Source organism: Apus apus, chromosome 9, assembly GCF_020740795.1.
Source record: "Apus apus isolate bApuApu2 chromosome 9, bApuApu2.pri.cur, whole genome shotgun sequence".
Classification (NCBI taxonomy): domain Eukaryota; kingdom Metazoa; phylum Chordata; class Aves; order Apodiformes; family Apodidae; genus Apus; species Apus apus.
The window spans coordinates 13,947,144-14,462,144 of NC_067290.1; the positions used below are offsets into that span (position 1 = coordinate 13,947,144).

At 46.6% G+C, this 515,001-nt stretch overlaps 11 protein-coding genes across 24 annotated transcripts; 2 read left to right on the plus strand and 9 right to left on the minus strand.

The window, feature by feature from the left end:
- Positions 1–487: 487 nt before the first annotated feature.
- On the plus strand, positions 488–58,856 carry PRKCD (protein kinase C delta). Of its 2 annotated transcripts, none has more exons than XM_051627160.1 (18): positions 488–585; positions 34,319–34,453; positions 37,884–38,083; positions 38,708–38,768; positions 46,322–46,478; positions 47,173–47,204; positions 47,873–47,958; positions 48,328–48,457; positions 49,084–49,184; positions 49,802–49,898; positions 51,332–51,465; positions 52,142–52,315; positions 52,873–52,964; positions 54,426–54,488; positions 56,039–56,177; positions 57,018–57,206; positions 57,460–57,588; positions 58,329–58,856. In XM_051627160.1, the coding sequence occupies exons 2-18, from the start codon at positions 34,339–34,341 to the stop codon at positions 58,485–58,487; spliced, it is 2,058 nt and encodes a 685-aa protein (XP_051483120.1). In that variant the 5' UTR covers positions 488–585; positions 34,319–34,338; the 3' UTR covers positions 58,488–58,856. The 2 variants fall into 2 exon arrangements, with proteins under 2 accessions (XP_051483120.1, XP_051483121.1); XM_051627161.1 differs by having other exon boundaries at positions 51,335–51,465.
- A 1,826-nt stretch (positions 58,857–60,682) lies between these two features.
- Positions 60,683–111,386, minus strand: LOC127388110 (6-phosphofructo-2-kinase/fructose-2,6-bisphosphatase 4). Of its 5 annotated transcripts, XM_051627163.1 has the most exons (15): positions 94,924–95,042; positions 87,101–87,217; positions 83,411–83,507; positions 80,949–81,015; positions 80,713–80,787; positions 79,781–79,837; positions 79,360–79,481; positions 77,387–77,594; positions 76,673–76,819; positions 75,971–76,075; positions 74,157–74,286; positions 73,726–73,788; positions 71,469–71,533; positions 68,182–68,273; positions 60,683–63,535 (listed from the first exon to the last, which is right to left on the minus strand). In XM_051627163.1, the coding sequence occupies exons 1-14, from the start codon at positions 95,036–95,038 to the stop codon at positions 68,214–68,216; spliced, it is 1,428 nt and encodes a 475-aa protein (XP_051483123.1). In that variant the 5' UTR covers positions 95,039–95,042; the 3' UTR covers positions 60,683–63,535; positions 68,182–68,213. The 5 variants fall into 5 exon arrangements, with proteins under 5 accessions (XP_051483123.1, XP_051483125.1, XP_051483124.1 ...); XM_051627165.1 differs by lacking the exons at positions 68,182–68,273; positions 94,924–95,042 and adding an exon at positions 111,279–111,386; XM_051627164.1 differs by lacking the exons at positions 68,182–68,273; positions 94,924–95,042 and adding an exon at positions 110,448–110,607.
- A 10,922-nt stretch (positions 111,387–122,308) lies between these two features.
- On the minus strand, positions 122,309–124,680 carry LOC127388218 (hyaluronidase-1-like). Its single transcript, XM_051627493.1, has 3 exons — positions 123,018–124,680; positions 122,800–122,889; positions 122,309–122,709 (listed from the first exon to the last, which is right to left on the minus strand). The coding sequence occupies exons 1-3, from the start codon at positions 124,014–124,016 to the stop codon at positions 122,392–122,394; spliced, it is 1,407 nt and encodes a 468-aa protein (XP_051483453.1). The 5' UTR covers positions 124,017–124,680; the 3' UTR covers positions 122,309–122,391.
- Positions 124,681–124,908: 228 nt separating this feature from the next.
- On the minus strand, positions 124,909–127,622 carry HYAL2 (hyaluronidase 2). The gene is given in 4 exon segments (XM_051627594.1): positions 124,909–125,580; positions 125,742–125,831; positions 126,496–127,353; positions 127,355–127,622. Coding segments are annotated over 4 exon segments (1,413 nt in total). The 5' UTR covers positions 127,421–127,622; the 3' UTR covers positions 124,909–125,181.
- A 4,493-nt stretch (positions 127,623–132,115) lies between these two features.
- TUSC2 (tumor suppressor 2, mitochondrial calcium regulator) lies at positions 132,116–135,130 on the minus strand. The gene is made up of 3 exons (XM_051627597.1): positions 134,858–135,130; positions 134,450–134,570; positions 132,116–133,270 (listed from the first exon to the last, which is right to left on the minus strand). Exons 1-3 carry the CDS (start codon positions 135,007–135,009, stop codon positions 133,205–133,207), a joined length of 339 nt encoding a protein of 112 aa, XP_051483557.1. The 5' UTR covers positions 135,010–135,130; the 3' UTR covers positions 132,116–133,204.
- A 241-nt stretch (positions 135,131–135,371) lies between these two features.
- On the minus strand, positions 135,372–140,906 carry RASSF1 (Ras association domain family member 1). 2 transcript variants are annotated; one of them, XM_051627596.1, is made up of 6 exons: positions 140,635–140,906; positions 139,501–139,622; positions 137,232–137,336; positions 136,857–137,151; positions 135,990–136,105; positions 135,372–135,892 (listed from the first exon to the last, which is right to left on the minus strand). In XM_051627596.1, the coding sequence occupies exons 1-6, from the start codon at positions 140,888–140,890 to the stop codon at positions 135,746–135,748; spliced, it is 1,041 nt and encodes a 346-aa protein (XP_051483556.1). In that variant the 5' UTR covers positions 140,891–140,906; the 3' UTR covers positions 135,372–135,745. The 2 variants fall into 2 exon arrangements, with proteins under 2 accessions (XP_051483556.1, XP_051483555.1); XM_051627595.1 differs by having other exon boundaries at positions 135,372–135,907.
- A 967-nt stretch (positions 140,907–141,873) lies between these two features.
- On the minus strand, positions 141,874–151,781 carry ZMYND10 (zinc finger MYND-type containing 10). Of its 2 annotated transcripts, XM_051627520.1 has the most exons (12): positions 151,687–151,781; positions 150,893–151,001; positions 150,226–150,342; positions 149,206–149,259; positions 148,967–149,119; positions 147,134–147,222; positions 146,761–146,861; positions 145,350–145,522; positions 144,936–145,061; positions 143,133–143,254; positions 142,812–142,937; positions 141,874–142,138 (listed from the first exon to the last, which is right to left on the minus strand). In XM_051627520.1, exons 1-12 carry the CDS (start codon positions 151,779–151,781, stop codon positions 142,051–142,053), a joined length of 1,353 nt encoding a protein of 450 aa, XP_051483480.1. In that variant the 3' UTR covers positions 141,874–142,050. The 2 variants fall into 2 exon arrangements, with proteins under 2 accessions (XP_051483480.1, XP_051483479.1); XM_051627519.1 differs by lacking the exon at positions 151,687–151,781 and having other exon boundaries at positions 142,812–142,942; positions 143,138–143,254; positions 150,893–150,980.
- NPRL2 (NPR2 like, GATOR1 complex subunit) lies at positions 150,724–155,351 on the minus strand. 2 transcript variants are annotated; one of them, XM_051627522.1, is made up of 11 exons: positions 155,247–155,351; positions 154,974–155,065; positions 154,332–154,500; positions 153,991–154,099; positions 153,557–153,693; positions 153,163–153,260; positions 153,041–153,077; positions 152,804–152,897; positions 152,618–152,735; positions 152,269–152,411; positions 150,724–152,060 (listed from the first exon to the last, which is right to left on the minus strand). In XM_051627522.1, exons 1-11 carry the CDS (start codon positions 155,316–155,318, stop codon positions 151,993–151,995), a joined length of 1,137 nt encoding a protein of 378 aa, XP_051483482.1. In that variant the 5' UTR covers positions 155,319–155,351; the 3' UTR covers positions 150,724–151,992. The 2 variants fall into 2 exon arrangements, with proteins under 2 accessions (XP_051483482.1, XP_051483483.1); XM_051627523.1 differs by lacking the exon at positions 155,247–155,351 and having other exon boundaries at positions 154,332–154,495; positions 154,974–155,062.
- A 169-nt stretch (positions 155,352–155,520) lies between these two features.
- Positions 155,521–157,518, plus strand: LOC127388232 (transmembrane reductase CYB561D2). The gene is made up of 3 exons (XM_051627525.1): positions 155,521–155,672; positions 155,769–155,806; positions 155,990–157,518. The coding sequence occupies exons 1-3, from the start codon at positions 155,546–155,548 to the stop codon at positions 156,491–156,493; spliced, it is 669 nt and encodes a 222-aa protein (XP_051483485.1). The 5' UTR covers positions 155,521–155,545; the 3' UTR covers positions 156,494–157,518.
- A 176-nt stretch (positions 157,519–157,694) lies between these two features.
- Positions 157,695–160,559, minus strand: TMEM115 (transmembrane protein 115). Its single transcript, XM_051627524.1, has 2 exons — positions 159,563–160,559; positions 157,695–158,857 (listed from the first exon to the last, which is right to left on the minus strand). Exons 1-2 carry the CDS (start codon positions 160,414–160,416, stop codon positions 158,653–158,655), a joined length of 1,059 nt encoding a protein of 352 aa, XP_051483484.1. The 5' UTR covers positions 160,417–160,559; the 3' UTR covers positions 157,695–158,652.
- A 606-nt stretch (positions 160,560–161,165) lies between these two features.
- CACNA2D2 (calcium voltage-gated channel auxiliary subunit alpha2delta 2) lies at positions 161,166–362,660 on the minus strand. Of its 6 annotated transcripts, none has more exons than XM_051627526.1 (39): positions 362,471–362,660; positions 338,716–338,797; positions 279,455–279,571; positions 202,293–202,352; positions 193,668–193,712; positions 186,221–186,359; positions 183,073–183,204; positions 182,775–182,832; positions 180,813–180,863; positions 180,540–180,639; positions 179,613–179,771; positions 179,035–179,142; positions 178,652–178,730; positions 178,412–178,461; positions 177,729–177,818; positions 177,505–177,573; positions 177,010–177,084; positions 176,491–176,565; positions 176,247–176,318; positions 175,850–175,921; positions 175,611–175,672; positions 173,689–173,765; positions 172,482–172,502; positions 170,168–170,228; positions 167,556–167,653; positions 167,250–167,340; positions 167,036–167,098; positions 166,820–166,923; positions 166,636–166,734; positions 166,448–166,542; positions 166,148–166,195; positions 165,667–165,738; positions 165,347–165,499; positions 165,176–165,228; positions 165,014–165,069; positions 164,790–164,913; positions 164,208–164,317; positions 163,978–164,066; positions 161,166–162,398 (listed from the first exon to the last, which is right to left on the minus strand). In XM_051627526.1, exons 1-39 carry the CDS (start codon positions 362,593–362,595, stop codon positions 161,745–161,747), a joined length of 3,888 nt encoding a protein of 1,295 aa, XP_051483486.1. In that variant the 5' UTR covers positions 362,596–362,660; the 3' UTR covers positions 161,166–161,744. The 6 variants fall into 6 exon arrangements, with proteins under 6 accessions (XP_051483486.1, XP_051483488.1, XP_051483487.1 ...); XM_051627528.1 differs by lacking the exon at positions 362,471–362,660 and adding an exon at positions 348,935–348,953; XM_051627529.1 differs by having other exon boundaries at positions 162,323–163,377; positions 362,471–362,651.
- Positions 362,661–515,001: the final 152,341 nt, after the last annotated feature.

A 515,001-nucleotide genomic window follows, 5' to 3' on the forward strand; every position in this document is an offset into this window, starting at 1 on the left:
CGCATCTCAGCGACCAGTGGGCCACCAGTAAATAAATAAATAAACAAACAGAATGAGAAACCCACAAAAAACCCACAACACCCACCACACCCTAAAAACCCAATTTCCTCGCCTCAAACGCGGCCCAGCGCCCGCAGCCCCAACACCGCAGCGGCCGCGGCCTCCCCGCCTCAGCCCCGCGCCAGAGAGCGGGGGGGGGCGGGTCCCGCCACCCCAGCCGAGCGGGTCCCGCCAAGGGGCTCCCCGGCCCCCGCCAGGCGCGGGCTGAGGCGCTTCCCCCCGGAGAGAGGCGAAGAAGGGGCCAGGCCGGGAGATGAGGCGCCTACAGCCCCGCAGAGCGCGGCCCCGGCGCTCCCGCTCCCGCTCCCGCTCCCCTCAGGCGCGGCGGGGCGGGGCGGGCGCGGCGGCAGCAGGTGAGAGCGCGGCCCGCGGCTGAGCCCGGTGGGCGGAGTGCGGGGCGGGGCCGCGCTCTGCGGGGACCCACTCGCTCCCTCTCTCGCTCCCTCGGTGACTCTCTCGCTCTCTCTCAGGACAGCGCCCGAAACTCGGCGGCGGCCGCGGCCCCCGACAACTCCCTGGAGCTGGGTGAGTGCTGGTCGGTACCTGCCCCCGGCGCGGGGGCTCCCTGCGCCCGGCAGTTCCTGCCCCGCCTGGCGCGGGGTGGATGAGGAAGCGATACGGGCTCCGGCTCTCTCCGGCCCGCCCGGCTTCCGTGGGGCTCCTGGCGGGGAAAGGAGCGCCCGGCTCGGCCGGGGCTGTGCTCAGCCCGCTCTGAGGCGGGGGCGGGGGGGGGGGGTCGGGTCGACCAGTGCCTCCCAGCGGGGTGCGAGGCGGGAGGCGGCGGGGCTGCCCCGGCACCGGGGCGCCCGCGGCTGCGGAGCCTCCTCGTCAGGCGCCTCCATGTTGGGATCCCTGCCCGGGGCGGGGGGCTGCGGCGGGAGCCCCGGGACGGCCCGGCCGCGGGCGGAGGTCACCGAAACCTTCCCCTCGCCGTGCTCGGGATGGAGCCGGCTCGTTCCCGAAGCGCGACCTTGAGCAGGGAAAGTCTGTCGGGCTCCGGGGGGAGGGACGGGAGGGACGGCGGGAGCGCTGGCGGCAGGGACTGATTGTGCCCCGTGTCAGGAGGTGGCGAGACCCGCGTGGTCTTGGACAGAAACTCGGAGTTTCCTTGTAGCAGAGATGCCAAGTTTGATAATCCCAACTTCTTTATTTTTCCCCACCCAGCTGCGTAGATACTCTGTTTCTGCCTCCCTCACGATAGCGAGTTTAAAGCAGGTGAAGTGCATGATCTTTTAAATGGTCTGGTTTCCAGCTGAATGGCGACAGACAATAAGGAATGAAGGAGCAGGAATGCCTGTTGCTTTTGTGTACATGCCAGGCGTGCATCTCTTAAAAACCAATGTTCAGTTCATTGCTTGAGATTTCCCCCTTTGTATTAGGGTATGAAGTACTAAAGTGATTGAATGACGGCGCTCTGTGGTTACACCTGGCATCTGTTAACTCCTGGGCTCTGACGGTTGCACCATCTCCCTTTTACGTTATTCCAGTAGTGAAGAGCAGAGTGTTAGTCTGGACCTAGGAGCTCTTGCAGGAGGGATGTCTGCAAGGATGATATTGCCCTGGATCCCATCTCTTGAGAGGTGTGTGCTTCCGAGGACAGATCTGAAACGTAGAATGCCAGGTTGGAAGGGACCTCAAGAATCACCCAGTCCAACCTTTCTAGGTACTACTATAGTTTATATGATATGGCTGAGCACCCTGGAAGCTGAGACTTAAAACTGTCCAGTGTGGGTGAATCTACCACTTCCCTTGGGAATCTGCAGGGAGGACAGGTGTGGGATAATCTGTTCTTATGCTAGATCTTTTCCTCGTTTTAGACACTTGTTTAAAGCCTGAATTACAACATTTCATATCTCTACAAATACTCTGTGTAAAAATTCTGGATGCACTTGTGTTTAGTTTCTTTTAAATCACATTTGGGCCTTGGTCTCCTACACTCATTAGTGTAATAACAGTGTAATAATCTTCAGCTTTCCATCTGTCAAATAATGCCATGCAGCATTGTACTGTCCAAGTAGGAAGTTATAACCAAGTATACAAAATATAACTTTCTGAACAAGAGATTATGAAGTGCTTCTGAAGTGGTTAAGCAATAATTCATAAACGTCTTTTTTTTAAAAAGTATGTATGCAGCATTTCCTGTATGTTTTAGTTCCTGAAAATGGCTGTATAAAAAATCAGATATTTCTCTTTGGACTGATAGATTTCAGTCACCCGAAGACACTGCTAAGGGAACCTGCAAATGCTGAGGAAAGAAGCAAACATGAGGCTGAAAAACATATATATATATATAATTTTTTTTTTTTTTTTCAAGTTTCTCCCCTTCACCTTGGGTTTCATAATAAAATACAGGTCTGTGTTGGTCTGTGTTTAAGAAATTATGAAAAGCTGATATTTTCCATTTTTTTGATCTACATAATTTTACTCAGTTACCTTTTAGTAAAATGGAATTTATCAAACTTCCAAGGAAGTATGATTATTGGATAAAGTACATAACTTTTGAAACTTTGACAGTTTAAAATTGGAAGTGCATCATAAGGTATTTCACTGGGCATTATTTGTGTGGTTGTATGTAATGCATAATAGAATTTAGAGGTAGCATAAAATCATTAAGTGTTAGCAATACTTTGAGATTTTCATCCTACGTCTCATAATTCAGAATTAAGTATGAAGGAATTGCTGCCACTCAGTGGCTGATACAAATGTATAGAAAACTGTATTTTGTTACACAGCTATGCTGTATGTGTGGTTAACGAGTATGTCATAAAGTAATTCTTTTTGGTGAATTTGTGTGAGATAATTCATCAGGAAGATGCTTATATTGTTCTCAACAGACAAGAGGTCATTCTTGAACTTTTCCATTTTGATTTCCATGAATTATAACTCACCTTTTCATTAGGTATATAGAGTAGGGTCATAACTTGCTTATTGAATGGAACAGTGAAATAGCATCATCATTTTGACTTTCCGATCTCACAGCTTCGTTGAAAAGATACTCTGTATAGAATGAATTATTTTAAAACTAGAAACTATTTTTAAACTAGAAAACTTAAGAAATTATGTAGCTACTTTTGTTGATGAGGAATCTTTAGAAGAATCTCTCAAAGAGAACTTGGCTATTTGATGCTATAGAGATCAAGAAAATAACAATAAAACCTGTAAATATGACAGCTTTTATTAAAATAACTGATTTCCTGGGAAAAGCATAGAAGCTTTCAGACATCTGAGTCTCTTCCATCCCTTTTTCCATTCAAGGACTTCACTGTCAGCCTGCCTCTGTGCAGAGGCACAGATGCTGTGCCCTGTGGATGTGTTATCCATCCCTAGCTGGAGCTCAGCTCTGGCTGCAGCTCCCAAAAAGAGGAGCCCCTTCATCCCCTGCACTGCCACTGGAGGTGGGGCTGTAGCATATGTGGATGTATCAAAGTTCTCTTCAGTCCAGCTACTCTGCAGTGAAGCTGCAGTAGCACAAGCCTCCCTGTGGACTGTACAGTGTAAATACTTTACAGGTGTTAGCCAGCACTGAGGTATGTACCTGGTACTGTGTTCATTGACACTGGTATTTAAGTTCCCTAAAGCTAACTCAGGTGTGTCTCTTCATGATGCAGTCCAAGTGTGTTATGGACCTGTGGTCCACTATCCCTTTTGTTGAATTTATGAAGGATATACTTAACCTGCTGTAAAGAGAATGGAGGAAGAAAGGAATAAGCTCGAGATTGAAATGTGTGTTGCAGATGAGTCAGAGATGAATATGAAAGATGACAAGAAGGGATTTACCAGTGGAGTCTGGGGGCTGTCTGACTCCATTAGCAACTGAATTCTTCTGTTAATCATCCACTGATGAGCAGTTATGTGATCTTTGCATTAAATGCAGCTTCTCCATCCTGATGATGAGTTTCTGTCCAAACGCTGCCTAAAAAGCACCACAACAGTTTATATTCCAGTAGGTTTTTTCAACTGTTTTCCTTCCTCATGACAAAACTTGTAAACTTTCTCTGAATCTTCCTTTACCTGTATAATCTGAGTGCAGAATTTGGTTCTGTGGAGCCAAAGGATAACTAGCAGCAGCAGGGAAAGGGGGAAAGCTACCTGTTGCCATTCAGAGCTATTTGGGTAGCACGTCTGCTTGGCTGTGCTTTGCAAAGATGCAATTAACTGAAATGAGCCTGGGAGAGCTCTTCACAGCCTTGGTAAAATAATGCTGAAATGGCTAGTGTTACGTTCTCATTTAAAAGGCAGTTATTTCTGTCTGTAAGAAAGAAAGCATTAGCTCCCTTAACTAGAGATACCCTGTTAGCTTTTATGATACTTGAGTAATTTTGCAAAAGTCTGCTGTGCAGGAAGTAGTGTCTAGCTCTGTAGGGCCACCTAGACTATACATACTGCCTTCATGACTGGAAGCTGCACCAGTGTGCTGCTGCTGCTATCAGAGATACCACAAAAGGTGGAGAAATAAGAGATCTGGCACACCGAGTACTGGGGACCTCAAAAATCTGTCCTTGGCAAGGGTGGAGCAAGATTTATTTCTGGTCTGATCTAGACCAGAATCTGTTATTACAAGTAACACTGATACAGAGAATGGAAACCTGGTGTGTGTATATATCTGTGTGCTTCAGATTATTTTCTAATGGCTTTTTAAAAAGTTTATGCAAGTGGAACATTATGTCTACTTTTTAGTGATAGAAAGGTGCCCTGACATCCATAAAGTTGTGGTTTGAACCTATTAAATTAGCTGTTTCTCTTTTCTGATTGTGATAGATTTGACAGTTTCTGACTAAAAGATGGAAGTGATGTAGCACAGATGTGTATCAATAGCTGCAAATTGAAGAGACAGGCCATAAAATAAATTATTAAAAAATACTTCTCAAGCTAAGGAAGTGCATAAAACCACAGAATACTTTTTACAGTGTCCTCTTACTGAAATTAATGTGTTTCCTGGTAATTTCTTTACCATTGAATGTAATTTCTCTATCTTAAAAAGTTTCTTTAAGGATATTTAAGTGTAGTTGGTATTCATATGATACTAATCATGAACCATTAAGTCTGGGAGTAACCATCAGATAACTTCATGAAGCTAGTGCACATTAAGCATAATACTTGCTGGACTGCTAAGGAAGGAGGGTGTGTGCTTGCCATCTCCTCCCATTTGATCTGCCAACCATAAGACTTACTGAAAAACAACAGCAAAGCAGCACCTCTCTGTGTGCCCCAAAACAAGATTATTTTGAATTCCAAGGTGCTACTCACTTTTGAGAATGAAACAGGTGTGCAACATGTAGTCTTATCCTGCCGTTCCTAATACTTTTCCTTAGACCTGTGGGCAAAACTGTTAAGCTTGTTTGGTTGAAATGTAACCAAGTGGTTTCATTTTTACTCATTGGTAGGGAGAGTGGAGTTTGGATAGTGGTTAACAGGTCAAGGTATCATTGAACTAGGCATTGTATGTGTCTGTGGCAGAGACCCTCCCAAAACAAGCTCGTACCAAACAGCTTGATAAGGGTGCCCCTCTTGTCTGAAGAGGTCATGTGGACTGAAGTCCTTTCCACCTCACTGGGCTCAGAGGAGTTGTCTGAGTTGTCTGAATTAATATCTTCTCATCTCCTAAATGGCTGAAAGCCTCTAAAATGGGATGTGTGTTTGGGATGAGCGGCTTTGATTTGCATCATGTTTAGTATTTTGCTGTCTCACAAATGATTTAAGTATTCATAGACTCAGTTTCATCCTGGCTACCTGTTATAAACACAGTATATCATAAAAATACATTATATCATCAGTATATCATATAAATACAGTATATATAGCCCCAGAAGAAGTCAAGATAAAGGAGGAGTTTGCCCAGGTAGATGAGGATTGGGTTAGGGATCAGTTGAGTAATCTGGACATACATAAATCGATGGGTCCAGATGAAATGCATCCAAGGGTGCTGAGGGAGCTGGCGGAGGTCATTGCTAGTCCACTCTCCATCATCTTCGGTAAGTCATGGGTAACAGGAGAGGTGCCTGAGGACTGGAGGATAGCAAATGTCACTCCAGTCTACAAGAAGGGCAAGAAGGAGGACCCGGGTAACTATAGACCGGTCAGCCTCACCTCCATCCCTGGAAAGGTGATGGAACAACTTGTCCTTGGCACTATCTCTAGGCATATCAAGGACATGGGGGTCATCAAGAGCAGTCAACATGGTTTTACCAAGGGTAAGTCATGTTTGACTAACCTTATAGCCTTCTATGAGGAAATTACTAGGTGGATAGATGATGGTAGAGCGGTGGATGTGGTCTGTCTTGATTTCAGTAAAGCATTTGACACCGTCTCCCACAGCATCCTTGTAGATAAGTTGATCAAGTATGGGTTTGATGATCAGGCAGTGAGGTGGATCAAGAACTGGTTGAAAGGTAGAAGTCAGAGAGTTGTAGTCAATGGGGCAGAATCTAGTTGGAGGCCTGTGACTAGTGGAGTCCCTCAGGGGTCGGTACTGGGACCGGTGTTGTTCAACATCTTCATCAACAACCTGGATGAGGGTACAGAATGTACCCTCAGCAAGTTTGCTGATGACACCAAGCTGGGAGGAGTGGCTGACACACCAGAAGGCTGTGCTGCCATTCAGAGAGACCTAGACAGGCTGGAGACTTGGGTGGGGAAAAACCTGATGAAGTTCAACAAGGGCAAGTGTAGAGTTTTGCATTTGGGGAAGAAAAATGCCATGTACCAGTACAGGTTGGGGGCTGACCTGCTGGAGAGCAGTGTAGGTGAAAGGGACCTGGGGGTCCTAGTAGACAGGAGGATGACCATGAGCCAGCAGTGTGCCCTTGTGGCTAAGAAGGCCAATGGCATCCTGGGGTGCATTAGAAAGGGTGTGGTTAGTAGGTCAAGAGAGGTTCTCCTCCCCCTCTATTCTGCATTGGTGAGGCCGCATCTGGAGTATTGTGTCCAGTTCTGGGCCCCTCAGTTCAGGAAGGACAGGGAACTGCTGGAAAGAGTCCAGCGCAGAGCCACAAAGATGATTAAGGGAGTGGAACATCTCCCTTATGAGGAAAGGCTGAGAGAGCTGGGTCTCTTTAGTTTGGAGAAAAGGAGACTGAGGGGGGACCTCATCAATGTTTACAAATACGTAAAGGGTGAGTGTCAAGAAGATGGAGTTAAGCTTTTTTCAGTGATGACCAGTGATAGGACAAGGAGTAATGGATACAAATTGGAGCATAGGAGGTTTAAGGTGAATATCAGAAAAATTTTTTTTACTGTGAGAGTGACAGAGCACTGGAACAGGCTGCCCAGAGAGGCTGTGGAGTCTCCTTCTCTGGAGACATTCAAGACCCGCCTGGGCGCCTTCCTGTGTGATGTACTCTAGGTGACCCTGCTCTGGCGGGGGGGTTGGACTAGATGATCTTTCGAGGTCCCTTCCAACCCCTAGGATTCTATGATTCTATGATATCTTGAAACATATGCAGTAAATCTTTTTCCCTGTTCCTGGACTATGAAGTCATGCACTCTTCTGATTTGGAGCTGAAAGACTCAGCCTGTGTTGGTTTAGCCTAGCTCTTGGTTGTGTGACACGTTTGCAATGCTGAGATGACAAAGAGAGAACACTGCACATTTTTTTAGCACTCAAGTGTCAACACCTATGTATTAAGAGATCTAATAATTTAATTCTGTATTACATTCTCTGACTTCTTGAGGAAGTGCAGTTCAAGTTTTGCCATGTTTTTTCTCCCTAAGGAACACATGAAATCTTACTGTTTAGTCAGTACCACTTTGTTCCTCATCATACCAATGATGTCTGATTCGGTGCATGGAATGTATCGATATTCAGTATCTGGGCAAGGGAATCAGGTTTTTTGATTTTGATACCAAATTTGTCTTTCTCGTAGAGAAGCAAATTTTTTATATATATTTTTTTTTAACTCATACCCAGGTTATTTTAAGACTTGGATGCTTGAACATGTTGATAGATACTTGGAAAGATGGTAAAAAATGTCTAGCAGCCAAACTCAAGGTTAAACTTGGCTTCTGCAGGCTGCCTTTCTCTGGGAAGTTCCCCAGGGAGTACAAAGGCAGTGTAGCTAAGCTATTGCTAACACATTGTTTGATGGCTGAACTGTGCTTTTCTAGGAGAAGACTGTATTTGATTCTTGTTCAAACAAAAAAGGAATATTGTATTTCTTTCTGAAAAGAAAAAGACCCTCCTTCTCAAAAAAGCCCTCTGTGCAAAAACTTAGTAAGAAGATACATTCCAGCCAGTAGCAAGTAGGGCCCATTATATGCTCTTAACTTGTATTCTCAAGGAAATTTAAGATTAATAGATGTAGTGCAATAACTTTGAAAGACTGTCATGTTTGAAATATGACACTGACTGCCCTGTGTGTTTCATCTCAAGATTTTTATGATACATTTTGTAACGCTTCTGTGTGACTGCATTTTGCTGGCATGACTTTTTAACAAAAAATAATATCTTGTACCTTACTGATTTTGTTAGTGCCTATTTAACTTGCTGAAGAACAGTTGTGTGTCTGAAATATTACTGGAAAATTCTTTTGAAATGAAGATACATTCTTTCTTATTTTAAAAAATGTATTTGATTTATATTCATGTAAGAGAGAGCACAGATGCCTGTCTTGCATCAAGTAGGTGCCGTTTTGATAATGAGCTCTGTTCCTTTTATAGATTAAACAAAAAAAAAAAAGGATGTGAAACCCTCAGTCATACAAGTATCTCTGCGTGTGAAGGAGTAGATTTGATTATAGATGCTCAAACCAGGACATCAGTATTGATAGATAACTGAGTTTGGCTTTTTAAATAAACTACTTTTTTTTTTTTAATAATCTGGTTCTTGCACTCACTGATGGAAGTTGATTGCATTTCTTCATTTCTTCACATCCAGGTGCTGGTCCCTTAACCTGTGTTTGTGATGAGCTGTGAATTGCTCAACAAGAGCTTAGCTGTTTCCTTATGTGTCTGTTGGCTGATGACTGTGGTCTTCACTGAGCTCAGATATTCTTACTAATGACTTGGGGATGCTGATTGCCAAATATCCACAGCAGATTTGTCTGTCAGGAAATCATGTGAGCTCTAATATTACATTTGCTTGTGTTCTTTGATAACTGGCAGGAGATGACACTTAACAAATTCTGCTTGACAAGTTTATCTAAGAAGCATCATCCCAGGTCCAAGAGCTTCTTAATGTGGTCCTAAACTCTTCCAGGTAATTTAAGAGCTAAAATGCATCCAGTTTTGATTTGATCTGAATCCAGTGAGCCATCAACATTTGAACATGGCTTCTCCCATTCTCTCAGCTAAAAAGGAGATGCCAACATCCCAGTTACCTAGTTCCTTCAAACATAGCACAAAGGTTAGGGAAGGACAGGTAAAACCAGGGGTCAGTAAGTGGCACTTGTTTCCTGCCTGAAAAAATCAGGTCGGGGAACTTGAGAGCAGGAGGATACAGCTGGAAGCAGTTGGTAGGTATTGGCCCTGATTCTGCCCTGCGAAAGAAGCACCTCTTTTTGTGCAAGTCTAGTGAAGTTGTTCCACTGTTCCACCTTTACAACAACAGAAGAGAAATTTCATGAGGGGATATTGCCAGATATTTTTTCCTGGTAGATTTTCTACAGGCCTTTTTAAAGAAACTTGTGATTTGGACCAAAGGATTTATGTCTCTCTCTTAATCCCCACAGAGCTGGTATTAAGTTCTTAGCCTTTTTTTCCCCTTCTTCTAGTTTCTTTTAACCCTCACAAGTGAGGGAATCTTCCACCAATTTATACCTCTCAGCTAATCCATAATTGCTGAGCAGCTATTCTGTTGACTAAACTTGCTTCACTGCATATACAATTGAGAATATGTAAAATATGAAAGGTTTCCTGGAATCTAGTTCTCCCCATTTATTTCATGTCATTTTAACAGAGGTTGAGTTTTTTCTCCAGGAAGTCAGGGCATGTCTGCATCATTCAGGTTTGCTTGCCCAGTGGTCACATTTCTGCTTGCTGACTTCCCTGGCTGAGCCATCACAGCCTCAGTGCAGGTTCACCAGAACTGCATGTCTGCAGGACAGTCTGTTCCAGGTAAGGGTGAGTTTTGTTGTGTTTGCACAACATGCTGTCACACTGTTGTCATCGCATCTGACCTGCATGCTCCTGCATGCAGATACCTCGTGTTGCTCTCCTAAGTAAGCACTTTGGTGTAAGTGTGGGTTTATAATATCTGAAGTGCATGATAATGCTCTGTCACAGCCTATCATGTTTTTTCAGCAAGCCTTTCCACATTGTTCTGTTACCTACAAGATCAAGTTATGGGATCTGCACCACCAACTTGCTGCACCACAGACCCTCAAGTATCTGTTGAAGGGAATGTGGGGGTTGCTGATGAGGGAAAGCTGGAATGCCAAAGCTGCCATTTAAGCAAGGAAGTTCATGTGTTGCTCTTGTAAGGCAAGAGCAAGGGGGGGACAGAGCAGCAATATGGGGTGCAGCAGGGGCAGCTCAGTGCAGAGGGATGAGAGCTGCCAGGCTGTGTGATGCTATTCCTCCTTGTTGCACCACGTTTGTCAGGGGAGTGCTGCCAGCCCCCCCCTACCCTTACTTCATCCTTGGAAACTCCTCCTCTCCAAAACTTTTGCAATACAACCCAAATGCCTACTGGCCAGGGCCAGATCTGGAAGAGGAAGTGGAGCTCTGGTTTACTACTATTTTCTGTTTCAGTTTATTGCAAGGTTGCTTATTTCAAGCAGAGCCACTAGGGTTTTCAAAGCAATCCCAGAGCTTTAATGAAGTCTGTATTAGGATCTGTCAGATTGGTTTTCCAACCTATTTAGGGTGCTGCAATTTGGAATTAATGTTCCTTTCCTTTTCCAGTGGGTGGCAGTTGAAGCAAAGAGAAGTGTTTATTTGCTTGGAAGTTTATATAGATATGCATTTAAGGAATGGGAAGAGAAGCCAAAACAGGCCAGCCCTTTATTTTCTCTCCTTATGTTGAATTCTTTTTTTACTGCACCTCCTAGCTGCAGAAAAGGACAGATCAAAGGACCTCTTGTAACCCAAATCCACTTTTAGTTTCAATCTCCTCTACTTTTTGTGTATGGTTTTGGTGCTTGTTTCCTTATTCTCTTACTAATTAATAAGTGTGAGCACAATCTTTCTGTCACTAGAGCTTTGCACTAGGTAAGCCTGATTTCAAAACTTTGAAGCAGGGAGCAGCTCTCTTTTGCAGCAGTGTGTTCAGCTTCTCAGATCTGTATTTTCATTTTGATTGTAACAAGTAGTAGTGTTCCTTTCTCCTTTTAAAAAGCAGATCTTGACAGAACGTCTTCCATACTGATTCTTAGAAATTTAATATCGTTTGTAACCCTAATATTTATTTCCTTGAAGGGCCAAATTTTGAGTGAAAAATGCTTTTGTACACATTTATTGTATGGAGTTAGTGTACATCTTATTCACAGCTGAGTTTCAAGCATATATTATTAAAATTGCATGTTAGATTCCAAGTATACATGAGTGCATTTAGTGATTATAAGTAAAACACAGGTTAAATATGTATTTATGGGAATACAAATATATTTTTATGTAGAAAATACTGCATTTCTAAATGCAGTAGAGATTAGGTTAAATCTCTTTTTAAAATTTGTAATAAGTGTGTATATCAGTACTGACACCAAAAGCCAGGTTGAGAATTGTTTTTGGATCACGGAGCATAATTTGTCCTACTTTAAGAACTAAATTTCACTTTTTTTTTTTCTTGTTTTGTTGTGGTTTTTTTTTTTCCTTTCCAAGCTGTTGAAACAGTGATTGGGCTTTTCCAGTGTTTTCAAGTGCTTTATGTTATGGGTAAATACTTAATGCTGCATAAAAAGCTGGAGAAGTCTTGTATTTTCATTATTTTTCTTTTCCTAGGGATGAACTAGGAGTTCATCTTCTATAATACATGATTATAGCCAACTTAGCATAATCTACATCTTCTCCCTGAAGAAAATGAGGTCTTGTATAGCTATTTAATGTAGCTAGGCCAAAATATATTTAATTTCTAAGCATGTGTGGCTTTTTACATTAAGACTGTTCTTACATTGATTTGGTTAAATACAAGGCTTATGCAAACGCTAGTTTTAAACAATTATAAGCTGATTTGCCATTTGTGTGGATACAAGTGCTGCTGCTGTTAGAGCAAAGTTCAACTTGATTGATAGATGAAAATTATTTAGGATTCTAAATGGGAAAAAATCCAGGAAGAAACCTTTCTGCTCCTTCTGACCACATGAAATAAATGATGATAAATTAGTTACCGAAGCAGCAAGGAGTTGAGCTTTGTCTGATTGATAACAAAACTGATTTTACTGATCAGCAGTACTGTTTGGCTGTAATGACCTAAAAAGGAAATAACTTTTTAAGATAAAAACACTCTTAAAGCCATGACATAGCATGTCTTCAGTTTTGACAAAGGGACACAGTCAAACAAAAAATTACTCCTTTTTTTTTCTTTCTTTTTTGTTACAAGACTTCATAATAACATTTGTGATGACTGTAATGTCAGTCAGTAGAAAAGAAATAATGTATTTTCAGTTCCTTAAATTTAACTGTCAATTACTGGGTTGTCATTTGCTGGAAAAATTGCTGTACATTTATATAGACAGTGAATAAAAGGCTCTAAATACTTAAATGTTTTGATACACACACTTGTAGTGAGGGTATGCTTGAATTCTTCCTGTTCTTTTTGCCTTCTGGAAGACTTCATCCCATTCACAAATGAATCTTATTTTTGGGGCTATGGAAGGATTTTAGCACTATTTCTAGTGTAGATTTAAAAATTATCTACTTACATTATGGTTTTGATGGGTTTTGTGTTGATTTTTTTTCCCAATAAATCCGATGTTCTTACTACTGCTTCATGCTGCTTTCCATTGAGTAAGATGATCCTAACACTAAAAAAAATTTGAGTAAGTCTGGACAGAGGGATATTTTCTTTGTTTGCTTTAAACAAATCTGGAGAGTTACACAGCTCTGTTTTGAATTAACAGCTCTCCCAGCTAGGCTATACACTTAACACTTCTCAGACGCTCTGGTGAGGCAGTAGTATGGGCATTGAAATACTTCAAAGGAAAGCCAGCCATATCTAGCATTCTGTCTTCTTAAAAACACAAACAGGATGCCAGACTCATGTAATTGGAAGCATTTGCTATAGGCAAGGTGTCCCAGCAGACCAAGATGGAAAAGTGTTTCCTTGTTCTGCTGTATTTAGTTTTGCTTTAGTGAGAGCACTCGGCTGCCTAGTAACTAAGAGTTAAAGGCAACTTAAAAACATGCCTGTTTATGTGCATTTGGGATTATTCCTGTGGTCCTCTAGCTCTTACTTGGAGTTCTAGTGGATGAAGTTGCAGGAAGTAAGTGAAGAAGAGCATTCTTACTGTCTTCTTATCAGGGTGTTATTTTCCAAAGACCACTTAATACCCCCACTGAATTGCTTAACCATTAAATTTCCCTAATTAGCTTGTTAAGAAGTTTGCTAAGTTTTCAGTGCATTAATTTCTACACATTGTAAGTCTTTTAAAGCCTGTGTGTAGATACCGTAGCGTAGCTCCATCCACCCACTGTACTGAATGCATGAAGCAGTGGAGGGAAGTGGGGAAGGGAATGACTGGAGCTGGATGTGGGACTCTGGAGAGATATGACAACAAGAGTGTGTTTGTACTGGATAGCAGAATTGTTCTGCTTCTGCTTGACATGTTGTGCAGTTTAGGTAAACCGCTTGTTTGTTGCTTTCCCCGAGGAACATGGGCAATACATCATGTTTTCTTTAGTTTTCTTGTTTTTCCCGTTGCAAGAGCCCAGTGTGGTTGCCCAGTTGGGGCCCCCCATTGTGGGCTATCATCTTCCATGCTTTGCTGCCAGTCCCATCTCACACAGGGCAAGTGCTGACCCATCTGGCTGGGTTACTTCCCTTAGCTCTCATCCAGCATCACAGGACTGAGCTCAGCTGGGTGTGCTGCAAAACAACACCCATTTCTAGCCTTGCACAGCCTGAGCCCTTCTCTGCTGGAAACTGGAGAAATGTCCATATGATTGACAGTGTACAACATTGCATCGAGGCTGGAACAAAGATGAGGTAAATGTTTCTGCCAACATCTCAGGGAAAAGCAAATTTAGACTTTCTGAGTTTCATTGTGCATTCTTTGGGGCTTTATGATGTATTATAAAGTTTCTGAGAGATTTCTTTTCCTTGAAGTTAGGTTTTACATGACGAATTCACATCTATTGTGCCAATGCAGGTATGTTAATAAAATGGGGATAAAATGAGTGGAGTAACAGAGAGGGTTGTGACATCTCAGAAGAGAAGCTGGAAAAGCTTTTTTGATTCATTTAATCTTTCCACAGATTCCAGTTAGACTCTCACTTGGAACTGTGTTCTGATGCTGCCTGCTTCTCTCTGGAAGTATGAAATTGCCCTGGATTTAGCCAGTCAGCCCATCTGATTTAAATGTTAATGAAGACAATAATTTTTTCCTTCTACCGCAATTCTTTAAACCAGACTCATTGCACCTGGTAAAGGATGTGTCTGTTGTGTTCTGCCCCCCAAAAAACAACCACCAAACAAACCCAAATGAAAAAAAAAACAAACAAAAGAAAATGTAATTTTTATATTGCTTTAAACAAGAGATAAATTGAGACCTCAAATTCTGTACTTTAAAACAGGTTTTCACATGACATATTCTGGTGACATCAGTCTTAGAGCATATGTCACAAAATTGTTTCAAACTCATCTTTCATGTTTTCACTCTGTATTTCTGTGCTCCATTTTCTTATCCTATGCCTTCTATTTCTGTGTTTTGCTGAAAATCCAGCTACAGTTCAATAGTTTTGTCTTTAAAAGACGTTTTTATGAAGAGGGGGTCTGCAGTCAAACCTTTTAAAACATACAACTCAAAAAAAAAATTGTTTTTCTGTTGCCCAGCTCAATCTCTTCCTTCACCCTTGGTTTCTGTGTTATATAAGATACGTAAGTAGCAAACACTCAAAAAATTGATCTTACTTTGGTTCTCTGACCTAGTTTGTTCCTTCCAGAGACTGATGGCAATTTGCTTGTGCTCTTAGGAAACTTAACATTTCCACAGAGAGTCCATTATAAAAAAAAAAAAAAAAAACACAACAACACACAATTCCAATGGTAAAACTAGCAGGAAACCATATACTGCAATTTAATGAATTTCTGACATCGGTCATAAAGTCATTTTTCTGTATCCTTAATTTGTTTTATAGAAACTGCTGGTTTTACAGGTGTCCCAGTTTTGGAGAAAAAGCAAATTGATGGTCTCTGAAAATGTGTACACGTTTGGTATCTATCCTTTTTAGAAAAGGATGGTAAAACTCCAGAGAAGAAAAATGCAATGTGGCAAAATATATTTTGCCCAAAATTAAGTCTCATGGTTTTCCCAAAGGAATGGGTGTGTTTGGGTTTTTTCTTACTTAATTTCTTCTGAAAAAAATCCTCTGTGCTCTTGTCAAGTCCTCTGCAGCTTGCAATTAGATGTTTCCAGGTTCTGTCACAATAATTAGTTTGCTTGTCTTAATCTTGTCAGATGAGCAACTTAAAAGATAATTCTTTGACTGAAGTTTTGTATTAACCTTCCTAATGGGTGTTCAGTAGCTAGCAGTATATGAGGTAAGTACCCTGAGCTGACATTCAGAAGTTTCTTAAAGCTGGAGGTTTTTCCCTTTCAAAATGCTTTGTAAAGTCAACAGGGCTGTGGATATTTAGTATAAAACTCAGAGCAACTGTACTGTGATGAAACAATTCTGCAAGTGTCTACAGTTCTTTACTCTTAAGTCTGCCTCACTTTGTACTTGTTTTATTTAGTGAAAAACTTTAAAAGAACTGATATGACATGAGTGTGAAGCATAAGTGCATAAAAATAAAGTCATGTATTCCTGTAAAACCCCACCTTTGGAAATGTATTAGGGTATAAAAGTTTTGGTTCTTTCACAGTAGCTATTTTGTTCTTCTTAGTTAGATTTTCCTGTGTTTGAAAGGGTCCTTGTTACACTCTTTGGCTCTTCTTGCCGTTGATATACAGGGCTGGGGTTTTCCTGTTCAGGGAAAAATTGGCTGGACTCACCAGGCTTTATTAGAAAAAGCTCACAGAGCAGTGTCGTCTTGGAAAATGTAACAGATTGGGTTTTATTCCTCTGGTATATTTTGGACCTTTACCATATTCTCATTTATCTCTCACTCACAGAAACACTCTAAAATGGCAACCATTTAATCTTTTTTAGATTATAAAGCCTTTGTTATGGCTCCAGAGTTTGATGGCTGAAACTTTACTATACACTTTGATCTACATTTGTCTTGCTTTAGAGTTAGTTCTTTTTTTTCCCAGTACCTGTGGAAAAATTAAGGTCTGGTTACTCTCAGGGGCTAATATAACTTTTTATGGAATCAAGTTGCAAAAGGTCACTCTTAGATTAGTGCAAATATACACATGCTTTACTTAATTTTGCAAAGTTGCATTTATTGCTAGATCCTAACTCTGTGAAGTTACAATTTTAGTTTGCTTTCTGCCTCCGAGCTGGCTCTTTGTGAAAGGGAAAAGATTCCTGGTGATGCTTTGTATGAAACACAAGCGTTCCTCTCTTGTCTGCCCTCCAGCTTGTTTTTTTGTCATTCATATTCTAGTTACTGAGTTCAAGATAGTTAGGTGCAATGAAGTTATAGCAGTTGTATGAAGCTTGTGGCTCCTTGTCAAGAGCCACGTGTTATTTCACATAGTTATTCTTTACTTTAGCATGAGTGCTTAAGAGAATGAGGATAATGCAGCTGAGTTTTATTGCTGCTCCATTTACAGTATGGAAAGCTTGTCTTCTGCAGCTCTGCCCAGTTTATCTGGAAAAGCAGGAAAAGTTTTCAGGCTATGAAGCTCGTTTAGATGGATTCTTCTCAGTTTCACGTGGCTGTCAACTATTATTTCCTGGTAGGTGCAAGTGCTGCATCTTACTCATTGAAGGACTGTGTCATTGTGACTTAGGTTTGCCATAGCCTGGGTCTTAAAATTGGAAAGCTGTCTAAAAGAAAACTCATTGGTTTGGGAAGATACTACCAAATAAAAATCAGAAAAGAGGTAAACAGTGATTTTGCAAAAAGTTTCTTTTATTCTTTATTATTTGAGTTAAATAGGGTTAATTAACTCAAGTTAAAATTTTGTGTTTAGGCTGTGCTAGAAATGGGTAGAAAGTGTAGATTGTTTCACTGTGCTTCCTGAGAAAGATCAACCTGGTGGGCTTGTTGGGTTGGCACATTACTCATATACTACCTTGTGGATTCAGGGAATCAGATACTCTTCCAATTCTGTGACTGTTTCTGTCTCATCTAAGTGTAGTTAGAGGCAGCCCGTATCCAAGAGTTTTAAAAGACAAGGAAATCCTTGCCAGGTATGAAAGACAGGTATGACAGGTGAATACTCTTGGCAGACAATTTTATTTATTATGCAGCTATTTGAAGTGGCCAGCTTCCAGATTTCTACTTACAAAGGAATATAATTGCCTAAAAAGATAACTGGGAACAAAGAATACAGTGGGATGCAAATTATGTCCTTCTGTAGAACAGGTCATTTTATTTCATGACATGCTTGAAAGACCCACTGGGCAGAAATCATGCCAGTTTCAGACAGTATGTATATCACATCTCCCATTGCGTGCCAGATAAATGTGTTTATGAGATGCTGGAAAATGCTCAAATGATGATTAATATGAAAACTACAACTGGGCCAGTCTGTAGTTATGTGGTATCTTCCTTAAATGTGTAAGGGTGGAGGAAGGTGGAGTTTTTCTGTTGCTCTTGTCCTTCATTTCTGTGGGAATTATGTCTTTTGTGTTTTTTTATTTGTTTATTTGTTTCCTTAAACTGCTCTGAAGATAGTGTCAGTAATTTTCTTGTCCTTTGTAGTATGTTTGTGATTAGAGTAACTCAGCTTTTTCCGAGAATTTTCAGTATCATTGAGAAATTGAATTATCCTCATTTTAAAGGTGGGAAATTGTTACAGGAGAAGTAGAAGATTCCCATATATTTAAGATGCTAATCTTGTATTTTGTTTTTAACTATACCTGAGTCTCCAAAGTACATTCCAGGTGATTTCCCATATCCTAGTAAAGAGCTGAAATTTTTTTGATTAAACTTGAAAACTCCTCTGACCTTTTCATGGACAAAACCCGCCGAATGTCTGGAACTTCAGTATGGTGATTGAAAACAGACATAGTTTTAAGCAACTAAAAACACATCTACTAATCAGAGATGTTAAGCAACTTCAGTAGAGTTTGCTAGCTGTCATGCCTGCAATGCATGTCAGAGGCTACTGTTGCTCTTTTGAATTAATCATTTGGGTAACAGAGGTCATAAATTAGTTTTTAATTGTATATATGAGTACACAGAACATGGGAACTACCTATTAACTAATTCTGCATTATAATAACTTTATACTGTCTCATCACTCAAAAATGTATTTCAAAGGAAGAAGAGCAGTCTGGAAGTATGAGCTTATATAGGTTAAACTTCATGTGTTCCAGTGGATCTTTATGTTTTTGATGCCACACTGAAAAATTTGTGTGATATTCAATAATACACGTGGAATAGACACAATCAAGTGTCAGTCAGCTTCCAGGAAAGGCAACAACCTTCAGTTTCTTGGAAGAGAATAGCTACTGTTTGGAAATGAGCCAATGATCCATGTAATGAAATTCCATAGCTTAAATACTGATCAGCACCCAGGGAAAGATTGAAAGATACTGCTTTTAATTTTTTGTTCCTTCTGAAACAAAAAGCCCCCAACTGCCCTCATAAAAAGATGGAGAAAAAAAGAAGATAAAAAAAGAGGAGGGGGGTGGGGGAAGGCCTTAACTAATGCCTTGAAATTGAGCATTGAAGGAAGTCAAAGATCAGCTGAAAAACCTGCTGCTGAAGTTATCTTGTCCATGCAGAATTATCACATGAACAACAGACTAGAAATGTAACAGGAATGACTGTAGCTCTGTTGATGATATTCCTGATATCCTTTACAAAATGCACAGTGTTACTGAGTTATATTCCAACCTTTTTTTCCCTGAGAAATGTGTTTTCACTGGTATAGCATTGTGAGACACCAAAATGCCACCCTCTGAAAAAGCTAAACTTGCCCTTGCCTCAGCAAATGGCACCCTCCTCTGTGGGAGTACTGTGAACCTTTCAATGTAAGCTTTTCTTTTAAAAATCTAGTCCTGTAGGTACAGCACTATGCATATAAAATGTGTTCAGCAAAAAGACTGGGTCAGCTAAGTTACTCAAATCAGATTCAAGCTCCAGAAATGTTAAATTTTTGTAGAAGGTTTGTTGTTGTTGTTGTTGTTTTTAAAGTTCTCTTTTTCCACCTTACTGGGTATTTGCATACTCCATAAATCCTTATATTTAACTAATTTTACTTAGCGTTATTCATTGTGAAGGTGCTGGTAGGGGAAGCTTAGGATTTTATGGGGTAGCAGTTTTGTTGGATAAATAAGTTTTACTTAATATTGTTTAAGTTATAAGCTGAGAACTTGTCAGTTAAGGTGCTATTAACATCTACATCAAGCCTGGCCTATAAGTCTTCACATCCAAAACTAACATGCAGCTACATTCATCTGCCCTTCAGCTCTTCAACAGACTGTCCTTTTGGTTGGCTCCCAACATCCAGCCACTCACCAAGCCCATATCCTGCTCCTTACCATTGCTCTAGGCTTCACAGTGCATCGTTCATGATCAAGGTAATTCAAGAAATTGAAGGAGACCTCGTGTGTGCATTTGGTATTGTACCATATTAAAAGTATTACAGTAATTTGTGCCATATTTCACTGCCTCCTTTGGAGTTTTAAACAATCCCTAGAGTATGGAACATACTGAGCCCTAAATAGCTTAAATAGCTCGTGACTTGGTAGGGAGATTTTTTTATTTTCACCATCATCAGAAAATAACTTGGTTTTCCAGGCCTTTTGGAACAAACTTATTGCAGGGCCCTTGAAAGGAACAGCTTTTGAAAAAAATGTCTATTATTCTTGCTTATCATTTTATGAAAATTTATCTCAAAGGTGAGGAGACAGTCTACAAATTGCTTGAAGTACCTGTTGGAAATTAAGTTTGCTGATTTTGTCAGATCTGAAAAAGAGCTTTGAAAGAGGACTTTGGAACTTTTAATAAGTATTTGTAATGGCAGAGTACCCGTGCCTGCAATTCTGAGGTGTACGCTTACTCAGCACTCTTGGTCCTTGGTTTATGAGTAAGTGAGGAAGTTGGGAGTTTCCACAAGAATGACTCAGATCAAGGAGGAATCCTAATATTATTCTTTCCTGTCTGATCATGGAAGCAAATTAATTAACCTGCATGTGTAATACATCTTCCCGAAATTACAGAAAGACTGTTTATTCCCCTTCCTGTAGGAGACAGGATAAAAAATTATGAATTCAAGTTCAGTAATGCTTTGCCTCAGAAGCAGGTAGAATTGCTGTTAGGAACCTGTCACTGGCCATCCTGACACCTTGCTTAAAGTATAATACTGACTCTTCCTGTTGACTGTTTTTGAAAGAGGTAGTAAAACTCAGATTTTTAGAGTATAATCATTAGATAGTTCAGCTTAATTTTCTAGTAGGTAGCTGGTAATAGTAAATGGATCACAAACATGAACCCTGTTCTTTTGAGTCTCTCATGTTGAGATCATTAATGTCATGCTGTGTTCCACTGAGCTGTGAGTCTTCAGTTACCTGGAATAACCAGAGTAACTGCCGTGTAGCTCTTGTAACTTCACTAGAAGAATTTTAACTCTATTTTTAAAAAATTGCTACTGCAAGTTGCTTAGGGAATCTCACCATTTTCTGTTTGGAGAGCAGAAATTAATGTTTCCATCATATGGCATACTGAAGGTTTATTTTTAATTAAGCAAGAGTGCAAAAATACTTAATGACAAGAGAAAACAAGCTTAACAGTGTATTTATTTTCTCTAGGCAGAGTTTATTGTACTTACTTGCCCTTAAATTTTAACATTGTTGGAAGTTACAAACAATGACACCAGGGAGCTGTTATGTGTATTTGTAAATGTTTGGTAATCCAGATCATACCAGATTTTTAATATGATCAATGAATATTTGTTGAATATCGTAATTGCTTAATGCAAATACTTTTCTCATAACTTATTAAAATGGAGAAAATCTTAGACCTTCAGTGCAACAAAATGTTGGTGTGGCGAAATAATTATGAAAACTATTCTTCTTCCTCAAGATATCTGATCTTTGTGTGTATGATATATATTTGCATATCTTAGGAATAAACAGTGTTTTTCAGTACACACCTTAGATGACCAAAGGGCACTGACAATTGCAAGAGAATCGTGTGAGGTTCTTTTCTCCTTTCATATTTCCTCAGATTAATTTTAAGTGCTGTTTTTCAGAATTCTGACATTTTCTGTCAGAAATAAGTTGCATTGTTTTATTTCTAGAGGTGGTTTTAGTTTTAGACCAGTTAAGGAAACCCTAATGCTCTAATTGAAAAACTGCATCTTGGACAAGGAGATATATTGCAGGACCATAAAAAATTATTTTTACAAAACTGCTTTTTAATTAAGACTTTTTCGAGGTACAAGCAAATGCATTTTTCAATATAGCTGTGTTTCAGGTCTGAGTAAAGTTATACTTTTTTTAATAGTCCCACGGAGGCAGAATGGAGGTGTCTATTAAAGGCTGGAAATGCAGCTGTCTGCAACTCTTTCCACAGAGTTAAAATTAATTGGGCCAAAGTTGATTTAACTTCTGTTTACTCAATATAGGAGACTCTCAAATTATCCCTGATGTGAAGTAACTTTTCATAAGAAGTGGGTTATGGGCATCTGCTTACCTCTTTTTGGTTGTGTGAATTGCCTCTCAGTCCTGGTCACACAGCATGTCTGTGGGTTCAGCAGTAATTGCTGACATGGAAAAAGCAGCATTAGAACAGGATTTATGTACTTAGAGCGCGGCAGTGGAAGCAAATACCCAGACCTGTGGGGAAACGCCAGGATCCTGCGGCTTGTGGAGTGCTGAGTGTTCTCAGCTGTAAGGCAGAAAAGACTCTTTTGGGCTAACTTGTGCTGGGGATGTGGCTTCTTGTAATTAACAGGAGAGCTCCTTGCCAGCACCCACTACTCGCTCATTTGAGCCGCACTGATGGGCGAGACAGAGGATATGGCTGCTGCTGGGTGGAGGGGAAGGTATTTCTGAGACACAAAATGCTAGGGTAATTAAGGAAGCTGTTATTAAGCAAGTGTCATAGTAAACAGTATAAAGTGCTGCTTGGCATTGAAGGAGGGAAAGAATCAAGGCAGTATGGACAGAGCTAATCCACAGAGGAAAGATTTGGAGGCAGGACTGGGCAGACCATGAAGGGTAGATCTACCCAAACAAATGACACCATGTGGAAAGAGAATTTCCCACTCAGCTGCCTGGGGACATGCAGTCTTTCCATGCTGATAGTTAAGAAAGGGATCTTGTCTAATTGCAAGTGGGAACATTTGCACTTGGACCTACAAGGAGCATTTTGGTTCCTGTGTGCTTCCCTCCCTCACTTAATGACCCTTACCTGCCTGTCTTGCTTTTAAAAGTACGATTGCCCAGTAAAGATTGGCAAAAGCACTTGTACACCATGTATGCTGTTCCCTTAGGACCATTGTGATTTACAGCTGCTTGGTTTTCCTTGTGAGCTTTTTCTGTGCCAGTAGCAGCCATAAACCACCCTTTTTAATTTAATGATCAAATAGAAATGACATGTCCTGATGGTATGCTTCCCAACCATGACATGGTACAGGAGGCACTAGTGACAGGAGTTTGTTATTTTCTATCAAAAGATTGCTATAAAAATTATTATAAAGAAGCACTTTTATGGCAAAAGAACATGTACAGCAAAAAGTCAGAATTAATTGGAAGGTGCAGGGAAAGTAACCGAGACTTCAGCTCATTTATCCATTTAGTGATGGAGGAAATGATAGGCCATAATGAGCCAGGAAAGCTTGTCTGTAGGAAAATCACTGACTACTCTCTTGCATCTGTGGGCTAACTGGGACATGAGAGTCCAACTGTCATCTAAGAGTTTGTGTTTAATTACTTTTTTGGGTAATCTATAGGTACTTGTGCAGGTGAGTTGCATATGTCCTTTCTTCCTGAAAGTGTTTTTTTAGATAAGTAATTAGGTTTGTGTCTTGTTTACCATAATGTTCATTAGTGCAATGACCAAATAAAGTAACAGAGCAGATGCTGACTTGCAGTGCTGTTGATGTTCTTGGGCATGTTTTATCTTTCTCTGTGTGTGTAGTGTTTTGCATACGCAAACCAAACATCTCATTTTTAAATGATTCTCCAGTTTTTAGTAGGATGAGCATTGGAGTAGAAGCTGGAAAAACCCATTACAGATAATAAACATGCAATAATTTGATCTGCACTCATCCTCCAGAAATGTGGTTCTTTCAAGTAGAAGAAATAGCATTCCTGGAAGGTGGCCAGAGGGTGTTCTCGACAGCGCCCAGTCCACAGGACTTCTCTCAAAATCCAAAATAGTTGAGCATGCCCTGCTGTGATTACCTCTGCAAACAAAATTCTGGCTCATCTAAAGATTCAGCCTTTTCCATCTTGGTTATTTAGTTGTTACCTTTTTTCTTGTTTAGCTTGTTCTTTCTTGTTTTCTGTATAGTGACCCAGACATGTGAATGCTTTGAGATTTTCTTCCCCAGTAAGGGTACTAAAATGGTATGTTTGTATTCATTTAGTGGAAAATCACTTAATATGGCTATTAGTAAACACGCATCATAGTGTTTGGATCAAGACAGCATCATGTCATCACAGAGTGTGGACTTCTTATGTTTAAACCACAAAATTCAGGAAAAGGTGAAAAAGGTAAAGGTTTGCTATTAACTTCTTAGAGGGAGGATTAAAAAGAAAGAAATTAAGAATTATATTAAATGTACATTTCACCCTGAGCTTACATTACAACTTCTACTGTAAACTCTGTGCTACCTTTAAATAATCTCACATTTATGCTTTAATTCAACTTGCTGTTGATGAGCTGTGTCTGTTCTATATTTTTGGGAATGCCAGATGTACTGTGGAGCTTTAAGTGTTCATTTTCACTATAAAGTCATTCAGAGGGAAGGGGACAGTTAAAAATCACTTGTGGTTCCATTTTCTTATTTGATTTTGAAAATCTAAGCCTGAACTTTGAAATTACAGCAGGAGCAAATGCTTTTATTTAAAAATAAATGTCCATTATGTTCACTTCTTTCCAATTTCTCCTTATTAATCCCTGTGGCCGTTCATTATTTAGCACCATCCCACAGCCCCTCAGTGTCACTTGGTTGTGCTTATGTCATCTCTTCCTTGAAAAGTGAGAGATGCTTTCACAGGTAGTGATGCATGTATCCATGTATGGCTTCACTGCTCATTTTCTGTTATTAAACCATAGAAAAAAGTCTTGATAAAGTTGACTTTTATTGGTTATTTTTACTTAGAACGTGAAGGCCAAAAACCACAAAAGAAATATAAATAAACAACAAAACTCAGGATAAAAGAGTGATTCCTGCCTAGCCTGAGCAGCCTTTGTGTAGCAGGAAGTAGCAAGGAGGAGGAGCAATGTGCTCAGCAAGGCAGATTCAGCCCATCTTACTGTCTGATGTCTGATTGAAGTGACTAAGTATGTTTGTGGCCCTCAGGGAATAAACGGGCTTCTGAGAGAAACGTACCAAACAACCCCAGTAACGCCAAATGTTGTCAGGAGGGGGGACTGGAACCATTCCTACAACTCAGTACACAGTTAATAAGCAAAATTTTTGGTTCACAAATCTTCTGTCCTTTTACTTTAAAAGCCTTGATCAAAATCATGCATCCATGAACTGAATTGTATTTCCTATGATGAGGTTATCTGAGCAGCAGATTTCCAGCATCTATGAATGATAATACAGTTCTCTCAGCTAATGAATATTCTGGCTTTCCAGATACTTGGAGGATTAGGTCATAGTGCTGGCAGTAGTATAAATTTCTGGCTTGGAAGCTTGTACTTTGTGAGAGGCACTTTGAGTGTATAATCTGCTGGTGTTTTCAGAAGTGCAGAGTAAATTTGTTCTCTAATTGAAATGTTTTAGAAGGTATTTTTTGCATTTCTTTTGAATGCCTGGTTTCTCTTTTTCCATTTTTTGCTACTCTACTCTATTTTTCAAATAGAGACATTAACCCATTGCATTTTAAATAAGACAAATTTCCAATTTCCTTTTTTTTGTTTTTTCTTGAACTGTAGTAGACTGTCTTTAGGTAGCTGGCTGCTTCTTAAGGGGAGAGCTTTTCCTCTCATTGGAAAGTGAAAAAGAAACTCAACCAAAGAAGCAATCAAAAGAACCCCACGCCAACCCCCTACCCCCCCTCAACAAACAAACAAACAAATAAATATTAAAATCTCCAGTGTTTTGAAGAGAAAGGTGAGGTATATCGGGTGGTAAAAGTTTAGCTGCAATGTTCTCAAGCTTTCTGTTTGGTTAGGAAATACGTTGTTGGCATTTTGTGTTACTCTCTCTGGGAAATATATCTCAATTTCCAGGAAACTTATAATCGTGCAGAAAATAAGAAACTTTGTGCACGTAATTATATATCAGAAAGTAAACTTCAAATGTTACACTGAATCCTAGATCAACTCAGCAGGAGTGAGGAGGGAGCCAAAGGTTGGGCTTGGTGTGTAACTGCTGGGGAGAACTTTGTAGAGTGGGGATGATGGTTGGACTTGGTGATCCCAAGGGTCTTTTCCAACCTGAATAGTTTTATGATTCTAAGATTCTGCTGTTAAAGGGTGCTAGTCAAATATACCTGCATGTGGATCCCTGCCCACTTCATTACAGTGATACCTAAACAGATATAGAACAAAATACTGGTTTTTCTTTGGCTGTTTTCCTTTGGTTTGATACTTCTGGGAGCTGTATGAGTAGTTCAGCTTTCCCAATGTGCTGGTTGTTACAAGCCTGTCTATGAACCTTCTTGCAGAACAGTGTGCTTGCTTTGGAGAACTCATATTCACATGACAAACTTGATGTTCATTTTTGCAATCTAGTTGTGCTGACTAAATACTGGCAAAGTCCTTGAACATTGTTGAGGAAGTGGGAGCTGAAAAGCTAATCAGAGGCTCAGACTTGCAGAAGGCTTCTGGGGCTCTGCTTAGTGTGACAGCCAGAGCTGGTGGATGGCTTGGCCCCAGGGTGTAGGGACAAAGAGGTGAAGCTTTGTCTCTTTCACCTAATAGGTTTTTTTCCTCTTGCACGGAGGGGACTGAGTTGTTTAATTGCAGGGGGAAAAAACAACACTCTACTTACTCCCCATGTAAAATAAAGTTTCCCAAATCATGCATGCATAGAGGAAAAAAAACATGGTTTGCCTTCTCTCTAGCATTTTAGACATGTTCCCATTTCATAATGTGATTTGGTATTAATGAATTGTTCTTTCACTTAGACCATCATCTAGCCAGCCTCATTGTATTAATCCTTTCATGGTGTTGCAGTTGTTACTTATCAAATGATGCCAGCTTGTGCTATCAGAAATAAGTCTGGGTTTCAGGCAGTTTCTCCTCTTGCATGTTTTTAATGTGTGATGTTTGGGTTTGAAGTTAATGAAGAGTATTCATCTGCACTTCTGTTTCAGACTTGATTTGGATAATGGTGAAAAGCAGCAAGCCTGCAGTGCTTTCATCTCTGTTTAGTCCTGTGCATTCAAAGAGGAAGAAGTTGGGAGTTTAGAGTATTTCAATGGCTATTTCTTATGCACTTCTAAAAAACAAGCAGCTGACAGTACTTCCTCCCAGTAGTGGTTGTGGAATATCAAAAAAAGCCAACTTTGTTGGTCCAAGTGTTCTTTTTCCTTTTCCATAAAAGGACATTCAATGTGAAATGCTTTTTTTATCTTGCAGCATATGCTGCATAACAGCCTGTCCTGCTATTTCAGAGTCCAAAATTTCCTAAACTTACTGATCTTTTTGTGTAAAACCTAGATCTGTCTTACTTGCACTTGAAACCACTTTAAGAACAGTCCATTGCTGTTACTGAGCTAATCATATATTATCATATGCTCAAATAAATTGGGCTGCATGTCTTCCAAAAATCCCATAAAATCAGGTCTGCTTTAGTTCTTGCTTGCCTGCTATCTGCATTCTCCTGCCAAGATTGAAAGAGATGATCTGTTCAGAAGAAGGTTTCTGATGCTCATATTTTGAAAAGTTTCTCATAATAATGAAAGGGAAAGCATCTGTAATTTTTTTTTTTTGTCTTGAAAGTGTTGGGGAATTATCAACAATTTATATGGCAGCCATAAATTCAGGCAGCTTTGTGGCTGTGAGTCACGCAAAAAAAGCATGGAAACTGGGAATTATCTGTGCTTCTGGCCAAGTGGGATGAAACCAAAGAACATCGCTTGCTACACGGCTTATCTACAAGGATTTTCTCCAGAATATTGCAACACAAACAGTGATGGGTTTTATTATGTCATTGTTTCTGTTTCTAGCCTTGTTAAAACCCAACAAAAGCAGAAGTATCTGAAAGAAAATACTGGGAGGGGGTGGAGAGAAAAGGAAATGGCAACTGTGTTTTTCCAAGCTAGATTTGTAGGACTCTGTGAAGCACACTACGTATTCTGTTTAAATAAAACCAAAGTACCCCCCAAAGCTTCTAATATTTACATTAGAATTTAGTGTATAGAATTATCATTTTGAAAGTATGAACCAGAAAAAAATAGTCATTTGACAATACATGTAACAGCAAGTAAATTGAATTGTGGTGTTAAATTTGTTATCTTTTCTTACTTCTCATAGTCCTGTTATGTAATTCTTTGAAAACATATTAGGAAGATAAACTGGTTTAGAAATATTACTGCAGAAATTCTATGTGATTTGACTGTTGGGCTGTTCTAAAAAAGCTCTTTTCATGCTTTACTTCCTGAAGACAACTGCGTTTTGTTAAGTTACCTAGTGAGTGTATTTTGCTTTTGTAAGTGCATAGTTCTAATTTTAAGGTTCATTGTTACTTGTTTGTAAAATGTTCTCCATAAAATAGTTTATCAAAATAGTTGCTGAGAAGCTTCATGTCTCTAATTACTATGCTTGGATTCCATACACAGACAAATCAAATTAATGACAAGAGGAAATTAGGCGATTCACAGGAGATAGCTGCACCTTAATGGCTAAAACTAAATGACAAATGGTTAAACCTAGATAAAAGCAAGACTCATGCTGAGGCAGAGGCAGTACTTTTGGAGAAGACTCCTTTTTCTGTAGGGACATACATGCGAACGTGTGAGATTAGCCCTGTTTTTTGGAGAGCACTTTTCAAACCCTGTGTGGATGTTAAGCTTTCAAAGCACCTCCCACACATAATGGTTTTTGCTGTCTCTGACATCTGTGAGCATTCAGCATCATGATGTATGGTGATTTGATGTCAGTTATGTCTTTCAGACTTTGGCTGGATAGCAGTAGTGCAATAGTAGAGCTATGGGAAGTCCAGCTGGTAAAGAATGCTGCAGGGTATCTTCTTCACAAGGTTGATAACAGCAAATATAATAAGCTTCTTTTCAACAGATTTCCTTTTTAGACTGACTTCTTCCCACAGAGTATCAAATAGAGACCAGGGCTTGCAACAGATCCTGTTAAAATTCTCTGTAGAGTAATTGTAGGTGCACAATGTAGACAGTGGTCAGCATTGTCACTTTGGTTCAGTGAAACATCCTACATTTTATTTTCATCATCAGCTGACAGAATACCTGTGAAGGGAATTCAAGAACCATGGCTGACCTGTCTGCTTCTTGCGAGTTTTTCTGTAATGTAAGTATAAAGCAACACACCATGGAACAAAAAAAACCCAAAACATTAAGTGCCCATGAATGGTGTGCCCAGGTGAAGGGTGCTAGTCATACTACCAGCATCTCTGCTTGCAGCTTTCTTTTATTACCACCATGAAAGTAGTGTCATAATCACCTTTGTAGGCCATGCACAAAGAGGAAGGAGGGCCTTGTTCGTGTTTTTGAAAGTGATGTGGGGGTAATAAATTGGGCAATAGTTTGCTGCTATCTTTCTTGAACTGCCAGGATGGAGGGCAGGAAGCCCTTGTGTAAAAAAATAAATTATTCCTTCAAGTTGGAAATAATACCTATTTTTTCATTAAAAAAGAGAAAGAGAAGTTACTTCTACGTCTTTTCAGGGAAGAACACCAATTGGTCAGCCATGTGTGGTGCTGGCTACCAGTGTTGGTGTTCCTCAAAGTGTTTGTGTGGCCTGAGAAGCAGCCCCAGCAAGGAGCTAAGCAGAAAGCAATCATCTCCTGCCATCCAGAGCATTTCTGTGAGACAGTGGGGAAACGCTGTGACCTGTGTGTGCAGCCATTTGCTAAATGTTTTACAGACTACTTACAAGAAAATCAGAGGCTCAAATCAGCAGGGGGATTTTCTTATTTGTGTTTCTCTTGGATATATAGCCCTGTATCAGTGGTGGAACAACCTGTGCTCTGTTTGTGCCCATTAGTGTTTTAGTCTCTTCAGTGCTCTGTGGTTGGCCCATGTCAGCATCTCCTCCACATGATCCACTGCTTTGATGTTACTTCCTCGCAAAAGTCACAACTATATCTTCGTGTCTGGATTGTTTTAGAGGTGGCTTGCCCTCACTGTTCATAACAAGGCAGAACTGCAGCATCAAAGGAACCCTGACAAGTAATGCCTTCAGTTGCAGCGTGAGCCCCTGGTGGCTGCTGTGCACTGTTGGAAGGGGAGAAACTACAGAATTTACCCTTTATCCTTTCTGTCTATGTGGAGAAGATTTTTAATCTAATATGAATTGTTTTGCTAGCAAATAATGTGAACATTCTCCTTGGAATATTTAAACATTTAATTTCTTTTGAAGATTTCTTTAAAACACTGTGTTGCAAACACATCCATGTGAGAACTGAATATTTGTTCGTTCAGCAGATGTTGACATCGATGATGTGAAGATGTTTTCATTGTTTGCCCCTCTTGCTCCATGCATATTATAGTTGATAGTAACATGATTTATTTTCTTTCTATATTAAATAGTCAGAAAGCTCTCCCATTTTCTGCATGGAAATGACTGTGGATGTTGCAGAATCTATCCCAGGTAGCACATGAGGTGATTTTAGCAAGTGGGCAGATCAGCGATCCTTGACAAAACAAGTGTTGTGCTGGACAGCATCTGATGGTGTGCTCTGAATCAGTGTGGCCATCACCACATCCTTCACACAGAATAATGTTATTAGAAGATGTTTTCCCCTAGCTTTCTTTCAGGTTGCACATGGCTTTGAAACTGTTTGAGATATTGAAACTGTAATTTAGACTTGCAGTATTTTTGGAGTTCACATCTCAGTTCTTCCACCATTGTTTTACATAAAATCACACCCTTTAGGAAGAGTTTGTCTTTAATACTTTATAGCAGCAATACAGACTATATGAGTAGATTGTAAAATCTCCCTCAATTGGTGTTTTATAAGAGTTTCACTTCTTCACAGAAACACCTCTTAAAACTAGAGTCACCACTTGTTCTGATCACTTCTGAGATACTTAGGGAGTCTTTAGAGGGACTCTATAGACTCTTTGTCTAAAACTAAACAAGCAAAACATACGTATTGCTTTTAGTGTTGTTGCTTTTCAAATGTGACAGAACTTTGGATGAGCTTATTCAGAAGGGATTTTGAGAAACTTGGTTGAATTAAAATTAATCTCTCACTGAGTTTCACTGCCAAAAACAGTTTAAGTGGGTATGTTTTTGTTTACAGCAGTACAGCTGATCCTTGTCAACTGTCTCCCTGCAATATCTTTGCATAGACAAGCATTGGAAAATGTACCTGAGGAGCAAATCCAAACCCTGCTTTCTTCCTCAACCTCCCAGAGTCACAGTATAGTCTATCATGTGTAGTGAGATTTTGCATGAAACCACTTATAATCTCTACTTCTTGGGGGGGGAAAGGCATAATGTATAAGGGTAGAAAAATTTGGCATGTGAAAATAAACTGTTGAGATCTTTTTAAGTTGTTGTTAAGTGGAAGAACAAAAAGTTATCTTCTAGTTTGCCAATGACCTTAGGCTGACTGTATTTGAACATAATCAGAAATTCTGGGATATTGGTGTTTTCTCCTGACTACTGAGTTGCTTGTTTGTAGCACTTCAGAGAGAGCACTTGAGATTTCCGAGGCTGAGTACAATGAAACTAAACTAAATAACCATATTTGAAACCCAGAAGCAGGGCTGAAAATGTGGCATCCAAATGATTTGGCTGTTGGAAATGGGGAAGACTGTGGGATTATTCAAAATGTGCAATCACTGTAACTGTTTCTATTGTATCTGTTAATTTAAAGTTAAAGAAGCAAATGTCAAAGCTTTGTATTCTGTTTCCGGACTAACACTGGCTTGAGTCGAGTGGTCTGAGTGCAATCATGCACTTGTTAGTTTAGCTTTGTCAGTGCTTTCCAATTTTTTGTTAGTGTAGTCCCAGATTTACTGAAAATTGTGACTTCTAGCTGGGCTGTCCCTTCCAGCCAGAATTATCCTGCAGTCCTTTGATTCTGTCAAGTAAACTTTCCAGTGGGAGTTACATGCTGACCTACCCAGCTTGGACTACCTATGGCCTGATTGAGTCTTAAAGCTGTTTCACCAGAGGTGAAGGGTGATGAAATCTGGTTTCTTTTAAATCCACATTGAGTAGTAACTCTATGTGATCTGGTGTTGGCAAGTCATGTAGCTAGTCCCTCGAGGGTAGTTCCAAACATAGTGAGTACGGGGTCTTTTGTGCAGCTAAAATGTGTTCCTCGTTAAAACTCTTGATGAGCGTTGAGTTTATGTTGCATTTATGAGAGTGAGGTATCAGGTGGTATTTGTTAATTTTGACAAAAGCTGTCTATTTTTCTTTCTTTATGGGCTCATCTTAATCTTCTATCTTATCAAATGGTGCTCCAAGCTTCAATAACCAGTGGATTAGTGGGGCAGGTTTGTTTTTTTTATTGCAAATGGTGTCCACATAGGGAGATCACATGATGTGCAAATAAAGGTGTCAGGAGCTGTATGCTGTCTTATCATAGAATCATTAAGGTTGGAAGGGACCTCAAAATCATCAAGTTTCAACCCCCCTGCCATGAACAGGGAACCCTACCACCAGACCAGGTTGCACAAAACCTCATCCAACCTGGCCTTAAAAACCTCCAGGGATGGGGCATCAGCAGCCTCCCTGGGCAACCCATTCCAGTTCCTCACCCCCCTTATAGTGAAGAAGTTCTTCCTAATATCTAACCTAAATCTCCCCTCTCTCAGTTTAAAACCATTACCCCTTGTCCTATCACTGTCTTCTCTGATGAAAAGCCCCTCCCCAGCTTTCCTGTAGCCCCTTTCAAGTACTGGAAAGTGCTATAAGGTCTCCCCAGAGTCTTCTCTTCTCTAGGCTGAGCAGCCCCAGCTCTCTCAGCCTGTCTTCATAGATGCTCTGGTCATAGGAGCCATCCCACCAGGTCTCAGTGATGCCAATGAGCTCATAGCCCTGCAGGCTCACCCTCATCTCTAATTCCTCCTGTTTATTCCCCATGCTGTGTGCATTTATATAAAGGCATTTAAGCTTGCTCAAAAGACTCTGATTTCATAGTCTTTTATCTAAATGACTGTTCTGGGACTTTAGAGAGATAAGAGGAATGCTAATTGCTTCTCAGGTTGATGACTTTACATTAAAAAAAATGCAAGCATATGCAGGATTGCTTGAAATGTTCATCCTAGTGCTGCTTGACTGAGCTGGTTAACAATCTACAGTCAAAATGCCAGCTCAGCCCAGTTTAAATTTTGTTTTTTATTCTTCATCATCTCTTCTTGTTACCTTGTTAACTCTCTCCTAATCCCTCCTTCTATTCATCAAATGACTGTTTTCCCTTACCCTTTGGCTGAGTAATTTTTTCTTCACAAAACAATATTGACATACAAGCTACAGGGCTAGCTCCTCTGCTGAAGGTGCTGCAAGTTGTAAACTGAAATCTGCTCTGAATTCAGGAGCTCTTGGGAATGAGGGAAGACTATAGTGAAACACCAGTTTGCTGACTTAGAAATTACAGGTGGTTTGGATTCTTGTACTTCCTGATGGTTTAAATCAGGTGGCACAGAACTGCATTTTTTTTCTGCCTCTTCCCTTTGCCTAATATGTGCAGGTACAGAGGCTCGTGGTTTGAGTCATTAGCTCTGTGATGCTTCCTAGAATTAGTACATTGCCACCTGAAAGCAATGCTTGAACAGAAGTCATGTGATATCATACTTGTTTCAGTTTGGAGGTGGCATCTGGAATGTATGTTGTGGCCCAGTTAAGTATGAAAAATAAAATACACACTTATCCAGTGAAATATCTAGGTTTCAGAAATGTCTGTAACTGCCTTTATGTAAGCGAGTAAGTGTGAACTCTTCTGTATGAACCAATTACTCGGGTTGTTAATGTTGATCACATGCTCACATGCAGTGCAGTTACTTGATCTTGCATCAGGACGTGCTGCCCTTCCTGTACATCTGGTGGTGGGGTTTGCTGCACTGTCTAGAAATGGTATGTAGGTTCAGTAGTTTCTCAGATAATCTTTAAAAATTGACCAATGCTCTTCCTTTTCTCATTTGATTGCCTATTGGGGTTGCCTAGAATTCTGTCTGAGAATTTTAGTGGCTGTGCAGCTATTAAAAAAGAAAATAATGTGTGCGTAAAGAGCAACAAAATAATGTGAGCATTAGATGATTCATTTTCCTCCTTGCATTGAGAGACGTACTGGGAAAGGGTCATGTGGGACAGGCAAAACTCTTATTCCTTTTTTTTTTCCCCAACCCACCTTTCATTCCACTTGTGAGGAAAAACTAAATGCTTTTAAAACCCCCAAACAATCTGTTTGTTAGTTTGTGAACTACTTATTTGATAAGAACGGTTATATACTTGTGTTCTAATGAATAGGGTCTCTGTGTTTAAAAACTGAGCAAGGTCTAAGTCAAAGGCATAACTGCTACTTATTTTTAACAGGAAATGGTGAAAAGGTTGTCTTGAATTCAGTCTTTGATTGTACATGTTACATTCTTCTTGTTTTGGTACATGTCAGTTTGATGCTTTTGGTCTCAAAACCACAGTAAAGACTTGCAAGCTTTAGAGGATGAGTTCTATCAGCTATGAAGGCTCTTGAGAAATGTGTATCACTTTCTTACAAGTCTCAGACCAGGTCTTTTATTCTGTGATTTTCACTTACTTCTTTCTACTTAGGTTGTGTATCATTGTGAGCCATGGCCCCTTTCTTGCGGATATCTTTCAACTCCTTTGAGCTGGGGCCTGTGCAGAATCAAGGGGATCAGCTACAGCCTTTCTGTGCTATCAAGATGAAGGAAGCACTGACTACAGGTGAGGTTACAAATGATGATGCTTTTCTGAATATGAATAAGTTTTTGAGAGATACTGCTGTTTTTCTTAGTCTTTGAATGGTAATGAGTCCTGCTGTTCCTGTCATGCTGACCACTTCAACCTGAGCTTTTCTTTCAGAATGGGAGAAATAATAATGATTTATATCTCTATCCACACCTTAAATCAAGACTTCTTTATTAGTGCTGCCTTGTACTGCAGCCAGAGTGCTTAGCACTTGGTAGGGTAAAGTCTCAGATCTTACTTAGATTCTTGTTTGCTTAGTTTCTTACTTCACCACCAACACACAACGAGTCACAAAATATGTGGTGAGGCAGCTGAAATGTCATTTTTGCTTAGATTAAGGTGAGTTGTGAATTTTACATGGTAAAGGTTTGCAAATGTTAAAGAAAGCATTATTCTCTCCAGTTCTGCAGGTGAGAGGCTGCACTTGCAGAAGCTCTGCGGGGAAAGAGTGGTATAGTAGAGTGCCATGAAGATCTGAACTGCAGCAAGTTTGAGAGAACCATCCTTAAGCATAGAGCAGTAAATGATCTTTATTAGCTTGGGGGATTAGGTATTGATGAGAAGTGTAGTTTGTTGTATTAATTTAGGTGTTTTGGCAGAATTACTTGCTTGGACTGACTTGCACCCAAGGTCTTGTTTGCACCTCCCTGTTCAGCAGGCCCTCAGCCTTCAAAAACTGCTTCTTTACAGAAACTGGGGCAAAGGTTTATAATTTTGTGACATTTAGCTAGAATATATTGTTGTAACCAAACAGGATTAGAGGGAATTGCTGTACTGGGCTAGACCGCAGCCATCTAATCCTGCATTATAGCTCTAGGGATTCACAAAAAATCAAAGAATGCAGGAAAGGGTGAATTTTCCTCTTCCTCACAACGTGCTTGGACTTTCTTTCCCCTTATCTTGGAGATAAAAGGTGCATTGTGACTTTAAATACAAGGCTCAGTGCCCCTCCAGAAAATGTTGTCATCAGGCAAATGTGTTAAGCCCCAAGAAGGCAGTTTACCTGCTGCCCAGATGTGTGGAGGGGTGTTAATGGTCTAAATAAATCCACTTCTGAAAAGTAAAATTGTCCCAACATTACTCCTCTTTGCTTGCACATGTCTTTGAAGTACTGAAAAATGGGGGAGGACAGTGCAGTGAAGGTTGGAGCAGTGACCGGCTGGGGTAATCAGGAAAAGAAACTGATGCTCCTATTATCAGTTTGACAAGGTCTGGATTAACTTTTGAGGGATTTGCATGCTGAAACATGATCAAGGAAAAGCCTATTATAGAGGAAGAAGAAAATAATTTGCCTAGTGATTAGGAATTAAGCAATTTGCAAACATCTAAAATGTTAGTGTTAGCAGAGAAACAAAGGAGGCCTGAATACAGGAGGGCAAGAACAGTGTTCTTCTTAAAGGGTATTCTTTGCTGACACATCTTCATTTGCAGTGTGGTCCATGACAAATCTTGATTAGTCCGATTTTTAATTACAAAAGCAGCATGGCCACTCTGGAAGCTGTTTCCAGTAATTCAGATTACCTCTTTCACTTTTACATAGGGTAAAACTGTAACTGATCAAAGCAGATATTAATTAGCACATGGGAATATGGAGAGTCCTGTGAACAGACTGAAATAGTTCTCTCCCCATCTAAGTATCCTACAAAGAATGTTGCCAAATATTGTGTAATAGTTGGTATTACCAACTGCTGCTTCTGCAAACCCTGAATTATTGTCAAAGGTTCTGCAAATAGATGCGATTTCTCATATGCCCAAGGATGCCTCCTTAAACTTGACTTTTTTGATGGCAGGGATCTGGCTTTAGCAACCCAGAAATACGCTGGTGTAAAAACCTTGCTGTGCAGGCAACCTGCTTTTAATTCCCCCTTGCCTTTATTGTCCATCCTGATAATCTCTAAATTGTGGTTTGTTTGAGCTTTCCCTGTGTGTTTTCACTTTAATATTTCCAAATTCTTCCATAGTCAAGAATACCAAATACAAGGCTCCTGAAATAGGTTTGCATTGCTCAGAACATGAGTTTTTCTTTCTGCAGAGTTCTCCAAATTGAAGATAAAAGCTTTTGACTGAGTAGAGAAGGAATGTTTCAAGTTTGCATTGGAAAGGAGGAGGTCCTCAGGTGTCTGTTTCTGAGCATTTCAGAATGCCTTTTGGCAAGCAGGCTTAGGTCTGCTTGTCAAAGTTGTAGTTTGTAATGCTGCTGTTGGCAGGCATTCCCTAATAAAGGAGTATGAGGACACTCTTTGATACTCTTGTTTGGATAGCTCAGCACAATGGAGTGGAGTGCATCCTGCCAGTTGTTAATGAATAACCACAAAGTTTGCTTTGAGTTTCCAGGAAGATTTTTTTTTAATAATAAGTATCTAATTCTTTCTTCATCAAAATGAGTGTGAAATCTAGTGTTAATTTGAAGAGACAGACCACACTTCAGCTTCTTGGGGGAGGGTTCAACTATCTTATCTGCTTTGATTATTGCCTTGATATCATAAGAACAGATTACATACTTTGGGGGAAAATGGATCATTCAGAGCTGGAGAGACAATTGGAAAGCATTTTTGTTACAGCAAATTATCTTAATAAATAGCAGAAATTGTGCAAAATGTACAAAATTATATTCAGCTTCCTGAGCAGAAATGGGGAATAACTGCCTTGGCAGCAAATCCCAGAGAAAAACTGGGGAAGTGAGCCATCTGATAAGACTAGTGAAGCACTGTAAAACTCCTAAGGGAAGAGTCTGTGGAAATGCTCTTATGGGAGGCTGGATAAATGTTACCCAAAACATTAAGATGTTTTCAAGGTCCTTTCAGCCCTTTCCTTTTTCTTTAACTATACAAGGTCCGCATGGTCTAAAGAGTACAGATAAGGCCTTGTGATATCCTTTAACATTTAGCAGTCATGGCAGAGAGAGAGACTTATGAACAGAGGTGAAATGTTGGGGTAACTTGGAAGTAGATTAAGGAAATGCTTTTCATCTCTCAGCCACTGGTTCCAATTTGAACTAGTTCAGTGTAAGATTTATCTTAATTTATCTCACAGCAGCAGGTATTCACTGTGATCAGACAACATGTCACAGAGATAGATAACAGAAAGCAGCCATGCAAATATACCTGTTAAGTTGTGACTGACTAAACCTTCTGAATTCCAGAATGGGATTTGTCCCTCCTGGTCTCTCTGGCTGCATGTTAACACCTTTTCTGCCTTTGCATGTGCAAGCCCTGTTTGTCAGGGTCAGCTTTGCCTTCCAAGTCACAAATGGTTGAACTGAATATTTAACTTTTGTGCCAACTACAGTACAAGAGATTAAGCCTGCTTTTGTTTTCAGTACAATAATTGTATTTTGTTGAATTGAAGCACTAGAGCTACATGATTTGATTTAACAGTTTCTGTCCTTTTTTTTTGTGGCTTTCAGAGAGAGGAAAAACTCTAGTTCAGAAGAAACCTACCATGTATCCTGAGTGGAAATCCACTTTTGATGCCCACATTTACGAAGGACGGGTGATTCAGATTGTTCTCATGAAAGCAGCAGAGGAGCCATTATCTGAAGTGACTGTAGGTGTGTCAGTCCTGGCAGAGCGGTGCAAGAAGGGCAATGGCAAAGCAGAGTTCTGGGTAAGGAGGAAGATTAATTCCTTAAACTTGCTGGCCTGGTTAAGTTTCTTTCAAGCTGAACGGATGTCTATCCAACTATGAGTGTTCAATCCCTTCAGCATTTCTGAAGCAGGGCTTTAAAGACAATTATTTCAGCAGCATTTGTGAAGCAGGTGATGTAGAACCTAAGTTCAAGAAATTGACACTAAAATTCATGGCATTAGTGTTGGAAATAAGGGCATGTGTCACATTGAGTCCCTATTTTATACAGCCTAGCAGTTTCTGTAGCAAATAGGAGATGTTTAAATTGGATCTGATCATTGTAATTCATCCAGAGAAGAAGAAAGGTGAAGTTAATTCCAAAGCATTTCCACTTGGAATTTCTAATTTTATTTATTTTTATAATAAATTTTAGTTGGCTTGATGCTGCTATAATGTGTATCCTTTAATCCCCATTTTTATTTGTTTTGTTTGTTTGATTTGTTGGGTTTTTTTAATCTTTTGTTACTTTCGTGTTATCTTTTGCATCTTTTCTTGCCCCTGTGTCCCAAACAATCGTTTGTATGTGAAGTCAAGGGCCATGGCATCTTGCCAAGTGTCAAATCCTTTTGTACCCTACTGAGTACAGTATCTTTCTTTCCACAGCTGGACCTACAACCTCAGGGGAAGGTGCTGATGGCTGTGCAGTATTTTTTGGAAGATGCAGGTAATGTCAAGCATTTATTTCAGTTAGTTATTTAAACACACCTAGAGTACTGAGTAGAATGTTCTGATTTTATTAATTTGCCTTGTAGGGGTTTTTTTGTTATGTGGAGCCATGGCTGCATTTGTTCATTTCTAAATGCCTTTGTGCCCTTATTGCTGTTGCATTCAGCCACTTTTGGCTCATTAATATGTCTGGCCTCATGTTTTGATCTGAAAGCAAAGATACTGTCAGTTCCTTTTTGGGTGCAAAGAAGTTAAATCTCTTGTTCTAGTTTGTGTGGCTAAGGTCTTTTTTGTGGACTGGGGAACTGGGTCAGAGTTTCCTGGGATGCAGATGTCATACTCATTAATCACAGAAACTGCTTGTAGCAATGAGTGAAGGGTTAAGTGTTAAAATGCAAATCTAGTCAATGTTCTGCCATATCAGTTTAAAAAGTGAACAACCTGAACGTGCCAGAAATCTACACACACTATTTGGAGAAGAAACTAGGAGGTAAGAGAAAATAGTCAATTATGAGAGGGGAAGCTTTGAGTACAGTAATAAAACCAATATTTTGGCAGGGATTTGTGTATCTGTGGAATTATTTCCTAAAGGAAATGCTGTAAACCTCACAGCTTGCTTAGCTAGTGGTTAAATTTTCCCATACTAGAAGTTATGAAGCAGCTGTTTATTGGGAATTGAACTGGTCTAACATATTAGTCTAACAGTCTTACATGGTCTGATACTGTGTGTTTGTAAATAGTAAGTGGCAAGAGTAAGCAGTAAGTTTTAAAGCATTGGTGGTTCCCCCTCCCCCCCCCCCCCGTAGGTATACAGGGAACATATCTCTGCTCTCATAGAACAAGTTAATTGTGAAGTTACCCTACTTTTTTTTTTTTTACCATATGTGCAATCTGTGTAGCAGTTACTAGAAAAGAAAGAATGTGATATGCAGGAGGTGACATTTCAGAGTTGACATTTTTGGAATGGCAAAAAAGCAACCTATACACTCATTATTTTGGTCTCCTTGATAAAAACTCTTTAAAGCAGAATATTAAAAACCTGTGTGCTTCTGAAGAGCCTGTCAGTAAGGGTGCTTCCCTGAAGATGAAAAGCTCTGTGTTTATGCGCCACTAGTATTCTGGTTTGCATTTAAACTGTTGTGAGCCATTATTTTAGAAAACCACTGTCTTGGATTTTGTCATGGCTTTCCTGTGCAAGGCAGTTTCATGAGGCAGTGGTATGAGAATCTCCCTATTTAATGAGAAATACAGAATTCCATTTGTCCAGGAAACTTAAAAGTTTCTCAACCAACTTCAGTGTTCTCAGTTGTGTATTTGATGAGGCTGAAGCATATCTCCTCCCCTGCACACAGAGATGAGGAGCAGCAGGCGTGGGATAAGTGAAAACCTGTAATTTGCTGTTAGTGGGAGAGTAAAAGACCTGTGTGCTCTCACTATGAAAATAATTGTACTTAGTTATTGATGAAAATAATTTAAATATAGATAGAATGTGGTTGCAATGACTTCCATTGCATTTATTAGGGATTTCAGATGGTAGTGGATGAAGCCTAAATACCAAACAGATCATAAGGTCATGCAATCATACTCTAATTGGCAAGTTGAGGTGTGCATGTTAATGTTCTCATTAGACCTTCTACTTGTTCCAAAACTAGCATTTCAGTTGTTCCATGGTTGTTTGAAGGTTTTGCTGCCGTTAGTATCTCTGAGTTATAGGTGCTACCTTTTGTTTGAAAAACTCCAAGCACTTTGCAGAAGTCGATTTGCATTTTGCAAATTCTTTCTTTGGCTTGTTTTATGAACAAAAGCTGTTGGGTTTTAACCTTTCGTTCTAAGTAGCAAGTATTCTGCCATCCTTAGAGAAAGCTGCTTTTCTCTGCTTTGATGGTTGGCAGCAGTACTGAGAAGTAAGATATATTATTAGAGAAAAAAAATTCATGGAATAAACTGGTATTAAATTTTGCTTCATGGTAGGCTACACTGAGACATTCCTGTATATATATTCTTTTTTGCAGAGGAGGGCCTGGGCAGTTAATTTAGTGCTATATGTGAAAAGTCTTCACTGTCTCAGAGGAATTTTTTTCTTTCTGGACCCTGTAAAATGGGGATTGCAGAGCCCTGGCTTAGAGCTGTCAAAGAACTTTTTCAGTTTTCTGTCTTGTGATTTGAAAATGAGCTTGTGCTGGAAATGGAAAGTTTTTCTTCTGATGTGTGTGCAACATGAGAACAGGGTGTTGACCCCCATTTTCAGTTCAGAATATTGTTTTCTTTCTGCCCCTCCTTCTCCAGTAGTATTGAAACCAGGTTATAAATCTGTAGACCAGCTTTAGTTTTAATATGTAGGAGCTGCAGTATGTTTAATGCTTTGCTTGATCTTTGTTTATTCAAATGTACTTAATGACATATCGAGTAAGAAAACCCAGGATCACAGAGTGCTGAGTGTCTTGGGAGGTGTTAGCTGCCTTGGAGGCTTTGGAATGATGTTTGGGTCTTGGGTTTGAATTCTGAATTGCTGTTACACTGGCTTCAGCTTCCTGCAGACCGGGTTAGTGAGTTCTTTCCTTAAAATGCAGTTTGATGTATCAGAAGGTGAGTGATTTGCATGTAGACTTCTGGTATCTCAAATTATCGGATTTCTGGGAGAAGAACACGAACCAGAGAGCTGCATATATTTTAAATTATATTTAATTTTTTAAACATATATTTTGAATATGTTTTTCTCTGTGTGTGTTGAGATGAGTGTTGGGGATGTATGAGATTATAGAAGATTTCCGAAGCATCTGTGAAAAATAATAGGGTAAATAATAGATTTGGTATAACAGTCTGCATATAGTATGGGTCTAAATCAAGATTTGAAGCAAGTTTCTCTGTGTTGGGGAAGGATTATTATGTTATTAGTAAATAATAACGATGGGGCCTGAAAAGCCAGAACTGGACATTATAACTGTAAATGAACAATCTGGTATGATTTAATCACCTGAGAAAATTCTGTTTCTAGAAAGATGTGATAGCTATTCAGTGGTATCTGCTTTAATCTGCATCTAGAAGTATGAATGTATGGACTTCATAAAAAAAAAGTTCTGGCTAATTTTCTTCAAGAAAGTAAAACATTTTCAGATGTAATAATTTTTTAAACACAAAGTTACCAGTGTATCTGGTTGGGAAGGTCACTAAGGTGTTGTGTAGAGCAGAGAAAATTGGATATAGTTTATATCTTTACAAGAAATTTCACTTAGATGGTGTATTTTTAAAGGCTGGTTTTACTGTGCTTTTGTCATTTAAAATACAATACATATTGTAATCTAAAAAAGAAAAATGAGGACTTCGTTCATTTATTTAGAGGAGCAGGTAAGATGTCCTGTGAGTGTCCCAGTCCCTGTGCAGAAGAGAACATAACATGCTAGTAATTTCTCTCACAGTAGAAATGCATACACTATTGCATGTAGTATATATATCTTTTCATTAAAATGCTACTAAGAGTTTGCAACACCGGTTCTGACTTGCAGTGTACCGGCTTTGGGCTGAGGTAGGCAATTTGAGATTGTGTGGCAGCTCTGACTCAAGTACTCTTGACTTCTACAATAGCAAATGGCTGATACTGAAATACCAGCAGCATAAAATCCAAAATTACTGAGGATGGAGTAGACGGTTAAAAAAGAAAAAGAGTGAGAAAGAGAGAAATACATACCAATAATAATAGCCTGCCTGTAAATGAAATGTTGTGCTAATGACAAAGTCAAAAGTATTTAGCATAGCAAGTTCATGTCACAGAAATGTAGACTTGTATTTCTGTGAATGTTCATGGGTAGGTTCCTTTGCCTTTGTTTTGGTTTTTTGTACGGATGATCTGTAAAGCAAAATTCTCCAGGACCAAGTTAAAGAGCAGATTTCCTCTGAGGCAGCTCATGCCAAGAGTCTCCTTTGTGAGGAACAAGCTTTCCTTTTTAATGATTACTCTGTGAGATTAATATTTTTCTTGACCTGAAGGCACACTTTACAAAGCCAAGTGCAAGGCAGAAGAGCAGCAGAAGGGGATACTGAACAGAAATGTTAGTAGATTTTGTAATTTATTATAATGTTTCAGGCAAACCTCAACTTGGGCAGCCAGTTAACTCAGAAAATGTTTTGCCTGTCCATGTTTGAAGTCCTGGTTCTCAGTTTCTGACAGCAGCACTGTTAATCTTTCTTCCGTTCACAATCAGAAACATGAAATGCACAAGTTAAATGAAAAATGAACTTTGAAGACGGTAAATATTTTTTCTGTGGTTTCATTTTAAAATTCTAGTGGGGTTATTCTGGAGGTTGTTTTATTTTTTCCCTGAACTTTTGAGGTTCCGTTGAGACAATTTGACATCTCGCCTTGAGAGTTATTAAGTTCAGCAGAGGCCTAGCAATATTGTTTTAGCAAATGTTTTCCAGACTGTGGGTGGCATGTTACATTAGTGGCTGTAAGAACTGTGAAATATTCAGCAGGACTGGTGCTGCAATTAAGTAGTGTTAAGCACTGCTATGTTTAGAGCACTTCTGGAGAAGTACACGGTCAAGTCACAGATGTGCTTAATGATTTAATGGACATACAGCAGGGAGGAGTTCTGGCTGCTTTTGTCAGATCAGCTGCAAGTTTTAAGAGGGGACCTTGAAATACATCAGTAATGATAAATATTAACCACAGTTCTCAATAGAGGAAATAGATTATGTTTAATGGTGTGTGCTGGGTCCAAAACAATTAATTTCAGGTCCAGGCTGCAGGGGTCACTTGGATTCTAGTTGCTGATTCAGCTGTGCTGTACATGACTGTTTCTGACCCTTTGCCAGTCCAGGACAAGTTTTTCATCAGTGGAAATCCTGGCTTGCTGGGAGAGGGAAGCAAAGGCTTTCCCTTTGTGTTTCTCCCCGCTGCTTGCCCTTACCCTGCATCCCTGCAGTCACTTGGGAATTTACCTCCTTGAAATTGTCAATTCTCTCTGCATCTTTGCAGTAAAGCCTCTGTTCCCCAGTTGAGTCCATGGTTGGCTGAATTTTGTAAACCTTCTGGGGGATACACATTAAAGGTAATTTACACATTAAAGATAACTTGCTAAACACACCCGCAGCAAATTGAAATGAAGTGCTCTCAGTTCAGAGCCACCTCAGTTCCAAGTGCACTTGACTTACAGCTGCTGTCCAAACCTCTCTGCTTCTTCTGAAGCATGCAAAAATGTTTTGAGCTATATTTTGATATATTGGTTGGTTTTGGCAGAGGTGTTTAATAAGGCAGCTGGTTGTGAAGACTGTGTGTTCTCACATGCAGATTTTGAAATTTTGCTGTGCTCAAGGTTTCTTCACAACTAAGTCTGTTTAAGGAAAGTGGGTTTTTAAATTTTTTTTTTCTTTGTACAAACTGAAGTGGTTAGTTTATTAATTGCCTTCTCAAGAAACAGATGCCAGTCTCACATATTTTTATTAGGTTCAATGTCAGTGTTCCAGACACGGAGGTAACACCCCAGTTTCCCATACCCTGATCAGGTTTTGTCAGAGAATTCTGCATGCAGTGTCACCAATGCTACAATGCACTTACAGCAGTGCTACAAGTATTTCAGCATAAGGGAAGGCTGTGTCCTGTTCGTCCTGTTAGTTTCTTACTAAGCCCTTGGTCTGCTTGTGTTATAGACTGTAGGAGAGAGGCTTTTGTCCCTTAATCTGCTCCATCACAGGTTATCTCCTCAGAATACATGCTATAAAGCATCACACCTTTCTCTGCTTTGTTGCTGCTACTGATTAAATCACCCATATGAAGACATCCTTTTCATGCAGCAAACAATATGAGATAACACTGACTCCCAACAGCATTTGCCTTGCACACACGTTTCAGTGTGTGGTTTCCCTGAAGCACTGAGGAACAGTCAGTGGGTGAGGTCTGTGTGTTTGCTTGGCAGGATTAAACAAAGAGATAGCACTGTTTGCAGACTTCCAGCAGTCTGCACTTCCAGTGCAGCAGCTGATGGGAGTTTTTGTTGGGTGAACTCAGTAGCCTGAACAGCAGAAATGAATCCTATTCTGGAGAGGAAGAGGTAGCTCAGTGGCATATGTAGTGCCAGGGTGCCATGGTGCATGTGGTGAGGGGAGGCAGGGTGGGTTTTTCTCTGAACCAGATGGCCAGTTTCTCAGAAAAGTGCATTAATACCTAGTGGCAAAACCCTGGGATCTTTTTTGATCTTTCTTTTCATTAATAGGATCAAAATGGAATCAAATGAGAGATTGTATTCCAGGGTCAGCTGTCTTTTGGAAAAGCAGTGGCGGCAGCCAGCTAATAAAATGACAAAATGTCCAGATCGGGACCCACTGGCCAGAGTTGATCAGTTTCCCATTGCTGATTCAAGGCTTTACCTTCTCCTGCTGGATGGGATTGTCCCTCACCAGCTCCTCTCTATTGACAAGAAACACATCCTAGGGTTAACAGTCTCTTTTGGTACCCCTCCATGGGGTTACCTCTGTTGCAAACTCCTCCTGTTATTTTCAAAATGTATAAGTAAGAAGATATAGTCTGAGTTGTGGCTGAAAGATTGAGACACAAAATACTAATTTTTTTAAGAGAAACTCAGAAGTTTCCTTGGAAATGAGTGGAAATAATTATAACCTGTAATAAAGGACTCACGTAAGCCAGGTGGAAGCAGAGCCTGAGAATTTTTTTGTTGTTTTATTTCTTGGCTCATACTATATGAAATCACTATGGATCTAGGTTTTAGATGCTGCAATATGTACATAGTATATACTGTTATTGCTATAGCATTATGGAGTAATATACACTATAACTTCATGGGGGGTGGGACAGAGAGGAGTGAGACTGGGACATGTTGACAGACATCAAGAGTTGTTTTGAGGTAGCATAATGGAAATGACTAATTGAAAATCTCATTTGTCCTCACTGCTTAATGATGCTGGAGGCTGGAAGAAAGCCATCTTACAGTAATTTGTCTGGTGGTGACTCAGGGAGTCCTGCAGCCCTTCACCTGCATTTTTGCTGTAGTCCTGCTTCAGGAGGGCACATGGAGCAGGAGCAGGAAAAGACTTCTTCAGAAGGAGAAGACCCTCCTGTTTCCAATAAAATATTTACTTCTCTTCTATGTGAATCACAGAATCATGGAATCACAGAATGTGTGGGGTTGGAAGGGACCTTTAAAGGTCATCTAGTCCAGCCCCAGCAGTGCACAGAGACCTTTTTGACTAGTAATGTATAGGAGCTTCTATTTTTTTTCAAGAAAACACTGTGATTTTAATTTCTCTAGCAAGACTTTGCTCCATTCCTGCTTCTTCCTCTCAGCTCATTTGCTGAAGGCTTCTTCTGAATGAGCAGGAGAGGGAAGTGCTTGCAAAGAAGGACCTGGAGACACCTTGGGAAGCACTGTGTACATCTCCCACCCTTGCTGGACTGAAAGTCTGCAGCATGCAGGTGTAAAATAAACAGCAACACGAGTCTGAAACAGAAAAACAAATGGAATGTTTTTGGAGAAACAAATATTAATCTTCGTAATACCTGAAAATTATTAAAAATGTGTCTTCTTGTCTCTCCCTTAGATTGCAAACAGTCAATGAGGGAAGGTGAGGGGACAGTGACTATCAACAGGAGAGGAGCTATCAAGCAAGCCAAAATCCACTACATCAAAAATCATGAATTTATTGCTACTTTCTTTGGACAACCAACATTTTGCTCTGTCTGCAAAGACTTTGTATGGTAAGAAGGAAAGGCTAAGCTCTCCCCATCTGGAGAGTAACTAATTGCACAATTCCCTTCAGGTATATAGAGACAAAACATGACATGTAAATTCACGTGTTGGGAAATGTAAATAATATCTTTACTAAGAGTATTGTTATACCTAAGAACTATAGTTTTCTCTTTCACATTGGAAAAATAGAACTTGAACATTTTTGCCACTGAAATAATTGGTGAAAGTTCTTCAGCATCAAGTGAGATCAGGCCTGTGATGAACAGCAGCTCTTTCAGAAGAGGGAGGTGGGTGGATCTGAGAAAATAATGCTCAGACTTCAGGATGCAAAGTGGCTGATAGCAGAGTAAAGGCCCATCAAGGGCAAGAAGCTGGAGCTCGTGCATAGTAAAGCCATTTTCATAGCAAGTTAGATCAGGAGAATTTCCCGTGTGATTGAAACCTTGTCTTTCCTGGGTTTCCCTCTTAATTTGCTGGTCTATCAAAACACGCTGCCTTATCTTCTGAACTTTGCCTTCCTAAGAGAGGATTCTGAATAGAAGTCAGACTAGTTTTTAATTGGAAAAAAAATATTTTCACAAAGGACTGATTGATTAACATGGTAAAAATAAATTTAAAAAAACCCAACAACAACAAACAGCCACCTTTCATTCCAGCATATATATACTTTAATGATTTCCTTCTTTATATTTTGTTTTTCAGGGGACTCAACAAGCAGGGATACAAATGTAGGCGTAAGTTAATTTTATTTTTTTCTTCTGCTGCTTTCCACATTAGCCTGTATATTTAATAGTTATTGTGGAAAAACTGTTTGAAAATGTGCATGGCACAGTGCATCATAGCTATAGGTAGCAGTAGATAGTAAACATCAGTTTTGCATAATAACCTAGGGCTGTCTAATTATGATCCCTACTTCAGTTTTTAGTATAAGGATTTAGACTTAACTAGTCTTCTCATAAGTTTTTAAGGCTCCTGGAAAGTTGCACACATTTCTGAGAGCATTTTTATGAAACCTTTTCTAAAATTAATTACAATTATTTTGGGGTTTTACAGCTGAATTGAAAAGCACTTTTGACTTAGCATAGATTTCTGTGTGAGACTCCAAATAGTAGGGGAGGTATCAAAGGGTCAAACTCAAAAGCACAGTATTGTCCTCCTGTTATCAACTGCTGGTGACATTTCCTAATGGTGACAGATTTAGTTTAGAAATAGAGGACATGGAAAAGGAAAATGCTTCCCCAAGATGCTTTAAAAAGTCCACCTTGATAGAAAAGAGAGGTTTTGGTGTATATAGGATGCTGGAAAGGAGTGTTTGTCACATTATGCTGTGGAATCTGAACACCTCATCCCATGTATTTATTATCTGAAGGAATCCTTTTTTTTTCTTGTGCATGTCTTGAAGAATGCAATGCTGCTATTCATAAGAAATGTATTGATAAAATCATTGGGAGGTGTACTGGTACTGCAGCCAACAGCAGGGACACAATGGTAAGAGCTGAAACAGTATATTTAGAATGTAATTGTGTAATTAAACACTCCTGAACTAACAAAACCTTGTATAGAAACAGCCAAGCCCATTTGGGAGGTGCTTGGCTGTACAAGCCAAGTTCATGTCTCCTCTTCAACATTGTATGTAAATAAGTAGTGGATGAAGCTTTAAAGCAAGAAAAATTGTTAAAAGCCCTGCAAGGGGGTGGGTGGTATTTGATGGGCAGATTCTTTCCATGCTAGACAAGGGATATTAAGGCTGGGGTATTCAAGATAAAATTGTTGTAGCTTTGTAATATCCAAGCTGTTTTCTGTAAGAAGCTGGTCCTGTTTTGGGTAGAGAACCCTCACCCCTCTCCCTGTCCTCAGTTTCAGAAGGAACGTTTCAACATTGACATGCCTCATCGCTTCAAAGTTTACAACTACATGAGCCCCACCTTCTGTGACCACTGCGGCAGCCTGCTCTGGGGGCTGGTCAAACAAGGACTCAAATGTGAAGGTACAGAGGAGTGAGGGCAGCTGGGACCTCTCCATGCTGTGCCAGTGTAGTCTCTGCCCCCCACCAGGGAGCAGCTCTTGCTGCACACTGTGCATCTGTGTGTTGCACAGAGCAGGACTCATCTCATCCATGTGGGGCTGAAAAAGCTTTTGTACTAGAGAGAGACAAACAGGCACTTGGCTCCTCTGACAGCTCAGCCAAGATGGGCTTCTAAGGCACTGAGAAAACATGCTGCAGAGGTGTGATCTGGAGCATAATCAAAATTACTGCTGTGGGAATAGCTGAAATTGGGTGAGTCTGACTGAAGGGAGCACCTTGAAGTGTAGTCAAAGTGTTTACTGTAAATACCAGGTTTGTAATTCTCCCACAAAAAGGCAGTGTGCTCTTCATTGTAACAGACTTTGAGAGGGATGTAATGACAATTGAGGCTTTTACCTTTTGAACAACTTTTATAGCCTTCACTGAGTTACGGATTAATATTGCAGTTTTATTAATGATAGATCCATGTCCAATCTGGTCTTATAATAAGGTTTCTTAACAGCCCTTTTTTCTTGTAATGTCAGACAGTATTTTCCTGAAGCTTGAAGCTTCAGGAAAAAACAAGAAATACCCTATATTTCTTACAGAATGTGGGATGAATGTGCATCATAAGTGCCAGAAGAAGGTGGCAAACTTATGTGGAATAAACCAGAAGTTGCTAGCTGAAGCTTTAAATCAAGTTAGCCAGGTATGCTTTGTTGCTATTTGACAGGTAATTGCTTGTTTGCAGAGTGTTTTGGGGTTTTTACTTTGACTGCATCACTTTTATGGGCAACTGAGTTTGGTATGGAGGAAATGCAAAGTTTTCTCTTTTTTTCATTTGGCCTGTAAAGAGACTTAACAAAGATGCCAATAGCATAAAGTTGAAATTTGAAATTTCAGAAAAAAATCCCACTTAACAAGGAATTTTTTAGAAAGTGTGTGGTTTCCTGAAATCTGGCTTTGTTCTTCTGTGGTGCCAATATATCCAAGGGAACATTTTCCCCACAGTTTAAATTCTTTCCACCGTGGATTCAAACTATTACATGTTTAATAATTTTGCAATGAACAAAACACCACAGCCTGTTCAGGAATTTCAATGATGTATTTTCTTGCAGTGAAGGAAGTAAAGCAATTGGCTGGTCTGAACCTGTGAAGAATGTGACTAAATAGTCTAGGAACCAGACTTCTTGAGAAAAGACATGTACTAGGCATTTGAAAAAACAAAAGCTTATCCTGCCATCATGTTACATTTAACAGTTGTCATTCTTAGTATTTCCAAAGTAATACTGCAAATATAATTTCAAATGTTCCCCTTCTCCTCAGAAATCTACACGAAGGTCTGATTCTGGATCTGTAGAAAGTGTTGGTATTTATCAAGATTTTGATAAGAAACCCAGAGCTCCAGGAGGAGATACAACAGGTGAGAAAAAATACAATGTTTTAATTTAGCCATTTACCTACCAGACTACACAAACTAACAATTCAAATAGTTATTAATTCTTGTCTGATGTTAGACAATTATTTTTAGTAAACACGGTTAAAGAACGTGCATGTGTTCATTTTTACCTTCTCCCAACCACTTATATAACCTTTGAAGAACCTTTAGTTTTCCGTCCATGAGTAAACCCACATTTCTGCAAAAAATGCTTTGCTCTTTGCAGGAGGGAGGGAAGAATGTTGCCTGCTTTACTCCCTGGAACTGATGGTGCCTTGCTAACCAGACACACACATGCAACACTCTTCTCTCCCTCCTGTAACTGAACTGTCACACATCATTAATTTTCTTGATTTGTTCACAAACCATTAGAAAACAATGAGAAGTGCTATCTAGTTTATGATGCAAGTAGCCAAAATACTACTTGAGATTAAACAGCTGAAATTGTTTCAGTAGTAGCTTGAATCCTATCTCTAGAGGTCCAGAGTAAGGCTTTGTGTATGGTTTTACCATTGCTAAAGAGTTCTGCCATTATATAAGCCTTATTTTCCTAACTGCTAACCTATGATAATTTATGCAAAATTAAATACAACAGTCAAAGGAACTTTTTACCAGATGAAAATTACCAGGCTCAGTGAGAGATAATGGGTGGTTTGGAGTGGCACAAGATTTTATATGTTCACCCATGCATTCAATTACTTCTGTTGAAATGCCCATTAAGAAAATTATTTTTATATTACTTAACATGCTTGTTCTGGTTTGCCAGAACAGACAAAACAACTCTTGCAAAGGTGGGTTTGTTTAATACAAAGCCAGAGTGATTCCTCCCTGGGTTATGGCAGATGCTGGGCAGCTTATGAGGGGTACGTGGTATCATCTCATGATTATCTTCAGTGTCTTGTTGGTGACCCAGCAGATCTGTGTAGCAGAGGTCAAGAAAAAAAGAGTACAGTTATTAATTTTAGGATATAATCAGGATTAACCTATATCATCATGCTTCTTAGCCAGCATTGGGCATAAACTGGATCTTTTTATGTCCTCTCTGCTTAGGCTGAGGGATGAGCCTGTTCTGCTAACAGAAGAGAAATAATTTGTTTTGAGCAGTCCTTGTAAAGTATCTTTTTCTACAAATTATGCTGTGTAATCGTAGTCATAAGGGAAAATTAGGGCTTTTGATTTTTATAATTCAAATCAATCCCAAATAATCACAGATTGAATTCAAATCCAACACTACCAAGCATGTTCTAGTAATTTAAACTTTGTTATAAACTACAGGAATTGACCCTTATGTTTAGATTTGTTGGTATTCCAGCAGCAGATGCATTGAAATACCATGTCAGTGCTTCATTCTTAGCAGGGGCTCAGAGTCCTGCAGTATTTCTGCTTCTGTTGAACTTTAAACTCCTTGTTTCAATTAGCAGATTGCAGCGAGTACGATAAGCTCTGGGAGGGAAGCACAGCCAAGACGGCCTCACGAATTGCAAGCAGGAGAAAATTCAACATAGACAGCTTTGTCTTCCATAAAGTTCTAGGGAAAGGAAGTTTTGGAAAGGTATGTATCAAACTTGTAGAGCTTAAGGTGATTCCCTTGCTTGATCTCTGCAATATGAGGAGCTATTTTCATTAATTTCTGGTTAATTTCATTTCTGGTTAATGGAATGATTACATGTGGGTAGATGATCTTTCAGCAGCATGGAATAAAGCCATCTTTGTCAAAGAGGCTGGATGAATGATGATGCCTGAATCTTGTCTAACTCAAAAGTGGTCCATAATGCACAACAGTTTTTCAGTTACTTAGTACTGAGGCAGTGGAATTGCCCTTGATGCACCATGGTGCAAGGGGATGTTTTATGTTTGTACACCGTGTCATGCTCCAGTGTGCTGGTGGGGGGAGATGTGGGAGAGCAAGAGAAGGTGTCTGCTGTGGCCTCTGCAACTGCAGCTCTAATGAAGGAACAGGCTTTGCACATCTTCTCTTCATACACTGACAAGACATTGACAGAAAAACTGCCCTGGAAGCTGTGCCTGTGTTACGTGGTCCTTGAGCCCTGCCTCATCATCTCTAAGCCCAGCAACTTCACCTTCCCAAATGTCACTCGTCTTTCCCATTTAAATGTTTTTTTAATTGTCATGGCACCTGCTATGAACACCTTGAACTTTCCTTTACTAACACCATCAGTAACAGTCTTCCCTACACATGCTGTAACCTCATCTTTTGTCTTTTGTAGGTTCTGCTTGCTGAGCTGAAAGGGAAGAATGAATTCTTTGCTATCAAAGCTCTGAAAAAAGATGTGGTGCTAATTGATGACGATGTGGAATGTACCATGGTGGAAAAGCGGGTCCTTGCACTTGCATGGGAAAACCCATTTCTCACACATCTTTACTGCACATTTCAGACAAAGGTAAGAAAAAAAGCCCAATGGCAACAGCAACTCAACAGGTTTAGCCTTTCATTGGATTCTGTTGCCAGCAGTCAAGTGAAAGTAGGTGATGCAAGAAGTAAATTCCCTTTTCCTGTGCCCTGTGCAATAGTCCACAGGCCTTGTGGAAAGTAAATGTGATCCCCAGATATGTTGATGAGAACTGAATGAGACCACAGAAGCATCTGTGCAATCTGCAGTAAGAAGCAGTTGATTTAAATCCTTGATCTGAGCTTTACCCTCAGTGAGGGGGGTGAAAAGGTAACTGTCACAGGTAGAAGTCAATTAAGTCTATTTAAATGTGTATTTTTATTAAGTCTAGAACTCCACACAACACAAGATCAGCTACTTAGCTTTACAGTACAAGACCTGGTTACTCAAGTCTGGAGGAGCTTCATACACTCTTAGGGGTGCATGAAATAGAGATACTTGAGGAGGGGAAGAGAGTGGCTGCTTGGTCCCCAGTAGCCGCATCACTGCTTCGTTTGTGGTTCATTGCATCAGTCATTTTTCCATTCTCTTGTTTTTTTTGCAAACAGGATCATCTGTTCTTCGTCATGGAGTTCCTGAATGGGGGAGATCTGATGTTCCACATACAAGACAAGGGGCGTTTTGATCTCTACAGAGCAACGTAAGTCCACACCCCCTCAGTCCCTACCTCCAGGAATTATTTTAAGTCTCTCTGGTTTAGTGCTTCTAATTCTGCACCACTTACCAGTCCTCAAGGTTCAGTGGCTGATGATTGAAAAGGCATTTTTAGACACTGGTTTAATACAATGAAGAAGCTCACTTAATGATGTGTGGAGTTGGGATTTGTTAATTTACATAGCAGTGTGATGTTTTACTTTGTGGGCTGCTTGTAGCTAGAGATGGTAAACTGCAACACAAGCCAGCAATGAGGAGCACAGTTCCAGTGTCCCTTAGGACAGTATTTGGATGGAAGATTTGGAAAACAGCATAGGAATAAAACCCCAACACTTGTATTACTAGTATTGCTAAGTTGACATGCTAGTACAGAAGGATAACCTGCACATTCCACAGGATACCAATAAAATGAGTAAGTGCTTTGTTGAGCAAGTGCAATTGTGTCAGATCCCTATGGCTTAAAGGTTGTTGAAGCTGAAGACTTAGTGCACATTTATTGTATTATTGCTACTTTCCCTATCATCTTTCTTAGTCTCAGATCAGTTTCTACTTCTCTTACCCAAATCCACGGGGGTTTTAATTCTATCATTAAAAGTAACAGTGCAGGGGATTGGAGCTACAGGAAGCACCAGTGCTGCTGTTTAACCAGACTGGAAAAATCACTTGTTACTGGGCACTGTCCTAAGGAACACGGACTGGATGGGGTCAGGTCAAGGGGTCTGGCATAAATGGGTAGCAGCCAGCTCTACAGGACATGGCAAGCTCCCTTCCCACTGCCCCCAACAAAAATCTGGACAAAGCCCCTCCAGCTTACCTGCATTCCAGCAAACATTCTGTGCATCTGGCAGCCTCTCCTGGCATCCTCTGTAAAGAAAAGTTTTTAATACACTCTGGGGGCAAGGGGAAGCATTCTTTTAGCATTTACCTTTGTATCCTCTGGATTATCTCCTCCTTTTTTGAGGAGAATGCCCCTGAAGTGATGCTACTTTTCAGTCTGTTTGCTACAGCTGGGGAGATGCATGGGGAGAGGTGAGCTCCATTTCTAATTAACTTATCCATTAGTGCCCAACCCTTCAAAAGCAGTTCTGCCAGGATTGAGCTCCCAGCAGCTGACTTTCAAAAGGCACATGCGGATCAGTAAAAACATACAAAGACTATTAAAGAGAAGCAAAGGGGCAGTGTTCCTTAATGGAAGTGGAATGAAGTGTTAAGGCAAGTTTCTGTCATGTCTCCTCTACTGTTTGGCATTAGATACTACAGATGTGGTGAAGGGATTAACTTGCACATTACAGCATCCAGCTATAGAAACACAGATATATTGGTATTTAAAGAAGTGTACAGTACTTCTCATTCCATGAAGAGATGCTGACAGCAGCCTGCTTGGCCAGCTGCATTGACTATGTTTTAACTAAGCAAGACAGAGTAAAAGATGATTTGATCTTTTCAGGTTTTATGGAGCTGAAATTTTATGTGGGCTACAGTTTCTTCACAGCAAAGGCATTATTTATAGGTGAGTACCAGCCAGCTCGTGTGGGACCTGTGAAGTGTCTTGGCACTTCATGCCTCTTTGACTTACTGACTGATGTAGCAAGTAAAGGTTGTCTGTCAGAGCTCTGATGTCATTCCAAGGGCATTAACATGCCCCAGATGCATCTATATCTGTGTGTCTTTTCCTTGGCAACCAGAATGATGGAATGTTATTCATATTACACAAAAGTGGTTTTGTTTCAGTGATTTTTAAACATTGCCTTCAAAGCATGTGTCTGTTTACTTTGGAGGCAAGGGAGAGAAGGCAAGGGTTATCAATTCCTACCAGCCTCCTGAAAACCTCTGAGGAAAGGAGCAAACCCCACGACATGTCATCAGCACAAAATCTTTCCACATCCCACATTTTCTAGAATGTTTTTAGACTTGCTGTTAAATTTCCCAGTATTAAATTAGAATGTTGCTGGAGGAAGATTTCAGAGCATGAAGTATTTTCAGAGAAATGGTACTATTTGCCAACAAGACACCAGCAAAACCACAGGTACTTTTTTTTCCCTGTCTCACACAGGGTGTTTACCAGTATAAACACAGCCCTGACTTGGAGCAGCTTTAGGTAGGCATTGCAAGTGCACATCCACACAAGAGACTTAAAAACTGGTAGCTAGGTAAGTGCAGTGCCCCAAGTAAAGTTGCCATGTGCTTTCCTCATCTCAAATACATCCAGTTTACTCAGGTGGACAGCAGCTGATGTCCAAAGATGGAAGGATTTATCATGTGGTGCATTAGATCAGGGACTCTTGGTTGGAGCTGAAGCTCCCTGTATGTAGCTGATACTGCAACCTGAGGTCACCAAGGAGAAAAGACTGCTCTGTTCTCCTGTGAAATTATCTGCTCTATTCAAGTCTGTCTTGCTAAGCAGAAGGGTTATTCAGTTTCTCTTCAGCCTGCCCTCCATGGTATGTGCTTTTGCAGCCAGATGGACACAAAAAAAAGCATCACAGCCAAAGGGAGGGAATGTAGCTTTTGGAAACTGCTGTTAAAGCTCTTACTTGATTTAATACTGTTATTCTGAAAAAAGACATGAGTAGGACACTTCACAGACCGTGGCCACAACACACGAACCCACTCGTGCTGTAACTAGGAACAAGTGGCAGGTAGTCCTAACAGTTGGGCAGGCTTTGAACATTCCTGTTCCTGCCAAATGCCCTAAGAATCCAACAATTCTTCCTCTGAGCAAGGGAGTTGGTGCAGAGCTGCCATGTCAGCTGGTGGGGTGTTAATTCACACCTCCTTCCAGGAGCAACAGCAGCACTGGGTGTGCTTTTGGAGCTGAAAGCAAAGGATGAGGATTATAAGGATACACCTCAGCCTCTTTACATTTTCTTCCCTTCTCCCTACTGCCTTCAATGTACAAAACTGCCATTTTGTACATATTGTGTTGATGGATGATGAAGCCTCTTTGTATGATGTAGGGCAGGTGTTTATCAGTGAAGAAACTGCACATATCTGAATACAAAAATGACTCAATTGTCCTTAAAAACATTACTACTTTTTTTCTAAACACACTTTTTGCAGAGACCTAAAACTGGACAATGTGATGCTTGATAAAGAAGGCCACATTAAAATAGCTGATTTTGGAATGTGCAAAGAGAATGTTGTTGGTGAGAACAAGGCGAGCACTTTCTGCGGGACCCCAGACTACATTGCTCCTGAGGTCAGTCTGGAACTGCCCCAACCTGCGGGGATGGACTTGAGACACAGACCTTAGAGAGGCATTAATTAATGTGATTGATCATCCCTTTGTAGACCAATAGTTAAAAAATGTTGCAAGTCTAACTAGCACAGAAAAAATACATTAAATCGGAGTTCTCTAAAGAAGGTACTTGAGAGTTGTACATATTCTGGAGCTGCACGTTTAAAAACCCCATGGTTTTGAAAAGTTAAAAATGTTTGGATTTTGAACAGCTGGTTTTCCCTTCTGCCTTTGCAGGCAGCATGCACAGGGGGCTCCTGACAAATGGGCATGTGTCTGCTGCAGCTGGGGAGCAGGCTTGTGCCCATGCAAACAGCCAAAATGCAAAGCAAAAAGCAGCATCTGAGGAGAATCTCACTAAGTGAAATTCACTGTGTTCATAGCTGGTTTTTTTATCTGATTTTCAAAGTAGTCCAAATAATGTAGTTAGCTGTTAAAGCTATAAATCATGTCAAAGTGTGTCTGGTAGTCATCTACTTTTCATGGCCACTTGCTTCTCCCTTCATCTTGTAAATAAATTAGAGAGGATGTTTTCCAAGTATATGGTTATTTAAAATTAATGGAGAAAATTTATGAATGAGAGCAAAGACCTGTCCACTAAGCTGGCCATGTTTCCACCAACAGCAGCCAAGGATAAAACTACAGACCTGCATCAGTCTCAACAATTTGTCAAATAGCTGGATTCCCCCTTTTCTTTCTAAATACCTTGGTTATTAAAGGCTCTCTCTTAAAATCTGTTCTCTCTTTTTGCTGTGTATTGCTGCCTTTTACTAATTACTTGTACTTCTTCTGTGGAACAAGATCCTGCAAGGTTTGAGGTACACGTTCTCTGTGGACTGGTGGTCCTTTGGGGTCCTGCTGTACGAGATGCTAATTGGACAATCCCCTTTCCATGGGGATGATGAAGATGAATTGTTTGAGTCAATCCGAGTGGACACCCCTCACTATCCACGCTGGATTACCAAGGAATCAAAAGATATATTAGAAAAGGTAGGACTGATGCTGAATGGGTAGGTAACGGGGCTGTATTTGTCAAGGGAGAAACAAATCAAGGCTTGTAAAAGGAGCTGTTTACCAGTGAGCTAATTGTTTTTTACAAATGGAACCCCAGGTCAGCTTAATTATTAATGGTCAGTTTACTGTTAGCAACTTAAGTTCTTTTAGCAGTAATACCTGTTGTCCTTCCAGTGGCACCTACCTTTTCAGCAGATGTAAGGCTTCACCAGGTTATCTTCTCTTGCAGCTGTTTGAAAGGGATCCAACAAGACGACTTGGGGTCACTGGGAATATCAGAGACCATCCTTTCTTCAAAACCATCAACTGGACAGCACTAGAGAAGAGGGAGGTGGAGCCTCCATTCAGGCCAAAAGTGGTACGTGGGTTACTCTTAGTTCTGTAGCAGCCCTGCAGATGTCAGCCTAGGGGTGAGGGGCGATTCCTCTAACTTGCTCAAACCATCCAATTAAATATTTTACAAGTGACATAGATATGTTCCCATTGTTCTTGGGTGGTTCAGCTATAAAAAAGGTGTACCGTAGTGCTCTGACTGCCCTGCAATCTTCCTATTAAGCTTGTCTGACTATAATCTCTCTCAAGGAGCTCCTTTACCAGTATGATCTTCAGGAAAATCAACTAGTATTTCTGACAGCCATTCTTCATAAACATGGAGCTCCTGGAGAGAGTCCAGAGAAGGGCCACGAAGATGATCCAAGGGCTAGAGCAGCTCTGCTTTGGAGACAGGCTGAGAGAGTTAAGGTTGTTCAGCCTGGAGAAGAGAAGGCTCTGTGGAGACCTTAGAGCATCTTCCAGTGCCTGAAGGGGCTATAGGAAAGCCGGGGAGGGGCTTTTTACAACACCATGGAGTGATGGGAATCCAGCTGATTCTTCTCCAGCATGACCTGGTGCTATTTGTTTTCACCTCGCAACAAACAACTGCCCAGTTATCATCTGACAGCATTCCTAAAATAGGCAAAAAGGAGATATTTTTTTTTCTCAAAAGCAGGAGGGAGGGAGCTTGAGAAATAACTTCCTGACCTTTTGTATTTAAGCCATTGGTTTTGAAAGAAATTACAAAGTTTGATTCAAACCATCTTCCCTCTCTGTTCAACACAGAAATCAGCAAGTGACTACAACAACTTTGACAGAGAATTTTTGAGTGAGAAGCCAAAATTGTCTTACAGTGACAAAAACCTGATTGAGTCCATGGATCAGTCTGCATTTGATGGATTTTCTTTTATTAATCCTAAATTTGAACAGATCTTAGAGAAATGAGTCTCTGAACTCACTTGGACTTTAAAGCAGGATTAAACTTCCATCATCTGAAAGCTCCCAAGTGTTGTGCATTCCAAGGATGTTGTCCATACTTCAGAGTAACACAGTAGTGTGATTAATCATGTCCAGCTGCTGATTTATTGGCAGTGTTCTTTTATGCATGGTTGGATTTAAGGTATGTGAGTCATGTGCATTATTTTCTCTATTTGGGAAAATGTAAATTCTGTTTGGTACTTGAATGCAGGTATGATATATATATATATGCTGTATATTTTGCTCAAGAGGAGACATTGTTAGATGTCTTTTTAAAATGTGTTTGAGCCCTTGGTTCTTTTATTTGTCTTTGATTAAAGTTACATTAAACTTTCACTCATGGCTTTGGATTTTTTCTTTCCAGAATATACAAGTAAACTCCAGTTATCTTTGAACAAGGAAGAAAAACTAATGTAATTACTGCAAAGCTCTGTCCAAAACTGTCCTTGCACTCAGCACATAAAATACATAATTAAGCAAGGCCCTGAAAAGCTTTCTAGATCTTGTAATGCTTTTGGAAATTATTTTGAATTTTTTTTCAACCACTGAGCAGGCTGAAAAAACCCAACAAAACCAAACCTGTACTCTCTTAGGAACACTCTGTGTCTTCTGCATAGTTAGAGGGACTACTAATCCTGCTGAAAGAAGGAGGAAACCTCACCTGCAGCCCCTCCTGCCCAATAAGACTGCCTAAAGGTTATACAAAATCACAGTGCTGCCTTTATTTATCTTCCTAATAGCTCTAGCTTCTTGTTATCCAAGTTTTTTACTGGCATTACTTGATTTACGTCATCTGTGCATGTGATGTACATAATGATCTGTAATAGTAATGAGTTACAAGAAGCAGTTGTTGCTAATGGGAACCTTTGCTCACTGCACTCACCTGCTTTGCTGGAGAGTAAGGTGTACCAGACCTGCTGGGGGGGGGACACACCACAATGGTCTTCAACCAGCATCTTCTTCAGCTGATGACTAGCATCTCCTGCTGCCACCTTCTAACAGCCTGAAGGCACTCACGACACCTTTCCTCCACAGAGCTGTGCCTGTTTCTCCTCAGCAGCACCACCATTTAGGCCTCTGTGTTGTTAACTGGACCACAGGAACTGCCCTACCACAGACCTCAGCTCATTACAGCAACCAGAAATGAACTTACTGCAGGTCATCCAGCTCCAGGGACCTCCTCCACCGAAGGGCTGTGCCTGAGGGCCACTGGGCAGACAGCAAACCCATGGGTTTGCTCATGTGTCACCATCTGGGCCATCCTCCTGCTACAGGGAGATGGAGCTATTGAAGAATTTTGTCTAGAAAGCAGCTTGAAAACTCCACAAACAATCAAAAAGTTAATGCACAGTACTTAGAAATGAAGAAACCACTCATTCCACTGAGCAGAAAAGGTACAAGTGGTTACCAACCTAGAGTATACAATGATCAACAAGACATTTACATTTGAGTGCACAATTCTATACCACAAAGTAGTAATTTACTTTGTCCTGCCCCTTCAGAAGGACTAGTACCCCTGCACATGTAATGCCATCTACCTAACCTATAGCTGCACAAAGAATCATAGAATGGTTAAAGTTGGAAGGGACCTTAAACATCATCAAGATCCAACCTCCCTGCTACAAGCAGGGACATCTCCCACCAGACCAAGCTGCACAAGCCTCATCCAAACTGGCCTTGAACACCTCCTGGGAAAGAGCATCACCAGCCTCCCTAGGCAACCAATTCCAGGCCTTACTACCCTCCTGGTGAAGAATTTCTTCTTGCTGCAAACTTGTACTAGAAGGCAGCGTTTTGCTGTTGTTTTTAGCTTTATCAAAAAAGCACCAGCATTTGAGAAACACTAAGAACAGTGTAGCTTTGAGTGTGGATCAGATCTTAAAACAAAAATTAAAGTCTGACCTTTCTCCTTCATTGTGTGCAAATCTTGACTTATATTTATTTAATCCTTCTAATTTCCGCCTCAGTTACTGAGTTTGTTACTTAAATTACAATTATTTGTCAGAGTAAAAGCACCAACAGAGTAAAGTAACTTAGTTCTTATGCCTATGTATGAGCTCCCTTACCCACTTCCAAATGCTGTGGAAAGCTGCTGACCTGCAGGAACACTCACCTGGCACTTCAGCTGCTGTAAATGGGCACAGAAAGAAACACCTCAGCACTCATGTACCATTTGATCTTTATTTCTTGGATCAAAGGTCAAATGATTACATTTGTCTGAAAGATTACGACGAAGGCCAACGATGTAAGAAAAGACAGTTTAATCCCATTTGAGAGACTGCATCTGAGCTAGCAAGTGCATTAACAGTCAGGAGGCAGTAAAATAAACATGGGGACAAATACACAAGGTCAGGACAAGGGTTTTCCTCTCCCTGGCAGGGACGGTTCAGTCAGGAGGTGGGGGACGTATGCAGCTTTTAGACAATAACCTACAGTTCTTGACAGTGTCTTTCCAGAAAGGTGGTTACACCCTGGGAGACCCGGTCACTCCCTTCAAATCAACATTCTTTGTCTGCACTTACTCTCGCCAGCTAGCAATGCTTGGATGCAGTCAGAGATTGAGTACCTTCCTAAAGCAGAACAGACAACTTCGTAACTTTTTTTTCTCTTCAAGTATCAGCATAACAGCTTATTTACACTTGTATACAATTCTTTTTTACTGAACACCCAATTTAGCAAAACACTCATCACAGTAAATTCAAAAGCAGGCTATAAAAATGCCTACTATACAGAAAACATTTAGCCTCGGGATTTTACAGCACCTCTGAAAGTTGAGAAGGGTAAAACAAAGAAAGGGAGAGAGGAGGAGACACCTCAGACGACGCTTGATGAGGCCTCTGGGCTCAGCTCTCACGAAGGGAAACTTTTCCTTCCACCACAGCTCTTCAGTCAGGTCCGAGTTCACAAAGTACCACAGTTTGCTGGTAAAAACTCACTTTTCTAACACAGCCTCCTGGGATTTGCCCTCTGTGACTACAGATCAACTCTGACTTTCTCAATTTATAAACTGTTCACCAGCTCCTGGTCACGGCTAGATGGTGAGGTCTAGAGGAACAAGGGCTGCCTGGAGCACAGCCTGGCTTTCCCACGCTGAACACACAGTAAATCGGGAGGGGAAATTACTTCTACATTTTTGCCATGAAGGTGGCCTTGTTAACTACACAGCAATAAATTATCTTCTCTGAGCAACACTGTGTGGCCTCTCTCCTCACACAATATCTAGGGACATGGCTGAATCAATGAAGATCTGAAATGGGTGCTTCCAAACACATGGATGGCCCACACAAAGCTTTAGACAGCAGCGCTTGAAGCAAGTGTTCCTGGTCATTCCATACCCTCCACATCCCCCTCCTGGCATGGAACCCAGTGACACGGTATGGCTTACTTCCAGAGCTGAATGTATTGCTGAAATTAGCTTATTTAAACAAATCACAACAGCAGCACATTACTTCATAAACTCTGCACAAACAAAAGACAATTTAGCCCTTGCCTGCAAAGCTATGTTATGAGGGCCTGATATTTCACTCAGGAACTGAGGGGAAAAAAACAACCAAACAAACAACAAAACAATCCCAACAACAGACATGGTAAAAGCTCAATTAATTGAAGAGAAGTCCAGCTACCAAAGAATAGTTCTTCTCATTTCAGAACTAAGAGCCAGCAGCAGAGCTGGCAGCTCCCTTCAGTTGTCTGGTAACACACATACCAATACACATTGATTTAGAACAGGTAAAAGGTCGTGGTCTCAACATAGAAAATTCCACTTCTAGCACTGGAGTTTCACAAGGTATAAAAGAGCAGCAAATATTTGGCATAGTGGAAGATGCTTAAAAAACAACACAGGAAAACCCCAAGGCAAGTGCACCATTTAAAAAATAATTTCAGAATTTACCTGGTGTTCTCCTTGCATGAGCTGTTAGTATGGTTAAACTCCACCTAACCTTTTTGTACTGTTTCCTGAGGTATGTATTAAATGTAGCTATAAAAAAGAAACATATACTTTTATGTTCAACTTCATTTCAAAAACTGCCTAAGGAAAAAAAATAAAAATCACAGCACTAATAGCACAAGCAGCTTCTCTCAGCCCTTGACAGTCTGAATCCTTGTCCCCTTCTTCCCAGTCTCAAGAAAAGCTGCTCATCCCCTCCATTAATGAGCAGAAAAGTTGTCTCTGTCTCTCCATTCTTTACTGGGCTGCAGCTATACTAGACTCAGGTCACCCACTTAATACTGTGTCTTCCACTGCCCTCCAAAGTACAGCTGCCCCCTGGAAAAAGTAAAAATCCTGCTAAAACAGTAGAATCTTTCAGGTAGAGAATGTAGCTTTAATGCTTTTATTTTTTCCAGGGAAAGTCTCCCCAGTTCAGAAAAAAAATTAAGTTGTGGCTGGCACACCTAAGCTCACCTTAAAGCACAGAAAAGCTCTCAGACCTGACAGGATTAACCATGTAAAGTAGTTTTGCAACATGAAGCCTCCAATGCTCAAAATGTAGAATTTCATCTATGTTAAATACGTCATCAGAAAAATCTCCACATAATTATAGGCATTCATTCACAGTAAAAATAAGAAGAACTCTCAGAAAAACAATTAAAAAAAGAAAGTAAAATCTAGTTAAAATCTGACAGTAAAACTGACACGGGCAATTAACCATCTTGCAGTATCCACAGATGAACAATAAAAACCACTGAAACTGCACAAATTTACATACAAAAAATCTAAACCCAAGTCTCCTCTGCTTCCCACAAAGCTCTGTACTGATACCTTTCAGCACTGGGAGTTATCCACACCTGCACCTTTTCTCCCAAGAGGCAGGATCACATTGGCAATGTCCAGAGGTGAAGGGAGGCGTGCGGCCCCGCAGCCTGCTCGGCAAAGCCTTCGCCATTCTCCTGGGCCTGAGCTGCTCCTTCACCCTCTGGTGCTGGAGGAAGGGCTGCCACCCCAGGAACCAGAGCTATAGGTGGTTGGGTACTGTCCTCAAAGCTTCTTCTCTCGACCGATCCACACCTACATTCTGCAAATTGAAAGAGAGAAAAGGGTTTAAAACAAGGGTCTCGTGGGCAGCTGTGGGTGTGCTGAACACAAGGCAAGAAGATCAGCATAAAAGATAATGGTTATTGCCTCACAATGGTTTGTGACACACAAGGAAAGGTCTCAGCCCATGAGCAGAAGTCAGAAGCCAGGCTTAGACCTCGTCCCAGCTGCTCTATTCTCTGCAGAACCCAAGTCCCTCAGATGCCTCAACACAGGCTTCCTGCTGCCAGGGAAAAGCATCTCTAGGACACGTATCTCACCAGGTCTGGCAGGACAACTGGTTTCCACTACACCACATGCAGGCCACAATGTTACGGGGTTTTAAGACTTTTCTTCCCTCAACCACTATTTTAAACCACATTTTTTTAATCCACTACCTCTTCTAGTCATTATGCACATAGTATAAGAAGAAACAGAACCAAGCAGCAAAGGTCATAAACCACATAAGAACTGATAATATCTGGAGGGAGAACTGATAAAACCTGGAGCCTGTCTCCCCCTGCTTTGAGCACGCTGCAGGACATGACTCCCTAACACCAGCAGCTCTACAGCTAAGCTGCTTACAGACAGGATCAGAGTAAGTTTCTGCAAGGACTTAGAGTAACTCCATGAAGAGCTGGTAACATAAAATCTAAATGCACTTCAGGATGCACAGGCATGCTGGCAGATGTCACACTGACACCAGACACCACTTCAGTGGTTTTATAGCTGCATCTCTCAAGAGTTTACTTTGAAAACAAGTCTCTTCAGTCCAGCTCAAGGAAGAGCCCCACTAGCACACAGCAAGGGGCACTCTCAGCACACACTCTCAGACAGCACACACAACTCCACCAGTTAAAATGCAACTTTAAAAGCAAGTAATTCTGCTCTCCAACCCCAGTTTCTAGAATTTTCAGCCATTTATTATGAAAACAGCTAATAAACAAGCAGCACCAGATTTCATCTGGGTGTTGAAATGTGCCATTGTGGCTTTGACCCTTACCCATTCTCCTACATTAGTGTCAGCCCCCTCCCACCAGCCTTCAAACCCTTGAGTAAGTCACTCTTTTCCACCATGAACATACCACACCAAGGTTTCTGAGCACACACACAGGAATGCTGCTGGGCACAGTCTTCAAAGTCCTGGACAACTCTGCACCCACCAGCACACTGCCCAGGTCACTCTCTGACTTTTCTCTTGGAAGGAAAGAAAAGCAATAACCCTATTTCAGAAAGAATTTTCTACAAGTAGCAACTCTTCTGCAGCAAAGGACACGCAGAAAGAGTCAGCATCTGTGTCTAAGAACTTGAGGAGACTTGGCAAATCAAGTCACACTTTGCATATATGCAGACTCTACATGGGGAGAAAGAAAACAAAACCACAAAACAGGCTGGCATTTGTTTGTATTTTTCTTAGCAACTGATGCAACATATTCAGAAATTCCTTGGGACTGTGGAGGTATCTCCACAGGCACTCCAGGAATATTGGCTGAAATCTTTTAAGCTGAGCATCTGCTGTTGATTCAAAGAAAATTAAATGGAGCATGAAATGGAACATCAATATGCAGGAATCCAGAGGTACTAGAAATTAGTCCACAAGCAGCAAGAACTAGACAGCTATAACATGAAGCTAAAAGGAAACAAGGTGGTTGAGACAAAACAAAAGATACATCTTATTTAAGATGAAAGCAACATCTTAGTGACTGAGACAGACCCAAGAGGGAGTATCAGTACATAGGCTAGAAAGATGAAAGCAAAAGTGCTTCAATTTAAGTAAAAGCAAAGGAGAGCAGGCTGTAGGAGCAACTCACACTGTCACACTGAAGAAAAAAAACTCCATCTGGGATAAACCCTAATAAATACACCCCAGGGCTTACTAGGCAAACAGAGTATCTAACTGCAGAGCAAGTGCACTGAAGCTTGGAAAGGGACTAATATCCTCATTAATGGTAAATGGATTCCTAGGAATCATGTTAGCTCTCCACACCTGCAGAGCCAGGGAAACACAGGAGTGGGAATAAAAACAACACACACCCTTTTAAAATGCTTTTTCTACCAAGGCACATGGGCACTCCCTTGATCAGGGGCTTGCTGTGTCCAGACCTGCTCCCCAGGAGCAGTCTCACCCTGCCCTGCACAAGGGTCCATCATACCCAATCCTCTATGCAAAAACTCAAAAACACAGAGACTAACCCAAATACACTCTCACACCACTGTTCCTCCTCCCCTCATTACACTCCTTCCCCTCTGCTTTGCATTTTTTTTTTTTCCTACAGAAGAGAGCTTCCCACAGAAACAAAGTGCTGTGGTTTCCAAACAGGACAGACTCTGCCATTTCAGTTTAATTTTGGATAGCTACATGTGATAAGCAGCAAAAGGGGAAGATTTCACATGAAGACTCCTCTAGGGAAGAGGGCTCTGAAGGGCACAGGAGCCACGAAGGCAGCCAAAGCAGCAGTTAGTAAGGGCTCTGCACAGATGAACAACCAGCACAGGCAAAAAAAGAGAAATAAAATCACAGTATAAACAATCCAGTACTCTTATCAACCAGCCTCCCTCAGCAACTGTCACTGCTGCTTCCTGCCCAGCCTCAGGCCCGTCTTTTACTAAGAAAAGCAGCCAGAGGGGACTATTAAGCAATCATGCCGTAACAGGAGACCCCTTGGGCTGCAGAACTGCTTTTAAATATCCACTTCACTCAGCACAAGGAGCATTATGCTCAGCAAAGGGAACACCCTGCAGCCTCGGGAAATGGGGCTGACCCCGAGGACTCTGGGTGCTGCCACCACTTCTCCTCCTCCCCACCCTCTGCCAGCCACAGCTGCAGCAGGCAAGCCCAGCTTTCCTCTCTGACCAAGCTCCTGCCCCTTCCATCTTCCTCCTCAGTTTTCTCCAACAGCCCAACCCATTCGTTTTTGAGCAGCAAAACTCACTTTTTCCACAGCAGATGCCTGTGCAGAATTTGACATCATCAAAAACATAATGAGTTTAAATTTGCACAGCATTTCTTTCCTGAGGTGTGGCCTGCAGAGGTGACAGCACTTGGAGCAGTCTCAGCTCCTCAGTACCTGACTATGGACAGTGTCCCCATGACCCCTCTGAGACACCACCTCAATTGCCAAGTAAAAGCACCCAGACTCACTAATTGATATGTGTGAGTGGGCACTGTAGGCTCAGAGATCCTCCTCGGTGGCTTTTTTCCAGGCCAAGCACATGCCAATAGGCTGGGGCAACAAAAAGTGACAAAACACTCCCATGTCATGGTCACAACAGAGAGAGGAAAATAATACAGGTTCCCACCAGTCCCAGCCCATCCTGGGACACTGGTTTAACTGCAATACCAAGGGGTACAGGCCAGGCAGATATTTGGTTGTGTCAGACATTCCTGATTGCTATAAACCTCTGAAAACATCAGTGTAATTTTACAAGTGCAGATATGCAATGCTGCTTCTCCAAAATCCTGCGGTTTGAAAAATGTATCACCTGAGAAACCAGATAGAAACTTCCCACAACACACTGTGCTTGCTTACTTTCAAGACTAAAAGACCCTCAGGAAACAGTTCCAGTACTCTTGTGATTTTCTGCCTTTCCCAGACTCGATGGTAGCTCAGCAAAGCTGCTGCCATCACTGCCTGGCTTTGCCCACCAGAGCACCACAGAAAGAGGAGCTAAGCCTTGGCACCACCACTCCAACCAGCCACACTCAGCCCCAGCCTGTGAAAGGTTCAGCTGTAATTCAGTCTACGGTGCTCACTCTGACAGTTTGAGATCCCGCACCTGCAGGAGGGAAGAAAACCCTCCGATTTCCATCCCCCTCGAGGCAAGTCACAACCCAGCTATGAAACAGACCAACTCTGCTTCCACATTCTGAAACACTGCTCACTGTAGCTGAGATAAAATCTGGGTACAAAACATACAGAGCAGAGCTTGAAATGCACCATCACCCATATCCATCCAAGAAGCAGGAAAAGAGGAAATTCAAAATCCTTCTGCCAGCAGGCAAACCCTAAAGCCTGGTTAATGCAGAACAGCTGTTAAGAAGAGTTGAGTATTAAAAGCATTTATACACATTCCTGTAGCTTGAATAATTGCTCTGGAACGAAGTGAAAACTTGCTGCCCTCTTCACAAAGCACATCATTAATTAGCACATCTAAAGCTCTAGTGCTATGGATCAGCAGGATTAAGGTTTTACAGTGACTATGGATTATTTTATGCTACACAGCAGTCCAATCACTCCCAAGGGCACTGAAATAGATAATTCTGGTGCCTAGAAAACACACTTCAACTTTGTCTTATCTCACACAGGATGTTGTGTTTCATGGCTTTCATAAACACACTGCAACTGACATGAAATGATTGCTGGCTGTTAAAATAAAGCTTCATGCTGCAGGATCTTTAAATCATATCAATTTACAAACACAGCATTCCACTGAGAGCCGATCAATGTTTGGTAACTCATCCACAATAAATTAACCAGTGCAATATAGCTTTATTGTGATTTGATTTTTTTCTTTCAAGTCATGTGCTGTACAGACATTTGGTTTGAGTTTTGAGCTGTTGGGCTTGGGTGGGGCTTTTTTTATTTCAAAGTGATTGGAATGATTAGTTTTTAATTTTATTTTGAAGTAGTAGGATGAAAACTGCACCCCAAGTTCGATAGTTGATCAGCACACAGGATTCACTGATGAGCAGGGACTGTTACAAGAGCGTCCTCAGGAGGTCTGGAAATGTCTACATTCTGTATAATAATAAAAATACAGGAGAATATTTATCATGCAGCAGTAAGAGCAACAACAATACCAACTAGAGTCCTTCACAAGTATACAACTGCATTTATTTAAAAGCAGAGATTTTTTTAACCCCCCATACCCTGAGCAGGAAGCAGACTGACAGCTGGTTGGTGTTCCAGAACTAGACGTCAGGAAAACATATTTACAGTAATTGCTGATCCTATGCTGACAATATCACCAAAAGCTCAAGTCATTCACGTTTAGGAAGAAGCCTTTTACAAGCCCAAGCAGGAATCCACTTCAACACGTGCTTCAGCACATACACATCAATCCACTGAGTAACTTCCAGTGCTTTGCTGAACTATGCCATGTACTTCTTCCCAAAGGAAGACTTCAGTACTTATGTTACAATCAATGTACCACACCCAACAACATAAAAACATCTTTTCTCAGACACCTTGACCATTCAAGACTGATCACATCAACTACAACTCACCTCATTTAGCAGAGGCTGTAGAAAACAAAAAATTATATTCAATGCAGCAACTTATTCAAAACCAAATGAAACCAAGACAGCAGTGCAGCCAAACCCTGGCACTAGGAAGCACAGCTCTGAGCGCAGCTGTGCAGAACCAGGCTCAGAAATCACACCTGCTGTGGTGCCACTGCATGCAAGTCCCAAAGACTGTGCCAGTACTGTTCTCCCTGCTACCAAAAAAGCAAACTATGATAAATTGCTCTGAAGTTCCTTCCAAGATCTTCTCTAAGATTTGGCCCATTTTAGGTCAAACAATTGCCAGATTTTCAAACCGAGCCAAGGGGCTTCACTAGTCTGATTTGAGTCACACTGTGGTAAGCAAACTGCATTGTCACTAACATCTTCCTCTCCCTTTTCCCTCACAAACTCAAAAAGGAGACCTCAGTTTCCTGCAGTCTCCTCATCTGTCATTCACTAAGACAGAAGTGCAAAGTAAACGTTTTACCCCAGTGCTCGTTTTCTGGCCCAAAGAGGGCACCCAAACAACAGCTGAAGTAATTCTTCTGAATTCCACTCAGTAAAAAGCCTGCAGAGTCCTTCATTTGAAAAGGTCAGGAGCTTAGGCCACTACAATGCTGAGGAACACAGGGCTTTCATCCCCTTCAGACAAATCATCATCACACAATGAAGTTTACACATACTACAAACAAAAATACTCTAGTGCTTTGCCTGCATCTCTGCCATGTGAAAGCAGACGCCTTCAGCTGAAGCCCAAAAGGACAGCACTGTTCTAAAACACAGACTGCAAATTACTTGTGGGGGCACAGAACAGTGCACTGGGCAGCTCTTCATCAAATAGCTTCGTTGTTTAACAACGTTATTATCTGTGACGCTGCATTTAATTAATAGTCAATAGACTATTTGAAAATTCAGTTTTACAGAAGTAATTAACATTTTAGTAGGTGATGAAAATGAAAGCTTTTGAAGTTTTCCTAGTCCTCTGAGCAGGATTTACATGTAAACAGGATCAGCTCAGTCCTGCATGAACAGCATGTTAAGCACGTTAGCAACCACATTGAACTGGTCTAGGCTTCTCTGGGAGCAGAGGGAGAACAGTGCTTGGGTTTTTTATATAACAATGCCTCTGCTCCTTTTTCTCCCTCTTTTTTTTTTAGTTCTTTAACTCAAATTATTTCTGTTCTAAATTAACAGCTTTGTGTCTTTGTGTCCACTGCAATGCAACTATCTGCATGATCCCCTACACACATCTGAAATACAACCACCCCACACCAATGTCCATATGGCCACATCACTTGCTAGATGAGGTAAGAGTCACTTGGTGATTGAGGCAGAGCTTTCCCCCCAAAAACAAACACCTTCAGTTAGATTAAGTGCTATTTCTCACAGCAATCCCCAAGGCACCTTCACAAGCTGTAAACTCAGCACCAGTATTTTATCAGCCAAACTGAAGATGTTCAATCAATCTACGTTATTCAGATGGATAACCTAACACCTGCTCTAAGGCTTCCTCATTTATTTTCACCATGATTCTCCAACACCTTTTAGGTGCTGTGGAAACTGAATGGATTTCCTAAACCTAATAAATCAAACAAAGATAGCAAATTGGTAGGACAGAATGATGAAGGAGAAATGGGAGGAGAGAGGAAATACGCAACGTGACTAAGTAACAGAAAATGTCCTGGTTGTGAACGACCAAAAGTCAGTATTTTCAGAATACCAGTGTCACTAAAACAAAACTTCTTTGCAGACCCCTACAGTATGAATTCTGCATAACTGCCACAAATGTGTACCCTCACAGAAGTAGGGCATTTTGTGTCACATACTTTACTGAATACACACATAAACCCCACATTTATCACTACATTCCTTTTCAACATAAACCACTGTTCTGCAAGCCACCTTTTTTCTCACATTACCAAGCTGACTTAATTCCCTAGCAGGCATGGCTCAACCTCAGCTGGCAGCAGTGCCATTCCTAATAGCACTAGCATGAGGGTCTGCAAGGGAACCAGCCATTTTTCATCATGGCACATTTTACATAACTTGCATAATGCAGCAAAGGAAGAGCAGTGTGTGAGCAGCAGAGGCAACCTAAGCTCATGCCAACATACCGGAGCACACAGAACCTGTGCCTAACACAGGGAGAGTGCAAAGCTGCTGTGGTCTGAAATCTTATCTCCACTTACATTTTATGAATACACTCAATTTTCTTTTCCCCAGGCATTCTTGCTATCTCCTGAGATCCAGTCTGCCCCTCCAGCTTTGGCTTAAAATACAGGTGGCATCATGAGTTCCCCTTTTTCATACACCAATGATCACAGTGATGAAAAAGCTTATGATTTCATTATTTACTCTCTCCAAAATAAGCATGGCATTCATAACAATGTACTTTTTTACTACAGACTAATTCTGCTGGATGACAAAGACCGGGATAACTTTATAGAGGTTTTAGATTGATACCTTATCTTCAAATTCTCATTCATTTTTTGAAGATAAACTACTCCAGCTAGAGCTCATACATAAGATAGGTTTGCTCAATAAAATCAATCTTTTTCCCCCGTCACAGCAAAATGGTAGTAAAGCTTGATATGTAAAATTAAATACACTCAGCTGAGTTATTGAATCACTTCTGACCACAAGGACAATGGGAATCAGCTCAGATAGCACATTACATCCAGTTCTCCAACTTGAAAAATATTCTTACCTCAGGTTTATCTCTGTGTGTGTTTACAGCTTCAACATTCAGGAATATAGATTCTACTTTACATCCTGTTGATGGAAAACACATTTTTAGAATTGGTTTGCTTTAAAAATGAAGTTATAGTGAAGAGGCAATTGAATTTTCGAGTTGGTGAAGGTTAATCGCTTCCCCCTTCTGATTCATATTAGTCTCCCAAATTCTGATGAGCTCAAGTTATTGAAACAAATCTATTCCACCAGGATGAACATTACCCTCAATCTGATAATCCATCTCCTATTCTCACCTTAGCTTGAAGTTTATTATCTTTTAAACAAAATCCCATTTTTAAACATAAACAAACAACATTCAGTCAGAAAGTTCTTATTCGTATCTTTTTTGTTTTCTGAACACACTAGACTTCTTAGAATTTCCCTGTAAAATAAATGCTGCTCTTATTTTTTTAAAACATGAACATTTTTATGAGAAAGTACGCTGTGTGTTGTTAGCAACCTCATTCCTCTAGGCGTGCAAAACAGCATTTTAACACCCAGTTAAATGGAACTTTAAAGTTGGCTTCTGGAAAGGAACTTCTCCTTTTCACCCAAAAATTGAAAGCTCCAGAGAAGTAAGAAAAACAACCAGTGAGAAGAGACAACTATTACTCAGGCAATATAAACTGGCTCATATAGAGAATTATAATTATTCAGTACATTGTGGACACACCATTTTAAGCAATATCTGATTGCCAGACAGTGCCCTGGCTCACACAAACATGACTTTTATAAGCTACCATGACCCTTCACAACACAAATGGTCAGATTCCTCTAATACACCACAGAGTCCCTCCCCCTTCTGTCACGAGTAGGTTTTCCAATTTTTCAGCTCACTTATTTCCTGCAGTCATAACACAGGATTACTACATAACAGAAAAAGGTGATTTTATTCCTTATAAAGCCACTGCACTTCAAAAAATAATACAAATTAGTAAGTCAAATGTTTGCCTTTCCTTAGTGAAGCCTATTCTGAGAAAGCCCATTTGTCATGACCACCAAACAAACACTGCACAGGGCAGCATTCAGAGAGAGAGTCAACAAGGATCAGATTTTAAGGAGGAACAGTGCACATCTCCCACTGGAGGAGGGCCCCAGTCATCCTTCTGTTCACAGATCCATTGGGATCCCTGACAACACGCAAGAGCAATCCCTGCTGCTGGCAATTCCTAAGGACTGGTTACACAGCAGACACACTTCCACAGAGAGCTCTCTCTCCTTACTGCTAGCTGAGTTTAAGACCTAAAAAAATATCCTACAGAGAGCTTTAAATATAAACTCCAGGGACATGAGTTACTCCGCAGTAATGACAATGTGCATATTCCCAACTCATTTTTAATTTCTAAGATGCAGTTTCTCTTTCCTGTGAGTTCCCACACAGACAACATCTACACTGGATTGTTGGGTAAAAGTCTAATTTTTCCTAATCCAACTGTCAGGCTGTTACAGATGTTGGGTGGGAACAAAGCTAGCTTCAAACACCAGGAAGAGCAAACCCCTGAGGGAGGTGCTACCCCAGGACAGGATTAGCTGGAAGGTAGGAAATACACTGTGTTTGATGCTGCATCCTGCCTCACTGCAGCCAAGTGACACATCAACCTGAGATAATGCTAGAGAATATTAGTGTATAAATAGTTTATGCAGCCTTTGTATTTTCACATTCCAAAAAAGTAGGTTGACTGAAATGTGCTAATCAGACATATGTATCAAACACTTTCAAAAAGAGACAGGGCATTTCTTTCACCGAATTCTAAAGGACAAAGACAGTATTTTGCACCACTTCTTTTCCTTTCTCCTTTAGTGGGTGGGTAAACACTGCAAACATTCAGGCCCTCTTAAAATTTATGACCTCTTAAAATTTATGAGCTGTCACCCAACTGAAAAAAAAAAAAAAAAAACCCACACCAACCCCCAAACAAAAACCTCTCTGTGGAAACAGGCTGAGAATAGCAAGTCAAGAAAACCCAGTTTCCAAAAAACTGACCTTTAAAAAAAAAAAAAGTTTTAGCTGTTGTGCATCTCTGTGTTCAGAACTCCATCCTGCCATGCAAGGCTGGGAACACCAGGTGTCACCAAAGCACAGACGATTATAACTGCAGGATATCACAGCAGCTAAGTGAGAAAAATCTCTTGGGACAGATTTCGCAGCGTAACATCTGTTACTTGTCTCAGTTTGATTTGAAACTTAACAAAAGCCGAAGTACTTATACATTATGATATACTTTACTCACCATAAGCCACCGGGGTTAGCTTTAAGACAGTATGCAGCGGGCACTTCAGGTAAGGCAGTTGTTCTGAGACAAACAACAAATTACACATGAAATACATACTAGAAAACCACTTTGCTTTTCCATTCTATTACCAGCCAATCAATTAAGAGTCGTTTTTTATCAGACACTGTATGTTTTGTTCCTTAGCACTACTATGCAAACAGCTGCAGAAAAACAAACATTACAGCCTTTCAGGTGAGAAAGGGCTCAATAAACATCAACTATGAAGTAACCTGGCTAGGTCAAATACAAAAAAAATACACTTACATACTTGTCCAGCACAACCATCCTCTGATGGTAAGAAAATTGTTAGAATTCACCATTTGGAACTTTAAACAGTAATTATTATTTTTTTTTGATGGACCATTTTTAATAAATCAAGAAAGACTTACCTGCAGGCTTGTCAAGAAAATAGGCGAGCAGACAGCGCATGACAGCTTGGTGACATATGACAAGCACATTTTCCTGCCTTTCAAGTTCCATAATTACTGGCTCCAGCCTCTGAACAAGATCTTCATAGGACTGGGTGGGGAGGAGAAATGCACAGCACATGAAAAAGGGAAAACTCTTTGAACACTGTATGTACATACAGTTAATCTTACTTTCATGTTACTCATTGTCTAAGTGGTATATTAGTGCACAAATACTGTCGCAATAATTTTCCTTAAATTAAGAACACAGTCCAGGTCTTCCAGACTATCAGAGAGCATGCATATTACAAAAACGCAGCTCCCCTCATGGAAAAGCTTTATTAAATTAGTTGCTAGGATCAAGAATTTCCACAAAATCCCTAGAATTTAGTTCACAGCATCTGCAAATGCACAGGTTAAGTCTTGCACATTATTTTCCATAGCCCATCTTCAAAAGCATCTCCATTCCAAGCAAAAATCTGGAAAGCCCAGTCTGCAGCCAAGCAGTTCACAGAGCCTGACTTGTTCAGGCTACCCTATAAAAACAAACCCTATGGGCTTGATGGGCTGGCCTGGAGGTGGCAGCCCCCATCCCATCAAAGAGCTACAAAAGCAAGGAGGCTGGAATTCTCTTGCAGCCTGCCCTGCACCATGCACGGGTAAAGGGCAGGGTTTCCCCACATGTGTATGCTGAAGTTCATTTTCACTCACACAGTAAAGACATAACTTGCAAAATGTGTCACGAGTTGCATACACAGGATGACAGGATGACAGCACATCACCCAGCAGGGCAAGGCATGATGGCAACTGAGAGCCTTTGCCCAGTCCCAAGGCAGGGAAGGGGCTGCCAGGCAGGGAAGGGGCACTCCTGGGTCAGAACTTGGCAGGAGAAACCTGGCAGTCCCCAGCCAGGCTGAGCAAACCCCTGCCACCAGTGCTGGCCACACAGAAACTGCCTTTGACAAACGACTGAGAGATCAACGCATCACCCCAAGGCAAGGAGGCAGTTGGAAATGTTTGTTGCCATCCTAGAGGATGGCATCAGTCTGGAAAACAAACACTCCTTGTTCCAGTGGATTAGGAGAACTCTGCAGCTTCATGACTGCCTCATTAGTGAGACAGGGGTCACACCCGCAAGAACAGGGCTCTTGCCACAAGCTGCCCTTAGCACAGTGATTACTCTTGACTGCTGAGGAAAGAAGACCTCAGAGCTCCACTTCCTCCAGACACAAACAGCTGTTCCAATTACTCCTCCTCCCTGAATCCTCAGCCTTCAGCACCCAGCCAGGCCCTGAGACCATCTGGTAACTGCAGCGCTGTAATGGCTTTGCTTTAGGAAAGCTGTCAGCAAGCTATTTTCCCAGAGGCAAGGAGTCTATTACAGTGAAAGACCAGTGTGGCTACAGATTTCCACAGCATTTCAGCCAGAACTGCAGGGAAAACAGCCATTATCTACAGCAGGGGTGAACAGGAAAAGGCAATCCTGGCAGTATGTTTGCATATGCAATAGTTTAAAGCCCTGCAATCACTCTTCCTGCTTTATCACTGCAGGACCTGCACAGAAACGATGCCCACAAGATTAAAGCTCCCAGTTGTTTTTCTAAACCTGTTGTTTTCTTTTTCAAGCCCTGAATCTAATTAAACGGTCTGGGATCAATCCTTGCAAGCTCCTGTGTGTTTTCCCCTGGAGAAAGCAAAGACTAACCTTTACATTAATTATAAAATGTATTTTCTCCTTCCTAAAGCCAGCGTGCCTGTCTACAAAAGGACCTTCACTCCAAGAAAGAACAGCATACCTCTCCTTTAGGGTATCTGTATCTGTATTTGTCTTGGTCTCTCAGTGCAAATTCAAGCGGATAATTTTCCTGTATTTCTTCATATGTCATTTCTTCACACACTCCCTATTGGTAATAAAAATAATTAAACCCATGTAGTCTCAGCAGTGCAAAAAGCAGATACCACTCAAATAAAGCCATATACATAAGCAGCCTTTAATAACTGTATTTTGTTAGTCTGACACTTAAAAGACAAAACTGTCACACACAATGAACAGGACTCTCACTTGGACTCGGATGTGGTTAGAAGGAATCATTAAACCCCTGTACAAGTGAAGTTACAAACATGGGCAAACAAGGTCACTAAGCAAGGTCACATTCTATTTATTGCACCTGCTTCTATTATCTCACAGCTCCAGTTAGAAAATGCCAACAAGCAATGCTTCTTTTCTGTCCAACCCCCACCTATCAAAAATTTCATAGCATTGTGGCTCCTACAGGGCAATGTCTTACTGGGAAAGAAAAACCAAGACTAAATTAATTATGGCAAATTTTAATAAAATGTTTAGCCTTTTTAACAGGAATTAATGACAATTTTTTCAGCTTCTAGAACCAGCTTAAATTACTTTCCATCCCATAAAAGGCCTATCATTACAAAATTAAGTATGTACTTCATAGCCCTAGCAAACAAAGCAACTTTTAGACATTTAAAAAAGAACTTACTGCATCTATCTCATTCAAAACCTTCCACTGCTCATAAGGCACTCCCAAGGCTTCAGCAGTCTGAATTGTCCTTTTCATCTGGCTGGTCCAAACTTTCAGATCTTTGATATTTTGCTCATTAATAAATTGTGCCAAGCTTTTGGCAAACTGAAAGAAAAAAACATGAGACACTGGATGAGGACTCAGAGTAACACACTGTGTTCAGTTTGCAACACACAGGCTCTAGCCTCTGTAAATTCATTGTAACTTTTCCAAAAAGCTCTGTCAAAGTTTTTGTAAAGAAATACAACACTTTCTGTTAAGTCAAGAGGGACAGGGGAGGGAAGGAAAGGAGTACAAGACAAAAGTGTTCTGCAGTTCCTATCTTTACCTGCAGGAATTTTCCTTTAAGCTTTAACCTGTGAACCTTCCCAATTATCCAACAAGTCATGATTTTACAAAAATTAAGTTAAAAATAAAGCCCTCTTGGCAACTGCCTTCTCCTGTAGGATAAAAAGGAATTTCAACCAACAGAATGGCAAACAGATAAAAGAGCATGTACCAGATCACAACATACACAGTGTTTCCATTCAGTTTCTACTACCCACATACACAACTAAAAAAATCCTCCTTAAACACGTTAAGAGGAAAAGGGTGTAGAGGAAGAAAGCTGTAACCACACATCACAGACTGCAGACATGCACAGACACACACACTTGTTCAGCAGGTACATACTTCTTTCCCTCTGACAGACAGCCCAGGATCTCCTCCTATTCTCCCTTTCAGATTGAGTTCACTTTCCCCATGTCGACAGAGGTAGATTGAGCGAGGAGTGACATGGATATTCATGAGGTAGTAGACAATCCGGCTCTGGATGTGATCCATTACTCTGTTCACAAGGTAACTCCTTCCGACATCCATAATTTTAATATAAGAAAGATCCCTTTCACAAGCAAACAAACAAAAGGTAAGATTCCACATAGTTTCCATCAGCATGTACCACAATCTTCCCACCCTCCCTCTCGTTATAAAACAAAGGGGCAACAAGCCAAGGCAATAAACAACCCCTAAGTTACCCATGGGATCCTAAGAGACAATGCAATACTCCAAAGGTACAGGATGAACTCTGTTCCTTTCATGGATTAGCTGCTCGCTTCACTTTCTTTTCTGTTCCCTTTACTTGCTGCTCTTTGTTTCTCAAATCTAGATCCTACCCTTGGAAAAATACAGCCCTCCCACTGGAAGGAAGATACAGTGGAATCATTCAACTGAGGCTTGCAGTTACTTCATCTAGTGGGAGGTGTCCCTGCCCAAGGCAGGGGGGTTGGAACTAAATGATCTTCAACATCCCTCCAACCCAAACCATTCTGTGATTCTATAAGCTCTGGTAGTTTCATGAAGATATGCAGGTATTTTCCGAGACTAGATATTCTTCTCCAGGTTACAAACATTCCCCCACAGCAAGTATTTGTCTGATTGCACCTAGGGGTCAAAAGACACCATGACGACATCTCAGTTAACCCTTGCAGAGAAACTACAGCATCAGAAGGGACTAGCCTGAAGCAAGACATTTTCTCAACTATTCTACCAACAGCTACTTATTTACAATACTGTAATTTACCCCACCCCTATCTTCCCTCAGCATCAGACAGGTTATAATTTCAATTTTCACTCCTTATTCTTTCTCATCAGAGTTATCATTTCAAAGTAGCATCCAGTTTAAATGAGGAAAAAAGTCTAATAAGCTGAAAATAACCACTACTGGTTATTTTCAGATAGTTTCAATAGAACTATTAGTTTCTAGCGATACATTTGAGTCATCAGACCACAATAAAACAAGAAAACTTCTCATAAAACCAATCAGAGCTGATAAGAAGCAGCATCATCACCTCATCTCTGACAGCATTTTTTTGGAGTTAATCATTACTATTTTACCCGGGCACAACCACTAGGTACATCACAGAAATTACATGCATGAACTGGTCTGATTGAGCCAGCTGCACACTGCTTACACTCAATTGCATCAAAGTGCAGCTCAGCCTTCTCTACAGCCCTGGTCCTGAGACAAACCAGAGCACCCAGCACGGGTGCAGCTTGAAATCCCACACCAAAATCCTGGCCTGCAGCAAAAGAAACAGGGCTCCCCCCCACATGGTTCATCAGCACCTCAATTTCAAGTGTTGAAAAGGAATGAAAAGCAGACAACTGCTTTGGCATGAGGGCAAATAACCTAGCTAAGAAAGCTTCTCACAGTCCTGCACCTGAAGGATGATTTGCAAACACAAATAAATCAATTTAGAAGTAATTTTTAAGACTGCTGTGTTCAAAATTCACCTTAGCCATGTCAACAAGTTTTGCTTACAAATCACTCAGGTCTCTCCTGTGTACTAAAACAAATACCACTACAGCAAGTCAGGAATAAAGTCTAAGTGCTGATTGTATCCCAGAAGAATCATACCATCCTCTAAGTGGGAAAATAAAAAATAATATAATCCCAGGTGGACTCATTAGCCAATTTTCCTCAGGCAAACAAGTTTCCAAGCTACAGCCCCAGAGTCAACTCTCTCTGACTTGCCAAAGGAAAGAGAGCTCAAGCCATTAAACAAACAGGACTAGAAAGCCCTAATCCCTGACATGGGATGCTCCATCCTCTACGGAAACATCTTAAAACAGTCCAGTTGCAATAGCAGTATTATTTCATCCCTTACTTGTCAAGAGTTTCATCTAAGGTCTCATATGAGTTCTTGTAGCACTCTATTCTTTTCATGAAGTCTTCTGTTGCTTCATCATTACTACAATCAACATAGTCAGGACTACCCAGCTTCACTTGCTGTATAAAGTAAAAACAGGAGAGTAGTACTTAAGTTTATTTCCCTTTATAACAGAAGTTTAAAGAAATAGGACAGGGGAGAACACAACACAAAAACTTATATGCTGGAAGTTAATTAAAATATATGTAAAGCAAAAAGAGCTATTCTTCATAGAATTAAACTTCTGAGTCAGTATACATGTGGATAGGAAAATAAATAAAAGGTGTTCCATTAATGGGAGCTAATGTACTTCTAAAAATACTGAGCTAGTTTAAACCTCTTGACTTTAAGCAGTTAAGGCAAATTTCCCTATACTCACCACAATGTTTGCAGCAATGACCTCTGGATCTACGCATACTGACTCAACAAAAAAAGTCTTCAGTCCAAACAGAATGTGTGCAGAAGGAAGAAAGAAAGAAGATGCATTAAAACACCTCTGGAAACCAATACACACTAGCATCATGTTGCCCACTTCCACACTAACCCCCTTCTAATGCCTTAAGCTTTCCTTCATTTATTCAGAATGTTTCTCCAGGCTATCTCAGTAGAAGTTGTTGACTTACCACTCCCTGAAGCATCATGCTCTATCCTATTTTCCCCAACAATGCTTGTAAGTGGAAACACTTCACAGTGAGAAAAATTTAGGATGGAAGAGGAAGAAATTAAGGGGCAGGATGCAAGCTCAGCTATACAAACAGTAATTAATGCTGCTGAAATAATAAATTAGAAGCCTTTCAACTAATGGAGTGGCCTCACTTAAAAGAGGTTTGGGTTTTGCTGCCTCAAAGGTAAATGAAGATGCAAGTTTAGAGGAAATGGAAGATTACTGAACAGCTAAATGCAAAACCATCCTGGACAGAAGGTAGAAAGCCCCAAAAAGTATCTGGTTTGTGCAGAACTAATTATGTGTTTCAGCAGCAAAAAGCTGACCTGCACTAAGAACCATATTTTAAATAGTTCCTGCTGACAGGACACTCAGCATTACAGATCCAGGATAACAGAAGTGAGACCATGGCATGAAAGAGATTAGCTCCAAACATTAGTACAAACATTCAAGTCAAGACAAATTAGGATGGGTGACTTTTAATCACAAACAATGCTTAAGAGCACAAAATGCTCTATTGACTAAATATCTAGGAAGGATGTGTCTTATGTTGGTGCACTTCCTAACTAGGAGTACAGATAAGGGCAAAACTATCGCTATCCTACTTGTCTAGGGATTGGCTCAGAAATCCTTGGCTTTTGACTCACCTTGTATCCATTTTCTTCACCAAATTTGTAAATAGTTTCTCTACGTTCTCGAGTAGTATTTGTAGCATCAAAGACCTAGGAATAATTAGGGGGGGATTCAGAAAGCATGATAGCCTGTGTTAGTAACAAAAGAATGGTTCAAAGCCCCTCAATGTGCACATTCACACACATTCAGCATTCACACACTGTTTTGTAGGGAAGCTCAAGAATGAATGTGTCTTCAACAAGAAACTTACAGCCACGTGCCCGTTCTCTTCACTGAGGTACTGTCGGACGTCGTTCAGCGCTGCTAAGGCACACTGTCTTGAAAGTGAGAGAGAGAAAAACTCCTCAAACACCAGTTAAAGTCGTTGTACTATGCACTTTTCATTGCCATCAAAGTGCCCAGCAAATGTCTGATAATTTTTCTCAGAAACACATTTTTAATCAGCCACACCCATGAAACATGAGAAAACACAACAGAGGTTAACCAAGTTCTATTAAAGAAACAAGTTCTATTAAAGAAACATAATCCTGGCCATCTGCCTAAAAACAGACCAGTGAACTTTGCTGACCAGGGTAAACTTTCTAAAGGAACAACACTGAACCATTCCTGCAACTGTATTCTTTTCCTAATTACATATTCATAGATAGATTTCTTAATTAGATTCTCAAAGAGGGAAAAAATTAAATCAACTTCAGGCTTTTACCTGGTGAATAGACACCTCTTTTTCAGCAACCTACTTCTTCTCTTTTGAACTATTGTGTAAAAAATGCTTATGTAAAAAAATCAGTTAAAAGAGAGAGAGTAAAACAAAGCTAGCACCAAGTATTAGTGACAGAGGTGAAAATAACACCTCATTGCAGTCACCAACCCAAAACAATTAGTACTGAAGGCTGCTGAGGACACAAACACCTAAAATCCCACTCCTACATACTTTACACTTGTGTTAAATCTGGACAAGAATCAAGTCATTTGCAACCTTTTTATTCGCCCAGGATTAGTATTATCTTCAAAGTCCTTTATAATTTCTAACACATAAATAATACTAGAGGGCAACACTAACATTGTGCATAACTTACTCATTAGCAGAACAAAGCCCCATTTATTTCCAATAAGTAGTCTTTTTGCAGTTCCAACATAAAAACTTAGTCATTTCAACAGCCTTTCTATGCTTTACTGCTCTACTTCGACTTCCAGACTGAAATGTCTAACTCTTCTCTTACATTTACCATATTCTGCAAGCACAGCTTTATCTTCAAAGAAAACGAAGGCTTTTCAATCCTGACAGTATTTCCACATTAGCATGGTTAATAGATGTCAGGAGCTGAGATTCAATCAGCCAAAGCTTCACTAAATAAATATAAACACTCTTTACTCATTGCTAACTAGGCAGATCAGTTCACACAGCTCATTTCGTATTATATTCTCCACCATTAAGTCTAAGAGGTGACACAGAAGCACATTAAAAGGTTTGGCTCCACGCCTGTAAGGCTAATGCACCTCATATCTACTCTTCACTCCCAAGGGATTAGAAGATTCTTATGCAAGTTCCTCTCCTCTGACATTAGCAATGTTCAACTACTGCTGAAGGGGAAAGGGAAGACAGAGAGGACAAGCAGAGGGACAGCCACAAAACGAAGTCCAGAAAGCAGAGAAGTTCAGGCACTCCCGATGCATGAAAAAAGAACCATATTTTAAGTGAAAATACCTTCCTCTGAAGCAGTTAAGAACAAAATACTCTGTATTTTAAGTAGCCTAAAAAACCTGCATTTTCCATTCCTCTAAAATTTCTGTTCCTACTCACTTCATACTGCAGAGTCTTAAAATGTTTTCCTGAACGCACTAAAAAAAACACCACACTGGATGCAGAAGAAAATCAAAAGATCTTCCAATTTGATCATCTGTAAGAAAGAGGCAGCTCCCTCTTGCTCTGACCTTGTTTTCATCTACCCCTTAAAGTTCTTTCCATTAAAGCCTCTTTCCAGGCAAGAGGGGAATCTTGAGTGCTTCATCTGGGCACAGATGATCACACCAGTGCTCACCTTGCTTTGCACGGAAAACATGGCAGTTTTTGAGGGAGTGCACTGATTGCATGAAGCACCTGCATGGTGTCCAAAAGGACAATTTCAGGGAGAGAATAATAGTGTTTCATTCCCACTCATTTGAAAGAATAATGACAAATACTTTCAAAGTACTGCTGGTAAAAAATTCCAGTATATGAAGCAAAAAGAAAAGCAGCTATGTGGTCTTTTTTTCTTATGATCCACACAAAAGCTCTGAAATGGCATTTTAAGAACTAGGCAGTAGGAGTCCCATCTATCAGCTGATACCTTACAAAAAGGTAAGAAAAAACCCTCTATTTGTTAAAACTACTTTGAGTGAAAATATCCTGGAATATCTGCAGGAATAGAATCAGTCACAGCCTACTGAAAGGTGAAAAGGTATCAAGTTTAAGTATTTATCTTCTCTGCACTTTTGATGTTTGATTTGAAGCAATTAAGAAAAAAACAAAATACCCCAAATTTTACCCAGGCTAAACAAATCACTTTTCCACCTCCTCTAGAATTTCTTTTCCTTGTCATTTCATACTGCAGTTTCTTAAGGGTCTTCTTGAACATAGAAAAATGTAACTTCAAGCAGTCTCTAAGAGCAAATGACAAAGGGTACCATTTTCATACAATTAGTATCATGTAGCCAAACACATTCAAAACTTACTTCCTGATTTTCAAGCCTTCTTCATTGTCAGGCAAGAAGAATTCAAAAGATTTATACTTTTTCACCAAATCCCGACGATACTGACCCACATTAAATTCTGCCAAGAAGAAAACAGTATTAGTGGGGACTAATGGTATTCCTGCGAAAAGGACAAACGTTATGACAGCTTTGAAACCAAACTACCTGCAAGGGTAAAATATTTTAGCAGGTACTAAGTCATCACGCTACTTTTTGTGTTCTGGGGGATTTGTTTGTTTTTAAATACAAAGACAACATGAAATCATGGAAATGGCAAAAGAACATTTGGGCTGTAGGTCTTCAATGGAGTCACTTGGCTACATTGCTATGCCTCTGTCTGCTAGTCTGCTTGAACAAAGAAACTTCTCCTCCTTCTCTGGGTGGCTGGAAGTCTATTTTGGTAGTCTACAAAGGTCTACTAATAATCTAGCTTTTTCTTTTATCTGTCTGTGTAGTGAAACAATACTCTGATAGCACCTCCCAAAACTTTCAGCTCTTATTTAAGCAAGGAAGAGTTCTAAATAGGGCTAAACAATCTTGGTTTTGATAAACAAAACTTAAAATTCAAGTTATGGAAAAATTTTTTCAGCAGCCTGCTCAAATACTTCTGTTATTTAAGGATCAGTAGATAATATTTCATAATCCCTGTTCCATTTATGTTAAAAAATGCTTAAATCATAAAACTAACTAACTAAATAGAATGTGTATAAGTATTAAACATAATCCAACTGTAATCTCTTTACTGTGGTCAAAGAAAACTATCCCTTATCTGGGCAAAGGTCTATGGCCATATACATGTCATAATATCTGATATAGGATGAGGCACAGGCAGTTCTGTTTTGCCACACAGAAGGCAATTACGTTGTACCCTAATTAACTTAATTTGAGAGCTCTGAAATTAGGTCTCTGAAGTGCAATTAATGTTTAGCTTGTTTCTGATATATATAGGTTTTTCTCTGCTCAACTGCTAAGCCTTTTTTTTTTTAAGTATTCTGTTTGAGAGGGTGCCAAGGTATAACTACTTGCCAGACTTCATTTCTGGAAAGAGAAAAGAAATAATATACACAATTGCCAAGATGTAATTAAGAATAAAAAGACATAGGATAAAAGAGCTCAACCACCAGCTGCTGTATATAAATTGCTGTTGGGACTGGGGGCAGAAGATAAAGGAATAAATAGTCAAGTTTTGTTTTAATTAAAGAGTGTTGATGTAATTTTTTGTGGTCAACTGTATGACAGGTTACAGCACAATCCAGGTTATTCTCTGATAGGTTTAATGAACACTGGCCCTTACTGGAAAGGTCATTCCTTGTGAAAAAACCACGCAAGAAGTTTAGATGGCCAGTGTTGCCAGGAAATTGCCCTTTAAAAATCAAACTAATGAATTTCCTAACAAAGAACAGATACTTCAAGAGGGTCATGCACAGCAAAGGAAAAAGTGCTATCTAGTGGGACGATCTTTAGCCCTTATTATTAGCATCCATGCCTCTGGAAAAGTTCCACATAGCTAACTGGTATCACAGCTCCACACAGCCAGAACTATTCAAAAAAGCTTCCCAAAGTTTAGTATCTAAAAACCACACTGCAACACAATTCTGTTCAGGCATCTAATTGACCTCATTTCCTTCAAAAAGCTCAGACAAAAAGTCCTTTGTATTTTTAATCATTTCACATTCTAAACGACAGAAGATTTTGGAAGGAATAAAAGAAAACACAGAACTGATGGCTGAAATGAGTCAACTAACATCAACCCTAGGCTATTTACCTCCACTTTCTGTCCTTCAACTATCCAGCTTGCTTTATCTATGCTACGTGAAAAGATGGCATTTATCTCTTCTCTGGTTTACAGAGCCTCATAAGTATAACCATCTGTCTCAGAGACTAGAACACTTGCTATACTAAGCACACACTGATTTTAAAACACTAAAAGCCAAAGAGTAACAGATGTCAGGGCTGCTCAATACGGATCATGCATCGATCCAGGCCCAACCAACTGGAAGAGTTAGACAACGTGTCATCTATTCCTTCCCTCACTGAGGTATTTTAAATTTATTTCAGCTTCAGGAAAATTGCATCCCTGACAACCAAAACAACAGGAAGGGTCTGTGGTTTTCCAAGAAAATCCCAAGTCCCTCTTTCTAACAAAGACAAACCACAACCAGCAACCTAGGATGGAAGGCTGGTTGCACAGCCACAAATGGTCCTAACCCTTTGTTATTAAGCATAAGTGCATGTATTTTATGATGTGCTGCTCACAGTAGGCCATGGAACTTTTCCTGTAATTGAAGCAGACCAACCCTAACTCTTTTACTGTATTTGAGATTTATTCAACCAAACATGAGCCAGATTTGGATGACATCTCGTTGTTGTCCAATACTGTATCTCTGCTTTTCAAAGTTCACACAGTAAAATGCAAGGACATACATACCTATCTACATAAATTTAAGTTATATGTGTAGCTAACATACCAGCCGTTGTATCACATACATTTTATCAGCTGGGATATAGACTAACCTATTTAGACAGTTATTCCACTTCAGCCTAGGGATAAAACTGAAATCCCTAAATATCTGATACTGCTCATCAGAAGGGTTATACTGTGTGAAAACAGTCAAAAATCGAGTGACAGTTTAAATCCTGTAAAGTCTCATACTCAAAGAATGTAATGTATTCTCCATAAGGGTCTCAGCTAAATAAAGCATATTAGACAAGTTTCTAAGAGCTTAGGAAAACACCAACCAAAAAGCTACACCCTAGAATCAAAAAGCAGTTTAAATACAGGCCAGAACTCTTCAGCTTGACATTCTTAAAGCTACTAGGAAATACATCTCTGACTATCCAGCCAAAAGTTTACACTTCAGTATGATCTAATATGTTTAATGTTATTTAAATTATTAACTACTCATAATTATAAAGGTACTGTTACTGCACTAGACACCAAATCACAGAACCCCAAAAACTTCTTCTACAGAGACAGAGAAGGAGGCAGATGGTTGCTCAGAACTTCAGATGGACTTGGGTCTTGTTCACTTGTCAGCCTGGACCCAAAAGATACCACAGGAGCTTGGGAACTAGATAGAACACACAGGTCCTTGGAACAGCCTCTCAGAGCCATCTTTTCCCACTCAAAACACACATATAAAGTCCTTAAGAGAGTGATAACAAGTGGCTGCTTCAGCTCCTTGAGCTCGTAATATTCAAAGCGCTGTAACTCATTCCACAAATGCAGTCAAACAAAGAGTTACACAGAGAAATACACACTGCACAAAGTTCACAGAGAAAAGAAAATGGAGAAGTCAGAACTTTAACCCAGAAGTGCTGAAAGCTCCTTCACTTGTAAACAAGATTCCCTTTCACCCACATAAAGGAAAGGGGAAGAAAAAAAAAAAAAGAAAAAAAAAAGAAGACAGCTGAAGAACCAAAGTGTTAAGGAACAAGGCAAAAAGTTGATTTAGTCACCTGGCAGATCAAGGAGGCAAATGAAGAGTCATTAAATTAATTAACATCTGAAACAGAAGAGAGAACCCGTGTATGCTATTGCTTAAAAACAAGCTAACAAAGTAGAAAGATTTTTAATAGTCAAACTTGGCAAAAAAATTACTTGAAATTAGGTTTATAAAACATCTAACACCTATCCTGTCCCTCTGATGTAAAGAAAAGTCAATCCATCACCTTTTGTAGGCACTCCAATCCAATTTAAATAGCGCGTCAGCTTCTTCGAGATGTAGGTTTTTCCTCTTGCTGGGAGACCCACCATGACAATCAGAGTAGGGCAATTGGTCATACATACTGGAACAGAAAAACAGAAAGCTGGGATTTACCACTGATGTTCCCATAGAGCAAAGGCTGATGTTCTGGTGGAAAATTACAGTCTGTGTGCTCTCTGAGGAAGTGACCAGTAAAGCAGCTCATGCACTGTCCCTCACTATCTCAGGGGGTTCCTCAGGAGTTCGGTGGACCCCACCAAGCTTTGTAAGGTGGTGCTGACTTTTGGAAGGGCAAGTGAGTGGTAGTGAAGCACTGGACATGTGAGTTTGTATACAGGCAGAAAACAAGAAACCTATGTATTTGCATACATATTTTAAGACATACAAAACAATACCAAAAAAAGAGACACTGACATGTACCTCAGTGTACCTCAGTTCAGGGCTTGCACTGAAAGCAGACAGCAAGGTGTACACCATTTTTAGATAATTTTAAAACCTTCAAGATGAGACCTCAACACTGCTCTACCTTTTCCTGCTTTTGAGTGAAACAAGCATGACACAAGCAGCTTTATACATTCTACTGTGACTTGGTGCTCATTATTATTTCTCCTCTAAATATTAACACAAAATTCTCTCATGAAACAGAGCTCGTTTTGACTGTTCTTCAATGATTACAAGGAATAGAGCCGAAGTATTCTACACAATCAAGTACAATAATCTGATATATAGATATATGTAAAGAAATACTCAAAAGGCAAGAGTGTTTAATTTAAAAACCCACTTTGTGAAGTTAAAAGAGTTCTATGTATAAGCTGAAAACCTGGAGGCATTTCCTTTCAAATGACAAGCTTTTGAACATTTTAATGGCACGAAACTATGGATACCTTGCATGAATTTATCACAGCTACAGGGAACTGCCTGAAAAGAAAGAAGATATTAAACTGGTGCAAAGATACCACTGACTCCTTCCATCCCATATTTCAAAGGGAATTAAATTTTTATACAATCCACACATGCATCAGTTTCCTCAGTGCCTTGATAGAAGAGTCAGTTGGCTCCAAGAGACTAAATAATATGCCATAAGGCATAACTAAACTGTTGTACAAAGCATTGTGACTGCTCAAGAGTCCTACACCTTGGACTGAAAAAGTCCCACGCCACAATGTCACTTGCACGAATCTGGCACAGCTACTCCACACAGTAAACCCAACAAAAAAGAACAAAACAGATGTACTCTTAAAACACACATTGAAAAGAAAAAAAGCAAAAAAATTTCCCAAACCCATTAAAATTACACTTTACATGATAGAGAGCAGGCAAAACATTACCTAACCTCAAACCCATGAAAGAGTCACTGCTCCATGCAGTGAAAGTTATAGGGAACTGAATGCAACCAAAACAGATCCATCCAAGCATTCCCATGTCTCTGGAAGAACAGTGACAAAAAGCCCTCAGAGTAAGCTCCTCTGTGCAGGAGCCAATAAACAAAAAGGATAATGATTTCTTGCCCTTTTCTTTTTTGCCCTAGGTTCTGGCCTGTGAACTGCTCTCCAAGAGAAGGAAACAGTCTATTAAGGCCAAAGAGTACAGTGCCTACTAAGCTTTGTTTTAAGGTCAATAGAATAAAATACTGACATGACAAAAATCCCTGAGCCCTTAGAAATTTTAAGAGAAGACAGTGTTCTTCAAAGCCAGTCTGGAAGTGTCTTCATCTGAAATATCAAGCTCGAGTTTTAAACAATTTTCCAGTATAAGCAGTGAAAGAAAAGTTGTAAAAGACAAACCAGGATGTTTACAGTAAGGCTCTGCACACAGCCTCAGGCTCACCTGCTCTGCAAGGAACTGTGCTAACTGTAACAGGCTTTTCTACCCATTCTGGACAGAATTTACCAACTAACATTATACCCGGATCACCTCTTTACCTTTTTTTTTTTTCCCCTTCACCAGGAGTGAGCCATAAAATTTAGCATTCTCAAAGAACATCTGCCTTTCGGTAACATAATGATAACCCAAAACTCTGTTTTGCAAAACTAAGGGCTAGGAAGCTACTGTGAAAAAACCTGCAATCCACTTCACTGGTTGCTTCACAGATGGCACCAGCACTTACCTCTCTAAGAAAAGTCCTACTGCCTACCTCAGTTTGTAACAGGTCTTCTCCCCGAGCAGCAAACAGGATAAACACAACCACAACAATGTGCAAGAGGGGCATTTCCTCCCACTGCCACACTCCTACATCAGTGTTTGAGTCTGGCATCCCTTGCATTTTCATGCAAATTTCCTCAAAGTAAGTACAAAAACTAGCAAAACTGCCTTTATTAGAGCCCTAGGCATACAGTTTAACATGCACACCTAATCTGTTGCTCTGATAACTCTTTGCACAGCTATTTATTTAGTACACAAACATATTATCTGCTGATCCAAATCAATCTGTAATCCTACTCTGATTAGGTGCCAGGCATACTGGGAGCTTTCCCTCTTTAAAGACAGATGCCAGTAAGAGAGATGCCCTGCACACCAAAAGGAGGACCACTGATTCCAATGATTTTAAACACACTGCTTTTACATAATGGCACAGCCCTGTAAGCACCACTGCACAGTACATGGTGCTGCAGCAGGTAGCACCTGCTGGTGCTTGTCTTCAACAAGAGGACAGGAGTTCACAATCTAAAATTTGGGGTGCTAAAAAACATTTGGTGTTCTGGCTGAGATGTGTAGCAGTGGTTGCAGCCTGATACCACTTCCACAAGTGGCACTTCATGACAAGCACACCTATGCATTTGCACGTAGCAGTCAAAGGCACATTTGCTGGCCAAAACAGCTACATGACAGGAAAGCACACAGTGTTCTCAACAGCACACCTAAGACTCAGCACAGCAGTGTCCTGTGTCATTAACAAGGCATAATCTTGCTCATTAGCTCAGTAAAAAAGTCAAGACCAAGACGAAATGCAAAGTTTTGGGGATGTATCAAATATTCAAAAGCTAAAAAAAAAAATAAAAATCTTTCACTGTATCTGACTGAACCACAGCTTTCTCAACAAAATGTTGCCAACAAGTGGGGAGGAAGGTTCTTTCCAATGACAGTATTTAGAATGTCAGTGTCTCAAGACTTAGACCTTCCTTTGAAGAAATGTAAGCAATTTTGACATGAGGAAGTAGACTGATAAAAAAACAAACAAACCACAAGTTCCATACAGCTAACTCCTGAAACAGAATCCTCTTTAGAATTCTCCCAAGAGCACAAGGCTCAGTTCCGCTTTTCACAGCAGCTCACATGAAAAATAATTTGTAGCACAAAAGTAGTTATATAGGCACAAGCTGCAGTGCCAAGGCAGCATTCCCTCAATTCCTTATCACTGGCTTGTCTGGTTTACCTCCAGAAATCTCTTTACACAATCTAGTCTTAAGAAAACAAGCACATTCTTTAATATTGCTTCATGCATGTAACTCCTAAGGGTTTCCAGCAGCCCCAACCTCTGGATGTGCTACCAGCACTAATTTTGCCAGAGGAGCATACACATTCAGAACAGCAAAATAAAACTTACAGGGTTGTATGCCATCGTTTGGTAAAGATGCTCTATGACTTCCCTCCATTTTTTCCTTAAAATAGATGTTTGTAATATATGCACTTAAGATTGCATGTTTATAAACAGCAGCATCAAAATGAAATTTATGTTGCATCCCCTTGCTTAGAGGGAACACACAAAAAAGATGCCCAAAATACCAATCAGTGAAGGAAAATGGCAAAGTGATGAAGTGCTTTAAAATGAAGTACTGCAATTTTAAGCAAAGTCATCATCCTCCCAGTTAAATATGCCTTATATACCCTACACATCAAGTTGCAGCTCAGAGTGAAATGATTACTGTCTGCCCTTCTAAAGTTTGAGACTTAATAGGCAAGGAAAGAAGAAAGTATCTGCTCACTTCTTGCCTCTTAGACTCTATTGTCAAAGAACGTAAGATGCAGAAGGTTATGAAACCAAACAGGGACATTGAACAACCTAGATCAGCTGTGCAGCATTTCATCAACTCTCAAAACTCATATGACATTGTGAAATGAGGGACAAGAGTTGGTATTTTTCAAGTTCACCTACTACCTAACATATTATCATCTGTCCCTTCCTTTCACCCAAAATTAAATTTTGTTTTTTCCTTATCTGTGTTAAATTTAAGTCAACTTTTGAGGTCAGGTGTTTTTTGCATCAAGCTGCTAAGATTAGTCACCTGAAGTTCACAAAGGCTTTTTGCTGTTTCTGTGGCCTTCAACTCAAGGCCCATTTTCTGAAATCACTGTTATTTAAAGGCTCATACATAAATCTTTAGCTGTAATCTGACACAACCATCATCCCAAACAAAGTTTGCCCTACACACTTACCCCTATCACTTATCCAATGTAACTCTTGCTAATCAGATTTTTTCCCTGTTGATCAATGATGACAACTGGTTCCCCTTCTTCATTTCCCACAAGGACAAGTTCCCCCTCCTTCCACTCATCCTCCATTCTCCTATACCTCGAGTCAATCGTCTTCTAATTGGCCTCTCCTCTTCTTATCCAAATTACCAGTTTTTAACATCACTTTGGCACAAGGCATTCAGAATTCATGTTTGTCCTCTAGCCAGCCTTGTGCTCCTAGCAGTTCTGCCATCCACTTGCTCAGAGTTACCTTTTGCCTCCTACAGCTTTGATGCCAACAACTACAAGCCCATAATACGTCCTGATCCTCAGGCTCCAACTGGGTGTTGTCCTTACCTCATTCACGTTCTCCATCTTCAGTTCCCAGGGCTGAGAGTACAAATACACATAAGCAGTGTGAGCTCAAAGGGTACAGTTCTCTACAGCAAAGATAATCTCCATTTGATACTTTTAATTTTTACCTGATGCACATTGACATTGCTGTTACAAACACCAAATAAAAAATATGAGAATGACCAAATTCCAGCAGCTGGGTCTGTTCAGTTTAGAGAAAAGGAGGCTGAGGGGGGATCTCATCAATGCTTATAAATACCTAAAGGGTGGGTGTCAGGAGGATAGGGCCAAACCCTTCTCAGTGACAGAACTAGGGGTCATGGTCACAAACTGGTAAACAAGAGATTTAACCTGAATATAAGAAAATAATTCTTTACTCTGAGGGTAACAGAGCAGTGGAACAAGCAGCCCAGGGAGGTTGCGTCTCCATCCCTGAAGACAGTGAAAACCTGTCTGGATGTGTTCCTGTGTAATCTGCTCTAGGGCATCCTGCTCTAGCAGAGGTGTTGGACTAGATGACCTCCAGAGGTCCCTTCCAATCCCGACCATTCTGTGATTCTGTGAAACAAAAGCTGTTAACTGTAGTAGGGGGAAAAATAACGTTTAACCACAGGATGTTCAGTATTTATCTGTTGCTCTACAAACATCCTCTGCTATGCTTTCAAAAAAACTTTCACTATAGCATACTTGGCTATTTATTTTTATGTCCACGCTTGTAGCTCATTACTTGATTCATGGAGCTTGACGCAATCTGACATCCAATGCCAAGAGTAGCTTAGTGCAACCTTTACAGACAAAACCTTTCACAGAAGACCACAAAAGGTAAGTGGCAGTTATTAACAAAAATGTGCATTTCTACTGCCTTCAAGTCTTCCTTTGGAAAGTCACTCAGAACAGTTATCTTTGGGTTTTGGTCTCATCAGCTGTATAAACTCAGTCTGCTTAGCAGGCTGCCCATGGTCAGAACTCCTTCTTGAAGACCTCCTAATGTACAGACTAAAACAACTAGCTCTTCAAAGCCCCATGACAACTAAACACTGGCACGACTAGACAGGTTTCTTCTTCCTCAGATAATCTCTCTAAAAACAACAAAGACCCTTTGAAGATGGATCTGCCAAGTCCTCAACTGGAAGTGTGCATGATTCTGCTCATCCACCTTCTAGAAAGATAAAGCAAGACTAAAAATAGTGCAGATAAAGGTCAACATGAAGGAGAAAATAAAATTTAAAAAAAAAAAAATAAACAAAAGGAGACTCAAAGAGCTCACCTTGCTTAGCCTAGAAATACGGAAGACATCAGAGTGACTAGCTTCACTGCTTCCACTGGAAATCTACTCTTAAGGACAAGAAATTCACTTCTGGCTTGAGCTTGTATTTTTTGAACACTAAGGTTTAACATTTACCTGTAAAAGCAGAGAACTGGAACTGGTCAACCCAGCACTGCCCCAACTGACCCATCCTGAGCTGCCTGAGCACGGCTTCAGAGCCTGCAGGTCACACTGAACATGGGGTGATGCATCATACATGCAAATCTGAGGATGAAGGACTCTGCAGCCCCCTTGCACAGCAAAGATTACAAAACATTCTCAGTTTGCTGATGGTTTTATGAAGGAAGAGTAAGTTCTGCTACTCTCTAGGCTACCTGTAATTCTCCTGTACCACAAATGACTGTGGACATATGATGGGTTTACTGCTAGCACAAATGCCTGTGAAAGCAGAGGGATTAAAAAAAACAACAAACATTTCCAAATCTGTTTCTAGCAAAAAGGTTTTTCAATTATAAGAGGTCTTGGGCATTAAAAATTACAGAAATCTACAAAACAAATAGTTCTGTGAAATAGTTTTTTAAAGTTAGCTTATAGGCAAGAGAAGCTGAATAATTCTGCCAAAGTTCCATGTGTCACCAGATGACACGTGTCTGATGTGCAATTTTGCTCTTGGGGTTTTGTTTTGGGTTGTTTGTGTTTTAGGGGTTTGGTTTTTTTGTAAAGCACAGTGTGTCAAAGCTATAATAAATGTTATTTTGATTGGAAACGAGACGTCATATTAAGGCCAAAATGAAGCATTCTCCTTGGCGTGTTTACAAACACAATTATATGCACTTTCTGACCCTTTCCTTATTTCAGCATTCACCCCCTCTTAATACCTACTGTTTTTCAGATGTTGGGAGTAACTCAGTTCAAGCAGAAACAGGCCTGTTTGCCTAGCAGAAACCAAAAAGTCTGGCCTTTTTCTTTTTTCTGGCCAGGGGCTGGACCAAGGGAAGACCAGAGCCGCCCATGGACGCCTGCCATCCCAGCAGAGCCCTCAGCTCATTCTGTCAGCGCAGCCTCTTTGCATGACAAATAAAAACAATTCTGCACGACAAAGCCCCTTTTGTCCGCAAAACTGCCCGTGTACCGATCCTCAGTCATATAAGTAAGGGGAAAAAACTAAAATAATAATAAAAAAACCAAACCCACGAGGCAAAGTTTGTTAATAAACCACGGTTTACAAATGCCAGAGCCAAAGTCTTTCGAGGCTGATGACTTGGTTGGCTGCACCTCAAAACAAGGAAAGCCATTAACTCATGCAGCAGATGGCCTGATACTGCGTTGACCTTAGAAGAAAAAAACAACAATACAGGGACATTTTTAGGCCTCTCTTCAAGGGGAGTCTGCTGGACATAAAGGCTTCTTGGAACCAGAGCGTTTAAAAAACTAAAACAAACCACAACCACCAAAGCACCTAGGAAAGATACTTCTTCCCAGACCAGCTTTGTTGCCTTTTTTAAGGCACAGATCCAGCAGCTTCGGGGTTTTCAGGCGCTCGGTGCTCGGGCGAAGGGCCGGGCCCCTCCCGCCGCTTTCCTCGCACCCAGACCCCGCTGAGACCGAACCACCCCCAGGGGCTGATCGGCAGGGCCCGGCTCGCTCCTCGCGGCCCAAGCGAGGAGGAGGAGGAGCGGCAGCCCCGGGGTCCCGCTGACAGCTGCCGCCCCGCCGGGGCCCCGACAGCGCGGCCCGGCCAGCCCCGCGCCCGTCCCCCCGCGCCCCCCGCTCACCGCCGCGCTGGGCGCTGTGCCCCGCCGGCAGCCCGTTGTCGTAGGGCTCCCACGTCTTCTGCAGCGGGTTCTGCGTGAGCTCCCGCGCCGGCGACGCCGCCGCCGCCGCCGCCATCCTCGCCCGGCTCCCACTGCAGCGGCGGGCGGGGCGGCACCGCCTCTCGGCCCGGCGGGGGCCAGCCCGCACCGCCCCGCACCGCCCCGCGGCGAGGCCAGCCCGCACCGCCCCGCACCGCCCCGAGAGGCCGGGGCAGCGCTGCGGCGGCCGCCCGGCCCGGCCGCGGTCCTGAGGGCGGAGCGGCCCCGCACGGCAGCGCTGCCTGGGCTCCCGGCCGCCCCCCGCCCCCTCACCGCAGCCCCCCGGGCCGCGCAGGTCATCGCCGGCTGCGGGGCGGGAAGGAGAGGGAGGAGAGCGGGGCTGCTGCTGCAGGCGACAGGGAGGAGGGGCCGGGGACACCGACTGGCAGGTGACCTGACGTTCTGCAGCTGCAGAACGGCTTCGGAACGGCCTTTTTATTGAGAAAGTCCTAAAAATCGCCTGTCCAGGGCGCAGGCAGTGCCTGTTAGAAGTCATGCCCTGAATGATGCGGTTTCCCCAATTAAAATCTGTGTTGGCCTGAAGCTTAAATTAATGTCGATGCAGAAAACCATAAACACTAGGTTTCTAACATCTTGTTTAGCTACCAAAAAAAAAACAAAACAAGCGAACCAACAAACCCTTCACAGATTACACTGGGCAGGCCCCGCGCTGCAGGCAGAGAGCGGCGTGCCTGGAGACACCGGCCTCGCAACCCAGAGAACCCCCACAACCAAGTCTATTAAGTGGGCCAAGCAAAGCCCTAAGAAAGCTGAGTATTTCACTATTACATGCATCTAAATATTTTACTGAAGATAAACGCCACGGACTGAAAACAGCAGTGAAATGCAACCTGCGTTTTCATTATTGTTCAATCCCAGGCACTCAGACATTATGACACTGCCCTAAATACAAATGAAGATCAGTACAGATATTTACATTGTAATACTAGCCAGACTCTGAGCATCTGAGGATCGTTTTTAGCTTTTCTATTCTATCACAAGCTAAAAGGTAGCTTTTTAAACAACAGAAAATCAGCTCTCAGAGGGCATTTGCTGAGCCAGCCCAGGAGAGTTAACACTGTTTTTCCAAACCCACGTTTGCTCAACCTGCCCTTCCCCTTTTCAAAGTTGATTTCCTTCTCTTCAAGACTGATAACAGTTTTCAACCATTGGCACCTGCACTGGATTTTTAGACTAGCATTTTTTTCCTGATTTTATTTCTGCTTGCTAGCCAAGGAAGTGCAGAGGGGTTGCAGGAGTAACATTACAACAGACAGCAAACTAGGAGCAGGGAGAGGCCAGTTTTGGACCCTATAAGGCTTCTTGGTTTCTTCTACTAGGTATGTGTTTATTTCCAGCAGTTGCCAAAAGAGCTGTGAGCAGGAACAGTTTAATCTGTGTTCCCAGTTGATCCCGGAAGCCCATCTCCTGTGCACACGTGGATGGAACGTTGCAACAGACTGACTTCAGGATAGAGTCCAGCACCGGGATGTACCCACCTTGTGCTCTGATCACAGCCAGGCAAGCTACCACCAGGATGGTCCAGCTTTCCTCACAGTGCCTCCAGGAAAATCAGACAAGTCCTCAACAGATGTAGTATTAACAGAAATAAAAGATTAACAGGAATGCTGACTTAGAAAATGCACTTGTGAGACTTGTTTTACATATGTTAAGTAAAAAAATATATTAAATCCTTCCAGTCTCCAGAAGAAGTCTGTACCCCCTATCTGCAAATCCACACGGTGAACAAGAACTGAAACTGCCCTCACACACCTGCCTTGCAGCTGAGAGCACTGACCTGGTGTTGTTCATACAAGAATAGCAATTTTAAGAAGTCTGCAGGGTGAATTACCACATTTCTAAGTCTTATCCCTCAAGCAGGAGGTACACCTGCAGTGAACTCTCTTCTTGGCTGGGCAGATTTAAACCAACCAGTGGCATCTGTGCAGCATTTAAATAAGGGTTTGTCCAGGTGTTTGTAATGACATCAGAGGTGTGCATGGCCACCTGCTAGCCTTTATTTTTGTGAGAAAAACATTTCAGCTTGACTGATGACAAACTTTTGTTATTATATTGTTGATCAAACTTCTTTAAGGGTTTGGGCTTTTTATAACCTCTGTGCAGTATTTCACTGAGGACACAGAGAAAGCAAATACAGAAATATTGTGCCACAATGTCTCATTTCAGAAAATGTCTTTCAAGGGCACTACATTCAATTCCTAGAAAAAGACAGAGAAAATAAACATCACTCATTAGATTCCCAAAAGAGATCACGTGCTGCACCATCACCTTGCCATCAAGCACTGTCCTAACACAGAGGCTTGAGAAGCAGGGCTGGTTCCTGCAGGTGGGCTGCTGGGGACTCAGCTTTGCTTGATACAGGGAAGCCACAAAAAAAAGCCTTCAGTCCTTTCAGGCTTTTAGGAAGCAGGGGAAAGGCAGTCCTTGAAGACCAACTGCTGCACAGAAACAATGTGCTTAAGCCAAGTAACAGAGTTATTCTCACTCTTTTCAAACGACTGATTGACAAGATAGGAAACTCCTAGTTTAATGCTTACAGCAAGTAGTAATTACTTCTGAGACAGGGAGAAATAAAAGAGGAGATTGAACCAAGGCTTCTGCTTCATTATGCAGAAACCCTACTTTGTATCTGTGAATGAGCTGTATCATGTGGTAACTGTATCATACAAGTTCCATAATATCCACAAGTCACTCTCATGGATCTCATTTCCCTAGTAAAGATACCACATTATAGTCTGACAGCCTATGAAACATCCATAAATCACTTAGCATCTCTGCCTCCTGCCTTTCCACCATCACTCTGGCAGCATCACCTCACTATATGGGAATAAGAAAAGAAGACTTTCCAGTCCTCCAGGCCCACGCCCTTGCCACACCACTCACAGCAGATGCAGCTGATGAGAAACCAGCTCACAAACCCTTCTGCCATGCAGAGAGTTCAAGAGGTATCTGTAAAATGGCTATAGGACACACTGCCACAGCCAGAGGGCATGAGGAGGGGTTTATATATATGCAGGATGGCCCCAAGATCAAGCCCTTGAGATGTTTTGGCACCCCAGCTTGCAGCCCAGACCAGACTACAGCAACGTCCTGCTCCCGCATTACTGCAAGAAGTTCCTGAAATGCAGAGCAGGAAGCAGAACAAAGAGCTACTAAAACACAAGCTTCCCATTTTCCTCTTTGTACTGCCAACGTTTGAAAAAGGCGTTTGAGATGTCGGCTGTGCTTTCCAAGAAGCGGGGCACTGCACTGTTATGGTGGGTATTCACAGCATGCAGCAGGAACGGGGTTTTCCCGCAGAAACGGAGGGCGCTGGCGGCTGCAGCTCCGCGGGGGCGCAGTGCGGCCAGGACCGCCCGCGTCCGCCAGGCGGCGCCACCGCCCGCCCCTGCTGCTCCCGGGCCGCGAGGCTGCGGCCGCCCCCTGGCGGCGGGAGGCGGGAACAGCGACACGAGCAGCGCGGGGGGCGCCCCGGGCGGGCAGGGAGCGGGGGGCACAGGGGGGGGCACCGGAGCCGGGGCGGGCAGGGACCCGGGCAGCAGACACTTCGGGAGCTGCCAGGTGAAAACTGGTTTCAGCAGCAGCAGATGGCAGGTACCCAGACTATTCCCCGGGAAAATGAAGTAATTCACTTTTACACGGCAGAAACATACCCCTGAGGCACGCTGTAAACACTGCCGGGAGCCAGCGAAGCTTCACAGAACACTAGCATTAAAATACACCAACTCTTGGCTTTTAAGAACATGAGGCAGAGTCAGAGGATACAGAAAGCTACAGGGAAAAGAAAAAAAAACAGACTTATCTACAGATCCCGAGTTATTTTCTCGACCAAATGAAAAAACCTAAGTTACTGAGGGGGGGTGGAAGTCCACACTCAGAACTAAATATCTCCATTTCTTTCTAGATATTAAACACCAACAAATTATATTTCATCATTAACCTAATACTTCCATTTTTCTAAAGTAACTTGCTTTCCACAATGCCATGAGAGAAATTTATCATCCCTGCATTATCAGGTATTTACTTGCTACTTTGAGAAAAACAGTAATATCTGACCTCTACACACAGCTGGCAATAAACATAAACCCAGGTGTTTTAGGTTAGTGTTCGAGCTAGAAGTACCAAGCAAGAATTAGCTTAAATGTTCTCATCTTAATATAGGTATCTACATTTTCTACACATTGCAATGGTGAGAGGAGGAGCAGTAAGAGTCCTTATTCCTCCTTTAAGGAGGTGCAGAGAGAGCTGTATGCTCTCCCCAGCTTACAACTACTCTGAAAGACTTCAGCCACATAGCACAAACCCAGCTTAGCTTCAGTACTCCTTAAGGAGGCACAAAGGAACACCAAATTTGCAAATATCACCATATATTAATGTTATCCAAGGAATACACACATCAGCATGCTCTTCAGCCCCTCAGGTATCTTACGTATCCAGCTTCAACATCCGAACAACACTCCCCATTTCCACAGGGACTAGATGGCTCTGACCAGCTAACTGGCAGCTTGCTACCCTACATCACAGTATTTCTATAAAACACACAGGGCAATTCCTAATTAAGTTATAACTGATTTTCCCTTTTAATGAAAAAAGGATGTCAAGTATACATACCTTCAGCCGACTCGTGGCAGTCCTTCATTGGCCAAAATCCAGGCAGCTGGAAGCATCACCTGAGGACAGCCAGCAACAGCTATCTAATATAGGAGGCTGTTACAACACTGCCAGCCAATTAGAAGAGATGGTGACCAAATGCACAACTATGCTTCATCCTTTTTTTGTTTGCAAGGAACAACACTCCAGAATTTCCAAACTGGCTTTCAGGTGGAATGCGAGAGATTTCTCCCCACATCCCTTACAGGCTGTGGTGCTGACTTTTGTGTTTTGACCAAGCATTTGTTAGGGTGCTCTTTCATGATTAAAAGCTGCTGCTTATGGGTAATGGCAGTATCCAAACTTGCCACTATTATGACCAAAACTACTGTAGAACAGATGGGACACTTGGCCTATTCAATCACATCCCTTGTTAGATTAGCACCTCAGCTGGGGACAGACTGCTCTCTCCCCCAGGTAATTCTCATGTTCCTGAAGTACAGATCAAGCCTGGCAGGTTTTTCCTTACTGTGGTAAAGGAGTCTTTAACTAGCTACCTAAAACACAATGCTGTCTGCTAGCTATGCTGTCACCTTTGTAAGGCAAGTACTAACTCAACTTAGCTCTTCAATTGCTAAGGAAACCAAGGGATAAAGGACGCTGCACTAACAACCCAGAAGAAAAAAGGTTCTCTCTTCTTCCCAGGCCATTCCTGAGCTCCTGGGTGATGACAAGGACAATGCCATGGGAACAGTCATCTTGCAGAAGAGACCCCTCAGGAGTTCAAAACTTCTCACACAACTTCCCACAGAGGCAGGATAATTTCCATCCCATGAAGAGCTTTGCAAGCACAATGAGCAATTAGGGAAGAGAGAGGTGGCACTATATTAGCAAAGTGACGTACATTCATACCTTCTTAGCCCAGTTTCTCAGGACTTTTTGTTAAGTCAGCTTCTTAAATTAAGACTTCTCATCTCCTCAGGACTTCCCCAATCTCCTCAGGCTGTCTACGGTCTTCACCTCAACCAAAAGTACAATCCTTTTTGTTTTCCCACAGTCTAATATCCCAGGAGTTAACCCAACAAAAATGACAAATAGCCCACTAAGTCCCCAAAAATTTCAACCATCCCACATGACAAGTTCAGCAGGTTCCCCATGCCATCTCCACAGGTCCTTCCATTTAGCACTTGATTCCAAACCAACTGAAATCACGAGGACCAGGCCTTGTGATGCATGGCACTAGCACTTACTCCATTTATTCTGAGCAACAAATAAGTTTATTACTGGCACCATCCACTCCATATCCTACTTCCCATCAATGCCTAAAGGGAAAAAGTTCCAGCTGTCTTGAAGCAGACTGCTACCTCAGAGACAAGCCAAGTCATTAAGGTTCCAGAACTAAAAAAGAATCTGCCCTGAGCAATACACACCTTTAGAAGTTATAAGAGTTCATTTTACTATTACACTTCCTGGCTACAGATCAATCTACCAGATACAGAGGAAAAAAACATACGTAATCTTGCTTTATATGAGAATAAGCTACTATTAAGAACAAGAAATTTCTCTAGTGGTAATTAGGGAATAGATTTAAACAACATCCAGGATCCCACAGAGACAAAGCTATATAGATACAGATACTAGAGAGATTCCTTAAGCTGAAACAAAATAATATTTCTCAGCACAGATAAGGAAAATAATTCGTCCAAACAGAAGATGTCGACATAAAATAAATCAGTGAGAAAACAAGTTCCCCTCTATTCTAACAATCATCAACACATCTGATACAAGGGAAGATCTGACAGGGTTCAGGCACTCAGGAGCCTCACACCACACTTCTCTGGCAGGAGAGAGGGCTAATTCCCAAACTAATTTGCATTCATTATATTTTCTTCATCATCTGCTGAAGCATCACGATAGTTATTCGTCATGTATGCAAACAATGATGTATCCCTTACAGCAGTGTTTATACGTGGCCCGATTCCAGCAAGGTTATGCATTTTCGAAGCCATAACAACCTCACGATCAGGAAACAAGCACTAGCTATATGAAGGTTTTTATTGTAAGAATTGCACCAATAAAGTCTTGGATAATTTTTTACAGAACCCACACATTGCATTGTATGCATATGAAACCTATCAGACAATCAGAGATGGCTTGGGGAGATACAGGTTATCAGCAGAACAACACCAACACGTGGATTGCCTAAGAACCCCAGGGGATACACTGAGATTCACATACACAGTATTATCAGCTAAATAAAAAAAATACACCTTACTGCACTGTCACTCTGTTCTTCAGTTGTCTATAGGTGAACCGCTCTTGAAAGTGTGGTCATTCAGAGTACTTTCATTATTTCAAATCACATCTCAGAAATAAAAATCACTCTGCCTAGAACATGGGAGAAATGTAACATTTCGAGGTAAACCCTATCAAGGGGATGCCATTGTTCTCAGGCAGGGAAGTTTCCTTGTTAAGTCTACCAGGAGGCATGGATTTAAGGGTAGTCTGAATTAACTGTATTCTTTAATCTGCGGGATAAATCACTCATTCTTTACACCTCCAGCCCAAGAAGTCACCTCCCACCTTTACCTTGGAGAGAACATTGAAATTATTTCCTTGAAAAATAGCCCAGATCCTCACAGAGTGCTTCCAGGTATTGCTTAAAACTATCTCCATCATCACAAAATTAAGCAACATTTTATATCTTCTGTTATGATGCAAGATGAAGGAAAGATGGCATCCATTATTCATGTTTTCCAAGTGCAAATTAGTGTTAAAAAACCCTTTGTAGGTTCTTACATACCAGGGATTTAAAGCTATTTACATGAGGGGGCATGTGCTCCAAAGAAGTGCAGAAAGAGGATATTAAAATACACATTTGCACAAATGACCTGTTTATATTCACAGGTCTATGGAGTAACTGCAAATACTGAGTTTCCAAGATGGCAAGTGTGCTGAGGACAGTCATTCCTACACATTGTTGTGGCCATATCCGATGTTGTTACTACAGCAACAGCACGTAGAGCCTGGCACAACCTCTGGATGGCCAGTGGGTGCACCCTTGATATACCCTCCTCTTCCTTGGAAGTGTGACACAGAAGCAAATCTGCCTATCCGGAATTCATAATGTAACCTAAGAAAATCAAGGCTTGATAATTGTGTAATATTGCAGTAATACTCCACTAAGCAAGACTGAAAGCATCTTGATCAACTTACAACTGAGTTTTCCTTTCCGGTCACATAAGCACAGCAGAAAAACCTCCCCAAGTGTGAGTTTAGGTTTGTTGTTACAAGTCAGACTATAGTTAAAAGGAGCACAAGGAAAGGATTCAAATCCAAATAAAACAGACAGCCCTCCATGCTGAAAGGCTTACGAACTATGCTCACTTTCAGCTAGTTTTATATTAGATATTTTAGTATTTGTGATGTATAGGTATCCTCCTTTCATTCAGCTAGGATGCCATGAATCCCACTTGTTTCTAGCAGCTCGATCTGGGCTGCTAAATATAAAAAGCAGCAAACCAAGGGCCATTGCCTTCTCAGAGTGGAATTAAAACACATAATGCTACCCTTAAAACCAAACCCTATCAACTGACTTCAGAGGCAGAATTTCTCAGGACAGCCACTTTGAAGTAAAGCATCTGTTAAATCTTGTTACGTGCACTAGGAAAGCTGTCTGATGACCTAGGAAAGGAGAAATACATAAAAAATAAAGAGTACCTGGAATTTGCATGTGAACCAAATGCATGAAGTTAACAAAACAAAATTAAAAAAATAATCATTAAGACTTAGGGACAAAGTGGGCAGCATTTAAAGATACAAGAGATAAAGAGAACTTAAGAAGCACAATCAAGGTTTGCAGCTTGAATTATTTAATGACTCCTGATGGAGAAATCAAAGAGGAAAAGATGAGGAGGAAGGCAGCCACCGGACAGACCTCAGGGGTGCAGAGTGATCTGCGAGTCATCGGCACAGAGCAGAGGATGCAGCCGAGACAGGGCACAGGCAGACGAGCAAGACAAGGTCAAACGGTGGGAGGAGAAGGAAATGTTGGATGGGGAACGGGGAAAAGTATCATGAAGGAAAAACAAGATGTTAGAAGCAGCAGTGACCGTGCACAGAGGTCATGAAGACCAGGGGTCTTCAAACATTTCAGTGACACAAATAACATGTAAATCAGCAGAAGCGCCCAACATGGACTCAGCACAGGAGAGGCTGAGGTGGAGGTCAGGGAGCCTCACGTCGTAAGAAGAACTAAAGTTGGCTGAGAGCTAGAACACACAAAAAATTGGGAGGATGAGAGCTAAAGGTCCAAGACAGTTTAGTACTCCAGCATATATTGCCATAAGTTGGCCATTAAGGAAAAAGCCAACAGCAACAGAAGTTACAGCAAACAAGTTACTGGGGATGTGATTGGGCCCCAAGCCCTCCACACACACCTACAGTTATACCTGGTTTACTGCATGTCCCATAGGCAATGGAGACAGGAAAGCAGGTAAAGAATAAATCCCTCTGGAAAGCCAGCATGGAAAACTGACACTGACACAAGGAGGAAAAAAACCTCATGGCATATGTGACACCAGCTGCCTCTGGAAATACTCTTAAGCTTTATGAAAAAGGAGAGTATTCATCCAAGCAAAAATACAAGCAAATTAGAGCAAAGCTTCTCAGAAGCTGCTGATGACAGACTTTATGATAAAAGCAAAATTAATCTCAACTTGGCAAACTGCAATACTGTCACACAGTCTAAAACCCAGCACTGAAGGGGGAAAAAAAATACAGGCCAGACATAAGGAGGTTGTTCAAATTGCTAGTGAATCTCAGTCTCACAGCCTCCAGGGCAGATTCCTCATTTTCTGTGTATTTTGCAAGTACAGCTAGATGGCTTATCAGCTTCCTGAGCCTAACAGGATCAATATGTAAATGAGGAAGCTTAATGGGGATAATAAAATTACAACAGACAAAATAATCTCATTTATGGAGCGCAGTCAGGCTAAATAACACAAATGCTGCAAATAAAAGCTCTTGCAAGGAGAAACATTTCCAGCATAATATTAGCAAAGAAACAAAACCCCTGAATTAGCTTTATATTATTTAAAGAAACTTTGTTTCAGCACAATCTTCCCCAGGGAAAATAAATTATAAAAAATTATTCAGGTGTGCAGAAGGCCATACTCCATCATATACAGCATATGTGAGAGCCTCTAGCATCAGAGTGATTAAATACACACACAAACATTCACATTTAAATACAACTTGAAAGCAAAACATATACAGGATACAAAGATGTAAACCTAGCCCTTGTACACTAGCCACCTCCAGTGGAACACCAGCCATCCAGGCTTGCCAGCTCCAGCCACCACAGTACAGACGTCTCAAAAACATTAGACTCCTACATTTCAGTGCAAGCCAGCTACTGAAAGAAAAGAGCTGCCCTGCCAGTACTTGAACATGTCCCAGCAGACACAAGATTGACACCAGCTGAGCCCCAGTCCTTGGGACTGACCCAACCTGGGGAAGAAGTCAGCTTCAACCCCAAGACCTAAATCCATGGGAGACATCTCTTCCAGAACAACTTGAATATTTAAGGTCTCATATTCTATTCCCCAAGGTGAGGGGGAGGGGTGAGGAAGGGGGGAAAAGCAGCTGGATGGATCCCCTACCAAAAATGAGTGATGACTTCAGCTGTAACAGGAGTGCTTGTTTCCTGCACAGCAAGGGCTGCCGTGCTGCTTTCCCCCCTCCTCCTTCACCCCATCAGTCTGCCTCTCACAAGCCATCTGAATTTTTTTAATTGCAAGAGGTCATGAACCTCTGAAATCTCCCCATTGTTTTGGTGAAACCAGTTTCACACTGGTATTGGATAAACTACAAAGGCTTTGTTTTTTTTTCTCCCCCCTTTAATGCAGAAAGCAAATGTTGCAGAGCTCCAAGCTTAGGGTTCCCATGAACAACAAATGTTTCTTGTTATTAATCAACATCAATTAGATTTGCAAGGTTATAAGATCATAAAAGAAAACTTACAAGAAAGAAAAAGCCAGTCTTGAATCCAAATACTGTTGTGGCAGTGAAAACTGTCAGAAGCAGTTTCAGATGCATTAAAGTAACAACTGTTTGCTGTGCTCCTTGATCAGTTTATGTCAAAAAGGGTGCAGAGTGTCATATGGAAGCTTTTAACTATACATAAACCACCACAAATATTTTGTCCCTTGCATCAACTGATTTAAACTACCCACTGGCAAAATACATATAACCCAGTCACGAGGACTTCTCGCTGCTGGAGGAAACCACCCCATTTATGCACCTGAAACACAGGCAAGGATCAAATCAGGCCTCTGCAGTTTCAGTGCAGACTAACCCAACAAACAAAATACATGGCTGTCTGCTGGTGGAGAAACCACTCATATGTGAATTTCAAACAATTAAAAAAAACAACCCAACAAACAACACATGAGTGGCTTTTATGAGCAAGGCAGAAACAGTACATCTAAGTCACTTCTAGGTATCACTCAACAGCTACTGACCAACCCCACAAGTTCATGGCTGGCAGGGGCATGGTGTAACTCTAGCTGAGAGGAGAACAGCTGCCAGAGAGCCTGGATCATCCAGCAATTCCCGGCAGCCCAATGATTCCCAGTGCCAAGGCACAACACTCATTAAGCCAACTCCTAGACTGTAGGTTCACACCATGCAGGAAGAGAAGAAAATTCACATTTGGAAAAATAATTAGTTGGGAACAAGCTAGGTGGTCAACTTTAGAGTGAAAAATCATAGGATGGTTTGGGTTGGAAGGGACCTCAAAGATCATCTATTTCCAACCCTCCTGCATGGGCAGGAACACCTCCCACTAGACCAGGTTGCTCCAAGCCCCATCCAACCTGCCCTTGAGCACTTCCAGGGAGGGGGCAGCCACAGCTTCTCTGGGCAACCTGGGCCAGTGTCTCACCAGCCTCACAGGAAATAATTTATTCCTAATAACTAATCTAAATCTCCCCTCTTTCAGTTTGAAGCCATTGTCCTGCCCCCCGTCCTATCACTCCATGCCCTTGTAAAAAGTTCCCCTCCAGCTTTTCTGTACACCCCTTCAGGTACTGGAAAAAGGGGAAATAAGAACTTGGAACCCAACCTGATTTACCCTTTCCTACCTTCTCCTAATTGTGCATGACCTGTAAACAAGATAGTAACCTACTGAATCATCTGGAAACTAATGCCACACAGTCATTTCAGATATCTAAGGAACCAGTTGTGCTGAAATTACACCAACACACACAAATGTAAAGCTGTTACAGCTGCATTATTTCCACAAGGCCACTTGTGACAAATCCATCCCATTTTATTAATAAAACATTACAAAACATCCTTTTTATCCATCACATGGATGAAAGTCAGCTGCAATTAGGAGACTCATGGTTAGCATTCAGGACCTACCATGGCATCTACATGCTTAAAGACTTCAGGATTAATTCCAGTGCAGACTGGAATGTTGCAGACACCAACAACCAGAAGAGCCCCCCCACTCACCTGCTTCTTAAATGAGAGATGAGTTTGCTTGACATCATCACAAACACAACCTCAAAGGCACTTTACAACTGCACTGCGCAGGTAAGTTTAACACATTTCATGCAGAACCACAAATATCTCTCCTCTTTGCAAAGACACAAATTCCCAGCCCACTCCATTACAGTGATTTTACCTAAAAGATCCACATTGCAGAGAGCACCACCCGACAGCTACAAGGCCACTGCTTCACCTGGTAATACGTTAAGTACAGCTGGAGATTAGCATTCATAATTAGCATGTGATTACAATATTAAGGGCCCGGTTTTGGCAGGCACCCAAGAACAAGGCTGGTTAGGAGCCAGCCTGGTCCCACGTGGCACCTTCTTGGAGTCAGCCAGGCCAGTGCTCCCCCTGAACTGCCCCTCTGCCCAACCAGACCATACCTGAAATAAACCCACCACCTCTGAAAATAACAACCCGTGTGAAGCAGCACGGGGCTCTTTCCCACATCTCCGCTTTGAACACCTCATAAAAATTGAGTAAACACAGGAATCAACATAAATTACTTAATTTTAGCCAGCAGAGAGCCCAACCAGACACACCAGTGAGTTTGGAGTTCATTATTCTCTTTTACTCTCTTATACAATTTAATTACTTAACCTCTTGTGCTTTCAGAGACCACAAGTCAAGTGCTATGTCTGTGACAAAAGGTTAACAGACTAATTATCTGACTTAAAATGAGGAAAAAAGGCTTCTGGGGAAAAGCACAGAAGACCCAAAGAACCCAGCACTTCTCAGACTGGTGACTGGTACTTTCTCAGTTGTATTTTGAGACTTTTTACCCTTGCTAGTACACTTTCCTTGTGACTCTTCCCAAAAACGTGCCCCAGACATTGTGTGGGGACATATGCTTACACTATATTCAGTAAATTAATATAAAAAAAAGACAAATAAAAAAAAATATAAAATAAACAGAAAAAAACCAAACAAAACACCTTACAGAGCGAGAAGGTGAGATTACTCCACCTGGCCATCTCTTTCAAAATAAAATGCCTCCCAAATCTATTGTGTTTTCCTGCATTTATAATCTAATGTTTACATTCATCTCAAAAAGAAATCTGTGGCCTTCATGTGCCCAGTTTAAGCCCCAAGGAAACCATGCAACTTCAGTGAGCAATTTAGTACACATCCACAGTGCTTTGTCAGCAATTACATGTAATCCACAAGTTGGATTTACCAAATCTCTTACTCATAAAGAGCAGAAGGAACACTGACGCAATCAAATTGAGAAAAATAGTGGTGTAATCAGGATGATTCTTTTTTTTTTAAACTACATGGATACATTAAAAAAGCAAAGTGCTAAAGCCATGCAATTCAACAACATCCTACAGCTAGTAAGAGTTATATTTATAACTTAGTACTCTTTCGTAACAGAATGTCCTATACCACTTGACTAAAGCAGACCCTTCCTTCAAATGACCTCAAAAAAGTTCTGAAACAAAATCCTCCTTGCAAAGCTGTCAGCTTTGGGCCCTCATCCTGCATAGCTATCCCTACACGAAAGCTCTCATTAGATGATGCGCCGGTTTAAAAGGACTGAGACCTTATGTAAATGGATGTTACTGCTTTTAATTGCAGGCATAATTATGGGAGTGCCTCACAACTGAGTAAGGCCACATTAAGCAAACTTGCTGGAAACTGCGCAAACCGCTCCGCAACATATTGGACGAGCATCAGGATTCCCACAACTGGTATTTATTCGGCCCCATCGTCAGCTCTGCAGGGCACTACAAAATCAACTGACCCTATATGGGATCACTCCGAGTTCCACTTGGCTGAGTGTGATTTTGCCTCATATCAACTAGTTTCTCTTAGACATTTAGCAACTTAAAATGTTGAATTCAGAATAAACGTTTGTAAAGATGGAAAACCTTTTAGAGTCTTCACATTTCTTCAGTATATTTTTTTTTCCTCCCCACACTCCAAGTAGCCACTTGAGCACAAGAGGAGCTGCTATAGGGTCAACACCGAGCCAGGCAACAAGGTGTTGAGAAGAAGGAGTAAGAGCTGGATCCATTCTGGCAGCTCCCCACACACAGCCAAGAAATCCCCGCTGACTGGAGACGCAGCGAGGACGCAATGACCCGAGGAACAGTGAGGGGTTTTCAGCTCAGCCAGAGGTAAACAGTGGCCCATCACTGCATTCCAACAGCTGAATCGGGGTCCCCTTAAACCAGGAGGTCTGGAAACCAACAGTCCGACTAAAATCCATTTCCATGCCCTGCACTGGAATCAGGCATGGATGAAGAGAGCAGCTGCTTGCTCTAACACCGGCAGAGCAAAGTGATGGCTGTAAACAAGAGCAACCCTCTGAGTCACGGGGCAGAGCCACGGGCACTCTGCACCCAGTGACACCCCATTTTCTGCGGCACCAGGAGGCTCAGGGTGCCAGGCCGAGGCTCCCTGGTCCCGTTACCAGACCTGTGGACAAAACCGGCCTCCATCTCCACTTCCCCATCCTGCTCACAGCTGCACGAGAGCCCAGCAAGGAGCCACATTCACCTTCCAGTCTAGGTAACACAGTTTGCCTGGAAAAGGGGGGGAAATGTATCCAAATGTAACCAAGACTGAGCCCATGCTTAAAAGTTTTGGTGCGCTCGCGTCAGAGCTGTCATCCTGCGTTACACAAAGTGCAGAACGAACACACCAGGCCCCTCAGTCCTGAGGGAGCATCAGCCTTTTCCAAGGAAGGGCTCCAGCAAGCCAGCAGCCAGATCCCATGGGGTGAGATTAAAAAGATGCAGATTACGTGTTTTTATGGTGTTGCCATTAGGAGTGGGAGAGAACAACTAACCGGTTGGATCAGCGTTTACCAAAACAGAGATGTTACAGCCTTCGCCAGCCAGTGGGAAGCACCAAGGCTCGGAGGAGCAGGATGTACATACACCTTCCCACAGACAGTTAACAAAAATTAAATAAATAAAATCCCTCACAGCAAAGCGATTTCCAAAAATAACTAACACAGCGGCCACCCGCTGGTACACGACCCTTCCCTCTCCGCACCACATCTCCCAGACCTTGGACCGAGCCTCCCACCTCCCAAGCCCCCCGACCATCACCCTTACTCCTTGGTGGGGCTGGAAGGGAAAAAAACACACCGGGCTGTCCCAGAACGCACGACTTTCCACCCCCCCCCGAGCCTTGACCCGACACGAGTGGGGCTCCCGGTGTGGAGGGGGCTGCCCTGGGGGTGGGAAGGGAAGAAGTGGCCCTGCGGGAGCCCGGCCCCGGGGAGCGGCCCCGTCGCGGGGGGGGGGAGGCCGCGGGGCTCCTACCTCGCCAGTGCCGGCCCTGCGGGCAGCCGCGGCGGCAGCCCCACATCTGCGGCGGAGGGTCCGGCCGGGCCGGGCGGCAGCCGGGGAGCCAGCCCGCAGCCCCTCGGCGGAGAGTCCTGCCCGCGGCGCCCCGCGGAGCTGCCCGCGGGTGTGCGCGCCCCGCGCGGGGCGGGGCGGAGCGGCAGGGACCGGCCCCGGGCAGCCCCCGCCCCGCCGGCCCCGCCGCTCCCCCCGGCCCAGCGCCGGTGCCGGGCGGAGGCGGGGACCGAGTGGGCTCGGCAGCCCCCGCACCGCCCGCCCGGCCCCGGCCCCGGCCCCAGCACCGGGCACCGGCCGTGAAGCAGCGCCCGGCGCGGGCCCGTTCCCCGGCAGCGCTGCTGCCGCCTGGGGCTGCAGGCGTTCGGCTCCTTTCTGCTCAGGGCTTTATGCCTTTTGTTGTTGGTTGGTTTGTTTGTTTTTTTGTTGTTGTTCAATACGCCAAATGTACAAACAAACCAACCTCAGATGCACAGAGAAGGTGGGGCAGCTGAAGCCATTTTGCAGACCTGGATGTGAAGGCAGGGAGCCCGGTAGGAGACAGGGATGGAGCCCCTGCCCAGGACAGGGTGTTGCTCAGCCCCGAGCGCTTGGCCGGGCTCTGGAGCAGCTGCGCAGCTTCGCCCTGGAGCGGCCAAGCAGGAGACACAGGTGACCCCAGCACAGACCCAGTGGGCCCAAGCAGCAACACACCCTGCCAGTGTCCCCACACATCGGGGCTGGGATCCCCAAGAGTGCTCCCAGGGCATCCCGGGGAAAGCAAACAGGGCAATGGCAACCTGTAAATGCACCCACCTGATCCTGCTGGATCTTCTCCCTGCCCTTGGCATCCAGGATCCCTGTGGACAAATTATCAGCTCAAGTGTGGTGACAACAATCCTCTTGCTCCTCATGCCAACCTTGTGGTGATATTTAAGTATATATATGTTGCCTTCTTCAGGTAGGGACAGATTGTTTTTGTGGCTTGGCTTCATTAAGTGCTTTGTAATTTCAATAGGTTGTCCATTTGAGGCAGGCATCAAATAAATGGGTATGCACAGAAGCTCTGGAGTCATTATCTCATACTGCAAGCATGTCCTGTACGTGGTGAGGAGCTGGGGAGGCAGCACTGTGCTCAGCAGAGCTTTGCTATCTGTCCTTCAGAGTGTTTGGCCTGTGGAGATAGGCAAACAAGTTTGGGGAGGGGGAAATACCACCACTAATTAAAGAGGCCAAACAGAAAATGTGGGAAGGACCAGTTTGTAACTGCTCAGTAGATAAAAATCAGAATAATTTTCCCATGAGATGAAAATGGTTTATATAGGCATTGGAATTAAGATTCTTTTTTTTTTTTTAGTTTTTGCTTGAAATTCACAGATAATTTTTCTTTACCTTGGCAGGATGTCTGTTAGTCTACCTACACATCTTTGTTCTGCTTCCCAGGCTCTTCCCAAGTGAGGTCAAGTCCAAGTTTGCTGTTTGGGAAGCAGGTTTCAGACCCCCACTGGTAACATAAATGTTGTAACTATGCTAGCTTTGCTTGGGGATCATCTGATGCTTCAAACTTTTAGTGAACAGAAGTTTCTTCAATGTTAATCACTTACAGAAATTAAGCCACATGAAAGAAAGGGAGGTTTTCTAATAAACAGGGAGTATTGCATGCTTATCTCCAGATGATGATACCTCCTGTAATGAGGAAACTCTGTGGCTGAGGCTGGGACGGTGCTCGGTATCACTTCCTTGAAGTGTGTGTACAGTGACTCAGGGCAATGGTTGAGTTACTGCAGCCTGAGAGACCAAACCCCTACCACTCCCCTCCAGTCCAAAGCTATATCAAAAGAAAGCAGTAACCCATTCAGAAACCCCCTGCAGAGCTGAACAGCTTCTTGAGGTGCTGTAGTGCAAGTATTTGGCTCCATGGAAGTTGTCCATTATGGCCACCTTCTGGACTATATTGTGTCTATCTTCTGGACAACCCTTCTTAACTCCTTGTGATTTCATTTAAAACATTAATACTTCATTTGCTTCATCTTCTTAAGAAGCTCAAGTAACTTTACAGAACTGTGGCCTTCTCTGCATTACCAAGCTTTGTTGCCCACTGTTAACAGCCTGAAGAAAAGGGACAATACGATGCATGCACACGGCCACCAACCATGTCACCAGGGCTCTTCTGGAGCAGAGTGTTCACCACTGGCACAGATGGCATAGCTCAAAACTTGATTTAAGTGATGCTGGTTCTGACATCCTTCCAGCTTGGAGCAAGGGACACTTGCTGGAGATGTTTGAGAATTTCTTCATAAGAAATGTCCTGCAGTTGCAAGCTCTTGGGATAGGGGAGAGCCCCTAGATCTCATCTGTGCTCTCGTTGAAACATCTTAAAGTCACAGTTTCTGGGCTTAGAGAAACCTTATGCCCATGTTCCCTTAAAAAAAGAGGGAAAAAGAAAAAAAAGAAAAAAGTTAAAAAAAGAGGGTTTTGCAGCTGGCATGAAGCAGCATGAGAAGCAGGTAGTGATACAGAGCCAGAAATGGAGCTCAGGGGCTGGACACTGCAGCAGTTCACCCTCTTGTCCTTGGCCTTCAAAAAGAAGAAAACCCAACAAAACCTCACAGCTGCAAGGATTCCTTACTGCTTCATTTTTGGTAAAAAGGTTCAAAGAGAAACCAGTCAGGAGGAGCTCAGTAACAGCCAGAAATTTCAACTATTCTTTTGGCAGGATAAAAGATCCTGAGTACTAATTGGGCGGGCAGCCTGAGATCCAGCATGGGCTGATGGACAGAGCCTCACTGCAGATCAAACAGGGCTCTCAAGTGTTTTCTTGGTGGTTTTGGTCTTCTGTTTACCTCACGTTTATCTTCCTCTGCAGCTTTTTTCAAGGTGGGAAGGCAAACCTCAGCCCTCAGCTCCTTCTGACATGTGCCTGCAATCGGGCTTGTCCCTTCTTGTCCCAGAGGGCTTGGCATTGTGCAGCTGCCCACGTGCCCAGAAAAGCTGTACTGCAGGATACTAAGTTTGGAGAGGACTTAAGTGTTCTTAAAAGCAAAACACATTAAGTTACTGACAAACCAATACAGGTATTAATATCAAGACATTCTAGACATTGTGGGTTTCGCTCAAGATCTATGCGGCCAACTCTTGATGAAGTTGTTTCTGTCCAAGTTAGGGAGGTACGGCTGATTAGGTGAGGGGAACTAGGAGCAGATTCTTGGGGAAAAAAAAATAAAATTTGGTAATTTATTAGCATTTAGGAGGATTCAGCAGGAGAGAAGTGTTCCAGGTAAGTCCTCACAAAGTTCCTGTCTGGGTTATTTGGTCCCAGCTTGTGCTCGGACACACTGAGCAAGCAGGGTCATCCATTTGCAAAATGTGTGACTAATTAGCCTTGTGGCCTCCTCAAAAATAGTTAAATCGGAAACACTTCCATACTTGCAGACCTTGGAAAATCTTTGCCCTAAATGAGCTTTTGTGGTTTCCAAGGTCTACTGCCCAACATGAATTTCTACCACAGGACTGAAAAAAAGGCCACACAAACACAACCTGCCCTCAGCTGCTGGCAAGGGAAAGCATCTGACCAGGCTTATCAAACAACATTGTTGTGATAAGCCTCAACTGCCTGGGGACACTGATGCTCTTGACTGCTCTTTTCACAGGCTACTTTTTCCTCCTTTAGTGTGAACCAATAATTTTTATATCTGGATGACAACAACTTAGAGATGGGTGAATCGGGGTAAATCGATGAGGTTTTTGTAACTGTTTTAGCTAGGCTGTGGTCAAGTTCCTCAGTTTCATTGGAAAGCTTAAGCTGTTGGGTCCTTTGTTAAATTTCCTAGGAACTGGGGAAATGCAGGACTGTGCTTCATTCAGTTGAGCCATGTTGAGTTGAGCAACTCTTTTTATTTTTCTTAAAGATATTTTACAATCTCTAGCCAGGTAAATTGTAAGTGCACAGGAGAATAAAGGGGAGAAATATTGATCTGTGAACTAGCAAGCAAAAGTTAATACAATTATTAATGTAATCATGCTGTACCTCATTTTTCCTTTCTCTAAGCTATTTTAACCATCCAGATTATAAAATCTTAAAAAAAAATTAGGTGGACCCTTGTCCTGAAGCATAGGAGCATGTTAAGGTAGCCCAGGACAGGAGACTTCAGATGTTCGTGAAGCCTTATCTTGGTGAGTGGAAATTCTCACTCAATCTGGTCAAACCCTAAGAGCTTGCCTGGCCTTTCTCAGGCTCTTTGGAAGTGAGGAATCTTGTGTGCATTGCTGGAGTGTTTTTCTGGCTATTTTTATGCCTCACGTTTTCTGTACATGCAGCTGTAGTCAACTGCTGCTTCTCTATCCCAGACAACTGAGATTTTCCATAACCTTTGACTAAGGAAAAAAACACCCACTTCTTTCATCACAGGCCCCCCTCACAACAGGCAGCACGTAAGAAGATTATATAAATATTATATTAAGCACATTTTTGGCAGATTGCTTGCATTTGTATTGCACTTCTTTCCACTAGTGTCTGTGTAGTAGAAGGCATAAATTATGCATTCAGACCACAATAGAAAGGAATACTTTGTTGCATTTTAGTTCCACGTTACTTAGGTATTTCTCATCAATTACCTGCCTTGTTATTTTAACTCCTACATTGATGTATCCAGACAGAAAACCAGACTGAGGCATTCTAAAGATGAGATATCCTTACTCCATGTTATTGAGAGGTATTTCTATATAAACCTGCTTATAGAGGAATAGTTTCTTCTTAGAAACCAAAGGCAAGGCTTACTTTGTGAGCTACAGAAAACTAGCACTCATGTCTTCTGGCCATAACTGAAGAGGAAAAGGTTTTGTGACCCTTCTGACCAACACCCTGAGGAGTAGTTGCTGATAGAATTTGCTTCTTCTTGGGCTTACCTGGTTTCATACACTGATGGGGAGACTGCAGCTTTTAAAATTCAGGAATTTGAGCTGAGTGTGATTACTGCTTCAGCAAGTCCTACATGCAGATTGAAAAAGCAAAGTGAACAAATGTTAGTACATTACATAAAAAGCAGCACAGGTATTTTACAATGCAGTTAAATGCAACATAGATTTTTGATAGAAAATCTGCTCCACCTAGCAAATTTTGATAGGGTGGCAGAAATGCAGGGAGAAGGGGTAGCTTGTTTTAGGGAGGCTTTTCTGTTCTAGGCCAGTGAATATAAAGAGTTGCTTGTGTCCCAAGAGCTGTTTTACTCTGTCAGGGAGAGCAGGCTGGTTTCAGATGACCATATTCAAAGGTCACCACCTCCACTGTTTCATAAAAGGAGAAAAAGATTAGATACAGACCACCCCTTTTCCCAGCTGCCTTGAAGACAGGGAAGCAAACACATGCCTCTCTGGCACTGAGTGTATTACATCTTGCCAACGCTTTGTACACACTCCCCAGAGTACGTAGGAGATTTGTGCTCAGACCTCCACTGCAGTTCTGCATCATGCACCATAACTGTATATAACACATGCTGGCAAAAGTCAGTCTAGCAGCAAGGCAGCACCTGCTATGCTGGATGCTGCGAGTTATCCATGTCCTCTTATTCTCTTTACAGATTTGTTGTTAGGGTGAGAAAAGCCAGGCCTCAAATATTGAACTGTTATCTCAGCTGATAGCTGCTGTATGCAGCTGCTGTATCAGTTGGTGTGTATTAAATAAGATAGTAAAGAAGCTTTGCACTGAGGGCAGGTACAGTCTCAAAGTTGTTTTGTGGGTTTTTCCCCCCTCACTTCAATTCCATCTTGGTTTGCGTTTGCCGACACTAACCCTGAACTCTGCCCAACAGAGGATTACAGCTATTTATATCTTAATTGGGAATTATGACTAGCAATCTGTCAAATCAGGTTTTTTTCCTCCAGAAAAGAACTACAGTCAAACACAGGACAGTTCTTGGAAACTGTTTTGCTATAATACTGGGTGCCTGCCGGGAGCCGGTCTCAGCAGCGCAGGGAGCACCCTGTGAGGTTTTATGGGACATTGGAGGGAAACTGGTTTGCAAGGCGTTTACACAGGGCAAGCAAACAGCCTCCCTTGAGCCAGTTCACAAGGCTTGACTCTGACTCTCCTCTGGCTGTTGGTAGCACTCCTGCTCACTTACTAATGCCAGCACAGGACAGTGATTAGCCTGTTTTTCAAACCTCAGGGTGGAAAATAACTGGGAGAGGAGTTGCTGCCAAATCAGAGCAGCAGAGATGCTGCAAATAGCACGAGTGTGCTGCCTCTGACAGCCCTGCCTGCAGTGGCAAACACAAACCACGCGTTTCCCTGACAAAACATGGAAGCCCCTGTAACCCACCCACCAGCACGGCCTGCGTGGGACTGGGAACACTTACAAGGAAGGGGCTGCTCCTGCATCCACATTTTTGTGGCAAAAGTCCTGTTCTGGTGCCCAGACCCAATGCTGCCAGATTTTAAAAAAATATGGAAGAGAGTAGGACAAGCATCCAAACACAGAGGCATTTTATTTATATGACCTGAAGCAGGGTCTGCTGTTTGTGCTGGATGTCTAAACACTTGCTGAGAGCCCACAAACCGTGCTGCAGGGTTTACATTTTTTTTTTCCCAGGTAACTTCGGGAATTGCAATCTGTTGAATCAGAGGAATGACATCTGATATCCCTGCTAGGGCTCTAAAACAAGGTGTGTCACATACAGGACAACAGCAGAGCCTGTGGCCCCTGAAGACCATTCTAGGACTTTCTTAGATAGAATCATAAAACTGGTTTTGATGGAAAAGAGCTTTAAGATCATCAAGTCCAACTGTTAACCCAGCACTGCCAAGTCCACCACTAAACCGTGTCCCTCAGTACCACATCTACATGTCTATTAAATACCTCCAAGGATGGTGACTCTACCACTTCCCTGGGCAGCCTTGTTCCACTACCTGACAATCCTTTCAGTGAAGACTTTTTTTCCTAATATCCAATCTAAACCTCCCCCTGGCACAACTTAAGGCCACTTCCTCTTGTAGCTCTGGGTAGCACCTCGAGCCATTCACACATTCAAGTGTCCTTGGAGACAATTTTTGTCTCTTCGTGGTCTTGCATTTCTCTGAGATTCCTCTGTCCAAGGCCTTTGAGCTCCTATGGTTCCATGGGCTGCTCACCTCCAGACTTTGGATAAGCAGAGTGGTGGGTGATAGGGAGATGGGTGGACTTTCTGTAACTGCAGCTAAACAGAACAACCAAACCCATCCCTGGACTCAGGCTTGCACAACCCCAGGTACATTCAACACTAACTGGAGCAGCCACCACCTCTGTCACTCTGAGTCCTCCCCCCACCTCTGACTGTCATGTCTTGTACTGACCTTGTGGTGCATTAAAGGTGGTCTTGCATGAACAGAGAGTTTTGCCATCACCTCATGCTGCTTGCACAGATTCTCATTGCCTCCTCCAAAAGCAGAGCAGCCAGCTATGTCTTCCTTCAGCTTCAAAGGGCTTGCAGGCATCTTGAGCAACCTGGGCTCAGGTCTCAGGGCCAGAAGCCTCTGCTGCAATGTAAATTGAATAAAAGGCATTTTAAACACCTAAGTGCCATTTAATTTCAATCTGTAGAGTTATTGTGACTGTTTTGGGAAGGATTTATTTCTTCCAAAAGAGTTGCTTACTTGTACATCGAGTCCAGAGGCAACAGGAGAAGCTCAGCACCCAGCTGCAACGTCCAGGATAAGTGGGCTGAAAGAACCTGCTCCCATTCTTCTGATTTTGGGTTTATTACTTGTCCAAAGCTTTGTACGAAATGAAGTGCAACAGCAAATGATAACTAAAACAACTCCTGAGGTCACAAAGTACAGTCACCCCCTTGGTGGTCTAACCAGAGGCGTGGGCTGTTAATGCAAAGACAAAACTGAAAACAGTATTTTTGTGTCTGACTAAACACACATTAAACAATGTGGGAGATTTCTCTGATTTTGACCTTTTTAGTCAGGCAACAAAGCAGATGAGAACTTCTCCTATGAGCTAGTTAACAGGTTTCTAATTTCCAACTTGTATCTGAAAAGCCTGTGGGTTGTTTGGAAGGGCTTTCTTCTGTTATATGCAAGACTTAATCTATCCCTTCCTATTCAGCTAAATTACTTTATGTCCTAGTCATAGTGAAGCACTTAAAGGCTTCCCACTATTAGTATCTCTATTCTAGATCATAAAATAATCTTCCTAACTTCAAAGCAATCGGCAACCCCATCTTGTCTGTTTGGGATAGTTAACCCTAGTAAGTACTTCAGTTATTTTGGGAGATAACATGTGACTTAAGATACCTAGGCAAAAAACACCCAGTTATTGAAATGAAAAGCCAGGTAATGTCAGGACAGTTTTAAGTGGCAGCCTGCCCTTACTTCTTTAAGCAGCACATGGAAAAAACCTAGAAATCAGTTTTGAGTGAGCCCAGAGGAAGAGCGAGCTCTGAGCACAGCAGATTTCTCAGTCTCCCTAAGCACAGAAGACAGGAGCTGGTGTGATGGCACAGTGAGTGTGCTGCACCCAGCAGCGTGGGGCAGGCAGAGGTGGGACCCACAGGGACCCACGCTGTGGGATCGTGGCTGGCTCCTCTCCAGCCCCGCGTCCCTCCGGCGCTGCAGGTGGATTTGCAGAGCACTGCACAGGTACGAGGCCTAGTGGGGTTTTCAGACATGAAAAAACCAGCCCAGCAGATGTTCAGTGCTTCTCAGCTGCCTGTTGGCACAGAGTGCCATGTCTTTCTAGTCTCTGTTCCTCAGAGGCTGGAGTAAGACAGGCCGGATTACTTGAAATCCAGTGTCTTGGGTGTCTTCAGATATACTGAACTGAGGAAAAACTACCACAAGTAGGATGAATAAAACAAATCCTCTTACACCTTTTAAAGTGTTATTATGTGTTCATGCCCAAGCTTGCATTACTTCAACAGCAAAAAACAGGTCTGGTCTGGGTTTCCAGCCTCACTTTTCAGACAAGACACAGGCCAGCACCCAGAAGCAGGTTTTCTGGCAGTTCTTAAGCAGCTGCTGACATGGTTAGACCCTTCTGCAACAGCAGAAGCACCTCTTTCCTGATGCTCAGTTCAGTTCAGTTAATGGATGAAGATAACTTACATTTCTGTGCCCAGCAAAAGCCCCAAACCAGCCCTTAACCATGCTCCAGATGTTCAGAATCTCAACACAAGGCTGTTAATTGACTAAAAGCTCCAGGCACACAGCCCTGATATCTGCCAGGCATAAAGAGGACTTGAAATTCATAGTAATTTTCTTTGTGCGATTAGCAAAGTGAACTTTGCTTCCCATTTCAGCATTTAATACATGGCAAACAGCAAATTACCTGTAGCTTGGAAGGAGGATATTTGAGTGTTCATTAAGTTAAATCACACTCCACATACAAAAAAATAGTAAGGTAATATTGTTCCAACACCTACACCAAACATTTACCTAGCTATCTCTGTAAGAATGAGATTAAACAATTCACCCTGGGCCAAAATCCAAGTATGACTAATTTTTTTCAGGGCCACAAGCTTGGCAAAGTGCTCAGTGATAACAAAGTACACGTTTTTGAAGACTGTGACTGAGGAACCCAGAGGTCTGATCATGTCTCCATGGGTACCTTCTCAGATCCCTATTCAATGTAATAAGAAAAGTACAAGTCAGCTGTAGCAGCTCTGCAGAAACCCAGTGCTGGTTCCCATACAAGTGCTGGGGACACTCAAAAACCCCAGTTATTCTTGCCAGGGGTGGTGGTGTTAGTAACTGCTTTTGGAAAGACATTTGTGCCCTGGAGAGAGCATCTTGAAAACAGATGTTTGGAAACATTTTCATGGTCATAGGGTTTTGTTACTAAAACTGGTGTGAGTGTGGCACTGATACAAGCTCTCTGACCTGTGGCACTTAAGGCTTCTGCACCACAGCAGCCCAGGGAGAAGGCAGGAGCCACCCTGTCCCCAGGAAAGAAGAGAAATAGCAAGCCCCTGCCAAGCAGTTTCCCTTCCTCTTTCCTTCTGCTCTTCAGAAAGAGCTGTCCTCCTGTTCTGGCTCTGTGTTGCAATGCTACTCAGAAACGGGAAGGATTGAAGGAATTCTCCCCCTTCTCCCCAGGGCTTTCCCTGTGCCTCGGGCTCCCTTCTCCTGTGCCTGGCAGAGATTTCTTCCTACACACTCACTGCTGCTCCTTGTGTTTCAGTGAACACAAACTCAAGGCACTGATAACAGCTTGGATGATGTTTCCTTACAGTCAGCACCCAGCAACAAGACAACAAAGGCAGTAAGGACATTTCTGCAGCTACAGTAAGGAAATACAAGACCTTCCATTGCTTTTAAAGTATATAAACAATAAGGAAAAATTAAGCTTCACTGTCATTTCAGACATGAAGTCATGCTGGCATCCCCACTCGGTCTGCTCCTTTTCCCCCCAGACTAGGGCCTTTTCCAGCACCTCAGGGCAACAGCAAAGTCCAGCTGATCTGCACTTTGCCTCTGCCTGGGCCAGGCCTCCAGGGATGCTCCAGCAGTTCCAGGAGACCCTGCTTGCTCTGCCCAAATGCCCATCCCTGAGCTCTGCCCACAGTGTCCTCACACTTAGTGCCCTAACACTCATACCACGGGTTCATGAACTTCTCAGGGAAGGGTCCAAGTGCTGAAGGGAAGAGAATTGCTGAGTCCCACCACTTCAAGATCAGACCTCTGCTTTGCAGAAAAAGCACCAGACCATGCAGAGAATTGGGTGATTCCAAAGCTTCACAGAGCAGGATTGGTTTTGTTCCTACATTGGAAAAAAAAGAGAAGTAGAGGAACCAAAGCAAGGAGAAGGGGAGGAGCGGGGGGCACACCTCCCACAGCTTTCGTAGTGTTTTACTTCCAGTTGATCCAGCTCCTGGGAGACTGCTGAAATGTGGGAGGGGAGTATCACCTGGGCACTGTTGCCTGTTGCCATGCAGAAGCAGTGCTCTTCAAATCACAGAGCCCTTCTCTGTCTAGAGAAGAAACAGGCAGCAAATGGGAAGAGATTTCTATTTTCTTGCATTTCATCAGCTTGGGAAATTCCCCATGCCACTGGAAAACCCAGAGGGAAATAAAGGGGATCAGGAGGGACCTAGTCTGGGTAACAGACAGGGATGTGCGGCAGCATCTGGCTGGGGAGGGACCCCACACACCCAGCACTCTGGGCACTGGCTGCAGCCCCAGCCCTGCTGCTCCCTGCTCTCTGCCAAAAGCTGTGGAGCAGCAGCTCAAGAGCCACCACCACAGCAAAGACCATCAGGACATTTTTATAGGTGGCAGAGGTGGCCAGCTGGAAAGTTTGCCTGGGTTACAGGAATGGGTGCTCCTTCATACCCTTAAAGGGCTGAACTGGTTTGCATATGGAGAAAATCAAAGTGGGGACACTGGTTTCACACCACAGCCCCCTGTACCCAGTGGGACCTGGGGGGTCCTACACTCCCCCTGCTACAGCCTCACAGGCATGTCTCTTCACCCATATCACCTCTGCCCTCCAGCCACTCCCTGTTATTAACCCCTGTTCTGATCCTCTTTGCCTGTCATCCCCACTCCTGACTTCCCATCCCTGGATGGATTTTAAAGCCCTGTAGATGTAGCACTGAGGGACATGGTTTAGTGGTAGCATTGGCAGTGCTGGGTTAATGGTTGGACTCCATGATCTTGAAGGTCTTTTCCAACCAAAACAATTCTATGATTCCTAAACCTTTTCCCATAAATTTTCCTCTTTTTTTCTGGATTCTCTCTTCCCCCAGCCCAACATGCAGCCCCTGGCAGCATCCTGAGGCACTGCCAACGTTTGTTGCTGGGGGACCCTCCTGCCCGAAAACATACTGTGGAGAAAGACAAAGAGACATGTACAGGTGCCTACTGGTTTTATTACCAGCCCAGTGGCCAGGTTCCCAGCCCCAGGGTGTCACCCTGCCCTCCCTGGTGTCCCCAGCATGGTGAGTGAGCTCACTCAGAAAAGCCCCACCTGTTGCAGCGGGGTCCCTGCCACTTGCCATAGCACTGGCAGCGGAACTCCTTGGCCAGCCAGGAGACATCATCACCAGTCTCCAGGCTCTGTGCCACCAGCCAGGGCTTGCCAGCTCCCAGGTTGATGGCGAAGCGGGAGGGATCCAGGTGGAGGAAGCCCTGCTTGTCCTCCCGGCGCACGCAGCGGCCCCGGCCCAGGCACAGGCTCCAGCTGCACAGCTCGGCACTGGCTGTCACATTGACAATGTAGTGGCCCAGGGGCCCCTCCACGTAGTTCTTCAGCCTCAGGCACATCTCCTGCAATAGCACGTGGTGTCACAGCCCTGTGTGGCTGGGGAACAATGGGGTCCCAGTGGGCAGTGGTGAGGTTCCACCCACCACACTCACCTTGGAGGTGCTGTAGTTGAGGCTGCCCCAGAGGACAATGCCAGCGGCACCCTGAGCTGCGCTCTCCCCGATGGTGTTCATCAGGTCCTCCTGCACCCAAGGGGAGAGGAGAAGTCAAAAGCGCCCAAAGCCCCCTGCACTGCCCCGGAAGAGCTAAAGACTCCCCAGAGCCAACCCATCAGCCCAACAGGTGCCCACCATCCCCACATCCCCATCACCTGGGAGAGGAAGTCAACGGTGCAATCGAAGGCAATCTGGGAGTAGGGCAGGACGGGGATGCTGCTGTTGAGGACAGCAAAAGCCTCGGCCACGCGGTGCCGGACGTAGGCGAGCACCTTGCTGGTGCCATTCAAGGCAGGGGGCAGGTAGATGCTGGGGTAGAGTGCCCGGCTGCTCTGCCAGAGCCACCACAGCTCCTTGTTCCTCTGGTGTTCCACCACCGGGCACATCCCAGTGTAGGGCAGAGTGTCAAAGTCATTGTTGTAGCAGCTGGGGAAGCCATAGAAACCCCAGTAGCCACCAGGACGGAGGGTCTTGCCCAGCTGCAGGGTCTGTTCCATGAAGGCACGGGCACTCTGCTCAAACTGCTCCTTGGCTTTCTCCTTCACCTTCTCAAGGGGCCACCGCGGGTGCTTCTGCTGCACCAGCTCCTCTGACTTCTGATGGTAGATGTCCATGGAGTCCCAGTTACGGATCCACAGCGGGCGCCACTTCTCCCAGTCAATGACAGCCAGCCCACCATAGGCAGGGCTGGGCAGGGTGACCTTGATGTCCCGGATGGCCTGGAGGAGGTGGGTCCACAGGCTGGCATTTTGGGGGAGCCCCCCATTCACTGGCACCCCCTCATCCGTGTAGTAGGGGAAAAGTCCCAAGTCCTCGCTGTAGAAGAGGGAGATGTCCTGCCCAATGAAGGACTGCTGGTCATTGGCCAACACGTCAAAGACCTCCAGGTTGAGGGTGACATTGTACTTCTTGGCGCAGCGCTCAGTGGGGATGTTCCAGATGGTGACGAAGGGGCGGTTGATGAGGACAGGGCCAGGCCCCCCGGCGTGGGCTGGGGCAGGCAGGAGCAGCAGGAGGACCCAGTAGGACCATCCTGATGTCATGGTGGCGGTGGGTGCAGGATGGGTCCCGGGGCTGCCTGGGGAGAGCCGAGACAAGCTGAGCCCTGGGCAGACCTTGATGCTTTTATCCCCAGCCCAAGCCAGGGCTGGCATTAATCCCCACCCCTGTCCCCGAGCAGCGTCAGTCACCCAGGGTCACTTCTTCCACCTCCTCATGTGAAGTGCCCAACGCTACCAGCAGCCACAGCCCGGCACGGTGGCTCCGGAGCGGGGCCGGCAGGGTGCCAGCCCGGGGAGTGACTGGCTGCGGAGGAATGCGCAGAGTCAACACCCAGTGACCAGCAGGCGATGAGCTGGCCTGGAAAGACAAACAGACACGGACGAAGTGAGGGGTTCAAGGTCACGGGGTTCAAGGGCGTTCAAGGCAAGGGACGTGGGCTGCTGGGGGAGCGCAGGGAAGAGCATCGGCCGTTAGACAGCAGGAGGGCACCGCCGGGAGGAAGCCTGAAGCATCGGACGGGACCGGGCAGGACGCAGCCCGGGGAACGGTGGTGGCACAGCAGAGCACTGCCTGGGGACAGCAGCCGCAGGAAGGCACCGCCTGGGGACACTGGAAGCGCGGGACAGCAGGGCCCGGTCCCGCACGGCTGCCCCCGCACCGACCCGGCCCGCCCGCCCTGACCACGGGCCGCGCGCGGCGGGGCGGGGCCGAATCGCCGTGAGGGGCGTGGCCAAAGGCGAGCGGGGGCGTGGCCAGGCGGGGAAGCCCGCGGGCCGCGTAGGGGCGGAGCCCGCGCCCGGAGGCGTGGCCAAGACGTGAGGGCGGGGCTTAGGCGGCCTCCACGTGGGTGGCCCGGGAGCGCCCCACGGCTCCCAGCGGAGCAGCTCCGACAGCCCCCGCAGCACTTTCCCCAACCCGCACCCCCACCCCGGTGCCCCCCCCCCCGCCCAGGGTGACCTGTGCCCCTCCCCCAATCAGCCCACACCCCACTTACACTCTGCCCAACTTTATTCGAGGTAAAGCACTTCGGTGTGGGGCAGTGCAGAGGGGCTTAGCACCACACAGCACCTGCTCTCTTGCCCCCCCACGACTCCCATCCCTCTCCTTACAACAGGAAAGGACCCCAACCCCCCAACCCTGCCCTCCATCCCCATAGGGGGCACCCACCCCACAGAAGGAGGGCAGAAGTGGGGCAACCCCCTCAGTGAGGGGCAGCCCCCCAGTAACAAGCTGCCGCAGTGGCAGGGTAGGGATATCTTAAATAGGTCCCTACACCACCACGAAGGGGGGGGGGGGCGCCAGCTCAGTCTAGGGGGGTCAGTGCCAGCTTGCAAGCAGCAACAGCACCCCAAGTCCCAGTGGTGCCAGGGGCTCAGCGGCACGGCTGCGGGGGCTGGCAGGCACCCGGCAGCTGCTGCCCTGCCAGCCCTGGTAACAGTGGCAGCGGAAGTGGGTCCGTAGGAAAAGGGTGTCAGCAGCGGACAGCTTGCCCTCGGCCCAGTAGAGGGGGCGCTGGGAGTGGTCCTTGTCCCGGCGCCGCAGCTGGAAGCTGGTGGAGTTGAGGTGAAGGAAGACATCGGCATTGCCGTTCTGGCGCAGGCAGCGGCCCTGGCCCTGGCACAGCGTGGTGCTGCAGAGCTGTGCTGCTGTCGTGACGTTCACAATGTAGCGGCCCAGGTCCCCCTCCAGGTAGTTCTTGATGGCCTGGCACGAGTCCTGGGGAAAGGGGAGCATCGGGGTGTTGGGGTGCCCCAGGGAGAAAGCCACCCCAGATAGAGAAAATAACCCAGCCTTGAGCTACTGCTCTACCTTTTGGGAGCAGATGACCCCCCACCCACCATCCATCTCCCCAGGGGACACTCTGACCCCAAACCTACCCGGTTTTTAGTGTTGTCTGCGTCGCCCCAGAAGATGGCCCCAGCTGCACCCAGCGCTGCACTCTCTCCAATGGTGGAGATCAGGTCCAGCTGCAGGGGCAAAGCCAAGTTAGTGCCAACAGGTCCCACACAGCACCTACAACCCCAGCACAGCGCACCCCAAGGAGTTCCCTGTGGGGTCAGAAAGGCAAAACCCATCCCTGCTCCAGGCCACAGGGAGGAGGAGACTGTCCTAGCTCCTTGGGGACAAGGCTTTCTTGGGGGCTAAACCAGTACAGCATGGGAGCTGTGGGCTCACATACCTCAGGGTCCCAGCTGCCAGAAGCCAGAAGTCCTGCAGCACCTCCCAGGCACTTCCCTGGTGATGGTGACAATTGGTGCCAGTCCTGCTGCCAGACACCATGTCCATAAGGGGGAGGGGGAGGGTGCAGGAGCAGTTTGTGGGACCTCATCATTCACCCACAGAGGGGCTGAGCTGGGGATCCATGATCCCCTACCCTGCAATGGAGGCAGAGCCAGACACTCCTCCTGGCTCCCAGGGCCAGCCCTATGCCAAACAACACTGCTTCCCACCCACATACGGACAGCCAAACCACAGGGTGCTGGTGCCACCATAAGAGCGGCCACTAGCCTCCAGAACCATCCCACTCTGTGGACCGGGATGGGATAAAAGCAGAGAGAGCACCTTGGTTCACCCCAGAGCCCAAGTGCCAGGAGCTTCCAGGACAAGGATATCCCAGTGGCACAGCCCTACCTGGCTGAGCAAGTCCAGCTTGCGGACGTAGGTGGGCCGGGTGTAGACAAAGACAGGTAGGGAGTAGCCATCGTGGTGCTGCTGGGAGATGCGCATGGCCTCTATCACTCGTGCCCGCACGAACTTGCGGCTGTTGGGGGTGGATGCCAGGAGTGGATCGAGGTAGATGGAGGGGTAAAGGGCCGTGCTCTCCTTCCAGAGCCACGACAGCTGGTCATTGCGTGTCTTCTCCACATCCGGGCATTGCCCGGTGTAGCTCTCCTTGTTCTTGCTGTAGTCATGGTTGTAGCAATCGGGGAAGAGGTAGTATCCCCAGAGCTGCTTGGGGCGGAAGCTCTTGGCCACGCGCAGGGTGAGCACCATGAACTGCTGGGCAGCCGACTCGAACTCAAACACCGCCTGCTTGTTCACCTCATGGGACCAGGTGTGCTTTCGCTGCTGCACAAGCTCCTGAGACACCTCCCGGTAGATGTCCTTTGGCTTCCAGTTGCGAGCCCAGATGGGCCGCCACTCCTCCCAGTCAATGACAGCCAGCCCCTCCTTGGTGGGAGAGCGGATGTACTTGCCGATGTCCTCCTGGAGGCGGGCAAGGTGCTCGGACAGGCTGCTGTTTTGGGGGACACCACCGTTGACGGCCACACGCTGGCTGGTGTAGTAAGGGTAGAGCCCCAGGCGCTCCTTGTAGAAGATGGTGAGGTTCTGCCCCACGAAGCCCTCGTTGGGGGAGGCACACAGGTCGAAGAGGCTGAAGTCGAGAGACACCTGGAAGCGCGGCTTGCAGTCCTGGGTTGGCACGTTCCAGGCCACCATGAAGGGCCGGCGGGTGAGCAGGGGGGCGGCCGCTGGCTTCTCGGGGGGGCTGCCAGGCCACGGCTAGCAGGGCCAGCCAGGGCACGGCCACGGCCACCGCGCAGCCCCCGCGCATCCTGCCCGAAGGGGAGCCTGGGGGCAGCAGGAGAGAGGCGTCAGGAGGGGATCCCGGTCCCAAGCGGTTGCGATCGTTCCCGGTCCCTCCAGGGTATCCCCTGGCTCCCGATCCCCGCCGCTCCCGCGGGTGCCGGCGCGGCGCCGCCTTTGTCCGACGCCGGCACACAAAGCCCCGGGGCGCGGCCCCCCGCCCCGCTCCCCGCTCCGCTCTCACCGCCTCACGCCATGCCCCGCCGCGCGCTCCCACCGGCACCGCCTCCCCCCGCGCCCGCTTTAAACCTCCCCGGCGCGCACCACCCGCGGGGGAGCCGCCCCCCGCCCCGCCCCGCCCGCAGCGCCCCCAGGGGGCTGCGCCGACCGCCGCGGGGCACCACGAGGGGGGACGGGCGGCGGGCTTCCCCCCTCGCCCCCTCCCCGCACACACCGCTGCGGGGTCACGACACCGAGCAGAGCGCGGCGCCCCCCGCCCCGCCGCGCTTGGTACGGCCCGGGAGGCTCCGCCTGCACCGCCAGGCGGAAGGGGGGGCGGAGCCGCGGGGGCGCCGGGAGGGGGCGCTGAGGAGCCGGGGGTGGGGGGGGGACGGGACCCGAACGGTGGTGACCCCAGGGCAGCAGTGACCCTAAAATAGTGGTGAATCTCGAACCGTGGTGCTCCACAGGATGGTGATGTTCCAGCTATGGTGGTATCCCCAGGACAGGGGTTACCCCAGAACAATGGTGACCCTACAACAGTGGTGTCCCCAGAATGGTGGTGACCCCAGGATGGCAATGTCCTCAGGGCAGTGGTGTTGTCACTCCAGGATAGTGATGTCCCCTGGTTTGGTGGTATCTCCAGAACAGTAGTGTCTTGAGGATGGTGATGTCCCCACAACAGTGGTGTCCCTGGAACAGTGGTGTCCCAAGGGTGCTGGTGTCCCCACAACAGTGGAGACCCAAGAATGATGGTATTACCAGGACACTGATGTCCCTGGTATGGTGGTGTCCCCAGTTAGGTGGTGTCCCCAGGACTTTGGTTCCCTCAGAACGGTAATGTTCTCAGAATAGCAGTGCCCCTAGGATGGTGGTATCTCCAGGATGGTGGTGTCCCCAGGGCAGCGCTGTGCCAGGCAGGACATCCTGTGCAGGGCTGGGCAGCCGGTGCTGCTGACTCAGCCATGGCCCCAAGGGTTTCCTGCCCAGGGGGACAAGGGGGGCTGCAGACACAGCAGGGCTGGGGGGGGTGCTTCCTTCCCAGGGCACCCCCGAGGCTCTGGAGGGTCTCCTGGTGGGCAGTGGGACTGGCAGGGCTTGGGGAACAGCCACTTGGCCACCCCACGTCCTGCCTGTCCCTGCCTGCTCTGGCCAGGGCTGGCCCTGGGGGCCACCAGGGTGTCCCTGCAGAGGAAGCGTGGGGCTGGAGCAAGCGGGCGTGCCGGCCGGCAGGGAAGGAAGCGGGGCTCAATCTGCGGAAGCGCTCCCCAGCCACCCGCGCTCCCCAGGGATGGGGTGGGAGTGCTGAGCCGGCATTGTTTGGTGCCAGCCCAGGGCCGCCGGCACCCACAGATGTCTCCAGTTAGCAGGACCTGCTTGGGTGCCAGCTTTGGTGGCCAAGCTCCCACGACAAGAGTGACTGGGGACAGGCAGTGTCCCAGCCAGCCACTCTGAACCCAGGCTGTGCACCATGGCTCATCCCGGCCTGTGGGCACCACCAGGCACCGGCCGGGAATGGGGCAGGGAAGGTTGGCCAGCAGCCGGGCGTTGGCTGCTGAAACCCTAGGCAGAGATGGTGGGAAGCCAAGAAATCCCAGGACTGGCGGGTGCTGCCCTTCCCTCCGGACAGTAAACAGCTCCCTGCTCCAGCACCAGAAACGCCTAAAATTTTCCATCCATCCTCGTGTGCGGAAGGTAACGGGCCCCGCCGGCAGCGGGGTGGCTGCAGGGGTCACAGCTCTGCTGCTGGCTGGGCTGAAGTTCTCAACACAAGGCAGCTTCTCACTGCCAGCCCCCCTGGAGGGCTTTGCATCGCCTGCCTCAGTTTCCTTCCTGCCTTCCCAAGGGGAAAACCCTGGATTTTGGGAGGGGGCAGCCAGACACATCCAGCCTCCCCTCTCGCCCCACGGAGCATGGGATGATGTTGAGCTGTTCCCAGCAGGCAGGAAGGTGGATAGGTGGAGGTGGGCAGCGGCCAGGGTGAGCTGAGCAGGCGACCTGTGGCTGCAAATCCCTCACAGATGCTGGATAACGGGGCATTAGTCACATCCGCTCGTGCTGGATGAGTCCAGGCAAGGTGTGAGAGGAGCTCGGCTGGGGACGGAGCCGCCACTGCCTGGTTTAACCTCGCAGAGCCAGAACGCTACAGGCAGCCACCTGGTCACTCTGGAGGGCACCACAGTCCGTCCCCTCCTGGGGCTGGGGCCCCTATGGGTCACCAGGCAAAGATCCCAGCGCCTCGTCCCCCGCCAGGCGACGCGCTGGCAGGACACGCCGCTCCGCTCGCTCGCCGCAGCTTTCGTCAGCGGCTCGTTTCCGAGCCGGCTCACACGGAGGAAATGATGAGAGGTGGTGGCAGCCGCACGAAAACATGGAAAAGGCGGCCGGGGCAGGACACGGGGCACAGAGTGAGATCATGCTTGTTCCTTGCAAAGCCAGCACTGCCGGGGGACAGGCAGCATCCCGGCACCGGGTCACACCGGGTTTGAGAAAGTCGTCAGACCCCGGTGATTAACGAGGCACTGATTTGGCAGGACAGGCGGAAAGGCAGATCCTCCTGGGAACAGACCCACGGCTCCCCCCAGGCCTCCCTCCCCATGTGAGAGGGGGGCTTAGGCTCAAACCCTACCAAGCTGAAATAAACTTGTATTTACATCCATTTATATAAATACATTTTATTTATATATTTAAAGGATGTTATGGCAGCTACAAGTGGAGTCACAGTCCGACAAAGCCATCAGCTCCAGCCAACTTCTAGCACCTGGAAACAGCCATGACTCCCAGCTCCTTCACCACCAGCTCAGCCTCACATCCACAAACAACCCCCTCCTAAAAAAACCAGCAGGCTCAGAACTCTGGTGGCAAACAGGCCAGCCTGGCAAAGTTCAGCTTTCCATCCTCTTCCCTCACCCATGGCCACTCACCCTCCCCAGTCAAGACAGCTCTTGGGACTTGTGGGCTCTACAAATAATTTTATTGAAATTTAACAAAAGTGGACAGACGTACCGGGAGAAGGACCATAAATAGTGTACATTTCCCAACCCCACGGGTTCCTACCCACACGCCAGAGGAGCAAGGAGCCTGGTGTTGGTGAGCACGTTCAGCTACACATCCACACGGGAAAGCACAACGTCGCACGGAAATCGTTTAAAAAAAAACAATCAAAAGGAAAACTTTCCTTTTTTTTTTTTTTCCTTTTCTTTTGCTTGCTCCAACACCACAGTGGACACATATTATTTACAGTGACTTTCCTTCACATTTTTAAGATCCCTTCAAGGCGCTCCCAAGGCCCTGCTGCAGCAGGGGGGCTGGAGGCCAGTGGAGGGGAGGGGGCCATGGGTCCAGCTGCTCGGGGACCAGCCTGGGAAGCAGCGGGGCAGAACACAGCTTGTTAGGAGACTGCAGAGGTTCACTGCTGCTCTGGTGACATGGGAAGGGGGTGGGAGAAGTGTTTTTTTGGGGGAAACATGTTTGACACGCTGCAGGAAGGGTGGGCAGCCTGTCAGAGAGGACAAAAGCATCCTTGCTAAGCCTGTTTCCATCTCTGCCCCCCCTGGGGTTCAGGCTGTGCCTTGTCAGCAGATTTTTGGCCAGCAGCCAGGCAAGGGGCTCCCAGTTGCAGCAGGCAAATGGCACTTGCCTTCTCCCAACTCCTCCTCTGCCTTCCCCGGTGCCCAAGGTGGGCTTGGTGCAGCTTCCTGTGCCCTTTAACAGGCCAGGCAGCCCAGCCATGGTTTTCTCTCCTCTTCCTGGGGACAGCAGCTCCTGCTCTCCTGTGGGGACTGAGAGGTACCCTTCCCAGGGAGATCCAGCCTGGGAGGAACTCAAGAGCAGGTGGTGCAAGTAAGAAACACTTCAGTGGCGGATTGTTTTAAGATAAGACTCTTCTGAAGCAAGGAGAACAAAAGATGTGGAAAGAGGCGCCCAGCATCACAGTGTAGATGAGCTCAGCCTTGCCCAGCCCTGCCTGCTTCCCTGCCAGCACATCCGCTGCACCCTCCCTGCTCACTCCTGCCGATGGGAACAGCGGGTGAGGGGACACGGAGGGAAGAGGTGGTGACAGGAAGACGGCAACAGCCACGCTGCTGTTATCTCCCTGAAGCTGGGAATGTGGCCCCACGCCCAGGCAGCTCTCAACGGGGGTGGGGATGGATAAATCCAACATAGACACCGACAGGGCTGGCAGCCAAGTGCCAGCAGCTTAAATTAAAAATCGAGGTAGCGAACGTCTGAAGTGCTCAGAAAGTAAATAAGTTCTGGAGGAAAGAGGAGGAAAGCTGAGCTGGCTGCCATGGGGAGCAGGCTCTGACCCAGTTTAAAGCTGTGCCTGTGCCCCATGGCCAGTCCTCCTCTGCCCACCTGCTCCAGGGCAGCCGAGCAGAGGTTGTGGCTCCCAGGGCTGGCAAGGGCAGTGCAGGTCAGGCCCTTCCCCAACCCTGGGGCATGCACACAGGGGTGAGAGGTTTTACAGTGCTGCCAAGGCAACCCTGACCTTCTCAAGCAGGAGAAAAGAGCAAGACCTTCCAAGACGGAGCAGAAAGCCTCCCTTTAAAGTGCATTGTTTCTCCTCCTGCCACCAACTGGGATGCAGGAGGAACCATAGCTCACATCACCAGGGAGATTTCCAGGCTGGGCAGGCTCACCGATTGATTGTTTTCAGGGGACATGGAGGAAAGAGATGATTTCCTTCCTGCTTGGTGTTGTCAAGGCCCACCCCACCAGTAGGTACATCCAAGACAGCAGTGGGGGATGAGGATGTCACAAGGAGATGCCTTGCCCAGCGGCTTAGCCCTGCAGTGGGCAAGGGACACTGCTCAGAAGGAGCCAGCTTGCTAACAGAGGAGACAAGTCTGCTGCAGAGCTGGGGACCTCGCTGCCACCAGCAGTGACCACAGGCTGCTGAGACCTGCAAGCAGCAGTGAAGCCAACCTTCCCAGAGCCAGTATAAATGGGGAAACGCACAGAGGGAAGAGACTGAGGTCCATGACAGTGGCATCTGATCTCCGTCCCCTTCCCAAGAGGAGCGCAGCAGCAGCCAAATGTGCTTTGAGACTGAACCCCCTCAGCCCTTCATCCTCCTCCAACAGACCTGCCCAGGGGAGCAGCACACCACAGCTGTGTCCAGCGACACACCACAACACTGGCCATCTCTCCAATGGGCCCAAGGGACCCCAGGCAGTGCCTCAGCTGGCCCTGGCTCCCCCCGGGCCGTGTACCTGAGAAGCAGGGGAACTTCTCTGGTGAGAAGTGCAGGCTCACTCTCCCTTTAACAGCTCCCACACAGCAGCTCATTTGCAGTTCCAGTTACCCATCCAACGTCGGCTAGAGGCTACAAAAGGTATTTTAGTCTTCTGACTCAAGCGAGGATGTTTGTAAGCAGTTGTTGCACAAGGTCACCCATCTCCTGCAAGGAGCACTAGCCAAGCCCAGCCTGGCCCACTCCGTCCTGCCTCACCTCCAGGCGAGGGGAGAGCCACTGTCCCTGCCGTGCACTCAGAGTCCTCCTGCAGTGGGAACACGAGGCAGTCTTGTCTGGAGAGTCTGGGGGCGGTGGGGCAGGGCCTCCCACCCGTGGGCAGCAACCTCCAGCAACTCACACCTCGCAGATGATCACTGGGAAATCCACGTGAATGCGAGGGTGCTCTAGTTTCACTATGCCCTGAAAGAAGAGTCAGTGGTGAGCGGAGGAGAACACCCAACAGCAGCCCCAGGAGTCACCTCATACAGACAGAGGACACCGTGTCCTCAAGGAACAGGAGTCGGTAAAGCTGCTGTGACACCAGGTCTGCCTGAGCAGCAGCAGGCAAAGCAAAAGCACTTTGCTCTTCGAACTCGTCCCTGGAGAGCCGAGGGAGGCAGGGCTGCTGCCACACACGGAGCTCAGCAGGGCGAGAGAGGCGGGAGCTGCTCTGCCAGGCACTGCCCGTGCGGCAGCTGGTGTGTGACTGGCAGATATTGGCTGTCTGGGCTTTTCATCCGGCACCTTTCATTCACGGGATTTAAAAGAATGAAAAGAGCTCTCTGAGAGAAAGCAGCCAGGGCAGCTGGCGCACAAGAAAAGCAGCTTTCTATCCAGAGGGGAGGCTGCTGAATGCATGCTCCCTCCACGCCAGCTTCAGGCGCAGTTCCCATGCTCCGTCCAAGCCTTCTCCTGTTACAGCACCAGGAGAACCCGCTGGCAGGTGGGGGATGGGGGTGGCGGGGGGAGCAGGGGCTCAGGGCCTGCTCTCTCCAGCTCAGCCCAGCTTTCCAACTGGGTAGATCGCAACCCACATCAACAAAGATTCAGTCCCACAGGCCAAGCCTTCCCCTGTGAGAACACCACCCCAGCAGTGGTGCTGAATCCTTCACTCCCCTGTAACTGCCTGCTTGGCACTGAGAGAGGTCCCTTCCTGCCAGTGCTACTCATCCCTTGGAACACACCAATGGCTCATCCCAGGTGCTCGCTAGTGCTTTGCCTTTCTGCTTACTTAGGAAAGACTCCTGCAAGGCTTCTCTCCAGCCCTGGTTTGATCCTCCCTTTTCTCCATTTATGCCCCCAGAAGCTTCCTTACAGGTGGGCTATCCTCCTGCACCAAGACCCCCCAATAAGTGTCCCTGCCTGGCTCCACCCAAGGAGACAAATCAGAGACAAAACCCTGAGCACCACCGAGGTGCAAAACACATCACTGCCAACACCAGTCACTGCAGAGTGGCTGTGTGGAATGTGCACATGTCCTTCTTGGCCAGAAGCTGCCCAGAGGGAGAAGGCCCGTGCACAGCAGCTCCTGCAAAGCCAGGACTTCAGCTGTCGCCATGGAACTGTGGCACTCACTCTCCCCACCCCTCCACATGCTACCTGAGGTATCAGGTTCTTGTGGATCCTCTTCAGCTTGGCGCGCTTCCTCCCGTTCTTGGTAACGATTGTCTCCTCGTAGAACTCGTGAGCGAGATCCCCATCTTCATCATAGTACATGGAGCTGCGGAGAGGAGTGGCAAGGCGGGGGGAGGTGAGAGCCCACCAACAGCTGCCGGTCCCCATGGCCCCGCGCTGGGCCGGGCCGGCACTGCCAGCCCTGGGAAGGCTCGGGGGCACCCGCTGCCGGGGGCTGCTCACCCGCCCCGTGCGGCAGGCCGCGCCTGTCCCCGGCCAGGCCAGCGCTCGGGCAGGCCCGCACCGACCCAGCAGCAGAGCACCCGCGCCCCCAGCCCCCGCGCGGCCATGGCAACCACAACCACAACCACACCCCCGCCCACGCCCCCTCACCCGCGCCGAGTGAAGACGAAGGGGGTGGCGGCGCGCGCGGCCCGCGCTCGGGCCAGGGCCTGCTGCCCGCTGGGGCCCTCGGCGCCGCCGCCGCCCGCCGCCGGGGAGGCGAAGGGCCACAGCCCCCGCGACTTGGAGCCGCTGGTGCCCATGGCGGGGGCGGCGGGGGCGGCGGGAGCGGGGCGGGGGGCGGGGCGGGCGGGAGCGGCCCGGAGCCACCCGGAGCCACCGGCGGCGCCGCCCGAGCGCCTCCCTGCGCCGCGCTGCGACACTTCCGGCGCCCGCCGCGTCCCGCCCACGTGACCCGGGGGGGGGAGGAGGCGCCCGCATCACGTGAGAGCGGCGCGGGGCGCGCCCGCTTCCCCGCCTGGCTCCGGCGGGAGCCCTGGGGCTGCGGGTTCGAGTCCTGGTACCGCCGCCATCGCTTCCCCAGTTGCACCACTGGGTCGTCGTGTCCCCTCCCACCCCAGCCCCAGCCCTCCTCGCCAAGGACATGCCGTAGGCCAAGCCTCGTCACCCAGATGTCTTTATTGGTGCTCAACACCCTGCTTTCCCAGGGACACCCGCTCCCCTGGGGACACTCACTTCCCTGGGGATACTTGCTCCCCCCGAAGACACTTGCTTCTTAGGGACATCCCACCCTCTGAGGACACTTGCTCCCCCCAGGGACACCCGCTCCCCCAGGGGACACTTGTTCTTCCCAGAGACCCCCACTCCCTAGGGCCACCCACTCCCCTGGGGACACCTACTCCTTGGGCCAGACCCATGCAGGCTGTGACGGCCCAATGTGTCTCGGGGTGCCCCTCTCCACCCCCCTCCCAGGTGCCCCCACCCGCCGGCAGGCGAGGATCCTGGCGTGCTGGTCGGCCACGGGTGCGGTTGTCGCGGTCACCCCGGCGTGTGCGTGGCCAGGGCCTCCTGCATCTTCTGTCGGCAGCGGGCGTAGCGGTGCCGCAGCTGGCGCACGTGCTCCTCCTCCTCCCGCTGCAGGATGCGCAGGAAGTTGTGCAGCTCCGGCAGTGTGAAGGCGTCCCACTGCGGGCACACGGGCTGCCGTCACAACGGGGACGTGGCGTGGGGACACACCATGTCCCCCTGGGGGCGTGGGTGCAGGTCCCCTCCTTGTACTCACGTTCACCTCCCCGGTCTCGTTCTCCTTCAGGACGAAGCTCAACACCTTCTCGCTGGGGCCAGCCAGCAGCCGCAGCCGCAGGGGCTGCTCATCGTCAGCCAGCTTCCGCAGGTACACTGCAATGGCAGCCACGTGTCACGGCGGGGACACTGCCACAGGGACACCATCACCACGGGGATACTGCCACTACGGGGACACTGCTGCTGTGGGAATATCACTGCCATGGGGGACACTGCTGCTACAGGGATGCTGCTACCATGAGGATGCTGCCACCGTGGAGATATCACCACCACAGGGGACACCACTGCCATGGGAGACACTGCTGCCTTGAAGGACACATCCATGATGACAAGGGACACTGCCACCAAAGGGGGATACCACTACTACAGGGATCATGCCACTGTGGGGATGGTTCTGCCATAGGGATGCTGCCAATATTGGGACACCACCATGGGGGACATCGCTGCCACCGGAGACACTGCTGCCAGGGGGGACATACTCATGGTGACAAGGGACACTGCTACCCAAGGGAGAAACCACTGCAACAGGGATGCTGCCACTATGGGGACATCACTATGGGGAACATTGCTGCCATGAGGGACACTGCCATCAAGGAAGATACAACTGCAACAGGGACGCTGCCACTATGGAGACACTGCTGCCACAGGGGACACTGCTGCCACAGGGATGCTGCTGCCAGGAAGGACACCACTGCCATGGGAACACCACTGCAATGGGGGTGCTGCCACCATGGGGGACACAACCACCCTAGGGACATCACCACCATAGGGCCACCACCACCTAGCTGAAACTGTCACTACAGGGACATGGGCACCACCATGGGGACAGGGCCGCCCTGGGTGCTACCTTGCTCATCCTTCTCAGACCTCTCGAAGAGCGCGAACTTGCGGGGGTTGTCGATGACGGTGAACTTGCGGAGGAGGGCGTCGATGACCTCACTGGCGCGGGTGTGCGAGAGGATGTGCAGGTGCTTGACGGTGCCCTTGGGCAGGTAGAAGGACGTGCGGCGCTTCACCCCCGCGGCGCGCGGCCCCGGCCGCCCCGCCTGCACGCAGGGGACCCGCTTGGTGGCCGGCACAGAGACGGGGCGCACCAGCTTCAGCTGCACCTTGATGAAGCCAGTGTAGGAGCCGTCCTTGTTCTAGGAAACACCAGGAGGGGGGGTGAGTGGGGCCACGGCAGGGCACTGTGCTGCCCCCAGACCCCGCACCAGCCCCATACCAGGCTCATGAAGAGGTTGCTGTTGATCTGGCTGTTGTACTCCTTGATCCGTTGCTCCACCTGCGCCTGGTCCAGCTCTGCCTTCTCCCACTCGCGGGGCTCATCCTGCAGGACAGTAGCTGGGATGAGCGGCACTCTGGCTGGTGGGGCCCCTTCACCCACCCACCCTTGGAGTCCCACCGCCCCCCAGCCTGCCCCGAAATACCGGCTAACACACGCGTGGGTGGTTGCGCGGGGTTGCATCAGCCCGGCTGGCACTGAGCTGAGCTGGGCTGTGCCGGGGAAGCCCGGCTGAGCTCACCACGGCCCCAGGGAGGGACAGCGGCACCGGCCACCCCTCCCCCCCCAGCCCTCGTCCCCAACCCCAGTGCTGAAGGGACGTGTGAACCCGCCGCCAGGACACCCCGGGGACGGGCGTCCCTCCCCGGCACCCCAGATCAGAGCGGTGTCCCCGAGGCAGAGCACCGGCTGCCGCCAGCCTGGCACCAGGGCGGCGGGGCAGGACGGGCGCCCGCGGGGACGCCCCGAGATTTGGAGCAGGAGGGGCGGGGTGGGGGTGCAGCCCGCCCGTGCCACTGGCACCCCGCTTCAAAACGCTGGCCCCGCGCTGCGGGAGGGCCAGGCTTCCCGGCTCAGCGTCCCTGCCGCCGGCACCCGCTGATGAGTGTTTACGTGGGGCCGCGGAGCCGCCGGGCAGAGCTGCACGTGTCCCCACGGCGCCGTGGGGCTGGGGAGCACCCGGGGCTCCCAACTCCGATGGCCACCCCATAGCACGCAGGCATTGCCGGACCCTGCTGGGGTCCCCACGGGATGGGGACAGCTGCAAGGCTGCCCCAAGGAGGGGGTCACCCTGGCACCCCCAAGCGCCGTCCTTCATCCCCTCCGGGAGCAGCTGCAGCCCTGGGGGTCCATGGGGCAGCCACGCCAGGCAGAGAAGCCCCTCTCACCCCACAGTGCCCCGTTCAACTGGTCAGGGCTGCTCTGTCCCACAGCCTGGCTCCGCTTGCCCCCGTACTGGCCCCCACACTCCCCCCACCGCAGGGTCATGCCTAGCCCGCTTCTTGCCCCACAGCAGGGCCACGCTCATCGCCAAGACAGGACCACCTGCACCCCACGTTTTCCCCACCGCGGGGCGACAATTGGCCCCGCACCAAGCCCACCCTCGCCTCCCTCCCAGCACCCAGCCCCGGGGGGTGCGCTCCCCCCCCGGCCGACGTCATCCCATCCCCCCGTGACGTCAGGGCCGGCGGCCCGGGAACCGACCTGGCGGCGGCGCGGGCGGCGGCCGAAAGAGGTGCGGGCGGTGTAGAAGAGCTCGGGCTCGGAGTCGGAGTCCTCCTGGCTGCAGTAGCCGCTACTGGCCGTGCTGCCCCCCGTGCCCCCCGCGCCGCCCCGCCGCAGCGCCAGCGCCGCCGCCCCGCCGCAGCCCCCGGCCCCGCCGCCGCCCGCCGCCCCGGCCGCCGGCACGGGCACGGACACGGCGGCGGCCGCCGTCCGACCCGGCCTCCCCGCGGCCCCGCGGGCACACGGGCACACCCGACCCCGCGCCAGCCCGGTCTCGGTTCCTCTCCCGGCTCGGCGCAGCCCCGTCCCGGCTCGGTCCAGCACAGTCCTGGTTCTTGTCCGGGCTCAGCTCCGCCCGGTCCCTGTCGCGCTCCCGGTCCCCGCTTGACTCAGCCCAGTCCCGGCTCAGCTCGGCCCGGTGCCTGTCGCAGTCCCGTCCCGGCTCAGCTCGGTCCCCGTACCCGCTCCAGCCCCGCCCCGGCCGTGGGGCTGACGCGGGCCGGGGGCGGCGCGGCGCGGTCCCGCTTCCGGCGGTGATTTCACCCGCCACCGGGCCCGCCCGCCCGGACCCGCCGGAGCCTCGGCCCGGGGGGACAGCACGGCACAGCTCGGCATGGCACAGCTCGGCATGGCACAGCCCGGTATGGCACAGTACAGCACGGCGTGGCACAGCCCGTCATGGCAAAACACAGCAAAGCCTGGCATGGCTTGGCATAGTGTGGCACGGGGTAGACTGGCATGGCACAGCACTGCCCAGCCCAGCCCCGTGGCTTAACACAGCCCCCCATGGCACAGCCTCACTGAGCCCAGCCCAGCATGGCTTGGCACAGCCCGGCATGGTGTAGCCTGGCACGGCACAGCACAATGTGACACATAACAGCTTAGCACATGACATGGCTTCACACGGCACAGCCTCCCACCAGCCCGGGCAGCCCCAGGTCGGACAGTCCCTCCACCATCGCCCTTCCCTCCACCCAGGCCCTACCACGTTGGTGTCCTTCTCCAGTGCCTGCTCGCTGCCATCATCCTCGTCCCCAGTGCCCGGGGGGCCGCTGCAGTCCAGCCGCACCAGGGCCCGGCACCGGTAGTGGCAGGTGAAGCTGCAGTCTGGGGACAGGGACAGGACAGGGGGTCAGTGGTGGCACCCATCCTGTGGTACCCCAAATTCAGCTGGTGGGATTTCAGGGTACTTTGTGTTCAGTCTCCAGGGAGGGGCCTGGCCCTGGCTGTCAGGGTTGGTGGCCATGCCAAGCAGGGTACTGGTGCCCACTGGGACAAGGCCCAGTGCGTGGTGCCTAGTACCCATGGTTGCACAGCGCCAGTGCTGGTACCCAGTGCCCGGGGTGCCACCGTGCCAGGCGCCAGCTGCCTGCCCATGCCATATTGGTGCCCCAGGGGCAGCACTGTGGTGCCTGTGCTCCCTGCCTGGGCTGACCAGGGGGCTGCCCAGTATAGGGATGCCCAGTGCCCAGTGGAGCTGCCCAGTGCCCATGTCTGGTGCCTGGCGGGGATAATTGGTATTGAGATGCCCATGCCCAGTGTGAGTGCCCCATTCCATGATGCACCATGCCTGGTGTGGGTGTCTGGTGCTGGGATGCCCATGGCTAGTGCTAGGATGCTTGTGCCCAGTGCTGGAATGCTTCCTGCCCACTGCAGATGACAGGCACTGGGATGCCCAATGTGTGTACCCAGAACCCAGGAGGGGGTACAGTATGAGACTGGTCAGTGCCCAGGGTATGTGCTCAGTTCTGGGATGTCCATGCCTGGTGGGGGTGCCTGGTACCAGGATACCTGGTGCCTCCTGGGGGTAATTGGTACCAAGATGGCTGTGCCCAGTGAGGGTGCCCGGCGCCGGGACACCTGGTGCCCGGTAATGGGGTGCCTGTGCCTGGTGAGGTTGGCCAGTGCCTGGTGGCAGGATGCCCGGTACCAGAATACCTGGTATCCAGTAGTGATGCCTAGTGCTGGGATGCCCGGTGCCCGCTGGGGATGTTCCATGGGGGTTCCCCGTGGCGGGAAGCCCTGTGCCCTGTGGGGGTGCTCGATAGGGAAGCCTGGTGGCGGGACGCCCGGTGGGGATGCGGGTGGCGGGAGCCCCGGGGCACGGCGCGGTACTCACGGCGGCACTGGAGGCTCTTCCTGCCGCCGCCCCAGACGAAGTCCCCGCAGAGATCGCACCAGGTGTGGAGCCCGCGGCGCCGCGGCTCGAAGCGGTGCCCGATGCCCGGTGCCGCCGTCAGCCGCGGGTCGGGGTGAGCTCCGGGACCGGGACCGTGCCGGCGGGCCGGGCTGATGCGCAACGCGTTGGTTCGCTCCAGGCGGCCCCGTCCTGGCCGCGGCTCCGGCTGCAGATCCCGCAGCTCGATGAGTTCCATGGCCCGGCCGCGGGCGGGGGCCGACACCGGGGATGGGGCCGGGGCGGGGACCGGGAGGGGCCGCCCCGTCCGGGCTCCGCGGGGAGGGGGGGGCGGAGGGAAACTGAGGCAGGAGCGGGGCGGGGAGGGGGAGCCGCACAGCCCCTTTGGGGTCCCGACCGCAGACCCCCGGTGCCGGCAAGCCCGGCGAGGTTTGGCTGCAGGCGGGGATGAGGCTTCCGACGCCGCTGCTGGGTAAGGGGGGGCCCTGCTCCAGCAGCCCCGCTATCTCTAGTGGGGCCAGCCTGGCTCTGTGCCTCAGTTTCCCAGCTGGGAAAGGAGCTGGGGGAATTTCTGGCAGCAGACGAGAAGCAGCTCAGCCTCCCCCGTGCTCGGTCTGGAGGCAGCTCCCGCTGAGCAGCCAAGGCTCAAGGCGTGGAGTTTACAAGCCCAGGCTGCTCATCCAGAGCAAGATGGTTTCCTGCTCACTGTCATGGCTTCTTTGGCCCTTTGGCTGCAGCTGGTAGCTGGAAAGAGGTGGTGATGCACCCCAAGGCACAGCAAGCCACCAGTAAACCCTGCAGAGAGATGCTGGTGGGCAGGGAGGTCCAAGCCCCTCACTGCTCAGGAGAGGGGATTGGGGGAAATAGTCCCTGCAAGATGGCAGATGAGAAACACCCCATAAAAACTCATCTGCTTTCTTACAGCAAAGTGCTCGTGCTAACCACATCCTTTGTCTCCTCTCACTACTCTTAACGATGGTGACCAAAAGATAAGAGGCAACACTGAGGCCTCCTTGCACCCCTCCCTCTCTCAGCCTCAAAAGGCTTGGCCTTCCTGGTAACCATGAGGGTATTTGCTCTTTTTTTTTCTGGTTCTCTGTTGTTTCTGTTGTTACAGAGGAGAAAAATGGCCACACCTCCCTCTCCCTGGGTGTGACGGAGGGGAAGGAAGCAGTTTAGCATCTTCATCTAGCAGGAAAAAAGCAGGAGCTGAGCAGCAGTGGGGTGCACAACAACGTATATTGGAGAAGGCTGCAGGGTGGGGTGAGGAGGAGAGGCTGAGCCCGCCAGCACAGCCCGGGGCTGGCAGCAGGCAGAAGGGGCCTTTGCTGCCTTCTGTGTGGTTCCTGGGCCCTCTGCCTCACTGAGCCATGGGTTAGATGCCAGTCACTGCTTCTGTTATTCCAAGTCATCTGCTCTCTTCAGTGCCTCGGCCATCAGGTTGCAGGCAGCCTTGTGCTTCTGCCAGTGCTGGACCTGGCATGCCCTGTGGAGGGGAGGGCAGCTCAGCCACAAAGCAGGGTGCCTGCAGCTGGAGCAGGGATGCAACAGGGCCATGTCCATCCCCTGGAGTGAAGCAGTAAGAGGACAGACCCCAGCACTGCACTCCTCTGGGTGCTGGAGGGAGGAGCTGGTGTGGCCGAGCATCAGCCCAACAGGGAGGTGGATGAGGCCCTCAGTTACGCGGGCTAAGAGGGTTTAAAGCCAGACCTGGCCATATGGTTCAGGACCAGAGAAGATTTAATCTACTGCCACCGTCCCAGCTGCCACATCCCAGCCGGTCACCTGGACTCACAGAGCCATGGGTGCTTTTCTTCCCACTCCTACTCCACCAAGGCTCAGGAGACAGTGTCACCATGGGAGACACAGCCCATCACTCCTGTTGGTGTGGGCACAGGCAGCAGTAAAACAACACTCTCCAGCATTTCCTCCACCAGTGTCTTGGCACATCAACCTCAACATAGGATTTGCAGAGGTACATGGCAAGTGGAGAGCCAGCTGTGCTGAGCAGGGGTGGGAGCCCTGGCTTCCCTTGGTCCTTTCACAGAATTTTTGGTAAGGTCTGTGTGCTCTGGGGAGCAAGGGGGCACTGGGAGGGCCGCAGGGGGACACTGGGGGGGCTGCAGGGGGACACTGGGGGGGCTGCAGGGCTCCCTTACCGTGTGCAGTACCACTCGTTCCGGCAGCGAGAGCACCGCTTGGCCGCCTCCGCACCACACGCTGTGCAGCGGGGCTTGTCAGGGGCCAGAGCCTCCAACATGTCCAGGCTGTAGATCTGTGACCACCTGTGGTTGGCAGAAACAGGGCGAGGGTGCTCACTGGGAGTTATCAACAAGCAGTGAACTGTCCCCACTGCCCCTCATAGGACATTCCCAGCCAGTACCACAGACACCACTGCCCTGCTAGGACTAAGCTCCAGCTCCTTCTACTGGGGATACTGGCTCCACTGGGCACCCTCTGTGCACATGACAGGGCCCTACCTGCATGCCTGGAGCTTCAGCTCCTCCTCAGTGGAGCTGAAGACCTTCTTCACCTGGTGCTTAGCAATGGCCTCCCACTTCCCTGCATTTTTCTTGAGGATGTGGTTCCAGATGAAGGGAATCTGGTGGGAGAGGCAGAGTGGGAAGAAGAGGTGCTTGAAGCCAGATCAAAGATGCTGTGGTACAGGGGGCATCTGGGGGACAAACTGTGGGCACAAGGAGCAGGGCCCCCTCCAGAAGGGTGAGCAGAGGCAGCACATGCAGAGGCAAAGGCATAGGGAGCATGGGTGTGCTTTTTGGTACATGGAGGGGACTGATCCACTCACTAACAAGCATTTGGTGAAACAAGGCAAAACCTTTGGGCTCTGGGTGGGAATGAATAGTCTGGCCCCGAGGCCCAGGCTCCCATACAGAAAGCCCTGGGATCTCAGCACCCTGCATGCCAGCACCAGCATGAACCCCGTGCTCTGGAGCCGTTTGCCTGAGCAGATTTTTCCACTCGTCACTTCCCTGAAGACGAACAGCCGGGGAAGGGCTGGCCAGCATGAAAGGGAAAGCACCAGCCAAGAGCAGCACGGGGAGCTCAGGCTCTGGAGAGGATGATGCTGCTTCAAACAGCACCGCCTTCTCCAGCAGAGTCAAAATAGCCAGGCCTGGAAGGGGAGGAGGCTGCTCTGGGAGCTGAGGAACGGAAAGAGGCCTTTTGAAAGCTTGGCTCAGCTACAGGGAGTGAGTTCACTGCTTTCTGGGCAGAGCAGGGAGCCCATGTGCATGTTTCCAGCTGGCTGCCCCTGCCTGCCCACCAGGCTCAGCCCCAGCACTCAGCAGAGGCAGGAGCAGCACTAGCACAAAAACGGAGAAGGGCAGCAGCCTGCGCCAGGGCTGGAGAAGGTCTCCAGGGTGGCAGCTGCCTTCCCCTGCCCTACTGCCCCACTAGCAGTCGAGGCACATGGAGCAAATCCATAACCACCTCAGCCTGGCTGCCATCCCCATTCCCGAGGGCTCTGTGGCTCCTCAGCCTTCCCCAGATCCCAGCATGGGCCTTGCCTCTGGCTCCACCACAGCCAGCTGGGGCACACCACCCTCCTCCTAGGCTGTATGGTCAGCTGTTCTGGGCACAGCTTGCTCCCCCTCTGCATGGCCCAAGCACCCGCTGCTCCACCTACCCATGTGCTCTGGCATGGACCCTCCCTGCAGCTCCAGCAGTTGGGAAGAGCCTTTGCTCTCCCAGCTGCCTCTTTTCAGATCTGCCCCCACACAGTTTCTACCCCCTGCTCACAAGAAGGCAGGAGAAACACTTTCCCCCAGGACCCTCAGCTGTGTGTAGACCCTCAGGGCCCCAGACATGAACTGGGATCAGTTTGACTCTGGCTTCTGCCACCAGACCTTGGCAACCCTCTGCACACAGAGTGCCAAGCAGCCTTGGGCCAGGGCTGTAAAGGGGACTCTGCACTGGGGAGCGAAGAATTCAGCAGAGAAACACTTATAAATAAAGAGTTAATTGTCAAAACAAGCCAGGGGTTGTCTGTGCCCCATGCAGCCACCACCCTGGGTACTCAATGCAATCTGGACAGCTGTTTATAACCCAGCATTTGTGCCACTGCTTGGCCACTGCTGTAGCAAGACAAGGCTCTCATGTCATCCACAGTCAACTTTGCTGGCAACAAGGGTTTAACTGTGACCTTGGCGGCTTGACCAGGGCACCATGTCTCCAGAGCTGAGCTTGGTGGAAGGAAAAGGGGCAGGGAGCTTTCAGGTGCAAAGCAGAGTGGTTGGAGAGAGGGAGGGAGAACCACAGGATACCTGCTCTAGGACGAGATCCTTTTTGGGAGGAGGTGGTTCTGTCACTGCGAGGTGGCTCAGAAATCTCTGCATCTCCACCAGGTTGGGCAGCTGGTCAATGAGGGTGTCTGTCAGAAACACACGGAGCTGCAGCCATGAAGGAGAAAAGAAGAGGTCAAGACAAGGGAGTCAGAGCTGGGGAAGCAGCATGGCAAGAGCAGGGGTCTGTGGGGCACTGCCAGAGCAACCCAAAGGTATCCCACAGATGTGCCCAGCTTTGCTGCTGCTGGCACAGTGACAGACCCCGCTGCTTTCCCACCATGGGCTGCCAGAAGCCCACAGCAAGGATGGGGAGAGATGCCCAGAGGTGCCCAGTGCTGGTGAGGTCCCACTCTATGCTGCAGGGTCCATGGCTTTTATGGGGCAGGGCCTTACCTTGAGGAGCTGGCTCTTGTTGAAGCCATCAAAGTGGTATTTGCTCTGGCATTCAGGGGTCAGCAGGAGGTTGAGGAGGGCAAGCCACACCTGCCCATCGAGCTTGGTCATCTTCACTTGGTCTTCAGGGGCCACCACGTGCCACGTGCCATTCTCAAACTTTTTGAGCTTGCCTGAGGGACAGAAGAACATGCAGCTCCTGGGGGAGGCAGTGCTGCCTGAGGGAAGACAACTTGGCGGGGGGGGGTTCTGGCCTACACTCACTGCCTCACAGAGGCAAGCCCCTCTGCTCCTCCTGCCTCAGTTTTCCCACCCTTTCATTCAGCATAGCAGCCCTCTTGATAATGAGACAATATATGTGTAGTAAAACAAAAGTGCTGTGGCAGGAACCAAAAGATCCCTGAAATATCTCCCTTTGTACGTGGCCAGGAGCGTAGAGTACTGGCAGATGGTGGGGAAGCCCATTCTGCAGCAGGAGAGTGACTGGAGAGGCATGTTTTGGGGTATCAACTGGACCAATGCCTGCTCTTCTGGAGGTTCTTCTGTCAGTGAAAGCTAGAAGTAGCATGAATATAACAGAAGTGACAGAACAAGCTCCAGGAGCTACTGTGCTGCTCTGGAGGATGGAGGAGGATGTAACCCTGCATCTGCACAGCCTGGAAATGCCTTTGCAGTCCTGTTTCTTTCCAGTCCCTCCCTGAGGGCTCTGGATCAAAGCTCCCTCTGACACCCCCGAGCGCACAGGCAGAGAGAAGGGATGCATTTCCTGGCTGCAGGAAGGAAGAAAGCTCTCACAACCAGCTGGGCTCTGACAGGCACAGAGCCACGTGCTTCCCAGCATCTCTTTCTCCCCTGCCCGCGCTGTGACCCCCCTGGAGCTGGGCTGGGGAGGAGAGGGTGGGTTCCCACGCTCCAGGCTGTGTCCCACCATGGCTCAGAGGCAGGGGGACACTGGGGTGCTGTGTCGGGGGCATGCCTGGCTGCAGAGGTGTGGGAGGCAGCAGCTTCAGGGCAACAGGTTTGCTGCTTGGGAGAGCCCATGTCTGGCTCCAGGTCAGCGCTGTTCCCAGAAGGCACAGAGGGGCTGAGAGTGGCACTCTAGTCTTTCTGCATCCAGGACAAGGGTCTTCAAAAGAGCAGGTGGGGCTGGCAGACGTTAGACTTCTGCTCCTGTCCTGACTGTGACCAGCTCAGAGGAGACACAGCCCTGTGCAAGGATCAGCTTTTGGGAACTGGGTCCCCAGCCCAGCTGTGCAGCAGCTGCTTTCCAGCTGAACAGCTTCAGGCAGGGAGCACTGGTGAGAAGCAAGGGGAGGGGGCTGGAAGGAAGGGGGGGAGCAAGGACTCCTGCAGCAGACCTGCCAGTGGATGCAGGTCCCAGCACCCCAGGTCCCAGGGGCATGATCCGTACCTGCTTCCCAGCAGCTCCAGGGACAATGCTCCACCAGCTCGACAAGGAGGCAGGGCAGGTTGTGGGTGTTCAGCATCCGTGTCAGTGCGCTCAGGGGCAGACTGGAGAGAGGGCAGAAAGGGTGAAATGGTGCTCCCAGACAAATGCCAGAGCAGGTATGAACACTCCCTGAGGCAACTGGGAGAGGCAGGAAAAGCAACAATGGTCTGGGCTCCAGGGAGTGCTGCTGCAGTTACCTCCCAGGATACCACCCCTGCCACTGCCACCAGGGATGCACCCAGCTGCTGAAAGGGGTCCAGGCACCCGCTGCAGCCCCATGGGAATCTCAGCCAGGGAGCTTGGTGCAGGTCTTCTGCTGCTCCTGGGCACCTACCTCTCCACCTGGTCGGTGATGAAGCGCAGCACAGACAGGGCTTTCAGGGAAATCTCAAACTCCATTGTCTCTGCCAGCTTCTGCAGCTCCTGCAGACAAGAACAGCCTCGGATTTCAGGCCCCATTTCCTAGGAGCTACAGGGAGGCAGCCTGTTGGCTGCGCATCAGGAACCACCGGATGGGCAGGAAAGCAGAGCCCCTGCAAAGACACTTCTGCTTCTCATCTTGACTGTGCCTGTGCTGCCTCTTTGACAGAGCAGCTGCAGACGTGCCCACCATTGCTTGGCCATTTCCCTACCCCTAACAGGTCACAGGTGGCTACTGGCAGCAGTGCCCCTACACCAGGACACCCCCTGAAGGGCCAGTCCCAGATTGCTCTTCTCACCTCTTCTGGGATCATTCTGTGGGTCGTTACTCTGCAGAGATACATGAGGTTGAGGGAGGAGGAAGCTGCATGATCAGCAGAGGAACCAGAGGAGGAGGAAGAGGGAAAAACTTGGCTCTGGCACAGCTGCAGTCTGACATCCACACCCCTGGATCTGGCTCTCTCCTCCAGCTTGTGGACAGTCAGCTAGAATATCTGCCTGTGGTTATCCCAGCCCACAGCTCTGCCATGCTCTCCCCAGCCTCCTGTCCTGCCCAGGCAGTGTGGACACCCTGTTCATCCCCCAGGGACTCAGGCTAACAGCCTGGACACCCCCGAACTCAGCCTCTTCCAAGACTATCAGGATGGCAAGGCTGAGAGAGTTGCCAAGTCCTTCTCCCTGATTCTCCTCTCCAGCCCCAGACGCTCAGCAGCTCATATCATGTGCAGAGCCCTGACCTCAGCAACTCCTCCTCCTCCATAGCGCCCCTGCAACAATTCACTTCCAAATTCCTGTGGTGAGAAGCCCTGCACTCCCCATCCTGGTGCCCCACATGCTACCAAGGAAGCTTTCTGGGCTCTGCCAACCCCTCCCTCCCACTCTGCAAACTCCCTCAGCAAGGCTGTTTCCTGCAGCTCCTCCTAGTATCCAGACCTCATCCCTGCTACCTGCAGGCAGGGGCTATCTGGGGGACAGCAGAGCAATTCCTGCTCCAGGGGTTAGCACCATACACAGTCACAGAGGACAACAGGAGAGGGCAGGAACAGTTATTTTTTTTTCTAGGGGGTTACTGTATGCAGAGTCAGGAGGAGCTGGAATGAATCAGAGGAAACCAGGCTCCTTGGCAGACCAGCATTTTTTAGAACTGTATTGGCTAGAAAAGGTCGGGTTTTAACTTGAGTCATGTCAAAGCACTAACAGACACCCCCTTCCCTTCCCCAGCTGGGAAAACATTTCCTGGAAAACATCCCTATTGTGCTCCAGAGCCCTCCACTTCCTTCATTTTTCTGGATGAGGAGCACGTGCTGGGGCAACAAGCCAAAGGATGGAGGCTCGGGGAGGCAGGGCCAAGCCTGCAGGCCACGTCTTTAACTTATTCTCCAGACACGCCTCATCATGTGCACAGCTGAAGGAGAAAACTTGAGGTGCTGAGAAGCAAAGTCCCAGAAGCAAAGAGCTCCTGCACCAGGAAGGCAGCCATGAGACACCTAGTTGGGAACAGCTCTGGGCTCGCCAGTGGTTCTGACCAGCACAGAGAGGAGGAAGCTGGGGGAAAAGATTTGGTGATTCTGTGAAAAACACATCCACACCAGCAGCGTGGCACCCTGCACCAGACACCCTCTGAGATGGGTGGGAGGTGCCAGGGTTGCAGCCGAGGAGTTCTCCCCAGGAAAGCCCCCTGTGCTTCTGCAGGCTGCCTGCATCCTCCATCACGTGTCCCCAGAGGGCTACAGGACTTTCTCCTCACCTGCATGGACCCAGGGCTGGGCAGATCCTTGGGATGAAGCTCTGCCAAGGTCACCATCTGTCCATTGGCACTCCGGCCTACGAGCAGGGTCAATTTTCGGTGGCAATAGTCAATTAAATCCAGAAGGTTGTCCTCTGCTGACTCACAGATCTCCTGCACAAAGACAAGTTTCACAGAAGAGCAGCCCCCCCAAGACACCCTCAGGGGCTTTACATTGAAAAGCTGAATCTGCCTCTTACCTTGTAAAAAAACACGGTCTCCAGGAGGTTAATGATGGAGGCCTCATGATGCAGCTGAGGGAGGGAAAGAGAAAGAACAGGCAGCAGCACTGAGGACACAGCAGTGGGACTGGGAAAAGGCTCTTCTAAGAGGCTGCTTATGTAGTTAAGGCCAAACACAAGTCCAAAAGCCAAAGAGAAGTGACGTAACCTTTAAAACAGCCCCAGTTCATACAGTTCACATTAATATTGATGTTAACGTCTCTGACACCGTAACACACTGACAGGGAACCACGCTTCCCACAGACAGGGCTCCTCAGGGCTCTGTCTGCACTACAAGAGTAGCCCTTGGGCAAGCTGCAGCCCACAGCACCAGCCCAGAGCCAGTGCCCGAGATGGGCCAGTGCACTGCAGGGCTGAGCTGCCCCAGCCCCCAGGAGCAGGCAGGCAGCGCTGGCTGGACAGGGTCACTGCCCTGAGGGAGTGCTGCAAACAGCTGCCCAGGGAAAACACCTTTCCCCAAGAAGGTGTTACCCTGGATGGAACGTGGGCTAAATCTTCCAAGCCTCGAGCATATTCCCTGTGATTTTTTTTAACCCAGAGCACTTGGAGAACCCGTGGTTGGAAGTGCCAGGGGAGAACTCAAAAAGGGCAAGTATCCCAGGGGTGTTGTTACTGCCCAGGAGCTGGGGTAGCACCAAGTTGCTGGGGGCTGCAAGCCAGGAGCAGACAGCTCCAGGACCAGCTTTTGCTGCATCCAGCAGCTCTGGCAAGCCCATGTGAGATTAGGCAGGGGTGCAGCCCTCCACGGAGCTGAGCTGCCCTGAGAACAGGACCCTGTTCCTCTCTGGGTTGAGGTCACCAGCTCATTGCTTGTGGCTTTGGGAAACCAGGTGCTTCCCAGCCTGTTACACTGTCCACTGTCTCTTCTCAGGCTGGTGAGATGTAAAACCCCAGCTCTGAGAGCTTCAGGGTGAGATTTATCTTTAAAGGTAGCAGTGCCTGCCCAGTTTCCAGGGTCGTTCCCACCCTCCTACTCACCACCACATAGATGGGAATGGTGCTACTGGGCTTGAAGTCCTCCAGCCGGCACAGCACAGGAAAGACCTTGTGTTTCCAGATCTCCACAGAGATCAAATCCCCAATGAGAACAGGAATCTGCACAGGGAAAGGATGGCAGAGCGAAGCCTTTCAGACCAGCGCTGGAGTGGGAACCAGTTTCATTGCTAATGCTCAGCCACAGGCTTTGGAGTCACCCCAGGGAGGAGAGAGGGGCCTTGGGGCACGCTGGCTTTGTATTGAGGCAGCTCAGAAATCAACAGCTTTTCCCCAAAAGACCAGAGGGCAGATAGAGCTCCCGGGGCTGCAAAGGGGGGAGAACCCCGAGGAGCTGGGCAGGTCCAGAGCACCACACATCCCAGCATGGCCCAGCATGCTCTGGGAAAGCAACACCCTGGGAATATGTCAGAGAGCCACAATCAGAGGGGCTGGTGCATGAAAGGAACAAAATACCCTCCAGGGAGGGTAGAGACTAGCAAGTAGAAATACCACAGCTTGAACTTTAATTTTTTTAGAAAGCAACACTGGTGAGTCACCAGTCAAAAGTCTTTGCCAGAGATACAGCAGATTTTTCACCATTTTATTCCGAACTTGCACACTGCCCACCAGTCGACCCCAGCTTGAGAATCCCACACCCACGGAGGCTCACCTTGGCATAGGTGACCAGCAGCTCAATGAGGAGCTGCTCCTGGCCCGCCTCGGCGCTCAGGATGGCATGCATGTTGAGCTTTGCCACGTACTCGTGTTGCTGAAGCCATCTGCAGGGCAGCCAGCAAGGACATCAGTGCCAGAGACCTCTGGCTATGGGTTTTGGGGCTCTATGGCACTCCTGGAGAGGGTCCCTCATGAAGGGAAACCTGCTACCAGCAACTCCATTCCAAGGAAATGCCCCAAGCCTGCCAGGCACCCCCACATGCTACACTGTCCCCCATGCCAGCACTCCCCAGGGCAGCAGCTCTACCTGTGGTAGCCCCAACACTGATGCCCCCAGCAACACACACCACGAGACACCTTCGCCAGGGACACCCCAAAACTCAGAGTCCTCCTTTCCATCACCTTGTCCCACACAGACCCTTTGGGGACACACCAGATTTGGGGCCTTTCCTTGTGTGGACCCTTCTCTCCCTCCCAGACCTTCCAGGAAGGCTCCGGAAGTGGGGACCCTCCTCTCCCCCCACCCCACAATGATCCTCAGCTATCACCTCCAAACCAGGGCACTTCCTCTCTACCCTAAACCTTCAGGAGACCCTTCCTTATCCTCATCCAGCCTTTCTAGGGAGGCCCCAGAACCGGGGCCTTTCCTTTTCCCCAACAGCCCCAGCAGGAACACCCCAAATTTAAAGCCCCTTCTTTGTGAGCCCTCCTCAGACCCTCGGGGGACACCTCAGAACCACGCCGCCCACCCCCTCACACCCCGTTCTCAACACAGCCGTGCCCCCGCACCCTTGCCCGCCGACGTCCCGCAGCTCGGTGCCCTGCAGCGCCCGCACCAGCGCCTCGGCCTCGGCGGGCAGCAGCGGCAGCGGCCCGGCGGCCATGGCGGCGCTATGGCGGCTGCGTCGCTATGGCAACCAGAGGCGCGCTGGCCGCCCCGCTGCCGCCCCCTGGCGGCCCGGAGGAGCGGCGGGAGTCGGGGGGCGCATCGGGCTGCGGGGACACGCGGGGACACTGCGGGGGGACACACTGCGGGGACACACTGCGGGGACACACTGCGGGGGGACACACGGGCCCTGGCTGCCAGCCGCGGTGTCACTTCCAGCACACAATGATGTTGGAGTCGTTCTCCAGGCGCTCATCCAGCTCCTTGTAGCTCATGCCTGGCGGGAGGAAGGCAGAAGAGGTGTCAGTGGGGTGGCTGGCAGCGGGGCTGGCCGGGCCCCCCAACTCCTCCCCTTGGCAGTGTGGGCTTGCACGGATCCCAGCCTGCAGTCCTGTCTCCCCGGGCTGTGAGGGCCTTGGGTGGGTTGGCAGCCCCCCCTGCCTCCCACCAGCCCCGAGAGCACCCGAAGGAGCCCTGACCCTCACCGGTCTTGCAGCAGATCTCGTCGTAGCTGTGGCAGCCCGTGTACAGCCGGGCCGGGTGGCTCCGCTCATCCCGGGTCACCTTGACAGGGTATTTCTGGAGCCGCCGGATAAGGCCCTTCATCAATCCAAACTGGATCAGCCTCCTGGGGACAAAGAGGGGAGTGACTGGGACCTCAATGTCAAACGCTCTGCTACCCCCAATCCCCATCTGGTTCTACCACACCACTGCCTCAGTTTCCCTACCCCACAGAGTAGGGAGTATGAATCACATACTCTGTCCTCACTCCCCGCCGCCACCCCAGTGCCACCACCACCCCTGGGGACTGAGCAGGAGGGTTCTGGCTCCAACCTCTCATCCACCCTCTGGAGCTGCAGGGTGTAGCGGGAGATGAGGTCTCGCACCGTGGTGCCAGGGCTCAGCCCACAGTACAGCTGGAAGACATCCCTGAGGCTGGCTCGCTTGTGCCCTGCAGGGAAAAGTCACCAGTCAGCCACCCTCTCCCTCTGCTGGCAGCCCAGCACCGTGTCATCTTACCTTGTTTGGTGACATAGGACAGGCACTCCTCCTGGAGACACTTGTCATCCACCAGGTCCTGGACCTTTGGTGTGGTGCAGTAGACATTGGAGTACTGGAGGGCAAGGGAAAGGCAGCGCTGCTCAGCCACAGATCCCAGAGACAGACCCACCCACCCTGAACCCCGCTGTCCCCCTTGTGCCACCACCCCAACGCCTGAATCCCACTGGCAGCCCCACACTCCATGACCTGACCCACCTGGAGAATGGAGACGAGCGTGACCACCCCGTAGTACCTGTAGATGGAGAAGTGGAAAGGTGAGCGAGTCTCCAGCAGAGCCCCCACCCTCAGCAGGCTGGGCAGGCTCCCCCCACACTCACAGCAGGTTCTGCACAGCAATGCGGACCAGGTTCAGCTCCACGTCTGCTTCTGCTGAAATCTTCTGGACGTGCCGAAAGCCGTCGATGTACGGCAGGATCTGGGAGGGGAGGAGGAAAGAGCTGGGAGGGGAGAGAGCAGGGAGGCCCAAGGCACCACCCTGAAGCTCCACAGTATCTGGGAGCATGCTGGGATGTGTGGGCTCAATCCCCAGCAGCAGGTCACCCCCACACTGGGTGAACAGGTTGCTCACAGGCCTGAGCACAAAGATACAGGGAGCACCAAACCATGCTCATTAACGTGGTGACCTCTGGGACAGTCCAACCCCTCTCTGCCCCCAGGAAGGCTGGAAACAGATCCTGTTTAAACCATACTGCCCTGGTCAAGCACACAAACCTGCTGCGTCGTGAGATCCCATTGGGAATTGAAGAAGTCATCCTTGTCCTGGGTGAAGACAGGGACATCGTACTCCTGCACGATGGGGGGGTCCGGGCGCTGCTCAATCACCTTCAGGTGGATGGTGTTCGACTCGTCTGGCCAGGGATGAGGGAGTGCTCAGTCCCCACAGACACCTCTGCTCCCTCAGGAGCTTGTGATGATCAGGCTCAGGACACCCCCAAGCAGCGTGGAGGAAGGAGTCTGCAGCCCACAGCTCCAACCCTCCTGGCCCTTCGAGACACCCAGGGCAAGGCTGCTCAGGTGGCCTCCAGCTCCAAGCACAGCGAGGCAGGGGGCTGCCAGGAGCTGCAGGCAGAGCCCACCTGGGCAGGGAACAGCCCAGGGGTCCCCAGTGCCACCCTGCCCCACTCCTGCCCTGGCTGATGCCGTACCTATGGGCAGGGTGCACTTTCCTTTGGCGTTCAGCTCCTCCAGCAGGATAGTCATGATGGGAACCAGCTTTTGTTTGCTCTCCTCATTGGAGATGAAGCCGCTTTCCAGCTAAAGAGAGCAGAAAATCAAGTCAGCTCCTCCCCAGAGGATTAAGGGCTAAAGGAACCACACACCTTGCATCCCGTCATCCCTTAAACTTCAAGTGACACCACCACAATCCCCTCCTTGCTGTAAACCTGGCCTTGACCCCAGCAATGTCCAGTGACCCACAACATGTGCCAGGACACCAGTGACTCTGTAGGGCGGGTGATGAGGCTGCCAGTGTCCCCTTGGGCCTCACCTCCAGGGTGGTGAGGTAGCCAGCCAGCTTCTTCACGATGGGCTCCAGGGCACAGGCCTTGGCTCTGGCATCGCACACGAAGCCCAGGTTGAAGAGCAGGGCATTTCGGCTGTATTTCTTGTGCTCAATACAGACAGGGCAGCCAATCAGCTTCTTCTCCATGGCTGTGCTGCACAAGACAAAGGTAACCTGCACCTACACCCTCAGGGAGACCTGAGCCCAGCACAAGGCCAGTTCCCAGGCAGCTCTGGAGGTGAGGGTTCTCTGCTTCACAGGAAAAATTATGTCTAATTCCCAATGCTCTGAGTGCAAAACAGAAAGTCTGAACAACAGGAGGAAAAAAACAGTCATCAGAGAAGAAAGCAGTCTCCTTTCAAAACCAGCATAGCTCTCAACTCTCATATGACTTTCCAGGATCTGAGTCTGACAGAGAACCACATGTAGTCCCAACCACCCCCAGAACCAGGTAGGTAAGCCCGCTGTGCGGGTAACTGCAGGCATGGCCAGGAACCTGCTGACCGCTGGGGCAGCGCGCCTGGCCCCGGAGCTGGCACTGCCACATCTCCTGCTGGTGACTTGCCCCGTGGTGGCGAGGGCAGCGGATAACCCCGCAAGCCCGCACGGTGACCGGCCAACACTCACACGGTGATCAGCTTGTTCTGCAGCTCGGGCTTCGTGATGACATACACCTGGATGGTGTCAAAGAGCTCCCGAGAGATGAAGTCCTCCGGGACCTGCAGCAGCACAGAAGGCCCCGCTGCAGCCTCGCCCACCGCCCAGCCTCGGCCCGCCCCGGGCCCTCCCCTGCGGGCGCCCCTGGCCCAGCCCCAGCCCCTCGCAGGGGCAGGTGCTCCCAGGCCGCAGCCGCCGCCAGGGCCCCGGGAGCTGCCCCCGGGGCCGGCCCTGCACACACACCTGGTAGGTGATCTTGGGCCCCAGCGTGGGGTGGAACTCGCTGAAGAACACGCACTCGATCCTGCCGCCCATCGCGGCCCCGGGCAGCGGCGCGCGCTGCGTCACACGGCGGCGCCGGGGGGCGGGGCCTCGCGCTGAGTGACACGCCGCTCAGCCACTCAGCGGCGGCGGGGCGGGCCCTGGTACGGACGGACAGCCCGCCCGGCCCAATGGGAGCCCTCGGCCCGGCCCGCCCGGCCCAATGGGAGCCCTCGGCCCGGCCGCCCGGCGGCGGCGGCGGCGCTTCCCGCACGGCTGCCATGGCCCTGACGGCCGAGAGCGAGTCCCGCCTGTACCGGTCGCTTCGCGCCGCCGCCGGCGCCGCCGCCCACCTCGTAGCGCTGGGCTTCCCCACCGCCGTGGCAGTGCTGGCGCGGCCCGGATCCAGTGAGTGCTGGGGCGGGCCGGGCCCGGGGGTCGGGGCGGGCCCGGGGGTCGGGGCGGGCCGGGCCTCTCCGCAGCTCACCTGCCCTTCCCTTGCAGGCCTCTTCTCCTGGCACCCGTTGCTCATGGCCCTCGCGGTAAGTCCCGCCGCCCCGGTTACCGGCCCCTCCCGCGGGGAGAGGAGGGGGCTCTGCTGGCGGGGAGCGCCCGGCGCAGGGGACGAGGCCCCTCTGCACTCCCCGGGCGGCGGGATGCTGAGCCCGGGGAGAGGCGGAGGGGTGGGGGAGGCCGGTGCCAACCCCCTGCCCTCTGTCTGCCAGTTCTCGTTCCTGATGACAGAAGCCCTGCTGGTGTTCTCCCCGGAGACCTCGCTGCTCCGCTCCTTCTCCCGCAAAGTCAAGGTGCGGGTGCACTGGGCCCTCCAGCTGCTGGCCCTCCTCTGCGCCCTGCTGGGGCTGGGTGTTATCACCTACAACAAGCACCTGAATGGCAAGGCCCACTTTGTCACCTGGCACGGCCTGACAGGGCTGCTCACCGTGCTGTACACCGGCGGGCAGTGTGCAGGGGGAGTGCTGCTGCTCTACCCCAAGCTGATGAAGAACTGGACGTTGGCCAAGCTCAAGCTGTACCATGCCACCTCGGGGCTGGTGGGCTACCTTCTGGGCTGTGCCAGCCTGATACTGGGCATGTGCTCCCTGTGGTTCACCACCTTGGTGACCAGCATCTCCTGGTACCTCGCCATGCTGTGTCCCCTTCTCACCAGCCTGGTTATCATGAACCAGGTGAGCAATGCTTACCTGTACCGCAAGCGGAGCCAGCACTGAGGGCCTGGTGTGGATCTGAACTTCCCCTGTGTGAGCCAGCAAGGCCAGGGCTCCTCCTCACAGCCCCCTGCGGGGGTCACCTTGCACAGGGTCTCCTTGGTACTAGATTTCTACCTACTCTTCTCTCTTTAGTCCTGGATTGTCTGTAGTGTCTTGCCTCCAGAGAGTGGCTACAATGTGTGTGACACCGAGTGGCCAGATGCTGCCCACCTCATGCCTGCCCCGGTGGGAGACATTTCCCAGCACAGGTAACGCTGCTGGTCCCTGCAGCAGCTTGGTGCTCAGTGCTGGGAACCAGAGTGTTCACTCAGGACTCCTGCTCCTTTTCCTTTCCCACCCAAGGCTGCTTTGGAGCAGGCAGGACAGTTGTCATGTTCCTGGTGAGGAGGGCAGGGAGTCCTCGCTGGCCCAGGAGGCTGCAGTGGGCACCACACTGCCTGTCCTGGCAGGGAGGCAGCTTGGCCAGTGAAAGCACCGGGCATGGTTGTAGCTTCAGCTGGGTGGCAGCACCCAAAGTGCCCATCCCCGAGGTGCAGGGACCCAGGGGCTCTCCGGGACAACTGCAGTCAGCCCTGACCAACTGCTGCAGATCTGGGGGCCACCTCCACGCACAAAGCCCTCCTGCAGGCTGGGGCAACAATGCTTCAGCCTGGTGGGAAGTGGGCACCATTTTACAGAGCATTTTATGGAGCTGGGCTGCAAACATGCAGCCTGTGAAGGTGTTTTGTCCCTCAAAGGGGCTCAGGGAACAGGGCTCAGGACACGCCCTCAAGCCAGCCTGCAGAAGAGCCCTTGGGAAGGCAGAAAGGAGCCCCCCCACCTTGCCAGCACAACAGCCTGCCTTCCTTCCAGCCCACCTTCCCACCCTCAGGGCTGCTGGGCACTTGGGAGGCTCTGTCTACTGCAGCAGCTCCTCCTCAGCACATACCCTGCTCTCGGCAGGGCGGAGAGCTGGAAGCAGCTCCCAGCTGGGAAATTCCTCTGTATCCAGAGCTTTTATTCAATAAAGATTTCAGGCAGCTACAGTGTGACAAGTCCTGTTTACTGCCTGGGGTGCAGGCAGGTATCTTCCCTGCAGGATTCCCCATTCCTGCTGCAAAGGGTTTCTCCCATCCTGCTGGGAGCAACTGGGAAGAAGCCCTCGCTCCCCCCAGCTGCTCTGTGCCCCCTGCCCTGCCCGTGCTCTGCTGCCAGAGCCAACTCTTTCAAAGAACTCTTTATTGATAATGAAACATCTGTTTTTCCCAGTTGACAAAACCTCGTGTGGTCCTTTAAAAAAATAATCACGACACCATCGGCCCGTGACCCGGGGGCTGCCCGGGGAGTCGGGAGCTGCGAGGAGGCTGTCGCTGGGAGCATCCTCTCCATCCAGAAAAAAAAAAAAATAAAAAGCCCATCAACACAGAGGAAAAGAGAAGGGGGAGCCCAGATTCTACCCGCAGAAAGAAAACCTGCTGCCAGAGGGAGCAGCAAGAGCCCCACCATAAAAATTAATTCCAGCTTCTAGTGTAATCTGACAAATGGCTTAGCCAGGAGTGGCTGAGGGCACCGGCTCCTCATGGGGCTTCGGGTGCGGGAGAGGAGGAGCAGAGACACCCCCTCCCAAAAGCACTGCCCAGGGCTGGTGGTCCTGGGCCACCGCCCAGCCTGTCCCCTGCCTGGCAAACCTCTCACCGGTCACAGCGAGCTCCTGCTGGGGAGGCTCCCCACAGGAAAGGTGTTTGGAAAAGGGACCCACCAACCTTCCCGTTCCCTTGGTTAGAGACAGAACTACCTTCAGAAGGGAGGAAAGAAGTGTCAAGCGCTCTGGCCAGCCCCTGGCGCAGAGCAGAAGCGAGGAAGTGCTGCTGACTTCGCCCCTGCCTGGGCCAGCGCAGCAGCCTGCGGGCAGGGATCAGTCCCATGTCCTCCTGGTGGGGGGTAACCCGATGTCCACATCCTGCCGTGAGGCGGGGAGAGCGGCCGGAGGAACCCCCGTCCTTGCGGCAGCGTCACCCTGGGCGCCTGGCGCTGGCCGCGAGCGGCAACGAAGCGCTGGGATGAGGTAGCCCTCCTGCCTCTGCCGCGGGAGGAGTCCCCGAGGGTCCCGGCTGTGTGGGGCGACATGGGAGGGGTTAGCAGCTGTCTGACGGAGAAGGGGCGGGAAGGGGGGCAGCCGGTCACAGCTGGGATGGGGCATCCTGGAAGGTGATGAGGCTGGAATCCTGGCTGCCGCCTGGCCCGACCACACCGGTGTCAGGCAGCAGTGGGCTGTCAGCCTTGGCCCCCACTGCTGCCTCCTCCTCGTCGTCCTCCATGCTCGGCCAGGCCGACTGGTCCTCCACGCGCTTCAGCCGCTCGTTCAGGGCCTTCAGGGCCAGCTGCCTGTGGGGCGAGGGCAGATGGGTGGGTTAGCTGCAGGGGTTGGCAGCTCTGCCCCACGGGGCCTGGTCCCCGGGCTTCTTCCCAGCAGGAGAAGGTGGATTCAGCAGCGCTGGAGAAGACCCAGAGTGCCTGGGACTGCCCCACAGAAACCCACTCATGCTCCCACACTACGTACACCAAGTTCTGGTGGCACATGGTGCGCTCAGGCGCTGTCAGATGGCACAGGGGCTGCCCCGGGAATGGAGGAAGAGAGGTGTAAAACAGGGCAGGGGAGAGCAGAGCGCCAACACCTTCTCCAAACCTTCCTGCCAGGTGTCAGGAAGGCCAATGCTGGGCGTGTGGGGCTGATAGCACCTTCCCCGGCCCCATGATGACAGGCACAGGTGCTGTCACCTCACCAGGCAGCTGCCGTCCCCCTTCTGTGGGGACCCCTGACCCCAAACTGCATCTGCCCCTTCCCCAGGATCTCCTCCTTCCTCCCCTGCACTTTCAACATGTTTAGATGAACAGGACAATATTCCATCAGCCCCCCTGAAATGCTCCCCACTACCTCTGTGGCCAGGAGGGCAGCCCTGAGCACACCCCCTGAAGAAGGCAACCCCCCAGCCACTTAGCACCCTGCACCCAAATCTCCCCCCTCCTCCTCATTTGGACTTTGAACCTGACCCTGGCTGCCCCGTAACACGATCCCCGTGGAGGGGGTACCTTCTCCTCTCGGCGTCCTGGGGGTCAGTCCCCGGCAGGCTGATGGTGATGGAGGACGGGGCACCCACGTCGTAGCGTTTGACGGTCTTGCGGCAGATCTTCACCTTCACCAGGATGCTGTGCACCAGATTGGCCACCAGACCCACCACGGGCTGCAGGATCTCGGGGAAGAAAGTGGCGAAGGCGAAGTGGTCGGACATGTCTCCACGGCCTCTACTGTGCCGCTGGTAGAAACGGAGATAGACCCAGCTGGAGAGGAGCCCGAAGCCGTACGAGGCCAGCACATTGCTCTCGACGAGGGCAGCGAGCCGCAGCAAAGCCAGGAGCAGGAGCAGGAGCATGGGGACAGCCTTCATTCTGACCTGGGGCACCTTCAGGACGGTGCTGTCCCCCATCGTCTGCTTGAGGGCCACCAGGACTCCCCCGAGGAAGCCCAGCCCGCCGTGGATCCGGACGGCGAACAGGTAGGCGAGGTGGAAGGAGGCCACGTAGGTGAGGAAATAGGCCAGGGCCCCCAGGAGCCCCACCGAGACGTTCACCACCGCGAAGAAGACCAGCAGCTCCAGGGCTCCCCAGAGTGGCTCCAGCAGCCGGCCCGCCACCCCCAGCGTGGCCAGGCTGGCCGCCAGCCCCCAGGCCCGGTCCTCCACCAGCCCCTGCGTCAGCAGCGTCCAGACCCAAAAGTTGGGGGGCAGGAGGTAGCCGGGGGTCACCCCCAGCCCGTAGGCCGTGTCCAGGCCGAAGGAGAGCAGGTAGAGCAGCAGGACGGCGGCGCTCAACGCCTTCACCACCACGCTGGTGCCGGCAAGCGCTGCCAGGAAGTGCTGCCGGGCCACCGGCAGGTACCGCCGCATCTTCGGCCCCGCCGGCGGGACGGGGCTGCCCCGCGGGGGCTACAACGCCCGGCCCACCCCCCGCCGGGGCCCGCTCCGCCGCCGCCGCAGGCCAGGCCGCGCTGGGCCCGCTGCTGGGCCAGGCCGGGCGCGGACAAACAGCGGCTCTGCGCATGCGCGGGGCCAGGCCGGCGGGCGGGGTCCTGCCGCGGGGCACGCTGGGAGTTGTAGTCCAGGCCCGTGGGGACACAGGCACGGGGGGAGCTCGGGGGACACGGGAACGCAGGGGTCAGGGAGGCCTGGGAACATCGCTGCGGGGCAGGAGGGAGGCAGGAGGGGGGCGGTCATGGGGACGGGGAGGGGGGGCAAAAACCCTGGGGGAGGACACGGACAGGGGTGGGCCGGGCACGGGGGGGGCACTCAGGGACACAGACCCCGCAAGACAGCGGGACACGGATGTGGGGACACAGACAAGCGAGGGTGTGGGCACGCGGGGACACAGTCCTGGACGGGTACAGGGATTGGGGGGGTTGGAGGGGGCTGAGATCCTGCTGACCCTCAGCTCCTCCTGTGCAGCCTGGGGGGGCTGTGAAGGCAGCAGCTCTGCCAGCCCCCCTGCCTGCAGCCCTGCCCCCCGCGTGGGTACCCTGCCCACGCCCTGCCCTCCAGCCCCACAGCAGAGGGGCAGGCAGGGTGAAGGCCCCGGCCCCTGTCCTGCCCGCCCCCCCCGGCGCTGCCCACGCCCCCGGGAATGACGCACCCACCGCCTGTGAAGTGAAAATATGAACATTATTTAATAACCGAGTCTCTGTAATAAACCATTTGAAAATATTTTACAAGGAGTCACACGCACGATATCTTACAAATTGTCTTTTTTGTTGGTTTTTTGTTTTGTTTGTTTTGTTTTTGTATTTTTTTTTTAAGTTTTCCAACTCTTCTGTACAAAAAAAAAATTTAAACCCAAAGAAACATAAATAAATGAATAAATAAATAAATAAATAAATAAATAAAATTAAAACCCCAATGCCTTTGAATGAGCAGAGAGAAGCTTTCCGGGGGGGACTGGGGAGGGGAAAAGGGCAGGACACGACCCCAGCAAGACAGGGGGGGCCCAGGGTCGTGCAGCCCCTTTGTCTCATTGGTTTTTAACTTAAAATAGACTATATATGTATATATTTATAGATATGTATAGTGGTGGGTTTCTGGCAGAGCACCTAACTAGACTACAGAAGTACACACACTCCCGGTAACACAGAGCCATCTGTTCAAACACGGTTCCCAGAGACAGTAACCAAACACACACTGAAAAAGCTACAAGCAGAATGACCATTAATTAACCCCAGCATTAATTAGCGCCTGGCGCCCTCCCCAGCTCCCCCCGGGGTGGCCGTGCCGAGGGGGCTCCCCAGGCCCTGGAGGACGGGGTGGCTCTGAGCAGGCTGTCCCAGGGGGGTGAGGGTCCCCGGGGCTGCCTGCCCAGGCAGGGACCCCCCGGCACTGCCGGGAGCAGCGGGGTGCACGGAGAGATGGGCCTGGCCCCCCAGGGTGTCACGGCTGGGCACCTGCACCCACCTGGAGGGCCCCCCCGGCCCCGTGGCACCTCTCCCAGCTCGGCTGTCAGGGTGCAGTGGGGTGCTGGGGCCACTCTGTCCCCCTCCTCGGCACCGAGTTTCAGCTGAGGGGCACACACACACACACCCCCCCCCTCCACCCCAGTGCCCTGGTGTGAGCTCTAAAACCTCGGGGCACCCCATTGCATCCTGCCCCCCCGCTCTGGGTGCCCCCCACCAGCTCCCCACGCCGCTGCCAGCAGCCCCGGAGCCCCGAGGGACGGCCTGGGCACGTCCCTTCTGGGGACATGTGGCACCTCCTGCTCGGGGACGCGTGGGACACATGTCACCGCCTGTCTGGGGACAGGCCACATGTCCCTCTGGCCAGCACGGTGTCTTTGGCAGGGCTGGGCGGGGCAGGCAGGGCTGGGGCGGGCAGGATTTCACAGTGATCTGCAGAACGGAAAAGAAACAAAATACACTTCTTTTTTTTTTTTTTTCCTCCTTCTCTTTCATTTCTTTTCTTTTTTTTCTTCCCCCTCCCCCCTCCTTTTCACCCCGATGTCTGTGCCCGAGAACACGGGAGAGTGGCTGAGCCCGGAGCAGAGCTGGGGGGCTCCATCCTGCCCTGGCTGCCCCCACCTCACCCCTGCCTGCACCCACCCCGACCCCCCGGGGATGCTGGAGCCACGTCCACCCCGCATGCCCGGGGGGGCTGGTACCTGCTGGAACAAATAATACTGACCCGCACAGTCAAGTCAAGTCCTTCTTCTTTTCTTTCTTTCTTTTTTTTTTTTTTTCTTTTTTTTTTTTTTTCCCCCTTCCCCTCCGTTTTTTTTTTTTTCCTTCTTTTTCTTTGTTTTGTTCTGTTTTGTTTTGTTTTTTTCCATCTGTCCTCATTGCTGACAACAAACACCGCCGATCTCCAGGCGAAAAAATGTTGGAGACTTGATGTAGAAAGATCTGGATTAAAATCTTCAGGCTAAAAAAATAGGCGCGATGGATGCGGGGCAGGGGGGGGGGGGGGATGTCGCGGGAGGCGGCACCAACGCCGCTTTCCGAGTCCGAGTGGCCGGGAGGGCACGACCCCGGGGGACCGGCCCGGCCCCCGCCCTGCCGGGGAGCCCCTGCCTTGCCGGGGAGCCCCTGCCCGCACCCTGACTCTTCTTTGGCTGCGGCCGGTGGGGAGCGCGGGGCGGCCCCCGGGATGGAGGGGACGTCGCTCCCGCTCCACCGGGCCGGGGAGGGGGATGGTGATGGAGCTTGAAAGAAAAGAGAGCTGGCGGGGGCGGCCGGGGGGGCGCTAAAGGCAGGCGGCCGGGGGCAGCGGGTGCCGGCTGGAGCTGGAGTAGAGGAGCAGCAGCTGCAGGGAGAGCAGGACCCCCAGGGAGGGGGCCAAGGAAGCCCCTCGGCCACAGTCTGAGGTATCTTCCTGGTGGGGGCAAAGGCAGAGGGGCTGTGGGGCACCTCCTGCGGTGCCTTCTCACCCCAGGGGCACTCACCACCCTGTCAGGGGCACCCGAGACCCCCATGGCACTGCCCTCAGGGACACCTCACAGTGCTGGTCCACTCGGGATACCCATAGTCCTGCCCCCCAGGGACATCCCATGGTGCTGTTCCCCCCCAGACCCACCTGGCACTGCCCTCAGCATGGTGCTGCTCCTCTAGGGACCCCCATGTCTCATCTTCCCAGGATGGCACCCCACAGCATTGTTCTCCTAGGGACCCCGCATGGCTCTGATCTTTCCGGGGTCACCCCAAGGCTCCCATGAAGTCCCACGTCCTCCCATGGCTCTGATGTCCCCCAGGGGCACACCCCATGGCACTTCTCTCCCAGGGTCACCCCATAGCTCTGTTCCCCCATGGGAGGGGCACCCCACCCTCAGTTCCTCCCTGGGTACCCCCCGTGGCTCTGCTCCCCTCCCCAGGGGCATCCGCTGCTCCAAGCCCTCCCCCGGGGAATCCCCTGGCTTGGCTGCACAGGGACACCCTGGGGGTCCACTCCCCCTGTGCCCCCCTGCACCCCACGTACTGTTGCATTGTAGTCGAAGCAGATGTGGGGGCCTTTCCGGTAGCGGGGCCTGTCCACCAGATCACACTGGTTGGGGTCCCTCGGGGGGGCTTCATAGGTCAAGGAAACCACCAGGGACAGGGCAGCAGGGGCCCGTGGGTCTCCCCACAGCCACCCCCAGCCCCTTCAGCCACAGGCCAGCTCCCTCCACCCCCGCAGCTCCCAGACACAGCCGGGCCACCAAAGGATACCTCTTACCTCTGCCTGCAGCAGTTTAACAGACTCACACTGGCTGCAGAGGGGCTTGTCAGCCACCACGAAGAGCAGGTTGGTGTTGGCCAGCCTCTGAGCATGGAAGAGCCTGGGGGCATGACAGCAGTGGTGACCCCGGTCACCCTGTGCCCCAATCCCCCCTTGGCCCCTGGTGCCAGCCCTGCTGGCAGGTCTGGGGAGGCTGAGCTGGTGGGGTATTTCCATCCTCATCTCCATCCCCATCCCTGTCCCCTTGCCACTGCCAGCTTCGTCCCTTTAACCGTCTTCATCTCCATTGCCATCCCCATGCCTGCTCCTGTCCCCATCCCTATCCCCAACCCCATGCTGAGGGGCTGCCCAGGGAACTGGTACCAATGTGCTTCCAGGGTTCAGTCCCACCTGGAGGAGACCCGGGGACGTGACTGACACCCCACAGCCCAGGGTGACACTGCCTTCCCCATCTGGTCACTGCAGCTGCCCCAACTGCTGCAGACATCTCCCATGCAGGAGGCTGCATGGGGTCCTGGCAAAGGGGTGTCCCCAACCCTGCTCAGGTGGTGGGATGATGGGGATAGACCCACCTGGAGCAGTTGCCACAATCGATGATGGCGTTGTAGGTGGCGTTGACGGTGCTGAAGTAGTACTGTGTCTGCTTCATGATGCAGCTCGTCTCCCTGGTCTCCATGCCATCCCCTGCCACCTCCTCTGTGTTGGCACAGTGCCGTGGGCCAGGGGCCACCAACCCCCCCATGCACCCCACCATGTCCCCTGCCTGCCCCCAGCCCAGGGATCCCCTGGGACTCACCCGTCTGGAACCAGCTGCTGTAGGTGAGGCCGTACAGGAACTGCTGGAAGAGAGACCTGGGGAAGAAGAGCATGGCCATGTCAGCTGTCCCAGCCCTGGGGCCATGCTGGTGTCACTCCTCAATGTAAATGATCTCCAGGGAGGGGATGCAGCAGGTCTCACCAGGCTGCAGCTGAGGTCCACCAGGCAAGGCTCAGGAGATCAGCCACGGTGGGCTGTGGGCAAAGAGGAGGGCAGTGAGCCAGTGGGTCCCCATGTGTGACGCTGGGGACACCCCCGTGGGTTCCTGGGCTCCCAGACCACCTGGAAGCCAACATCCCCATGGTTGCTCACCACAAAGACGCCGCGGGGTGCAGCGCCCGTGTTGCTCTGGGCCTCAGGGGCACAGACGGACTGGAAGTCATAGGACTCCTTGCGTGTGTAGAAGGAGTTGTTGTAGAGGGCAGACATCAGGTTGGCGTCCACCTCGCTGAAGAACTTGCCCACCTGGGATGGGGACATGGAGTCTGCACCCAAACGACACCTTGCCGTGGGTCTCCTCCAGCAGGAACTCGAGTTGGGGCTGTGTCACACCACAGGTGACAGGAGCTCAGAGTCTCAGCTCCCTGCTGGCATCCCATGCCCAGGAGAGCTGCCACGTGGGCACCACTCACCTGGTACCAGTGGTCCTCCTGGTTGGAGAGCACCAGGAAGCCCCCATCATCGATGAGGACGCAGATGAGGTCCTGGGGAAGGAAGGCAGTGTCACCCACCCCATGGCCACGCCCTGGGCAAGGCAGGCCAGGCAGGGTGGGGGGCCAGGCAGGGGGGCCAGCATGGCGTCCCCAAGCCTGGGGACTGCTCAGGAGCATCTTGGTGATGGGAGCTCCTGCTCTGGGTGCAGGGAGTGGGAACCACCACTCACCCTGGGGGGTTAACAGCCCCCTTGGGGAGGATCCATGATCCAGGGGGCAACCCCCAGGACACTGTCCCTGCAAGGGAGTCCGGTGGCTGACAGGGCCCCATGAGTGGCAAGGGGATGGGGTGGGCACACTTGCCCAGGCAGCACAGGCAGGGGGGGCAAGGGACAGGGAGTCCTACCAGCCACCCCCTGCCCACCGTCCTCTGCTGCCCTCATGCCTACCCACCACCCACCTTGTTGTTGGCCTCGCAGTCCATCTCACAGCTGGTTGAGGGGTCACACTGTCAACCAATACAGGAACAGAGGGACAGATCAGCAGGACCAGCCTCCCCTGCCAGAGCTGTCCTCCCAGCCAGGAGGGGACATACAGGGTGGTGTCCCCAGGGGATGGGTGTCTCAAGCAGGGTGGAGGTACAGTGGGGCCATGGGCACCGTGTCCCAACAGTACTCCACAGTCACATCCAGAGTGAGCACAGCTCTCTCTCTGTCCCTGTCCCCATCTCCATGCCATGCCAGCACCAAGGGGGACGTACCCGGCGGGCGCCCAGCTGGTCACGATCTGTCCGGTTGCTTGCCAGCACTTTGAACTTCTCAGCCCAGGCCTCCAGGTCCAGTTTCACCCCCACCACTGGGGCAGTGGGAAGACAGGGTCAGCTCCAGCTTGGGGGGACAATATGGGGACCCCCCATCTGGGTGGAGGGTCACCCAGCTCCCTGCCTACCTGCTGGCTTCAGCGTCTTGCCCCCGATGCTGAGCTCCACGGCAGTGCTCACCAGGATCCCAATGGTGTTGTTCTCCAGGTCCAGCCCCCGGTAGCTGGCTGCAGAGGGCAGGGGTGACATCAGGGGCACATGGGGCCAGCTGATAACCTGTGCCAACCCCCACTGCCCCCAGCTGGCACCCACCGTCTCGGTAGGGCGGCTTGAAGATGTAGCCCTTGTTGTCCAGGCTCCTCCGGTAGAAGCTCGCGTTGAAGGGCTCTGGTTCCTCCTCCCAGTCATCTGCAGCCCTGGGGAGAGCATTCACAGCCATGGTCGTCATTCAGCTCCGGTCCCACTGGAGATGGCCCAGTGGGAGCAGCTGTGTCACACCTGGCACGTGTGTACCCCCTAGACACTCACTTGTTGGGGAAGACACGGGTGATGCCCCCATCAGTGGCTGCGAAGACAGCCAGAAGGCTGTACCTGCAAAGAGAGGGGACAGGCACACTGGACATCAGCAGGGTATTTCTGTGCCCCTGTCCCATCCCCATAGCCCATCTCAGCACCCGGACCCCCTCCCCACCTCTGTCCCCAGCCAGTGCCGCCTGACCCAGGCCACCTTGCCCCCACCTACGTGTTGAGGTCCTGGTCCTTCCAGACCCGCTCCACCAGCTGCTGCGTGATGCCTGTGTCCAGGATCAGGTTGTGCAGGAGGAAGTTGTCACCTGGGGAGGAAGATGGAGAGGAGGAGGTGAGGGACAGCACTGTGGGGTCCACCCATGCCCTCCCAGCCTATCCCAGCACCAGCACCCACTCTACAGTGGCTTCAGGAACCCCAACCCTGATGGGGTTCACTCCCTGCCCCATCTCCCTCCATGACCCTGTCCCCTGAACCCCCCACCCTGTCAGTGTCCCCCACCATCCATCCCTGGCTACTCACATTGCTTGGAATCTGGGGTCACCTTTTCCATGAGGGCAATAAAGTTTTCCAGGAACTCGGTGTTGTTATCCGACAAGTCGAGGTCTTTGCAATACTCTCTGGGGTTTGGGGGACAAGGTTTGACGTTCGCGAGGATGGAAAAGGCAAGGTCAGTTCTTCCCGGGGGACAGTGGGGCAGATACCAGCTATGCTGCCAGCATCTGGGCTTGCCAGGGGACACGAAGGTGGTGATGTGCCACTGGTCCCACCAGTGTCACCCTGTCGGGGCAGCTGACTGTGGGCATCTCTGCAGACTCAGCCCTCTGCTGCCAGCAATGCCACCAGCTCAGCCATCACACCGGCCACCGTGTATGTCACTGCCGTGGGCACTGAGGTGCCACCACCTCTGCCAGGGCCAGGTTTGATGGATCCCAGTTTGCCCAGAGTGGTACAACCCTGAGTCCAGCTCTTCCCATACTGGTGGGGCTACCAGTGGGCCTAGGTGCCTGTGCCACTGTACTTACCTCTGGGGCCAGGTGGGCGTCACTGCGCTCACTCGGCCCTGCCTCTGTGGCACCTCGGGTGGGGGGGTTTGCCTTGGGAGCCCCCCAGGCTGGCACTCGGCAGCTGCATCTGTACCCTTGGCGTAGAGGTGGGTGCTGGGTGAGGCCCACCCGGCAGAGTCAGGCACTTGCCACAGCCATCACTGGCCCCAAGTCCCTCCTGGGACAGGCACCTTGGGGGTGCCAGGTCCCCCGTCTGGTCTGGGACCAACCTGAGTGCAGAGCTCCAGCCCTGCTGATGCCAGGGACAGCTGTAACTCCACCGGTCACCACGAGGCTCTAACCAGATGGCATGGTCAGTGCCACCCTGGGGTGCCAAGAGTCCCCCAGCCTCAGCGGCGTGGCTGCAGGCAGTGCCGGGGGCTCAGGGCTCCCCCCGGCTCCTGTCCCCTCCACTGAGCTCCTGACTCTGCTCACAATCTCATTAAAAGGACAAATTCCAGAGCAGAGGGTGGCAGGGAGCATGCCCATGGGGCAGCCCAAAAAGCTGGGGTACCCCGGCCAGCCTGTCCCTGCCCCCCAGCCCCTGCTCAGGGGGAGCAGCCACCTAAATATCTACCCCGACACGCACAGATACAGGTACTCACACACCCACAGGGGATGGGGGATATATGGTTTCTGAAAATGTCCAGTGGCCCGTGGGCACGGCGGCACCGGTGGCCGATCATACAGTCGCCCTGGGTGCCCGGCACCCCCGGCAAGCGGCCTCCCTTGGCTGGCACCCACAGCAGGGAGGGCAGCTTCGGGGGACACCAAAGGGCTGGCCCCCATCTTCAAAGCCTACTTTTCTCTCTGCTAGCCATGGGGCCTCACGTTGGGCACTGACCCCAGCACTGCAGTGGGGGGCAGACCCACTCCTTGGGCCACGAGCTCAGGCTTCACCTCTGTATTTATTCCCTTAGTGTAGTTACAGGCCTATTTTTTAATAAAAGGGTTTTTCTGTTTCTCACTAATCCTCTGCTTTGGCTCCCTCATTTCCTGGAGCTCACCCCTGCTGCCCTGTGCCTTGCCTGGGGATCAAGGCCTTCCCCACGAGCTGGGGCTGCACAATAACTGCACATTTTGGGCTGGTTTACCCAGAATTAGTATAAGTGACATCTGCTGTAGGTAGGGAGAGGAGGGGGTACTGCAGGTGACGCAGGTGGCTGTGCTGTCATAGAATCATATCAGAGAATCATGCAATGGTTTGGGTTGGAAGGGACCTTAAAGACCATCTTGATCAAACCCCCTGCATCAAGAGGGACACTTCCCATTAGATCAGAGTCCCATCCAATCTGGCTTTGAACATTTCCAGGGATGGGGCTTCCACAACTTTCCTGAGCAACCTGTTCCAGTGTCTCAACACCCTCACACCAAATAATTTCTTCTTGTCACCTCAGCCTGGCACACCCCAGAGCTGTAATGATAAAGCACCTACTAACAGGGTGTTTAGTTGCTATGACAATAGATAAATACATGTGTGATTAGCTGGTACTGCTAATTAGGGCTGGTCAGAGGTTGCACTGCAGGGGTGAGAAGGGCAGGTGCCAATAGAGCTGTGGAACCCCAGAAACACCCTGCCAAGGGACAGCCCTTTGTCCCTGCTAGGTGGCAAGACTGGTTGGCATGTCCCAGGGGAGGGGACATGTCTGTCAGGGGGTCGGTCACTAAGCTGTCCTCATGTCCCTGTTAGCAGCCTGCAGCCTCCCCTGGGCATCCCGAATTTGACCCCAAACGCACCCTTCCTCCTCCCCAACCCCTCCCGCGACCAGCGCGACTGTATGATGCCCCCGCCGGCCCCCGGCTCGGGGGGGATTTTCAGAAACTATACCTATATATGCACGCGCAGAGGTCGGGCCGCACCGGGTGCATATATACCGTGCTGGATGCAACCGGGTGGCGGGAGCGGGGCCGGGTTCCCGGCAGCAGCCCCCCCCCCTCCCCTTGGCCGAGCGGGCAGACGACACACACAGCGACAAGGGACGGGGACTGGGGGAGAGGGGGACAAGGCACGATGAGGCAGGGATGGGGGGGTCGGGCAGTGGGGCCGGGGCGGATGCACACCTCGGCAAGCGCACACGCAAAGGCTACCTGGGAGCAATGAACACATGTCCCTCCGACTCAAAGCTGTTGGGCAGCAGGTATTCAAAATCTGCAACAGAAAGGGAAGGTTATCCGGCGGGGAGGGGGGGACGGGGACGCCGGGGGGCCAGGAGGGAGAGAGACGGACAGAGAGAGAGGGGAGGGAACAACAACAAGAAGAAAAAATAAAGGCATTTGCTGCTCTTTGTAACAAGAGAGGAAGGAAAAGGCCGTTCTGCTGTCGCTGGCACCGCACGGGAAGGAAAGTTACAGCCAAATTGGGAGAGGTTTGCCCATCTCGGCTCGAATTTGCTCGGTGGCGGGAGGCGGGTGCGTACGCGCGGCCGCTGGTGCGTACGGGGGACACAGAGACACACACACACACACATATATATATGCGCGCACATGTATATATATGCATGTTTGGGAGGGAGTGGGAGGCGTCTCTCTCTCGGGGGGAGGCGGCGGGCGAGGGAACCGCATGCTGTGCTCCTGGCCAGAGGAGGATCACCGGAACACTTAGTTGTCGGGAGGGAAAAAAAAGGAAACCAACAACAACCAAAAAAAAAGGAGTTTTCAGGCATCGACATGGCCAAACGGGGAACCTTGCCGAGGACAGTCCAACCAGAGGCCCCCCCGCCAGCAAAGTGCCGTGCAATGCGCTGCCGGACTCTGCCGCCGTCCCCTCCCTCCCCGGGGCGGTGGGACCCAGCGGGGACGGGGCTCCTGGCTTGCTCGCCAGCCCGGCGCCAGGCTCTGCTTTAAGGGGGGGGGTCGCAGCCCAGCAGGGTTTGGGGTGCCCCTCAGGGACCCTTACTGGCAGAGGGGCGGCGGATGCGGAGTTCAGCTCATGAGGTGTGAGCTGGATTACGGGGTGCGTGGTGGTGGTGGTGGGGGGTGCTACGGGACATCCCGGGGCTGCCAGCTCCCATGGTGGGCACCGGCACCCCTCGCCTTGGCCCCGGAGCATTGCACGGCACAGCCAGAGGTTGGACTGTTGCTCTCTCAGGGCTGTAGGCAGGGGCTGGGAGCAAGCCGATGAGAGGAAGAGGAGGAAGAGGAGAGGAGTACAAAACACTCGTACTTGGTCCATCAGCATTGCCATCGCAGGGACGCCGGGAGGAGGCAACTCAAAGCTGATAGAACAGGGCTGAGGGTGACAATTCCACCTCCCTGCTGTCCTGCCCGCTGGCCCTGTCCCCCCGTGTGTCCCCTTGTGCTGCCGTGCCCCCTACAGCCTTCCCCCTGCCCATGCCGGGGAACAGATGCTGCTGTGTGGGAGGGAGCATGGCAGCTCCCCAGGGCAGTGCATACTGTGAGGCTGTGTGGGGGTTGTGGGTCCAGGCCCACAGGGCCTCTCCTGCATGGCCACTGACCGGGCATCATGGGGACATGGGCCAAATCTTGCCCCGAGTTGCACCAGCTACATCCCACACCACTGCAGATGGGCACCAGCTCTGGCATCTCCCCACCTGCTGCGGTGGGACTTTGGGCTCACACTTGTCCCCCGGGGGGCACGGATGGCACTGGGACACTGTGGCTGCCAAGGTCTTAATGCCATGCTGGGCCCCAGGGCAGCGGGGACAGCCACCCAGCAGCTGTGGTGGCAGGCAGCACCCCGGGGCTCGGCCATCCCCTGTCCCCAGGCTGCCTGTCCCCCATGCAGAGGGGTGGCATCACCCCGGGGTGGTCCCATCCCCCTCTCTGCTGAGAGTTCCTGCTTGGGGGTCTTCCCCAGTGATGCCTGTCCCAGAGGGAGATGGCAGCAGAGGACTGGGTCCCCCATCTGCCCTCCGTCCCTGCCACCTTTGGGTGCCCACCCCGTGCCCCCCGCTCCCTGCACAGCCCTATCCCTTTCAGGTTGAGTTGTCTTGGGGAGGGAGGAAGCAGAGGAGCCAGGACAGGAGGAGAAGAGCTGGAGGAGGGCGAGCAGGGAGAGAGGAGGAAGAAGAGGGTGGTAGTGGGAGAGGAGGAAGAGCAGGGTATCAAACTAGCTACGAAAAACCTCGTGGAACAAAACCAGCAGTTTCATACGAGATCGGCTCTTGAACGGTATTGAACCGGGTTTGGGAGTGATGCGCAGGGAGGGAGTGGGGGATTGTCGTGACAAAGCTCTCATGGACAGAACAAGACATGTTGCTTTCAAATAAAGGGAGAACTGGAGGAGAGGAGGAGGAGGAAGGAAGGGCGAGTCGGTGGCGGTTTGCAGGTTCGGCGTGGCAAACGGGCAGGGAGATGGGCAAGCAGGGGGACTGGGGGGGACTGGACACGGGGCAGGGGACGGGGTGGTGAAGGTGAGTGGTCTGAGACTGAAAATACTTGCCCTTCATTTTGATGTTTGGTACTGTGTGAATCCACCATAGAGAGAAAGCAAGAAAAACAACAAACAAAAAAACAACAAACAAAAAAAAAGGGGGTTGGGTGGAAAGGGGGAAGGGGGGCACAAACAATATTTTATTCAATTGTTGTTTGAATAAAAATATTGTGTATCATAATCATACCAAAAGGAAACCTCTTGCAAAAAACGACATGAAGAAAGAAAAAGAAAGAAAAAACCCAGTAACGAAAGGAAAAGGCCACGGTGAAATAAGAATTAAATAAAAATGCAAAGATATAACTAGAGAAATATATATATATATATATTCAATACTCCAAAGGAAAATGAGAGTCAGTAGCAAACAGTGCAACAGTCTTGATATCAAAATGTCCTCTCTGAGTTAGGGGGCATGCACAGGACAGGGGGCAGAGCTGGGGAGGATGGGGGGTCCCCCCTCCCGGGGACAGGGACTGCCTGGCCTCATCCCCACAGGATGTGGGGCTCCTGCTGATGGAGTGAGGGGGCAGCAGGGGCTGGATCTAGAGTGGGGCTGGGGTCCAGCCATGGCGGTGGCTGAAGGGTAGAAATAGGGGCAACTGGATGGGAGAGGGAAAGGGTCCAGTTCTCCCACAGGGGAGAGGGTCCCCAGGAGCACTGTGGGCCTGAGGTGGGAAAAAGGCTGGGGGGGGGGGTTGGGGCTTGGGGGAGAGAGAAAGAGAGAGAAAGGGGGGCCAGGCTACACACACGTACACAGATTAATTCCAAACAAAAATTGAAACCAACCGAAACCGAACTAATAAAAAGAACCATAAATGGCTTAAACTGAAACCAAAGAACCGTAACAAACCAAAGGAAAGTAAAGAGATCCATGCAAACTTTCCCAGGCTCACAAATTAACTGGCTGCTACAGCTTTATCCCTTGTCCCCTGCCTACAGCCTGGGGCTTGGGTTTTGGGGTGCAAAGCATAAGGACCAAACCCTGGCACCCCGGGGCACCCCAGGCAGGCAGCTCCTTTTCCCTCTGTGCTTCTCACGCCTCTCTTATTTTTCATTTTCCTGGGGTGTTGTTTTGTTGTTTCTATTTTGGCTTCTCATAGTGATCCCTAGCTCTTTTCACAAGTTTTTGCTTCGTGTTTCTCCCCCCGACAGTCTCGGGCTGGCGTGGGGGCAGCGGGAGGGCGAGCAGGCGGGGGGAAAGCCCGGGGCTACTTACACTTCACTTGCAGGATCTGGTCGCTGAGGTTGGCCTGGATGTAGTAGGTGCTGTAGGGAGGCAGAACCAGCCCCAGGCTGCGGAGGAGGAGAGCAGACAGGCAGTGTAAGGTGTTACACCCACCCAGAGCCCTTGGCTGGCCCCCAGACCCTGCCTGGCACCCCCCCCCCAGCAGCACCCAGCCCCAGCTGATGGCAGGCAGCAGCTCCACAGGCGTCCTGCACAGACTACTGTGTCCTTCTCTCTAGGGACTGCAGCCAGGGCTGTTCAGGGGGACAATGGGAGTCATTCCCAGATCACCCAGAGTCATCCTGGTGGCAGCCAGGACTATCCTTGAAGCACCCAGGGCCATCCTGGTGGTACCCAGAGTCATCCGCAAAGCACCTAGGGCCATCCTTGGAGCAACCAGAACCATCCTTGGGGGACCTAGAGTCATCTTAGGGCATCCAAGACCACCTTTAGAGCATCCAGGGCCACCCTGGTGGTACCCAGGCTCATCCCCAGAGCACTCAGGGCCATCCTCAGAGCACCTATGATCATCCTGGGGCATGCAGGGCCAGCCTTGGAGCACCCAGGGCCATTCTGGTGGCATCCAGGTTCATCCCAAAAGCATCAAGACCATCCCCAGTGCACCTAGGATCATCCTGGTGGCACTCAGGGCCATCCTGGGGGCACACCTGAGGACAGGAGGTGTCACGCCTGTCCAGCCAGGGCTGAGACGGGAAGGACACACCTGCCTAGGAATCAAGGGAGAAGCACATGGAAGGGAGGAAGATACAGCACGTGAAAGAAGGAACAAAACCTTCCCAGTGAGGAGAGACCAAAGACAATAATTACACAGGCACCAGATACTGGTGAGCCAGGAAGGAAAGGGATCCACCAGCTGGGGGTTTGGCACAACCAGCGCAGGATGGGGGTGGGAAAGGAGGTAGCAGGAGATGGTGCCAGGGCTGCCAAACCTGTGCAACATGCTGCTGGAGGGAACTGGGGTCCTGGGTGCCAGCTGCAGCAATTGATGGCCTTTGGTGACAGTGTTTGTGCCATGTGCTGGCAGGGATAAGGGAGCAGCAGGAAGTGGAGACTGCCTTTGACTCTCATGGGATGTCACGTGCACCTGAGGCACAAGGACCTGGACCTGCCCCTCCAGCCAGTCCCATCTACACCTGGCAGCTCAAACTGTGCTTGCTGGGGTGCCCAGCAGAGGCAGTAACACCCCAAGCCACAGGTGGCAACAGGAAGGTGGTGACTTTTTTCTGTTCAGTGCTGGTGGTACCCTTCATGGTGTCTCAGGGAACGCTGGGGAAGATCCATGCTGTGGGGCAGAGCCATGAGAGCACCTTCTGTCCTACAGATCAGCCCGCAGCTCCAGCCACAGCTGTGCCACACTGTGTCATTGTCCCCTCCTTAACAGTGCTGCTTGGCTCAAGAGAAGTGCCACTGTGAGGAACAGGACTAGAGTTGTGTGTGGGACATCTGGAAGCTCTAAAAGATAGCTGTGACCCCTGCTGGCCCCTCTTGAGCTGGGTGGTGAGGAGGAGGACATGGCAAGGGGACCATGAAGCTCCTCATGGGACGAAGGCAGCACGAGTTGGACACCACAGACATGATGAAACTGTAGTTTTTACACACCTGCTGGTCCAAATTGGGCAATAAATGCAGTCCCCTCCACCCTCAGCATGTGGGTGGGCACATGTCACTGTCACCCACCCCAGAGCAGGCAGAGACTGGCAGGCAGCACTTTTGGGAGTGCCCTTTAGAGCATCACTGGCTGTAGCAATGATCTGACCGGCGTGTTTGCAACCCCACAGCCCCCTGGGATGTGTTCCTGGTGGCCTCGGGGACCTCCTGAGCTGCAGGCATGAGACCACAGCCCTGTGCTGGTGGGGGTCTGGGTGAAGGGGGGTGCTGGCAGCACCACTCACCTGTAGTTTGTGCTTTTGATGGGCGCCCATGTGTAGGTCCTGAACACCTCGTCGATGTATTGCTGCGGGTCAGGGGGAGCCGGTCAGGCCTCTGTGGTGCTGTGACCCTGCCAGCCTGGTGGCAGGGGACCCCAGCTCCAAGCCTGGTGCTGGGTGTGACTCCTCACTTCTCGCCACCAGGGATGGGTGCTCCGCATGGCAGTGGTTTGTGCCATGACCCCCTTCCCCTGCAGTCTTACCTCATCCAGGGACTTGATGAGGGTCTTGATGAACCTCTGCCCATCATTCCCATCAATCATGCTTCTCCGGATCTGGGGGACATGGAGAAGGTGACTGAGGGCCACAGAGCCCAGCCAGGTGCTCACAGGCACCCACCCCAGCTCTCTGGGGTGCAGAGGCAAGCAGCCCAGGGGGCTCAGGGACAGGCTGGGGAGTGCAAGGCAGGCAGAGCTGGGCTGGCACCCAGGGGACAGTGACCCAGCTCCTGTCCCTGCCGTGGCCCCACAGGAGCTGTGCTGGGACCCTTAGGATGAGGTGCTCCCCAGGGCAGGCTGGAGAGGCTGAGTGCCCTTTGCAACTGAAGATAGGGGTGGGGGTTCAGTCTGTACCCTAAGAACTGCCCAGAGGTCTGCCCACCTCCTCCTTGTTCTCATCCTCCAGCTCAGCATCCAGGAAGTCCAGCGTCACCGGCTCACGGAAATTGATGATCTGCAGGCAGAAAGGGAGAGCTGGGGAAGGGCTCAGGGCTCCTGCAGCCACTGCTGAGTCCAGACAAACTCATCACAATTCCCACAGCCAACTCCCAACAACCCTGGGAAGCTGCATGTCCCACAGAGCCTGGCTAATCCTGGCTGCTGCCACCCCATGGGCCCCTCCTCACCTGGGGCTGCAGGTTGGGATGCAGCAGGACGTAGCCGTTCAGGTCGATGGCAAAGACGTAACCATTTGCCCCCAGCTGTGGAGAACAAGAAGAGGGATGAGGCCAGCCAGTTGGTCTGCAGCGTGCTGTGCCCTGCTGGTATGATCACCCTCACCTCTGCAGGCAGAGCTTGCCCCTTACCACTCCCTAGGCTCAGCCTTTTCCATCCATCTCTTTCTGTTCTCGGACCAAGAGTATCTCTCACCTCAGCTCTAGATTTTCCTTGCTGACCCTTTCCCCAGGGAAATAAGGTTTATTCCCCACTGACCCTGCAAGGGTTTTGTCTCTGCTCTGGATCCCAGAGCATCCCCCAGCTCTGATCCCTTCCTGCCCTCATCCCTTCCTGCAATCATGGCTTCTGCACCCTGCTGCTGCCAGTGCTGCTGGAGGTGCTAGGGGTGCTGGCGGGGGTAGTCTGGGGCTCCCTTGGGGAACTCAGGCAGCACAGGGCAGGGAGGGAGGGGAAGGGCCCCCACGCACGTTGTATCGCGGCGTCAGCCTCTTGATGTCGTTGAGAGCCACGTCAATCCCCATCACACCCAGGATGAGCTGGTTCTGGAAGGAAGCACAGGGGGGGAAGGTTGGAGTAGGGCTGTCACCTGCCACTGCCAGCACGGGCACAGGGAAACAGGAGGATGGATTTCTTCTCCCCTCTGGGGACACGTGGGTCAGACCCGGACATAACAGGGGCACAAGGTGGGGTGTGCCAGCCCCAGCAGCCCTCCGTGGGACCTGCAGCTGCCAGCTGTCCCCACTAAACCCAGAGAGTTAGCCAAGCTCATTTTGGGTCCAGGGGACAGCAGTCACCCTTGGTTTCTTCCCATAAAGTGGGTGCAGAACAGAAAGCATGCCAGGGGTGCCAGTGTAGCCCCCTGCAGCCATGCACCCAGCTGTGGTGCACCCTCCCCAGCCCACCATGACCCCACACCCAGGGGTCCCAGTGCAGCCAGGGTGGTGGCAGTAACAGCCTCCTACCTTCCTGTCACTGCTGTCCTCTGTCAGGTTGAACACCGGTAGCGTGCCCGTCACCACCAGGCCCAGCCCCTGCACAAGCACAGAAGGGTGTCCCAGAGCCCCTCGCTAGGACTGGGGGTGGGCATCAAAGGGGGATTACCCCCCTGGCAAGGGAGATGGGAGCATGTGCTCTGTGGGACCCTGGGGTCAGTGTCCCCACCCCCATCAGGGCTGGGGATCCTTACCAGGGCATCCTGGTAGACATTGGTCCACTGAACCTGCTTGGCTCGGTTCCCTGCCAGGACCATGGGTCTGCCCAGCACATCCAGGTACTCCTGCAGGGGTGCAGGGAAAGTGTGACGCAGGAGCTGGATGTCTCTCTCCTCCAACTCTGTGACATTGCTGTCCCCACGCATGTACCACAGTGCCAGCTGTGCCCTGAGGGGCTGCCCAGCTCAAGGATCCCCACCACCTGCCCCACACCCCACCCTGTGTGCATCCAGCAAAGAAAAGGGGCATAAAAGGGGCAGGGGGACAGGGTTTGAGGAGGACACACTTGGCTCTGCTGAGGCTGGCCCTGCCTGCGCTCACTCCCTGCCCACGCTTGGCTCTGCTCTGTGCTGATTAACGCCTGATGTTTCATAATTAGTCACTCAAAAGGCAGCAGGTCCATGGGGAGCTGCAGAAGATGAATTACTTATCTCAATAGCAGGAGGGCCTGGCTGAGGGCTCGCCAGGCTCCCCAGCTCCCTGCCACACTTGCTGCCAGCCTTTGGGCTCCCTGCAGCAGGGCTGGGGCTGCATGAGTGTGTCTCCAGGCAGGACACCCCAGGAGGGCAGCTCTGCCTGCAGCTGCCAGGCGGGTGGCTCTGGGTGGCTCTGCCTGCCTGCCCCCTGCCTGCCCCCTGCCTGACCCTGCCCGCCGTACCTGCGTGTTGATGCGGATGGCGCCGATGGAGGGGATTTCGAAGTAGTAACCTTGGAAAAGCCAGAGAAAGGCAGTTGCAGAGCTGGCTGCCTGTCCAGCTGGCTGCTTCTCTGGCAGTCTGGCATTCCTGGTGTCCAGCCCCCCAGGGCTGCAGCCAGCACCGTGCCTGCAGCAGCATGTGCCAGAGCGGCGGTGCCAGCCCCTGGGCACGGAGTGAGCCCAGCAGCCTGCCCTGCTCACCTTTGTTGGCACAGGCCATCCACTGCAGCGGGGTCACGTCGTAGTTGTGCTGCCCAACAGAGAAGGTGAAGACCCGGACCTGTGGCAGAGCAGTGAGGACTGTCCAGCTGACACCCCAGTCTTCCACATCTGGGTGCTCCCAGCTGACAGCAACCTCCCGGGGTTGGGGTGCTGGGGGGGCCATCAGCCTCATCCCCCCTGGCAGCCCATGGCACTGGCACATCACCTGCCCCATTAGCAGGGCAGTATCTTGGCACAGGTTGCCAGTGAGGGAAGATGGTGACATTGGTCACGGCAAAGGAGGTGGAAGGTGGTGATGGAGCTGCAGCAGTTGTCTCCCTACCCAGCAAGTGGCCCCAGCACATGTCCCCATAGCCCCTCACCGTCTTATTGGGCCAGTTGTACTTCTCAAAGACATCCTGCACCCGGTCTTCACCACCATCCGTGAACATCATGATCATCTTGTTGCAGTTGGCACGTGTGATGTTGGACTGCAGGGAAAAGAGATGGCACCTGAGGCAGGACCTGGAGTGGGGGCTGGATGTGGCCAGGAGGGCTGGCCCTGACTCATCTCCTTTTGCAGCCTGTTTCTGGGGTGAACGGGCAGGAGGGACACCATCTGCTTGGAAATGATGATGTGGCTATTGCTGCTCGACACCTACTAGCACCATCCATCTTTATTTTGCCTCTGGCACGGTGTCTGGCCAGATCCAGCTGCCTCCACCCAGCCCTGCTCACTTTTAATCACCCAGAAGGGCCACAACTCCACCAAAACCTTGGGTACAGCATGCTGATGGTGGGATGTTCCACCTGGCATTGCAAAGGAGAACAAGAAGCCCCTACACAACAAAGCCCCAGATGTGGGGTTGCAGCTGGGTGCTGGAGCTTCTCCCATCACACCCAGCACCCATGGGTGCACTCTGCACCTCCCCCCCCAGCCCACAGCCTGGCCCCAGCTCACATTCTGCAGCTGGTCAAAGGCGTACTCAAAGCCAGCCTTGTAGTCTGTTGTGCCCTTGGCCACCATCCCCTGCACGTCCTCCTTGAACACCTTCTTGTTCCGGATGTTGGCCTGCACCAGGTGCTTGAAGCATGACACTGGCTTCGCCTTCTCGTTGAACTGGGAAGTGAAAGGGAGGGGAGCGGGTTGCAGAAAGGAGCTGGAGACCCAAAGGTAGCCCCTGCCAGGCATAAACCACCCACCACATTTAGCTCCTATGGGTGGGACACAGCTGGAGCACCCTGTGTTCCATGTCCTGGTGATGCTGAGACCAGGGCTTGGCCAAACCCAGCCCCAAGCACCCGGCGTGAGCGCTGCCAGCAGGTGCTGCACTCTTGCTTCTGCAGGACCCCTGGGGCTCACACAAGCAGACGTGCTGTGCTGTGCCAGCAGCAGGTGCTGCCTCTCACTTATGGCTTCATTTGCTGGCAATAGGGGCCATTTATTAGGGGAGCAGTGATCCAGCTAACGGAGCTGGGCCAGACACGTTAATTAGCGCTGGCGCGCTGGCCAGACAGGCAGGGCTGGGCTGGGCGCCCAGTGACACACAGATGTGGTGGCACAGCCACGGTGCTCTGCCAGGTCATGGGCTCGTGACATCGCCACGGGGGGTGTGATGTCACTGGCTGGTGACAGACTGGATGTGGCTGGTTGGGATCGCCCCAGGAGCATCTCTGCCAAACGCCCCGTGATGGGGCAGCTTTCATTCTCCAAGCTCTGAGCAGCCGTTTCCTTGCTTACGTGCAGGTGGGTGGTTAAGGGAAAACAAACAAAAAAAAGGCATTTCTCTCTCTGCAGAGCCCCTCGCCAGGTGGGTCTGGGCTCCATGGTGGGTAGCTGGGAGCTGCCTATGGGGCACAGCCCCAATGCCTGCCCCATGGCACTCACTGAGGCCACGTTGACGTAGTCATCATCTGAGAGGGTGTCCAGCATCTCATAGACTGAGGTCTTCATCAGCTTGAGGGTGAGGCCACTCACACTGCCGCTCCTGGTGGGAGAGAGGGGTGCTGGGGGCTTGGCAGTAAGGGAACAGGGGGCTCCCCTCCAGCTCTGTCCCACACAGCTTCCCTGGGGCCACTGGTGGGATGGTGGCACCCCAGGAATCTGTGCCACCATCCTAGGCTGGCTCAGCCCAGCCACGGCCCCCACCCATGTACTCACACATCCACGATGATGACCATGTCCTTTGGGGAGGAGGCGCCTTGGATGTACCTGCAGGGCACAGAGCGGGGTCAGTGAGGCCAACTCATTTTGGGAGGGACCTCAACTCTGCTGGGTGCAGCCCAGGCACAAAGCTCTGCCAGGGCACAGGCAGCCAGAGAGCTGTGCTGAGAGCACCTGCACACCCAGAGCTGCAGCGACCTGGGGCTGGCAGGCGGGAGGAGGTGAGGACGTGGCAGGGCACAGCAGCCTGGCAGCGACCCGCCGCTCTGTACCATGCCCGCCTGATGAGCTCTAAATGCTAAACTCTTCCATCATCCCAGGCCCTTTTCTGCACGCTGATTATGCTGACACACACATCCATATTAAGATGCTATTTACCCCCCTGGTAACTTCAAAGGCCAGGCTGATTATGTTATTTTTAGCTTTGAGGAGAAAAAATACTACTACTTAAATCCCTCACCTAAAAAACAATTAGGGAACCCTCTTCACCCCTTGAAGCACCCAGTCCTGCTCACAGTCCTGCCGTACCATCCTGTGTGGGACACAGCTGGCACCACGCTGAGCTCCTGTCCTGGCAATGGCAAAGCTCAGCCTCCTGGTCCTATTGTGTGGGGCCTGATCCTGCCATGGCTGAAGTCCAAGAGAACCTCATCATTGACTTGATCAGGATCAGGCCTGATGCTAATTAATTAGTGTGTTTTTAGTATCAATTACTCACCATTACTGGGGAGGACTGGGGAAGGGGCAGGCTCTGATTGCTAATCCCAGGTCCTGATGTTCCCTAATTACAAGTAATTACCCTGGCAGGAAGTGGGATGCAGGATGCTGGCGTGTGGGGGTCCTCCTGGCACGGGTGCCACATTCCCCCAACACCCCCTGCTCCGTGCTGGGGTGCAGGATGGGCAGGTACTGCCCACGGGCTTCCTGCTGGCCTGAGGCATGGTGCCTGACCTGCTCCCAGAGCCCAGCAAAGATGCTGCCCACAATGGGTTGTGGCAGCACATCTGTCTCCAGTTGCCCAGCTCAGACAAACATCCCTGGCTCTGCAGGAGGAGGTGGTGGTGAACAGCACCATCCACCACAGAGGAGAGGGCAGGGGAGTGGCAGGACCCCCCAGAGGGGGGTCCATGGGAGTGTGCTGCTCCCTGCACAAAGGCTGCAGTTGCTCCTCCATGGTTAGGTGGGCGAGTGCATGGCCAGCCTGGCTAGTGGGCAGGTAACCAGGCTAGCCAGGCTTGGTAGCCTCCCTACACACCAGTAACCCCCTGAAATGGCCTGCCTGTCCCCCCTCTGCCAATAACCCACATGGTCACCCCTGTGGAGATCGTTAATAATTAATATGGAGGAATCAAAGACAATTAACCATAGCAGCAGGGCTGCTCACTTTCTGACAAGGAGAGGGGGCAGGTCCTGGCTTGGGCAGGGGGTGTTCCCCTGGGATATAGGGCTCTCTGGGCACATGCTGGAGACCTGCTCCTGCTTCCCTCTCCATGCCTGCACTTTCAGGCAGGAACCATGGGCAGGATGGGGCTGCAGCTCCCCACGGGCAGCGTGGGAATGAGTGCTTCCAACCTGGCACCTCTACCTGGGCTAAGGGATGCAATTCAATCCCGCCTCACCCGGCGTGTGGCTGCATGGCTGCTCGCAGCTATCACTGAACTGTTTGGATGGGAATGGCAGCTGGTCCAAGCACCAGCAGCCGGGGGGCTGTGGGGAAAAGCAGGGCAAGGGGTGGCTCTCCACAGTACATCTGTAGTCAAGGATTTCTCTCTCCGTCCCACTCTGCCTGGGAAGAGGGGAGCGGGAGCTGAGAGCTGCAGCTCAGAAGTCACTGCCTATGTTCCTGTGGCTGTTTGCCAATGCCAACTGTGTGTGAAATGGAAAGGGGAGGGAGTTGGGCTGCTCCCAGCTGGGAAGAGCTGGCCAAGGGACCCCCTGCCCCACCCAGCACCCCCTTACCAGGGCCGCCTGCGCACATCGTAGAGGTCGATCTTATTGGGGGCTCTCCACGGGGTGGCTGTGGGGGGAAGGCAGGTGGTGAGCAAGGTGGGGCTGGCCCAGGGTGGGACAGGGGGTGCAGGGGACAGGGTAGAGGGATGCCCAGGTCTGAGGAAGTGGCAGGCTCACGCTGTTGGGCTTTGGCACAGTACTTGTGCCAGGCAGCCCTGCGGGCTGCTGCCAGGAGATGCTTGGCCACATCTCACCCAGGCTGCCCCACACCAGCCCCCCCAGCTGAGCACCACCTCCTGCCATGCACCTGGGTAGTAGCGGGTGACACCGGTGGCGCTGCCGAACACCTGCCAGAGCAGGGAGGGATCCTCCTTCCGGTTCTCAATGAAGACGTCCTCCAGTGCCTGCGTCCAGTTCAGCTCGTTGAGGATAACAGTGGCTGTGGGAGACAGAGCCAGGGGGGTGGGTGGGGGCAGTTAGGGGTGGGCTGGGGGCAGTGGGGACGGCAGTGTCCCCATTATGTTGGCAAGGAAGGAGAGGTGGTGTGTCCTCTTTGCTCTTCCCATGGAGGAGCCCACAGGGCCTTTTCCCTTGGCCCCCTCACTGCCACAGGGCTCCTGATGTCCCTTGTCCCCAGACAGCCAAGCCACCCTCCAGGGCTTCCCTGTGTACTCACCATCCCTGTCCCCCAGCTCTGGGGCAGGGACAGCCACTGCTGGGTACAGGCAGCTTGCCATCTTACTCCCTGCCCAGCAAAATACCGTGCTCCCTGGAGACATCCACCAGCTGGGAAACCAAGAGGTTGTGTCTCCTGCACCCTGCTCTGCATCCCTGCTGGCCCTCGCACCTGACACAAAAGCAGTTAAGATGCTGGCAAGCAGCAGTTTTAAATTATTCAGCTATTAAAGCAAAAGATAAGTTGCCAGCAGCCCCAGCCTGTGATTAATCAAGGGGGACTTCCACAGCACAGGGGGACCAGCATGGCCAGGCTGGCCAGCCATTGGGGGTCTGCCTTGGGGACAGTGTGACCCCCCTGTGCTCAGGGGCCCCAAGGTACTGGCAGGACATGGGCATGTTTCACCCACGGTGAATCCCTGATCCCTCCATCCCAACACCACTGCTGAAGACTTCTCTTTCCCTCAGGCAGCTGTGCCTTCAGACCATGATCTGCTCCAGCTGGATCTCCCCAGCCCTTTCTCAGGGCCGTGCCCAGACAGAGCACTGTTACCTGGGCTCTTGGGATTACCTCTTGTTTAGCTCTGTCACAGGACATGTTTTTTCCCAGAAGAAGAGGACACGAGCAGGCTGCTGGGAGTAGCCTGGGCAATGCCACCAGCCCTGGCTGGGCACCATGTGAGCCACCAACATGTCCTCCAACTGCCCCAGCAGTGCCTGCACCCCCCAGCTCCTTGCAGCCCATCAGCCACACCAGGCTTGGCTGAGTGCAGCCCCCATACCCTTCCTGCACACAAACACAGCCCCTGTGCTCTCCTGGTGTGCAGAGCCATGAGCTTGTGCTCATCAGATGGGAGGCTGTGCCTGTGGCTGGGATGGCTTGATGGAGGCCAGAGCTGCCAGCCCCCCTTGCTGACATCCACTGTCCTCGTCCTCATCTTGTCCCTGTCTTGTCCCTGTCCCCATCAGGGTGAGCCCAGCCCCGCCCCGCCAGCAAGCGATTGCAGATTTAATTAAAAATGGCACAGTAAATAAAACACATATAGGATGTAATTTGGGTGTGTAGCGAGGGGTGACGGTGGAGGGCGTCTCCGCGGCGGTTTAATTAGCGTGCCAGGCAGCGATAGTGCCTCTCCACTGGGTCCCACCAGGGATACGCTCCCTTCTGTGCCTGGTGTCCCCAACAGGAAAGGGCACATGGTGCCCGCATCCCAAACCTGCTCTCTGGAATGCAGTCACTGAGCACCCTACCCTGCACCCTGGCTTTTCAGAGCACCCCAGCATATCTGGGCATGGCCTGACCTCTGTGCCCACACACCACCGTGTCCGTGGCTATGGCCCCTTTCCTCCTGGGATGCCCCCCACCCTGTCCCCTCTCCAGCACCCCTCTTCAAGCAGTCATGAGTCCCCAGAGCACGTTCATCTCTGATTTGCTCTCGTCCCACAGCCGAGCAGGGTGATTTATGTGGCCGTGGCAGGGCATCAGCCGCGGTGTTGCCTGGAGAGCAGGGCTGAGGAGTAATGAATATTTCATCCCGCACAGCCCATCCCGCACGCCCACCCCCACTCGCATGATGTGCTTCCTTAGCTGCCTGGCCTGTGCTAGCTGAGTAATAAAACTAATTACAAATTTCTAATCCACTGCCGCTGCCGTGGTGGCATCGCCGCACCGACGCGGCTCTGAGCGCGGCCCTGCCGGTAACGAGCCCGTGACAGGGAAGGCACCGCATGGGGCAGGAACGAGAGCTCAGCCACCATCACTGCTGTGGCTACCAGAGCCCTCCAGAAGTGCCACCAAAACAAGGGGTGTGGGATGGGAGCAGGATGCAGCCCATGGGTGCTGGAGGATGATGTCTGGCTGGGAGTGGTCCCCAGCTCGGTGCAGAGCAGCCACTAGAGGGAAATGGAGACCAACTGTCATCATGTGCCACCACAGCAGGGGAGGTAGGAGAGAGCTCTGGAAACTCAGGGACTGACTCTGTAATCTCCGTTGGGGACTGAAAGCTGGTGTGGCATGTCCTATCCCATCTGTCCGTCCATCCATCCATCCATCCATCCATCCATCCATCCATCCATCCATCCATCCATCCATCACCACCTGCCTGCTCCTAGGCTGGTCCACCAACCCAGGCCCCCTTTCTGGCATAGCCTGTGCCCTCCAGCAGCTCCAGGGGCATGGCCATGGGCTGATACTGCCCAGACCCATTGGCGTGGCACTGTCCTGCCATGGCCTTCGCTGCCTTTCTGCAGGAGTTCATCTGCTCTTTCTCCATTTTCACAATCAGTGAGGCACCATTCCTGCTTTGCCCTCTCCCACTGCTCAGCCCCATTTTGCTCTCTCCTACAAGCTGGGAACTGCTGCTGCTGTAATTGCTTCTGCACAGAGCTGCTCTGATCATCTCCGGTGCCTGCTTTGAACCTACTCAAGCTGTGCTGAGCTCTTCTACGGGGAGGATCACAGCCAAGCTTTACCCTCTGCCATAATTACCACGTCTCCTTTGCTCTCCAACCCTTCCTAACAACTCCTAACCCCTGTATTTATTCTTTGTCCCATGCTGAGCTTTTGAGGGTCCCCAGGGAGGGACATGTGGTCACCTCTGTCCTGACATGGAGACTCTGCCTCATCTCAGTGCCCACCTGGCTGGAAGCCAACCTGTTTTGGGGGCAGGCACCTTGGGGGGATAGTCCCAGGGGCTGTGGCACCCTGAGCAGGAGAGGTGGAGGCTGAGCCTGGCCTGGCAGCACAGAGTGGAGTGGAGCGGGTGGGGAGAGGCACTCACAGCCTTTGTAGATGTCTGTTGGGATCTGCACAGCAGCATAGGAATAGTTGACCTTGGTCTTGAAGTTGTCATCATCGGTGAACTCCAGCTTCAAGGAGTTTGACTTCTCCTTCTCGATCTCTTCTCCATCAGGATCATCCTGGGGAAGAAGCAGGGTCACTCAGGGGTGCCAGCCCCAGGGACACACCGGGAATGCTGCTGCCCAAAGCCCATCACCAAACATCCCCCTGTGGAGCTGGCAGTGCTGGCTCTCCTGCTGGGTTTGGCTGGTGGGCAACGGCTCCCGTGTGCACCAGGGCAAAACTCGGCATCTCCCGCTCTGGTAGCACGGCAGGTATTAAATCAGACAAAAAACCCAAACAAACAAACAAAAAAAGCCTTGAAAATCAATTAGCAGCAAAAGGCAGCTATCAAAGAACAAATTAAAATGGAGTGCAGCTTAGTGCTCTGTCAATAAGCAATGCAAACAATATTTAATTATGGTGGAGAGACGGCAAATTCCCCACTGCTGGTTCTGGAGTGTGCTCCCTCGCCTTCCCAGCCCTCCTCTCCCTTCCCAGGCCCTGCTGCCAGTATGGCACTGGGATAGAACCCCTCTGGCAGGGATGGGCTGAGGTGGTGCAGGATAGCTGGGTGGCTGTGGGCAGAAGGACAGGGTTGGAGCAGGGGGACTGGGTTGGAGCCAAGGTGCAGGGCTATGCAGGGAAGCAGGAGAAAGTGAGCGGCTTTGCTGGAAATCACCTTCACCATCCCTCCAGGAGCAAAGAAACCCAGGAGAAGGTGCTGGCTGCAGGCTGCCATACCCCTGTCATGAGCCCAGCAGCTGGGGAAGGCTGTTTGCAGATGGCTGTGAGATGCTCAGGGTGGGGAGGAGGAAGAGGAGGAGGAGGATGCTGCAGCATCTGCAGGAGGGCAGGAGCAGATCTGGTCACTGAGCTGCCCAGCGAGGCAGCAAATTTCCCTCAGGAAGTAACTGGGTGCATCTCCCTTTGTGCCTCCTCCCGAGAGAAGTGCCTATCTCTGAGGCTGTGTAAGGCCATTTGATTGCAGTGGCAGGGATCAGCCCTGGAGAAACAAGAGTGGACGTGACTGGAAGTGTGAGCAGCTCCAGGCAGGGTTCGTGCTGGGGGATGGTGGTCTGGAGGGATGTCCTACGCCCTCCCATGGTGAAGCATCTTGGCACCAGCAGGGCTGAGGGGCAGGGAATGGCCCCATCCTGCTGTCCTCATGGCCCCATGTAAGCAGCTCTCCCCTGGCCAGGTTCTCAACAAAACTCAGGGGGCAAAAGATCTGAATTTCTCATGGGAAAAGCCATCTACTTAAAGGAAAACAATGTGCTTGGTAAATAAACTATGAAGTTAATTTCAAGCCCATCCTGGCCTCCCTCCTGTTTCCCCTCCACAGATGATGTGAAGAGATGCCACCTCCCCTGTGCCACCTCTGGCCAGCCACCATGTCGGTGACATTCCCCTGACATTGCGAGGGGTGGCCAAACCATTCGCCACAGCTCGGGAGCGTAACAGGATTGATATGGGAGGTTTGGGCTTTAATTCCAGCTGATGGATTGTGAGTGTAAACCTCAAGCTGATCCTGGTGTGGGGGCTCCAGCCATCCAGAACAAAGCCGAACTCAGCCAAGCGGGAGGCGAGCAGGGACCGTCCCCACCTCCCCTGAGCCACATTGCCAAGATCAAAATCCAGATTATGCTCTCAATTTCACATAAATCCAGAGAAAAGGAAGAAAACCAACTGCAGCCCCACTGCAAAGCTGTGCTGCTGCAGCAGAGCCAGCACCCTGGCTGCATGTTGGGACATGGGCTCCCTGGAGAGTGGATCCAGCCCCAAACCTGCCATGAGTGTGGGGCTGCACACACACTAGTTTGTCCCTGCCAGCACCAGATTGGTGATTTAGAGGCAGCTGCTGAAAACAAGCTTCAGAGGGGATAAAGCCATGGCCTGAGGGCACCTGCAGCCCCCAAAACTCTGCTTTTTTTCCCTAGCTCAGCAAAGTTCTGGTGACACCTCCCTGTCCCTCCCCATTTTAAATCATCAGGACACCCTGCACAGGTCCAGCCCATCCACTGTCCCTTGCTATCAGTGGGAAAATCCAACCCTCCTTATGGTTATCCTCCACTGGAGCCAGGACTACTGTAAATAATTATAGCTCCTCTGTTTATCCTTATTCCGTTATATCCCGCACTTCCAAGGGGCTAATTTGTATGCTGCCAGGTTTGGTGCTGTCTGGCTGCTCTCACTCATGTAGCTGTAAGGAGGCAGATGTATATATCTCAGAGACAAACACACAGCTATCTCTAAGTGGGACACCCCATGAATCACTGACACCTACACAGCATCCAGACCCTTGGCAAGAGCTGATGTTATCCAAGCTACGCTTACCCTCTATCCATAAACCTCCTGACTTCAACCAAGTTACTCCTATTTAAGCCAGGTTGAATTTGGCCCCTGAAATGGGGTCATTTCCACCTGGATGAAGGCAGGCAAAGCTGTCACCAGCCCAGGCAGGGATGGGAGCATCTCGGTGCTAGGCTGGAGCTACAAGGAGCCACCTCAGGAAGGCCAGAGGAAGAAATTCTGCATTAAATTTATATTAGAGCAAAGGAGAATATGATTCAGCTTCTGGATTTACACCAGTGTAACCACAAGTATCTTGGCAGGCCCCCAGCATTTCTCATCATTACATTTCAAAAGAACTTTGAAACATCTATTTTATGTGTGATCTGTTACAATATGTACAATGTCACATAAACAGACACCGCAGTTTGAATCACAGAACCACAGAATCTTAGGGGTTGGAAGGGACCTCAAAAGATCATCTAGTCCAACCCCCCTGCTAGAGCAGGGTCACCCAGAGCACATCACACAGGAGCTTGTCCAGGCGGGTTTTGAATGTCTCCAGCAAAGGAGACTCCACAACCTCTCTGGGCAGCCTGTTCCAGTGCTCTGTCACTCTCACAGTAAAGAAGTTTTTTCTGATATTTACATGGAACCTCCTATGTTCCAGTTTGCACCTATTGCCCCTTGTCCTGTCATTGGACATCACTGAAAAAAGCCTGGCTCCATCCTCCTCACACTGGCCCTTAACATATTTGTAAACTTTGATGAGGTCACCCCTCAAGTCTCCTCCAAGCTTAAGAGACCCAGCTCCCTCAGCCTTTCCTCATAAGGGAGATGTTCCACTCCCTTCATCATTGTTGTGGTTCTGTGCTGGACTCTTTTTGAGCCACTCTTTGCCCCAAGCTCCCAGCATCACAGGCAGGGTCTCCAGTCCCATCTCCATCAAGGAGAGCTTCTGCCAAAACTGCTAGGCCCCACATTTTTTTGCCACATTTGTGCAGAAGTCCTGCAGCCTTACAGCCCACAGCACAGGGACCAGGGCACTCCTGATGGACAGGGGGCAACATCCAGAGATGCCCCAATGCCCAGTGAGCACCACTGACACTACTCAGAAGCTTTACTGGAGGCTGCCAGGCAGTACCTGCCCTCCTCCACATCTAGACTGGTGCTGGCTGAGGAGAGCCACCCTGCCCACAGGCACAAGGACTATCAGGGGTCCCACTGGTGACAGAGTTTGGAGCTGAGGATTGAGCCAGGGATGTGACCTAGAACTGCAGCCTTGGCCAGGCAGCTCCTGTGGATGCTGACACCTCCCTTCACTGCTCATCTCCATGGGAACGAGCCATCCCAGCTAATGATGATGGCTTAAATGGAAGCATCGATAACAAACACAGGGCTGATCGGTCTGGCAGCCAGATGGTGGATGGGGTTTGGCAGCTCTGGACAAGCTGAGTACCCACAGGTTTCTCCTCTGGCACCAGCAGAGCTCCTGCAAGCTGCAACATCCCAACAGCATCCCTGCATCCCATCTCCTGCACCTCACATACCCAATCAAGAATATATCCCACCGAGATGCCCACACATCCTTCTAAATTTCCCAGGGAAATGTTAAGTCTGAAAAAAAGCAGTGAAATGTCCATCATCAAGTTGTTGTTATTACTAATAATAATGAGTATCAATGCCAGCTCCCAGCACATGGCTGAGAAACTCCAGGCCAGTGCAAAAGGGCCTTTCTCCTTCTTAAATTCCTCAGCTTTTCCTGAAATACAGCAATTTAATGCCAAGGAGGGAGACAGTGTGTTTTCCAGCCATGTTCCTGCTTTTATAGCAGCCCAGGTTATAAATAACAATCAGCCTCTCCCGCCAGCCTGCTCCCCTGTCCCCCCTCGCTTTTTTTAATCTTTGCCAAAGGTACTGTTTAGAGATCTTTCTAGATCATTTATTTTTAAATTACCAGCCAGAGGAGAGAAGAAGAAAAAAGAAAAATGAAAAAAGGCAAAAGAAAGAAACTTCTGGGGCTGATAGCTTATCGGGAGAAAATCCAAATGTCATGTTGGTTGAGAAAGTTGCAAGATTAAATTTTCCAACACCCTTCATCTGCTGCTGACATTTTGGGGATTTTTTATTTTCCCTTTCTCCCTCTCCTGGCTGCATCTCCCAGCAAGGTGAGCAGTGAGAAGGCAGCCCCTGCCTATGGCCAGGCCCGGTGTGGTGCCCACCCTTGCCTCCCCTGCCCCAGAAGATGCTGAGGCTGGTGGACCTCCAGCCTCCCACCACCAGCCCTTGGGCTCTCACTCTTCTGCAGGGACCTGCAGCAGGTGTCCTGCACAGAGGGTGGGGAGAAGGAGCAGGCTTGCGCTGACATCCCCAGGGGTGAATGCCAGGTCCTGTACTGCCACAGAGCACATGTCTCCAACCGTGGGAGGAGCAGCAACAGCAAAACCTCTCATTGCCACTCGACAGCCTGGGAACCAACAGCTCCCGGCTGATGCGAAGCAGAAAACGAACCTGGCCCTCCAGTCAGAACCTGGGCAAGCTCCATCAGCTCGCACCAGCCAATGGCACATCCCAGGGGATTTTTGCCTCACTTGTGGTTTAAGCATCTTCCCCTGCCATAAATACAGTACTAAAGATGGAAAATCTCTTTATTTCTGCAATGTTCTACCCTAATCCCCAACCAAGAGCATCCACTGATTTGCACATTTCTCCATGGACAAATCCCACAGCCCTTGATAAGTGAAAACTTTGCCTCTGCAAACATTTTGAGAGCCTTCGGGACCCCCAGGAAATTTTTCTGACATTCCCATTTGTTAAAAACCACTTGGAAATCTAAAATCTGTTTTGGAAGATAGTGAAGCTGAAGTGCAAGCAAAATGAATAGGAAGCTCATTCCTTTCTAGGTGTAGTTAAGAGCCAGCACAAGGCCTGTGAATAAGCCCCAGTTCCACTGAATAGGCATTGTCCATCAGAACTAACTCCATTGCAGCTAGATCCTGCTCCATTTAAATATAAAAATTGAAGCTAAATAAAGAAAAGAGGGAAAGAGAGCTATTTAGTTCCATTCAGACCTTTGAGTATCATCTCCCTCCTTTTTTATTTCAGCATCACCTTCTTTTCTCTCCATTATCTTTGCTGGAATTAAAATTGCAGGGATTTAAGCAGCAACAGCATTGATAGGGAAGGATTCTCCCTGCTGGCCCCACAGACCGTGCCAAGAGGACACCCCCATTTTGCTTGATACTTGCTCAGAGGAGGGCTGCAGCCAGTGTGGCCCACGAAGTCGGGCTGTTCCTCCTGATGACATGCCACCTCCCATAGGGAAGGGCCAGGGACCAGAGAGCTGAGCCACACGGTCCCCAGGGACACCATGCCACACCATGGTGCCTGGTGTGCTGGAAGGGCTTGGTAGGCACAGCTCTGAGGTGGAGATGCTTCCTGTTTCCTAATCCTGCCTTCTATAAGTGGGGATGCTCTCCTCCCTTGCAGAAGTGGCTAATCCCAAAGCTCACAGCCAGGAATTGCCAGCTCAGATTGTCACTGCTGACACCAGCTGGGTGTGGGCAGCCAGGACCAGCCAGGGTAACACCAGGTCTGGGGATGTCCAGCTCCCTGTCCCCTGCCCTGCAGCCATGATAGTAAAAGCCCTGCCCAACCTGATGGATGCATCAGTCCTTCTCCTTGGTTCCCAGGCAGGGGTCTGCTCTGCTCCCCGGGCTGTCTCCTCCTGCATCAACCTCCAGTCAGTTTTTTCTCTGCTTCTATCCAAAATCTGCTTTAATGCATTTTAAGACCATTAGCTCCATCCTCTCTGGAGCAGCCATGGAGAGCAGGATCCTGCCCATCCTCCTTTGGCAGCTTCTCCAGGCTGGGAAGAGACAGCAGATATCCCTGCTCCCAGTGAACGGGGCCCTGAGCTGGGAGACCTGCTTGAGAGAGCAAGTGCCCTCATCTGCCTGACCTCTCCCTTCCACCTCCCAGACTCTCCCTGGCTCCTGCTTTCCCTGCCAAGGAGCCCTGCCTGCTGTCACTGTCTGGGGATGGTGGCACTGGCGGTTTGTCCATGCTTTGAAGGCATCCATTCTCTGCTCCCGCCTGCCCCCAGCTCCAGCTCATCATCTCCAAAGCAGCTGGTGGAACCCCATCAAGCCCAGATCCTCCCCTCCCTTCTGCATGGGACCTTCTGAAGGCTGACAGGGTCATCCAAGCATTATTTTCAGATGAGGCCACACAGTCTGCAAGTGGTTCACTGCCAACACCACAGGCTGCTGCTCCTCCCCTCCTGCTCCAGCACCCATCCCTCGATGGCACATCTGCTGCTGGTTCTGCCTTGGACAAGAACTGGTCCTGGGACACTGGTGCTGGCTGGGTCTGCCCCTAAGCCCCCACTCAGCTCTGCCTGGGGCTCCTGGCCAGCTCCAAGGACACCATGACCCCCCTGATCCAAAGATGCACCATGCCAAGAGTCTCACCAACCAGCGAGCCTGTATTTCAGAAGGATCCCACGGCACAGCACAAAGTGGGAACCAGGTGACCTGTTACCTCGCAGCAGAGCAGGGTGCTGCGAGCCAGCAGCCATTGCTGGTGGAGCACCCATGGCGTGGCACCTGAATGCCATCACTGTCACTGTCACCTTGCGGAGGAGCCAGCAAATGCCAGTTCCCTGGGGAGCACCGGGAGAGCGGAGCTGTCGGGTCTGTATTTAAAGCACTGATTGCCAGAAATCACGGGACGGCTGTGCTGGGAGGGGGGCAGAGAATTAGATTCAGTCTCTAATTAAACGTTTGCTCTTCATTTGAATTTCAGATGCCAGCTTTAATTTTAGAAACTTTGGCAGGCAGTGGAGCGACCTGCCCACACCTGCCTGCTGCTGGGCCTGGTGCTGGAGGACAGATGCCACCACGGCTGGGCTGGTGGGGACAGGGCTGTGCACTGGGCACTCGCTCCACAATGCAGAGTGTAACAAATGCTGTGCCATGCCCCCCCAGCATGGTGCTGGGACAGCCCCAGTGAGGGACTCAGTGCCAGGCTGGGGTGGTGGCAGTGCCAGGCTGGGGTGGTGGCAGTGCCAGTGGTAAAGCAGGGACAGTACTCACGTATTCAGTATCGGCCTTGGAGTCGTAGTACTCAATGTCTTCCTCCTGCAGAGAAAAGGGAGAGCTGAGTTAGTGTCAGGCAGGGATGGGGATGGCAGAGGGGAGCCCATCAGCACCCTCCCTCCCCCTCATTCATCCCTGCAGCACCTCTACCATACTGCTGGCAGCTGCCAGTCGCCAGGGACTGAACCCTGCCATGCACGGTCTCTGTCACTGCACTGTGACAGTGCCACTGGCACAACCGTGGCCTCTGCACTTCCGCCAGGCACGAGGCTGCACCATGTTCCCACGCCCGGGATGCTCTGGTCCTGCCGCAGGCCTTGGGAGCTGCAGGAGAGCTGGGCAGGGCAGGGTGGCAGCAGTGGCACAGTCAGCACAGCTCCGCTCCCCACATGCCAGAAACAGGGAGCTGAGCGCCCTTGCTTCTGCAGAGAAACACACGCCCTAAGTTTTGGGTATTTAGAGCCTATTTAGGCAGAAAGGGCAGCTCAGAGTCCTCTTACTCGCATGTCAGGATGTGAGGCAGCTGATAAAATCCCTAAAGAGGCAATTCGGAGAGCAGCAGCGCTGCCGCAGCAGCGGCTCGTGTGCCATCAGAAGGGGTAATTAAAGGCCACTCGGAGGCTCTTCTCTGCAGCGGGGACGTGACGCGATGCCGGTGTCACCGCGCGCACGTGTCTCCGCTCGCCGTGCGGGCCTGCCCGCCTCCCCACATGCACCCGCTGCCCTGATTAGTGCTGCCCTTAGTTAACAGGGAGAGCCATCCAGGCCCAGAACAGAAACTCAGCCAAAACCTTAACTAGTCCTCCCCACTCCTTCTCTGCTGCTGCCTCTGTGGCACCCAGCCTGGCCACGGGCTCGTGCTGGTGGCACCGTGACACTCAGCCCAGCACAGCCACAGAAGCACCAGTGGCAGGGGGACCCCAGCAGGCTGCATGGCTGATGTCCCCCTGGGAGGGGACTGCCAAGGGCAATTTCAGCATCCTCCTGGGCAGAGGGGCTGGGTGGGTGTCTTGGTGGGCTCTGCAGCTCTCATCACAGCAATAAGACAGCACCGAGAAGGGAAAGTGAAAACAAACAAAAAAATTGACACAGCATCTTCCAATTTCTGCTATTAAAAAGCCTAGGCATTAAGGGACTGTACTTATTAATTATCTGTGATTTGTTGTGAAATGCTGAGGGGTTTACAACAAGAAGAAAAGGGAAAAAAAATAATTTATCTTCAGATGCCCTCCCTGCCCTGCTCCCTGCCCCACACATGCCCCTGCCCCCTGCCAGCACTGCTGTCTCCCCGGTCCATGGCCATCTGCACTTCCTAATTAAAGGAACCCCTGGGAGACCTGTAACACAAACGAGCTCATTTCATGTATAATGATCTTTAATCAGAAGTGAGTGGGATTAACAACAGCCATCCAGAAGGTGCTTTGTTATGCATTTTGTCTTCCATTGGCTCCTCCAAAAAGCTCAAATTCCCTCTGACCGGTGGTGCTTGGGGAGGAGAGCTGGTTCCCCAGTCCTGCTCCGCCTGCTCCAGAACTCCTATAGCATGGCATGACATGGGGAGCAGACCTCCTGGAAGGATGTCTTTCCCACCTGTTTCCCTTGCCATGCACCTTTTCAAGCCCAGGAGCAACTGTGTGAGATCCCAGCCCCACTCCATGCCACAGCTGAGCTTTGCCTACATGAGGATGGCACATGTGGGACAGCCAGTGTCACCGTGGCCCTGGCCCTGTGACATGCCCTGATGCCAGGTTCCCCTCTCCTTGTCACAACCCCCGTGATGCTGCGGTGGCTCATGGAACGCAGGGAGCCTGTGGAAGCTGGCAGGGCATCTGTGTCCTCAGCACCTGGAGGCTGGTGGGAATTTATTCCATGAAGGAAGGACAGAGTCCTTGGAAATGCTCTAGAGAGAGGCCACGGGTCTCCCGAAAGGCAACACAGGCTCCAACAATTTCCCTAATATTTGTCATTTAAACCACACTGTCCTTATTCACTTAACAGTCTCTTCCTCCTCTGGTCTAAGTTACAGCCAGCACCGCCTGTGTAAATAGCACGGATATTTCTAGAGCCTTTCAGAATAAACACCAATAAAGAAAACAAGAGGGTGAAGATGTCAGGGATTTCAAGGCAAAACACTGCCCCCTTCTCTTGCAAACGAGCCTGCAAAAAGCACCCGCAGCTTGTGCTGGAGGGGAGGAGACTCTGGGCAGGGGCTCCTCCCTGAGGTGTTAATTGCTGCCATTTTCTGGCACCATAATGGCCAAAAGGCACCTGAGCAGCAGCACAGGAAGTACCATGTGCCAGCGGATAAACATGGGGTATTTCAGTCTCCTAAACCCTCGGTGTGAGTCAAGGGGAAAGGACAATCACAGACTCATCTGCCAATGCTGCAGAAGGCATCGCCCAGGCTTCTCCAGCAAAGCCACCAAGCAACCACCATGTGAGCACCAAACCCTCGCCTGCTCCTTTGCTGATTTTACACCAAAATACCAAGCAGAAAGCTAATTAATGAAACCAAGCTGGAGCCCTGCCAGCAGCTCAACGGAGGACCCTGCTCCCAGGATGGGTGCTTCCTGGCCACAGCCCTGGTTTGAGACAAAGCCCATGACAAGGAGGGGCACGGGCTTTCTCCTCCCCACCATGGCAGCTGTGTAACTGGGCAAAAAAAGTGCTTCTGCAACAGCTACCATGGGGTGCTGTGAGTGCCACAGCCAGGAACAGACTCCCAAAGGGATGGGGTGAATTCCTGGGTGAAATTCCTACCTGTCATCACAGCCACGCCTGGCTCTGGGCATCACGAGAAACATTGGCAGTGGCTGGTGAACCCTTTACTTGTACTGGGTTAAAGCTAGCCTTGCCCAGACACATAATGATGAATCCTTCACCAATACCAGGGAAGAGGAAAACTCCCATGGTCATCCCAGCCACCACAGGCTGTTGGATGGACCCAGGACCAGTTTGGTGGAGCCCATGCCTCTCCTGCAGCCCTTGCCATGCGAGTCCCCTCACATCCTATCCAGCAGCAGCCACTGTATGCATTACCAAGGACAGGTGGAAACAGTCATCACAATCTGCAGAGGCACATTTTTTTTTCTTTTTTTTTTTTTTTTCCTCTAAAAGCAATTTCCTCCCTCTGCCTCTCTGACAGAGCTGGGGAAATATTTAAGTGACCCGTCAACAGTTTTTTCATCTCCCTGAGAAGGTGTTTTATCTGATCACGCCTCACCCGCTACTCTTCTTCACATGGCACCTCCCGTCGGCTCCCGCTCCTCTGACGCTGCCCTGAAGGAGAGGCCCCTTTCCCCTCCACTGCACCCAGATACCACAGAGATGCCAGCACCCATGTGGAGCCAGAGGGTGCTGGGGATCCCCTGCCCTGCCAGCGACGGGATGGGACAGGATAGGATGGCAGCTCTAGCACTGAACCCTTGCACCCATGGGACCACCATGGGTGGCCTGGCCATGTGCAGGGTGGGGGGTGTCAAGGGGAACCCCCCCACCCCGAGCCCCATTCTTGGCTTTTAAGAGGGAACAGCACCAATACAGGGGGGTTGTGAATGGTTTTCTTGTTCTGCTCTTCGGCCAGAACGGCTCTACAGCAAGGTTGGTGCTTTAACACAGTAATTCTCCGAGCGTAATGAAAGCTGACATTATATCAAACACAATAAAGACTCTCAGTTGATGGAGATCATTCCTGAACACACAAACCCATTAAACTGAAAAAAAAAATATCAATTCTACACACTCGCCAGCCAAAAGAAAATGTGATTTGTTATCTAAAAGGGGGTTATAAACACAGCTTCAATGCACTTTCTGTGCTGTAATGAAAACTGGGTTTGAAATGGCAAGACGACTGCAAATTAGGGTATTTGATTTTATTTTCTAACTTTTTAGGTAAACCTTCTACAAGGGCAAGTACAAGGTTAAGGCGACGATCTTTCTGTTCTCAGCCGATAAGTAGGATCTGTAATTAAAGGAGGAGAAAAATGAAAGGGGGATCAGGAGCTGGCGTCTGCCCTTCCAACGCCGCTTTGAAGACAAAGCCCTGCCTGCACAGCCGTGGCAAACCCATGGGAACAGCCACCAGTGCGTGCCAGGCTCCCACCACAGACAGGCACAGACAGGTGGTGCTGGATGGAGCAGCAGGTCCGTGGAGCCTCGAGCCCGGAGCGATGCTGCACTGGGGCTGCACGGCTTCCGTGTCCTCCCTGCTCCATCCCTCACCTTTCTTGGGCAGCCAGGAGCAAAATCTCCTCCTCTCCTTTATCCCTCCCCATTTAACAAACAATGATGCCATTTTCCCCAGAGTTTTGTTTCTAATGGAGCTTGAAATTATCTGGGCTTTGTTATTTGCTCATGTGTTTGCTGGTGGGGGTTATGGATGGGGGCAGTGGTGTGGGGCTGCCTGGGCTCCCTTTGCTGCCTCTGTGCACCCCAAAACCACCGGTGCTGTGCCCCACAGTTACACCCTGTCCCCAGAGGCTTTTACACAATGTACAGCTATTCTTTTTTTTTCCAAGGAGAAAGGGCCTGCTGGGCTCTGGCCCTTTGAATACCCCTTTCCTCTCCCAAAAGGTGGGGAGAGTTGGGAGGCAGCAGGTGGAGGGAGGGGGAAGCTTCCCAATGTAGTGATGGAAAATGCATGGGAGGAAGAAGAACTGGGAGAAAAGCAACAGTAATAAACATTTTATGAAGCAGAAAATGGCTTATAAAGAAGTCAACTTTTAAAGGCAATTTATATAATCCTGCCAAGTGCACATAAATGCGCGGATGGCTCTCTGCAGTGTTGGAGTGTCCCTTAAGAGGACAAATAGCTGCGGCTGCCCCAGCAGACCGGCAGGCAGAGATGACGATGCCCTGGGACGCACATTGCGGCTGGCAGCGCAGACCTGCGCCTCCAACAGCACCCCTGGGTCAGCACAGCCCTGGCTACCACACACCATGGGGGTGCAGGACACCTGAGACTCCTCTGATGGGGCTGGGATAGGGCTGAAGGACTGGAAAAGAGCCTAAGGCACTGGAAAACCCTGGAGGGAAGTGGAGCATATGGGTGGAGCGGAGCTGGGAGAACACAGAGTCGACTGGAACACCTGATGGGCAGTGCAGCAGCTTGTCAAGTGAGGATGGATGCAGAGGATGGCAGCAAAAAACTCAACAGGACCTTCCAGCATTTTTCTAGGTACATTTTGCAGGTTTCTTGCTGAGCAGGGTGGCAAACAGAGGATGGAAACCTGGTAAACAGCATCACGGTGTGGGCTTCACTGGCACCTCCATCTGCTGCTGGGGATGGTCTGTATGTGGGCTCAGCAGCACTGCCATGGCTGGGAACAGGGCTGGGGACATCCAGAGCAGGGGACAGCCCTGATGAGCCTTGCGGGGCAGACCTGCATGGGTCTGCACAGAGCAGAGCCAGCCTGTCCTGGTGGATCCTTGCAGAGGGGGACATAGCCCCGGCTTGGCATGGCCAGGAGACATGGGGGACCTGGGGGTGGGCAAGGACAAGGAGCAGGGATGGGACAGGACAGTGTGGGGCATGGGAGAGTATTTTGGGAACTAGAAGGTGCTTTGCAAAGCCCCTCGAGGTGGGTGTCTGAACTCAACCCCTTCCAAAGACCAGCAGGGTGGCTGCGTGACTGGGAACACCAAAAAAAAAGAGCAAGAAAAAAGGAACTTTCTCTATAGAGATAGGTCGTGAGTGACTGCTGGAGCAGCCTCCTAGCCCCTCACGTTCCTGCTCCTGTTTCATTTCCCCCGGACTTCCATAGCAACCCATCTGCAGCGAGGCTTAATGGGGCTGCCATTAGCACTAACGCAGCAAAACACTCGGCATCTGCCGGCGCCTTCGGGTGGGGACACAAAAATAACCGCGCTCGCCGCGATCAGTCATTGACTCTGGCATGAGGTTAGGATGGGACATGCCAGGAGAGCAGGGGAGAGCTGCAGCCAGGAGGAACAAACTGCTTGCTGGGAAGGGAGGAGAGGAAGAGCTGGGGATGCTCTGCTGCTGCCTTTCCTGCCTGCTGCCTGTACCAGCAATGACAACAAGCCAGGGGCAGCAGCAGAGCTGGTGTCATCAGTGCTGGCACATATGGGTCTGACCATGCCCTGCCACTTCATGGACAAAGGATGGCAAAAGGAGGTTCTACCCTGGCAGTGAGAGCCATTTATGCAGCCCCACAGTCCCCCTTCTCTGCCTGAGAGCCTGGGCTGATGCAGGCAGGGCTTTTGCAGGCAGGGCTGGCACAGGCAGGGCTGATACAGGCAGGGCTGCCTGCTTCAGGGGAGTGATTGCCCAGCATCCCGGGTGCTGTGCACAGAGCCTGGCCAGTCCATCAAGTGTCCCAGCCAGGTCTGGGCTGTCCTGATAAAGCTGCAGTGAGCTCTGCGGTGACGCATCGCTGCACATTGTTTCTGGGTGACTCGCTCCTAATTACCTTGATTAAGTGGTTGCAAACAGTGCTATTAAAAATATTTTTTTTTTTTCACAAAAGTGGATTTCTGAAAGGTTTGTGCTGTGAATGGCAAAATGAGCCAAGGGCTCCCCAGTGCTGCAGCTTTTCCCAGCACATTTGCATCCCGATTGCTATCCCCCTGGCAGCTGGATCTGGATGGAGAGGGAGCTCCTTGGGACTGATGAGGTGCCCTTGCTCCAGCTCTACCTGCCCTGCTCGTGACCCAGCCTCAGGGCACCCACCCACCACAGGGTGCATGGGGACACCCCGATATCCCTGGGGTAACCATGGCCAAATTTCAGGTGCTGCTCAGTGTTCAGTGACCCTGTGGCTCCTGACCCCAGAGGACACACAAGATCAGGGCAGCATGAGGGATGGAGATGAGAGCCCATGGGAGATGCCTGTGGCCCCTGAGCACTCCTTCCAGCCCTGAGCCCACAGGTAAGGTGCTGGTGAAGCACCAGAGTTGGCATCAGTCTGTGCCCACACCAAACCTTGTTATCCTCCTAATGTCCCCTCCACTGGCCTCCTGGAAAGAGGTGACAGTAATTCAGCAGTGCTCACATGCAGTAATGTGTCTGTGACCACCAGTGTTGATGACAGCTGTCTGCTGGACAGGAGGGCCAGTGGGGACACCTCACCTCTCTCCTTGGTGAGGCTGCTTCTGCTAATGACAGGAAGGTCCCTTTGAGCTCAGCCTTCCTGGGTACCTATGGGACACATCTCCTAGGGGATTTGAGGCAGCCACGTAGCAGAAGAAAGCCAAGCAGCTCCACACCTGGTTCTCTCTTCTGCTTCTTCTGCCTCTTCCGCTTCAGCAGGAGGGTCTGCAGGACAGGGATGTAGCTCCAGGTCCTCACTTCCTCTCCTCCCTGACAGGACCATGGTTGCAGACAGAGAAATACCCCACCAAAACACACCAGCATGGCCCAGCAGTGGGGCTGTCTTGAGGGTCTCCCCTCAGAGATTACAGGGGGTTCCCTGGGGCAAGACAGGATCTGGCCTGACCCAGAGGAAGGGGTTGGGTGGCTCAGGATGATTTTTTATTGTCGGCTCCATTTGCACTGGAAGGAAAACAATCTTTCCTTCCTTTTGCATTATTGTTATAATTTGAAAGCATTTCCAGACAGAATCCCTCACTTTCCCGCTGAGCGCTATCACTGCCAGAATTACAAAGTCAAATGCAATCATTAAACCTGCATTTTCCCTCTCCCAGCCCAGATTGCTCCTTCCCCAAGAAGCAACCCTTGCCACAACTGCTGGCAGGTGCCACGGAGGAGCCACTGCTGCTGTCACCCCACGCGAGACCCCGCTCAGCACCAAACCCGCTGACTTCTGGAGATGGCAGGGGGGAAAGAGTCTTCCCAGCTCCCAAACACTCAGCGTTGAGATGCCAGATCGACCTTCACCTCCTGCCTTCTCCTTATGGTGTGTGCAGGCAGAGGCGAGGCTGGAAATGAGCTTCAAATTGCTTCATTTGCTCTCGTTAGTGCTGGCAGGAGGCGGCAGCGGGGCCACCTGCGTGACAAGCAGCACGGCCCGCAGTGGCTCGTGAAGGAGCTGAGAGAGGGGCAAGGAGGGAAGGAATCCCCAAGGGACAGGAGCAGGGATGGGACCACAAGCTGATTCAGGCCACAAAGATTATTTGATGGCTGGAACACCTCTCCTATGGAGACAGGCTGAGGAAATTGGGGTTGTTCAGTATGGAGAAGAGAAGGCTCTGGGGAGACTTTAGGGCACCCTTCAGCACCCGAAAGGGGCTTAGGAGAAAAATGCAGACAAACTTTTTTTCAGGTCTGTATCTATAGGACAAGGGGTAACAGTTTCAAACTGAAAGAGGGTAGAGTTAGATTAGATACTAGGAAGAAATCTTTCACGTTGAGGGTGCTGAAACACTGGCCCAGGTTGCTCAGAGAGGTGGTAGATGCCCCATCCCTGGAAACATTCAAGGTCAGGTTGGACAGGGCTGTGACAGACCTGAACTGGTTGAAAATGTCCCTGCTTACTGCAGGGGGTGGGACTAGATGGCCTTTAAAGGTTCCTTCCACCCTAAACCATTCTATGATGCTGTAATTTCTGTGCCAGGAATTATCCCAGAGGCTGGTGCATCCACAGAGCTCAGTAACCGAGAAGGAAGGGGTTGGGAGTGGTTGGGGCACGTGCGGAGCCTTACCCGGATGTTGTCCTGCCAGTGATGAGCCTTCTGGAACTTCTCAGCTGCATTGGCAAGCCTCTGCAAAGCAAGCAGGAGAGGAGAAGTGAGCCTGGGGAAAGAAAGAGGTGCTGGGCATGGCCCATGTCAACTCGGCGCCAGCTATGAGCAGCTGCAGCAGGTGGCTGCAGGGCTGAGCTGCCTGGCCAGATCTCACCCAAGGCTGAGGCAAGCCTAACCTTCTCCCACAACCTTCTCCCACAGCCTTCTCCCACCAGAGCACGTGAGGCTTCAAAGGAGACATAAGTGAGTCCACCCTGATGGCTCTGGAGGCAGCAAGCTGTACAGGCAGGCTGCTGCCCACACTGGGGTAGCCAGAGGAACCCAAGCTTGCCAGAAGCAGGATAAGGTGATGCTCAGTGCTGGGCTGGCTTGGGCTCAGCCATGAGAGGCCTCAACTTATGGAAGGTGCAGCAGGGCAGGGCTGGAGACTGGGCGGTCCCTGGGGTGCTGGCAGTGCTAGGAAGAAGCTGCTACCCAGCCTTTAATGGAGCCAAAGGGGACAGACAGGACAAAAACTTCAGGCTTTCCAATGGAACTGCTCTGCATCGCTAAGCAACTAAAGCCAAGAGCAAACCAAGTGACCCAGACCTTTCCCTCTTCCCCTTGACCAGCCTCAAGTCCCTAGGGGTGCAGGCAGCTGCCCAGGGAGCTGCAGTCAGGGCTGTACAACCGATGAGCACCAAGGCCTGGCTGGAGGTGGTAGCACAGTGCCCTGAGCCCACGAGCCCAAGGCCACCAGAGCCCTGGGTGACAGGCACCCTGCTGCTCGCAGGGGTGCAGGGCCTGTCTCTGCAGCCTCAGAACACCTGGCAAAGCCTGCTTGCTCCCCACCAGCCCTCAGCTTCAGGTTCCTGAAGAATACATGCTATGGAGGTCCTGGCTCCAAGGGCTGACTGGCTAATCTGTACAGGGGTAATTAGCCATCAGGCTGGTGAGGCTCTTGAAGCCCTGGAAAGCTTCCTGGCGAGTTAGTAGGAGATGCAAAAAGCAAAGATGTGCTTTATGGCAGGTGCTGCTGTATTGCCTGTTCCTTATTTCCCTGCATCCCTCAGTGGGATGGGACCTGCTCTGCTCCATGCTCTGCTCCATGCAAGCTATGCCAACAGCCAGAGTGCAGGCAGAGAGGGCAACCCTGGCCACCTCCAGCCCCCAAACTGGCAGGGAGGAGAAAGAAGGGGCAAAGGCAGTGCAGGGCATCCGAGTCCATCTCAGCAACCAGCAGTCCTGGCATCACCTGGGACAGCACATACCTGGCATCACCATGCTCCTGCAGTCCCTGTCAAATGCCCAGCCCTGCTGTGGCCAGCAGATGAAGAGACCTGACAGGACTGTGCTCATCTAACAGTGACAGAAAGGCACAGGGCTTTAACAGAGGCAATGAGAGCTATCTTAGCCACTGTCAGCTCCTAAAAAACCCACATCACCCCCTGGGGAGCACTGCAGAGATGCACATGAGACTCCCAGTGCTACTGCACGCCCAGGCTTCACGCTGTGAACCACAAAGCCCAGAATAAAACAGTAAAACTCCTTGGGTCAGCAAAGGGAGCCCACCAGGGTGGCAGACAAGTCCAGCTCCATCTCTGCAAATTTATCTCCCCAGTGCCTGGATACAAGAGCACACACACACAAGGCAATGAACTCCAGAGAGCCACAGCCACTGTCCCTCCTGTAACCAGCTCCTCTGGCACTCCCAGCAGCACACCGGGATGCAAAACTCCTAATGTAAGCAGATGCCTGGGGGGAAGTGAGCCCCAAGACTTGACAATGTCTCATCTGCTTGTCCCCAGTGCCTGCAGGAGAGCAGCAGAACCACCCCTGGCGGCACCCAGCCCTGGCAGTGTGGTGGGAGCAGGGCCACAACAACGGGTGCTGTATTATGGGGACTGCAGCAAAGTGCAGGTACTCAAAAGTAAGTTGATGAGTGGTGAAAGACATCATCAATCTGGCCCTCCCCAGCTGGAGAAGGCAGCTTGCTCTTATCAGATGCAGGGAAACGCGTATCCATCACCGCGTAATCTCGGTGTGTCCTGGTTGAAACTCCTGTTTAATCTTTTCTCTTTTTTTAAAATCTTGATTACTAAATGAAAGCGCCTGCTTTCAACAGCCAGCATCGGAGGGGAAAGAGCAGCTCTCAGCTGGGCACTGAAGCAAAACACCTATGGCTCTGGTGGGGGAGAGAAGAGTGTGGGAGACAAGGTGGGGCTGGACAGAAAAGCCCAGTAGCGTTAATTTTCAGGGCAGTTTGTGGGGGGCTCATCAGCCCATGGCCCTTCCTCCCTGGAGTCACCTGGAAAAGTGATGTCCCCATTTCTGCACCTCATTCCCCCAAGCTTTTGTGCTCTGTTTATACATCGAGATGGCTGATTAAAAGCGAGCATTTATTCCGAGTCACATTTAAGGCAGTGCTGATGAAATATGCATTTTTCTGTACTTGATAAGAACATGTTTGTTTATTATGGGCTGGGGCAAGATTTATGGACATCTTTCACTATTCATTGCCTGATGCAAAGGGCCTGGAGGGCTGCAAATGGTGCAGCAGGGGATGGCTACGCCCAGGAACGACACTTTGACAGAAGATATTTTTCCTCTAGAAAATGTCAATTCGTCAAAGTCTATCTGGACACAACTTTGTTTTTTTTTTAAAAAAAAATAAATCCAGATGTTCTTGTTTGATAAACAGCACGTTGCAGGGATGAGGGAGCCCACGGCGGGAGGGCAGAGCCATTGCAGAGTGCTGTGCTGGATCCCAGCTTCTGGCAGACCCACCTCCCAGGAGAAGTGCCCCAGAGCCTCCCAGCTGTGGCTTCTGCAGCATTTTTCTTGCTGAAGACATTTTGATGACAGTAATGAGATGGGGAATGGGAGGAGAGAGGGACCAAGAGGGCAGCCACCCTCCTCTGCAACAGGAAATCCTCTGCCTGTCTCCTTCCCTGCTGAGGGACATGATGGAGCAATGCCATGTTGGGGGCTCCCATGGGAATAGCCCCATCCCATTCCTGGCTAGTGCTAGAGGCAAGTCCTGGCCAGACCCTGCCTGGAGGTGGGCTGCTGGTGGGAACAGGATGGGCAATTGCTGGATTTGGGATCCTCCAAAATCATGGCAATGAGGACAGAGCTCTTGAGGAGGTTATTTGGGACAGCTTTGCTCACAAGCAGGACCTGAAATTTTGTGCTGCTCCAGCAACCCCCTGGCTACATCCCCCAGGGGAAGGCAACGGGTCTGCCCAGAGCCACACGCTGCTGCGGGACGTCCCCGTTAATGCCAAATGAGTTAATAATGACTAATGTTATTGTGATCAATGCAGGTCAAGGATTATTTTTAATCCTCAAGAACGACTAAACCATTATTTTTCAAGTGTTACAGATCAATCAGTCCAACTCAAGGTGCACTGCGTGCAGGGACTGCGAGATGCCAGGGTACAGGCAGCCCCAGGCAGGGCTCCTGTGCCCATACATGGCAGCCACCAAAACCTCTTGGGGGCTTTGGACCTGATGTTGTCAATTGTGTGGTTCCAACAGCAAGAAAAATTAGAGGAATTACCAAAACTAAAGCATGGGTATGAAATACCTGCAGATTTCCAGCAGCCTCTAGTCCAGTGCCTTGCTAAACCTCTTTTTCCAGCCCCCACATGGCAATAAGTATGCCATGGTTGTTCCTACCTCAGTCACATCAGTGGGTTTAACTTGAGAGGCAGCAGAGCAGGGACCAGAGCAGCACAGGGAGGCCAAAGGCCAAGGCTGGATTTATAGAACAGGATTATGGCAAACACCCTGCAAGAGGAGACTGAGCAGCCCTGTGTAACTGCAGCAACACTGCACGTGTCCCAGCTGTTCCCATGAAAATAAAGCACCCCACACCTGTGCTCATGCTGGGGGATGCTGGGTCCACCCAGCACCTTGCCAGCCCAGCCCTCCCTGCCAGAGTGAGAAAGAACAGCTGAAAGGTACAGGCGAAAAGGTGAAAAACATGATGAAGCCAAGCAACCCAAACCCCAGGCAGGAACATCCCCCGGGGAGCTGGTTTTGCAGCTCTTCCTCCTCCACAATGGATGAATGAGGATAGCTCAAGTCCTCTCCTCTGGCACCAACATCTCCTATGAATGGGAAACCTCAAAACCGAGCATCTGGGAAGGTGAAAGCCCATTCCACGTGCTTCATGCACCTCTATCTTGCTCTGCCTGTGTGCAGCAGAGCAGAGGGCACCTCACTGTGCCACAATCCCAGGTTCTGCCACCAGTCCCAGGCTGCTCCAGCCCTGGCTCTCCCTCTCATGCCCAGCCTGTCCTTTCCCTGTGCACCAAACTCCCCGCACACACAGCCCTAAGCAAACCCTGTTGGGACAGTGCACACACTGCCACCAAAAAATGATCAACCAGCGACAAAAAATGACAACCCCTCATATACACACAGGGAGTATAAATCTTGAATAAACACCATAAGGCAGTGAAGCATCTAATCCTGTAAGAATCTCCAAGACAGTTGATCCCAGGGCTCTTATTACCCCCTCAGCCAGCATCTGAAATCCAGTCTGTGACAGCCTCAGCCACGGCTGAGTATTGATCAAGGACGCAGCTTCAAACCTGCTGCAGCGTTTTTCTTTTGGAGCACTAACCTGTTTGTCAATAAATCCCTTCAGCTGTGAGGAGGGAAAAGGGTGGCCTGACCTGTCTCTCCTCCTCTGGTGCCCAGATCCAGCCCATCCTGGGAGGAGGATGGAGCTGGGGCTAGAACTGTCTACTAATGCTCTCCTGCCTGTGGGAGGGCAAATAGAGCCCTAGTGGATATTAAAAAGCAGGTGGTAAATCCTCTGAAGGCTTCCAGCCACTGATGTTGTACCAGCTGGTGCTCCCTGCTGGGGTCTGGCAGGGCAGTGAGTGGGGGACACAATGGCAGAGCCAGCCCTGCCAGCAGCAAGTGTTACAAGCACCAACCTAGAGAAAAACCAGAGCCCAAGCTGCTGCAGGCCCCACATGGGGAAGTGGCATGGCCAGCACCCAGCCCTGTGAGCCTGGGTCATGTCCCAAAGTCACAACTTTGATACTTTCACTGACAATCTCAGTAACTTCCAGCTCTGCAGGCCAGCAGTGCATGGCTCTTGTTCCCCTGCCAGCAGCTCTCTCTGCTCCTCCTCTTCCAGAGGCACAATTTTTGCAGTAAGAAACACCACCACCAGTCATAACAACCACAAGGAGTGAACACCCTAAGGATGGGTACCATGTTTTTGCTGAGGGGGAGAAGGAAAGGGAGGGCATTGCTGCCTGGGTGGTTTCTCCTACCCCGAAGTATTCCTCACTCCTCCTCACTTGGGCAGGAGGAGGAGGAATTTGCCTAGCCAGGTCTTAGCCACTTTCCCCAACGAAAAATAAAAATTCCTTCTTTATCCTTATCCTTCCTTGTTTTTAAGAAATAAGTCCGATGTTAAGATGTTGAGAGGTTCAAGAAGTGGCTTCTCCTCCCCGACACTGCTTCACATGGTACCAACAACAGAAGAGCAGCTGTGAGCTGCAGGAGGACACCCCTGGGGTGCCGAAGCTCAGCCACCCATCACACCTGCAGCCTGCTGGTCCCCAGCCCCCAGCCCCATGGGATGAGGCCATTTGAGTCTTTGACATCCTGCCCTTGAGCTCTTTGCCCCTCATTCAAGTGAAGGCTACTAGGAAGTTTGCACTGGAAACCACTTACAATTGATTTATTTTAAGGCATCACCTCTTGCTGCACTGTGATGTGCGAGCTTTAAAAAGCACCTCGTTTATTATCTGCTGCTGTGCGGGGGTTTCCACACGACTCATCACGGTGCAGCAAGAGCTCCTCTGTTACTGAGTTTTTACAGCAAGGCAGATTTTCAGCACACAGAAATCTCCCAAGAACTCACCAAAAAGTCACCACCTTGTGCCCCCAGTAAGCCTCAAGAGGAACGCCGAAAATTTTCTGGCTTGAAAGCCTCCAGAGACATGTGTGGTGTCCTCCTCGTGTCACCCAACCCCACCAGCAACCCTCCCACACCCTGAGAGGACTCAGGCGTACTGGGCATTGACTCGGGCCCCTGCTACCACCACAATATAAACACAACTGGAGAGGGTTAAATCACCAGTTTAATCTACCAAAGAGAGCAGTTGCAATGTAAAAAAATCCTGTAAAGGACTTATAAGTGGTGTTTTGCTCTAAAACAGCACAGCAAGCCCAACTCCTGACCCAGCTTCCTCGGTGTCACAATGTAAGAAGGAAGCAAACAGCAGCAAGCCACTGCCATGGATGCAAGGGGGTCTAGTGTCCACTCTTGTGTCCAACACACACCCCAAAGTCTGGCAGGAGATGTGTCCACTTCACTTCACTCCGTGTCTTTCAATTTTCTTTATTACAATTTTCCCAGTGATCTTCAGTACAGATCCACTCCTGACTCCATTGTTGTCTTGTAATTTCTTTTGGTCTTTCTTTCTTTGCTCTCAACTCCCATCACAAATGTAGCTCCAGCCCAGTAGACAGGGCACCCAGAAAGCATCAGTACTAATCAAGCCACCCTTAATGAGAGCTCAGCTCCCTCTCCCGCCCTTCAGCAAGTGGGATTGACTCCCATTCTCATGGCAAATAAAGAGCCACCCAAGCCAAGGAGAGGGATTCCAAGCCCATTCACTCACCAATGTGCCTATAACTCAGGCTTCATCTTTATTCATCTCATCTGAGTTGTGCCCTGGCTGCAGACCAGCCTCCAAGGAGCCTCTCCCTTTCCCAGGGTGCAGGATTTCTGGCTGTCCCTCAGGGTGTGCATTTGTCAGGAGAAAGCACTTACAGATCAGGTTTTCCCTATGGCAATGCTGGGCTGATCCCATGGCTCCCCAAGGGCAGCATCACTGCTGGGGAGCCTGCAAAGCTCTTCCCTCCATCCTGCCCCAGCAGCACACTTCCGCATTACTATTAAATCCAAAGCTCGAGGCCACCTGACACTTTTTGTTTAAAGACCAAGGTGGGGGAGGAGAAGGTGCAGAAGAGCTCCCCTAAGGGAAAAGCCATCAACTGGAACAAGATTTCAACAACTACACATTTCTTGACCTTTTCTGTAGTCGAATCTTTAATGTTTAATGGACGGATTTGATCAAAAAGAAAAAATTAATATAATAGATTTCATTTTTTAAAAAAGGTCAGGACATGTGTTACAGGGAAAAAACTCATTTAGGTCCCCACTTGCAGCATCGTGGATGCTGAGGAGCCCTCCTTGCCTCCTACCCAGGGCACTCCAGCCCAGGAATCCATCTCCCTGCCGTGATTTTCATCGCATTTGGGGTTTGATCTTTTCTGGACTTTTCCTTCCTCTGCCAGACATGGAGTTGGGAGCCAAAAGCACTCAGAGATGCTGACAAATGCTGGAGAGCCACAAATATGAATCACAGAAACACAGAATATATGGTGGGATGATAGAATATATGGTGGGACATATAACATCTGGTGAGATGTTGCATATCTAACCTGGAGAGGCAGCCAGTGAGCTCAGATGTGGAGAAGATGCTTGTCCTGGCTCCAGCACAGCTCTTCCACCTGCTGCTGCTCAACCCAGGGCCCAAACTCTTCCCCACAGGGTAGATTTTGGGGCTGTTGCAATGCTCAAGCTATGCACACCACAACAACCACCATTTGCACTCTTGGTCACCATGACAACGGTCCTCATGGCTCTTGCACCTAACACCATGGACATCACCCCTCTGCCCTGCCTGTGGACACCAACACAAATCCCATCTGCTCTGTCTGACGTTGGGCTAGTCAAGGGCAAGCAAAGTAAAAGAAATCCCCCAAGCACAGAGCCAATTCCTGCTGATCAAGATGTTTTAAAAAAGAAATGATAGTTACCAGCAGCTCTTTCCTGGCTGACCCAGTGGCCTGTTCCCAGAGGCTCAGCAACAAAAGCAGCCCAGACACCAGCTACAGACATTTGTATTATTAAGCCTGCTCTGCAATTAGAGCAGACTTCTGCCTAACTTCTGTCTCTTTTCACCACTCCATGATGATTATTTTTTATCTTAATTCACTAAGAACAAAACATAATTCATCAAAGTTTGAAAAAAAAAAAAATCACAACAAAACAACCCTAAAAAAACTGACCCAAAACCCCCACGAATTACTGCGATAACATCGTGCTAAGTTATTAAGTGGTGACAATGGGGACAATTACAGCATATAGGCCATTATACAGCACCGCCGTCAGGATGGATCAAAGTAAAACACATGGTGAATGGTGAGGAGCTTATTAATGGGAACATTAGTGCTCCAGAACATATTACCTGCCACCCAGCCAGGGAGCTGTTGCTGCACCAGCACTGGCAGGGAACAGGGAGGAAAGTTGTGGAAAGAGCTGGCAGCTTCACTGCACAGTTGGAGGCACCAACCCTGTGCTGGGGACACTGTGGATCGATCCTCAGTTCCTCAACAGGGAAAAAGGGCAAAATCTCAACCCTGGTGACCACAACACAGCATCTCCCTCCAGTTCTGGTTCTGGAAGGTTCTAAGGATTTTTGCAATGGCTTAGCCAAGCACAAGTGATGATTTCCCCCCAGTTCCCACCAGGATCTGTGGGAGAGGCCTCTCTCTGCTCACCAGCACCCCACAGAGCCTGCTCTCACACCCACCCAGCAGCAATACATTTTTTCACTTTTCATTTTCAAAGCCCATCTGAAAATTCAGAATAGGGTGGCCAGACATAACAGCTTGGTGCATCTGCAAGATGACCTAAAAGAGGGGCAGTAATAAGGGTGATGAGCAGTATCCTGCACTTCCCTGGCCCTCGAAGGAAAGCTGTGGCAGGCAGCTGATGGGCAGCAGAGAAGCCTCATGCAAGTACTCTGCCCGCCCCTGAATGGGTAAGATCAAACACCAGGCTGGGATGGCACCAGGAACACCACGGCAGCACAGCTGGAAGAGCTGAAGGACAACCCCTGGATACAGCCTACATCACAAATGCAGGTTTTTTAGAAGACTTTGGGTGGGAGGAGCATAAAACCCGGCCGAGTTCCTGTGCTGTCATCTTGGTGACCTCCCCAGAGCATGCAAAGAGACAGTGGGTCATTGGTCTGGCTGAAACATCCCCTGGTGTTAGGAACATCCTGGGCTCCCTTCCACAAACACTTGAGGCTGCCCCTTGCCTGCACCAAGGGAGATGCATGAATTATCTATCTGGGAAGATGCTGTTTTCTGGGAAGGGAAGCAAGAGAGAAAGGCACGTGCCTGTTTCCCAAGAAAAGCACCAAAATTCTATGTCTGTTTCTGCACAAGCTCTAACCTGCAAGAAGGGCTGGTGTTCTGCTCTTCCTCCTCCCAGGCTCTGCAGGCCTTTTGAAGCCAAGGCAACTGGTTATACCTTTTGGGTAGGTCCTGTCCCTTCCCTCTCTGCTGGCCTTGATTCCTTACCAGTGGTGAAGCCCTGGTCTCCTTCACTGGAGCCAGCACTGGGTACCCTGCTGCTCCAGTAGCTCCAGCTCACTCCTTCTAAGATGTTATTTTTACACTTCTCTTAAAATACAACACTAAGAGAGGCTTCTTGACTATATTAACATTAGGAATCTAATCAGCAATCAGACAGCTCATAATTTTCTGATTAGCTCTGATTATACTCAATCTTTAGGAATGGAAAAAAAAAAAAAAAAAGAGGAAAGAAAAAGAAAAAAAAGAAGGAAAAACATAAAATTATTCTCTGCTCAGTTTTCCCACCCCACTTCCCTTGTCAAGGCACAGAGCCATGGTGGCAGCAGCTCTGGTGTCCCCAGCTAAGCAGGACAGTGCCACTGTGACCTGCTAAGCCAGCGTTGCTCAATAACCTGGTGCCACCACACTGCTCATCTTTGTCCTTCTGGACTTGGCTGGGATGTTGTCCCAGAAAGGAGCTCCTCAGGGAATAGAGAAGACATCAAACTGCCACAGCTGTTAATAAACCTGGAGGAGCATTGTGAGCTCTGCTCCTGTGCCTAACATTTCAGAAAATATGCTAAAAATCAGGGTAGAAGGATTGCCATGGAAGAAGAAGATGTACATGCATCCAGCTGGCTTCAGCCTGGAAGGAGGAGCCTCTCTAGGAGGCAGGAGAAGAACGCTGTGAGATAAGGCTATGGGTAGGGGACAAGTGCTTCATGGCAGCCCAGACAGAAAGATCCCAAGGACTGAAGATTGCCAGAAGCTGGGAAATAAATGAGCAAATGGCCTGAAGATGCCAGGGCAGGAGCAGAGGATGCTCCTGGCAGGAAGATTCACCCAATTCTCAGAGCAGCCTGCTCTGAGATGGCATCTCCAGCCATCTCCATCCCCAGCAGCAGTAGCAGGGAGGACTGAGGGGGATGTGAGAGGTGTCAGGTCCCCAGCATCACCTGGGGAAGGCTGCCCGGGACATGGCTGGGTAGGCAGATGCTGATGGTGGTGAGCCTGTGGGAGACTCAAGAGTGGCCTGCCTCCTGTCCTCAGAGGGCAACCCTCTTGCTGGGCTTCTGTGAAGGAGATGAGGTGCTGAGCTGTAGGTGGGAGGAAGGAAACTGAGGAACAAGGCAGAAGAAGACGACATAAAGAAACCTGTAACAGAGTTAATCAGTCGCGCACACTATGCGTAGGAGCTTCACTCCTGACTGCAGCAGGCGATCAGCTGATGCTGTGAAGCATGAGATTTAATTATTTTGTATCATGGCCACGGCCTGCCTAACTACAAATGATACTAATGGTCATAAAATTGTCCAGCTGGCTCTTCAAAGCCACCACTGCCCTGAATCGCTGCCTCCAGCAGCAAGGACTTGCTGCCTCACAGGGTCTGTTCACTGGTGGCAAAACCCTCCAGTGGCACCACTGCAGGCAGATGCCAGCAGAGAACTGTGCAAAGCTATGAACCTGCTGGAGGGTAGGGGAGAGGGGAGGGGAGAGGTGAGGAGAGAGGAAAGAGGAGAGAGGAGAGAGAGAGGAGAATAAAGGCTGAGTTCAGGTGGAAGGGACCTACAATGACCATCTAGTCCAACTGCAAAACTAAGCAGACTCTGGCCCAGTTTGAACCCAAACTAACATCCCAGGCAGAATTGAACTGCAAAAGCAAATGGCCCAGGTTAGAGCCCAAGAACCATGGTGCTGTGCCACCAGCAGCCTGACACCATTGTCCTTGGAGAGCTCCTTGGCTGAGGTCCCCAGTCACTTTTACACCAACTTCAAAAAAAAACATCTTAAAATCCCTACTTGAACTAAACCATGGTGAAAGAAAAGGCACAAATACCCCAGTTCTTGGCTCTTCCAACCCTGCAGCATCCCAAGTGGACAGTGGGGTGTCCTTCCAGCCCAGCAAAGCACTGGAGATAGTGACTGGGAGGATCAACCCTTCTCATTTGCTGGGGCTCCAGCCCTGACGCTGCTGTGTCCCATAGCAGAGGCAGTGCTCAGCACCCACACGCACCCATCAGGGCTCTAGTATTAAACCATCTCAGTGCAGGCATGAAAAACTGACCAAATTCACATGGAGAAGGTCTCCCCACGTTGGGGAAGTCTCCTCCTCACACTCCAAAGCTGCCAGTACAGCCACAGAGCCCTCTTTTGTGAAGCAGCACCGGAGCTGTAATTAGTTTGAGGTGACCTCTGGGGAAAAAAAAAAAGAAGTAAGTTCAAGTTTAAAAAGAAAATCTCTCTGGTTAATGCTATGCAAATTGCCAGCCAGGCAATCAGGCTGACTTTTAAACACTGGCCCTTGTCAGAAGGGCTCACAAGACAGCCTTATTGTCTCACTATCAATTTGCATCTCATTACCCACAATGCACTGCTGGTTGGAGGTAACCTTTTTGGGGAACACGGCCCCATGATGGGAGCTGGGGGACAATGTGGTTGCTCCTGCTCACAAGGCTTCTGTGTGGCCCAGCACCCAAACCACGACAGTTGAGAGGATGAGTGGCTGCCAGCCCTGCCCAATGCTCACCTGGCAGAACCAACTCCTGTCACTTGGACCTGGCATCTTCTGCCACCTCCACCAGGTCCCCTGCATGTGCTGGTGGTCCCATGGGCACTTGCACACTGCAGGTCCTTCCCACCAGGCTCACCTACTATGGCAGTCCTCACAGGCTGCAAGGCAGCAGCCTACCTCTGCTTAGCTGCTCAAGATGTTTCTGAGAGTCTTTGCAGGCTTCTTCACATCTCTGCCAACCCTCACCACCTTGTGGAGGTGTCACTGAAAGAGCATTTTTCTATAGGAAGGAAATCTATTGCACCTTTGTCCTCAGCCTGCTCCTGCCTCTCCAGTCACCTTGGGTTTGTCTCCAGCATGAGGATACTACCTTCAGGATGCTCATCATGTGAACCCTCCTGCCCTGCCAGACCTGGCTGTGGCCATGCCCATCTCCTGTCCTGCAGACTCAGCTGTGGCCGTCCTCACCTCCTGCTCTGCAGACCTGGCTGCAGCCATGCCCACCTCCTCCAGCACCTGGGAGCTTGGCTTGGCCAAGAAGACCTCCCTCAATGGCCCCGTTCTCTCTGTGCCCAAGCGTTGCTCAGCTCCATTTTCCTTCTCCCCACGGACTCTGCAGAGACCCCCCCAGCCAAGCAGCAGAGCTTTTCTGCTCCACGTTTTGCCCGGCTCCCCGCCGAGGCCACATGGCATTGCCACACTGCAAAGTGCTGACAGGGCCCTCTGCCAGTGCTCAGGTGCCACCTCCGCCACCAGGCCAGGGCTGCCAAGGCAACAAAGGGACTTTCAATAGGCGAGAGGGCATCACTGCGAGGAAGAAAACCCGACCGTTTAAAGCCCTCCTGAACAATGGCGCTGCCTCCCCTGCTGCTCCAATCAGCCACAGCACTTTGTTATTATGATAATGAAATACAGAAGATTTTAACAGCTGGAAACGCAGCAACAATATTTAAAAGAGTTTTTAGAATTGTCGGTATTTTATTCAATAATGGTAATGGGTTTATTTCATTTATTTATTTATTTATCTATTTATTATTTTAAAGGCACAAGGTTTCCCTGCTCCGCTGGCTCAGCGCGGCGCTGGCCGGGCTGCGAAGCCGCCTCTCGCCTGGTGATGGCAGGGAATGACACCGAGACACGGGGCTGCTGGAGGGAGCCGGCAGCTGATGGAGGCGTGGAAATCACAGCTTGCTGCTCCCACACCCTGCTCGGCCCCCACCTCACTGGCCTGCATCCCAAGGTACAGAATCCAAAAGGGCAACACCCAAAAGGTGCAAAACCCGAAGATGGAAAACGTGAAGATGCAAAACCCAAAGGTGCAAATCCAAGGATGTAAAAAACCACATGCAAAAGGTGGAGGTGCTGCACAGGAGCAGCAAGAACCAGGAAGAAGAGCAGCAGCCCTGGCTGGTGGTGCCTGCCCTGTACCCGCTGAAGTCAAGGGAGGACTGGAGGTCGCTGCTGCCATTACCAGCTCACACCTCAGATACCAGAGCCCTTTAGCCCTGGGAGTAAAGGAAAATGCTCAGTTGTCTCTGTCACCATGTTGGTAACAGACAGAAAGTGTCTCCTCTTTAGAGGAACTGCACTGCTGGAAAGGGGGGTTTGGAAATGTGCTGGAATAAAAAGAAACCTCCAGAGCCAGGGCATGAGGCTGAAGGTCCCCACCAATTCTTGCCCACACAGACATGAAGATGGCGCCATAATCCATTTGTAGAGAATACTACCTTTTAAATAAAAAGGGACATTTTACAACACAGTATTTTGAATTGTGTTTTTTTTTTTCACATTGTGCTGTACCAGTTCATGAGACACAGCTGGCAGTGGCTCTCCCAGCCCCATGACTGAACATCCCCGCATGGTGACACCAAGCCCAAGCAGAGGAGCTGCCCACTAAGGTGACATCTGGGAACACACCTTGTACCACAGCCCCTGTTGCACTGGGACTAGCTTCCCAAAACCAGCGGCTGCTGGGGATGCCTTGGAAAGCCCAGGCAATAAACCTGCTGTGGCTTCTCCATGAGCTGAGGTGAACCACCACTCACAGCAGCTGCGGCTCCAGAGCAGGTAGACAGCCTTCCATGAGGTCCTAGGAGCAGCATGGATGGAGACAAGGCTCCCAAGTGCCCCTTTTCTAGCTCTGCACTTGCTCTAGGAGTTACCAACCCTCCCAGCACGCCCAGCCCTGCTTGTGCCCTCACCCACTCAGCTACAGCACAGTTGTGGCTGTGCCTTGTCCCTGCATCCTCCAGGGCCCTGGGACCTGCACAAGCAGATGAGTGGCCCAAGCACACACACAGGCTACTATCAACAGGCTGAGAGGCAACCATCAGCTCCCAAGGGGACACTAGCACCAGCCAGGTCCTCCAGCAGCAACCCCCATCTCAGACCCATTAGCTGAAGCTTCATAGCAGAGAGACAAGCCCCTGTCCCATCCCAGAGCCCTTGCCTGAAAACTGCTAAAATGACCATGGGGTTCATTGCTACAGTGTTCAGTGCTGCTGCAGGTCTGTTTGCCCTACTAGTACTTAAATAAAAACCCAGGGGCTGGAAGCACCAGCAAAGCAAGGCAAGGTCAGCAGCCCCTTCTGCCACCCTGGTTTTGAGGGTGGCAGCCTGTGGCTCCGAGTGCATCCCTGCATGCCATTCATGGCAGGTATTTATTTGGGGGAGACAGGATAACCAGGAAACATCGGGAGGGGACAGAGGTGAAATTGGAAGGAGTAGGGGGACAAAAGGAGGTATTGGGGTGGGGAGCAGGAGAAAAAGCAGAGGGAAGCAGGGAGGAGGAGCAGGAGCTGCTGGGGAGGACAGCAATATGCCGATGCTTCATTCGGAGCCCCCGGTGCCCTTCACCCTGATGCCTGTTTAATGTCATCCTATTCAGCAAGTGTCCCCATGATCTGGTAATTATCTTTTAGCTACAAAAGAGCATCTCTGTGTCACAAATGCTCCCTTCTCCAGCTCTGCCACAGATCAATATCTCCTCAAGGCCTTTGCCATTGTTTGGGGAATGGAATTGATTTCTCTGAGGAGTGAGGGGAGGTAAAATATATAAATAAGTGCTGTGGAAATGTGTCCCTGTGGAAGGCTGAGCTGGGTAAGTGGTGAAGCAAAAGGAAAGTGTACAGATCCCATCTGAACCCCTCACGTATTGTGTCCTATTGCTGTCCCTGCTGAACTGGCTGCAGGGGATGCTCTGCTGTTTATCATTCAGTGCACAAGCACCTGGAATGCTGGAGCCAGAAGAAATCTCTAGCTCAAGATATCGCCAGCTTTCAAAGATTTTACAGCAGGATAAGAAGTGTGGAGGTGCTGATTCAACACCATCCATAAGGATGTGTGCGTGTCCCACTTTAGGGTTGAAGCACGTGGTGGAGCAGTTGCTGCTGTGATCCTGGTGGGCCCTGGGGAGGGTCCACCTTGGCTTAGAGGTCAGTACCTTGGTCACAGACACTGAAACCCAGAGTGATGCCAGAGCCAGGAGACCATGCTGCTGTCAGGCTGCCATCAGTGTGACTGCAGCCAGCACAAGCTAATCCCAGCAGCACCAACACCCTTCATGCTCCTCTCCTCTGCCCAGAAGATGACCTTCAAAACCATGAGATACAGGATAAATACAATTTGATCTTGCATTTGAGTCCAGCTTTCTAAACCTTTGGGATCCCTGAGCTGAGCCCTGTGCATCATGCAGCTCCCACAGTCAGGGGCTTCAGGGCAATGGGGAACGGGTCAGAGGTAAAACTGCTCCCATGGCTGTGCAGCAGCAGAGGGAACCTGCTGCATGGGGGTGAATGCAAGGGAAAACAGCAAAGGACTTAAAAATGAGACAGGTGTGCAGAAGGAGGAGGGATTTGTTAGTGCCTCCTCGCCTGCAACCTGTTATGGCTGCGAAGGCTGTTATCTTGTTTTACCTCCATCTGCTCCAGAAAAAAACCCCACAACCTACCTGCAAACAGGCCCTTGCTTTCTAACCCGCTTTTCTGTCCTTCTATCTCTCTTATTCTGCAACCCTCTCAAAACATGGCACCAGGCATTGGACCCCGAGCCAGCAGCAGCAGAGGTAAAGAGCTGAGGAGAGGACCAGGGTTATGTACCCTCATTTATACGAGGCGTGATGAGATGTATATTTGCCTTCCCGTCAAACACCTCAGCCCCAGGCTGAGCTTGCAGTCTAGCAGAATCTCTGCCATCCACTTCAATCTTTTCCATCATGTCCTAATTTTTTGCTGTTCATATGGGAGGAAAGGAAAAAAAAATCACAAGTGCAGGGGAGGGCAGAGATGTGACTTGAGAAAACCTGTGGCAAAGCCTTTCTTCCAAGGACTTCTAAAAGCTGCTGGGGCCTCTTTGCTTCCTGAAAAGCAAACAAACTTCAAAGGAGTCTCTTCCATGCAACAGATCTGAGCCTGGTCAGTCTGGAGAAGGAGAAATGAAAGAGGATGGGAAAGATCAGAAGGGGAAGGAGAAGGACATCTCCCAACACATAGGCACCAAAATGCTGACTGTGAGATGGAATAGTGGAGCATCCTAACTGGGAATACATAAGCAGAGAGAAGATGGCAAAATAGCAATCCTTTGCGGGGGCAAAAACATCAGAGGGGGCTAGATACACATTCAGGTAGCTTTGGAAGGAGTAAGCTCATTCAGGGAATTCAACAGCACGTAGACAGATGAAACTCAGGGCAAACACATCGAGGGTGTCACTTCTGGGGAACAACAATTAGGACCCGTCACGCATGCTGATGTAGCTCCAAATTAACTACAACCACTCAAGGAAGAGATGGAGGCCTGCTGGGGCACAAACACATCCGTGCAAGTGATGGTCCAAAGATGCTAGTTTGTGCTCAGAAGTGAGTGGTAAATAAAACTGTCAGATTAGCAAGCGGGTCTATAAATCAGTGGGTCCCTCATCTGTGACACTGCGCATGGTTCTTCCATGCCGAGACGGGGAAGAGGCAGATGTGGGGCAGGGAAGAGCAACCCAGCTGCAGGAAGCACGGGAGGAACCCCGGCAGTGACAGGCTCAAAATATTTGGGAGATTGGATTCACTTAAAGCAAGAAATGAATTTCAAAGAACACAGACACATACAAACCCCCACATAAGACAGAAAGTATTTCTAAGCTTGATTATTTAAACATTCAGATCTGACAAGGAAGAACACAGCTCCCTGTGGAACTCAATGCCTTGAGATGCCGGGGACACGATACTTTTTTTAAAGAACAAAATTGAGATTAATCAGAGTATCATCAGTTATGCTAGCTGAGATCAAAGTACAGAGGAATGTAAGTGCTATCACTGAGGGATTTATACCTCCCAAGTAACTTCTTAGGATTAGAAAGAAATTTCAGTAATCTGCCAGCTAAGTATACATTGTGAGAGTAATAATCCTTCTCTCCCAACACCTGCTAGCAGCTATTAATGGAGATAGTAATAAGCTAGGTGGGTCATAAACCTGACCTGATCTGATTGCTACCTTACAAACTGGAACACGAGGGCATTACTGTTCTCCTAGGGGGATGTGTTGTAAACCAGGACTGCACTGAGGTGGAAGCTGTAGGAGCAGAGCACCGAGATGCCTTCTCCTGGAGCTCACCACCTGCAGACCCCTCAGCAATGAGTCTATTGATTTCTATATAATTTGTTGTAAACCCTTCTAGCTGCTTCCTAAAATGGAGCATTTCCCAAGCAAACAATGTATGTGTAAAGCTACAGAGGGTGAGAGCTCCAATGTGGGCAGTTTCTCTGTGGCAGGTCTGGGGTTTGACCTGGTGCTTGATGTAGCATCAAATCCAGACAAGCTGAATTGACTCAAGCCTTGTGTGAACCAAACCTCACCATCACTCTCACTGGTTCTCCCTTTTTCTTCTGTTCTTTCCAAATGTGTGGTGGACTTAATGGAAGTCATTTGCCATTGAAGATCAAACATGGGGATATGGGAATACGCTGCCCACTCCCCATCTTGTTCAAAAATACAATCCAATGGGCTGGGACACGGCCTAGGCAGGATGTGTGGTGCCTGCACCCAAATGGCTCCAAACACCATCGGGGAGGGCTGGCTGGGGAGACAGGGCATGGAAATAAAAGAAGATGGGAGGAAGCAGGGGGAGAGGAGGAATGCAATATAACTGATTTCCTCCAACAAATTCTGAGTGAAAGGTTAGCTCTGGTATTAGAGCTACAAGAAAAATGTCAAGAATTTTTCAGAGAAAAGTGAATAACATTTTTATTCCCTCTTCTCTCCCCAGAAAGAAAAAGAAAGTGAAGCAGGAGTGGGGAGCAGCACCCAGCTGGTTCCAGGCCCTGCTCTCACGCCCAGAACCAGCACAAAATACATAGGAATGGAAAAAACTATCACAATGTCATTTCCTTTCAAATTCACTACAGTTTGGGATACAACAGCCATAAAAACCAGTGCTTCCTGAATCTCTTACTGTCTCACCCGCACCAGCAGCTGGTCTGGAGGCAATGTGTTTTGGTCCCTGTCCTCATTCCAGAGGCTGGGCACATTCTGTCCCTGTCTCTCAGCTGGGGCAGCTTCAGGGCACATTGGGTCCCATGGGATGTGACACCTCAGGTCGCAGAGCCTTCTGTGAGGATGGTCCCTGAGACTAAGGCTCACTGGCTGGAGCAGCAGTGCCAACCCAGCCAGCTAGGCAGGCTGTGTCCCCACCATGGTCACCTGTGTGACTTCTGCTGTGCTGCCAACAGTCCTGGCCAGTACAGCAAAACCCAAATGCTTTCCTACGTGTTGGGGTGACCAGGCAACCTCCCATGTCCATCACCTCTACCACCAGTTGCCTTGGCAAGCAGGTCTGATCAGTGATGGCCTCTCTCAGCTCTGCTTTTAATTTTTACAGGCACTAAAATGCAGTTTTAGGAATGGGAAAAAAAGAACGTCTTTCCTCCAAACTGATCTCCAGAGGAGCAGGACACAGACCCGAGCAGGACTCCCACCAGGTGCTAGTGCAATGACCCTGCTCTCTGGGCTTGGTGCAGCTGTCTTCCTTGGCAGAAGAGGAGCAGGAGCCACCACAACAGCTTCTGATGCAAGGGCGCCAGTATCAGCAGGAATGCAGTCAGCCTGTAGCATAAAGACTAAGCAGATGGTAGGAATCGGCTTAAATGCTCTTGCAGAAAAAAATGCCCTGTAAACACAAAGCACTGCTGGAGGCAGAACACCCATGGGGGCCAGCTCTGCATGGAGACAGGCAAAGAGGAGCCCAGTCATCTCCCTGTGCTCCAGTGAGCATGGGTAGCTTAACTCTGCCACTGATCCCAGCTCCCAAGGACCCTTTCCAGATGCCAGCATCCCCCTTGGTAGCTGCTGGTGGCTGCTGGTGGCCAAGTGCCAAAGGGTGACACGTATGAAGCATTTGCTGGGGGGAAGGGCCTGTGCTCTCTCCAGGGCTTCCCCCACCTTCGGGAGAAGGGTGAACCCTCCCTTTGCAGCATGTGTTTCTCTTAATACAAATGAATCCCCTATCGATTCCCAGCTTAAAGGGAGTTGAGCTGCTTATCCCTGCCTGGTGCCACCACCGATGCTCACACACCTCCTGGGCCTGTGTGGGAAATGTGATGGAGGTGACAAGGGCCCACACAGTGCTGAAACAGCTGGAGATGTGCAGATGGGGAGGGGGCAGCTGTGTCCCAGCAGAGGCACCCCAAGCAAAGCAGCTCCAGAGTTGAGCACCCAAGACTAACTAGAGGGATCCGATGGTTAAAGAAACACCCTCCCTATACACCCAAGCCAAAGGCACCAAGGTCCTTTCCTCTAATGGAAAATAATAACCAGAAAAAGGAGGGATGCTCAGCAGCGCAGAGAAACCCTGCAGCTAAAACCCAAACCTCCTCTGGAAGCTTGTCCCCCAAGAGGACACCATGCTGGAGCTCCTCCTGTGGCTGAGCTGGGAAGGTGCTGCCATCAGCCTGACGCTGTTTCCACCACACACTCAAGGTAGTGTCACCACATGCATGGTCCAGAAGATCTTGAGCTGGAGGCAGAGGTCTGGACTGAGGAGCCCTGGGAGCTCCTGGCAGCTCATCCCTGGGGACACTAAGCAGACCTTCATCCCGCTGACACCTACCCATGTACTGGCTGCTGGGTTATTTGTCATCTCCAAAATAAAAGCTCCAGTGGATATTCCCACCTTCAGAGCTGACCTGGAGTGTGGCTGGCAAAGGATGTCAGAGAGTGGCTGGCACTGCTGTCCCTGCCCTGCCTGTCACAGCCTAGCAGCATCAAGGACAACATCAGAGTCTCATCGTGCATTTCACTGGCCACAAGCAGAGGAGAGAAAGCATTGCTATGGGAACGGGACATCGGAGCTGACAGCAGGTGGCCTTTGCAGCCTCCAAGGAGGATGGGGATGCAGTGCTCCTTCCCATTTTAGGAGGTCATTGTTTGAGTCATGCCAGGAAAACGTGCTGTGGAGGGAACTGAGCTCCAGTCCCAGCTGGCAGCAGGTATCATGGTCACTGCTGGGGCAGGGGACACAGACAGACCCTGGCAGTGCCTGAGGCAAGGCATCCTGCCTGCTCAGACCCATCATCACCTCCCTTCACTGACACTGGGTACCCGGCACACGAATTCTGCACTGGCTCTGCCTCCTGCTTGGAGCTCAACACTGCTCCTGGCCATGGCAGAAAGGGGGAAAAAGCAAAAGAGGAAAAGAAGGACCTCAGGGAATGGGGACAGTGACAGATGGAGTCAAGCAGAGCACAAGCAATGGGGCTGGAAAGAAAGAAGGCAGAATCAGCAGAACTTTATGTAAGATGGTGTTCTCTCTTTACCAGGATGGGAGCCCTTTGGCTTCAGACAGCTCAGGCTGCCCTACAGCAAGGGAAGAGTGATAGCTGAGGTGACTTCCATCATCTTTCCACCAAAAGGCCTGGTTAGAAATGAAAGCAGACTTGCAAAGTCACCTACAAACCCGCTGGGAACTGGGAGGGCAGCTGGCTATGGTGGTGTGTGCACAGGCTAAACCTCCCCATGTGTCTCCAGGTCCAACTGTGCAACCTGTGCTTGTGCAAATCCCTTCTAGATCATAGCATCTTCCAAAGCTCACCTCCAGAAGTCTTAGCTCAGCACTCAGACATGTAGCCCAGAATGAGCAATGAAGTCTCTCGAGCCCCAAGCAAGATGGACAACAGAAAGAGGCAGCTGAGCCCAGCCTTTTGCTACTATGGGGGCTGAAAGAGGTGAGCTCTGCTCAGGCTGTCTGCAACCTTTGTCACAGCAGTTCCTCTCTGTCTGTCCCAGCTGGCTTCACACAAGAGAGAACAACTCCCCTCTTGCAAAAAGGGCTGTACAGCAAACTGGCAGAGAACAAGCCCAGATGAGAAGAGCAGCACCAATAAGGTTTTTTATTGTTGAAGTTGACCTTAGAAGTTAGAAAATCAACAAACAAGCCCAATCTGCAGTGTGACAACCATAACGTTTCACTTAGCATTGCCTTATATATAACTTCAAAAGCATCACAAAAGACCACCTTGGCTTCTTCTTGCCTTATTCTGCCCTCTTTTCTTTTAATGGTGAAATCTGTGCATTTTTGGAAAACAAAACCATCTGATAAAACATGTCCCCTGACAGGTACAAAAACACTGCAGATAAATCCAGCAACAGGCTCCTGTGACGAAGGACTGATGTCAGAGACCTGAAGGATGTTCTGGCCAGCTCCACCAAAGAGACTCTAATCATACGAGAAGGCTTCTGGCTTGGGCTGAGACAGTGCAATTGCTTTTTAATTTGCAAACTGTGCATATTTTCCTGATGATGTTTATGCCGAGCTCCAGATCGGTGCTCTGCCATTGACCAGATAATTGCCAAAGAGTTACCTCCTGTCTAGGGTACTTTAACCTTCCTGTTTATATCCAGCAGCACAACAGTTTGAAGTCCAACTCAGAAGCACTTGAGGGTAATAAACTGGGAGAGGGGAGCGTGTGGGCTATGCTATAGTGTTATGATTCTGCAAAGGTTTCTGTTTTCTTTCTTGTTATCCTAATAACCCTTTTATAGAGCACGTTGTTGGCAGAGCCCGCTGCTGAGGCAGCCGGTTCCATGTAGGCACAAGACAATTTGCAAAAGCAATAAACTGACATTCAGCTGAAAAAGCCTGCTAGAAAGATGAGCCATCAGCAAATCCCCCTACACATCCATGGCCTTAAAGACATGCCGGGTTTATATTGCAGGGAAAAAAATTAAAAAATTAAAACATACCCAAATCAAACAGGCAGCTTAGAGCAGAGGTCTAGCCACAGCCACTCTTCTCTTGGGTGGCTGGGGGCATGGTAGCCTGGGTCACCAGCCACAGGCACCCACTTCATGGGAACTGCTAAGGAACCTGCCTGAAGACAGGTCAGCCAATTGCCTCTGCTTTGCTGGTAGGGTGGTTTTCCAGAATCAGTCTCCTTTGGTGGTTAGAAACCTTCAGGTTTCCAGCCCAGAGCTCTTCACTGGAAATTTCTCATTTATTCTGGGGCTGATGCTGTAAGTGAGGTTGAATCAACTTTGACCCTCTGCACATCTACCCCCTTACTGTATCACAAGCACAACTGTATTTCCCCCCAGCCTTTGGGCTCCGACTCATGCTCACAGGCTGAAGCCCCAGATGGAGTGGGGACAGGTCCACCATTACCCCCATCTGTTCTCTTCTGGAAGCTGCCACCCCATCGCAGGGATGGCTGAAAGGGACAGGCAGCTGCTCCTAGGCTGCTGACCACAATTACACCATAAACCACAGCTCATCAGAGTCCTGTGGGATGGCATTTTGATACACTCCATCTCATCGTTTGGGGTTCCCTTACAAGCTCCCCTAGATTCCGTGTGCTTTTCCATGAGCACATCATGTCAGCAGTTCATGGTCACCATACAACCAACAACCACAGCTCAGACTTTCTAGTTCAAACCTCCATTTGTAGAAGAAGCTCCTGTATTCACCTGTGTGCTGTTATCCTTCTGCACAGTGTCGTCCTTCCATCCCCAGTCCTCAAGGTCATGGGGCTCCTCAGTAACAGCCTGATCCTCCTCTACCTGCATAATGCACATGGCACCCCAATAGATTTGACTAGCACATCCCCTTTTGTGTCCAGGCAATTAATAAAAAATAAGATTAATTTGGAAACTGGAGAACTGCAACAGTAACATCCTTCAACCTTCATAGTTACACGCGTTCAGGTCCTTTCTGTAAGAACCTCATTGGTTTCAGAGTAGGCAAGCACAAAATTTAGCTTTGAAGGGTCTTTGACTAGTCAAGGACACAGTCTCCAAAGGGTAAGTCATCAGCTGAGGTATAAAGAAGAGCAAAATTTATTGCATTCACAGCCAGGCTGGCTGGAGAAATCAAGCCTGAGAAAATAGAGACATATTACCAGGGCAAACCCAACTGCCGAGTCTTAAGCCTGTGCTTTTGCAGATGGCTAATCCTGCTAACATTAAAACAGGAGCTGAGGTTTTCTTAATGGCAGAGCTATTTATGGAGAGCTCATCTAACTCTTCATCATCTCCCTAAGATCCTGGTGGAGGAAAGAGCCTCATAAGTCAGAGGCCTGCTGGACATGAAAGGCAAACAGATGTCAATGTGAGTGGGGAGAACCTGGTGGCACAACTGATAGTCCTGCTGATGGCCCTGCTCACTCAGAGCAGGCTGGAGATGCAGCAATGCTGCTCTTGCTCTAGTGACGACATTTACAGACTGCGCAGCTCAAACAGCTTGTCCTACCGTCACCTTCTCTCTCCATCCCCCTGCCAAGCCCCATCCCATCTAGCATCATCAGGAGTATCTCCTTCCGCACCCACCACGCTTCTCTCGAGGAGTCATTTCCACCCAGCCAATCCAGGCAAGGAGCACAGGGCCACCCTGCAGCTGTGATCCCTCACTGCCTTTGCAGTGTGGCACCCACCTCCACGGCCGGGATGGGTACCAGTGGCCCCATTGTGCCCCTGCCTGGTGACTGTGGGTGACTGGTCATTAATCAGGCAGAGAGCAGAGGCACAAGAGCTGGAGAGCAGGTGGAGAGAGGGGGAGCAGCAGCTTGCTGCTCGTTGGAGTCCTGGCAGCCCCGCTCGGCTCTTTGTCAATGCTCCCTCTGCTTAATCTTCTTATCAAAAGAGCATCTTGTTTAAATGGGATGATTCTTATTAAGATCATTAACTCCTCCAGTGAGAGCTGGCCTGACCTCCCGTTACCCTGTAGTCTGCATCGCTTTCCTGCTGGGTCCACATTCCACTTCATCCCACACCACCTTGTCCTTCTTATGTGCTCCATCACCTCTGACTCACAGCTGGCCAGTCCTTGCATTCCCTGGCTCCATCCCCTCCCTCCACAGGAACCTGCCACCCATTTAAATCCCTTTTTGCACCCACCATGGCTTTCTCTCACTTTTCTCTTGCCTGCTGCCATCCCATCTTGGTGCCAGCTATCTGCCATTCCCCCCTAAAAGCACTCTGCTACTGAAAAAAGTCCATCGCATCCCAGCTCAGGTAAGCAAGGGGGTTTGCTGCTCTGCCTCTTGTCCAGCTACCAGTAGTCTTGATTTTCATCACCAGACAAAAAAAACGAGAGACACCAAATCCCATCTTACACTAGCACACTCGTGCTCTCTCTCCCCACCCACTTCTCAAATTAAGGGCATCTTTCTGGAGCAAAAACTTCAGGGGATGAGGAAGGTTGAGATTTTTTTTTTTTTTACATGTTTCACATCCCTTTTATTTAAAAAATGCTTTATGCAGCTGTCAGAAACCAAAATGAGAATTTTGTATATTCTTTTTTAGCAGTCTTTGAAATAAGGATGCTATGTGGGATCAATTTTTTATGGCAGTAAAGTAAAGGGGGAAAATAGCAGCAATTTTCTCTTTTGAACATGGCCTATTTAATAGCATGGATGTCACAGTGCAGCTTTATCCAGAGAGAGGGAGAAAAAGCCACAAAATGGTACTGTGGTCAATCAAAGACTTCTACACTACAATCTACTTCTCCATCTCTCTACAGCCAGCTGAGATTTCCATCAGTTCTCCTCTGAACCTTTCTTCCCGTCTCTCCCCTCTCCACAGAAGTTAAAATACCCCACTAAGTGCCCAGATCTAACAGCCCCTCCCCAGAAAGCGCTGCCTCGCCGGGCACAGCCGCTCCCCAGGAGTGAGAGCGCTGCGGCCCAGCGGCTGCAGGCAGGGAGCTGGGGCACTGCTGCTGCTCCAGCGGGTTTCAGTCCCTGTGATCCCACCTGAGCAAGAAAATCCATTTCATTACAGCACTAACAAACTCACAGCACATCGAAGTCCCGGGCAGGTACTACCCTCCTCCCTCCCTCCCTGTGAGGGCAGAGCAGAGGGGCTCAGCTCGCAGCATCCCTCCTGGATGCAGCCTTATTTCCCGTGCCCATCGCCGAGCTCTATGTCATGGCGTGGACTTGCTGTATTTCCCCTGCCTCTTCTTGCTCTTTCTTTACTGAAAGCAGCCTGGATGATGCCTCCTGCCCTTCCCAGCATGGCTCTGCTGGGACAAAGCAGGACATGAGCCCTGGAAAGAGACACACACATTTCCAACCCCATCTCTGGGAGGTGCTCCCAGCAGCAGCCACCCCCAGGCAGCTGGTGAAACAGGCAGCTCTGCTCCATCCCTCAGCTCCATCCAGGGACCCCTCAGCTCCTCCCCAGAGACCCTGCTGTCACGAAGATGGCATCCTTTCTATGTCCTGCCATGGGGCAGGGGGCTGGGTCCCCATGCCCCAGAGCCAGGCAGGAAGGAGGTTCCACCCTGCAGAGGTTGAGCAGGGACAGATGCAGGGCATGGAGACACTACTAGCTGAAGCTCCAGGACTAGGCCAGGAGGAAACTGGCAGAGAAACAATTTTATTTTAAGCTCTGTCTGCTTGTTTAGGTCCCATTTTTAGGATTTTTATTCTTTTTTTTTTTTTTTTTCAAACTTTCTTACACAAAACCTCATATGGAGTACAATACATGCAGGATTGCATTTCTTCTCAATTACATTTAAAATCACAACACGTTTCAGTCCTCTCCCATGTAGAGGTCCAGGCAGAAGTGTGCCTGGCTCCAGCAGCCATCAAGGAGTACCTAGCCAGGATCCAACCCAGTGAAGAATATTGGAAAAGAGCAGGAATGCCCCTTTTTTTGATTATTTCAGCCTTAATTAGATACACACTGGAGGACTGGAAGAAAGTTTTGGACTGCGGCTTCCCCAAGGCTTGGGAGTGCTGGAGGGTCTGGGGTTTGGTCTCATAATTAACAACACAGGGAGGGACATGACCTTGGCCTGTAACTAGCTGTGAAGAGGGAGAACGCACTTTGAACACAACCAACCTCCAGAGGTCAAACAACTCCATGTTCCATGTTTTGCTCTTGACATTGGGGCTGGGTTGGAAGCAGGCATGTTGGGACATCGGCTGCAGAGGAGCCAGGCCCACCCAGGGACACCAGCCCTTCTTCTTCCCATGCACAGCAACAGTGGTGACTTCCACTGGAGAGCTGAGCCGCAGGCAACAATCCTGCCATGCACAGCAAGGACACTCTGTGTTTCTTATATTGGTCACCATCAGCTTTGCTTGACCCACAAGCACACCAGGCACTTTGCTTAAGCCCATACAGCAAGTCAAAGGCAAAATTATGAGACTCCAGACAGATGCCACTTCATACATGAATCCCACACCCAGAACAGGCACTGCATTGTGGTAAGGGTTAAAATAAAAATACCAGAGAGGGAGGAAAGGGGACAAAGGGAAGAGTCCCTGTGGGAAGGCAAAGAATGGTCTGAAGGATGGATGCAGCCCAGCTCCTTGCAGGCACCTCCACCAAAGCTTCAGGATGGGGAAGCGATGAAGCTCTGGCTGAGAAGCAGGATTGAGGGAGCACAGTCCATGTAACAGTGCTGATGGACAAACACCAACCAGGGCTGGGGCAGAGCTGGGCACTCGGTGCTGCCTGCTGCCCTCAGGCACCCTGAGCTGTCTGCAGGGGCCTGGACAGGCTGCAGGGTGAGCTGCAGCTCCTTGCTCTGCCCTTGAGCTCTGCTCTGCAAAGGCTTCTCTGTCTCCAAGGGCACAGGAAGGACACGGGGGCTGCAGGGCTCTCCTGGCGCCACAGAGAGGATGTGAGGGGAGGGGTGTCAGGGCAGTCGCAGGGAAAGGGGCTGCTCCAGGGAGAGGGTCCGGGAGCAGGTTGGCAAGCAAGGCTCCAAAAATGCATCTGCTTCCCAGATGTGATCCCTGCTGCTGCTTGCACAGACCTGCAGGACCCCTGGGCACTGCTCCCAACCCGAGAGCAGCCCTGCAGTCCCAGGCCTTGGTTTCCCCACACTGGGACATGTTGGGCACTGCAAACAGAGGAGCTGAGGGTCCCACCAGCACTCGGTTCCCTCCAAGCAAGGGCAAAGAGACAGCTCTGACGCAGGGAGGAGCACAGCCTGGTGACGTCTCTGCCAAGAGAAGGAGCTCCAGCTGCTACTAGAGCTACTCACCCAGCTTCCCATCAAACATCCTCATCTAAACCAGCCCTGAGCAGATCCAGCAAAACACCCCAATGCTGGCAGAGGCAGGTGGGTGCTGGAGCACTCTCACCCTGAGCCCACCATGCCCATGTTTGCCAAGGGCTGTTTGCAGAGGCAAGCACTTGTCTCTCTCTGTGTCTCTGCTTTGCTTCAGGAGGATGGGCTTGCAAAATAATTAATGTTAACTGGATCGTGGCTCCAGTTAACTGCCCTTGTGCATCTTAAACCTTCCTCCCAGCACCCGCCAGAGCACACGGAGAGGACTGAAGGGGAGCAGCACTCTTTCAGACTTACTGCCACACCAACAGCACTGGCTGTGTGATGTGAGACAAAGAGGGCACATTGGGCAGGGGGAAGGCAAAAGCAGCACAAGGGGCAGCAAGTTCTGGAGCAAAGCCAGCCCTGGGGACAGGCAGCCAGGCTGCAGAAGGTGGGTGCCTCTGCTCCTGATGGTGCTTCAGTCCCGTGACACCACAAAGCAGGGAGGGCAGCAGTGCCCAGAGAGCCTCAAGATATCCCAAACATATCATGGTACAGATGAGGTGGCTGAGGACCACACCAGCCCTGCCTGCAACTGGTGCCACCTAGCAATGGTGGAGAGCAAGGCAGGGATGGATGATGGCATAGGGGGACTCCCCCCAAACACCCCCTCCTCAGGGACCACAGCCAGCAACAGCCCCATGACAGTCATTGCAGGGCCGTGCCAGGACATAGTGCCAAGGCCAGGCTGGCAGCCACAGTCAGAAGCCGCTGGTGGGAAGGCAACAATGTCCATCTCCCCAGGTCCTGGTGGCACCTGCTACCTGCTGACAGCCACATCCTGCTCCTCCCACAGCACCGTGCCTTCAAAGCAATTAGCAATTCTGAACTACAAAACATTGTCCCAGTGGGATAATAAACTCCAACATCTGTCAGAAGAGCTAGCGCCTATCAAATTGCCAAGAGAAACGTTTTTCTTCTCATTCAATTCACAGTTAAATTGAAAACAACCGCAGAAAGTATCCAGTGGCACCAGCTCACCATCCATCTCTGTGAGCATGCAAGCTGTTCGGCAGTGCAGGAAAAGCATCCCGGCCATGCAGTGATCACTCACTCAAATTAACAAATCATTTTATTTAGATATGAAAAGAAGCTGTAATTGACTGATGGTAGGCTCCCATATGGCACCATACACTGCCGAAGTAGTAAAATACTCACTGCTATCACCCCCTCAGAGCATGCACTTGTTGCAGCTCCAGGAGAGGAATGAGCCAGAGGGAGCGGCTGTGGGGGGCTGGGCTGCTGATGTGGGGGGCCACAGACGCCTGACCCCCTCTGCAGTGAAACCACTGCCAAAGCCCAGAGGAAGGTGATGTTTTCTTGCCCTTCCAGACCTAGCAGCAAAGACCAAGAAGGATGAGCTGCAGCATCATAGGGCAGACCTTCAATATAGCAGAGCACTGGGGGAATGGGGGGGGGAAATGCATCCTTATTTTATGGATGGGGAAGGAGAAACTCATTCATGGGAATCAAGCGGGTCTACAGCATCTCTGCAGATCCTGCTCTGGCAGGGACTGGGACAGGAACCACAGGATGGCCCCTGCTGGGTTCTCTCAGTTGGTGGTCTCAGTGCTGGGTGGGAAAGGCTCACAGTCCCTTAATCCTGACTAAGAAGCACTTTAACACACTGTGTAGACATTGTGATGGGGAATGATGACCTTCTACCTGCTCTTAACCCACTGTTCCTTCTGACAGTGACCTGTCACATCTGACAGTGACCTGGGAGTTGTCTGCTTGAACAAATGATGGAGGAGGTCATCCTGATGACACACGCCGAGCTGGACAACGCTCCCACTTAATCTGAATTAATTAAGAGCCTCAATCCCAAAGGCCACATTAGGGAGTCAGAATAACACAGTCTCAGGGATGCTTACTGAAAACAAAAGCTAGTGTGGTCCCAGCACCCTGTTTCCCAGCCTACTTCCCGTTTTACCACCTGCATATCAATGAAATGGGGAAGCTGGGTGTTCTGAGCAGCCCCCCTGCTCCAGGAAAGCAACCTTAGGAAAGCCCAGCATCTGGATGGGCTGCAGGCTGGCTGCTGCAGGCCTGCTGGGGATGGATGTCTTGGAGCAGTGTGTGCCAAGGTGGCCATGCATGGGACGAGACAGCTCCAGAGCTGCCAACACACCCAGCCATGGCCAGACTGGCCTTTTGACAAGAGCAAAAGCAAACCTTGGTGCTTCATCATTGACATTTGCCTTGTAAAGGTTCTCATATTTTAATATATTTGAATGCTCTGACCTACTCACTCTGCCACACCTGGTAAGATTTGGAAAAGCTTCTCTTCAAACCTGCTGCCCAGGATCCACTTCCCATATCAACACAGCACTTTGGGGTGTACAGTGCCCTAGGTCCCTGCTGCCACTGCAGCCCCCAGGGCTCTCTGCTCCCTTGGGCATGGGCTTTATTTGCAGTGCAGGGAACAAAGAGCTGCCAAAACCCAAAAAGCAAGTGGTGATGCCAGCAATGATCCCTGCAGGACTCTGAGGGCCCACAGGGCATCTCACCTCCCTGCTCTGCAACACGCCAAAAGCCACAAATGTCATGATGGCTCAAACATAACACAACACTCACATACAGAATCCTCCAAACTGATCCAAGAGATGGCTTGTTGACAATATGCCCAAATTAGAAATGAATAGCAAAGAGAAGCTGACTGAGAGCCGTCCACCTTTATTCATGTTGTCAGCAATAGTTTTGCCAACCACGCACAATGCCGGGCAAGATTTCTCTCCTTCCCCAAAACATCAAAATCATTCTGACTGTGTGGTCGGAAGCATTTCATCAAAGGAGGAGAGCTGCCTCTGGTGCCTGCCAGCCTGGCCAGCCCCGGGTGGTAGTGTGGAGCAGAGCCTGGCCTGACCCTGCAGTGATGCTACACCAGAGAGCAGATGGACAGGGTGGGTGGGAGGTGCTCACTGCATCCCTCTGCATCCTTCTCCCTCCCCGTGATCCACAGCGACGGCTGCTTTCCAAATGGAGGAAGGATGCAAGAGGGGAATCCTTTTTTACTCTGGAGGAGAGGGAGAGGAAAACTCTTAGGCCAGACAGAACAAAAATGTCTGAAATACTCCACAGTGCCCTGCTGCCCTCCAGCCCAAGCCTCTGTTGGGTCTAGCCCTTCCCCAGTGCCAAGGTGCAGCAGGCAAGATGGGATTTTGCCTCACGGTGAAAACCACCCCAGACTGTCTCATTCACATGGGCAATGAGGGAGCAGGGGAAGGTGGGAGAAGGTGAGCACTGGGGTTGGCTCCTCCTTTGAAATCCAGACAAGTTCAAAGGAGTGTGTGGTGAATAAAGCCAATGGGATGGGGACACATGGCCAGGCTGCCCTTCTCACACCCTGTGTGCTTGGCTCTTGCCACAGCCCCTTCCCCAAACCCTTCTCCATCACCTCCCTGCCATTGCAGAGCCTGCGGGCAGTGGGCAGGGATGTGACATGCCTTGCTCCTGAGGTCGCCTGTGGAGGGTTTTGGGCTCAGCAGGCATGGCAGACCTCACAGTCAAGGCCTCACTCAGACTGGTGCTGGTCTCAGGAGCATCCCTGTGCTACAGGACCCGGCTCAGCTGGCACCCAGCAGTGCTGACTGTCAGGTTCAATGGGGTCTGGGGCCAGGCTGCAGTTTTGCAAGGGCTGCTCCTCCTGTGCAACCATGAAACTGCAGGGAAGCTGCTCCCCCTTTCTGTGGCAGGGGGCTCTGGGTGACATTGGAGACCTTTGCAGTAAACAAATCAGGCAGCAAGATGACTTCCTAGAAATCATAGATTTCCTCTCCTCCCCCAGCTCTGCCACCATCAGCACAGCCATTTCACCTGGAGCAAGCTTCCAGCAGGAGGTTTCTGCAAGCAAATCCTCCAGGGCCAGACTCATCACAACCACACCTCTGCTTGTCTCTGGAAAGGCCAAACAGAAAATAACCAAAAGCAAAAATCCCAGCAGACTATCCTGCAGGAGACCAGCATGGTCTCAAATACAGACACATCACCACCAGGTCCACTGGCATGGTGCTCTCCAGCCCAAAGAGAAGGCAAAGGCTTGAGGCAGGAATTACTAGGTGACATTCCCTGGCTCTTGTTAGACTGAGGGCTGCAACTGTCCATCCTGGCCTTTGTGACTATAAACCTTGGAGGACTGGGAAAGAGAGAGAAGCTGTTCTCTGAGTGCTGCTCCTCAAGGTTAAAGAGGGGTGAAGAGATGCTCAGCAGAGGATGGAGGCAGCTTGAGCACACCAAGGGAGGTGTCAGACAGCTTTTATAGTGGGTTTATGGGCCAGCAGGACATGGCAGTATGGAGAGGAAAAGAAACCATGAAGAATACACACAGCCTTGTCCAGCCCCAGGATTTCTGAGGGTTCAGAATGAAGCTGTGAGCACAGCCCCACAGGTGACCCACAGCCCCAGCCCTGGCTGTGCTCCGGGGTGCTTGGAACACCTCTGACCGTGCCTTGCCCACATCTCTCCAATGCACTCTTAGAAACCCAGGAGATTAATGACCATAAGAAGGAGTCTATCTGGGAGATAAAAGCATTATGTTAAAAGCATGACAGCAATTACGTTAGTATTAGTCACAAAACACTGCACACTTGGAGATTTGAAGTTGTACTCCTTGTTTATTTGCCTTGCTTTCCCCCTCCCTGCACAGCTTTGGTATTCCTGTGCTCCCTGGAATGGCAGCAGCAGGGACAGCCTGGCTGAGCACTGAGCAGGATGCCAGGGTCAGGGAATACCAGTGGCCACCAGTGGAAGATGCTATCAGGGTATTTCTCATTTCCCACCTCCACCACTGACTATCCAGCTCCTTCACGTAAAGGTAACAGCCCAACACACCTTCAGGAAGGCAGGAAAACAGGAGCATGAACGAGATATTCACCCTGAGATGCAGTCTGTGCCTTCCAGCCTTCCATGGACCCTGGGTGCTGCACTAGTGACACACAGAGCTCTGATTCCTACCTGCAGCTCCTTGAGCAATGCCTCCTGCCCAGGGATACCTCCCAGGAGCTCAACTCCCTCCACATCCGCCCCCTGTCCTGTGACTGTAATCCTCACACCCATCCGGTACCAGGATTTTAAGGCGACCAGCCACCCTTTCCCCAGCAGGACTCACAGCCATGCCAGTGTGATGCCACGCTGCTGTCCCAGCCCTGTGCTGGCTGTGCTCAGCTGTCCAGCACTTGGGTCTTCTGCTCTGCAGGCTACCAACCTGCTGCTCCACTTGAGCAACATGTACAAATGTCCCAAAAAGAGCAAAGTGAAGATACCCTGAGAAGAGATGAACCCATTTTGATCAGTCCAGTACCATCCCCACAACCACAGCTACCAGGGATGCCCAGGGAATGTCATATGGTCATGCAATTACCCAGTGATGCTTCTGCATCCTCCTGACCTCCAGCGTTCTGTGGTGCAGAGATTTAGCTCATCACCAGCAGTGCCAGCAACACTCTCAAAGGCATTTTCCTCTTACAAATTTGTCTAATTACTTCTGGAAGCTTTCTGAACTCATCTGGCAGCCAGTTCCACCACTTTTCTGCCATAGAAGAGCCATTGTATGTTTGCTCTGCTCCTGCCATCTATTAATTTAATTTGATGCCCCAGTATCTGATTAGCAGGAATAAAGAGAAGTCATTTCCTACTGACCTCGCAGGGCCTATCCCTGCCAGCACAGCTCCCCTGCCCACCCCTCTGCAGCTTTCAAGCATTGCTTACATTGCCACACCTCATATGGATGTCCCTTGCCCCTGTCATCCTGCTCTGTCCCTGCTCTGGCTGTCCTCTCTGCCTTGCAGCAGGGAATCAGAACTGCACCCAGTATTTATTTCCCATGCAGGCACATGGCAGATTGATGCAACAGACCATAACTGTGCTCTGGATTTCATTTGCTCTTTGTTTCCTAAAAATTCATCACATTTAATCTGCTTTTTTGACTGCTACCGACTACTGAGTTGGTTGTTTTCATGGAAGTGTTTATCTTAACTCCAAGATATGGCTCCTCACTGGCAACAGCCAGGTCAGAGCCCAGCACGGCTGATGGATGTGAGGATTGTTCCTCCTGTGCGTCACTCGGCCTTCAATGATGCTGGATTTCATCTGCTGTTTCACTGGGCAGTCTCTTGCTACCTGATGTCCCTTGCAGCTCTCTGCACTGGACTCATTCTCACCCCCTAGGACAAGCCAGAAGCACCAGACACCTCTGATGTATTGTTCTTGGCCTCCTTTCCCACACTGTCTGTGAAGGCACTGAACAGTACTGATCCTACAGGGAATTCAACAGCACCAAAGAAACTCACTCCATACTTTTAGTCTCTCATTTACCCAATTATCCATCCTCCCTCTTATTCTGAAGCAGGTTAATTATTCACAAGCCTGTGCTGAGAGACTGTCACGCAGTGCTGTCAACAGTCCATGCAGGAATGTCATCCAGAGTATCCCGGTTCCTGTGGATACAAATGCTGTGCAAACCCCTCCTTGCTGTACCCCACTTGCACATGTGTTCAGATGTGTCTGTGCAAACTTGCCCTGGATGGCAAGTGGGGACATCGCTTCCCTGGTGTCCCCAACCCTGGTCCAAGGCAAAGACACCTCCAGCACAGATGCATGTTACCAGTGAGGCAGAAAATTTGCAACAGAAAGGAAGGGAGACCCAGAGTCTCCAATAATGAGGTTTTGGGGTGCTGCCACTATGTCACAAGCGTGAGCTCCCCCAGTTCTGCAAACAGCCCTAGCTGAGAGCAAGAGGAGTGAGACAGGAACGAAGCAGGGGCACCCACCATCCCACCCCACTCTGCAGCAGGGAAGGACTGCCAGCTCCTGAGCCAGGGTTTGCCCTCCACAGCTTTGTTAGTGATCTCCAAGGTGACGGTGACTATAAGTGGAAGCAGCCATCAGGTCTCTGTGCAGACCCAGATGTCAGGGCACAAAGCAGGTGCTCCATGGGAGCCAGCCCCTAATGCCTGTGCACACCCTGCCGGGCTCATTTCCCTGCTCGCTCTCCTATGCCAGCTAATTACTGGATTGTCAGGGACACTGATGCACGCTTCACTCTCGGCAATTCAATTGTCCTCTCTGCTCTGTGTGCCTTATCAATATATATGCAGCTATATTTCCCCTGAAATCTCACAGAGGTGCAAAGAGCTGCCTGCAGGAGATGGATTTTGCTCCCTGCATGCTGCGCAGCCACACAGCACAGCCAAAAAGCCACTGTTGGTGGGAGCCATTGAAGAGCTCAGCTTGTATTTCTGGGGGCTGCTGCAGGTGCACGAGACAAGATGGAGAAAAGCACTTCAGGGAGAACAGAAGGAGCAGGCAGAAAGCCAAAGGTGAACAGCAGGAGACTATGGCAAGGGGGTATTTTGAAGCAGAAAAGTTGAATTGTAAAGACAGAAGAGAAAAAAAATGCCTTTGCAGCAGCCCCACAGGAGAGTGACTCTGAGGATGGTGGCTTGGAGACCTGGGAGAGGCATGGGATGGGCACAGGGGGGCTGGGAACGTCAAACTCAGGCAGGTTAAACAGGGCACAGAGAAGCAGGAAGTGCCTGAAGATAAACTGCAGTTAAGAGGAGAAGTTGGGAGTGAAAACCATCTATGACCAGGGGCTGGGACCATGTTGTAGGGAGGGAAGGAGGAGGGAGAAACAATAGAAATACTGAGGAGCAAGAAAAACAACAGTAAACCCATTACACAGGCATCAGAGAAGGCACAGCAAGGAGAAGCAGCACGGAGAGAGGAGGCTTTAGAGGCAGAGGGGCAGTCAGTCATGGGTGGAGAGACTCACCCCTGTGTGCCCAGAGCAGTCCCCAGCTTGGTGTGAAAGCCTTTAACCAGCACTCAAGGTATTACCACAACACTTGAGATCACTGCTACATGAAAATTGCTCTTAGCCACCAGAGTGCAGCATGAGGTCAGGGTCAGTACATGAACTTCACTGAAGTTCAGAGCTTGGGTGTGATAAATCAACACATCTGATGCATTCTCAGGGCGGCACTTGGGCTACTGGAAAATTTCACAACCATCCCTAAAGAACTTGGTATTTTTAAAGTGCACAGTCACTGATTTTAGTGTCATGGTTTTTGCTGCATGCCAAGTGTGTCCCATGAGAACAGAAAACCAGAGCTCCTTGTTTTGCATAATTCTTCCCAGAACTCAAATGCCTGTTAAGTCTTTACATGAAATACATATGAAACAGGAGCAAAAAGTCACTTAAGAAACATTTTTAATTTATGAACTGTCAGACAAAAATGTCTTAGAATTAAAAGATAAGGGGGTTTAGAAGATAAAGGGCTCTGCATCTGACACCCTCTTCAGTCTAGAAATACCCATGTGATTCCATTCTGAAATAAAGATTTTCCCACTGTGCCAAAATGTGGGAGCGATGGGTTGGGAGGCACAGACAGATGTGCTCCAAGCCAGAAGACAGATGTGCTCCCAGACAGAAGTATGGCAGGAGTTTACAACTGCGGTACTTATTTAAAAGGCAGCAATGCATTATCCCTTGAGGGGAAAAAGAATTTATACAGTTTAGGAAAGGAAAACAGGATGATTAATTAAACTTGCTATTTCTAGAAAGGACCTGCCAGAGCAGATGTGCTCTAGCCCTTCCCTGGGGATGCTTTACAAAAACAGAGCCCTGTGGCTCTTCTTTCCCCAAAGCCTTGTGTTATTATCAATGAAGACAATAGCTGTCTTCTTCATTTTAAGTTGTTGATTAGCTGGTGGCTCTGTGTGGAAGGGCCCTGTGCCACCCTGCACAGGGCTCTGGGTCCTGGGATGCTGCTGCCCGTCAGCGTGGGGTCAGCAGCCACCTTCACTTCACCTGAAAGCAGCAAATGAGGTTCTGGGTTCCAGCGGAAGGTAGGCTCCTGCAGAGCAGAAGTTTAAAAGCTGTTTCAGGGAGGAACAATCCCCCTCTGGGGCTCAGTGGGTGAAGCTGGCACCAAACCCTGTGCTGGGGAGGAAGGGCAGTGTGGAACATTTCTGTTCTCCATCCTCATTGTGGAGATGTACAAGGAAACCGCATCAGAGTTCATGCAGGCAGCAACCACAGTGGGGACAAAACCACCAAGCTCAAAATCTATTAAAAACCCCAAATAAATTAAAAAACTCCAGCAGACATGTTTCCTGCTTGAGGCCACCTTTCTTGGCCTCCCACGGTGATGGGAATGTGGTCCTTCGGAGGTGGCACACTCGGCAGCTGTTACAAACCAACACTGTACAAATTGTCACTGAAGTGGGAATACTGCTGCCTCTTCCAGCAGCTTCTTTGCTGCCGTCTCTCCCTCATCCTCCCTCTGCTCCAAAAGTGTGGGGGGGAGAATGACAGATGCAATATTTTACAAAATGAGATAATTATATAGCAGCCACATGGGGAGATTAGATTAGGAAAAGATTTCAATGCAAGGATATTTAATAAGAATGAGACACAGGTACATGGAAATGCAGACAGCAAAAGGTCATCATCATCATCACCACATTGAGATTATGAAACAAAACAGTTATGACCTACACAGGCTTTGATGCTCGCTGCAGTAATTCTATTGTTATTGCAACACAAATAGGATTATTCTGAACAGGAGATGTATAGCTGCAAGCAGCCAAGAAGAATTAAAAAATAACCCTACAGTGACAACAGCAAAACAATTCAGATGCAGAGCAGAAACTCTATCCTACTTCCAGCCCGCCCTGCAACCCTGTAATATTTGCATGCTGTGTTCCTATGCCAAATACCATGGGAACAGCCAAGAGCTTGGGACTGGAGCCTGATAGTAAAGCAGTGTGACCCTTTGCTGCAGCAGAACAAGAGGGTTCGTGCCCAGGGGCAGCAGCACTGCCCTCTGCCAGCACATCCCGCTGCCCGCCCCGGGGCCGCAGCATCCCCACTGGACACGTGCTCTACCACCAATGCAGCGAGGCCTCGCGTAGGCAAGGCCTTCATTTATCAACGTCTCAGCCTTTGTTCGACTAATGTAAATCCGTCTTTCTGGATTACCATCTTCTGGCTGTTGAAAAATTCCCTCCTGTTATCTAAAGTGCGAGGGGGAGCAGGGAGGGGGCCGACGAGTCAGTCCCGGCAGCGCGGCGGAGCTGACATGACAGCCGAGCCGCTCCGAGGGATCTGATACAGACACAGAGATATATCACACAGATGAAGCGATAATTTCACAGCGATTAAGCCACACTCTGTAGGAGCCTTCATTAAAGTCTGCTGGGGAGAAGAAGCAAGCCTCCTTTATTTTTTTTTTTTCTTAAGACATGCAGATACTAACTCTCCAGGCATGCTCCTAGATTTGTTTTAGAGAGGGACCCACCCCAGAGGAATATCCCTGACCCTTTACCAGCCTTTGGCTCTCCTTAAACTGCAAGCCCCTGACTTGCCACATGATCTGGGTACAGGCTTGTCCCTGCCAAGAAGTCAGGTCTGGCTCCAGAAAGCCTCCCCTCAGAGCCACAGGCACTGTGAGGACAGAGTAGCCTGGACCAAGATGCTGAAACTTGGACTGAGATGCTGAACCTCAAATGAAGATGCAGATGCAGGACTCAGACCAGCTGATTCCATTCTCTCTGCTGTGGGTCCCCAGGCATGAAACCTAATTATCTGCTTGCAGCTACAAGTCTTACTTTTGCTGCCCACACTGTACTGTCCTGGATATTAAAGACTAATTCTTGGTAGCTGCTTAAAACCAGGCAGAAATAACTCTCCTACACGATGCAGCGACTCACTAGTGCTGTCTCAGCAAGCTTCAGCCTGGGAAAATGTCACTGTTTGATTGACATCACAGGAACACCCATTGCAATGTGTTTTAAACAAGAACATCTGCACTTACTTGTATAGCACAAGTCAGGGTGACAAGTTCCCCCCTCCCCTCAGTGAGCACAGAAAGCAGGACAAACAGTTCTGTGCCATGGCCCAGGGAGGCTGGAGCTGGGCATGTGGGGCAAGTCTTGGAGCTGGGCATGGTGATGGCTACTGCCCTGCTCGTGTTCATGAGGAAAGAGGACAAATCCTCTTCTGGAGGCACAGATACAAGTGTGGGCATGGCCCTGCTACCTGGGAGGGGGTGGCGAGGTCAGAACTGACCCAGGTGACTCAATGTGCTCCCAGAGAAAGGATGGCGGTGCACACCTTCATCATGTCCCAGCCCAGCATGACTGGCTTGGCCTTTCCCAGCTCCCCGTCCAAGGGCTGAGGGGTCCAGCATTAACTGCATCCCACCAGCAGGTCAGTGCTGGGCTGCAGGAAGCAGACCGGCACTCAGCCCATGTGCTTGAACTCATCTACTCTGTTCCAGGGCAGGGCCAGACATGTGTCAGGTACAGGCATGACCTCCTCTGCCTTGGCTCATCCTACAGCATGGCTGGCAGCAGGAAAGTCACCATGGCAGGCAGAGAGATCTGAGCAGGCAGAACAAATACAAGACCTTACAACTGCATCCCAAGAAATCAGAGACCCAAAATACAGAGACACAGTTAAATGCAGGCACGTTCACCCTTTACAAGACAAATTGCTTTCAATAATCTGGAATTATTTCTCCTGGGCTTTTTAAAGACTTCTCAAACACATTAGGACAGCCAGGAGCAAAGATGAACTATTTAGCTTCCTTGATAGGAAAATATTCTCTTCACACAGTTACTACGACTTATGAGAAACCCAGTGGGGAAATCTGTGCCATTTTCACATGGAGTATGTGTATAAATGATTAATCTAAAGTTAGCTATGATTTATTGTCCTATTCCAGGCCCCAAACCTGGATAACACATCTGTGTCCAAAGCTAATCCATGGAGTGAAACAGCCTCCAAAAAACAACTGCACCTTCACCAGCCCTGCCCGTCACTGAGTACCAAATCCTGGCAGGATGATGGAACTTGGGAGTCCAGTAGAGAATTAATTTCTTTGCTTTTGTCCCCCTGGGTGACCCAGGTGACTCATCTAATCCCTTGGGATGTTCCCGGTCTGTGACAAGGGGAAAGTGACCCTCCTCTCTCCCAGTGCTCCTGTGCCCTCTCTACTGCAGGATCGGTTCTGCATAATTTGTTTCAGATGTGGCTTTGATTTGATACCTCACCACAACTTTATGGCTATACCTTGAAATGTTGTCATCTTTTTGTTTTTAAGCTGTGCAAGAAGGCTGAAATTTGGGATTTGGATGGTTTCATCTGTACACCTCAGTAAGCCATTAAAAAACAAAACCCAAATAAAATCCAGGCACAACAACAGTTTAACAATTGTTTATGGAGAGGTTATGTCACAGTATGATTTGGATCCCTTTATTAGCCACAGGAAAGGAGTGGATGAGGCTGGAGGACATTCTTCTCTGGGAGTAAAGACAGATGGATGCACGCTGGTGCAGGAGCAGCAGTGCTAGTTCCTGGTTCTCCTTCTCTGAGTGCTCAAGCTCCAGTTGCACAGATTTGTCATACTCTGCCAGCACCAAAATAAATGAGGAGGACCTCAGGCTGCAGGGTGATGATGAATGTGCAGCCAGCACAGCAAGATTTCAGTGGGTCACCATTATATTTAAGCTCAACACAATTATTTTAATTATTACCTGGGTCTCAATTTCAGTTTGCTGCCTAGGGGCAGGTATTTATCTGCATGCAGAGATGCAGGAGAGCATTTCTGTGGGCATGTGCTAATATATTATTTTCCCCATACCAGGGATGTTGACTTTACTTTGGCTGGAGAAGGAGATGGGAGGTTTCCCATGGGTCACCAGCACCTTCTTCAACCCCACCAAGCACCTCAGGCTGGAGGCATGAGGTCCAAGGTACAGGTTTAACTCAAGTTACTCTAGTAAACGAACAGACTTCCCCAAATCCAGCAGCAAGAACTAGTTACAGCCTATCCTCTACAACGCCCCCACCCCTGTAGCTTAGAACATTAAGGGTTTTTCCTTGCAACCTCCTGAAGGGGAAGAGGTTGACAAGTGCAGGATTGTAGTAATGGTTGTGGCAAAACACTCGCCCGTTCGCTGGAGCACTTTGATACTCTTACCAGACGGATGCCAGCCAGAAACATGACTAAAAATGCCAAGGTTGGCAAAATGTAGGAAGCTTTGAAGAGTGTGTATCAGAACAGCTTCTACAGCCCCGACACTGCCTCGGGCTCTGCAAATCCATTCTCCCTACAACTATGTTGAAGTATTAGTTTATCTCTCTTGCTAAGTAACCTGTATCAAAACGATCAGAGGAATATTATTTTTTGAAGTTTCTGGTGACCCAGTTCAAAGTGACAGTGTGAAACTTATTCGTCCAAGCTGGGCACATGATGTGAGGAGGTGACGCTTCCTCTGCATGGGGGCCTATAAACATCCTTATGCAAACCACAGCCGGGCTCTCGTTAATGCCAACACGGCCCCAAAATAATGTTAAATACCAAAGGGAATGGGAAATTCAATTACTCTCATTTGATGCAGAGCAGAAGAGTGCCCTTTAGCAGTCTAGTGGTTTAAGAACTGCAAGCAGCAGAGAGGTGATGGGGATGGTAGAGGGACTGCACCTTGTTGAGCTGGGACTGGGCATTCCAGGAGCCAGTGTGCTGCAGGGACCCTCCAGCTAGGATTTGCTTGGGTTCCAAACTGCAGAAGTGTCAAACCATCACCTCCAGCTTTTGAAGTCAGAGAACCTATGAGTGATCGCACACCACTGTCCCCAGCTCACCTGGAGGCTTTGCTCTTCTCACCAGGATGCAAGATGTGTTTGGAGTCCCACCATCCCCTGCAAATCCTCCCGGGATCCATGGGAGTTGGGAGTGTGCAGCGAGGAGGGGTCATGTTTGTGAATGATTCCCTGTCAGTAACAGCAGGTGTGCATCCAGCCTCCCCCAGCACCCCTCCAAGGGCTCACAGAGTGGAATTACAGCTGTCACCGAGCTGGCAGGGATGCCAGACAGTCATCAGAGCCAAGCACACTGTGCTCCCTCCCCTCTGGAGCTGCATCCCCAGGCTGGCTGGGGCTGGAACCGGGGCTGCCTGAGCTGCTGCTGCTATTGTAGAGATGAGGAGCTGTGCCCCAGTGACAGCACAGTGACACTATCCCTGCCAAATGTGGTCCCGGCACTAGGAGAAGCAAGCTAGACTTGCAGATTTGCTGAGCCCCACGTGTGTGTACCTGAGGCGACTACCATAGGCAGCTGGACCTTCTGTTTGGTGCTGGGCAGAAGGTATTCCTAAGGATTTCTGGGACCTCTGCAGCCAGCATCACTGAGACCCTCCCTGCATCCCCAGGCCCACTGGTGAATATCAGCTGTGCCACCCCAAACCCCTACATGGTCCCTTAAGCTCTGTGGGTGCCTCTGCATGAGGGCTGAACTCTGGTGCTACCCAAAGCAAAGGGGGTCTACAACAGAAAAGGACCAGAGCTTTCCATCTCAGCAGCTGGAGCTCACCAGGAGCCAGGGCTTAGTGCTCATGCTGGGCTGGCCCATGGATGAGGGACGTGGGAGCACAGCCCTTCCTGTCTCAGGTCCATGGCTGCCAACAAGGCTGGTCAGTAGCAGGTCCAGCTCAGAGCATCCCAAAAGCACAGTAACTGGGATCAAATCCCTACACTGCATCCATTAGCCTCCATGAGCAGTGAAGGAACAAATACCCCACAGCCTTTATCACGGACCACATCTAATACCCTTTCCACCGACACAGGTCCTGCAAGCAGTCCTAGTCAATTCAGGGGAAAAAGTCAAAGGTACTGTCCCTTCATCCTACCTCTATGACAGCTTTGCCTGCATTTCAAAGCAGGCATTATCCAGTGGCACAAAACAATCAAGAAAAGCAGTGGAGGAACAGCAACCAGAGCTGTAACTGCTCGCGATAAGAGATGAGCGTGCAGCGCAGCCAACAGCTCTTTCCCATTAAACCTTTCTGAATGACTCTCATTTCCAATCTTGATGCACCCTATGGAAAAATATGATAGGTTGTTCCTCATCTCTCTAATGTACTTTAAATAGATGATGCTCCAGATGGTATTGACACTGCTAAACAAATTGTGAAACCCACATGCCAAAAATACTGTGGGTAAACATACTAAACTACCCTGTGCAACAAAAGAGGCTAAAAGAACTGCAATCATCATCAACTTTAAATGCTACTCACATCGCAGGACTGGGCTTCAATTTTTGTTACTTTTAACAAAAATAAGATAGTACAATACTAATCAGAGATGAGGCTTGTAACATGCTGCAGCCAGGGTCCGGGGGAAGATCCACCAGCTGCAGAGCCTTCCACCTGTACCTCAGTAGGATGGGTGCAGCTCAGGCCAGCAAGGACAACGTTACTGACACTTGCTGTGCTTTCTGACTGGCTGAAAAGCTCGTGGGAGTCAGTACAGCCCTTAGCAAAAAAAACCCACATCCCTACCCAAACACACCCGCTCACCAATGAGACTCATCTTTCTCGCCCCCCTGATGCTCTCAACATGTCAACTTGGGGTGGCAGGGAGAGAAACGGGCTGAAGAAACATGGTGCAGAACAGCACAGCCCTCCCTGACACTGCTTCCCTTATGGAAGCAGATCTTGTTAAGAAATATGGTCAACTTTAGCATAAAAGAGGGAAATTGAGTTTCAAGCCAGAACAGCTGCTTGTAGTTAACTCAAGAAAGAGCCACAGGACTCTCTTTGTGCTGTTAATGCTCACAATAAAACCCTACTTGGCATACAAATGGCATGTGGAAAATTATTGGGAAGAACAGCACTTAGTAAAATCCCTGGGGAAGTACCTCTGCAAAGTCCTCCGTGATGGTGTTCAGATGGGCAAAACACCGGCCCTCCCCATGGCCCCAGGCACAGGTAGCACAAATAAGGGTTGGGGCAAGAGCTGGTTGCCACCAAATACCTTCTCCAGGAAGGAATCCAGGCTTGTTCTTGTATGAAGCACAACCCCAGCCTCAGGAGCAGCTGCCCTCAAGCAGCGGAGCCTTTCCAGAATCAGCAGCACACGCAGCCCGGTGCGCACACGTGCAGGAGGAGAAGGCTGCACAGCCACCCTTGGAGCTGGCACAGCTCTCCAGCACCATCCTCAGCAGAGTCTCACTAATACAGAAGGAACAAAAGGTAATGTTGCCATCCTCCACCCTGATTGTTCCCCCTAAAAGCACCTCTAAGTGAGGAACAGCATGCATGCCACAGGCAGAAAAATAAAGCACCCGATGGAAAAATAGCTATTTAATAACAAAAGCTGGGGACACACACACCAAGAAAACTTTGTAGAAAATGAAAAAAAAGTGCTGAGGAGCAAAGGGACTGCAGGCTCCTGGGAGGAAAGAGTAAGGTGGATTTGTGCTGCTGGGATGCCAAGAGTGACAGACACTCCACTTCTCTGGGAAGCTGCATGCTGCTCCCTGGAACCACTCGAGTCAGCTCCACCACCCTGGCGTGGGGAGCGGGACACTCAGCTGTCTGATTGCAACACAAGTGGTGACAACAAGGATAAGAGGCTACGACCACACTATTTCCACATCACTAACAATTATTTGCTTTTTAAGGGGCTGCTCCCAACCTTCGCACCTGCAGTTTCACCCCAGCAAGGGCACTGGGATTTATGCTGTATGTTGTAGCATGGCTCGGCTGGCCATTATTATTATTGTTACTATTAATTTGTTTTGCCAAGGCTGCAGAGAGAGGTGTGGAGGAGCTTCTGGAGCAGTTGCATGGCTGTAGGTTGCAGTGGGGGTTGTTGGTACCCTCCTCCTGTGCTGCACTTGGGGGCTGCTGGGCTTCCCCAGCAATTGGGATGAGTTGGATCTGACAGCAGCTCCCTCCCAAAACACTGTTGCTGCTTCTTGCCCTCATGAAACCGGCTGCTGACTCAGACAGATGTCACTGCATCATTTATGCTTGAGTCATGGAGACCAGAACAGTTTATATTCCACTTTTATATACCATGGGCTTTTCCCTTCAGAAGGACACAGAGGTAAGAAGCCAGTGGCATTTGGGGCTTCACACTGGCTGGTGTGTCCCAGACCCCAGTGAGGTGTTGCAGGGCTGGTGTGGTGGGGTGCAGCTCTCCATAGACCCCCAAAGAGCATGAAGGAGAACTGCACAGGCCACAATTTGTCACCCAATCACACAGCACCAGCAGAGCTCTGGTCTTGCAAGCTTCTCAGGCCATGTTTCTGAACTCCTGCTGAAAACTGCCTCCCGAACCGCAGCCAAGATGTCTCATTCCCCAAGGTGCATTACACACAGTTTATGAATCCAGCTGGTCTTCTATCCCACACTGACAGTTAGCAGTAATAAACACAACCCCCATGATTTCCTCCCCTTTGCCTCTCTGCCAGGCAATGCCTGCTCCTCTCTGTGCCCTCACCGTACAAAGATGAAAGTGGGATTCTCTTTAACTGGCATCCCTGCACCTCAGTGTCACATGGAAAGAGCCCTCAGTAATCAGCATGACAGCATGTTCCTACACCTCACTCCTAATTTAAACACTCTGGATTGCAGCAATTTCCATCTCTAAAATACCAACAGGGCAGACCACATGCTGTGTGTTCCCACTCTGGAGGTTTCACGCCAAGGGGAAGGGAGAGTGCAGGGGTGCAACCAGACGTTGGGAAGGGGAGGATAGCCAGTGTGTATGGGACACAGCAGCATTTAACAGGAGCCCGCCTGACTCTGGAGGGTCAGTCAGCTTCTCACCAGGCAAGAAGTCTGAGTGCATTAAGGAAAGCAGCATGTGGAGGTATTCTGCCACCACAGTGAGAGTCTGGACACTTTAATCACAATGGCTGTGCAGCAGCTGGACTTGGCTGAACACGAGAGCAAGGACGGGAATGGAAAATGCAATTTGTGGAAAGCAGCAGCCTGATGACCTTGAAGTGCACAGAAATGTGTGGAAAGCAGCAGGAGACACAAAACTGGGCCCGGACCTTTCTGACCACATTTTCCCTTTTTCCTCACAGTAAGGGCCCCATATCTTTGGTTGCTAGGGGAGGGAGGGATGGCACAGGGACATCTCTTTAATATCTTTAATAATGATCTGGAGGAGAGGATTGAATGCTCCCTCAATAAGTTTGCAGACAACACCAGTGGGACCTAGACAGGTTAGATCAGTGGGCCAAGGTTAATTGTATGGGGTTCAACGAGGTTCTTCTTTCCCAAAACTGCAGGGAGTATCGATGTCCCCAGGGAAGATGAGCAGCAGCAAGCCCAAGCAGCACTTGGCACAAGGAAGGTCTGCTCTGAAATACCTCCTGCAGCCCTGAGCTCCAGATCTGCCCGAGGAGACTCACTGGCCCCCAGCAATAGCTCCTCCTCACTCCCACACTTGGATCCATGGACACCCATGATCCACAGTCACCTATCCTCCCTGTAAACCTGACCATGCTTTTGGCCTGAACACCTCTACAGCCGATGCTGGGCCATGCAGGTAAAAATGACCAAACCAATTTCCTCTCATCAGACTGAGATCTGCTTCCTTCCCTTCTTGCTGCCCAGCCTTTGCTCTTGCAGCAAATTGAATTCTTATTAAAAAATATTAAATTCTTGTCGTCCAGCAGAAATGCTGGCTCCCACCTTGCCTGGGAACCAGCTCCACCTTGTCTTCAGAACCAGGTCCTGCTCCAGCCACCCACCCCACAGCAAGCTCCCACCACCATGTGTGGTGCCGGGGACATCAGGCTCCCCGCAGGCAGCCGAGAGAGAACGGGGAGCGCTATAAAAAGCCCGAGATTCCCATTATTTCCTCTTCCACAACAGCTCCTCCCGCAAAGCGCTGGCTGGGGTTCAGGAATCTGTCACAGCAAACAGTGGGCTGGAAATAAGTTCCCTAATTGCCTTCTGTTAGCAGATCCACACGTAAGCAGCGTGAGAGGTTTTGGCTGTAGGAGGTTTCCTCCCAGCCCACCTGACACTGTAACATCCCTCCCCTGGGGACAGGGGCTGGGGGCTTTGCTCTGCAAAGGAACAACCCCTCAGCTGTGAGATGACCTGAGAATCTCAACTTCCACATTATGAGGACAGTCCATTGGTAGCACTCCCAGCTGTGGCATGAAGCTTTAAAATACACAGCCCACAACTTCAGAATTCAGTGAGGTGGGGCAGGGCTATATCTGGGAAGTTAACATGTTTCATCTGCTGTTGTTTTGAGACTGTTTCATGGTCAAAGAGACCCAGGGCAATCACTTCAATTGCAGGCTGGGCAATTACTTCAGGCAGCTTTTGAGCAGAAACGTGGCAAAGCCAGCCCACTCAGCTCATCTTGGCCAAATTATGGGCAAATCTTGATAGTCCACCTACCCACAGGTACTCATGGCAGCCCAGGGACATCCAGACTTGCTGCTCCATCTCCCCTTTAAAGACAGGGAAAGGAGGGATCTAACCATTTGCAGGTGTTCCAGGTTGTGGGGCTGTGGCACAACAGATGTGTTTCCCAGGACAGGATGTCACCCACGGGGCCACCTCCTCCTGTCCCATCCCCTGTAGCGTGGGTGGACACAGGCTCAGCCCAGCTGCTGAATCTCCCAGGGAGGGAGGAATGGGGCAGGATGGGCCATGCAGGACATGAGCTGCTAACAGACTGTTCTCCTAAGCCAGACTAGTTTTCAACAGAGCATCATCACTCAGAATAAGCAAATAAAAGCAGCAGCAGTTGGTTTAATGAAATATATAGTGACTTATATTCAGATCAGATACAGATGCCAAGCTCGGACACAAACGCTGAGTGCCGTGCCCTGCAATTACTGCAGCCAGCCTTGGAGAGAGGTCTCTGCTGGGCAGCAATTGCTTGGTGTGGACCAGCAGTCCATCAGTCTATGGTAAATCTGAAGAGACAGCAATGTTTTCATTCTTATTTTTAAGATGCTAACAAATTTTACCCTTTCCAATCCCACTCGTGGTTTGAGGCTTCAGACAGCGCTAGAGAGAGGGAGCACAGCACCCAGTGCTCCCTTCCCATAATAAGTATATGAAGCTTGAGCACCCCAATGCTTTGTAACAGGTCCCACCTTTGTCTGACTACGAGAACAAGACCCATCCCATCACACTCATGCTCATCTCCTACATTAGGGTTTGCAGCTTGGCAGCCTCTTGGCTCTGCTCAGCCCAATGGCTTGGGCAGCATGCCAGCAGCCATGCCATCCTTCCTGCATTCCTTCCCCACCTCAAGCAACACCATTTCTTCCGGAGTGTGTACTCTGAGGAGCACAGGTCTGCCCACCTTGAATGGAGGGACAGGGAAATCCCCCCATCAGGAGCCAGAGTTATTGGCACCCACCTGTCCCCAGCAGCTTGCTCAGGCTCACCACACACACCCATTGACTCAAAAACAGGATGAGAAATAAAACACAAATAATGAATAAATAAAGGACCATAAAGAGCTGTCTCACATGAAGCAGAACCTCGGGGGAAAGGGAAGACTACCACCTCCAGCAGCCCCACGGGCAGCTGAGGATGTCCCGACTGCCCCAGCACGGCTGTGCCACCAGAGACAGAGCAGGGCCAGGGAGGCAGAGCTGAGCTCAAGGCACATTCCCCACCCTCTCCTCCCCTGCATTGTGACCTTCCTGTCACTCCTCATCATCATCACATTGCTGGACTCCAGGAAGAAACTGCAGCAGATAAACTTTCTGGCATGTAAACATCAGAGTGAGAGGAGCTTGGGGCGAGAGGGGAAGGCAGCCCCTGCTCTGCCAGGCTTCCCAGAGAGCCCGGGGAACTGAGGACACGCCACTGCGGGTTAGCAGAAGGGATGCTCACAGACAGACATCCCCCCACATCCCACCCACGTGCAAGGGAGAGGCCATTGGAGGTGATTCACATCCCAGCATCAGTCCTCCAGCTCTGGAGAATCAACCGAAAGGAACCACACTTCACCAGGAAAATGAATCCCCAAAGAGTGGAAAGCGACAAAAGAAAAACAAGGAACGCAGCGAAAGAAACTGAGCTGCTACAAACAAGAGGCTCTAGAAGCCAGGAAAACAAACAGTACCCATTGTTTGTGCAGCAAACTGGAATAATAACATTTGCTCACCCAGCCTCATTCCTCGCCCCTCTCACTATTGTACCTCTGCAAAGCTCCGGCAAGGCAGGCTGCTATTGTCACTGGAGTGGGCTGGATGCTATTCATAAAATTCAGCAAATTGGGGCTATTTTGGGATTTACTAAGCATTTGCAAACAACTCCAGTTGGTATTTGAAAACATGCACCAAATATCACAAGCCAACAGAAATGACAGCCCAATGGCTCTTATCCAAGAAGCATCTGATGGCACCGGCCTGCCCGTCAGCTGGCCGTGCAACCACAGCACCCACGGGTCCTTGCAAAGATGGGAGTAAGGCCTTCAGGTCAAAGTCCTTGGTTCAAAGGGCCTTCAGGTTGAAGTCACTGGTTCAAAGCTCCAGTATGGCAGAAGGGAACCTCAACCCTCCTGATTGTGACAATATGACCCTTTCAATCTAATAGTTGGGACACTGCACCTTTCCCTCTGCTCCTCTCCTGGGATGTGCAGAGCGTGGGCACTGAGCACCCACACAGCTGGATCCATATCCTGACTCAGATACTCTATACCTCAGTTTCCCCTCCTGTATAAACGTGATGATATTGATTTGGTCAGTACTATATGCTCCACAAATGAGTTAGGCCTTGACAGAAAACCTAGAAGATCCACAGAAATCTTCATCTTGACTGTCACAGACTCTGAGTGGGGTCCTCCAGTGTGGCAGCAGTGTTGGGACAGAGACAAGGGCTCCCATGGATGGAGCCTGCCTCTGGTACTCCAGACAAATAGTCATCTATTTCCCACCCTTTTGTTTAAATGGGGTAGCTTTAATAGGCTAATTCCAGTATTTCTGGAAGGAAGAACATCAGTAAGGGCCAGCTGTGATTAAACATTGGAACAAAATGAGAGCAAAGTCAGAAAATACACTGTGAGAAACGATGCTGCTCCAGTCTCCTGTAGGAGGGCTCAGCAAGCACCACATTCCTCCGAGATACCACTGTGCCCAATGCATGCATCTCAAGGGGCCGGGACAAGGGCCAGGCATCCCACCCCCAGCCCTGCCAGCCCCTGCCCCCACGTTATCCTGGCAGGGGAGCATTCTTGAGGAAACATGGGAATCTGAACTAATGTCTGCTGTATCCGGGATGCTGCTCTGAGGACCACAAGGAGCAAACCCGACACTCAAATCCTGTGTGATTCTGTCAACAGCAGCACAATAACAATAGTTTTCCAGGGCAAATAACACAGTTCATGGAAGCTGTCATCTGCTCTGCTGAAGTATGAGGGTTGAACCAGCTCCTTCAGCATCCTCAGGATGCAGCTGATCCCTGGGAAAGCTGTGCAGACAGCAGCTGGTGGGACCAAAGCAATGGGATTCACTTGTAGGAGGAAGCTATCTCCCCAAGGAAAGCTGCAGCTGGGAGAAACCCAGCTGAGCACCTACTGGAAATGTCCATCTTGGGGGTGTTAGGGTGGGTGCTGCTCTTTGAAGGGACCTTGTGTCAGCCTTGACACCTTGAGGAAAACTAGAGGGCAAACTCCCCGGCCAGCACAACATGCACAAGGGCTGCTTTGATCTCCTGCTGCCTCCAATGCATCACAAGAGAAGAATCATGTCCAGGAGCAAAAAGAGGTGCCAGGCAGTTTCTTGAGGAGGGGCACAACATCCCACTCATCTGCTAATACTGAAATGTCCCCTAAAAGGGAAACGCACACGGTGTGTGCATGAAGCAAGGGACACTGCTTTGAAGGAGAAATCAACACACCCCTGTTCTGAGTGGAGGCACAGGGCAGACTCGCTCAGGACCAGCGTCACTGGCTGTTCCCTTCATTCAGCTGTTTCCCTCTGCAGAGCTGGTGGCTGCAGAGTGACACAGGCTGCTTGATGTGGTGAGAACAAATTATTCATGAAAAACATAATTGTTAAGCCGTACGGCAGCGCGTGCAGAACGAGAGGCAGGCGGCAGAGGAGCTCAGAGCTGGCACTGCCAGCGAGGCCGCTCTGCCTGGCAAACTGATCAGCGAAAGGCATTAGCTGGGAGAGATGAAAGATTAAAAATGTCACCCGAAGTACAGCATCTCCTACAACACCCTTTCAGGCTACAATCTAAGGAGCTGCCCAACATGTCAAATCAAACCTGCAAAATGAAAGTGCCTCAGAAGGGTAAACCTGTCACTTTGGCATGCTCTACCTTCAGATCCAAATTTGTTTACAGATGCGAGAAGGCTTCTCCAAGGCAGTCACCACCAGCCAGTCATGCAGGGCTATCAGAAGATGGATCAGAGCAGCTGTGGGCAGTCATGGAGGCCACAGAGACCTTGGAGCTATTTCAAATCCAGCCACTGATCCCAGCTTCTACAAGGCTGGGAGATGGACCCAGTTACATGTCACTCCTCTGCCATCAAGGTCAGCATCTTGTGGAAGGGTGTGAGCTAGGTCAGAGCATACCTGCTTCTCAGTGCCTTCCCATAGAATCATAGGGGTTGGAAGGGACCTCGAAAGATCATCTAGTCCAACCCCCCCGCCAGAGCAGGGTCACCTAGAGTACATCACACAGGAAGGCGCCCAGGCGGGTCTTGAATGTCTCCAGAGAAGGAGACTCCACAGCCTCTCTGGGCAGCCTGTTCCAGTGCTCTGTCACTCTCACAGTAAAAAAATTTTTTCTGATATTCACCTTAAACCTCCTATGCTCCAATTTGTATCCATTACTCCTTGTCCTATCACTGGTCATCACTGAAAAAAGCTTAACTCCATCTTCTTGACACTCACCCTTTACGTATTTGTAAACATTGATGAGGTCACCCCTCAGTCTCCTTTTCTCCAAACTAAAGAGACCCAGCTCCCTCAGCCTTTCCTCATAAGGCAGATGTTCCACTCCCTTAATCATCTTTGTGGCTCTGCGCTGGACTCTTTCAAGCACTTCCCTGTCCTTCCTGAACTGAGGGGCCCAGAACTGGACACAATACTCCAGATGCGGCCTCACCAATGCAGAATAGAGGGGGAGGAGAACCTCTCTTGACCTACTAACCACACCCTTTCTAATGCACCCCAGGATGCCATTGGCCTTCTTAGCCACAAGGGCACACTGCTGGCTCATGGTCATCCTCCTGTCTACCAGGACCCCCAGATCCCTTTCACCCACACTGCTCTCCAGCAGGTCAGCCCCCAACCTGTACTGGTGCATGACATTTTTCTTCCCCAAATGCAAAACTCTACACTTGCCCTTGTTAAACTTCATCAGGTTTTTCCCCGCCCAAGTCTCCAGCCTGTCTAAGTCTCTCTGAATGGCAGCACAGCCTTCTGGTGTGTCAGCCACTCCTCCCAGCTTGGTGTCATCAGCAAACTTGCTGAGGGTACATTCTGTATCCTCATCCAGGTCATTGATGAGGATGTTGAACAACACCGGTCCCAGTACCGACCCCTGAGGGACTCTACTAGTCACAGGCCTCCAACTAGATTCTGCCCCATTGACTACAACTCTCTGACTTCTTCCTTTCAACCAGTTCTTGATCCACCTCACTGCCTGATCATCAAACCCATACTTGACCAACTTATCTACAAGGATGCTGTGGGAGACGGTTCTCTCATTAGAGAGAACCACTGATTTTTCATAACCTGCTGAGTCCACCAAACCCCTGCAGGTTCTATCATGGCATTTCAGCATTGCACATGAGTTTGTGCTGTGCTCTGGCTGACCCAGCACCCCTATGACAGCCAGAGCTCCCATGGTGACAGCCTAAACACTCTCCCAGTACAAGTGAGGGTACAGCCCCATGCACACACATCATGTCTTGTTTCACACAGTTGTGCAAGCCCCTACCCTCAGCACCTGTGCTGGGAGAGCACACAACACCGTGCTGCTTATGGGGTGTCAGTCAGATGGAGTAAAACCTCATCCATCAGCTGGAAGAGCTCCCAGCCAGCAAATGGCCACACAATTAGCAGGCACAAGGCTGGAATTCCAGACTGGTCCCTGCGCACCCAAAGGTCTGATAGACAGAGCGAAGAAGTGCTATCTGAAACAAGAGGAACAGACCATTGCCAGCATAATAAATGCTGGAATTGGGAAAGAAACTGTTTTCCTTACTGTGCCCTTTGAAGGACAAACGCTAGAGTGACTCTGAAACCCTGGTATTGCAGTGCAGAGACCATGGAAAGCAGCTTAGGTTAAGCAATGCTCACAGCTTGGAAATTTATTGTCCGTTCCAGGTATTTCCAAAGCCTTTTGCAGCAGGGCTGGAAATTTTCACAGTCACTTCTGAATTTATCCTCACAGTAGAGGACAGGGGAGAGCTTTATCCTCCAGGCCCCTTTTTATATTTAGAAAGATGTCCAAGTTTGCCTGGGAGGCAGCAGCAGAACCAGGACCCAAGCCATGGCTCCACAGCTCTGTGACCAAGGGCCAGGCAGTTCCTATTTAATGGCGTTATCCCCACTCTCTGCTTAATAGGTTTATCCTCTTCTTATCTCTTTGGCCATAATTTTACCTCCATCAGCTCTGAGTGATGTGCTGGATCCCAAACCACAGCCAGCACTGCCAGGGCTGTGCTCGAGGAATGGGACATGCAAGGGGCAAAGGAGCCACCCAAATGGTCACAGAAGGCCCCTGGCCTGGTGACTAACCCCTCTGCACTCAGACAGGTTGCACGGGGCAGCAATATGGACCCCTGGACACTGCTCCCAGTCACCCACCAGCAGGGCCCAGCAGAAAACATCCAAAGCTTGCCTGAGCCCAGTTCCCTGAAGGGACTTTGCAGAGATCTAATTCAGCTTCAGCATGTCAGGCAAAATGCTGAGCACACACATGGGGCTCAGGGACAGCTAAGGACCATCCTTCTCCATCTCTACCCCAGCTCTCCAGGGAGACCTGAATGACACTTGACCTGAATGGATTCCTTGACCAAGAAGAGCTTCCATGCTCAGAGGTGGACAAGATGATTTGAGAGAGAAAGCTGCAAATGGATGGACTGCTGGGGGAAGAGAGAGGCTGTGGAGTGACAAAGCAGGGCAGAGCTGAAGAAGTAGGGAGACCCTCGAAATGAGGCTTCCCCTGGCTCCACACCTTGGCCTTCCTCCCTATGGCTGCAACATCCCTCTTCTAGCTTCCTCCTCCAGCTCCTCCTCAAATGCCTGCAGCTCCAAAAGAAAAGCCCCATGGGCCTTGTTTCAAGGAGAAGCTGATGATGCTCAGCACTCCCCAAACTCCTGCAGCTCCAGCAGATTTCAGCCATTTGCTCTACAAATCACTGCGTTTTAGACCTACCAAATTCCAGCCTTCCCTGAGGCAGCAGGAGAGGTCTCCTGAGCAGCCCAGCCCTGGCTCTGCCTCCCCGCAGCCAGCCCAGAGCTGCAGCAGCAGCCGCAGCGCTGCCACCGACCCTCTTCCTGCAGCGCCCGCCTCCGCCTCTGCTCTCCCTGCAAAGGCTTCTCTAAAATGAACAATACTTGAGAGTAATCGCCTGCCTCCAGTCATAAGTGAGCGCTCTTCTGAGTGCCCTAGTTAGCAGGCAGTGCCCCTTCCACGCACTCAAGCAGTTACATTTGTTTTTACCATGTGGAACACAAATTTATTCAATGTAAATTTGACCTTTCAGCCAAAAAAAGGAGACAAAAAATAATGGATTCACTCGATCTCAGCTGCCCAGCTGAGCAAATGTTTAATTGACAAATACACTTGCCCGTGCTGCACCGCGCTGGGGAGACTGGAGGAGTGCCAGGCTTGGCTCTGAGGAGAGAAGGGGGTCCTGAACCTGCACCCCCAGAGCCAGCACAGGCACTTGTGCTCCCTGCCATGGCAGCAGCATTCACACTGATAGAACAACTCCATCTTTTTGCTTTCTAACCCAGCACAGGAGGCAAGTCAACAGTGGGAGGAACTAAGGGCTGACACCAGGGACCCTGGAGGTACATAGCACTGAAGCGGTTAGATAAAGGAAAAAAGACACTTCTTATTAAGGATGCTTCCTTCCGTATGAGAATGCAATCCATACATGCAAGTACATCTGTTTTTAAAGAGCGTATGTGAAAACCTTCCAGCACTGCTCAGCCCTCAGGCTTGCAAGCCCTCAAGCGTCCTCCTCTGCAGCACCATACCTGGATGAAGCAGAGCCTGGGTGGGAGGGCAGAGGAGGGCAGGCATGCACAGACACTTGTTTTAGAAGCAGGAAGGCAGTGCTGACAAATGCCCCATTGAGCCGTGGGCTCTGGAGGAGCTAGTTTTGGACACAAGATACAAGCCTGTCATTAAGGTCCAGCTGCCCAGGAGGTAGCTGACTTGGAGGACTCCAGGTCTTCACTCCAGGCATTGAGGTTTGGGTCTCAGCTCTGCCAGGAACTGCCTTTGCCAGGTTCTTAGTTATTCTTCTTCATTCACACACAAATTAAGTTCCTGATGTCCAAAGCTGCAGCCCATACTTGAAAGTTCAGGAAAGAAATAGCAAGCAGCCAAGGGAGCTGCCAAAGCCTACGAGCTGCTGGTGCATGGCTCTCTCACTGCACACAGCACAATGGGACACAGGTGATGTGTGGGCAGTGAGGTGGTTCCCTGTCACCCCTTGCATGACTCACAATGCCAGAACGCTATGGCTCAGCCATGTCTTGCACTCCAACCTCAGCAGACTAACTCCTCCTCACCAGTCTCCACTCCTGCCTGTCCTTCACAGAGCACCTGATGGCATTAAGCATCCAGACACTCTTTTCTCTCTCCAAATTTAGCTCTTTCCCTGGGTTGGTACTTAACTAACCACTGCCCAAATGGCAGCGCTGCCTCCCCATTAACTGTCTGTCACCGAGCGAGCCCGCGCTGCCAGCGCCAGCCGCAGGCTGGGCCCAGCCATGCGCAGACGCCAGGTACTCCCAGCTCAAGCTGCTGATGGACATCAGGCCTCGCCTGTTTATAGCTCAACTGCAGATTCAGGGCTACTGAGCTGGCCATTAGCTGCTTAGCCTTTCCACACCCGTCTGTATTTTGACATTACAAACATGTTTAACTCCATGAATACTCCCAGAATATTCCTGCTGACAATTCTCCCCTCTGGCCTGCCCGTGCTGGACACTTGCACTGCAGCAGCATTTTCTGGCTTTACAGACTCCTACCAGTTTTCCAGCTGAGCTCTGTCTTCCAGGCACAGAGTTTAAGCTTCACAATACAAGGCTGGGTTTTCTCAGTTGCCTTTTCCAAACCCACTGACCCATGCTGAAAGCCTTCAGCCCATCTTACGTTAAACATTAGGAGGAAATTCTTCACTAAGAGGTAAGACACTGGCCCAGGATGCCAAGAGAAGCTGTGGAGGTCCCATCACTGGAAGTGTTCAATGGCAGGTAGGATGAGGCTTGAAGCAACCTGGTATAGTGGGAGGTGTCCCTGGCAGGGGGTTGGAACTAGATTATGTTTAAGGTCCCTTGCAACCCAAACCACTCTGTGATTCTATAATATTCCAGGCAACTCTGACTACAAACAGTGCAAAAGCAACAGGGATGTTTGTCTGGTGCTCAGGGCACCCCCAAAGGGCTGGAGCTCAGCAGGGCTAAAGGCTATAGAAGCACAAATTTAAAAAGCCCCGTGTGGGTAAGCAAACCTGACACTTTTACACCACTGTGTGCCTCTTCACACCAGGCAGTGATTTATGTGCACATGCAACTATGGCTTTCACCCAGAGCCATCTGCTCTTCAGGATAGACACCTCTTGGTGGGAATGCTGCTCTCATTTGTCCTCTTTATCCTGCAATGGCAGAATGTGGGCTTGCCATAATAAGTGTAATCAAAATATTCCCACGCATAATAGCTGACAGCATTATTGAGGGATATTTTTCAAATCTCAGTTAGAAACAAACTATTCTCTAGTCTCAGTTTTGCCTCAGTCTCAGATTGGCGGGGATGTGGCATTTTAATTTTTATGAAAGAAAGGACAAATCTCAATATAAAGAGAAAGGAAAAAGGCAGACATGCTGGAAAACAAGAGGATAAAGGGAAGAAAATCCGGCACAGCAGCCCTAAACTGAACTAGCAGAACAGAAAGAGAGAAAAATAGCACCAACCATTTATCTTGGTAATTTACTTAAGAGATTGAGAGCACAGCCCTGAAACTGCAACAACCAAGCTTTCTATGAGGACAAGGAGACCTCTGGGCACAGCTGCCTGGAGACAAGCAAGCAGGGTTCACTCTGCTGTGCTAGTGCACAGAGACCTGATCTGCCAGGCAGGGTCCATCCACATGCAGACACACACACACTCTGAGTTCCCAACCCAGAGACCTTCCAACCTTGTCAGAGAAAGGCAGGCCTATGATTCCTGTCCACTGGAGCCCATTACTGGGCTTTAACCAGGAAACAGGAAAGCTGGAATTTTGCAAGCTAAACATCCCACTTCAGGGAATGTGTCTGCCTTCCTCCTCCTCCTCTCTTCATGTTTTTGAGTTAAATGGATGGATGCATTAAGCTGGCAATTTAAATCTCCAGCAGCCACAGGGAGGCAGAGGGAAGACAGGGACTCAGAGTTACAGCTCCCATCCCTTCCTTCTCACAAGTGAATTGTGCAACATTAGCAACTTTTGGGGTGGATTTACTAAAATGAAAAACATATTCTTGGGATTAAAGCCTCACCCCTTCCCGAGATGTCTGAGCTTCTGTGCTTGCAAAGCAGCACCCTGGCTCCTGGCTCTGAACGTGCCTAACAGGGTGGCATTTGAAAAGCTGATGTGTAAAAAACTCTGAGTTCTATCAAAATCGAAAGGGTTGTTTCCCCTTCTCTCTGTCTGCCTCTGACGATAGATTATTATACACCACAGTGCTTTGTGATGTTTGGGTGGTTTGAACATAATCAGGCTTTAAATGCAGGCAATCAAAGAGAATACACATTTCACAGACACACTGATTTCCACACACGGACTACCAAATTGGTACAACTTACTACTTTTATCCCAAAAGATGGAAATGGAGGGGTCAAGATCTTTTAATAGACAGAATGGGTAAAATGCATTAAAAACTCCTGCCTACTTAAGAAACCGTTTCATTTCTAAAGGCTCAGACAGCAATAATGAAGTGTAAGGAGAAGTGCTGAAGAAATGCACACACATCTCTTATGCCTAAGATCCCCACTACAGCATATTATAAGCCCCACTATAAGCCCCATAAATAAGCCCCACCAGGGCTTATTCTCATATCTCCTGTTCATCTTCCAATTAATGAGTAAAAAACCCAGATATTTTATATGCAAAGAGTTGATGGAGTTGAAAAAGCTGGGTAGCTATTTGGCTCAGCTATTAAGACAGGTATATTAAAAGATACTCCTCTTCCTCCCATACTTGGTAGATACAAAGCAGTTCAGAGCTCAGGAAAGTAGGAGATACCTGCTTAGGATGTTCTCTAGAGAGAGTTATGGACAGGTGGTCTCAGTCTGTGGTGTACTCGTAAAGCATGACAGGGAAGGCTTCAATGCATTGTTCAGGAAAAGGAGAGAGATGGCTGTAGTGGAAGCAGTATGGCCCAACATTTGCATCCTGTACATGGTCTAGAGAAAGACTCTACCTCTCATCTTCTTAGCCTAAAAGACTGCAACTACCTATCTTCCAAAAATCTGCAACTACCTATCTTCCAAAAATCTATCTGCCAAAATGGAAATAATTATCTTGGCCTCACTAATTTATTGCCTTAAATCTTCCCAAAGCAAGAAACAAAAGAGCCCTGGTCATTTATCTTCTCAGCTCAATTTACTGATGTTCACATTGATCTTGAAAGCTTCTATCCCTCAAGTAAACCCACTGTTACAACAGCAAACACTACAGAACCAAGGATCAGTGCAGAACTGGAGCCACTGCTCTTATTCCTAACAAGCTTCCCTTCTTTTGTGTGTCTTGTTAAATTTTTTGCTCTGACAGCATCTTCAGGAAAAAAGTTCTACCAGTTAGCTGCAAGCTGTATTAAAAAACATTTCCTTTAACTTGTAGTAGACCTGTTGCCTTTTAATTATCCCAGGTGACTTTTGCTTTTGGAGCAGGGGCTAATGGGATCGGGCAAATGGCCTCTTTCAGCACATTAATAGTTCCACATTATTGTCTCTTTGATTTTCAGAAGTCAGTAATCTCAACCTTTTCATCTAAATTTTAAACCTAGAATAAGAGTGATCTGGAGAATTAGTCTAATTTGAAGCCTTACTAGAATAGTGGAACAAACATAAAGAGAAAAGCCTAAAAGGATAATGGAATTGAACAATAAGCACCAATAACATGAGACAAACTTGATTGCTTTCTTTTATAAAATCACAAAATCAGTGATCAGAGGAAAGAGGTAGATGCCACACATTTTTTTGTTGAGCTTTGATACAGCACCTCAAAACCTTAGTTCTCAAGAATAAATTACTGTTGTTTTCAGTAAGAGTGCTGTTACTTTAGCTGAAGGACCAGAAACAAAGAACACTGGGTCACTGTTTCAAGCAGAATCCTATTAATTAACCCTTTATAAATAATTAGCAGAGGTTATGAGCATGCCACAGAAACGAGCAGTATGTGTTACAGATGGTTAGCAATACCCCAGCAGACTTAGCTCCAGACGATAATAAGATATGGCTGTGGGCGACCTGCTGACCCCTCTGCTGTGAGGCAGCAATGAATCATTCATCTGCTTGTTCCAACAACAAAACCACACCACCAAACTGCATCCAGGCACAGCAGCAGGGCAGAGTGGAATGCAATGGATGCACTCCTGAAATGAGCTATCACTTCTTTGTGACTTGAGGGAACCCACCACCCTGGAGTCCAGCGTTTCTAACACACAAGCTACTTAGAACATCAAAAAGGCTCAAGCTGTAGGAAAAAAAAAAAAAAAGGAAAATATTAATTTGAAATTTGCTTGAGTAGGTAATAGAGATGGTAAAGGGCAATCTGATGGGACTCACTGCACTGTAGTGCTTACAGCAACTGAGGAGTGAATGTAGGAAACCAATTAGGAAATTACAATAAGGAAGACAGAACAAAGCCCAATTCAGCTGCAGACTGAAAGTACAGAGGAACCTCATCAATTAACAGAAAAATTCCGCTTCACCATGGATCAGGTGTGGCAGTTCCTGGTACATTCCAGATTCTCCTCAATTAAATTTTACAACCTTTTTTTTTTTTTTTTTTAAATACCCCTCCTCACTACAGCAACAGCTCTGGATTTAGCAAAGCAGTAAAGGAAATCTTAAGCCTCTGTGCTGAAAGAACAGACACCCTGCCACAATGCACTGAGGAAAATACTCCAAGTCCATCAGATGCCCCACACAGAAGGTCAGGTGAACCTCACACTGGTGTGACCCCTGTGTCCTGGAGGCACTCATCAAATTTACTGAAAAAAAAATAAATCGGCCAGATCGACGCTTTCACTTCTCTGCCAGCTTGTCCTACGCATGTTACTGCCACCAGTTTGGCATCCTGCTCCTGTGGAGTTTTCCCTGCACTCCCTGTCTTGGCTGCTCTGCCCAGGGCACTCCAGTGGGGTGTAGTTTCACCCCTCTGACTCCCTTGTTCTCACCAGCCTCCTCAGAAACAGCACCTTGACAGCAGTGAGCACAGCCCACCCTGCCAGTGCTGATCAGGGCTCTCTGCTGCATGGCTGGGTTATTTCCTACAACCGTGAAAAAAGGCACTTCAACAAATCATGTATTATTTTAGCTCTGGCACATGAAATCCACACAAGACCTATAAAGTAAGTCGGAGACGTGCTGTTCTCCTGATAACTTCAACAAAGTCATCTGTAAGACTCCCTCCCCCAGCTCGGCTTGGCTGGAAGTCAGGAGCGGGTGTCCTACATACTGTAATCAGCCTGTCTGCTACCACCTCTGCACCACCACCACCACCCCTCCTTCCTCAGTTCAGAGTTTGAAAGCCCACTTTACTTCTCTCAGACCATTATACGTCCAAGTCCTGAACACCATGCAGATGGGGCCATCAAGTACCAGGACTGGACTGTGTCCAGTTGAGTTTTGAGAACCCACAAAGATGGAGTTTCCATTACTTATCTGGGCAACCTGTTCAATCACCCAACACAGAGCAATGGAAGTGCTCAGGCACAGTTATACCATCTCCTGTAGTGATATACAAGCACCAGAGCAGGAGGGTCTCTCCATAGCATCGGCATCAGGGAGGAGTGTCCACACTGACACCCAGCTCCATGTTGCAAGCCAGAGCCAAAAGGTTGGGCTTGAAGCTATTTGCGTAACATTTTTTTCCTGAATGAAAGGAGGCTGAGAAGACATCTCTTTGGAGCAGGAACACTGAAATAAGATGGGGCATCTCCTAAAAGACTGGCCTTTGTATGCAGGTTCTGGCTTTCACCATGTTCCTCTTTTCCAGGAAATGTGGGTTAACCTGCCAGGGATCAACTGAGCAAGCCTATATAAGGAACAGATTCGCACACCAGGTCCCGAACCCCTCCAAGAAGCTTTCCAGGCCCACAGCTGAGATGACACACTGGGGACTGAGGACACTTAACAGCTCTTCTGCACTTGCAGCAGAAAATGACACAACAATATTTGACCCATCTGGGGTGATCTCCAGCGGAGATTAGAGAGCCTCTGCACTAACTCTAGAGAAGATCCACTGCTCTATTTCTCCTCTGGGGCACTCCAGATCCATACTTGCCTAGGAGAGCAGCCACAGCCTTTCACTTGCTGCTCTGACACCACTTGCTCACCCTTCTAAAGCCAAAATCTTCCCATCACTGTTGGCTACACCTTCATCCAAGCTCTGGAAGAATTTACAACTCAGAACTCCCATAGGTTCTCCCTTGCCAAATCTTCTGCAAACAGCCAGAACTCCAGACACTCCCAAGATTTATGGAATGATAGTTTAACATATCAATCTTGAGAGAAAAAAAGGGAAAGAGAGAGAGAGGGAGAAGATATTTGCAGAAGGAGCGAAGAGGAAAAACTCTCAGTAAAGACAAACATCTACTATAGAACAGCAAAGATGACAGCTCCCACCAAGAATCAGAGGATGGAGTAATCGATGAACATGATGTATACAAACTGTACTGTCCTACAGCAGAAAGCCAGTGAACTCCATCCATACCCTGTTCCTTCAACTCCTATTAAAACTTTAATGGCAGCAAACTGAAGTAATTCTCAAAATTCTGTCCCTGCCTCTCTGCCCCAGACAGGTCTTGAAGACACAAACAGCACAACACAGATTTTGGTGCATTTTACAGTATTTCTCATCCTTATGTCCTTGGTGAGCCTGCACACATAAAGGAGATTATGGTTTTATTCTGCAGGACACAGAGGAATATCAAAGCCTAAAGGAAGTTTTCCCTTGCATGCATCTCCAGGAAGCACTCACACCACATAACCATCCTCTCTGTGAAGAGACATTCAGGCTAAAATACTTCAGTACTATCTCTAATCCATGCAAGTAGTCCTAATCCTCCATCAGAGTCCTGAGAGAAGACATAGAACCAAACATCTGCACACACAGACAAAAAGCAGATGATTTCTACTGAAATTTTAGCAGAACCTCCATCCATTTTGCTTTGTGAAGCATCTTCTCAAATACATAAAAGAATTTTAGAGTTCTAAGGGAAGCAGCAAAGCCAGCAGACCACAACGTGATTAGTCTGAAGACAGCCTTGGTGGTGATACAATGATAAAATACTGGATAGATTGAAGCTTCCCACTCAGGTTCAACTGTGCCTACCAGTTGTAGGCACACAGAACAACAGAGACCAGGAGGCCGCATGTGATGGATCAGTGAGGGATGGCAAATGATGGACTGGGGTCATCTTCGTGTACCTGAATTTCTCCACAAAACAACACAGTCATGGAGCAAGGGGCAGGAGGAGGAGCTGACGCTCATCTTCCTCACCACGTGGCTCAGGGCTCATTTCACTGGAGCAAACTCAATTTCATCCTTCAGTGTTTCCAAATCATAGCCATGACTCCTGCACATAGAAGATGTCCAGATTTTGGGTGTCTCCCAATCTGGTCAAGTCAGTAAGTTTTTTTCAAATCAGGTCCCAGGTTTGCGCTTAGCAAAGATGCAGAACTGAAGCAGAAATGATGCACCTTAATTCAAGACCAGGCAGAGCTCAGGTGGATCTTGCCCAGCATCCCCCAACTGCTCTGGTGCTGGATCAAGAAGCCTGTGTCCTCTTTGTTAAGAGATATAATAAAGCAAAATCGCTGTCCTAAATATTACTAAAGCACTGGCTGGCATGTTTAATAAACCTTTCCATTTGGGTAAATTAGCACTCATCTGGGCAAGTGCTGAAGTGCTGTTACTTGAAGAAAAAAAATTCAATGCTCGGAGTCTAATTTAAATAATTATCAGCATATTTCTGCTCTGACTGTTTTGCTGAAATTACCAGGAGACTTGATGTAGTCTGAGTGTAAGTGCCTTTTGTCTGCATGTAATTTATTGACCCCATTTCACTCAAGTTTTTGGCCCACTCATCGCTGTGCTGGAGCACTTCACACTATAGCCAAAAAGGACTTTATGGCCAAACACAGTAAAATCAATAACAACTGATCTGCTTTCATAGATCTCAAAAGGCATTTTGATAAGTTACTTCCATGCATCCTCCACATGAGCTAAATCTCAGACCTGTGATAATCTGCTGTTGTTCCCTTAGGTGGCTGGCTAGGGACCATGGGCATCCATGGGGAAGGCCAGCATACTGGCCAGGGATGATGGTTACCACATCCCTGCAAGCCAAACTAGGCTTTAGATACAGATAAAAACTCAAAAACACATCTATGAAGAACCATGACGTATGCTGAAATACTTAATCTATCCTCCAAAAACCAGTGTGGATATCAGATCTTCAGCTGCTTCACCCCACAGGCCTACTGCTGTCCCACCACTGCACTCTTATCAGGGACACAGCCTGCAGCTCCAAGCAGCTCCAAGCTTGGATCCCAGGAACTGAACAGCCCTGGGGATACAGTGCTGACCTTTGAGGTTTTTTTGGACCTACAGCCACACTCTTAGCAGAAGGCCTTGGTACCCAAGAGCACAAGGCACAGTAATTTATTTCTAGCAAGAAAAACAGACAAAACTCTTGAATTATTTTTCTCTATCTTTTGTTGAAATCCAGCACTGCTTTTTTTGCCTTTTCTTCTGCCTGACCTCTGAGACTTTGAACCAGAAGTGTTACAAGACATCGTGCTTCCTCAAAATGCTCCTTTTCCCTGGAAGCTTCTCTTACCAAGCCTCCAGCCCCGCTGGTCCGGAGCACTAAGCTGTCCCGCCCCGAGGACACGCAGCCCTTGGCACTGGGTGCTGCTGTGAGGGAAAGGACAAGGTCTGCCCTGAAGAGATAAAGGTGACGCTCTCGCCTGGCTCCCCAGGCTGCATATGCATCCAGCCAGCAATCCTGCCAGCTGCACCTTATGGCTGCCACGGCGAGGCAAGCGTCCCTCCGGGGCATGTTCTGCAAACCTCGCATCCACCAGCTCATCAATCCTTGGCTCTCATCAAAACGCAAAGTTATAAACAGGCCCAGACGTTTCTCTCAGGTTTAATGGAGGCAGCTAAGGAGCTGTGATCATTCCATGTTTTCCAATGATAGTGGTGATGCCTGAGGCCAGCAATAATATTACCATGAAATAAATCTGCAGTGATATAATTAGCAGGGATGCTATTACTGCTCAGGTTTTAGGGATGCTCAGCACAGAGGGAGCAAAGCAGCTACTCAGAATGGGACCTTGCAGAGGTTCTGGGTTTGAGAAGGGGCTGGAGGTGGGAGAGACATACAAACACTAAATATGAAGGCAGTGGAGACTACCTGCATTAGTCTGTATGCAAAATAAACTTAGGTCACAGAGTGATCTGGGTTGGAAAGGACCTCTGGAGATCACCTAGTTCAACCCCCCTGCTACAGCATGGTCACCTACAGCAGATCACACAGGATCATATCCAGGCAGGTCCTGAATGTCTCCAGAGAAGGAGACTCCACAACCTCTCTGGGCAGCCTGTTCCAGTGCTCTGTTACTCTCACAGTAAATAAGTTTTTCCTTATGTTTAATTGAACCTCCTGTGCTCCAGTTTGTGCCTACTGTCCCTTGTCCTGTCACTGGACACTACTGAAAAGAGACTGCTCCCATCCTTCTAATTTGCCCCTTTAGATATTTCTAAGCATTGTTGAGATCCCTCCTCAATATCCTCCTCTCCAGGCTGACCAGCTCCAGCTCTCAGCCTTTCCTCACAGGGCAGATGCTTCAGTCCCCCAGTCACCTTAGTGGCCCTGTGCTGGACTCTCTCGAGTAGCTCCTTGACCTTCATGAATGGGGGACAGTATTCTACATAGGGCCTTGCCAGCACAGAGTGGAGGGGGAGAAGAACTTCTTTTGATCTGCTTGCCACACTCTTCTTGATGCACCCCTGGATGCCATCTTTAGAGGCCAGAGGCTATGGCAAACATGGCTCTGCACAAGTCTGAGGGTTAAATCCAGCTGACTCTCCTCTTGCAACTCCAAATACCGAGTGATTTTAAAATATTTGTGCAACACTAAGAAAAAGCCAAGTTCTGACAGGACCCCCCAGGCTGGTTTGAGAGCAAGAGGTTTGCTGCATCCAACTCTCTCTCTCCGGTGGCAGATGGCTCCTGTTTGCAGCTCCCTACCAGGCTCGCCCTGCACAGCACAGGGGGCTGTGGTGGTCAGGTGGTGTTTGCTAAGAAACTACTTCTTCTAGCATCTGGGCTGGGCCTCATGGTTGCCTAAACAAGGGTGGCAGATGGAGCAGGGAGATGCAAAACAACACAACTCTGGAGTCCAAGTCTGGTGGGAGGAGGAGACTGCTGTTTTCTCAGGTATGCTGCATCAAACAACTTTTTCACTGATACATATCAAAGGTAGACAAATATTACTAAGACGAAAAGATGGAAGGGGTTAAGAAAAGGGATGCTACTGATATCTGAAAGGAAGAGCTAAGAAAAGACTTGGCACCTACCTAGTGTTTTCTTTTGCTTGCAGACTTAGCACTTAAAGCAAGAACACAGACAAAGGATATAACTAGAGCAAAAATATTTAAGGAGCAATGCTCAAGGGAAGAGGAAGGGAAAGAAGAAATGTAACATGTGCCAGGATTGATCCTCAGTTTTGACATGAACTCCTTATGGCTGTAGTTTTAAAGCCACACACAGGGAATGGGGTGTTCGCAGCTGGGACAGACACCCTGGAAGGGTTTCTGCCCCACATGCAGGTCACAGACTTGTGAGCTGGAGCTTCTGTGCCAGTGTCCACACAGCCTGTCATTGCTTGGTTATGAAAGGTGATGTGCTAGGAGAGTCTGCAGCAAAATCAGGAAATCATCCTTTAACTCCGCTGGGCAGGAGATGCGCCAGAGGAAAACCCTCAAGCAGGCAGCCTGTCCTCAGCTAAGGCTAAAAGACTCTTCATAATTTTCAAGTGTGTTTCCAAATCTGCAGTCAAATCCTACACCCTCCCTCTTTTTTTGCTACTATAAATTTTATCTTAGAAAGTAATCTAGTAATAAAAATGGTTTTAAAGTGATCTGACAAGTACTAGAAACCCCATTTCTTTTAGAGTGACAACTCTATTTACAGCAGCACATACATACACTCTGTTTTATATTCCACATGCACTCCAGGCCCTCAAGTTTTGGGATATATCGTTTCCATTCACTTGCGAGAATCAATTTCAGCCATGGAAAGAAGTTCCTCAGCAGGCAGAAGGCAGGAAGAAAGATTGTTCCTAATGTTGGGGTCTCTGCACATAGAATCATTAAGGTGGAAATACCTTCAAGATCGAGTCCAACTGTAATCCAACTACCACAACCACTAAACTATTCCCTGAAGTACCACATCTAAATGCGGCTTGAACACCTTCAGGGATGGTGACTCCAGCACCTCCCTGGGCAGCCCATTCCAGGACAGGGCTGTGGAGGGGTCAGCAGCCTCCCTCTCCATTTCATGACTGTCTTGCTGCACTTGCAACCCTCCCAGCTCCAGTGACCACCATTCAGCAAGCTCCACAGGCCCATAGTGAATGGGCCAGAGCCCTGCTTTGGCTCAGGGGAGGTGCAAAATAGCTAGACAGCATCATGCAGGGAGAAGATTTAACGCTGAACTCTTTCAGAAGGGTGCATTTCATATTTTATGCTAAAAAATTTCACATTCAAAGCTTGAACTGGCCAGGGAACAATAGCAACAAACGCAAGGAGAGCAGAGGGAAGGAGCTTTGAGCTCCAGGGAGACGTTATTGTAGTAACCATGCATGAAGGACACCTTGTAGCCAAAGTCTCAGAACTTAATTAGGAGGCACAGCTCTTGTTCCCAGGTGTATCAAAGACAAAGCATGATCTCTCCAGGCCTCAGTTTCCCCATGTGTAAAGCTGGAGCTGTCAAATGTATCTGTTCTATGGGAATTCACCACTTGCTGGAATGTGCATGGGAAGCCAAACTACCACCGCCTTGAAGTCTGCTTGTCTGCTTCCATGCTCATCCAAGAGCAGGGCAACTTACCTCCTCTTCCCCATCATGGTTTCCCACTATTCCCCAAATGTTGCAGAGCTCAGTATCTTCTCTCACTATCTTATCCCACTTCCCCAACTACAGACACATCAGTGGGGACTTCATTTGTGTGAGTGGAGAGCGGGACACGGCTTAAGATTAGCAACAGGAACAGTGCAGTCCAGCGTTTGCTCCCTATATAATTAGCTGATAAAAAGGCTGTGCCATCTACTGGTGTGCACCACGAAACACTGCTCCCAGCATAACTCCAATAAAGTTGTTATTGCTACAGCAGCTCCTTGTGTAGAGCTGAGATGGGATTTCAACTCATGCCTAAAATGACCATTCATTTTGCAGTGCTGAAGCCAGGTATCGGCCCCAGCCCAGCCTGGAAGGGTGATTCAGTCCAGCCTTTCTAATCCCTCACTTGTTAAAGAATTACCAGTTTTACTTAATGTGATTTAAAAAAAAAAAAATCATGCCTGCAGAAATAAAAAAAAAGCAACCTACCATTTAAAATTACCTTTAATTCCCATTGTTATGCTCAAAGATCTGGGAAGACATTTTGGCAGGCACAAATACTGACCTACAGCCAGCAGCCAGCCCTGCACAGCAAACCGGAGTTGCTACTTCCATCAAACCTGTAAGAGGACTTCAACAGCCTTTACCACCACACTCTCAGCCACTTTCAGGGACACAGCTTATCTGAACAGTAGAGGAGGGACAGAAAACTGGCGCAAAAAGCAGAAACACCAGCCCAGAAAAAAAGGCACCCTGGACGGCACAGGCAAGCAGAGCCACAGAGCCCAGGCAGGTCTGGGATGAGCTCCTGTGCCCTTGTGGGAGCTGCTGCACCCCAGCTCCCTGCTCCGGGGCTGCTGCCAGCTTCCCAGTTAACCCAGTTCCAGCCCCACATGTCCCAATTCAGCCAGCTGCTCCACCAGCACCACCAGGGAGGCACATGGTTAAATATTTTTGCTCACATCTGTTTAATCTCGCTTTCACTTCCAATCCTGCCTGTGGAAACTGACAGATTCCTCATCACGTGGCTGAATTAAGCTGCTTTTTAATTGCATTTGGAGGAACCCAAAGGCCAGCAGGCAGAGGGGCACTTTATTTTTCTAAGGAATGTTTTTTTATTATAGTATCAGGAAAGGTCTGCATTAATCCCTTGCGAGCAGGCAGCTTCCTTGCAGGATGCTGGTTGTGTGGATGGCCAGTTCCAGAGGACTGGGAAGATTTAAGCACTGTCTGCTGGAATACCAGAGGCTCCCAACCACTCCTCTTTAGAGAGCAGATCACAGGCTTTGGCACTAAACTGGCATTGAATTGATATGATCTCTTTAATGTTATCTCTGGCTCTTTATCACAATTGTCTGTGCAATTTACATTCTTGTTGCCTTTTTTTTATTAACATTTGCTAGATCCTTATCACAGATATTTTACACATTGTTCTAGTGTCACTCAAACATTTAATGGACATCAGTTGCTCTGGGAATATATAATAGCTCCTTGCTATGGGGCAGGGCCAGATGCTGATGGGCTTTTCAGGCTTGTGCTGTTAAAGCTGCAGCAGATGCAAACCAAAGCTACGTCGAACAGAAAGCCTGGTCTTTCATGCTACAAGACAGAGAGCAGGTTCACATGTCAGCCCAAGGACAACAGCAAAGTGCCACTTGCCCCGAGCCAAGCTAAGTGCTTATTACACAAAGTCATCTTCAGAAGAGCCTGCTGCTCCTCACCTGCAGCTCTCTCTGCTACTCCAGTCATGGGACTCTCATGCAGAGACTTTTTGAGATGAACTGTACAAAAGCTGATCTGCATTTTGTGGGCTGCAGAAATAACATTTGCCAAATCCACTTTCTTTAGAAAAAGGAGGGATTTGAAGAGAACTTTTGAGACAAAAAGGCTTCATGCAAGTCCATTAACCTGCAGGACCAAGCCTCCACCCTCTCAACCATTAGTGTCTTTAACTTTGCTACTTGTCCATAAACAAAGCTATACAAGTAACAGATTTTTAGTTCAACTAGGGGGTGAAACCTTTTAAAAAAATAAAATATCCTCATTCTATCTAAATTGAATTCAAAATTATTCATTTTTTCTTCCCAGGTCAATTATTCCCATTCAGTGTAAGAGCCTTCCATCCCAGATGATGCATTTCAAACATTCAAGATGAGGGGGTGGGAAGAAACAAGAGAATAAATTGGTGGGAGATCTTGTGCTTTAGAGAGCTCATCAAGGATGAGCAGCAGCACAGAGGACAGAGGCTGAAATCCCAGGTACTGAGAGCAGATCCATAAGCACACAGGTACACACTCCCTGCCCTACAGGCAACCCTGGAGAAACAAAGATCCTCCCCTTGTCCTCTTCCACCGTGCACAGATTATGAAGCCATAGGACAGGGTGCGGAAGTGACTCTAGCTACCAAACTGCCATGGAAATGCATTTTCTCATGTCAAAACTAACCAAGGAAATTCAAATAAATCCCTTTTTCAGTGACATGGTTTCTTTTATTTTGCTATCATTGCAAACATTTCTTTCCAACCTTGTTTAAAGGTTGTTTTATAAAGAATTAAATGGCAATTCTCTTCCCTAGCACAAATTCCCTTGGAGCCCCCCTCCTTTACTGCATCAAGCACCATTTTTATGTCTGTATCTATCTATAGAAATAGACCAGTAAATCTCACTCATCTTTTATCCTTTCAACCATCCTCAAATGCATCCCCTTAGTGCATGGAATAAGGCAGCCCTGCCAAGCCTTGGGAGCCCAAGAGGGTAAGGACCAAGCTGATGGATCTGAGTTTTGAGACAGCCAAGAACTACAACTGCAGAAAATCCCCTGACAACACTAATGGCTTTAGTTACCTCCACCTCTGCTAAGAGCTCTGCTCCAGAGCTGGAGAAATCAGAAGGAACTGAAAAACAACACGCAAGCTGCTGTCAAATACACCACACAGCTTTAGGAAGGGAAGTAGAACAGCCTTTAAGGAGTATTTCATCCTTCTCTTCACTTGGTCTCAGAGGTCTCTGGGTTTCTCACACCACAGGGTGCAGAGTGTAGAAAAAAAAGGCGCACACAGCGATTAAACTCTCAAAGACAGGTTAGTTCCCATTACAGGGAGTTCAGAGTCTTTCTCCCTGTGCGTGCAAACCACCCTGTCAGTGCTTAGAGGACAGAAGCAAGGGCAAGCTCTGCTCAGGCTAAAAGCCCAGCCAAAGCTGCCAGCACTCCTGCATGACCTGAGACCATGAGCCTCAGCCCTGGATGCAATGCTGGGACTGGCCTCACGCTGCAGCCCCCCTCAACGTGCCTGTCAACAGGAAGATGTTTTGGGACAGGGAGGAATCCATAAACCAAGGGCAAAGAAATCAGGTACAGAGCTAAATGGTGCACATCTAGAATCACAGAATATGCTGAGTTGGAAGGGACCCATCATGAAGTTCAACTCCTGTCCCTGTGTAGGGCACCCCAAGAATCACACCATGTGCCCGAGAGCATCATCCAAATGCTTCTTGAACTCAGGCGGGCTTGGTGCTGTGACCACTTCCCTGGGGAGCTTGTTCCAGGAATGTGAGAACCAGCACAAGTTCACCTCCTGGCTGACAGCCAGCTGCTAGGCTAAGGGACCAGAGGGATGTTTCAGTTTTTGGGAAGGGGAAAGTCAGGAAACTATTTATTTGCACAGGAAAAATAAGAAAACTCCAGTTTGGGTTGGAGGGCTACACTTTAGTGTCACTTAAGACATCAGCTCATCTACAGGACTGGCTTTGCCTCCTTTTTATGCAGGCCCTGGGAGGTCATCCCAAAAAAAACCCAAAGAGGGCTCTTCTCTGAACTGCAAGCATCCAAACTTCTTAAAGTGAATACCCAGCAACAACAGCCTTAATCTGCCAAGGGCAAGAGAGGACAGAGGTTTCTTCACATGTTCTTTGCCAACAGGCAGACAAGCCCACGGTGCCTGAAGGCTGACAGGCACGTATATGGCATTAGAGACACACTATGGAGACTTGCTTTTCACTCCCCCATTAATGACTCCAGATGCATTTGTGATATCAAGTCCATACCTTGCAGAAGTACCCCCAGATGGGGTGGTCCCAGGAGCTCCCCAACCTCTGGCACTGAGGGAAGCAGCCACGGCAGCCCTGTGCCCTCCCAAACCTCTGCAGCTGCAGAGTGCACCAAGAAGCTTACAAAGCTGTAAAGCCCATTGGGCTGGGCTGCTGCCAAGCCATCATGGGAGAAGAAAGGGAAATGTTCAACGTAATCTGCATGGAAGTGCAGGAAGCCCTAAATTGTGTTAAAGCTATTAAGAAAGCTGGTTACATTGCTCTGCAAACTGGCCCAATACAGTTTTGATAGACTTGTTACAACCACCTGATTGTCCCTGATTAGATTAGACAATAAACCCCCATCCTGGTGCATGGGCATTGTTCAGCTCCTCTCTGCAATCTGTAAATTAGAATTCCAGACCTGGGAGATTGGATTCAAATTGGATTACTGGAGCAGGTCCAGCACTAGAACAATCGTGAGGCAGGAGAAGACACACACACACAAACACCTAAATAAATAAATACATGTGGACAGTCAGCCAGGATTTGATTAGGAGTGAATTAAAAATAGAATTAGAAATAAAAGCCACCAACCAACAATTAGCAAAGAAGTGGGAAGAGGGACAGATTTGTCACTATGAATTAACAAAGCACAAAGATCCACTTTGACACATTTAGTACTTCAGCACACACAAGGCTGATGTTGGTTGTGGCCCATTCTCCACAAATGCAAGAGCTGCTGTCCATGGCAGTGCAGCTGGAAGGGGGTGGACAATGAAGTCCTACATCCCAACAAAACCACAGACTATATCTGAGTTCACCTGAACAATATTTATTCCTTCTTTCCTCCCTCATTGTGCTGCCTAGGCAAGACTTATAACATGTCCCCTAGCTTGGACACTGGTCTGGGATCCAGCAGCCCAGAGTGTGACCACTGGCAGGCTTCTGGCATGCCCAGAAGTCCCCCACCAGGTAAAATCCAGGGCCATATCCCACTGCAGCAGGAAAATCCGGCAGGGCCACATGTGCAACACCAGACACTGACACCCAACCCAACCTCCTGATGCACAGCAGCTTACCTCCTGAGAGCCCTCTAGTTAAACACGCCAACAACATGGCCAATGGGCACCTGGAAGAACTTGTTCAGATAGCTCAGCAGTGCAGTGAGACAGCAACGAGACCTTGCACTGCCAGCAGCAGAAGACAAATCCAGCACAAGCCCAGGGCTGCTCCTGCTGAATGCTGACCCCCTTCGCTGCCTGTCCTGCAGACCAGATGCCACCAGGACCAGAAGACAGCAATACCCCCAAAGGCAAGGGAGGGAAGAGAAAGCCACAGTGCCCACACTGCCTGTTTCTCACCAGGTCAGTGCCACTGAGAGAGGAGGGAGTTGGGAGATGCTCCAAACTGGCCTGAGAGATGCTTTGCTGCATGCCAATTTTTGCAGCTCTTTAGACAAATGAAACCTTTTATTGTCCCTATCAGGGAGCAGAAGAGCTGATAAAGACTCCGCTCACCACATACCTGCAAGGAAAAATCTTAGGGCTATCAGAATTGTTAAAGGGATAAACCTGTCCAATTAAATCCTTCTGCACACTTGATATATGCTTCTGCCAGATGTAAATGGAGCTTGGAACTTGTCCCAGCTAACAGTAATGCACTGAGCATTCAACCGGGACTAAAAGCCCAGCCAGGCTGAGCTGCTCCTCCCGCCATGCGCCCGCTGACCAGCTCTCAGCTCCGAGATGCTGGCTTGGAAAGTATTTGGTGGCAATGCACCCAACTCCCACCTCCTCCTCCATCAGAGGATCCTACACCACGTCCAAGTACTAACTGCACCACCACATCCGAAGGAATATGCAAGGAAAAAATGCCAGTAAGTGGGAAAACCCAAAACTGAAGGGGGACAATGGTGTGGAAATCAGAGACAAAAACTGAGAAATCTGCTTAAGGCAGTAAGAACAGCTGAGCCTTACTCATTTCCAGATCAACCATCTTTGCCATGCACCTGAGCTGAAGGAGCAGGAGCCCTGAACTGTTCTGCCACACCCCTCCTTTACCCCAAGTGCTCATCCCAAACTTGGACCTAACTGTGTAGTAACAAAAACATGCAGTTAAATCCCACAACAACAGGAAAAACAAACCTCACAACCTTTTCTCTCAACTACTGTTTAGATGTTAGCTCTCTCATCACCAGCCATGAAAGGTGCACCAAATCTACATCATACACACATATCTATGTAAAATCCACGTACATATATAAACCACACACACTATGAATTACTGAGACAAAAAGTGCCACTTTGCTGCACTTCTGATCAATGCACCATATTCAACATTTACTGCACCCAGATGAGCTCCATCAGAAATACAACAAACTTCACCTTAAGCCAAAAGATGTTGGCAGTGACGTAGAATATGTCAAACCAAAACAGCTCTTTGGAAGAAATGCCAGCCCAACCATGCCACCAGCTTCCCATGGGGACAATGCCAGAGCCCGCAGGCATTCACACCATGTTTTATGGGTAGGGAGGTCTCTTTTTAGAGATGGGAAGACCACCAGCACAGACAGCAGTCTTTAGGCTGGTCACGGTGTCTAAATAACTCACTTCAGGGCATAACCCACTCAGTAAACTGTGGGATGTGCTGCTTACAGGAGGCAAAGCAAATTGTCTGTGGTTAAACATGTGAAGGATGAAGCAGTCAGCATCCAAAAGCAGCCTTCGCAAGAACTGCATAAAAAGTAGAAACAAGCCTAAAACATACCCTAGGATCTAAAATTTCCAGCTCTCAGCCTCCTCCTCCATCCAGTAAAAACTCCTTTCTCCCTCAGTCTGTGGAGCTTTGGTAAAGGACAGACGCAGAGGCACTGCTGGTGCACTTCACCTAGTGTTAGGAAAGAAACAGATCTGAGGTGTCCATAGACCTGAGAGGGGGTAGACCCTCCTAGGTCCTGCACCACCAGCAATGACCTTCTCTTGCTCCTCTATCACTTTTTTACTGCTGAGATGCTTTTGTGGCAATAGGAGAATTTCCTGAGGCTTTGGGCTTGTGCAGCAGAGATGATATAGCAGCCCCTCAGCTGTTTGCACTGATGCTTTCTGAAGCCTTTTGTCACCTCAGCAGCCCCCCCCCCATACTCTCACCTTGATCTACGCTGACTGGCATCACCAGTGCAGGTGAGGAATTGAGGCTGGGCTGCTGAGGTCTCCTAGGTGGCCATGAGCAGTAGATAAGGCTGGGGCATCCAGGGACATGGTGTGGGAGGGAGGAGCAGCTCTGCAGGCAGAGCAGGAACAGCAAACAGCACAGAGAAGGGCAGAAGAGATGCTCTTGTGTCCTGGGCACATGGAGAAGGCAAGGGGCTGGATTTGATGGCAAGGGAGGTTCTTTCCTGTGTCTTTTACCTTTGCTGTTTCCTTTCTACAGAGCTGGCTCATCTTCACCAGCCTCGCCAAACAGCCACAGAGGCTTTAGAGGAAGGGAAGGTCTCACCACTGTGGTGAAGTGGGGAACCCTGGACAGGCTACACTGAGAGAAGAAAAGAAAGTGGAATTGAGAAAAATGCCCCTGAGGTTTGGGAATTCAGAGACAGCAGCTGCCTCATGCCCACCCCCAGGTGATGGCTTTGCCCTGGCAGCTCAGTGCTCCAGCAGCAGCAAACTCCAAAGGCTGGTGTCCTTAAAAAGCTCACCAAAGAAGCCCTGGCCTACAGGTCCATATCTCTCTGGACACATATAAAGGCAAGGAGGGGTCCAAACACATGAGAGATTGAAGAAGAGAGAGAAATTTAAGTAAAAAAAAAAAACAAAAAATTGCATAAGAATCTACTTGGCAAAGAACCTGTGGAATTCTAGTCTGAGATGATGTTCATCCCGAAGCCAGGCAGCTGTGATTCCTAGAACCAGGAAAGCACAACAAGATTTGTAGTAATTTTTTAACCTTCCGCCTCATTCCTTTCCACCTGTGAAGAAAGATGGCTTTCTTAACCCTAACGAAGGTAAGATCATGAGCATGGACATGAGCAGCCCTTAAACCTTGACCCATTTGGGAACACACCTACTGTTGCCTTACACTTCCCCTGTAGCGAGATCCCTGGAACCACCCCGCAATGCAATACTCTAAACTTAATGTAATCTTCTTCAGGAGTTACTCCACCTTAGCAGTATCTTTTATTTCCATTTCAAAGGAAAGTAGCTGTACTTTTGGTATTGAAGACCATCTCTTCTACCTCCTCTCCTCCTAAATATTTGGAATAGAAGTCAGCTGAACCTCTGAGCCCAAAGATGACTGTGAGGGCAGGCTTGAAGCAATGAAATCATCATGGAGAAAGGGACCTGGAGGATGCCGGGGAAAAGGGCAGTTAGTGGTGATAAAATACCATGTCAAATAGAGGCTGCTGTGTGTGACATAGGGTACTAGTCCCCCAGGAGCCAGCAGCAGATGCTCTTCCCTAGTGCCAGTTGGAACAGGTGGGAGTCACAAAAAGATCTTCCTAGGAATATTTCTGTCCCATGATGAGATTGTAATCAGATATGATGGTCTGGAACAGAAAAGAAGGGACAACATCCAAATAACCATCCCCTTGTAGATGACTGTTATTTTAGGAAGCAATTACCCTCTTTGCCACACACCCCTGGCTCCAGCACTCCTCTGAAAAGCACATGTGAAATCAGTGTCCTGCTAGTGCCAGACCACACTAGAATGCTGCACCATGGCTGGCAGGGCCAGACAGCCCACGTTGGGTTTCTTTGTGCTTGATTTTTGCTTCTTAGAAATGCAATGCACGAGGCAAGAAACTATGTATTATTGGCAAGTGCTCTGCACACAGTTTAATAAAGACACATTAATATTTTAATGTAAAAACACAGGAAAACAGGCTCTTTGATGGCTGGCCTGAATCACCACCTAATCAGAATGTCACTCTAGAAGTGTGCATCCCATCACCTGTGCCCAAAAGGCTAGCTAGCAGCTTCTTACAAAGCCTCACCAAAGCACAGGCACAATCCCTTGTCTCTCCTGCAGCAAAGGAGACAGGGAGGCATCTTCTCAGTAGAGCGAGTAAATGAGTGAAGTGACAATTCGTGTTCAAGGAGAGGATCCATTTCTCCCTCCTCACCTGCTCTTGCTGATACATGGAATCCCACCTGCCTCAGATGCTGAAAAATACATTTCAAGAAGTCATCATCAGTCTCATGAGTCATGAGAGTAGGGAAGGAAATGACTCCAGGAGGGATGATTCAACTAAGTAAAGAATTGAGACAGAAGAAAACACAGGCTGGAGAGTGGAAGAAGCTGCAGGAGCCCAACTGCTTCGAAGGAGCTTAGCACAAAGTGGAAAAACCTCAGAAGATCCCACTTCTCCCCCTCCCATCGACTTGCCCATTTCTAGATTTTGTTGCCAGTACCACCAATCTAAGACGCCAAGAATTTACATGCACACTGGATGCAAGAGACTGCTCCATCTGGCAACTTGTGCTCTGAAGGAGCCCTCTTGAAGGGACAAATTCAGGTCATTATGTCCACTGCAACAAAACAGGACCGCATGCTTGTCACCTAACTAGTGCTGTCAAAACCAGCCCTCTGCTTTGGGTCCAGCATCAGGCAAGCCCTTAACAGTGCACCAACCAGTTCTGCCTTGTTACAGCTACCACTGGGTTTTACCAAGCTGGTACCACAAGCAGGTGACCTCTCTCCACTTCAGATAAAACAGATTTATTTTTAAAAGCGTGCTACAAAATAGGATGATAGATTGGAAATGTACACAAGCACCCACAAGGGCAATTCACACATGCAGTCAGTCACAGGATTCAAGTGCCAGGCACCAGCACAAACATTTTAATGCATCCTCTCCTCAACAGGAAAAAAACCCTATTTGTCTGAAACACGTCCATGAGCTACGTCAGAGACACCACAGTACCTTTGCTCCTGCTCACCACATTCCCAGTTAAAAAACTGGGTCAAATTTGTTGCCAGGGTTTTGCTGTCACCTGTATTCTTGTGGCAGCACCTTCAGAGGTTCACATGATGGTGGGAGGAGACACAAACGAAGATGCCTATAGCAGATCCTCACATGATACATCCTTGCCTCACATGCCAGACATACTCCATATGTATCTGTGTGACTGCAGGATGCAGTTCCCAGAAAAGGCCACATACCCATAGGAATGACTTTGAAGCTGAGATCATAGTGCTGCACCAGCATCAGCCCTCCTCTTTAAACTGAATGTGTCAGACAAAGGATCAACACACATGTCCATCACCTTACCTTTAAAGCACGGACTTTCTTGGCCAAGAGGTTCTCAATGTCTCCTGCGACCTTCTCCACCAATTTCCTGGGCACATTCTCCTTGACTTCAAACAGGTTTCTGTTCTCATTGTAGATCTAAGAAGGGAAATAAGAGAAAGAAAGACAGTCAATATTAGAGAGAAGTACAGCAGCCTTCCTACAGAAAAGCTGATCCTCTAACACAGAAGAATTTTAGCAATGTGGATTAGGTAACAGAATCAGCTTTGAAAATGAGAGGAGCAAGGGAAGAAAGGCTTTGCAACCAGGAAAAAAACTGGTGCCCACACCATTGGCTTTCTAGCTGTCTTGTCTCTAAGGGAGCCATAGTAAAGTGATACCCTCAGGAAATTAGGATTTCTACAACTAGTCCAGAACTCAACCAGGCTGTGGTGGGGGGAGACACTGGGATTATCCTGAAGATCATCTGCAATTACCTAGATTTGACTGTTTGCACCCAAAGCAGGCAGCTGTGACCCGTGGGCCTGCCCCTCCAAGCCACATAACACAGGGGACAATGCCAGCACCAAGGGAAGTGCTGTTGGCATCAGTGCTGCCCCAACAAGAAGGGTCACTCAGTCCCACCACAAGACCTGGCAACCACCAGCCCCTCAGTCACCTCCTCAGATAAATTTCTGGCTTTTTAACTTAGCTTGTCTGCACACTCAGGTGCAACCAATACAGGAGAAATGGAAAAGCTTTTAGAATCAGCTGAGATTAGGAAAAACAAAACCAAAAACCAACCCATGCCTTATCTTTCTTAAGTAAGATACACGAAGAAAACCACTCAGTAAACAATATTCTGCTGTAGGGCTACTTGCAAATACCTACCCTACAATTCCAGGCATGAAGACATCTGGCAGCATAAAACCCTCCAAGGAGAGCTGGACCTCCCCAAGGAGGTAGCTAACTCCATGCTTAGCTGTGATTTCCATGCTAGGCATGTCTGGCACCTACCCAAGCTTCCATGATCCTTTCGAGCTGAATCATTGCTTCCCATGGGACAGAAAACCTCTTTGCTGGAGCTCCATTAGAGGTGAAATACTCTGCCCATAACTGCCAGTTTCTTGCAGATCTGACCGTGACAATGAAGGAAGAGACCAGGTGGTGCAGAAACCATTTTCCACAAAACATCTGCCCTGATCTGCCCTGCATCTCAGAGCAGCACCCAAACATAAATAGCACACAAACAGCTTCTACAAGACAAACACACAACTCAGAACCCCCCACATTTCACCCCGTGCTGGCAGCAGGAAGGTAGGACTAAGGAGAGGCTTGGCTAGAGACACCCACCAGGCTGAGATGACCACAACTGCTTCTCTTGGTGGAACCAGCAAAAATATAGATACAGGTAGGTAGATGCCCAGGATCCGGACGGCAGCACCTCACTCAAGAACAGGATGAGACCCTCCTGATATGTTGGGAAACTCCTTACTCCACCCTTTTTCTTTTACAGATGTTAATGAGCTGGAGCAGGACACAGCTCCACTTGCTGTAAAGCAGCTGGTGATGAATTCAAGAGCCTGAGCAGAGACACCCCTCTTTTCCCCACAGCTCCCCTTTCCTTCTGTGATTAAACAAAGTGGTTTCTGAGGCTGAAGCCACAGCAGTACACTGGAAGACTAAACAAAGGGCTGCTCTTTTAGCTTTGTATGGTCCCTCCAGACCAACAGGGTTAATCTTCAGGCTTCAACTTTGCTTTCTGCAGATCTCACTAGGGTCCCTGCTCGGAACGAGCTCCTTCCTTCGTCCAAGCCACCAGGAAATTCCTGATGGCCTTGTGTCCACACACACACCATTACTCCATTCTAGCTCTACTCCAGGCAACAGTTTCTTTTTACCCCCAAAACACCCCAAGGGATTCAGGAACCTGCCCTGGCTGCCTGGATGGTAACCTACTTACCCCTTATCAGTAAGGTGGCACACAAGAGGCCAGACCTGCTCATTTCTAAAGTTTTTGAAGAAAACAGTGTTTCTATTAATTTTTCTGGTCACTGAGCTGCAAGAGCATGGCCCATGAGCCAAGAGCAGAGATGCAGCAAGTCAAACACCTGTGAGCTACAGCTGGCTCCTCAGTCCCTAAGAAACATGCAGAACTTGCCTCCAGTGCCCACCCTGAGGCTCTGCTCTCACAGGCTTCAGACCTGCCACTCTTCAAGGAAGGGTAACTCCAAGCATTGAATTTTCAGCCAACCTGATTCCCAGGACTTCACTCAAATCACTATGGTCCCCAAACCACCTACACTTCACATCAATTTGGCAGCTTCTGAAGGGGCCTACAGGAAAGCTAGAGAGGAACTTCTTAAAAGGGCATGTAGTGATAGGACAAGGGGGAACAATTACAAACTGAAAGAGGGAAGATTTAGATCAGATATTAGGAAGTAATCCTTCACTATGAGTGTGGTGAGACACTGGCACAGGTTGCCCAACGAAGCTGTGGATGCCTCATCCCTGGAAGTGTTCAAGGCCATGCTAGATGGGGCTTGGAGCAACCTGGTCCAGTGGGAGGTTTCCCTGCCCATGGCAGGGGGTTGGAACTAGATGATCTTTAAGGTCCCTTCCAACCGAAACCATTCTGTGATTCTATGATTCTCTGATGATTGCTATGTAAGTGCAGTGACTCCAAAGAAGATGTTTTAGTAACAGAACACAATTTAGAGGCATTCTCAGACTCCAGAAGAAATTACTTCTAGGTGTTCTTCACATCAGACCTTCAGCCCCCAAAAGCACATATTGCCAATAGCAAAACATTATGTGCTAGAGAAAAATGCCCCATGTCAGCACAGAAAGGGTTAAAGCAAGGAAAGAAAGCTCAACACAAAGCAATATTCTCTCATACTCTTTTTTCCCTTTGGTAAGTACCAGCATAACAAAATGATGTGTTTGGAAGGCGCACGCTACCTCCAGCTGAGCAGCGGCAATTAGGAAAGCGAAGAGGAGCAATCTTCAAGGAGAAAGCTTTGGGTAAGGGGGGCATCCTGACATTGGTATTTTCCTATTATGAAACAGAAAATTGTCTGCTGTTGGTTCCAGACAGAAACGGTGCCTGTCCACAAGGGAGGGAAAAACAGAAAAAGAAACCAGGAGATGTTCCTCCAGCCCCCTGTGCAGCTGCAGAGCTCCACAGTCTTCTGGCTAAACAGTTCACTGGCGTTAATTAGAACAATCCAGCATGAATTAACAGTGGCCATATGAGCACAAGAACGTACCAGACAAGCAGGGGAATGAATGGTAGTGCTCCAGGCAATTAAGATAGCTTCACACTCTCTATTCTAGTGTTTAGCTCTGGGTTGTTCAGAACTTGGCTGGGTTTTACTTATCTAAGGTGACATTTCCCATATCGGGCTTTTCCTTGAGCTGAATCAGAGGGCGAATTTTCTGGCCAAAGATAACCCAAACATTCCTTAGCGATGGCAAAAGCCCTTCATTTTGTCCAGATTAGAAAGCCATTCTCATTGAAATTCTCCTGTGATCCAGTGCTCTGGGACCTGGGGTTGAAATTTGTAACAGCTGTGACCTCGGAGTCAAGAAACTGCTATTTCTGATTCCATGTGGGTTCACTCGCAGCTCTGCTGGCACCTTCAGGGAGAGGGGAGGTGCAGGTTGTGTGCTCTTGGTAGAATGGGTTTTACTTTGCAATCCCTTTGTGAACAAACCCTGTCCCCTCAGAACCTGTATGTACAGGCAGGGTGGGCAGCAACACAGGAACACGAGGGGGAAGCCAAATCCTGCAATGCTCCAGCCATGCTGAAACAAGAATTGCCTCTGCATTAGCCAAGCTCAGTGTGGTTGGAAAACATGCAGTTACTGGACAGGAGAGGGGTCCCACAGAGCCACTGAATTATGTATGAAGGTGTTAGTCCTCGGACAGAAGAAAGGAGGAAGTGTTGTATTCAAGAGATGGGGATTGAGACCAAATTATAAACTAGAAACCGCAATAAAAAGCCTGGGAAGGGCTGAAGCTGGATGCAGTATCCAGAAGATCCAGGCATAGCAGCAGGAAAAAGAGTCCAGCAGTGGATACTGAGAGTGAAGTAGTAAGAGGCAAGACCAGTGGGAAATATTAATGCAGGCAAAACAACAGAAAGTACTGAACTGAAATAAAATAAATTACAATGGTGGCAGGTGGGGTATTGAAAAATCAAACTGCTCAAGACAACCTGCAACACGAAAAATTTAATCCCAAATACATCTAAGCATAGTGCAACTACAGACAGCTGAGAAGATGATCTAAACCAGCACTGAAGTGCTACACAGCCTTGCTAAAAAGCAGAGCTGGTAACACAAGAAATTGCCAATACACGTTCACAGCAGCAACTGTATAACCGCAGAGGCAGATCTGACATTGCCTCAGCACATCCTTCCTCTAAATTCACTTGTTTGCCTTGCTCCTAATGCACAACATACAATGCTCATCTCTGCTATTAATTCCCTCTGGGCTTTGACAGCCCGGGAGCTGTCAGGGTTCAGAGAAAAGATTTGCTATTGCACAGTTCCCCAGGAGCTCACTCAGCAGCATGAAACTGGGCAGCCTGAGAGGGAATAGAAGGGGCAGAAATACCTCCTGCCCCAAGTGCAGAAATCCCTCCATGACGAGCTGCCACAAGAGGACCCAGCAACTACCTGTGGGTTACAGTAGCTGATAAAACACGGAGGAAAACAATAAACTCTAGGCAGCTCCCAACAGCACCTGTGCCTTTGGGCCCCACTGGCAAGTAAAAACTGTCTCATCAGCCCCAGGCTTGCTGTTTCCTGCAGACACCAGCCTCCCCTTTGCAGTGGCAGGGACAGTCTCCAACCTGTCCAGGACTCAGACCTGGGCTGATCAGCTTGGTACAGTGATCCAGAAATGGTCTCTGCAAAGGGAATTAGTGGAAACAACAAACACTGCAGCAGGATACCTGCCCTTAAAGACACCACTTCCTCAGATGCTTGCCTAGTGCTTTTCCTGGAGCTTCAGGATCTGTTGGTCTCCACCAGTTAAGCAACTGTTAGGCCCATTTTGAGTCTCATCTAGCCCATGGTGGGGTCCTGCCATTTCCCAATGGCTCAGGATACCACTGAAGAGGAACAGGGGAAACCCTCAAACAGACTTGCCCATGCCCCAGGCACACAGAGCAGACCTCTCTGACAAAGAAGAGGCCGAGAGAAGAGTTACCCAGTAGCATAAATGACAGGCAAGAGCACCGTGAGATGGCCCAGACCAAGCAAGGAACACTGTGGCTGAGTAACAGGGAAGAAAAGGAGTGCAAAACCCCAGAGAACCTGCTGGAAGATGGAGACTGCTCGGGGCCAGAGAGCAGAGACAGCACGATTCCCATCTCGTCCCTGCTGCACCTACTGTTGTTAAATTTCATCGTCTGGTGCTTATAGTTCTTACGATGATGGTAATCATTGTGGTGTCTGTTACATTAGGAGGATGCCAGCCTCCAGCCTCGGCGCAGCGTCAGGGATAATCAAGCAGGCAGTGATAAAAGCAGTTATCAGCCTCGCTGACAGCCCGCCAGGACAACCGGTGCTGCCTGTACCGCGTCTCACAGAGCAGGTCACACACCACCGCAGGGAAGAGAGGGACAGGGACTGGCAGAGGACACAGGGATGGCCTTCTGATGAAACAGGCATCAGCCAGGGAGGTGCTAGATCCTGGCTTCCCTGTCAAGGACTCAGGAAGGGGTAATGCAAAGGAAAGCAGCTGCGGGTCAGTAGTGGCGATGCAGCCCAGCGAGCGCTTTGCAAGTCTACCTCATGCTGGCTCCCATGGACTCCACCAGCCCTGAGGAGGGGGCCGTGTGAGCACAGCCCCTAGCCCAGGCTCCTCAGGAGCAGTGTGGGCAGTGGCTCCCACACAGCCCGGCACGTCCCCTGCTGTAACCTCTGCCTCGGCCGTGAGAGCCGCTGCTCCAGCAGCCTGCAGATGTGCTCGAGCGTGCTCAGGAGGCAAACAGCTTGACATTTACTCACCCTGTCTCCCCCTCTCCTCCTGCAGTGTCATTTCCCTGCTGAGCTTCTTCCTTCCACCTACCTAATAAAAAGCAGGCACCCTCCGAGCAGCTCTTCACAGCTTTCCTGCAGAAGCAGGACAGGGAAACGCACAGTTTAGCTGCTCCTTGGGGATGGTCAGCTATAATCTAAGCAAACAAACCATAGAACTAAGGTCTCTTTCCTTCAATAAAGAGCCTGCTCAAAGGCAGCAGTACCACAGAGGAGACTGGGGATTAGAGGAAGGCAGATCACTTGACCAGGGATGGTGACATGAAGCTGCACCAGCTCCATGCCTGCACTGGCACCCAGATCTCCCATCCTCTGTGGCACTGGCACCAACTGGACTTCTGCTCACTCAACCCAGAATCACGAGTCTCTGCAGCTAAGATTTCAGGCCTGCCAGTCCCAAAGCAGACCTAAGACTGCTACACATAACTTAGCAACTAGACAGGGATAAAGGGCTATGCACAGTTAGCCTGGATTACAGAAAACCTCTCCTGGCCTGGAAAGCTGCTTTTAGTCTTCAGCAGCCCAAACCCTTGTATAAGGACCTCTCGGAGCAACAGGCCTGCCTGGGTGTCTGCAGAGAGTCCATTTTTTTCAAGGTAATGCAGTACCACACAACTTCAAACTCAGACTTCTCTTTTCAGATAAAGTGCTGTGAAAATAAATCACTGCTTAGTTGAAAACTAAGGCCTCAACCAGGATGGGAGCTCTGCCCAGGCTGCAGACTCACAGCCATCTGGACAGTGTGGGTCTTGCTGCCAGGTCAGGGCACGAGCCCACCTATGCTGAGGAATGAGAGGGAGAGATCAGCTACAGCACCTCAGACAAATGCCCAAATGCATTCAGAGATCACACAATCTCATAAAATATACACTTGTACAGTAAAACAGAAGAAAACAAGAAACTCCAACCTGATACTTGACTCTGGCTGCTCTCTTGGTTACATGGGAAAAAACAAAAGCTTTAGTAAGGAAAACTGTACTTTTAAAAGGCAACTCAACAGCTTTACCTCACAATATATACAGAAGATGTTATCCAGCTTAAGTCAGGTCTATACAGAATAGCTGTACTTCAGATCAGCATCACTAAAATTGCGCCTAGAACAACTTAGGAGTCATTGCACCCAGAATACCATAGAGATGCATATCCTAGGAGGGATGCTGACACAGATGAAGATGTTCTGCTATATTTCAGTTTTATACTGTTTCTGTCAGAATCAGTGCCTCCCCACGATGGATCGTACTGGGTTTACCCCAGTGTCAGTAATAGAATGAAATTATGCTGTACTGAAGAAAGGGGTAGGTCAGAACACAAGCTGCAAAAGCTGCAAATCTGTCCACGTGAAGCTCTTCCAGAACTAGATGCTTGATTTATATTGGTTCAACAGAACTTGATTTCCCTCTGTTTTACCTATAAGCAAAGATTACATTCAAACTTGGAATGGATCATCAGTTTAAGAAAAAGAGGCTGAAATGCTCTCTCAGGCAGACAGGCTGAAGCACCACACTGAACCCACGAGGACAAGCACAAGGGTTGCAAGGAAGGGGACACTGAAGCAGGTTTTGGAGGAGAGAGGGAACGGAGCAGGAAGCCCAAGTAGGTAGGGAGGGCTTGTGCTTGATGACTTCAGAGAACACATGAATGAGATAAAAAGAAGATAACGAAGTTTGTTAGGGAGAGCTAAAGCAGGAAACTACTTCTGTGCTTCTCAGATCACCCATGGACTCTGTGTGGCTGCAGTTCTGCCTTCCTTGCCATTGCTGGATAGTTTAAAACTTTGTTTTCCTTTATGGTGCTGCTTCTTCTCCAAGGCTATATTTAGGACACTGAAATTACAACAGCTAATACAGACCCAAAATGGGACCACGTCAGACTTGGTTTCACCTGGCAGCAATAAGGAAGCGACCACCACTGCCAGGAGAGAAGATGAGAAAGCATTTCACCCAGTCTCCTTTACCCTGACAGTGGTGGGGTGGTGGCAGGGCTGCTGCAGCTGGCCAAACGCTGCTCCCTGCTCCCCTGGTGCTCCTTGCTGGCTCTACACTGAGCCATGTAAGAATCCCAGATCCTCACAGGCTTGACTTGAAATAAATAACCAGGCCTCTTGCCCAAAACAGTTTTATCTTCTGTGCTAGAACAGATGCTGCTTCTTGTAGGAAAGGCTGTGGAAAAAGGTTGTGCTGTGCAGCCTCTAAAGCTCCCAGACATATTTTGCAGGGTTTCCTTCTAGCTACATAAGAAAAAGAGTAACAATTACTGCCTTTTATTCTTAATGATGGCTACCACTGGGCAAATTCAGCTCTCAGCTGCAGTGATGCAAATTTGGAGTAACTCCATTGACATGGAATTAAACTTTAATAAGAGATTTAAGCTAGAGCAATTGAAATCTAGGCCAGCATAAGTCAGCACTGTCAACAGTTACCCCTACAGTTTTCTGCAGAGTAATGATCTATTTTAAAGAAATTGAACTTTTAGAAATAGCAGCTTTGCAATTCTCTTGATTTACCTTCTGATGTAGGTTTTTGGGGCTTTCTCTGATCTTCAGGGATTCATGTTTACAAGGTTTTCTCCCTAATCTCAAGCACTGGAAGCATTTGTGTAAATGCACAGACTCATTGGAAGCATGGCTGGAAAACACGTAATGCTTTTCATATCCAAGGGCTTTGGGTTCAAAATACAATTGTGGTGACAAGAAATAGTGTTGGAAGATTTTTCACCAGGATGATGTTCAAAACAGTCCCCACATATCCACGCATTGGTCAAAGCTGAGCACTTTTGATCAGATGCCCAAATTTGGAACTCTGGGGGAAAGGAAATACAGCTTGGGAGTGAGGCAGGAGGAGCAGGGGGGAAAACAAAGCAAGAAAGGAGCTCAAGTCTTGAGCATAAAAAGGCACACAGTTTTTTGATGGGCGAGCAGAGAGACAGTACACAAGTCAGACAGGAAATGCAAGAGCAAACGCGAAGAATTCTGAGATTCCAGGTCCTGATCTGATTGCTGACGAGAGCAGGGCTGCAGCCTGCCATGGAGCAACAGAGCAGAGGTAAGGGTTAGCACCAACATGCAACAGCACAAATGCAGCAATGGGAGGCTCCAACAGCATCCATCTGTGCTGAGGCCCACCCTTCCCTGGTTCTCCACCTTCCTCATCTTCATCAACTCTAAAATATGTGATTATGCCAATGAAAGATTGCTGTTGTCAGTCAGAAGTGACTGTTAAACCCAGCCTGCTGCTGCATCCCCCCACTCCAGGCTATTTCTGTGCAGGATTTGCTAGCACAGCCTCCCAGTGCCATGCAGGTGCAGCCGTCACATCCCAGCCCTGACAGCCTGCTGAGGAGTCCTTCAAATTACAGAGAAAATACAGTGGGGACCTTGTAGCAGAGCAGTAAATCACACACACACCCCAGCCTTCTTCTCAATCAGCTGCTCGTTTAGCTGTGGCTGTGACAAACAAGCACAGCCCGGGGCTGCCCATCGTCATTGTGGGAAAGCACCAAGACATGGACTCCTCCTCAGTGGGGAGCAGAGGGTAAGTGTCCCACAGACTCTTCACAGACCCCATGAGCACTCGCTCACTGGGCTGCAGGCAGAAGTTACTCCCTGCTGCACCATCTCCTGCCAACCTCACAGAGCACTCTCCCTTCCCAAACCAGCCACTGCTTGACCAGCATTTTTAGGGGTTACTGATGGTCAATTCTCCTCCAACAACCCTGGATAGTGCAGCAGTGACTCATAGGCTTTCCCACCCACTCCCTGGTATCAGCCAGAGCAAGTCAGCTTCAGGTCTTGAAAGGGTGAGTCTCAACATGAGAAGGACCAAGGCAAAGGAAAAAGCCCTTTGCTTGATGAAGCTGATCCATACAGGTGGTGTAGGTGACCTACGTACTAGGAGATGTGTTACAGGCTTGGGACAGATAATGAAGGGCAGCCTGCTTCTTTCCTGGGCACAGCCAGACATATATGGGCTACAAGTTCCTGCTCCCCAGAGAGCCAAACTGGAGACAGCAGGATGATCTGCAATCCTAGCAGTCAACAAACTTTGCCTACATATTTTGCTAAGACGGCAGAAGGGGTGTCCCCAGAGATGAGGAAGAACTCGGTCTATAGATCCCCATTGCATCCCAGGAATTGCAGGGTGCAGGGAAGCACCACCAGTGTGAGTGCCAGAGGGAGCTAGCACCCCCAAGAGCAGCCAGAAGTACTTGCTCAGATCTACCCAAATACCACCACACAAATCTGCACACACACTTGCATCCTCGCTTGCCCTGTCTTTCTTCAGCTCCTTCCCAATATCTGAGGGCTGTGGTCCCTGCTGTCCTGGCCCTTTCCTCCTGCCCACAGGCACATGCTCGCACACAGAGAGCCAAACTCCAGACCCACCTGTTCCTGGAGGAGCAGCTCCCCACAGCTCTGCCTGTGCACTTTGCTGCTGACACAAAGCGCTGTCCCAGCTCCACACCCGCACTCCCCTGCCTGCCTCCTAAGCAGCTTTAGGCACAAGTGGGGAGCGACTGCCGGGCACTTACAGCTCAGAAAAGGTACTTGGTCCCTAGTCCCCTTTTGCCACACATCCAGTACCACCTGCCTGTACGATGGTGGGCAAATCATCTTCCTGTGTCTGAATGGTCCCACTGACCACCCACTTTGAAGTAATTTGTTAAATTTTGCAAAGTGTTGTGGGAACCTTAGAGGAAAGGTAGCACATGACTGGAGAACAGTAATATTCCTCCAGCAGCCTCTAGGAACTGTCTACTGCATTAAAGGCACTACCAGCAGAAACAAAACTCTTGTACACTCAAGCCAGACCCACTCCAGCACTGGCAGATTTTTCCAGTACTTTCCATTAGCATTAGGATATGCATATGTGGCCTGTTATTATGGATCCAGTGCAATGGCTCTGCCTCTTGGACCTAAGATAAAACAACCAGGGGAGAGAAGGACCACAGATGGCCTCGGATCTACTCGGTGCAAGGTTGCATCATGCACTGTGTACAGTGAAATATTAGTCTCCTGCTGCTCCAGCATAAAGTTAATCAGGGGCAGAAATTAATCCCTCCTGACAGCATGTTGCCAATTTCTGATTTCATCTCCATTTGCTTGTAGCTTATCACCAAGGGACTGGGAAACTTGTAGTAAGGACAAGCCTGCCACACGCCTCCTCCTTTGGTAAAGGCTCACATGCAGGTTGAAACACACCCAAAGCAACAGCCTGTGCTCTGTGCACGCAGGTACCCTCAGAGCCTGACAGCTTCATGTGCTGTTACATAGGTAGACACTGTGTAAAGTTATGCATATGCTTAAGGCAAAATATATGCCCAACCATCAGCTTTATGGCAAGACAGTGGGAGGGAGGGGGGAACAAAACAAGAAGAATAAGAAAGAAATCCTCTTCCCTGAGGGATAGTGCCAGAAGAGCAAAGTGGCATTTACAAATCACAAGCATTTCCCTTTCCCACGCTGCTCCTTTGCCCAGAATGTTAATTAGCACAACTCTAAACAGCAGCAGCGAAAGCTTAAACCCAAACAGCCTTCAATTGCTTTAAAGGGAACCTGTCTGGGAATTCTTTCAGACAAGACATTTAAACTGAAAATGGTGAGACATCTGATTGTGATGCAGCAGGTGCTTTTTAATGCTATCTTATAACTTTCCTCCTAAAATGATGGAGCAAGTTCTAGCTGAAATTTCCCCAGGCCATAGGATTCTGCCTCATGTTCCAAATATTAGCATTTTATTCTGCAGCTTCTTCTCCCAAGCCCAGTGGATCATGGATTGAGCCCCACAGCATTGCAGGAGGACCCTGCTCACCCCTGCTGTCCTGAAGCATATCACCGTGCTTCAGGCTGGGCAGGCCTGCACGCTACTCTGCAGAGGAATTCAGATGATCACATAACAGGAAAACTGGTTTGCAATTATATTAATAAATAACAGAGCTGACTTGGCTTTGTATCATAAATAAAACTTAGACAATGACATAAACCACATATATCTCTGTGTGTTCGGATGATCAATACGCTGCTTAAGGGATCGACAAATTTTAGCCACAAAAACTGTAGCAAGAAACATGCTTCACAATTTCCTTCTCCTTTTAGTGCCATTCCCTTTCCTACCATTTATAAGTCTCCTCATCCAACTTATCAAAACTATTGCCACCCCCAGACCAATCCACTGCCTGGAGTGATTGATGCCACATTCTCAGCACCCCTGGTGCCATTGCTTACACAGCCAGGAGGAACCTGTACCTGATCTCCGGAACAACACAGGCAACAGGGCTGCTAGAGTGAATTCCTGCTGAAATGAGAAACTCAGCAACACCCCATGGACTGAAACAATCTGTTTTATACACGTGGACAGGAGTTCTTAGTCCTAAACCCACACACAGCTCCATACCCCAGCTAGTCACCCAGACTCAGAGGTGATGGGCTTATCCTGAGCACCTGGAAAAAAAGGCAGCAAATGTGCCATCAACTCAGAGGGGTCCTAATACAACCCCCTACCCAAAACCAAACCAACAAAAACCCAGCACAGTCTCCTCTTTCAAAACAGAGTGGGCACAGATTAGGAGAGACCTCCTCAATGCGTTGTGGGAACATTCAGCCTCATTACCTTAGAAACTGAAGAGCTGTTGAGAAATAAGTGCAAGAGAAATTGGAGGAGGGAAAAAAAAAACCCCAAGCATGGACTCTCGGCCATAAAACCATTAGGAAAGCTGAAGTGTGCTCCCAGCTACTCGCTGTGTTCATGGGAGATTTGTTCTCCTCTCTCCCTCTGAGAGACCCAGCTGTAGATCACAGACCTCCCTGTCAGCAGCACCTGCAACCCAGCCTCCCAACTCAGGAAAACGGGCAAATCCACAGCAAAATGGGCATTTCTCATGTCTCCTGCTTGCACGAGGTTCTACCTTCCTTGTTTTTCTAGGTCTGCTAGCAGGCTGAGGAATTTCACAAGTAAGTGGTTTTGCATGGGGCTTACTCAACAGGACATAATTGACTCTCATTGCAAAGAATTAAGTGCTCTCAACAGAGATGTCCATTTTTAATGCCTTTTTATTCTTACTAATGAATTAAGCCAAGATAACACCAAGTAGCTCCCAGATGAGGCTGATTGTCAAGCAGATGAGAATTTTATCAATAGATTTCCCACCCCACCCCATTTTTTTTTTTTTATGCTTAACTCAGAAAATTATAATAAGAAAGATACAAGCAGCCAGAAATACTTTTTCCTCCTTGAAAAAGCATAGAGTAATCTCTCCAGGAGACTCCTTTCCCAGCTATGTTAGTTATTACTGCCTCTGCATGGTTTCTAGTTATGTGTGCATTTGAAGAAAAACAAGGGAAAAAAACACCCAAGTTCACAAAATTCCTTTATCTCAACCTCAGGATGCTTCGGTGAACATTTGGAATTAAATGACCCATAAAGTGATTAACAGTTTATTAACTTGAAGGGCAAGTCAACACCAACACAGAAAAGCAGCACAGTATTTCTAGACATGCTGGGGAGTTTGCTTATGGACACTAATGTTCTCCCTGTTGCTTTTTCAACCCCCCCCCCCCAACCTCTTTTTAAATAAAGCCATGCTTCCATTTTGTCCTGCTCCTCTCACTTCCCTCACAAGTCCACCACCCTTCCAATTCATGGACTGGTATCCAAACCTGCCACAAGTGTTGCTTCCTACAGATCACTCCTAAATTGCAGAAAACACATGCTCTCTATCTCAAGTGCTCCCAAAACCCCTCACATGCAGCCTGGAAGCGTCAGGCATTGTGGCTCCTATCATCTGTTTGCAAGATTTCAAATGCTTTTTCAGATCTTCCTGTGTCCTGCTGTTCAAGGTCCCTCTTCTTCATTCTTGGTGCAGAAAGAGGCCCACCACCCCTCACCCCTCTTCTAAGCAGCTCAGGACCCCCAGAAAAAGGATACTACAGTTCCTATGGGGGACACTGTCCTGGGTATGCAGGACCTACAATCTGCAGTTCCCCACATGAGATGGGGACTTGATTCTCAGAGCAGGTTTGTAGCCTACATCACTGACTATCTGACCAGGCTCATATTGCTTTCTGAAAGAAAGAAGGGTGGGGAACAAGGATCTCCCCTGAAGCATTCCATATGCAGAAGTTCTGCAGCAGGTAGGTAGGAAAAGCACAAGACAAGGCACAGCAGAAGAAACAACAGTTGGGTAGCTGGGCTGATCTGCTCAGGAATTCACAGTCTGCACAGCCAGGCTGGACAGATGCTGGGGTTGAACTGAGGAGTTTCACATAGCAGATGGTCAAGGAGCTGCGATTTGCAGGTAATCTAATAATTAAGTAGTCATATCAGTGAGGATATGAGCCACGGGGTCACCAGGGGTTGGCACACTTCCCTGTTTCTCTGGAAGTCATCGGACAGTGTAAAGCCAGGATGTTACCTGCTCAGCTCCTGGCTACAGCCTGCAGAACCTTCTTGAATTAAAAAAAAAAAAAAGAAAAAAAGAAAAAAAGAAAAAAAACAAACAAAAACCAAACCAAAACAAAAAATCACTGTAGGGCACAACCAGGAGCTGAAGCCACACTGGCACTCATTGTTATCCCAGTCTCCACAAGAGGATCACCAAGATCTCGTGCAACCGCTGCTGCCACGGGAGCTGTCACCTCTTCCCCTTCCCACAGCCCTGGTGTGGACACAAGGGATGGCGCAGCTCTGCAGTGAGTCTGCTCAAGTCACTGATCCTAATAAACAAACCCTATCAACATTTCCAGCTGGGAATAAACCCTATCAAACTCTGAGCACGTTATGGCAGCCTGAACTTCTCAGAATGACAAGGTCGACTTCTTCACCTTATGTCACTGCACCAGATACAGGAGACCTGTGTTACTGCCAAGGGAGGAGGAGAAAAAAATCCCAGGACAAAGTCCTCCAGTGAAAATTAAAAAAATATGTTTCTGGAAGTGATGAAATGCCAGGCCTCAAAAACCAAAAAACCATGTTCAGATATATTTTTTTATTAACTGTCACAAAATGATGTAATGCATATAGTGTAATTATGCTTAAGTGCTTTCCATGTTAAATGTCATTTCAGTTATCACTTTTTAAATGCAGTTTTTATTGAGTGCACAATAATAATTTAGCCAGTAAACAGGCAAGTTACAAGAAAAGAGTGGAAGTGCAGGGGGAGGTGGGAAAGCCTGGAGTGTGACAATGGAATGCACTGGGGTACATGGAGCTGTTACTTCTGAAAGCTCAGAAAGAATTATAAAAAAGCCATAAATTACAAGGTTGCAAAATGCAATAAATTACAGCCTCTACAAAAGGCAGATATTGGAAATGAGAAAGGATAGAGGAAAGGGGGAGGAATCTGCATAATTTGTCACCACTGACCCCAGACATCTGCACAGGCTGTGAAGAGCACTGGAAATATTTGGGTGTTTCAGTCTCCTCACAAACAACAGTTCTCAGAGGCCAATGGAGGGGGTTGTGTGTCAGCTTTGGGGATGTTTCCTCTCTCTTGGCACAAACACAGGAGTCCTCCCTGTGGAAGACACACTCCCTCAAATGTGCAGTTCTCCCAGCATCAAACACACCTTGGGAAAAGCAGGGGAACTCCAGGCACAAGACTAACAGCCCCAACAGCACTTGGTAAAAGCTAAAGCCCATCAGTCTGCCAAGCCAACAGGAACAGAGTGCAAGCAAGTTCTGACACCCTCAGAACAGAGAGGTGTGAATGTACGTCACCCAGCCATCTAACAGGGGCTTTCAAAGATACAACCATTACTCCTCTCCTTTTCCCTTTGCAGAAAAGGTCCTGGGAGCTGTGGTGGACACCAAATTGACCATGAGGCAGCAAAATGTCCTTGCAGCAAAGAAAGCCAACTGTACCCAGGTCTGCCTTAAGAAGGGCCAGAAGAGATTGAGGGAGGTGATCCTTCCCCTCCACTCAGCACTGGTGAGGCCACCCCTGGAGTGCTGGGTCCAGTTCTGGGACCACCAGGACCAGAGAAAGATGGAACTACTGGAGAGATCCCTGAAAAGAACCAGTAAGATGACTGAGGAATTGAAGCATCTCACATACAAGGAAAAGCTGAGAGAGCTGGGACTGCTCAGCCTGGAAAAGAGAAGGCTCAAGGGGAATCTTATCAGTGTCTAGAAATACCTGAAGGGAGGGTGTAAAGATGATGGAGACAGGGGCTCTTTTCAGTGGTGCCCAGTGACAGGGCAAGAAGCAATGGACACAAACTGAAACAGAAGGGGATCCATCAAACCATAAGGAAACTATCTATTTTCTTTTCTCTCACTGAGAGGGTGACCAAGTATTGCTCCAGAGAGGTTGCAGGGTCTCCCTCCTTGGAGATATTTTAAAGCTGTCTGGACATGGTTCTGAGCAATCCACTCTGAGTGACCCTGCTTGAGCAGGGGTCTTGGACTAGATGGTCTCCCTGCATTTCTGCCAGCCTCAACCATTCTGCAATATGTGATTCAACTACCTTCCCAAATCCGTTCAATTGACCCCAGCTTTAGCACAAGAAGGTGAAACTTCACTGCCACTAAGGCTGCATGTAGTTGCTGACCCAGAGATGGCAGCAAAAACAGGGAACCTTCTGCACACCAGGTGAGAGCAGCAGCCAGAAGTCAGCCCCCACCTACAAGAAAACACACTCACATGAGAAATGCTCTTCAGCAGCAACATGTGCCACCAATGCCAAAGCTATTCAGAGGAAGAGAACAAATGGGAGTGGGGGCAAGCACAGGCGAGGTGGGGCCAGGGGGTGGGAGACACAGTTCCCCATCGATTTCACGGCCAGCTGGATCCCAGGGAAACAATACATTTGGGGTTTCAGGATTTTCAAAACAAAGCCACCCACAGAAAGGAAAAAACCCACTAGAGTAAAACCAACAAACAACAAAGGCAGCCAAGTTCTGAGAGTGGAGATGAGCAGGATCTTAATCTCTGGAAAATTAAATCAGAAGAAAATGGAACAGGCACAGATTTTGGCTGACAGAGACTATTCTCCTTTCAGAAGTCTGTGTGCCAGGTTTATTTGATTAAAACTTTTCAGGATGAAGAGATATGGATGAGAAGGGAGTGTTTTCATTAGTAAAGTGGGAGTGAGGAGGAGGAGGCCATCTAGAGTTGCTGTAGGACCATTTTTACTGCTAATGGTAGCAAATAGTCTCAGTGGATGGGGGTAAAATTATTTTACAGGTTCACACCCTGGGGCCAATTATTTTTTTTTGCAGGAACTAGATGCAGGCTTCCTGGTGTCCATCTGGCACCACAATCTCTGAATCGGTCTGGCAGTTGCTTTTACTGCCTCCAGACCTCAGGGAGGAGAAATCCAACCTCAATGCTTTGAGGGGTTGACTGGGAGCCTAAGATGAGGTTTTACTACCGCGGTGGCAAGGTCTGGACATTCCTCAGCCAACGCCAAAGGGGTAGGACACGCTCAACATTGCCAATGGCTCCTCAGGGCCTTCTTGAAATGAGTTTGGCAGGGCTCAGCTTAACTCCCAATCTGTCCACTCTTTTCTCACTGCCTAATCCAAGTCCCACCTTCTGAACAACACCACAAGAAATGCCTGAGCAGCATCATGAGCATCAGTTAAGGGTAGAAACCAGATTCTCAGCCCATGCAGGCAGAGGGAAGGGAAAGCCTGCCCTGCTTATGTTCATGCCTCCATTACAAGAAAAGGGGCTAAAGAACCCCCAGGCAGCAAGGCTAGCTGTGAAAGGCAGGCCATGGCAAGGTGAGCCAGCCAGGCACAGGTAGGCAGGCATGGCAGAGCTGGCAGCCAGCACTGCAGCCCCCATGGCCAGCACCCCAGCATGGAGCTGGGAAACCAGGCAGCAAGTCCCCTCAAAATGAGGTCTGAGATCCCTGCCCACTGCCTCCATCCTGCAAGCCCCTCAGGGTCCTGCCTGCTGTGCCCAGGGGCTCCGGCACAAACTGCTCATCAGGGCACAGTATGAGCAGGGCCCGCAGGCCTTGGCTCCAGTGCTTTCTTCCCAGCAGGAGCTGAGAGCAAACACTTCCCCTGAAGTAAAAAAAGTGTCTCTGTCTCAGATGAACTGAGGGAATTCAATTTCCAAGGGAGGAATGGTTAACCCCAGGGTCTGAGCAGACCTCCCACCCTCTCCTCCATACTCCCCTCCCTGGCATCAAACTGAACTGTCACATCATTGCCTGCACCAGCTCTTCTGCCCACAGGTTCTCATTCAGCCCTGTCCCAGGAGCTCTCTGCCACCCACATCCCTCCTTCCACCATGCTGTGGGTACTTGGCTCCTCCTTCCCAGCCCTCCCTCAGCCCCACTTCCAGAGGAGACCAGCTAACAAGGAGAGTGCTTTTAGAGCCCCCTGAGCTTGTTAAGTTCATCAGCTCTGTGATGCCAAGTGGAACAGAGTCACTGAACTTTACTCGAGATGCCCAGGGGTGCTGCTAGTCCTGGCAGCTCATGCCAGCCCCTCCTGCAGACATCCCCTCTGTTGACGCAGGCAGCCACCAGGTCAGGATGCTCCTCTGCTCACAAGCCACCATCTTCCACACATTGGGAAGGGGCAGAGGTTACCCACCCACCAGTGACTGCCTTGAGGCAAGCAGGAACCAAAACATAAGCCAGCATCCTTCTAACAAGATCACTTTCCAAACCCTTTCGAGGCCCTTCAAGTTCCCAACACCTCCATGCTGTCCTTGCCTTCACCCTCATGCAATGTGAAATATTCTACAATTCTCCTCACAGGGATCCAACACTGCTGAAGATGCACTAGTTTTTCCAACATCTAATGGGTGAGGATAAAGCAAAGCCTCTCCTTAGGTTCCCCTTTTTCTCCTGCCCTCCTCTCTGCCTCCATGACACAAAAGACCCCCTCTGCACAGGGCATGAACACTGTAATCCAAAAGTCTGCTTTGTAACTCCTTAGTCTCCAGTCTACATGGGCAAGAGCTAGAAAAACAATCTGCCATCTCATTTTGGGATTCTGCCAGCAACTATGAAGTGGAATTTAGGAGGGTAGTCTCTGTTGCAGCCCTTCAGTCCTTTGACTCACTTTGGTCAGGCTCACCCACCTGACTGCTGCCAGCACCACACTGCCCTTACCCAAATCACTCTGGCACCTACAAGGACAGATTTCCAAAGGTTTGATACCTGGAATAAGATTATTATAAGGTTTCCACACAGGTGATGAATGCTATATAAGGGCTTGGGAACACAAACCCGGAAATCCCATCACAGGCCTAATAACCCTAAATCTGGTCCTTACCTCTTCATGCCTCTGCCCAGTTGCTAGACCAGCTATAAATGGTGGCCTTTGAGTCTTCTTCATCACCCTCAGAGCTGCTGAATTCCTCCCCCATCTCTTTGTTTTCTGGCTCTTGTCCAGCTCTCTCTAACATATCAAGGAGACAGAATCATCCTACCAGCTCTTGATTTTGGGAGACAGTGAGTGATGGCCCAAAAGCAATTAAAACAGAGGGCACAGAGCAGGGGAGTTGGACTCAGACAAAATAAGGGTGCACACTTCCAAACAGCTCCTCCTGGGAGAGGCTGCTCCCAAGCAGCCTGTCACCCCCTAGTGTTTCAGAAACGGGGTACAAATTAGGGCTGCTGAATGTCCCCATGACAGTGAACAGAAATCAATGATGTGCCATTCGAGCCCTTGAGATAATCCTATCTAATCAAACAGACCCAGAGAAAACAGCATCTTACGGGCCATAGAACACCAGAGGCTTATTCCCCTCATAAATACTGAGCTGACATCACCACTGCAACAGCCCCTTTGGCTCTTCCTTCTTCCTCTCCCATCCTTCCACTTGAATGCTTGGCTGCTGACAGCTCCTAAAGACTTGGACTCCAATGCAGTCCCTAACTGCCTAATCAGGGTTACATGAATGAATCGGTTATCTCATCCAGCCTGACCCAAAACATCCTCAGCAGAGCCATACCTGTGCCCAGCACACCAAGGAAACAGATGCTTTGGGCAGCAGCCCTCAGCTGGTGGGGTACAACTCCACAGCCTAAAACAAGCCTTGGGCAGCCTGAGGGAAATCCTGGCTCTGCCCGAGCAGAGTTCCTTTCACAGCAGACAAGGCCATATTTCATTCTCATTTCAACCTTCAAGGTCATAATGGTGTCCTGTACCCTGTCCCTACAGGAAGCTGCTGAGTTACAGGACATTTCTGCAGACCAGCTTACCAAGGAAGGTGACACACCTACAGCTGAATGAAATGTTGATGGTCCTCTCGCCCATGAACAGAGAAGTTTCTCACCAGAAACCTGGCAGCTCAGGTGAAGAAAGCTACCTCAGGAGCTGCCTGAAAAAAATCTTCCCCTATTTTGAAGGAAGAGAGGACTAATGGTGGGACTGTACTCACGTGGACGTTTCTGGAACACTACTTTGTCTGGAATAGCCCTTGTGTAGGGCTTAGTCCTGTTCCCCACACAACTGGCTTCATGACCTACAAATTCCCAGGAGCCTCCAATGTGCCCACTCTTGCCCACGAGGAAAACTCTCCATACTAAGGAGGTACCTATCTGCTTCCTGGAAAAGCAGCATGCATCAGGTGTTTGGGATGTTCTTCCTCCTCCTCCTGCAGTGTCATGGAGTCTATCCCTGCTCCCCCAGCACTGCAAACCTGCTCTCAGGGGGCTGCAGCAGGTCCCTTTCTCCCTCCTTTCCCTCAAACAAGGGAGTGTGGGAATAGCAAAGCCAAGGGGAAAAACAAAACAACAAAGCTCTGTATAATCTGCATATTTCACCATTTGGCAGAGAGGATTTTTTAATAATTTAATAGTTTTAATCCTTTATCAGATGCTCATCTAAGAGGATTTTGCTGCACATACAAGATTTGATACAAAATCATTTGCAGTAAATATACTCATTTAACAAGTTTGTTTCCCGCTTGGGCATTGAGTGGGGCACGTTAGCTGCTACTTGGCAAAGGTGGCAAAACCTTACTGGAACTCCTCTGTGCTGTATTTCTCCTAATTTTTGCAAGCCTCTTTCAGCAACTGGAGAAAAATATACTCCTGCTAGTCCCGCAGAAAGCGGGGCACACACACCTCTGAACAGTCCCCAGTCCTGTGTCTCAGGAATGAGGGCATCTTCTCCTGTTAATGTGCAGAAGCTCACCCTGCCCGTCTGACACAGCATTATTGGAGCCTTGCTGGCTATTCCACACCAATAACTAAACAATACCATGGCACAGGCTGCAACACTGCCTCACCACTACCCACACTTGGAGCAGCATCACAGCCCAGACCCACAAGGCCTTTTCTCCACATGTTTTGGAAGCAAGACAGTCCAAGTGGGGTTACTTTGTTTCAGGTAGGAGGAGAGGTCAGCCACGAGGACATGAACCATATCATGCTACTTGTCCTTAGAGCCAGAGAATAGGCACTGGCTTATTTTACTTCTTAGGAGAGAGACAACGTCTAACAAAAAAACATAGGTTGGAGGCAGCAGAGAATGCAGGCTGACAGGGCAGGCTGCTGCAGCTCAGGGTAAGGGGCTTTTGTCCAGTTCTGCTGCATTACTGACCTCACAAAAACATCCTTTAGTCCACAGACTGTTAAGCACACGTCAGAGGACCTTTATGTATGACCAAGGCTGCATCAGATGTGTGCTCCAGCAGGTTATACTTAGCAGAAAGGCATCAAAAACCCATGGCCTCAAAGGACACAAGGTATCACAGATGAAACCCCAAAAGGCTCCTGAAGGAGATGCACCCACCACCCTTGTTTCCTCAGCAGAAAAAGCAAAGGTGACAGAGGTGACACTTGCCAAGCAGTTTCACCTTTCCTTAAAGCATCACCAGTCATGTACAGCAAGAAGCAGCTGTTGTCGGTGTAAATCCAACAGGAGCAATGCTGGAGGCCAGTGAGACACAGGACATCAGCAGCAAGTATCATGTTAACCTGGTACCTGCCAACATCAGCACATGCCAGAGACTGTTAATCTGATTTCCCAAAGACAAAAGAAAACACAACTGTGACTAAAACATTCTCTCTTATCCACAAAATCTGTGGTGACAGTGGCTGCCCACTAACACCCAGACAACAGCAGAGAGCAAACAATTGTCAATTCTCAAGGCATTTTGGGGGACAGGTAGGGAATGGGAACAAACACTAGAGTGAACGTACACTATTCTGAAGCTCTCTTAATTTACAGGCAGCCAGAAGACATCATCTGTATCTTAAGAGCTCTGTGCTCCGCACACATGCAAGACTGCAAGGCTCTGTACACATGTTGAGGTGCAGCAAAGGTTTCCCAAATTGAATACAATTCACAGGATATAATGATACGTCTTTAGAAGGCTTAAAAGCTACAGCAAGAGCCTGCTGCAGGGCTGATAATTTCTCACATTGTTTGTGTGCTTCAGTTTGTTAATGTGCTTCAGTTTTTTTACGTGTTTGCTTTCAGCCAAATACTTAGAAATACCCCGTAGGAACTGAAGCTGGATCATCCCAAATGCCAACTCCATTAATGAACCAATGGGTTACTCCATTGCCAGCATCTCTCCCCTCATCTCACAACCTCTGATCCTCATCTAGAAAATGGAAGGAAAAGTTCCCCTGTTGCCCATGGCTGTCAGGGAATGCACAACTCCCTCTTACCCATCTTTAGAAGGAAAGCAAAGAGTCTTTCCCTGATACTTTATACCCTCCTAGGGCAAAAAACTGAGCCATGCTCTGTGCTCACAGACGAGGGGGGAGGACAAGCAGCATCAACCCCAGCACAATGCTGTTTTTTCTGGATTCTAGAATCTTACCATCTGAGCATTCTGGCCAGACCAAGGGTAGGGGCTGAGGGGGGTGTCCTCAACCTCCATGGAGCTGCCACCAAACCAAATCATGCTGATGCTCGGCTTTTGGATGGAAGTTTTAATCAAAGCACAGAAGTGATCTTGGCTGGATTTACTACAGGAGCTGCTCCCATCCAGCAAGCTACCTTCTTTTCTCTGGGACACCAGCGATACAAACCCAGATGCCTGGTCAGCTTTTTAGATAAAGGCAGCTTTTTGGCTCTCCAGTATGCAACTCCTGCTGTGAGCACTGTGGGGCAGAGAGCTCATCTCCCTGGGCAGAGTGCACCGTGTGCTGCAGCCAGGCATAAATTCTACTGGAGCATAAGTAAGCCATAAAAATATTGTGTCCAGTTCAGGCCATGGTTAATTCAAACAAACCCACCAGTTTTTGACAGCTCAGTTTGAATGCTCTGGTGCTTGAAATGCAAAATACAACATAGTCCATTACCCTGTGTCTGCAGAGAATTATATCTTGTTTTTTGTAGTTTATTCAACAAATCCAATAGACTGATCCTATCCTATTCCCTCTGCCTTTAAAACAATCCAAGAATCTATTTACTTTCCTCTTTCCACATGGATAGCAGCAGTGATAGGTGCTTAGGGAGAGAGAGTGCCCACTAATATTTATTTATGGCTCAGCAGTGGCTGCAATGTGCTGAGTGCTGCCTGTGCACAGCAAGACACTCCCTGTCCTGCATCCTTACAGGTCATAGCAACTCCTTAACCTTTATCTTTGGGATAACAGGGACCTATGAAAAGATATCTTGGGGAAAAGTGCCTTCTGCACCTCTCCAGAGTACACTGTCTTGGCCCCTTCCAAAGGCCAGGCACCAAACTAGACCAGTGCGATCCAATTTTGCAATTGCTATGCCCTGTTCTGTAGATGGCAAATCTAAGGTATGAAAAGGTGAAGGCCTTCAGGTGAGACCAGCAAAATGAGCTGTTAGCCTTTAAAACATGCTTTCTTGTACAAGCACATGGCCCACACCATTCTGGGTCTGAGGATCTACACCTGGCAGCATCCAGGACAAAGCTGTCCCAGGAGCTCATTCAGAATCACAACCAAGACAAGGTTCTGCTCTTTCACAGCGCTGCCCAGCTTCAAACTGCTCAAAGGGCCAAGCGACCCTCAACAACTTGATGTCTTTAATCCACAGCCAGATCCAGATCAAAATTCAGCCAACAGCTGCTGCTTGGTATGACACACAGACCAAGTCCCAGCCCAGGATGCAGCCCTGCTTGTATTTCTGCAGATGCAGAAGGCTGATTTGGAAATCTGCAGTTTAGGGCTTCTACCTCTCTGCAGAGATATATCTGATGCATGCAGGTAGCAAAGTGTATGTGCCACCTCCAGGGAGTTTATTTCTCCCCCATTTGCCAAGATAAAGAGGATACCAAGCATGAAGGGGGGAGGAGACAAGGCTGATTTAAGTGATTTCACTTTGCAGTTTTCTGTGTTCTTTTTAAGTCGCTTATCCATTTCAGTGCTCAATATTCGGCTCTTTCCCTAATTGAAAAAATCGCTAATCTGCTCTGAAAAATGTAAAAGTGAGTCTTGCTTACGTGCATTGCTTGGAATATGCAAGTGTGTTGGCTTTTGTGTTGCTTTCAAGCTCCTTTTAAAAAGCTTCTGGTGTCTCCAGCTGGCATCACTTGCTCCTGTTGATCCTTCCCCCAGCCCATGTTCAACCCATGTGCAGAGCAGTGCCACACATACCTACTGCCTCCAAGAAATTATTCCTGCTCTTTTCCCAGTACACACATTAAAACTTTGGCACCCCTTTAAGTAACACCCTCATTCCTTTCTCTGCCTAGGAGACACCTCCCAATCAGAATAGGACAACATTTCCACACCACATTGCAGCAGCCCAGAACCCCTGGGCAGGGACAAGGAAGAGCTGTGAAGGTGGAAGCTTAAAAAAAGTGAAATTTCAAATCAGAGCAGCTGAATGCTAAGGGCTCAAGAGCAGCACTGACTTAGCCTGATGTTACAGACACAAGCCCATGTCTGGTGCCAGGGAGCCATGAGAGTGGGGCTGCTCTATGAAGGGAACAAGCCAGGGAACTGTGGGTGACCACAGGGCAGCCCTCACTGACCCAGCACAGTCCCACCAAGTCTGAGCAGAGGTGGGTGATGACTTGTCCCATGTGCAGCCCCAGGCAAGGTACAAGTGACAAGTCAGGGTGAGGGTCTATCCACCGAGCTCAGTCAAGAGCAAGAAGAGAGAGCAAGAGCTATAAAGACTACCTGCAATGTAGGTCCAAAATCGATCCAGAAGATGGGATTAGAGGCCAAGCTACCTGCATTGTCACTCCAAGGTCCACGCAGGAGCCCCAGCCAGAAGACAGATTACAGCAAGGACCTGCAATGTGGGTCTGAGGTCCACCCAGCCAGCCAACACAGCAGGGACCAGCACTAGAGACAGTCACACCTCCAACATGGCTCATGAGGGCACGGGGACCTGAGCTCAAATGAAGCTCCTGAGGCTGGGGCAGTAGATGTGGGTCCCAGGTGAGGCTGGTTGAAGCAGTTAAGGTCCATTAGCACGTTGGAGCCATCACAGCTGGTCTTTAACCACCGCCTCCCTACCCCATGTGCTGCTGCCAGAGACCTCAGCCTGTGTGAGCAGCAGTGGACAGCTGGATAATTCGATCTAGTGTGGGATAGACAGCAAACCAGACCAAGCAGCTCCCAGCTCAGCACTGCCCTGTGCATCAGGAATTCAGTGCCTGCTCCGAGGTATAAATCCAATTGTCCTGAAGGTCAGCAGCCGGTGGCCTTATACAGCAGTGTCTAGCCTGGGTGATTCATCACTACCCTTTCGTGGAAGAAATCCCATTAAGCAGGTACCAGTATAAGCCTTGAGGGTGAGGGGCTGGTCATTAGCAGCTCACCCCAGCAGGCAGCATGGAGATCTTGCTCTTCTGCAACAAGTGAAAGCACTTGCAGGACATGACTGTTCCCAGGACCGTGCCTGCTCCTCCTGGGCAGGACCAGCAGCACCCCCCACCACAGCACACAGCCCTTCCACAAATCCACATCGCTGCTCAGCCAGCAGTTGACATTGTACTAAGAAAAGAATAACCACCCACACACTGCATACCCAGCAATCAAGGGAGAAAAAGAAATCAGGAGCAACTGGCCTGCAGTGCTCCAAGCCTCACCTCTAACCAGGCACTCACTCAGAGGAATGCCCCAGAAACCTCCTGGCTAGCAGTGCACACTGAACACCACCTGTTTTAAGGACCATCTTCCTTTTTTCCCCTCCATCTTTGTTATTTTAGAGACTTATTTTTTAATCACTAGCTCACCAACACAAGAGAAATCTCTTGTCTGTATTTACACAGCACAGAAGTAAAATTAAAGACAGGCAGGTGCCATCCTCACCAAGACACCCATGTGCTGACTTGCCCACTCCTTACCCTTTGCACCACATTCCCAAGTGTTACTGCCATGGTCTGTCACACTTGGTTACCTGCACATTAATATGAGCAGCCGCCTGCCCTGCTCCAGCATCCTGCTGTCAGCAGCAGCTCTTACACTGAACATCATCAGCTTTTAAAAATCAGCTTCTTGGTGTTCTTGTACCCAAACCTCACCCCATTGTGCAAGAGCCATCCCCTCACACCTCACTTGCACCCTTCTCCTCCAGCTTTGACCCACAGCAGTGCTGCATCACCTCACTGTTTTGGGAAGAGCTCTGTTCACAGCTCTGATGTGCCCACTGCTGAATCTCTACAGCCAACTGCTAAGGCCATGCCAGCTGCCACGTACCCAACACACACCCATCACCTTGCTGCAGATGTGTGCTGGCTACATCTGACTCACAGGAACTGAACCAAAGCAAGAAGTTGGGTAGACACAACTACCATCTACACATTCTACACATCTACATTTCTCCAAGCCCTCACATTACCCCATTTTCCAGGGCTGCTGTTTGCTCACAAGCTTTTCACAACCAACTGCTTCGCTGGGAAGAACACAACTTAAATGGCATTAAATAATCACCCATCCTGCCTTTGCTCCCAAAGGATCTCAAGCAACATTTTGGGGGAAACACTGGGAAAGGTAATCCAAGGCTGACATGCACATCTAGCAGCTACGTGGACAGTTTTCCATGCCTCCACTCCTGCCCAGACTACTTACAGGAGAGGAAGGGAACACAGCTGCTATCATAAACCTTTCCAGCCAAATCACCCTGCTTTCATTATAGCTTGTCACCTGCTCAGGGAAATCACTTGTCACCAAAATTTTCTTTTCCACTTAATGACTTCAAACTCAATTTGAGGACTGGCTCAGCAGACTCCAGCCGAGGTGCCTTTAGCTTCCCCTGGTCCTGAGAGGAGGGCTGGATGGATGATGAGGGCACCTGTTGCGGGGGATGCACAGCTGTCCTAAGTTTGGCATCATTAAAAGCCTGACTCAGCAAAAACTCCAACCCTACTGATTACAAGCCCACACTTACTGTTTAAAAAGAATTAAATTTGTTGAACTGGAGCTGATGAGCCCCTGTCCTGGGCGAGAGATAGGTCAGGAATGGGGGGTGATGACAAGTGATCTGGAGAGCAAGGCAGAGAAAGAGGCAGAGGCCACTCCACTTGGCCTGACTTAAAGCATTTATACAGCAAAGCCTGTGGTCAGGCCAGGATCAGCCCTAATATGTAGAATTTCCTTAGCAGTAAGCAAAGGGAGCTTATTGTTGCAGACTGGTATTCTGACCTGAGCAGCAGCTCATCACTGGTGAAGCACAAGTACAGTTTGTGTTGCCACCACATACTCAGACTGGTACAAGACAGCATCAGTGGGCAGGACAGGCCAATGCTCCTAGTCATTGTAACTGTAGAAATAATGCAAATACCGCTCTGAAGAAAACTCACAAATAAAAAAAAAAAAAAAAATTTGCAATGAGGGGAACAAGGAAAACAGAGGTGTGAGAAGTTAAGTGTCCTTCCTACAGTCACGAAGGAAGTTTTAGAGCCAAACTGTAAGTTGGAGCATCCAGTGCCCTTCTTGCCACCCCATACTGCCTTGCCAACTTTTTATGCTATAAACACAGAGTCAAAGTCTCTTTACCCCAGATCTACTCTAAAATTACTCCTACTTAGTAGAATTGCAAAAAAAGGATTAGTAACAACTGCCTTGGTTGGTCTAGAGTGATCTGTTAAGATTCTGCTTGTGAATGTTGTTAAATGCAAGTGTAAGGTAAGGGAGCACTGAGTCCCACATTCCCAGTGGCATGAATAGGCCCCGGGTTACAATGGAACAGAATCAAAATCATTGCTAAGACTAAAGCAAACCATGACTTATTTATCTAGCTTGCACTGTTCTGAAGAAGCTACACACAGCCAGGTATATCAGGTAAAGTTAAACATACAACTTGTTATTTAGCAGCCCAACAACAGTAATCACACCTCTTCCAAAAGCAGAATATATTGAACTGGCAACTAATAGATCAGCTTGAGAATCCTTCCCACCCAGGCACTTCTTTCTCTACAGCTGGGACAGTCACCCTGTCTGGCACCATCCCACTCTTGCAGGTCCTCAGCAGGATGGATGGTGTGTGGGCTGGTCCTAAAATCCACATGCAAGGCCTCAGGTGGGTGCTCCCAGGTAGCAGGCTGAGCTCGCTCTCCTGCTCTATTTGGCTCAGCAACCAGGAGACTGAGCGTGTTGTCAGGAGAGAGAGGCTCAAATTAGCACGTTAGCAGAACTGCCAAGAATTGAAAGCCTGGTGCAACCAGCTAAGCACTTGAGGTTTGCTCCAGTGGCTGCTGGAGTAAACCCTGCAGAAGCCACAGATAATGCAGCGTGCTGTCTCAGCAGCACAGACCATGCCTACAGCCAGCACTCCTGCCCCACACCAACGCTGACCCAAACACCAAGAGCAAGAGCATCAGCCCAGGTCCTGACAGCAACCCTGTACTGCAAAACAGCTAAAAAGGTGCTATGCTAATGGTGAGAGCACCAAATCCTGCTCTAGGGTTTGCTGCACCTTGGCCACCTCAAGCCTGTATCGTTCCCCTCTCCATGACACAGAGCTGACCCTGACGCTGGGGAGCACCCCAGAGCGCTGTGTCACCTCTTGTGCCTAACCTCAGAGGTGGTCTCTAGGAGCTAGAGCCCCCATGTATCCTCCTCCCCATCTCCAACCCCTCACCTGGAATCCCAGTGGAGATTTAAGAGAAAAGAGAAATTTAAAAACACTTCATCATCACCAGTTAAAAATACTTTCTTCAGCCAACTGCAAGGCTAGCAGAGGGGACAGTGCCTGCTGCAATGTACAGCTGCAAACTGAGATTCCTGTTAAATCAGGAATCTCTTCCTCTAAAGATGAAGATCTGGTGCTCTGGTGGTTTCAGTATGTTATTTAAACGCCTGTAATAGACTTATTTCAGCTTCTTTCTCCACAATGGCTCTTTAACTTACTGGTAACCCCACTACATTAGTTACACAAGCAACCAGTTCCCTTCTAATTGGTTTATAAGACAGCAGGTCTTCCTTTTTAATGCCTGATTAATTGCCATGCTGCCCAATGCAAGTCTGTGATTCACTTGTCTCTGTAGAGATTTAGCAGGGAAGCCTGAGGCTTCCATGGAAAAGAAGAGATTGACACTGGAAAAAAAGTCAACTTGTGATCCAGCCAAAACTAAACCAGCCAGAGCCTCTCACAGTAAGATTCCCACCACCTCCACCATGGAAAAGTTTGGTGAAATAAAGATGCTTACATTTTTAAGGCAAAATTCAGTGTTCATCAGAGAGACAAGGCTCATCTAGTTTTTAATTTTTCATTTACCTCCAGGTTAAAACCAGGCAGGGAGCCTGATGTTGAAATTAATTGAAATGACTGTTTAAAAAAAATCCAGCTTCCTTCACAAAACTCTTCCATCTCCCCACCCACTGCCAAGAGAGGGACCAAACTGGACAATAGGGAGATTAAATAGAAACAAAAGTCATGTCAGCACAAGGTTGGTTAACGTGGGCACAGCTTTCTGTTATTGTCAGTTTGCTGTTTGTTGTCTGCAATCTCTTTAAGGTGGCTGCAGCTTGCAGCCAGAGTAATCCTGATTTTGTAAGGGCTTGGGGTTTTTTTTTCCCTCCTCTTCCTTTTTTTACATTGCCAGCAATTGATTTCATTTAACGTTTTCATTTCTCTGCCCGCTGTAAATAACCACTTGGCAGCTGAATTTCTCAAGTAGAACAGGCAGCGGCTGCTTACTCTCTTCCTGGCAGCTGGGGGGGAATCTGGCAAGCACTAAAGCAAGAAGCTGTTTCAAGTAGCTTTGAAATGTGCAGGAGATTACACGGGTAGTACTTGGAGTGGAAGAAGTCACAATATGGAAAGGCCGAGAACTTATTTTTGAGACACTCAGTCAACTTAGTGGCTGACAGACTAAGTTCCTAGGTTAGAGATGAGGATTTCACTGCCAGTTCAAGGCCCTACACATTGATGGATGCCAGCAGAGAAGGGTACCAGGCTGCCACAGCTGGCAGTGCATTACTGCACGTAAACCAGCACACAAGGTGCAACCCAAGGAGAAGACAACCCAACCTGCCACCTCCATGTGCTCTGCAAGCCACCTCTGCTCACAGGCATGTACATCAGCAGGCTGAGATACTTCATTGGTGTTTGTAACACCAGCCCTGCCTTCCTCCCAGGGACCCAGCACTGAGACTGTTAGTGTTAGATTCCCATAAAGTTCAGCAGGACAAGATACCTGTGATGTGCAACAACCTTCCTGCTGTACCAGTACCTTCTCCTCTCCTGCTAGCTGGGCTGGGCAAAGCATCTCCACCTTGCCAGGAGATCTCAAGACCTGAGTTGGAAAGAACTTCACTTTACCACCCAGCTTAGCAGGCACAAATTTCTGTTCTGGCTCATATTCCCAAGAAATCCCTAACCTCACTAGCATCAGACAAACTTAGGGCCAGAGCAAACTTCACTGTAAGTCTGCCTTTGCATCAGAGTAATAGAGGAGTCACAGAATCAACAACAACTGGCACCAGATGAACTCTCCAGGTTCATCTTAGTCATGCCAACATAGTATCCATGCAACCCCTTCAGGCTTCTAGTGGTTTACTTGCATCTTATGTGGGCTTATAGAAAGAAAGGTGCTGTCCCACAATTGCCAGGCTGCTCCCGAGCACAGCAGCTACCAGTCCAAGGCTTTGCTGCCATTTAAGAAAGGCCAAGCTGAGCATTCCACAGCCACAGTGATCAAGCAAAGGAACGAGTATTTACCACCCTGAATGACTATGTGCATAGCTAAGTGAGCACAAAGCATTAATAATCATTAATTTGTAAGAGTTGCTTTCTAGCTTTTGTTCAGAAAAAGTCAGCACGTTCTGAGCAGAGCCATTAACAATACCAACAACCAGCGCTCGTACCACAGGCTACGTGGCCTAATTCCACCCTGCTTTTCTGATGCTGCAAAAAAAGCTGCAGTAAAAGATACTGGCAGTGACAGGATCCTGGCACGCACTGGCCTCCACCTCACATCTCAACCCTGAAATGCTCCTCAGCAAGAGCTGCTCGCTCCTCCTCAGCTCCCTGTCCCTCCAACCCATGCTGGGAACTACAGTGAACACCTTTGAAAATGCCCCCGCTGAACTCGCAGAGGCAGAGCAGAGCAGGGATGACAAAAATCAGAGGTGGCAGCTCTGCAGAGCAGAACCCAACAAACAGTAGGTTCACCTTCTCCTCTCCAACCCACCGTGAATGGGAGGGCTCAGCAAGGAGGATGGTGCAGCTGAGCAAATGCCAGGCAGCCAGTGACAAAGGGGGGCAGGAGGGATGGCAGGAGACAGAGGTGGGCAGCAGCTGTGTGGCTGACTCCACGACACAGCTGGTCTCCTTTCTCTGAAAAATCACTCAGGAAGGGCACAGGCACACATTGGATGCAAGCAGAGGATGTTCAGGAGTCCCTTGAGGCGCAGATTCAGCCTAATCCACAGCTACACAGCAGGATAAAGCACTTGCTCCCCCCTCAAAAATACACTGAGTTCCTTCTGCACCCCTTGGTGTCCCCAAGCACTGTGGTGGCCAGGCACTGGATAGTGACTCAGCCCTGGACAGGAGAGCTGGCATCACCCCCTTACTGCTGCCATCCACACCCGCTTGCAGAAGGGTAGGTATGAGAAAGGAAACCACAACCCCCCCACAATTCAGAGCCCACTATGCTACATGGGAAGACAGGCAGGGCTAATCCCCATGTTACAACTCAAAACACTAAGTACATTAGAGGCTGTTTTTCTATTATTTTTTATTATGTTTATTTTAGCAACTTTGATTCACCCCTTCTTTTCCCTCAGCAGACCATCAGCGGAGTAGAGCAAGCATGGGTAATTCTCAACCCATTTCATTTTATTTCTCTGTGGCGTTTCTCTGTTTGCTTTAGAGAGGAGGGGGTTGCTGGAGCATGTGTATTGCTTTGCAATTACAAATTAGCTTTTTAAATGAAGTGTGCTGCAAGAGGCCTGATACGCCATGTGCGAGAGCACTACTCAGCCTCTGATGAGAAACAAAAGTGGAAAAAAAACACCCTATGAACAACTGCCATGCTGCTTCTCACAGAGCCCGGGCTGAGCAGGCTCTGTGCAAGTGCCTGTGCAGGGCAAGGAGTGGTCACAGTCATGGGCTCCTCCTGGGAGTTTGGTTCCCACAACTAGCAAGGAAGGTTGGTTGTTTTTGTTGTTTTTTTTTTACAGAGTAAATGGAAGCACTTGACAGCAGGAACCAGGTCGAAGCACAGCTCTGCTCAGGCTTCAGGGAAGCTCTGAGTGGAGAGGACGAGACAAGGAAAGGGCATCCTCTCTCATGACATGGGGCCAGCTTTCCTTAGACATCCAAATCAAGACCCCAGTGCTCTCTATGCAGGAGAGCTCCTGTAGAGCAGAATTTTACATGCACCGGAGCAGAAGGGTTGTGTGCTGAAAAGACCTGCCACCTCCCATCTCTCTCCCTTAGAAATCCTCAACAGCTGCAGCAGCAAAGCCAGGTCCCACATGCATCTCCCAGGGGTTTCAGCACTGTGTGTCACCCCCACACTGAGAATCTGTAGGTCTGCTGTGGATCTGAGGCAGCTGCTGGTGGGAAACACACCTCCTAGAGCAGTTCAGCAAAGGCGATTCGATACGCTTTGAGTCTGCCCACAGACTCAGGGAACCAGTAATTGCGTGTGAAGACTGGAACCACCTCTTTCCTGATGTCTGTTATTAGCAAGCCAAGCAAGTACCTTATTGTTGACAAATATTCAATTGCAGATGTATGGTAGCCATGTCCAAGCCTCTCTTCTTTCATCACCTGCAATTGTTGTAGCAGCCAAACGAGCATAAATGGTGCAAGTGTACAGCAAATGCCATCAGATATTCAGCACAAAAGGAAAAGTTGACAAATGATCAAATGCGGTTGCATCTACAGTCTGCTGCTCACAGACAAGTGACAAACAGAACACAAATGGTGACATTCCCTCTCTGATTTAAAAGGCAGTCAGAGTAGCCATTCAGCTCAACAACTGTAAGAAGAAAAAAAAACAAACCATAGCCCAAAACCCAACAAAACTGAAAAACCATTGTTTGTTACTCCCAGAGCTCAGTACACTTCAGCCCAGAAGCCACTCCTCAGAGCTGGGTGAACACAGAGAGCTTGCTCAGAGCCCACCATGAACCTTTTGGTTATCACTCTGGGGTTTCCCTGCAGCTCATGCTTTTTAGACAGATGTGCATGTTTAAAGTTTATTTTGGTTTAGGATGTGGGCAAGAATCTACTTGAAGCATCTTATGAAGAGCTCCCAAATTCTCCTTCCCAGGTCCTGACCACTTTGCCCTGCCCCTTCCCCTTTCATTTCACTGATTTAGGCCAGACTCACCAACCACTAAGGAACATACTCCATGGCACAAACCTGCCATCCATGGCCTTGTGCTGCTGCTGAGCTCTCCTCCATCCCTCACCTGTGAAGGACTTTGCCTGCTCAGACCAGCAAGGACTAGTATTTTCCACAACACTCATCTTCTGCCCTATAGAGCTGGGTGGATTTTTAAGGCCTCTGTTGACCATCCCCTATCCTTTTTACTGCTGCCAAACCTTTTCTTTGAGCTGCTAAGTCATGAACCTCTAAATATCAAGACATCATGATTTGTGTTTAACAAAATAAAACTCATGGTTAATAAAAATACTGGCAGAGTTCTTCCCTCTGTCCTTAAGCCTTTTTGTTTCACATGACATGTCCCCTGTGCAGACTGTAGCAGCAGCAGCAACCTGCAAGTTCAACGTAAGAAGAATAAAAAGCTACCTCAAGATTCACAGCATATTAAAATTAACAGCCACTGCAGTCAAACACTGTATCTCTCTCCAATCTCATTACAGAATGCTTGTAACATAAAACTTCACAATATTTCATAGAAAGATCCACAAGGAAATATGGAGAAGACAAACATGTGTCAGACTTTGCTTGAGCAAAGATCGTGAACATGAGGAGAAGGAGAAGGAGCCAGATGGCCAGGGAGACACAAACCATGCACCACCTCTGTGCTCGGAGCAGGCTGTACCCTGCTCAGCACCAGTGGCAGCACTGCTTGGTCACAAGGGCAATGCCTGGGCAGCTCAGGGCTGGGCTTTCTACTCCAAACCTAGGAACAGAATAGTGAAAAATGAAGACAAAATACATCAAGACACTCTGAGCCTGGAGCAAACCAAGCAGGCTCTTGTGTTCAGCAAACAGTCATGCAACCGGTGCCCTAGTTTGTTCTGGTCATCTGTGGTTAATTGAGCTCCAGAGGGTTTCTGACCTTGTTTCCTGAGACACAACCCACAGCTCTGCCTTCCTGGGCACCTCACTTCAACGAGCCCCCAAGAATCCCTCTGTACATGGAATGTGTGCCCACCAACCCCAGCTTCGCAGCCAGCTGTGCTAACCCTATCAGCCAAAAAGACAACTTGTTTTCATGAAATGCAATAAAAGGCAGAGGTAGGGAGGCTGCATAGCAAGACACCCTGGAGAAGAGCCAGAGCCATGAGGGACACCCCGCATCAGAGCTCCCCCGCCATGTGCCTATAGCCTGTTCCCTACCATGCTCTTCTTCATACCCAAGCAGTCTTTCTCCCTGGCAAGTTGCTATCACCACCTTTTCTTTGGTAGTGACTCCTCTGAGAAAGGAAAGGTGGTTTCTGCCTTGAGGCGCACCCAGCTGGCTCATCCCATCCATCCAGGCCAATTGAGTTTGCGAGACATTCAACAGCCCAATGTTTCTTGCAGAAAAAGTGGTGCTGTCAAGAACTGCAACAAGGGAAATTGCTCTGGTAGAAAAACCTGGCAGCACACATAGCCTAGGAGCCCACAAAGCCAAGCTGAGAGTAAGAGGGAGAAAAGTGGTTGTTCACCAAGAAAGTGGTGAGCTCTAGGAAAAAGCTTTCACCCCCATTTTCTTTCCAAGAAGGAAAACTGTTGGCAAGACACTCAGCTCACAGGAGGACAGAAACTGGGGGAACAGATACAGGGGGAACAATGGGGTATGCAGCTCAATCTAATTCCAGAAAACCTTTTGCAAAGCCAGTTACAACCATGCACTAAGGGTAGAGACTTTATCCACACAGGACTGGACTGAGGACACCAGCTTCCTGGACAGCCCCTTTATCACACCTGACCTGAATGAGCAGCTGCACCCAGTGGAACAGCCAGAAGTGTGTTATTTCTCAGTCATTCCCCAAAAAATCATCACTACCCTCTTTAATCCTCAGCAGCCATGTCTCCTCCCTGCAGCCAGTTTTCTTGAGAAGCACACAGGGCTGAAAACCTCCAATGCAGCCTCCAGCATCAAGTGCTCCAGAACAGAAAGGGCACAGACAGAAGCAGCATTCATCAGGCTGGTAGACAGAGCATCATTTCGCTGGGTAGCTGGATGTGGTTGACTTGGATTCGCTCTTTCCCAGGAAATGATTGTGATTGTCAGAGGAGATTGCTATATGATTATTAATAACAACACCACAAGGAAAAATAGAAGGCAATCAGCTGAGCCGGGAGAGGAAGCGGGGAGGGTTGGCAGTGTTAGTGCTGGATTCTGCTCAAGGCCTGGCAGGCTGCAAGCACCTTGCTACCCGCGTGAGGCTGCAACGCAACTTCATTTCTTTTTCAATGAACAAATTCCCCAGATGCCACACAGAGCAAGTTAATAAACAACAGCAGAAGCAGAAAGAAATAAAGAAGCACAGGCGATGGAGATGGGGTTTGAACAGGTCATTTGTAGACAGCAAGCAAGTAGCAGAAAGTGAGAACTGGTGAAAGTTGCTCAAGAGTAGTGTTCTTATACTAAAATTGGACTTAAGAGAGCACATTAAATGGTCAAAAGGAACTCAAAGCCAGATTTCAGGACACCATCCACTGCTTGCATGAAAAGAAAACACGTGTAGTATCATCAGGCCTCCAAAAGCCAGAAGGGCTGTTTTCGGAGGGATCACCAGGATTTATATTTCTAGTGCATGAGACAATGCACGGTTCACAGTTATGAGTGTAAAGATACGAGACAGAGGTGCTTTGATTCTCTGCTTGCTCAGGCACCCAGGCAGATGCCCTCGGGCAGCTCTGCAGTCTCAGGGTTGCAACTGCTCACTCAAAGCCATTCACCACCTGCTTATCTCCCAAAAGCACAAGAAAGCCTGTCCCCACAGGGGTACTGCAGCAGAACACCAGCCTGTAACACACTCAGCTCTGCACCTTACCTCAGCTCCAAAACCATCCCTGTCCTGCATCTGGAGGTCCCAGATTAAATGACTTGCGCAAGATCAGATGGGGGGCTTACAGCACAAGGTGACAATGCACAGCATGCACCAAGTCTCAGCTCAATACACCTTCATCCCAAAAACATCTCCTCAAGTGCCCTCTTTTCCCAGCTAATCACCCCTGTGACTTGCCATCGGCACCAGAATTTCGATTTTATGCTGCATTAGAGAGAGAGAACATGTTCCAGTAACAGCAAACGAGCCTAAGACAACACAAATTAAACCCTTGTCTGAACAAATGTGAACCTCTCCTCTCTTCTCCTCTTGAGCAGAGGGATGGCTGCAAAGGAGGAGGACGAGGAAGGCAGCTTGCTCTCTGTTGCCTTACACCTCCCTGGGGAAGGAGGCAGGCTGCCAGGCAGGGGGCTGCAGGTCTTCAGCCTGTAACTGTGCAAACATAATGCTGCAAAAGCTAATTTTACAGAGTTCCACTCTGCAGACTCCCCTTTGTCCCAGGATTCCTCAGCCTGGGAGATTAGCAGTTTAGAGATGGAGAAAAAGAAGTTATTTTAAAATTCAGCATAAACTTGCTCGGACTCAATAAGCAAGTCAGTTTGGGAGGTGGGGATGAGTGCAGGAGGGAGGGCTCAAATAAATGAGAAATAATTGAAAGACTGGTAAGAATAAAGAGCATATCTGCTACCCTAGAAAACTCAATATTCGCTTTCATTTTTCTTCTTGTCTTCATGCCTCTTTGCAGCTTACTTTCTATCCTTTCCAAGCTTTCCCTGATCTGCAAACAATATTCCTGTCTCTGGCTTCTTTTAACTCCCTATCCACCAACCTCCAGCCATATTGGATACTTGCTGGGATCTCTGGGATGAGGCTATCCAGCTTACACAAGAAATCCCTGCAGTGAGCACATTCTCCTCTGTGGTTCCTCCAGTCCCCACCACCAACCCCATCAGTATGTACCTGGACCTCACAGACACCACATCCTCACATCTCCATCTCTGGTCTATTTATCTTTACAACACATGGGAGGGGGATGGAGGGAACTGCTGTGGGAGCAAGATAACAAGTTAAAAGCCACAGCTCCCTGCAAGCAGCCACATGTGATGCCCCAGACATAACAGCAAAATTTTAGGACTACAGCACACTTGGAGCTTGAATCCTCATAAATGAAGAAGGCAAGTGCAGGCAGCAGCTCAGACCCATCCTGCCACACGAGCAGGGCTGTACTCGCACGCGCCTGCAGCCAGGGAAAGACACCAGAGAAATGGCTTCAGCAAGAGTTCATTACACTTGTTTATCTTCATTTTGTTGGTAACAGATGAACAGTATAATGGCTTTGGCTTTCCTGGATGCCACAAACCCAGAAACATCCTAATGAAAAATAAATGTATTTACAGGGAGATGTCAAAACAGCCCAAGACAAGTCAGAGTAATGTGCCTGGTGTTGGGAACGAGCGCTGTTATTTCATTGCCCCTCCACGGCCTTCAAGCAGATCACGCAGCAGAGAGAGATAAATATTTTAAATAGCGACACTTCAGCGATGCACAGTTGTGCAAGACAAGGAATAATTAGAAAATAAATTACTTTTTTTTAGTACGGTAATTCCAAGTGTTGAATGAATTAGATTACGTGACAAACTCCAGACCCATTTCAATATCAAGGGTCCTACGCAAGGAGATACAGGGAACCTGGCCTTCAAAGAAGCCAAAATACAAATAAATCCAACTTCGAGAAAGAGTTTAAGATCTGCCTGGCAACTTCCATAAATCTAAAAGATGGAAGGTTTCTTCTAAGGTCTAAAAATAGGTTAGTCTTCCCCAGAGCAAAGAAGCCATCGTCAATACAACACAGAGACTGCAGGCATGTGCCTCCTGCTCCCCACAACCACACACCTCTGCTGAACTTATTAATTAATAACCAAATCACCTTCCTTAATCCACCCTGTGGAAGTTCACTGTGCCATTAGCTGACCTGCTCCACTGAGTAAGGAGAGTTGTTGTGATTACTTGGAACTCTCCTCGTTTCATTTATTTTTTTGGAAGACCATTTGCACAGATGCAAATGTGTTTTCCCCCAACCCTGATTAATTATACCAATGTGTGGCTGTACAGGTTGAATATGCACATGTGCTCTTTACTGTTGTGCTGACAGAGTATATTGCTTATTTGGGGGAAACAGTGAGATTTTCACTTGTTCCAGCAAAGAGGATTATATCATCTCTCCTCCCTTGGCCCCTCTCTCTGACTCAGGTATAAAACCAAGTCAAATCAGAAATCAGACACATGCAGAAATATGGAGACTATCTCTGATAAACTTCTGAAACCCATGGCTAGGATGCTTCCAGAGAAAAGCCACACACCTTCAGAAACCCAGTGAATTAGTCTGTGCAGGGCTATGTCTTTCCAATATCACTGTGTGGGCTACATAAATACGAACCTACCTCCTGTACAGGCACACAGCAGACTTTGCTGTTAATTCCAGTTAATTGTTAAAGGACCTTCTAAAAAAGCTACAAAGCCAGTAGTGATTTTGCCCACCAGAAGCTTTCCATTACAATAAATACTTTAAGACAGAGCTAATTGGGAAGATTACTTACCAAATATGAAAAAAACCCTACAAATCCTAAGGAGTTGTCATTTGCCCCCCCCCCAAAGCATTAAAAAGCAGAGTAGGCATATCAGTAATTTTGGATGGAATATTTAAAAGCAACTGTGCAAGAACATGCATAATGAAACCAGGGAATTTGATGTTTTAGCACTAAACTGGCAAGAGAGGCAAGTGATATCAGCTAGCTGAAATGCACAATGAAACCCTCCAAAAAATGAACTGTGTGGTAGTCACATAATGGGAGACTTTAAAAAACAAAAAACAAACAAACAAAAAGTTTTGCAATATGTTACTTAATTTGGGTTCTTAAAACTTAGTTGTGGTTGTTAGGTTTTTTTCTTAATAGTATCAAAATAAGTCGGAATAGGAAGTTTCAGTATTAAAATAAAAACAAAATAACCCCAGTTAATCCAGAAAAGTTTAAAAACATTCAAACTCTCACACAATTCAATTAATTCTAACAGGAGCGGACAAATGGTCCTAGTTTGTGAGAGGACAGAATTGACAGTTCTGTTTTTATCTGAGAACTCCTTAGTCTATCAGAACTATACATCATATCAGACACTTTAACTGTACAAATCCTGGGTTTAGAACTTGCCTTTGGAACTGCAGTTCTCTGTTCAGATTGCACTGATGTGCTCTCTGAAACATCAGTCACCTTATCACAGCATTTCCCTGAAGAATATCCTTTGTTTTCAAAATTATTTTACAAAAATAAAGTAATCAAGTAGCTCAGGGAGCAATTTGCAGTGCAGTATTTGTTAGTACTTTGAAGTTAAGCATTAATCCCAAACCATTTAAAAAATGCTTTTAAGGGCAAAGCTGCTAACACATAAAAGCTGCGAGAAGAAACAACTGCACAGAAGCTGAATTTGCAGCTGGCTTGTACCACTATAGCAGCTCAAGTGAACCCATGAATCTGGCCTTTAATTTGTAATTGATTTTATGACTTTGCAGTGAGCAGAGGAACACGGCTCCCCAAGTAGGAGACAACCAGGGAGAGAGATCAGTCCTGGAGACTTGACACCTTTGTGTTTTCAGAGCTCCCATTCAGCCCTTCAGCCCCTGACCACCACCAGTGGGGCACAGCAGCTCTGCCTTTCAACACCATGGACACGTCTACCGCTGTGTTCAGTCACAGCACACACCTCATCTATTATCAGCCCCAGTCCTGAGAACAACACTGCACACAAGCTACCTGCAGAAGAGGTTGCTGTAATGTTAGACCCCACCTTGTAGGTGCTATGCCGCTGCCTTAACTTTGTTGCGTCCAAGTAATTAGATACAATAATCTTTAGTAATTTAACCAAATTATGACCTGCTTGCTTCAACTACAACCTGTACCAAGCTTTTAGTTATGCTTACAGAAAATTTGTCTTCATTATCTTGTTGTTACTACCAATTGGAACATAGGGAAAACTAAGATAAATTCCTGAAAGGACCTGACAATTAATAATCAATCTTGTTCAGATTTGCTTATAGACTTTCAGAAAATTCCTTCACCCATAGTCACCAGTACAACAAATGTGAATGCTATGCTACATTGTCCAGTTGAAAAGACCATTAACTTCAATTTTAAATTAAGTGCTTCTAATTTCCCATTGCTTTGGTACATGAGATCACCACCTGTAGCTGTTGGCTAAAGTTTTGTACAGAGGGTGGAGGCAACACTGTGCAGCTGGGAGCTACAGTGCCCAGGGGGTTATTATTTATGTATTGATTATGTATTTATTATGTCACCACCAGCCTTCAGTCCCTGGTGCCAGACGTACAGCACACCAGTAAGTGACAGTAAGAAAGATGGTCCTGCTGATGTCTATCAACCATCACAAGTTTGTCTGAGCTGGCATATGCTGTGCTGAGGACATGGGAAAAGCCTGGGAAAAGCTGGTCTGCTGCCTTTTGCTTTAAATAAGAGAAGTATAAATATAGAAGCCTTGGAAAGGTGCCTTGAGTTTGCTGCATTGCAATAACAATTGCATTATGATCCTTTTTTTATCCTCATTGACCAAGTAATTGAGTTTGGTCAGCTCGATGTCTTCCCTTCCTAGGGGATGACAGATAGGTGATGCAGCACCAGGTCTCCCAGGAAGGCAGCAGAGGTCCAGCCCTGGCTGACACTCAGAGCCCTCCCTGGGACAGTTTGGACAATCCTGTTGATCCACCACTTGCTTAGTCCCTCTGGCTGCAGAAATTCCAGCCATGAGCTGCTATTCAGAAGCAGTGGCAGAGCAGATACAAGACTGATTCCCTGGCACCTCATGGACACAGACTCATCTGGAATGCTAGAACTTTCTATTGAACTGGAGCAAACAAAAGGTCAGAGACCTCAAACCCGGACAGTCCCCCAGCTCTCAGTTAACTCAGTGCTGTGGAATTCCTCTGACTGGTCTAAAAGGTATCTAGATTTTCCAGACAAATAGCCAGACAGGCAGGAGAGCTCTAGAAGACAGATACAATAAACGATCTGTCACCAGAAACATTGGAGTTTAATGTATAACAGGTGGGATGGAATAGGGGAGAAGATGGCTTTTGAAGTGGCAGAGGTAGAGGAAAATTCCAAGAGTTCTAACGTTATTCTAAGAGAAAACATTTTCTGTCATAGTTTAGGGTCTCTTAATATTTGGCCAATAACATCTTTACGTAAATCTAAAGCACAGGACAAAAAAAGAAGGAAACAGAAAGGACAAATGCAATCAAGCAACTGTGAAAACAATCCAACAGCCTCCTCCATGAGGTGCTATTCTATTATTATCATCTATATAGCAAAAGAGATAAAGAGAAACAAGAGTAACATGATTCCTAAAGCACCTCCAGATGTCTCAAGGCATCAAGGTGCCACTTGATAACAGCTAGAGTCAGGCCAGGAGAAATAAATAGCAAACAGGAAGGGTTCGCTGGGGAAATACACCAGGACCAAATGCAAGAAGGTTAAGACTGTAGCTGCAATAGTTGAATTCCTTCAAGTATGTTAGACAACAGACATCTGAATGGGAGCCAGCGAGAATCAGAGGATGCTGAGGCAACCACTCCTGTAACCACTCCTCTCCCTTCTTCCAACGCTGCAAATAAGCGAGCAGTAACTGCAACTGCCTTGTGAAGTACCCTCAGCTCACAGGTGCACTGCTCAGAGAAGGACAAGCTGAGGGAAAACAAAAACAAAAGCCTGCTATAAGGGGTAAGAGAGAAACCAGGAGGAACACTACACACTTAGAAGAGATCAGATCTGCAACTGATACATATTATAAAACCAGAGCAAAATAGATAGAAAGAAAAATATACAGTAGAAATTCTACTGCACAAACAAGCAGCCCTAGAGATGTACCAGAACAAATAGAAGAAGAAACTATTACATATAGCTAACAGAGATCCACATTAGGAATGATATTACAAGAAAGATTATCTCTGTCAAAGCCAACCCCTGGAGACCCTCTTAGGCTAATGTTTGTCCTCAACAGCTACTCTTGGGGTCCTTATAAAATAGCAAACATTTTATTACAGCACCCAATTCACTTCTGCTCACTCTTTCATAAGAAAAATAAGGGAGCCAGACCACATTAACTAGAAGCACCTTGAGCCTCAGACCACATCAACTAGAAGCACCTTGAGCCTTAAGCCCCCACCCAAACAGGTTATTTGAGTTCGCATGTGTGATTTTTCCAAGGTTTGCTGATCTCTATGAAGAGGATTATAACAACAGACAAAGAAGCTGAAACCAGAAACCTGCCAAAATGTAGTTTTGTATGAATTCTAGCAAAGTAGTGCAAAGTCCTGTTGTTCCCAACATTTTTCTGTACTTCAAGTTCAAACTAATTTCTACCTATTGAGTGTCAACTTCAAAACATGTATTACAAAAGACACCCAGTGTGTTTATTTTCTTCAGGTATCCTCTTAAAAATAACCAACAGTATACAGTTTGTCCCTGAGTTTTTCTGTGGTGGATGTTACCAACATTTATCCAATGTGATTTTGGAAATACTCTCTCCAGGAGGGAAGCCCCTCATTTTAATTTTCCTCTTTTTTTCATATTTCTACAACAGGAGGATGCACAGGGACCATGGATCTACCCAGGCTCACAGAAGAGGCTCAAGAAAGATACAGGACCCAGCCACAGATGTCCTGACCTACAACTTTCTACTTGAACCACAAAAGTCTTTCCTTCTTTTTGCCAGCAAATCAGCTCAAGTTTGTGCTTTGTCTGGACTAACTGAAACTTCCCAGATCTACTGAACCAGAAATAAATTTTCTATTTGCCATGAAATCCTAAACCAAATGCCAGGCTAGGAAAAAAGGTCAAAAATCAAGTGGGATGTGTTTCTTCCAGATGCAAGAGGCTTACTTGGATAATGAACAGCCAAGAAAGCTCTATGACATTCTCACACCATGGAAATGCTCAGAGAAATGTTTTTGGTCTACCTCATTACAGCAATAATAGACAAGTCACTGCATTATTTTTGTCTTCAGCCTATTTAAAGCTAGCCACTAAGTTTAGACTGGCATATTGAGGGCTATTCAGATGACCAGGTTGTTGTTCATTTCACATTTGGGCTTAAGCACAAGTGTTACACACTACAACAGTAATTGTCTATAATTATTATTTTCTCTATAAGAGTTGCCCCTTAAAAAACACTTTTTGCTTTCTGATGAAATAGGTAGACATGTGCACTGCAGCTGTCAGTGGTTCCCAAAAACCCAATAATTCAGCATGGAATATAGAATTTACAAGTTAACAGGGACCTACACTTCTTTAAGGTATTCTATTGTTTTTCTTTTTTTAAACCAGTCAACGAGCCACTTCTAAATGAAACAAATCCTACTAATGAGCAACCCCTGTTGGAAGAAAGATTAATTATATTCTACCCATCTGGATTTCAGTATGAATATGCTTCTCTTTTGTGCATGTTCCCCCTTTTTTCCTTGTCCATTTCTAAAAGGATTCATGCACATGCTTGCACTCTGGAAATGCTAAGAGCACATTCAAATGGAGAATGGACACCTATTATCACCATCAAGATCTATACTACCAGGAATTTTGGTAAATCAAACCTCCAGCCCCAAGCTATTGCTTTTTAATCACAGGGACCAAGTATTCATATTCTGGTCAACACAGAGGTGCTGAGTTACTTCCCTGGTGGTTTTATCTTTCTGCTGAAACACAGCGAGTAAAATAAACCAGAGGAGAGGAGACTTGGGTTATCAGATCAAACTGCCTAAATTCTTACTTTTCCTCCAGCTGTTTTGAATGTGGACAAGGGACTGGAGAAGATCCTGTGCACAGAGGGCTGCCACGAGGCCCCACAAAGAGGTTCCTGCACAGATGGCATTACAGCGATATTGCCAGAGCACAGCAGCTGCTGAAGTGGAGAATTCAGCTTTTTCCACGTGTTTGGAAGTTATTTGCAGATGGATTTTTACAGGTTTGTTTGTTATTTCAAATCATATTGTAAGCTGCTTTTGCCAATACTTCAGCTTATCCATGTTGCAGAGTGTGGTTCCTGGATACTCGGGAACTGAGCGACAAGGCTTTGGAGGTGCCCTCTGCAGTGTCACATAAAAGCATCTCTACCATCTGGCTGAAGAAATCCAACAACCAGAAGCAGACACACTAGTCTTGTCAAAAAAGCAAACCAACCAACCAAAAATACCCAAAAAACCAAAACCAACCCCCTCCCCCTTCACATGAGGAAACTACAAGCAGACCCTGATAAGATCAGCCTGTAGCTTTATTCAGTCAGGTGGAACTTGTTCAAGTAAGTGCCACGACAAATACATTCAGTGTTAACTGTGAAAATGCTGAGGCACCACAAATTCAAGCATCTAAGTTTCACCACTTCCAGCAAAGCAGTGGCTCTTGGGAGAAAGCTTATAGTCAAACAGAAATACAGTATCTGCACTAAAATACATACAAAATTACCAGGAAAGTAATTGCCTTTGGTATAAATAGTAGTCTTCAAAAATTTCTCTAGCACAGAAGTCCCTTCAAAAAGAAGAAGAACAAATTTACTGCATGTGAATTTATTCAAAGCTAGTAGATTCAGTATAATGAAATTCTCCTAAGTAAATACCTGATAAAGAAGCAAACACTTAGCATTTGACCACAGGAGTTGGGATTTCTTGACACAGGGCTAGAACGCAGAGCAGCAGGAACTTCAGGAACTGCTGGCACAGAGGAGTCAAGCTAAGAAAATCCTGAACAGAAGAAGGCTTGACTCCTGGGAGGCACCAAGGCAGATGGCACACTGCAAAAAGCCATGCAGGGAACAGGGCAGCCCACACCTCAGTCCTCAAGCTGACTGAAGCTACCAGTGCTACCAGGTGATGTTCTCTTTTCTTTGTAGGAAACTCTGCTTAGGCCCCCTCACTCACAATCCATGCTGAACCCTTCCTTTGCCAAGAGCCAGCAGAGACCCTGCATGCATCTAGAATGACAACTTTTGCTGAGTTTTTCCCCAGAATTTTGTCCTGTTGCCCTACATGTGAGCAGCAGCACACTCTGGTTTTCCCTACACAGTGAGAACTGTATTAGTCTGTTAAATGAGAGAAAAACAAAGTGCTATTCAGTTGCATCAAACAATCTTCACTCTCATGACACTTAAACCTTATCCAGAGCATTATCTCTTACCAGACATCCCACTAGCACAGGAGCTGAAGGGCCTTGGTGCCTTGCAAGGCTGAGTACCCTGTTCTGCCATTCAGTGGGCCCCTTGTCCTTAGGATGGGATTCCCTCTGCCACAGATCTTCCTACATCCCAGCTTCACAATGTATCACCACTCATAAAACAAGCACCACAGGAGTCCTGTTGGTTATGGGCCATAGCTGGGGGTGGCAAACCCTGCTCCTGGAGAAGTATCAGGGACCAGTGGCCAAGCCCATGGTGACCACCTCCATTGTACGTATGTTATAGAAGATGACATGCAAAAGCTCTCTGAATTAATATTATCTCTGCATACAGCATGTCACTTAATTGCCCAGAATAGCCTCTTGGAGAAGCATATGGGAAGTTTTCCTATGAAAAATGACACTGCTCAAAGTCTCTTCTAGCTAGAAATCACTCAACAGTTTCTATCACTACTGACATCTGGACATAAGCTTCAAAGCAGTTAATTTACAATTTTAGCTAGAGCCAGTTTCCCATAGACATTGATATCCATAGTAGATAATTGTTATTCCTGAAAGTAGAATCATTAGAAGAAGAAACAGGTAAAGAAGAAACCCATGTAGTATAACCAGAGAGTGCTGCTGCCACTCCATGCATCAACTGTGCCAGCACTCAGGACACAGTTGCTTCTAGTGCAAACTACAACCACTCGTATCCATATGAGCATTCACACTCTGACCCTCCTCCTGAGTACTGGTGCCCATTTATCTCCCTCCATGGGATCTCCCATCAGGCAGGTGGGATGGTGCAGTCCTACGTGTGCAAGTGTTTCTCCTGCAGTACCCAGACCTGCCAAAGCTGCTTTTAGGACCACTGATGAGCCCCTCTTAGGCTTCCCACATGACTGGACTTCTAAGGCAATGCTTCTACAAGTTATTCTACAAGATACTGCACTGCTTCTGAAAACTAATTATGAACAACCACCTGCCAAGACAAGCCCCCAGCTAGGTCCCAAGCCAGAAAAATACGGCCTGTGTGCATCTCTGCTGGTACAACTGCAGATCACCTTTAGCTTTGGGCTCAGCTTCCCAGCTGTGGTAATTAATTGCTGAAGGAGTTCTCCCTGTCTCACCATGACGCAGGAGCAGCCGTTCACACTCCTCCACCCACTGCTGCAGTCATGTTACCTGCTTTGCCTCAAGGACCTACTGAGAGGCTGGTCTCCCATCTGTCCCTTTCACATACACCAAGCACCTCTGCTCTGTCTCTGCAAGTGGTGACTGTGAAGAGCCAATTCACAGCAAGACTTCAGAAGCAATGTCTCCTCTGACCTCATTGCTTCCCTGTCTCTGCCTCCCTGCAATTAGTAGGAGCTTGAGTCCACCTCCAGGGTTCCTGACCACACTGACAGTCTTGAGGCAAGTCTGCTTTTGTCTCCTGCTGTCCCACCTCTGTTTGGCTCTTGTGATTGCTAAGAACACACACAAGGACTCTCTGCCTAACACAGCTTCCCCCAGATCCTCATTTACTGTATTCAGAGTGCTCAGCCCTACCATGCCTATAAAAGACTTGTTGTGACAGACAACAGGAAAAAGACTGCTAGCCCCCCCAAAATCTGTTGCAGTAAGGTTCCTGGAGGGGCTAAACAACTCCAGCATGTAGTCTGTGAACCCTTTCCCCAGTCCTTTCCAGTGGCTCCAGTATTCTTTCCAGTCCATGAGGCTAGGACCTGTGATAATCCTAATCCTACAGGCTAAAAGCATGTTTCCTTCTTAACACCATTCCAAGGGATGCCCATGGACAGCAAAAGACCTTTAAAAAGATTCCACCTCCCTATCAAGTCCAAAAATCCCACAGCACTTTGCAGGCTAACAGGTGGACACCCCATATCAAACCCAAACCAACCAACCCTGCCTTGTGACTGTGCCTGGGCAGTAACTTACTTTTCTTACAAGCTGCTACTCTCATTTCCCAGACTTGCCTTCAGAGCCAAACAGAGAACTGGTTATTTTTTTTAAAGCTGAACCAACGTTAATTCTAACTTGATGGTAACTTTATGATTCCCATCGGGAAGTCTGTGCAGAGCAGGTCAGTGATCCCAAGCCAGGCACCCACCCACATGGCTGCAGGCACAGCCACCACCAGGGGTATGCACACCTTCCATAGACAGGTATCTTCTGCCAGCTACAATGGTTGTTAACTGGTACTGGGTATCAGCATATGTTTTAGAAATGAATCATATTGTAACAAATATGTTAGGAAGACAGGCCAGACTCGTGGAAGAGTGGGGCTAGGAGATTGTTTCTGCTAGCAGAGTGCTTTCAGTTTGAGGTTTGCATTAAAGCTGTTGTACCTACAGCTGTGAGGAAAAATCCTTCCTTAATACTGTTTTGCAACAGCGGGAGAAGCCTGATTCCTTACCCAGTTGTGTAAGCAGACAGGCCAAGGCTAGAAGTGCCAAAAAACTGCGATTCCCTGCCCTCCTCTGGGATGCTACAGGTCAAGGTGAAAACGCAATGGCAAGTACATTTGCCCTGATGCTGCATTTGCTGTGTGGGTAAACAGAGACCATCTACTCCCTGGGCTGTCATACTGGCATCTTTCATGACCACTAAACTCTCTTTTAAAACAAGGAGGAGGTTTTATTAGAAAGTTAGTGGATGATCCAAATGTCAGAGTGAAAAATCCAGAGGAAGTTTAAGGATTTTTTTATTTTTTTTTAAATACAGCTGCACTGGAGGTGAATGAACACGAGAGCGTTTTGATTTCCTGCCTGGTTTCAATAAATGTTGCACTCCCGGGCACCCAAGGGACTGCTGTGGTTTGTCAAAACCAATTAATTTTCTTCTACAGAACGCTTCAGGCACCTCAAAATGTCGTTTGAGAGCTAGCAGACATCTAAGAAGGAGGGAAAGCTGGCAATCAGCTGCTGCTCAGGCTCTGCATCAGCAGCACAGCCCTCCAAACACACACTCACCAACAGCCGAGGCGAGGCAGGAATGAAGCACATCACCTGGTCATGGGAGGGAGCTGAGGCCAGAGCCAAAGAGAAAATAACACCTTCTAAACGCCAGGAATATAAAACAAGGAGCTGCCAGTTGTGAAACATGCCAGAAATAAGTTTCCCAAGGGAGAATTCAAAGCTGAGTTTGTCTCTCTCGCCTGTATTTCCTAGGATCCATTGCTCAGTACTAATAGATGTAATGAGCCAGAAGTGACAAACGGAACAGTTGTCACTAAGGAAGATGTTTGGAAGATAAGCCTTGGAATTGGGATTCACAGATTGCCTCCACATCCCTGTCAGAAACCATTGTGTAGCATAAGGACTCTCACCCAAGCCTCAATTTACCTACTTACAGTGAACAGACTGCAATGCTTTCCTTCTGTTCTGTACTGAGATGTGAGAGAAAACTTGTTTGCAAGTAATTTTAATAATCAGCCATGAAATGCACTAGATGTAAGCACAGTATTATCATGCTACATTTCCTTTTCAATGAACACCAAGACACTGAGAGTTTAAGGATACACTGAAGCTAGCATTTATACTTAGAATGAGGCATACACTGTAGAGATGTTATGAATACTCTCTTCATGTAGATAACTCATGTCAAATAATCATTACTGGATGTGAAGTAGCCATCCTTCCCCTTCTACAAAAGGCAGGGATGGAGAAGAATGTTCTTCCTGCATGCTAGCATGCTGCAAAAGGGGGAGAAGACAAAAGACAGTTTGAATTTTAAACATTTTGTCTTGAGCTCTGTAGAGTCACAGGCAAAGCCCTGCTAGAGCAGGAAAAAGAAACAAGAACTGATGTTACTAACAAGCACTACAGTAAATCTCAGCCTACTCACAGTGCCCAGGGGAACTGGGAACCAAGGCTCCTTTGAAGATTCCAAGTCCCTAATCTCAGGTCCAGTGTCATCCTTGCTGGACCACTGAGAAAAACAGAAACAAAGAACTTCCAAAATTAAAAAAGACAGCATGCTAAGCAGTGAAGTGAGCTTTACAGTGTAACAAATCTTTAGAAGAACAAGAAATAAATCTGTCTTTCTTTTTCTGTTCACCGACCATGGTATCTTCAATGACCTACTTGTTTTTAAAAGCAATCCAACATTTACCATTACAATCTTCTTTGCTTCTCAAGTCACATAACCCCCCTGCTGTCTCCTCCTTCTCTATTTACCTGGCCTTACAGTCACAGCAGGGAACTGAAAATCTGCTCCCTGCCTCCTAGCTACAAGCAGAGGCTTCGCTTGGGCATCCAACAGATGATAACTGATGTAACTGCTTAAACAATCCCTAGAGCGGCTCCTCTGACACATACAAACATCTAGATCCTGCTACCAGGCCAAGGCACATCACGCAGACATTGTGAGAACTGCCCCAGTAGAAATGCTGTGCCCCTCATTCACAGGTACATCTCTTCACACAGAGAAACATCATGTTTCATTCAGACAGAATTTTTCTGTGCTCTTACCCACTATTTAATATTTATACTATGGTCAGTGTCCAGAAACATGATGTTATTGGTTATGTAAGGTGATGAACAAACACAGACTAAATATGTCCTGGATGCTCACAGGTGTGAACAGTCAGTTGGAAAAGGAAAAAAAGTAAATAGCATCTGCAGCCTAGTCAATAACTAAGTCACAAGGACTAGATACAAATATAAATCCCCTAAACTGAATCAAATTCTCCAAAATATATCAAAGAGGAGATGCTTCACTTACACCACCAGCTGGCACTGATCAGCCCAAGAGCAACAGAAGGGAGAGGAGAATCCATAACCATAAGCATTACCTTCCTGCTATGTTTCCTCCTTAGCCTGTTCATCCTCCTTTCTCCCTTCATTCCCTCTGCTTTGGGTATGACCTCTCAAAATAAGAGATGGCCTGGCTAATCCCTAAGACACAAAGGAGTATGGGTTTGTTCAAGCTCATTTTATGTAGCTTCATCAAAGCTGGCAGCAAAGGATACAAGTGTTGGAAAGCTACAGAACGCTGGAGGTTACCAAAATGTGGAGTGTCCCAAGAGGCAGTTCTTCCCAAAACCAGAACTGTCTTTCCACAAAGCAACTGCAAACCACAGCTCTAACCACAGCACAGGTCCTCAGTCTGAGAGCAAAGCTCTCTGATACAAGCACATCACCTGGACTTCAATGAGGAAGACAAGGCTGTTCTAATATCAGACTCCACTCTTTCTCCCTCCTTTACAATAATATTTTAACTCTAAATAATTAAAAGGAAGTAAGCACCTATAAAGCTAGCAGAATCATTGCAGGCCAACAGGTCAGCATGGCTGGATGTTTGAAATAAGGGGCCCATTCAAGTTACTCACATCAGATGTCAAGAGTGATGTATTGTAATGAGAAACGATAAATATGCCCACTTAACATGCAAGCTCGCAGCTGCAATTCACCAGGCTGAAGCCACACAGAACATAAAAAGTGCAACTGTGTCCTTGAGGAGCCACCTCCACCATGTTCTCCCCACCCTCCCAAGCCTTCCTGCATTTCTACATACAGAACAAAGGAGAAGTGACACATCTTATTGCTTCCTACAGACAATAACTTGGAATATCTAACAACAGCTTCCTTCTTCTAACCTTTTAGTACATCAGGTATTTCAGCTCTGTCAGTTGTGGGCTCCTCCATAGCCCAATATTTGGAAGTGACTGATCAGCCACAAGAAAACCAGGATTCAGTAGTGTCTGATACCAAGTGTTTGCTTGGCAAAACTACCAGGAAGAAAAATGGTAAACTTCACAGCCTGCAGCATTTCAAGTTGGGGGGCTCTTACAGACTATAAATAATCTTTTAAATCAAAAACTATGATGGAATACACATACGTATTTTATTGCTTTGTATCTTGATCAGTGATAGAGTTGCATTTATGGTTACCAGCTCTGCTCACAGGAGACTGAATCCCAGGCTATTTCAATTCCCCTGTGAATGTAAAGGAAAAGAACCATCTGGAGAGAATAATAAAACAATTAACTTCCCATTAAAGAATAATCTATGTATGTTTTTAAGGAGGCAAACTTTAATGATCTCCACTTAATTATTCATCCTGCATTCTGGCAGGGTTGGTTTGGATCTTGCCATGCTCCTGAAGGTAACAATTTAAGCTGGAACAGACGTGAGGACGTGTACCATCTTCTTCAATCAGAAACAGGACAACTTGGCTGAGGGAGGTTTCCAGAAACATCGACCAAGATCTCATCATTTCCATGGGTTCACATGCTTGTGTAATAGCAATACCATCAGTTGTAAGAGTTTCACTGAATATTCATGAGGATCTTACAAACATGAGAGTTGAGTGGCTTGGTACATCAGCTATGTTTTTGGGACATGAAGTGCAGAGCTGTGCACTGAACATGAACCTGAACATCAGTCTGTTTAATGCTGGGCTCATTTACCCTGTCACTGACAGTGATATAAATCAGAAATGACTGCATAAAACTCAACAGCAATCCCTTCTGATTTTGCTAACTCACCAAATAGCTAAAGTGTATTATCTGTAGAAAATAATTCTGTAAAGTGAAAAGGTTCAAAGCAAGGGCTTTAAGGACTATTACTATGCCTGTTACCCTTCTAAACACATGGCCCTCTGAGGACTTGCTGGCTGTACACATGATGGAGAACTGCCCAGGCTGCACCACATGTTTCTTATATAGAACTGCTCAGCTTAACCACCTGCCTCAGTTTCCCAGTGGATAATACTAACGAGCTTGTAAATGTACGTTTGCACTTCATTCCAGTTTACACAGTGCCTTCCAGCCAAGTGTCGCCAACATTTGGAAAGGACCAAATATAGTTTAAGCTAAAAATACCTGGAAGAAATACCAGAATTCAAGCACTTGGATCACTCCTTTAAAAAAAACCTACCTGGGACTCTGGGCTTCCCAGCATGGGAACTCACATACTAAACAGCTGGTAAATAGTGAGACAGTGCCCAGGCAACCCTTTGCTACTATTTATTGACCAACTGATTGAGATCAGACTTTGAGACACAGCACAGGCATGTTTATTCCACCTCCCTGCAAGCTACTAAGCTTTATGATCTGAAAAAGTCATTTAAGAAAAACCCCATAAACCTGGCACACAAACTAACAAACTAATCACACCTGAATCCTGCTGGAAAAATCCCTGCCTCAGCTTTCAAATGTTGCAGAACATTTTAATTCACAGCTTCTGCACAAATGGAACAAGTTTTGATTCTAGGAGTCTAAGACATTTTAGCCTCTCAGACTTTCTAGCCTGCGCTTTCCCTTCAGCTGTAAGAGCCCATTTTTCTCTGCTAAATATATAGACACACATATATGTGCTTCCCCTGATCTCCCAAAGCAGGGCTCCTGCATCTGCTGACAGGCTGCACACTGCATGGCACAATGGCTCTGGTGCTGGATCTGCATCACCCACTGGAAATGATTTAGCAAGGGGTGCTAACGTCACACACTGAGCAGCCACATACAGCTATAAATTATTCATACACATTACTCTAATTATGCAAATGTACTAAAAGCTGGAGCATATGTTTCCTTGACATCTCCCAGTACAGTGCAATATGGCTCTAGTAGAGAGGAGTGAGAAGTAAGACGAGGGGCATAAGGGGTCTAAGGATGGCAGCCACTGACCCATACAAAAGGTGAGAGAGGATCTTCCTTCTCCAACCAAGCTGCATTTAAATGCTCCTCCTTGATAACATACTGTTGGCTTTGCACTCAGTGCTGCACAGAGTGCTGAGGCTGCTGAACGGCCCAGGCAGATTAAAATAAACCCAAGCAGTTTGGAACAGGAACGTGTTTATCTGGCATCACACACTTCCTTTTATCAAACATGAGGAGCAGGGGAGGGCACAGCGCTGGTGTGCGGAAGCAGGCTGTGTGCATGCTGGTGGGAGAGGGGGAGGGAAAAGGGGAAAAGGAACAGCAAGGATCAGATGGATAATACGTGAGAGCTTGGGAGCCAAGAGCATAGAGCTCTGGAAACATCATCTCACTGGGTCCATACTCTTGGTCAGCCCCCAACAGACACTAGCTGTTGGAAAACTCAGATCCGTTCTCTCTTGCAGCATTTGGAAGCAGCCAGGCACTCAGGGCTGCTGTAGCATAAGCAGCTGGCTGTGTGTTGCCCAAGCTTCGGGCTCAAACTCCTTCTCTCAACTCTGTCAAGTGCAGTGCAGATACTGGGCATCACTCATCTCCCACTCCAGAGGCTGAGGCTGAGGCTGACTCCTCACAGAAGAAAGAGACAGCCAGATGCACTCTGTTACAGTGTTTGGAAGTCCAAAATGTGGATTATGGTACTGAATTGATTATCAGAAGCTTAGACTCTTATTGCAAACTCTGCCACATCCAAGGACCACTTCAGTGTCCTTCTGTAAATGCCCAGTCCATCTGACAGAGCCCGTTGGAAGCAGACTTGCTCCTCATACAATGAGTGCAGAGCACTGTGCTGGGGGCTCAGACTCTAGCATTACTCAAAGTCCCAGATACACTTTCCAAGTTCTCCAGCCTTACAGAATGATCAGGTGTAATTTCTATACCCAGAGAAAACAAAGGAGCAAATCAAACATCATGTAATACACCACAGCTACTTGGAATATCTAGGATACATTACTATTATTCCAGTAGTCACCTCAGGTCAAAAAAGTGAAACAGAAAACCTTGGCAACTCCTTTGATAAAAACAAGTCCTACCTCCTAGTACACCATTATTTTAAAAGCCAAGTTCTTATTGGTGCACAGCTCAACGACAGTTCCTCACCTGTGCTTGCCTTAAGGATGGCCATGCTTTGAAAAGAAGCAGCGACATCTCAGAGAAGCAGCACTAAGCAGAAGGGACAGGCAGGTTGCAGGCCATGCTGCAAGGGGACACAGGCGGGGACACCTGCAGAGATCCTGGTCACTCTGCCCCAAGCCCTGGCTAGCAGGATTTGTCCTTCCCTTTTACAAAAGACCAGATGAATGAACAGCAGCACTTCTGCCAGGCAGAGATGCCAAACTGGCAAAACAAAGCTGATAAAACAGCACAAGATAACAAGCAACAATAAGAGACAGAAATTAAAAATCCACTGAAGTAAAACAAGATGTTGATCTCAAGGGCCAAGCCCAGCCACTTCTGCTGTGCCACGTTCAGCAAAGCCCTTGTGGGCAGCAGGCTGCGGCCTGAAGGGCACTGCATGAGTCTCCCCTTTCCCAGGGCTCATCCTCCTTTCTGTGCAGCCACACGTGCTGAGGACCAAGCTCAGCTCCTGCAGCTGCTTGCTGCCTGCCAAGCTCTGCCAGCAAACTGCTCACCACTTCCTACCCTGGGCTCAGGTTTGGGGCCATCTGGACCTTAATGGATTGGGTGTTTCCTCACCACCAAGGCCAGCAGCATCCATATCCTCCAGTCATGTGCTGATGAGACAGATCCAGACACTATCTCTTTATTTCCTTCAGAAAAAGGCAGGAGGGCACAAAACCAGCTTACCTGAATTGAATCTTTGTTCATACAACCCACCAGGCAGCAGGGGTCCAGCTCTGCCACTCCCCCTGCCCCTGCTAAAGCCTGTCTGCCCAAGAGGGAAGGGTGGCATCACCACAGTGCTGTGCCTCCAGGTGAGGGCTCATCCCAGCTCCTGAAGCAAGCCTCAGGAAAGAGCCAGAGTGAAGAGCAGAAAGGAAGACAGTGCAGAAAAGGGAGCTCAGCACTTATACCACTTAGTTTCTCCTCTTCTCATTCTGAAGGCTTTGGCTTCCTCAATAATTTTCAGCAAAGAAACAAACCCATTAACAGGCAGCCGGAGATAAAAGGTACTGGAGGAGGACAATCACATGGTCTGACCAGCTAGCTGCAGACCTCAGGAGACACAGGATGAACCACAATTTAGGTAACAAGCCAGAGGAGACGTGCAACCTCAGCTGGTTATCCAGCAAAGGAGGCTTAGCTCAACATCCAGGGGAGCTGCCCAGCGAGGCACAAAACCCAGTGGCACATGTGGCTCTGCTGCCATTGGTACTACTGTAAGTGCTGGCACTGCAGGACACTGATAGGAGGGGACAGGGCTGCACCAGCACGGGAAGTCTCATTCAACCACAGAATCTACCCTGGAGCAAGTTTTGCAGCTTGAAGAAACCATCTAGGCTGGTAACACAACAAATTTGTCCACTTGTGACTGAAGTTAACAAGTTTCACTTGTGTCAAAATTCTGGAAGCAACAGAAAGTGAGTGCAGTGTAGGAGGCAATGTCAAAACCAAACATTTTCTTGTCCTGCAAAGTGATGAAGAGTCCACTGTAGCCACAAAATAAGTCACTAGCAGAAAAAGAAGTCAGGGAGTTGGATTTTTAGTGTAATATTCCTCAGTCTAGGATAAAATTATTTAAGGATTTTCTACCTATTCAGATAGGTGGTCACATGAGATGACTGCCTGTCCACCCTGCAGCAGAGAAGGGAAACAGAGGCATGTGATGTTCCCAACTCTAGTTGTGATCCCCAACTCTAGGAAATGACTGAACAGTTAAAAAATCATTCTTGTGTGGGCAGAACTCCAGCAAGATAAAATATTCAGCACTGTTATGTTCCTGGACACCATATTTCTGACAATACATTTCATGCCTCATATGCCACAACAGTTATATGATTTCAGTCAATAACCAAAGAACACGTCCACATCCTTTAATAACAACTCAAGAAAAAAAAAACCAACGTAAGTAAACTATACAACACTCAGAGGAGTGTATTATTATTATTTACTGGTCTGTCACTATGATAGGCAGGTCTGAGCTGGAAAGGAAAGAAATTTTTGGCACAGCACCATCCCCAGTGTTTATGGGTTTCACAGACCCATGAGAGCTGGCAGTGGGACCCAGCACCTGCATGGCAGACCCCACCAAATTCAGGAGGATCAGTTTTGTTTTTAGTGACACTGGAGCACTTTTCCCCTTCTAATATCACTCCCCATGCACTGTATACCAGAAGCTCAACTGCTGACACTCTGAATGTCCCAGACTAACACGGCAGCCCTAAAAACCAGCACGTTTTGGCAAAAAAAAGGCTCTGCTTTCACCATTTTTAATTCATCCTTCCTGCCCCACATGCACCTATTCTTGCTTAATAATAAACCCTCCCAAGAAATCCCAGTGAGTGGGATTTGCTTCCAGCTAGATGTACATTTCAGCTCCCACTGCTCCTCAGGCAGTGATTTTCCCTTCTCCTTCTGGCTCTGGGCACCCTGTAGCTCTGTGGGTTGCTGCTGGACACCAACACCTACACCCTGGTTGCAAGACAGCATGACAATGGAGCAAGATGAGCTGCAAAGTCCAAGTCATGCCCAGTCCCCAAGGCAGTCCCCTTTACAAGAAGGGAAGCACAGACTGAGTCCCAACCTTGAGAATTAGTTGCCAGCTTCTAAATTTTGTGTTTGCAGCAGAATATGCTGCTTTTTTCTCTTTATTTTTTAATCTATATCTCAGAGTGGATCACAGTACCACTTCTGACATTAAATCTCTCCCATACTGCAGCCCAGGTGAGCCTGTGTGCAACTAGTGGGCAAGAAGACTCTCCCTGCAAGTACAGCTGTGAGTTCCCCCAGATGAAGCACTCAGTGCCATTTCACACCAGTGGAGCTATGCTAGCTTGCACCAGCAAAGGATGTGGTCTTTAAGTGTCTTTCACTTGATATTCCTTTTACAAATCAAACCTGAACTCCACATCCCAAGTTCCCCTCTGGAGATCCACAAACAGCCTCTACTAGTCTTTTCTGGTGTTTTAACAGCTGCGTATTGGAATTTCCAGCAGCTCATCTCTTGGCTTCAGGAGGTTTATGCATTCACCAGATACAATAATGGTGCACATCTCCCTCTCTTCACAAGAAGGTTCCAAAACAGATTTCAAAACACTCCTTAAATCCCTCTGTAGTCATTTTATCCAGTATTAATCCATTGAAGTGATGCACTGTCATCTATCAGAAGAATTAAACAGAGAAAGTGGGAAGCTCTCTTACCTATAATTGACTGACTGGCCAATAGGAGTCAAGTGCTGGCAAATTGGAGGTGTAATTTCTACCTAATTATGGCATTAAAAAAATTACATGATATACCTACTTAGCATGCAAAGGAGCAAAATCAAAGCTAATAAGAATAAATTGGAAGAGAGGACATGTGTGACATATAGTAGCAGGATCTTCTTTGTTTTGTTGGGGTTTTTGTTTGTTTTGTTTTTTCACAGGTGCTCTGCTGAACAGGATGCTGGCTTTTGTGCCTACACACTGCCTGGAAATACTGCATCCCTGGCTGATTCTAAGGTCCTGCCAACATGCAAAACTGCATTGTACAAAGGCATGGATACAACCAGAAATATGTTAAAACCAAAGCAGTGTGCATGCTTTTCACATTACACATGAAGTTTCTATCAATCCAGTTGAAGTTCAGTGGAAATGAATGCAGGCAAAGCCCAGATACACCATTGCAGAGCTCAAAGACAGATGTGAATGAATGGATGAACCATGAAGAGTTTTGCAAGCCTTCAGTTAAACTAATTATAAAATGCATTTAAAAGAAAACAGTTCAACTTCTGTGTTTAGACAGAGGATTATAACCAACAGTATAAAGCACAAACAATTCTGTTGAAGCCAGTATAGCTACTAGTATAAGACTGACAGTCAGAGGCCCATAAATCATTGGCATCTGAGAAGAACATGCCACTGCCATGAGAAAACACAAATACACCCCATGCTTTTTTGTGGGGCAACATATTTATCATGCTAGTGAAGCCTGTTTTCTCTAGATGAACACCATAACTCCAACTCCAAACTATTCCGTTTCAGGACAGCTAGTCAGCACAAGAGTGCTGGAAAGGGGAAAGAGGATCTTACTAGGAAGAGGAAATAGGGCAGGTCTTAAAGACCCTTTGATCCACACACCTAATAAACCAAGACAAGGCCATTCTGTAACTGCTCTAACCCAACCCTGAGCACTGCTGCCAGGAAAGGAGGAGATCTGACTCCTGCAGCCTGCTGTTCCCAGGCCCTGGTGCTAAGTCAGGGAGCAGGAGGCAGATGCCAGCAACAGTAACTGGGTTTTGGTTTGTGCACTTGGAAACAGAAGCCAAACAAGAATTATAGTTTTACCTGCAATGTAGATTTAAAAACATAGAGCTTCCAAGGGCTAGTCAAATTATCCTCTGAACATTTCCTGCTTTGTCAACAGAACTTTAAAATTAAAACACAAATTTAACTGCCTTCAGTCTCTGGAGGAATGGTTAGTTGGATTTAAGATACATTCTGTGTGTTATACAGAAAAAAACCCCAACACTGGTACATGCTCAGATAGCAGTGACATGCAGCCTGAGAGGCTCACAGATGCAAACCACACTTGCTCCCACACACTCAATAAATGCATCAAATTGACCAGAAACCAGAAGCACAGCCAGCCATGACCCTGCACATGGAGCAAGCCGTGGGAGTGACTTACTGCAAGTGTTCATACAGATGATTTCTGCAGATGAGAACATTCATTGCCACAATGAAGGCAGCACAGGTAAAAGACAGACTGCTTACCCCTCTGAGCTGCTGGACACCACCAAATATCCTCATCACTCCATCAATCTCCTGCTCCAGCCTCCTGGCCCAGTACTGCATACTGCAAGAGATGGAGAGACAGAGAGAAAGAGAAAGGGAGAGAAAGAGAGAGAAAGAGTCAGAGCCCTGACACTTCACAGACAAGCAAGGCGATTGAAGGGACAGGGAGGAAATCGGTGCCCTCAGCTGAGTTAAGTGCTCTCTCTCTGCAGCACCAAGTGCAGGCAGAATACCAAGAACATGCAGCCTTGAGAATTACAGCTGGGTAGGTTATAAACTTCCAGACTTCAAAATTTATGCACAAGGCACAACAGAGAGAAAAGGGGGGAAAAGGTACAACCAAAATCTCAATGCATGTTTGTTTTGGGTTTTTCTTCCTTTTTATATAAACAGTTGCAGGAGATAATTATTTAAGCCCAGAGTGATTAACAAGGTTGAAGTGCTGTGAGTACAGAAAAGAGCTTAATGCTTCAGCAGGGCTCTGTGGCACAGAGCAAACACAGATCCATGGCAAGACCAGTGGTGCCCGTCCTACTGCGGCGATGGATTATTGCTGCAGCACAAGAGAAAGGACCCGGCAGAGCCAGGAGCTGAGCACAGGCCATAGAGTGCCCCAGGCCTCTGCTGCTTTGCACCTTCAGTTAAGCCCAGCCTGAACTGGGCACCCGTTCTGTCCACCACAGTCAGAGCTTCCTCCTGGGACAGCAGGAAATGCCAGGAGCTGCCATGTGTCATCTCGTTTGTCCTGTACAGCGAGGGAGGTTGCTGCCAGTCCTTCCAACAGGCACAACACCCATCGATATATCCAACGACACAGATTCCACTTGGAGCAATAACATCAAGTTAAAACAATAACAACAACAAAAAACCCTCTATAAATCCACAGAACTTGATAACTCTCCTTCTTTTAATGAGATTTCCTGACTCCAGCCACTGGTCACACAAATGTCAAATCTCCGATCTGACCTAGAAAAGCAAAGCTCGATTGCCTCTGCACCACCCAGCCTTGCTTTGTCCACAGAAACATCCATCCCTCAATGCTACACCAGAGAAAGAAGGGAAGGAGTAGAAGGTAAGGCCAGCAAGGGGGGTTTTGCACTTCGCTTGGTTTCACAGAGTAATTTCTTTCTTCACACAAGATGATCCTCAGGCAGGCCATGCACACTCCCCCACCATTCCCAAACCCACAGCAGAGGCTCTCCTGAAGACCAAGGAGCAAAGAAACCCAACTAAGAAGAAAGGCCATGGAGGACTCTGAATCATACAGCATGGCCCAAAAGCTGGGCAGAAATATCAGACATCAGAAAGATGCCTGAGATGAGCAGCTGAATAGAGCTGGAGAATCACTTGTTAAGGGTGGGGAGACAGAAGGAGAGACTGACAGACAGATGCCTGTTACTCACACAGGCAAAATTCATGCCAGTTAGTAACATCCAAGGCTGTGGATAACAACAAGACTTAATTGCACATGCCAAATCTTCCCAATTTTCCAGCATAACTTAGGCTATTTCTCATGTTCCTGCAGATGTAACACTGTCCCCTCTCCCATGGGAGAGGGGAAATCCAGGAAGGATATGGGTGAAGACACCTGCAAACCCACCTTTCTGCCAAAGGAGGGAAAACAAAGACTTCAGTGGGACTTCCAGTATAAAGATGATGGGTCACAAACAGAGCTGAGTGGGGTTTTGGGTTGTTTGGGGTTGTTGTGTTGGGTTTTTTTTCCTTTTTTTCAGACAAACCTTTTCTTTGCCATCAAAGGTTGTCCAAAGTTTTCCATTAATCTTCTGAAGTATTTTCACCAAAACTTATTTTTATGCAAATCATTAATTTAAACAAATGCCTTGAAACACCAAACCTGTTTTAAAATTTTTCCCCTTACTCCAGTTTGTACAGTAAGCTGAAAAATCAAGTATATACTCATACTCAGCCACAGGTCCAAGAAACTCCACCAAGTACTTACAGAGCTGACACCTTTCCTTAATTTCCAACTTTGTACAAGATCCTCAATTTCAGTGACACCTGCCTGTGTCAGCTCCTTCCAGGAACACCCACACCACCAAAAGAAAATTACCATCCATCTTCAGCTGTATCCATCAACATTAACAACTGCTCAAATCCACATAAATGGCATGTATGGCCAAGCCTTCAGAGAGGAGCAGTTACAGAGGAAGACAGAGGCATCAGTATTACTCTGCTGGCATATGCAAAAGAGACACTGAGCGCTCAGTTGGGCTGGGATTTAAAATTGGTTTAAATTTAGTCAGCAGATTTGTTTAAAAAATGTTTTTAAACTTATTCCACCCCCTGCCTCCACCCCAAGTAGTACTACTATTTCAGGGAAAAGCCACTGGATTTTTCATTCATGGAAATGACTGCAATTCGCTTTAGTTGTGCAGCCTTATGATAGCTGACTCTCAACCTTATGGACCAGCAATTTCTCAAAGAGTCCAGGTAAGCTTTGTAGTACAAGCTTTAGATACCACTATTAAAAAAAAAAGTGTATTACATTATCAAAAAAGGGGAAAGGGAATTTCTTCACAGCTGACACCAGGTTTCTAGATTTAAAAAATGTAATAGCAGAAGCAGAATTTTTTTTTACGTGTGTGTAGTATGGCTATGTGAGAACTTTTGCCAGCAGTAGTAAAAATTCTTTTTTCCAACTAGCCCACCCTTTACCCACACCACTGGCAAAAGCCCTTGTGTGTATCTGACCTAATTCTATGTCCCCCCAGCCCTGGTAACATCCATGACCAGAAGTCTTCAGAGGGGCCACATCTGAGAATGTGGAGGTTTCATCTCACTTGCTGTATATGCTTGCTAGGTTGAAAGCTATCATTTAAAAAAAAAAAAAATCAAATCCATAAAACCCATTATTATTCTGTCTCAGTTGACCTTCTGCCTCTTGCTTCTCTCCCATTGACACTGCACTTAAAATTTTATGTGAGGCAACCGTAGCAAGGATGAAGAGGGTAAAGAAAGTGATAGCCCATTATGAACATGGAGATTTCTCTTTGAAGCGTGCCTCCTATGGAAGCTGTAAGCAGTAAGACGTGACAGTCACTGCAGTCCTGGGCCATTACTGCAGACCTCAGGTGGTGTTATGGGGCTTGAGGAGTGATAGATGCAGCCTGGAATGCCCTGCTGCTCCTGTGAAATGACATTTACAAAACTAGCACACAGGAAACAGCTGATGCACCCCTGGGAGGCCACGAGCATGGATGCAGTGCTGGTCACCAAAAGCCACCAGGCCCCCTTCATGAACCATGTCTGCAGTTTCCTTCCTAAACCAAGGAACACTTTAGTGTTCTCTGTAGTGAATCAACACGGGCAAGAAGAAAGCCTTTGAGCTCAAGTATTTGGGAATGCAACTCAGTAGCTCTGTGCCTACAGGAACCACATGCAAGGAGCCCTGCCATCCCCTGCACCCTCTTTAGCAGCAACACACACATCACATCCCAGTGACACCCCACATACCCCCCATCATCTCAGGAGGCTCTGCCTTTGCTGGGGAGTCTCCATAGGACTTTTCCATCCCCAAAACTCTACAGCTATGATATGCACAAGCATGATGAGACACATTCAGGATATATATTTAAAGTCTCTTGCACTGAAAAAAAAATTTGTTTGTTTCCTTCCCCTGTATATTTTACAGCCTCCTCTGCAACATTTAACAAGGGACATAAATGATTTTTGAAAACACACCACCATTTATCACTGCCTCTCCACAGAAAACTACAAAAATGCTAATTGATTTAATCATTTGCATATTTGATTTTTCTTAAAGATGAGATAAAGTAGGCTTAAAAAAAGCTGCAGAGCTTCAAAAATATTTACTGTAACAAGCAGCACATCAGAAGACAAATCACTGCTGTTGCAGTCGGGGCCAGGAGGCAAAGTGTTCCAAGCTGTTCCATTCCTGCTCAGTGGATGCCTGGGCCTTGTCACTGATCACAGCAACCCTTACTTAGGGTTAGGACACATTTAATGGTTTAGGTGACCCAAGCAGTTGCAGAGACTTCTGTGCATGTTCACATTGGTTTGTGAGGCTCCACCACTGCTCCAGCTGTGTGGCTTCAGAAGAAAGCAAGAACTGCCTGCAAAGACAGGAAACAGGCTGTGCATGTGCTTGTGCACACACAGATTGCAGCAGGGACTCCTGCGCTTCTGTACAGAAGTTGGAGACATTTGCAGACCAGCAAATGGTCTGGGAAGCAAAGGGGAAGACCCTGAGTGCAAGCCAGGCATTGACAGTCCATAGCCAGCACCACAGGGATGTACCACTGCAGCTCAGCCCAAGGTCACTCTGGCCCTTGGTGGCTCAGGGTACACAGGACAGACCCTTCACAGGCTGCAGTCACACCTCTTCATGTCTAACCTAGAAACAGGTAAAGGCAGTTTCCCACAGTGCCCGAGCCAGGCTAAGGACCAGAAACATGACTGCTCTTAGAGCTGCCTCTGCAGAGTAACATCGATGAGGTGTGGAATCCCCTCTGCAGGTAGCACCTGCCTTCTCCTGGGGCTCCACCTGGCAGCCCACGCACCACTAATGAACATAAGCGTCACTGCAAACTGCCTCTCACAAAAGCACAGGGCAAGGAGAAGAGGAAAAAAAAAATTAGTTTTCTGCTTGAGGACACTTTTTTTAAGCAGCTTTAGGAGAGTGCTTGTTTGGCTGTGAGCAGGAGAGGACAATTAAAACACAAAAAAGGCAGGAGACTCCATCTTTTTCTCCTGCTGCCTTCCTGACCCAAAAAAAGAAGAGAAAGATTCACACAAACATTAAAGGACAAGAGGAAAAACTACTTGCTAAGCAGATATATTGCCCAAAAGCTTACTGGGTTCCACACAATGTTCTGCACAAGTGTCTCCACTTCACGCAGTGTGTTCAGCCAAGAACACTTCACTCTGATTCATACGCTTTGGTTCAGTGCCCAAATATTGCTATTTAATAAGGTTATTAATTACTGTGTTGTCTAATTTTTGCTGTGCAGGAACTTCTTATAATTGGCTTATTCCTTCAAGATGCTTAATCCTTTAAATATAATAGTGTGTGTGTCAATGTGCACTCCTGCATGTGTGTATGTGCACACTTGTGCCCCCTCCCAGTTTGTCATTCCTTACACACCTAGGCTGTAAAACCCCACAGGAGCCAATATTCACACAAAAAGCAAGCTCCCTTTTTTTTTTCCCCTGAAGATAAAACTTCCAGAGAGCACCCATTTCCTTCAAAATGACCAAATAGCTTACTGACCATGCTTCCAGACATCATCAAGCCTCCCACACTGTCATTTTATCACTCCTTTTTAAATTAAAGTACGGACACAGCTGTTTATATAAAGGAGGGGTGGGGAAAAAATGCTGCTGGACTAGTCTTTTCTTAACATTTGTCAAGACATTTTTCACCTCTACCATCTGGTCTCCCCTATAATAAGAAAGCATCTTTGACATTATTACAGGAAGGAAGGGAGGAACAAATGAATATTAAAACTACATCCCAAGGAAGATCTTTAAGAAACATGAACAGGAAAGATAGTGGGATAGTGTGTGCTGCATTCAGCTCTATCACCAAATTACTTTGTTCTCCTTGACTCAAACACTAACTTCCTGTGCCTGTTTCTCTGTCCTATCTTTTGTCTGCTTCATATTTACAATTTTTTGCAGCAGGGTATGTCTTGCAAAAAAACAAACAAACAAACAAAAAACCAACAACAACAAAAAAAAACAAGTGTCAAACCCCCCACCAGATCCACACTCATCCCAGTTTGATGCCCTAACAAGTATTAACAATTCAATATAAAAAAAAAAGAGAACTGGGGAGTTTTCTCAACCTGCAGGATAAATGGAGTTGGGCAAAAAGTGAGAGGAACATAGTCTCACAATTATACAGCAAATTTGTGTTTCATTAGCAGTTATTGAGCACAAATATTCTTGTAGGTTGAGAAGGCAAACTGTAGAGAATCCAGTTTGCCTACATCTCCATAGGCTCATGCCAAAAAGCTGAGATCAGGTACTCCAACAGATGGCAAACCCAGTGCTGTATGAGGAGGAAAACTTCACCTCCCCAGTCCGATCCATAAAACTACTGAACATTGCAGAATAAATGTGCTTTTCTGCTACAACAGCACTTGATTGCCTCAAAGTTTGAGGTTCATAATTCTCAAGATCTTTCCTGCCACACTGCTACCCAGACAGGTATTCTGTATTTGTACATTTGATTTCTCCCTCTTAAGTGCAGGACTTTGCATTTATTTTCACTAAATTTCACTTTGCTGATATCCAGCTTGCCATTCAATTTCTCTAGATCATTCTGAATTCTGACAATGCCTTCCAGAGTACATTCAACCCCTCCTAGCTCAGTGTACCCTGCAAATTTTATGAGCATATTTCCCATACCATTGCCTAAGTTATTAATGAAACTATTGAATAAAAGGAGGCCCAGGGCAGATCCCTGCAGGACCCCATTTGAAATGTCCTCCCAGAATGCCGAAGAGCCACAATAACTACTCTTTGAGAGCTACACGTCCAATCAAAATATCTTGAATTTCAAACTTCACAAAAAGCTGATTTGAAGTATTTGATATGCAAAGGAACTGGAAGCCAAAGGATAACTCAGTGAATAATTTAAAGCCTAAGAGTAGGTCTGAGGAAAATCGCAGTCCATTGGAGGATTATCTGCCAACAGAAAGAGGAAAGAGAAGTTGCTTAAGGTGCTGGTGAGTACGTTTGCCCAGCAGTGCTGCAAAAGGCCCCCCACACAGGCACTGTTCTCTTCTGATCGACTGTGTGCACATCCCTCTCCTTCACACAGCAAGGAAAAGACCAAATGGCAAAGCAACCACAGTAAATATCTTCTGCAGGCCATAAAACAGTACTTTACCAAAAAAGCACTTCCAACCATGAACCCTATAATCAAGTTCATCCTATTCTTATCAGCCTGAAACTCACCTCAGGACATTGCTCACTGACTCAGCCATCCTGTGATGGGGATTTGAGCATTGTGTTACTGGCAGGACCTCTACATAGGGATCCCCAAATACACCGAAAATGTGCAAGAATTAATCCTCACAGTCTTAAGGGATAAAACTGTTGCCTTACAACAGTGTCATGGTTTCGGCCCAGCCAGCAGCAACTAAGCACCACACAGCCAGCCACTCACTCACTCTCAATTTGAGAGAACTGGGGGGGGAGTGAGATGTAAAACTAATGGGTTGAAATAAAGAGAGTTTAATAGGACAGAAAAGGAAAAGAACAATAATTTCAAATGATTAAACAAAGTGATTCACAATGCAATTGCTCACCACCCACTGACCGATGCCACCACCCCTCAGCCACCCCTGCCCCTCACCTCTATTTATATGCTGAGTGTGAAGTATTATGGTATGGAATATCCCTTTGGCCATTTTGGGGAAGCTGTCCTCACTAGGTCCTCTCCCAGCTTCTTGTGCACCTCCAGCCTTCTCACTGGCAAGGCATGAGAAGCTGAAAAGTCCTTGACTTGGTGCTTAGCAACAACTAAAACATGAGTGTGTTATCAACATTATTCTCATACTAAATCCAAAACACAGTACTACACCAGCTACTAGGAAGAAAATTAGCTCTATCCCAGCCAAAATCAGAACAAACAGGAATGAATTAGTTACTGAATTTACATCTGGAGATCTAGATCCTGCTGCTACAGGGATGGTCCTGCAAATGGAAAATTCAATGGGTAGCTCTTGTACTTTGCCCTCTCGTGATGGTGGCAGAAGCACCCGCATGCAACTCCAGGACTGTAACACAAGCAAAATAAGCCAAAGGCAACAGCTATCATTACTGGAGTACTGCAACATGCTACCCAAACCAATTCAATTCTTTGGAGCCAAAACTAACCCAATGCTTAACCTCCCTGCTTTTTTGACAGCTCTTATCTTGCATCTGGAAACTAGATTTCTATGGCACACTTGCTGATGTGCATCAGGAATGAGTGAAGCTTACGGGTTCCACCATGTTCGCGCTCACACCACGCAGAATTAGAACTGGGATCCTGATCTCAAAGCCTATCACAGATCTGGACTTGAAACACAATGAAACAATAAATAAGTGAATAGGTGTCAGTTTTATGAAGCACACCACCTGCATAAATTTCACCCAGTGCAGCCATTTGTCATTTTCAGCATCCCTTGAGACCCCAATGGCTGATAACTCTTGCACATCGCTTTGCAACCCATTATACAGATGAAGTTTTATGATAAAAACCTTCCCTCTTGCTGCCTCCTTCTGTTCTACAGATACAATCTGAGTGGAGGCTGAAGAGATTCCATCCCCCACAGCAAAGATAAGGTTACAGAGGGTAGGCCTCAGTAAGGATTTTGTGAGGTGCATGAATTATTAAAGTCCTTTATGATATAATGACAGACATATCAGGTTATTTGTTTGTTCTGTGTATAATTCATGACTCACTTGGGACCTAGGCAGAAGTAGGATAGATTGTTGCATCTTCTGGTTTATTCCAGTAAATCCTCATCACTGGGTGGAAGGGTCAACCACCCCAGAAGACAAAACAGCCACAACTTGCAGGACCTGTGCTTTCGGTTGGAGGTGGAAAATGTTTTTTTCACAGCCTGGAGAAAAAGCGAAGCTGTCACTTGAGTACGTCAGGCTAGATGGCTAGAACAAGAAAGTCTGGTAGTGTTTCTGTTTTGTGCCACCAGAACACTATCATCTAAACCATATGCAAACAGCTTTGTGATGAGATGCTATGAGTTGGCCCGTGCTCCTGTATCATTGCTCAGCAACAGCCAGACTATCCAAGCTGATGCAGGCTCCTGCAAGACTTTAGAATAGTTCACAGCAACCACCTCTGGGCTATGCAAACAGTAAGACATTGGACAAAGCAAAAGAGTGTCCCTTGCTTGGCTCATTTGTGTAAGGAGACTGGTCAAGGCACGAGGTAAAGCCTGACAGGGAAGCACCACACCCTAGTGGCTGGAATGGCATTTTGAATACATATATTGTAGTCATCTCCCATTTCTCTCATGTGCTTTTTAAAAGATTAGCGAGAAATGTCTTGCCAGAGTGGCAACAAGGAAATAAAGGACTGACGGCAGCCCCCTACAAACAGCTTCCCCAACACTCTTGTTCACACAAGGTACTTCATCTAACCATGCTCCTACTGCCAGGGAGAGTCATGCTACTGTGGACAGCTGCAGCAAAACAAAACATGACCAAGCTGCAAATGGCACAATGAGTAACTCTTAGTAGCCACAGGACGCCAGAGGACTGCTTTCAGCATTTGCCTTTCCCCATTGCAGATTTTAGCTGATCAGAAACAGACTAAGCACACAATAATTAACTGGGTCATTAAAACACAAGCTAGACAGACCTCTGTTAAATTTGTGTCTACAACTTCTCTCCTTATCAAGAAGATATCATTAACCTCTGCCACAAAGACCTCCTGCTACAGGAGCTACTTAGGGGCATCCATCACTATTATTTTTCAGCCTCTAAGCATGCCTTTCACAGCATCATATGCAACATTCCTCAGGGGCTTTCTAGATGTCTCTGTCACTAGATCTCCATCTAGTTAAATCCCCCAACTTGAACAACTCCTCTCCCCGCTATCCCCCTACCTGTGAGATTCCTGGCTCCTAAGAGAGGGTCGTAATCATTGTTATTATGAAGCACTTAGCAATGCTCACTCACTGCATCTCTCACCAGTCAAACACCCAGAACCCTGTTATTTCATATGCAGTTGCCTTCATTTGCAGCAACTCTTCATTGTATTACTCCCTTTCAGCAATGAAAGAAAAAAAGGGGTGGGTGTGGAGAGCATTAAAAAAAAAAAATCATTTACAGCATTTTATGCCACTACCTCACTACACTGATACAGATCTAAAAGCTGCCTGCAGGACCTCTCCTGTTGTAAGGTGCCATCCAGACATGCTCTGAGTCAGGGACAGTGGAAGCATGAAGTCCAGTTCAGTTTTGTCCCAGTGCTGCTGCATCACTCAGAGCATTACAGCAACAGGGATGAAACCACCAGCTTTCACATGTCACCTCCTCCTTCTCTCCATCCAGCTAGGACAAATATTGCTCCTTCCACAGGAAAAGTCATTGACATGCAGCTTTTCCTTTGAAAAGGATACAAGCCTATTGAAATGGAGGCCACTGAACCACATTGTAAATACTCAGAAGGTACTACATGATTTGTAATACACACTCAGGATGTTGGTCCATCAGACTCAGTCTCCACATCTCCAGCTGCAGCAAGGTTATCACACTGGAAAGGATGTAGCTCCTGTCCTGGAGGACCCAGTGGAAGAAGGATGCTCTGCTGGAGCACCTGTAGGAAAAATGATGCTGTGTCAAGCACCATGACAGTTCCCCTACTGCAGGTCTGCAACAAGTTGCCTTCACTTTTAAAAGGGAAGGGCCACCAGGAAATTTTACTGGAGGCTAAGCACAGGTGTGTCTTCTCCTCACCAGATGCCTCAAGGAAACAAACCAGCAGTGCACCCAATGCATACAATTGCTTCACAATTATCAGTCATGGTCCATGTTACTTCACCCTACTGTTGCAATGTCAAAACTAAAGCACAGATGGTGCAAAAGCCCAAACATAATTTTGAAGGAATCTATCAACACTGAACTGTCAAATCCTCCTAATATGTCTGACAAAAATATTTTCCATCCTCTCAGAAGGGGAGAACTGAACTCCAAAGTGAAGGAGTAATCTCAAACCCAGACAGACTTCCAGGAGTGCAGTCAGAAATGCAACTTAGCCTGCAGTCACTAAATTTGATGTTTGCCCTTGGAAGACAGCACAAGCAAGTAGGAAACCTGCACCCCTATGGATAAACCAGAGGAGGTCTCCTCTCAGCCCTCACACACAATATGCTCATATGTAACAGAAATCTAAGATTACAAGATAATTCACTCATCTGCTGCTCTAAAGGAGTATTAAGATTAAAACCAAAAACATCTGACGTTAAAAAACCCTATGAATATAATTCCTCAGACTCTTCTCTTAAGAGGGAAAAATACCAGTTTTTAATGTGGTCCTCTCAATGGGGCCTGTGACATCACCAGCCCCTTTCTATTTAGAATAATGACTTCTTCCACACACCAAGAGATTTGAAATTACCTGTGAAATATATTTCCCTAGGCACAGGCTCAAGAAGCATGTAAATTACCCAGCTTAATGGCCTCTAGAATTTCTCTGAGACACACACAGGGAGTGCGAAATGTTCAGATTATATCTCAGGTACCGTCTGAGGGGATAAATGTCCAAGGGATGGTCAGGAGCTGCTGCCCTACAGTTCCCCCAGAAACAGGTCCCACCAGTTGAGTGTTTGCCACAAGGAGGCTATAAGCACAAAAGATCCAATTCTAAATGAGTGCATCATCAGCACAAAAATGCAATTTTAAAGAAAGCATTTCTTGGGAAAGGTGCCTGACCATAACTTACACAGCACAAGCAGCCAACATAGGGCTTATGCAGCAGAGGGCACTCATTTAATTTGCAGAAGCCCAGTGCTGAGCACGCTAAGCACTCAGCAGCAAGGCCTCTCGCCCTCCACCTCACTGTAGAGAACAGCACTGCCCAAGCTTTGATGTCCAGACATTTTTCAGAGAATAGTGTCCTTCAGTGAAGCTTTTAATCCACAAGGACAGTTCCCACTCTCCCAACACCAAAGGGACAGATACTGTCCCTGGAGTCCAAATCCTTCTGGCCATATTTCTGTGCTTGTGGTTGAATCTGATGCTTGTTAGTAAATCACAGAAGAAACATTCATCCCAAAATGAAGAGCATGGATTCATTAGGAGGAACAGAGGAAGAGGAATTATGTGATCTGGGTTGCATTTCCTGCTCCACTGCTGATATATCGGAGACTCTGACGCCTCAGTTCCATCATCCAAATGAGCAACAACGAAGTGCAAGTATGGTTATGAAGTGTGTGTTCCCATTATAAGGGGACAAGACACTCATATGGCAATGGGGAGGGGGGACAACCCCAAGGGTGCCATGAAAGAATTACCTGTCTCCCCAGGTAAAAAGCCTGAGGCACACAAGCTTTGCTTCTGATGCTAGCCAAGATGACAGGTTGGTCACCTTTTAACACGCAGTGGAAAGAAAGTAGGGCAGAAGATCAACTGGGGATAAGAGAACACCTGGAAGATAGGCCTAGCAATGGAAAAATGGGCCAAATTGCTCAGTGTAAACCTCCTCAAAGCAAAACTGTAAGACAAGGTCTTTGGTGAGTCTCTTCCAAAAAGAGAACCTGCCCTCATTCTCATCCACAAGCATCTTGCTAGCCCATATACTGCCAGGAGCTGTGGTAACAGCAAGATTAATGCAGGAACAAGTTTAACAATTTTCCAAGCTAATTTCCTCACTCACAAGCATGCCACCATGGGCTGAAGTCTATCTGGACTCCTTGCAGCTATCTGTACTATACATCACTGCCAGTAATGCAAGCACTCTGCTATTCAGAAACTATTAGAAGATAAATACTAAACCTGAACATCACAGCAGCAGGAAAAAATGATAAAGCATGACATTTTAATAAATATTGTAGCCAAGCCAAACGAAGAAGAAAGGTTAGTTTCATGTGGAAAGTTAAACCAAAAAATGCTGTATACATAGAATAGTCTTTGCTTTGGTTGTGGGATCTAGACTTTTATGCAAAGAACTTCACAAACTTCAGAACTCTTCGACAAACGGCAATTCACTCAGTACTGCAGATTGCTGGATCTGGTGTGTGATGAAACAGTGCTCTCACCACCAATTCCATCCAGCCCCTGAAGAGCCAGACTTTGCAGACAAATCCTTCATCCAACAAGGAACACAGGCTTTTAAGTAGGGAAAGTGCAGGTATACACACCACCTGTGGCCCCAACACAGGCCACAGGTTATGCAGCAGCTGAAGCATTGCACCCTCAGCCCACAGCAGGTCCCTTTCCAGCTCACCAGCACCACACTGCAATCACTCTGATCCTCCTCTGTAAGGACAGGTATCATTCACTGAACCTTTCATTTCTGCAGCTGCTTGGCTTTCTCTGGAAGAAACTTCACATACAAGAACCCTCATGCTATCTAATAATAACTGAAATGACTCTACTTATTCCTGTGTTTGTGACAACTAAGAGACAAAGTCAAGTACTACGTAAGCTACCATGAAAACACCACATCTTTTTCTTCTGGCAAGTGGCAAAACCTACTCTTCCACCAGCCAGCTGGGACTCCAGAGAACAGGACAGGGTCTGGCACCCACTTCCCGATGAGAAGGCAGCCAAGTGCTCAGTTGCCTAAGCATCACCAAGTAAGTGACATTTATTAAGTGGCCCTTATAAAATCAAAAAGGCCACTTTCAGCACACACAATCACATTGATAAACTGCACAAACCAGCAATGCTTTCAGCACAAGGCTCCACTTGGAGTGGAGTCAAGAGAAGAGAGGCAGGAAAAGAAGATTCCCACACACCAGCATTGCTATAGGCAGGGATCCACACAGAGCCTTTGGGGGTACAGCCTCACCCCTTCCTTGGTGGTGCTGTGGCTGCCTCAGCAGACACAGCACCAGCAAGGCTGGCAGGACAGGGCTGTGAGAGGGGGGAGAAGGTAGGAGCTAGGTCAGCAGCCACAACGGTGAAGCAAGAACTCGTGCCAAGACATGTCTGTCAGAGCCCTTCCGTACCGGGCCACTCCATCCTCACAGCTGGGCAGGGAGCATGGGAAAGGAGGGGAAAGCTGAGGGTGGAAGGAGCCACTTCTCAGGAATGAGAGCCCCATGCCCTAGCAGGCAGTTGGAGTGAGACAGAGCTGGTTAGATTTTTCTCTAAAGTAAAGACTAGATCAAAACAAATAAACATAGCAAGGAGCAAGTGACACAGAAGGGTTCAATTTAGCCTTAAGATGACGGGTAAAAAGGCAGTATCGATGTCAGAAATGTCAACGCAACATTTTTGTGGCTGGGTCAAAGAGGCGGGCAAGTGCTAAATGGGGTTATTTAGAAACTAGGACCAAAGTCTGAGCAGACAGTAGATGTGTTAGATGCGTTTCTTTTCTCCATCTCACAAAAAAAAAAAAAAATCACATCAGAAATAACTACAACCACCATGATACTTAAAAGTGAAAAGACAATGGCCTGAAAGTTGTCCCTGGCATAATCCAACAGCATTGTTTCATCTGGGATTAATTTGGGCCAGTAGCTCAAAGTTTTTTTGACGTTTCTCAGCTTTTAAACCTAACACAGCAGAGTCCAGCAGGCAAGACTGGCAAAAGCAAGTTCTTCTGCATCACAACAAAGCCAACATCAGGAAGAATGGCTCAGTCACTAGCAGTCACACAACACACAGCCACAGAGGGGCATGAAAACATCCCTGTCTGCACACAGAGGGAGGTGCTTTGGGACTGATGCTCTTTTGGTCTGTGATCTTGGAAGTGCTGTCATTCTGAGGGAGACAAAATAATATCATCCGTTTGGTCACTGATCAACAATTATTAAGATTTCCCAGCAAACAAAACCAGAATAAATAAAACCCTAGAGCTGTGTGAAGAGAAAAATACTGATGTTTCTCATACTCAAGTAATCTACCCTCCTTCTCAAAGAACACAGGGGAGGAGGGGAAAGCAGTGCCCATGAAGCTGACACATGCCTAGCTCTCTGTCCTGAAACCCTTTTCAGCATGCAGGTCTTGAATAATTAAATGCTGTTTCTTCCACCACCCCCACCACCCCCTTTTTTTTTTTTCCCCCCTGGTATGCATAACATGCTGCTGCAGAAAGCTGAATTTTACCTGGGCAATGGGCATTCCTCCCCCTGCAGAGGTCCTGGACACACATGAGCCCACACAATACATCATTTACATCCCTCCCCTGACTGATCCCAAGAATGTGACACTACAGTGAATGCTTAGTAGAGACTTCTAATTTATAAGACTATCTTAGACATGAGGAAATGGTACTTTGGCTCCTCCTGGGTCTACTGAATTTGTTATGGAGCAATAAAAAGATGTTCAACCACTCGCAGCCCAGAATCTGACTCAATCTTTAACACCTGATAAAGCTGAATATTAGGTGCTTTGCTTGGCTTAAGTCTGTCTCTATTTTGGTGTCCATGTTACAGCTGCCAAAAACTTGACTGTGAAACCCACCATACATTAGAAATGCAAACAAGGCACTACATTCATGACCCTCACTGTGTCATACTGTAGAGAAAGTGTTCATTTGCCACAATAGAGAGCTATTTTAACATAAAATTCAATACAGATGAAAATTCAAATACAAATCTATATCTGATTAGACAGAAATTAAATCAGTAAGAGCTTTACACATTTTTTTAAGCTTAAATGGCTTATACACAGTCATCTCCAAAAATATTTAGAAGTATGAATCTTGTTTTCTTATTTGGAGGATGAATGTGAACTCAGACTTTGGATACTAGCTTCTTCTGGACAGAAAAATATTAAATATCCACCGGAGAAGAAAGAGACTGACAGCATACAGACTGGCAGCTTGCAACAAGAGAAAGGTTTCAGGACCCAGCTCCATTATGAGTCAAAAGGCACTGGTATTTGTAAGGAGAATCATAGAGCAACTTGTTCTGGATGTCATCTGTAAAGATGTTGAAGAACAGGAAGTTACTGGGAGTGATGAACATGGATTTACCAAGGGTAAATCATGCTTGACCAGTCTGCTAGCCTTCTATGATGACATAACTGGTTGGAGTGGTGACACTCCAGAAGTCTGTGCTGACCAGGACAGGCTGGGGAGCTGGGCAGAGAGCAACCTCATAAGGCTCAACAAGGTCAAGGGTAGGGTCCTGCATCTGGAGAGGAAGAACCCCATGCACCAACATAGGTTAGGGGTGAACCTGCTGGAAAGCAGTTCTGAGAAGAAGGATCTGGGAGTCCTGGTAGACAGTAAATTATCCATGAGCCAGCAATGTGCCCTTGCTGCCAAGAGGGCCAATGGAATCCTGAGGTGCATAAGGAAGAGTGTGTCCAGTAGATTGAGAGAGGTCATTCTCCCCCTCTACTCTGCCCTGGTGAGGCCACATCTGGAGTAGTGCATCCAGTTCTGGGCTCTCCAGTTCAAGATAGACAGGGAACTACTGGAGGGAGTCCAGAAGAGGGCAACAGAGATGACTGGGAAACTGGAGCACCTCTCCTATGAGGAGAGGCTGAGAGAGCTGGGACTCTTTAGCCTGGAGAAGAAAAGGTTGAGGGGAGACCTTATTCGTACCTATAAGCATCTAAAGGGTGGCTGCAAGGAGGATGGAGCCAGACTCTTTTCAGTAGCTCCCAGGGACAAGAAAAGGGGCAACAGGCACAACCTGGAACATGGGAAGTTCCATTTAAATATGAGGAAAAACTTCTTTAAGGTGAGGATGACAGAGCCCTGGGACAGGCTGCCCAGGAAGGTTGTGGAGTCCCCTTCTCTGGAGATATTCAAGACCCACCCAGATGCAGCCCTAAGTAACGTGCTCTGGGTGATCCTGCTTTAGCAGGGGAGTTGGACTGGATGATCTCTAGAGGTCCCTTCCAGCTCTGACAATTCCATGATTCTGTGATCCTCATTTGTCACATCAATGGAGACAGATACAAGACTCCAAATTCTTTCCACCAGTTTAACAGTTTAAGGGGTAACTGTGCTTGGAAGACCAAGAGGCTTGGAAGCCTGAAAGTGTGAGGGAGGCTCTATTTATCAACAAATCAGGTACACAGCGCCAGCTTCACCACAAACCTGCACCCTGCCTGCTGCATCACTGACTTTTAGCTCCAATATGGTGTTCAGCAGGGACTGAGGCAGGCTGGCACACTGCTGCCAGGACTCCAACCTGTACTGTCCCCACTCTCCCTTTTGGATAACACCAACCATTTTCCTGCAGGCCACATACATGCCAGGTTACCATGAGCAAACAGCTCTGGTCCACAGCCACATGCTCTGCATGCTCACAAGCCTTCCAGCCACCAAATGAAATAAAAAGCCTGGCCAACTCTGGCATGATCCTTCATTTGGTGGAACTCAGGTAAGGAAACCTCACTGAAATTAGTATCTACTCTAAAGAAACTACCCCTGCAAATAACATTCCTGCAAATGGAAAGCTGCCAGCCTTTTGGTCATAAGATTCTAAGATTCACCCTTCTCTGTCCTTGTGTCTGTGCTCCCCATCCTTTCCCCCACCCTCTCCTGAAGCATGAGTTGCTTTCCAACACTACACAGATTTTTGTTCCAATGCACAGCATGATCTAACTAATTTGCACTTCATTGCTTTGCACACCTCATCATTTGCACATGAAAACAGCAGTCTCTCTCTATCCCTCCACTGGCTGCCTATTTCTTCCTCCTCCCTCCATCCCCCACCTCCTGTACCGTCTCAGCAAAACTCTACTACAGAAGCTGCAGTGAAGAGGCTCACATTACCAGGACTTCATTGCTTTTACAAAATTTACCAGCATGATGTGAAACCTTATAAATAATTCAAGATAGACAACCTTTTGTCAGGTAAATGAACGTGTCTTTTGTAATCCACCACTCCAGGTTTTCTATCACAGGGATACACATACTCACTGTAGGCACAACCCATATTGATTCCTAAATTCCCCAAGTGTCAGTGCAGGACAGGGTAGCAGAACAGTTTGGCAGCAGCAGAACTCAAGGAAATTCTAAGTCTGTCCAAGGCTTCAGTAGGTTTGCAACAGATACCCACTGATGACAAAGTATCTGCAGCCTAGTCCACGGAAAGGACAGCTCCATTCCCACCCCTCATGTACCATGAAAGGACAATCATGGTTGGGGAGGGGGTGGGCAGGAGACTCATTAAATATATCCTTTTCATTACAAGAACTTCAGGGATTTTTTTACATAAATCAGAGCTAGAAATCATGTTGCATCCTCTACTTGCAGAGTTTAACTCTATGCATTTCAGTCGTGTTACTGAACAAAGGCACTTGGCTGATGAGAGATATGCAAACTCAACTTCTGTTTTGGCAACTGTGCTCAAAGCTTTATCATCATCAGAGCTATTGCACTAAATGGTTCATATTCCTACTTAGCACCCAATCTGATTACTATCAGCAATTACCTCCTCTGGAGTTCTCAGTCTCAACTAGAAGTAAAGGAAGAAGGCCTGGATCCTGTTTCTCCTGAAAGACAGACTCCTGTAGTCCCAGGTGAAGATGTGTTGCTGCACAGCACCTCCTGCACTGTACTCCCCAGACTGAGAAGCTGCTTCTGAGGAGCTGGCATGGTAGCCTCACCACAGGCAAGAATAATGACCTTGTGCAGAGTTAATGAATAGATACAGAAACCACAGACCGTGCAACCTTTGTCTGGCCTGACTGCCACTCAGATCCTGTGTCTCTTGCCTTGCAGCCCTTTCACCTGTCACAAGCTGATTGGGATAAATATCCTGATCACTCACACATCAGTTAATGCAAAAAAACCCACTTTGCTTTAGAGCAGAAGAATTAATCCTTTGCTCTGGGTAAACACCTTTTATTTCTTATTATATTTATGACAAAGAGATAACAGTTGAGACAGAACTGGAAGGGTCATAGGGTAACTGTCAAAGTTATGAAGAAAATCCATGTGCATTCTCTGAAAGATCAAATGCTTCAGCCTAAAGAAAACCATGCTGATAGCTTGTTGACACAAAGCAGCTATCCACTAACAACAGTTTGTATAACCCCACTCCCCATGCAACCCAACAATAATAAACTTGAGGATGAAGGCTAGATTATAGGAGCAGCTCTAAAACAACAAAGTTCTAACCCAGAGAGGAAGGACGATTTTGCTAACAAAACACATCTTGCTTTCAAGAAGTTCCTGCAAAAGTAAGTATTAAAACATTCAGATACTGTCCTGTCTTGCTGAATATTTCACTCAGGTATTTCGCTTGGTAATGGCTTTTTCTTTTATTTATCCCACTTGAGTATTTCATTGGCTGAAAAAAGCATTGTCTAAATTGTATGGTTTGTGCACATGTACAATGTTACAGTGCCCCAGTACTTAAGCCCTCAAGAGCCTTCTGAAGCCAAACATCAGGAAGCTCGTTCAAGGATAAATTTTCAGGTTTCCATTTAGACCCTATGTAACCACCTTCAGCTTTTAAGAGGCTGTTGCACACATGCAGACAATACACACAAAGCTTCTTTACAATGAAGCTTCTGAACACTGTCAAACACCAAGTCCATTTCTACCCTCAGGTCTAGGTGCAGAAGCCTTATCAATTTCAGAGGGAACCCACACACTCTCTACCCAAGAAAATTTAACAACTTTTCAATTATACAGATGAAAAATTCACACTCATGGAACCACAGTCTTGAAGGGCAGGGTTCAGTGTTGAGGTGTCACAAGGACAGGCAACGAAGTGGCAGTGCCCTGCTCGGTGATGTCTGCCCCTTCTCCATGTGATACCTGAGCAAGAAGCACTCAAGACTGGTAACAGGAATGGAGAAAATTTTGTAAAAATGCCAAAGAAATATTGCAAATGGCTCCAAAAAAATATAATTATTTCCGTGGGCTGTTCTTTTGCCTCTGGGAAGCTCAGGTGACACTGCACACCCCAAAGTGGATTCTGCCACTGATGCACAGCCCACATGGGGCTGTTGCAGGGACACTGGGTGTTCATACCTCCACTGGGTACCACTTCTCCCCGAGACTGCCCAGCCCTCAAAGGGATGGCACCACATTATCTGTCAGTCATTCATCAGGGTAGATCGCCCTCCCAAGGAGAAGTCTCTCTGCTCAGCTGACTGTAGCTGAAGACAAGCAAGGCCATCTCCCCACTTCTTCTCTGTGCCTTTCCAGATAAGTTACCTTCCCAAGCATCAAAACCGTAATCGGAAGAGATTTTCTGACTGCACAGCAGGTGAGCAGTAGAACAAGAGAAGAAGCCTCCTCTACGCGGCATCCTGCAAACCCTAAAACATCCAGTCCTAATATTTATTTCAAGCCCTACTAGCCCAGATGTGCAATCACTCCCAGCATCATTAACCTCATCTGGGGTGAAATGACACAAGTACAAATCAAAACCTGCTAAAAGGAAGCAATTAACTTGGTAGAAGCAGCCTCAAGCCCACCTTCCAGTGGTGATGGGCACCTGTTAAGCCTTATTGCTCTCAGCAGGAGCCTTCACTGCTCACTGTCCCACAGTAGCACTTACTGCCCAAAACTATAGTCTGTATTTGACAAGTGCTTAATCTAATGCCAGAGAGGCAGGACTAGACCCTGGTCCCCAGGCTCGTGGCCTTCCCCTGCAGACACCCCCTTCTCCTCTGGCTGGCTGGTCAGAGCTGCCCTGCAGAGCAGCGGGGAAGCCAAGCCTCACCCGCGGACTCGCAGCAATTCTGAGCACACCCGCTTCCTCACAAGAAGCAAATGGTTCACCACCCTCTAGCAGATGGCAATTTTCTTTCAAGTTCAAGCGACAAAAAGCCTTTCTGCAAAGTGAGGAGAGGGTTTGTTTTACTCTCAGGCGGCAGCACTGGCACTCACATTCTCCAGCACTCACATGCACAAAATCCCCACTAACAGGAGGCGACAGCAATACAGGTGCAGGACACCCCTGACTGACCAGGCTTTCAATCATCTAACACCCAACCTCTCAGAAATTCAAGCAGAGGTTGTTACTGTGCTGCCACAGAAATCCTCTGCGTACTATTTAAAGGAATAATTAACTGCAACCACAGCCCTTCTTTCCACAGCCATTAATCCCGTTGACCACACAGATGCACGTTCTTGTACGTGACCATTCCTAAAAGGAGCCTTGTCAGTCAGTGGACACCACCTAACGCATCCGCCCCAATGGGTTTGTTCCAATCTGGGATTTTGCTTTTTAAATCTCAATGAGAAATTCCCCTTTGGACAACTGGCTGAGCCGAGCCTTCCTTAGCTCAGCATAAGATGATTAAAACCATGCTACCAGGAAGGAGAGAGAATGTGGAACAGCAGCAATTTGCCAGGGACAGAACCGAGAATCAACACACAGAATCACTGACGATAATTAATACAATTGTAACCAAAAAATAAAAAATACATTGTTCTTGATTTTCTACTTTCCCTCCCTTAGGCAAAACATCCTAATCATTCAGTCTGCTGCCTGTCAGAATGTAACAGTTCTGGGACTGCTTAAAAAAAAGCAGCCTCATTTTTGAGTCCTGTAGTGAAAGACGACTTAAGTGATTTACACAGAAAACCTCCAAAGACAAACAAGGTTTCTAATCAACGCTCCGAATCATTCACTGTTGTTACAAGGGTGCATTGTCCAAAGCAGGAGAAAATTGTTTCCTAAAGAGAGGAATTTAGCAGCCCATCTCATCAGCTCAACTGAGCTTCTGACCGACACACCTTCCAATAATATTTAAGTTATATCCAGCCTCTTTAAAAACAAGAAGGGTACAAAAAGGGAACTACTTAGGGGAGAAAATTCAATTAAAGAGTGCTGTTCAAGCCTTGGTGCCAGCTACCATTTGACTCTTTACTCCTATTAAATATTTCCTTCCCAAGAAACAACCACGGCAGCCCTAGGGCAGAACTCGCAAGGCATTTCAGCCCACATGTTACAACACTAACCTACTGCCCAGCAATAGTGAAGCATCATCAAATACCCATTTGTGACTCCTCTTTTCTCTGGGTTCACAAAACAGGTCATAAGGGGAATAAAATGAGCAAGAAGATACCAGGTCAGGCTGAGGTCTTATGTTCCCTCTGTGCCTCTTCTCCGGATGAAGCCAGACAGCATTACTTCCCACCAGTGGCACAAACAGAATTAGTGGCCCTTTCAGAACTATTCCTTGATATTTGCAGGAAATTCTGTGGTTTTCCCAGTTTTTACTCATCTTGCATCTCTCAGTACATGATCAGGCCCACTCTAATAAGACCACTGATAAGAGAGTCCAGATCTCATTAAATCTATGCCAGTAAACCCCACCAAATTATCTCGAATAAAAGTGCTTTGGTTAAAAAGCTGGCACAGTTTATTAGAAGAATACACATAATTTGTCTGGGTGAGGGAAGACCAACACATTATTTACAAATGATACGCCTCTCTTAAGTATGTCCCTCCTGCTATAGAAACCTTCTTATAAAACTTTATGCAAGCAGAAAGAAAACACAGTTCTGACTTGTAAACCAGTACCTAGAAGAGATTTATTCTATAATACAATCCTGCATTCCAAATTTAACCAGAGAAAGCAACAACTTCCAACCCCTGAAAAGCTGCTGAAATATCAAAACCATCTCACAAACTTTATCTCTGCTTATACACATACATAATCCCCTTTACTCCTATAGTCATCTCACGGAAGTAAAGATTATTCATGCAAGAGCAGTGCTGGATCAGGCCACACGGCTTTGGTACTTGGTGGAGAACTGGCACGTTCCCTCTCCTCCCCCTGTAGGTAGACATTTCTCAGGGTCTTATTCTGAAGAATTTCTGCATTTACGTGACAGCTACAAAAGGGAACACATCGGCTCCCAAAGGTCAAAGATATTTAGAAATGAGGATACAAGACTCATAATAATCCAGAAAGAATCTGTTTGAATGGGAGGTACTTCCAAATAAACAAGGAGTGCAAATGACGATACCTTCAGTGAAGCCAGATATTGACACGGGAAGCTACAGCTCTCTCAAATAAACAACACTGTTTCTTTTGCTGCTAAGCCTTCTTTTAAGAAGGCCTGACTACATGCCTGTAAAAATGTACTTTGAGATCAAAGACATTAATCTAAAAGGCTTGCAAAAATACTCCCTATGACATATATATATAACCTATTTCTATTCTTAAGCAAATCAAAAATGACAAGAAAATTGTGACATAAAGCAGTGCATATCCACTGGGGCAGCACAAAGTTAAGGGCAACAACGCTATTATTAACTCTATGTCATTGAAATCTTTCCCCACCTTCAGAAACACAGACTGTAAGGACACAGTGTCAGCCTTTATTTTGAATCGTCTGGAACATTTTTTTTTTTTCAGTTTTGTGTCAACAAACCTCAACATTTCATAACAGAGATGACAGCCTCTTAAAATACATCTTGGCAAGATTTCGCAGGGCTGTGTGGAGGGGGACAGGGCTTTGGGGTTATCACAGCACGCAAGGGAGCCAAACGTCTTAGCAAATATTCCTAAACATTAACTTCCAAAAAGCTCGCTTTCTTCCAAAAAAAAAAATAATCTATTTATACCCTTCCTGCAGCGACTCTCCAGTCCCCAACCCCCTCACCCAAATGAGCTGCTTTCCGACTTTCTCTTTCAATAGGTAACAGCCAATTTCTGGCGGTCCAGAGGGAAGAAGAGGAAGACCCGCCAGCTCGGATAGCCTGTGGAACTATCCATCCATTATTAGTTTCTCCTCAAACTCCGCTGGGTACGGCCGGTTGTGGGTACCACGACTGTGTGCTTGAAACAGGGGAAGGGGGGGAACCCCAAAAAGTCTTTTTTTCGTCTTTTCCCCCCCTCTCGCCACAATAACGCTTCAATGGCTGCCCTGTACCCCGGCACCCGCCGGGGAAGTTTGTGCTTTCCAGCAACTTTGGGTCGGTTCCTCGCCCCGGCGGTGGCAGGGAGCGGGCGGCGACCCCCGCGCCCGGCAGCCCCCAGCGCGGCTCGGCCCGGCGGGGCGCAGCGCCCGCCGCTCCCGCTCCCCGCGCCGCGCCGGCAGGCCCCGGGGCGGCCCCGCGATGCGCCAGGGCGCCGGGCCGAGCGGGGGGCGGCGGGGGGTCCCGGCCGGGGCGGCGGCACTTACGTGTGCTGCTGCGGGAAGCTGTAGCCGTGGGCGGCGGGGACGGCGAGGAGCAGCAGCAGGGCCAGGTGGCCGCAGAGGGCCGGGGCGACGGGCGCCGCGCTGCCGGTCGGAGCCGCCATCGCCATGTTTCCATTAACGGCGCGGCGGGGAAGGGGCAGAGGCGGCCCCGCGGGGCGGCTCCCCCCGCCGCCACTCGTGCGACGAGCGAGGCAGTCCTCGGCAGGGGTGGGGGGGGGGGAAGGCTGGCAGCGCCGCGCCGGCTGCGGGCACCGACCAGCGGCTGCTCGCCCGCTGCCTCTCCGCGGCGGCCGGCACTGAGCGCCCGCGAACCGCTACTTTCCCTCAAATAGGCGGGCAGGCGGGCGGCCCGGCCCAGCCCGGCCCAGCCCAGCCCAGCCCTGCCTCCTCCCCGCCCGCCTCCCTCCCTCCCTCCCTCCGGCCCCCCGCGCCGCTCCGGCCCCCGCCGCCGCGCATGCGCCCCGCCCCGCGGCCCCCCGAGCCCGCCGCCCCCAGCCCCGCGCCGGGAGGTGCGGGCAGGCACCGCGCTGGGGGCACCGGGCTGGGGGCACCGCGCTGGGGGCACCGCGCTGGGGGCACCGGGCTCCCCCCGCCTCCTTCATCTCCCCTGGCCAGGGTCTGTTCCCCGTCCCCCGCCGGGCACTGTGGCGGCGTCTGTGTCCCCCCCCCGGCCCCGACCTCCGAGGGACCCCCCTGGGCTTCTTCCCATCTCCCGCGCGGGTGCTGCCCCCGCGGATCTGTCACTGCCATTCCTGCCGGGTACCGCGTTTTTCTCCGGGGCCACCTCCCGGAGACAGATCAGCGTATGGAAATCTCCAGTTACATTAAATAATAATAACAGCAGCTACAATTATTTTTTTAAAAAAAACACGCTATGACTTTGGGGAGTGTTGGGGAACGTGACAAGAGGGCCGAGTAAAAATTCAAAACAACAGAATGAATAAAACACAGCCCGAAGTCACCAGGGTTTCTGAGGCAGAGTTTTGAAGGCCTGGATTTTGCCACACTGTCTTCTGGGTAGCTGCAGTGTAATTCCCAGCCCTAAATCCAAACCCGAGCTGCTTGGCTTCATTGAACTGACTAGTGGCGACTCACAGGGACAGCTGGCAAGGGCAAGGGCAGGAACACTGCCCATGTGCTCTCCATTCCCTTCCCAGAGAGCCTATACCTGGCTAGCACCACTTTGCCCTCTTTAACTTCAGAGAAAGTGGAATATTGGCAGAATTGCCAGGATCTGGACAGAGCTCTTGAGGAAGAGCCTGACAAGCATATATAAGACCTGTCCTTGGTCCTGCCCAGGAAAACAGCAAGGTGCAGAACCGGGACAGGTGTCCCTGGCAGTTTGAAGAGCCTTCCAGCTTGGGAAAGGAGGAGGATTATGATGGGGAGAGGTTGCTGCTCCATGCCCTGATTTGCAAGAGGGGTTTTCTCCAGGAGATGGATGGAATTTACTCCATCCTTTGCTTCTGATGGGAAAAATAAACAGTTTGGAGTGATACAGATCCAGACTCAGGTTCCTGATATCCTGGGAGCACTAAGAGTGCTGCCTAAATTCATGTGGTCACATCCAGACACACTACGAATTTCCTGCAGTGAGGAGAACTGATATATAAATGGAAACAACCAGGATTTGATGTACCGACTCCAGCTCAAGCTGGTTCACTAAGACAATTCTTTTTTTAATGAGATAGAGAAACATTATAATTTTCCCAACTCATTTTGAAAATCAGCAGTAAAATTTGCAGTCAAATTCAGAAAATTGGACTTGCAAAAGCATCACACAGACTTGATGTGTTCAGCACATAAGTGGGTATGAGCAGTAACTTAATGCTTCAATAAAATATTAATTAATACTTTAGTACTCCCTTTCCAGTTCCTGTATCATGTACAGACCATGACTCTTCTTTGCATGCCCTTCAGGACATGATCTGGTTTTGCACCCTGTGTTTCAATTGCACCTACCACACGTAATCTAAGCCAGGTTTGCAAGGGCTATTAGAGTTGAAATCTCAGCTACTGTCCTGTCATACAGACATTTCCAATTTACAACCTCCAATGTTTCAGCAGCACAAAGTGGATAATCTCCAGCATATACATGGGAAACAGTGACAATACGATAAACAGCTTGTCCATTGCTGGCAGAGTTGGCAGCAGATAGTAAACACTCTTCATTGTGTAGAATTTGGCTTTCCAAACTCTTGAAAGACAAATTCTGTTGTCTATTACATCCATACTTTATTTCCCAGAGGACCTAGGCTAGCATCTGTCTAACAGATAAAATTTAACTCAAGATACAGGTCCACAGGGTCCAGATTTCAGGTTCCTGTTCTAACAGTATACCCAGTGTCCAGGAGGCAACATGGCAATTGCCAGACACCCTTTCTACTACAGGATTTTTCTACATTATACAGACTGATCCTTTGTCCTTTAAGAAAAGCTCAGGGACACAACTGCACATTACCACGGCTAGCAGCCCCTTTTCCAAAAGCCTGGCACCCAGCAGCTGGCTGCTCTACAATTGCAAATGCAGCCCCAGCCCTGGATGCTCCAGCCTCTTGTGCTTGAACCGTGCGTGTGCGCAGATCAACACTCCATCGCAGGCACAGGAACCCCACGCTGTAGTCACTTAGGGTAGGAGACTTGGCATCTCTAGATGTCAAGAAATTCCTTTAAAATGTTGCCGTTTGGGTTTGTGAACAGTAAAGCTTTGCCTGGTATGTCCCTGTTTTTCAATAACAGTCCTGCACTGCTGAGATGGACAGTTTCGTTTTGTCACGGTAGTTTTTCTTTCTTATTTTAAAGGTATTTGACTATATAATACTTGCTGCTCTACAGTCCGTACATGGGTAGGTTGGTTAGTAGCAAACTGCTTGGAAACAGTCTTAAATGTAAAGGGCCAAAATCACGGGATCAACCAAGAAACATGGCAGGAAAAAATACTGATTCACACCTGCAGGCTGCTAGATTAACCCTATCAGCTCACAACCGAAGCCCATTTCTCAGGGCATAACTGAATATGAATTTATCAGGGGGCTCCTTTTACTACCACCCTTAAAAATGTTGTAAGTTTATTTTTCAAGCTGTGCATAGGAAAGAAAAACATTCAGGAGCTGCACAAAGCTATGTATTATAAAGACCTTATGCCAGCAATTTTCAAAACCAATGCTGCCCCAAAAGGGAAGGAAACAAATCAGTGGAGTCATCTTCTACCTGATACTCTGTTGAGAATGACAGGAAACACGGTATGGCTCCACGCTTTACCCTTCACATTCTCTGGAGCAGACACTGCTACACTGTAGCCTCTTTGAAACTGTGTGACCTGCAGCACCAAGCACACAAGCGTGGGCTTGAACATGGAGTTCAAGACGCAGCCTCCAGAACAGCTTTTAATGTGGCAGTGTAGGTTCTCAAAGCAACTGTGAATCAGCCTAAGGTTGCAGCAAAAGCACTGTAATGCAGACAAGACCTTGTGAAATTCAGCACGATACCTGAAATACCAACAGGGTTGCAGCAAAATAGGCAGCACCACTGCTGTTCTCCCACGTCTTTTAGTGGAGAAGCCATGTGGGAGGAGGCTAAGTTGTTCTTATGGCTGATTTATTTGCAAATGCAGGTGAATGCTTGGGAAGGTGTGAATATAACTCTTCCCAGACTGATCAATCATTTCACAGGAAAAATGTGAGCCTTTGCAGTTAGTAACCACTGCACAGACATGTTTCTTTCCTTACTTTTTCAGATAAACCAAGTTGAGCCTTCCCCGGCCTGTGCTTTCATGTAGAACATTGGTGAGAAGGGACAGTTGATCCCACTGTCCTCACAAAACACATCTTTGTGTAGACAGAGAGGAACCAGGCAGCAAAGCTGCTCTTCTCCTCTTTTTAGCATTACACAGTGGAATGCTGCTGCTGCTGAACTATTGATAGGCAGATGTAGAGAAGATTCCCTTGTGCCTGGGAAGAGCACAGCTCTGCACAAGATCTCCTCATGAAGTTGAGTCAGTGACCCAGTCTTCAACTGGCTTGGTACATGAAAGGTAGTTCAGCAGAACAAATAGATTAGTTAAAACCTGAAGCGCTTTCATGTAATTAGTCCAGATCCACGCTTGTGTAATTGCTAGTGCAGTTTTGCCCCCCATGGCTAAACACGTGCCTGTAAGTGGAGCAAACCTGCACCTACAGTCTTGACAAATTGGTTGCTGAGTGAGAGGTTAGAAAATGTTGTTGACATACCATTAAAGGGAGACAAATAAGGGGAAGATGTAATTAAGAGTGAGCAAATGGTAATAGCTAATACACACTCTGACTTCTGAGGCTTATTCAGGGTTCTTAAAGCCAAACTCCTCTCCTAATGATGAACAGGGTTGCTTGGTACCAGATGTTAGTGTTTCAGAAAGAGGAGAAAAGAATGCACTTAATGTTGATAAAACCATAGTAAGTACTGTTGCCCTTGCCACAAGTCATGGAAAGCCACATTGTGTCTATGAGCCCAAGGGGAAAGGAAACAGCATCATGCATGTTTGCTGTTTCTGAGCTGGAGTAAGAACCTGTGATTACAAGCAAATAGGCATCCTGAGGATACCTCCATGGACAGAAAGGAGAAACAACACAGGGATGAGATAAAAGGTATTCCAAAATTCTTTCCCATATATCTCCAAGGGGCACTTGCATGTTTCAGGGCCTATGCTGGCCTTACATTACAAAGCCCACAGAGTCTACATTTCAAGAAGCATACAGGCTCTTTGCCCAGACTGATGTCCCACCAAGGCAAAGGCTTGGCCTGAGACCACAACTAGAATTTATTCCTTCAACAATGTAATTTTGTACTACCTGTATTTTCTAGGCAGTCTATGAAGTACCTATGCTCCATCTCAAACTGGTAAGTCTCAAGATCTTTCTTGATAATACTCACATTTAAAGAGGCCTTGGGCATGACTGGAAGCCTACACTGGAAGTGTAATTGGGATTTGCCTGTTGACGTAACAATTGTTATTTTTTTGCTTTCAGTACAGGGATGCAAAGTCCTATCCATGACTATAACCTTTTACAGCTTTGTAAAGACCTAGCCTCATTGCCAAAGGGCTGGTAGGCCAGTATGTAAAATTTGGTACAGTCCCATCATCACTTTGGAGGCAGCTGGGACAGCTGAAGAAAGTATTTTCCTCCAGGTTTTACCTGTACCTGTACTCCAAGTGTGGCATTGGAGAAAAAAAAAAACAACAAACATTGTCAGTCAGTTTAGCTCAAATCCAAGTCATCTGCCATTGAATCATTTCTCTTTGGGATCCAAATGATATTTCTGCATGATGGGAGGGTGAAACAGCTGAGGTCAGCATTGTATCAAGTCACAGAGCATTGCACTCAGTTACCTAATGTAGTCATGCCTCACTATTGCTTTAATTTAAAACACGGTTACTTCACAACAGTAATCAAAACTTGCTTCAGAGTTCAGTATGGGAGATATTCAACCTTGACCCATATCTAACATGGAGATGTTTTTTATTCATTTAGTTGGACAATGATTTAGGATTGCCATTTTGTTAAGTGCTTCTACTGTGCTCAGCACATTGACTAATATTGTTCCCCCAGCACTTCACAGGTGTTAAGATATATACTCTGTGGAGGAATATACTCACACTATGTATACTTGTGGTGTTCCCATCCTGTAGGTGAGCACCCAAGAAATAAAGGAGCCAAATGACATGCCCAAGGACACACCAGAAATCTGCAACAGAGGAAAAGTGAACTCCAGTTTCCTAAAAACTAAGCCCTAAAATCTGTCAGCTCCTCGGGGTCTTGCTCTGTGATTGGGGCCTGTAAGTGCTTCTACAAAATAAATAGATTTTTCTTATTTTTAAATTCAGAAGATGACCTAAAGGTGATTTGATTAGATCATATAAGCACCTTTATCATGAGAACACAGGGGGTTTTAAAGGGCTTCTTGATCTAGTGGAAAAAGACATATTACAAGAACCAATGACTTGGATTTAAAGCAAGAAAATTCAAATTAGAAACAGGGTGCAGAATTGAGGGTTTTCTAACCATAAGGATGATTAAATACTGGAAGGACTACCCAGGAAATATTTGCCTTTTGAATTTTTCACACAAAGAGTAGCTATCTCTCCAGAAGATCCAATTTAGTCAAACACAAGTTACTGGCTCAATATGGAGGTAACTGGATGAAATGTCTGGTCTTTGCTAAGCAGGAGGTCGGTTTAGATCATCTAATCATCCTTTACAATCTTAAATTCTCTGAATCTATGAATAGTAATGACCATCATTGTACGTTACAGTTTGTAAAACAGCAAAGAGTGCACTGCAACATAGCTGGGAGACAGAATAAAGAAGCACATTATAATAAAAAGCACTTTGCTCTGGAGCTAAGCATGTGAGTGGTAATTATTTAAACTTCATCCATGTGTTTCAAAATTTTCCTCCTTACAATATTTTAATTAGGTTTCAATTAGAGGGCAAAAAAAATAACAATCTATTAATAAAATAGGTACTACGGCACCCAGAACAGCATTGCCAGTATTCCTACATAATATTTAAATGCCCAATTGATACAGAAATAGTTGCTGGTTTGCTGGAACTACCCATGGGGAATCTGTAAAGGAGGGCTCTTCTATAAAAGGTTTTATAGGCCTGAGCCTGGGATTCCTCTATTATATTTGAGTAGCTATAAAAAGTTTTGTGATAGATCATAACATTCTGTAGTTGTGAATGCAACAGATTTTACAGAAAATCTGTTTTAGAAATGTCTCAGGGAGTTTTTCAAATAAAGACATTGGCACAGCTTTGTGCTTCTTTGCCTATAAAGCAAAATTCTGACACTGTCATGCTACAGCCTTGATCTTAAACTTCCACATTGCTTTTAAGACACACCCAGAGATCAGAGCTTGTGTGTCCTCCCTTGGGCTTGTGAATGTGGTATTTGTTTGTCAGTCAGGGTTCTGAATAAAATCCATGGAAAGGGATCTGTTAGGCTTCCGTCTTTAACAGGTTTATCTCCACACTACTTCCAAGACAAGAATTCCCACATTACACTTAGGAAACTGAGCTATGGGGCATACAAGGTGATTTTCTTAACATCAAATTAAACATTTGCAGCCCAGAAGGAGCTGAAATCTTCCCATCCTGAAGTAGAATGTCTCACATTCTAGATTGTCTTCCCTATTCTGTATTTGGCTGGAATGCAAATGACGGAGAGAGAAGTGACACAAAAAATCAAGTTACACAAGCATATTTTCTCTACAAAGTGCTGCCTTTCTGGTGGGGAGAAGGTAAGAGGGATATTATGCTTCTGAAAACCTCTACCAATGTCTTTCTTAAGAATTTCAGTCATGGCTTTTGTGTGTGAATTTTGGGAGGAAACACACACAGAGACACATGCACACTGAAGTCCTTCTCTTGGAACAAGAACTAAAACTATAAAAGCAAGAAAACGTAAAAAACCGGCCTGCAGCAGTTTGGGTTGATATTCTGCCTTTAAATCATTCTGGCACTTGTTTTTTTCCCCTCAAGGTGGAAGTGGTAAGCATCAAGGCAGAACTGCAGTAGCCCTAAATCAGAACATGCCTCTGTTTCTGGGTTTACAAAGCACTCTTTGCATTCCCAAGCAGAAGTCTTGGTGGTTCTCTACAGTGCTGTGAAGACAGTTTCTGCACAGCTGTTCCCTGTGTAGGAGCCAGCTTGCTTGCTTTCTCACCATGAATATTTTAGTGGCATTGACATATTCTGATATGACCACTGCCTCCTTTTCTGGCCACATACAGGTGGCCCCTAAACACCTAGTATTTAATGGATCCAAATCTATCATGCTGTTTCTCTGGAAAAGTAAAAATAAATAAAATCTTCCTGATTTTGTGATATAACATAAACTTTGTGAATTCTTTGCTATTTTAAGGTACTTTTTTCTTCCCTTTTTTCCCTCAGAATATGTATCCCATCTCTCTGTATCCTCCCACCCACTACTTATCTTTCCTTCCCTTGTCTTACCTGCCCTATTGAGCTCTTTAGTTCAAAGATGAGGTGACAGTGCTGTCTTCCCTCAAATGTCTTGGATCTTTCCCTTAGTCTCCCCAGCTCTACCAAGCCAAATTCCCTCTCCTCCCCAGTGTTACATCTTTTTACTTCTCTCTGTTCCTATATTGGAAATACTCCTTTAAAGCAAGAGTCTCTGTCTTCTTGTGTCATTTTGATCTTCTCAGTGTTACCAATCAGGCTATTGCAAAATGACAGAAAAATATCTCTGGCCTGTTCTTCCCAGTTAGTGTTACATCAAAAGCAGGCAGCTAGGGCAAACACTGGAAAATCAAACAGAGAAGGGTGTGTTAAGGGGCACCCCACTTCCAAGCTAAAGGATGGTGAATCACTTTTTGTGCAGATCACTGGGCAGCAACAACATGTTGTGATGATGTTGCATGTTAATATTCTATGGTGAACATAAAAAACTCTCTAGATCACCTCTAAAGCACCCCTTGTAATGTTGTCCAAACACAGGGCCTGCAAAGAGGTGATTTGCAGAAGGTGTGTCCACTGGACATTATTACAGCTGGAGGAACTGCACTGCACATGTCTCTAGTGCAATTGCAAACATCTCCTGAGGTTAATTCTTTTATGAGCTGTGGGTGGCTGTGGCATTTTTCCAGAAGACAGACATCTGCCACAGTTCCCTGAATTATGGCCAAGGTAGCTCATGATTCATGCATGCCTGTAGGCTTCCTGTAGCAAGCATTGGCAGGGCTGAAGTGTCAAGTTTAGCAATAAGACCAAGGAGAACAGCAGTAGGTCAGGCCCTTCCATATCAGTGGGTGTAAGGGGGGCACAAAGGGGACATGAAAAGATAAAGCCAAATTCATGTGCCAATTCATTCTTCCAATGGGGCAGCAATATCCTGTCCTACCTGAGGTTCAGAGAAAGCAGAGTGGAGTTTTTAGTGTGATGGACATATTTTTGCATTCAAACCAGCCTGAGCTTCCCTTGGCTTATAGTGCAACAGGGGGGAGAAAATCAGAATTTTAGAAAAAGCAAGGATCTCAATTTCCATTCTACCCTTGATCCTGCAGAGGAGGAATTGGAAGAGATACTCCAGATAGACACAGAATGGAAGTAGGCTCTGGTAGTGTTTTAGAAAGAGAAGGTGCAGCAGTTCTGCTGTGGTATTTTTTCTACACTAGGCTATGCGTGATAATAGGTCTAATGGTTAAGCCAAGAGTATCAGGAGACCTAATTTCTAGCCCTAATTATATCAGAAATTATCTGTGTTTCCCTAGGCAAATCCCTTTGTTACACAGTGCCACAATTTTCCAGTCAGTAAAATGTTTAGACACCTCTAAAGAACTGAGATGCACAGATGAAAAACATCAGTGTCATCACGTGGCACGATTCGCTCTTGGAGATTCATGCACGCAGAACTTCTGACAGAAGTTGATGGCCAAAGTTTGCAATGCTTTATTACATTCTGAATTGCCTCTTTATTAGTTCAACAACAGTATCTGTAAACACTCTATTTTATAAGCCCCATGATACGTTCTGTTGGTATTGGCTTACAGTTTCTCAAGTCTATCTAAGTTTGTAAGTATGTTTATCGCAAAATGAAAATCAATAAGGAGAGCTTTAAAAAAATAATAATAAAAAAGACAGTATTATATGCTTAGACAGAAGGGCAAGGAATCCTGTGTATCTGCACTGCTTTTAAAATAACCTGACAATAAGGTCTCATCTTTGGCATAGAAATTGAGTGGTTCTCAATGAGCATAGCCATTGTTTGGGCTACATACAGCATGAATCTCCTCAATCAACCCTCACTCCAGGTCTGTTTGCTGACTCCAGCTACCACCACACTGCTGCAAAGAAAAGAGGTATCCAGATATCAACATGATTCAAGGGCCCAGGAGACTGCAAGGGAGAAAAAGGGTATTTTCCGAATCAGTTCCCCATGAAATCACTGGAACTAGCGTTGTCCTGGGGGATAATAGAATGGATCATTAGGTGCCTTAAAAAGTTCACATTGGTTTTTAAAGCCACGCTGCAAGATGAAAAATCAGTAGTTTAGGCAAATAAATAAAAGTCAGTGAATCCTCTTTATGCTGTGAACACAGGGGCAAAAGGGTTGTAAGAAGAAAGAGATTCCATTCTTCACAAATTATATGTTTTAAACCCTCCGCCCTTCCATCTCAAATCCCTCTTTTTCCTCCCTGGTGATTTAACCACCTAAGCTACTGTAAATCAAATAGCTTCCTTTTCTCCTCAAGTATGAGTTAGCTCTTAATTAGGCTATTTGGTAAAAATTAAATGCAACCTATTAATAGCTTGGGATATCCTTTGTGTCAATGGAAAGGGTAAAAGGTACCTTTTTTTGCATCTCAGGAGTGTGTTTGTGCTCTCACAGACAGATGCTTTACCTATTGCTGAATTCACTGGAATTCATTCTGATTTACGTGCACATAAATGAAAGGGTAATCAGCCCCACAGTATTTAATTTTTCTATTTCAGGCAGATAAGAGAAGTGAATACATGGGACTGAATATCATTTTGGCTTGATTACTTTCATTCTGTGCTTCCTATATGTACATCACAGGATATAATCTAACGTCCATATTTAGGTGAATCTCAGACCTGACAGGAGGATTCAATGTACATATGGAGGTAACTGGACACTCTCCTGAGATACTGCTCCATCATAATAAACAGCCATTGCTCCACGGCATGATGAATTAATGTCATCATGCCATGACAACAGCAAGTGATGTGGTGACATTACGTCGTGTTGTGATGGCACCTCCTCACCAGGAGGAGCTACCCTGCTCCTGCACTCAGGTCACCAGTCAGAGAAATGGAACCTGCTGCAGCTCCTAGCTGACACCTTGGCTGTGCTGTCTGGCTCAGTTCTGCTAGGTGCTGGATGGAACCCCGGGCATGCATCTAAGGCAGATGTGGAATAGACGGGAGCCAACTCGGCCTGACAAAGCCACTGTCTGAGTGGAACTTTTCCCAGGTTGGCCTGGGTTAAATATGTCTTTATTTTACAGATGAAATAAATGCCCAGAGTTATTGTCAACATCTGGAAGTATATCCTAAGAATTCTGGTGCCGCTAGACAATGCTGACTAATATTTACTGCTAAACTTATTTTTTGGGAGATATTTCCAAGACTCATATAAGCCTTGGTAATCAAAACTTCTTCCCAGCAAGGATTTTTCATAGGATGATTGAAGATGTCCGAGGGAAAGGTGTAAACTTTGCAGAATTCTTTCACAACTCAGGTTTGGATTGCTAAGTCTCTTATATCCTGTTTCAAATAAATTGTTATAGTTTGGGATAACTCTGGAATGAAAAGTAAAGCCCTACCCAAGATACTATACTCCTACAAACTTAAAGCAGAGCAAAGCAACCCTAACATTTATGCTCAGAAGTAGGTCCTTTTCCACTGCTAGCTGTTTTTCATGCAAGCAGTATAAAGCAAATGGAAATGATTCCTGCACTAGCTAGTGTGACTCGGCTTATAACATCAAACAGGAACCCAGAGAACAAAACATTAGTTTCATGCTAGCTACAGTAAACAACATTAGACTGGCTGAGAGCTATAGTCAGGTCCCAGGCAAAACAAGGTCTTTACTAAACAACATCAACACAGTAACTAAAATGTGAATAACTAAATCATCCACTGTGCAAACTGAGCCACCGAATGAAAGTAAAGCACTGAAATATTTGAATGCTCTTCAAACCCAATTTAAATTTCAGCCACTACTGAGACCTCCATTTACTGGCATCATAACTAATAACGAGAATGCTGCTGAAACGTCAGTTTTAGTGAGAAGCCCATTAAGAGAATGAGGAAAAAAAGAGACATCACACAAGAAAACCAGCCATTTACAACATGGCATATAAGCTCCTTGCATAGAAATACAAAATAGCAGGAAATAAAAACCAGGCAGTAAACTGTCCTTTTTCCAACATTTTCAGTAATCACATCCATCCAGAGCTTCACACAGGAAGCCCTGAATATAAATATTCTACAGCAGATGCTGCACTGGCATTAAAGTTCCCTGTTGGGCAACTGGATGATTCAAAGGGTAGCAGAAAATCTGCACGCCTTTAAGATATTGGTCTGAAACCAGTGCAGGTTAATTTTGGTATGAAAGTCATTTCCATCTGAGAGGATTTTATAGCCAGCTGGAAATGAACTGGAGGTCCACTATGTCCCAGTCTCAGCTGGCAGCTCTACAGAGATGCTGATATATCAGAACGACTGATCTGTTCCTAAATCCTACTAAGGTTTGTGGCTTGTCTAAGCATGGAGCTGTTCAGGAGGCAGGCATTCCTGTGCAATGCTGGGCATGCATACTCCTACTCCAAATTAAAGGTTATGGAGACTGAACAAATCCCTGCACGTCAGCTGAGCTGTGTGCATGTTCCTATCCTCTGCCCCCAGCTGCAAAGTAAAATATGCCAGCATAAGCCACCAGCAAGAGAAAAGCTGGTGCCACAGGCTCGAGCAGCACATGGGTGTTTGCACATACCCTCTTATCAAGGGCAAATGGCCCCTTTTGCTGTCTATGTCCAAATTTGCTCAATTATTTAACCAAAGTGAGTATGAAAGATTGTACACAGGGCTAACATTAGGCTTCACATCATGGTTGAACATCCATATAAATGTTTACTTCTTTCCTTGCTTTGCTCTAGTTCCTGCCAACAAGGATCTCAAAGTCCCAGAGTGTGCTAGAACACTCCATGTCTTTCTCTGAACACAGCCAGCTGTGTGATCTTGGGATTTTCAAGTGTTTCATTTCACATTTTTCCATGCTACCTCCCATCAACCATTTTCTAGCCCATTCCCCTGACACATTTTGTGCTTTTCGAAGGAATTGTCTGGCAGATTCTTTGAAGTTAACAACATTTCTGATGCGTGTGTCATAAACCCCACTATTACTCTGCATGCAGCCTTGCTCTTATTCACTGGGGATCTGGGAAACTATGCTGAGGCTCTCTGCAAGCAACCCTCCCCTGTAAGAACCTGGTGGCCCCAAGAATGACCTCCTCATTGCTCATCTCTGTTTTAATGCACGGGACATTCTTTTGTAGCTTCAACAGCCAGAGTTCAACCCTTTGATAGGAGATTTTTATCAATGGCTTTCCAAGATTTAAACAGATAGAAATGTCACAGACATTCATTTTATCAGCTCTCTTACTGACCTCACCACAGAGAGTAATTAGGTTAGTTTGGTATAGGCTGTTTTATGTACAGTTCTCTTGATCTTCTTTTATTTATAAATCTTGCTATTTGAGCCTGTTCCATCAAACTGTCTTTTATAATAGGCTATACAGGGCTCAGCTCTCCTCTCACAGGAGGGTAAGTCAGCTATGTTTGTACTCAGTGAATGTTGCCATGGGGGTTTGAAACCATGGTTCTAGTGACTACAGTCAGTCCTCATAATTTTATCAAATATTGAAGCTAAACTAAATAAGTGATGCTTACATGGTTGATTTTTTAATTATTTTATATTTTTTTAAGCTGGGTTAACATGAGGCATCTACTAACAAGAACAAATTGCTAGCAACACGAAACATTACACTTATACTGGCTGGTCTACTGCCCCTCGTCTACTATGTCCCTAAAATATCCCAAGGCAGACATGCCACATTGCACACAATATGCTTATTAGCACAGTTAGGAGCCATTAGGGAGAACTAGCAGAACTGTTGCTAAAAGGCTTGATGATGAGAAAAAAATATTCTGGTGCCACTCAAGAAATGCAAATATTATATTGTAGATGGCATGAACAGATTGGGCTTGTGCTCATCACTGATACTGCAGCAAGGAAGAATTTAGCGGCAGCATCCAGCACGTTAGGAGCTCCCTTACTCCACTAGAATGCAAATTATTTGAACCTGGTAATTTATTAGGTCCACATTTTTTAAACATAGTCAGCATGAACCTGATTCCTCAGCTTGTAAATTCATCAGGGCAAGGACAGCCTGCAGAGCCGAGTTCAGGGGATCCTGATCCCAACAGGTGTTACTGAGCAGCAATATTGAAAAGCCAGTGACACCTTCATCTATTGTGCATGCTTGGAGCTTGTTTATTTAGTCATCATCACCTCCCTCCTTAAGACAACTTTAGTCAGTTCCCATCTCTCACAGACTGATCTTTCTTGCATCAATAAATTTCCCACAGGTTCCCTCCAAAAGGGTTATGACATCTTTCCACATGTTCTTAGCTACAGTGTTTTTATTGATTAACTGTACTTTTCAAAAACTGCATGTCTGAGTGGCTGACAAGAACAGGCTACACCCTGCTCCGCTGCAGTTGTCTAAGGAGCAGTGCTGGAGAGGAATGAAGAGATCTGCCTAAAGCTGGGCTGGGATACTCATTTTAAGAAAAAGCCCAACATTGTCTATCTGGATGCAGCAGGCTGAGGTTAAGGTACAAAGCTCACCTTGGTGTTGTCTCCAGGCATGAAGGCATCTCACTCCAGAGCTCTGTGAACATTGCATAGCCCATGGACAACAGCTGGCCCATGTCTGCAAATTAGAATAATAGAATTATTTTATTGGAAAAGACCATTATCATAGAATGGTTTGAGTTCAATCAGTTTCCTTCTCTCCTACTCCCTGACAAAAATCCACTTAAACAGTAATTAACAGGTCTTCTTACTGTTCATTCTGTCTTGGACTGTTGAAAAATGATCTGCTCTTAGGTAATTATTATATTAGTTTGTCAAGGGCTTCCTACAGGAACAGGGACTGCATGGAGGCAGCCCTCTGGGAGCTGGCTAGGGGACAAGGCTTGGCAGGAAGCAGCCAGAGAGACCTGTAGTGCTGCAAGAGGACACAGAGGGCTTTGGAACTCCAAAGAAAACACAGGCACAGAAGAATGGCATGAGAAAGAGCTCAGCTGGAGTGCCACTCTCATGTCACTCTTCTGGCAGAGTTAAAAAATGCTATTGTGACAGGCAAGATATTCCAGCTTTGGGGTTCAAACCTTTCCAGTTCTGGCTGCCCTCATAGGGGAATCCTGGCTAAGAAAGCCTGCCTTCAACCTGTGCAGGCAAGTGCTCAGAGCAGCTCCACAGGCATGCAGAGCTCACTGTGTTTGGACCATTGCATTCACTATGAAGGAATGTCTGATGCACCAAAACCTTCACAGTCCCTTGGTAGCTGTTGGATACAGTAACTTAATGCCTCTTTACTACCCTGCTTAAGGGATCTCAACAGATTTGCTTTATGCACAAACAGTGGTAGCTGTTTCTGCTATATTTTGCAAGGTACCTAGAGATTCTGTTAGGGAAAAAAGGAATTTTCTTGTTCTCAGGGTTCCTTTGCAGCCATATGAAGTTAACAGTTCTGGAACTCAGTAGGCACACCAGAAGGACTTGAAATTTGTCATTTTTAACATAATCTGGTGAAATTCAGAGCTCTATTTTTTTTTATGTATAGCAAGGCTTGATGATATTACATTTAGCTTCTTACTAGACCCCCAGGAAATGTAAATAATATTATGCAGTTGTAAAAACTGAAGAAAGTTCCCATTGTGAAGTCACTGACATCACTGAGTCTTGGAAAGCAACACTGGAAAAAAACCTTGAGAGAGCCCCAAGCACACTGCCCTGCCCCAAAGCAGGAATACTTATGTCTAAGCCAAAACCTCTACACTCACTATCTCTAACTGGGACTTATTTAGTGATTAATTGAACGTATTAGCTTTGGACAGCAGTTTTCTTATGTAAAAGAAGACAGTACTTATAATCAGCTGACAACTTTGACATGCATAATATCTGCTAAAAAATGTTCAGTGGTTAAGAGGATCCACACTGCACAACTGCTTATGTTCTGACCTAACCTTAAACTATACTTTTATTCCAGTAGTATTTATTGGAGTTTCTCTTCTTAGTAATTGTGCTTTTCTTTCATTCTCCCTGAGAATGCAGGAGCATTAATTGGTTACTTCTGTGAGCATTCCTGGTACTGGGGAGGAGACTCTGTTCTAGTGACACCTAATCTGAATATACCTCAATTCCTGCCCCTGTACTCTGTCCACAGCCTGACTGTTGCAATTAAATCTAAAGTAGTAACTTGAAGCACAAATAAACAGGCAAATGTTAGGCAGGTGGTGTGAGAAACTGCAACACTAAAAGCCAGTGTAAGTACTTCTAAATACGTAGAATAAATTATTTAAAAGTGGGTTTCCTCATCTCAGAGAGGAGTAAAAACACCTGGATGTTTCTGTCCACTCTAACCAGACCCACCTGCAAACAATTTAGTGAAAACTGTACTGTTTGGGTGGCTTAATATGGCAGTTTTATGTGGCCCATATATTGTAATTCAGTCTGCAGTAATCAGTGTTCACACCAAAAAATCCTCTTTGATCTGGTATCCTTACTGGTATTTGCTACAGGAAAGCACACAGACTGAACAGCTCCTGTGCAGTTCGAGTTGGTCTCTCCAATTAAGCAGCACGTGCACAGTTTATGTTATTTATACCTAATCAGTGGACTATCCAAAGTGCAAAACCCACATCTTTTATAAGTGTGGTTACGACTTCAGTCAAAACTAAAGAAGACCCAAAGTATCAATGGCCTGGTGGCTTATATTCTCCCATTGACAGTCAGCTTTTAATTCAATCCTTGTTCTTGCATTCCTAAGAAAAACAGGCTTCAGAGACCCCAGGAATCTGGCCAGGTATTTACAACAGTAGCTTGAGACATATGAAAGCTAGAATCTATGCTTTGCTATTATCTTCTCCATGATGTTTCCTTTCCCTGGAGCCCTTTCAGCTGTTCCCTATTTTTCGTCTGGTCACCAAGGCTCTTATGTAGTAGTCCTAATAAAGGCAACACAGTAGGTACAAGGGCTGCAGGTCCATCTATGCTCAGCAGTTCAATAGCTTCTTGGAAGCAAGCAGAGGTGCAAAATATAACTAACTACCTTTCCTATCAAAATCAGCAGAAGAAGCCAAAGCTGTAGTATCATCCTACTTAACACGAATGAGAACTGGTGCAATATCCTGCTGCAGTGGTTTGGTCAGTACTGCTATCTCTGTCTTAGAAAACTGAAGAAGCTGAAGACATCAACACTAGGTGATTAGTCTGAGGTGCAGTGAGAGTCTGTTTCAGAGCTGGGTTAGAATAAGAGAGTTCCCAGAACCTAGTCCTTTGGTCAGACCACATCTCATTTTTCCTGTCCCTCCACCACAAGACACTGACATAAAAAATAACCCTCCAAAATCCCAAAACAGCAGTCACAAATACAAAGAGCAATTAGAAGCATTATATGGAAGGAACCAAGTAATATCTGCCTGTTCAATAGGAAGAGGCCAGAATATGGTTCTTTTGAGGGGTACAGATAAGACTGCCCAAGGGTGGCACTCAGTCTGCCTATGTCATGCTGTGGTTTGTTTATTGCCCTTGTTGTCTGGGTTTTTTTCTCCTACAGCATTTGCCTCTTATTCAATCCATCTTCCGTTTTCTTGTTCTCAGATTTAATTGTTTTGGTCATTTAATGCCCTGTCATCTTTAGATCTGATTCTTCTAAAATAATATTGTATGCCTAAATAAAATACAAGTATGTATTACTGGTAGCAATGCCTACAGTTAAGGTTGCTCAGCTCTTCCTCACATATGACACTGTGAATGGGAATGTCTTTGCCACCTCCAGGGAAAAATGTAGTAAGGTAATAAGAAGGACCAGAGTTAGAATGGGGAGCTAAAAAGGCACAAAGAGGGTGGGAGAAGAATCCTGGGACTGGCTGGGAGTGTAGAAAGAAGGAGTCTGGTTATGAGCCAAGTAGATGGCAGAAGATGAGGTTTGTAGGATCAAAAGAAGGCTCCGAGGGAAGGAAAGCCCAGGGCAACTACAGACTAAATGGATGGGAGATGGAAATTTGGAAAAGTGAGTTGAAACTGATGGAAATGTGTATGTTTTGATGTTATTTGATGGAATGAGTGAAAAAGAGATCAGGAGAAAAGCTGGGGGAGAGTGAAAAGCTCAAGAAGAAAGAGAACTTATTGAGAGCAAGGGAATTACAATACAGACCTGAAACTGAACCCATCCCTCCTGCATCATCTACTGTCAGCCAGGACTCTAAAACTTCCTGCCAGTTTGCATCTGCTTATTTCTTTGTTCTGCAGCCTTTAATGTCAGCATTTTATGACACACAGCAGTATAACAATGTGCCCTGTTAGCTCCAGTGACAGAAGTCTGTGGTACAGATCTGAAAAGAGCAGTGCTAAACTCTTGGTGCAAGAATTGCTACAAGGCTTGCTCCACCATGGATTCAAACATCAAAATCTTGCTGCCTGGGGAGAATCATCTCTTTGCCCTCATGAAGAGAATTATGCCATAAAAGATTGTAAAGACTGTTTTGCTACACCAGTGATTACCAAAGCACATGCCAATCAGGTCCCAAAGATCAAAAAAGGGAAAAAGTTGGTTCAACAGACTTTGTGGCTAGGACTTGAATGTGTGCACGTGTCCATCAGACTAGAGACAGAAGGCATGGGTGCTATTCTTAGGTCTGCCAAAAGAACAGGATGACCTTGGGCAATCTATTAACCTCTCCACACCTCAAGTTCCCCATCTATATAAAAGAATGAGAATGACATATTTTGTACTTGACAGGTTTGTAGATCACCAAGACCTATGAGATATACCCAAGGGTAGCTCACATTAACTAGTCTTGCATCTCTAGGCAGGAAAGCTGCTGTTTCCATTTTATGCCCCACCCAATGCAGTCAGAATTATAGTCAGGAGTCAGCTCCTGTGGTCCATTAATATACACCCTGGCATCTCTCAATGCTGCATTCGAGAACTAATCTGCCTCCAGTCTTGGCTAATTGGAAAAAGGTTTTTTTTTTCTATGTTATGTGGATTTCCAAAGTTAAATCTTGAGTGATAGACAGTGCTGTCACAGCAGCATTAAGTGTTTAGAGAGTGATTATTCTTGAAAGACTTTCATTTTTCAAACTTCTGCTTTCAGAAAAAGCTGTGGAAATAAATGAGAACACCGAGGGCTAAACAACACTTTAAGCTTTACAACAATGATCTCCAGAAAGAGGATGCTATAGCCCTAAGCCTTGCCTATTGCATTTACAATTACAAGAATCTGCAGGTCTCCTCATATCACTGTTGGCATTTAGGGGCTTGCATCATGAAAAATCCTATTCATAACAGTCAATGTACTCCTGAGAGGAATCACTCTCGAAACATCAATATACCTTTTTTGTAACCTTTCTATTTAATAAAAAAAGAGACAGCTTCAATTAGTGAGGAATATTCCATATAAATTAGATTATTTTAAAAGTTCCAGCAATATTAAAAGATATTTTTAGTAAATGAACAGCTGTCACTTGGGCAACATTTGTAGCCTTTTATGCTTTATTTTTATTATTTTTTTTAATTTTTGATACCTGGTCACTTATTCTGTATGAGTCAAACCCACACTCGTAATTTCTCACTATAGCTAACAGAAACTATGCCTGCTGAGAAGATGAATAAGAAATATTCGGCATTTATGATCCCACTGCCACCAGCAGCTAAACAGCCAGCTATGTGGAAGCTGAAACTTGCCCCATAGAGCAAGTTATGCTGTTGATCCCTGGATGAGTGTGAGTGGGAGCAACTCCATGGAAGGGCAGAGCAGGGCCCAGTTTAGATCAACAACCCATCTCATTGTCTTGCCATAGAAAATCAGCATGTTGTGCCCTGGGGATGTACACACAGCCCAGGCGAGAAGCATTGAATGGTCAGCCCTGCCAAAGTGCCTACCAAGATGAGCATGCTAGCTGTAAGGAGATTTAATCTCACACCTTGCTATCAGCAGAGGCAGAGAAGCAGGTCCTTTCCTAGCAGCACAGCTTTGACATACCTTTCTCACCTCTTCCATTCTCCCGGCCTCCCATCAGCACCAGGGCTCAAACACTTCCTTTCCGCTTACTCCCTAATGGAATATTTAACTTGTATTTTAGAAAAAGCTTTTATTATTAATATTACTATTATTATATACAGATTTATCAGTGAAACTCTTCAGGAGGAAAGCTTTTGTCATCCGTGAAAGTGTAGCACAAAGAAACCTGGTCTTATCTTACTAATTACTCCAGTGCTTCCCCAAATCCTATCAAGCTGCTTGTTATTAATCAGTTAGAACAGTGTTGCCTGTATAGCAATATAACATATGCCAGGATGAAATCTGTTTACAGAACTCCAGCTTTGGCAGTGAGCAGGGAGATGCCGATGCCAAGAGAAGCAGCCTTGCTGCAGTTCATCAGCCTGATCAGGGGCCAAGAGACACGTGAGACTTCAGGTGTTGGATCCAGAGGGCTGTGGACACCTTGCCACAACTACCTTCCCCATGTTGCCCCTAAAATAACAGCTTATTTTGAGTTAGCTTTGATCCCAGAAGAAAAATTACTGGGATAGATATGGTTATAATTCTATCAATTTGATATTCCACAAAAATAAAGAGCCTCTTTCACCCTTCTACCTGCCTGCTGATTTTATACCTGCATCCCAGCAGCACAGAAGAACTGAGAAAATTTTATCACAATTTGCTTTATTGTCATCACCCTGAAGTTTCTCTGTGACAATATATGAATTATATACAGGGCAAAAGTTATTCTGTCAATCCTATGCAACCAGCATCTTCTCTAGTGGAGGCTGAGAAATTAAACTAATGGATCCAGGCCCCAAGGTAATAAGTCCTAATGCAGTGACCACTGGCATTCTCTCCTCTTCTCAGAGGAGCATGTGCAAGCTCCTCTCAGATGGATTAGTGCCAGAGTCTTGCAATGAAGGCAGAGAGCAAAGTAAATTCACAGCATTTTTCTGAAAGACAAATGGCTACTGAGGAGAAAGCTGCACAGGTTGATGAGGAAAGTTAGACAATAAGGTTTCAATAGAAAGTGATTGTAATTTTTGCCAAGTGTAGAATGAAAAGTCTGGAACAAAACTGCTTCCTTGGAAAGGGAATGAGGAAATATGTAAGAAACAAGAAAGTAACGTGAACTTTCTCAAGACATCCTTCTATTTTCTAGCAATCAGCTACTCAAAGTGAAGATGCAGCTGAACCTATCCCTCTTCCCACTTGAGAATGTAAAACACTGTTAACAGTGGCAGGTCAAGTTTCACAGTCAGCCTGAAAACCAGCAAATTATTACTATTGCTATTTACAGGTCAGGAAACAGAGCCACGGAGAAATGAAAGAACTTGCCTACAGTCCATTAGTGGCAACACTGAGAAAAGAATCCATGAAATCTTGTGGCTTATCATCTGCTTTGTGCATTATCACATTTTCTTTCCCCAAAAGGCAATGCACTGTTACAGGTTTACTACATTCAGTAAATACTCTTCAAGCAATAGCACACAGTAATCTCACCACAGTGTTTTTCCTCATTTTCTTCAATTATCAGCACATAATATTGCTTCTTTCATTTTACACATTGCTTCTTTCCCATTCCAGGTTCAGTCTTTCCAGTATGGAAAGATACTGTTTTTGCAAAAAAACATGGAAGCAATTTTGCTGACTTCAAAGACAACCTGGTCCAAGTCTTTTGTAATGCAGGAAGAATGCTGGCTATATATATGTAGGGTTATCCTCTATGCGAGATGAGCTGTTGGATCTTAAATATCCATCTGGACAAGACATGGAGAGAGCAGATGGGACTTCAGTTCAGCATTTATCCTAGCAGTAGCATTCAGTAAGGCAGCATGTCTTTGAGTCTGAGCCCCAGCCCTAGCTTAGTAAAGCCTAAGTTGACCTTCTAGCCAAGGAGTAAGAGTACTGTTGAGTCAGCTGTACGACAATGCGGAGAGAGATGGCAATGGCTCATAAATCTGCTTTGTATTTTAGCATGCCATTAATCCACTCATAATTAGGACAAAGCACAGGATGAAACCCTAAGCAGGCACTGATGCTGCCCTTATTACCTGTGGATAGATCCTCCTCTCACTTGTGCTGGTGCTACTTCAGTGATTTGCTGGTGCTTCTCTGGTTTACTTTGCTGCAGTGAGAATCTGGCCCAGAGCTCTAATATTGTTCTAATTTAATTCGTGTCTTTGTCTCCACATGGGAATTCTCATCTAGACGCAGCCCGCTTTGGGCCTTGTGCTATTTCCAAATATAGGATCTTTTCCCATTTGTGCTGGATTTGGTGGGAAGCCCACCTTACTCTAGTTCATTCACATGACTTGTGCCATGTTTTGAGGTTAGACTTAAGATGTTTCTCTCTTCTGCCTACAGACCATTTTAAGTAGATTGCATGCTTTATTATTTTGTGCAGTTTTCCTGCACATAAATCAACATATAATGAAGCGAAGCACTTTTACACTTGCCAAGGCACTGTGCAGACAGTAACTCTCCTAGACTCCTGGGAGGTGAGTAAAATAAAGAGCATTATTAGCCTCTCTATCTAGGTCTTCACAGTGCATTCTGCAGTAGAGTAGGGACGTGTCAGATTTTAGAGAGAGACAAAATGAGTTTGGGAGATTAAGGAGTGAACTCTACCAGGACAAAGAAGAATATGACCCAGAGAACTCAGCAGGTGCTTACTGCAGCTGAAACGGGCAGAGCCCCCACCCCTGTGTACCTTGAAGCTGTGTTCTCAGCAATGGACTTTGGATGCAAGTTATACACAAAGCCAAGGCCAAGGCATTTATGTAGACATGATAATTTTCTACTTCTACCCCACAAGGGATATGACTTCAGAAAGCAGGTAAGTCCAAAGACTTATAGAGATTATTCCTTTTCTTCAGGGCCCATGCCAAATATTTTGGTGTGTTAGGCTGAAGATGTAGCTGTTCTGATTTGTGAGGTAACGCAACAGAACAGGCCAAAGAGCCGGAATTGCAGAGGTTCTGGCTCTCAGCTCCAAGTGTAATTCAGATGAAGCAGGTGGATTCTGGCTCCTTTAAACATGTGTTCAGAGTATAAAAGTTCAAAAGCTGAAAATAGTTATTTTTAAAAATACTAAATAAGATGCTGGTTGTGAAAAACCCTGAATCAGGAGAATGTCTTACACAATGAAAGTATGTAGAAGAAATCTATAATGAACAAAAGTTTAATTTAGGATTGTTTCCCAAGGAAAATAACCCAAAGCGTATCTCCTTAAAGCAGCAAAGAAACTCACAGAAACAAAGACTAATTTTCCTTTTTTTTGTTGAAAAACATCACTCCGATTCTCCCACTGCTGACATACCATGAGAACAGTTTGCCTTGCAAGCCACTGTGAAAAATAAAACAAGTGCTTGAGACAGGATCTGAAGTTATCAGTACACCTTTAATTTCTAATGTCTAAACTCTTATCTTTTAAATTTTAAATTAAAATCCTGAACACCTGTAATAGTATCTAACATTTTTACAACACTTTTCGCCATTAAGTCTTAAAATGCCTTACAAAGGTTAGAGACGACATCTCCATTTTACAAAAACGGAAACAAGCATGGACAGCTTACTTGCCCAGACCCTCCGAGCAGACTGTGAGCAGATATGGAGCTATGATCCATCCTCCTGTGGGTTCTAGTCCTGAGGAAATTAGCATTCCCTTTAATTGCATTTTTATTTCCTTTTAGAGAGCACATAGGAATATTTGGAAATTTAGCAGCAATTTTTTAAAGTGCTTTTGGGGAAAAGGAATATTTTAGTCACTCATTATGTGACTAAATTAATGCACATAGAAAACCACTCTTATGAATATAAAACATGGCATACACTCTACTTTCTGGGCTATTTAATATTTGCTCTGGAACTCTGAATCAAATCAAATCCCTGAACTCAGTATTGTTTACAATTTATGTCAACTTCATTTGATGAGACAACACAGAGGTTCTCTTCAGTTTACAAGTGGCTGTGCTCTGCCGATGTCACCTTCAACAACACTTGAACAGGTCTTTTGTAGCCCTCTGCCACATCCAGCTCCTGATTCTTTCTGAATATTGGTACCCATCAAGTCTCAGCTCTGAAGGGAAGCTTGAATCAGTTCCACTATGTGTATTTAGCACAATAATAATTTCAGAGTTTTTCCTTAACCACCTTAATTTTGCCACAACCTTAACTCAGTAACTTAACAACATCCATTGATTATTTCATTACAGAGTCACTTTCCAGGCATTCATATATGCAGCCATTATTTTATATATAGAGAGATACAAATCAATCTCACAAACATTTCTAGGCTTAGAACATAAAGTCCCCTGCAAATCAGAAACAACTTTAAGCACTTTGACAAGGCAACACTGAAGCAGGAGACTACTCACCACACAAATCAAAATTATTGCCATCTAATTGAGCCTTCCATTTTCCTTTGAGTCACAGAGATAGGTAACACACATTCCTTGAAATTTTCCCAGCTCACATACTAGCACATTCCAGACACTGGAAACAGCTAACCCATGTGGGGTAATACTAGATATTTAACACCACATACCAGAAAAAAACAGGAAAACATTTTACCAGGTAAAGCTGGCAGGTGAGTTGGAGTAGGTAGATGAGGTATAATTATACTCACTGGAATTTGGCCAGAATACTGGATCAAATACACCTAACAGCTATGTTAAAATCTTAAACTGTTGGGGATACTTTAGTTTTCTGTCTTTCATTAAAGACAGCACGTTGTCTGTGTGTGTAATAACATATTGACTGGGTCATAGTGGCTTGAGGGAGTTTTAAGTGTGTATATATATGTTTTAGCATATACCTACCAATATTTGAAACCAGAGCATCAGTAGAATCTACTTAACACAAATTTGCATAAATATACATATATTTGCATAAGATTACATAAACACATGGTCATTTTCTCCCTAACACCCACTCCCCGCACTTAGTACTTACACTGCACACCTGGTGTCGCCTGAGGGGCTTTCTCTTCGCTCCTCGGCTTCCCGCCCACTCACTCAACCCCCAACACCACTCATGCTTCACCTGTGCCAGGGCATTCCACGTTATTTATCTGGGCAAGCATTCCCAGACACCTCTCCTACTGAGAGCCCTGGCACTGTGAGGGGAACGGCCCCTCAGGGAGCCCCAGGGCCATGACGGGAGCAGCCGCTTGGGGAGCGGGAGAACCCTCAGGAAGGGGCTGTGAGGTGTGCAGGCCTGGGGTCTGTGAACTGCGAGCAGTTGCCCAGGAGCCACCTGAGGAGAGAACAGAGATCGTGGAAATACCTGTGACAGAATGGGAGCTGCTCGGGTTCGTGTGAGTTTTTCGGCAGCGTTGGGAGGAAGAAAGTCCAGGGCAGATGGAGAGGGGAAGGGCGGGCTTTGGGCGGCAGCCTTGTGTCCTTGCATGGCTTGGGTGCGTGGCAGGAAGCAGGGCCTCGGCTGGGGGGCCTTGGTCAGGGCCTTTGAAGGGACAAGGGTCAGAAGTCTCTCTGAGGAAAGAAATGAGACCAGCTTGCCCCCATGAAGGTTAGCTGCTCCTCTCCTGGAAATGGGAAAATAATCACACAGGGTGTTCCTGTAGCTCAAACGGCCCAGGCCATGCTCTGTTTTGTACTGCGGGAGGGTTTGAGTCTAGCCCTTACCTCGTGGAGCAGGTGGGATATTGAAGGAGGCCATGTTAGGCACCCAGAGCTCAGGGCCCAGTACCTGTTTGTGAGCAGTGTTTGTGTTTGAAATGCAGGTGCCCTGAGAAATCCCAGGACTCTGCTCCTGAGAAAGCTGTTCTGGAGGTCAGCATATGGGAAATGCCATGAGCAGGAGGAAAATGAATGAGGTAGGCTGTGGTCAGCAAGATGTTGATCATTCTGAGCAAAATGATCTTTAGGGTTATAGTGGTTTCCCTAGGGATGCTGCACTGAGACAGTAAAGTAGTTCTGGGCTTGTTCCAGTGTGATTAAGATCAAAGTCTCTTAAAAACATTGGGTTTTGTGGTTAAGGTATTGGACAGTGGTTCAGTGACTATGTCTACAATCCCTTCTCCCTTATTGGCACTCTAGGCAAGCTGGAGCAAGGCTGTTAATTTCTTTGTCTACCTTGCAGATCTGCAATATTTTTATTATGCTGGTTAAATCGGGGAAGTCTCTTCCTATGTAAATGTACAGCATCTAGCTCAGTGATAATCTGCCATTCTGCATGGGCTTCCAAGGGGACTAAAGGTTTTTGAGGAGAATAAGTAATTTGATCAAACAAGGTTTTATAAATAATGTTATTTGACTGTAATGTTTATTATATAAGAAATGAAGGGGAGAAAATGGAAAAAAATATTCATATCTAGAAATGCTTTAAATTGAAAGATTCCTAAAACCTTGTACTAGGGAGCAGAAGACATTTAAAGGGCACTGTTGAAGAATATTAAAAATAGTTTCAGTACTCATTGCTTGTAGAAGTCTCTCACGACCCTGCAAATTATTTCTCTCTGTACTGATTTTTGTCCTTTTCCCATTCACTGAGCAGTGATTATTTCCCATGCTTTTAAATGAAGCTGAAATTAGCTTGGTTATTTTTGTTTAACAACAACAACCTCAATGCATGTTATGCTTTCTATCCTGCAAAAAGATCTTTGTTTGTTCCCTGTCATTGGAGATGATGTCAGCAAAGCTCCCGGAAGAGCAACTGCTGTTAAGCTAATTGCTGGCTGCTTCACAACCAGCACAGGCAGGCATGAAACCAAGGTACGTTTGTAGGCCCTACAGAATGTAATCTATGCTTACATTCAGTGGTGTAACTTTTTTCATCACAATACAGTAGCACAAATTGGGCATGAAGTAGTTGATATAGAACCCCAATGTGTTAAGGTAGTTTTCAGAATTTAAGTTACTACTCTGTGCAGTAGCAATAATAGTAATATGTAGACAATTCCTGCTTTATGTGTTTAGGGGTGCAGCTCTTGAATAAAATATGTGATATGGAAATATCTGAAAGGATAAGCCCATTTACACAATGTGGCAGGAGTTTGCACATGGGGTTGATTTTGTTGCTTCACATAAGATCAAGGAAGTGTATTTTTTGGTTTGTTTTGTTGGGAGCATCATTCCTCCATCTAGGACATTATCAATCCAACACATGCATCCTATTCCCACTAAAATCATGAGACAGACCCTGAAATGAGGGCAGAAGATGAATACTGTGAAGACAGAAGAAAATGTCTTCCTTAATTCCTGCTGGCAGCAGTTCATTGTGTCATGCAGAGTGTTAAAGTCTAATCGCATAGAGATGGCCAGCCCTCATATAGGAGTTTATCTCTTTTGGCAGACTAGTAACTAGGAGAATGGTGACTCCTCAACCCTGCAGTCTCATGAGCCAAAGGGTTAATTTTTATTCCTGCTGTGGTTTCTCAGACTCTCTCCTTTGATGGAATCCGCATTCAGATTCTCCAGCAGTGAAGAAGAGGGCAGGTTTTTCCCTTCCAGGCTTTCATTATGTTGCAGTTTTCATGATTTTCCAGGGCTGCTGGGTTCATGAAAATTAATGCAATTCTGCCAGACCGTTTCCTTTGCTTCTGATGTGCCCCGATACATTATGAAATGATTCAAGGGAAATTTCCCTTCCACTGAGTTCAAACCAACAGGGTTTCAATTGTGCTGTTTCTGGAGACTTCTTTATAGCTCTGGTATTGTTCTAAGTAGCCCAGCTGAATAAATTTGACGACTCTTCTATGCTCGGGACTCTTCCCTTCAAAGCTTCTTCCCATTTGATGGCATCAGCTTACTTTGTTGGGAAGTATTGTATCTACTCAACAGGCAGATTTTCCAGTTACATTTATCCTGCAGAATTGAAAAAACATTTGTTGTCATTTCTCTTACTTTAATTCCTGGGAAAGGAGAGGTAAACAGCGAATAGACAGAATATTTAGCAGATTGGGGTTTTCAAATGCAACCAGAGACTGATGCAATTACTATAATGATAACTGAATACTTTCTTCTCTGATACATACTTTTAAGTTCTCTAGTAATGGCATCTTAGCTGATGGTAAGCTCAGTTTTAGCTGGGGGAATTTCCACTGCAGACTTGGGTTTACTGTAGTGCTTTATTGATTGCTATAAAGTAGTTCTGTATTTCAGGAAAAATCTTCTGTCAGGTGCTCATAGTTTGGGTTCCTTGATTGTCATGCCTGTGTCTTGTGGCAGAAAAAGCTTGAAAAAGAGAAAAGTTGATTTTGAATGGAAAGGAACATGAAAAATCAGGACCAGTCTTGATCAGGTGTACTAGAGAGGAATAAAGGTTTCACTAAGAGCTGTCAAGGAAACCCATGTGAGGAGATGTTCATCCTGAATGTAAGGATGATTGGGAGCTATAAGCTATGTTCAAAATGAGACAATATGTATATATTGACATACCATGGTGGAACATCCTGGAAGGTCAAGTGAGAATGATTACAGGCTTTTATCTTTGTTTTTCAGTGTATGCCTGTGAACATATAGGTTCCATCCAGAATTGTTTCCTTACCTTTTGACAGTGATGTATAGGTGTAACCAAGCCATCTTCAACCAGATAGCAGTCAAAATGGGGATACAATGTGGTTTTTACACAGGAGGCTTCCATCTTTAAAAATTAAGGAGGTTCTGCATAGGATAAAGCCAGTTTGTGCTCTATGCCTGCACTGCTTTTGCTGTGTATGTTGTCTAAATTGGAACTAGCTGAAGGATGGCAGTATGTGCTGCAATCCCATTCCTGATTGCACTGTAGGCATACCTGCAGAGAAGAACTAGCTCGTGAGAGTCCAGGCCCCATCATGCACATGGCAACATAAGGTGGAGAAAGGGCTCTTCCAAGGACTTCTCCCCTGCCTTATTTCTTTGCATTTTTTGATTTCTATCTAGTGCTTTAGTAACCTGCAAAAAATGGCCAAGGGGCAGGTTTACCTCCCTTCCCCTCTACAGTTATCTCTTGACCATTTGCTGAAGGAACAGATAGAAATTCCAGTGACTATCTCCTCATAAACTCTTAGATAAAGATTAAAGTGGATAAGGAAATATTCTGGCTCCCTGTTAATGTCTTAGTGGTTTCCTCAACAGCCTCAGAACATTTCTGTGATATTTCAAGTATGTAAATGAGCCAAATCCTTTCTCTTCAGGTATTTCCAAATAGGAGTCAGGCAAGCACCACCTATTCCAATGATTATATGCTTATTCTGTACTGTGATCCCCTTCTCATTCTGCTGGGACACCTCATACTGTTTAGCAGTGTGTGAATAGCAGGGTGCTTATGACATGCTGACATCTACTTATATCCTGCAGCTGAAAACCCAGGTTCTACAGAGAAAATTGCTGTAATTTCAGGTATAAATGCATGAAAATTCTTGGTGTCAATACTGTACTGTCTCTATAATGGTGCCTGATGCTTTTTCTGGAGGAGTGGGGTAAAACTGTAAGCAGGAAGTAGGAGGCATTATTTGGTCATGGAGTAAGTGCACTTTGGGTAAACTGTAGATAAGCATCTAGAACATTAGCTGCATGCACAAATGAAAGCATCAGTACAGCTGCCAGAGAATGAGTGGCTGGATAAAACTGCAGTTGTGATGGATAGCCTTAGCCTTTTCTTTCTCTTGGGATTTGAGGCAGTGTCACAGTGGGCTGCTGTAAGGATGAGCTGTGCCTCCATCAGCTGCTCTGATGAATCTACCAGAGGACATTGCCCATGGTAGGGCTTCAACCTGCCATTAGACTGCAGCCCAAGCACCAGCAAGCTCCAGTTGCCTGTTGTCCTGACTCAGCAATGTACTGTTGGCACCCTGGTATGTTAGCACAGTATCTAGATGGCAAAGTCTGAACTTGAAATGAAAGCCCTTCAGCAGCATTCCTTCTTTTTACTTACTCACTTTTCCTGCACTTCCATTTCTTCACAAGCCTAACTGCTTTGTGTTTTTCAATTTCTTTGTGCCTTGAAAGGATCAATAGGGAATCATCAAAGAAATTGTGTAGGGACTAATTCATTTCCAAAGTTGTTATTGTCAATTGGATTGTTTATAGCCTATGGACTTTTGATCCACTTAGCTGCCCCCATGGCAGGAGAATGGAGAGGAAAGGAGGGAGTATTTTAAGTGCTATAAATCACACAGAGATGCATAATCAATAGAATCATAGGGTGGCTTGAGTTGGAAGGGGCCTTAAAGATAATCCAACTACCCTGCCATGGACAGGGACACCTTCCACCAGACCAGATTGCTCAAAGCTCCATCCAGCCTGGGCCTTGAACACTTACAGGGAGAAGGCATCTACAACTTTTCTGGGCAATGGTTTATAATAAGTGGCATCTGGATAGTATAGAATAGTTTATAATGATCACTAAACCAAACAATTATCCTGTCATTACACAACACACTGTCATCATGGTTTTAAACACTCAGAAAAGAGGCTTCATGGATGCCTCTTGGACTTAGTGTCTTTCCCAGATTCAAGAATGGTGGCAAAACTTGTTTCATATACCATGTATTAAATTCATTTACAGACACTGCTTGAGCCAACACTCCCAGAGCAGAAATTAAGAGCTCTTTTAAGACAAGCTTCACTGAAAAAAAAGGGATTGCCAAAGTGACGACACTGTCTCAAGGCAGGCTCTCCCACTCCCTGCCTTTGTAGTGCCTGTGCACTACTTAGAGGAGGCCTGGAGCTGTGTGACTGTATAGCCCCCCTCTTCTTCTGCCCTTACCCTCCTGCTTTGTGAAGGCTTGCCCCACCTACAGCTACCCTAACAATTGACTAAATGAAAGAATCCCATTGGAATTAGGTGTTTTGCTGAGAAGTTTAATGGCGTGTGAGGTGGAGTTATAACCAACACCCACAGCACCAGTCCCCCTTTGTCAGAAATTAGGAAGCAGCTGTACCAGTGACTGTATTGTCCTGTCTTACAACACCAAGAGAGATTCCATCTCTACAAATCCATTGCCAATGGCCCTGGATCCAAGTAGATAACATGCACCTGCCATATTGGCAAACAAGCAAGATGCATCCTTTTAGTAAAACTTCATCCCTAGTGGACATCTCTCACGGTAAAATAGATGCTTTTGTACCAACAAACAGCCTGCATGCATCCTGAATGTTCCCCTGGTTTCTGTGGAAATCTGCCAGCCAGTAGTGAATCTGGCAGACCAGCAGGGAAAAAGTTAATGCAATTGAATGCAGAGAAGAAAAAGCATTGAACTCTTCCATGGTATTTCTGGTTTTGTGGTGTTTTTTTTTTAAATGCAAGTGCTTAAAACGATATATTTATAACAGCTGGAGGAGTTTTATAGTGCTGTAAAATGCACAGTTTTACAGACTTATAATCTGTTGTGTAAGGGGTGTGGGGGGATGTTGCTATGGAACAAAAATAATGATGTCACATTATTAGTACTTTTGCCTTCAATGTACCTGGCTGCTGGAAAATTACAGTGTTTGCAGTAGACATTACAAAGATAAACATCCAAAATTTGGAACAAGAGCAACATGGTAACTTGTTAAAAAATTAAACCCACCCACAGGAGACATTTCTTTGTTCTTGCATCTCCTGTGGTAGTGAAATAGAAATGGCTTGATGCTCATGATCAACCCTGCATTCACACAGGATGTTTTTCAAGCTTCGCTTGCTTTTCATGCAGCCCATCTTTAGGAAATAGATGGGCCTAATCTTCTTGAATCCACTTTGCAGATGTGGCTCCTTGATTCTATATGGTCTTTAACAAATACATCTTACTTGAGCTCTGCTGCCTCATCCTGTCAGAGGAGAGGGATCTGGAAATAGTCTTTTGGAGACAAAGTGAGTGGGAATAGAATATTTGGGTGCTGTCTGACTCCTTACCATCCTGAGACTGGGGTTAACCCTGTGTGTGGCAAGTTTCTCTATAGTCATTGTTACCTTTACTTTGGCATTTCCTGAACATCCTGGCTGGGCTGAGGGCTTGCACCCTACAGATAGGTAATCACATGCCCCTCATCAGGAGGAACAGAAGGCTAGAATGCTCCAGACACTTGAAATTCTGAAGTAATATCATTGCTTCCAGATATGAGCTGACATTCACAGGACTGGCTCCAGCATTGCTGCACTGCTCTCTCAAGTACATCTATATCAAGGGAATCTCATTTAGCAGGGCACAGATCTGTGCAAATATATGGGACAATCTGCTGCTCAAGTGATCTTGCTTCCTTAATACAATACTATGCTTGAACTACTGTGCCTGTGACAGGGTCTGGTAGAGCTTATTGGCTATGCTCAGTATATGTAGCTATTCTGGACCCAGGCTACACTGTAAAAACATATTCTGCAACTATAATTCAGATTTTCTGCAATTCAGAGAAACGTTTCATGGCTAATGTAGAGTTGTCAACAGTAAGTGGAAGCCTCAACCCCCGAGAGCTTGTACTTTGAATAGGGAGCAAGGGCAAATGAATGATTATTCATCCTCGATTTGCAGATGAATAGCTGATGCATACTGAAGCTAAATGTCTCATGTAGGATTATGCAGAAAATATGTGAATGAGCTGAGAACTGAACTCAGACCTTGTTGTCCCAGCTGAGTATTGTCTTTCCTTGGTTTACTGCTTCCAACTTATTAATTTATTTTCTTGTTATAACTGCCTATTTCTAGGTTGATAGTTGTCAGTCGCTGAGATTCTTCTTACATTTTAAGGTGTATTTTGGGAAGACCAAAGTGAAGTCTAACAATAAACATCTCTTGAGCATATGGGCAATGAAGGCATTACTCGTTCTCTCTCAGGGTGTTAAACACTGCCTGCTGAAGTCCATGGACATCTATTTACTGATTTTATCAGATGCTCTGTAAAGCCTTTATTGGGCTGTTTAAGGTACCTGAGTGAGGAGCAGGTTAGAATATATGAGTGCTTACATTGTTTAACATACTTGTTCTTGTGATACTTCTTTTGGCAGGATACTTTTACTGTATCATTTGACAGACTGAGAATTGAGACACGGAGAGACTAGCTTACTTGTACCAAAGAACACACAGTTAGTGGCAGAGAGTTTCATCTAGCACTCTAAAGTTCCAGGCTTGTACCTTCAGCAGCCATTGACCCAAGCAGCCTGCCTGTCTACCTCTTCTAGCAGTTCCATTCATTGGGGGAATTGCTTAGAGACAGCAGAGCAGGTGGTTATCCAGAGATTGGTGGAGGGAGGGACAACCTGCAGATATAGAAGCCTGAATATATTTTCTGGGATGTTTATAACCTGGCACAGTCTAAAGTGAGAGTCCATCTCTATATGTGCATATATAGATTTTTGTGGAGGAGGGCAGATACTGTTTTTTTGTCCTGAGCATGGGCTAGCCACTGTTACAGCCTGTCAGTTCTGCAGCCTGCATGCTCTGTAATTTATAAGTTCCTTTGGCTGCCTAAGAGATGTCAGTTCTTATGAACTGTACGTGTTGGGTGATACATGAATATGATCCATTTGACACATCACTGCATAAGTTTGCCTTTTGTGTAGTGTAGGTGTGACTTGTCATGTATGTTATGTGGTAATTTTCCTGTGACACTGATTTTGACAGCTTGAGAAGAGCTATCAAGCATTGGGAACAGCTTAAAGGGTAAACAAGTCCAAGTCTGGGCCAGAAGTATCCCCCATTGGGAGTTAGAAACTAAATTGAGTTCCTCAAAGGGAAGAGGTATTCTGAAAAGCCTGTCCCAACAACTAAGTTTCACACAGGACATCTGTAATATAAACTAGTAAATCTCTACCATGTTTTGCACTTCAAAGCTGTGAACAGACTCCATACCAGGAATGGCAGAGGGGCAGCACAGATGAAACTCAGGCCTGCTGTTACAGAAGCACAAAGTCCAAATGTACAGCCCCCTTGACACACGATTTTTCTGTCTGGGTTTTATCCAGTAGAGGGAGGTGTTGTATACTGACCTGGAGATGGTATTTGTTTCCAGGTGGTGTGATCATCGGAGTTTCCGTTCTTCTAGTTTTTTTCTGGCATTTAAAAGCAATTTTTTTTACAGAGGTCTTATTATCAGATTGCTATAATTATTTTCTAAGGCAATATGTTGTTGTTGTCCGTGTTTTTTAACTACTGCTGTTTGTAATGATTATATCCCTTTAAACTGTAAATCCCAGATGACCTTGCAAATGGGAAAGGTTTGGGCCATGGTTTACCAGGACTGCAGGGGGGGAAAAGTAAATTATGGTGAAATTGGGTGATATAATGCAGGATTAGGCATAGGCTTAAGTGACCCTGTACTGAATAGAAGCCAGGCTGGATCTGTAGAGGGTGATCTGTAATCATTCTTACGACAGTGATTACCTAGATATGCTGCAAATGTTTGTATTTGTCTACTTAGATTCACACTTTGGTTTTGGTCAGGTGGCTCATTTCTTCTTTCTTGTTCTAAACTGTTGTATGTTGCTCCTATGTACTGCTAAACAATGTCGTGCTTCACTACAGAGCAAATTTCCTACCAGTTCTAGCTAAAGTCCTTCTTGCATTTATTTGTTTCTAAAAAAAAAAAACATCTGTGGAAGAACTGTGGTCTAAAAGAAAACATGTAACTGTTATTATTCCTGAGGATCACTACTAACTGCATATTGCATGTTGACAACTTGTGGAAAGGCAGGGTTCTCATATGCCCTACTATAAGGACGAAGAACTGGAGACCATTTTCCATCAGCCAGCAGAAGATAAATGTACCATGATTGTGCTCCAGAGAAGTCAGCAGGAATTACATAGGCCCTTGGACTTTCCATATGAATTGAGTCAAATCAGCTAAGGAAACTTATACATTTGAATCAAACAGCTCAGCTTCCTCTATGTGCGAGTGTATTTCAGTTCACTGTCTCTGTGGGAATGCCTCCAAATAGGACCTAATCAAATCTACTTTTCCTTGTCCAGTTTCTTGTCTTTCTCACCATCTTTTTGGTCTCAAAAGAATTCCCAAGAAGGGGAGCGGAATCCAGGATCAAATAAAAATACTCTTTGTGCGAGTATTGACTAAACCCACAGTAACAGATTCTGTTTCGGTTTGACAAGTTAAATCAGAATGAACTCATCTGCAGTAAAAGGAGTCAGAGTAAATAATGCCTTTGGAGTCAAGTCCCAGCACAGAGATGATGTTCCAGTAGCAGACAATAAAAGTAGGATGATAATGCCCAGCTACAAGCCTGTTTTGGACACCTCACAAATGTATCTGGAGAAGAGTCAAGATTTCAACCCTCTTGCTTTCATTCTGGTTCCTTTCCTAGAAGAAAAGTAAGGAGCACTACTACTTACAACAAGTAAAACAGAACTGTAGCAGCTGGAGAATCCTCCTTCCTCCTGAGATTTGTGAGTTATTCCTTGCAATTTAATTAAGAGGGCTTTGGGTTAAGTCTGTTGGAAGTAAACTTGATTCTGATCCAGGCTCAGGCAGCTAGCTACCTGTCACATGGCCTTGGCCATGCCAGTATATCTCACTGTGCCTTGGCTTATCCAGATGGAAAATGTGGATTACACTGCCTAAGTGACAAGGGCATTGAACAGCCCCTTTTTATTCACTGGTGTGTCTGAGGCACCAAAAAAGATGGAGGAAAAGGGAATAGGTCTTCATAAGTGCACAGGTATATTGAAGTAAATGGGTTTACTGCCACTGGAGCCAACATATTTTGGCAAGTTGTAATCCTAAAGGAGGCTGCTTTTTGCCTGATAATTTGTTGGACCTATCCCTGAAGCTTTGTCATGAGATGAAATGCTCCTTTATAATGCACAGCAGGAAATACTTTATCCCCTTATAGATTTCTTCTTTTGCCTTGTATTTCCTACAGCATCATACACTATACTATATAGTAAATCTCTGCTCCATCCGACTGACAGATACAAAACAGAAAGTGATTTATTATTCTGTCCCATTATGCCTGTTTTCATAGAAACTAATTATTCTGCATTGTTGTATTAGATACTTTAAGAAAGATTACATTTTCTTACTTTTGGCTGATAAAAAAATTAAATCCATCAGTTTTCCTAAACACATTAAAGACAGAATTTCTAGTTCTCATTATTAATCAGTTGGATTTGAGGACACAGAATATTTGACTTAAGCTCAATATATGCATGAACAGTGTCCCAATATCACATTTTGTATTGAAACAATTTTTCACTATATTAGAGTCTTTAGGAGAGGAACCCAACTGCAGCTCTCACTCAAGGTCGTGGGAGCTTAACACAGCCTTGTTGGTGTAACAAAGCTTAAATGTTATCTTCAACTTTACAGGCACTACAGGCATCTTCTTCCCTCCCCTGCAAGCCCCTCTTATACATTAGTGTTGTAAGGATGAGATAAGGGAGAGGGAAACTATCCATCATGCCTGGAGCCTGAGTGGGAATGCTTCTGTAGCAGGAAGAGAGAGACCAGTGGCTTGGGACAGAGTTAAGGTGGGTCTTGGAAATCTTGATAGAACATTTCCCGATTATTTTTACAGACTTGATTCTGGAATTCAGCCATGATTTGGCAAACAGCATACGTGTGTGCTGAGAACCTAGATCATCATACTACATGTACAGGAATAGGCAAAGTGAATGGGTCTAAGTATTTTCCTGAATCTGATGTACTGGCAAGGACAAATGGGTAGATTGGAGAATGGCTCTGATGCTGTAACCAAGTCACAGCTTCCTGCTGGAGCACAGGGGAACTATTATGATATGAGCTAGGTCCTATGCACTGATAGAGCCTGATGGACCTGCCCCATCAAGTTTCTGCAGATGGGATCAGGCAGCTCAGCAAGGCCTCTCAGTGAGGAGAGCAAAGCTCTTTGCCCTTACAGTTGTAATTCTTCATGCAGTTGTAGTGTATTGGGTTTGTTGTTGCCTTTTGCTATGTAAGCAGATCTTGTACTGAGGAAAGGGGTGAAAATTGACAATTTCATTTTAGTTTTAGCCTGAATTGCCTTGCAGTCTTCCTGTATTTATTTAAAAAATGTCAACAGCAGTTTAAGAGCTGGAAGAGGTGGTGATTTCATGGAAATCAGAAATAGTTTAAGAACTGTCCACTCCCCATTCTGGACTGTGGTTCTGCAGGACTGAGGATACTTGACTTGCAGAGACAGGTCAGACACAGGCCCTTAATCTAAGCCAGGATTGCTGGCTACTCCATTTCTGTGCTGGATGATGGATAACCTCCTCAATGATGGATTATCAAGCTTTTAAAATATCTGCCCCTCCCAAAAAAGGTGTTTATGGTATTATCCCAAGAAAGGGACATTAAACAGAACTCAATAAGGAAGGAGACTGGAGAAGAGGGCATCTCTTCTCAGCCTGCCTTTGAGGCTTACCTTTAAACTAGTGGCTGGGCACTGTTCAAGTGAGTGGAAAGGGCTTGTGTCACTGCTGTAGCATTCCTCAGAGCCCCCAGCATGTTCCATGTCAATTAACCTTTCCATAGGCTTGGAACAATGCATACCTTTTCCTGAAGCTAAACTTCTGTTCAGCCACTTGACTGCAGTTAGGAAGCATCTCATCTCATAAGTCTCATTTTCTAATCAACTGTGCTGCATTTGTGAACATCACTTGTGTACACAATTATCGTACAGTCAGTAACAGTGTAAGGTAGTTACATGATTTGCAGGCACCTGCATCGAATATTTGAATAAACTCATGATAATGTCATATTAGATTTCCATTTTAGTGGCAAAGATTTACTGCACAGCCATACAAGTGTTTTCTGAAAACGGGCTCTCTGTCCAACAAGTGGCAATAGGAAAGCATTGTCTTCTTTCTGAGATACCAAGTGTGATTCACTGTGTTGTGCTCATGCTCAGAACCACACTTGCTTCTATAATAACAACTGCAAAAAAAGCCCATAACCCCATGTCTTTTTAGGCTCCCCCTGCAAAATCGTCCTGTCAACATAAAATGTAGAGCATCAAGATTAATGGCAGAGTAATGCACATAGATGTCATTTCCATTTTAATTCTAATCAACATTTAGCATGGCAAGTGTCACTGTAACACAGCATATGGAAGCTGATACTCTGTCACCACTATCATGTGCGAGGGATTGTGGGTAATAGTCCAAAAGAGCCTTTCTCTGTTATTTTCTTCTAGTTAAATATCACATTGTAGCAAATTAACTTTATTTTCTTGTCACATGCTCCTCTGTATCTGCTTTCTTGCTGACTCTGCAGGCTTGAGAGAGTAAGTGCTCATGGTTGGAGGGGGGTGGTTTCAGGCTTCTTCAGACTGCTGATGGCACTGAAACATGTGTCACAGGCATGCCATAGAAGGAAACAGAAGGAGCAGGGTTTATTACATCTCCATCTCCCAATTCATGCAAAATATTTTGCTGTTTCTTTCTTTAGCATTTCAGTGACTCAGAAATATGCTGAGAAACAGCAAGCCTCTGGCCTTTTCTCTCAGAGGCACTCACTAGAGAGTGAACTAGGATCCTCTAGGAGCCTCGGCTGGGGCTCTGTAAGCTAAATATATTTGTCTTTTGTTTCTCTAGAACATTGCACTGGACAACTGTCATGTCACATACATTGTGTGTCACTCATTTAGCCTCCTTATGTGCTGCTGTTGTTGAATCTGTCTCACATTTGCAGCACACTACCTTTTATGTATCTTGTGCTCTGTGGCAGGTTTGTGAGTTGCTGAACAGTTGAAATTTTTCAATGAGGTCTCAGAGCAGAAGAGGGGACAAAGGGGTTGTGCTGCTTTTGGGGCATGCAGCCTAAGAGAGCATCCCTATTCCAGGAACTCTGCTAGAAATCCCCATCTTGGCTGAGACTCAGTTGAAAACTTTTCCCTAGTTCTGTTTTTCTGGACCCTCCCATTCTTAAACATTCAGGACTTTGTTTATTCTTGTAAATGTAAGCAACTGCAGAAGAGATAGCTGATTGTATCTTTAATTTTTCTTCCTTTCTGCAAGCTTCCAGTTTTGACTAACTATTCTTTTTAAAAGAATAAATAGCCCTTGGGAACATGTGAACTGGAAACCAAGATCTCATGGCAGTGAAATGTGCCTGTGTAGCTCATATATACTTGCTTGATAATCCTTTTCCTGACTGCTGTTCTCCAGGGCAGATAATGATTTTATCTGTAGATGTCAACCCTGAAATATCCACAAGTTGTATTCATGAATGAATTTTCAAAGTAATTCCATTGCCTCACTTGACTCTGCAAAGTACTTGACCTTGGTCTGTCATTTCATGCCTTGAGGACAGTCCTTCTGCACCTTTTTGAAATCAGGAAGGGAACGAGTAGCCACTGGTCTATAGGCAGGGTTGCCAGGAGGGGGAAAGACTCCACAAGGATCTTTCTTCCATAGTCACATAGGATTTCCATCTGAACATGAGGGAAGACTTCTTTATGGTGAGGGTGATGAGGCACTGGAACAGGCTGCTCGGGGGGGTTGTAGAGTCTCCTTCTCTAGAGACATTGAGGAGCTTACTAAATGCAGTCCTGAGTAATGTGTTCCAAGCAACCCTGCTTTAGCAGACAGGTTGGACTACATGATCTCTAGAGGTCCCTTCCAACTCAAATGATTCTGTGATTTTTTTTGTGTGATTCTGTTACTTTGTTATATTTACACTAGATTTGCTACATCAAAGTCACTGCTGCTGGGGCTCACTCCATTCTCCATCAGGAGCCTGACCCAGTAGGACTAAGTCACTGCTGACACTTGTGATGAGTCCCCATCATGACATACTAAGTTCACTGCTGGCAGCGGTGTTTGGTTTGTGGACATACCAGACAAATATATTTTGTCCTCTTTTTCTATTTTATTATTCCAGGGGAGGTTACCTGATCTTTCTGGTTGTGCTTTTTTTTGGTGGTTGTGCTTTTTTTTGGTGGTTGTGCTTTTTTTTGGTGGTTGTGCTTTTTTTTGGTGGTTGTGCTTTTTTTTGGTGGTTGTGCTTTTTTTTGGTGGTTGTGCTTTTTTTTGGTGGTTGTGCTTTTTTTTGGTGGTTGTGCTTTTTTTTGGTGGTTGTGCTTTTTTTTGGTGGTTGCTTTTAAAAAATTACAATAGAATCCTCTTCTGCAGCAAAGTGGCAAATCCCAGGAAATTATAGTTTCTACTTTGTCATCTCATCAATATTTACAAATATGTTAAGGGCCAGTGTCAGGAGGACGGAGCCAGGCTTTTTTCAGTGATGTCCAGTGACAGGACAAGGGGCGATAGGTGCAAACTGGAACATAGGAGGTTCCATGTAAATATCAGAAAAAAATAATTTACTGTGAGAGTGACAGAGCACTGGAACAGGCTGCCCAGAGAGGTTGTGGAGTCTCCTTTGCTGGAGACACTCAAAACCCACCTGGACGTGTTCCTGTGTGATGTGCTCTGGGTGATCCTGCCTGGAAGGGGGGTTGGACTAGATGATCTTTCGAGGTCCCTTCCAACCCCTAAGATTCTGTGATTCAGCTGTTAGTTTATCAGCCTTTCTAAAGAAAACCCCACTGTTCTCATAGATACAAAATCCAGGACTGTGGGGCTGCCCCACTCATGGCAAAAACTGTTCTGCAATTGTCCACCACCTCTTCTGTTGAGATATTCCAGCTTCCCTCTGGCCTCTGAGGTTGTCTCAGGCTTGTAGAGGGTCAACAAAGGTTTTCCTGACACAATTAGCTTGACAAAATTGTTCTAGATTAAGATCAGACAACAAGTGATTACCTTCCCTGTCTCTCTTCCCTTCTCTGACAGACACTGCTGCCCCAAGGCTGGGTGTCTGATCTGCTGGTGAATCAGCTCCTGAACCATCACAATTTTCAGCCTGGTGTCTTAAGGTAGAATGACTCTGCAGTTAGTGGGGGATGATAACCATTTAGAAACCTGATTTTAATTTGCCACAAAAAAACAGTAATTTGATGAAGAAAGAATTCACAAAATGAGTAGTATATAGCATCAAATTTTGATTAAGTATTGAAAACTGCTTCTGAAGTCTTGAGGTCCATGTCCAATTGAGTTGCATCACTATTGGTGTCCTGGCACAAAGGAAGTATCAGCAACCTTAGACATTGCAAAAAGCTCAAAATAAGAACAGAAGTTTACAAACATGAGCTGTATGGCCCTGTGCCTTGCTGCTTCTCAGTGTAGAACTGCCTTCCTATTCAGATTGGAGAGAACACTTATTTTAAACAGATCTGTCTCCCTTTACTGTGAATGAGGCTTTGCAGAAGCAACTTTTGATTTCTGTGGCTTGCTTAGCAGACTGATGCACCAATGTCAGATGATATAAGAATACACAATGCCACTGACCTTGTAGGTAGATGCCTTACAGGAAGACAACAGGGAAGCATTTTAAGTTGGAGAGGAAGTCTTTTATATAAGAACTTTCAGACATATGCCTATTTTTCCTGACAAGGACAGAAGTGTACCATCAAAAGCTGCTAAGAAACATTTCTACAGCACACATATCTGTCTTCTCCCTTCTACTCCCTTTCCTCCTGTATGTGCCTGTCTACTATATATAGATTCATTGCTCGTGATTTATATTACTACTTGACATGTTCAGTAGAAGTGCTGGCTTCTGGCATGCACAGCCTGGGAGGTGTTTTAGAAAGACTGAATTTGAAAGCAAAGCTTGAGCAGAGCTTTCCACTCTTGCAGTAGTTCCTGAGCTCCCTGTCTTTCTTGGTTGTAAATATTGGACTGGTCAGTTTTGGACACAACATATACTATAGGGATGGGTTTGACACCCAGTGCCACCTTGCAGCTGAGCCTCCATCATGCACTGGGGAGATAGAGGGAAGCTGAGCCTTCATGGCTGAGGTGTTCATTGGCATCACTACTAAGGATGACAGCAAAGGAATCGTGCTGGTTTGGCTGGGACTAGTCTGAATTTTGACATACTTCATTGGAAGACTAATGCCTTGGCCAGTGTCCCAGACTTGCATGTTAGAGTCCTTTTTTCAGCTCCCTGCTGGTCTGGTTCTCTCCCCAGAGGCTTCCATTTTTCTCTCTGTACATAGCCACAGTTGTGTCAAGAACAAATAAAACTAAAGCCTAGTAGAGGGGCAGCTGGAGAAGAGAGGTGCAGCCTGCAGAGAAGAGTGGAGCTTGTTTCTAGAGAGAAGCACAGATCTTTGCTGTGGGGTGGTGCTGAGGAAAAGGAGAGGGCTGAAACCAAGGAGCATAGCAATGGCTGAAGCAGGTTGTTAGTGATGAGAGGACTCTGCCGGGTAGTAGGAGGCAGTAAGGGAGTCTGTGCTCACATCATGGAGATGAGAGGGTAGTGCTCTGGTTCCTTTTCCCCCTTGCCAGCAATGCTGAATGAGCAAAAATGACATTGTATCCCCTCAAAAGGAAGGGAACTGAGGCAGCAACCTCATCAATACACCACACAAGATGACTGATACAAAGCATTCCCCAGTTAGTACCATTCTAAATAATCTTTAAAAGAGATTTATTTTCTGTTTTGTAGCAATCTCTTCAGCTCTTGCTGATCCCTAAGAAAGAAAAAAGAACAACAAACCACAAACAAAAAAAAGCAAACAAGAAACCACAGCCTAGCTCTGAAAACAAAAACAAAAAATAACCCCAGCAGACATCACAGGACTGGGATCAACTGATAACAGCAGAGAATTCCTCTCCTGCATGCAGGTTAATTAAATGACAGAGATAACCTTGTGCATGCCCAGGAAAAGTGTTTTCTTTCTGAAATCATATCAATCATTTAATTATCCCAGTTCTCAAGCTGCCATTATCTAGAGCTAAAGGCTGCACAATTATTTCTTGATTTAATTTTTTAAACTCACTTTTTTCTTTCAAAGTCTGAGTTATCACTCAGTTAAAGATACATGTTGGCACTCAAGCCCAGATCTGACCTCCCAGCTTATTTTTTCAAAGCTCTCTCATTTTATTTCTCATCACAGTATATGCTAAAAGTCCTTGGTGACGTTTGCAGTGAGTTAATTGGTATTTGTTATGCATGGTAAAATAAGATGCTCAAAGTCATAGAGTAGGTCAGTGTCAGAGAGGGGGTTCATTCCCAAGCTAATGAACTCTTTCTGCAGCCTGCTTCTGTCTCACCTTGTTGGTTTTCGGAAATAAAGATGGTCTTCAGGCTTTGAATGCCCTCAATCTCTATAAAAATAGGTTTAATTACTGTCTCAAATCAAAGGGAGAAAAAATTACTCTTCTTCTCTGATGATAAATACATTGAGAATGCATCAGTACAGGTATACTGCAAACAACACACCACATCATTTGGCTATAGCTGACTGACTTTGATCAGAATGAAATGACTACTAGAACACTTGAGGGTGCTGCAGGGAAGAACTAGATTTACATCATCTGTGTGGTGCAGAACTGGGAAACGGGGGAAGCTTCAGGACAGAACTGAGTGAAATCAGTTGAACTGCATCAGATTGCAGGACAGAAATGGCAGGTGGAGCTGTGAGTGTGTAAAATGCATTTGCAGAGCTGGATGGGAGCCAGAGGCTGCCACGGCAGGAGGGGCTGTGTGGGACAGGGCCACATACATTTTTCTAGATTACAAGCTGTCTTCCCAGGTTCCCTGTGAGTACCATCAAACTGTTGTAACTTGCTGTGTGAGCCAGAGCCCACTCCTCACCCCATGGTTGCATTCCAGGCCAAGCTGTGTATGGGCAGCATGTCTCCCAAGATTTTCAATCCACAGGTACCTGCTTTTGCACTACTGAAAGGAGGGTGGTGGGAGGCCAAGAAGGAGTGTGTGGGAAAGCTGGAGTGGTGGAGAGAACTTCCTGTGCATTAGAAGGAAATTCTTATTGGCTTAGACTGCAAATTATGCCTTGACAGCCTGGGTCCCTCGCCAGCTGTTTTTCCTGCACTGAGTGCTCTGCTTGCTCTTGTTCACACTGCATTCTCCAGGACTGTATTATTTTTTTCCTTAACCAAAGAGCTGCCAGCTGGTGTTGTTGATCACACCCCCAGCAGCAGGCACAAAGGCCAACATACACTTTACACAACACTCCTTCTCCTTCCTGTTCTATTTTAGCACTAATAAAAACATTGTCATTTTAAACAAGCAGCTGGGAGTGCCACTAATTTCAGTCTTTTCGTTAAGGTGCCTTGGCAGAACTTTTTTACATACAGCTTTTCTTACCCCAGACCTATGGCTGGGCAGGGGTTGGATGGAGTCCCACCCCACTCCACTTGCCAGGTGCAGTCTGCAGCAGTTTGTAGCCCTAACCTATCCATGCTGCAGAAGCAGTCCTCATCAGCTGTGTGTTCCCTTTCTTTGACGCCCCAGAGTCTCCCCACATTTTCCTCTGCTGAGGATTCTCCCCGACCACATGATCCATTCTGCTGAGCTTTTGAGCCCTTCCTCCCTCCACTGGCAGTCATTGCTGTCCCTCCACTGAGGGCACAAGTCCCAGATCTACTCACTCTTCTTTATACAGAGTTAGTTGACAGCAGTCACCCCATTCCAGCTGACTAACCTGCCTGACAACCTAGACTTTGAAAAATAGGGAACTTGCTGGAAAATGTGCCTTTTTGGATGCTTATGCATTTAAGGAATGTGAAAGCCCTTGCTTGTAGGTAGAGTGAATGAGCAGTGGGCTTTGGCATTGTAGGCTAATCAGAGGGGAGAATCTGCCTGTCAGAAGTGACAGAAAGAGCCTGCAAGATTAAATCAGGGAACACTGATCTAAATTAATCCCACCTTACCTTAGGCACTTACCTGAGGTGTTGCAACTAGGAATGTGTTTTCCTAGGTTCTTTATATGGTCCATGGAAAGCAAGAGGCTATTAAAGATTTGTTGTACTGTCTGGAGGTGTTTCTCCCCTTATTGCAGAATAAGCCTATCTTGGTAAAGTTTCCATGTCAGATGTTGAATTTAAGCAGATGAAGTTGGGTGCAATGAATCTGGGCATTTTCAGTGGCAGACTCATGAGTCTCCTATGTCTGTCTTACAGAAGGCATCTTTTTTTTCACCCAATGCCCGGGTAGTTGCCTATCTAATACAAAGAAGCTGAGTATGTATCTTGTACTAGGAGTTACCCCATGAAGTGCTGAGCTCTAGATGTCTAAAGTAAAAACACCTGCCACTGACTTTTTCATGATACAAGATTAACGTGAGTCACTGACTTTTCCTCTCTCAGGTGGATGTCTTTTCCATACTGTTTCCATTTCCGTTATATCTATATCAGCATGCATGAGAGTAAGAAAGTGTAAATAGAGTCAGGACACATGATAAAGGGCAGGGTAATACATTTTTTTATTCCCACCAGTTAGGGATAACAGCATCACGTTTACTCTCAGTCAGTTGTGGATGTTTGCTTCTAACAAATGTAAATCAGGAGTGTGGTACCACACCATCCATCACTCAGTACTTTTAGACTATTCCAGAGTTGCTGAGGTTGTACCTGAAGTTGCTGATGTTATTAATAGGAGTGGCAGTGATAACAAAATGTTTTGATACCTTATTACCCAGGGTTCAGCCCTGCACTGTGTATGTTCTGTATCTGTATTTTTCTAGCCTTGACTTGTCTTCCTGCCCCTCTGGTGTTTGAGTGACAGCCTTCATTGTAAGCATCTTAGGAGAAGCAATGATCATTTTCATCACCTGCACTTGCCCTTTTTCTTTCAGCATTCCTAAGAATCCAGGTAGAGACCCATCATATGCCTTTGAGTGGCTCCAAACAAGTAGAATGAGCAGCACACCTGGCTAACCCACAGTAATACAGGAGGGGAAAGCCAGGACCTGAAGGTCTCTTGTGTCACAAGTGTGCTTGGCACTGCTGTGTAATAGCAGGAGGTGGGAGGAGAATAAGGAACAAGAAAGCTAGACGATTGATTTAGAGAAATGGCTGTGTGCTGTCAGAAGCCTGTCACTGCATAGCAGGTACGGGGTGATGAAATTCAGCAGCCTGTAGGGCCACTCAGTCACCTTTCCTCTCACTTTCTCTTCATTCCTCACATTTGGAGGGCAGGGGCAGCAGGGTGTGTGGCCAGGCAGTCAGCTTCTCCTGAGGTTCATAGCTGGTTGCACTTCAGCACGAAAAAAGAAGGTGGAATGTCTCCCTATTTGCTCGTATTTTAAAACAATACTCTAAAAACCCCACCCTAAACAATTACCAGTCTCTCCACCTACTCTCCCACTCTCCATTGTTCCTGCACAGAACTTGTCAGCCTTCCATCCCTAAGAGAGACTGCAGGAAGGGAGGAGGGGTGAGAGGAGGCTGGGGGCTGGAGCCATTTAAGCTGTCACCAGCTCTGTCAGTGCATTTAAATCACTGACACAGAATTACAATGCCACATATCACAGTTCAAAAACAACTAGCACCAAAATTCCCATCAGCGTAGCATCCTTCCTCCACAATAATGCCTTTTCTGACTTTATAGTATATTGGTATACAAAGAGCAGGGTAGACTCATGGTCTGGATAGTGTAGCAAGGATCTATACATGGAACTTTTTTTGCTGCTGGGTAAATCAAATTCAAACCGCACAAGCCATTTACGGTCTCCTCTTTCCTTCTATTTAAATGGCTTACTGCTGGTAAGCACCATAATAGTTAAGGATCTGTCAGCAATTCCAATACAAAGAAGAGCAATCACACCTTTAAGCAGACTCCCAGTGATGGGCTATAGACTATCAAAGTTAAATAGATTCTTAAAATCCTAGCCGTTAGGGCTGGGAAATCTTTCAGCACTAATAGTGCATGACTGTTCCCTGCAATGAAACCATAATGATAAGTGGTTTTAGCCCATGATTCTCAAGAACAGCTCACCTTGCCCTTGTGGCCACCCCCCTTCTGGTCAGGTATCCTATCATCTAATCTGCATCCATTTCAGAACTTGTCCCCTCAGGGTACCTTCAGTCACGGGAGATCCCCCTACTTTTTCAGGGATGTTACTTTGGGTTAGTGCTGATTCTGGTCTAGCTGTCTCAGTACCTAGGATGTCTTTTTTTGCCCCACCAGATCTCTGGCTTTGCCTATTAGAGCAGTGGCTGACCGTTGGAGACAGTAAGGGTCTGTGGTTAGTGCCATCTAGTCGAGGTCTTCTTTAACTGTGATTTATGGAGTAATTGCCTGTCTGCAGCACATGGATATGCTTTTGGCCATGCCTTTGTTCCCCTTCAGTTCCTCTTGAATGCACTATATACTATGCATTATCCTCTCTCCCTGGGTTGCCCTTCTCAGGGATACACTCTTCTTTTCCCTGAAACTCCTATCAAAGCCAGTAGCTCTGAATTTTTGCATCGACTCTGTTGCACCTTTTCTGGATTATCTGCAGTTTATTTACATCTCCCTCGTGTTACCTAATGTGACTCCTGTGTGTGTTTGATAATGATTCTTTTCTGACAGTGGTCTGTAGCAAATTGCTGCGGAATGATGCAGGAAACAGGGCATGTACTGAGTGATTTTTCTCTTGGTATATTCTCCCAGTTCTCAAGAGTTTGTGATGTAAACACTTCTTGAGACAGAATTTGGGACAGGAGCAATAAGACTAAGGGAAATAGCTAGTGCATCTTCATTGCTTGACAGCCTCTTCTGAGGTGGGACAGATTTTTTTTTCCTGACAGGCATTTGATGAGATGCTATAGGAGAACAATTTATTCTGTTGTGTAAAACTGTTTTCTCTGTAAATTTCTATGAGAACATAAAAAGGAAAATCCAAGGAGCCTCTTGATTTTAGGTTGTATTTGGTTAAAAGTGGGAGACAAAATAAATAGATTTTCTGTTCTTACTGTGGCACTGATAAAAAGGCATGGCATCTCATACTTTTGGAAAATTGCAAATGAAGATTCAAAAACTTAAGACGTTTTGAGAAAAGACTGGTTGCAGCAAGAGAGTTCAGAATGTGTCAACAGAAACTCCCCCACATTGCAAAGAACTAATTTTGACACAAGTTGACTTAGCAAATGACTGTAGCAAAATAAGATATTAAAGCTGTTCGAGCTTGTCTTTGACTCCTTCTCCAGGGATTACTGCCATTGCAGTTTACAGGGTGAAGTCCAGTAATTTTGCCTAAGAGCTGCCTAAAGTGTGCAGATTGAATGGCTTTGCTCTGAAATGGGTTAAGCAGCTCCCACCAGTTCTGCCACAAACCTTGCCTCCTTTGGCAGAGGGAGAGAGACAGCTTGAAACTAGAAACCTCTCACAATACTCCAGCCATTTGCCAAGTGAACACACATAAGCCCTCACATGTTGAGCAAACCACCCTAATGCTGTGTCCTGATGTTATTCCATTTTGTTGTCATGGTGTAAAACAGTAAGGTCACTGGTACTCTCCATAAGTATTGGAATAGCTGTTGCTGCAGCAGCAGATTAAATGTCTTTGTCCTAGTAGAAAGTGAAGAATTGGATGGATCCCTACCCTGTATTCCTTTATTTCTGTCTGCTTTGTATATTGCCTTTTAGACCCTTGACATCTTCTGGTCATTTTCATTTATTGAAGGTAATTGTGCTCCAACAAAGCCAGTGCAAGTGAAAAAAAGACTGTGCTTAAGAGAAAATAATGCAGAACAAAATGCATCAGTGGCTGGATGTTCCCAAATTTGTTTCACCAAAACTGAAACTCAGCCGTCTCATCCTTGAACACATACCTATGTGTTTTAGGGTTGTCCTAACTCATTAATATGAAGTTGTGTGCTCTGTTCATCTGGGTCTTAGGGCAGATTCCTCTGGGTTCCTCTGACTTCCACCAAGGGTCACAGTGCCTTACCATTTATTTGAGTTATTGTCACCTCCAACAAAATAACCCATACCTTATTTCTCTGCTTTTGTTTTCTTTAAGTCAGAGATATTATCTGGGATTCATTTCCTGAGTGCGGAAAATATAGCAGGATGTACACTTGGTATTACTATTTTGCTGGCTATTACTCAACAGACCAGAAGATGTGAATTTAGACATCTTGCATCAGTTCTTAGCAAGGCAGGGCCCCACTGAAGTCACTACTTGGCTGGTCACTACATGGCTGGTCTTAGTCACTAAGTGATGCTGAAAGTCACCTTGCACACCTAAAGGTATCCTTTTTGAACAGAGATGACATGCAAAAATGCAGTGTCGGCTATGACCTGCCCAGCTGGGGAATCTTCTTTTCTCATGGTGCCTTTCCCAAGGGGTGGTTAGACTTTGAGTAATCAAGTCCTTCTGAGTAGAGAGGCACAGATTTTCCTTGTTCAATACAGCTTTAAAATACTAAGCTGCATGTGTTTGTGGGAACAGGTATTCGCTGTTCCTTGAGCACGATTGTAATTCTTCTGTAGAGCATGAGAGCCATGATTAGGAAGCCAGGATTGCTCTGCTCACAGGAATCCTGCCATTGTCTCTGATTGCACGGTATTAACTGTAAATTATACCCTTTTGGAGACCGCATGTAAAAATAAAATAAAAAAAAATTGTGAAAAGACAGAGAAAATATTGATTCCAGGGGTAGTGGAAACTATGAGTTGGTTAAATTAGAACCTTAAAAAATAATAACAAATGTGAGCATTTGTGCGGGTGAAATAGGGACTAGGAGAAGAGGGCCATGATTCTCCCCTAAGGCATATGCAAATTTCAAGCTACCCTGTTGCAGGCAATGAAATGTCACTGATTTAAGTAAGAATCTGGCTCAAGGTATTAAGGAGGAGCTACAGGGCATGGGTAAGAGGGTGATTATTAAGGTGCTGGTGAACTGGAAGCCTGTTTAATTACAAACACTATATAAATAAAAATGGAAGAAGCTAGAGCCTGATACTGCTCTTAAGACTTCTCAGATTTCTGATGCCATTTCTAGCTGTTAGTGACACAAGTTTCTACATCAGCTTGTTCTCAAGAGTCAGCTCTGTCTTGTTCTATACTAGTAACAGATACCATTGCAACAGTCAGCCTACAATTTAACTGGTAAACTGGAATTGGAAATGGTCTTTGTCTCGCTTGAGTCTCTGGAGGCCTCCCTGGAAAAGCTTTGGAGGTGCAAAATGGTGGTAATATTGTAATCACTAAAACTCTTAAAACCTAAGGCTGCTGAAAGCTCAATATAGATGGCCTGGAGAGATAATGGGCTTGCAGAAAAAGCAAAGCATAGAACAGATAGGTGTTATAGATTCATAGATTTTTAAAGCCAGAAGGGTCTATTAGATCATTGAATCTGGCTTGTTGCATGGCATAGGCCAGAGAATTTCACCCAGAAATTCCTGTTTCAAGACCATAACTTGTGCCTGAGGTGAAATGTATATCTTTAGAGCATACATGCTGTGGATGTAATTCAGTCCAAACAATTCTATGGATCTATTTATCTTTACCAGTTGGGGGATATATGCCTGACTGTCCCAGACTTGTCTCTTAAAAAGGCTAAATCAAGGTTACTGGGCAAAGTCTGAGAAGAAGAAAAACAGCTTAGGAAGCTTTGAATGAATATCCAGGGCAATGAGTGCAATTTAATACCTATTGGTGAACTGTTTGAACTCCCGCACAGTGCAGTCAGTGAGCACAGTGTTCGTTCTATAGGTTTCTGCTCCTTCCTCTTTCTTAGAGTCCGGCTTTATTGGAGGTGCAGTACACAAACATAACCAAACCCCTCATCTTCCTATTTCTCCACCACACTTTGCTGCTCTTTGAGTTCACCTCTAAGATCCCCACAGTCCTAGATCTCTGACCAAAACAGTCTTCTCACTCTTACAAAGTTGATTTGAAACCATTTTCCATCCATACCAACTTACTTTGACTGTAGTAATTACTCAGTTTTTTATGTGGAGTTCTAGCAGGATGCCACTCCTTTCTTCTGGGAAACATGTGCCACCACTTTAGTCCAAGATGGATTGGCACTTGCATCCATTGCCTCAAGAATCCAAGAGTAAATGTGTTTTTCCCACTACTTAATTCCATGAAGATTATTTTTTTTTTACCTTTCCAAGTTCTACTGTTCCAATACAAAGCCCAGATTAGCCATCGTATTGTCCTAATTTTTTCCCCTCCAAATCTTCTTAGCTGCCAGATTGTTGTTGGTATTTCAGGAAAGGGATACTACAGAGATCATTCAAGGGGGAAAAATGCAGTGGTTTCCATGGTGGTAGTCAAAGGATTTTAAGAAGATTTATATGACATATTACTTATGATTAGAGGGAATGGATTTCATGACCAAGGAGATCCATCTATCACTTTCATTGTGTTTCTTTGGTGGGGAAAAGTAGGCCAGGGACCTGTACAGACTTTCTCTTTCAGTGATGTCCTCTCCTTTTTCAGAGCTTACCTCACTGGAAATCATTACACACCCATAGAAGGCAGACTGAGACTTCCTTTTGCACTTTATCCCAATACTCCTTGAAAAGTGGAGAGGGAACAGTGTTGTGAGATTATCTAGTGCCTTTCTGGCCCAGAGGAAAAGCCAGGCTGTTATTCCAGTCCTTGTCACAGGAACAGAAAACATTTTTCATGTGACAGTTTAGCCAAATTGCCTCACTATCAGCAGTTATCTACTGTATGCTTCTATTAATAGATATTTTCATAGAAAGGTTATGATAAAAGAATTGGGAAGAAAGGAAAAGAATTACAGTGGATGTTGAGAATGAGAGAGGCACAAGTAACGCCAGCATGACACATTCTTATAAAGCCTGACTTTAATTTCTTATGTTTAGAGAAAACAGTTCTCAGTTTATGGCTTTTGTTCAATCAGAAAGAAAATGAGCTATAAAAGCAGAGATAGGAAGGAGTTAAACAATTTCCAATTCAGTGTGTTACAATTTGCTTCAGTAATAATAATAAAAAAAGAACAATACTGGGAAACATATTTTTTTAAATGAAGACTACTAAATCAATAGGCATTACATGACTAATCATTTTCTATTTTCTTGGTGGAGGAAGGTAGAGCTGTGATCAGAAATCAAAAGCAGAAGTCCCCAGCTTCTCTGCAATTCTGACAAATTCTGCTTTACTGTAATCCACGAGAAATGAGATTTTCACATGAGCAAAAACCGGTGCTGGTAAATGGCATCAGAATCACTGCTCACTAGCATCATCTCCTTTTGTGGAAAGATAATGAAATCCATTTGGTGCTAGATGAGTTAATTCCCCAAATAGCCACATTTGTTGGCAACCAAGTGTTTCAGCCTGAGACACAGAGGTCAGGGGTGACTTCGTCACTTACACAAGCTTCAGTTGTGGTGGGACTTCACATAATAGCTATTTAAGCATGTGTTTGACTTGAAGCATGTGAGTAGTCCTGGCAGATTCAGTGAGACTACAGACTGTAAGAAAGGAAGGTGTTTCAGTGCTTCTTGAACCTGCCACTCCAGTAGTAATTTGTAAAATCTCATTTGAACAAATAGTCCTCAAGGTAGCAAACAAAGGTGAGCAAATTCTCTCTCTCTCTTGACATCAAATGGCCCAGAAGCACACAGCATCAGTAGAAAGTTGGGAGGAGATGCTGAAGAATGAGATTTCAGTGCCATTCCTCAAATTACTTTGAAAATTTCAATCCAGATTTTGTAACATCTGCCCTGAGCCTCCTTAGCCCTCTGGTGCTTGACTGCCCCTTTGCTCTTCTTGGGTCTGATAGCAGATGTCTTTGATATTGGAGCTTCTTAGAAGTAAATGGAAGTGTGCTGGGTAATGGCTGCGGTGTTTTTCTGTACAGTATCTTAGACCCCGAAGGACTCAGCACAACTGTCATAGTTGAATGCATCCCAGCACAAGGCAGAGTGTGACAGTTGTTTAACAGGACAAAGTAGCCACCTTAAAAGTTTTAAGTTCAGCGGTTTTAACATGGCATCCTCCCCATGCACACAGACCTTTTGGTGTACTGACAACTTACTGCACAGACAGTGCAGGGGGTGTTATGCAGAATTGGCACATTGCTTTGGGGGCTGGGGAAGGAAAGGACATGCATGTCAGGAAAGTTGTCTCCAAACTGAAGTGTCCATAGTGATGAGGATTTTCTACTCCAGTTCTGTTCAGTGTTGGGAAAGGTGAATGTCATTCACACGTAAACCATTGTGTGCCAGGCTGTCCAGTGCACATCCCCTCTGCTTTGCCAGGGCAGTTTTTCAGAGGGACATAGAGCAAAACTGAAAAGATAAGTTAGTCATGTTGTTGCAGAACAACATGGTTCTACAAAGGAAGACACAGTGAAGTGTGGTGTGTGGGACAGGCACGAGTGACTCACAGCATGTGGCAGCCTGGTGAAGAACTGCCTCAGCCATGTTCTGTGCCAAGGCCTGTGTGATAGGGAAGCTGCGCTTAGGCTGTCATGGGTGGGTGACAGCAGACTGAACAGTACTAACCATATGAATGATGTCACCTAAGCTGATCAAAACCCATCATTGCTTCTGAACAGTGGTAGAGCTATTGGAGCAACTGACTTAAGCAAAAGGAATTTTGATTTGACAGTCCTGAGGTGCATTTTCTACATGTATTCAAATACCACCTGGAAGTTACTAGGCAATAGGCAAAAAACCCAAATGGGTTTAGTCAAATTTCTTTTGAATTTGAGCCTGTCTTTTTAAGGTACCTGCTTTAGTATACAAGTGTTTGTGGGAGATTAGTACTTATTAACTAATAACCTTTGATTATGTTTACTTGCACAGCTGATTTGCTCAGGTGTTTGTCTCAAAGTTGAAATAAGCTCCAGTGGCACAGCTTGTTCATGGTTCAGTCTGCAGAGTTTTATAATTTCTTGGCAACTAAGTGATGGATTACTATTTTCTGAAAAACCTCTTTCCTGAAAGGCCTTTCATGCAAGGACTCTGGGGTAATTAGAAAAATAATAACCTTGCAATACCCTCCTGATCTGTTTTTAATGAAATAGAGTGTGGGGAGGGTAGGTGCTTTGTCCATAGTCAAATAGTGAGTAAGTGGCAGAATTGAAAATAGCACCCAGGAGTCCTAGTTTCTCCTCTTTGCCTCTAAGAAGCACTTCCACTATGCATTGAGTTATCAGATGTTTAAAGAGTATCTGTCTTTTTTTTGTACAGGACTAAAAAAAATGTAGTGTACAGGGAAATCTTGCATTGGTGGAAGCTGGGCCAGATTAATTAGCAGATTTATATTTGTTCCTCAGTCAGTTTTTTGCAACTCAATCACAGTTTATCGAGTACATCAGTCATTTTTGAATGTTACCTTTACAAGAGCTCATTGAAGTATCCACCTCCATTTCAAAAAGAGGGAAATAAAAGCACAGAGTAGAGGAAGTTACTTGTCCCAATTCACAGAGGGAATTTTGGACAAATTTGTGAATTTTACTGGCCGTTTCCTTTTTTTTCTCAGAAAAGTCTCTTCTGTGTTAGACTACCTTGTTTCCAGAGTTAAGAATATCCATCCCTGGTAGGGCATTTAAGTCCTAATGGAGTTTCTGGATACATGAATGAATAGCTTCCAGAATCTCAGCCTGAATTAATGAAAAAAAAAATCAAGTTTCCAAACCAATAGTACAAATTTAACAAATGCCAAAAGCTGCCAGACTGACACTGATCTTTTGAAAAGGTGACGTTACTGCTTCACATCTCACTGGGGACCATGCGCAGTGCCACTGTAGCCCTTGAAGTCACACTGTGCTGTTCACATGCCTGTGCATCCGAATGTATCAAGAAGGAAGGGTAACAAAGTAACAGAAAATGTTGCCCAAGTTTTCTACAGAAGCTTGCAACATGAGGGAGATGATTCTGGAGAAGTTTGTAATATTTGCCCTTGTGGAAGGGCAGAAAGTTCTGTACAACAGTATGTACAACCACTCAGTTGCCTTTGGCTTAGCTGCAGGTGTTTGCCCTTAAAAAAGGGGGGGGGGGGGAGGGGGAGCATCTGTAGCTCTTGAAAGAGCATTAGATCTTCTATCTTAGCCTTCATTTCTAAATCCTCTGAACCTCTGATTTTGTTATTTCCTGGGCTATAACTATAAGCTGCCTGAATTGCTCCTTTTCAATCCAATTTCCACTAGTCCTGTCACAAAATCTGATAGACAAAATACCCTTTTCTTAGTAAAGCTGGCACAAGGTTGAAAGCAGGGAAGAGTGCCCATATGCTTTGAGCTGGCATTCCTTAGGTAATGTCACTGCAAGCTTCCCAAACTTTACTGCATTATCTTGTCTTGTTCTGCGAGAGTCATTTTTAGGGCTCACTCTTGATTGTTTATTTATAGTTACATTCTCTGACCAGGTCATCATCTAAGGAGAATGAAACCAGAACCTCTGATTGAAGGGAGAGGGGGGGGAAAAAAAAATAATTAAAATATTGAACCAAACCCCAGAAAATTTCCAAATGGCCTCATTTTCCTGTGCATGACCTAACTTCACTGTCTTTCACAGAACATTTAGTCTAAGTTTAATAGAAAGATCTATTAGTAACTGAAGTGATACTGCCAGTTGTTCTTACGGCAGCAATCAATAGGTATAGTCATGCTGGTCTGTGTTGATTTTCTACCCAACAGTAGAAGACTCTTCATCCCATTCCCATGGCATCCATCTCTAATTGGATCAATATGGGTAACATTGTTTCTTTTCTGGAGGGGGAAAAAAAACGGTTGTCACAGACAGCTCAGTTTCTGCCTGTTGAAGGTAAATGAGAACTTCCACCTCTACATTTGTGAGTGGAATTGTATTCAGGATGTTGGAGAGATATGTTATGTTACTGGACAATAAAGTAAGGACCCTGCTATATACCTCTACCTGTTAAGATCTTTGTGGTTGAAACAGGGAGGAGCAAAACTGCTCTAGACAGAGCAAATAGGCTTTCATATGTCACCATCCTGACATGCAGCAGCTCCTGGGCATGTCATTGCATGTGTCTCTTACAGATGCATGCAGATGTTCACAGTCATACAGCCATACACAAACTTCATGACACAGCAAATACTGTCTGCAAAGAGAGCTAAAAAAAGGCTGATAAAATGATAACGGTATCCAAACTTCCTGATGGCATGTGCTGTGGGTGGCAGAATAAATCTACTTTGTACCCTCATGGGAGCAGCTGCCTGCTAGAGAGAGCTAGGCTGTGTATTAGCATTGCATTGCAGTTGGTTAGCAGAGAGATTCTGGACAATGATGTTTCCTAATAAAATGATCAGAGCCATAAAACAGCCATTCCAGTGCTGGAATAAGAGGGCTTGCTGAACAGTTTCCTTGTTCGTGGATACTTGGACACAGCTAAGAGATTCTCTTTAGCTTTGGGAAGAAAAAGGAGGGGAAGTTGTCTTGGTTTGTGAGGAATATTAATTCCTCACAGAAAAATGAATGTTTTCTGGAAAACAACACTCCATTTTATTTGATTTTGTTGCTGCTTCTGTGAAGATGGGAAGGACCATTCCACTGCTCTCTAGGCAAAGTGTCTCCAAACCTGCACTTGCTGTTACGCAGCAGTTGATAGCATCCCTGTGGTATACCTAGATAGTAGCTGGCAGTTACATGGACTGTGTGCCCAGTGGAACCTTGTCTCCTCATTGTTCTCCACTGCTGAAGACCTGCTGTTTCCACTTCTGAAAGCTTTGGTTTGGCTTGGGCATAAGGACATGCTCATTCAGGCTGCCTATATCTGGTACCATGCTGACTGAGCAGCAGCTCTTGCTAGCAGGTCTTGTTGCCTGTTATTCAGCTGCACATGATGGTCTGCTACATGAGAAAATTAACTTCAGACTGAAAAAAAAAAAGGGGGGGCCGGGGGGGGGGGGGGGCATTTGCTGTGCCTCATAGAAATCCTCACGCATATGGGAAAAGTCTAACGATGTTTGAAAGGCTGGAGATCTTGATAGGCCCTGCGCTGCTCTAGTCCTACAGTGCATCTCAGCAGAGTCCAGCATTTTGCAGCAACTCATAAGGATTAACAGTATCCATTAGTCAGTGCTGGCTGTGGGTAAGGCTGAGTCAAGCTCTGACAATTCCTCTTGCAATGAGTTTATCTTAGTAGAGTGGGTCAAGAGCACTTTGTGCAAAGGTTTCCCAGGCAAAATGACTTATAAAAACAGAAGAATCTTCTACAAAATATCAGTCCATCAAGGTTTATTGAGCTTCCTATTTCTTATGAATCTTGCCATGTCTGTGCAGTTAACTTCCTAAAAATTAAAATACTTACAAAAATAACATCAAAATGATAATCAAGTATTCTATACAGTATGAATGTTGTAGTAAACATAACATTTGATAACTGTATCTATCAGTTTTTATTTACTGAATGTATAGTATTCTGTAAATGAATGTTTGGATGTGGTTTTAAGATTAAAAATGCTAGAAAAGTATTGACAAAAATGTCATGGGCACTCTGCTGACAAAGAAGAAATGGGTCTATTTCAAACCCTCTGAGAAAGAGAGGAAGTTGAAATGCCATTCAAGATGGGCTTATGTGCCCAAAAGCTTCTCTTTGTTTGGGGTTTTTTTTCCTCAGTGATACTGATTGGTCTTCTAAAAGACATTAGCCTTATTGACACCTGTAGAAATTCACAGCACAACAATTTTGCTGCCACAATCTTCCCTCTCAATTTGAAGCAGCTTGTTCTGAGTGCACTTGGCTGGAGTCTCTGTGCCATGTCCTCGGGGTAGCTGCTAGAGAGCTGAAGCCTGGTCCTGCTTGTACTGTAGCACTCGAGCAGTCCAGGAGCAGCTCACCGCATGCACGATGAGTTCACAGCTCTTCCTCCAGCCTTTCCAGAGCTTCCTCACACACGCTGTTACCTTGGCACTTATATTGTGGGGAAAGGGCCAGATGTCCTCTCTGAGAACATGAGAAACTGGGTGACTTTTCCGGGAAGAGACTTTCTTTTTCCTGCTCTTCTTCCTGCTACATGTGCAATGGCTGAGACTGCTCAGTCCCAAAACAGACATTTTTGTGGATAAATACTACATGTGGTGTAAGGCAAGTTGCTGTCATTCTGCTCTCAGAATGTCCTCTATGTGAGGACTTGATGTCTTCTTTATGGTGTGGCAGGCCCTTAACAATGTTAATGTTTCCTGTGACCCTTAGAATAAAACTTAGTTGATAACTAAATTTTATACAGAGAGATGCTAATTCCTGTTTAATTTTCTCCCTTTTATTACTAATCATATCACTGCAAAACATAGTTTACAGCAATATAATAGGATCCATTGCTGGAGGGAATTGTGCAGCTTCTGTCAATTTTTCAGCACCCAAATGTGAAACAGAAGCAATTAAACTCTGAGGGGGAAAAAGTAACAGTGTGGAACACATCAGAAATCGGGTCATGAATTCACACAGATGGAAAAGCCAGGAAGCAGTGGGAAAGCAGGGTTTTGATTGACTCACCATCAACAGTAAATGAGCCATTGGCAGTTTACTGTCAACTTTTTGCCTTTTAATCTGCAAGTTTCAGAGGTGGTGGCACCCTCCTCAACCTGCTGCTTGAGGATGGGAGAGGAGAGGAAAGTGGGACTGAGAAAGCAATGACAGGTGTTTAGTTGAGGACAGAGGATGGGTCAGCATCACAGGGGGAGAAAGGAAATTTTATCATTCTCTAAATCTGATGTGTGGAGCTAAAATTAAACAATATCCAGGCAATAGTCTTGGGTCTTAAAAATATGCCACTCATCATGAGGTCTCTGCAGATTAAATAATAGCATTGTTGTGGGATTTGCCACACAAATATAGCTAAGGATAGTTTTGCAGAGGGGAGAGGAAGGAGCAGAAGCCTCTCAGCCGACCACACAGGCAATAGGACCCTAACAGGGCTCCAACATTATTTAGATCCTGCTTGGTGCAGACAAGGGCTGCTCTTTTGTGTGATTTTACAGAGCATCTGCTGAATAGGCTGAGGGGAAAAAGAGACGTGATAGTCACATCACTGCATTCCTATGCTAGTCCAGTTTTCTCCGCTGGCAATCCAAGATGCAGCCACAACACTGTGGGGCACACATAGGACACCTCACAGGCTACTAGAAGACCTATTTGGCCTTGCTAGCTAGAATGTGGCCATGGCCTGAACTAAGCTCAGTGGGATTTTCATACCACTCAGGAAAACACAAGACCTTGGAAACCATGGGGCATTTTAACATGCAGAACTTCAGTATATATTTTCTTTTCAAGAAGCAACACAGCACTTCTGAGAATGAAACAATCAGTTATAAAAGTAACCTTGCAGCAAACCTTCAAGGGGGAGTTGTATATGCCAGCAAATTTTCACTATTTATTCATTCAAGACATACTTATAGACTAATTCTCCTCTTACTCTGATTTTATATCAATTATTCACCATTGATTGAGTGGAGTTAATTTAAATTTACAGCAGTGTAAGTGAGGAAAAGCGGCTTGTAATCAGTAGCAAGTTGATTCTGCCACCTTTACTCACCATGAATTAGTACCTTACTCATTGAATAATCTTACAAATTCCTCTTGGGGTTTCTCACAGAACAGGGTAGTATGTGATCTGAGTAAGGATGGCAAATACTTTTCATATTTTTCACATTAATTACTCCACTGGACTGGACTAGGTTATGTAGCACCAGACTCTGTGTACACCCAGGATTTCTAGAGAAAAATGACCTGGTATTGTGTGGTCTGTAAAAAAAAAATAGGTTATACCATGATTTATATTTTTGAGTCACAGTCGACATAAAGAATTTGAACTTAATCTGAAACTTTCAGGTGTTCAGCTGTGCATGCTTTATAATTTTCTAGTGTGTATCTTGTTCTCATCTTTCCTACATACCATGTTGTTTGGAGTTTGGGAGAGGTGTGGTTTAAGAAAAGAGCAAAAAGCCTGTAACAGCACTATTTGAACAGATGCCCGGGAAAGCTCTTTCCCATGAGAGACAACAACCTATTTAAATTGCTTTTTTTCTTGTGCTTTTGAAGAGACTTCTTGATTTGCTCTTACTGGTAGATAATGAATATGAAATAGTATTAGAGCACAGGGTAATAACTTACCAAATTTTTCACTAAGAAACCAAGTTTCTTAGTGCAGTCCTTGTTCAGCCTAGCCATGTGCCAAAGGGATTTGCTAGATCAGGCCTAGACTTGATAGGTGTAGACTATTGACATGACAGGGGTGTTGGAACTAGGTGATCTTCAAGGTCCCTTCAAATCTAAACCATTCTATGGTTCAATGTTTCTGATATTCTGAACTGTGACAAGAAATGAGAGATTAAACTTGGTGAGCATAGAGGGTGCCTTTATTTAAAAGATTTTGAAGTTGTTAAAGCCCAAACCTGTCATTTATAACACTGTCAGAGATGAACTCAGGATTCCTCAGTGGTGGCTCAGCTCTGTATTCCTATTTTAGCACAACTGTTAGATGAAAGCTCAGAAACTTAAAAAACCAATAATTTTTAATTGGTATGTTTGATTCTTTCTTACAAAAAACAACAATCTTGTTATCACTCAGAAGATGTAGATAAAGTTATCAAATAATTAACTATGTATTTATTAATCTTTTGAGAACGGTTTATCTTGGAGACAAGCACTCAGTAAGCAAAAATTACATTAAATTGTTAAGCAAATAAAATAGAGGCTTAGATTGAAAACCCTTCTGCAAGGTTATCAGTGGTGATAACCACTGATAGGAGATGGATCTGTGCCTCTGCAGAGGGATGTATAGTCTCTCTGTTGAGCCAATCAGTGGAAAGGCCTGTGCTTAAAATTATATGCTTTTCTTTCTTTTGCCAATTAAAAGGGACAGGAGAAGGAATAAAAGAATAGGAACCATCAGAGGAGATATGAAGGACAAGTTCAAGGTACTTGCATTTCCTTGACGTGAAGAAGCAAGACAGACCCCATGGAAGTGAATACATTAACACTGCAATACAGTGTGGGTATGTGTCTATGCACTTATTTATATTTTTGTGGTATTGAAGGAGCAAGCTGTCACTCATACCTGCTTTCCCAGTTTTGCTAGAGTTATTTGGGTGAATTACAAGGAGATAGAGAGGGAATTTCCTATCACAGAGATGGAAGGAGTGGTGGGTGCATGTTAGGCAGAAAGCATCCCTGGCTTCTGCCAGATAATGCCAGAAAGCATCCCAGTCCATGAGTGCAGAAAGCAGCTGAGGCTGCTTGACAGGATTTCACAGTCTCTGCCTGGATCTGGATATTGTGTGACAAACCAAAGCTGCTTGTTTCTCTACCTGACTGCATTCATTTGCACTTGATGCGTTTTGTATTTACATGTCTCCAATTATTTACATGTCTCCTGTAATTTTCAGGATATCTAGGTGACCTGGCTTTAAAAAAAAAAAAAAGTTTGTGATTCATTTTATGACAGCAAAAATACATTTTTTTCACCCACTGAAAGTCTCACCGTGAGTAAGAAAGGTGCAAGGATGTTCTAGTAACAGGGATGGATGCATATGGATGAAACCATTGGAGCCTCCTTAGTCTCAGTGGTGATGCCCATAACTGTGCAGATGGGCAATGGGCTGCAGAGCTACCCCCAACTCTGTGTCAGACCCAGCTAGTCCTTGAACACTGTAGGGCAGCTTTTGGGTGTTGCAGCCAAAGCATAGGTTTTGTTTGCATGGGCAGGACAATGGATTTGTTGGACACATAAATCCATCCATGTTTGTGGTGCATGAGTTGAGAAACTGCAAATAGGAATTTATGTGGAAGTAGTGTAAATGCAGTGGATGCTGGGGATCTGCTGGAAGACTAGGGATTCCTGGCACTCTATTGATCTATGATTTACTTGACCTGCTTTCCTGCAGTGTGACTCATTGTCTTACCTACTTATACTGTAAACCTTTCAGAAAAGGGATTATTCCTAGCCCAGAGGATCTTTGGTATTGTTTGAACCTCTGGGTGCTTCTGTGATAATAGTAAAGAAGACAGAAAACCTATTTTAGATACATGGTGGTATACACATGTGAGAGAAAGCTATGGAAACACCAGAAGAAATGGAGTGAACTGATTTAAGCTGGAAATGCTGGGATTTTGAGAGAAGAATTGGGAAACAGCTGAGTCAGTAATGGACAAACAACCTAACTGCATTTAAGGTGCTACTTATTAAAAAGAAATTTATGAAAGGGAGTTGTGTTCTGGTTGTGGGCAGTAGTGGGAACTCAGTGGCCAGTGAATTTCTGTCCTGTGGTCTCATGTCCAGTGTACATAGGGAAAGGAAACAGTGATTATTTTTTTATGTAACTGTATTATTCCATTATGTCTTAGTTGAGAACCAAGTAGATTGACTGAGGCCACAAATAAAAGGAGTGTTATAAATTTTGTAGGGGAGAGCAGTTTGACAGAGATGAAGCAACTTCACCATGCAAAGAAAAGCTGTGCTTCACTAATCAACTGCTTTTTCATTTTCCTGTCTGCAAAAATGAAGCAAGGGAAAACCAAGTAACGTAATTTACTCGTATATTCAAAAAAATAAGGCATATAAAATGGAGAGGTCAACATTTAATGCATTAATTTTCAATATAACAACATTTCCAGAAGCAGGGAGCTGCCAGGTTGTGTAATGGCAATGTTATTCTATTTCTTAGTGAGCTGCAGGCCAGGTGATCAATAGAGTCCAAATTTGCAGCAAGAAATTCAGAATTGAAAAGTCCACAGATGATGAAGAGGAATGTTAAAGTTGTGTAACCACACAAATAAATAAGCAGCCCAACCGCAGCTGAAATTTACCTTAACTGATGTTTCAGGGTAATGAACGATTAAAGCTACTGCCGGGTATTACTGTTTACAATCCTGTATGAGACACAAACAACCTGTAAACCTGGATTGTTACAAATTCAAGTTCCATGAGAAAAACTATGTTGTATATAACTGATACATAAGTGGTATAAACATGTGTGATTCAAAACATGAAGCTTACCTACTGGTACAAGATAAAGAGGAGCTAGTACATTTACTTTATATGTTTTTTGTCGCAAATGTCTATTATAAGGTGAGGCCAACTATCTCTGAGCCAAGCAACAATTTTGGTGGCCCTTCCAGTGCATACGTTATCCATTTATATAATCCACTGTAGTTTCCAGGGCTTAAGAAATGTAACTTCTATAGAGCTACAAAAAAGACACTTTATTTCTTCATTTATCTGGCTGTTTGCTTTGGCTTCATTCAGTACTTTTTAGCGCAATTCTCTGCTTCTTCCCAATCAGCACTTCAGTCCATTTCAGAGGCCTCCCAAATCTTTTTTGTTCAGAACACTTCAGTTCCTCAGAATTTTAAAGTCAGCATTTTATGCCTTCCTTTTCTTGACAGAAAACATAGTCACTTCAGAGCTGATTAACATTTTTTTCACAGAAATGTTTTCACTTCAGACAATGTGGTTTCACCTAAAATGAAAATTGCAATGAGAGAATGTCAGTTCTGACAAAACCAGTGGTTTTCCAGCTGGGAAAAACATAACAAAATATTTTGTTTGTGGTTGACATTTCAACATAAAGACTTTTTTTGTTGTTGTTTGTTTCAAAATGTTGATTCAAAATTAAAAATGCTGTAATAGAATGACATGTTGGATTGTTCTATTTTGCTATAAAGTGTCTAGATCTTAACATTTATACTTTTCCCTGTTTGTTTTTCTTTACTTTCTGTTCAAGTTTGAAATGAAGATTCACTTTGAAATTCCCCATGGGAGGAAAATTCTATTTCCTCCTCTGCCCTCACATTAGGAGGAGAGTCTGCTCTGACACTTGAAGCAGCAGGTAGGAGAGTCTCAGGCAGCCTGTGTTTTACATCCTGTCATAGCTTAGCTGGCCAAACTGCTTCACTGCTTAAAGCCCCCAATTACTTGGGTGGATTGTGGTGTTTGGTTGTTTCTTGTTTTGTTTGTTTTGCTGGGTTTTTTTGTTGTTTTTTTGTTTTGTTTTGTTTTTTTTTGTTAAAATGATGCAGGATGCTTGTTTACATCCCCTGCAATGTGTTAGAAAATCCTCAAAACCAGTTTGTAAATTAGGAAGAACAGTACTTGCCTGTCTCACATGAGAGGGCTGCAAGTTGTAATTAATTTGCGCTTATGAAATTCAGATTCTGCAAGATGCTGTAGAAATCTAAAATATTTACTGAAGTGAGTTATTCAGGTGACTTAGATACAAGTGCTGAGCAAACCCAGCTATTACTTTTAAGAAGTGCAAATAATTTGGTTTGAACAGTACCTCTAATCCTCTCTGCCAGGTTCTGGACTCTCTTTTTTGGCTTTTTTTCTTCCAAATTTTTATGCATAAATGTAAAGCAGCACTTTTCAGTAAGCTAAACAGTAATACTAATTACAAGGATAGCTTCTTCTGCAGTTGATAATGCACAAAGACCCATACTGTTTCAGTTCTAGCCAGATAATCCTGCTTCTCTCCCCTTCCTTTGTTTTTTCTGTTGTTGATGACATCTCTGACTCGTGGACATGGAGTGGTAAAAGTTGAATTATCAGGAGTACAGAAAATGCTGCAAACCAAAAAGCAAATAAAGTAGGAGCTTTTAGCTAAAGGTCTTTTAGCCAAGGCTTTGTCTTGCTCTGCTAGACAGACAGACATTTAAAATTATTTTCCACAGAGTTAAATTGTAGACCATATTAGTTCAAGGGGAAAAATATGGTCTAGGATTCTTGATTGCATTGTACTGTAGGTTCTTGTTCTCTCCAGTTGAAGACTCTTCATTGCCAGCAGCTTGCACTGAGACCAAGCCAGTCCTTTAGATTGCAGTGTCAAGGGTGCTGGTGTCTTCACCCCATGTTTGCACTCAGATAAAAGCATCAACACCAGTCCTATCAAATGCAGTGGGATTTGGATGAAGTCTTCTGTTTTCAGTAATCCTCTTTCTTTTTTTCTCCTTTCTGTCTCTCCTCTGTCTTCCTCATCATCTCTCCCCTTTTCTGAGTCCTCATCTGGATTTTGTCATTCATGGGACAAGCATGCTCTGTTTGCTGTACCAGCTGTTAAGCCATACCACCCAAATATCACCCCTCTCAACACACCTCTACCTCTCCAAGCTGAAAATGAACCTCTTGTCTTTCAAATCCTCAGCCTTTCTAGGCTTTTGTTTGTCAGGTAAGCTCCTGCCTTCCTGCTGTTTAATCTGTTTATTGCTCTGTCTGATCCTCACCAGCTGCATCCTATTCTCCTGAGACTGAGAGCTTCTTTACTGCCAGGTCTGGAAGGACAGCAGTGTGTTTTTTCATGCACTTGTGCTGTAGCAACTGTTGGAAAACATCATGCAAGAGCAATTGTGCCAGCATACTCATGATTATGTAGACACAGGCAAAAAAGTGCTTTTCCCAAGAGGCTTTTTAACACCTTACCAAATGAAATTAACATGAAAGAAGGTTTCAAGTGGTTTTGTTTCCTTGGTTTTTTTCTTTCTTGCTACAGTAATGGCCTCCACAAACAGAGCTGGGCTAGTATACAAAAATCACCCTTACTGATATTTCACACATTTCTAGCATAGAAACCAGCACTGTTTGGTTTGAGTGGGTAGCTAGAAATTGCATCTTCAGTAGGGTGGTACCTGAGTTAAAAAGCGTGTCTGTACAGCTTGTGTTTCTGTTTTTATTCTCCCCAGCTAACTAGTGGCTTTGCTGATATTGGTGGCTGCTCTTTTCTTTTCTGATGATTTTGTTGATGCAGTAACCACCCTTGATGACAGTGGCACTTCAGTCATGACTGTTGCAAAAAGCATGATGAGACAGTCTTACATGAACAATGTTTTTTAGCAGGGTCCATAGCTGATGGCATACATCAGCTCTAACAAATCTATTTTAGGAGTGAATAAAAGAAAGGGAAGGGGAAAACTCTCTCCAGGAGCCAGCCAGGAAGGGCAGTGATGAGGTCCCAGATTATAATAGCAGATGCCATGAGACCAGCACTACAAAAGCAATAGCATGAGGAAAACAAAGGAAAAAAGAATGAGAATAGCAGCATGAGAATACTACAGGGAAAACACTGCCACTGACGCATGGAAAAGCACTGTCTGGACAGCTTAAGTGAAGGGTTATAGAGCTGCAAATAGAATGCACTTGGCATTACTAAGGCCAAATCATCAGTGTATCTGAGGCCTTCTGTAACACTGTGAATGCTCTGCCACCTAGTCTATAATCCATCTTTTCTGGTTGGGGAATCCCCAGGTATGAAGGGCAAGATGAAGCATTCCTGCAAAACTGATGTCTGGGCAGCTTCAGCCTTCTGGTAAGGGCTTCAGCTCAACTGTACAGAAAAACAAAACCAACCCAACCCAAAAAAAAACAACACAACAAACAAACAAAAAAACCACAAAAAAACCCAAACACACCTCAGCTGTAAAATAGTGCATCCCAGATTTATCCAAGTTCCATAATCAGTTGCTTTATGTATTTCTAAAGCATCAGTGAATGTGTCACACTACATCATTAGCAATCACTGCCAGGAGAATGGAACTTGTTAATTTCTTTATTACATTTCAATGGGTTAGTCCTTCCCTGTGGTATTCACAGAAAATTGTATCCCTATTAGACACTGCATGGAAACATGGGGAGTAAAGATTTGTAACAAGGATTTTCAATGGGAACTAAGTGGATTAGGTGCTCAAATACTCTAGAATTTCAGTGGCTTAGGCACTTCCAAGACAAAGCTATAGAGGGGTAGATTAATGATATAATCATGTTTAATATGATTCATTCTCATTTATGTTCTTGTCTCTGCATCTACCAGTCCCAAGAACAGTGTTCTCTGTCCTAGTTTTCTCTGTGTCCCTCCATACACCTCTCTGCACCTTCCTAGTGTCTCATCATATTTATCTCCTTGTGCTTGGTGTAATCTCTCCAGTGACTCATTTTCTCTGGTTCTTCTCCTGCACCTCCACCTTTACTTAGGAAGGCCAGAAATGTTTATCTGCATGTGACATCCAGGGCTCTTGCACTGAGCACTTCCTTTGCATGGTGACATCTTTGTTTCCTCATCAAGAAGCATAATATCCTCCTTGAGTTCAGGCAAGGAAGAAAAGCAAAACCAGTAAACAGGCACAGTAATTATATCTGATGCCTAGGCTCTGGAGAGGAAATTGGGAGATAAATTAAAAACTGGTCCCATTGGAAGGTTCCCCAATGGATATTGATCAGGCTCAGGTGAACTAGAAACAGTCCAAGGAGAATTTATTAATTAGAAGCTGACAACCAATTGTTTCTTCCTCTCTCTGTTTTGAAGTTGCAGTTTTTGTTTGCCTGCTTCTCTGCTAGAGGCAGCAGGTAAATTCCTATAACTGTACTCCTTTGTCTATGTCCAAGGGGCAGTGGAGTGGAAGCAAAGGATGGCAAAGCTCATTAAAGTCAGGAGCACAGAAATTGAGTGCAGGTCTTGCCATTGTTGTCCCCAGAGATGCTCAGGGTTTCTTTGTATTCCCCTTCTGAGATCCTGACCTTGTCCTTCAGATTACACAGTTGGTTTAGCTGCAGCCTTTGCTCTTGGATTTCTAACTCTCTGGCCCAGACAGCATTCCTATGGAAAACACATGTACCTCTGCTGAGGAGAGGAGGGAGGCAAAGAAACACAGATAACCCTCAGAGGCATTTATCTGCCTTGTCAGCACATGTAGTTAGGAATTAAGAGGGAGAAAAAGTGTTTTTCCCTGACTGCACAAGTCACCTGTGGTTTTAAAGTGAGTTATCAGTTTGCCTCTCACCATTGTTATAACACTTTATTACTGTTAATAGATTCCAACACAGCTAAAACTTAAATGAATTAGGGACCAAATTCTGGATATAATCCTGTTTAGTGTAGCAGAGAAACACTCCTGCAAATAGGTACATACTCTTCTGTGCACATCATAAAACTGCAAAGGAAGCTTAAAATCTTAGGCAATGTCAATGCAAAGTTAGCAAACACAAGCTTGAGATTTCTCCTGGGTAGACAATAAAATCTTCACATGCATCTCCTCATGCTACTTTTTACCCAGTGGTTCTGTCTCAGGACAGTGCACAGAATAGATGCAGCTTTATGAATAAGCAGCTAGTCAATATTTTATTTCCTTCTCATTGTTTGGCATATGGCTCCAGGCTTTATTTGCTGGCCACAATTCAAACTCAACTCTGGAGAGAAAATTGCTTGTTTCCTCACAGACTTTTTGTGGCACACATCACTAAAATGGCCAGCTGCTGTACCATCATGCACTAACTTAGTACCACAGCTCTGGTGGATCAGGGCATGCTGTTGTATTGGGCTCCTGTTTGGGAAATTGAGGCAGAGATGTTTGCAGTAAGGAGTTATGAAACACTTAAACATTTAAACAGCAGCTCCCATCTCAGTTTGTTGTAGATAGGTATGTTCTTAATGTTTGTAAATCACAACCCAGGTCTCGTATCAGGAATCAAAAAAACAGGGCATACTTAGTGAGTGACCTTTTGTGGTACTTGATTTAAGTATCTTGCTTAAACCAAGACATGACATTTGTATTAGCAGGCAGGAGAAAGTTCATCCCTCCAGACATTCAGCTACATTATTCTTGAGACCTACCTCTTCTCTCCTTTCAGTTCCTTGCCTCATTTACTGTACACGTCCCCATCTTGGCAGTAAACAAGTACAAATCCTAAAGACAACATCCTTTTTTAGTATAACCTCCTATTCTGCTGAAGAACAGGTCTGCCTTGTGCAATATGGAAGTCAGTTTTCTATTAGTAAATAGTATGTGATAGGATAAGAAAGGACCAGATCACCAGAAATATGTTCAAAGGAACTGGGTTGACTAGGTCTGCTTGTTAAATTTGCACCTTTGTGTTAAATTTCCTCTTTTCTGAATACCTGACTTACCAGTATCAGCAATTTTTCAATGTCTTGCTTCTCTTCTGTATGTGACTGTGCATGTGTATTAAAAAAAAGAAAATGGAAACTTCAGAAATTCTGATTCATTCCTAGGAGATTCAGCAGTAACGTGGGAACATTGCTACATGTTGTATAGACCTCTATGACCCCAGGTGTGGGAGTCACTGATAGCAGGAGTACATAGTTACCTTCCTGTACGTCAGCATACAGAGGGGAATGAGGGCAACATTATGCATCTGAGTTTTACAGATGCTTACTAACAACAAGAGATAGTGACAGTCCTGAATCCTAGATTGTATTCTGGGCTCTGAAAGGAAATTTATGCTGCCAGGCACAGACTTTTCTGCCTTTTCTCCCCAAAGTGATCCTAGGTGCCCTCTTCTTTACAGTTTATCTACATACTCTATCTCCTCTAACTTTGCTAAGCTCATGCCCTTAGGAGGTGTGAGTGCAAACCCAGACAATAGAAGGTTGCTACTGAAATGTCAACATTCTGTAACAGCTTTACATTTTAACATAAGGGATATGATAATTCTTTGTGGTTTATTGATGTAGGGAAAGGTGCATTGTATAGATAGTGTAACACTGTCTGGTATTTGCTGCTGAATTTCAAGAAAAAGAAGCAAATAAACTGCTTTCCCTTATTTCTTCTCTCTTAAAAAAAATCTGCAAAACTCCAGGAAGACTTTTCCTAGATTTATCTCCAATGGGTTAGTAGCCTCTAGGCCAAGATGTTTCCCTAGGTGATTTATATATCTTTTCACTGGTCCTGGGAGTTAATGTTTCCCCCCTAGGTGTTGGCCATTTGTAGCACAGCTTGAAAAGAATGAAATAGTGTTTTAAACTCTCCTTTCCATCTCAAAGTTCAGCTTTCAACTTTAAAAATTGATTAAGTTTGGGTGAAAGGTCCTGGCTTGAAGGTTTCTGGGGAATGAGGTTCTTTATTTAGTGACATAACTTGTGTGTCATGGACAGGAACAGGAGACACTTCCCAATCACCATCTCTCCTTCCAACGTGACTTGCTCCTGAACTAGAGGTATCTGTTCTATGAGTGAATCTATAGGTATGTTTTAAAGGTTTGGTCAGTCTCTCTATGCTCTGCTTTCAATGCTGGCTTCCTCTGATACAGAGGAAGAACTAGATGGGGATGGCTGGCATATTGCATATGGACCAATCTGCCACCATTATATTTGATAAAGTTGAGCTGAGGTCACATTGAAGTATAGTTGCTGGATTAAATGGGCTTATACCCCATCTCCAGCCTTTTGGCAGATTGATTCTCTTAGGGATTTGTTTTGTAGCTTGACAAAATATAAAGCTTGATGAAATGCAATTTTGAAATATATGTATTTGGTAAATTAATGAACTAGCACTGACTAAATGAAATTATCAAGAGCAATCAAAACTCAGAAGAGAAAATTTTTCAGGTGTAATTATAATGAGCTTCTCTCTTCCCATGGACAGAAAGTTCTATGTGAAATCAGTGCTTCATAGCAGAAAGGTTCCCTTTTTGCATCTGTAATAAGAAAACACCCTGTAAAAGAAGGTATGTAAGAAAATCCGGAGTGATCAGATCCGTTTCACGAGTTTCAAATTTGTTGAGTTCAGATGAATATTAGAACAGGGTCAGACAGGGTTTTGTTGACGTCCCCATGTTCCTTTTGCAGTTAGAAGGGACTGATCCTATGGATTCAACTTAATGGCAGCAGTTTATTATTCAGTGAAAAGCTTCTCATCCTATGCACCTTGCAAGTAACAGTGAGGAACAAAAGCTGAGTGGGAAACATGAATTTCTGGCGTGACTGGAACTGATACCAAAGCTTGCACTGGCTTCAGTAGAGACAAGGCTTTTCTCTGGGAGTTTTCCTTAAGCCGATATGTGTTAGCAATTTACCCTAGTAAAAGAGTTCATCCCACTGGGGACTAGGCTTGGGTGAGTCTTCAGGTTGTGCTTAGTTTCAATCAGTTGAGCTCTAAATTGTGACCTATGCTTGTGGAAAACAGTGATGTGGAAGTGGCTTTCTCACGTGGACTGTTTTATGCTGTGTGTTCTGAAATTCCTTGTGCAAACATAGGTGCCTTGCCTGACAGTGAGGAAGATGTGTCCAGATCTTCCTCTGCAGATAACTCCTAATGTTCTCCATTCTTCTGAAAAGAGGACATGATAAGGGTGCATCAGACAGATGGGCTGATCAAAAGATACAGTCAAGAAATGGTGGCAGAGTTTTGACTTCACTCCTCTCCTGATTGCAGCCCTGTGCTTTCAGTGTGTTCAGTGGAACTATGCCTGAGAATATCATGTCTTATTTTGTGCTGTAAAGCTCAGTAAAAGCAGAGAACCAAATTCATGTCTGATGAATGCCCTGTTTGACATCAGCAAGCTGAAGAGATTTGGTCCTGTGTACTTGATGTTTACTAAACAGAAAAGTGAGAGTTTTTTGTTCATGCTCTGCTTTGGTTAGGCTAGAAAAGATTCTGTAGCATTGCTCTTCCAATGAAACAAGAATACATATTGTGTGTCTATATCTCTGCAGCTCTCTATATCTATTGATTTGTAGAATTAAAATATCAGACAGCAAATGTGGTCTTAGGACCTGAGGTAATTAGTTTGCAGGCTTTTTATTCATGAACAGCAGGCTTGCATTCTGATTTTGAGAAGTATGAGTGGAGATTTGCAGGACTGGAAGAGCAGGAGCAGTTCTGGGTTAAGACATGGCATGTGGGATGTCAGCAGAGCTGCTGGAAGATGAAGGCAGGCCTGGCGGTGGGACGGTGTAGGCTGGGACTTTGGAGCATGGGCAGAAGTCACAGGTACCTTTACTGAACAGTTCCAGGCAAAGGCATCAGCAGGTCCTTCTTTACAGAAGCTGCAAAGTTATCCTTGTTTCATTTTCAGTGCTGAAGTGGAAACTATTTGTGATTTCTTAAAAGAATTGGAGGGAAACTGAAATGAAAGCTGACACATGGCTTCTTTTTATTTATCTGTGACTTAAGAAGACCTAAGGAATAGAGAGAGGCTACCAGGGTTGACAGCCTCCTAGCAGTGCTGCCCACTGCAGAGTTTACCCCATGGGGTTCAAGTTGCATAGGTGGTCTCCCAGCACCATCCTGCATCCCCCCAGCACTGCAGTGCTGTAAGATTGCACAAGCCATCCTCTCCTCAGGGAAGACAAGAGCAAAGATGGAGATAGTTCTGTCTGTCTTATTTGAGTTAGTGTGTTCCTACCTCAGTGGAAGAACAGTGGGCAAGCATGAGATTTAATCACTCACACCAGGGCTCCTGAGGAGTGACAGCATTATAGCCCTCCTGGGCTGCTTCTTTGCAAAGCCAACTACTAAGAAAAAAGGAAGAAAGGAAGGAACATGGACAAGTTTACTTTCCTCTGTGTAGCATCCTGCACATCTGTATGATAACATTTACTAATGCTGCCCACATTTCTGTCTCAAAGGAGTGTGGAATAGATATTAAGCTTTGTAGGTCACCAATAAAAAACCAAAGCCTTGCTTCGAAGTTCTCCACTGACTGGCTGTGATGCTGGACAGAAAGCTTCTACCCCCTGTGCCTCATTCTGCACCAGTCATACCAGCTGTCCTCACAGAAAGCTTGGATGGCTGAGAGCCATGGCAATCTTGCAGGAGAAAGGTGCCTTGAGTTTGTTCAGTGGCTGCTCTGAGTGCATCCAGTATGCCACAGATCAAACAGTAGGCTGAGTTCCTCTGCAGGGACCCCCTGTGTCCCTATCTTCCTTGTGCTTCTGTGCTTCCTGGTATAAACACAAGGTGGCACTGAGTCAGCAGGACCTTGGCTGACAGTTGCATCTGCATTTCTTAATATTTACACACAATTACAGAAACTTACAAGATCTCCTGTGGGTAGGCTGGAATCTCCCAGTTCTGTTGTAGTCTTAGGAGGCCAGTGCCAGTGACCATCCTGACCTGTTCATTGCAGGAATTACTGTGTAGTCAGTTTATGTAATGTACTGACACTTTTATTAGGAAATGTAGTGCCAGAGTAACCTAGCAAAAAGTCTCAAGGACTACATTCTTACATCAGGGTCTCTGTATCAAAAAAAACAACCAGAAAACAAACAAAAAAAACCATCATAAGAAGATGCTAGGAAGCAGTCTGAAGGAATCCAGGGATCACCTGAGTAGTGATTTACCAACAGGCCCAGACTCCTGGTCACTGATAATGGCTCTAGTAGAGAGAGAGGTTGAAATTGCAAGACTCCATCTCAGTTCCCTGCAGGATGGATGTGCCTTGTGAGTTCTAGTCTTTACTAGCAGCAAACAATTATCAAATGAGAAATAGCAGTAGCATGATACAGGCTATATGGAAATACAAGCTGGCCCAACCCTACTGATGTCTTAAGACAACAGTGTCAAAGCACCACCTACACAGTGCCCCTTCCCCCTTCATTGTCCAGCTGAAGTTACATGACTGATGACACTTTTAGAACTGGGATTTGCCTTCCTCTAGGATCTCAGCCTGTTAAGCAGAGCTAAGTGTACTCTTTACGATGGAAGAGTATCTGACACTTAGAAAGGAGAATTGGGCAGAAACCCCTAAGGTCTGTTCCTAGGCTTTTTATAGTAAACCATGGGCAATATGCTTATCCCCTCAGGGATTTCCTTATGTGTGATGTGAAGATGATAAGCTCTCCTTCCTGTGGACAGTAGTGTCATGACAGAGAACTGGATGATAAAAAGTTCTAGTAGATGTGGCATGCAAATAGGTGAAATATGTAATGCTATTGCATTTGGACTGTTTGATTGAAAGGGTTTGTTTGCCTGCCTGCAGGGTGAATGTAATTTTGTGTGACAAAGCTTGTGCAATATGTTACAGAGAAGACATCCTCTCATACAGAAATTTCACTCTTACTCTTTTTTTTGGCATCACTGAACTGATAGGACTAAAGCACAGCAAGATTTTTGACTGGAGATGCTATGACAGTATGAAAAAAATATTTAATTTACCTTTCACTTATTATAGTACTGCCCAGCCAAAAATCATAATCTGTTTTCCCTTACACTAAGTACAACAGCAATGACAAAAAAAGTGTGTTATTTGGGGATCAGCCCTCTGTTTGCAGTGGCCTCGGGCAAGTCCCTCTGGGTTCAGGGAGGTGTTTACATTCTGCCCACTCCCCACTGCTTGTGCTTCCCCACCTTGCTTCTTGGCTCTTTGGGCATCCTTTCCCAATCCTCTCCCCACAGAACAGTTTCTTTAACCTTAAAGTTCTCTTATCAGCTGCATCACCCTGCTGTAGCTGCAAGACCTAAATTGTTTTCCATTGTCCGTGAGCTGAATGGGGCCAGGCCTTCAGAGAGCATAGGCTTGGAAGCACTTTAAATTAGGCAATCTGAGATGGAAATGCTGCAGGTGAAAACTGAGCAAGCCCCATCCTTCTCCTGAGGCCCTCTGCTTCTTAAATGCCTGATGGCTATATGGGAGCCCCAGCCCATCTCTCAGGAGAGTTGCACATGACACAGGACTCTTAATTAAATACATATTTCTGTGCATTGTGGAGTGAGAGGAGGCTGTTACCAGTGCAGACCAGAAAGCTCTTCCTCTGTGACCTGTAGTGGCCGAGTTCTCTCCTCACTGCCATGCCATGCCTCTGCACCATCCCTTCCTGTTAACACTTGAGCTCCAAGTGTGGAACTTGTAACATGGGCACAGTCCCACTGCACCCCCAAATACTGTGGGTATTCCCTACTCTGTGCTCATGTGTGATCAGTCCTTTCAAAATCCTGATGGGACTATGCCTGCTGCCCAGTCTGCGGTGAGCTGAGGCAGCGGGAGCAGGGGACAGGCTGAATGACAAGTGCATTGACTGCCAGGCACGGCTGGTTTATAGACAGAAGGCAGGGGGTAGTGCAGCATGGCATTTATGTGCTGCATCAAGTGATGCTAACAGTGGAATCGCAGTCAGTTTTGTCTCCTTGGGAGCAGTGCAGGGCTCTGTTCCTGCCCTGACACTGGAAAAAGCACAAAGAGAAAGGGATTGCAGCTTGTCCTGAAAGTTCCCCTTAACTTTCTGGTCTGTCCTCAGTCACAGGAGCACATGCCTGTTCCTTCAAGTGGAACTGTGTGCCTTTACTCACACTTTCACTGCACTTTTCTGTGGTAATTAAATGACTAGGATCCCCAGGGACTGCAAAATTAATCTGAAGAGAGATTGTCTTTTGTGTCTTGGATTTGCTTTCTTGTGTTTGGATTTCAAGTTTCCATTTGTTCTGCAAATGTTTTTTGAGCACAAGTTTGGTTTAGATGTCAGTTATTGCCAAGTTCAACACGGTCTGTAAGAAACCCGGGATGAATTCTGTGAGAACAGTTTACCTGGCTGCACAGTTGTTCTTGGACATCAAAAGGAGCTGCTCTCCATCTTCCAACACATCCCAAAATGTTTATTCAGCCTGTGAGTTGCAGATGATAAATAATTATTAACATTGGAAAATATTAATTCCTCACAGTGTAGGAGGCCCCTGAAGGGACTGGTGGCAGAACTGTGCTCATGGGAGCTCCCATGCAGAATGTTCAAGCACAGTGTTGTCACTAGAGTTATAGGATATATAATGATGTGGAGCTAATCACACTGGTATCTCCGAAGGAGGGCATGTGTCTTAAAATGTCAAGAGCAGAGCTGGGAAGGTGATGCTGGTTCTGTGGCTTTCCATTTTAAGCCACACACTGGGGAGTGTTTGTTCATCTTCTTTTGTTCCTGTGTTTCATACTACTTAAAAGATATCATGTTTGACCTACCACCTTAAAATCCAGCCCGGTCCAGCCTTGCCTCATCCTGCCCCTTCAAATTGTAGGTGGGCAGTTTGGACTCCCAGTTTTGCAGTAGCATAGCAATCTTCTCTGAGGATCTATAAGCACTGGATAAGGAGAGGCAATACTGTCAAACCTGTTTCACACAGAATGTCTTGATCTCAGAGGTGGCTGGTTTGTGGAAGGTCACACTGTGAATCAGAGTCAGAACTAGACTTTGGGACTCATTTGACTGTAACACAGCTGTCCTCATTGATAGCAATATGAGTCAGAAAATGCCTGTGCATATGGTTCCTAAAATAACTAGTAATCAGCAAAATTCACAGCCCTTTTACTCAGTCCATTCTCTTGAAAGACTCTAGTTAGGCCAAATCCTTTCCCCCCAACCCTCCATTGTACAAGTGCTGCACCATTGAAGCTAGTGGATTTGTTTGGGTAGCAAGAGATCAAGATAACCATTGTGGTGTTCAAGTGGCATTTTATTGCTGTAGGGATTTGGCCAATTATTATGGTTCAGTTTCAGGCATGTTGGTGTTTTGCTCACCATAAAGGAACGCAAATCTTTTTCTAATCAACACAACAAGCTTCTGTTTAAAAGACAGGTGAGCAGAGAACCAATTTCAAGCTGGGAACGCATTCTGGAAACCTTTGGATATTTCTTTGTGCAGCTTCACCGTGCCAAGCCACAGAACTTGAGCGAGCTCAGCGTAAGCCATCTGAGGGAGCAGAAGCAGTGCAGCTATGATCATCCCACTGAGCCTCATAGCCCTGCTGTGATGCTGTGTTTGGCCCAGGCAGACCATAACCTGCCAATATTAACAGAGATTTCTGCTCTTTGTATCACCCCAGAAAATGCAAATACTTCAATTCTGGCATTTTCATAGTTTTTCCTCTTGCTGCTCACTAATAGTAAAAAATTAAGCATTCTGCTGATGTTGTTTCAAAAACACAGTCATATGACTAAACTGACCAACTATAAATTTATTGCAGAAGCAATAAACCTGAGTGATCTTTAAACAGTTTAAGGTTTGTGAGAACTTTCTCCAGTTGTCAAAGGAAACCAAATCAAGCATGTAAGTTGTACCACAGCTTGCATAAAGCCATTCCTTTACCTTCTACAAGCTGTTGATTCATGAAGTTGCTGCTTTGGTCTTTGTCATCCTGCCACTGGCTTAACCTCTTGATTTAATCTAGGAGTTGTTTAGGGAGTTTCCAATCTAGCATTCTCAAAACATGGCATGGAAGGTCTGGTGTCTATCTGGTATTTGTGCAGCTCTGAGTAAATTGCTCCTGCTCCACCACTTCACCTGTGCTACCACTTTGCTCTGACTATCACATGCATTATCCATTAGCTTGACTTGCTGTATCATGACTCTGCTGCTGTGGTTACACCAGAGATTTACAGCAGTGCTGACATACATGGAGGGTGTCAGACACCCAAGGAGTGACTCTTGCACAAATTGTTGTACCCTATTTTAGTCTCTGACCTCAGAAACTGTGCTGCCTTGGGGCAGGTCCTTGGTTTTGTGGGGGATTTTTGCTATATGTATGGTCAGTCTTTATCTACTCTACTTTTAGGAAAAGTGTCAGAGAAAATGATGAAGAAAAGATCATGTGTGATGTTTGCTGTTAAAATGTAATCTTTCTTTCTTTGATTTCTTTCCTTACACAGCTGTACTGGGCTAGGGGTAACAGGCATGCTTTTAATCTATTTTTTCCAGCAAGTGGTCAGCCAGAATGCAGGAATTTAACTCCAGTAGTGTTTCACCTGCCCCCTTCCAATAATGGGTAGAAATTCATAAGGAGATTTGCCCCAGACTCCCACACAATAAAGAGGACTCAAAAACCACTGGCAGTCTCATTTTCCCAGTGCGATCCAGTGGTGATCCCCAAGCTTCTGAGTGCAGTGTGGATGGGAAAGGCAGCCTGCAATGCTGGCTTCTGCCCAGGTCATCCGCCAGTCTATTAGCTCCTAGTCAAACTCTCAGACTACCTTCTCCATGTTTTCTCCTCTGTCTTGCTTGCTAGAGGACAGTGGAGGCTCTAGTTATTGTTCCAGCACACTGTATATGGTAGTGAACTATACCATGCTAAATGTTTTTAGCACAGACCACCTACTGGTCTGGTTCACCTGAGTCATTAAAGCTGTGAGTTGCCTGCAAAAGAAGCAGAAGACCTAATGTCTGAGTAGTGCAAACCACATGCATGTCAGCCTGGGGAGTAGGGGCATTGCTAGCAGGGAAGGGGTTAATCCAGTCTTCTTTTTTCCTGCAGTCCCTGCCGGGTGGATGAAAATGAATCACATTTCATTTGCTCTCAGTCAGCCGAGATTGCTCTATAATTTTGTTTTTAGTCATTCGTGACTGAGACCTTCTCTGGCAAATTTAGTCACCGAATGTGTTTGCTGTTTCGCCCTGGTCGTTTGAAATCTTGGGGGAGGGTGGGTTTCATATTGCAACAGCTGAGAAATGAGCAAGGGGAAAGCTGATGGATGTTGATAGTTCAGGCTCATGATATTCAGTATTGTTTCCATACCCACATGGCCAGGCAGTGATACTCAATTCATTTTTTCATCATCATATACAAAGGATTTCAGTCTTCAACATCATAATAGCTTGTGACCTTAAAGGGACACAGTCAAGTACTTTCTAGGCCAGAACTTAACCTACTGTAGAAATCACTATCTGCTGAGAATGATATATAATAATGCTTGCATCCATTGCCATTCGTCCTGCTGTCTCTACATGCTACACACACATTACTTACGCAATTAATCTCATCGTAATTAGAAGAGATGGAAATACCATTTTCCTTGTTTACAGGTGGACAAGCTGAGGCACAAAGGGGCTAAGCCACTTGTACATACAGAATCAAGGATAGTATTAGATGTAGGATTGAGATCTTCTGTTTCTGTTATGAATAGGCAAGCAGTGTCTTACACATGCTAAACAGTTCATTTGTATCATTAATCCAGCCAATCCTTAGCTCTTGAAGGAAAGTTTTGGAAATAATTTGAGAAGGAATAATAAAAGAATTTCCTAACATGCAAAAGCTCCTTTGTTGGCTGTGCTTTAGCAGAAGTTAGTGAAGAACTATTTCCACTATTTCCAGTGTTTTCTAAATAGCATTGACAATGCTTCTGATGCACAAAGAGGCAACCAGATAAAACTGAGGAATGAAAGTATTCCTGCTCCATTCAGAGAAAGATGGATGGGGAGAGACTCAACTGGGATGAGCCTGGAAGGCAAAGGGAGAAGGCAGAGATGTGCATTTACCCATGAGTATACGTGTGTAGGACACAATGGCAATCAGTCTGATGAGACATTTTGTTCCCCATTTTCCGAGAGAAAGTTACAAGCTCTGCAGAGTCATGCAGCCTCTCTAAATGGGGTCTTGGTTCACTTGTCATGATCAGGAAATAAGTCTGTAGCAGGATTGCAAAGGGCTGTGGCACAGCTGAGACATCCAGTCGTGTTAGTGTGGTGGGACCCTATGGTTTCTGTGGAATGGTGCTGACTGTTGACAATAGAGGCTGATAGAGAAGGCATTTCCATGCAGTTAATGGCTGGCTGGTGGAGGTTAGGGCCTGAGGCCATTATTGCCATTGTAAGTTCTGGAAATACAAAAATGCAGAGAGAAAAAAATAAAGAAAATTGCCTTTTTATGTATCAGGGAGTTTAAAGTTGAGCTGCCTGTTGCCATGGTTACAATATTCAGTTTGCGGTCTTTAGTTATTTAAGACCAAGGGCTTGATCTTGCTGAATCGGTGAACTCAATGGAAACATGTCACCCAGCCTGAGCAGGGGAAGATCAGAACCATGGTAGCACAGTAGGAAAGGAAAACCCATTCCCATCCATTTAGAGACCACATTCCCTGTGCTCCAGGAGGCTTTCTGAGGTGCAGGAGTGGTGCCTTGTGGTACCCCTGTGAGGAGGTGGGAATGGATGCAGGCAGTCGCTTGGAGTTCACAGTCCACACCGATTCTCAGTTCCTTGTAGTACAGCATGGACTTCTTGGGAATGGAAATTATTCAGCCCTGCTCCCATAACCCCTGTTTGTAAAGTATCATCGACTCCATAAATATATGGACTTTATTAATCAACATTTTTTTTAAAGGAGTAATAATTTTTCACTGGCTGTTGGACATGTCTCAGATATTCACCTTACTGCCAGAATGTGCTTTTCATGGTTCATCTAGCAATGGCATCATTTGTGTTTATGATGGAGAACTGATGTTCTTTGCAGTGTGGATGTTCAAATTCTTGCTATACTGGATCAGGATCCTTTAAAGATTCCCATCTACTTGGCTTCATCTGTGAAGTCAAATGAGACTATGATGGAGGACCAAAAAAATGCAATCATCAGGTTTTTCTTACCCAACTTTGGTTCTCTTCCAGAGGATTCCTAGTGGGACATGATACCAAACAACATCTTGTATTGCAAAGCACTTAGAAAAAAGTGGGTCTTGACTATCCGCCTTGATGCTTTTATTCTGTTTCTCCACTTGCCAAAGAAGTGCCAGAAGGATTTCACAATCTTTAGAGAAGGAAACAAGAAAAGAAAGTACAAAATAAAATTCTTCAGGTCAGAGACAGCACAGTGTGCCTGTCCTTCGTAGCAGACTGTCCCAACCTCACAAAGAAGCTGCCCTTCTGTACAGCCAAGTATGTTACAGGTTTAGATGCAATCCTGAGAAACACAAATGCTTCTTAGTTGCAGAACCAGCTACCACATCAGAAACTGAGGTGAAAATGTTTGGATATGATTGAGTTGTGCTTGTCTTGTAAACAGTTTCTGTCTGTCTGAGTAAACACATTATCTCACAAATGAACACAGTAGCTTAGCTTTTACTATGCTATGTCCCAAAGCTGCATTGCAATGCCAGGGTTTCTCTGTGGATCTCTGCCCCCAAATTCATCTTGCAGGCTGATCCTAGGGGTATTCAAACGGTTCCCTGTATCTGTAGGTTGGCTGTTTCCCTGCCTTTCTGATGCATTATACACATGCCTTTTTTGCCTGGAGAACAATGATGGTCACATGCTCACTTTGAAACATCTGATTCCTATGTGCTGTGGTTGCTGGCTTGTCTTCCTCACCAGAGGGGAGGTGGAGCACTCCCCAGCTCAGCCTCAGAGCTTCTGCTGCCCCCAAGTGAGACTAGATAAGAGTGCCCCACATTGAGACAGGGACAGCAGAGTTTTATCAGGGAGGAACATGAACCAAACAAAAGCTTTGGGATTTCACTTCAAAAGCAAGATGCCATTAGCAGCCCCCTTTGTGGTTGGCTGCATGGGTGGGCAAGCATTTTATTAATGTCCTGAAGCAAGCAACAGGCAAGGCTGCCTGCATGTTGTTAGTAAACAGCTGAGAGAGACTACATTAGTGTGAGGCTAAAGGATTCAGGAGGGACAAGGGAGGTTTCCTGGAAAGTGAAATGCACCCAGAAGACCAAGGAGAGGTCTTGTCTCCTTAGGGAGAGCTACACTAGTGTCATGAAAAACTCTGCAAGATGAGGAGGGAGAGGTCTCTCCAAGAGGTAGTCACATCCTTTTCACCACCAACATCACTCCATGCTTTCTTCCAAGCTCCTCTCCCAGCTTTGGAGCCCTTAGACACCTCTAGCCTCATTCCAAAGTGGAAACTGTGCCAAGTCTCCCCTTTGGTGATAACATGAAATATGATCCAAGTTTCCAGTTTAGTCTGAAAGGAAGATTCAGATTGCAATCAGGGCATCCCACACCCTGTGGAAGAACAGGGGCTGATCACACTTTCCTCCTGTGAGGATGCTTTCCAGTGTGTGTAAACAGCAGTTTCCAACATTTCTGTTAACATTTCTCTGACCACTTTCCAATTATGCAGGATCAATTTGAAGAAATAAGGGTGCTAGGAAGTAGGGAAGGAATTATTTCTCCATTCATTAAACAACTTGTATTGGGAAATACTGAATTTTTACTTAAGATGGATGATGCAACTGAACCTTCTTTTATAAATGAGTTATTTTTTATTGACTGCTGCTGCAATTTTGTGTGAACCTTAGGACATACAAAGTGTTTGACAATATTGGTTAGACCTACAGATGGTAAGGAGAAAGGCTGTCAAGACTCCCTGGGAGAGGTCTTTTTCCTGCATCAGCTCTGCCACTTTTCCTAGAGGCTTTCTACCAGGGAAGATCATTTTCAGTATAGATCACTCTGCTGTGTAGACTGATGTTTGCTAGAGGCCTCTCAACTGTTTTGTGGGTCACAAGCAGGGACACAGTCATTCTGTCATCACCATTGTTTGCACTGTAAATCTGGATTTAATATAGCAAGGTCACCCCCAAACTCACCACTGAGCAGGATGAGACCTGGGATATGGGCCAACATAATTCCCTGTCTCTAATGCATGACTTGATGCACTGCCTTAGTGTATCTTGTCACATCTGCACAGGAATTTTATACAATTTACATGTTGATAGGTAATTTCTTTTCTCCTTGTGTCCCAATCCTGAATTTCCTTTCTCTCTCTCTCACCCTTATCCTCTTCTTTCTTCTCTTTCCCTAAGCTGTCAGTACTGATGAAAACAGAAACATTTCTCTAACCCCTTACAACATCTTCTGCATCTGAACTCCATGCTAATGGCTTATGGGAACCTTCAATTGATTGGGTTAATAGAAAATAAAATTGCCTCATAACTGTTTTTCACTTTGATTTTAAATATGCCCCCTATGCCCATTTCTGGGAATGAGTTGTTAACCCTGATGTGGCTATCATTGCCTTCTCTGGTTGACTCCCAGTTTGGAGCTGGGGAGGTTGGGTGGCAATGAGTAAAATCCCTAAGAGAAATATGTGGAATTTCTGTGAAGACAGTGAAAATTACCTGAAAAGAGGAAATATCATGAAGGAAACTATGCATATGTTGTAAATGTTACTGACAGAGACTGAGAGCATGGATTAGTGGGCTGCTGTATTCAATCCCTCAAATGAAGAACTTAGCCCCTTTTCCATCAGACACATATTCTTCACCTGTGTTAAATCAAATGGAGACTGTTGTCTTTTTGTCAAAATGTTGGAGAAATGTAAAATGTTGTCTGGCTCTGCTGCCACCCATTGGAATTATGAGTTTCTGTGTGCATGGTTTATGCAGCACTTGTGTGGATACAAATCTTGGTCTGAACTTTTTTCAAGATCTTTTTAAAGTGCACAGTGAGGCTTTCCTTCCTTCTCTGTGTTGCCTGTGGCCATTGCAACAGTGGATGAATATAGATTTATTCTGCTCATCCAAACAAACTACTAAAGAGCAATCCAACTGGCAAAAGAGTCTGCATTACGTGCAAGAGTTTTAGGTATCTTTGAGATCTCTTTCTTCTATCTGGCTTCATTATTGGTCTTTAACAACTTGTCACAATGATAGACGATAACAGTGACATCATTTCTTATAATAAACATTTGTGCTTTCATCCTAAAGGGTCCAAGTGAATTTTGCCAATACATGTGGCAATAACCATTACTCCCTGGCTATTTGAAAGCCCTGGGAAATATCTGTGGAATAATGAAAAAAGGAACAGCATGGGTGTCCCTTTGAAATTGTTGTAGAGATGAGATGAGGGAGGGACATTTCATAATGGTGGGAAATAATTCTCAAATATTAATTTGATCAGGGCAAACAGGATAAATACCCCATTGTGGCACAAGGGTCTTTAGTGGCAACAGTAATTAAGGCTGTCAGCATTTTAAATTTAAGCATTGCTAGAAGCACAGCTTCTGTTAATTCTGTTGAGAGATTGATTCAGCACCAAGTCTGAGAGAAGAGCTCTTCCTCAGAATAACAAATACTGTTTTCTGGGGCTCCTGCCTCTTCTGCAGGTCTCTCTTCCACAGACCAGCAAGGCCTGTTACTAATTAGGTGATGAGATTTGACAGGATCAATGACACAGCCAGATATGGCTGCAGGTTTCTACTTCAATTTTCAATTATTATTTATCTGAGCAAAACAGCTCCTCTGCTACATTGTAGTGGTCCACAGGATAATTTTTCAAATGAGCATTTTAGCTAATATTCCATAATGGCTCAAATATGCAGACTGAAACTCCTAAAAGATTTAGATGTTTATGGTATTTACCTGTAACACCTCTAGCTTTTGGACTGATTCCACAGTAATGCCTCTTTCCAGACTGGTTCAGGGCAGCCTCTGACAACCATCACAGCAGTCATCCTTTCTGTCTCAGGAGTGGGTTCCAACAGTAGATGCAGATGCTTTGCCTGCCTGCTACTAATTTCCTGCAGATTGAGACCCTTCTTAGATAGCAGAGAGTCTGCTCTAGTGGCAGTATTCATATCCCAAGCAGCACAGTGTCCTTGCAAAAACAATTTGTGCTCATCTTTTGTCATCACTGATTGTAGTCAAACTCCCTCAAAAACATGACTTGTAAATAGTCTCAAGCCTTTTCTCTGCAGGTGAGTATCTTACAGCTTGGGACTTCCCCCCTGCTGTGAGAAGAACAGACTCTGAGATCAGATAACTGCTTTCCTGTGAATGCTTGGCATAGACATCAGTACAGGCACCAAAGAATATACCCTTACAGTCCTGATTTGGGCTGTACTGCTCATGATTTTCTCCCACATGTCATTTACACTCTTCTTATCCATTGCTGGTGGTGATGGGGATATGAATCACATTACTGCAGCTGGTAATTTTAGAAACCCTGCCTGGGAATGCTGCTAAGTATAGACAGGGGTGAGTAAAAGGCCTTCCTCTTAGCAGGCATCAGTGTAGGTTCTCGGCATCTCATATGCAGGTTGTATCGTTCCTGATTTAAGGCTCTGGAGAACCTTTGATGAAGCCATGCCTGTCCATCATAGAGCAGAAAGCTGCCTGGAGCCAGCAGCACATTAAACAGAGTGAGAGGTCTCCCAGGGCTAGGAAGCACATTGGCAGCTTGTCAGGTAGGACTCTGCTGATGAGCTCTGCCACTGAAGGTTTAATTTGAGACCTGCTTCAGGTTATTCACAGGGGATCTTGAGGCTAAGTAGGAAGGAAGAAACATTTGCATTTGTATCCACAAGCTGAGGGGTGAAATACAGAAGATGCAATGGGTGGAGAAGAAGTAGTGGAGACACTGTAGACCTCTAAGTGGGATGCAGGTGTACAAGCCTCCCTGGCAGGAAAAAAATAAAACTATTGTGTAGCTCATCCCTGACAGCTTGGCTGTGAGGCTTTTGGTTGCTGGACAAGAGATGCTGATGCAAAGATCCTTTTGGACATTAGCATTTATAACTTCTGATTATAGTGACTCCCTTGTGGTGGACACGAAGGAGGGATTCTGCCTGTACTAATTCCGTGAAGCAAACCAGGACTGTCTTATTTACTAAGATGGTCTCTTCCTAAGTAAACAGTTTCCTGCATGATTAGCACACTGGAATGGCTTCCTCAGTGGGCACCAATGACAGCAGGAAGGTGAAGGCAGGACCTTGCAGCCAGTAGGACTGTACTGAGTGGGAATGACAGTAAGAAAAAACATCTAAGTGTCCCTGCAGTGCAAGGTAATGCAGCTTGTGCAAAACCACAGCCCACTCTTGCTAGCAATGGGAGAGAACAAAGTTTCTGTGTTTACAAGGTTTGCTTTCCTCCAGGAGCAAGAAGTAACTCTAGAGGGGAGTTCCTGTAAGTGTTTCTTCATCTGTTTTGTAGAATCATTGTTTGCCCACAATTTGTATATTTGCCTACATTTTTTGTTTTAATTTTTCAGGTTTTCCCTCTGAAACCCAAAGTGTATTCCTTTGCCAAGTACAACTAAGCAAGTGTCAGCATTGTGCTTAAAAATGTCCCTTCCCAAAATGGTTTTCTGCCCCAAAAAATGTTAATGGAATTATTTCAACCAGTTCCATTTATACTGACAGAGAAAACCCAACAAGATGCCACTATACCTCTCTGTGCAAATGGCATCTTGCAGCCTTGTGATAACTAAAGCTTGGAACATCCTTGTACATGGAAAGGGGAAAAAAAATGGTGTGTGTTTGTGTTTGGTGGGTAACAGAAAGGAGAGCTCATACAGAAAAGACCTTGCAAGCCAGAGGAGAAGAGAGCTTTCATCTTCTTCCAAATAGAAGAGAGTTTGCATATCAACTGTAGAACAGAGGTCTGATTTCCATGCCAATACCAAAGGATGCCTGCATGCCAGTGCAGAGGGAAATTTACAGGTCAATAAAAGAGAACTTTTCTGTGAATCACAATACAGAAGAAGGTGCTCACACTGACCTACAAGCAAGATCTTTTGTTCGTAAGTTAGCCCAGTAGAGAGCTTGCCTACCATTGGAAAACAACCTGCCTAAAAAATCCCTTGTAGCTGCCCTAGGAGAAAAACAATGACAGAAACAGTCTTTTCAAGCCTAGACCAATTAGCAAGGTAAAAGAAAAAGTGCTATGATAATTAAAAATTAAAACCAACAAGACAACAGTGTAAAAAATGAAAGAAATTAATAAAAACAATTAGCAGAGGTGAAAAAACAGGGATGGGAATGATATAAATTGAACCTATTATAAGGCACTAATGACATTTGAAAACCTAATTTTTACATTGTCAAACCATTTTGATTAAGTGTTAAATGCTGCTCTTATGAACTTGGCATACATTGTGCAAGAGCAGTAATTTCTGCCTGTATCTTTTTGCTTTCTCTGAAAAGGTGCTTGTGTGCTCAAGGAGGCAATGACTGCTCATGAGTTTGCAGTGCTCTTCTCCCTGCCTTTGTACATGCCAGGAAGCACCAGCTCTGCCTAGGGCCTATCTTCATGTTTGTGGGGAGTGGGATCTGAGTAGTTATGGGGCAATGGGGAGTGAGAGGTGGGAAGCGATGAAGACATTGGGTGCTGATGAGAAAAACAGATGTCTTTTTAACTAGGAAACTTTCCTCCTTCCCCTCCCCCACCTTTTTTTTTTTTTCTTCCCAAAAACAGAATATGCAAAATAATTGAAAGAAAGAAAATTGACTTTTTATTGCTTTTTAAGTGCTTAACATGAAGTTTCATCTAGTAAAATTGTTGTTATTTTTATCTTTAGCTGCGTCGTTCATGCTTCTCCTTAAAGAAGATATTTCTCCAGTTCAGGATGCCAGCTGCAAGGAGCTGCACAGAGAATGACAATGGCCTATGCAAATACAATGAATGCATCAGCTATAAAGCCTGTTCCAGAGCACCCTCCCCTGCTGGAGCAGAGCTGCAGGTGGCACAGAATGTGGCAGGCAAGGCCTGGCCCTGAGATATGCCCATGGCTGAGGCTCCATTTGCTGCAACTAGGAGGTAAGAATGCTCTACACATTGTAGGAATCCTGTAGTATTGCTAGTACCACACAGCAGGGAGTGACTGGCAAGAGAAGAGAGCACTGGATCCACTTACACATCAGGAAGGCTCAGGGAGGCCAAATGTAGTTAATTTGGAATTTGTGACTCCAAATCACCACAATCTTGGTTCCCTAGAGAGCCACTTCACTAGCACAGGCCCCCACTGCACTAGCCTTCAGGAAGCTGCATGTCTGTATAGTTGCCAGTTGCCTTGTTACAGAGCATGGCATTGTCATTTTTGTCCAGGTCTCCTCTGCAAGCTCTCACTGGTCAAGATTCAGCAAGAAAACGTACCAGGCCACAGGCAGACTTCTGCAAGGGCTTGCTACTCCAGAATTGGTCAGAAAGGTGGGAATGGAGGGAAATTTCCATTGGAAAATCAGGAATTTTCAGCAAGAAAAAAATAATATAAAATAATTGTTTTGTTTGGAAACTGAAAAAGGGCTGGGAAACCGTTTTGCAGGTGGGAAAGAGTACATGGCAATTTGGACTGTTCCTGTGTCCTGTGTGCTCCTCAGCTTTGTCCATGAGATAGTGACAGACTTGTAAATGATCTATCTGGCCAAGAGACCAGAGGAAACCTAATTCAGCATGATGGTCCACGTACAGCACCTGGGTTAAGTCACAGTAACTAGTGCAGCGACATGTAGGTATCGTGACCAAGGGCAACAACCATATGAAAGGTGATAACAAAGAAACTAAATTGGGCTCAAGAGCCTGGCACATCTGGAAATTATAGTGCAGAGAGAATCTTCTTGCTTTGGCAGGGCACAAAGTCTTTCTACAGAGACATTGCATCCCTCAGGATAAAAGATTTGATCGCATCTCAGTTGGTGCCAAGCTGACATAGAAGAAAAATTATACATTACAAAATGCTAAAAGACAGCTACAGGGAAGGAGTCAGAAGAGGGGATAAAGAAACAAAAATAAATCAGAATCACTGTAGAGAAAAGAGGCTGAAAGTAGAGTGAAAATATACAAGAGCTTTTGGAAGGTGAAGATTTTAGAAAGAAACAAATACTGAAGAAAAAAGGTGGGGTGGAGGAATAAAAAGTCAGGACATAAAGCCAGGCAGTGTGGTCAGTGTCCTTTATATCAATTTTTAGTGCTCCTTTTCAGCTGCCCCAGGAACAGTTCATAAACCACAGCAATTATTATAGGGGTGGTGTCACACACCGCAAACCTATTTTGTGAATGTCACCACTGGGGGACCACATGTTGAACTGGCCTCCATTGCAGTTGACAGGCTCAATAAATTCAAAAAGATCAAGAATAACACAAGTGACAGAAGGTGTTTGGAATGTGTGCATTCTTCTTTTTGTTCCACAAAGAATGGAATGTGAATCCCCTATGCTACCAGCCATCACATTTTTATTGTAACCCTTGTAAAATCTGATGTTAAAGCCTAAGCTCTTGGGTCATGCAATTATGCGAGTCTCTGCTTTCATTTTTTTAAATGTCAGTTTCTAACCTGTCTACTTGTGGAGAAAGTCTTGAAAGCACAAACATATACAGATTCAAAGCCAACTAATTACTGATTTTTGTTTTAATGTCTTGATGCTGGGATTCTTGATTTTGAATTTCCAGAATAGAGACAATGGGCTTTCTTGCAGTCAACACCAAGGTGGATGTGAAGTTCTTAACATATTCCTCTAGCTTAGAGATCTGGAATCTCAGTGAACTGCATTTTGAAAAAGCTGTAGAACTTGATGTGAGTTGTACAGTCTTGGCCAACCTTTAATTTGTAGGAAAGGCCTGATAGAAGTAAGCTAATACAACTGAAGTCTATAAAGCTTAACCAGTTTTTGTTACATGGAGATACATTCCTCATAATATTTATCATATTTATCTGCTTCTTTTATTCAACATGGCAGATTTCTGGGAGCAGCAATTCAGTAAGTCAGAAGGAATACAGGCAGCTGGATCATACATTGCATGAAAAAGAGCAGCAAAGTATTTTAAAACCCCTTCTGGTATGTTTCCAGGTGCTGCAGCCACCCTTGATGACAGTGTAGACATAGAAAAATGTATGATATGAAAAAAAGAGAACTCAGAAAATCTGGTGGCTTTGAACAAGGCCACTAAAGCATAGCTAGGATTCCTCTGGTAGCTATCCTTCTCATCAGGCACCAGGTAGCCCTGTCGTCTCGTGACAAAGAGCAGTGGAAGTGAGGATTCACTGAGAGTTAGGAGGACTTAAGCTCCCCTTTCTAGTTATGGCCAGCTCTTATATTTCTGTCTTGCTGCAGGAACTTGCTGCTTGATTCTCCAGTGCTGTGCTACAGCTTGTCCTCTGCTGTGCACTAGGAATACAAATCCTGCCAGTGCCGCAGCAGGGCAGAAGAGAGGGGAGTATGAGCATGCTGAGGCTCCTCTGGGTGCTTGTGCAGCCTCTACTCCAGCCCTAGGAGAAGCTTTGCTCTGCAGCCACAGCTGCCAAAGCCATGGTGCCACTCTCTTCAGGACTGTGCTGGGGGACAGGGCTGTGACACAGCCATGTGGCAACAAAATCACTATACAGTCTGGTCTCTGGAGCATGCAGCATCTAATCCATGCATGGTTTCAGTTTGTGGAGAAAGAGGGAACTGATTTTGCAGCTGCTTCTGCCAGTGTGCCCTTTCCCATCTAGAACAGAAGTCCCTTGGAAAATTTAGAAGGACAGACAAGCAGAAGCTGAAAGGTTGAGCTGTTTACGAAGTCAAACCTTGGGAAGAAGCACATTTCAGATAGGTATTAAAGTCTATGTCATCCCCATAAGGACTCAATTTGTTTGTAGGATCTGACAGACAAAGAACCTATATTGAGGAGGGATGTAGAGTTAGCCATATGAGCTGACAGAAGTCCAGATGCCCAGATTTAGCAGACAGGAGAGGGGTATGTACATGTCCATGTCTGCCTGTGTGTGTGCTTGCAGGACAGAAAGCAAGCCAGCTGTCCAGCTGTTCCATGTTTTACCACCCTCTTGGTTCTTGTTAACTTAGTTAAAATTGTTCTTTCTTCCCTTTCCACTCTCCTAGTTGTGTTTTTAGCTCCCTCCTGGCTGTAGTGCATGCTATATAATTCCATCCAGTGCTTTGGAAATAGAGATCACTGACTTAAGGTTAGAGAGGGTGAAGTGGCTGCTGGCTGGTAATCTCTTCCTCAGTCCCTCTCTGCCAGCTACCTGTGGGCCCTGACAGTGCCAGCCACTGGTATCCTGCTTCAGAGTGCAGAGTGTGGACCTCATGGCCTGAGGAACTACATCTGTCAGGAATTAATTGGACTAAAACAATTTGTCACCACTGAAGGGACAGTGCAAGGTGTGAAGGTGGACTGTAAGAGGGAGAGGGAACAAGGCTTAGGAAAGAGAAAAAGAACACTATATTAACAGTATGGTCAGATTTCACCTTATAGGACAAACTGGTGCTAGACATACTCAGACTAGGCAGGCTCATTCCTTTTCTGGCAAGAGAGAAATCAAAGATGGTAGGAAAAAAAACCTCTGATGTGTGAAGCAGTTAGGCCTAGATTTTCCCAACATGTTACCTGTTCCTGGTCATGCCCAGCATTGAATTTAATGTTCTTGACTCCTCCACCTAAGCAGAAACTGGAACACTAACTCTTTGCAGATTTATTTTTCCAAATCTGTCACAGGACAGCTGAAGGGAGTAAAAGAAAGGCAATGTAGTCTACCTAAAAAGAAAGAAGAAAAAGGCAGCAAGGAGTCTGGATTTATTAGCATTTCTGCCACTGACTTATTGTATGGTTTGGTATGGTTTTGTCTTTTGCTTCTTCACAGGACTCTTGTAAATATGATGGGTGTATGTAAAAAGCCTTGATATGCTTGGATGGAAGCCATTTAAGAAAGGAATTTGTGAGAGCATTGCATGACAGTACAGAGCCTTAGCTGAACAACTGGGAAAACATGTCATGGGAAGACACAGAGTCACTATGAGATCTTTTCATTTGTCCTTCAACACAGCAGCTTCAAGCCCTGACGTTTACATGTCCCTACTGTGGCTGGCTCCTGCTGTGCCATAAAAGCAATGGGTGAAGTCCACCCCTAGGATGAGGCAGAGTCCTGCAGAGCAGGCAGAAGTAGATTTGGAAGCAGGGACTGCACTGCTCAGAACTGAGGGAGTAATGCAGAGAGAGACATACTGCAAGAAGCCACTTCTGTTGAAGGGGAATCTGACAGGATTCATAGATCATACAGTAGAAGGTCCCTTTGTGTTGCTGACTCTCAGACTTTTTCTGGGTACCCTAATTATGGTGTTCTCCCTCTCCCAAAGTCAGGTTAAAATTGTGGAGTTCATCTTTATTTTAAATATGTAATTACATTTCTAGTATCTCTGTTGCAGATAAAAAATTAAAAATGTAAATCCCGACGTTTTAAAATAAGGGGAAAATAAGAATCATGTGACTTTTTAAAAGAAAAGACTCAGATTTTTGGTACCTTACTCATGACTCTTGAAAGTCTGAGACTAGCATTACTAAGTGGGTTAGTACTACCAGTATCTCAGATCATTAAAGATAGAAGCTGAAAACTAATTAGGAGTTCATGTTGTTTTTTTCTCTAACGTTCCACTCAGTTGGTTGGAGTTGATACCAGCCTGCTTAATTTCCTTTCGTCTTGCTTGTCAGTTCCCCTGTCTGCTTTTCATATTGGTAGCAGAAAGCTCCCAGGTTCGTGACTTATTTCAGGGAGGGAAGTCCTCTATCAATATCTAGTGATTCTCCATCTTAGTTTAAATAAAATGAAGGGGATGTTTTTTGCTGTTGGCTCCAAATTTATAAAGCTTACATTTTTGCTGGTATGGAAATATTTATAGGAATCCCATTGTGCTTGAGATCCAGGTAGCCAGTTGGGGCTATTCTCCACAGCTGATACAGGCATTATTACACTCTTTCCAGTCTCGTTTTTTTTCATCTTGCTCTTACATTTCCTTGGACGTGCTTTCTCTTTCCTCTCTCTTCTCTGCAACATTGTCTTTCTCATGCTGCCAAAACTAGTCATTCCCTTTTCCCCCAGAATGCTTCCTCCCCTGCAGTGGTGGCTTCACACCACATTGTGTGCATCCCTTTCTGCCTGGTGTGTTTCCATCTTTGTTCTCCTTGCTCATCTCCTCTCCTGTACCTCTCAATTTTTTGCTCTGTCTTTGTCTCCTGCTGCCTCATTCTTCTGTCTCCCAAGGGCTGCTTTCCCAAGAGAAGCTAAGTCAAATTGATCTGCCATTTAATTACCTGATGTGTTCATTGCCTGTGCTTGCTGTTTGCAAATAGGCCTGCCTGAAAGTCCCTGGGGAGGAGAGGTTGTGTGGCAATGGGGGAAGTGGATAGATGGGCTGGCAGCAACTCAGCCAGAAGGCAGCTTCCTCAGAAACAAAACACCTGCCAGTAACACCTGTGCTCATAAATGTTTGCTGCCATCCTTGGTCAGGCCCCAGCACTCAGGGAATGAATGTGTCTATTCCATGGCATCAAACCAAGGCAGCTTTCTGGCATGTGTGAAAGCTTCTAACTAGTACTTATACCGAGCACACTATGTTCAGGTGGAGAAATGCAAGCCAAGAGGCACACACCTCTGTAATTAAGGGTAGGGGCATACTGTCAGTCCTCCTTTCAGTCCAGTAGTTTCTACTCCAATGGCCCATGTCATTACACCTCTTCATGGGGTGGGTGGGTCACACAGAGGTCTGGATGAGGGAGGACTGTGGCTTTGTTTTATTCTAAAACCTTTCACTCCAGAATGTCTAAGGCCTTGATCAGAATACCTAGCTCCAACCCTTATGGTCTCCTGTGCAGACAAGTAAAGCTCCCTCTTCCCTATCTAACAGGCACCAGAAAGTCATTGGCTCATCCAAGGTCATTGCAATGATTTCTAGTTGCAATTATAGAGGAAATCCTTGTCTTCTCCTTCTAGACTGCAGTCTTCTTTTCCCAAAGGGATTTAAAGAGGGACTATGGTATGAATAGTAGCAGACCCACTTACAGCATGTCTTTGCAGAAATCCTGCCTATGAATTGAGCTAGTTTGGATTTAACACCACTGAGTTGATTAAAGAGTATGAAAAGATTAAACATCAAGACAATTGGTCTTACCAGGGAAGCATAACTAAGGATTTTTTCACTGAGCATGGCAGAGATGTCCTTCCCTTTCCCCATATTTGTGCACATTTCCCTAACTTGTTTGTCACAGAAGGAAAATTGTGAGCTCCATCCCTCTACAAAACCCCCAGAGGATTCACTTCACCTCAGTGTAACAGCTGGACAAAAGCCCTAGGCTCTGAAGGCTTTGCCAATTAATAGACATTTTTCTCTTCTCTTTAACACCCCATGTGACTTCTTAAGCTTTAGGCAGCAAAGCACTCAGGGAAAGAGCAGGCCGTTCACCACCACCAGTCACACTGATTTTTGCTGCTTTCCAAACCACTGTCCACGCTGACCCTTGCTGCTAGCAGAACGACACAAATTGTTGTTAAGGGAATAGAAGGAGATTATAGTGTGTGCATGGAAGGCAGTATTATGTCTGCTTCACCTGATCAGACATAAGAAATAAAGCAATAAATTAAAACTGAATGATAATACATAAGAAGCACAGAGCCAATCTGAATTAGCTAGAGCAAGAGCTGGCCAGTCATCTTCATTGCTTTTGTGAAGCAATTTCATTATTTTCTCTGCAGCATCTACCTAATGGCATTGCAGACATACTCAATTAATATGGGTATGGGCCCCTCCTGGTGTTATAGGTGAATCATGAAGTTAATTTGCTGATCAAATGCGAATGTATATGGTTGAATGTTAAACTGCAATGTTTGTTAAATGCTGGAGGTTATGTTTGCTATATGTTGGAAGTTATGTTAAATGCTGGAAGTTATGTTTGTTAAGTGTTAGGAGTTATGTTCATGTTTGTAAAGTGTTGAATGTTGTGTAATGGTTATGTGAGGGTTAATGTTGGAAGCTATACCCTGTTATATAATCAGATGTATCGAACCATAAGTTATATAACATTTTGAGTGACTGCGCATGTCCTGAAGAGTGGCAACCACAACGCAGAGGATGGAATTTTCCAAGAAGGGGCGGAGCTTTGCAACAGCGGGAAAAAGAACTCTATAAGAAAGGACCCTGCGAGGACCCGATTGCGCATCTTGGTGGAGCGGTGACTCCCAGCCTACCCAGCGCTGTTTGCTCACTTACCTCAAATAAATTAATTATTCTAAACTTTTTTCTGGCTGGTTATTGCCTATTACACTGGTGGGCTGGGCTGCACACACAAATTCATATCCTTGTATTGTTTCTGCTGGGTTTTAGGTGCGTGTATTCAACAGAAGAAATACTATCAGTCTGGTTTTTACTATCTCTCTTTCTCAGATTCCCTTTCTGTCCTTAAAGGCCTTGAGCTTTCTCTGTTTTATTAATCTCTTCTCTTTCAGCATTCATTAAATCAGCAAGCTCTTTGAGAAAGAAGCTAGTTTTTCATTGTGCACATGAAGTGTGTTCCTGGTCCTGTTTGGATCCTGGAACTGCTCTTGATCATCTGCAACTGTGCATGTGCTGTGCAGCAGGGAGCACAAGATGGCTGTGCAGTGATGTTGCTGTGAGCTGTGTCCAAGCAGGCAGCAAGTCTGGATGTATGTTTGCCCCTGGGGAAAGTCTGAGGGCTTCTTTTCATTTCTCTCCTTATTCTGAGGATTACATTAGAAGAAAAGGTAGTGTGTGGCTTAGAGAAAAGCTAATTTAGGAGATGCATCCTAGGGAAGATTCTTAGACTGCAGAAGAAACAGAGCTATGGCTCCCTATTCCTCGTAGCTGGGATAGCAGGATGGCTGTGTATGTTCATCACTGCAGAGCTGGCCAGCCTTGTCCTCCCAGCTCTTCTTGCTTCTGACTTTTGAGCTTTATGCATCGAATATTCTTCAGTTCAGTAAAGCACCTTGATTCAAAAAATCATTTAAGCTTTTACCTCAGTCTTACTGAAATCAATGGAATTTAAACACATGCTTAACCTTAATCATGTTTTTCAGTGTTCTTCTGAACTGACCTTTCATGAGGGCATGAGCCCCTGAGAACCTGTGGGAGTTTTGCCTTCTTGCATGCTGCTCCTCATATACTATTGATGGAACAATCTGTTACTCATTAATGCTGCAGACTAAGCCATTTTGCCTGAATCTGTTTTTTCAGTAGACATTTTAACTGCTCATCTTATATATTTATTTGACTTCCAGTGCCTAGTTAACAATATGACAGCAAAGCTAGAGTAGGTTTAATAACTACTTATTCTGTCTCCTCAGGCATACATTGGCTGCAAGAGGTGGCATGAACTCAGTCTTGGCAATGAACTACAACCTTGGTGGCCATCCTACAAGTGAAAAGGAGAGACAGAGAGTGAGGAATCTCCAATTGCATATATGTGAAAGGCATAAATCGCTTCCACGGGACTTTCAAGGACAGATTCAACAGAAATCCCTCAGGAAGGTTCAGGGTCCTTTCTGCTGGTAAGTGGACTATTCTTTGTATCTTTCTGGAGGAGCAGGGTACAACCCCATGATGTCAGTCTGTACACCATTACCCCAGAATTACTAGCCAGCTTCCTTGGTATGTGGCTTTGCGATTGATGGATATTTGGGAAGAATATTGGACATGGTGGAGGTGACAGCTTTGGAGAAGGTTGTTTGTCCTTCCTCCTCCTTATGGGGACTAGGGTTTTTCTGAGCATTACCGAAAGATCGGTCTCTGTTGTGAGACACTCCACACTTGTCACTGCACACTTATCACTGCACACATGTCATTCCTTGTTTGTCACCCTGTCTGTCATGGTGTCATTCCTTTTCACCCCTTGGCAGTTAGTTAGGAGGGTTTCCTTTGGCCGCTGCTTTTCATGCTGGCTCCCTGGAGAGCAGTGATCCTTCTGTGCATCTGCATGCAGCTCACCTCCCATTGCCCAGGGTCTGCCTGTCCTCTTGGAGGTTGCACTTCTGTTCTTAAGATACCACTTGTGCTCTGTGGTATATGTTAAATGAGCTACTAAAAAGTGTGTTATTTACATAAAACCAAGGTTTGCAAAGTCGGGATTAGTGGCTACCAAAGAACCTTTTGGTGAACTGAGAGAGAAAGATGTCTGTATAGTTGGTCCAGAGAATTTCTGTTGCTGGACCAAGAGTAATGGGACACAGGAAAGCCTTCAAAATAGGTTTGCTTCAGAGTTCATAAGAAAAACTGACCAACATAAATAAATTTCCCTTGGGAGCATGTCCCAGTGTTACAGCTTTTCTTGGAGTCTGTTTTAGTAAATCACTGTAAAAGTACAGTATTCTGTGGTCTTTCTGATTTTCCGGTGAATTCAGAGCCTGGTGTGTGTGAGCTCAGGAACTCTGTCAGTCCCATTTCAATGCCTGCCCTTTCCAGAAAATCTCTGCTGTGAAGTATCTAAAAGCAGCCATACAGGTGGTAATCCATCTGTAAATCCCTTGCTGCATCACATGCTGAGTGAGCCTCATCTGAGGTGTCTCCCTGATCATAGTCAGCAGAGAGGATACAGATGTGGCTGAGAGCAATGAAGGATACCACCTTTCCATCTGATCAGAGATGGAAAGGGCTGCCTTTCACCATTGTGGCTTAGGCAAAAAACATCCCTCTGGATGCTCAGGAACAGTTAAGAGAACAGTTGCTCTGGGCATCATGTGGGAAGAAGGACCAGAGCCATTTCAAGTGTTTTATCATGCTCTATCCATGGCTGGCCACTCGTAGAGGCAGAGCTCTCACAGTGTCCTATTCATTGTCTTGTAGAAAGAAGGTGAACAATAGGAAGTTGGCTGCTTGCAGGGGCTCAATAATTAATTAGTGGTTTTCTTAGCACTGTTTAGGTGCAAAAAGAAATTAAGTTTAGGGCAAGAGTTGCCTTGTGAAAGGACCATCAGCTATTTCAGTAAGAAGTAGAACTGTATATTCTTAATATTTTTTCACTACTGAGCACTGCTAAGGGTAAGGAAGGACTGAAGAACTCAAACACTATCTGTGATTTCTTGACTGTGTTGTAAGATACAAAACAGATATAAAACTGGCCCATGGCAAGCTCCTCTTCACTTTGCTGTAGTCATGGTGTTGATTTTGCTTCATCTAGGTCTTAGGCTGACTGGGAGACTGGTTTATCTCCAAATGTTCTCGCCCTGGTGTTTAGGGTATGGAAGGTTTTAAGAATCAAGTACCATCAGACTTTGAATTCTCATTCATTTGCACTGAATTTGTGGTGGCCACAAAAGAAATCCAGTGGCTTTTGGTCCTGAATAAAGATAGGAAAAGTTTATCTGCTATTTTGTTTTGTCTTAAGATATCCAAAATTCTAGTGTTGTGAGCTGTGATTTGGATTTCTGGCAGCACAACACATGAATTAGATAACTTGTTCTTCCTAATACAATTAGATAATTTTGTGCTGTTTCACCAACCTCTTGTTGTGTGTCTTAGGTGATGAGTCTGTGTGTCTGGGACAGGTTTAATGCCTGTCCGCCCACAGGTTCCTCTTAAGCTGTCATTCTACACTGTCATTTTATCAGAGTTCCCACCTGAGACTGACTGCAGTGGTGTGCGCTTTGTCTGACTTTCGGCTTGAACTGCTTCCAGCATTGCTGCTTTCCCTGTTTTTTTATGACAACATACAGGTGATCTCATGAATGTTAGAGGAGACTAAAAGGAGGCTGCATGAGCAGCTGGCCCTGACTCATTATGTTTAACCTTAAGGGAATCTGTGATAAATTTGCTTTTAAAGTGGGGGGGAATATTTTACCAAAGACTAAACCTGTTCCTGTGCTGTCAGCTCCCCAACAGCTGAAGATCTATGCTGAAGACTGCAGAGGGAAGGGGAAGGGTATTTCCTTTGGTCTGCCTGTGCCACAGTTTCAGCACACTCAAAAGTCAACTCTGCAGGTGACCCACCAAATCTGCAACATGTAAAATTTAGAAGTAATAATCACCTAAGCTCTGTTTTACTGAAGGTCATGTTGTTTTCAAAGCAGAAGTATCACTGGGACATACAGTTCTAATTGTATGTGAAGGTGGTCTGATTAATTAAAAGTCTTCCAATCTAAAAGCACTAGTAGTCCTTCTTGGATGGACTGCATAATTTTTTATGTCCTGTAATGATTCTGCAGGATAATTTACACTTTCTCTGAGGACTAGCCTAGCTGATTTGGAGGACTTTACACTGGGGTCAGGAGGGGAATTACCTTAGCTGCAGAGTGGAGCTGTGCTCTAGGGCCCTTAGCTGTTTTTCCATAAAGCATCAGTTTTGGCAGTGTTTGCCATGATGCAATCTCTCACATTTTACCACAGAGCTGAACAGCCCACCTCTTTTTGCAGGAATGTCACATTGTCTGGGGACATGGGTTGTGTTTACTTTTTGTGTCGAAGGCTAAATTTCCAAGGAAAAATTTTCAGAGGCCTAAAGTGATGTGTCAGCTCTGCTGCTGTACCCTGTTGTGCTGTGAGCAGCTGTCTCTGTTCTCCCTGCTCCAGGGGTGCAAGTGGGCTGAGGCTCAGAGACAAGACAGATATTGGTAGTTTCTTTGAGAAGTAGCTGGAACATGTACCATTGTTTCCATTACGGAATTGCTTATTAACAACAATAAAAATCTGCTCTTTCTTTTTGATCTTTCCTGTGCAGATAGCTTGAAATGCTCTTTTCCAAGTACTTTCCAAGGAACTCACTTCTTTTCCCTCTGAAGAAGCTCTTACTCTGATTATATGTTGTAATGGAGGCTCTGTATGAAACTGCCTTAAAAGACCACTCAACAGTTTCAGAAACCACAGTTCTCTGTAGATAGTACTAGCTGCTAGTTTTCTTTATAGTGCAGTTCAAAGCAACAGATTTGGTGTATACCACAGCACCTGACCTGAGCCCAGGCTTTGTAGGAGGTTCTTTCATGCAGTACATCTCCCTGCTGCTTAGAACTGATGACAGACTTTTACCAAAGTATCTTGCCAAATCTCTCACTATTCTGCTCCTCACTTTTACCATAATATTTTGAGTTTTAAACAATGCAACATTTACTCAGCTGTAGCCCTTGTCTTAGAGGGAGTCTCAATAAGATAAGGTACAGTTGGATTGGCTGATGCAGGTTTGGGCTAGACGGAGCATGAATATACTCATATATATGGTTCATAACCTCCAAAACAATCCTTTCGTTTTCACTGTAACCAGAAAATTGGTGATCTCACAAGAGAGTTGGATTTCTGACCCAGTTTCCTGATCTAAGAGATTCTGGACCAATAACCACACCTTTTTTTGGGTATTCATGTGAGTAGTTGACGTAAGGCTAATTACAATTGGTTGTTTTGTTCCAAGCTGGAACAGATTGAACCTTCATTATATGGCTAGAAACTTCCTGTCTTGCAGTTCTCTTCAAGTATGAACTTAATTTTATTTGGCTTTGCACTGAGTACAATGACTTGGTGATCTTTTTCGTTTCTATCATCCATTTCAAATGGATGTGGCCATACACAACTGCTCAAGTTGCAATCATAGCTGTACAATGTTGTCCCAAGCTAAAACTCCTGCATAGCTGATTTTGTGGCAGTACAGCTGGTAAATCCACCTGACTTCCCATTGTTGCCAAAGTTGTTACTTAGTCTGTAACCTGATGTTTCTGCTCCCCCAGTGACCTTTTGCTAACCAGTGTCTCTGGCTATTTAAAGGCAATGTTCCGGAGTTCTAATTTTTGCAGTATTTTGGTGCCTGGGAAACATGCCAGATTGGCACGCATAGAAACGTGAGTCCTCTTTTTTTTGGACAAGTACAGCATAAGTAAACTAGCCTAAGCACCTTCTCTCCACACACTCAGTTTACCTCAGTCCTGAAGCAGACAATTCTCTACTGAGGGGGGCAAGGCATCTTAACTCTCATAGTCAATTTAAAGTGCTAGCCTGAATTCCCAAATATTTGGACTACAAGCTGATTGCCTGTTTCTTTAGTGGTGTAGGTGACTGTCCAGTAGAAGCTGGACTGAGATCATCAGCCAGTTTAAGGCAATGCATGTCCATCAGACCTTTAGTCCAACTCTGATCTCTGTCAGCCTAAAATCAGGGGCATGCATGCAAACAGTCCTCTGAGACTTGTCTCATAGCCAGCCTTGAGGCTTTCACAGAGCTCCATAATTGTCTTTTGCTGTCCTGGAAATCTGTGTTTCTACTAATTAGGCAACTATTGGAAAACATGGCTGGACACTGCTATTGGCAGAATTAGGCTGGCTTTCACCAATTTGTCATTGTCCTGCATGGCTCTAGAGATGGCAATTTGCTGCTGACTGCTTGTGTGGTAACAAGACACTGAGGAACTTACAGCTCATCTTTTATATACTTAGAAAGGACTGTCAGGATGATGCAGTGTTGTCTCTCATTCCCTCCTTTCTTTAGGTAGCATTAGAATCCATGAGCGTGAGGAAAATGAGCCATGGCTGCAGTCAAGGCATTCTGAAATGAAACATAAAAGCTACAACATAATTATTTTGGTTTGGTAAAACTTAAGCCATGGTGACAGCTGCATGTAATAATGATCATTTAGCACCTTGTTAAGTCCTCAGAGGCCCATGCAGAATTCAGGTTGTGCTTTACCAGGTGATATGCACACAGGCAGTGGTCTGAACTACTTATAATAGTTGTACCACTAGTACTGCATTTAAATGTGAAGGGAATTGTGTACCTCTATTTAGGTATATATTGAGTATCTATCACTGTGGCATTTCTGCCACATTCCTCTGTTAATCAGGAGGCTGTTATTAAACAGCTACAAATCCCAGGCATGGGTAAGCAGGCTTTCACTCAGCTTTGCTTCCAGCAGTCTCTTGTATGTACCAAGGCTTAGACTCTGTCTGAAGCTGCACAGACACACAGTATCTATCACAGAATTGCAAGTACAAACTGAACATGTAATTTCAATATCCAGTGACTACCACTTCCTAAGCAGCAAGCTGAGAGATTGAGAGAACAAGCAGCAAAAGGGAGAGAGATGAAAGGATGGGAAAGGAAAAAAAATTAAGAAGGGGTACCAGGTAAAAGAGAATACGTAATCCTGTAGAGGAAGAAGCAAAACAGAAGCATGAATGGTTAAATGAGACAGAGAGAGAAGGATGGATGAAGAAGGATCAGAAGGTGGAAAAATGGGAATGAAGAATTTCCAGAGGTAAAATTGAAATAGAAAAGCACAAAATAAAAGGAGAGTTTCATTAAAAAGAAAGAAGGGAGTTGTTAAAAGGCAGGTACAAAAATGAGCATCTGTTGTAAAGAAAGCCCATGACTGAAATATTGCAAAGAGAACAATCAGGTGACCCGTGGCCAACAATTTGCACTGTTTCTCATTAAAGCTGAGATGCTAATGGCTGCCTTCCCCAAATCTCCTCTTTCCTGGGGTACCCTTTCTTTTTGAAATGTTCCACTTCAGATACAAAATTGAGGCAGTTTCACCAACAGGGACTATATCCCTGCTGTGTTGAACTTTCAGGTTGAGTTGGCTGTTCCAGTAAAGCCTGAGCTTTTATCAGTCAACACCAGGCTCTTCCTTTCATGTATATTACCTGCTTTTCTGTTATTGTTATTATTATTATTGCGACTACTAACACTTTGTTCTAGAAGTTCATTCAGACCTTGATCATGGACAAATTCAACTGTGATAATAATTGTAAAAAAATCTTCAGGTAGTAATAAGCAAAGCAAATAATGCTATTCCTCAGTCCAACCAAAAGATTATTTGAAAAAATGTACTTTTCATCAGGAAACTTCCATTTACTGAACCTGTTCCTGGAAACATTTGAATCAGCCGAGGAGACAAAATGGACATGTAGTAATTCAGTAAAGCTGAGCTTTATCTGGAAGACTCTGTTGTTGACATCACCACAGTGTCAGACAACCATACTGTCTGACGGCTACAGGCAAAAGGAAAATTTGGCTTCTATCCCCTGAGAAAGATCATCTCTGGTAGCAGCAGCACAGTGCTCCCTAATGTGTGGTTGAGGCATTAGAAGAGGAGCACCTCTTACGGACCTGCCACCTCCAGAGCTGCAGGGGGTTTTGAGCAGCCATAGCTAGAGGAGTGTCTTACAAAGGCAGATCTGCCCCAGGCCTGCAGCCATACAGCGTCACAGTCACTGTTCCATGGCTGCAGTCCATGAACAGAGGGAGCAGCTGCTTACAATGCTGGAGGATGGAAAGTCCCCAGCCTACAAAAATACAAGTTTGCACACATTTTAGAAGGAATGTGCTCCTGGTATGTGTTCTGCCCCTCATGAAGTTTCTTTCTTTTGCTGCTATATTTTTCTTGTTAAGTCTTCATGGTTGTTAGGCCTCTGTCTTCTCAGTTCTTAGTGTTCCCACACACACAGCCAAACAAGGCCTCAGGTTCAGTTTTCCAAATCAGCCTCCACAAACTTGACTGGCCAGATCTCCACAGGGAGCAAAGTTACATAGATTTCTGTGACAAAACCCGTTGATCTGACAGGGACTGAGATAAATCTGCCTCAAAAAGTTAAAGCAGGAGAAATCCGGATCCACAATGCAAGATTTCAGTGACAAACCCAGGGAACTGACAGGAACTCAGACAAATCCATCCATGCTGAGTGACTCTGCATCCGTTCCACACACAACTGCCTGCTTAAAGAGATAGTGATGAGAGTTCCCCACACAGCATCTAACATGGCATCGGCATTTGTTAGGAGATTAGTGTCGGGAGGAAGAAATGCCCAATTAAATAGGTATTACACTGCCATGGGGGGATTGGGAATAAGTAGCAACAATCATGCCAGCCACAGTACAGGGCTGTAAAGGAAAAAAATGGAATGCAAAGGAGTTTGAAGAAGAAAGTAGAATATAGTCATGGGTTTGGAACTGTGGCAATTAAATAGCTCAGATGATAATCAGTGCAGAGTCCAATTTAAAAATGTGTAGGATCAGGACAAAAAGCAGTCTGCAGAGCAAAATGCCAGCTATGTCATTCAAGGGCCACATGTTTCTCTCCAGCTAGGAGAGGTGCAGCAGAAGCAGGGACTGCTGAGTGATTGAAGCTGATGCTCAGTACACGGTACTGGTGCATTTGTACTGCCACTTAGCACAGACTGCTTAAGACAAAAGAACATCAGAGCATGAGAAATGCCTTTCTGAGGCAGACTGGTGGTCCATCTGGTCAGGTGTTCTGTCTCCCCCATGGCAAAAGGACATGCTCTTTGCTTTCTGCTGTTTTCCCTCAGTGTTCAGAAATGTTAGATCAGGAGTGCTAAAGAATACATCCCTGCCCAGGAAACAGTGCCTAGAAACAGTACCCTTTTGTGGATCTGCTCTTGAATTTGTCCAATAATTTTTGAACCTTCTGGTACTACATACCTCCTCTGCAGGCTGGCTGGTGACTTTCATTAAAAATAAAAAAAAAACAAAAAGAAGGAAGGAGTAAGAAGGGGACCTGTGGCTAGAGTAGTAGCCTCATGCTTGGAAAACTGACTCCATTTCCTGCTATGGTGTAGACAAGGTGCTGAGAGTGAGGCTTTTAGATGCTTAAAGATTACAATTTTCAGAAACAGTGTCTAATTTCCATTGAAATTGATCAAAAGGAAATAGACTCCTCAGGGCTTTTTTAGTTCAGCAATTTGATATGCAGTTATGCATTTCATGTGTTTGAAAAGTGTATCAGTCAACTCTGCATCCATAGGTTTCTTAAGGACCTTTAAAAACTTGCCTTTACTCTTTGTGCCCTAACTTCCAAGTTCTAAAGAGAGGATTAGAGCTGCCCATCTCAGGGAGGTGTGATAGGGAGACCCACATTACAGACCATTACAGAACTAGAAGTTCATCTGCTAAGGCAAAGAAAGGACATGTTAAGGGCCTGAGCCATCTAATGAAGACAGATGAAGACTGTTAGAGGTTCACAATTGCCAGAGGCACTCAATTGAAGATGAGCAAGTGAAGTGGGCAACTGACCTTCCAGACACAGAGAAGTCTCCCACACAGGACGGTGTAACCCTAGTTCAGTCAGAGGGAAAAGCAGGTGTGAAGTGTAGCCCCAGGGATGCTGCAGACAACTTTCCTTCTCTGAGTCTGAAATGTGCCAGCTATGCTGAATCCATCAACTGACAGCTGCCTCATGTGAGGTCAGCTGTTTCACCTCACCATGCTCTCCAAATAAATAGGGTGCATGAGTGCTACCTGGTCTTCACAAATTTCTGCAAGACCCACATCAGCTTCTGTTGTTAGTGCTGGCTGACCAAAGACTTCTGTGGCTGAATGGAGGCTGGTGGCAAAGGGCTACCGTGTTAGTCAAGGTGCCAACTCCACATCCTACAGCGATAAAGCACTGACAACAATTGTCACAACACTTGTCACTAACTAGAAAATGCCCATTTGCACATGCTTGCTGTCAAACATGTCAGGGAGACACTGCCTGTGTGGTGGCAGGAGAAGCTACTGTTGGATTTCCCTCTGCCCCTACCAAAGGGTGGGTTTTTATCTTGCTTGCTCACTTTCTGTTCAGTCTGCTAACCATTTCAACTGCCCATCCGGTTTCAGGTTGCTCATCAGTTTTCTTGCCTAGGAATGTGAAACAACAAAAGCTCTTCATGCACTGTAGCTGTTTTTCTGGAGGGGATCAAACACTGCTGCAGTCAGGTACTCTCTTTATAGCTCAGAGCAGAAACTCAGCGTCCCATTGTTGTTACTGTAAGCACCAGTCTTTTCAGATGTGATGCACATGATGGCAAAATGAGAATGGCTTTGATGTAGTGATTTGCCTTTTAGGGAGCACACGGTGTCGGTTAAGGCAGCATAACCCACAGACCAGAACACTTACGGGATGAGCATTACACTTTTGGCTTGCCAGATGCTAGCTGAGCCTGGGCCAAGTTGCTGAACAAGCAATAGTTTTTCACTTTTGTCTTCCTGGCAGGTTTCAGTGCTAACTGTTTTAAAGCAACTCGATGACATTAGACAGATGTAATGACTGCATAGAAATGCAATCGATGCAGGTGTAACCAACAGGTTGTGACATTTTGTGTCAGAAGGGGACCTTCTGCTAATACAGGTACAGGTGATTCCCCCTTTGTCTTACGAGGGCTGGGACTCTGGTTTAGTATCTAAAGGAGGTGTATGTAATTTAACTATTAATAGTATCCATCTCTAGTACTTTTCCTTACAGTGCCATTTAATGCTTAGGAAAGCAATCTCATCACAAAGCTATTCTGCTGCTGCAGCCCATCAGATGAAGTGACTGTGGATTCAGAGAATGGATATAATAGTGAATGAGCAGCACTCAGGGAAGCCCATGTGCTGAGAGCAAGTTGTACCACTTAATGTGTGGTGCAGCTGCCTGATGTGTTGCTTGGGCACAAGAGACAAATGTAGTGTCTCCTTTGAGACTGGCCTCCACCCACAAAGCTGTCCCGTGGAAGGACATACTGCTTGACCCCATGTGCCTCTCTGTGCTGGCCCTTTGCATGTGGCAGTGCAAAGCAGCTGGAGGCCTCAAGCAGCCATTTAGCCACTGTCTTCGGTTTGCTTTGGCCCTCTCTGTTGCTGTTAAGCAATTTTACCTGCTCTGATACTCTCCTCTTCTTGCTCTGAAAGACACGGTGCTTTGTTACTTTGGTGTTTTTGGCTTGTATTGGGTTTTTGACTTGCATCAGAAATAGTATAGAGCAAAAAATGGGATTGAGACAGTGAAACTCTACAGCTCCCCAGCCTGTAGTTTTCTGCCTTGTGGTGATGTACAATCTGCTAAGGTGGGGAGGGTATGCTTTAATGTAACATCCCCTGGGATTAGAGAGGTCTAATTAATATTAAAAGTGTTATTCTGGCAATGTATCTGCCCCTTACCCTGGTTAAAGTGAAAAAACCTTCCATAAACCCCTAATACTTGCCACATTTATAATGTCCTTTAAACTGAGAAGAACATTCTTCATTAATAATCATACTTGTCTTGTATCACCAAGCTGCTTAATTTGTGATACCTGGCACTTCTGTAACAATAAGAAAATAACTGTCTCACAGTGTTGTGCACCTCAGCAGCAAAAAGCTCTAGGCTGTAGTCTTAACTCTCTCACAAATGCCTTTCATCTTCGACTCGCTGTCAGAACTGTGGAGATGCCAGTACAGTTTCAGCTATAAGACAGAGGTGTTGAGTGCCCTGAAAGGGCTATGACGTTCTAGAGCTGGGTAAAGCATCATTATTATGATTATGGTTATTCTTACAGATAAGAAAACGCATGTTTGCAGAAAACAACAAAGAAAGTATTTCCCAGCTTTGAACGTGATGTATAGAAAGAGCTTTATTGTTCAGGTTATGGTACTTCATAATGGTGAAATACGGGGTGTTCCTCAAGTTGTATTACAGCTGCAAAATGTGTCTCCTGAAATATTAGGCAGGCCAGCTAGTTTGGATGTAAATAATAAACCATCTTGAGCCTTCACTTCTTAGGAGTAGCTGGTTGGCTCTCTGCCTGCTCTGGAAATGCTCCCTCGCTATTTCATTTAGCTGTGAACACATTTCCTTTGCTCCACTTTGGACTATTTCTCAAGAGAGAAGAGAGGTTGAGCTGTACTTCAGGTAGCAATGTGCTCTGAGAACACGAAGTTTAATTTATTAAGGGTTTTATAGAAATCTGAATCTGGAGCAGGTGTTTGCATCAGAACACTGTAAGCTAGGTGTCCTAAAATCAAGATAACTGGCTTTTAAAATCTCTAATATTTACAAACATACACAAACATACAGAGAGACCACAGAAGAATATATGAAGTTTTTTGAGCACAAAAGACATTTATACTCTGAGTTTTTTTCATTATTTCCTTTTCAATCAAGTATTCTAGAAATTGTATTTTTAAATTAAATTACTGTTTAATGTTGCAATCCAGACATTGGAGCTTTAGTTAATGGCTCAGATATGGTCAGGTCCCTGATAAAATTGGTGAGATTTGACAGTACTATTTTAGGGAATTTGCTTGTTTTCTTGTGTGCCTTTCCTCCCCAGTGAATTTGTTGTAATGAAGAACCAGTGCAATGGGTGCAAAGTCTGTTAGATTGGTATCACTAGTTGAGGCATATCTCAAAAATAAACTCATACAGACACGTATTATTCTGACTGGCAGGCCTTTTGGTCTGAGGGATGGAGCAAACTTTTGGGGACAGCAGATGAGTTGTGTTATTTTAATGGAGTTGTTTTTTGTGGAGGCTCTATAGTAGGAGTCTGGAGGCCACTGTAATAAGCAGTATCCTCTCTCCCGTGCTCCAGAGGGATTGGATTTTGTGCAGGAAACAGGGCCTTTTCCAACAAGGAAAGGAAGCTGGTTTTGCCTCATTACAGATGGGTCTAGAGATAACCTACAGCAAGAAAAGGCTTGAGCACCCAAGTGAGAAGACACTTTTTTCATTCCACATGTGAGAGCTACAGCGCTCAGGAACATGAGTTAATTGCACAGTGGTCAAGAAATAAAGCAAATATGGAAATGTACAGTCCTGGCTTCTTCCACCCCCTTCCCTCAAATCTGAGCACTCATCACAGCAAAGCACTTTCTTCTTTTTCTTTTTTTTTTTTTTTTTCTCCTTTGCTTATGCTGTCAAAGCATCCATATCCCAAGCCCTGCATGTATAAAGCAGCACCCTGCTGGAGCTGGTGAAAAGCATCATTGCACACAGTCACAAGGGACATGCAGCAACATCTCTGTTGTGAGCTCCACTATGCAGGAGGAAGAGGCAAAAGTAAAAACTCAGGGGAGGAAAAGCATTGGATTTATTTTAGTATAATGATGCTGGTATGGCTGTCAGTGTTTCTGGGAACTTGTACACATTAGAAAATGTGATCTCTGTAAGGTTTTATTGATCTTGTCTCAGTGACAGTGATTAATGGTATTTTCATTCCAAAATGTCAGATCTGCTTACAAACCTGAATTTTCCCCTTCCATGCTACTGTTCATCCAGTCCCTGGAGAGGAATGATCTGAGAGGAAACTGAAGCTAAGGGGGAATGCTCTCAAGGACAACATCACCACCATATGAGACTTCATTAACCCAATCAAATGCCTTTGTTATTACCTCCTATTGAGGTAGCATCCTGCATCTGCTGCGTGGGGGAGCGTCTGTGTTAGATTTTTGTATGGTTGATAGAAGTTTCTTATTTCAAATCATTTGGTGCCTAACAAGCTGTGCATGGGGATATTATCAAACTATATACAAAGACTATTAGGACTACACTGCTTGGAGACTGAAGTCTTTTATAGCTTAGCGGAATATTTGTAAATGGTGTCTATTTTGGAAGGACTCCACTAGGTTTCATTTCTTGGTTCAGGGAGGTCATTACTTCTAATCACCAATCAAAGAGAGGTGATCCAACAGCAACCCATCAGCTGCATAACCTAGGGCTTGCCCTTACTAAGTTGTATATTGAAACGTGGCCTCTGCTGGTCTATCCCTTAGTGTTAAAGCTGACAGAAGCTGCAGTTCAGCAGTGGGTTTTAGCTCAAAGCAGATTATTCATCAGAACTGGAAGGCTTGTTTTCTTATCACTTGCCAAAATTGGAAAAAACATACTTTTTTTTAAGCTCAGAGCTGTGTGGTATTTAGCTGACTACCATATTTTTGGAGCTCGAGGTAAACTGAGGTATCTAAATATCTTTGTGGGCTGTCTGAAACACCCACTGGAGAGGAAAAATAAATACAGTGTGCATTGCTGCTCTGCCTGTGATTCTTTGAGCAGTCAGAGGTCTCACAGCTAAATTGCTATTAAAGCTGAATGCTGCTAAGGGTTAGCCTGGTTCTGGTTTGAGAATTTCTCCAAGCACCATGTGGGATACCAAGAAAGGGAAAACAGCTGTTACCAAATGAAATTATTTCCTTCCAGTTTCTCCCTTAGATCAGGAAAAACTTCCAGGAACAAGGGAATTTGGGATTTTTTTGCCTCTGAAGCAGAGAGGACTTCTGGAATACAGGTTAAGAGAATCTATCAATAAGTAAAATGACTGAAGATCAAATTCAATGCTTTTCACCTTTGCTCATCAGAAAATGGAAATGTTCTGTGGCTCAGTTTGTCTGCTGCTGACAATTACTGCTGTCTACCAGCTAGTCAGTAGTGTTGGATCACATTCATATGTTGTCAGGGTAATATCCATATCCATCTCCCTGCAGTCACACTCAGATGCCTGCCTCTTAAATACAGCCTGCTGTTTTATGACTGTTTTGCCTGTGGGTCTTAGTGAGCAATCTTAAGGTGCTGAGGTCAGAATTAACAGTCTGCATCGAAGGCTGTATCCTCAGCAGAGACTTCCTCATTAACTGATGGTGAACTTATGTTTCCTAGTAGATTTGAACATACTAGTGTGGATTCTCCCCAAAGTGTCTTATTAACTGTATATCCACAAAGGATGTAGATGTGTTGTTTACCAGTAGGTGTGTAAAACCATGCTGCTGGTTTCATGCAAAAATATTTGCTTCAGATATATATTCTGAGACTGAACAGGCAACACTGGAAATATTTGTGTAATAATTACTCATGGAAGGCCAGTATCTGAACATGTAGGAAATTAATTTGGTGGCGTATGTATGTGATTAGTCTGGATGCTAATGCTATCTTGATGAGTACTTTCATTCACTTTTAGTGATCCTTTCTCATGCAGAATACGCAGCAACAACTGTAATGTTGAGTTAATGAAGGTTGTTGGGTTTTTTTTGGAGGACATATATATATAATTGCAGGGAAATAAAACATCTGTGCAATGTATATTACATATCTGTATCTGTCCTTAATTGTTACAGTTTTTTCCCTTTGGATTTTCAGAACTGGAGACTGTGGAGTGTTATTGAATCTCTGCTGCTTCTGAGATCCTGGATTGATATTTGGAAATAGTTGCCTATATAACATCACTGATCTGATTTTGCTTTCTGTGCACTGCATCTTTACATTTCTAAAAAGTCAAGACAGCATCTTAAAATAAGAAGTGGGTGCACACTCTACTTCCTGGAGCCTTCGCTTTTGTTCTTTCTTGCTTTTAGTCTAAAAGAAGCCATTCAGCACAAAGGCCTATTTTTGTTCTTTGTGGGTGGAAAAAACGTACCTCTCTTGGTTCTCATACTGTGCACATCACCCTGATGTATGTACACCTAGTGTTACTGTCTGGGAGATACCAGATAAAGCCTTCAGTTACCTTGATCTACTAGTCATGTGTTAAAAGTTTCTCTTTAAAATATGAAGATGTTTGCAGCATTGTGCTTTCCATCCCTCAGCATTTAGTAGATGTAGGAAGCTAATGCCAAGGCATTACTTGAACCACCCCATGAAGAAGGTCACCCTTACTGTAGAATGGAGTTTTTGTGACACATGGACAGGAAACACTAGGGCTTAGGAGGTGTGCTGTGGTCAGCTGAGGGGGCAAGTAGAATTTCTAGAGTCCACAGAGGAGATATTTAAATTACAGTAACAGAAAACAGAGCTTATGAGGTCATTTGTTCCTTTCTCTCTGCTCCCTGAGGCAGGATTTTTTAATACTTAAACCATTTTTGACAGATGACTGTTTAGCCTGTTGAGAAAAATTCAAATGATGGAGACTCTACAACTTCCCAAGGCAATCTGTTCCAGTGCTCAACTGTCCTAACCATTATTCACATACAATTTGTGGAGGACACAAGGACTGACATAGCTTCCATACTAAAAGGAAGGGACTTTTAGAAAATAGAGGATCTTTCATTTCAGTGGGCTAGTTCTCCTGTGATGTGAAAGATGGTTCCTTCCCAGCACACAGTGCTTTGTGGTGTAGGTTGGGCACCTAGAAGAAAGCAGCTCCTAAATCACCATTTCCAGAGCTGTTTGTGAGCTTGAGGACTCAGGAACTCACCCCTCCTTGTGGTGTGAGACCAAAGCATGGGTGCCAACACATCCTTTGTTCTCCCAGAAATGTTGTATAGCTAGAACTTATGAATGATTTGTCAATTTTTCTGTGATTTCTGGACACGTGCAGTAAATAAAGAAACATGAGAGACTTACAGGAGGGTGGGACAGCAGCATGTGAAGAGCAACCACAGCTGCAGGAATGTTTAGCACCCACTTGTGATACATGCAGGGAGGGAAGGGAGAAAAAGAGAGAAAGGAATAGAGGAATATGTTGGAAGAACTGAGGGATATTAAAATCATTCACATAAGGAAAAGAGGCGAAGGTGCACAGGAAGGGGTTTGGAGTAGCTGCATGCTGTTGTCAGAGTAGAAATGCAGAAGCTCAGAACAATTTGTTTGTGACAGTTCCCCTCTGCAGTACCACTGCTATGTGAACTGAAGTGCTGATGTGGTAAGCTGTCACACAGGGCATGTTTCAACCATGAGCTATAATTCATGCTATATTTGTGTAGAATTCTCATACAAGTCGTCCAACGTGGCTCTTCTGGACCAGCAGCTGGTAGATTGTTCTGTGGGTCAGATACTGTGTCTTATTTTGTGCCATACCTTATCCACACTCTGTGCTGCCACCAAACAAACTTTAAGAGGAACATCATAGTTGGTTTTTTTTTTCTAGAGAAATGGGTTCTGAGAGGAAAATCTGCAGGCCTAGGAAGGTGTGCTGTTAGGGCTTGCATAGTCACAATCCCTCCTGAGGGGTGGTCAGAGTTGTTGGCACAACTTCAAGCAGGTGCCAGCCACACTGCCTTGCTCTTATGATAGTTGGAGTGCCTTTGGTGGACAATGGCCATCTGGATTTATTCAGATTCTGGGCTAGAGTGAATACCTGTTCTTGTGTTATTTAGCAAGCTACTACTTGAGATTTGGAATCTAAAGCAGACAAAGCCACTTGAGACCCTGGCTGTCTGCACTGGCCATGGTTGTTTTTTTTCTAGATCCACACAGGGTAGCTGAGGTGCTCCCTCTATGACTGTTGTGCATAGTGTATGTCCCAAAACATCCTTTCTTACATGGCCTGAGAGCTCTCCCTAGTCAGAACCTTTGTTTCTGTGGTTGGAAGAACAGCACATGTGGACATCTCTACCTTCTGCCCCTCTTGTAGATCCTGAATCGGAGGAGCTCAGAGCTGTGTGACAGAACCCCTCTCTGACAGGTAGCTCTTTTTGCTGATGCTTTCCTGGCATCTTGGACTACCAAGCCATTCTCAGCCCTCCAAACTTTATTGTCAAAATTTTAACTGGTGACTGTTAAATTTCACTGTTGATTTGGTTTGGATCTCCTGCATATTAAATCTGATTTCCTCAACTGGTCCTCACAATGCCATCTGCTGGAAGGGATCTGAGGAGTACTACCTTAGCTAATCTCTGGATCAGGTATCTTTCCCTGGGCTCTCTTTGTGGCTGAAGCAGATAAGATCTTCCCTCAGCTCTCATCCTGTCAGGTATTTTCAGTGCACCAATAATATTTTTAAATAAAATGGCAAAGTGGGGTAAATATAACAGATATCTCTAGGTTATACAAATACCTTAGACCTGAGCACATTTTAGGTACAAAAGGGTTAACTGCACATGGTTTCATACTCTTGTGGAAAAAGAATGACACCTTTTTCTTTATCAGCCATTTTGGTGCTGTCTTTTTTAATTATTTCAGACTTTGAACTCCTGCTCTGAAAGAGAGTCTCTGTCTCTTCATCTTCCGCAGCTGCCAGGTCCAGAGGCCTAATCAATGCAGGTTATTGATAGCAAATCAATTAATGCAGACAAAGGATCAAAATTAAGGAGCTTTCACTAAATTAATAAGTGATTCCAAGTCTTTTAACAGAGTGCCTCAGATAAGGGCAGCTCAGTCTTCTGGGACAGCAGCCTCCAATCCTGTGTTTCCAAAGACAATCAGCTGGAGAGAGAGCTCTGCTTTTATATTTTTTTACCCATTTAAATAACCTGTTTTGTTCAATAGGAAGTGCTTAAAGTCTGAGTCTGGAAAGGCTGCCAGGAAGCAGGTCCTAACTGAAAAGAGCAGATTTATCTGCATAAGGATGTCATGGTCTTGCTAAGCTGATTCAGACAGGACTAGTTATTTCAAAAGCCAGATTTATATAAGATACCAGCCAACACCAGAGTTAAGGTTTGCTTCAATAGCAGATATACCTGAAATGGGACTAGAGATGTCCTTGGAAACAACTAGATGCAAGAGAGCCTAGAATAATTTGGGCTTCCTGACAGAGCCATCCCTTCTATCCTATGGTGTGCACTCCTGGGAGAAGGTGGGGCAGGCTCAATCCAGACTCCTTGCAGTTGGTTTCCCTGCCCTGTTCCCTGCCAGGAAGGGTCAGACAAGATGCCTGATGCTCCTAGCACAGCCAGCATCCTTGCCTCATGGCCCTCAGCATGTCCTAGGGGACTGTGTGAAGACCTGCAGACTGGTAGCTCCCCACCAGTCACTGCAGCTTTTCCACCTTCTCTCCTGCTTTGACCAAGGGAAATCCACCAACAGTGCCAAGCAGGAAGAAGAGAGTATCTCTGGTAGTACTGGTGCTTACTTTCCCCTCCTAATTTCCTGTTTAATAAGAAGGGCCATTCTTTGAAATGCCAGGAACTCTCCTGCTGTGACAGCAATTAACAGGGATGGAGATGGAGCTGGGAAGTAGATTACAGGAGTACAAATACAGTGTGTAGCTCACTACAGATGAAGAATGGTTCAGATCACTCTGTGAATCCTCCTCGCAGTGTGACAGAGCTACTGTCCCCTTGTTTGTGCCTAACTGAGCCATGTCAGGTCAGTGTGCCACCAGTACTTGGTGCATGGGGCTGGATGCTGTCCCCAGGTGCTGTGCACTCAGCCCTGTGCTCTCTGGGCTGGGTAGTGAAGGTGAGAGCAGGCTGCTGGCACCTACCAAGAGACCATAAGAAGGGGTCTAGCGGCCTGCCCTTGTTTACACACTTGATCCCATGATGCCAGGGCAAATTCTGAATTAAATTGCTGTAGGTTTTGGTTGTCAGCCTAATTGCAAGGCATATTAAAAAAATAATAATTTTTTATGTTACATGAAAGATTTGTCATGATTAAAATGGCTGCAGCTTCCAAAGCTTCTGACTAGAAGCTTGTGCTGGATGTGCTAATATTTAGAGGAATATATGGAGATTTACAAACATAGCCCTTGTCCTTGTTGATATCAGAATTGTGCCTGAACTCCACATTTAGCAGGTCAAATTTCATGTAATCGAAGGATCATCTCTTCTTCCTTCTGCAATGTCTACTGATCTCTGCCTGGCTGGCTCTTGCCACCCATTGCATATGCTGGTGCTGAAATCTGGTCTGTTAACTTCATCTGCCTGCCTCTGAACTTAAAACAGCAACATAGCTGATGGCTGTTGATCTAATTCATTGGTGATGGTCTGCACCTACCAGAGAGTGATGAAGCTGGACACATGGCATAGAGGCCAATGGATCTTGTAGTCAGCATTGCAGCCCAAAGCTTGGGTCACATCTGAGAGAAGGGTCACATCACCTCGAATGGATGAGTTGTAATACTGCAAAAAGTGGCTCTCTGAGGGCACAGTGCTGCTGTGCCTTGTTCCTATGCCTGTTGGGAGTGACTGTCACTGCTGTACTGTATCATGCTTCCTTCAGGCAGGGTTTGCAGCCCTTAGATGTGCTTTGCTTTACCTTTCTTCCACAGCTTTTACTTTCCTCCTCCAAACGCCTGGGCTGACTGCCATTCTCTGCAGCCACATATCTCAGTAACTGCTTAACCTAGAAATCCATTGCTAAAAAGATCTGACATCATAACACCCCGGAAAAGACTCCTCTCCCCCCCACTCCCCTTTCTCCTCTCTGGTCCTTTTCCCAGGATGTATGAAAAGCTGTAACTACCAAATCAAAATCTATTTGATTTTTGTGCTCCCTTGATAACCGGGCAGCTGATCTCTATCACCCGGCTGAGGCTTATCTGCTGCCTCCAGCCTCCCCGCTGCAGCAATTGGTTCCTGCGGGGACAGTTTTGGGTTATAAAGTGAGATTGATATCATGGTCAGGGCCCTTTGCTTTCTAACTGTGTCCATTGTTGGTGAGATGTTCCTGAGCAAGTGGCTTGGTTTTCTGGGAAGACTAGAGGAAGTGCTGGGCCTCTGGGATTTAGAGGTTCAAAGATAATATTTTTAATCCCTATCTTTTTTTTTTCTTTAAGCTGTGAAGTGATGTCAGGGAACATACAGGGTCAATAGCATAGGCCAGAGCCAAGGTAATGGCTTAGTGGTTTTGTTTTAGCTCCTGAAGTTCCCAAGTGAGATCTTGGCCTTGTTAGGCAGGCACTGACCAATGTGTTTTGTCTGTTTCAACCTGTTTCCTAAAATAGTTCTAGTAGAAGAAAAAATTACAAGTGCTGTACTTCATATATTACTTGCTAATTTTGAACTGTAATTGTAATTTTTCTGAGTCTTTTGCATGAGATTATCATGGTGCTGAGGAGGCTGTAGATCCATCTCTGCACAGCTGGGTGTAGGTAGCTTACTCCCAGTGACATAATACTAGTAGGACGTGGGAATAAGAGCATTCCCACCCCATCCCTTCTGGCTCAGTCATGCCCTAACTGTAGTGATTCAGCTATCTGGAGCCACTGGTAAAGGCTGCATGTTTGTTACCACCTTTTAATATGAGGGGAGATGAGGAAGCAGGAACTGCCACAGACACAGCTGTGCTTGGTATTACTTATCTGGTTCAGCCATCAAGTAATTAGATTTCTGTTGCTCTAATTGGGCACTAGCTTGGGGTGAGAGGGAATAGAGTTAAGCCAAATTGCCATTCATCCCTGGAAGTGACCAGCCTGGGCAGCACGTGCAGCTTTTTTTGGCAGTTTAGTTCAAGATCAGTTGGCAGTATAGATGAAACTGCGTTTTGCTGTCCCAAGGAGAAGAGTAATGCAGGGTATTACTTGCAATGAGCTCAGTGGAGTGAGGCAGCTGGTAAGACTCAGACAAGTGACAGAGATCAGCTGCAAGAAGTAAGAAAATAAAAAAATGATATAGTAATTTAGGAAGCTTCTGGAAGAAGCATTCCCTCCACACACTCTTTCCCAGCAGAGGTCATTGGCCTATATATTCTGTCCTTGCTTCAGCAGCAGCTTCTGCTCCAGCAGAAAGTGGCAGGTCTGCAGCCATCCTGCCCATCAGCTCTCCTGTACAGCTGCTGCTTTGCCAAAGTGTGAAGCCACCCCCTTCTCTTTTTATTCTGCTGTACTGTTTTTAAAACTAGCACAGGCAGGCTGGCAATGTGTTTAAGTGTGGTTCTGCTTATGGAGGAAGGTGAAGTGCAGACTTAACTCCTCACTTTTCAGTTTCCCCTTCTCTAGGTCTGCTCTTGTGGTCATGCACCCCCCCATCTCTGCCAGTACCTCCTGGCACCAGACACTGGAAAGCTGCCTCTGTTTAGAGGCATCTACATTGTCTGGTTCCTCTCCTTGCTAAGTTGGCCTGCCACGCACATGCAAGCAGTTCTGTTCAGTTCACAAGTTAGCTCATTTCAAAACTACCTAACAACTAATACAAATGATGTAGTATAAGAGTTAGCATGTTGAGTGCTCCCAGGCTGGCTGCTGGCTGTATCAGGGCGTTCTCCCTGTTGTCAACTTACACAGCTGAGTTATAAGCCCTTCAGCCAGGCTGATAAGTGTTATTTTGGCATTACTCCTGAGTGCTTGCATTGACCACTCAGATAAATGTGGGATTTTTTTTGCTTTCAAATAGGCAAAACTGTTCCAGTTTGTGGTCTTTGTGTCTGCAACAGCCTAGAGCAGGGCTAAGTCCTAATGTACTGTACAACTCCATAGCTTGGCTCTGATGCTGACACTCAGATATCCAACAGCATCAGCTGGATGTGTCTGAAACACCAACTGCTACTGAGTGACTTACAGGCTCCCGTCTCTGCACATAGTTCTTGGACGAGGAGGCATTGTAGTAATGTTTTTATAAACACTGGCAGGTTTATGGTTTGAAATAAATTGAGGCATAGGTGTTTTTGACAGAGCTCTACTCAGAAAACCCAGCAACTTCATACATAGGTAGTACTTCTCTGTAAGTCTAGACAGATTCTTTTATACTTGTGAGACTACATAATTGCAAGTGGTCAAGATACCAGAGCTCAGCTCAGGCAGCAAATGACCACGTGTACTGTTATCCTCACTGAGCAGTGAAGAGCTTTTGTTTAAACCGCCAGAATGAAGACCTACTACCTTCACAGTGATTAAAGGCAGAATGTTCTATTCTGCGTTAGAGTTGAATTAAAAGGGTGTGTGTATAATGTTGCCACAGCCCAGCAGACACACAGTAACGTGATAAGCCAAGGAAACTTCAATGTTTGCAATCACATGTCCATGCCATGCTTCTCCTCTCATTGAATTGAAGTGACCTGATCCCAGCTGCATAAACACTTGAGTTTTAAAAAGGCTTTAAAAATGTGTGTGCTTGTATTTGTCTGCACATATCAGATCTCAAAACTCCAATGCAGGAAATGGCTGTGCAGACACATTGGCTTCACATCCACAAAACAACCTACAACCCGTTCTAATGACATGTATGTACCAAGAGGGTGCCTCAAATGTGTGCTTTTTACCAAGGGATTTCTGCAGCAGAAGTAGGACCACAGGCCAGGAATTCCTAGCATTCATTACTTTCTGATACTGCTGATTGGCAGTGTTATGGTGGTGACAATGAGAGTATTTTTTCCTGTAGGAAATGTTATGTACTGAACTGTTTCATCCTGTCACCCAATGCTTTCTAGGTCCAGTGTAGAGACCATTCAAAATCAAAAGAGCACACTGTGGTATTACAGTTTTGCAGGGATGATAAGGGGCAGAGCCTTCAGTGTTACAACTGTGATTGATCTTTCCCTTTGCTGTACTTTTTGCTTCAACTGGCACAGATGTCCTTGAGTTTATCATCCAAAAAAAGCTTGTGGAGAGCTGGGACAGCCTTATAGCCCTGACTGAACTGAAGTTCCACCTGTGTTTGGAAATGAACAAGTGTAGTTCAGCTACCAGAACCAAGCCCTTGCTGGTTAGTTGTTTTTACATCAGAAATGGCAACACTTAGCTCTCTTGAGACTTTGTTCTCTAAGTGTTCCCTGGTGGACAAAAAGGCAGCTGTTGGTAAATGTGCCAGACACCTCATGGGATGGCCTTTTCTCCAAATTTGGTTCCAGATCTAGGGAAGTACAAATCATTGCATTATTCTGCTCCTGGAAAGAGAAAATAAGGTCTAACGAGTGTGTTACAGAACTCAGATGCATCCACTATAATTTTCTTTCTGTTGTGGATACCTCAAACAGTGTTGTCTTCCCATCAAGACAATGAACTGAAGTCTGCAAAAGGCAGCAAAATGACTTCAGGATTGTTGGGATTTCCGTAGTGTGACAGCAAGACATTGTATAGCAGTCAACAGAAGTGAAACTCTTTGTCCTTACAGTATGGCAGCATATACTGTCTCCAACCAGAATGCAAACTCTCATCAAATAGATGTGTTGGATGGAAGGTAGGAGAAGAAAGGATGGCACAGAGACAGGGGCAGAGCTAAAAGGAGACTGACCCTGCTGGCCACTGCCTGTTACAGCCCTGCCCACTGGAAGGTACAGTTTTGGCAATGAATGTTTAGTATGCAGCTGGGCATTATTTTATATCTGGTGTAACTTGAAAGTAGTCAGGATGTAAAAAGCTCTCAAGAGCAATGACAGAGAGCAAGTAACACTGCTGCCAGATTGGTAGAAGCACAGATTTGAGCTGGCACTGAGAAGAGAAAGCTGGTTTAAAAAATATGTTTGACATCGGAAAACAAAGAGTTTGCCTCTGTTGTTCTATGGGGTGAGGTAAGAAATCATCAGGAAAGGCTGAACACAAGTGACTGCTACAGTCCAGCTGCTGGACATCAGCATTGTCTGTAATGGAAGTAACTGATTTTTGCTTGTTTAGCAGTTCTCAGTTTTGCTTGCAGGAGAATAAAATAAACAAAATCCCTTCCTCACCCCCTGCAGTGAGCGATTTCACATTCATCTGTCAAAAGCATCAGGGTATCAAGGGATTGGGCTGGGCTTGCACAGGGTTTCTTTCTTAGGCCATGGAGAGTGTTGCTGAAATTCCAGTACTGAAGCTCTTTGACTTCATTTGCTAGAAGAGTGTGGCAGGGGAGAGTCCACAACAGTGGGGGGAGCTATTTCCAGGTGGCTGGGAGATAGTACCAGTGCAATTAAAGAAATAATAAAAGCAGGGACAGAATCTGTCCCTGCCATATGAGTATTTAATAGTGTCTGAGATGAGTAAGAACAGAGGTACTCTTATGGCTTTGAGACTCAAGGAACTCCCCATTATGAATTCTGCTTTTCTGGGCACTAATGCTTTTAAAAATACCACTTTCCTCCTCTTCCCACTCCTTGCAGAAACAGCGTCCTTTTATTGCTTGTAGAACACACACAATTCTTTTTGCAAAGTGCACAATCTCTCCTTCCCCTTCCTAAATTGTAATTCAAAATTTCAGCTTGACTTCTCCGAAGAGGTGGTGATGCTCAATGTAAGGCAGTTTATTCCATCTGATGGCTTATTATCATCACTCACTTCACTTTTCTCCCTTATCTCAAAGAAGTTGTTAAAGGAACCAGTGCACCCTCACTAACCCTAGTCAGGAAGAAAACTGAAGTCTCTTTGTCTAGCAGCACAGGTTTTGCTAAGACTGTCATTTTAGGGCTGCCTTTAGAAGAACTGGCCATGTCATTGTTGATTTTTTGTGGTGTTTTTTTTTTTTTTTTAATATATATATATCTATATTTCTGTTCAGTATGGCTTTAATAGAGGCAAAAAATGTGTGATATGTGTACTCAGAACAGCTCTTCGGGGGCATCCAGCTGAGGAAGAAAAGACTGGGGTGTGAATGGAAGACCCGAAATGTAGACCAGTCCATTTGGGGATACAGACTCCACTCCTGACAGAGAAACAGAAGGGAGCGAAAACCTAGGAGAGGTGAAACTCCTATTTCTCATCAGGATTAAAAAATCCAGAACACTTACATTTTCTTTTAATGCTGTACATGCGGTCTTTCCTGCCTCCTCCTGTAGGATGAAATACTCAGTTTCCTAGAGAGAAGCTTACTCTGTGTGTATGTATATAAATATGATCTCTTCCTTCCCGTGTTCAAGAAATTACAAAAAAAAGTTACTCTCTGGCAGCACTGATGGATTCCACAGTGCTTGAATGAAGCTCAGTAGAGCCTGGTGAAGTATAACCTCCCTCTCTGCAGGGGGGAAAAGATGAGGTGACTTGGCTAAGATAATGTGAGACAGAATTAGGAACAGGAATGAGAATTTTGTACTTAAGTCTTTGGCTTTCTGACAAGATCACCTGCCTGTCATCAACAGACTGGAAACATGAGAGCCGTGGCTTTGTCTTTAGGAAGGAGAGATTAAATCCAAGTGGGCTATTTCAGTTTGGTCTGAAAGGCTCAGTGGCAGGTGCAAACTTTCTGCTTCCTGTCATCCAGCTCCTAATTGCAGTTTCTCTGCTGTTTGGTGTAGCATTCTGAATTGCAATGATGTGGTGCTACAGCAAGACCATATAAACATTGCTGTGCTGCTGTCTGGGGCTGAATTCTTCTTCCAAGATGGGTCCATCACAGTGTGAACTGTTAAGCATGACCAAGTTTCAGGGCTTGACTGCAAGTGCTTGGAACTTGGTGTAGCTGGAGGTGTGATATGACCTGACACTTGCTGCATACAAAACAGGAGACTTTAGGCATGTGTGGCTATTGACCTGTTTTCCTGACACCTGTGAAATGCTGTGAGCTTCTTTTTAAGGAGACAGGATGTCCTATCTCCTTTCCCTCCTTTCCCCCAGGTGAAGAAAAGGATTGAAATGTGGGTTAGGGTTTTCAGCACAGCCTGTCTTGCTGACTCAGTTCCTCTCTGATGGGAGAGCTTAATAAGCAAGAGCAGAAAACAGGTGTGTGGCACTGATGATACGTGGGGACTTCTGGAAAGGGAAGTAGGGAATAAGGAAACAAGCTATTTTTAGAGTACTCTGCTACAAGGTGCATGCACTTACCACCACTGCCTGTGTGAGCAATCATTCTGGAGATGTTTGCTGCCTTCTGTTGTCCAAGAAAACAGGAGTGATCCAAAGAACAGTAGTCACTATGCCTTGGAAATGCTTGAGTTGCAGATGCTGAAGGATCAGAAAGCTTTTTTTGTTCATCACTTGCCCCACACTCTGTATTGCTCAATGGGACATCTTTTCTGGTGGGCAGAAAATGGGACACTGGCTCCTTGCTAATACTGCCAGCAAGGTGTCTTGGAGCACAGGGCTACCCCAGCTAGCTGCCCCACTAGTGTCCTGGCTGCTCAGGATCCCTCAGAGTTTCTCATCTGGAGTACTAGAGTGAAACTGGACTCATGTCCACAAGAAATAGGTTTTAGTGGTGAAGCAGCTTGTTTAAATGAAAAAGAAGGTACCATAATCAGCAGCAGGAGTCCTGACTCCTTCCTCTGCTCTGGTGGAGGCTGGTGGAACTTGCTGTGGCTTCAGGAGAACTTTGGGCTAGCTGGCCCTAAGGATGTTGTGGCTACAAAGGAAAGGGGAAAAAAAAACTGTGGTAAATGAGTGAGAGGAAAGGAGCAGGAATGGGAGTTGAATCCAGCTCCATATTCTACAGGGGGAAATTAACATTTCTTTTAAGCCAGCGAAATAGCAGAGCCTGGCTGCACAGAGATAAGTGTGTACAGCAGCTGCCCAGTGGGATTGTACAGGTTGTCAGTGTTTGGCCTGCTGCATTTAACAGTTTCATAGCCAGCTCTTCTCAGTGAGATGGCACAAGCCGAAAAAGCTACAACAGGAAGGAAAGGTACATCTGCTGAATCCTACAAGAAATGGTTTCTCTTCTCTGTGGCCTAATGAATGCCTAGATGAAGGAAGAGGTGTGAAGGACAGGTGGCTCATACCACCACTGTCCAGTGAAGTGACAAGGAGTTTAGTGACGACATCCTGACAACAGACTGGCTGTGGTGTCTGTACAGGCAGGTTGGTGCTCTCATGAGGTAGCTGCTTAGAGTTTGTACGTCTTAATGGTGCCCACCTCTGAGGAAGTGAACATGGCCCTTGCAGTGGTGAAGCCAGCTTGCATAGTTCTTCCTTCTTGGCTATTTGTTGCCACACAGTGAACTGGGACGCTGGAATGGTCTGGATTAAAATGAACTTCTTCTTGAGGGCGGAAGGAAAGAGTTATTCTCAGTGCTTTCTGTAACATCTGGAAACAGGAGTTTTGCAGCCTGAGGCTGCAAATAAGAAGGCTTCCAGCCAACAGAGTGCAGTAGTGAAGCATCCTTCCCATAGACACAGTGGAGAAAAAACCTACCTATTTAGGATGTTGCTGTTGAATTGCAAGGCATGGATACCAATAGAAGCAGGGGCTGGACTCAGAAACCCAGAAGATCCCTTTGGAGACAGATCTCACATTTTCATTTTTTGTGTTCAGCTTAGAGCCTTGCGAAAAATGGTGAGCAATAAGTTTCACTTCTACACGAAGGTTCTTCACCAAGGCGTAGGAAGAGACACCTTTTGAGCTTATCTTCAGAAATTACCAAGAATTTAGCATGGAGGCTTCAATGAGGAAGAGGTGTTTAATGTTAAGCTGTTTAAGCCTTTTTTCTCATCATTGGCTTGCTCTGTAAGAAAGTTACAAGATGAGGAACTACCTGCTCTAACTACAAATAAGTATATCTTGCATGTCCTTTTTTTACAGAACTGCAGGGCAATATTGACAGTCTGAAGTTAGTCTGGGCAGAGGAAATGAGCCATCAAATCTCAGCAGAGAGGATGAATACTGTAATGCTGACTGCTGAGCACAGTATAAGACCTCTCTTGAATATCAGTTGAAAATGATGATGAGATCTTTTCATTGAGGGGATAGGCAAAACAAAATACATCTTCAGAGTGAAACACTGGCAAGAATACCTTTGTATCAGGAAATCATCTTCATATCTTCTGGAATTCCCCTAAATTAAATGGCTGATGTTTTACAAAATTGATGAGATATTTCAGGGATGTAACCCCCAAGTTCTTATTACCACGCTGTTAGGAGAATGTCCTGATTTTCTGCAATGAAACAAAGACAGGTAACTGTTTAACATTCTGTGACTGAAGCCTGTAGCTGTGTTAAATTACTCCATATGCAGAGACAGATACCATCCATAGGAATGGAGTTGGCCAAAATAGGATAATTAAGAGGAAATGAGTGACTTACTGCCTCTGCTAGATTAGCAGCTGAACTTGGTGAGAAAGGAAGAGACCAACTGGCAGATTTTGCTGTAATATTTGCAATAGCAGTACATTTGCTCAGCATCTCTTCCAGCTCTTCTGACTGTTCTTTTAAATGATCATGCACAATCTTTACATGTGAAAATGCCTCGTTGGGTCAACAACTTTGCTGCTCTTTAACAGCCGGTACCATGTAAAAGGAACTTGTTGGACTGGTGCTCTCTGGTGCAGCTCTTAGTACTGAAAAGGGAGAATTGTGTTTCTGTAACTAACAGGCAGTCTGGATGTTTCCCTGAGCCAAAGGCTCCCCCTGTGCTGTTACTCCTTGCCTCTCTGCATAGCTAAAACCAAAGCTCAGCAAAATGTAGCCGTGTTCTTCCATTGCTGGGCCTGCCTCCGTCTGTGATCACCAATAATCGACTGCACAGTAGTAGCTTTTTTTCTGCTATCTGGCTTGTTGGAGATGATATATGAAGTATGAAGAATAGTGTGAGATGTTTTTCTTAAGCTACGTTAAGCCCACTGTGCTGACAGCAGCACAACAGAGCTTGTTTTGACAAGGAGTTGAGTTAGCATGACACCGAAGCTAACCGCAGGAAAGATGAGGATCTCTATCAGACCCTAGTGATTTTTTTCTTTTGTGGGTCATTTTTAAAAGCTTTTCCCCAGCACTCTCCTAGGTTTCCAGGGTTTATTTTCTGAGCTGTCACCTTCTCCACGGTATGAAAGAGACTCCGTTTTTGTTGTGCTGCCTTTTTTTTTTTTTTTTTTTTTTTTTCCCTAGGTCTTTGTTGCTTCCAATACAAAGGCTCAAGATTTACTTTGAGTCTTAAGGATAATTACAATACTGGTAATGTTGCATCTTTATGTGATCACCTGGATGCATTCTTGTGTGATGTACTCTAGGTGACCCTGCTCTAGCAGGGGGGGTTGGACTAGATGATCTTTCGAGGTCCCTTCCAACCCCTAAGATTCTATGATTCTATGATTCTATGATCATGATATGTCACCATGAGTTGTTGCCTCCAAGAAGACTGGTGCAGCTTGACAGTAAGAAGATACTGTCATGTCTCACGACATGTTTCTTCTGCACCATGTGGCAGAGAAGAGAAGTAAGGACCCCAGCACAGTTGGCTTAATCACCCAGTGTCTTTTCTCAGGCAAGCATGGGGAATTCAAATAATCTTCAGGGCATGGATGAGGCAGGGCTTTCTTTTACTGTAATCATCAAGGAGCAATTGCTACCCAAACAGGTCATTGAAACAGCTCATTCTGCCACTGTCTGAAAGATGGATTCCTTTAGGTCTGCCATTTATTCATGCTGAGATGCGTATGAATGAGCCCTGTGTGTAAGCTGTTTGCATAACAGGTTGGAAAGGTCCCATTCTCCACCCCCAACAATATGGCATGGGGTCAGCATTACTGTCTTACGCAGGAATGGGACTGAAAGCCATGGTAGTGTTGCTATGAAAGAAAACATCTTCAGTAAAATAGAGGTTGCACTTAACAACCACTTCTAAATGTAAGAGGAGCAGCTAATATTGTCATAATTGCTGAAGTCACAGTAACATTCTTTCTCAAGCTGAAGATGTAATGGGAGATGCGCATGGGGCAACAGAGATAGTGGACTTCAATCATCTGAGGTGGCTGATTTGGTGAGTGGAGGTCTATATATGTTTGGTGAGGAACTGGATCTTCTCCATAGTTTTCTAAAGGACCATTGTGCCCATCCAATGTTGTCCACATAGTTTATCTAAGTATCAAAGACTTTTTTCTAACCTGCACTTTCCACTGTGTTAAGGGAGTGTATGATATGCAGAGCATTGGGTGTCCCTGTCAGATCCTGGCGTGTGGTTTAGTGAAGGACCTCAAACCTAGGCTACAGAGGGATTATTCCTCCCTTGTGGTTATAATCAGTGACCAGTATAATCTTATGTTTGCAGTTGCTGCAGTATCACACACAAGCTCAATGCTCCATCCATCCAAAATCCAGGTGATAAGATTGGATGGTCTTGGCCTTACTTTCCAAGAGACTTTTGCCCCTGTCAGAATCTTTCCAATCTCCCTAGGCATTTTCAAATAGCACCTGTGTGCAACAGTGCAGGTGCTGAGATGTATTTCCAGTCTTGCTGAGAGCTACTAGCTGCACACCAGAGTGTGACACTGTAATAATAGATTTCTTTTGTCAGATGAAATTAATCTTGGATTATCTGCTTCACCAATCCAAATACAGGCTCTTACATTAGCATCCACTTTCCTTAGGCTTGAGTCTTTAAAAAAATAGATGCAAATTGGAAAAACCTACATAAGTTAACTGAGGTTGTAAATCCCAGTCACATCACACATGAGCCCAGGAGGTAGAGAATAGCTTTCAAACCACTTCCCACAAATTGCGAGTGCTACACTCTCATACATCTTATTAAAGTATGGTGAGAAACAGGCTTGCTAATACAGTGCCCCTGTGCTTGAAGCAACCATTCCCATTCAAGAAACAAAAAATGCTGTAATCTGCCTCCAGCCAGTAGACTCCATATTAACTTCTGCCCTCTGAATTAACACACCAAAACTTTGTAATTAATCACTCAGGTCTTCACTCAACAGATTTGACACAAGCCTGATGTGTTAAGAACTCTACTGTTTCCTCTGTCTCACCTTCCTGCAACGTTTGACTCTCAGTTTTGGCTGGTAGATCATTCTGAGGGGAAAACATGTGTGTAGTGAGGAGTGTCAACACTGCACATGGCAGTGCAGGAGTAGAACTATCTAGAAATGGAAGCAGGATTGCCAAGGTGAGATGTCTGTATCACTCAAACGTAGGATGCTCTGGCATAGCTTTCTGAACCAAACCAAACACTCTGTCCTTTGCTGTGCAGTTTGGATCTTAAGCCTTTTGTCTTTGCAGTGCATCATTGCTGAGTCCTGGACATACCCTAATTGACTAAGATTCAATTTCAGGAAACACCTGTGTTGTGGATTGTTTTGGGCTTGTTTTCCCTTTTTTTGCAGTTCAGACTATATCACTCCAACTGAAGCCTTAGGAACTTCTGAATTGTAGTCCAAGCCTGAGATTAAAACATATTAGGAGTGGAAATGCAATTAAGGTGCCTTAACTGCCTTTACTCTGCCCTGCAGCAATGCAAAGGAAAACAATTTGCTTTTAAAGGCTATTGTATTCTAGAGCTTTAAACTCTAACATGCCTTGATCATTACTGAATGATTATTGAAGTTTACCTTTGTCACAGTGATAAACAACTGCCAAGTAAAACATGCCTTTTACATTTTTATAAGACAAACAGTACATCAACCATGGTCATTGTGGCCATTTTGTAAAAGACTGAAGCAAGGAGGAGTTAGTAAATGAAACAATGTCAGGTTTCAGCAGACACTGTTAAATAATGATAATCATACCAAGCCACAGGTGTATGCTCCCTACCTTTTTTGACTTTGTCTGAGGAAGGAAAATCAGTGTATCCTAAGCTCCTTTTCAATACAAACTGCATGTTTTAGTCTGGTCCTGCCATCTCCCACTCATGTGCTCTACTTGATATTCCTGGGGGACTACTCCCACATTTAATGTGAAGATTTACATGTATGTTTTTTTAGCACGAGGACCTGATGTGTGTTCTCAAAGCTTTCTTTATATGTTGCAGCACATCGATGAAGGCCAAAAAAAAGGTCTTTTTGTTAAGTGTGCAGCAGGATTGATTAGCTTAGACCACATGAGACTATACTGGAAGAGTGGTCAGGCTCTGGAGCAGGCTGCCCAGGGAGGTGATTGACTCACCATCCTTGGAGGTGTTCAAGAAATGTGTAGATGTGGCACTTCAGGACACGCTCTAGTGGCCCGGGTTGTGGGGGATTTTTTGTGGGTGTTTTTTGGTGGAGTGTGTGTGGTTATTTGTGTTTGTTTGGTTTTTTTGCATTGGTGGTTGGACTCTGTGATCTCAGGTCCCTTCCAACCATGATGATTCTGTGATTCTGTGACTGCACTCTAGCCTGTCCTCACCTGATCTTCCACCATTTTGCTAATATGATTTGGTAGGTTGTACAGGACCACACAAGAGAAGAATCTGCCCCTTAAAGTGATTTATCTTAGCAAGATGGAGAGCTTGGAGTGCGTGTTTTACCATTTTTTTCAAGATCTTTCAAAAACCTGTTTTCTCAAAGGAGAAAGATTTTCATTTTTGGTTGAGTAAAGTGAAATTCCTCATACTGCATGAAGGCTTTTATCTCTGTGTGTCTTTGCTATTATATATCTTCCTGTGAGCCATAGAATGAGGACTTAAAAACCTGTCACTGTTGGTCTTGACTGTTGTCTGTGGTGTGAGGAAAGTTGAGCCAATCATGTACTGGGAAATTTTCTACCTTTGCAGGAAAGGGAAGGACAGAATCTGCTGTGGGTCTGTGCTGCTGCAAAGCCTTTTGCTGGCTGTGCTTGCGATCCAGGCGTACACCTGCAGCTCAGCTGTGCTGGGCAAGGGGGTCCATTACACATTGCCCTGCTTATCAGGTGCACCGTTTTGTTAGTGCCTGAGCTGCCATAATCTGACACTTTCATTTGGAAAGCATTCACTGTCCTCTCCTGACAGCATTCTGTGAGCCATATTTTTTTACAGCTGGTATAATCTGAAAATCAAGTACTTCTGGCAGTTCTCATAGCTCCATATAGTACACTGTATTCATCTGAGCAACTGCCATTTGCCTTTAATCTGTCCAGATCCAATTATTTTAAGTATCCACAGGTGAAGCATTAGAGACCATGTGTCCTTTCCTTTTTAAAAAAGGACCTCTTTGTTTTATCTGTCATGGCTGGAAGGTGGGGAGCTCAGTTTCTAGTCATCAGTGCCATGTGATGTGAAAAGCACTGCTCTGTGCCTCTGTTCTTTCATACATGCAGTAATCCTGCAACCCTCCTCCAATTATAACATGACTGGAAGTTTACAATGTGCTTAATGTGACCCAGAGAGAATTGTGCATCTGGCCTCTTTTCATTTGTTCAGTCCAGCTTCACTGGAGAACAAAAGTTTATTCCATATTATCTTCCTTTTGAAAGTAAAAGCAGTGATACTGGAGTCTTCTGTAGTAGGCATGATGTGGGCTGGGACAGTTAATGAAAGTGAGGAAAACAGGGGAAAAAAAAATCAGTTGTGTTTGTTAGTTCAGTGTTTCTCACATTTTTCATGTTGGCATCTCCAGTCTTGCTAGCTACTAGCTCTCTAACCTTAGTGTGTGTGCACACTGTAGGGAAGAGGATGGAAAGACTCAGCTCTTCAGTGTATTGCTTTGCTTGTGGATGTGTTCACCATGCCAGAGGTGGCATTTTTAAGCAGTGTCACTGTTATCAGCGCTCAAAATGTACAAGATGCCTAATTTAAGCAGTCTTACTCTCTGGAGCTGTGAAGTGGTGCTGGGTCAGTGAGGTGAGTCAGAAAATAGTGGCACTTCTCTGAGGAAACAGGGCAATGTTTGGAAACAGACCTAGGAACTGGACTTTTTGGCATGGATGTCCCCACCAAGAGTTGCAGTCCGTGCTCAGCTGACAGGGGATTTCTCTCAGGAATTTCTAAGCTAGCAGAAGTTAATACTGTCTCTTTAGGAGCTATTTGGTCGTATTTAGCAAAAAATGTTTGTGGTCTCAGCTGTAAACCAGCTGGGCTGTTTAGTAGTAGCTACCACAGTGGGCAGTAATTGTCCCCTCACTACAAGTCACCTCTCAGCCAGTGAGCTGAATTGAGGCCATGAAGACAGAATGATCTTGCTGAGACATTTCTGCCAGCTCAACCTGGGAGCTCACTAGCAGCACTATAGAAAGTAGTGCTTGGCTCTGCCTCTTCTGGTGCCAGCAGAGCTCTCAGCCAAACACCCTTCTCCTGTCTTAGGTTGTCAGGACATCTTTAAAGAGGAAGAGCCTATGGCTTTGTCTGCCTGACAGTTGTGTGAAGGAGCTGGAAGAACCAGGCAGCTGTTTGATATGCCACCACCTCTGCTGGCTGCCTGCAAGGAGACCCAGTAAGTTCCTGATGTGCTCAGCCAGCCCAGCATGTGTGGGCACTGGGATGGCTGAGGGAGGCACCCACCTACCCGGAACAGACAAGGCCCATTAAGAGTTAATGCCTGCAATTAGAAATGAGCTGCAAGAGTTGGAGGTTTCAGAAAGATGACAGTGGGTGTGAAACACTGTAACATTCCCATTAATTCGAAATGTCTCCTCTCTGGCCAGAAAGAAGTGCCCAGATTTTTTAGTCAATATTAATTTTACACTTGGCACCACAGGAGAGTGTGAACTGCTGAGTTCACAAAGGGTCCATCTAATAAACAGACAATGGAAAATCAGAAAAGCGAAGATTGAGTTCACTTGCCCAGGCGATGAGAGTATAATAACCATGAGGGCTGCAGAGGGCAATGGAAAATTCTGAGCTATAATGAGGAGTCACAGCAAGTGGCTGTGCCAGGGCTTTCTGATGGACACAGGTAGGAACAGTGAGAGAAGGTGGGATGGTGTGGCCTTTTGAGGGAGGGAGGACATCTTGGATCCGGAAGGAGAGACAGATGAGGAGGAGGAGATCACATCACAGGTGTGATGTGGGAATGGAGGGCCAGTTCAGAAACAACATTGTTCCCCTGCAGATGAATCCCAAGCCTGATCCCCATCTGATTTCCTTTAGCAGAGAGTTTGAAATTTTAGATGGGCTCCTACATGCATGCCTGCTGCCTGTCAGGTCTGCTCTGCCCCTTCCTGTTTTGATCACTTCTCTTGATAGATTACTTCAGGCAAGCCATTCCTGTCTCCTGATGGCCTGCAGAATGCTAGATATCAGGCTTTCAAAGCTGCAGTGATTAGCCCAGTAAATACTGCAGGAGTAAGGGACGAACTTCATTCCAAAAAGCCAGATGCTCCTGGCTTTGTAATAAACCCGGAGTAAACTCTCTGAAAACAGGAGGTAATTATAAGAAAACATTACTTTGCGGGACGTATCGGCCTGCTTTTTCTCAACTTTCAAGCAGTCTGCAAAACAGTCAGCAAAGTCTGCAAAACTTCTTTTATTCCATCTTGTTGCTTTGCAAAACCTCAACAGCTTAATTTCAACACTGTATTGCAACCAGTTCATGGGCACTGCAAGATTCCATATGTCCTTGTGCTTGATGCCACAGCCTCTCCTTTCTTCCAGGGATAGCAGGGTCCAAAGCTGGATAACAGACTCACAACTCCACTTCCTGCTTTGGCTGAGTTGATGTTTCAAAATAGAGATGTGTTTTGAAACAGATTGAATTTTCTGTATAATTGTTCTTTAGTTCCCTTCTCATCTTAATAAATACTTTTTATATCTGTGGAAACGGAATTCCATCTTGATTGAAATGGCACCACTGATATCAAAATTCAAAGCCTACATCTCAAACCTCAAGCCATTGAGATCCCTGACAAACCTTAGCACCTGGTTAGTGAGAACATCTTGAGGAGCCCAGAGACTTTATTTTCATGTCTCCACAGCTGTTACTGTTTTTTAATCTGGATATTAAAGAGCAAGATGAAAGAGTAAGAAGACACCTGTGTTTGCATTGTCTGTGACAAGCTTCCAGTGGGTGCTGCATCTTTATACCCAGCTCTCACTAGACCTTTCATTCTGAGCTCTTTTCACCTGGCTGCTTGGTGATGGTGTTGATAGCACCTTCTTGCTCCCCCACTCTGTCACAGAACATAAAATCTGGGCAAAATAGATGTTTACAAATATGTTAAGGGTGAGTGTCAGGAGGACGGAGCAAGGCTTTTTTCAGTGGTGTCTGGTGATAGGACAAGGGGCAATGGGTGCAAACTGGAACATAGGAGGTTCCACGTAAACATCAGAAAAAAACTTCTCTACTGTGAGAGTGACAGAGCACTGGAACAGGCTGCCCAGAGAGGTTGTGGAGTCTCATTCACTAGAGACATTCAAAACCCACCTGGACACATTCCTGTGTGATGTGCTCTAGGTGACCTTGCTCTGGCAGGGGGGTTGGACTAGATGATCTTTCTTTTCTTCCAACCCCTAAGATTCTGTGATTCTGTGATTCTGTGCTTTGGATCCAGAATCCAACATTTGAGCAACCTTGAACGCTAACAAATTGGCAGGACTGGAAGGTTTCACCTGAGGTTTGAGGAACTCAAGGATGAAATAGCTGTATTGCCAAAGGCAGTGTGTAACATTTCTCTTAAAAAATTCTTGGCATCTGAAGCATAGAGGGTGGGTAAATGTAACATCAATCTTTAGAAAAAGGTTTTGGGAGGATCCAGGGAACTAAAGGCTTGTGAGCCTGGCATCTGTAGTACATAAACTGGTAAAAACTGTAATAGAAAAAAATGTATTTGACAAGATAAATACAATCAGTTTTGAACAGCTCAGTGTGATTTCTGTAAAGGTAAGAGGTTTGTCTTGCAAGCCTCTTAGGGTTCTTTGAAAAGTGTGTAGGTAAGAGCGAAACAACAGATACTACATTTCTATAAGACTTTTGGCAAAGTTCTTTTACAAAATTACTTATTGGGAACCTGAGCAGACATTGCCTAAGAGAGAAGGCCCTGAAAGGTATAAATAATTGGCAAAGAGAGAGGAAACAAGCTTGGAGAAAATGGGGAAAAAAGTTATCCCAATGGACGGATGTTGCCAGGGAAATTTCACAAGTTGATGCTGGGATCTGCTATATTGAACATATTCAGGAGTGACCATTGAAAATAGGGAGAACAGTGAGACTTCAAACTTTGCTGATAAAATTAAGCTCTTCAAAGACAGTAAAGATGATGGTGAGCACTGAAATATTGTTGAAAAACCCTATGAAAGTGAATGGCTGGCTGGTAAAACGGTGCATGAAATTGCATGTGAATAAATGTGAAATGAGGCATGCAGAGAAAACCAGTGCTTGCCATATATATAAAATCATGGACTTTGGGTTGACCATGCGACTCTGAAGCAAGATCCAGGGGTTGTGTTAGAGAGTTCCATGAAAGTATCAAGTCAAGCTTAACAGAAAGACAAGTCAAATGCTGGAAGTTAAGAAAGGAATAAAGAACAAACTAGAAAACACCATTGCACTGTTCTGGGTAGTGTGTGTATTTAGTTTTGGTTGTAGTGTTTTTTGTTTTCTTAAAATTAAAAGTAACCTAGTATGCTTTCACCTTGAATACCTGTGTTTCTGTTTTCTTCATCCTTGAGGAGTATCCTACACATGGGAAAATTCCAAAAATAGTTTTTGCATAGGATTGAATGAGAAGTTGTCTTCAGCTTGGAGGAGACATGACTGACAAAAAGTTGGAAGAGCATGGATAGGGGCTGACTGTTTATTTTCTTCTCCTATGCAAGAGTAAGAAATTTCCAAAGAAAACCTTCTCCTGAACCATCATGTTCCTCTTACGTGCTAGGATTATTTTTCTCATGTAAAATGGAACCGCTTCTCTTAAGGAATACTGCTCTCCTATCTGAGTTTCTTTCCTGAAAAGGGAAGACAAAGTTCCCTTATGTAAAATCCTGGATGATAATTGATGGATTCACTATTCTGGCCCAGCCTTCAAATAGAGGTTTGGCTGTGGATGAAGTTTCCTTACCCAGATGAATCACTGTCACTAGTATTTATGCCATACATGCATGATAATCCTTTTGATCTCTGTAGGCATCTGGGATTCTTCTGCTTGGGTAACTGGCAGATAGCCTAGCTCATCTGAACTGGCAGCTGCAAAGGTGGAGAGTGATCAAAAATAGCTGGAAATTGATAGGACCTTTTCAGAAGACCCTTCCTCCCTTTGTACTTTGAAGGTATTGCATGCTTTATTGCCATGTTTTCACCAATACTTACAGACTCACCTTTCCTAAGAGCTGAGTAAGTGGGGAAAGGGAGGGGGTGGAGGTTGGAAGGGGCAGGGTTTAAGATTTGCTTCAGAGCATCTGCATATTCAGCCATAGTCTGTCTTACTGGAGGCTAAATACACCTGACTTGCTATCTGCAAATCTCAATCAATCTATCTATGGCTTAGAGAACTCAGGGAAAGCATTTAGGTGGATAGGTTTTTTAGCACCAGCAGGCCAGCTCCCATCCAAGATCAGTTAGGAGAGCTCAGCAAGAGTTTTCACATCATGCAGGCTTCCTGGTTTTTATGTGCATCATTACAGACATCAGCTCTGGTGCCTTGTTTCTGTGTGTGCAATATTTAGGTTATAAAGATTAAAGCTTGTGTTCAGCCCTGGACGTTTAGCAACAAAAAGCAACACTTATGAGAAAGCCTGTGTGAATGACTCTTTTCCAACTTATTCCTCCTCTTCCATCACTTCCCCTTGCTTAGTCCTGTTTCTCTGCCACAGTCCTATCAACACAAGATTGTTCTCACCTTGAATAAATCCACATGTGAAGTGCGTCTAGCAGAGAGGTGTTTTGGTGGATGTGTATTTGCTTGAGAGTCCTTGGAACATTTCCTCTGGGGAGCCACGGAGAATGAATAATTTGCCAAAGTTTAGAGTGGTGCTGCCAGAGCGACAGAAGACAGAGGTGGCTTGGAGTACCTGACATCTCAAAATGGTGAAGCACGAATGTTGACGTGCAAGGAAGTGAAAGGATTCTAAGAATAGATTGACCAGCAATTTTAAAATCAGATTTTTCTGGTGTTTGGTTTCTAACAACTTGTAATCAGCTAATACTTGTGCTGTCGAGGCAGATGTTTGACCATCTCTGCTGGTCTCAAGTTGCATGTGTTTCAGTGACGTTTTTTGAAAACGCTGTCTGCTCAGTGGCATTTATGCTCGTGAGTAACTTAGTAATGGGGAAAAAGACCTGCGGATTTACCTCTGGGAAATGTGTGGGGAGAGTGCCACTGTGTGGTGATACAGAAAATGTCATCCTTTGCACGGAAGAATCTCTGAAGTTAATGGAGGCATTCCTGATTTCTCTCCGGGATTTGGGTTGTGCCTGCTAAAGGAGCAGGAGAAACAGTTCAGGCAGTTATATTTTCCTTATATATTTTTTTTTTCCTTCCCTTCTCTCTCCGGGTATTCTTCTGACAAAGATAAGGCAAAATGTGTGCTTTTCCAGTTGAGTGTTAACATCATGTCTTTCCTCAAGGGTTAGTGAAATAAAGGGGTGAGAACAGGGCACATATGGATAATACACTGTGCCCTGCAATTTTCTGCAAAAGAGGTGTTGCAAATTGTCTCAGGCATGGACCACACAAGTTCAGGGACTTACAGCTGTGTTTTCTCCTACCTGTGCCAGTGATGCCAGGGCTGTACTGTGATCACTCCTCTATTACAGGATGGACTCTGCACCCTGCAGTGCCAATGCTGAGACTGAAGTCCCCTTAGTTCCCTTGCCTGGCATCCTCATAACCTGGCTTTACTAAGTAGGTCTTGTGTCTTAGTGTTTGCTTTCCAATGCCCTTAAGCTCTAGGTTCCTAAATATTAAATCTGTGACTGATTTGGTTCTGCTCTGGGGAAGGGAACACTTCCTTCTGAAGCTCAGCTGTTTGTTAGAAGATTGAATGGCAAAGATAACAACAATAAGCAGCACCTTGCCAGGGGCACAGCCTGTAGGCTGCACCTCTGCTGTAAGCCTGGCACTGCCTCTGCAGCTCATCCATCATAGTAGGTTTATTGGTTCTTTGCAGACATCTTTCCAACATAGCCTGACTTCTTAAGCTCTTCAGCCTGACCATAAGAAATTTGGTAGTATTTAGAAATATATATGGGCTTCTTCCTTTCACTCTGTTAAGAGCTCAAAGGATTCAGGTAATAGTATCTTGAAGCTGCACATGGGATACACATTGATAAATCAGGGAAGGGAGCATGGTGGGCACTGCTGTTGTTGCTCCTCTAGCTCTAATCTACTTGACATAGTGCTGGGACCCAGCAGCCTTTGGTCTACCTGATAACTTTGTGCAGGAATGTTGGCAGAAGGACACAATCACTACAGGAGCTGAATGTTGCAATCCTCAGAATGGCTCTATTCAGATGTCGAGCTGAGAGATCTGTCTGCCTTACACTGCACCTCTCTTGCAGTTCAGATTTCTGGCTGGAATACCAGGAAAATCCTTTCACATCAAAGCATCTTTGGGTAGCTGTAGGTATTGTGTTATGAGGAGCTCCTGCATTTCCTTTAAACACTCCACCTTTATGTGGTGCTGCTGTGCTGTTTCTTTGGATGGGAACCTCAGGGATAATTGTGGGCCCAAGCTGTCTCCCACAGAAACATACATCTTCCTCCATGAGTACCTGGACCCTCCAGAATTTGGGATACTGCTTTCTTGGCCTGCCAGTCTGTGCTCCCCGGCCATAGGATTCCTGGTCTGCATCTTAGGGGTTAATCCTCTCACATGGACTGCTTGTCATGGGTGCCTCTGCTGATGATCTTGGTTGCCTCTGATCACAGATGAGAATTACCCAGCCCTTACTTTCCCCTTGCATTCTAGCCCTCATTCTTACTCAGCTATCTGCTGGTGGAAGGTTCATTTTGTGTTACAAAGGTCTTTCAAGGCCATCTCCAAGCCATCGTTCACAATGTCCTCACATGGCTTTATTGAGCAAGGTGTGATCTCTTTCTAATTTTAGCTGCACCTTTCTTGCCTGCAGCAAAGCTGTTCCCTCCTCACTTCTCATTCTCAGTTGTCCCACCTCCCTTGTCTGCACATTGTCAGAAACAGTAACTGACTCCTGCTATAAAGTCAGAAAAGGGTCAGCCTTCTCACCAGCTAATAGTGCCTGTGGTGTTACTTTACCAGGATTCATCTTGAGTTGCAAGAGCCAAATTCTACCACCTCTAGTACTTAATTGACAGCATTTTGGGCCTGAAATGGTGAAATACCCTTTGGCTTCCCCCATGTGAATCACAGGCTTTGTAGCTGTAGGACCAGCTGGATTCCAAAGACTCTGAAGTAATACCCAGCCAGTTCAAGGGATTTTGCAGCCATGGAGAACAAGTAGAAATTAATTCTAGTCCCTGTGAATCAGCTTCACTAGATACAGTTCCACATGAACGTACTTAACCGTGACCTAGTTAGAGACTTCATGTCATAGAAAGGAGAGCTGGGAGGCAGCCCGAGAAGTTGCCAAACACACTTCAGGTGGGAGCTTTATTACCATCCATGCCAGTCCTGGGATGTGTAGCTTCTCCATGGGCAGAGGCTCCACAAACTTGTAGCTTATTCCAACACTTTGCTGTCCTGACTGCTAAGTCATTAGACTTTCCTTAATGTTCAATCTAACTTTCACTTCTACATTTAAACTGACTTTTAATCCTATCCACACGTAATACTACTTTCCTAGATGCTGCACTATTCCGTGTATCTGAAAGCTATTACCATCTTCTTTCCCTTTTCCTATCTCTAGGCTTAACAACGCAATTCCTCAATCTTCCCTCACAGGCTATGTTTTCTAAGCCTCTGATTTTTGGAGGCCTTCCAGCAAGTCCACAGCTTTCTCAAAGTGAGATTTTTGTAACCCTGCTTCATCCAGAGAGTTTGAATTGCTGTTGAGCACAATATGAAAGAATTAAGAAATACAATATTATGGGCACACTTCCATTACAATGATAAAACAGAGCATGGCAAAATCTACTTCTTATCTTGTGGTAATCACACCTCAGCCTAATCTCCAGTTAAAATATTCATTAATACAGCCCGAATAATAAGCATGTATAGAACAATTACTATGAAACGAGCTTTCATTACATTTGCAAGATACAGGTTTGTGCACATGAGAGGTTCTGACAAGATCAGAATGAAGTTCTTTATGTACACCTGTCTGACAGAGAGGGATTATACACAAATGAAGCTGCAGTTGGTGTTAGCCTACTTATATCTTGCTATACCACAGTGACCAGTCTTGTTTCTGGAAGAGTGAAGATAAGGAATAAGAATGCAGGCAGAGACTTGCACTGCACTGTGGTGGAATCTGGATGTTTCCTAAAGGAAACTAATAACTATCTTGCAGGCACAAGGTAGTCCTTGTGTAGGGCAAGTCTTGCTGCAAACACACAAAACCCTCTCAGGACATAAATATCCTGGCCAGTCATTGAATAGTGGGAACCTTGCTAGTTTGATCCCCCCTCCCACCATCTAAGGAGGAGGAACTGGGAGGGTGTCTGTCCTCTAGATTTGGCTGCTGCTGTTTTTCTGCTCATTGGTCCAGCTCATGCTTGTTCCTTGTTCATGGGACCTTCAAAAGAGGAATTTCATCAAAAGGTGCAATCCTGAGCAGGCTTCAGCCCTTGGCCAGAAACTACTCTTCTCCGCAGAGTCTTCTCCGAGGTGCTCTGGGTACAGAAGCAGGATAGACGATGTCAAGGCAGTCCTGCTCTGCACCTGATGACCAGGATCCAGCTCTTTGTTTAGCACAGCATTGGTTTGATGTACACTGGAAACAAGCAGCTCAAATCGTTGGCTTTCAGAGCTCACCTCTTGGCATTGAGGCTGCCCAGAGGAAGAAATCCTGGGATTTGATTGCAGGGATAGAGGGAAGAGGGACCAGATCTACCAGTCTGCCCAAGGGAAGCTTTAATGTTACCTTTACACACCTTGCTGGATGGAATCAGCACATGGTAAAACTATTTGCTGGCAACATATTACCTAGATATTGATATCTAAGAAAATGATCTTAATTCCCCTTCCTTGCAAAATACACAGCTATTGTCACACCATAGAGTGGCAATGGACACATCGGTTGACTTTTATTTTTAATGCAGTTAAATAGTGAGATAAGGACCACTTGTAAAGTCCAGGGGGAAAGAGAGAATTTTACCTTCTGAAAAAGGGTTGCAGAGAGCAGTAAAGAACTGACCAAAAGGGCAAAAAGAAACAGCATTGTTTACTGGATGGAAGGGATAACTTGTGAAATGAATGGGAACACTGTAGAAAAAAAACATTGTGATTCTGTTTTGTTAAAGGGCTCCTATGATCCTTGGCTGTTAAACCACAGGAGTGAAAAAGAGGAATTAAATTTACCTCTGGTTTAATGGGGGTCAAGGCAGCTACTGAAGCAGGGCATGCTGCTTTGGTGCCCCTCTTCTTAAAATGTATTAATATTTTAAGATGAGGAGAGGGGGACAAAAATGATTTAATTTTTTTTTTAAGCTTTACAGTGTGAGGCTTAAGGAGCTCAGTCTATTTAATTTTTTAGAAAAATAGTGTGAGTGGACTTGATAACAGTGTAGAAGTGTTGCTGAGCTGGGGAGGTAGGGAATAGGGAGGCTGGGTGCTTATCTGAGAAAAGTTTGATAAGAACCAGCACCTGCAATCTCAAAGCACACAAATAAAATTGTAAATTAGGCACCCTTTTGAAAGGAGATTAACCACTGGGACACATGTCCAAGGGTAGTGGTACATTCTCCATCCCATGATGTCTTTAAATCAAGAACACGTGATTTTCTGAGACTGATGCTTCAGTCAAGTATAAAAGTTTTGGGCTCAGCCCAAGGATAACAATGAGTTGACAGTCATTTATATACAGAATGATCCAATTATTTCTCTTGGCCTTAAACACTAATAAAATTATGAAGTGTGGATATGAAATTAGAGACATTCTCCTCCAATATATGCCCGATAAGGATTAAATAGGACTCTATGTGCCAATTTTATATCTGACATTTCCTAACTAGAAGTTTAATTTCTACAATATTGAAAATGTTCTTTAGCACTTATGGACAGTCAACCATCACTGATTTAATGCTGTAGATTCAAGTTTAATACTTCCTCACCAAGAAGTATTTGTATGAAATGCAGATTTTTTTCCTTTTACACAAAGCATGAGAATTCAGGTTCTGACCTATTAATTGTGGTAACACTGTGTTTGCACAGCATGAATACAGCTTTGTCTTGAGTGATATTTTTAAAAATAAGTTTTAAATATTTTTCACTAAAAATGGAAAAAAGTTTGTGCATTTCTCTATGTCAGTGTGAACGCAGGAGGGATTTTGATTGATTAGCTAGATATATTTAAGCATTTAGATTAATAGCTAATATTTTTCAGGTACTTCAATTAATACAATATTTATTGATTTTTTGATTAGTCTTTGTTGCAGGGGTGACCAAAGTCTTTTCTTAACAGTTCATTTTGATTTTGTTTTATTAGCGGTTAGGAGCTCCAAATAAAGTCTTGAGCCACTTTGCCCAAGAACTGTGTAATTACATGATGAGAAATGTCTCTCCCCCCAAATAATATATTATGTAAATAAGCAAGATGTTGCCTGTTTCTGTGTTATCCCCACTTAACATGTTGGAAATTGAGTACAAAGAAAAGGTGACTTCTTGAGGTCACAGAGGAAGTATGTGACATCCCCAAGAACTGGACACCTTTCCCGAGCACTCATGTACGTCTTTGATCAGGAGATCATCGTTCCCATGTTACTAAGGTCTAGACTGATATTTTCCAGACTGTGGTAAGTGATTTAGGGCCTTACTGACATTTCAGAAATTACTGAGGAACTCAAATGGTTGCAAATCATTTATGTGGATGGCTCTGAGAAAAAAAAATAAATTAGTCTTCAGTTTATTCAATTGTATTGTCACTGTAAGCAATATACTGCTTGACATAGAAAAGAGTCTCAGACTTTGTCTCTAAGATACTGTAAGGGATTTTATACAGGTACAAATTAACATATTTTCGTTGTCTGGTTTTGCTAATGGTGATGTGCCAAAAAAGCCAATATGTGTGTCTTAAATATACTGAGTCAGTTATATGCAAAGTCTACATTCTCCTTTGCAAAATACTCCTGGGGACTTTTGCCAGCTCTAGTGGTTGCTCATGTAGTTAACACAGAATACCTTCCTTAGTGCCATACAACATCTTCCCTCTAAATACGTTTATGCTCAACTGAAGTCAGCTTCCCATTTTTATTTGTGACTTATAGCGAATACCCCGAGCGCATTTTGCACTCAGATTAATAACCACTTTGTCAGCACAAGCCTTCCTGGGGCTATCCATTTGTGGGGCTTTTTGTTCTGTTTTGGTTTGGGTTTGTTTCATAAAACAGGGTCAGCATGATTCTTCCTAGCATTTGTGAAGGGGAAAGTCCGTGAAATGATGTCCCCTTTATTCAGTTCATTCATTTCACATTCGGAAACTGACCTTATTTTTAGTAAGCCGGGCTGTGGTACAAGCTGCCTGGTGTAAATGGTCAGGTTGTTTGGGGTTTTTTTATCATTTGTGTTTCTTGCCAGTGCAGTGTGAGATTCCAGGCAGGTTGTAGTGACGGTTTCAGTTGCTGTCAGTGCTCAGGGCTGCCATCAGAAGGAGGTCGCTGGCAGTGCTCGCGCTGCTTTCCATATCACTAACTGGGAGCGCAATAAATAGCGTTTGGCTCGTTGTAGGGCTCCTGAAATGAATGTGTGCAGAGACTTTGGTTAGCTGCTTCTCTCCAGTGCAGGAGGGGTGTCAGCTGCTGGATACCTCAGTCTTTCTCTCTTGCCTCCGTTGCTAGGTCTGCTGGGGTCGGGTCAAGTGGCGCTGCCCAACTTCTCAACAGGTAATCTTGTTCCTTTCTTACCGCATTAGCAAACCTGCATCTGAAATGCATATGCAGAGCTCCTCTGCCAGGTGCTGGGCTTTGTCAGGGCACAGGGATTAATAAATTGCATCTTGGTAATTGAGAGGCACTGTTTAGAAGTAGGTTAAAGCACAAAACTTGCTGCCTCGTGTGTCCCTGTGCCAGATGCCAAGATGCCTGTGTGCCCACCAGGAAATGCAGAGGGCCAGCTCCTGGTTTTGCACAAGTGGACGGGGTTTTTGCACAAGTGGATGGCGTTTTTGCACATGTCAGTAGCTGGGCTGAGCAACATAGTGATTCTGCAGAGAAGCAAGGCTTGATGCTATCTGAAATAAGAGATGACTGTGATTTTTAATTTAGTTTTAGTAACCACAGATTTCTCCTTATCCTTTTATTTCCCGTAAATGCTGTTGTTTTTTTTCTCCACTGATTTAACTCTGCAGTGCTTGAGGAGCTTGCTTTTTGGTGAAAGAGTCTGGACAGAGACTTTCAGAGAAGAAAGAGTCCATTAGCAAGCATTTGGGTCTCTGGGCAAATTCCCTAAGGGAGAATTTTAACAGACTCTCAATGTGTAATGCTAGGGGTCCACAATCCACATAGAGGCATTACGTGTCACTGAGCTGGCTTGAGGCTTTTGTGAAGAGTGCTGGAATAGTGTTTAAGACCTCAGGCAGAGGCCTCAACACTTAGGATCCTGAGTTTGGTATGTTGAGTTTCCTTGGATGGAGACAGGGAGCTGGACCCTGTATCCCCTACCTGCTGTGGTTTGGAGGGGTGGGCAGTGAGAAGTGCTGTGCAGTTCAGCGACGTGCTGCTGCTCCAGGGGAACACTAGCTCACAGTCCAGTGCTGCTCTGTGCCAGGTTCCCAGGACAGGGAACTCCAGCTTACAGCTTTGGGCCAAATTGGTCCCACGAGCCTTCAACTTCCTGGGGAAAGAGGGGGAGGGTGTGTTTTGCTGCTCAGCAGGATGTGGCTAATCCTGGGCTGTATTTCTTCGGTTTAGACAGCCACTCCTTTGTGCACAACTGACATGGCTGTAGTCTACTAATAATGCCTTGCTGTTCTCTTCTGCTGGGTGTTCTTACTCCACAAACAGAAATTACTTAATCCTCAGTCCCTCCACCTTAGGTTGAAGTCAAGTTTTCATACTTCTAGTGTTATTCCATCATCTTACAGACAACATATGTGACTTGCGCAAGATCAGAGTCAGGAACAGATTCTAGATCTCTTCCCCTCTGGTCTTGGTATCCAGCAGTCCTTTTCCACATCTTCCCTGGGACAGTTATCTGTCTCCTTGCTTTCTCTGCTCTGGGCATAAGAATCCTGGAGCCTTTTCAGGACTTGGAAGCTGATGCTGATGAGGTAGGATTGAGGTTGAGCTGCAAAAGTATGAGGCAACCTTCAGGGAAAGTCCTGTGCATATAAAATTAGTAAGGACCTCAGTGCTGCTAGGACTCCACATGTGTCTTGACTCATTCCATGGACAAGAGCAAAGCCTCACTTTTTAGAGGAAGGAATGGGAATATTTTGAGCTAGCTACAGCAGAGCCATGGTGGTATTTGTGGTACGGATTAGGAAGAGTAAGAGGCTTCTGAGAGTAGTAACTGGCTCAGGTATCTGGATAGAGAGAAAAACAAGTTGGCACGTGCTGCATCAAGCATAGGTTTGTTCAAGAGAGTGCTCCTGCAGGGTGTGGATGTTGTGCTGAAGCTGGGTGCTCAGGATCTGGGAAACAAGACACAGAGAATGCTCACGTCCACATCACTGCTTGAAACTCAGTAGCTTTTCCCATGTAGCTACACATATGTGTAGTGTAAAAAAAGCTTCTGGCAGCTTCCTAGTAGATAGGTCTTTAGTCCAGAAGCTGCTATCCCAGCTGGTAAAATCTGCCTCCCAAAGAACAGGCCTCATTCGGGTTCTTTCTGCTCAGCCCATCACCAGCAGTCAGGGAACTTTGCACCATTTTGTGGCTGGGGAACTGGGACACGTGAAGGCATTTCCATTAGGGTTACACAGAGAAATCTCTACCAAAGTCAGAAATGTAACTCTGTAGGTAGAGCTACAGAAGCTCTGACAGAGCCCATAAGATCCTCATTTCACGGAAAAATCTGGCAGAAAAGGTATATTTGCCAGAGTGTTTCTACCACTGCTCTTTCCCAAGGGAGGTATTCCAGTGCCTGGCTATCCTCCTCTTCTGGTAGAACAGTCCATGGGGAACTGCAACAAGCTGTGGTATTTCTTGATGTGTTGTGAGATCTGAAAAGATGTGAGCATTTGATTTCTCAGAAGGTGAAAGTAATTTCTCCTCATGCATGTGCAGATCATTACTGCTACAGTTACTGGAACAAAAGGTTTCTCTCTGCCTGGCCTTCTCAGTCCCCTTCTTTAGATGTCTTGACTAACCAAATTTTTTATCTTCCTCTGCTCGATGCAGGGCTTGGGCCAATTTTTTCCCCTGCCTCTTTTGCCAGAGGGGCTCAAGGGCGACCGTGTTCACATCTGTGAAGTTACCCTGGGTTTAATTTGTCACACGTGACAGCAGGACCATGGGGCTTTGCTACTTATTGGGAGTTGTGCTTTGTGGGTATTTTTTCCTATTACTATAGAGACAGTGGCAGAGTTAAGGCTATAATGAAAGGTCTCTTATAATCACACTCCTATTATGCTTTGCATAGAAGGTAGAAATGCATAGTTCATATATATACTCCTCTTTCCTAAACAATAAATGCTGTTACTTTCCCAACCCCACTATTCTCAGCTGTTTATTTTGTGGTAAGAATTAGTGACAAAAGAGGATTCAGCCAGCACTGCTGGTCTCTGTCCAGCCAAGTTCAGTCTCCTCAGCCCCTCTCATCTTCTTGAGCCCTCCCTGCTGTGCAAGAAGGAGAGGAGGGCCAAGGTCTGGGGAAGCTGCAAGTGTCTTTTTCAAGCAGATCAGCAAACTGGGAGCTGAACTCAGATCCTTGGCTAGGGTTTCCTCCCATGCAAGCTAGACCAATGATTCCCACCTCTCTTAATGCACCTGGGACTCAGGTGCTGGCTTATAAAGCACAGTTATGCTTCTAAGTGTCTGTTGTGTCTCAGCTGGTAGAAACAACAGCAAGCTGTCATGCCTGATTCTCTCTCACCATTTCAGCCTTGCAAGTAAAGAAGAATCCATAACAAGATAGGGAAAGAAAGAGGACGCAAGTTTTCTTTCCCAGTCTATGGAAAAATAACGTGTTGCATTATCATCTGGAAACTGTGGAAAGTGCCAACATGAGCAACGAGAGGCCAGTGAACCCCATCTCATCTACACTGGCTGAGGGCCTGAAGAGGAAGAGGGGAAGACCAAAGAAGCAGCCACAGGTGAGGGCACATCATCCTAAGAGGCTGCCTGAGGATCCTATGGCATTAGCCTGGTAGGATTTGCAGGCAGCCCTGGGAAGCAGTTTGCTAAGAGCAAGGGAAGATTAGGAGGTCTGTGGTAAGAATTATTGGTGTTCAGGAAAGCAGCACTGTGTGCTTCCAAGGGAACATCTCAGACACTGGCTTCAGAGGTGCCTCTAATGTGGCAGACCATGACTGTTCAGGACAGGAAATGGCATGAGAGGAGCTAGCCAGGTCTCTGTTCCAGTCTGGAGACTTTCAGGTGTCATCACGCTCTCTTTCCTCACCAGTAGTTAAATAGAGCAGGGAAGGCCAAGGCCTTTTCTCTCTGCATTCCAGGGACTATGGTCAGAGTCCTGGGAGCTTATTCATTTCCCTAGCCCAAAAGACAAAGGGGTAAGGGTATCATGGGCCATCTTCTAATGCACTTGACAGCTGGAAAGCAGAGACAACCAGGTATTTAGTGGTCTGGGTGATATTATTGGTGTAAGACAGTCTAAGACACATCGGAATGAGCAGGACGTTGTTCCAGGGAACATCCTGCTTAAAAGTTTTTCTCCTTTTATCCCAGGAGGAAGCAGTGGGACCACTGCCAGTGAAGAAACCACGAGGAAGGCCAAAAGGAAGCAAAAAAGTGACTACTGTATCTGAACAAATTGTAAGAGTAAAAGGCTTATATATTTTAATGGGGCAGAGAGAAACTGGCTGTCCCTTCTGGAAGCATTGCTAGAGGGACAAGCAAGGAGATTTCTTTTAGCTTAAAAATAAACACTGAAAGTTGCCCCTAATTCAGGTCAGCTTTAATTGCTACTGTTGGACAAACCATTTATTGTGGTTTTAGTCCTAACTCACCTCTCAGCCTTCCTGTGTTGCCACTGCCTGTTCAGCAGCTTCCTTCTGGCATTTATCCACCATTGCTAAATAATCACAACCGGCATAGTCTGGCAGGCGTTTCCTCCTCAACTGTCTTCTGCCTCCAGCTTTTGCTTTTTCTGCTACTTGTATCACAATAATTTTATACAGAGGTTGCCTTGGCCAGATTCAGTTTATTAGTCACGGTGCTGAATATATTGGAGAGCTGAAAATGTTTTTTTTTTCCTCATTGTTTTCAATAAAGGTAGAACCTTCTGCTGGGAAAAGGCCAAGAGGGAGGCCTCGCAAGTGGGTGAGTACAGTGTTTAGTCCTTTTCCCCTTCTCCAGTCACAGATCCTGGGGGATTTTCAGCTGTGTTTGCTCTCCTCAGGCTCTGTAGCTGCAACAGCATTCTCTCAGCCTAGGTGGCCTGAAATCTAATGTGTTGGGGAAGCTCTGACTGCCTTTCCAGTCCCCATAAGATTCAGCTCCTGAAGAAATCTGAGAGCCCAGGAGAGTTGCTCTGCTTCATTCAAGACACACTAGTCTTCTGCAGTACTTTGCCAGGCTTGGCATGTCAGACTAGAGATTCCATCATTTCTTGGGCAGAGGGATTGTCTTCCCAGGAGTCTTGAAAGACTGAAGTGATGGCTTAGCATGTTAGTTTGTCTCAAAAGAAGAAACATAAAAGAGAAATCTGATGAAACTTTGAATCCTGCCAGCAGGAGGCTCTTTTATGCGACAAGCAAAGAGTTAGTATGAAGACAGAACATTTCAGGCATGAAGAAAAGAGAGGAAAGTTCTTTATCAATAAGGATATTCAGTCCTGTGAACAATGAATGGTGTGTTTAGGTTAGACATTAGGAAGAAATTCTTCACTATGAGGGTGGTGAGACACTGAAACAGGTTGCCCAGAGAAGCTGTGGATGCCTCATCCCTGGAAGTGTTCAGGGCCAGGTGGGACAGGACTTTGAGCAACCTGGTGTCCATGTCCCATGCCCTATCCCAAGCTCTATGGAAAAGCATCAAAAGGAGAAATTGATGTGTCTGAGAGACCAAAACATCTTACCCAGTGAGTTCTGCTGGTATCATTCATGGTCTGACAAATCTCAATGAGAAGCAGGAGGTCCTAGAAGGACATCAATAAAGGACAGTATTCTCCCTTTCAGTAGTTATAGGGTGGCATGGCCAGGTTGTTGTGAAATACCTAAAGTGCATTTGGAGGAAAAATAAACATCTCAGGGCTGCAAGGTAGAAAAATAAACAAAAAAAGGTGGTTGGTTTAAGGGATTTTTTTGGAGATTGTTTTTGAGAGAGAGGAAGAAATAAGATGAGGGGGAAAATAGAAAGCAGCAGAAAAGTAGGAGAGAAGATGCTCTTCTGTGAGTTAGATGCAAGCAAGAAAAATTACTTGAACATGTGTGACTCAGGTAGATAAACTCTAGAGTCATGCAAATTAGGAGAGATACCAGAAAGCGATAGGGAAGCACAGCCAGTCCTAGGTCTTGATTCCTTTTCAAGGACAGAATGGGTCAGAAGGAGCTCAGATTCTGTGGGGAAGATGTAGTTTTCCTACCGAAAGACGCTATAAGCAGAGATATCAACATTGCTCCCTGGACCAGATGAGGAGAGGCATGACCAGGATGAAAGGGACTGTGAGAAGGAAGGCATCCTTAACTGCTGATAGAGGACAGAGCTGAAGATGTTGAGCTGGACTGAAAATACCAGGGTAATACAGGTAAGGGTGAGACACAGCATCAGTCTGAATGAGGGCTGAGGACAGGGAGGGACCTGTACAGCCAAAAAACATATGTATAGCCATAAAGTATGGTGGGTAAATGCAAATGCAGGGGCCAAAGGACTCCAGAGGGGCTCCAGGCAGTTTCTGGCACTAGTTTATGCATTCTTCATCCAATCTGAAATAGGCAAGTTTAACCTTCACAAGTTCTACACTGCCTTTCTGCCTCCTGCCTGGTAAGGGAAAGAGCAGGCAATGAAGTTCTGTGGGAGGAACAGGTTCAGTCCCAGCTTCTGCTGCTGCTTTGATACAGTCTGAGCCAAGGCAGAAAAGCCTTGGCTGGGAAACTCTGTTATTGTAGGGTTCAGGAAAGCCAAAAAAGTACATACTGTACAAAGCTGAGGATCTGATGCAGGAGAAATCTGAGAGGCGATTTCAAAGCAATGGACAGTTTATAAAACACCTGCTGGTAGGGCTGTCTTGTGGTTAAACTGACACTAATAATGACAGAGAAGATGGCTTCAGCCCTGCTTTGTAGCTATTCTGTGTGCCTGGCACAGCTGTAGAGAGAGTCTTCCCTTCCCCTCAGGCAACAGGCTCCTTGCTGGAAAAGGAAGTGGAGGCAGCCCAGCAGTGTTAAGAACCTGGTCTCCACCATCTTGTGGGGCACAGACACCCATGTGGGTGCTGTCAGGAGCTAACATGGGAGGATAGCTGGAATAGTTTTCCTGTCCTATGTTCTCTTTTTTTTTGTACTGGCAGAAGTGCAATTTCAAAAAAACTTTTCTATGAAAATTCTTGTTTTTCTGCAATGATAATCTAATTAATCCGTATAAGTTCAGCTGGCATTTTATTCTTCCTTGAGACCTTTATGCCACACAGAAGAAAGGCAACAATTTGGAGCATCCTGATAGCTCCCAGGCTTCTACTAATAGTGGTATTGAATGTCTGGTATCCCTCGTGTGTGTGTTACTACACTTCTTTTTATTTTTTTAGAATAATAGAATAATTTAGGTTGGAAGGGCCCACTGGAGATCCTCTAATCCAAACTACTGCTCAAAGCAGGACTAATTGGATCAGGGTGCTCAAGGATTTCCCCAGTCTATAAACATCTATAGCACACTAGAAATTATTTATAGCCATCTCTCATCTCTAACAGGCTGCAAATGAGGTCAAAAAAGATTCTTCCAGCCATTCTCTTCTGTAGCAGATTGTAGTAGCTGCAGCTGAAGGGTTAGGCTTGGGGCTTTGTGGTTAAATTAATTGTGTGCCAGAGCTGTAAGTTAGGGTGTTTGTTACTATAAACAATGAGCTGCATAGTGATTTGTAAACAAACAAACAACTTTGCTACACGCCAATTTAATTTTTTTGTATCCTGACTCCTTTTTCTTTCTTTCCTTTTTAATGTTTCAAAATGTGTCATTCTAACTTTCATTAGTTAAGCATTCTGATATTTCAGTTAAAAATGAATTTGTTTGAACAGTTGAAGAGGTTTTTTGGGGGGCAAAACTAAAGCAGAAGAAAAATAGGAGACATTTGTTTTTTTAAATTTTAAATAGACAAAATGTTTAGTTGTTCAGGACAGGAAAATATCCTGAAATACAGAAAGAGTTCTCAAGGTTGAAAAGATTTCTCCAAAACTACTTAATAGGGAGGTTTTTTTGAAGTGTGGGAGCATGTTTCATAAGACTGGTAATATGGTGACTTTTATGGATTCTGATGCTTGTGAACGTATGTGGACACTACCTGCACTGGCACTTGCTCTTGCATGTGGTTGGATATAGGAAGTGGTGGCAAACAGGCATCCTTTCAGGCCTGCAGAGTCTCTTTCAAATAACATTGATCAAAGGCTTTTGTCTTTCCTTCTGCTTTGTGTATTTGCAGTTTTGTCTCTTGATGCCTAATTTTATGGCGGGGGTGTTGTTTGTCTTTGGTGTTTTTCTTCATAGCCTCAACTAGTGGTCCAAGAAGGAGTGTCTCGGGAAGGAAATCCTCAGGGAAGCAGTGACTTGAATTTGAACTCGACGCCAGCCACACAAGGTTTGAAATTAGATAATCATAATTACATGAGACTAAACTGAGCAGCCATGCTCTTGACAAACCATGCATGTACCCCCAAAGCTCTAGCACTGGCTACAATCATTCTGGTAAATCCTACAGAGAGTTTGGAAGGCTTCCAGGCACTTTACAACAAGGGGGTAGCACATTCCCTACATCTAATTCAGTTGTGACTAATTAAGCAGAAGTGGAGGCAGAAAACAAGGATTGGATGAGAACCTATATCTTTGTCTTTCCAACAAGCCATATATCTGAGGTTCTGGTCACTGTTACAGGTGTGGCTTAGGGAAGTTGTCTGGCTGTGTTGTGTAGAAAATTAAAATGGTCTGATATGAATTTTACCTTATTTGAAAACATTATTTCAATCTTACCTTGTTTGAAAAAAACCCACCACTATGAGATGAAGATCCCTTGCCATTTGGGACATCCTAGCATTCTGGATTAGCTCCAGCATGCCTGCATGATAGTCTTGCTCTCTCCTTCCTGGCTTGTAGGAGAGCTTCTAAGGCACGCTCTGTGCTGGTGGCTGGCACACCAGCATGGATGATAATGCAGCACACAGAATGATGACACTGGCAAGTTTCTATGGAGGGGTGCAAAGTCACGTATGCTTCTCTGAAATAAGATGCCAGATAACTTATCACTGGTGTAGGAATTTACAGATGTTAGAACTTTATTTGCAATCCAAAGTTGCAGCCTCACTACAACCCTGGGGAAGTGCAAATCCCAGTCCAGCCTATATCAATCAGGGCCATTCCTGAGGTAGATGATAGGAAAAATTGCATGCAGCTGAGTCCTGCCTTCAGTGAGCATCGTAGAAAGCTATTCATTGAATATTTTCCCTTGAGAGGGAGGGGAGGGAGGCAAAAACTCAGGAGAGGCAGATGTTGCCTTGTTTTGCCATGTGGTCAGCACAGCTGCTGCCTCACCCCGCTGCTGCCGTTAGCCCTGCTGAGCGTGGCGTGCGAAGGGAGCTAACTGACACCGGGCAGCCAAACCCAGCCTCAGGTTCTTAGAAAGTCCCTGGAAATGCCACATGATAAAATGCCAGAGTAGTTAACCTCAGTTGCTTGATTCAGTTTCCTCTCGGGCTCCTGCTCCCGTATCACTTCCTGCCACCAAGCTGTGTGATGACACCAGCAGAGCCGCAGGCTCACGGATGACGAGCTCACCTCCGGCCCCGTCTCTGCCTTCGCGTGGTACTCTTAAGCATCGCCCAAAACCACAGCCCATGTGGGTACTTTCTTCTTCCTTTCAGTTTGAGTGGGACAGACAGCAGTGACATGAGGAATGTGTTTCCTTCCTGTCGCAATGAGGCAGACCCAGATGTGAGAGGATGAGCGGAGGCTGCGGTTGGCGGAAGGTGCAGCACAGCACACGGCAGCGCCAACCGCTCTGGGGCTGCATGCTTAGCACCAGTGTGGGGAGGGCAGCTCTACTGTTAGGGAAGGCGTGCACTTCTGTTGGAAAAAAACCCCAGCCAGCTGAAAATCAGTGGAGATAAGCATGTACAGTGTGAAACCTGGCAATCCTCTAGAAAATTTCGTAACAGTTGTTGTTCACTCATGAGCTTGAGATGGAGTGATAATCCTGTCTTAAAATCTTCTGACTAAAAAGGTAAAGGGCAAACACTATTCTGACTTACTGGAAACTACAGATCCTGTGGCTTATTTGCAAGCAAGATGTAGCTGTAGCAGCTTTCAGGTGGATGAAAGCTTTCTGGATGAACCTGTTCTATGGGTCTGGGTTTAACTTAGATATTATACACCTGCAGGCTTTTGTGCTACTCATGCAGGAGGCTGCTGCTCTGAGCTTTGTTAGCAGGAGTCAGAAATCACGTAATAGTGTTCTGCTATTAGCACAGCCAGAGCTTTTGGTCATTGTGGGACTTAATGGTTTGCACCTTCCTTTCAGGTGAGGATATTTGAGGTGCTGTGCTAGAGAGAGGGCATTGGAGGTCACACATCAGCCCTGGGATTCTTGTCTGCAACATTAAGAAAGAATTGCTGAAAGAAACAATGACTGACTCCCTGTTTTTCAGTCAATCTGTTACAGGGAAGGTCAAGAAGGAGAAAGTGCCAAACTAGAAATAGGCAAGACTGGCAAGCCTGCCGTGGGGCAGAGTGCTGCTTTAAAGCTAGCTGATGATTTCCATGGCCTTTTTAAATGGAGATCCAACTCTGATTTTCCCAAGGCCATGATTATGGGTGACTCTAGGTTATCCAGAAGCAGACAAGGTTTGTTAACAGTTCAGGCTTTATTGTGTTGCTACCTGCAGATGTTGCCAATCACAACTCAGTTGTTCTATTTCTTTTCTGTTTGGCTGAGGCCAAGAAGCATTTGCCTTCTCTTCCCTGAGTACCACGGCTGAATGATTGATGAAGCTGATTTCATGGCACCTAAGCCACAAAATCAGCTGTGTTTTACTTCAGTAGCTTTGCTTGGGTATAGAATATAGAAGTGAGAGGGAAACAGTTTGTTTTATGGCAAAATTTCCAAGACCCAGTCTAAAGCCAGAAGCAACCTAGGGATCTTGCTCCTTTCTGTCTTTCCTTCTCTGCGTTCTTCTCATGTCATTGAGAGATGGAGCAGCTACAAAATCCTTTGTCTCACTTCGTTCCCTCTGCTGCCCCCAACGGTCACCTCAGCTTTTCTAAAACCAAGGGGTTAGGTGCAGATCAGAGCAAGCCTGTGTAGCAAGAAACATTCCCCACACTTGAGACTATTTCCAGACTTTCTGTGTGTCTGCTTTCCTGACGTTTATGACATTGAGTAAGGCACTTCTAGTACTTTGTGTCGTATGAGCCTCCAAGGTTGCAGTTTGAAGTACATAAAACTGCTCACAGCAGAGGATGATCATGTGTGTTTGCACAGCAGGAGCCAGAAAATGTCATGCACACTGTAACTTTTGGGCTCTCAATAGCTGCATGCTGGGGCCTGCTGCCAGAGAAGCCATTTGTGTCAGGCTTTGTCCTGCAGCTGTTACAAGAGCAATGGAATGTGGCTGTGAAGACCTTTGGTTGTTTGGGAATGGATCCTTGATGCCTTTTAACCTTGCACTGACTCTCTAATGGAGCATTTGGGCAGCTAGGCTCCTGGCCCCAGAGCTCTAACCCTCTCTCTCCCATGATCTTTCCCTTTAGGCATCACTGGAAAAGACGGTTCCAGGCCTGGCAAAACTACTGGTCTTAGGAGATCTCTGAGTAACATCCCTGCCACAGGACAGTAGTGTGTCACCTGTTCATGTCTTGCTGAAGCCAGAGGACTGGGAAGCAAACGGGTTTTTAATGTTGTATTTCAGTTTTTTCCTTTGTGGTAACTTTGGCCAAGCTTTCTCTCCTGTTGTCTGTTGGCTTACCCCAAACAGGGTCTTAGGGGCAGAAATGGCAAAGGCCTTGCTGGGGAGATGCCTTTCACAGTTTGTAGTATACCTTTCGGGAGGATATTAATCTTTCTTAAAAATACTTGATAACATCATGCCCTACCCTGCCATGGACAGGGGCAGTTCAATAGACAGTGTTCACTCAGTAAAGCAGATACAGTTAAGGAAACCAATTGGCACAGCTAATTGCTGAATTTATTTATCATACCAGCTCTGGCAGGTTGATGAAGTAGTCCCAAAAGTTAAGTTTTGCTCAGGGATTGCATCTGAAAGACATTGTTCAAGTCTTTTCCTTCCTGTCACAGAAAACAAACACCTTCATGGCACTTCCAGCTTAGCTAGTGCTGTTGCTGCAGCAGTCAGTAACCTGGATGCTTTGGAGGAAAGCTCACACCCTGATGTCTTGAGAATTGACTCTGAAATTTTTATCCTAGCCTGATCAGCTCAGGGACACCTCCTGTACCTAGCTTTTGCCCTGGTGGCACTCATCCTGAATTTGATAGCAATTTTGAGTGAACAAGGTTTACAAGCTTAGTCAGTGTCACTGGATTTCATCACTTCAAAGGAGCAGACACTCCAGAACCAGTTACACAAAGGTTGCTTCCTCACAGAGCCTCAGGCTTCAATTATAATTAGTTGTATCTTCAGTCAATATTGTGTGTATGTGTGGTCCTCTAGTGTTGCAGCCATGCAAATAAAAGCTTGCTGACAGTTTCGTTTTGGGAAACAGCAGTAGCTAGTTGGTCTGAGATGGTTGCTGGCTGCTCTCAGTCTCACATTTATGCAGATTTGTGCTTTTGGTGTCAGAGCTGATCTCGCTAAATTCTGAGGAATTGAAGATATTTCCAATATCCAGTTGCAAACAGTGAAATCCTGGTGGTATTTTCCATCTTGTGGATACTCTGCCTGCCTATTAAAGGGACAAAGTGGGTATTTCAATTATCTTTGACAAGATGTAAAATTGGCTAGCTTTACAG

Coding starts and splice junctions, on each gene's coding strand:
- PRKCD (XM_051627160.1), top strand. CDS start 34,339: ATGGCCCCTTTCTTGCGGATATCTTTCAACTCCTTTGAGCTGGGGCCT. Junction 48,458..49,083: donor ACAAGGACTCAAATGTGAAG/GTACAGAGGAGT, acceptor TATTTCTTACAG/AATGTGGGATGAATGTGCAT. Junction 57,207..57,459: donor CAAAAGATATATTAGAAAAG/GTAGGACTGATG, acceptor CTTCTCTTGCAG/CTGTTTGAAAGGGATCCAAC.
- LOC127388110 (XM_051627162.1), bottom strand. CDS start 95,038: ATGGCGGCGGCGGCGGCGGCGTCGCCGGCGCGGGAGCTCACGCAGAAC. Junction 83,508..87,100: donor GATTGGAGTGCCTACAAAAG/GTGATGGATTGA, acceptor TCTTCTTGGCAG/AATTTAATGTGGGTCAGTAT. Junction 79,482..79,780: donor TCATTGCTGCAAACATTGTG/GTGAGTATAGGG, acceptor TACTTTATACAG/CAAGTGAAGCTGGGTAGTCC.
- LOC127388218 (XM_051627493.1), bottom strand. CDS start 124,016: ATGCCAGCCCTGGCTTGGGCTGGGGATAAAAGCATCAAGGTCTGCCCA. Junction 122,890..123,017: donor CCGTTGACTTCCTCTCCCAG/GTGATGGGGATG, acceptor CCTTGGGTGCAG/GAGGACCTGATGAACACCAT. Junction 122,710..122,799: donor TCAACTACAGCACCTCCAAG/GTGAGTGTGGTG, acceptor GTGCTATTGCAG/GAGATGTGCCTGAGGCTGAA.
- TUSC2 (XM_051627597.1), bottom strand. CDS start 135,009: ATGGGCACCAGCGGCTCCAAGTCGCGGGGGCTGTGGCCCTTCGCCTCC. Junction 134,571..134,857: donor TTCGTCTTCACTCGGCGCGG/GTGAGGGGGCGT, acceptor TCCTCTCCGCAG/CTCCATGTACTATGATGAAG. Junction 133,271..134,449: donor ACAAGAACCTGATACCTCAG/GTAGCATGTGGA, acceptor CTCTTCTTTCAG/GGCATAGTGAAACTAGAGCA.
- RASSF1 (XM_051627595.1), bottom strand. CDS start 140,890: ATGGAACTCATCGAGCTGCGGGATCTGCAGCCGGAGCCGCGGCCAGGA. Junction 137,337..139,500: donor TGGAGAAGGACACCAACGTG/GTAGGGCCTGGG, acceptor ACTGTCCTGCAG/GATGAGCCCCGCGAGTGGGA. Junction 135,908..135,989: donor ACGAGACCGGGGAGGTGAAC/GTGAGTACAAGG, acceptor TTGTGACGGCAG/CCCGTGTGCCCGCAGTGGGA.
- ZMYND10 (XM_051627520.1), bottom strand. CDS start 151,781: ATGGCCGCCGGGCCGCTGCCGCTGCTGCCCGCCGAGGCCGAGGCGCTG. Junction 149,260..150,225: donor CCATTCCCATCTATGTGGTG/GTGAGTAGGAGG, acceptor TCCCTCCCTCAG/CTGCATCATGAGGCCTCCAT. Junction 145,062..145,349: donor ACAAGAGCCAGCTCCTCAAG/GTAAGGCCCTGC, acceptor TCATGGCTGCAG/CTCCGTGTGTTTCTGACAGA.
- NPRL2 (XM_051627522.1), bottom strand. CDS start 155,318: ATGGGCGGCAGGATCGAGTGCGTGTTCTTCAGCGAGTTCCACCCCACG. Junction 153,078..153,162: donor ATTGCTGTGCAGAACCTGCT/GTGAGTGTGGGG, acceptor CTCCATCTACAG/GTACTACGGGGTGGTCACGC. Junction 152,898..153,040: donor CGCTCGTCTCCATTCTCCAG/GTGGGTCAGGTC, acceptor CTTGCCCTCCAG/TACTCCAATGTCTACTGCAC.
- LOC127388232 (XM_051627525.1), top strand. CDS start 155,546: ATGGCCCTGACGGCCGAGAGCGAGTCCCGCCTGTACCGGTCGCTTCGC. Junction 155,673..155,768: donor GCTGGCGCGGCCCGGATCCA/GTGAGTGCTGGG, acceptor CTTCCCTTGCAG/GCCTCTTCTCCTGGCACCCG. Junction 155,807..155,989: donor CGTTGCTCATGGCCCTCGCG/GTAAGTCCCGCC, acceptor TCTGTCTGCCAG/TTCTCGTTCCTGATGACAGA.
- TMEM115 (XM_051627524.1), bottom strand. CDS start 160,416: ATGCGGCGGTACCTGCCGGTGGCCCGGCAGCACTTCCTGGCAGCGCTT. Junction 158,858..159,562: donor CAGGACGCCGAGAGGAGAAG/GTACCCCCTCCA, acceptor CTCGCCCCACAG/GCAGCTGGCCCTGAAGGCCC.
- CACNA2D2 (XM_051627526.1), bottom strand. CDS start 362,595: ATGGCGATGGCGGCTCCGACCGGCAGCGCGGCGCCCGTCGCCCCGGCC. Junction 178,731..179,034: donor ACAACTGGCCCAATAAGACG/GTGAGGGGCTAT, acceptor GCTCTGCCACAG/GTCCGGGTCTTCACCTTCTC. Junction 170,229..172,481: donor ACCAAACATCAAAATGAAGG/GCAAGTATTTTC, acceptor TTTCTGTTGCAG/ATTTTGAATACCTGCTGCCC.